The 576,716-nt window shown below is 43.4% G+C and overlaps 1 protein-coding gene across 1 annotated transcript; it reads right to left on the minus strand.

Annotated features, from left to right (window-relative positions):
• Positions 1 to 15,679: 15,679 nt before the first annotated feature.
• Positions 15,680 to 441,694, minus strand: epha4b (eph receptor A4b). Its single transcript, XM_068042004.1, has 17 exons — positions 441,598 to 441,694; positions 421,196 to 421,260; positions 371,113 to 371,773; positions 201,819 to 201,974; positions 160,439 to 160,774; positions 152,101 to 152,213; positions 150,042 to 150,204; positions 147,365 to 147,473; positions 73,952 to 74,019; positions 72,673 to 72,798; positions 70,771 to 70,956; positions 34,551 to 34,612; positions 30,628 to 30,837; positions 27,965 to 28,114; positions 24,322 to 24,515; positions 24,028 to 24,183; positions 15,680 to 16,089 (listed from the first exon to the last, which is right to left on the minus strand). The coding sequence occupies exons 1-17, from the start codon at positions 441,686 to 441,688 to the stop codon at positions 15,975 to 15,977; spliced, it is 2,961 nt and encodes a 986-aa protein (XP_067898105.1). The 5' UTR covers positions 441,689 to 441,694; the 3' UTR covers positions 15,680 to 15,974.
• Between the last annotated feature and the right edge of the window lie 135,022 nt (positions 441,695 to 576,716).

Here is a 576,716-nt window from a genome sequence, read left to right on the forward strand (position 1 = left end):
ATGTATTTGTATTAATAAAACATCTATTGTAAAACATAGTGAACTGACAGTTACTATTTTAAAAACTTCTGATAAATTTTAGATGCTTTTACTTATGTTATTTTATTTTTTTTTATTTAGAGATACAGCACTGAAACAGGCCCTTCGGCCCACCGAGTCTGTGCCAATCATCAACCACCCATTTATACTAATCCTACACTAATCCCATATTCCTACCACATCCCCACCTGTCCCTATATTCCCCTCCCACCTACCTATACTAGGGGCAATTTATAATAGCCAATTTACCTATCAACTTACAAGTCTTTGGCTGTGTGGGAGGAAACCAGAGCACCCGGCGAAAACCCACGCAGACACAGGGAAAACTTGCAAACTCCACACAGGCAGTACCCAGAATTGAACCCGGGTCCCTGGAGCTGTGAGGCTGCGGTGCTAACTACTGCGCCACTGTGCTCTAAGGTGATATCTTGCAACAGATCACATCTTTATTTCTGGAAATTACAGGTTTGCATTTAGTTCATCCATCTTCATTTTTAAAAGTTATAGTCTTTAGAGTGTGGGCCAGAAGTGTGCCACCCACCTTATTGGTAAATTGAAACAAGCCCTTTAGTGTATGCAAATGCTTGTTGGAGGGCCCCTTTGCAAAATTCGATTGCGTGTGACTGCAGCATGCGTTGCGCTTTCTACAGTCAGCTTCTTCGGTGCTTGAAAGCCAAACCAATGATCTTCAGACTAAGATTGACTTGTTTTTCACTCATCTAATTTGGAGCAGGAGTGTTCCTCCCAATTCTACATGAAATCCAGGGCGCTGCTGGCCACTGTCTTTCATTCCCCCATCACCAACCGCTCCCCCCACCACCCCATCACCCCGCACCCAACCACCTCGGACCCTTGTGATTATCTTGGTTTGTGTCTGAGGCGGACAATTGTACACCCAACCCTGGAAATGATGAGTTGTCTCTGGAGCTGCCGGTGATAAACAGATGAAGATGGTGGACTGTTTTGCTGCTGTCTGCATCAAGTGCGTGAGCTGCATCAGTATTACACCCAGTTTGGGCCCGATCCAATTTCTACAGGATTATCTAATAACTGGTAATTGATACTAATGAATAAATATGGATATCCTCAGCTAAAGTATGCAAAGCTAGCACATTGTCTGTGATTCCACTCTGAAAATGAAGTGAATTTTTTTGTTTCAGTTTTAAGCTGTTTTCCATACTAATGCCTCGACGTATGCTTGAAAGGAATTGGTAATAAAGTGCCTTTCGGTTGATTATGGACCAGCACTTACCTGAACTGGCAGTCTCTCTGCTATATCTTTAACTGCAGTAGATGAGGCTGCATTAAGTGTGCTGGCACAATATTGTAAGCCCTGTGACACATTGAAACTATTGAGTTTATGTTAAGAAAAAAACCCTCAAAACTTGTTGCATTTGACATCTGTAATTTTTGATGCCATTACATATGGTTTGAAGTCGATGTGAACATTGACTAGCTGGATGAGTCATTTCATGGAGAAGTTTTCAAAAGACTGCAGCCCAGAATTTCTGAGGAAATTTTTTGCATTAAAGATTTATGCCAGTTTAAGCTTCAGTCAGTGCAAATTTCCTCTATCACGTGCGCTACTTCCAAGACACGTCCACCGAAACCTTCATCCGTCATTTATGTAGCCCCTCATCCTCACCCCCTGGCTCCATGCAAAAGACAAGCTCTCCCAAATTTCCTGGAATTAAGGAAATAATGCACCGGACAAGTGGGTTTCCCACACAATTTAGAACGATAGAATGTGTTTAATTTTTTTTTCTGTAGATACCTGTGCACAGCTGACTTGATTGACAGGCTGGCTGATGGTTGGGTGGGGAATCCAGCCGAGCTGAACTGAGAGCAGGAAGGCCTAATGGGGGAGATTGTGGGAGGAGGGTGGTGGCCACAAGGTGTGGGGCGGTGGTTTCCTATCATTTAGGAGGTGGCAGATGATGGGGCAAGATGGTGATATGGAGTCTGATTGCAGGGAGTTTACTTGTCTACTTGTTGGGCCTGGAGGAAACACTCTGACTCTGACACTCTGTCCTGGCCCAAAGCCATGCTGTAAGGACACTTGCCTTACAGATTCAGCCCTTTTCACCTGCAGGGCTTCCCAAGGTAAGGGAATCCCAGACAACTATGGTTAAAGATACAGGCCGGAATGTTCTGACCCCCGTGCAGAAGCGGGCTGGAGGCGGGGTGGGGGGGTGGGGGGGCTGGTGCCATTCCCATCACCTTCCCCCGTTGCCTTCCCGCTCCCACTGCAATTTTACAAGGGGCAGCAGTGGCGAGAAACGGCCCATCTGTCCAGGCCAATAAAGGCCCTTAAGTGACCAATTAACTGCCTTTTAAGGGGCTCCTCCCTGTTACCAGCGGTGGGCGGGTGGCTCACAATCCCCAGGAGGCCACTCAGTAAAACCTGGTGGCTTCCATGCGGGCTGTGGTGGGGGGGGGGGGTGGCCTCCTGATCGGGCACCCTCTGCCCCGTGGAGGACCCCCATGGCCCAACTGCCCCCACTGAAATACACTCACCCCGCCACCCAACTGGCCCCCTTGCCTCTCTGGGGTCCTGCTGATTGTCCCTGGCAAGGCCCCCATAAACTTAACTTTTCTCTGGGACCAACGTCCCTCTTGCTCCACACCCTGACTGAAGTCCTAGCAGTGGCCACTGCTGCTGTGGCTGAGAGCTGCTGGCCCGCTGATTGGCTGGCAGCTCTTAGAACCATAGAACTGTAGAAAGGTTACAGCAGAGAAGGAGGCCATTCAGCCCATTGTGTCTGTGCTGGCCAAAAAAACTAGCCACCCAATCTAATCCCACCTTCCACCACCAGGTCCATAGCCTTGCAGGTTACAGCACTTCAGGTGTATATCCAGGTACCTTTTAAAATAATTTCCTGGCAGTGAATTCCTCATGGCCCCTCTAATCCTTCTACTAATCACCTTAAATCTGTGCCCCCCGGTAATTGACCTCTCCGCTAGGGGAAACAGGTCCTTCCTGTCAACTCTATCTAGGCCCCTCATAATTTTGTATACCTCAATTAAGTCATCCTTCAGCCTCCTCTGTTCTAAGGAAAACAACCCTTACACATTCAATCGTTCCTCATAGCTGCAACTTTCAAGCCCTGGCAACATTCTTGTAAATCTCCTCTGTACTCTCTCCAGAGCAATTATGTACTTCCTGTAATGTAGTGACTGGAACTGTACGCAATACTCCAGCTGTGGCCTAACCAGTGTTTTATACAGTTCCAGCATTACATCCCTGCTTTTGTATTCTATACCTCGTTCAATCAAGGAAAGCATTGCATATATTTCTTCACCACTCTATCTACCTGTCCTGCCACCTTCTGGAACCTGTGGATATGCACTCCAAGGTGTCCCACTTCTTCTGCCCCTCTCAATATCCTCCCGTTTATTGTGTATTCCCTCGCTTTGTTTGCCCTCCCCAAATGCATTACCTCACACTTCTTTGGATTGAATTCCATTTGCCACTTTTCCGCCCACTCAACCAAACCATTGACATCATTCTGGAGTCTACGGTTATCCACTTCATTATGAACTACACGGCCAATTTTTGTGTCATCAGCAAATTTCCCAGTCATGCCTCCCACATTTAAGTCCAAATCATTAATATATACCACAAACAACAAGAGACCCAAAACTGAGCCCTGTGGAACGCCACTGGAAACTGCTTTCCATTCACAAAAAACATCTGTCAACTGCTACCCTTTTTTTCCTGTCTCTGAGCCAATTTTGGATCCACATTCCCCTGTATCCCATGGGCTTTCATTTTACTGACCAGTCTGCCATGCGGGACCTTGTTAAATTCCTTACTAAAATCCATGTAGACCACATCCACTGCACTACCCTCATCAATCCTCCTTGTTACTTCCTCAAAAAACTCAATCAAGTTAGTGAGACATGACCTTCCCTTAACAAATCTATGCTGACTCTCACTGATTAATCCATGTCTTTCTAAGTGGCAGTTTATCCTGTCCTTCAGAATTGATTCTAATAATTTACCCACCACGGAGGTCAGACTGACCAGCCTTTAATTATTTGGCCTATCCTTCGCATCCTTTTTAAACCATGGTACAATGTTCGCAGACGTCCAATTATCAGGTAACTCACCTGTATCTAGTGAGGATTTGAAGATGATGCTCAGCGCATCTGTTATTTCCTCCCTAGCTTCCTTTAACAACCTGGGATGCAATCCTTCCTACCCTGGTAAATTATTCACTTTCAAGAATATCAGACCCTCCAGTACTTCCTCTCTCATTATGCTTATCTTATATATTTCACACTCCTCCTCTTTAACTACACTGTCTGCATCAACCCTCTCCTTTGTGAAGACAGAGACAAAAAAACTCATTAACAACCCTGCCCACATCTTCTGCATCCACGCATAAGTTCCCTTGTCCATCTCTGATAGGCCCTACCCTTTTCTTAGTTATCCTCTTGCTCTTAATGTACTGATAAAACATCTTTGGGTTTTCCTTGATTTTACCTGCCAATAATTTTTCATGCCCTCTCTTAGCTCTTCTAATTTCTAATGGAGGCGGGTGGTCCCGCCTCAAAATGGCAGAAGTCCCGCCCGACATCAATTAAGGGCCTGGGCTATGTAAAATCCTGGTGTGACATTTTTGTCCGGTGGGCAGGCCTCCCGTCTAACGTAAAATTCCAGCCAAAGTCAGTGTTGAAATGAAGGCACGCAGTCTTATTAAAATATTTAAATTATTAGCATATCTCCTGCGAGCGGATTGATCTTCAGCCCCTCATCCCGCCTCCATTAAAATCGGAAGTGTGTAGTTTCAAGGTGTGTTGGGTTCTTGTTTCAGATTTCTTTTTTTAACCTCCCACCAGAACCAAACCCACCCATTTTGTAGTGAAAACTGACCCAGTGTCCATGTGTTAGTGCACTGCTGGTGAAGTAATATCGACAGATTGACAGCAGCTCTGAGACATTGCTCAATCAAAGCCACTCAATAGTAAAACTACGTTTTAGGGATGTTGACTTCAGCAGGTAGTTCTGAGGCATTCAAACTTTGACAATGTCAACAATGACTAATGTTGCATTCTGCCCCAAGTGATACCACTATGAAAGGGTGCAAATTAGTCTCTATCACTGAGCATGGTGATGGAGCTGTTACCTTTTCAGTTGTATGTAGAAAGGGCCAGCTGGAAATAGGTTCCTCTCCAAGAGCTGGCCATCTGTGAAGATGTCAGGGATCTCAACTAGACACCTGCACATTGAAACCCAGATTTAACAGAGATTCACACTTCCTTCCCCTCATTATGCAACTTATGGTGGTTGCTGATAGACCACTAAATATTAGAGCATTGCTGCCATGAAGCATTAAAGTGCTTTGTTTCATGCTCGACAAACGGAAGTTTCCTGATTTTTATAAAATAAAAGTTCACTAAACAATAAACTTTTCTAAAGGAGTACTCCATTTTAAAAATGGTATCTACAGTTATAGCAACAATTGGGCAACATTGATGATGCTGCATTTCTGCTTGTTTCTGTTTTTACATTCTAGTGTAGGTAAATAAGTTCCATAGGAAATTTCGGTGACGTTCCTGTAAGCATGATCACTGCAGAAACTGGCATAATGGGGTAATTTCTGTATAAGTGTGATCCAAGAAATTCACAGAGTCACAGAATCGTTACAGTGCAGAAGGAGGCCATTCAGCCCATCATGTCCGCACTGGCTCTCTGAAAGAGCAATTCCCTCAGTTCCACTCCCCCGCCTTCTCCCCGTAACTCTGCACATTCTTCCTTTTCATATAACTGTCAAATTCCCTTTTGAATATTTCAATTGAACCTGCTCCACCACGTTCTCAGGCAGTGCATTCCAAACCTGAACCACTTGCTGCGTGTAAACGTTTTTCCTCATGTCACTTTTGCTTCTTTTGCCAATCACTTTAAATCTGTGCCCTCTTGTTCTCGATTCTTTCATGGGTGGAAACAGTTTCTCTGTATCTACTCTGTCCAGACCCTTCATGATTTTAAATACCTCTATCAAATCACCTCTTAGCATTCTCTTCTCCAGAGAAAACAGTCCTAACTTCTCCAATCTATCTTTATAACTGAAATTCCTCATCCCTGGAACCATTCTCCTGAATCTTTTCTGTACTCTCTCCAATGACCTCACGTCTTTCCTACAGTGCGCTGCCCAGAACTGGACGCAATACTCCATAATCGGTCCCACTCCTCCTTTTAACACCCATTTACTATTTATATGCCTATAGAAAACTTTGGCATTTCCTTTAATGTTAGCTGCCAGTCTCTTTTCATGCTCTCTCTTTGCTTCTCTTATTTGCTTTTTCACTTCCCCTCTAGACCTTCTATGTTTAGCCTGGTTCTCAATAGTATTTTCTACCTGGCATCTGTCATAGGCACATTTTTTCTTCTTTATCTTAATCTATACCTCTTTTGTTATCCAGGGAGCTCTGGATTTGTTTTCCCTACTTTTCCCCTTCGAGGGAACATATCTTGACTGTGCCCGAATTATCTCTTTTTTGAAGGTAACCCATTGTTCATCTATTGGTTTTCTGCCAGCTTTTGACTCCAATTTATTCACCCCAGCTCCATTCTTACCCCATTAAAGTTGGCCTTCCCCCAGTTAATTATTCTTACCCTGGATTGCTCTTTGTCCTTTTCCCAGTCAGCCTAAACCTTATGATACAATGATCACTATCCCCTAAATGCTCTCCTACTGATACTTGATCCACTTGGCCCACCTCATTACCAAGAACCAGGTCTAGCAGTGCCTCCTTTCTCATTAGACTAGCAACATACTATTGTAGAAAATTTTCCTGAACACACTCTAGGAACTCTTGCCTCTCACTGTCCTTTACACTACTATTATCTCAGTCTATGTTTGGATAATTAAAGTTCCCCATTATAACTACCCTATAATTTTTGCACCTCTCTGTAACCTCCTTGCAAATTTCTTCCTCCACATCCTTCCCACTAATTGCTGGCCTATAGACAACACCGAGCAATGTAACTGCACCATTTTTGTTCCTTAGCTCTAGCCAAATTTATTCTGTCCTCGACCCCTCTGGGACATCCTTTTTCTCCAGCACTGCATTGCTCTCCTTAATCAATACTGCCACCCCTCCTCCTTTTTTCCCTTTCCTATCTTTCCTGAACATCTTGTATCCAGGAATATTTAACACCCAGTCCTGCCCTTCTTTGAGCCAGATCTCTGTTATAGCCACAACATCATATTTACACATGGCAATCTGCGCCTGTACCTCACCAGTCTTATTAACCACACTCCATGCATTCACATACATGCACATTAACACTGATTCAGACTTTATTACTTTCTCCCTTACTCTGACTCTGCCTAATAACTTACCATTCCCTACTCTAGTGCTATCTATCTCCCCCAGTATTTTGTGCTCCTTGGTATTCCTCTCTGATACTTGCTCCTGGTTCCCACACCTCTACAAGGTACCAGTTTTGCTTCCCTCCAATCTGAGCTCCCTCTCAGGTTCTCATCCCCCCGACAATTTAGCTTAAACCTTCCCTAAAGTATTAGTAAATCTCCCTGCGGGAATATTCATCCCACTCCTGCTAAGATGCAACCCCTCCATTTGTACAGGTCCCACCTGCTCCAGAACTGGTCCCAATGCCTCAGAAATCTGATGCCCTCCCTCCTACACCAGGTTTCCAGCAATGTGTTCAATTGCTCAGTTCTCCTATTCCTATGCTCACTTGCATGTGGCACTGAGAGTAATCCTGAGATTACTGCTTTTGAGGTCCTGATTTTTAATCTCCTTCCTAGCTCCCAAAAATCTGCTTTCAAGACCTCATCCCTCTTCTTACCTATGTCGTTGCTACCAATGTGGACCACGACCTCTGGCTGTTCACCTTCCCCCAGAAGAATGCCCTGCAGCCCCTCTGTGACATCCTTGACCCTGGCACCAGGGAGGCAATGCACTATCCTGGAGTCATGTTTACTGCCACAGAAATGTCTGTCTGTTCCCCTAACTACTGAGTCCCCAGTCACTACTGCTCTTCCACCCTTCTTCTCCCCTCTTATGCAGCTGAGCCACCTATGGTGCCACAAACTTGGCTCTGACTGCACTCCTCTGAGGAACCATCACCCCCACCAGTATCCAAAATGGAAAACCGATTAGCGAGTGAGATCATAGCAGGGGACTCCTGCACTACCTGCCTGGTTCTCTTAGACTGCCTAGTGGTCACCCATTCACTATCTGCCTGCATTCCCCAAAACTGCGGTGTGACCATCTCGCTAAATGTACTATCCATGTAGTCCTCCACCCCATGGATGCACAACAGTGACTCCAGCCACCGCTTGAGTTCCAAAACCCAGAGCTCAAGCTTTTGCAGCCGGTGACACTTCTTGCAGATGTGTTTGTCTAGGACACATCGCGCATCCATGACTTCCCACATGCCACAGGCTGTACATTCTACTCAGCAGAGCTGCCCTGCCATACCTTAACTTTACAGACTATTTATTATAAGTAGAATAGCTTACCAGTTATTCACCAACTAGCTACTTTCCACTGCACTGAAGCAAGAACCAAATACTGGAGCATTAAAAAAGTAGGGGAAAAAAATAGAAAAATGGAGCACCTCCTCCTTCACCGACCTCACCACTCACCAAACTCGAATCTCCACACTCAGCAGGCAATCTGCACTCTGTTTTCCAGGAGCCGTCATACTGACTGATATAAATTTCCAGAGTTTGTAAGATCACCTCTCCAAATGATTCTTAGTACTATCAGTTGATAATTGTTGTATAAATTTTAAATGTAAGTTAACAAGCACACTTCATGTTCCATATGTTTAAGTAAATTGAGTACAGAATGTATGATGCTTAGAAATTTGCCTTCACATTTCTTTATAAAATGTTTACCTTGGTTGGTGTTCTCAAATCAGGAATTCTTAGGAGTGCCACTTCATAGTTGAGTGCAGTCAAACATTTGTGAACCACACTGGTTGAACTCTGTGCCATTCAGGGGAGGGCTGAATCACCCCAAAAGGTATGGGGTTCTTACAGAGAAAGGTGGTGCAGATAGTACAGTGTTATTAAATTATTCACGGAGCTGGAGGGGGAGGGTCAGGAAATGGTGTGCATGTACTTGGAAATCTCCTCCACCCCGGTGCCATTCAGTGAAGTGTTCAACTGAGCTCCAACTTCTGTACAAAATTGGATGGGGTTAGTCTCCCACTTGGGGGCAGTTTGCTTGTAGATTGCGATGGCAAAGGCTTGGCTAGGGTGTGTGGCACAGAAGGAACTCCTTTCACCCATGGAGGATGGCAAAGTAGGAACTCCTCTCACCCAAATGTGCTGTGCCTTAAGTGGGAACTTTGAGGGGTAGATACGTATGCGTAATTGAGAATGCTTTTCTCCACGTTAATTTTACGTCACAACTGTGCTGAAGAATAGGAAATATTTTCACTTTGTGCACTCAACATCACCTTATGTGCACTTCTGGGTCAAATAGAATACAGATTAAACGCAAGGCAAAGCTGTTCATTTCAGCAATCACATTGTGCCTTAAAACTGAATGGGGTCATCCAATCTGCACCAATTTGACATTTTTATTTCCTATACCAGCTTTTGTACACTTTCTGAGGAAAAATGTGAAATGAGTATCAGCTAGTGCTAAATTGTGCCATCAGCTCTCATTTTGTTGAGAAAATTACTTATTCAATGTGGAAACCTTGCAACTGGCAGCACAGAGTGAAGCTCTTTCTCCCATTGGACAACACAAGGTGCAATAACTTGGAGGCTGAAGTCTTATAGGTGGAAAAAAAATCAAAAATATTTGCAGATTTATTACAGCGACATAAAAATTAAAACCAAGCTGATGCACCACCAGCGAGCTCCTTAGAGCAATATGGAGGAACAATGGCCACTAGGTACAGCAAACAGAGAACAAAGCACACAAATTAAGAAGCATAAATTAATACATACATGGCAAAAAGGCCACAGTCTCATATCTCACACACTCTGTCTGAGACCAGGCTCATCAGCATGTTTAGGGCTGTACCAACTGACTAATCTGACGATGCAACGATAAGTTGATAATTAATGAAACACATTGAAACAGCCATCAAAATGGTCCTAATCTTCTGGTCAATGAGGCATTTTGGGTTACAATGCACCACCATAAAGGCCTTGCTGGGCAGTTGTTGGATTACAAACAAAATCCTTTATCAAAATGATGCCAATTTGGGGATCCTTCCTCCACCATGGAGGTGCTGACTCCTGCCCAGGTACACATCCATGGGTACTCGTTACCCTCTAGCTCAGAGGTGTGCAGCCTTTCCACCTGAGGAGCCACATTACAATATTTGTCCCATAGAGGGGGCCAGTGAGCAAATTTCGGAAAGATAAAGACTTTATAAATTTTTCTTACTATTAATCAAAAGAAAAAAAATTGCATTTTTGTGAACAAGCTTTAAATGAGAAGACTAATTTATTAATTTACTTTCTCGTCACTATGTTGAACACTGATTTAGTGAAATACCTAACATTGTTTTTGGTTGCGCAAGTAGTCAATCTGTGCCCACACACTTGATGTAGCAATGCGGAATATTCGGATAGATGTCCATCTGTCAGCAGTGATATTGATCTCTTTTTCTCCCTCTCTCCTCTTGGTGTCCATCCTTTTCCCCTCTCTCTCTCTCTTCTCCCCTCAGTGTCCATCCCTCTCCCCCCACTGTCTCTCGCCTCTCTCTGTCCATCTCACTCACACTCACCTTACTCTTAACTCTCTCTTTCCCATCTCCCTCCCGCTCTGTGTTCCCCCCCTCTCTTCCCTTCTGTCTCCCCCCCTCTCTGTATCTGTCTCTCTCCCACCCACACCCACCCAATCTCTCTGTCTCTTCCTCTATTTCCCGAGCCATTGCTGGTTTAAAGGGCTGCCTGACTCTCTCTCTCTGTCTGTTCTCCCTCAGCACCGCTCCGCTCTGCCCCATGTTTCTGGCTAAGTGCTAGCCTGCTTCCTGCTCTCCCCTCGGCCTCTCTCTCCCTCACCCCTGCAGCAGCCATTCCCATTCACTCCCTGAACTGCTTGAAAATAGCAGGGGTGGCCAATCCCAGTGTGCCTGTGCCATGAAATGCCAATCACCGCTCACCCTGCCCAAGTAGCCCACTGTCAGTCACACAGTGACAAATCACAGACAGGCATCCGCCGTCTGTCAGACGCAGGTCCCATATACCCCCTCCACCTGATGTACACTTTAATAGGACAGCTGTCAAAGCCAAGATACGCCCCTCCTCCAACAGCTATTGACCACTCCCAGAGATCCTGCCATCAATCAAAGCTAAGCCGTGGGTAGCACGCTGTCAGTCACACAGGATGCTGGGTCGGATCATAACCTTTGGCGGGCTATATGTTAGACAACCCTGCTCTAGCTCCTCATCTAAATGGCTGTTCTTTGTGTGCAAACCAGAAAATTAACATCAGTAGAATCTTTGATCATGTAAGGCATCACAGTCAACCCTGATCCAGGCCTCACCTTACATGCACGGTTTTCACCATGGGTTGCTGGACAATGAGCAGGAGTGGGAAACCTAGATGACTTTGTTACCTTCATAGCACAGGCCACCAAGACCATTATAGCAGTCTAACTGCTTTTCTAGTTCAGGTCAGCTAACTATGTGTAGGCCACAGACTGAACCTGGAGCATCTGAGTGTGCATTTACTCCATAAACACCAAAGAAGGGTGAGGGTTGGGGATAGAGAGTTAAAATAATTTTCACATAATCCTTCCTTTATAAGATGGCCTGTAAAGAAAGTAAGAAAGAACTTTAATTTCTATAGTGCCTTGCATAACTTTAGGACATCCCAAAATGCTTTATAGCCAATGAAGCACTTTTGAAGTGTAGCCACTGTTGTAATGTAGATGAGAATCGAATTTGTGTACTGTACCATGCTTACTTTGGCTGATTCAATGTCAGGTTAACCAGTTACATTAAAGAAAGGATCAATTTTTGAATTGATCCTCGGATTACAATCATTTGATTGGCACAGCCCTAAGTATACTATTAAACAAAACTTTATAACACACAGGACAGTTGCTAACCTTGCCCTAATATGCATGTAATCTTCTTCACAAATTTGCAAACTTTTCCTATGGCACCACAGCAGTTTTGTTTGGTCATTCTGCTTTTACTGATGGAACCGGTTCAGTTTAGTAATTTAAAAATTCACAATTATAAACATTCTATACTTTTATGTCAGTCACACTGTACATTATATACAATATGGTACAATATTCACTACCTTCTGTTCTGTCGTCACCATGGTGCTGTTACAAAATGGTGGCACTCTTGCGTTTTTAAAAGCTCATCAGCTTTTCCTAAGCTGTCTCGAGAATAACGTGACAATTAAATGTTTAAAGCCTGATACAAGTAAAGTTATGTCGAAGAATATTTCAGTTAATCTGTCCACTTTTTTTTTAAAACTAAGTTATTGAACCTGTGAAAAGCCAGGTGAACACACACAGTGAAAATCTGTCCATTTGTCACTGGATTGAATCATCCCATTTCCTCTTTACATTTTTTGGTACATATCTTTACCAAGTCCTCTTCCTTTGATAGCTTCCCATTCATTAATTTGTGCCAATATTGTCATACATTTCTCCATACAGAGGTATACCACACAGGTTGAGTCAATGTAAAGTACTTTCAGCTTCATACTCAGACAAACAATAGTGTAAGATGGATGTGCAGCCACTCTAAATAACACTTGGGTAAGAGATGTGAACTTGAAGATCATCCGATGACATTTTAGTTAGATAACCACTGCAATACAATTAACAATTGCCAAGCATTCCATTGGGCTTCAGAGCTCTATTCCTTGGCCAGAGACTGCTACACAGCCTGAAGTATAAGTTTAGGTCTGCCAGCCTTGTAATGCTTTCAGCAGCTGGTGATCTTAAACAGGTGCCCTGACATAACTTCTTGCATGCACATTTACACATTATTATCAGTTTATTATCACAATGATTAGATTCAAGTTATACCTTCTTTATGGGTTGCTGTATCAAAACCACCGTAAGTAAGTGGTGCTTACTCAAAGAGTGACCACTTTCTTGTGAGAGTATTCAAAATAATTCATTGTAAATCAAAAACTCTAGCATACAGAGTGAAATGCAATCACTGGTCATTGCCAGCACCAAAGAAAGGAACAATCTGCATAGAGCTATCGCATAAATCTTATTATAAAAAGGATTCTAACAAACCCCACTGTCATACTCAATTCTCTTGAACATATTTATGATTGAGTTTTGCCTGCCTCTCATTCCAAATGATGAGAATCATGTCATAGACTTCATACAAGAAACATACATGCTTCCTGATGTCATTTCACTCTGCGTCCTTGAAAATGGTGAGCCACAGGAGCAATTTACACTGGGGGCTTCAGAATAATGTTTACATAGAAATATTTCCTCTGTGCATCAGATGTCACTAACTTGTATATTTATTATTACTATACGGATGTAAAAATTTGTTAAACAAAGTACACAGAAGAATCTTCACTCCCTCCACCACCACCAACCATCCCCTCCTCCCATAGTTTTCAAGCTACCAAAATAAGAGCAAACTGAGAAACCATTATGGCATTAAAAAGTTCAACTTCCTACTTGTACAGGTTTAAAAAGCATAGTCTTGGAAATGTTCCATAAGGGTGCACATTATTTAGTGTTTTTCGATGATAAATGTAATTGGGTCGCTTAGAGTAGATGCTGACATCAATTAGACACTTTCAGTTGATGGATCTATGCTTAGACTCAACTTGTATGAGCCCTTTCAAGTCTGTGACATTTATTCTTGACTACAGGAATTGAGTTTATTTTATGTATGAGGCAGACCTCATAATATATTTGTTATGGTCACAAAGTGGTTGAGAAGATCTTCTGCACAGCAGGAGGAATCCTTGTGTTCTGCAGTTCCTAGCTGAAGTCTTGATCTTTCTATTGACTCCTTCTTCTTGTACTTTAATAATAATAATGGATGACTTTGTGCCAATGTAGCGGGCATGGAGGCGAGGCCTGGCACTTCCCCCACGGGGGAGAGAGATGAAAATATGAAATGGAAAGCATGTTGGAAAGAAGGATATCTCAATCCACACTCCCAAATTCTGTGATGGCAAGGTTGAACAGGAGTGTTGAGACCTGGGTAAAAGGTTTATTTGCTGTTCTGTCTCTACCTTGGTGTGGTATGTAGTACAGTGAAACCTCAAGGTGTTTAAAAATAAATGAAGGCTATAACTTGATAATCCAAAGGAAATCATGCCTGAAATGACTGCAGGGCTGCGTGAATTCAATCTTTGCAGTTTCCTATTTTCAGTGTGCATTCCTACAGACATCTCCTTAGATTTGGTCAGGTGTCCAAATGTATATTAAAGTGAACACAAGCCTGAGGCTGAGAAAGTACCAAACAACCTGCCCCTCCCCTTTCCCCTGTGTGCTCACTCAACACAAACTCAAAACATAGTAATAGGGAAGAAAACAACATAAAAATGAACTTAAACTTCTTTGCACAGCATCGCTGTTTAAGTGTGCAATATATAAAATGTTAACTGTAATGTGAAACACATTACATATTATAAAACAGGGTCTTGCACCAGAAAGTAAGATACTTTCATAGATGGGAGTGCATTTTAGTGTCAAGGACAAACAGTTTGAAGACAAGTGCTGGGTTTAATGCTGCAGTCAGATATTTCTGTGTCATATTGGCTATACAATTTAAAGTCACAATTCATTTTTTAAAAATTATAGCTGTTTGAGATTTAAAGGACAAAACCAAGCCTCAAATCCAAACAAAGTTACCTTTCCATACTTTTCCTTCTTTAACACTGATGCATATTATGAATCTAGCTCTTGTTTCCATCATTTTTGACAGTTCCCTCTCATCAGCAATTTGTTTTCTAATCTATTTGTTTCACTTAAGTGAGGCTGACCACAATCTGGTGAATCTGGAATCCAAACTCCATTTTAGGAATTTGAATTCAGATCTCGATTTCTATTCATTTATGGCCTCATTGTGTATTCCAAAGTAGGTTGTTTTTTTCTTTATTTACTCCTTCATGATCAGTGCTTAAAAATACCCAAAGCCTACACTTGGCTCAGTCAGTTAATGTCATGGGAATCGGACAAATCCTACAATCTATAAACTGTTAAGGTCCATGCCTGGCGTTGCCTAACCAATAATTCTGAGTTAACCTTGTCTTCCTCCCTACTCTTTAACCTTGGTGTCATTTGTCTTTATCATGGTTCTTTAATTTAAAAATAATCCAAACTTTGATCAACGTAAGATATGGAAGATGATTCTATTCCACGTTTGTTCAATTAGGGGGTCAATGGGTGTTTGGGGGATTATTCATTCAAGCTGATTTCAAAGCTGGATCTCCAGTATATTCCCTATGTTTTGAGTAGGTCTCCCTCTGAGCAGGGGGCAGTAGGGGATTGTTGTGTCAATGGGCAATGTATTCATTGTATCAGCAGCTGCCAGGCTAATCAGGCTGCCTTCAACTGGTAATGATCTTTCGGCAGCCTTCCCAAGGGGTCAAATAAAAAATAAACAGAACTACAAATAGGAGATGGAATCCTTATCGGTAGCCATTGTAAAGAATCATCTGGAGTGCAATAAATCTGTGATTAGGAAACTATCTTTCTTCCACAATGAATAAAAACATCATTTTATCTTCAGCACATTTTGCTTATCTTTTTCCTTTTTCACAAATCAGTTTGAATGGGATGTGCCAATAATGAATATTTTGTTGCATGGAATGACAGCTGCATGCTGTATGAATGCTGTGTGTGTGTTTTGAAGAAAGGTTGTTTTCTCTTCACCAGTGATAAAGGAGCTGTTAATAAGAGGAAGGAAGCAGAGCATTCGGTAGATTTTTTTCCCTAAGTGTCCAACCCACAATGCTTCGATGCAATGATTTTGTTACACTTGAATGTGTGTTCCATGCATCTGGTTGGCCATGGTGTGAAGGTTCTGAATGCTCCAGAGGATCCTTTTCTGATGCCCAACTAATGTCACTCCAATTCTGCAGAGGTCACTAGAAATTGGCAGGAAAAAAGTAAATCAGAGCGACATATTAAGACAATCGGCCAGATCATTTTTTTGCATGTTTATTCCATGGACGTTCTTATTTCTATTAGGGTGACACCAAATGACACAATTCGCTCTGAACACTTGGGCATACTGAGGCAAAATTTTAACACTGCACAACAAAAATGTTGATAAAGACAATGTTGGGCATCTTTAGTCTTCCAATATTTAAATGCTAATTTTGTATTGTAGACCATCCCAATGGCCATAACAAGGAGGTTACGGGAGGTGACTGAAGCCATGATCAAGGAAACTTCTGAAAGTGGAGAGCAAAATAACAACACAAAGGGGTCTAGGCAAAGTTTTCCAGCATGCAAGTTCATGAGGCAGGGTACAGCAAAACCACGGACAGATTAGAAAATGAGGACTTTGAAATGAATGTCCTACAGGATGGGGAGCCAGTGCAGGTTGGTGACAAGTTGTGTGCTGGGCAAGGGAGACTTAGCATGGAAGAGTCTGCATTGTAAAGATTTGTAGAGGTTAAAGGATAAATTTATGATGATGTCTTTCATAATGAGTTCTTTTGAGATGCAATATATTGAGATGCACCACGGTACAGGAAGCCATTCAAGCGGGGGGGACTAAATAGAAATGTAGTGGTAACAGGAGATTGTATAGTCAGGGGGATAGACACAGTTCTCTGCAGCCAAGAGCGAGAGTCCAGAATCCTGCGTTGCCTGCCTGTGATATCTGCTCTGGGCTAGAGAGGAACTTACAGTGGTGGGGGGAAGGATCTAGTTGTCATGGTCCACGTGGGTACTAACGACATAGATAGGACTAGGAAGGAGGATCTGCATAGGGAGTATGAGCAGGTGGGGATAAATTAAAAAGCAGAACTTCAAAGGTAATAATCTCTGAGCTACAAACAAATTGATGTAGGGTAAACAAGATTAGAGAGGTGAATGCGTGGCTCAAAGACTGGTGTGGTAGAAATGGGTTTCGATTCATGTGGCACTGACACCAGAACTGGGGAAAGTGGGAGCTGTACCATTGGGACGAGTGCTCTGATGGGTTGTTTCACTAAGGAGGTAAAAAGGGCTTTAAACTAAATAGTGTGGGGAAGGGATCATGTGAGAGGAAATATGGTAAATCAAAGGGAAACAAGGAGGTAATAGAGCAGGGTAGTGATTTGGGTAATGATGTCCAGAGTGTGCAGGAAGGGTCAGAGCATACAAATGTAAGAGTGCACCAGCAGATAAAGCCAAAGATTGCCGAAATGGTAAAAAGACAGAATTAAAGGCTCTGTATCTGAATGCACACAGCATTCGTAACAAAATGGATGAATTGTTAGCACAGATAGAAATAAATACGTATGACCTGATAGCCATTACAGAGACATTGGGCTGAATTTTATAAGCCTGCCCTGACATTGGGGGGGCGTGGCGGGGGTGGGGGGTGGGCCGGAAAATATTTCCGGGAGAGGCCCGCCACAAGCCTCAATGCTGGGAAGGCCTCATTGCGTTTTACAGGCGGCCACCACGCTGCTCAGCAGTGGAGCCTTCATTTAAATATTTAAGTAAATTTAAATACATGCAAAAGCACTTACATTGTCCCGATGGCCTTCCCATGCCGATATTCCGGCTGCTGGCCGGAACAACCGCGCCTTTGGATCTATGTTTGTGGATCCGAGATGTGACGCTGGTGGGGAGGGGGGAGGAGTGAATTTTTCAGGACCGGGGTGGAGGCAAGTGGCGAAAACTAAAGTGATCGGTTGCTGGAATGGTGGGAAGGGGTTGAGGGTCAAAGGGAATAAAGTTCAGGGGGGAAAGTACGAGATATGAATAAAAGTTTTTTTTTCTGGGGGGAGAGGGCAATTTATATATAGATCACACATTGTGGGGGGAGCGGGAGAGGGGATTCAAAGATGTATGAAATTTTATTTTTATTTCCTGGACACTCGGACCTTTAAAAATTTAAATGCCAATGAAGGGCTTCAAGCCCTTTAAAAATGGTGCCAGAGCCTGCACGGTGGCACCGAACGCCATTACCGGGTACTGAGTGGTCCGCCCCTCCTCCCCATGTAAATGACCCGCCGCACGAAATATCGTGGCGGCTCAGCGACGCACAAATCTGAATATTAACAGTCCCCGGTGTCAGGGGTCATGGTGGGGGGGAGCCAGAAAATCCTTCCGGGAGAGGCCCGCCACGGACCTCAACGCTGGGAAGACCCCACCCCATTTTACCGGCGGCGGCAATGCCTTGTGGCGGCACCCCCCTCTCCACCACCCACCGCCCCCACCGCTCGGTGCCAGAACCTTAATTTCAAGATTTAAATACATTTGAATCACTGAATAATTACTTACCTTTCTACAACAGCCTTCCCACGCAGATCTTCTGGCCAATTGCCAGAGGTCCTGCGCCTTCGGATTACCATTTGGAGATCTGAGGCGGAACACCGGTGGGAGGGGGCAGGATTAAAGTTTTCAGGGTGGGGGGAAGCAGGGAAAACTCTTACTATTGGCTGAGGGGATGGTGGGAAAGGGTTGAAGGTCAAAGATATTAAAGTTTGGGGGAGAAATTTCAGGACCAGCAAAAAAGTTTTTTTGGGGGAGTGAGGGAAATAAATAACTGTTTGGTGATTGGCAGCATTGGGGGGTGGGGGAGGAGGTGGAAGAGGGGCTTCTATCTTTTATTGAATGTTTAAATGCCAGCAGCAGCACCAGGCAACGGATCAGATCTAAGCTCTGCAGTCCTGCCACATCCAGCCGTGAATGGTGGTGGACAATTAAACAACAGGAGGAGGTGACGCCACAAATATCACCATCCTCAATGATGGGGGAGCCCAGCACATCAGAGCGAAACATAAGGCAGAAGCATTTGCAACAATCTTCAGCCAGAAGTGCCGAGTTGCTGATCTATCTCGGCCTCCTCCTGAGGTCCCCAGCATCACAGATGCCAGACTTCAGCCAATTTGATTCACTCCACATGATATCAAGAAATGACTGAAGGCACTGGATAGTGCAAAGGCAACATTCCGGCAATAGTACTGAAGACCTGTGCTCCAGAACTTGCAGCGCCCCTAGCCAAGCTGTTCCAGTACAGCTACAAAACTGGCATCTACCCTGCAATGTGGAAAATTGCCCAGGTAATTGTCCTGCACACAAAAAGCAGGACAAGTCCAACAAGGGCCAATTACTGCACCATCAGTCTACTCTCAATCATCAGTGAAGTGATGGAAGGTGTCGTCAACAGTGCTATCAAACAGCACTTGCTTAGCAATAACCTGCTCAGTGACCCTCAGTTTAGGTTCCACCATAGCCACTCAGCTCCTGACCTCATCACAGCCTTGGTTCAAACATGAGCAAAAGACCTGATTTCAAGAGATAAGGTGAGAGTAACTGCCCTTGACATCAAGGCAGCATTTGACTGAATATGGCATCAAGGAGCCCTAGCAAAACTGGAGTCCATTGGAATCAGGGGGAAAACTCTCCACTGGTTGGAGTCATACCTAACGCAAAGGAAGATGGTTGTGGTTGTTGGAGGTCAAACATCTCAGCTCCAGGACATCACTGCAGGAGTACCTCAGGGTAGTGTCCTAGGTCCAACCATTTTCAGCTGCTTCGTCAATGACCTTCCTTCAATCATAAGGTCAGAAGTGGGGATGGTCGCTGATGATTGCACAATGTTCAGCACCATTCATGACTCCTCAGGTCCTGAAGCATTTCGTGTAGAAATGCAGCAAGACTTGGACAATATCCAAGCTTGGGCTGATAAGTGGCAAGTAACATTCGCGCCACACAAGTGCCAGGCAATGACCATCTCCAACAAGAGAGAATCTAACCATCTCCCCATGACATTCAATGGCATTACAATCGCTGAATCCCCCACCATCAACATCCTTGGGGCTACCATTGACCAGAAACTGAACTGGAGTCGCCATATTATACCATGGCTACAAAAGCAGGGCAGAGGCTAGGAATCCTGCAGTGAGTAACTCACCTCCTGACTCCCCAAAGCCTGTCCACTATCTATAAGGCACAAGTCAGGCGTGTGATGGAATACTCTCCACTTGCCTGGATGGGTGCAGCTCCAACAACACTCAAGAAGCTCGACACCATCCAGGACAAAGCATCCCACTTGATTGGCACCCCATCTACAAACATTCACTCCCTCCACCACCGACGCACAGTGGCAGCAGTGTGTACCATCTACAAGACGCACTGCAGCAACACACCAAGGCTCCTTAGACAGCACCTTCCAAACCCCCGACCTCTACCAACTAGAAGGACAAGAGCAGCAAATGCATGGGAACACCGCCACCTGCAAGTTCCCCACCAAGCCACACACCATCCTGACTTGGAACTACATCGCCATTCCTTCACTGTCGCTGGGTCAAAATCCTGGAGCTCCCTTCCTAATAGCACTGTGGGTGTGCCTACCTCACATGGACTGCAGCGGTTCAAGAAGGCAGCTCACCACCACCTTCTCAAGGGCAATTAGGGATGGCAATAAATGCTGGCCCAGCCAGCGACACCCACATCCCATGACTAAATAGAAAAAAAATTAAATGCAACTTGCAGTTCTCTTTCAAAAATTTAAATGCTTGTAAGAGCTTGAAGCCCTTTAACAATGGCACCTGTGTGGTGGCGCCAGATGTCACTGCCGGGGCCGGTGCGTCTGCCCCCTCTACATCATCAGAGGCAGTCGCTCCGCCCCTTCCATGTTCATAAGCCGCCGCGTGAAATATTGAGGAGGCTCCGCGAGGACTGCCATCTTTGAAGCGCACCCTAGGTTAAAAGGTAGGACAGTAGAGATGCAGTGGCAGGCATTTAAGGAGATATTTAATAACTCTCAGCAAAGCTTTATCCCAGTGAGAAAGATTCTTTGAGAAGGATACACCATCCATGACTAAATAAGGAAGTTAAGGATATTATCAAATTAAAAGAAACACTGTACAAATCTGCAAAGAATAGTGGTAGGTCAGAAGATTTAAGAACAAGCAAAGAATGATGAAAAAAAATTAAGAGGGAGAAAGTAGAGTATGAGAGAAAACTAGCTAGTGATATAAAAAGATAATAATTTCTACAAGTATTTAAACAGGAAAAGAATAATTAATGCTCACATTGGTCCTCTAGAGAGTGAGTCTGGGGAATTGATAATGGAAAACAAGGCGTTGCACAGGTATTCTGTGTCTGTTTTCACTGTGGAAGACTTGAAAACTTGCCAATGATAACGGAAAATCAAGAGGTGAAAGGGAGAAAGGAACTTAAAGCAATCACCATCACCAGGGAAAAGATGCTGGGAAAAATATTAGACCTAAAGTCTGACAAGTCCCCAGGACCAGATTGCCTGCATCCTCAGGCCTTAAAAGAAGTGGCTGCAGGGACAGTAGAGACTTTGGTTATAATATTCCAAAATTCCAAGATTCTGGAAGGGTCCCAGAGGATTGGAAAATAGCAAATGAAATACTTTTATTCAAAAAAGGAGTGAGATAGAAAACAGGAAACTATAGGCCAGTTAGCCTAACACTTGTCATAGGGAAATTACTAGACTCCATTATTAAGGAGGTATAGCAGGATACTTAAAAAATCATAATGGGATCAGACAGAGCCAACATGGTTTTGTGAAAGGGAAATTGTGTTTAACTAATTTATTCGAGTTCCTCAAGGAAGTAACAAACAAGGTGGATAAAGGGGAACCTGTAGATGTGGTGTACTTAGATTCCTAAAAGGCATTTGATCAGGTATCACTTCAAATGTTACTACACAAGAGTGGTAACATACTAGCCTGGATAGAGGACTGGTTAGCTAACAGGAAGCAGAGAATAGGGATAACTAGGTCTTTTTCAGGTTGGCAAGCTGTAGCTAATCCAGTGCCACAGGGATCAATGTTGGGGCCTTAACTATTTACAATGTATATCAATGACTTGAATGAAGGGCCTGAATGTATGGTAGCTAAATTTGCCGACGACACCAAGATAGGAAGGAAAGTAAGTTGTCAAGAGGAGGTTAAAAGTCTAGAAAGTGATATAGATAGGTTAAGTGAGTAGGCAAAAATTTGGCAGATGGAGCATAATGTGGGAAAATGTGAACTTGTCCACTTTGGCAGGAAGAATAAAGAGGTATGCACTATTTAAATGGAGAGAGATTGCAGAACTCAGTGGTACAGAGGGATCTGGCTGTCCTGATACATGAATCACAAAAAGTTAGTATGCAGGTACAGCAAGTGATTAGGAAGGCAAATGGAATGTTGGTGTTTATTTCAAGGGGAATTGAATATAAAAGTAGGGAAGTTTTACTACAGCTGTACAGGACCTTGGTGAGACCATATCTGGAGTACTGTGCACAGTTTTGCTCTCCTTATTTGAAAAAGGATATAATTGCATTAGAAGCAGTTCAGAGAAGGTTCACTCAACTAATTTCGTGGATGAAGGGCTTATCGTATGAAGAAAGTTTGAACATGTTGGGCCTATACCCATTGGAGTTTAGAAGACTGAGAGGTGAGCTTATTGAAACATATAAGATCCAGAGGGGACTTGCTAGAGTGGATACTGGGAGACTAGAACTAGGGGGCAGAGTTTAAGAATAAGAGGTCTCCCTTTTAAGATGGAGATGAGGAGACTTTTTTTTCTCAAAAGGTCGTTGGTCTGTGGAATTCTCTTTCCCAGAAAGCAGTGGAAGCTGGGTCACGAAATTATTCAAGGCTGAGTTAGACAGATTACTGATAGACAATGGAGTCAAGAGTTATGGGGGGCAGACAGAAAAGTGGAGTTGAGACCACAACCAGATCAACCATGATCTTATCAAATGGTGGCGCAGGCTCGAAGTGCCGAATAGCCTACTCCTGTTCCTGAGTCCTATGTTCCTATATTCCTATTTGGGACTAGCTCTATTCAGAGGGTAACAACTAAAGATGTTGGGGTAGAATATCTGTGGGGTTCTCCAATCTCCTGTTGAGGTTGCTGTGGGAGAGTGTAAGGTGGCCTATGGAGATTCCAGGTTGTTTTGTGCAGCACCAATCTACAACTTATTACTGTGAAAAACTAAGGGAGAAAATTTGTGTTTTTTTGTTGCAAACTTGTAAACTTGTTTATCAAGAACACTAAAAATGTCACAGAAAGTGTATATTTGCCTTAATTGAGATCTACAGTCAAATTGGAGCCCAACAAGTGAAACCTCTTCAAAATGAAGCCATTTATTGTGAATAATAGGAGCCCATCCATAGAATATTCACAATAAATTGGCAGATATATATGTAATTAAGATGTTAAAATAGACAGTACTTTTTCTCAGAAGAAGCAATGAAAAACAGGTTTTTGTAGACATATTTGTTAATTGACTAGGCAGAATATCAAGCCTGATAGCGATTGAGGTTTGAATTATGTAACGGTTAACCAGATATCAGTTTTGAGACTTGGTCACTCTCTCTGCCAGCTGGTTAACCAACTAATCTCAAAACTCTTTCCTCATATGTGCAAACAGAAATCAGATGGAAAAAAAGCTCCTCATGCTGACAGAATGCTCAGAAAGAAAGCAAAATCAAAAGGCTTACCCCTCGAGCCCTATTTAGGTTTAAAACCAAAGTACATTTTTGCAGTTAATCCCTGCCAGGTTAAAATTGGTCAAAAACTCCTCAAGAAGCAGTTTTGGATTCCCTTGCTGTTTTCTCCTGCAGCTTAGTGAAGCTTGTTTCCATTTCTTTCATCCTTCATCGCTTAGTGTATTTGACCAAAGAATTACATTGACTGCATCTGTGATGATGTCCAGTTTGACTAACTTAAGAGAGTATAAATTTGGGGACTTATATTGTACTGGGAATTAGTAACAAAATCAAAGGTTAATTTTGGTGACTAATGTGTTAAATTAAAAATGGTGCAATTATACTTTTAGTACCATTTTCAGGATCCTAGGAAATCCGAACCATTCATCATCACCGCTTACAGTACCTGCTGTTTATATACACAACAGTATCCAGTGTGGCATAACCAGCTGATGCGAAGTTCTCCTTGTATTGGCCCATTTTGATACCATCAAGCCATTCATCTACTGTGGTGATGGCCGACGAGTCTGGAGTACATGGATCCTGCAACGAATTGCCTGACCTGAGTACATATGAAATAAAATTCTGATGAATAAAGTTGAAAACCTTTCCCAGCAACTCAATACGTGTTTCTTTTTATTATGTATTTGACTTTTGAAGATAAGCTTTCTATTTTCATATTATGTCCATTAAATCTTACCAAGCTGCGTCGTTGGCTAATGTTTTGAGGCAACTGGGGTTTCGTATCAGCTTGTCCAGAATGTTCACTATCTGACCAAACTTGGGTCTGTCTCCCCGTGCTTTCTGCCAGCAGTCTAGCATCAGCTGATGAAGGACAGCAGGACAATCCATTGGCGCTGGCAAGCGATATCCCTCATCTATTGCTTTAATCACCTGCAGAGGATAGAAATGCTTTACTCTGGCTTTCACTTATTAAATATCTGTCATCTACAGTTACTGGTCCTTGCAGCATTGCCCAAAGAGCTGCTTAATATTCAAGTTTCAACCATTCATAGGCAATAAATAAATAGAGGTTACTAGACTCAATAAACAGTATAGCAGGCTCAGCTTTGGGTAATATCTGAACATTCCTTAAGTATTTTTCTTTTTTTTTAAAGTATTAATTGTATTGAATATTCTAGTCAATATTCAGGAAGATACAGCTAGCTCTCAGCAAGTACATACAGATTAAATTCAATTGTGGTACAGGGTTCTGAATGTACTCCAAATGAATCATGATTGCAATATGTGCGTTGCGAATTAAAATGGTTCTTCTCAAAGAGCAACCAACAATCTCGATCTCTTCCACATTGTTTCAACTGAGCCTCCAGCACAATCTTCAGAGTTTTGAATGATGCACCAACACAACCTCAATCACTAACAGCAACAAGAAAAATATTTGGAACAGTTGTTCACAAATTAATTTTATAAACCTGGGCTGACAGGAAGAAAAGGCTCAGCTGTGCAAATGCTTGGTGAAAACTTTAGAAAGAAACTCTTTAGAATGAATTCAGGTTATAACAGGGCACTGTCTGTAGTGGTAGTCACCAGTTGTTTGATTGTTGCATCAGTTGTTAGGCATTCAAACAGATACAAAATAATAAAAAAACAGATAGTTTGGATGAAGGAGATAAGTTGTCCCATTGAATCTCAACCTCCCAGAAAACCTCTGCCACGTCCTCATTAGAGAATCTAGCTGTTTATTCAAGGATTCCAGTGTGCAGACCTCTACCATCCTTTGTGGGAGCCGAACTAAGCTGTTCCTCCTCACTCAGTCTTCCTATAAAAATGGATGTGTGACTTTTGGAGGCGGTTGTAATATTTATGTTAAGAGTTGTTGGTAATTGGTTGCATTACTCCTTTTGACTGAATACAACTTTTAAACTTGCAGTCAAAATGATCACTTGCAGCACAATGCATTGCTTGACTTGCAACTATTAAACTGCAACAAATTCATTGCGATAACTATATATTAGGCAGGCATTTCACACTTTTTTTTTTCACTGGAGATTTTGTCTTCAATTGTCTGCCTTCTTGGGAGATTCAGTTCAGGTTCAGTCTGTGATGATGCTGAATGAGCTAAGTGGTATTTTCTTGGCCTTTATTCTAGGATAAGGCTGAAGCATTTGCAACAATCTTCAGCCAGAAGTGCCGAGTTGATGATCCATCTCGGCCTCCTCCTGAAGTCCCCAGCATCACAGATGCCAGACTTCAGCCAATTCGATTCACTCCACGTGATATCAAGAAACGACTGAAGGCACTGGATACTGCAAAAGCTATGGGCCCTGACAATATTCCGGCAATAGTACTGAAGACCTGTGCTCCAGAACTTGCAGCGACCCTAGCCAAGCTGTTCCAGTACAGCTACAACACTGGCATCTACCCTGCAATGTGGGAAATTGCCCAGGTATGTCCTGTACACAAAAAGCAGAACAAGTCCAACCTGGCCAATTACCGCCCCATCAGCCTACTCTCAATCATCAGTAAAGTGATGGAAGGTGTCATCAACAGTGCCATCAAGCGGCACTTGCTTAGCAATAACCTGCTCAGTGACCCTCAGTTTGGGTTCTGCCAAGGCCACTCAGCTCCTGACCTCATTACAGCCTTGGTTCAAACATGGACAAAAGAGCTGAACTCAAGAGGTGAGGGGAGAGTGACTGCCCTTGACATCAAGGCAGTATTTGACCGAGTATGGCATCAAGGAGCCCTAGCAAAACTGAGGTCAATGGGAATCAGGGGGAAAACTCTCTGCTGGCTGGAGTCATACCTAGCGCAAAGGAAGATAGTTGTGGTTGTTGGAGGTCAATCATCTGAGCTCCAGGACATCACTGCAGGAGTTCCTCAGGGTAGTGTCCTAGGCCCAACCATCTTCAGCTGCTTCATCAATGACCTTCCTTCAATCATAAGGTCAGAAGTGGGGATGTTCGCTGATGATCGCACAATGTTCAGCACCATTCGTGACTCCTCAGATACTGAAGCAGTCCGTGTAGAAATGCAGCAAGACTTGGACAATATCCAGGCTTAGGTTGACAAGTGGCAAGTAATATTCATGCCACACAAGTGCCAGGCAATGACCAACTCCAACAAGAGAGAATCTAACCATCTCCCCTTGACATTCAACGGCATTACCATCGCTGAATCCCCCACTATCAACATCCTAGGGGCTACCATTGACCAGAAACTGACTTGGAGTCGCCATATAAATACCGTGGCTACAAGAGCAGGTCAGAGGCTAGGAATCCTGAGGTGAGTAACTCACCTCCTGACTCCCCAGAGCCTGTCTACCATCTACAAGGCACAAGTCAGGCGTGTGATGGAATACTCTCCACTTCCTGGATGGAGGCAGCTCCAATAACACTCAAGAGGCTCAACACCATCCAGGACAAAGCAGCCCACTTGATTGGCACCCTATCTACAAACATTTACTCCCTCCACCACTGACGCACAGTGGCAGCAGTGTGTACCATCTACAAGATGCGCTGCAGCAATGCACCAAGGCTCCTTAGACAGCACCTTCCAAACCCACGACCTCTACCAACTAGAAGGACAAGGGCAGCAAATGCATGGGAACACCACCACCTGCAAGTTCCCCTCCAAGCCACACACCATCCTGACTTGGAACTATATCGCCGTTCCTTCACTGTCGCTGGGTCAAAATCCTGGAACTCCCTTCCTAACAGCACTTTGGGTGTACCTACCCCAAATGGACTGCAGCGGTTGAAGAAGGCAGCTCACCACCACCTTCTCAAGGGCAATTAGGGATGGGCAATAAATGCTGGCCTGGCCAGAGACGCCCACGTCCCATGAATGAATAAAAAAAAATGATGAAATAAATGACTGTGAGTTTTTCGAGTAAGTAGTTGAAGTCCCAGATGCAATCTATGACCTGTATTTAATTTGTTCAGTCAAGGCAGTATTAGGGGTGCTACAGTTGCTCTGTGTCCCTTGATGAGATGGAGCAAAATCAGCCAGAAATCTCTGTCTTGATTCCTATTTAGTAAACATTGCTGTAGGCACATGTGCATGGGCATCAGGTGCAGATAAGATTAGAATTGGTTGTGGTGCTCCATCCAATTAAATGGCCTGTCAACACTTGACTGTTGAGATTCACCAGGTAAACAATGGACACAGGTTTGCAAGACCAGAGAACAATCTGAATCGCTGCAAGAATCAACACCTTGAGAAAGCAATGGAAGGGAGAAGATTGGCAGAGACCAAACTTTAGAATGCAATGGAGACTCTTATTTGTCACAATGTTATACAGCATATCTCAAGCTTAAATGAACAATCTATAGCATTATGTGTAAAAGTTCTATAAGACAGCATGTGTTTTTGCTACTTACATCCTGATTGGACATTTCCCAATAAGGCCTCTCTCCGTATGACATAACTTCCCACATAACAATCCCGTAACTCCATACATCACTGGCTGAAGTGAACTTACGGTAGGCAATGGCCTCTGGGGCTGTCCACCGGATAGGGATCTTTCCTCCCTGAAAACACATGCAAGGATAAGTCTGAGATACAGTGAATAGATTTATAGAAAACAAAGAAAGATAAATTTAAATTGTTATTTGTGCCTCCTGTACAATGTCTGCTTCGCTTTTGTCGGATTATGATTTTCAGCATAAATGGGGAGAACTGACAGGAACTTTTGGGAGGACAGAAATGTAATGCATTTTCTCTGTGACATTTATGTTTTCTGAGTTTGTGCATCTACTCTCATTGTTGGGGATGGAGTGAAGTCTTTTTCATTCTTTATCGAGTGTCTGAAATTGGGCCTCTGTAAGTGTAGGTCAGACTGAGCACAACACAAAGTAGATTCCATGAATAGATACCCTCACGTTATGCTGATTGTACATCTGACTCAGAAGAAGTCCTTCCTCTGCCACCATTACTTTTATATTTCCCACTCAGTTTATCAATTGCAGTTTTGATTAAACACATCTTATGCTTTGAATTTCCATCTATTGACAACATAGGACGAGAAAAAGCCCTTTTAGCCTCTCAAGCCTCTCATGGCTGATCTGTACCTGAACTCCATTTCCATGCATTAGCTCCATATCCCTTGCTACCCTTACCCTAACAAAAATCTATCTTGAAAGTTTTGAAAGCTCTAATTGTCCCAGTATCTACAGCCTTTTTGGGGGAGAGAATTCCAGATTTCTACTAACCTCTGTATGAAGAAGCACATCCTAATTCCCTTCCTAAATGGACTAGGTCTAATTTTAAAATTATGTTCCATAAGGTTGATTCTTATTTAGATTACGAGCAGACTGCAAGAGGATTTCACTTCACTTAGCCTTCATTTAGAGTGTTGTGGTAAATGTATTAAACTATTCAGTTCACCTGATAACTTAGTTGAAGAATTCAAGCCAAATTTAGTTACTGGGATACAATGAATGAATTGGAGTGATAATTTTGGTTAAGAATATGTCATAAACAGTATTTAAATCCATTGGCTAACATGAGAGAAACAAAATTTGGCACATAGGTCATTGGCCCTAGGTTTTTAAAATTGTGTTCTCAGAATGTGGCATGGTCACAGTTATTGCCCATCCTTAGTGTCTTGAAATGGTTGCAGTGGATCTTCTCTTTGAATTGCTCTATTCCTTCTGGTGTTGGTGTTTCCACAATGATGCTAGTTAGGGAAACCAGGATATTCAACCACTGGAAATGAAGAAATGGTGATAAGGCAGTTAAAGTGTATGAGTTGCTTGGCTTGTAAATAGGGGCATTGAATATAAAAACATGCTAAACTTTTATAAATCTCTAGGTAGGCCTCAGCTGGAGTATTGTGCACAATTCTGGGCACCACACTTCAGGAAGGATGTCAAAGCCTTGCAGAGGGTACAGAGAAGGTTTACCAGGATGACACCAGGGATGAGGGTCTTCAGTTATGTGCGGAGACTACAGAAGCTGGATTGTTCTCCTTTAGAGAAAAGAAGGTGAAGGTGAAACCTAATAGAAGGATGCAAAATTCTGAGGGGTTTTGGTAAAAGAAGTAGGGAGAAATTGTTTCCTCTGGCAAACTGGTCAGTAACCAGAAGTCACAGATTTAAAATAATTGGCAAAAAACTAGAGGGGAAATGAGATTTTTTCCCCCCACAGAGGGTTGTTAAGGTCTGGAATTTGCTACCTGAGTGTTGGAAGCAGATTCTATAGGAATTTTCAAAAGGCAATTGGACATGTACTTAAAGAAGACTAATATGCAGGGTTATAGGGAAATGCTGGGGTGTGGGACAGCTCATTCAAAGAGCCAGCGCAGGTACAGCCAAAAGAATGGCCTCCTTCTCTATGTCCATGACAAGTTTACAGAAATTAGTAAATTAAAATTTCTAAAAATTAAATATTTTTAAGAGGTTTCTAATTAATTGGACGTTCTTACTTCCATACGTCAGGTTGACCACGAGTCCCTTGGGTCTTTCTATTAGATTGCTAAAACCAGGCAGAGAGCTTTTGAGTCCACCAGGTCAATCTAGAAATTATAGCCTCTGAACTAAAAATAATTTAGAAACTTTGCAGGGAGAAAATTCAAAAGAAAGAAAGAAAGAACTTGCATTTATATAGCACCTTTCATGACCTCAGGACAACCCAAAATGCCTTACAGACCTCTACTGCTCTTCAAATAGTGTCATATCATTTATGTATGCCTGGGAGGGAAGACTGGGCCTCAGTTTAACGGGGTTCCGATGAAGGGTCACTGACCCGAAACGTTAACTCTGCTTCTCTTTCCACAGATGCTGCCAGACCTGCTGAGTGGTTCCAGCATTTCTTGTTTTTATTACCTCAGTTTAACATCTCATCCAAAAGATGGCACCTTCAACAGTGCAGTCCTCCCTCACTACTGCATTTGGAGTGTCAGCCTGGATTTTGTGTTCAATTGGGGCTTGAAGGCAGAACCTTCTGACTTAGAAGCAAGAGTGCAACCACTGAGCCACAGAAGACACAATGCATTAATATAGTTCAAGTGCTGACTTTGAACTGCCTTGATGTGTTCACTCACCCTGGTTGTATAGGCTGCTTCTGGATCATCCTCCAGCACTCGTGACAACCCAAAATCAGAGACCTTGCAAACAAAATTGCTGTTCACTAGAATGTTTCTTGCTGCAAGGTCCCGATGTATGTAGTTCATGTCTGAAAGATATTTCATTCCTGAAGCAATTCCTCTGAGCATTCCAACAAGCTGGATGACTGTGAATTGTCCATCATGCTTCTAAATGTAAATATAAAACATTATTAAATCAATTTAATAATTTTATTAGGTACTAACCCTATCGGAAAGGAATAAAACCACATCAAAAGCCGAATCAAATCAGAAATTACCAAATATAGACATGGTATGAACAAGAAATGTCTACAGACTTGAAAGCAGCAGGGATTCTTCTCAGCTCAGCTCAGATCTGACTTCCTATTATATCCTGAGAGAATCACACAACACATCTATTTATAATGGGAGTTTAAACTTGAACAGAATAGAACGTTGCTACAAAACCATAAAGTGAGTCTCTCAGGGAACAAAGTCTTACAAACAGTCCACTTCAAGACTGGGTTGGGGAAAAAGACACTCATTTGTTGTAGAATCCTAGAGCTTTTAATTTCTTCTTTTAGAAGAGGGGAAACATTCAGAAGAAAATGAAACTGAACAGGTGAAATGAGCATTACCTAGGATTTCCAGTAGATATGCAATAGGCTCAAATCATGAAGTGCCGTTTTACCGTCTTGGCTGCAATTTAAATATGTCTCACGTATGGCAATTTTATCTAAACCCTTGATGCACTCTGTTCTTCTGACTTGAGTCTCTTGTGTGAACTCAGTCTCTGGACCCCACTCTTGTCAGGCAAGTCTTTTGTCACTTGAATCCTACTTTGTGGAATTCTATCCACAACTCCCCCTATCTCTCCACCTCTTCCTGCTTCTTCACAGAAGCCACCGTTCTAACCAAATGTTGGGTCATCCCACGCCAATACCCCCTCCCCACCCCACCCCACCCCTATCTCTCCTTCCCCAGTGCCATATTTCAAATGGCTGTCTGAAGCACCTTGGGATTTTTTATATTTTTTATTTAGAGATACGGCACTGAAACAGGCCCTTCGGCCCACCGAGTCTGTGCCGACCAACAACCACCCATTTATACTAACCCTACAGTAATCCCATATTCCCCTACCACCTACCTACACTAGGGGCAATTTACAACGGCCAATTTACCTATCACCTGCAAGTCTTTTAGATGTGGGAGGAAACCGGAGCACCCGGCGAAAACCCACGCAGACACAGGGAGAACTTGCAAACTCCACACAGGCAGTACCCAGAATCGAACCCGGGTCCCTGGAGCTGTGAGGCTGCGGTGCTAACCACTGCGCCACTGTGCCTTCATATAGTGCCTTTAAAGTAACGTGCTGGTCATGTTGTAAACAAGTGGCAGATATCTATGCCTTTTCATGCATGGAAGTTCACCTTAACATAACTTCAAAATAATCTGATTGCTTTTCCTTCTATAAAAATCATACTGCATTCACAAATATACCAACTAAGGAAGATCAAAGTAAGAAATCTGCATCATTAGGAATGAACCAAATAAGGTATTGTTACTTCACAGACTATAAGCTACCAGGTGGTGTATGATATACTGACTTCTCGGTGTCGGTTTTAGTTCTTGTACCCCTTAAAATGGGCAAATTGTAGACCAGCTGCATCTGATGGCCTTTATTTCTGAGCTGGACAAGCTGCACAGGTAATCAAGAAGCCAGGATATAGTTAGCTTCACAGGTAGATCAATTGCCATTTGCCGACATATTCAATACAAGATGGGGTCAAACTCCTATATGATTTAAAGTATCACCTTTGTATCAATATTCATAGTAATTACAGATTAGTGGTTTATATTCTTGTATTTTAGTGACAATCTGGAGATAACTAGTTCAAATTGTTACATCATGTTAGTTTTTACACACTGATGTGGACAATACACACAGTCTGTTAGATATGTATCACCATCCTGGATATCTTATAAATATACCAAATCATTGAGTGCGAATCTTCACAGCTGGCATCACTGATAACTCCTACCCATCACCACTTAACTGAACCAAGTGAATCTCAAGGGAACTGACCCAATTGAGCTATGAAAATCTCAGTGACTAGAAGGCCCCTGCCCTTGTTCCCACTCCCGACTGAATCAAGTTGTCCCTTGAGTGCCAGAAACCAGTCTCTAGCCATCTCATTATTTATCTTGCCATTGTATATTACCAAGTAAATGAAAGGGGTCAAGCACAAGGAACAGATGGTAGTAAAAATGTGATAGAAAAATGGGGTTGGCTGAATGAAAATACAAATGCTAATTTCATGTGATGATACTGAATCACTGAGGAACCATTGATCAATTTTCATTCATGAATAAATCACAAAATCAATAATCATTACTCAGCTAACAATGCAAAGTCTTGCATATGAAATTGTACTGTATTATACAGATTAAATTTCAAAAGCACATTATCTTGAGTTATTTAAAATTAATACAGGAATCAAATTTCATTATTTAAATTGCAGCCCTGTCCTTTATATCTTAAATTAGTCAGCCTAGCTTCCTGCATCATCATCCAATACAGAGAATAAGTCAATCTTCTCACAGAGAGTCTGCAACTCCTTAATTTAAAGCAGCAGCTTGCCTATCATGAGACAAATAAACCAGAAACTTAGGAGATTACCCACCCTTCCACAAATGAGATAAGCATATTTGAATGGACAAAGGACTTGGATGCGTCCACCAACCCAATCTCTAACTCTCCTCTCGCTTAGGTAAGTGCCTATGACTATTCACTCAGGGTCTCTAATCACCTGTAAACTTGTGTTAGATAAGTCTCATACCTCATGTAATATCCCAAAAAGTATTGGGTAATATTACTGAATCGAATAACTGTTTTGGGTGCGAAATGACATAAACTCGACCAATGTAGGGTGTCTCCAAGCTGGCTGACAAAAGACCTCATAGCTTGATCTGAGACTAACTTTGGATACCACTAAACAAGCACATAGGCCTCACTTCTGGAACCTGGTGTTTCAAAATCTCACTCTTGTCCTAGCCAGCTTATACTCTCATGTAGCAATATGTTTTCCATAAAACATTTGGTTGTTGGAGCAAAGTGCAGATTATTTCTTTCAAAATCACTGTACAAAATCTGCCTAAATAAAATACATTTAATTTTAATTTTAAACAGTGTATGCCTTTAATATTAAGGGAAATGGCAAAGAATTGATGGCAGGAAACCAGAGGGGAAAAAACAATGGATGATTGGAAACGGAAGGAGCAACACATTGGCATTATTTGCATTTTAAGTTTGGCAAGATGCGGAGGACTGTTGTACAGCGATACTTATATCCTAAATTCATTGGGTGGCCACGAGGCTGCCTGTCACAATCTAGGCCTCCTTTCTGCCTGTTGACAGCTGTGAAACTATGTGGTACTTCTCCTGGCAGCAGAATACACAAAGAAACGCAAAGCAAAACCAAACTGGGCATAACTACCTTTCAGGCGACAACCAAACATTTTGCTGGGCAATTAGGAGGCAGCAATCATCACACGAATGAAAGCAACTTCTATGTGGGACAAAAGGAGCATAGACTGAATTCATTTCATGCCGCCTTCGAGATAATTTCTGCACTTTCAACAGCACGGGGCAACAGTTAACATTGTAATGCAGTATTGACATAAACCAATGTCATACAGCATTCAGGAAAGCAGTTAGGTGGCAGGGAGGGCAAAATATCTGCATATTCAAATGTCCTTCTTGTAAGAAAATTAAACAGGAAATAAATCTGCTCATAGCAAATCACCTTCATTTGTTTTAAGTACCTAGGCAAAGACTAGTCACTCCTTCATTATCACTTCAATAATAAGTGCCACAGTATTAATGATAAAATAGGCCCTACCCTCAGAAATGAGTCGAGAGATCCATTCTCCATGTACTCTGTTATTATCATTACAGGTTTGCCTAAAGGAGGGAGAAAAGAGCAGTGAATATAAAGTTGCACAAAATGAGAGTTTGCGCTCATTTTATTGTAAATCAGTAAGACAGCATAATCACATTCCATGTTCCCAGTACTCATCAGATTACATACAGAATTGATGATGTTGAACAGTGATTTATCAAGAGATGAAGCTCCAAGTGACATTGTGATCACATAATTCTGAAGCCTATAAAAGAAATAGGCTGTACTGCAGATTCAAAGAACAGGGCTTTTTTTTTATATCGGATACCCACGCATTCAAAATTTACAATTTACACCTCTACCTAGTTCTGGTTTGAAATGAAACTAAATTTGTCAAGTTGCTGTGATGTTAATTGCTGGAAACAACACACGGACAGGGGCATCACCAAAATCATTGCTGAACAAGAAGTAAAGAGACCTTCAATTATCCCATAAAAAATACCAGGATTCACATTCTGCTTTGCATTTATACCTACCTTCGAGACTTCAGTAACATCAGTTGAGGTGGTCTTGGATATCAATACACCTATTGTTTTAATGTTAAACATCAGTTCAAGGCACTAAGCATTTAAATTCAACATACCCTTGACATGCAAGAGACACTGGGTAGTTTGCTGTATCAGCATCAGTTATCAAGCATTTCCAGGTTGTCACGGAACTGTTTTTTCTCCTCTGTTTAAAAACAGTGTGCCTTTAAGACTGAGCACAGTGTGCTAGCAGCTGCACCTGTTTCCTAGGCCACAGCAGGAGCAAGAGAAGGTCACATGGTGTACTGTAACTTTTAACTGTGGATAAAGACTGGTTTCAACCGGTTTGAACTAGAGTCCAGCGAAGCGTGCTCTAAAGGAAGAAGCTGTCTATTTCTCTTAGCAGAAAAACTACATTGAGTTATAGGCTGTGTTATTGCCTAAGTTTTGAACGTATGTGTGTGAGCATGGGGAGGCTTAGGTTAAATAAGAAGTTATAATGTCTTTAGACATAGGTTTATCTTAATAGTGTTAAGATTGAGTTTATTAATAAATAGTTAATTTGTTGTTGTCTAAAGATACCTGGTTTGGTCTGTTTTATTCTGGGGGTTACTAAAGTGTTTAATTTAGCTAATTTCCAATTGGTGCGAAAACTATAATAATACGCTGTGACCTGTGGAGTATTGGGGCTGAATTGACAGTGCATTACTCCCACCTCGGAAGTAACGTATTAATTGGGAGCACGTCTCTGGGATAACATATTAATTGGGTGCTCACGTCAGGGATCATATTAATTGCTCTTGAGTCTGGGATCATATTAATTGCTCTTGCATCTGGGATCATATTTATTGCTCTCGTGTCTGGGATCATACTAATTGATCGATTGTCCGGGATCCAATCCCAATCCACTACCAATTACGTTTATTATAAAAGGAGTAATAATTTTAAAGAGAAAAAATAAAAAGAACCAGGTTTCTTGTGTATAAGTGTTACAACCCAGTAAGAAAGGTGTCTAGGGTTCCCTTTCAGCCTTCACCTGATCTTACCCTAACAGGGTTTAATTTTTTACAACACCGTGTTTTTAGTTCCCTCTTGGTGAATCCTTGTTCACTGCTTTCCAATTACAAGGCAAAGAAACCAACACAAATGGGTTTTCTTGTGTTTAAAGAAGAAAGGTTGAAATTTATTAAACTCAACCTCTAATTCGGTTAATGTCTACAGATACACAACACACCCATGCTAGCATGCATACACGATACATACATGCAGATAGAGACAGAAAAGAGCAGATGAAAAATAAAGTGCAAAAATTTGAGGAATCTCTGAAGAGGGTTTATGTTGTGGTTCTTCAAGCTCACTGTAGAAGGCTTGATTGTAGGTAGATCATGCTTTTTGTTGGGGCCCAATATTCTTCTTAAACATTGTTCACTGTAGGAGACTTTTCTCTCTTGGGGTTCATGTATCTTCAGTGGATTTGGAGTTCCATGAGAAAGAGCCAGACAGCAGAGGTCTATTTCAGTCCAGGAGCATTCTGTAGTCTTTCAGATCAAACTGTTTGTACAATTCAGAAAGACCAGGTTGCCAAGCAGGCATGACCAGCTGATCTGACCACGTCTGTTTGTGGATTCTCTGGTCTTAGCCGACCCTGGAATGTCTCTTCTCACACACAGTACCTAGTGCTCAAAGTCCATTGTGGGTTAAATTGGATAATGGAAGTAACCCCTTTGTCTCCACAAGCACTGTCTGTTAATATGCAAATGTCTTTCTAGGCAAGGGTCTGGTGATTTTTTAAACAAGTTCTTTCTTCACTTCAGCAACAGTTTTCAAATCATTGTTCATATGACAAAATTAATATGCCTCATTCTTGGAGATGGGGGTCTAGCATGACATAAGGGTAAAGGCTGTATCATCGGAATGGCATTAGCAGTTGCAGCAGAGTTTCTGGGAAAGGAGAATGCTTCCCTCTGTGACTTGACAACTTTAACTAAGAATAAACTAAAATAATTGGCAGCACAATTGGGGTTAGAGTTGAAATCAGGGGGTGCCAAAAAAACAGTGATAATTGACATCATAACCCAACATCTGGAATTGGAAGAAGAAGAAGAGGAAAAAGATAGTAAGTCAGAGAGTGATGCAGTGGAATTTGCTAGAATTCGGTTAGAAATGAAAAAAACTTGAGGCTGAGCAAGAATTATGAAAACTTGAACAAGAAAAAGAAACACCAATAACAATAAGAAAACTTGAACTTCAGAGAGAAAGTGAAAAAGAGACGGGATTTGGATTAAAAGAGATGGAGCTAAGACAAAGGGGTAGTCTTGAATCCAGGGAATGTTCTGGGAAGGAAGAATCTGAATTCAATCCAGGACCCAGCGAAAAGCAGTTTAAATTCATACAAGCTCTTCCTATGTTTGAGGAAAGGGACGTAGAGACATTTTTCATATCTTTTGAAAAAATAGCCAAAAATGTGAAATGGCAGAAGGCCAGGCAAAGCAGGTTGATAGGCAGAGCTTATGAAGTTTATGCCATGCTTCCTGAAGCAGATTATGAGATGGCAAAAAAAGCAATTCTCGCTGTGCATGAGTTAGTCTCTGAAGCTTACCATTAGAAGTATCAGAACTTATAGAGATCGACTGGACAGACATATGTAGAATTTAAGAGGGTGAAGCAAGTTAATTTTGACCATTAGATACAGGCATTAAAGATGGAAACCACATATGAGAACCTTCGAGAATTGATTCTCTGGGAAGAGTTTAAAAATTCCAATCCTTCAGTAGTAAGAACTCATGTAGATAACTTAAAAGTTTTGAAAGCAAGGCAAGCAGTGGAAATTACTGATAATTTTGAGCTTGTGAATAAGCCTTCTGTCCGTCACCCCCATAAACCCGAGAAGGATAGAAAGTGGGAGAATGAAAGGAAGGCAAGTAGCCGGGGACAAGTGGAACAGCTGGGAATGCCCCAGGATCACCTCCTCAGGCCAGAAAGGAAGGTGCTGAGGGTAGGAATGAGATTCGCAAGCCGAAGTGTTATCATTGCCACAAAACTTCATTCAGAATGCTGGAAATTGTGAGGTTAACCCATAAGACTTGTTAGGGTACAAAAAACTAATGCAGAGAAAAGAGCTCTGACTGACAGTACAGCAGACCAGGCTGTAGCTTTAAAGGCGGCTGTAAAACCAGATACAAAAACTAAAGTGTGTGTAGAGGTTAAGAATAAGATACCCAAAAGTTATAATGACTTTTTGTCAAAGGGGAAAGTAACTCCATATCCTTTTAGTGAGGCAGGAAAACCTATCATTATGCTCAGGGATACAGGAGCAACCCAAACACTTTTGCTGGGGAAAGGTATAACGTTTCCACCAGAGAGCGCCTTGAACACCGAGAGACTGACTTAATGTTTGGCATAGTAACTGTAGGAGTTGTCCACAGTTTGCCAGTAGAGGGAATTGATCTACTCTTAGGAAATGATTTGGCTGGATCAAAAGTATCAGTTTCTCCTATAATTACAGGGGAACCAAGTGAAAATAAAGAAACGAAACAATTACGAAACAAGTTCCAGGAATATTTCCTGCGTGTGTAGTTACCCAAGCAATGGCTAAACAGGTTCCATTTTCGGAGGTAAAGGTGGCAACACAAACAGATAGCCAAATATCTGAAACCTTATTTGGGGATTTAGATAATCCAAATGAGATGTTTAAACAGATCTTCTATAATTGCAGCATCGCAAGCTGATCCAGAGTTATACAGAACAGCACAGATGGCTCTGACAGAAGCTGAGGCGAAAGGAGTTCCAGAAGGCTATTATATAGAAAATAGGGTTTTTAAGGAGGAAATGGAGACTGTCTCATAGACCTATGGATGAAGACTGGACAGTTGTTGAACAGATATTGGTACCACCTAAATATCGCCAGGGATTATTAAGGTTAGCACGTGACATTCCTTTTGCAGGACGTAGGGGGATTCGGAAGACTAAATCACGCATAAGTCAACATTATTATTGGCCAAGCCTTACAAAGGACGTGAGGCACTTTTGTAGTGCATGCTATACATGCCAAATGGTGGGAAAACCACAACCTACCATAAAACCGGCACCACTAATTCCCATACCAGTGATTGAGGAACCATTTAGCAGGGTATTGATAGACTGTGTAGGACACTTGCCAAAAAAATGTGAGACATCAATACACACTTACTATCACTGAAATCGATACTCGATTTCCAGAGGCCATTCCTTTCAGGACAATTACTGCTGATATATTAGTCGAAAAATATTAGTAGAAAAGTTAACCCAATTCTTTATGAGATATGGATTACCACTTGAAGTTCAATTGGATCAAGGCTGTAATTTCATGTCTAAGATATTTCAAGAAGTCATGGGCAGTTTGGGTCTCAGACAGTTGAAATCTTCAGCATATCACCCACAGTCACAGGGAGCTTAAGAGAGGTACCACCAAACTGTCAAAACAATGATTGGAACATATTGTCACGTATATCCACATGACTGGGACAAAGGACTAGACTTTCTTTTATTTGCCACCACAGATTCACAGAGTCAGTCTACAGGCTTCAATCCTTTCGAACTGGTTTACGGACATGAAGTAAGAGGTCCTCTAAAACTCGTCAAAGACAGATACTTAGAACAAAGGAATGAATCTCAGATACTAGACTATGTATCTTTGTTACGGGAAAGGCTCACAAAAGCTTGTGGTGTGGCTCAGGAACACATTAAAGCAACACAAGCCAATATGAAAAAATGGGTAGACAAGAATGCAAAGACCCGCAATTTTCAACCAGGGGATGAAGTATTAGTGTTCTTACCATTACAGGGGGAAATCATTAAAAGCACGGTTCAGTGGCCCATAGAAAGTGATCAAAAGAGTGGACAAGATAGATTGCTTGATTGACACCCCTGATTGCCGGAAGAAGAACCGGTTCTGTCACATCAATATTCTTGTAGGGAGGAGGCTAAGCCAGTACAGGTATGTCAGGTAATAGAGACTTAAAAGGATAGTGAGGATGAGGTAGAAGGAGGCCTAGACAATTCCCAGATTGAACCTCCAACTATTAGATTAGCAAATACAGAATGGCTAGGAAAATTGGACAACATGCTTTTGCACTAAGAGGCAAAACAATGTGAAGACCTAACCAGGCTTTTCACATTTAAAAGAGTCTGTAGGGATGAGCCAGGATGTACAACCTTAGCCACACATGATGGATATAGGAGAATCTATTCCTTTAAAGCAACATCCTTACCGTTTAAGTCCGGACAAACAAGCCCAAATAAAAACAGAAATCCAATACATAAAATAAAAGCAAAATACTGCAGATGCTGGAAATCTGAAATAAAAGCAGGAAGTGCTGGAAATACTCAGCAGGTCAGGCAGCATCTGTGGAGAGAGAAGCAGTGTCAACATTTCAGGTCTGTAATCTTTCATCAAAACTGGCAAAGGTTAGAAAAGAATTAGGTTTTAAGCAAGTGAAGAGAGGTGGGAGTGTTGGTGGGGAAGAGAACAAAAGGAAGGTGTGTGATAGGGCAGAGGGCAGGAGAGATTAAATAACAAGGCTGTCCTGGGACAAAGGCAAAGAGTGTGTTAATGCTTGCGGTATCGTGGCAGTCCTATTGCAGGATGACGAATTGGGCATAGAAAGGCCAGTAGGGTACTTTTCAGGAAAACTAAATTGCCATCAAAAAAGCATTCCACTGTGGATAAAGAAACATTGGGACTTTTGCTGGCTGTCAAACATTTCGAAGTATATGTCTGCCAAGATGATAAAGAAACATTAATATACACTGACCATAACCCATTTATGGAAAAATTTAAAAACCAAAATGCTAGAATATTTAGATCGAGTTTGTTGTTACAGCCTTATCGTTTGAAAATTGTACGTATTTTGGGGAAAAACAATGTTATTGCCGACGCTTTGTCACAAATTCAATCATGTTATGTTACATGGATGGCGATGGTACTACGAACAATTCTGTCAATTATCAGTAGAGTGAATGGGGTCATGAATGTGAAAAAGTGTTTAGAGTGTTTTTTTCAGATTCTATTTTTTGCATTGTAATGAAACGTATTTTAAGAATGGTGTTTTATTTCCCCAAGGGTGGAGGTGTCTGGGAACTGTTTTTTCTCCTCTGCTTAAAACAGTGTGCCTTTAAGACTGAGTATAGTGTGCCAGTAGCTGCACCTATTTCCTAGGCCACAGCAGGAGAGAGAGGTCAAATGGTATACTGTAACTTTTAACTGTGGATAAAGACTAGTTTCAACCGGTTTGAAAGAGTCAAGCGAAGCGTGCTCTTAAGGAAGAAGCTGTCTATTTCTCTTAGCAGAAAAACAACATTGTTTTACAGGCTGTGTTATTGCCTAAGGAGAGAAAAAAACCTGGAAAAAGAACATTTGCCTTCAAGAGAGACTCTCCGTCATTTGTTTGTGCTTGCTGGAATTCTCAGTAAAGTTTCTACTGAAAAACTATGAATTTTAGAATCCAAATAGACCTGTGGCTATACTCCATGTTAAAAAAACTGTGTGACGCCTGCTGCAACTGAAGTGCTTCGAATGCCTATCCATTGTAGACTGTCAAATTCGCCTGGAGACTTCGAGTGGCATCTGATTGTTCTAATCTGCGAAACCTTACCAACCAGGAAAATAAATCACCAGAACTTACAACCCAGCTACTTATTTTATTCCTGAGAAGTACTATTTTTAAAAACTGGTTACCATTGTTAGTTTTGAATGCATGTGTGTGAGCATGGGGAGGCTTAGGTTAAATAAGAAGTTATAAGGTCTTTAGAGAGGTTTATCTTAATAGTGTTAAGATTTAGTTCATTAATAAACAGTTAATTTGTTGTTGTCTAAAGATACTTGGTTTGGTCTATTTTATTCTGGGTGCTACTAAAGTGTTTAATTTGGCTAATTTCCAGTAGGTGGGAAAACTTTAACCATATGTTGCGACCTGTGGACTATTTGGACTGATTTGACAGTCTTAATAAGGTATTATTTGAGTTTTACCTCCAATAACACTTAACCTTTTCGATTCAAAATATGGGGGTAATTTTCCCAGGCAAGGCGAGGTGGGTTTGCCTGTATGCAGGGACATAAATTCCCTAAAAATGAGGTCAGGTCAGGATCCTGACATCAGCTTGCTCTCTTCTGGGTTTCTGGCGGGTGGGATTGAAGACAAGCGGAGAACCCCATTGGATCTGTTGGTTAAGTAATTAAGGCACTTAAAGAGCAATTAAGGCTTGTTTTAACTGTCAATTCTGGATTTCTCTGCTGGGGTACCCTTTTCTGACCTGTCAGCAACTCGCCAGGGTCACCAACGTGAGTACACAGTGGGGAAAGCATCTTCAGTGAAATTGATAAGCTGGGAAGGCTTTGATCAGTTAAAATTAAGAGCTCCAGCCATACCCAGGTGAGAGGCTGCTGTTCAAAGCACCACACCTTCTCAGAGAATTCTTTCACTGCTGGACAGATGATTTGTCAACTTCTTGGAAGTCAGTTTACCCTGTTTAGCACTTCAGTCACCTTCAGCTGCACTTTCCTGCTGTCAGCCTTCACCACAGCATGGGAATAGCTTATGCAACTCTACTTTGCACCTCTGATGAGAGGTATGACCCTCCACAGGGCAAAGGAGATGGACACAGATACAGCTGGAAAGAGGCGAGACATGCAACAAAGGTAGCACGGATGAGCTCTCCTGATATTTCTGAACTCCAGTGCCTCAGGAGGGTCAGGATCTCAAGGCAGGTCATTCCTGACATCCGCAGCCTCCTAGAATAAGACCTCCTTCCCAGAGGAGCTGATTGGCACTCACTGCCAGTGGCTGATAAGGTCACTGGAGTGTTCCCCTGACCCCAGATCACCTTTCCATTCCTGTAGTTGCTGCAGTCTCAAAAATCCCAGCGCTGGTGAGCCCTTGTAAACCATGCCATGGTACCTTTATTTAAAAATTCTTCCTTTGACGGAATGGAGAAATCATCTTGTCCACCCTCCCTGATTGGCCGAGGAACCCTGATGCAGAATGCTAACGTCATGGCTCGGTTAAAAATCCTCAGCATTTGCGTTCCTGACCTACAAATGGTCCCATCATTTGGCCTGAGACTAAGTCCACAACATTCTACTATTAGATCAAAGGTCCCAAAACTAGGGGATTAAATTTCCACAGAGGTTTTCCTGATCATCCACTGCAGTTTCGAAGAGCTGCAGAAACCCCGGAAAAGTGGCACAAAGGTTTCCATGGATCTTGTGCTAAAGTTACGACAGGCGATTGGGAGGAAGAACACCCATGGAAACTGAACCCCTAGGAGCACATTTCAGATTTCAGAAACCTAATTCTGGATTCAAGAAGCTAATTTAGGGACAATGTCAATCAAGTAATGATAGCTTGTCTCCTGTTATATTTAACTTGGTTTCTAAAGTAAGGGATTATTATGCCAGTGACATCTAATGGCAGAACATTAGTATTGAATCATTTTTAAAAACCCCTCAGCAACTTCTACCCTCCACACTATGGGTGACTTTTATATTTTGTATGATATTCAATTGGCTAGTATATTGTCCAGTGACCATCCAGCATATTGGCAGAAATAATCACATCCTCTTTCAAGGGACAACTTGGGTAAAAACATCAGAGCAGATGTTTCATACTTCTGTTCCAATTTGCATCATCTTTTGCATATCCGTGTTAAAGCACATCTGCTATCCTTGGCCCATCTGTTGAAACTGTCCAGATTTATTTGAATGTTATCAATGCTATCAAGCTGCGAGGAGGACACAGAGAGGCTGCAAAGAGATATAGACGGGTTAAGTTAGTGGGCAACAAGATGGCAAATGTAGAGAAGTGTGAAGTTGTTCACTTTGATCGTTAAAATAGAAAAGCAGAATATTTTTCAAAAGGTGTGAAACTGGTAAGTGTTGATGTTCAGAGAGACTTGGGGGTACTCACACAAAGTTAACATGCAGGTGCAGCAGGCCATTTGGAAGGCAAATGGCATGTTAGCCTTTATTGCAAGGGGATTAGAGTACAGGAATAAAGAAGTCTTACTGAAATTGTTCAGCGCTTTGGTGAGACTGCACCTGGAATACTGTGTGCAGTTTTGTTCTCCACAATTAAGAAAGGATATACTTACACTGGAGGCAGTGCACTGAAGATTTACTTAATTGGTCCCTGAGATGAGGGGGTTGTCCTATGATGAGAGGCTGAGTAAATTGGGCCTATATTTTCTAGATTTTAGAAGAATGAGAGGCGATCTAATTCAGACATACAAGATTCTGAAAGGGCTTGATAGGGTAGAAACTGAGCGATCGGGCTGAATTTTACCCTCGTCGGATAGGAGCTATCCACTGATTGAAAAGTTGGAGGCGATCTCACCTCTGCCTGGCCTGTGGATCCAGTCCAGATTTTACGGTCCCCAGGTCTTTAATAGTTCTGAGGCGGGACTTGTCCCTCATTGAGGTAGGAAGTCCTGCCTAATAAAGCTTCCAGCCAATCAGTGGTCAGCAGCTCTTACTTCCAGCAGCGCCACCGAGAGCGGTGGCGACTGCTGGGATTGCAGCCCAACTTCACAAAGAAAAGGAAGGACGGCCCCGGGAAAAGGTAAGTTTTAGGGGCCTCGTCAGGGGTGATCAGTCGGGCCCCGATTAGGCAAGGGTCATCGATTGGAGGGGCGAGGGGCGTGCTGGATGTTGGGGGTAGTTGGGGCATCAGGGGTGGCCCTCCGTCGGGCACAGGGTGCCTGACCCCCAGGCCGTCAGAGAGCAGCCTGCTTTTGTCAGGCAGCTTTTCTCAGGCCTAGGATTTCCGACCGGCCAAGGGTAAAATCCCCGTGCCGGCGGGCAAAGCCCCTTAAGCCCCATCAATTGGCCACTTAAGGGCCGTGATTGGCCTGGAGTGGGTGGGCCATTTGTCACCGTCGCCCCGCGTAAAATGGTGGCAGAGGGGGGAGCAAGTCGGGAAGGGCCCCCCGAGCTTTCCACTCCATTTTATGTCCTCCACCCCTCCTTTGTGGGGGGCGTAAAATTCAGGCCATTGTTTTGCCTGGTCGGGGAATCTAGAACACGGGGACACAGTCTCAGGATAAGGGGTCAATCAATCAGGACTGAGATGAGGAGGAATTACTTCACTCAAAGGGTTGTGAATCTTTGGAATTCTTTACCCCACAGGGTTGTGGATGCTCCATCGTTGAATACGTTTAAGGCTGGGATAGATAAATTTTTGGTCTCGCAGGGTATCAAGGGATATGGCGAGCGGGCAGGAAAGTGGAGTTGAAGCCCAAGATCAGTCATGATCGTACTGAAGGGCGGAGCAGGCTCAATGGGCCATATGGTCTACTTCTGCTCCTATTTCTTGTGTTCTTGTGCCTTATGCTAGTTGACAGAGGAATGTCATAGAATTTTTGGTTATTTTCTTCTGAAGCCAAAAGGGCAAATTGTATATACTCCACAAAGAACTAGGGGGAAAAAAACCTGCATTTAAACAGCACAGTCCACACCTCAGGATGTCTCAAAGCGCTTCACAACCAATCAAATACTTCCGAGATCAAATGACTATTTAATGTAGGCAAATCAAAATGTGGTAACCAATTTTTCGACAGCATTAGCCCAGACACATCAATGAGATAAATGATTAGATCACCTGTTTTAGTGATAATGATTGAGTGATAAATGTTCGCCAGGACAACTTCCCCTTTCTTCAAATATCTTTTACATCCAACTGAGGAGCAGATGGGGCCTTGGTTTAACATCTCATTTCCAGGGTGGAATCTTCCACAGTGCAGAATTTCCTGAGTATTGCACTGGAGTGCAATCCTGGCCAAAATGACTGACTTGGAAGCTAGAGTCCTAACACTGAACCAAGGCTGACAAAGGAAATGGGATTGATGAACTTGGTGGCCCTTTCTCTTTCCACACTTTATGTCCAGAATTGGATTTTTTTGCTTCCATCTGTTTGGATTTGAATTTATGATGGATGCCCCCCTCCCCCTCCCCACCACCAACCCCCACCCCCAACAAATTGTCTGAAAATCTGACCTCCCGAAGGAACAGTCACTGGACCACTACAGAAATGGACCCTAAGGATAGTAATTTATTATTAGATTATCACATAAACTGAATGCATACAATACAAAGTCAAGTGCAGGGATTAGTTTTGTTCAAAGCCATTGTTCAATGCTAATTGGCTGACATCATTTTCACATATCTGCTCCAGGCTGTTATCAGTTCGAGTGCAGTATAGTATTAAGAGATTCTAAGAAACCAGATTAAACCTGCAAAGGTAGAAAACTCTCCTAAAGGGAACACATTTCAACCAATACCTCCATAAGAGCATTTATATACGTGAGCAATTTTTGCTTTAAGGCTCAGAAAAAGGTTTTAGTTGGAAAAAGATTTGGATCAGATTAGGGTTTGTAATTTAAGATTGTGAAATTTAGATGATTCAAATCCAAAACTGGAAAACGAAAATAGCAACTGTGCACAACTGGAGAAAGCCTCTTTAAACCACTAGGAAATGAATGTCTTGGTTAAACTGCCAGGAAAACAGTAAACATTAAGAGATAGTCTGCCTAGACTGCCAGGAAAACTGATTAGTTTTTCCTCCTTAAAGACTGCCAGAGCGATGACTACTCTGGATGGATTCCTGAGTACATTATCATTGGAGCAACACGAAAAGGACACCTTAGATAACTAGGCCATCACATAACCTGAATGCACCAAACAGAAAGTCAAGTGCGTGGATAAATTTTATTGAAAGACCTTGTTAGTTACGCGCTCCCAGTTTTGCCACCTGGAAGCAGCGACCTATGTGTTGTTGCTAAGATGGTATCATGAAGTTGCAGAGTAAGTTAACTTTTTAAGAAGGACCCCACTGAATATGTGTGGCATTGTTTACTTAAACGCCAGTACATACAATTTGGGCCAAAGTGTTGAATTTTTCTGAATAAATCATGATTGGCACAATTGCTATCAGCTCAAACTCAGAATGCAATTCAGAACTCATCCCAAGGAGTTTACAAAATACTAGATACATTCAAGTGACAGCAATCAGCCTCAGATTCAGCCTCCCTGGTTAATTGAAGTAGTTAGTGTTGTTAATCATAATCTGCATATATAAAACAAGAGAAGCTTCATTCATTAGTTCATGAAACAATTCTCCACAGTATCTTCAGGCGATGGTTATGGGAGGATCATTGTTCTATCCTACAACTACCAAAACAAAGATGAAACGATGAACGAAGAGCGAATCATTTCTGCCTTTTATTCATTCGCCATCTGACCTGCATCAAGACAATAGCAAATACTGATGAAGTCTCCTGCATTCATTCTGTGACAACGTCTTACAAAGACAACAGTGTGCAACTTGGCTTCCTTTCCTGTCATCTACCACATGCTTTCTATTCATTACGATATGCACTAATCAAAGCTTTCAATAAATGTCAGCAGATAATTAGACTTGGCAATCTACTGAGAATTCTTATGTCCATAAAATCATGAATGTTAATGAGCTCTTGTCTAAGTTATTTGCCAGCCTGCAGAAGATGGGCTTGATGGATTGGTCCAATCATAAGTACAAGCAGTGAAGGGAGGCCCAGATGAGAACCGTTACCTCATTTCAATATGTCAGCTGCTATGCAAAGGCTGCAGAGCACCTGCACTTACAAATTATTAAAATACCCAAACAACGTCACACTGAGAAAACACAATGTCAACACATCAACCACAGGTGTCAGGAAACCGTCAAAACAGAGCCTCTGACTTCTTTATTATTTTTCAGGCATCTTATATCTCCTGCATAGTGTAGTGCAAAGAGTAAAATGGTTGATTTATCGGTGTCATACACTGTCCTTGGCCAAATAATCCTATCTTTCCTCATTTTACATTCAAGAGAAGTGTGGAGCGAACGTAAAATAAATATATCAAGGTATTTGAAAGGCTGTAAATATTTATAGGGTTATTAAATAGCCCAGTGCTTTCTTACTAACAGTGCATCAGGAAGAGGTATTGCTTCAAGAAGCCATCTCAAGGTCAGAGGATGTTGTACTCGAATCAATAATCAAACCAACCCCTTTGCTGATTTTTGTTTTAATTCCTTGGAGCTGATACATTGAATCAGATCTACTGCAGGGAGCTTTGTTTGCCAGAAGCACAGGTCAGGAATTTTTAGGCTCCCTCCCCTTGATTTTTCATCCATTAAAATTAATGGAGGGAAAATTGAAGGAGCAAATCCACTCCTGTAAAATTCTCCCTCTTATTTAAAGAATCAGATTTGGTTTTATGCTTAAATGTTGTTTTGCGCTATCATGATCCTTATTGCATATCAACATAAAACATGAGAAATAGGAGCAGGAGCAGACCATAGGGACCCACGAGCCTGCTCCGCCATTCAATCTGATCATGGCTGATCTTCCGCCTTAACTCCACTTTCCTGCCCTCTCCCCATATCCCTTGATTCTCTGAGAGATCAAAAATCTATCTATCCCAGTCTTGAATATAGTCAACAATGGAGCATCCACAACCCTCTGGGGTAGAGAATTCCAAAGATTCATAGCCCTCCGAGTGAAGAAATTTCTCCTCATCTCAGTTCTAAATGATCGACCTGTTATCCTGAGACTGCGTCCTGAACTTAAGCAGCAGCACTGTAATTTCTATTAGAATCAAGACTAATATTTGTTAGTTTATTTTGTAATTTTATTGCCTATTTGGAGAATTGGTTGCTCCAAGAAAAGATTAATTCCACCCAATCAATTCAGTCACACTTTCGGTGGATTTGAAAATTTGACGTTTTCAGAGCTGAATCTTAAAGTCAATCTATTTATTTTTCTCTTACTACAGTTATACAAGATTACTTATTATCCCATGTGCTCAGTCTCATAAGATGCCTTGATAGTGGCACAACAGATAGAAGGCAAAGCGAAAATAAAATGGCACAATATTTTTGAATAAAGAGACCCCTTCCCTTGAAGGCATTTTTCTCCTTCCCTTCTCTCAGATGCCCTTATGCTGTGTGTCACCACAGTCACACTTCCAATCAAGAGGGGAGGTGAGCAACTACTTCCAGGTCTCAGTTGATGCTCCTCTAGGGTTAGCCTGTGAGGAAATGTGCTGCAATTGCCCAAGATGACAGTCCTTCCCTCGACTTAACACCAGGAGATCAGTATATATTTTCTGGTTAGTATATAATAAAATCAGTTGCAAGGTTTAAAGCTGGATTATCCCAAATATTATGAAATCTCATTTATATCATGTTTGGGTTGCACAGCAGTGTACACCTGAGGTTGTATAATAAGAAAATGCTCCAGAGAAGCATATTATATTGAGTTGCTCTAATCGCCAGGTTCATGAATAGTGACTATTATAACTAAGGTCACAGTACATTATAAAATATGATGGGGAAGACTGCATTAAGTAGTAGGTGCATTATATATGCATATTTATTAATAATCATAAACAATGTATTTGCATGAGAATTCTGACATATCAGTCAGAATTTTATTAATTCAGTACTCTTGGGGGAAAAAAAGTGTACTGAGGGTATGGTGTGAGACTGTGGTATGTCAGAAGGCGTTTTAAGTGTTTCTTTTCTATTAGTGAGGTAATGTACATTATATCAGGCAGAGTTATAGTGAGATCCATTACCTTAAGATTATTATTGTTCTAACAGGGAAAACAGAATCTGATTCTAAGGTAATAAATAATATTACCAATTATCTAATGCTTCAGCAAAAATAAATAAATCAGCTCTGCCGTCATCATTAAAATGAAAAATAGTAAACATTGATAGAGTGCCTCCCCTAATGCCCTGCCAGAAATTGCATTTTAAATCTTAATGCCCTACTGTCTTTGCTTAACAATAAATACCAAATGAATAGTGACACGACAGGCATAAATGATGGCGACATCTATGTGAGCACTAAACTAACCCTCTGAACATTCCTGAGTATTACACTGTAAGGTTGAAACTCGCATGGTATTTCAAATTTGTTCTCCTTCGAGCCAGTAACCAGAGGACATTGATTTAAGATTGTTGGCAAAACAACTATGGGGAGATGAAGATGATTTTTCTTTTATGCAGTGAGTTGTTATGATCAGGAATTCACTGCCTGGAATGCTGGTGGAAGCCGATTCAATAATAACTTTCTATAGGCAATTGGATAAATATGTGAAAAGGGAAAAAAATAGTAAGGTTATGGAGAAAGAGTTTGACGAATTGGATAGCTCTTTCAAAGAGCTGGCACAGACACAATGGACTGAATGGTCTCCTACCATGCTGTTATGATTCTATTCTCCACATTTTTGTTATAAAACTGGTGAGATTTATTTTCTAAGAAACTGTATATGTGGGAAATCTTAAATGAGAACTTCTGAAAGTGAAAGGTAGTTTTAAACTTTGGATGCACCCCTCCATTGGAATGGTTTTGGTGCAAGGTTGCACTTGAAATATTAATTCCCCTTTCTCTTTCAGATGCTGAGTGGTCTGCTGTGTCCAGCAGTATTTCTTTCAGCTACAAAATCAAATTCAGTCCTATGTTGGTGTTAGTGTGCAAACCGCCAAATTATTTTAATCTATCAAAGCCATCCTTGATGTTTTCCTACAACATAATAAACTTTGAAGCAGAAATGAATCAATACCTTATCTACTCTAAGATCTTTACTAATACATCTCTATAAAGACAGGACAGGCAGCAGGTGCAGGAATCTAAGTACAATGTTACAGCTAAATTTACAAGAAACAGTTATCTAACTATTGCTTAGTAAATAAAGACTCTTGTCAGCCATGATAGATTGCCCTTATTTCCTGAATCCGAGGCTAATAATGCTAGGTTTACGTCAGAAACAAGGATGGTCAATAAGCACAGAGCAAGACGGTAGAAATCTGAGGTTTAGGCTTACATTGTAGGTAATGGTGGGCATGCATCATACAATGTGAATCATCAGTTTTAAACAATTCCTTCTTTTTTGAAAACAAGGACCAAATCTGCTGCTTCTCCTATAAATTAAATATCCATTAGCTTCTTGTCCAGCTCCCTTGCAAAGTAGAAAGAGATTGAAAGGTTTGATGCTTGAGGTTACATTCTGTGACATACTTATCACAGTGATTGATGAAACAGCTGATCGAATTTATGCACGCTCGAGGCTTGGCCTCTACCTTCAATATGAATGGAGCTCTAAGTAGGGAGCTGAGAGATCGATCTGGCATCTCAGAGCTGGTATAAGGATGGACAGTCATTGCAAGTTCACTCTAAGGGAAACTGTAGGCAAATCAGCCCACGCCAACAGCCCGTGTGACGGGAATAACTCCCAGCTTGACAACGGCTGCACTCTTGTCTTGCTGAAATTCAATTGAGTTTTTCATCAGTCACGATTATATGCACCACTGAACAGCAGAGACAGCATTTCTAGGCTGTATCCATATTTCTACAGAGGAAGCAATTCGTTCAAACACTGCTGATTCATTAGATTACACTGCCGTATTGCTAATATAACTTTATGATATGGATATAACAGTTCAAAGTGACTTAATCCACTGATAAGTCAAGATAACTGTGTACTGTTCACTATTATTCGCCTAAGTCTGCATGGGCTCAAATTACATTTTGGATAGGTAGTACATTCCATGAGGGGGCATCACTGACTGTGGCAATGTTATTACTTGCAAAGCCAATTGATGTAATAGAATTATATAATAGTAGAAAATGCTGATTAACATCCTCTCCTGAACCTGTAAGTACATCGTCACAAGCATGTTCTATTTATGATGATCAGGAAGAACTTGCACCCTTTAGTAATGCAACACAGCCAGACTCCTAAGAAGAACTACCATGTTCTCAACTCACAGTTGGGGGAGAGGAAACCAGGCTTGCTAAGTTCATGACTTCATGCTTTGCTTCATCTAGTCATGTGGAAAGCTCTTCATAGAGCATCGCTACACTCTGATTTAATACACTACATGCCCGATTTTCTAAGTTTGTGCTGCTAGCAGGGAGCTTGAACCGTTGGTACAGCAATGTTGGCAAATGGTAGAAGCACGGCCAACAATAGACCGTCCTCAGATTTTAATGGATGAGAAGCTGTGGGCAGTGTACCCAAGGTTTTCTGGCACACATGGCCGTGGATGAGGCTCACCACCAGGAATGCAAACGCTCAAAATTACCTCCTAAATATCATGGCTCAATTGGAAGCACTACTGCCTCTGAGTCAAAAGGTTGTGAGTTTAAGTCCCATTCCAGAGACTTGAGCACCAAAATTAATGCTGACACTCCATTGCATTGCTGAAGGAGTGCACACTGTCAGAGGTGCTGTCTTTCACGAGGGGTTATTCTACATCCTATCTACGCTCTCAGATGGATGTAAAAGATCCCATGGAACTATTCTGAAAAACAGCAGGGCAGTTATCCCTGATGTTCTAGCCAATATTTATCCTTCTATCAACATTACAAAAACATTTGGTCTGGTCATTATCATTTTGCTGTTTGTGGAAGTTTGTTGTGCACAAAATTAGCTGCCACATTTCCCACATTACAACAGTGACTGCACTTCACAAAGAAAAGTACTTCATTGACTCATTAGCACTTGGGGGCATCTTGTGGTTGTGAAAGGCCCAATATAAATTTAAGTCTTTCTTTTTCCTCTCTAAAATTTGCCCACTTATTCATCGGTACGTAGATCAGTATTGGACAATATTTATCCACAAAGCAACATCTCTAAAATATTGCTGTTTATTGGAGCTTGTTCTGTGCAAATTGGCTGCTGTGTTTCCTACACTAAAGTAGTGACTACACTTTAAAAAGTACTCCATTGGCTGGAAAGCACTTTGGGACATCCTGAGGTTGTGAAAAGTGCTATATAAATGCAAGTCTTCCCTTCTTCACCTATGGCTCATGTATATCTCAGCATCATCTTGGATAAATAAATGCTATGAGTGTGGTGAAACTGGTGACAGAGAGGATGATATTTATGAGCAGGACAAATATTTGGTGATAAACATATTATAGTAAGATTTCATGACGAGAGGCTCAGTACTAACCTACAGACTAGTCTACATATAGATGACAAGGGACCTACATGAAGAATCAGTGCAGTTGCTTCTGTTTGAGAATAGTTTTACATGTCAGTGATGCAATTAACTGCATGTAACATAAATTCTTCTTCTTCTTTTGGGCCTCCTTATCTCGAGAGACAATGGATACGCGCCTGGAGGTGGTCAGTGGTTTGTGAAGCAGCGCCTGGAGTGGCTATAAAGGCCAATTCTGGAGTGACAGGCTCTTCCACAGGTGCTGCAGAGAAATTTGTTTGTTGGGGCTGTTGCACAGTTGGCTCTCCCCTTGCGCCTCTGTCTTTTTTCCTGCCAACTACTAAGTCTCTTCGACTCGCCACAATTTAGCCCTGTCTTTATGGCTGCCCGCCAGCTCTGGCGAATGCTGGCAACTGACTCCCACGACTTGTGATCAATGTCACACGATTTCATGTCGCGTTTGCAGACGTCTTTATAACGGAGACATGGATGGCCGGTGGGTCTGATACCAGTGGCGAGCTCGCTGTACAATGTGTCTTTGGGGATCCTGCCATCTTCCATGCGGCTCACATGGCCAAGCCATCTCAAGCGCCGCTGACTCAGTAGTGTGTATAAGCTGGGGGTGTTGGCCGCTTCAAGGACTTCTGTGTTGGAGATATAGTCCTGCCACCTGATGCCAAGTATTCTCCGAAGGCAGCGAAGATGGAATGAATTGAGACGTCGCTCTTGGCTGGCATACGTTGTCCAGGCCTCGCTGCCGTAGAGCAAGGTACTGAGGACATAAATGAAGGCCTATAATTCCGCTCTTGCATCACTGGCTGTAATATTATTTCTATCATATTTGTTGAAAATCTGCAGAACTATGTTTGTTCCTGTAGTCTGTGCAGTATTATTGGGATATCATTAATTACAATATTGTAAAGAAACTTCCCTATGTCTATTTTTATTAAGTTGTTTAGATGCTATATTAATGGACTACACGTCCTTTACAGGTTTTATAGATCTCACGAACAAATGGTGTGTAGCTCCCATATGCAATTCATTTTGTGCGATGTCAATGTTCACTCCTCTATGGTATATCTGATATATTGCTCTAACTCAATCCCCTCTAGCAGCAGGTCTATCAAGTTTTGAATACAAACTTTAGTTTTGAAAACATAGGTTTAGAATCTTCTAACTGAGAAGAATATATATAGTCTTCAAAATTATTCCTCATAAATCTCAAATACAAAAAGGATTGGTGAACGTGATAGCAAAATTCTTCATTTTTATTTGTATAAAGCAAACAAAGTTTTTCTGTGAGCTTCCTGAACCTGAGGCCCAACCAGAGGGCAATCATCTCAAGCTTCACTTCAACTTGCCTCAGTTGAATGGTGCTTTATAACTCATCACTCTGGCCTCTATACGTAATGCCAGAGGAAGTGAAGTTTCCTTGTTGGGCCTTTAGGGGAAAAATGGGCAAATCATTTCATCTGGTACAAGAGCATCTCTTGCCCTTGATCAATGGCACAGACCTCGGGGCATAAGGGACATAGGGCTGAATTTTATGCATCCCCAAAGAGCGGGATAGTGGTGGGGGGGGGTGGCGTAAAATGGAACAGGAGGCCCTTCCCCACCTGCTCCTGCCTCTGCTGCCACTTTACGCAGGGCAGTGGTGACAAAAAATGGCCCGCCCGCCCCAGGCCAATCAAGGCCCTTAAGTGGCCACTTCACGGCTACTTAAGGGCCTTCACCCGCCTCCACGGGGATTTTACGCATGGCAAGCGGGCGTCCTAGACCTGAGAAAAGCTGCCTTCTGACGGCCTGGGGGGGCAGGGGGCAGGGGGGGGGATGGGAGGTGGGCCCTCCTGATGAGGCACCCTCTGCCCAATGGAGGGCCGCCCCCACTGCCCCAACCACTCCCAACACCCAACACGTCCCCGTCCCCCCAATCGACCACCCTTGCCTCACTGGGGCCCGAGCGATCACTCCCAGCGAGGCAACAGAAACTTACCTTTGGTCTGGGGCTCCCTAGCATCTTCTTCTGTCGGCTGGGCTGCCGTCCCAGTAGTGGCCACTGCTCCCGGTGAGACTGCTGGGACAAGAGCTGCCGGCCCGCTGGTTAGCCGGCAGCTCCATTAGCCGGGACCTCCTACCTCAAGCGGGTGTAAGTCCCGCGTCAGAGCAATTAAAGTCCGGGGACCCGCAAAATGTGGGTTGGATGCCCAGGCCAGGCGGAAGCAGGTTCGCCACCGACATTTCAGTCGGTGGCCGGCTCCCATCCGCCAAGGGTAAAATCCCAGCCATGGTGGCAAATAGTTTTCAAGGTCTTAAACAAAAAAAAAAGCAGGATGATATGAGACAAAGATATTCTCTTTGTATTTCTGTAATTCAACACTGCAAAATTGTGGCCATATTGTGATAATATAAAGGATTTAAATAGAAAAGAGAGGACTAATTAAAACAGAAGACTGTAGTGAAACACATTAATTAGCATGAGATTCTCTGATCCTGAACAGGACCAGGAACAGTTCTACATGATAAATCTCAATGAATAATTTAGTACTTATGCCTTCAAAAACAGTTTGAATGTTCTTCAAAATGAAAATAAGTTTGTATTAACACCAATCAGATTATGCTGTTTTCTCTCTCATCAATTTCCCCTCATTTGCACTCCTAAAGGCATTGATTTCTGGCTCGATTATAGTTGAATGGCTACCAATCATACTTCATCCAAGTGATCATTATTCATATGTAGGCCTTTACAATGTCAGCAGGCAATTCCTGGCTAGGGGAGGGGGCGTCACAGCCGAACCTGACAGTGCTCTCACCCGATGTTGGATAGAGGTTAGGCAATCAATAACTCTAGCTGATTTTTCACCCCTAAACTAAGAGAAGCTAAGAAAAATTGCAGTGTCTTTACTGAGATCGACCTTTTCAGCAGACTGGGGACCAAATCTGAGATCTTTGTAACTCTGGGACTTACTGAATAAACTCAGTGAACCCACAAGGAGATCGGATTCTGCCACTTTAAATAAACTGCTGATCCACATAAGAAACTGTATTTAAAAATAAACATTTCTACACAGGAAACAACAATTCAGACCTGAAAATTGAAGCCAATGTAATTTAGCTTTTCTGATTAGATTGAATTAGGACTGTAACTTGTCCTTAAAACTCTTATTTTGGTAATTTTTGAACATTTATAAGTCATCGTTCCAATTTATATTGAAAATAATCTGTGTCTCCATGTCTTCATTTCCAAATGAATGCTGCAAACTGGATAAAGTTGAAAGCAGATGGCCATTAAAGTGTCATTAGGGATCCTGGAACATCTGTCTTGGATTGGCCGTGGGGAAACTTGCCTGTTGCCAAGAATATCTAACTTGGCAAATTTGCAAGTTCTCAACAACATCACTTTAGAACCTATTGGTAAAACCCTAGAACTATGGCTGTATGGAGCAATATGTGCACAGACCAGGAACATCCTTTGAGGGAACTTTACTCTGCTATCTGAGAGCTTGGAGTGTATTTTAAGGGCAAGTCACGAGAAGCTTGTAAGAGGACAGAGCTTTAAGATGATAGACAAAAGAAATGGATGTGCCTGGAGAAATTTTTCTTTTATGGAATTTTCTTCTTCATTTATTGCAAAGTTAAAACTGAGTATTAAGAACGGGGTTATGTTTTCACTATAAATAGCAGAGATTTCCTCCAGTTACAATTCTGAATACAGTATTTTATTAGAAATTAGGAAGTAGAACACACTTCACTCTGGTTCTATTGGAGGAACACATTTGATCCAAGGTTAGTCACTGTTTTGAATGTATCTTGAGTGCCTGGGGCATTACACTACATACAACACAAACTTGTGGCTCTAGGATATTTGGTGACTGATAGTAGATAAAGTTAGTGACCAAGAGCTTCTGTTTTGGTGCAGTCGGCAATCTGAAAGCAAATTTCACTCAAACATACTGTCATGTTCAGAAGTGTTTTTTTGTCAGTGGGTCAGTTGTCAGCTCAAACCCATTTGCATAACACCGAACAGAAAGTCTTCCATGAGCCAGTGCAATTGAGCAATGTTTTAGAATGATTTTTTTAAAAATTTCATTAACAAATATTTGGTGATACATTTAAGAATTGCAGCTTTAGTATTACAATTGAAAATGGGCTTATCACAAGAAATATGCATTTTTAATCAGTGGCTGCTCCACCACCTGTGAGTAATTTGATTTTCAATAATGGAAAATGACTTTTAAAAACACTCTACAGAACCATTTATCAGTTTCCGTGGTGTACAGTAGTCATTTTGTAATTAAATCAAAAATATTTTAATATTTTAAATCTTTTAAAAGTGCCTATTAGTGCCCTTATGCCAAAAATAAAGCTTACTTTTAAGAGCCTTCTGAAAGGCCCCCAAATGGGCACAATCAGTGGGAACTTGTCATGGAGATTAATTCGTTATGGGGACGTGGCCAAATTTGTGGGTAGGGTCAGTTATCAGCACAATGTTTTTAAACCAGCGCAAAAGATCATGGAAACTTGATTTGCATTGAATGTAATTTGCACTTAAAGTTCTGTGAGTTTTTTGCGCTATTTTGGTCAATTTCAGGCGAGCTGTGCTGAGAAAACTAGTGCAAAAGCGAAACTCCAGGCCACTATCTTGAGGATAAATTGCATTGATGAGCAGATTAGACAAGTGAAGGCAGCAGCAGTTTTTTCTTAGTACAGGGCAGAAGTTTCATACGAAGATACGAACATACGAATTAGGAGCAGAAGTAAGCCATTCAGCCCCATTCGACCTGCTCCGCCACTCCCACCTACCCCCGATAACCTTTGATTCCCTTGCCTAACAAGAATCTATCTACCTTCGCCTTAAAAATATTCAATGACCCTGCCTCCACCATCTTCGGAGACAGAGTTCCAAAGTCTCACAGCCCTCTGTGCGAAAAAATGTCTCCCTTACAAGGGCGACCCCAAATTTTAAAACAGTGTCCCCTAGTTCTGGACTCACCCACAAGAGGAAACATCCTTTCAACATCCACCTTGTCATCAACAGTGTGGGAATTGCAACAATATAAAGTGTGGCACAGGGGCACAAATTTAGTACAAGGCAGTTAACGGAAAGAATTTAAGGAAATGCCCCTTCTATTTTTCAAAACAGACCTCTCATTGAATGCACTGGTTAGGAAGGACTTGCATTTATATAGCACTTTTCATGACCTCAGGATATCCAAAAGTGCTTTCCTTCCAATTAAGTATTTTTGAAGTGTAGTCACTGTTATAATATCGGAAACACAATAATTAATTTGCACACAGCAAGGTGCCACAGACAGCAATGAGTTAATGACTAGATCATCTATTTTTGGCATTGGTTAAGCAATAAATATTTGCCAGGACACCCTCAATACTGCAGTGGAATGTCAAACTGAAATATGTGCTCAAATCTCTGCAAGTAGGGCTTGAACCCACAACTTTCTGACAAGAGGCGAATGTTACAACTGTGCCAAGAACAACACTTGCTACCAAGCTCCAGAGAAGATACACAGAGAGTATCACTGAAAATGACACTAGCATTGTGCGAGCTAATATGACGGTCAGGTAATAATAAATATTATTTTTTTTAAATGGGATCCTTGGTTTCCTAAACAAAGGCATAGAGTACAAGAGCAAGGAAGTTACGATCAACTTTTATAAATTACTTTGGAAGTATGTCAAGGCTTTAGAGAGGGTGTAGAGGAGATTTACTAGAATGGTACCAGGGACAAGGGACTGCAGTTACCTGGAGAGACTAGAGAAGTTGAGGTTGTTCTCCTTGGAGCAGAGAATATTAAGGGAATGATTTAATAGAGGTGTTCAAAATCATGAATGGTTTTGATCAAATAAATTAGGACAAACTGTATCTAGTGGCAGAAGGATCGGTGACCATAAGAAACAAATTTAAGGTTCTGGCAAAAGAAATGGGTGAGATAAGGAGCTGGATTTCACCTTAGGTGGACGGGAATTGGCCACTGATATAAAAGCCAGTGGCGAACCCACTTCCGCCTAGCCCGGGGAGCCGTCCCACATTTTACGGGTCCCCGGGCTTTAATTGTCCTGAGGTGGGACATCCACCTGCTTGAGGGAGGAAGTCCCACCTCATTGAACTGCCAGCCAATCAGCGGGCTGACAGCTCTTAGTCCCAGCAGCGCCACCGGGAGCAGTGGCCACTGCTGGGACTGTAGCCCAGCCAACCAGATGGAGCCAGGAGACAAGGTAAGTTGGGCCTGCCTCACCAGGCAGATCAGTCCTTCTCTGGTAAGGCTGGATTGGTTGTTTGGGAGGAGGGGGGGGGGCGTCTTGGGTTCCAGGGTGGGTTGAGAGACGGGGGTGGCCCTCAATTGGGCACCCTGTGCCCAACTGCCATGGACCACCCCCACCCCGATCCCCAGCGCCCCCGCTCGACCGCCATAAAGTTGACTGGAGGCAGGAGCTGGGCGGGTAGGCCTCCCAGAACCTCCCACTCAATTTTACGCTACGCCCACGTCATCATCCGACCCGCTTGGGCAGCATAAAATTCAGCCCAAGGAGAAAGTTGTTGTGATCTGGAATGCGTTGCCTGAAAGAATTGTACAAGCAGATTCAATAATAACTTTCAAAAGGGAATTGGATAAATAGCTGAAGAGAAAAAAAATTGTAGGACTATGGGGAAAGGGCAGGAGAATGGCACTGAACGGATAGCTCTTTCAAAGAGCTAGCAGAGAAACAATGAACCGAATGGTTTTCCTCCATGTTTTATATTTCTATGATGATACAATGTACTTTGGCATTGTTTTAAACTTTATCTATTTAAAGGGCTGTTATCACTTCCTCTATTACAAAACACAATGTTGATATACATATGTATATAGATATAGAGAGAGAGAGAGAGCGCATTTATGCCCTCAATCCACAGCAAATACCTTTCTGTCTCGGAAGAAAAAACCTCATAAAATGGCTGCTGAATCTGGAATCTTTACAAGAGGTTGAAGAAACTTCCTAAATACAACACTCTTAGCTGTGGCATACATCCTAAATCTGCCCAAAATGGCTACCAGCATTCAAGATATTTAGATAGCACATTAAAACCACAGACTAAGCTTAGTTCTCTGTGTGAGAGCAAACTACAAATTCTCGAACATGCCTATGCAAATTTATTGAACTCTGATCTTGGTGGCAAATGGCTATTGATTCCTGCATAAATTATCCAACAGACATAGCCATATCCGGAACTCGTGTATTGAGGCTGGTGTAGAATAACAAGCAAACCTGCAAGAAGTGCTTTCCAAATGACATCTTTAAGGCAGGATGGCCAGTAAATACAGGTTGTATTATCACAATTGATCTGAGTTGTCAGATTTGCTTCACCTGTTACTCTTTATCTAATTACTCACTTATCTGGTCAAAATTCCTGTTTATACATATTTGGCACTGGGTATCAGATTTTCAAATTATTTCTTGTTAAACTAAACTGACTTAATTTGAAGTGTCTAATGTTAAATGAAAAGAACTGGCACACTTCGGAGGAAATCTTATGCTCTCCCATGTGGCAGGTTTGGAAGAGGGAGAACATAAAATCGGGTGGCATGGTGGGAGTGGGGTTTGGGGGTTCTGCCACCATCCCACTTCTGCCAAACTTTAGTCTGGGGTGGGACACCCTGTGAACGGCTTTCCCACCCGTCGCCAATTGAGGCCCTTAACTGGGCAATTAACCCCAATTAAAGACCTCTTCCTGCCGCAGTGGCAATTAGCCATGCACCGTGCTGCCCTGTCGCTGCAGGGGAAGCACTGCTCAGTAAACCATGTAGGCTGCTTCCCAGCTCTGGGGGGGGTGGGGTTTTGGGGGTGCTCGTTTAAAGGGACTTGGTGCCCGAATGAGGGACTTGGTATGAGGAAGGGGGGGAGTGGGGGCGCCCGCTGAGAACCACCCCTCCTTCCCTTGCTGCAGACACCCCTCCCGCTACGAGACCCCTCCCGCCCTGACATACCTGAGGCCTGGTTCCAGTGACACTCCTTGGCCTCCAGTTGGTGCTCCTCCAGCAGCAGCCACCGCCTCTGCACGGTGCTGTAGCTGCCTATCTCTGAGTGGCTGGCAGCTCTCCAAGGGCTGGGCTTCTGGGGACAGGGTCCTTGATCCTGTGGAAGACCTGCTGATGTCCACTTAAGTATCTTCTTGGCATGAGATTTTGCAGGCCTTCAAGAGAAGAGGTGGCACGGATCTCGGCGTCACTTTTACTGGACTTAGAGGCCCCCGCCACATGGATAAACTTCTCCCCTTAGATATTTTATTAAACTAGGTCAATATATGCAATCACAAATCAATCTACATAAGTTTGCTTATTATTCTAGTTCACAATTTTTGTCATTAGAGTGGGTGAAATTGCTCACTGACAGTAGTGCAATAGGAGGTGACAGCAAATTGGCAGGTCGCTTTACACTTTGCAAGATTGTCTCTCCATTGTGGAATTACCTCGTTTTGCCCAACTGGTGGTGACCAATTTCATCTCCTAATTTTCTAGTGTTACGGCCACATGATGAGGGGTGTCCAACTCCCACATGACAACCGCAAGAGTTTTTTTTTTAGGGTTTTATTTTTCAAATAAAGAGACAGCAACAGATTTTCTTGTAGGTTTAAAACAGAAGATTAATTATTTATTGACCAATATGCCTCATCGCGAAATCGTCCGCATCCACTCACGCATTCACTCGTGCACACACACACACAAAAAGAGATAGATAGAGAGGAAAAGGGGTAAGTGATTTTCAAGTGAGGTAGTGTTTTGGGGTTCACGGTAAGCCTATTGAATTTTCTCGGAAGTCAAGTTCACATTGGTTGCAGGCCTGAGGTGCCTGTAGGTTTCTCTCTTGGTGGAAAGTTCCGTTTGAAGACAGAGGATCACTTTGAATTCACTGCTGCATAGGTTGGAAATGTAGAATTCCCAGCAGGGCACCTCCCTTCTGGCTTGCTTGATTTTCTCCCAGCTCTTAGCTGGTCAAGCATCTTGGTGATGCTTCTTTCTGGGTGTCTTTCTCTCTCTTTGCAGGCTGTCTTTTTAAGATTAAAATTCTTTCATATCTCGCCTCTGCTGGGAGACAGGGATTTTCTTCCCTGTAGTGACCAACAATGGCCCAGGATGTGACTACTTCTTTGTTTCAGAAGAACGCATTCAATTCAGGGATGTTTCAGGATGGGTATAATTAACACCTCTCAACCTAGTTAGGCATCCTTTTTTCTAAACAGACAGCGTGGCAATGTTAGAACATACATGCAGCCATCTGTTTGTCTGTATTTTTTTTTATTACACTTCTCGTAAGCGTGACACTAATCAAACCATATTTTGCAATATTTATTTCAAGAGGAGTGGAAGTTCCATCAAGACTCAATTAATTAGTCTTTGCAGATGGCCTCAGTGGTCCCAGGTGGAGAGTGAAAAAAAAGCAAAGAATGCTGCCACTAATTACTATCTTGTGGTACCTACTGAAAAGACTGCAGATTGGGTGAGGGCAGGATGAGATTTGGATTTGATACTCTCAGGGTCAAACTGACTCCTGATGCCTTAGGTTCACACATCAGCAATGGATACTTGGACAGGGTATCGGAGGGATCCTGGTGCCTGTTCAACCATACACCAGAATGAGCCAATGCTTTCAGGCCAGCAGATGAAAAGGCTACCCCATTGGTCTGATAAAAGGTCATCGATCTGAAACATTAACTCTGTTTCTCTCTCCTCAGGTGCTGCCTGACCTGCTGAGTGTTTCCAGCATTTTCTGTTTTTATCTACTTGACTAGATTGTTTAAAGAAAACCAGTTTTCATGCTTTGGTTTCCAATGCCTCTTTGTAAATACTGCCAAGACACAAACCACAAATGCTACTGAGAATAAAGTATTATGAGGTTCAAGTTTTTTTGGCAATCTGTGAGTTGATATATTCCTATGATACTGTGTGTTTCGCCTCTGCTTTACAATATTGAGTAATCTAAATTGAAGTAATCAAAATAGGCAAGAGAATGATAAGATGCCATTGAAATATCACGTTGTGATCATTGGTAGTGTAGAATGGCTTGTTAATAACCTGGTGCTAATGATTTCATGCTCCACAGCTTCATGAGGATACTAAATACAATGGAGGAATTAGAGCTCATTCGCAACAGTGAGATTAGGCAGCCAACGATTTCAGTGCTGCACTTCATCTGCTTCAAAAGGTGGCTTATGTCCATGGAGAGTGGACTGCAGGTGGACATCTCTTTGTTATTGAATGTGTTTGAAAAATAAATCTGTTAGTGGTTTTGTTAGAATCAGTGGTCGGGGGAATCATCCCATTATGTTTGTACCAGCGAACACATCGCACTCAAAAGAAACCTTATCCCACTCTTGAGGAATCTGCTTAATGAAAAATAAATCTTTCTCTTGCTATATTCTTCTCTCCTGAAGGTGCTAACATTGGGCACAATTCCACAGGCACAGGCCAGCTTATTGTATCTTGCCCAGGTGGCTATTCTCAATACATATCTCTAGGCAAGGGGCCACATTTTCAACTTACCATCTGGTTGTTGAACTGCTGTTACAGGTCATTCATGTAGAATAGCAACTGCCCAATTTTCACTGCAAATGAAAATTTGGCGTTTTTTGTTAAGGACGCCCAGGCAGCAAATCTCAAAATGTACTCGAGTGTTCGGAAACTGTATAATTACGGAAACATCATGGCTGAGAACGGATTCTGCTCTCAGCACTTTCTCCTCACTGGGTAGCAATCCTGGGATCCTGGCTGATTGTTTTATATCCTCCTCCCAACCCCTGGTCTTTATTGCTCTTTTTCATGCTGAACAATCGATTGGCTCCTCTCCGGTATTTATCATCAACCGCTGCATAGGAGACGTTTGCAAATGGCATACAACAGGAGGCATCAGGGCATTTTGAACACTATAAAGAATATCGAGTTCTTGGCCTTTCTTAAAATCTGAGCCCCTTTTACAAACTTTACTTTTTTCCTTATTACCCTCCCGTTGCAACCTTCATCTTTAGCTTCAATCTGAACTGGATCAAGACACATATTTCCTCTGATACTCTCCAAAGGATATCTCTCAGCCAAATACTACAGCTCTGATGATATCTTAACAGCTTAGCCCGACTTTTGCATTCCAAAATTGAAATCAAGGAAATGATATTTGTAGTTCTATTTAATTTGCTGGAAAGCCTAAAATAATCAGATAACCAGACAATTTGTCAGATTAAGCTGATACAGAATATGAACAAGCTACTTAAGAATAATCATAAGTGCAGTCTTGGCTGGATCTCACTGTGTGGTGCAAATGAACTTAAAGATGCAGTTCAGAAATTACTTGGAATCACATGGAATAAAAATTACGTGCTGCTGAAGAACACATTTTTCAGAGGTGGGTGATAACTCAGTGGGCTTCAGTGATCGATTGGAGCCAGTAGCTTCACTTAAAGCAAACTATCTGGCAATGTCATCCACTTTCCTCAATTAAACAAAAGTATTCCTCATAATAATAGACAGGAGGAAATGGATGCTGAAGGAACAGTATGGTTATAGTTCTTAGGATTAAAGGTATCAAAGGATATGGGCAGAAAGCTGGAACAGGGTACTGAGTTTGGATGATCAGCCATGATCGTATTGAATGGCAGTGCAGGCTCGAAGAGCCTAAAGGCGTACTCCTGCTCCTATTTTTTCTATGTGTCTATGTTTTGGGGGGTTGCCAGTGCAGGGGTTTGATTTTTCTCATCCTTTGCCTGGGTGTCCGCCTGTTAAAGGACTCGCCTTAAATCAATGGAAATGAAATTGGTCACTTTCTGTAACAGGCAGCCGATCCACAACGCCAGTTTTCCACCCAAGTGATAAAGTTGAAAATCTACTTTGGGGGAGTCTTGCAACAGGCTTATGCCTTGGAACAGCATTTCCTGAAAACAAAATCCATATTTGTTACAGGGAAGTATGCTCAGGAGCAGTAGATGTGTAACTGGTGAATCACTGTACATTTGTTCATTTTGAGTTGTGGGTGTGTGGCTGAATGGTTTTAATTGCGAGGGTCATGGGTGATGCAGTGATGTCACATCACTCACTTGGTTTCTGAAAGGAGTGAAGCATTTTGAAGGGTAAATGGATCACAATGGCTCTGGGATTCAGCAGTGGAAACAATGGCGGAAAGGAGATTTTTTTCTTATTCATTCATGGGGATGTGGGCATCGCATGCTAGGCCAGCATTTATTACCCATCCTTAATTGCCCTTGAGAAGGTGGTGGTGAGCTGCCTTCTTGAACCGCTGCAGTCCATGTGGGGTAGGTAAACCCACAGTACTGTTAGGAAGGGAGCACCAGGATTTTGACCCAACGACAGTGAAGGAACGGCGATATCGTTCCAAGTCAGGATGGTGTGTGACTTGGAGGGGAACTTGCAGGTGGTGGTGTTCCCATGCATCTGCTGCCCTTGTCCTTCTAGGTGGTGGAGGTTGCAGGTTTGGAAGGTGCTGTCTAAGGAGCTCATGCTCCCTCCCCCCAGTCACTTTTTGAGGCTGGCCAATTTTCAGTGTCATGACTGGGCCAAAACCAACTGCAAATAATTTACTCATTTAACTTTTAAATTGCTCATCGCATTGCCTTTTTGAGTCTAAAATGATGGCAACATGTCAATGGAGGACATCACTATTACTGTGTTGTGCTACGTTGGCCAAATCTGGACTTCGACAGTTCTCCCTCCCCCACCCACCCTGCCTAAATCCATTAACCTTAACTCCACCTATGCCTGGACTACATGCCCAAGATATTTCCCGCAATCAACCAACCAGTGTTAAGTAGTGGAGTTAAAAACTAGAATTGTTGGCAATCTGAAAGAAAAACAGGAAATGCTTAAAATACATCAATAAAGAAAAAAGGGAGATTAGTGTTTCAGATGTCACAGTTTGGAATTGATTGAAACCATTAACTTATTTTTTTCCAGTTATGGATGCTGTATAGTTCCAGCATTTTCTGTTTTTCAAGGCAGACTGGCGGGGACGAATTGATATTTTGGAGCCTCGGTTGCTTTGGGATGTCGGGGAGATATTTTGCAGACACTTCCCTTAAAAGCTTAAGTCCATGTGAGGGGGAGATTGTGGTCTGTGGGAGAGGTAGACTTGACAGGTCAATTAACCTTTCCTTGTTCCACACTTTCCTTGTTCTTATACTTGAACAGGTGACAATACCCTTGAAATCAATCAGAACTCTTTCTAAGTGTTCCCTTTTTAAAAGTGTATCTGACAGTCTGGCTTCTCTGTAAGCTTTTTGTGGAGGAAAGGGGCTGAGGTACGGAAAAAGCTGATTTCAGCATTTTTCACTCGGGGATAACCTTGCTTTGTCACTTTGAAAGCTTCAAATCTGCTAATTGTTTAAAAAAATCTAATTGTATTGCCTGATCACAGTAAACCTTTCTGTGGCACATTTATAATCTTTTCATATGATGTATGCTTCTTCATCCTTTTAAATGTGCTCCTTAATCTAGGTCTTCAATTGAATATTCATGCTATCATGACAAAGTTCAATCAATTTAATTAGTGGTGTTTGTTTGAATTGTTAATATAAATCAGAATCACATATCCAAAGCCGAGCCTAAATGACGATTGTTTTGATCCGCATGCCAAAAGGCCTCTGAGACTAGCCCTGTAATCTATTTACAGTTCATTAATCAGCACATGAAAAATAAATATTCATTAATGCCCAAACTAACCAAGCTGAAAAAAAAGAAATTGAAGTGCAATATTAATTAATGTTGAACCATATATTATGAACAATTGCAAAGACATTTTGTGCCACAGGAGCTTTGTCTTGTAGTGGGAGGATGTCTGAAGAATCTGTTTCAAAAGGGTTGAAGTTCCAAATGGTCCAAAGTAAACTCTCTGCACTATACCTTTAGATAAAGTTATGAAGTATCTTTTGAAATCTTTGTGCGGTTCTGCTATTGTTATGGTGGCCACCTTCAGCTTTATTGGATGCTATAACACGACTGCTATGAGAAGACGAACCTATTGTGAGGTGATGAATGATGAGAAACACTACTCCAAAGTGGATAGAATGTGGCTTGCTGTTTGTGGCTTCGTAAAGTCTCAGGTGGTACATATTTTTTCATTCGTGACAGAGGCTTTTTCCTGCTGGTCTTTGTGGATGAGGAATTTTGGCATGTGTCTGGTCCCTGGTAATCTACTTGGGGGAGGGAGGAGGAATATATGCATCCAATGCTTGGCGGTACAGTAATGGGAGTATTTTGATTTAGTAGTGAATGAGTATCCAGGACCCTGGTCTATTAGTGGAGTCGCAAACAAACAAAACTAATTTCAGACGATCCAAATGTTAGATTCTCTGAATCTGAGGACCAAAGCTACTCAATATGTGATAATTTTATTAAATACTCTAATCACAATTAGTTAAGCCCACATCTTTTTAACAATACATTTAAAACGATCAAAATGCAAAACAAACATCTATTTTTTAAACTAAGGTACATCAAGACTCCATCTTGCTTTCTTTAGTCAGTAGTTAATATAAGCCATATGCCACTAGCAGAGTGATGGAGTGACCAATCCTGCCCTGCAGAACCTGCTACTGATTGGCCAGCTTGGAATGTGACCAGGGTATGATGTCATCCTCTCAGGGGGTGAACAGTGAAACAATGAGACTCCAGAGAGATTGAAAATACCTAGATTCAAATCTAATTAAATTGCAAATGAGGAGACTGGACAATCATGTTGCCTCCCCATCTGTGGAAAAAGCAGTCTTTTGCAAAAGGACAAGCTCCTGAGACTTTGAAACAAACAAGCTTTGAGGGCTAACCAGACAAGACCCCAGTAGGGCTGTCTGTCTCACTCTCTCTCACCAGATAATATTGCAAGTTTGAAACCTGTCTGCGACTGTGGAACAGCCAAGACTACCATTGCTACAGAGACCGCAGGAAGGAAAGACACCTTTAACTTTATCTCCAAGAAAAACCCTGAACCAGGAGGGCCAGCCACAAACTGCACTTCTACCAGCCGGAGACGTCAAGATCACAACTTCAGCCAGAAGACAACAGAATTACCCGATCCCAAGACGATATATATTATTTTTACTTGTTCAGAACTCTAATCTAAACCAGACTATTCCTTATCACCCTTCACTTTCCTCATGTGTGTGTGTGTGTGTGTGTGCATGTGCGTATGAATGAAAGTATAGTGTAGTTTATTATTTTATCGAGATAGGGTTTAGTTTTTTTTTAAGTACAATAAATTCACCACTTTTTTGATTAAACTCTAGAAAGTCTGTCCAATTGATTCTTTTATGATCACAGCAAAGGTAAAAGGTAAAACACTCACTGAACTAGTAAACACATCCATTGTTTTAAAATGAATAAACCCTGCTGTGGTCATACAAGGAGAAGGACAAGAGGGGAGTCCTGTGACCCCTCCTCACCTGATTGTGACATTCTTAATCTTGTGACTCATCTCAATTTGCACAAAAATCAAGCTTAAGCACTTGAAAGCAATACTGAGTTAGCTGAACTTAACCAGAGTAGGGATACTACCACTGACCTCAGCGACACTAAGTTAAGTTAGTGTGATGGAATCCGTGGTTTACGAGATCAGTGGGGGAGCATGTGCAAACTGTTGTCTGAACAGATGACTTGTCAAATGTTCTGTTAGCTACATTGACCCCAGGTTTCAAAGCTTTTTTTCTGAGACAGACCCTAACTGAAAGGGAAACGGAAACTGAAACAAAAACTGCACAGTGGCGCAGTGGTTAGCACCGCAGCCTCACAACTCCAGCGATCCGGGTTCAGTTCTGGGTACTGCCTGTGTGGAGTTTGCAAGTTCTCCCTGTGACTGCATGGGTTTCTGCCGGGTGCTCCAGTTTCCTCCCACAGCCAAAGACTTGCAGGTTGATAGGTAAACTGGCCATTATAAATTGCCCCTAGTGTAGGTAGATGGTAGGAGAATGGTGGGGATGTGGTAGGGAAGATGGGGTTAATGTAGGATTAGTATAAATCGGTGGTTGTTGGTCAGCACAGACTCTGTGGGCCGAAGGGCCTGTTTCAGTGCTGTATCTCTAAATAAATAAAACTTCAGGTTTCTGGGAAACAGAAATTGGTTGGAACCTGATTAAAAAGGACACTGATCTATTCAAGCTCAGATCATGCAGGCGCAAGAGAGCTGGCAGGCTGAAGAAAGTGAAGGCTGAAACTAAGAGCTGTCAATAGGCAAAGATGAGCTGCTACAGCAGTTTCTGTTAAAGTAACTGATTAACCAGACCCATACAGTGCACAGGGTTGTCAACGAAGGGCTCGGATAAAGGTAATACTGGTGGATCAAGACCATCATGAACAGAGCTGAGGAGGTTCTGGGTGAAGACCATACCGGTGGAGTTCAGTTTGAAGGGGAACTGCTGTCGAATGAGAATTGGTAGCTACATCTTTGAGGAAAGAAACTGGAGATGTACCTGAGGAAGTTCAGAGCTTTGAAGAACATTGTGGCTGTAATTGGTGCCATATGTGCGGAGTGGACTGCCCAGTAAATCCGTGAGATCCTATCCCTGGTGTATCTGGTAGTTAATGTGAAATTTGAAAATATGTCTTGACTATGATCTGTCTGTTAATTCATGTTTAATTTATGTTGATCTTGATTTGATTGTTAAAGTACAAATTATAAAAGCGAAATCTTGTCCATTTGTTTTTTTTTACAGGGGTTGTTTGTTAAATTCTGTTTTTCTGGTTTGTTGATCTCCACAGGGATCATAACAGTAGGGATAAGTGTCTGTGGTTGCTAACTTCTACCGGTGACGCTTGCTGGGAGTGTACATGTGTGGAGAGCAGATGAGGGTAGTATTGGGCTTTGCTGTGATGCTCACCTCCATAACTGAATTTCCCCCCACTAACCCTCCCCATTTAGGCTCATGTACAAACAGCGTCCACTTGGCTGAGAAACTAGAATCCGCCCAGTGTCCTGTGAGGCCCGCACCACAGTAGAAAGCCAGTGTTTTGGAGACAAGAGCAGTTAGGGTTCCCAATTCTGATTGGTTATATAGCTGAAAGTTTCATCACATGATCTCCCATCTTCAACTGTCCATCCACTCGAAGGACCTCTTTTCCCTATCTCCAAAATTTTTGTAGCTAAAAAAATGAAAGTGTTCAAAGAAAGTTATTACGAAAAATACAATTTCTTTAATGCACTTATAGATACCATCTGTATTCTCTCCTGAGTGGCTTGGAGATTAATCTTTAATTCCTGGTGACTCAGGATAACGCTGGAAGATTGGCAACCCTAGCAGCAGTGGAGGGAAAGAAAGTGACAGAATAGAAAACAAAACCAAGCTGGCATGCAGCAGATGGAGCATTCAAGGTGCAGCTGCTAACATGGTGTGGTCGTGCAGTGTATTGAGCAGGTGGTTCCGGCCTGTTTCAAATATTCCCAAAAGAGATCGTAATCCCCCTTTAAGTGAGTGCTAAGTAGAACAGGGTGCTCAAATCCAAGTAAGTTACTGGAATTCAGGGGGTCTTAATGGCATAATTATAATGCTGATTTATCTCAATTGAAAGAAGCTTGTTTCATGCATGGTTCATAATCTTTTAAACCAGAACTTCCTGCAATCAATCTCAGGCGTATTGCTGAAAAGCAAACTCCCAAAAGCTGGGGAATTAATATTCTACAAGACGTGATTTTGTTAGAAATACCTACATTTTGTAACCACCCCTTCCAGGCGGATTATGTTAGGGTTGTCAAACTGTCCCATGATACTTGCTTCACTCAGGAAGTCTCTGCGTTGCTTCTCTGAGTAGCCAGCTTTCAGGCTCTTGATGGCCACATAGATCTCTCTCTTCCCAGGTAACTTTAGACGTCCACTGCAAACCTCACCGAATTCACCTGGTCACAAAATAAAATCCTTCTCATTCACATATAATGTGCTCTGTTAACCAGTAAAGCCAAAGTATTTAGAGAAATAATCATAATCCATTGGTTATACATCATTGGCTTCCATTAGTATTAAGGTGGTGTCCACTGTGGGAATAGAACATAATGCGTTATGTAGCCAATCTGAGAATTTATCATAAGGACAGGTCTAATTAATGTCTGCATCTTGGCAGATATTTAAAAATAGGTCTCTGGGGGAAATCTTGTGCTCAGACTTTACCAGATTGTGCCTCTTCTCCTTCAATCAATCTCTCACTTGCTCTTATAATTTATGCAGAATACTCAGCTTTGACAATACAACGGAAATTGTAGCACAGCTGGTTAAACGAAAGGGCCAGCAAGCTGAATAGTTCAGACCCAGGGAGACCAAGCTACATTTAGAAATCATTTTCCTCTGCTGAAGTCAGCTGGTATCAGCCAGGGCAGCAGCTGGGCCATTTAAATTGGTTTCAGCACCACTGGAACAGGGATGGGAAGATCAGCCAAGATTCCTATTTCCATTGTCTGTCCAGCCATTCCTGCTGATTAAAGATCATCAACCTGAAACATTAACTCTGCTTTTCTTTCTACAGATGTTATCTGACCTGCAAAGTATTTTCAACATATTCTGTTTTTGTTCAAAGAGCCTGCCTAGGCTCATTCTCCAGGCTTAAGTGAAAAATAGGCACATGATTAGGGTGGTACAGGCTTGGTACTGAACAAGGCAGAGGGTGGTGCAAGCCTGGTACTGAGCAAGACAGTAGGGTGGTACAGGCTTGGTACTGAACAAGGCAGAAGGGTGGTGCAAGCTTGGTACTGAGCAAGACAGTAGGGTGGTACAGGCTTGGTACTGAACAAGGCAGTAGGGTGGTACAGGCTTGGTGCTGAGCAAGAGAATAGGATGGTACAGGCTTGGTACTGAACAAGGCAGTAGGGTGGTACAGGCTTGGTGCTGAGCAAGTGAATAGGATGGTACGGCTTGGTACTGAGCAAGACAGTAGGGGTGGTACAGACTTGGTACTGAACAAGGCAGTAGGGTGGTACAGGCTTGGGACTGAGCAAGACAGTAGGGTGGTACAGGCTTGGTACTGAGCAAGAGAATCGGATGGTACAGGCTTGGTACTGAGCAAGACAGTAGGGTGGTGCAGGCTTGGTACTGAGCAAGACAGTAGGGTGGTACAGGCTTGGTACTGAGCAAGAGAATAGGATGGTACAGGCTTGGTACTGAGCAAGACAGTAGGGTGGTACAGGCTTGGTACTGAGCAAGAGAATCGGATGGTACAGGCTTGGTACTGAGCAAGGCAGTAGGGTGGTACAGGCTTGGTACTGAGCAAGAGAATAGGATGGTACAGGCTTGGTACTGAGCAAGGCAGTAGGGTGGTACAGGCTTGGTACTGAGCAAGAGAATAGGATGGTACAGGCTTGGTACTGAGCAAGACAGTAGGGTGGTACAGGCTTGGTACTGAGCAAGAGAATAGGATGGTACAGGCTTGGTACTGAGCAAGAATGTGGGGTGGTATGAGTTACATACTGAGCAAGGCTGTGTGGTGCAGATTTGGTATTGAGGGACAGAAAGGAGATAAAAGCCATTTGTTTGGATTCTACACATTGATCTAAACAACAGATGAAAAGAACTGCCCCATTTTCCTCGCTAGATCCTGCCTTTTGTCTGATGTGTAGTTTACTTACCGGCCCCTATAACTCTTTCAATCCGAATGCAGGATGCATCAATTTCCTTTGCAAAGTCCCGAACAGCTTGATTGGGGTCCTCATAGGTGTGTGGGTGAACGTAGGTTCTACTCCCAGGCAACCGGACTATTAATTGCAATAACAGCTGTTGAAGTCACAATCATTGTACTGTACATAATGAGACCTCTTCTCACAGGATATTCAGCTAATAAAACATATGCAAAAGGTCTTGTCAAAATCACGAGGTGGGGTATCAAAAGGTGTGCGTCTTAATCCAGGTCCATTATTCAAATTAAACAGCTTTATTAACTAGTGTAGAGGCTTTCATCAGCACTGGCATGTAGATTCTGCCAAAATATCTGTAACAGTGCAAATCCACATTAGACATTCACAATATCTTAATTGTGGGTAAAATCAATCAGCTTATATGATTTTGGTCTATTGCCATCATAATAGAGCAGGAAAATAAAATTGGAAGAGATGTCCATTCTATTCCTATTCTTTTGCTGTATTTCTAGAATTGGGTGACTTGGTATCTTGTTGGAGAAATTTTCTGAGCTTTGCTAATTATTACATAACTTTGTAGAAGCAGAAAAGCAGGACACAGCTTGTAGCTAATCTAACCACAACCAACAGTCATAAATTGTAGACAGAGCAGCCAACCACAATCAGACATTACGGCCAGATATGGTGTCTGGAGTGGGCATTGAATTAAGGAACTAGCTTGTTATTGTTGAAACTGATGATTCGCTGACCTCGGACCCTGCACGGTGCACCATTACGTAAGCAGTCTTGTGGGTGCTTATCTAATTGTGAAACTGTTAGCTCTGCCTCTTTTATACTATATAAATCCACGGCGATCTGTAGCTCTTTGGGAGTAGCACTGGACCGCATTTAGGTAAGGTGTGCTCCCCCATGATATCATGCTATAAAAAGTTTGTTCTCAACGTCTGAGTCCGGAGAATTTGTTCAACAATTGGGCACAATCTGGATTTTCTCCAACATATCTTCAGCAAATCAAAACCATTGTAATCTGTAATGAGGCCCGATCAGCGACAGATGCAATTATTCCTTAATTATAATTACGTTTTTTTTCCACTTTGGACATTCAGTGAGGGCAATTTTAACCTAACTCATCTGACGACAAACTACTGGGATTATGTGGAATGCTGGATTTGCATCCCACCCAATAATTACTTCCTATGAATTTCAATTAGGTCATTTCTTTCTTATTGTAATTTGACAAAGTGCGACCTTATTTGAACTTTTTTAATCTTACCTTGACCATGGTGGAACTGCATTTTTTCCTCATCTGGATCTTGTTTAGCTTTGATGTAGCCACAGTGCCTTTGGAACAAATAAAAGAAAATACTGTTCAACGTCGTTCAAACACCGTTCAAAAGTGGAAGCACAAAGCATAATCACAGATTACAACGTTAACTGAGTGCATCATGAACACCTGTAGTGGATTGTGTAAGCTTGATGCGGTATTTAACATTTTGCCAGTGTTTTAGCACTTGGTGCAAGTTGGTGAGTAGAAAAAGAAAAACTTAGAACAGACCAACAGTAAATACAAAAACAGAAATGCTGCAAATACTCAGCAGGTCAGACAGCAACTGTGGAGAGAAAAACAGAGTTAATGTTTCAAGTCTGTGACTTTTCATCAGAACTGATGAAAGGTCACAGACCTGAAATGTTAACTCTGTTTTTTACTCCACAGATGCTGCCATTTCCAGCATTTTCTGTTTTTGTTTCAGAGTTCCAGCATCCACAGTATTTTGCTTAACAAATGGTAAATACCTCTAAATAAATATAAATGGTGGTGCAAGCTAGGAATTTATGGATAATATTTTATTAAATTAATAATTTAAACTAGTTAAATTGGCTAGTTTAAACAAAATAAAATAAACTAAGTGAATTCATTACATAAAATTTAGTTAATTAAATATATATTAAACAAGATTAGACAGAGATAGCAATGCAGGCGGAATGCTGTATCCGCAGCATATAGGAATTTGTGAAGGCCAACTTGATGTGCAGTGTCTGCAACGTAAGAGACTACGGCTCACAGTTGTTGATCTGAGGTGCAGACATTGTGATGCAACAGGAGGGCGAGAGTTACTTGGATGTTTTTGACCTAGGAAGTAGTCATATCTCTTATGTTAAGTAGCAGTTTAGATTTGGTTAGTGGTCAGGGACAGGAGGTCGTCACTGTAATTCAGGTAGGTGGGGGAACCTCAGATGCAGTGATACAGGAGCCTCAGCCTTTGCCATTGTCTAACAGGTATGAAGTGCTTGCCAATGGTGTGGATAGGAACAAAGACTGCAAGGAAAAGTGACCATGGCATCGAGGTAAGCAGGCCATTCAAGGGGGTAGAATAAAAAGGAATGTGGCAGTTATAAGGGAAAATATAGTCGAGGCTTAGATACTGTTCACTACAGCCATGACCAGGCATCCCAAAGGCTGTTCCGAAGAAGGGTCACTGACCCGAAACGTTAACTCTGCTTCTCTTTCCACAGATGCTGCCAGACCTGCTGAGTGATTCCAGCATTTCTTGTTTTTATCCCAAAGGCTGTGCTGCCTTCCCAGGGTAAGAACATCTCCTACTTGGAACTTGAAGAAGTAAGAGGAGGATCCTGTTGTTGTCATCCACATAGGAACCAATGGCATAGGCAGAACTAGGAGTGAGATTCTGCTGAGGGAGTTTAAGGTGCCAGGGACAAATTACAAAGCAGAAGCTCAAAAGGTAATAATCTCTAGATTACTACGTGAGTCATATGCAAATTAGCATAAAGACAAACAGATTCGAGGTTTAAATGTGTGGCAGAAGGAGTGGTGTGGAAAGTGGGGATTTCAAATCATGAAGCACTGGCATCAGTACTGGGGAAAGAGGGAGCTGTTCCATTGGGACAGACTCCACTTAAACTGTATTGGGACCAGTGTCCTGAAGAATTGAATAAACAGGATGGTAGATAAAGCTTTAAACTAATAAGGGGAAAGGACGGTTCAGTTAAGGGTAAATCTATAACTCTGAAGAGAAAAGTTAAGTCTGTAGAGTAGTGTAGTTATTTGGTAAAATCAAGCAGAGTGTGTGAGAAAGGGACAGAAAGTTTAACAATGGTAATAGTGGGCGGCACAGTGGCGCAGCGGTTAGCACCGCAGCCTCACAGCTCCAGCGACCTGGGTTCAATTCTGGGTACTGCCTGTGTGGAGTTTGCAAGTTCTCCCTGTGTCTGTGTGGGTTTTCGCCGGGTACTCCGGTTTCCTCCCACCACCAAAAGACTTTCAGGTTGATAGGTAAATTGGCCATTATAAATTGCCCCTAGTATAGGTAGGTGGTAGGGGAATAGAGGGACAGGTGGGAATGTGGTAGGAATATGCGATTAGTATAAATGGGTGGTTGATGGTCGGCACAGACTCGGTGGGCCGAAGGGCCTGTTTCAGTGCTGTATCTCTAAATCTAAAATCTAAATCTAAATAGAACATTACTGGCTAAGACCATATCAGAGAAAAATAGTAAAACAAGTTAAAACTAAAATGCTATATATGAACATGTAACACGATGGATAAACTAATGGCACAGATAGAGATAAATGGGTTTGATCTTATAGTCATTACTGGGACGTGGCAAGTTAATCAAAGTTGGGAACTAAATATTCCAGTGTACCTGACTGTTAGGAAAAAAAAACAAAATGGAAAGTCGGTAGATGGCCCTGATGATAAAGCATGAGATAATGGTAGCAGTGAGAAAAACATCTTAGCCTAGTAAATCATCATGTAGAATCATTATGGGTGGAGCTAAGAAATAACAAAGGGCAGAGAACACTGGTGCAAGTAGTCCGTAGCACCCCTGACAATAGTTACAATGTTGGACAGAATACAAATCAGCAAACTAGAGGAAAATATAACAAAGGTACTGCAATAATCCTGGGGGGCTTTAATCTACTTAGAGACTGGGCAAATCAAAGTGGCAAAATTGGTTTGCAGGCTGAGTTCATGGGATCGATACAAGAAAGTTTTCTAGAACAATATGTTGAAGAACCAATGAGGGAACAAGCTATTTTAGATCTAGTATTATGTAACGGAACAGGGCTAATTCATAACCTAATTCATTAAGGAACATCTGGGGAAGAATGATCATAAAATAGTAGAGTTTCATATAAGGTTCGAGAGTAATGTGGTTAAGTATGAAACCAGGATCTTATATTTAAACAAAGCCAATTATGGAGGTATAAGAGGTGAATTGGCTGAAGTAGATTGAGAAATCGAATTATAAGATATGACAATAGATATGCAACGGCAAAAGTTTGAAGAAATAATTCATAATTCTCAATGAATATACATTCCCTTGAGGAATAAAATCTCCACAGGACAAAGTGTTATAATTGTGCAAAAATGTGGTTGCAGATGGAGTATAATGTGGATTAGTGTGAAATTCACCACTTTGGTAGAAAGACTGGAAAAGTAGAATATTTTTAACCCTCAAAAGGTGAGAATCTAGTAAATGTTGAGATTCAGTGGGATTTGGATCTCCTTGTACATGAGTCACAGAAAATTAACATGCAGGTACAGAAAGCAATTTGCAAGGCAAATGGTATGTTAGCCTTTATTGTGAGGGGATTGGAGTGTAAGAGTAAGGAAATCTTGCAGCAATTCTATAGGGCTTTGGTCAGATCTGGAGTACCATTTATCGATTTGATCTCCTTACTTAAGGAAGGACATAGTTGCCTTAGAAGGGATGCAAGCAACATTCATTAGATTGATTCTTGGGATGAGAGGGTTGTACTATGAAGAAAGCTAGAGTAGAATCAGCCTATATTCTCTGGAGTTTAGGAGAATGAAAGGTGATCTCATTGAAACACATAAAATTCTGAGAGGACTTGACAGGGTTGATGCTGAGAGGCTGTTTCCTTGGCTGGAGAGTCCAGAACTAGGGGTCATATTCTTAGGATAAGGGGTCGACCATTTAAGACTGAGATGAGGAGAAATTTCTTCAGTCTGAGGGTTGTCAATTTTTGGAATTCTTTACCTCAGAGGACTGTGGATGCTCAATCTATGAGTATATTCAAGACCAAGATTGATAGATTTTTGAGCACTCTAGAATATGGGAGCAGGGCAGGAGTTGATGTAAAAGTTGTCATTGGTTTAACAGATGTAGCAGGTACACAGATCACTGCCAGTGCCTGTGTTTTAGTATGCGACAGCGAACCTCCATTCTAAATGGGAATCATGAGAAGTCCAAAAAAAAAGGTTGTTCCTCCTTTCCTTATGGCAGTGTTACCAGCCCTCCAATACATTACTCAAAGGGCCCTCCTTAGCATAAGCCTACATTATGAATGTCAGGTTAATTGGGGGTACGGAACAGCATTACAGTTGAGCACAATCCGATCCTCAGCTGACGTCCATACACATGCACTTTCCAACAGGACCATTGCGGAGTGATCAGAAGGGTCTATCGTGATTGGTTTTGCTTCTCTTCCAGAAAAATGCATTGAGGCCAATTTTCACAACCTCACTGCTGTCCTTTTGAGAATTTGCACGTGTTCAGGAAGTATTAGTCGCTCCTTAATTGCCTACTCTTGAAAACATGCACAGCCCAGCGATCTCATTATCATTCCAAACCTAACTCACCTTGAAGAACATCAAATCTTAAGAAAATAAACACAAACTGAAACATTATTGTTCCTATTTCTGTTTAGTGCTTTTTTAGACAGCAAGCATGGGTGACATTATCAGAAGAATTGGCAAGAAAGATTCATTCAACCCTGCAGTGTAAGGAAAGCAAATATCAGTAAGTCATTACCCATTGGGATCGTATTATTTCAGTAGTGTGTGTATACATTAACTTAGATTGAGCTCATCTCTGACTAAAAAAAACATTTCCCCTAATGAAGTCATCAACAATCATCAAAATGAACAGTTCTTTTGCAATGCATCAATTTTGTAATGAGATTGAGGTAGATATGGCTGGAGATAGCCCCATTTCAGCCTTGAGATGAGGACAAAGACTGGTCTTGGGTCACAAGATGGGCATACTATCTGTCAATGAACAGAAAATCTTTAGGGCTGGATTTTCAAAGTGGAGGCAGGAAACAGGAGCCTGGTCTGGTTTTTGATCTGAAAACTGCCTCCTCTGGGAGGTTGATTCCGATTGCAATTTTGAAGTGGAAAAGCCTTAATTGGTATGGGAGGGAGTTACCCTGGGAATCCTCAACATTGACTCAGGATCCCATGAAGTCTCATGGCATCAGGTCAAACATGGTCAAGGAAACCTCCTGCTGATTACCACCTACTCCGCCCGACCCCGCTCAGCGGATGAATCAGTACTTCTCCATGTTGAACACCACTTGGAGGATGTACTGAGGGTGGCAAGGGCACAGAACGTAATCTGGGTGGGGGACTTCAATGTCCATCACCAAGAGTGGCTCAGTAGCACCACTACTGACCGAGCTGGCTGAGTCCTAAAGGACACAGCTGCTAGACTGGGTCTACGGCAGGTGGTGAGGGAACCAACAAAAAGGAAAAACATACTTGACCTCCTCCTCACCAATCTGCCTGCCGCAGATGCATCTGTCCAAGACACTACTGGTAGGAGTGACCGCCGCGTAGTCCTTGTGGAAACGAAATCCCGTCTTCACATTGAGGATACCTGCCATTGTGTTGTGTGGCACTACCACCGTGCTAAATGGGATAGATTTCGAACAGATCTAGCAATGCAAAACTGGGCATCCATGAGGCGCTGTGGACCATCAGCAGCAGCAGAATTCTACTCAACCACAATCTGTAACCTCATGGCCCGGCATATTCCCCACTCTACCATTACCATCAAGCCAGGGGATCAACCCTGGTTCAATGAATGATGCAGGAGGGCATGCCAGGAGCAGCACCAGGCATACCTCAAAATGAGATGTCAAACTGGTGAAGCTACAACACAGGACTACTTTCATGCCAAACAACGTAAGCAGCATGCGATAGTCAAAGCTAAGTGATCCCACAACCAATGGATCAAATCTAAGCTCTGCAGTCCTGCCACATCCAGTCATGACTGGTGGTAAGCAATTAAACTACTAACAGGAGGAAGTGGCTCCACAAATATCCCATCTTCAATGATAGGGGACCCCAGCATATCAGTGCAAAAGATGAAGATTGTTGCAAATTCTTCAGCCAGAAGTGCCAAGTGGATGATCCATCTCGGCCTCCTCCTGAAGTCCCCAACATCACAGATGTTAGTCTTGAGCCAATTCAATTCACTCCGCATGATATCAAGAAACAACTGAAGGCACTGGATACAGCAAAGGCAACGGGCCCTGACAACGTTCCAGCAATAGTACTGAAGACCTGAGCTCCAGAACTTGCCACGCCCCTAGCCAAGCTCTTCCAGTACAGCTACAACTCTGGCATCTACCCAGCAATGTGGTTTCAGTACAGCTACAACTCTGGCATCGACCCGGCAATGTGGAAAATTGTCCAGGTATGTCCTGTACACAAAAAGCAGGACAAGTCCAACCCAGCCAATTACCGCCCCATCAGTCTACTCTCGATCATCAGTAAAGTTATGGAAGGTGCCATTGACGGTGCTATCAAGCGGTACTTGCTTAGCAATAACCTGCTCCCTGACGCTCAGTTTGGGTTCTGCCGGGGCCACTCAGCTCCTGACCTCATTACAGCATTAGTTCAAACATGGACAAAAGAGCTGAACTCAAGAGGTGAGGTGAGAGTGACTGCCCTTGACATCAAGACAGCATTCAACCGAGTATGGCATCAAGGAGCCCTAGTAAAACTAGAGTCAATGGGAATCAGGGGGAAAACTCTTCATTGGTTGGAATCATATCTAGTGTAAAGGAAGATGGTTGTGGTTGTTGGAGGTCAATTATCTCAGCTCCAGGACATCACTGCAGGAGTTCCTCAGAGTAGTGTCCTGGGGCAAACCATGTACAGCTACTTCATCAATGACTTTCCTTCAATCATAAAGTCAGATGTGGGAATGTTCGCTGATGATTGCACAATGTTCAGCACCATTCCCGATTCCTCAGATACTGAAGCAGTCCATGTAGAAATGCAACAAGACCTGGACAATATCCAGGCTTGGGCTGATAAGTGGCAAGTAACATTTGTGCCACACAAGTGCCAAGCAATGACCATCTCCAACAAGAGAGAATCTAACCATCTCCCCTTGACATTCAATGGCATTACCATCGCTGAATCCCCCACTATCAACATCCTGGGGGTTACCATTGACCATAAACTGAACTAGAATAGCCATATAAATACCGTGGCTACAAGAACAGGTCAGAGGTTAGGAATCCTGAGGCAAGTAACTCACTTCCTGACTCCCCACTACCTACAAGGCACAGGTCAGGAGTGTGATGGAATACTCTCCACTTGCCTAAATGGGTGCAGTTCCAACAATACTCAAGAAGCTTGCCACCAACCAGAACAAAGCAGCCCGCTTGATTGGTAACCGATCCACGAATATCAAAATGATTCTTGACAACGCAGCTGGCAGCTGACGTCATCAGACTGCGCCAATCTGCGCACGTACGCAGGCGGGCTCCTGCTATCTGCGCATGTGCTGCATTCTGCATTGCCAAACTGGTTGGCACATGTGCAGATGATGTCATCGCGTAACGCGGTGGGAGAGCGGTGGAGGGAGAAGTGGGTAGAGAGCGGGGGTGGGGGAAGCAGGGAGAGAGAGGAGGTGGGGGAAGCGGGGAGAAGGTGGGGGAAGCGGGGAGGTGGGGGAAGCGGGGAGAGAGCGAGGGTGGGGGAAGTGGGGATGGGGGAAGTGGGGAGACAGCGGGGGTGGGGGAAGCTCCCTCCCTCCCTCCCCGGCCCACTCCCTCCCTCCCTCCCTGGCCTGCACCCTCCCTCCCTCCCCGGCCCGCTCGCTCCCTCCCTCCCTGGCCCTCTCGCTCCCTCTGGCCATTGTGTGCCGCCATGTGTTTACGTTGCCTTTGTGTGATTATTTGAGTAGCGCCATCTTTAGTCCTGGCAGCTGCCGGAACGTCGCAGATTGTGATGTTTTAGTGGCACAGGCTGCATTTGCGCATGTGTGACTGCAGCGCCACCTAGTGGTTGCATAGTCAGCAAACGCAGCCCACAGGCATTCACTCTCTCCATCACCGACGCACAGTGGCAGCAGTGGCACCATCTACAAGATGCACTGCAGCAATGCACCAAGGCTACTCAGGCAGCACCTTCCAAACCTGCAACCTCTACCACCTAGAAGGACATGGGCAGCAAATGCATGGGAACACCACCACTTGCAAGTTCCCCTCAAAGTCACACACCATCCTGACTTGAAACTATATCACCGTTCCTTCATTGTCGCTGGGTGAAAATCCTGGAACTCCCTTCCTAATAGCACTGTGGGTGTACCTACCCCACATGGACTGCAGCGGTTCAAGAAGGCAGCTCACCACCACCTTCTCATGGGCAATTAGGAATGGATGCCCACATCCCATGAAACAAATTTTAAAAAAATGTCCTCAGAGCCAGTGGGATTGAAAATGGCAGCAGGTCAGATCAAGTGTGGGGCTCATGTGGACTCCTACAGCAGCCATCACTGAGGCTGCTGGTTCCCCTGCAAGAGAGATCTGCCTTCCACAGCACCAGAGGGAAGAGAAATGTCACAGGGGAGCTGGAGGCCTGGTACTAGAGGCAGGGCAGAAACTCGTCGATGCCCACCTGAATCTAATGCTGGTGGTCGTGAGGGAGAGGAAGGAGGTTTTCTTCCCGGAGGGTGGCAAGAGGAGGCCACCTCGTCGTGCAGCAGGAGAACCTCTCTATCTCGTGTTATCCTCCTTCGCCCCCTCTTCCTCCTCCTCCTCTCTAACCTCCTTTTCTCCCTCGATGAGCTGTCTCCTTCCAGGGCCTCACTGTCCTGAAGGTTCATAATCTCTGGAGGGCCATGATATGCAAAGCGGAGCAGACTGCCACAATGACCGAGACTCTGGCAGGAGGGTATTGGACTGTGCCACCCAACCGATCCAGGAACCAGATTTGCATCTTCAGAAACTCAATGGTCTGCTCAATGGTTGTTCTACTGAGCAGGTGGCATTGGTTGTTTTGCCTGTGTCTCTGTCTGGGGCTCACATAGAGGGGTCAGTAGCCATCTTTTCAAGGGATTTCCCTTGTCCCCTTGGATCCACCCACGCACTTTGGGAGATGGAGTGAAAATCTGAGGCAGCTTTGACTGGCAGAGGATGAAGGAGTCATTACAGTTGCCAGGAAAGTGAGTGCAAACATGGAGGAAGTTGAAGGTTGAAGGAGTAGAAGATCTTCCTGTTGATGGATCTCACTGGTTGGTCACTGCGTACCTTGATCGCCACGTGGGTATAATTGTTGATGCCCTGCACCTGAAGGAATCCATCGATTTCATCAAAACCCAATGCCCTCTGTGCCACGCAGGCCCAAATGTGTCATAGTGGGTGTAGTGCCCTGCCTTCCTGAAAAGGACGTCTGTGACCTGCCTGATGGCCTAATGAGATGCTGACTGTGAGATGTCACCTAGATCCACAACTGATCCTTGGAACAATCCCATTGCATAGAAATTTAGGGTGACAGAGACATTGACAGCTGCAGTAGGGGACTACCATAGAGGCTGTGAGGCCTCAGGTCATTGTGGATCAGAGCACTCAGGACCGAGACCATCTGCCTGGATAGACGCAGCTTCCTACAGCACTGGCACTCTCTCATTTGCAGATAGCTGACTCTTTGGCTGTGCACTCAATGTCTTGGGTAGTGCCTTCCTCCCCTTGCAGCCCCCTCTGTGCTCCTCTGGCCTCCTGCTGCCCAGGAGGTTACATATGCCGCAGCTATTCCTAGCTGCCCTGTCCAATGTCAGAGCTGCCTGTTCCCATCTGACCTTTGTCAGATGGGCCTTTGACGCTCAGCAGTCATTGCAGTGCCAACCCTAGCTGCCACAGTGATGCCAGCGGGCTCACTTCCCTTTTCGGTCTCATGTCAATCTCCAATGTAACATTTAACTCCTACATCTGCAACTCAGTGAGACACATCTGAGGCAGCTAAGCTTCATTTTCTGCCTCTGCTTTAAGTTAAAGAGCCATTTCCATTGCCCTCATCTCCCTCCACAATGCTCACGTCCTCACTACCCTGCCGCGATCCCCCATGGCGTTTTCCCTGTTCCCAGTATTTAAAAGTAGCTCCCTGTTCCTGACAAGCCTGTTAATGAGTTCTTTAATGAGCTCAACAGGCAATTAATTGCACGCGGGTCCTGACCCGTTCCCTCCCTCCGGCTGAAGTTTAAAAATAGAATCGTATTCTGGAGGCAGCAGGACCAGTGCCACCCTCTGAGAACGCGATCTTCAAATCACGCTCACTGCTGTCCCTGCTCTCAGTGGGGATTGCAAATCCAGCCCTGAGCATTTAGATAACTCTGATGATTGCATTGTGACATGAAGTGTTAACTGAGGTCCTTTACTTTATTAATGTTCGAAAGCAAAACAAAATCCATAAACTCATTAATAAAGATACAACACTTTAATTTAGACCAGTTCTTCATCCCAGGAAGATCATAATACGTGGGGGGGAAGAGTTCTTCTGATCGTACACTGTTTAGCATATTTATGAAATTGCTTTGTGCACTACTTTTATGCAACCATTAATTCATTGCTCATAAATGTGTTGATAACAGCATTAAAATAATGCACACAAAATGGGCTGGATTTTACCAAGCCCATGACATTGGGCTCCATGGTGGTTGGGGGGGGGGGGGGGTGGGGGGGAGGGGGGTGGAACATTGTTCCAGCAGAGGCCCGCCATGGAGGCCGACACTGGGAGGACCCAGTCCGATCCTCCCGGCGGCAGCAAGGCTCCGCAACGGCACCTCCGCCCCCCCCAGCTGCTGGTGACGGGAACTGAATGACAATATTTAAATGAATGGGATGAATAAATTTAAATAAGCTTACCTTTAATCTTCTGGGCCCGCCACGATCCTCAGTACAGCATGGCGGCCGGCACTCCTGTGCCTTCAATTCCTCGTCTGGGGAAAGCCGGTGTGACACAGGTGGGGTGGGGGGGCGGGGGCTGGGGAGGTGTTAAGATTTTCAGTGCGTGAGGGATGGGGGAGCGTGGTCAAATAAACATAATAGGTATAGGGGGTGAATTTTAAACTTTGTGCAGTCTGGAGGCGATGGGGGAGGGTCAGATTTAAAAGGTAAGTGTTTTGGGAGAGAAAGGGCAAATAGTCGCGCGGGAGATTGCGGCGGCCTGTGGGCCCCCATTTTCTGAGCTCGCTGTCCAATCTCCAGTCCTATATATTAACTGGTGGGTTACTAGAGGAGATTAAAGAACTATACATCCTAACTGAAATTGTGCCATTCACTTCACAATGGCAGCTAAATCTTCATCCCTTCATTATTTTTCCACTCACCCATCTACCATGTTACTAACTACGAGTACGTAAATAATGCAGCCAGAGTGGGACAGCTGGAAGGCAGTAAATAATGTAGCAGTAAAGGGCTAGCGGATATCAACAGATAATCCTGCCAATCTGTTCCTGCTGCTTTATTTATTTTCACTCTGCCCATTCCAAGGAGCAGCAGTAATCTTAGTGGAAAAGGGGGCCGATCTCTCTGAAATCAAGCAACAAAATGAGGCAGAAAATAAGGACAATTTACATGTTGAGAAAATAACATGAGGGCTTAAAGAACTTGGGAGAAAGTTATTTCAGATATACAGAAAGAAAATAAATAACTTGCATTTATATATATGACTATAGGACGTCCCAAGGTGCTTTTCAGCCATTTTTTGAAATACAATTATTGTTGTAGTGTGGGAAACAGCAATGAGATATTGACCAACTGTTTTGCAGATTTTGGTTTAGGGATAAATGTTGGTCAGGACACTGTGGGGGAACTTGCCTCCTCTTTGAATACTGCCATGGAATCTTTTCTACAATTAATGAATATTAAATAAGCATCAAATATATATATATAATATCCCAACATTCTGCCATGTGTTTTCATTGACTCAGACCACACTTCAATTCTGTATGTATTGCATATCAGTTGTTGTCAGACCATGCTTGCAATTTATGCTGAAATGCCAGGCCAGAACACAACATTTCTTGCTCACTTTCTAGGTTTTTCAATTCCTGGGTAACTTACATGTATTTTTGAAACATAAAGTTTTCTCAGGCTGGCAGGCCCAAGAACTTTTGGCTGTTGAAGCTGAGGTCTTCTCAGTAGCCAATTCATTTTGTAAACCTCCGTACCAATGTAGCACAGATTTTCAACTTTTGCAATGATTGCTTTTTCTCACTTTTTGTTATTGTTTATAATAGCTCCTACACTGATGTTAGCTGAATGCTCTGCTTTTCTGCAATGTGTGCCTAGTCTTTAAATACATCAGCATATTTCTCTGTCATTTTTAGGCACTTACTGTTCATGACTAGACTGATTTTTTTTCCATCAACTTTAGCATGCTTGAAGTCCAAGGAGTGGATGTGCTCCCTGTTCCAATATTTACATTTACACTTTCCTATCAGTTTGAGGTTTTGGCCAGTATACAAGACCAACATTACTTTAGACTTGCTCAATTTTGCTCTTAGCCTCGTACAAATTGACTATGGCAGGCCATTACATTTAGCTGCTGTGTCTAGCTATAAATAAATAGTCCTGTCACTCATTTTAAGATTTGATTATCCATTCAAAGTCGCTTTCTGTCTCAATTACACCTTAAAGAAATCATTTTCACTCTTGAAATTAGGCACCTTTTAAAAATTATTTTCTTGCCGAATGGCAATGCTTTTACTTTAGCTGTGAAAATTATTTTTTGCAATTGATACATCTTTGTCCAGCTGTTGGACATTTTTGCCTTGCATGCGATTTAACACGATCCATGATCTGCTGTTAATGAGATTGATACAATTTTTGTAATAGTTTCTGTTTCACTTACATTAGTTGCACGACTGTTTGAATTGTTTAGGTATTATAATTGTGCTTTGCTCTTCTGCTTTCTTTAGATTTAGGCTTTTTTTTTACTCTTGTTAATCTAGCTCTGATTTGTTCATCTGTGACAATGAGTTTAATTTACCCTGTAATGAGGGTCATTAAGAGATCTATACAAGAACTGGACTGTTTACACAAATCTGTTATGTATTGATTTAAAACTTGGTATTCAACATATATTCATATGTAACTGTTACGACTAGGTGAGAAAGAGGTCCAGGGTTCCCTCTTAGCCTTCACCCGGTCTTACCGTAACAGGGTTTAATTTTAAACACACCGTTTTTTTAGCTCCCCCTTAGTGACTCCTCGTTCACTGCTTTCCAATTAGTACGGCAAAGAAACCAGCACAAACAGGTTTTCTTAGGTTTAAAGATGAAAGGTTGAACTTTATTAAATTTAAACTCTAATTCAGTTAACGCCTATGGATACACGACGTGTCCACGCTAGCATGCATATGCGATACACACATGCAGATAGAGACAAAGAAGAGCAGAAGAAATAAAGTGGAAAAGTTTGAGGCAATATCTGAAGATGGTTTGGTTACTGTTCTTCGAGCTCACTGTAGAATCCTTGCTTTTCATTGGGGCCCAGTATTCTTCTTAAACCGTGTTCGACGTAGGAGTCTTTTCTCTCTCTCTCTCGAGGTTCACATGTGGGTCCAGAGGCTTGTGAGAATGGAATGGGAGCTGACAGGAGAGGCTGTGGCGAGCCAGCCAGGAGAGGTCTTAAGAGTTCAGGAGCAAACAGTCTCTCTCTCAAACGGTCTGTACAATTCAGAAAAACACAGGTTGCCCAGCAGGTTAGTCATGTGACTAGCTGGTTTGACCACGTCTGTTTGTGGATTCGGCCATCTTAGCTTCCTCACCTTCAACGTCTGGTGATCAAAGTCCATTGTGGGTTGAATGTGTCAGGGAATGGTCCTTTGTCTCCACAAGCACTGTCTGTTCGTATGTAAATATTTTTTCCAGCCACGGCTGATCTGTTTAACAAGTCATTTCCTCATTCTAGGAATTGTTAAAAATCAATGATCATGTGACAAAATTAATATGCCTCATTCTTGGCAGGTGAGGGTCTGCATGACAGTAACGTTCTTCTGAGATGTGAAATATTCCTCAAACTTATTAATTAATGCCTTCAGATTCCATTCACTGTATGTGACCATATTATGCACATCTATGTATTCCTCATGTGCTGCAAAGCACTGGCCTGCTCTCCATTCTTTGTGTCACTGTTGCATAATACTGAAAGGTCTGGGTTCATTTCCTTCTGGTGTCAAATGGCCTGGGAGTTTTAAACCTCCCCTTTACATCCCAGTTCTGAAACCATGTAATAGTTTGTTGTCAATTTTAACAACACTCAGGAGACCATCCACAGTATGTGTCAAGCTTTATTCTGAATGTCATCTCAACTCTTGGTCTGAATGATGTTTTTTTAATAGCTCTCATCTCTGACCGTGAGATGGTGCTCTTCATTATATACACGGCATTACATTATTGGGTGATGACTGTAACAATTCTACACAGAAGGATGGAAACACTGTTACCTTCATGTGTACAGAGCAAATGAGTGTCTTTTTCTTGCAGCAGTAATGCTGAGAAGTAATCAAGTATCTGGGACTCCAGGAACTTTATGATAAAGGACATAAATTTATTTCATTTGTGTCAATGATGCTTATAAACTGCAGCACTACCCACTGAAAATGAACTCTCCAAGTTCCAAATAATATGTACTGAATACACAAAGTGCATCTCCAAACTGTCTAATAGACTGGAAAGTTTTTTTCTTCTTTTAGGGAAATTACAACACTCTGTTTAAGGAAATCACTCAAATTAAGAATTAGATGCTAACAATACATCGATTGCTGTCTTTAGATGTGTTTGCAGATGTAGTGTGTATTGAAAGAGTCATGAATAAGTCACTGATTAAAAGTGCTGCTGCTTAAAGGCTAATTAGGAACATAGGGACAGCAGCATTCAGCCCATCGCGCCTGCTCCACCATTTGATAAGATCATGGCTGATCTGATTGTGGTCTCAACTCCACTATTCTGTCTGCACCCGCTACTACCACCCCCCGCCCCCAGCACCTCCCATAACCCTGGACTCCCTTGTCTATCAAAAATCTATCTAACTCAGCCTCAGATAAATTCAGTGACCCAGCCTACACTGTTTTCTGGGAAAGAGAACTTCATAGACTACCGATCCTCTGAGAGAAAAAAATTTCTCTCATCTCTGTCTTAAAAGGCAGAATTCATATTTTTAAACTGTGTCCCCTAGTTCTAGTCTCCCCTATAAGAGGCAACATTTTCCTGGTATCCACTCTATCAAGTACCCTCAGGATCTTACGTGTTTCAATAAGATCACCTCTCAGTCTTCTAAACTCCAATGGGTAAAGGCTCAATTTGTTCACCCTTTCCTCATAACATAGCCCCTTCATCCCCGGAAAGAGTTGAGTGAACCTTCTCTGAACTGCCTCCAATGCAATAATATCCTTTTTCAAATAAGGAGACTAAAACTGTATACAGTACTCCAGATGTGGTCTCACCAATGCTTTGTACAGCTGCGGTAAAACTTCCCTACTTTTATACTCAATTCCCCTTGCAATAAACGCCAACATTCCATTTGCCTTCCTAATCACTTGCTGTACCTGCACACTAACTTTTTATCATTCATGTACCAGGACACCCAGATCCCTCTGTACTACCGAGTTCTGCAATCTCTCTCCATTTAAATAGTATACTTCTTTTCTATTCTTTCTGCCAAAATGGAGTTCACATTTTTCCACATTATACTCAATCTGCCAAATTTTTGCCCATTCACTTAACCTATCTATATCCCATTATAGACTCTTTATCTCCTCTGGACAATTACTTTCCTTTCTATGTTGGTGTCATCGGCAAATTTCTGTCCCTTCCTCCAAGTCATTTATATAGATTGTAAATAGTTGAGGCCCCAACACTGATCCCTGTGGCACTCGACTAGTTACAGCTTGTCAACCTGAAAAAGACCCATTTATCCCGACTCTCTGCTTCCTGTTAGCTAACCAGTCCTTTATCCAGTCCTGTTAATATGTGACCTGCTATGCATTGTACTCTTATCTTGTGTAGTAACCTTTGATGTGGCACCTTAACAAAGGCCTTTTGGAAATCCAAGTACACCACATCTACAGGTTCCCCTTTATCCACCTTGCTGTTACTTCCTCAAAGAACTCTAATAAATTAGTTAAACACGATTTCCCTTTCACAAAACCATGTTTACTCTGTCTGATCCCAATATGATTTTCCAATTATCCTGCTATAATCTCCTTAATAATGGATTCTAGCAATTTCCCTATGACAGATGTTAGGCGAACTGGTCTATAGTTTCCTGCTTTCTCTCTCCCTCCTTTCTTGAATAAAGGTGTTACATTTACAATTTTCCAATCTGCTGGGACACTTACAGGATCTAAAGAATTTTGGAATATTATAACTAAAGCCTCTACTATCTTTGCAGCTACTTCTTTTAAGACCCTAGGAAGCAGGCAATCTGGTCCTGGGGACTTGTCAGACTTCAGGTCTAATAGTTTTCCCAGTACCTTTTCCCTGGTGATGGTAATTGTTTTAAGGTCCTCCCTCCCTTTCACCTCTTAACTTTCAAGTATCTTTGAGAAGTTTTCTAAGTCTCCTACGTGAAGACAGACACAAAATACCAGTTCAATGTCTCCGTCATTTCCTTGTTTTCCCAACACTCACTTTACTTACTCTTTTCCTTCTTAAATACTTGTAGAAACCCTGACTATGTGTCTTTATATTTCTAGCTATCTTTCTCTCATATTCTAATTTCTCCCTCTTTTTTTTAAGTCATCCTTTATTGGTTCTTAAAATCTGTTCAATCTTCTGACTTGCCACTAATCTTCACAGAATTGTGCAGTGTTTCTTTTAATTTGATTTTATCTTTAACTTCCTTATTTAGCCATGCATGATGTATCCTTCTCAGTCTTTCTTTCTCACTGGGATAAATCTTTGCTGACAGTTATTAAATATCTCCTTAAAAGTCTGCCATTACATCTCTACTGACTTACCTTTTAACCTAGTTTCCCAGTTCACTCTGCCTTCATACCCTTATAATTAGCTTTATTTAGGTTAAAAACACTAGTCTTGGACCCACACTTCTCACCTTCAAAATAAGCATGAAATTCTATCATGTTATGATTGCTGTGTTCTATAAGATTATGCCTGATCTGTTTGTGGACTCAACTCCACTTTCCTGACTACTCCAGATACTCCAGATGGCAAACTGTCCAACCTTTGCTCATAAGATAACCTCTCATCCCAGGAATCATTACAGTGAACCTTCTCTCAACTATCTCCTTTCTTAAGTAAGGAGACCAAAATTGTCCACAATACTCTAGATGTGGTCTCACCAATACCCTGTACAACTGTAGCAAAACATCTCTATGTTTATATTCCATTGCCCTTGCAATAAATGACAACACTGTATTACCCTTTGACTCCCTTGTTTGTCAAGAATCTGTCTACCTCTGCCTTAAAAACATTCAATGACCCTGCCTCCACCGGGGAAGAGAGTTTTACAGACTCACGACACTCTGGGAGAAACAAGTTGTCCTCATCTCTGTCTTATTTTTAAACTGTGCCCCTAGTTTTACTCTTTCCCACAAGGGGAAACATCCTTTCAACATCCACCCTGTCAAGTCCCCTCAGGATCCTATATGTTTCAATAAGATCACCTTGAATCCTTCTAAACTCCAATGAATACAGAGGCAAACTGTCCAACCTTTGCTCATAAGATAACCTCTCATCCCAGGAATCATTACAGTGAACCTTCTCTCAACTATCTCCTTTCTTAAGTAAGGAGACCAAAATTGTCCACAATACTCTAGATGTGGTCTCACCAATACCCTGTACAACTGTAGCAAAACATCTCTATGTTTATATTCCATTGCCCTTGCAATAAATGACAACACTGTATTTGCCTTCTTAATCACTTCCTGTACCTGCATCAGGGGTTGGCAACGTGTCCGTACACAGAAACCAGTGTCCGTGATAAAAATTTTGAAGTCCGTGACTGGTAATTTCAGGTGTGAGAAATTTCCGATTGACTTCTTCTTCCAGACCAGACCGACTTTTAAAAAATTCACAGCCGTCAGTGTCACAGCTGACAGGTGCTCAGAACATGAACAGAGGGTTCCAAAATCAGGACAAGTTTGGGTTTTTCCAGTGGGTTCCGATTTTTTTTAAAAAGCCTGCTGAAAACCACGAACTTGTCCTGAGTTCGGAAGCCGCTGTTCCTATTCCTGTCAGCTGTGAAACTGCCAGCTGTGAATTTAAAATAAAAGACCAATCACAAAGCAGCTCTGGGGAGAGTTCCCAGTCTCTGCAACTGTCAGAGGGGGGGGGGGGGGTTGAGAGAGGGAAAGGTGGAGTGAGAGAGAGGGAGAGGGGTGAGAGGGAGGAGAGGTGGAGAGAGGGTGGTGAGAGAGAGGGAGGGGGGTAAGAGAGAGGGAGAGGGGGTGAGACAGAGGGAGAGGTGGAGAGCGAGCGACAGGGGTGAGGGGGGAGGGGGGTGAGAGAGAGAGGGGGAGGGAGGAAGAGAGAGAGGGGGAGGGGGGAAGAGAGAGAGAGCGAGGGGGTTGGGGGGGTGACAGAGAGAGAACACAAGAACACAAGAAATAGGAACAGGCCTAGACCATATGGCCCATTGAGCCTGCTGCGCCATTCAAAACGCTGATCTTAGGATTCAACTCCACTTTCCTGCCCATTCGTCATGTCCCTTGATTCCCAGCAAGACCAAAGATCTGTCTATCCCAGCCTTAAATGTATTCAACGATGGAGCAGCCACAATGCTCTGGGGTAGAGAATTCCAAAGATTCACAACCATCTATACCATGGGCTCTTATTTTGTTTAGTAACCTTTGATATGGCACCTTGTCAAATACCTTCTGGAAATCCAACTACACTACATCCACAGGTTCCCCTTTATCCAGGTTGTTTGTTACTTCAACAAAGAACTCCAATAAATTAGTCAAACATGATTTCCCTTTCACAAAACCATGTTGACTCTGCCTTATTGCACTGAGATTTTCTAAATGATCTGTTATAACCTTCTTAATAATAGATTCCAGCATTTTCCCTATGACAGTTGTTAAACTAACTGGCCTGTAGTTTCCTATTTTCTGTCTTGCTCCTTTCTTGAATAACAGAGTTACATTCGCTATTTTCCAATCTGATGGGACCTTTCCAGAATCTAGGGAATTTTGGAAAATTAAAACCAATGCATCCACTATCTCTGCAGCCTGTTCTTTTAAAACCCTAGGATGAAGTTCATCGGGACCTGGGGATTTGTCAGCATTTAGTTCTAATAATTTTCTCAGTACTCTTTCCCTGGTGATGGTAATTGTTTTCAGTTCCTCCCTCCCTTTCAACTCTTGATTCACAATTATTTCTCGGATGTTATTTGTATCCTCTACAGTGAAAGCAGATGCAAAAAATCTGTTCAATTCCTCTGCCATTTCCTTATTTTCCATTATTAACTCAGACTCACTCTCTAGATGACCAACACTCACTTTACCTACTCTTTTCCTTTTTAAATACCTGTAGAAACACTTACTATTGTTACGACCAGGTGAGAAAGGTGTCTAGGGGTTTGCTACTATCTTCACCTGGTCTTATTGTAACAGGGTTTAATTTTAAATACACTGTGTTTTGAGCTCCCCCTTTGTGAATCCTTGTTTACAGCTTTCCAATTATAAGACAAAGAAACCAATTCACCAGGTTTTCTCAGGTTTAAAGGAGAAAAGTGAAATTTATTAAAACTTAGACTTAAACTCTAATACAGTTGACGCCTGCGGATATACGACACACCCATGCTAGAATGCACACACAATATACACATGCAAATAGGGACAGAAAAGAGGAGAAGAAAATATAGTAGAGAGGAGTTTGAGGGAATATCAGAAGACTTTCTTGTTTACTGTGCTTTGAGCTCACTTGATTGTTGGCAGTCTTGCTGTTTGTCGGGGCCCAGTGTCCTTCTTAAACCTTGTTCACGCAGGAGACTTTTCTCTCTGAGGTTCACGTGTTTGCACAAGATTCAGTTCAGTGGGAAAGAGATGGAGGCAGGCAGGTCTGGAGAGGAGGTTCTGTTCCAACTGGGAGCACACAGCTTTCTGAGTTCAAAATCCTCTGTTGGAAGTTCAAATTCAAAATCTCAACAGTCAGTCAGTCATGTGACTAAAATTGGTCTGACTACTTCTTCTATGTATTGGGGAAGCAACGACTGGGTCCCCATTGTTCCAACACTGTCGGTTACTATGCAAATCTCTTTTGGGTTTGCCATTTTAAGTTTTAATGTTCATGTGGCAAAATCATGTGTGCCTCAGTCTTGGCAGGTGGGGGTTTGCCTGACAGTATCCATTTTTATATTTCAAGCTAGCTTTCTCTCGTACTCTAATTTCTCGCTCATTATTTTTCTAGTCATTCTTGCTGTTTTCTATATTCTGTCCAATCATCTGACCTCAAATACTCTGTACTGCACTGCAACTACCTTTAGGGGGACTATAAACTATTGCTGCAAGTGGTCTCTTACCTTTCCTAATTCTTATCTCTACCCAAACTGATTCTACATCTTGCTCCTTTGAGCTAAGGTCATCTCTCACTATGTACTAATGTCATCCTTAATTAACAGAACTACCCACCACCTTTTCCTAGCTTCCTGTCATCCCAAAATGTCAAATACCCTTCAATATTCAGGTTACCTTGCAACCACGTCTCCATAATTACTATCAGATCATAAATATTTATTTCTATATGTGCTAACAATTCATCCATTTTGTTACGAATGCTGCGCACATTCAGATACAGAGCCTTTTAACTCTGTCTTTTTACCATTTCTGCAATCTCTGGGCTTATCTGCTGGTGTACTCTGAAGTTTGCATGCTCTGTCCCTTCCTGCCACAAGCTGGTTTAGAATCATTGAAGCATAGAAAGTTTATGGCACAGAAAGAGGCCACTTGGCCCATCGTCTCTGCGCAGGCCGAGAAAAAAAGAAAACGCCACCCAGCCTAATTCCACTTTCCAGCATTTGGTCTGTCGCCCTGCAGGTAACGGAAGTTCAGGTGAACATCCAGGCACCTTATAAAAGAGATGAAGTTTTCTGCCTCTACCACCCTTTCAGGCAGTGAGTTCCAGACCCTCACCACCCTCTGGGTGAAAAAATCTTTCCTCATCTCCCCCCTAATCCTTCTCCGAAAAAACTTTACATCTATGCCCCTGAGTCACTGACTTCCCTGCTAAGGTAAATAGGCCCTTCCCATCCACTCTATCCAGGCCCCTCACAATTTTGTACATCTCAATCAAATCTCCCCTCAGCCTCCTATGTTCCAAGGAGAACAACCCCAGCCTATCCAATCTTTCCTCATAGCTGCAATTTTCCAGTCCTGGCAACTTCCTTGTAAATCTCCTCTGTACCCTCTCGAATGCAATTGTATCCTTTCTGTAATAAGATGACCAGAACTGCACACAGTACTCAAGTTGAGGCCTAATTAATGTTTTATACAGTTCCAGCATAATCTATCTACTCTGATATTCTATGTCTCGGTTAATAAAGGAAAGGATTCCATATGCCTTTTTAACCACCTTATCGACCTGTCCTGCTACCTTCAGGCATCTGTGGACATAACCTCCAAGGTCCCTCACTTCCACGACACCTCTCAGTATCCTTCTATTTATTGTGTATTCCTTTGCCTTGTTTGACCTCCCAAAATTCATCACTTTACACTTCTCTGGGTTAAATTCCATTTGCCACGTTTCTGCCCACCTGACCAATCTATTGATATCTTCCTGCAGTCTACAACTATCCTCCTTGCTATGAACCACGCGGGCAATTTTTGTGTCTTCTGCAAAATTCTTGATCATTCCCCCTACATTTACACCCAAATCATTAATATACACTACAAAAGGCAGGGGATTCAGTACTGAGCTCTGCGGAACCCCACTGGAAACAGCCTTCCAGTCGTAAAAACACCCATCAACAATTAGTCTTTGTTTCCTGCCACTGAGCCAATTTTGTATCCAGCTTGCTACATTCCCTTGGATCCCACAGGCTTTTATTTTTTTAACCAGTCTGCCATGTGGGACCTTGTCAAAAGCCTTGCTAAAATCCATGTACACCACATCAACTGCACTACCCTCATCAATTCTGCTTGTTCCTTCCTCAAAACATTCAATCAAGTTAGTCAGACATGATCTTCCCTTAAAAAATTCATATGACTATCCTTGCTTCATCCATGCCTTTCTCATAGAACCATAGAAAAATTACAGTACAGAAGAAGGCCATTCAGTCCGTCGTGTCCATGTCAGCCAAGAAGAAAAAAAAATAGAAACTAGACACCCAATCTAATCCCACCTTCCAGCACCTGGTCCATCGCCTTGCAGCTTGCAGCACTTCAGGTGCATGTCCAGATACCTTTTAAAAGAATTGAGGGTTTCTGCCTCTACCACCATTCCTGGCAGTGAATTCCAGACACCCACCATCCTCTGGGTGAAAAGTTTTTCCTCATGTCCCCTCTAATCCTTCTACCAATCACCTTAAATCTGTGTCCTTTGGTAATTGACCTCACCGCTAGGGGAAACATGTCCTTCCTGTCTACTTTATCTAGGCCCATCATAATTTGCACAGCTCAATTTAGTCACCCCTCAGCCTCCTCTGTTCTAAGGAAAACAACTCTAACCTATCCAATCTTTCTTCCATCCAATCTGCAACTTTCGAACCATGGCAACATTCTTGTAAATCTCCTCTGTACTCTCTCCAGAGCAATTATGTCCTTTCTGTAATATGGTGACCAGAACTGTATGCAATACTCCAACTGTGCCCTAACCAGCATTTTATACAGTTCCAGCATTACATCTCTGCTTTTGAATTCCATACCTCGGCCAATAAAGGAAAGGATTCCATATGTATCCTTCACCACTCTATCTATCTGTCCTGCCACCTTCAGGGATCTGTGGACATACACTCCAAGTTCACTCACTTCTTCTACCCCTCTCAATATCCTGCCATTTATTGTGTATTCCCTCACTTTATTTGTCCTCCCCAAATGCATTACCTCACACTTCTCTGGATTGAATTCCATCTGCCACTTTTCCGCCCACTCAACCAAACCATTGATATCATTCTGGAGTCTACCGCTATCCTCTTCACTATCAACTACACAACCAATTTTTGTGTCATCAGCAAATTTCCCAATCATGCCTCCCACATTGAAGTCCAAATCATTACTATATACCACAAACAGCAAGGGATCCAACACTGAACCCTGTGGAACGCCACTGGAAACAGCTTTCCATTCACAAAAACATCCGTTGACTACTACCCTTTGTTTCCTGTCCCTGAGGCAATTCTGGATCCAACGTGCCACATTGCCCTGCATCCCATGGGCTTTCATTTTACTGACCAGTCTGCCATGCGGGACTTTGTCAAATGCCTTACTAAAGATCATGTAGACCAGATCCACTGCATTACCCTCATCAATCCTCCTTTTTACTCCCTCAAAAATCTCAATTAAGTTCATAAGGCATGATCTCTTAACAAATCTATGCTGACTATCTCTGATTAATCCGTGCCTTTCTAAGTGGCAGTTTATCCTGTCCCTCAGAATAGATTCTAACAATTTACTCACCACGGAGGTCAGACTGACCAGCCTATAATTATTTGGCCTATTTTGAAACAATAGTACAACATTCGCAGACCTCCAATCCTCTGGTACCTCTCCTGTATCTGGTGAGGATTTGAAGATGATACTCAGTGCATCCACTATTTCCTCCCTGGCTTCCTTTAACAACCTGGGATGCAATCCATCTTGCCCTGACTATTTATCCACTGTCATGGATGTCAAACTCTCTAGTATTTCCTCTCTCATTGTGCTTATCGTATTTAATATTTCACACTCTTCCTTTTTAACTACAATGTCTACATCAACCCTCTCCTTTGTGAAGACGGAGTCAAAAAAACGCATGAAGAACCCCGCCCACATCTTCTGCATCCACACATAAGTTCCCTTGTACATCTCTGATAGGCTCTACCGTTTCCTTAGTTATCCTCTTGCTCTTAATGTACTGAAAAACATCTTTGGGTTTTCCTTGATTTTACTTGCCAATAACTTTTCATGTCTTCTCTTTGCTTTTCTAATTTCCTTTTTTACTTCACCCCCGTACTTTCTATGCTCCTCTAAGCTTTCTAAAGTATTAAGATTTTTGTAATGCTCATAAGCTTTCTTTTTGTGCGACAGTTAATCTTGTCTCTCAGAATTGATTCCAATAATTTTCCCACTACCAAGTTTAGACTGATTGGCCTGTAATTATTCAGTCTATCTCTCACTCCCTTTTTAAACAAAGGTACAACATTTGCAGACCTCCAGTCTACCAGCACCACATCTGTATCCAGTGAGGAATGGAAAATGATGGTCAGACCTTCCACTATTTCTTCCCTGGCTTCTTTTATCAGCCTGGGGTACATTTCATCATTACCTAATTTGTTACCCTGCTCTATTACCTTGTCGATTCCCTTTAATTTACCACATCTCCCCTCACATGATCCCTCCCTCTCCAATATATAGTTTAAAGCCCCCTCGACCTCCCTAGTTATATGACTCGACAGAACACTGGTCCCAGCAAGGTTCAGGTGAAACTGTCCCAATGGTACAGCTCCCATTTTCCCCAGTACTGGTGCCAGTGCCCCATGAATCAAAACCCATTTCTCCCACACTAATCTTTGAGCCATGCATCCATCTCCCTAATGTTATTTACCCTCTGCCAATAGGGGTGGTGGTGGTGTAGTGGTATTGTCACTGGACTAGTAACCCAGGGACCCAGGGTTTGAATCCCACCACGGCAGAAGGTGGAATTTGAATTCAATTTTAAAAATTTGGAATTTAATAAAAAGCTAGTCTAACAATGAAACCATTGTTGTAAAAACACTTCTGGTTCACTAATCTCCTCTAGGGAAGGAAATCTGCTGTCCTTACCTGGTCTGGCCTACATGTGATTCCAGACCCACAGCAATGTGGTTGACTCTTAAATGTCCTCTGAAATGGCCTAGCAAGCCACTCAGTTGTATCTAACCGCTACAAAGTGAAGAAAGATGGAAACCGGACTGACCACCCGCATCGACCTAGGCACTGGAAACAATAATAGCAAACCCAGTCCTGTCAACACTGCAAAGTGCACCTTACTACCATCTGGGGACATGTGCCAAAGTTGGGAGAGTTGTCCGACAGACTAGTTAAGCAACAGCCTGACATAGTCATACTCACCAAGTCATACCGTACAGTCAAAGTTCCAGACACTGCCATCACCATCCCTGTGTACGTCCTGTCCCACCAGCAGGACAGACCCAGCAGAGGTTGCGGCACAGTGGTATACAGTTGGGAGGGAGTTGCCCTGGGAGTCCTCAACATCAACTCCAGACCCCATGAAGTCTCACGGCATCAGGTCAAACATGGACAAGGAAACCTCCTGCTGATTACCACCTACCGCGCCACCCTCCACCCCACCGCTCCCCCCACTCAGCTGATGAGTCAGTACTCCTCTATGTTGAACACCACTTGGAGGAAGCACTGAGCGTGGCAAGGGCACAGAATGTACTCTGGGTGGGTGACTTCAATGTCCATCACCAAGAGTGGCTCGATAGCACCACTACTGACCGAGCTGGCCATGTCCTAAAGGATATAGCTGCTAGACTGGGCCTGCGGCAGGTGGTGAGGGAACCAACAAAAGGGAAAAATATACTTGACGTCATCCTCACCAATCTGCCTGCCGCAGAGGCATCTGTCCATGACAGTATTGGTAGGAGTGACAACCGTACAGTCCTTGCGGAGACGTCGTCCCGTCTTCACATTAAGCATATCCTCCATCATGTTGTGTGGCACTAAAACCTTGCTAAATGAGATAGATTTCGAACAGATTTAGCAATGCAAAACTGGGCATCCATGAGGTGCTGTGGGCCATCAACATCAGCAGAATTGTACTCAACCACAATCTGTAACCTCATGGCCCAGCATATCCCCCACTCTACCATTACCGTCAAGCTGGGAATGTGAAAAATTGCCCTGGTATGTCCTGTACACAAAAAGCAGGATAAGTCCAAACTGGCCAATTACCACCCCATCAGACTACTCTCAATTATCAGTAAAGTGATGGAAGGTGTCATTGACAGTGCTATCAAGAGACACTTGCTTAGAAATAACCTGTTCCCTGACGCTCAGTTTGGATTCCGCCAGGGCCACTCCGCTCCTGGCCTGATTAGAGCCTTGGTTCAAACATGGACAAAAGAGCTGAACTCAAGAGGTGAGGTGAGAGTGACTGCCCTTAACATCAAGGCAGCATTTGACCGAGTATGGCATCAAGGAGCCCGAGCAAAACTAGAGTCAATGGGAATCGGGGGAAAACACTCCACTGGTTGGAGTCGTACCCAGCACAAAGGAAGATGGTTGCTGCTTCATCAATGACCTTCCTTCAATCATAAGGTCAGAAGTGGGGATGTTCGCTGATGATTGCACAATGTTCAGCACCATTCCTGACTCCTCAGATACTGAAGCAGTCTGTGTAGAAATGCAGCAAGACCTGGACAATATGCAGGCTTGGGCTAATAAGTGGCAAGTAACATTCGCGCCACACAACTGCCAGGCAATGACCATTTCCAACAAGAGAGAATCTAACCATCTTCCCTTGACATTCAATGACATTACAATCACTGAATCCCCCACCATCAACATCCTGGGGGTCACCATTGACCAGAAACTGAACTGGAGTCGCCATATAAATCCCATGGCTACAAGAGCAGGTCAGAGGCTAGGAATCCTGTGGCAAGTAACTCACCTCCTGACTCCCCAAAGCCTGTCCACCATCTATAAGGCACAAGTTAGGAGTGTGATGGAACACTCTCCCCTTGCCTGGATGGGCGCAGCTCCAACAACACTCAAGAAGCTCGACACTAACAAGGACAAAGTAGCTCATTTGATTAGCACCCCATCCATCACCTTCACCATTCATTCCCTCCACCGCCAATGCACAGTGGCAGCAGTGTGTACCATCTACAAGATGCACCCCAGCAACTCACCAAGGCTCCTTTGACAGCACCTTCCAAATCTGTGACCTCTACCACTGAGAAGGACAAGGGTAGCAGATGCATGGTAACACCATCACCTGCAAGTTCCCCTCCAAGCCACACACCAACCTGACTTGGAACTATATCGCCGTTTCTTCACTGTTGCTGGATCAAAATCCTGGCACTCCCTTCCGAGGGTGTACCTAGCCTACATGGACTGCAGTGGTTCAAGAAGGCAGCTCACCACCATCTTTTCAAAGGTAATTAGGGATGGGCAAAAAATGATGGTCCAGCCAGCAACACCCACATCCCATGAACGTATAAAAGAAAATTGCTCATGGCTCAGGTAATGATCCTGAGATTTTGGGTGATCGGTGTGGCTCTTAACGAGGGAGGTTTGGTGCTCAAGTCCCACTCCAAAAACTTGAACACAAAAGGCTGATACCACAGCACTGAGTGAGAATTTTGGATGAGATGTCAAACCAATGCCCCACCTGCTCTCACAGAAGAACTTAAAAGATCTCATAATACTATTTTGAAGAAGAGCAGAGGAGTTCTCCCTGGTGTCCTGGCCAAAATTTAGGTTTATCTCTCAACCATCATCACTAAAAATAAGGAGTATCTGGCTATTATCCCATTGCTGTTGTGGGACCTTGCTGTGTGCAAATTGGTTGCTGCATTTCCTACATTATCACAGTAAATACACTTTAAAAGGGCTTAATTGACGGAAAAGCATTTTGGGGCATCTTGAGGTTGTGAAAGGTGCTATATAAATGCAAATCTTTTAGATTTCAGAAATCAGTCAAACAAACATTGTCAGAGTGTGGTTTAGCAGGGATAATCCAGGTAATTATAGACCGGTGAGCCTGACGTCAGTGGTAGGGAAGCTGCTGGAGAAGATACTGAGGGATAGGATCTATTCCCATTTGGAAGAAAATGGGCTTATCAGTGATAGGCAACATGGTTTTGTGCAGGGAAGGTCATGTCTTACCAACTTAATAGAATTCTTTGAGGAAGTGACAAAGTTGATTGATGAGGGAAGGGCTGTAGATGTCATATACATGGACTTCAGTAAGGCGTTTGATAAGGTTCCCCATGGTAGGTTGATGGAGAAAGTGAAGTCGCATGGGGTCCAGGGTGTACTAGCTAGATGGATAAAGAACTGGCTGGGCAACAGGAGACAGAGAGTAGCAGTGGAAGGGAGTTTCTCAAAATGGAGACGTGTGACCAGTGGTGTTCCACAGGGATCCGTGCTGGAACCACTGTTGTTTGTGATATACAAAAATGATTTGGAGGAAACTATAGGTGGTCTGATTAGCAAGTTTGCAGACGACACTAAGATTGGTGGAGTAGCAGATAGTGAAGGGGACTGTCAGAGAATACAGCAGAATATAGATAGATTGGAGAGTTGGGCAGAGAAATGGCAGATGGAGTTCAATCCGGGCAAATGCGAGGTGATGCATTTTGGAAGATCCAATTCAAGAGTGAACTATACAATAAATGGAAAAGTCCTGGGGAAAATTGATGTACAGAGAGATTTGGGTATTCAGGTCCATTGTTCCCTGAAGGTGGCAACGCAGGTCAATAGAGTGGTCAAGAAGGCATACGGCATGCTTTCCTTCATCGGACAGGGTATTGAGTTGGCAGGTCATGCTACAGTTGTATAAGACTTTGGTTCGGCCACATTTGGAATACTGCGTGCAGTTCTGGTCGCCACATTACCAAAAGGATGTAGATGCTTTGGAAAGGGTGCAGAGGAGGTTCACCAGGATGTTGCCTGGTATGGAGGGCGCTAGCTATGAAGAGAGGTTGAGTAGATTAGGATTATTTTCATTAGAAAGACGGAGGTTGAGGGGGGACCTGATTGAGGTGTACAAAATCATGAGGGGTATAGACAGGGTGGATAGCAAGAAGCTTTTTCCCAGAGTGGGGGATTCAATTACTAGGGGTCACGAGTTCAAAGTGAGAGGGGAAAAGTTTAGTGGGGATATGCGTGGAAAGTTCTTTACGCAGAGGGTGGTGGGTGCCTGGAACACGTTGCCAGCGGAGGTGGTAGACGCGGGCACGATAGCGTCTTTTAAGATGTATCTAGACAGATACATGAATGGGCAGGAAGCAGAGAGATACAGATCCTTAGAAAATAGGCGACAGGTTTAGATAGAGGATCTGGATCGGCGCAGGCTTGGAGGGCCGAAGGGCCTGTTCCTGTGCTGTAATTTTCTTTGCTCTTTGTTCTAGACTGTAAACCATGGAGTTGGTTTATTAGCAGTACCAATAAGCAGTAGCACCAGACAATACTGTAGTTTACAGACTTTACCTACATCTCCTCACTGCAAAAAATGAAAAATCCCATAATCCCTCACTAATTCTGGCACTTAAGTGGACAGTGGCAGGTCTTCCACAGGATTTAGGACCCTGTCGCTGGAAATCCCGCCCTTGGAGAGCTGCCGGCCAATCAGAGGCTGGCAGATGCAGCGCCAATGCAGAGGTTTGAACTTATGTTCTGCTACTATTTGCTCCAGCATGTTGAAGTTCCAACACACTTGTTTTGCTTGAATTAAACAACCACAAAGAAATCACTTATATATAAGTTTTGCCTAATCAGTGCCCCAATTTATTTTCCGGTAAGTGGCATTGGGAGCACTCATCGGTTTCCCAGCTGCAAATTTTCAGTAAGGCCTCAGTGACATCATCTAAGATACTAATACAATTTCCTGGTACTTGTGACAGAATTGCCTTGAGTCATAAACCCTCGAGTCATATAAAATGGGCTCCTGGGTTGCTCGCAGAATTGTTGTATGTGGAATTGCAATAGAAATTCCTAACAGAATATATCCACATTTACACGCAGGAGTTCTGCTGGCAAAATTCCAAAAGAGCCAGTGATAGAGCTGTGCCATGTGATGTAGGCCAGGCCAGCTGTACCCTGCTATTTTCTAGCTCCCTTCTGGGTATGATGCAATGCTGTCCTCTAGAATAGTGTCCTGTAGTGACAAGAAAGGCCACCACCCTCCTTGCGAACGCCTCATGCAACAGCACCTCCCACTTTGCCATACATCAAAAAATGGTCAATTGTTGCATCACTGCACCATTTGACAAAAACATTAGTTTTCTGTTTCTTCCTTTATTGTGCTTGTCATTGGATTTTACCAGATACTTGTTACCGAACCAGTTTATTATTATCTGTAATAAAAATCCTAGAAACTTTTGTAAAGCCTACCAACATTTTGTTTTCATTGCAGGTATTGATCTTAAAAATACCTGTATCACCTTTAATGTTGTCCATCACTCCTTGAAGGCCATCCTTCCCCCCTCTCCAAATATGGGCCAAAAGCTCACCCACATTATGTAAATAAATCCGATCTTGCAAAATCAAGTGCTGTCAGCACACAAATGGTTGAGAAGATGCTAACAACAACAACTTGTATTTATATAGTACCTTGAACATAATAAAATGTTCCAAGGTGCTTCATAGAGGCATTATAAAACAAAATATGATACTGAACCACCTTTGGAGTTATTAGAGTAGGTGATCAAAAGCTTGGTCAAAGAGGAAGGTTTTAAGCAGTGTCTTAAAGGGGGAAGTGAAGTGAAGGGAGAGCATTCCAGAGCTCAGGGATTAGGTAACTGAAGGAACGGCCACCAATGACAGAGTGATTAAAATCAGGGCTGCTCAAGAGGCCAGATTTAGAGGAGCACAGATATCTCAGCGGGTTGTGGGCTGGAGGAGATTACCAAGCTAGGGAGGAGCGAGGCCATGGAGGGATTTAAAAACAAGAATGAGGATTTTAAAATCTAAGAAGAACAATCTCAGCTTCTGCATCTCTACACATAAATTTAATCCCTCACCCAGGTACCATTCTAGTAAATCTCCTCTGCATGCTTTCCAAGGTCTTGACATCCTTCCTAAGGTGGGTTGCACAGAATTGGACCATATTCCAGTTTATTTTTTATTCGTTCATGGGATGTGGGCATCACTGGCTAGGCCAGCATTTATTGCCCATCCCTAATTGCCCTTGAGAAGGTGGTGGTGAGCTGCCTTCTTGAACCGCTGCAGTCCATGTGAGGTAGGTACATCCACAGTGCTGTAAGGGAGTTCCAGGATTTTCACCCAGCGACAGTGAAGGAACGGCGATGTAGTTCCAAGTCAGGATGGTGTGTGACTTGGAGGGGAACTTGCAGGTGGTGGTGTTCCCGTGCAATTTCTGCCCTTCTCCTTCTAGTTGGTAGAGGCCGAGGGTTTGGAAGGTGCTGTCTAAGGAGCCTTGGTGTGTTGCTGCAGTGCATCTTGTAGATGGTACATACTGCTGCCACTGTGCGTCGGTGGTGGAGGGAGTGAATGTTTGTAGATGGCATGCCAATCAAGTGGGCTGCTTTGTCCTGGATGGTGTCGAGCCTCTTGAGTATTGTTGGAGCTGCACACATCTAGGCAAGTGGAGGGTAGTCAATCACACTCCTGACTTGTGCCTTGTAGATTGTGGACAGACTTTGGGGAGTCAGGAGGTGCGTTACTTGCCACAGGAATCCTAGCCTCTGACCTGCTCTTCTAGCCACGGTATTTATATGGCTATTCCAGTTCAGTTTCTGGTCAATGGTAACCCCTAAGATGGTGACAGTGAGGGATTCAGTGATTGTAATGCCATTGAATGTCAAGGGGAGATGGTTAGATTCTCTCTTGTTGGAGATGGTCATTGCCTGGCACTTGTGTGGCACGAATATTACAAGCCTGGATATTGTCCAGGTCTTGCTGCATTTCTACACTGAGACCTAACAAGCGATTTATAAACTTTATAGACATGTTGGTCTGCAGAACTCAGGAGCTGCCTTTAGCCCACAATCACTGAGGGAGTCCAGGTGGTGAAAGGCTTTTCCTATTAAGCTGGTTCGACTATAACAGTGACATGATTTAAAATTGTCTGCTTGAAAATGCTATGCATACCTCTGAGCATGAAAAATTCAGAGGACCACCATTTATTTAGGCTCATATAGAGAAGAGGTAAAGAAGCTTACCTCAATGCAAGAATCATGGATTTGAGTAGCTGAAATCGATAACCAGAAGCATGCATTTTTTATACTCCTGCCCTGACCTCAGCTTTTTACCATCAATATGAGACTCTGTGGTTGTTGAACAGTGCAAGCAAAGTGTGGAGGTCAGTGCCACAAGTAATTAAACCTCCAGATTTCCTGTTATCTCTTTTTTGCTAGAGAAATGCGGTATTTTTCCAAACTGATCTTAAGAGACATTTTTAAGGATTCTGTTGCATATTGAATTAGCATACTATCACCTCTATGGCCTGGTTTGAGTTCAGCTCAAAGACTGATGAGATGAGATCATTTCTACTAGTTGTAAGGGTCAGATGGGGAATACACTCAATCTGTAGCCTACAATGTATTGCGAATCCGTTATCTCTCATTTCCTGCCTTTGCACCTTTGGACCTCATGCCGTGTAAACTTTCTTGGTATACTGATGCCAAAAGGGCAGCTTTAGCCTGCTTATATGGGGCAGTTGATTTTCTTGTTTCCCTCACTATGTGATTTGTAGTACCAACATCGCCTCTGTAGCTTTGCAAGAAGGCAACTGCTATTACTTTGCACACTTATACCATTGCAGAGTGTCATTTTGTGAGGGCCTGTGTGTGTGTGTGGGTGTGGGTTTGTGTTTCCATTATAGACATAAAGTGTTGCTTACTGTCTTCTGACCCAGTCCACTGGAGTCCTGTTATGCAGCTGCTCTCCAGGTTGACCACCTTCAATCTCTGACACATTCAAACTTCAACTATCTCCATAATAACCAAGCTAGTATCACCTTTGAAGAGTAACTTTATTTATGAATATGAACTCTTTGCTGTCAAGGGCAGAACTCCTCATGTTCCCAGTTTTCAACAGCCTGTCTGAGCACTCACTCACTGCAGTCTCTGTAAATGAAAGTGGAAGTCAGCCAACTCAGTTAGCAAAAGTTCCCTATAGCTGCACTGGGGGATCTGGGTTTGAAGAAAGCCAGGTTACAAGAAAAAACTGAGGAAGAAAAAAAGGCTGTCAGAAAACATGACCACTGCTCTATAAATTAATGACCTGGACATGGGTATACATGACATAATTTCAAAGTTTGCAGAGGACACAAAACTTGAAACTGTAGTAGGCAGTGAGGAGGATACTAGCAGACTTCAAGAGGACATAAACAGACTGGTGAAATGAGCTGACACATGGCAATAAAATTTAATCAACAGAAGCGTGAAGTGATGCATTCTGGTAGGAAGAATGAGGAGAGGCAATATAAAATAAATGGTACCATTTTAAAGGGGGCACATGAAGAGAGAGGCTGAGGATGTACCTACACATGTCTTTGAAGGTGCAGGACAACTTGATGAAGCTGTCAAAATAGCATATGGGAGTGTTGGCATTATAAATAGAGGCATTTTGATAGCTTATCTATGTCCTGTTGCAGGCGGTTCATATCATCCTCACTGTTTGTCACACCTCCAAGTTTGCTGTCATCGGCAGTATTCCAAGATCAAAGTCATTTATATTTGGCAAAAAAAATCAGTGGTCCCAGCACTGACCCTTGGGGAACACCACTGTCTGCTATCCTCCTGTCTGAAAAACAACCATTTACTGCTTCTGTGCTATGTGATTCCATGAAAAGCATACTGCTGAACGAAATTACTTCAGACATCAGGAATAGGCAGAATTGGTATGAAGCTGATCCATACCAGATGTACCATGATTGAACAAACCTGAATGTTTGAAGAATTGTGAGTTTTAGCAAAATCTGCAGTCATTATGATACATTAACCCAGAGGCAGAAGAACCAATCACTGTGGACAATATGACTGGAGCTTAATACTGATCAACTATATTCAGTGTCACTGGCAACATCCTCCGCTGTGAATATTGAAATGTTGGGAGACATAGTCCTTTGCCTGTAGTATTTCTCGTAAAGCCAGTCTGTGTTCTTCAACGTCCTTCTGTTTGATGAGAGCTGTCTGAGTGGTCAGCTTTCTATGTTGTTGGCTTATTTCAACCCTTTGTAATTAAAAGGCCACCTACCATACCACTGAGTAAGCTTTAAACATTTCTGTTCAGACCTGCTGCTATCATATTTCAGCTAGCGTGAAGCAAAGAAGCTCGGCTCTTGCCAATGGTGGGGGGGACTGGGGTGGGGGGGGGGGGGCGGGTAACAAAACAATTCTGTATCCAGCCTGTGCTACACCTGACCCTCCAGTATCTGCTGATGTTATTGGACAGAAGGTTCTTAATTCCTAGTGCCTTCACCCCTCATCTCGAGGAGCACAAATTCTCCAAACATAAATTTAAACAGAACAATATTTTCTTTCGCTGAATGACTGCCTTCACCTATGCCACATCCAAAAAGAATTTCAACACTGAGAGCTGTGACTTTATCCACAGTCCTTTCAAACCTGAAGCGGGATTTCAATTCCAGGGCTGAGACCCTGGCATTACGTTCATTTCCGGGTCTCAACCCCGCACCGTGTCGGTAATGCACATGCATTGCTATTTTAATGGGAAATTATCTTTATTGTCCCACAGTCACGTTCGCCATCCAAATAGTGGCGGGAGTGGGAAGAAGGCAGGACTTGGGTGGTAGTGGGCCCACCTTAAAAGGATGAGTGGCAGCCATTTCTGTGATTGCTGTTCGCCTCAAACATGGGAGGAGGAGCTGAGCAGAGGGCAGTGGGTAGGAAGGGCTCCTGTACCAGCACAGATCCCCGCTTTTCTGATGCCTCACTTGTGGCGCTGCTGGAGGGGTGACATCACGCAGAAATATCCTATTCCCTGCCGGTGGCACAAGAAAGCCTGCAAGGCAGACCAAGAAGGCATGGCTGGAGATGGCTTGTGAGGTCAGCAACACAGGAGTGGTGAGGTGGAACTGGATCCAGTGCAGGAAACGTTTCAATGGCCTGCTTAGGGCTGGCAAGGTGAGTCCAAAGATAGACCCAGATGGCATGCGTCCTGGTCTGCATCACCAGAATGCAAAAGACAGGGCAGCATAGGGTTCTCTTGACCATAGTAGAGATGTGTGTTCAACAGCATTGATGACCCATAAGCATAATTCATAACCCTAGCACTATTGGACAGTAGGCTACAGTGCAGACTGCAACAGCGTATGTGAATGAAAAGCTGCAAGAGGTGAGCAAGAGAGGCACTGCCCTAATGGCAGAATCCGTCACCTTGCAGGCCAAACAAGAGAACAATGCCAGGGAGAGTGAGAGGGTATGTCTGGACTGTGGGGTTCCCCAGCTCATGTTACTGACTTATTTTGAAGAGCTAACCCGTGATCTGGCCAAAGAGGCAAATCACCAGGATGGATATGGAGAAATGGGAGTCCAGCATAGACGGGGTAAAAAGATCTCAACATCTCCAAGTTCAGGTGATGCATGACAATCCTCCCCATGCACCAAGCTGTCAATGAATAAGCTGTCATCTCATTATTTTAAGCAGCAGAAGCATATGTTGATTGTCTTGATTTCTCATGACCATCTTCACTTATGTCTCCCACAGGGCCAGCTGCAGAGGGGGAGGAGTTGACGCACGGCCAACACTTTCCCGGGAGTCAGAGGAGGAGGAAACATCAGATCCTGCACTGTCATATCTTTCTTGTGCACCCTCCACCAGTACAGATACTGGTACCTCGGTGGGTCTGCGTGTGTTATCAGATTTGGTGGCAAAGGCTGAAGTGCACATCACTTCAGAGCAGCAGGATACAGGAAGGCAGAGTCAACTGTGGCTCGTCCCCCTCGGAGGATGGAGGACAGGCACAACCCTGCTCAGCAGGGTGGAGATTCAGCGCCTCGGGAGTCACAAAACATATCAGTGATACTTGAGGCAGTGCGGAGACAGAGGATGAAAATGGAGAAGTCCATTCATCTCATGTGCTCCACAATGTCTCATTGAGTGCATGAGCTCCTCCATTGAGAGTGGTCAACCTCATGGAAAGCCATATGTGGCATCATTCTGAGTGGATGCAGCAACAGCGCACTGACATGCACAGGATGCATGCCACTGTCAGTATCATTAACCATTCAGTGGCACAAAGATGCATGGACTGGATGCCAGCTGCACCCCAACTGGTGGTTTCCTCTAGTGATCAACGGCACCAGGAAAGGGCTGAGAAGGCGACAGGTGGTGATCAATTTTACATCATCCGCCCCGATGGCCCCTCCAATGTACAAAGCATCAGAAGCTACCTGTGCAGTGATGCCAGTGCAGCAACCTTTGGAGGTGCCCCTGGCACCTACACGACAAGGCCGACACTCACGGACATCTCAGTCTCAGGCAGGCACTAGCGAGCCGTCTGCATCCACCTCATCCTCAGCCAGAGGGGGAGCAAGTTGTAGGAGTGGCCATGAATGCAGGCCACTGTGCGATAATGCCACTTTGTGGGACACTTAGGTGTTTCTGTTGTAAATAATATTAAACTGTTATGCAATAAAGCACTGGGCACGCTGTTGCACTAAGGCAGACTTGTGTGTTTCCATTTTGTCACGAACAGCCCTATATGCCAAGTGAGAAATATTAATTTCATCAGTTGGAAACTTACCTTAGACTTTTGATGGGAAAAAATCTTACAAGTTAACTTTAAAAAAAACTAGCAGCCAAGATGGCCACTGGAACTTACATTTGAAACACCAAGAGATTGGACTGGAGACAAAAAGTCGAACAAGAAGCCCAGCCAGAACAATGCTTTGGCTAACTGAGTCTATTATCCAGTTGATCCTTGTTAGTGAGCCATCAAAGTCATCCTGGGGAATTCATAAGTGGAGCCGTCCCTCCGAGGGTTGGGCGGGGGGTACGTGGTTAAACACTGGCAACCCCACCAAAGAGAAGTTTTGGATTTTAGACCTTGGACCTCATTAAAAACAAAGGGGAGTGATAGAACCATGTGACTGCTTGCTCATCTCTGAAGAAACTGGAAGTTTTGTCACATAGACAGCAGACAGGCAGTAACTGAGTATAAACAACGAAGCAGGCAGCTGTTCCCCGGTGTGTGTGTCTCTCTCTCTCCCCAGAAAATATCAAGGAAAGAAGCGGCCGCGACTGGGGAACCCTCCAAGCCTACAGACCACTACAACCAGCAACTACCAGTTCTGCCTTCAGGAAAACTGAGCAAAGCAAGCCAACCACAGTGCACTTTGACCAGCGAGGACTTCAAGAATACAGCTTTAGCCGGGGACTACTGGATGCACAGATAGTATTTAAGTTCCATTTATTGTGGACTTTAATCCAACCACCAAATCTATTTCCCTCTGTAATCTATGTGTGTGGGTGTGTGTGTGTGTGTGTGCGTGTGCGTGTGATTCTTATGTGAATGTGTGTGTAAATGTGTAGCGTATTTTAGTATTTTTAAATTGGGTTACAGTGTTAAGTATAATAAACATACCTCTTTCTTGTTTAAACTCAAGAAAACCTATCTAATTGGTTCTTTTGCAATCACATTAGAGGAAAAATGTAAAACACTCACTGATGTCTAAGCACAACCACTGTTTTTAAAAAGGAATAAACCTTGTTGCAGTCAAACATGAGGAAGGGTGAAAGAGGAGCCTAAGACCCCCTCCTCACCTGGCCATAACAATTTCATCATGGAGAAAGGTAGGAGAATGGAAAATAAGGTTCAGCAAAGCAAAGGAGTGCATTGGGGAAGATTGTGCCAGGTGGAGATTCTGTAGCCTTGCAATGTCTGTGCCATTAGATGGTTGCTGACTTTTGTTTTTAACGGATGCTTACTCTCGCTTAGATGAAGGAGACTCTCCTCTCCAAATGTCCTGCAGACTGTGTCTTGCTCAGGTCTAATGTGTCTGGGTCAGAGTGGCCACAACGTCGCTGTCATTCTGATAAGTGCTCCACCTCCCGAGTCTGCCGCGGCAACATCCCTGCAAATCATGGGAACCATTCTCCAGTTCTCTTTCAGTCTCCTCCTCATCCTTGTCTTCCTCCTCCTCGCCCTCTTTCTCCTCTGAGTAGCTGTGCCATTTTAGCAGCGCTCCCTCATCAAGATCCACATCTCACTGGAGGGCCATATTATAGAAAGCGCAGCAGACCATCATAATGTGCAATACCCTTGAGGAAGTGTACTGGAGGGCACCACCTGACCAGTCAAGGCACCTGAACCTCATCTTCATGAGGATGATGCTTGCTCAATGATAACTCTTATGCTCGGGTGGCATCAGTTGTAGTGTCTCTCAGCCTCCGTGGCAGAGTAATGCACCGGAGTCATCAGCCATCTCTTCAAGTGATAAGCCTCATCCGCTAACAGCCATCCATGGATTTCCGATAGCTCCATGAAGAGCTGTAGCACTTGCGATTGCTGGAGAATGAATGTATCATGGCAGCTTCCAGGATTGCATGCCCATGTTAATCTGTTAATTGTGTATCAATTGTTTGATTATATGCAGGTGGAGGGTGTTAATTGGGGTCTTACTTGAGCATTTATAAGCAGACACTTACTGAGACTGGGGAAGGGTTTGAGTGAGGAGCTATATGTTTGTAATCCTTTTACTCTGTGCAATAAATGTGAAATTGAGTAAAGATAGGCTCCAGCATTACCCTTCCATAACAAGCTTTCTGGAGTTTAACAGCACACACCTGCATAAAGCATTTGCTGTGGTTGTATACCAGCTGAAGGATTAGGGAGTGGAATCCCCCTGGTTGGTCAGTCGGCGCCTTGATGGCCACATGGGTACAATCGATGATCCTCCCAGCTCAGGGAATCCAGCGACAGAGGCAAATCCCACAGTCCTTTGAGTGCCACTATCCACCTGGAATTCAATGTAATCCCCTGCCATCTTGAACACAGCATCTGTCACCTCCATGATGCAATGATGTGCTGCTGCCTGTGAGATGCCATCAGTGTCTGCTGCCTCTCCTTGGAAGGAACCGATTGCAAAAAAAGTGAAAAGCCGCTGTGACTTTTACAGCCATGGGAAAGCCATGCCGATGGTTCCTGTGAACCCTCAGATGACCCTCAATCAGGGCACACAAGGCAGCAACCATCTTCCTGGACAGGCGCAGCCTTCTGTGGCACTGATGCTCTGACATATCCAGGTAGCTTCTCCTTTGGCTGTAGACCCTCTGCTGAGGGAATCGTCTTCGGTGCCTTTCTGGCCCTCGTTCCTGACCCCTGCGCCCCTGTTGCCTGGGGTCTGCCTCTGCTCATGCAGATGCTGCTCGTCATCGCTAGTTGATCCTAAATCTGAGTAGCTTAATCCCATTTCCTGTTATGTCCTTCCTTCCTTTCCATTGGAATGTGGGGTCTTCCTGAACCACCTCTCATGAACCTGTGAGGTCTGTATACAGAAGGACCTGTCCACCTCCCCAAAATATCCTTGTTAAGAGTGAAGAGATCTTAGAGGTGATTCTACTGATGCTGTACCATTGGTCATCAGTGAATGAAGGTCTTTCCTGAGCCTTCCCTCTTCAATGTTACCTTTTGCTGCTGTCCTGCCATTCTGACCCGCTACCAACTGTGTCACCGCTTCCTCCTCCCAGCGGTGTAAACCCTGCGTGGATCCCGTGCCTCATTAAAAACAAGTCAAAACTGGTGTTTAATGAGTTGACAACAAGCTTGTTAAGGGTCTTAACAGGCCATTTATCCATTTCAGGCGAGTTGCCTCTTCCCGCTCTCCTTGGAGCCATTTAAACTTTTAGCATGTCGGTTTCGCGTTGGGAAACTGGCACGTTGACCCAAGTGGTGGGTTTAAGTGACCGCCTGCCTCTGTTCCCGTCCTCGCATTTGAATAAAATCCCACCCCGATGTTTATTTTTAATATGGGAATTATTCACTCCATCATTAAAAATTTAACAGAACAGGAAAGAAGTGAATGTTGTAAATGTAGGGCTATAAAAAACTACTTATGTGTAGGGAAAATGCATTTAAAACAATGTTTTGAACTCCAACAAAATAAGTCAGTAGGAGGAAAGGTGGAGAAATTAGACAAGCTGGGATAGTTCTCCTTAAAACAGAGCAGATTAAGGACAGCTTTACTAGAGATGTTCAAAATTATGATGGGGTTCTGTCGTTTAAATAAGGAGAAACTGTTTCTATTGGTAACCAGAGGACACAGATTTAAGATAATTGGCAAAACAGCCAGAGGGGATATGAAGAGAATTTTTTTCTGCAGCACATTTTTCTTGTCTAAATTGTATTTAATACCTGAAAGGGTGGTGGAAGCAGATTCAATTGTAACTTTCAATAGGGAATATACTTGAAAAGGAAAAATTTGCAGGAGTATCGGGAAAAAGCATAATGGGACTAATTGGGACTTTCAAAGAGCCAGCACAGGCACGATGGGCCAAATGGCCTCGTTATCTGCTGTAACATTCTGTGATTGTAAGGAACCTCACTGAAGGTCAAATTTTCCCTGAATTGCTTTGTTTTAAAATGTTCGTGCTGACAAGAGAGCAGTTTCTGTTTCTATTGCTGAATGCCAAATTTCCAACATTTTCCCCAAATGGGAATTTGGTTACCTTGGTGCTGTTAGCAGCTTGTGACTTTGTATTGCCAGTGCCTGTGATCTTCTGGCTGAAGATCTGCAGCAAGTAAAGAACAGGTTCAAGATCCATTTCAAGATCACTTTGTATGGAATAATTTTCTTTTGTGCTCTGTGGTAAAGGCCTGCTACCCAACCCGAACCCGATGGAACCCGACGACATGTGTCAGGTTCGGGTCGGGTCAGGTTGCACTTCGGGTCCGGCATTCTGGCTCGGCTCAGTTGGGGTCGGGACGGACACGCTCGATCACAGGTAAGTGGCTCCACTGTTAATTTAATTTTTGCACTAGAAAGCTGGTTTTGTTACAGTTATTTTAAGCTTGTGCAGATCAGCAAGAAAGTGAAAAACGGAAGGTAAGTTAACTGATGGTCGGGTCGGGTCAGGCGCAGGAAAAAATGGAAGGACACGGGCCGGGTCGGGCTCGTGTCAGATGTGGTTCTGTCAGGCTTGGGTCGGGGTGTTTTTTTGCAGACCTTTACTCTGTGGATACTGTGCAGTTTATAGAATGGGACAATCTCACAGTGACAAAATCCCACAGTGACAGTGACAAGAGGCAAGCAATTGTACATGCGCATAAGTTTCAAAAGTTATGACTTCTTAGAAACCTAGAACATTTGCAGTACAGAAGAGGCCATTCAGCCCATCTTGTCCGTGCCAGCTGAAAAAGAGCAATCCAACTTAATCCCACTTTCCAGCTCTTGGTCCACAGCCCTGCAGGTTACGGCACTTCAGGTGCATTTTCAAGTTTTTTTTTAAATACAATGAGGGCTTCTCTCTCTACCACCCTTACAGGTGGTGAATTCCAGACCCTCACCATCCTCTGGATGAAAAAATTTCCCCTCAACTCCCCGCTAATCCATCTGCCAATTATTTTAAATCTATTCCTCTGGTTATTCTTGTCCAGCTGCAAGACCTTTCTCATTGACTTACAAATATACACAGTCAATGGTCAGCAAGTTGCATGGTTGAGTGCTTGCTCTATCCATAGAGAGCAGATGTAGCAATTGTCACTTCAGGTGGCAGTGTTTATATTTCTTATGTGTTCTGGCAAAGGCCAGGATTTAAGGTGAATCTCAGCAACCTACAGATCTTGGCATCTCCATCTCATTTGCTTGACAGTACTGTCACCAAAGTCCTGGCTACCATCAGCAGCAGCAACAAAGCATATGTGTTGTTCAGAACTGAAAAATGTGTGCTGCAGATGACACTGGGATGTATTGTGTTGCTTGGAGCATAAGTGAGTAAGTCTCCCCAATTTCAGCTGGACAGCTTGGTCTCCAGTTGTGAGCAACACATGTCCAAGCAGTTACTTTCCTTTGTTCTGTAGCTGCATGATCACAGTTGTTGAAGCATGTCTTTTTATTTTAATAACACAATAAAACTGAACTGGCATAAATGACAGGGCAACAGAATGCATTATTTCTTTCCTGTCAACATGTGCCAAAAATGAGCTATGAGGATAAAATTAAACAGAAAAGATTTAAAGTTGCAATCTATGTTTCCAGACACTTCTGGTAGACCTATTTAATAGCAGCTTATAACATTACATTAACAGGCTTATGTTTAGAGTATAACCTCATTTATACTCATAACCCAAGTATGGACTCATGATTTCAGCAGAGGAGGGAAGCAGAGAGAATAACTAGCATTTCTTCTCTGGGACAACAAAGTGATTTGTGTTCAGGCCAAGATAAATGTTAAAAAGAAATTTCCTCCTGCAAATCATTAAGAAGGACTGGTACTATGGAACTGCCAGATTGCAAAAGCCCATCTGATTCACAAAAGTCCTTTAGGGATGGAAATCTGACGTCTTTATCAGTTTGTCCTATATGTGACTCCAGTCTCACACCAATGTGATGTGACTCTTTACTGCCCTCTGAGATGGCCTATCAAGCCACTAAGTTGTATCAGCTATGGCCTAGGTATTAAATCAGGACACAACAATGGCACCTCCAACTCAGCCAACCTTGTAAAGATCTGCTCACTAAAATTTGGGGACTGATACTGAAGTTGGAAGAGTTGTTTCACAGACTAGTTGAACAATAGCCTGATATAGCTGTACTCACATAATATACCTATCACTCACTATCCCAGACTCAGCCATCACCATCTGGGGGTATGTGCTGTCCCACTGGCATGACTCACACCAGAAGTGGGGACACAGTGGTGTACAGTCAGATGAAGGGGTGGGATGGGTGAGTGCCTCTGTGAGTCCTCAACATTGGCTATAGATCCTATGAAGTCTCATTCAAGTTCAACATGAGCAAGGAATCCTTAACTACCTTAACTATTAACCTGACAGCATCTGTGGAAAGAGAAACAGAGTTAACGTTTCGGGTCAGTGACCCTTCTTCGGAACTTCTTGAGTTCTGAAGAAGGGTCACTGACCCGAAACGTTAACTCTGCTTCTCTTTCCACAGATGCTGCCAGACCTGCTGAGTGCTTCCAGCATTTCTTGTTTTTATTTCAGATTTCCAGCATCCGCAGTATTTTGTTTTTATTAACTATTAACCTACTGCCCTCCATCATCTAATGAATCAATATTCTTCCAGGTTGAACAATACTTGGAGGAAATATTGAGGGCAGTGTTTTCTAGGCAGGGGACTTTAATGTCCATCACAAAGAGTGGCTTGCTGGATAAGCACTGGCTGAGACATGAGGGACTTGGCTACTAGGCTAGGCTTGCAGCAGGTGGTCTCTCAATAGCATTAGTGCGCGTGACCACCGTCCTTGTTAAGATCAAGGCCTAGAGATTCAGTTGTGCAGAGGAAGGAGCTTGTGCTGTACCTACCTACATAGAAGGTCAGGGTCATGAGGATCAGGGTAAATTGGCACTACCAGGTCATTATAATGAATCTGTCATGGGGCCAGCAGTTCAAGCAGGCAGCACACAACGTCACGGGCAATTAGGGAAGGGCAATAAATGCCCGCCTTGACAACTATGCCCACATCCCCAGTACGATTTTTTTTTAAAAACAATGTTAACCTATGAGTTAACATTGTATTCACTATTCTAGAAAGGTGTTCGGTTCTTTAAATACCATCAGAGGCATAAGCATAACTATTTGAAGATGGAGAGGGGAAAAAAATCACAGACTGTTCATGTTGTCTTCTTTCAAACGGAACATGATTTCAATGGGGCTAAAAGCTTAAACTAAGACCAAGAATGGGTACGGTGCAGATTCACCAATCTGATACTGGGGCTTAAAGTGTTAAGTTATAGTTGTCTAAACTAGGCTTGTATTCTCTTGAGTTTAGAAGGTTGAAGGATGACCTAATTGAGGTTTTTAAAATGATAAAGAGATTTGATAGGGTAGATACAAGAAAACAAATTCCTCTGGTGTTGGAACCAGAACAAGGGGGCACAACTTTAAAATTAGAGCTGGTCCATTTAAGAGTGAAATTGATGAACACTATTTCACAAAAAAGGTAGTGAAAATGTGTAACACCCTCCCTCAAATGGTTGTGGTGCTGGGACAATTGGAATCTTCAAGACTGTGATTGACAGGTTTTTGCAATGTAAGAGTATGCAGCAAATGCAGGTAAAAATGGAATCAGCCATGATCTAACTGAATGACAGAATAAGCTTGAGAGGCTGAATGGCCTACCCCTGTTACTCTTCACCCCATATATAGATAGGAACAGCTGGCAAGAACATTTGGTACCAAAGGGTTTAATTCATTTCTGAAAGATACATCTTCTGATTATCTCCGGAGCTCAAAATTCAGAAAGATGGCCCCAGGCAGCCTCCCTGCAGTTCCAGGTTTAAAAAAATATTTTTTCAAAATGCAACAACTGAATAACTGGAGCCAGTGATTCAGAATCTGAGAGCTTCCTCTGCTCTCTGAGGTGGAAGATAATCTGAAATTAGTAATAAGTGACTTTGTGAGTTTACCCTTTTTAAACGCAGCAGGAGATGGAGAGTAATAACTATCTGCCGCACACTGTGCATGGTAGGGGGGGTTCACTCCAACATGTTGTAGCAGACATCTCAACTCGCCGTGTGTCACTCAAAATAAAATCACAGTGAGACCCCACCCCCACCAAGTGGAAGTTGAAAGGTCATCTTTAGTGATGGGTATTGGAACAGTTCAAAGCTATGGGGGAGGGATGGGGCCATGGTGAATTTGAAGCCATTAACTGAGTGAACACTGCAGTATCTTAATAATTACTTAATTCGTCTTGCTGTCAATCTTTCCATTCCTCAGTTAAAGGTCAAACCGAAGGCCAATGTTTTCTTTATTATTGTACAATAGAAGCTGGGTGATCTATAATGGTCATAATGTTTTTTTTAATAGAATTATTAATCTTAATGTTGCTATCTGCTTTGCTACAGTTTTTTTTTCTTGTCATAAGCGATAAGGTCACATTTACTGACTAGCTGACTAGCACAGAGAGTTGAATTTTATGGATAATAATGTGACTCTGGAGATTAATCTAATACTAATAATCTTCTATCTGTTTTCAGCAGCAGATATTCCGGTAACCAGTTCACTATCAGGTAAAATTCATCACTTTAAATAATCCACAGACCTGAAGTATCCAATCTCATGCTTAATGACCCTTTTATGCACTTAATGCCATTTATAGCTTTTGCAGGTCCTATCACAGAGCATCTTTTCTTTACAAAAAAAGTAGAATTGTGAAAAAGTGCAGAACCTTGAAATATGTCTTAATTCATAATGCCAGCCATATAAATAGCATTCATTTCTTGTTGGTGTCCTCACAGCAGGTTCCTAATATTGGATAGGACACTTGGAAGAGACAGTGAGCAGAGTTGTAGTTCGTTCTGAGAGAGAGCAGGGGACAACCAGAGGGCAGTTCAGCTGCAATGCTCTCACTCATCTCCTGGCAAGCAGCTCAAGCACAGAATTGATAGAGTGGGTTGTCTGCTCATCCCCGTAGTAGCGGAGGGAGATGTTGGATGGGGATGGTATCTAAAAAGGCAAGGGATAGAAACTACAACAGCCGAGCATGATGATCCATTGTTGCTGCATCATTGCTGGCTTTCTCCACTGAGAATAAATCTGTCATGATACAGTTGTGTGAAGCAGAGGAGCTAGGCTGTTCAATTGCTCAGACTTAGCAAAAAAACAAGCACTTTTTCTATAATTAAAAACAAAAATATTGGAATTAAATGAGCTGTCAGTGTTACCATAATATTGGTATTGGATGTATTTGTTTTCAAAATCAGCAGTATGACTGATCGTTATTATTTTGCATTTTGCACAATGATGAAGTATAGCACATTGCATAATTTATTCAACATTTCATTTGGAATGTTTTATTAAACACATGTTCTATAAATAATATATTCCATAGTAAACTGCAGAATAAATGGTCATTGTCATTCATGAGAACGACCCTTTCTAACTCAGCATCTTCACTCATGCTGCAAATCCATACTTGTGTATTCGACCTCTTTGTCTATCCTGATAGATCAATATATAGACTTTTAGTCATGGGGTCTGAGCTTTTCTATAGAGCTGGTGATATATCTCTATAATGTGCTGACAGGATTTATTAATCCCTGTGCTTTCTGACAGTTTTTCTTAGCCAGTCTGATGGAAAGTTCTGCTTCCACATGCAGTTCAAACCACACAAAGTGCTAAATCACCCAGCCGTGGCAATTAATTCAAGGGTATGGCCCATGTCTCCCTCCCCTGGCTTCCAACCATTGAGTACTAGTTTGGGAGAATCAAATTCCCAAAAGATTCCAGATTGCCTAACCAAATTGCTCACTGTGAGATGAAATTTTCCTTTCGTACCCAAAGAGTCAATTTTGGGACTACTTCAATTTTCAGGGGCCAAACTCATCGCCTTGTTTCAATCAAATATCACTAGCAGCAAGTTATAAAGCCCTGTTGAGCAGTACTGCAATGAAGCCCAGACCTCCTCCCCTGGAATAATAACAGTGCATATGGAATACTGTATTTGAAAGGAAGAAGCTGCAGTTAATGTTGAAACGTTGCATGTTTCCCCCTTGCCTCCAAGCTTTGTTACTGGCCATAAACATAGTAAACCTAAGGCTGAGATCAGGAATGCTCCTCATCAACCACATTCACGTTTTTCACGTTTCCTGCCACTTAATTATAAACCGGAATATCGGAACAGATCTCCCAAACTTTAAACAGAATTTAAAGTTCCTCAGCATTACTTTTAATTTTGAAGATACTTTTGGTTAGCTGCAGTGTAAAGCTCCACTTGCACTATCCATCAAAAACACACCGGACAGGTACAGGAAGGGTAAGATACAGAGGAAAGCTCCCTCTCCAATGTCCCATCATACGCTCCGAGAGCTCAGACTTTGCACCATCTGTCCATGATTTTAGTTCTTCCAGTTTGGATTTGGGTTCCTTGAATCCACATTGCATTCTCTTTCCTCCCCACTAACCACAAATATTTGAGACTTCAGTGTGAGAAACTAGCAAAGCTTCAAAACAAGATAGCATCAAAAACATTTATGATTTGGTTCAAAACAGAAGAAATTGTAGCCTGCTTTCTAAAATCAAAAGGCAGATTTTATTTTGTGATGGGACAGTGTTCAAGGAGCTTTACTCTGTGTACAACAGCTGTGCTGTACATGCCCTCAGTTGGTGGTGGAGAAACCTTTAGAGACAATAATCTTGGAAAAATATGGTTTAATAAATGACAGGTGACATGGATTTGTCAAAATTAAATTGTGTTTGACTACCCTGATTTGAGTTCTATGATGAAGCAACCAAGAGGGTTGATGTTGTTTCAAAGACTTTCAAAAGGCATTTGATAAAGAACCACACAATAGACTTGTTAAGAAAATTAAAGCTCATGGGATTAAAGGGTTAGTGGCAGCATGGTTATAAAATTGGCCAAGAGACATAAAGCAGACAGTAGTGGTGAATGGTTATTTTTCAGACTATAGGGAAATATACACTAGTGTCTTCCAGGGGTTGGTAACTGACTTCGGTATACAGGGCATAATTTCAAATTTTGCAGATGACATAAAACTTGGATTTTTAAAAAAATTCATTCATGGGACGTGGGCGTCGCTGGCTAGGCCAGCATTTATTGTCCATCCCTAATGGCCATTGAGAAGGTGCTGACGAGATGCCTTCTTGAATCGCTGCTGTCCTTTGGGTGCAGGTATACCAATAGTGCTGTAAACATTGACGAGTGTAGTAAAAGACATCATGTGGACATAGACTAGTGAAATGGCAAATGCAATTTAGTGCAGTGAAGTGAGACATTTTGGTGGGAAGAATGAGGAGAAGCAATATAAACTAAATGCTATAATATTAAAGGGGATGGAGAAACAGAGAGACCGGGGGTGCATGTCTAGAAGTCTTTGAAGGTTCAGGACAAATTAATAAAGCTGTTTAAAAAAAGCATATGGAATCTTTGGCTTCATAAATAGAGGAATTAATTACAAAATCAAGAAAGTTATGCTAAACATTTATAAACGATGGTTCAGCCTCAATTGGAATACTGTGTTCAATTTTGGGCAGCACACTTTAGGAAGGATGTCAAAGCCTGAAAGTGTGTGCAGAAGAGATTTACTTGAATGGTACCAGGGCTGAGGGAGTTCAGTTTTGCGCATAGACTGTAGAAGCTGAGGTTGTTCTTGTTAGAGCAGAGAAGATTAAGAGGAGATTTGATAGAGGTATTCAAAATCATGAATAGTTTTGATAGAGTAAATAAAAAAGATTTGGTTTCCAGTGGCAGAAGGGTCGGTAACCAGACAAAACAGACTTAAGGTGAATGACAAGAGAACCAGATGCGACATGAGGAAACATTTTTTATGCAGAGTTATGATGACCTGGAATGTACTGCCTGAAATGGTGGTGGAAGCAACTTCAATAGTAACATTCAAAAGGGAATTGAAGAAATACTTGAAGGGGGAAAAAAATTACAGGGCTTTGGGGCAAGAGCAGGGGAATGGGACCTAATTGGATAGTCCTACAAAAGGGACAGCAAGATGGGCCAAATGGCCTCCTTCTGTGCTGCACCATTCAATTATTCTATGGTTTTATAACTGCATTTAGTATCCTGCCTTTAGATGGTGGTGCTTCTTGGCTAAAAAATATGCATATTAACAGAAAAAGCACAGAGTGGAACCTCCATTACTGCCTCAATAGAAGCCCATTGTGGATAACAGAAAATAATTAAGATTCCCCAAATTTTAGTCGTGCTAGCATTTCACAGCAACATCCCAGGAATGGAATGAGTGCAAGTACAATACGATTCACAAAAGAAATGTTAAGTAGCGCCTACAATTTCTTTTGGTTTAAAAAATTGGCTTGTAATCAGGCTAGGAAATAATTGGAGTACATGTAAAAAATTCTTTGTAATTGGCCTGCAGTTCTTCTAAATGTATATAAATGGATCTCTGTGTTTAATGTGCATGAAACAGCTGTGAAAGTGTGATTTGTACTGGATTTTATGGTTCCACATATTGAAAGACAGATTATCGAGCTTTAGTGAGAAGGGACATCAGTTTGGTCAACCAGATCAGTCGAATTAACTTCTGAGATCAATATGGTAACAGGTGCTGCAGTTAGATTAGTTGCCAGTGTTAGCTAAGCTAAGATTAATATAGTGGATATGGCTGGTTAGGTACATGTGTCATAGAACCATAGAAAGTTGGACTTGCCTTATGCTTTTCTTTATTGGAATTAATAGTTGCAATAACATTCCAGGTAAACCCTACTTATTGTACTCTATAACCATGTTGTTTTACAATTAGAAGCCTACAAACCGTAGTTTGAAATAAGTAAGATAAACCACATTACACTTGCATTTTTTTTTCTTATTTAGTACATTTAACATCTTCAGGATGTGCCAAAGTGCTTTATCACCCATTAAGTACTTTAGAAGTGTACCCAGTGTAGTAACATAGGGAAACATAAAGACCAATTTGTGCACACTAAGGTCCCACAAATTGTAATGGGATAAGCTTTAGGTGTTGGTTTAGTGATAAACATAGGCCAAGTAACTGGGGGGAACTCCCCTGCTCGTTTTCGAATAGTGTCATGAAATATTTTATGTCCACGTGGGAGGGCAACTGAGGCCTCAGTTTAACATCTCATCAAAAATACTTCACTGTTTATTCATAAAGGATATTAATCCTTACAAAATGATACTGAAGAATTATTGGCCGTGGGTTTTTTTCCTCGTCAATGAAAATGTTACCTCATTAAACATAACCCTGGTCAATATCTTATGGAAGTTCTTACAGCTTAACGGTAATATGAGTGTGTGAGCATGGAGGTGTCTTTTGTACATATTAATGAAAAAACTATATAGAGGCTGAAAGCCATGGAGGTTGGATCTTTCATGCTTTTTGTTTCTCTGCACTCTGATGGGATTTAACCGATTCTCTCTAGATGTATATTTAAGAAAAACGTGTCGCAGTTAGACAGGATGTTGCCAAATCAAAGATTTTCAAAGCAACATAACCAATACAGTGGATATTACAAAGATAACAGGGACATCAGACCACTCAAACTGCACTGCAGGGGGAAGAAGTAAGGCATTCTTTGTAGTGGGATAACTGTAATTTTGTAAGCAGAATGTTTACACAATTCTTGAAATTATAGTTGCTGATCGACTATTAGGCTTGGAAGGTACTTGAGATATAATATTTTTTGTTTTGTTTTTAAGTCAATGTGGCTAAATGGTATACTTTTACAATGTTAACTATGCCATCACAAACAATTCATGCTACTCTCCCAAAATAAATGTTAGTAATTCTTTAACAATGTTTCTTTATAAATGAAATCCTAATTCTACAGAATTTTCTAACATTAAAACAGGCTATGTTTCAATACGTTTCTCAAACTGTAATGCAAAGAGGTTGGACACCTGTAGTTAGAATATATCATGCAATAGAAAACTGAGGCTATTTCCAAAACTAGGAAGGATTTTCAGCATCTGCAGGATTAATAAAACCTATTATTGGGAATCTGAGATACAATGAAACACTATTTTAAGTGGTCATTGGATAGACATATGGATGAAAATGGAATAGTGTAGGTCAGATGGTTTCACAGGTCGGCGCAACATCGAGGGCCGAAGGGCCTGTACTGCGCTGTAATGTTCTAATTCTAAATGCAATTTAAATGTAATTCTATTTGATCCAAACAAAAGTTCCTTGTGTAGGTTCCATTCCTCCTCAAAATCTTCAACACTGGTTCCCTAATGTACACAATCTTTTCACAGAAGGAAGCAAATAAAGATGGTGTTAGGAAAACTTTATATGCCAAATGGGACATATTAATTTCATAGGTTGAAAACTTACCTTAGACTTTTAATGGAAGAAATCCCCACAAGTAACTCTTAAAAAACTAGCAGCCAAGATGGCCACTACCATTTACATCTGAAATACCAGCAGATTGGACTGGAAACAAAAAGTCTAACAAGGAACCGAGCTAGGACAATGGCTTGCTCTAACTGACTGAATACCCAGAATGGCTTCATTAGCATGACAGTCAAGGACACCCCCCCCCCCCCGCCCCCACCCATTGACTTTGAAAGAGACAACCCCCTCCAAGTGTGAATGGACACCCTAGGGCATGTAGAACCTCAGCTTCAGCTGAGGACTACTGGATTTACAGACTGTATTTAAGTTCCATTTATTCTGGACTTTAATCCAACCACCAAATCTATTTTTCCTCCTGCAAACTACTTGTGTGTGTCTGATTTTCGTATGAATATACAGCTTTTTTTTTAGTATTTTCAAATTGGGTTAGAGTGTTAAGTATAATAAACCTACCTCTTGTTTAAATTCAAGAAAACCTGTCCAATTGGTTCTTTTGCAATCACAGTAAAGGACAAAGGTAAAACACTCACAGAGGTGGTAAGCACAACCACTGTTCAAAAGGAATAAACCCTGTTGCGGTCAATAAGTGGAAGGGGCAAGAAGGAGCCTGAGACCCCTCCTCACCTGGTTGTCACAATGGGATGAGATACAGGGGAGATCTAAAGAGGTGTACCACTGTAGAATGTACAATTGATGCAAAGTTTCACTTATTTTTATATTAAAGTTGCTATTCTGTAGACAGATAACAAGCAATGTAAAACACCTTTCTGGAAAAATATATTTGATTTCCCTTACAAGTTATCATCTGCCATCAAGCACCATTGTCTGGCTGCAAAGAAACTCTATGTTCATCTGTGGTCAACACAAGTCTGTAAGTACATTTACAGGATTGCAATCAGCCACACTAAGGTTAAGATGGGACTGTGCTCACCCAATTGAACAACATGAGTTCGAGTGACAGGGATTACTGGAAGTGAATTCCTGAATCACTGGTTGGGAGTCAATTACTGAAACACAAGTTGGGAGTCAATTGTTGAACTACTGGAGCTGCCTAAGGAGCCAGAATAGAAAATGAATGTAAACATTTTGCTTTAAAAAAAAACAAATATACATTCTCAGAATCAATTGGGAATAATTTAAAAGGTGTTTTTAAGTTTGAATTCATTGGGTCTCAATTAAGTACCAATGACTTAGTCTAGAAGTGCTTAAACTTACAATAAAAAGAATCCTTCATATTTAATATATTGCATAAATAATCAATAGTTACCTGTGTAGATTTTACTCTCTGAATATAGCTTCCTGGTAAAGTATCCTGAAATTTCTAGGGGGCTCATTGATTGTTATACAGTATTTTGTGCATATCAACTTTCATTTGATTCAAACAAAAGTGCATTTTTTAAGAAAAATGTTTATTTATTTTCTATTCTGGTGCCTTAGGCAGCTCCAGTAGTTCAACAATTGACTCCCAACCTGTGTTTCAGTAGTTGATTCCCAAACATCTTCAGGAATTGACTTCCAGTGCTCCCTGTCACTCAAACTCATGTTGTTCAGTTGGGTGAGCTCAGTCCCATCTTAACCTACAATTGCAATGCTGTGGGTGTACATATAAGTTGTGTTGACTATATATTCCTTGTTTCTGCGACCCGTAGTGATTGTTATGAAATGACTTCAATTCTTGCTTGAGTTTGATGCGTTGATTGATAAATTGACTTTACCTTTGTTACTTGCACTTTGCTCACAGTGGAATTGCACCGTTAGTAAAAGACTACCAAACATGGTAACGTTTTATTGATGACTTGTCTTAGTATTTACCTTCTATTTTCTCTTTCCATCTCCCCTTCTCTTTGCCTGCCTATCCACTACAAATAAATGGACAGTCTTGTTAGTTAGAGCTGCTCTCTGTTTGATCAATATGTTGTGTAACAAACAATTTCTGGAAAAAATTCAGGAATGCTCTCTCTCTTTCCAATGGCCTGGCCAATGGAAAAAATCACAGTTGTATTTTTACAACTAATTGATGGCAATTTTACAATCATTGTTTGGTGCTATGATTGCAGGTAAATGAATTTGCATTTCGACTAGGGTTTGGAATAAAGGTTGGCATAAGAAACACATTTGTATGGTGTAACTGAAATGCATCCAATGCTCTTACGGGAAAAAAAATCTCATAGATCATGTGATTATTTGCCATCTGGTTGTTTAATGACAGCCAGATCAACAGATGCAAGTGATGCTGGCTTGTCATTGATGTCATATTCTGCGCCATGGTTCTGAATTAGCATCTGTTGCTGTGACTTGACTTTAGTGACCATGAAGATCATGGGTGAGCTGAAACGTGTCTGTGGAACCTGGAATTGAGTCTAAGCCTGACATGTTCAGGTCCTTTCCATAATGAACTTCATCACAACAATAAAATTGCCTGTAAAATTTAGTTCTGATAACTGTTTAGGTAATGCCAGAAGGTTAGAGTGCGTGGGACCTGGAAAATCACCGTCAAACAGCAGGACAGAGATCGCATACACATCATTCTAAACTGTTAGGAATTTTTGGGACCTCTTGCAGTTTATACAATTGGAACATTGTCCACAAGGTGGACGAGCAATGCAACCAGCAATACAATTAGCACAAAACAGTTTAACTGTCAAAAAGTAGCTATAAAATGACTGTCATGGGCAAAATATTGAGCACACATGTCGAAATAAATTATATGTTGCTACAGCAGACATTTTATATAACTCACTCATGAGATTTTTGCCAGTTTCTTTGATTTTCCATGACCCTTTAAACACTTTCTGGAAATGCTTTGCCATCAGACCCTTTATGTGTGAAGTGGTTTCAATGTGCTTGGCTAGTTGCCATGTTGAACTATAATAACTTGATTTCAAGTGGGGCTTTATGAACAGAAAGAATTGCACTGCCTTAATTCAGTGTATTAAGTTTCACAAATATAGCAGGTATTGGAGCAAAGTGTAAATTAACTCAACAAAGTATCCTGGTTACAAGTATTATGACCTAAATCATATCATGAAATTGCATTTCACTGCAAATAGTGATAAGTACCTGCCATAATAATCCTCAGCCCACCTATGTTGATCCAATGCCAATTTGCATCCAACCCGTGGCAATTTAATGACAATATAACCCTTGCTTTAACTGCAAACTGCACAATGGACTGACTTTGGGCTTGTGGAAGCTGAAGACTAAGGTTAAGTAAGGATCAAACTTGGGAGGGGTACTAAAGGTGACAATATTCCACTGTAAACCACTAGGTATTGAAGAATAGACCAACAAGGTTGGAACCTTGCACAGTTACCTTTTAGGTGTTGACAGAACTCAAGGGTTTTCATAATGATTCATTGATTATCTGCATCATGTTATGCAAGTCCAGATTTCATCCTTGGCCTGTGCTAAGTTAGTTGATTGCAGCTGAACAGCAATGTAATAGCTGCAGGTAAATTGAGTATATCCAAGTTGGACTGGGGAGCAAATAGGGTAGCAGAGGGGAACTGGCCTGGGATTTTGGATACCAAGTGAATGGTGGATCAGATTTCGATAGGTTGACTTCTGTGGTTGAATGACCCATGTTTGTTGTCCATACTAAAACAAGATGAAAGACTTGGACATGGTATGGGATAAAGCCAGGAATGAGAAAGGCTCTTAGCCTAGAAAATCAGGATGTAAATTAGTATGGGTGGAGTTAAGAAATAACAAAAGGGCAGAAAATACTTGTGGGAGTAGTTTATAGGCCCCCTAATAGTAATCATAAGGTTGGATAAAGTATAAATTGGCAAATTAGAAGAGTATGTAACAAGGGTATGGCAGTAATCCTGGGGGACTTTGATCTTCATACAGACTGGGCAAACAGTCTTCATATAGACTGGCTAAAGGTAGCTTGGAGAATGAGTTCACGGAATTCATTCAATACAGTTTTCTAGAACAATATGTTAAGGAACTAACTAGGGAACCGGCTACTTTAGATCTAATATTGTGTAATGAGACAGGGCTAATTAGAAATCTTATTCGTAAAGGATTCACAATTAGCCTGACATCAGTAATTGGGGAAGTGCTAATATTTAAGGCAATGGTAACAGAGCACTTAGAAAATCATGGGCTAATGGCATTGGAAGTATTATATTAACATGGATTAAGGATTGGTTAATAGACAGAAAACAGAGTTGGGATAAAAAAATCATTTTCAGGATGGCAGGGTGTAACTAGTAGAGTGTTGCAAGGATCAGTGCTTGGGCTTCAGCTATTTACAATCTATATCAGACTTAGATGAGGGTACTGAATGCAATATATCCAAGTTTACTGATGATACAAAGTTAGATGGGAAAGTAAACAGTGAGGAGGACATAAAGAAGCTGTAAAGGGATATAAACCATTTAAGTGGTTGGGCAAGAAGGTGGCAGAGGGAGTATAATGTGAGGATAGGTGAAATTATCTACTTCGGTTGGACGAATGGAAAAGTAGAATATTTTTAAAAGATGTGAGACCAGTAAATGTTGGGGTTCAGAGGAGTCTGAGTGTCCTTACACATGAATCACAGGAAGTTAAGATGTAGGTGCAGCAAGCAATTAGGATAACAAATAGTATTGCAAGTGGGTTTCAGTATAAGAGTAAGGAAGTCTTGCTGAAATTATATAAGGCTTTGGTGAGACCACACTTGGAGTACTTTGTATGGTTTGGTCTCTGTACCGAAGGAACCATGTACATGCCTTAGATGGGGTGCAACAAAGTTTCAGTTGATTGAGTCCTGGAATGAGAGAGCTGTCATATAAGGAGAGGTTGAGTAGAATGGAACTAATTCTCTGGAGTTAAGAAATATGAGATCTGATCTCTTTGAGAGGTATAATATTCTGAGAAGGCTTGACAGGGTAGCCACTGAGAGGCTGCTTCCCCTGGCTGGAAAATTTAGAACTAGGGCTCATAGTCTCAGGATAAGGCCATCTAAGACCGAGATTAAGAGAAAATTCTTTACTCAAGAGAGTTATGAATCCTTGGAATTTTCTACCCCAAGAGAATCAAGGGATATGAGGATCATGCGGGAAAGTGGAGTTGATGTGAAAGTTCAAACATGATTTTATTGAATGGCGAACCAGGCTTGAGGGGCTAAATGGCCTACTCCTACTTCTATTTCTTATGCTCTTCGGTACTAATTGCTTCTAAATCATAGGGACTCAAATCCTGCAAGATTGCTGCCTTCACTAAAGGGGACGGAGGCATGGAGACGTAAAGTAGAAAAAAAAACAAAAATAACATTCCCTCCAGAACCCTCAATGTTTCATATAATTACTGTGGTTTACAAGCTAACATTGAAGTGCCCATCACCTATTCATCCCCAGTCCAATTAGAAAGATAAAGCCGACTTTGGCACTTAATATGATAGTCTCATTAACAAAATTCCCAGGAGCAGTAGGTAGGATTAGTATGCTAGTCACAAGTTGCCCAAAGCACTTCTTTTATGAATGATGTCACTTAGACAACAATGCTATTTGCCAGAAATGATACATTGTAAGAAACACCTAACCAATTTCAAAATTGATCTGAATTGCACCTAATTGGGCTAATTTGTAAATAGTCACAATTGCTCTGAGCCTAATAGTTATGTGTAGTGTTTCGACAGTGCACCATTAATGTGCAAAGGAACAAAATGTGAATTGATTTCTCCATTATTAGATCCTGATCATCCTGCCAGTAGATGGATAAGCAGCTGGCATCTGTGATTTGAGGTAATCAAAGTTTAAAAGAAGTTTAAAAGTTTAAAAAATCATTATGAAAGTGCCTTGTAGCCACATTGTGTAAGGACAATAGGGCCACTGAATATAGGATGCAAGCTGGATTCTCCATATCACTGAATTCTCTGTCTCAACTGAAACACTATGTTGATTTTTTGTTTGCCCATAGGAAGTGCATGATATGAAGGTGAGGAGAAACTAAATTGTTTTATTTCTTTTCCTGAAGGCATTGATGGTGTCTCCAGGGGCACTATTCCACAGGCACCAGGCACTTGCCCAAATAGGAATGCAAGTGTGACATTTGCCAATGTTGGGAAGCTATTCAGCCATGAAGGTCACGTTGTTGTCTGAAACTGATCCTGGATAGCAAACCAGATGGCAAATCAGTGGGTGGCATTCAAAAGCAAAATACTACAGTCATTGAGTAGGCATGTTCCCACAAAGATAAAGGGTGATACTGCCAAATCTAGAGCCCCCTGGTTTTGTAGAAGCTTACAGAGTGAATTAAAGCAGAAAAAGAAAGCTTATGAGGATCATAAAAATCTTAATACTTTAGAAAGCGTAGAGGGGTATAGAAAGTACAGGGGTGAAGTAAAAAAAGAAATTAGAAAAGCAAGGAGAGAACATGAAAAATTTTTGGCAGGTGAAATCAAGAAAAATGAAGATGTTTTATCAGTACATTAAGAGCAAGAGGATAACTAAGGAAAGGGTAGGGCCCATCAGAGATATACAAGGGAACTAATGCGTGGATGCAGATGATGTTGGCAGGGTTCTAAATGAGATTTTTGTCTCCGTCTTCACAAGGAGAGGGTTGATGCAGACATTGTAGTTAGGGAGGAAGAGTGTGAAATATTAGATATGATAAGCACAATGAGAGAGGAAGTACTAGTGGGTCTGGCATCCTTGAAAGTGGATAAATCGCTAGGGCAGGATGGATTGAATCCCAGGTTGTTTAGGGAAGCCAGGGAGGAATTAGCGGATGCGCTGAGGATCATCTTCAAATCCTCACTAGATAGGTGAGGTACCAGACGAACGTTGTACCATTGTTTAAAAAGGGTGTGAGAGATAGGCCAAACAATTATAGGCCGGTCAGTCTGACCTTGGTGGTGGGTAAATTGTTAGAATCTATTCTGAGGGACAGGATAAACTGCCACTTAGAAAGGCATGGATGAATCAGAGATAGTCAACATGGATTTGTTAAGGGAAGGTCATGTCTTACTAACTTAATTGAGTTTTTTGAGGAAGTAAAAAGGAGGATTGATGAGGGTAGTGCAGTGGATGTGGTCTACATGGATTTTAGTAAGGCATTTGACAAGGTCCCGCATGGCAGACTAGTCAGTAAAATTGAAGCCCATGGGATACAGGGCAATGTGGCAGGTTGGATCCAAAATTGGCTTAGGGGCAGGAAACAGAGGGTAATGGTCGACAGATGTTTTTGCGAATGGAAAGCAGTTTCCAGTGGTGTTCCACAAGGCTCAGTGTTGTGTCCCTTGCTGTTTGTGGTATATATTAATGATTTGGATTTAAATGTGGGAGGCATGATTGGGAAATTTGCTGATGACACAAAAATTGGCCGTGTAGTAGATCGTGAAGAGGATAGCGGTAGACTCCAGAATGATATCAATGGTTTGGTTGAGTGGATGGAAAAATGGCAGATGGAGCTCAGTCCGGATAACTGTGAGGTAATGCATTTGGGGAGGGCAAATAAAGTGAGGGAATACACAATAAATGGCAGGATATTGAGAGGGGTAGAAGAAGTGAGAGACCTTGGAGTGTATGTCCACAGGTCCCTGAAGGTGGCAGGACAGGTAGATAAAGTGGTGAAGAAGGCATATGGAATGTTTTCCTTTATTGGGCGAGGTATAAAATACAAAAGCAGGGATGTAATGCTGGAACTGTATAAAACACTGGTTAGGCCACAACTGGAGTATTGTGTACAGTTCTGGCCACCATATTACAGAAAGGACATAACTGCTCTGGAGAGAGTAGAGAGGAGATTTACAAGAATGTTGCCAGGGCTTGAAAGTTGCAGTTATGAGGAAAAGTTGGATAGGCTAGGGTTGTTTTCCTTAGAACAGAGGAGGCTGAGAGGTGACTCAATTGAGGTGTACAAAATTATGAGGGGCCTTGATAGAGTACTCAGGAAAGACCTGTTTCCCCTAGCGGAGAGGTCAATTACCAGGGGGCACAGATTTAAGGTGATTCAAAGAAGGATAAGAGGGGACATGAAGAAAAACCTTTTCACCCAGAGGGTGGTGGGTGTCTGGAATTCACTGCCAGGAATGATGGTGGCAGCAGAAACCCTCAATTCTTTTAAAAAGTAGCTGGACATGCATCTGAAGTGCTGAACTTTAAGGCTGTGGATCAGGTACTGGAAGGTGGGATTAGATTGGGCAGCTAGTTTTTTTACTCAGCCATCATGAACACAACGGGCTGAATGGCCTCCTTCTGTTCCAGAATTTTTCTATGGTTCTATGGTTCAATCAGGAGTGGGAACCCTGGCCGATTTTTCTCCTCCCTAGTCAACTGCAGTAATCCCACTACTGCTCATCTAGATGAGAACAGACCAGGAATTGAACCAGGCAACTTTCTGTTGTATTTGTTTTTCATTTACTCATGGGATATGAGTGTGACTGAAAAGGCCAGCATTTATGGCCAATTCCTAATTGCCCTTGAGAAGGTGGTGATGAGCTGCCTTCTTGAACTGCTGCAGTCCATGTGGGGTAGGTACACCCACAGTGCTGTTAGGAAGGGAATGCCAGATTTTTGACTCAGCGACAGTGAAAGAATGGCAATATAGTACCAAGTCAGGATGATGTGTAGTTTGGTAGGAAATGTGCAGTTGGTGGTGTTCCTATGCATCTGCTGCCCTTGTTCTCCTAGGTGGTAGTGATCGCAGGCTTGGAAGGCGCTGTCAAAGAAGCCTTGTAGAGTTGCTACAGTGCATCTTGTAGATGGCACAAACTGCAGACAGGGTGTACTGGTGGTGGAGGGAGTGAATGTTTAACATGGTAGCTGGGGTGCCCCAATCCAGCAGGTTGCTTTGTCCTGGATGGTGTTGAGCTTCCTGAGTGTTGTTGAAGCTGCACTCATTCAGGCAATCGGAAAGTATTCCATCACACTCCTGACTTGTGCCTTGTAGATGGTGGACAGGCATTGGGGAAGCAGGAGGTGAGTTACTCGTCACTGAAATGTCAGCCTCTGACCTGCTCTTGGAGCCACAGTATTTATGGCTGATCCAGTTCAGTTTCTGGTTGATGGTGGAGAATCAGCGAAGATAATGCCATTGAATGTCAACGAGAAATGGTTAGATTCTCTCTTGTTGGAGATGGTCATTGCCTGGCACTTGAGTGGCGCAAATGTTATTTGCCATTTATCAGCCTAAGCCAGAATATTGTCCAGGTCTTGCTGCATGCGGGCAGGGACTGCTTCAGTATCTGAGGAGTTGTGAATGGTACTGAATACTGTGTAATCATCAGCGAACATTCCCACATGTGTCCTTATGATGGAGGGAAGGTCATCAATGAAGCCTAGGACACTACCCTGAGGAACTCTGGTGGCAACATCCTTGGGCTGAGATGGTTGGCCTCCAACAACTGCAACCATCTTCTTGTATGCTAAAAATAACTCCATCCAGTGGAGAGTTTTCCTCCTGATTGCCATTGACTTCAATTTTGCTTGGGCTCCTTGATACCACACTCAACCAAATGCTGCCTTGATATCAAGGACAGTCACTCTCACCTCATTGCTGGAATTCAGCTCTTTTGTCCATGTTTATACCAAGGCTATAATGAGGTCTGGAACTGAGTGGCCCTGGTGGAACCCAGACAGAGCATCAGTGAGCGGGATATTACTGAATAAGTGCCGCTTGATAACGCTGTCAACAACACTTTCCATCACTTTGCTGATGATTGAGGGTCGGCCAATGGGGCGTTAATTGGCAGGATTGGATTTCTCCTGCTTTTTGTGGACAGGGCAGCCCTGCAAAATTTTCAACATTGTCGGGTAGATGCCAGTGATGCAGCTGTATTGGAACAGCTTAGATAGGGGCACACTAGTTCTGGAGCACAGGTCTTCAGAACTAATGCTGGGATGTTGTAAGAGCCCATAGCCTTTGATGTATCCACTGTGATCAGCTGCTTCTTGATATCACATGGAATGAATGGAACTGACTGAAGACTGGCATCTGTGATGCTGGGGACCTCAGAAGGAGGATTAAAGGTACTGTCTAGAGAAACTTACCGAGTCACTGGGTGGACTGGGGAAAGAAAAGGGTTTTAATTTCTACCATCACTGATCTGGATTGTGATAAGGACTCGGCATCCAATTCTTTGTTTTGGCAGATGTTTGATCTTCCCTCTCCATTCCTCCTTCCTTCCCTCTCTCTTGCATTTGAATATCCCAGTTCATTTGATGGTAAGGGGGTTGACTTCTGATGACTTTGTCAGAATGTACATCTAACACATAGAAACATAGAAAATAGGAGCAGGAGTAGGCCATTCGGCCCTTCGAGCCAGCTCCGCCATTAATTATGATCATGGCTGATCATCCAACTCAAGCAGCCTGTTCCGGCTTTCGCCCCATACCCTTTGATCCCTTTAGACCCAAGATCTATATCTAACTCCTTTTTGAAAACATTCAAGGTTTTGGCCTCAACTACTTTCTGTGGTAGAGAATTCCACAGGCTCACCACTCTCTGGGTGAAGAAATTTCTCCTCATCTCAGTCTTGAAAGGTTTACCCCGTATCCTTAGACTATGACCCCTGGTTCTGGACTCCCCCACCATCAGGAACATCCTTCCTGCATCTACCCTGTCAAGTCCTGTTAGAATTTTATCGGTTTCTATGAGATCCCCCCTCACTCTTCTGAACTCCATCGAATGTAATCCTAACCGACTCAATCTCTCCTCATATGTCAGTCCCGCCATCCCAAGAATCAGTCTGGTAAACCTTCGCTGCACTCCCTCTATAGCAAGAACATCCTTCCTCAGATAAGGAGACAAAAACTGCACACAATATTCCAGGTGTGGCCTCACCAAGGCCCTGTATAATTGCAGCAAGACATTGCTGGTCCTGTATTCAAATCCTCTCGCTATGAAGGCCAACATACCATTTGCCATTTTTACTGCCTGTTGCACCTGCATGCTTACCTTCAGCGACTGGTGTACGAGAACACCCAGATCTTGCTGCATATTCCCCTCTCTCAGTTTATAGCCGTTCAGATGATAATCTGCCTTCCTGTTTTTGCTACCAAAGTGGATAACCTTCACATTTATCCACATTATACTGCATCTGCCATGCATTAGCCCACTCACTCAACTTGTCCAAATCACCCTGAAGCCTCTCTGCATCCTCTTCACAACTCACCCTCCCACCCAGTTTTGTGTCATCTGCAAATTTGGAGATATTACATTTAGTTCCCTCATCTAAATCATTAATGTATATTGTGAATAGCTGGGGTCCTAGCACCGATCCCTGCAGTACCCCACTAGTCACTGCCTGCCATTCGGAAAAAGACCCACTTATCCCTACTCTTTGTTTCCTGTCCGCCAACCAATTTTCTATCCATTCTAATAATTTTAGAGTGAACTGGTAAGAAGAATCTGATTGGTTTCAGTTTGCTGTTGTGCTGTTTTCAATCCCTCACTAGTCAGTAGGAATCTGTATTCTTGAGAGGTATAATGTATGGGAGTGCATTCAAGCTCTGCAGTGGTTCGAGAAGGCTCATACTCCAGCTTTCTGTTATCAAATAAGAAACATTTACTGGTTGCAAAGCTCTCATGATCAATAATGTTATTCAAATCCATTGATAAGTCTCAGTGTTGTAATGCCATCCAAGTAACTGAGCTGCATATTGTATATATTTTACATTTCTATGTCAAACAGATTGTCAGGGCTTGCAAGTAAAAACATAAAATGATGCAGATTAGTGAATTAATTTGACTCAGGCTTGAAAACATCTTTCACATGGATCATGAAGCTGCACACTTTTACTAGCAACTTTGAAAATCTCTTCATAATAACATGTAATTGATAGAATCATAATGTCTTCCTATAGAGGTTGATTACCACCTACCACAACTGGCACCTATCTACAAGAGTCTAATTATCTTTGTTCAATTCTTCTCACTCTGTGTTGGATTCTGTGCATCTCCGATGATGCTAATAAGCTAAGGCATTAAGATGACTGAAGTCTCCTTTTAGATCCATGCCGCTCCAGCTCCAGACTTTGTTAACTGGAACTGGATTGATCAATAAAAGTGACTAGCACCCTGATTGAATATTTGCTGTACCAAATCAATTGTAGCATTAGGATTTGTTGTATTTTTTTTCATTAATGAGGTGTTAGTCAACTATTTTTGTGAGTATGAAATGGTGTTATGAAACTCAATCAATTGAACACGTAATTTGTGCTATTCATCTAAGCATAAAGAATGTTTTGTGTGTAATCTAAAGAATCACTCATTGTTGCATCTTCTAAAACATCAAGACCTTCAATGCAGTAAACAGTAATGAAGACTGATCTCCGATAGTCTGAGATTGGTCACTCTAAATTTAAAAAAGTGAATTCATTTCCAAAAGAGAGATTGCGCTCAAAGTGAGACATAACTGCATGTGACAATAATTATTCATGGACTGACAAAAGAAAAACCTTCATTTTTTTCACAAACCAAAGTGTGAAATTGCCCTTTAAAGACTAAATTCCACTGCAATTTTAAACACATACATGTAATCTAGGATCTACTACAAAAACAGCTTCAACTAAATACGTAAAAGTATAATTGAGTCAGGATGATTACAAATTCAGACTGACAACAATCGTGCACTGACTCCTTTGAGTAGGTTAGACTGGGATATGAAGGGTAATGTCGAAATGTGGGGACCAGTTTATCAGTGGGCTGCAGGAGGAAATAAAAGATTAAAATTGAGTCTGAATGAGAAGGAGGTTATTTGTTTATTTCCTGTGTTCCTAATTAAAATTAGATGTACAGAACCAAAGAACAATCGTTGAATATATAGATCTTCATCTTTGCTCTCTGGGTTTTAAGCATGCCTAGAGGGAGGGTGGGGACTAGAACAAGCCCTTAACATGCCTGATGTCCCTTATATTTAAACAAATGAGTCTGTAACAGACAAACCCTCCTTCCCACATAATATTCCGCTCTGGGTTCTGCCCAAGTGATACGTAACATTCAGTAAAGGTGAAGATGTATCCCATAGTATTGTTTTTTTTTCTAAACTGTATATTTTTCACAGCCTGCTTTGAGAAGGGGTTGGGGAAGAGATTGGGGCCATGAAATTAGATAACCCCCAAAATGGGCATGGGAATTGTGATGTGTGATTAACCCATGCTCATTGCTTCCGATGCTTGCAGCACGCAAACTTTGCACTGCCTGCTAATTTAAATGATTGTAGCGTGCAGCCAGCATTAAGTGTGCTGTTGAGCAGCTGCACACCTGAGTAGGGGGTGCAAAATCGTGAGAGGCGAGCACTAGTTCAAACTGGCATGCACTACTTAAAACCTGTCTGCACATCTTAAAAAGGGGAGCTGCATTATGGCTGGAGCAAGTACTGGAAATCATCCTACAACTGAAACTTACCTGGGAAAAACACAAGAATGGTACAGTACGACAGACAGAAAGCTCCAAGATGTTCCGATGCTGCACTGAAGGCCTTGGTGCAGGAGGTGGAGAGGAGGAAAAATGCAATCAATCCAATGGGAGCTCATACTTAATCCTCCTTCTCACATCCCACTTCCCACTCATCCCACAATTTCTTCTAATTTACAAGCTGAAGATGGTGTAAACATGTAGCTCTTGCTTTTCCCCCTCCCCTTAACCCAGCATTGTGCCTTTCTCCTTTCGCATACCAAACAACTGCAAGCTGGCCAGAGAGTGGTGAAAGAGCAGGAAGACAGTGATGATGACGAAACACCGTTAATCGTTCTCACACTCAGAGACAACAGCTCAGATACTGAAACTGCCTATACTTTAGAGGAGAGCTGAGAGGCAGGATGTGAACGTGGTGTGACACTGGGTGCAAGTGTACTGTAGCCAGGGCAGGAAACAAGGGTAGCACAGCTGCCAGCTTGCCAGAGGATGGCACACACAAGTTCTGCTGCTGAGGACTCAGATGAGCACTTCAATGGGGCAGTGAACAGAAGGCAGCTGGTGGATATACACAATGAAATGCTCGATGCATTGACAGATCTGTCAGAAAGCCCGTCTGCAATGTCAAGGAGCATGGAGGAGTCTGACAACAACTTGGCATTAGGTTTTGTGTAGAATCTGGAATCCATCCTTTTCAGTGTGGTGACCAATTCTGTTTGCACACTTACAGACTCAACCAGTATGCAGCATCTGATGGCCAATGTCTCAGCTTCCATTGTAGCACAAGCAGAAGCCACGCAACGTCTGGGTACTGCAGTGGGAGCTCAGTATACTCTCATGCTAGTTCACACTACTGCCATCATAACTGCAGATACCAGTGCTCAAAGGGGCTTTCCCGTGGCACGGCAGTCCAGCAATCTGTTTTTCAACTTATTACTAGGAATGCTGAGGCGGTGCCCCTGGGGAGTGACAAAGGCGCAAATGCAGATGACTTTGTAGACTGAGGGCATCATGACTGCTGCCATGTTATTGGGCATTGACCTGCATGATACACTGCGTATGGCTGCCCACTAGCTGGATTTTGAGGGAGTGGAATCTCTTTCCATTGTGTTACGACACGGTAAGAAAGAGGTCCAGGGTTCCCTTTCAGCCGTCACCTGGTCATACCATAAAAGGGTTTAATTTTAACACACCGTGTTTTTAGCTCCCCCTTGTTGAATCCTTGTTCACTGCTTTCCAATTATAAGGCAAAGAAACCAGCACAAACAGATTTTCTTAGGTTTAAAGAAGAAAGATTGAAATTTACAAATTTGCCCTCAGATCTGTGAGGAGAACTCAATTTCCTCATCAGTACCTCATTCTTTACATAGTAGTAATCAGGGACTCCCTCTGCTTCACTTTCAGACTGGGAAGCCTGTGCTAACTCTCGCAATACTGGGTCGGCTCACTGAGCCTCAGCTAGGGAAATCCATTTAATTCATTCCCTGGGTCTCCTAACTTTCCAAAGAAAGTATCAGACAGATAGACTGGGTCATCTGTCTGCAGTGCCAATTCAGAGTTGGTTTGATCATGGCCTGGCCCACTACACTTTCAGGGTAACTGCAGGGGTCTGTCTCCTGCCACTGCCCTGTCTCTCTGACCTCCTGTGGTCTTTCTTTCATTACTGGGGGGGTCTACCATCTTCACCCCCACCAGATCATTACCTAAGAGCAGGTCAACCCCGTCAACAGGCAAACTAGGGACAATCCCTACGGTCACCGGTCCCGAAACCAGGTTACACTCCAGGTGCACCCGGTGTACAGGCACAGGCATACATTGTCCTCCATTCACCATGATTCTGGTGTTCACTGCACTCTCTGGGGGAAAGGTCAGGCCATTTCCCAGTAAAAGGGAACTAGTGGTCCCTGTCCCTGAGAATTACTATGCCCTACTCGAGGGGTATGGGGTTACTTTCCCTTCCATCACAAAACCCTGATACCCTTCAGGAATCCTATTAACTTTTCCTGCACTTGCAGCCGTAAGCTTCCTGGGTCTCACTCATACTGCAGTTCAAGCCACAGCTTGTTCTGCTGTGCTTTCCATCAGGTTCCTTTCTTCACTGAGCGGTTATGTCCTGATTAACTCTACAGATTTTCCCTTTAGTTTCCAGCAGTCAACTCTTAAATGTCCTGCCTTATTACAATGGAAGCACACAGGTCTCCAGGTCTCACCTTTGCTCACAGCACCTTCCTTTTTGGTTGGAGGAGGGCCCCCTGTGTCTCCTGCTTTCCTTTCTCTCCCAGGACTGCCTGGGCTCCTATCACCTTTCCACCCTTTGTCCTTTTCGAATTTATGGGGGTGACCAGGAAAGGTTCTCCCCTCAGAAACCGACCTATAAATTAAAGCAAATTCATAGGCCAGGATGGCGCTTGCAGGGCTCTCCAGTCCCGCTGCTCCTCTACATGGGTCTTTATTGAGAGTGGGAGAGAGTGTTTAAATTCCTCTAATAGATTTACTTCTCTGAGATTCTCATAGCCAGCTGCTTACTTCTTTCAAACTCTAGATAAGTTTGATTAGCTTGCTTCTTGAGGGTTCTAAACTTTTGGCGATAGGCTTCGGGTTCTAAGTCATATGCCCCGAGGATAGCATTTTTTGTCAGTTCATAATTTGATGAACTCTCATCTGGCAACAGGAAGTAAACCTCATGGGCTTTTCCAGTTAGCTTGCTTTGTCATAAAAGAGGCCAGGTCTCAGCTAGCCAGTTTAGCTGCCTTGCCAGTTTCTCAAACGACACAAAAAACACTTCAGCATTTTCCTCATGGAATTTTGGAATTAATTGAGCTAGTTTTAATAATTTTTTACCCTGCCCTGAATTATGCTCGTCCATATTGGCCATGCTTCCACTGGGCTTACTCAGCGCTCCCTAGTTAACTCAAGCTGCTTCAGCTCTCCCTCTTCGCATTCTTTCTGGAATATTCTTTCTCTCTCCCTCTCCTGCCTTTCATTTTCTTCACGTTTCTTTCGTAATGCTCTTTCTTTCTCCCTCTCTCTTTCTTCAAACTCAAGTTTCCTCTTTTCCAATTGTACCTTTGCTAACAATACCATGTTGGGATCTGCTTCTAACTCTGTTTCTGCTTCTTCAGATTCCAGGAAAAAATGGTTGGCCACTAGCCTTATGAGTTCAGACTTCCTAGCCTTGCCACATTCAGTGATCCCACACTGCTCAGCCATTTTTCTCAACTCCTCCATAGACAGTGCTTTTAACTTATCTCAAGTTACTTCATCCTGGCTTGGAGAGCTGCTAGCTTCAGTTGCAGACATGTTAGTATTTAATCACACACAACCACAAGAAAACCTGTATTGAAAACTTACTCTTTTTGATTGGGAACAATTTGGCTTCCCACTTCCAATTTCTCTCGATTATCTGTGGGTAAAATTCCAGATGCTAGCACTCAAATTTCTGTTACGACACGGTGAAAAAGAGGTCCAGGGTTCCCTTTCAACCTTCACCTGGTCTTACTATAGCAGGGTTTAATTTTAAACACACCGTGTTTTTAGTTCCTCCTTGGTGAATCCTTGTTCAACGCTTTCCAGTTATAAGGCAAAGAAACCAGCACAAACAGGTATTCTTAGGTTTAAAGAAGAAAGATTGAAATTTATTCAATTTAACTCTAGTCCGGTTAATGCCTATGAATACACAACACACCCAGGCTAGCATGCATTCGTGATACACACATGCAAATAGAGACAGAAAAGAGCAGAAGGAAAATAAAGTGGAAAAATTTGAGGGAATATCTGAAGAGTTTTTGTTACAGTTCTTCAAGCTCACTGTAGAGTCCTTGATCGTAGGTAGATCTTGCTTTTTGTTGGGGCCCAGTATTCTTCTTAAACCTTGTTCACTGTAGGAGACTTTTCTCTCTTGGGCTTCATGTGTTTTCAGTAGATTCAGAGGCTTGTGAGTAAGAGATGGGAGCAGACAGGAGAGATCTTCTCAGTCCAGCAGCAAAAAGTCTTTCTGAGTTCAAACTCTTTGGGGCTAGTTCAAAAAAAAACCCTGGAACAGCCAGTTAGTCGTGTGACCAGCTGGTCTAACCAATCTTGGCCATTTTGGATTGTATCCTCCTTAGCAGGCCCTGGAATGCGCTTCCTCACCTTCGATGTCTGTTAGTATGTAAATGTTTTTTTTCCAGCCACGGCTGATCTGTTAACAGATCATTTCCTCGCTCCAACAACAGTTAAAAATCAATGTTCATGACAAAACTGATGTGCCTCATTCTTGGCAGGTGGGGGCCTAGCATGACAATTGCATGTACATCTCAGGGTTGACATGCAGTACCTGCAATGTGACGTGCATACAGTCAATGGCAGCCTGCAGCATAAGTAAGCCTGAAATCTTCACAAAACCACATTCTCATTCCACTTGCTTCTCTGGCAAGAGAGAATGAAATGTATTCTGCTCTCTTGAATTACAGAGCCTCAGTGACCTTATGCAACAGTGGATGTAAACTGGGAGATGTTGCAAATATCTCCTGCCCCAGCCTGGAAAGAGCCAGATGCATAAAAGTTCATTCTCAGTGTCACCTTCACCCTCACCCTGCTCTGAGGTTGCTGTAGTGGCTGCAGTAGGTGACAGGTTTCAGTGAGGCTCTCATTAATGAAGCAGAAACATCTGAAACATTGTTCCTTGCTGCAGTTCAGGAAGAAGAATTGCTCCCTGAACACCCTGGGTGGATATGGCTGCCTATTAAGAGCCCTTTTACCCCTCCCTCTTCCAGCAGCTTGTCCCGCTCAGTGTCGCCTTTGCTCATCCTACTTGTCATGCGGTCGGCAAAGGCAGATGTACACTATTGCATCTGTCTAAGAGCAAGTGATTTGTGTAGATTCCTTGAAGTCAGGGCAAATTTCTTCAGCATCCAGGCGCGTATCCATTGTCTCTCGAGATAAGGAGGCCCAAAAGAAAGAAGAAACGTCAGCAACCTTAAACAACTGTGGAAGCCACCAAACATTTCTACAATCACAGCAAGAGACAGTGAAAGTCTGGCATCAGCTTGGCATCAGGTTTACCTGGAAGTAGCTGAAGATTTCTTTTTAAAGCACTAGTGGCGAGGTTGACCTTCCTGCTGCTGAATGCTTGTTCAGCTGTGCATGTTTAAGAGACAGTGTTAGCTGGAGCATTGAGCTCCAAAATTATATGCTGATTGCCATCACGATCTTCCTAATCTGCATACTTCACAAGTGTGCATGTTGCGCGGATGCCATTTTGGAGGCAAAACGACATTCGTAGCACGAAAACACTGGGTGAATTCTGCGCATACCTTTCTACAGATGACTCTAAAGCTTCCTTCACTTTGCTTTCACTCTTTGTTACCATGTACCCATGAGACTATTCATTTAACAGCTCTTTCTGCATGAAATTCCCAGGAACTGATTTCAGACTGCCCGGTTTTCAGGTGGAACTCTTTGAAGTCACCAGACAGAGGAGCCTGTCCTACAAGTAGTCCTAACCAGATATGTATCTAAGTCTTGGTTTGGGAAGGACAGTGTGAATTGCTCAATCCTTTTTCCATACAACAACCACACCCACACTGACTCATCATTTTGCTATTGACTTTACAATCAAGGGTGGAGGAACCCCATCTCTTTCTTTTTTTTAGAGATACAGCACTGAAACAGGCCCTTCGGCCCACCGAGTCTGTGCCGACCATCAACCACCCACTTATACTAATCCTACCCTAATTCCATATTCCTACCACATCCCCACCTGTTCCTATATTTCCCTGCCACCTACCTATACTAGGGGCAATTTATAATGGCCAATTAACCTATCACCCTGCAAGTCTTTGGCATGTGGGAGGAAACCGGAGCACCCGGAGGAAACCCACGCAGACACAGGGAGAACTTGCAAACTCCACACAGGCAGTACCCAGATTTGAACCCGGGTCGCTGGAGCTGTGAGGCTGCGGTGCTAACCACTGCGCCACTGTGCCGCCCTAAAACAATAATTCTGGGGATGTGGGCATCCCTGTCATGCAGGCATTTACTGCCCATCCCTCGTTGCCATGAGAAGTTGGTGGTGGGCTGCCATCTTGAACTATTGCAGTTATGTGTTGAAATTGCTCCCACAGTGCTGTTTGATGCTCCCAATTAGTTTTGAATTAGCGTGCCTTTTCTGTGGTGTCAGTCATTTAGAGCCCTGGCCTAAAATCAGTCAAAAGAAGAGATATTCGAAAAACACTAGTTAGTCCACAGCTGGAGTACTGCATGCAGTTCTGATCACCGCACTATAACAGACAAGACTTGTGAGGAAGTTGCCTGGATTGAAGAATATTAGTTATGAGGAAAGATTGAATACACTTGGGTTGCTTTCTTTGTAACAGAGGAGGCTGAGGGGAAACCTAGTTGAAGTATATAAAATTATGAGGGTTCTGGGTAGCGTGGATACAAAGGCCCTACTTCCCTTGGTTGATGGGTCCTTAACCAGGGAGCATAGATTTAGGGTAAGAGGTAGGAGGTTTAGAGGGTATTTGAGGGGAAATCTTTTCACCCAGAGGGTGGTGGGGATCTGGCTGAAAGGGTGTTAGAGGCAGAAATCCTCATAACATTTAAAAAGTATTTGGATATACACCTGAAGTGCTGTAAACTACAAGGCTACACACCAAGAACTGGAAAGTGGGATTAGGCTGGATGGCTACTTGTTGGCCAGCATGGACACGATGGGTTGAATGGCCTTCTTCCATACTATAAATTTCTATTCTATGATCCTTGCTGTCGGATTTGGAATCAGGTGAAGGACAATGTTTTAGCACATTACATCACCCCTCCCCCCAGCAAAGAGACGAGACTTTGATTCATTCTATTTTACTGAGACTCAAGTTAGGTCCCACAGGCAAAAAATACTATACCCCACTTCTCCACTCGGAAAAGAGAGATATGGGGGAGGGGTAGATGAACTTTCATTCACAGTGAAAGGGTACGTTCTACCTCAACGAGTGCATTTCTCCTTTTGATACTAAATACTCCCACGTTCCTTAAATAAGTAACTGGAAAGGAGTTAGCTATTTAATATTTTAGCTGCTATGATTTATGTTTAAAATACAGCTAGGTTGTAGCAAAGGTATTTGCTGTAACACTGAAAAACGTAATGGAAACAATTGCTCATTTGGAAAAATGCATTTTAATCCATTTGTTTCTGAAGGCATGAAGGTGCAAACTGTCAAATAAATTGACTTTTTTTTCAAGTTATATAGCAGCAGAGCCTCAGGATGAAATGGAAATCACAGGAGCATTACAGTGAACAGAAAATGATAATGAATTTGGAGTAAGATTGCTAGCTTTATTTATGGTCTCTTTATATACCCCAGGGAAGATAATATATGTCATGATGGGGAAAAAAGCCCTACTGGAAAAATCCTAAACTTTCTGGAATTTTCCAATGGTGTTTCTTTTAAATATATAGAATACGAGTAGATATATTATAGAAATGAAAAGTGTGCTGACCCGGGTTAAATCTGATTAATGAAGGGTTAATCTAAAGTCTGCATCATTTGCTTTATTCAGTTTAACCATGCAAGGTGTTGTCAATAAAGATAGGGTTGTCTGCAGCAAAGGCACTTGTTATTACTACGTTTACTGATGGAACATGACTGCTGGATTTAATTTACATGCAAAATGACAAAGAAAATGGCAATCGTAAAGTAACTGATTATCATAGGTATTAGACTTAAATAATGAAAAAGCACCCACCCCCCATGAAGGTGACATATCAAATGCCTCAGAATCTCTGACTCACTCGGTTTTCATTTTAAAATCAGCAGTGGAAATATTTAGCTAAACTGCAAGGCAACAGCATGTGGGTGAGGTGAAGTTCTAGGAGTCTTTTACCATACTACACAGTCCAGGGTGAGCAAAAGTAAGAACCAATCTGGTTAGAGCAAGAAACCATTTTGGAGGAAACATCCCCACGAAAATGTCCCCAACTAGACAACAAATTGCACTTTGTCTAAAATACAAAAGCTACAGTGTTAGGTTGCTGCACCACACATGTTAAAGGTTCTTTTTATGTTGCTGAGGCTGAGTGCCTCAGCAAAGACTGAATAATATTCAATATTCAATAGGAAATTTGCACAATATATGGCTGGAATTTTATGGGCCCCTGGGAGACTAGGTGGGAATTTGGGGGCCCATAAAATAGCACCTTCCTATCGCCATGCAATTTTGTCAGAGGCGGGAAAGGGCGAAGACAGCCTTCACGTCCAGAAGTCAATTGAGGCCCTTAAATGGCCAATTAACAGCCACGTAAGGGCCTCCACCCGCCACCCCTGGTGCCTCTGCCACGTGGAGAGGTCGCCAAGTAAAACAAAATGCTTGGGGGAGGGATGAACCTCTGTGGGCAATCTGTGCCCTGCAGATGGCCCCTGGCAGCAAAGGCCATCCCTTCACTAACACCACCCCCCACCTTCAATGACCAACCTCCCCCCACCCCCAACCTTCGCTGGGGCCTGTCAGATTGGCCTCGGCGACCCCGTCACACTTACCTCGGTTCCAGGGCTCCAGTGATGGTCCTGGGCCACTTGTAGTATTGCTCCCCGTGGCACTGCCAATACTACTGAGCTGCTGGCCCTCTGTTCGGCCAGCAGCTCTTGAAGGCAGGATCCCTGTCCTTCAAGGACGGGGACCATGGCGCTGGGCAGTTAATTGCCTGAGTGCCGTTAATTAGAGCCAGGGTGGAGGAGGGTCGCCAAAGGGCCGAGGCAGGGCTCCCCTCATCTTTTAGGCCTGGTATTGGGTACCCTGCCAACTCCATAAAAGTCAGCCCTATGTTTGGGTATCAGGAAGTTATTGGTACTTCCTTCAAGAGATTAACCGTGTGGGATTCCGTGATGGGGGAAAACTATACATGGGCCCTGGAAAGAATGTGCTTGATTGCCAAATCATCATTCTACTTTCCAAGCTTTTAACATGTTTCATATATGTACAACATCTTCTTTCCTGACACATCTGCCTCTGTCCACCAAAAGCATGCATTCGCATCTGCCTGTATTGTTCTGTGTTGACGCTGACAGCTACTGTTCTTTAGAGATTGGGAGCTTTAATGGTGTAGAATTAAGATTCTTAATTCCCTCAATTCAGAGCCAGTTGTACAATCTTATTAACTCTTCTGAACTACTGAGCCATGATTGTCTCCATTTTATCTTGCCCTCTTTCCATATTTTTCCCATTACCAGTCTACCCTGTGATGGGCTCCCACTCATTTAATCACTTGAGGTAAAGCTCTATGTAGCTGCTTCCTGATACCCAAAATAATATTTATACAGTTCCATCCACGAATAATTTCCCTGCCCCAGCACTAGGCCACAGTGTTTGAATACAGATTGAGAGAGATCGACAGGTTATTCCATCATGGCGACATTACTGCCTGTTAAATCCACATTGCAAAAGCACTGGACAGAAAGAACATGGAATAAACTCAACAAGAAATGAATTTTGTTTACCTTCCACTAACGACAAAGCAGGTAACAAGAAAGATCAGGAGGACTATCCCCCCGGCAACAGATACTGCCATGATGGTGGGTTGATTTGGATCACCAATAGCCAGCATGTCTAAAAAAGGAAGGAAAACAGTTGTTGGATTGTGCGGTGTGTTCTCTGAAATAGAAATTACAAACATAACAAAACAGTATAAATTCTACAAGTTTTCAGACCTATGATGTTCCTGCAGCTACTAAATGCCTGTTGGCATACGGCTATGATCAGGTCACGGTAGTGCATTGACATTTACTATCTGTTGTGTACAAAGTACAAAAAAAACCCGAATTGTTCTGCATGCTCAAATGGTGTCAGAAAAGCTCCAAACATTTCAGTGATGATGGTGCCACTGCTCTACAATGCCCCCAGTTGGTCTTCCTCTCTCTGAAAGCAGTGATCCATGTTGAAGTACTCACAACCCTCTGGTAGCTGGCCCAAGTGTGTGGGAATAGTCTACAAACACTGACATGCTGATCTATTCATGGCCCGGATTGATATCCACACGTGCACATTGCTCATCAAGGACCTCTAGATAGTAATCAGGCTTTAGTAACCTCTATGAGGCCTCTGAAAATGGTGTTAATGTACCAAATGACATTTCCTCCCTCCAAGTAAATTATTTTTTATTTGTTTCCTTAGAGAAGAAAAATTACACTTAGATCCAAATTAGGATAAAGTCTCATTCCCCACCAACCCCCCCCCCCCCCCACCCCCCCAAATTTCATTGGCCCAATCAAGCTCAGTTGAGATTTCTTCTTCTGATTTTGGCATTTCAGGATTTTTAAATCTATCTAGCTGATTCAATTAACTCTCTGTACAGTCCAGAAATATGCATACACATGCATATATACACATATATATTCATTCCTTGCAAGTCATAGATCACTTTGTTAAACCCTTTTACACTGGCAGGCTGTGATTAGCTCTATAGCAATTAAATTAAAGATAGTTTTGGCCCAATATGGTCAGTGAAAGCTTTAAAAATGACTCAGGATTTACTGAATACTCATGAACCTTATTCTTTTTAATAGGTATGTTAGCTCATAGTCATGTTCTAAAAAACACTCAACCTTCAGAAGTCATAGAGTGAATGTTTTTTTTCCACTGCTCAAACAAGTGATAGTTCCCTCTAGCTGAAAATAAAAAGGCAATAATCCACTCCAGTGAATAATCATTATCCCTTTACTATCGCCAGTCACACAGTGTCTCAGAATGAACATTTCAAAATGGTCTCTGCTCTCAGTAATTTAGACTCACAGGATGTCTATTCAAGGACTGTGAGTTTAAGACACTTTCCCTCTCAGTTATTAAAAAGATATCTTTATGACTGACTATACTTGTGCATTTCAGGCCTTTTACACTCATTAAATTCCTGGTGACAAGCCTCAATGGGCCAGCCATATTAAACAGTTTAAGGTGATGTGAAGTGGCACTGCAGTGTAATGCAGCTGTGAAGTCCTGCTAAGTGTACTAAAGCCAGAGGTATGTATCCACCTACAACAGATATATTATAGGAATACCTTTACCGCATAGACTGCAGAGATTCAAGAAAGTGGTCAACTACCACCTTCTCAAGGGCAACGAGAGATGGGCAATAAATGCTGGCCCTGCCAGCAACGCCCTTATCCTGAAAATTATTTTTAAAAAAGATCGGCTCGCACCTCCTGGATTTCATACAAGGTGGGATATAACTGTGGCTTGATTTAAGGCAATTTTACGAACTTCACAACAACAACCGAGACTTGCATTTATATAGCCCCTTTAACAGAATTAAACATTTCTAGGAATTTCACAAGAGCACGAGAAGAGAAACTTTGACACCGAACCACATGAAGAGATATTCGGGCAGATGACTGAAAGCTTGGTTAAAGAGGTATGTTTCAAAGGCATCTTAAAGGAGGAAAGAGAAGTAGAGAGACAGAGATAAAAATAGAAAGTGCTGGAAATGCTCAGCAGCTCTGGTAGCATCTGTGGAGAGAGGAACAGAGTTACCATTTCAGTTCGATGATCTTTCATCAGAACAGAGTATTTCCAGCACTTTCTGTTTTTACTTCAGATTTCCAGCATCCGCAGTATTTTTGCTTTTATTAGATAGATGGAGAGGTTTGGGAAGGAATTCTGGAGCTTAGGGCTTAGATCGTTAAAACAATTTAAATTTAACTTACAATATACAAAACCAGTAGTATCATTGGCCCTTTTGATTTACTGGAGGCAATTGTCATTTCACTACTGCCCTGTTCAGTGCTTAAAAATTGGGTGGCAGAGGGACACAAGCCAAACAGCTGGTGGTCGCATTGACTTACCACTGTATTGGTGTCCACACAAATTTTTCAGCAGGCCCCAATCAGGTAGTTGGAGTTCCTGTTGGAAAGGGAATGGGAAGCTCCTGCATACATGCAAATTAAGGTCAAAGAACAGTCAAGATCCCCAATGCCATTTTCACCTCTGCCTGTCTAACTACTACCAATTCCTGCTCCTGCCCAATAATGTGTTCTTTGAGTAATTATTTGCTCCAGAATCTTTTAAAACACACCACCAACGACAGCAAATAGTGCCAACGCTAACCTGGATTTACTCTAGAGCTATAATCCTCACACTTTTCCATTAATGAGGTTTTTTCCGAGCAGGTTTCTAAGTGCTTACCTTCTTGACTGGTCTCCAGCTCAATTTCACCACCATAGGTCCCATGTCCTCCACTGGTGTGAGCTCTGACCCGAAACACATATGTTGTGCCCGGTTTTAGTCCATCAACCGTCATACTGTTAGATTTGGTTTTTAAAACAGTGTAGTTTTGCTCCCTTTGATTCTGTTGCAATAAACACATAAAGTGCTGTTATAATTATTTTATAGTGATTGGACTCATTCTGCTCTGGAATGTCAATAGGTTATTGATTGATCCTGGTACGGGGGACTCACTGTAGATATCCGAGATTGCAATCCCAGATAAATATAACACATGCAGTTAAAACACATGGGCCGGGATTTTATTGGGCTCCCGAAGTCGGGCGGGCCAGAAAATTGTTCTGGCAGTTGCCCGCCACAGAGCCCGACACCAGGAGTGCTGGGCCCAATCTTCCCGGCCACTGGGCGACGGGATCCGGATTAACATTTTTAATTAACTAAATGAATATATTTAAATAAAATCAATAGCGATCTTACTTTTGGGCCGCAATCTTCTAAGCAGCGGCTGGCACTCACACGCCTTCACTGTCCCATCCAGGGAAAGCAGGTGCCACAGTGGTGGGGAATGGGGGAACTTATGATTTTTAGTGCAGTGGGTGGGGCTGGGGGGTAGGGGAATGGGCTCTAATGCAAATTACTAGTGTCAGGGAGGGTGGGAAGGGGAGACCTCTGCACTTTGATAGGTTTGCGGCGGCGCGGTGAGGAAAGGTCAAGTGTTGAAGCTAAGTGTTTTTGCGGGGAGAGGGCAAATGTTGAATGTAATTGTTATTGGGGGTGGGGGAAGCGGCGATAGATTTATCGGTGGTACATTGCGGGGGTAGCCCTTTAAAAATTTAAATAACCCGGCAGGGCTGCCTGCCCTTTAAAAATGGCACCAGTGTCTGTGCACGGGCAGCTTATGTCATTGCCAGCATTGCAGAGCCTACCCCCTCCACGTGATTGGGGGGTAGGGGGGCGGCCTGACTGGCTCATTATCCCGGGCAGCCGCGAGGAAGATCGCGGCAGCCTGGCACTGTGTGTCCCACGTGTGGGGGCTGCCATTTTCTCGCCTGCCGCCAGGAGTGCTGGTGGGTGAAATTAATCAAAGGCAGTAATGGAAAACAGGCTAAAAACAAGTCAACAGCCTGCATGTCTGATCTGAATTCAATGGAAATGGAAGTCAGGCACAGTGTAAAGCGGACTGCTGACTCACTATTAGTCCACGTTGCACTATCGCTGTTGACCAATTTCAAAACTATTGCATGCCATTCTACACATCCCCCATTGTACTTGTATTTCTTAAGAAAACTGATGCCATCCCTTATTCAGTATTTGATAAAGAGAAAGGCTGAACACCCTGCTCCTTGACTTCTGCCAACAGGTCAGTCATATCACACAGTTTAAGGTGGAGAGATGGTTACCACTGTAAAATTACCTGTCGGAGACCAGAGTCAGGAAAGCCTTTTTTGTTATCGGCCAAAGTATGGCACTCTCCTAAATTTACTTTTTCCGTGGGGTTGCCAGCCTTCCTTATGAAAGGAAACGTTTGTGCAGAATAGCCAGAACAAATAGGCTACTGAGCATACACACAGTCATTTGTGTCTTAATGTTTTTGACTTGTAACATCATGATACACAAAATGTATATAGGACTGTGGTGAGGGTGGGGGGGTGGGGAGGAGGTGGGGGCAGTAATATCTGTGATGACATCATGCTGTCATGTTAACAATGAGAGATGCCTGGATCTGCTGCTGCTAGTGCTGTGCTTTTACTGGATGCAGTTAGACCAGCATAGGTCAGACGAGAAACTGATTTTCCTGACATCCAGGTGAACAGATTCCAGCAGTTTTAGCTGTATTTGGCCCCTGGCTGCATGAGACCCAAACGATAGGAAATTTTGATGAAGATCAATGAAGCAGTAGCTAAGACTTTTTCTCGAGGCCAAAGAGTATATAAAAGCATCTTGGAAAGACTTTAAGAATGGAGATAACACTTTGAACTTCATGTCATTATTCTATTGTAAGGCATATTTTATTACTGACCTTTTCATAGTATATGACCTCGTACTCCACAATGACACCGTTGGCATGGTCTGGTCCCTGCCAAGCCAGAGTAATACTATCTTTACTCCTCCTCTCCTTCAGGATCACATTCACTTGATCATGGATGAAAGCAGATCATTAGTAAAGTGATAAGTTTCCATGAGAATAACTTAATGAAGCAACATACTGACAACACACCAGTATTGATTATTACTGCATCAAATATAAAATAAGGTTTATCCTGCCTTGCATAGCTCCAGTTGCATCACATTTATTAAACTAATGCCCTGGACTTTGATTCCTCTCCCCAATATCCTGAGAATGACAATAACATGTGTTATGTCTCATGAATTCCATAAGCCAGTACACTTGCATATGTCCAATGACGCTGTAGTGCAACTCAGCCATAGATCCTTAACACAGCAGTGTCTCAAATCAATCAACCATGCTGTATTCATGAATGGGAGCTTCTGTAACCTATAACATTCAAATTATTTAAAAACTAATGACAATTTTATATGGCATGGTGGTGATCTGGAAATGAAATCAAAAGTTGGAATGCCATTGAGCACTCAGATCTAAAAAGTTGTGTTAGTGAACCCCCTTGTCAGTCTATGAATGTCTTTAGGCTGAATTCTAACCTTTTCCTTACCCCCAGTATTGTATTTATCTTACATATTTTGCAGTCTTTGTTTTCTTGTTCTGATGCAGTGGAGGTGCTGGGCATGGGATTTTGAGGCTGAGGTGACATACAACTGACTCTGGGCTGTTCTTGTTGAAGGATCACAGTATTTTAGAAGTACGACATTTTAAATTAGCAATGCATTTCATAAATATTGATCATGACCACTGTGAAGGGATTGCATTGACTCACTGCCTCTTCACCCTGGCAGCTGGGTTCAATTCCAGCCCACACTGATCAGATCAAAAAAAGTCTTCTTTCTATCAGGCCTCGAGTGGTCAACTTGAAGAATTTCTCTCTAATTCTCTGTGGGCACAAAAGTGACCAAATTGAACACAAATTGGTATCGATATTTGCAGTTTCAGTTAGAGTTTGCTAGAGTTAGCAAAGATGGCTCTGAACTTTTCTCTGAATATGGCTCATGCTGTTTATGACTTGGGATTCATCTCCTGGACTCATTCCAATGGCCTACGGAGATCAGAGAGAAGTTTCCAGATTCTTTCCCCCCCACAATTCACCTTAGGTTTTTCAGCTTTTTTTTGGCTTCTCCCAGAGACTACATGGCACCTAGGGAATAAGGAGTTATGTGACGCATAAGGCACCACAACTATTGGGCAGAGGCCAGTTGGACTTACTGGTCTTTCCTGTCCAACCTTTGTGTATGTTCATATTATTTGCTGCTGGCAATGAGAGCAGAAGTGACTCGAGTCATCTGAGCACAAACATACAGCCAAAGATAAAATATATGCATAATACATGTGGATGGAGTTGCTATTATATTTAGGCTGTATTGCAAAATGGTTGTTTTCACCTCACATTAAGAAGACTGCAGTTCATTTTAGGTAAAGTTATTTACTGAAATAAAACTGGAGGTGTGCAAATAGAAATTTATTCTGTCGATATAATTACAGACATTTTTATTTTGTTGAGGGATCTAGGTGAAGAGTCAAGGGTCAAAGTGCAGGACACTACCGAAGTTGAAAAGAGGAGGAAACGTGGGTAAATCAGGCTGTCATGATCAGGCAACATCAAATTTGGGTCAAAAAGCTTGAATATTGCAAGAGAAAATGTGTTCTACCATTTCAAAGTCCAACAGACTTGACTTATACTGCCAACTGCCCATTTTTGTGGGCCGTATTGAGGTCTGAGGCCAAAGATGCTTTGCTGCCTGAGTAAGACTGCCACTTTTATGGCTGTGTACCTGAAATAGTTTTGCAGCAATACAGAAGTAGCAGTATATAATTACACAATTGCAGTTTGAACAATGTGTCTTGATTTCAACACAGTACGGATAAATAAGGAAGATGAGCGGGTGATAAATTTAGAGAACCAACCATCATAGTGGTATCAATAAACTATTCCTAAAAACTGTCCAAAGTTATCAAGAATAGCAAAAGAAAAACCCTCAAGTGTATCAGACTCTCCAAAGCCGTTTGCCAGATAGAGCATATAGGACAAGAGCCGGTTATTAGATTAACCTAAACTACGGGCGGCACAGCCTCACAGCTCCAGCGATCCGGGTTCGATTCTGGGTACAGCCTGTGTGAAGTTTGCAAGTTCTCCCTGTAACCGTGTGGGTTTCTACTGGGTGCTCTGGTTTTCTCCCACAGCCAAAGACTTGCAGGTTGATAGGTAAATTGGCTATTGTAAATTGCCCCGAGTGTAGGTAGGTGGTAGGAGAATGGTGGGGACGTGGTAGGGAATATGGGATTAAAGTAAAATTAGTATAAATGGGTGGTTGTTGGTCAGCACAGACCCGGTGGGCCAGAGGGCCTGTTTCAGTGCTGTATGACTATGACTACTGAATGATGAGAGGTGTTTATGAACCAACCACCTGCTCAGAATCGTATCTATAAAGTTTATTTGCATTTTCTTCCAAAGTTTATTGGAGGGGATTCTCCTCTTGGGGCTAGAGTTCTGTGTCCACTCTTCCATATCTACCCAAGTTCAACCCATTTTCTTATATTGGGACTCATTAAGTAGGCATGGTGGGTTTCTGGAAGGATTTCCATGCCAAACGGGAGCCCACCAGTGCAAAGATAGGAAACTCCAGCGATGGGGATTCATTCAGGGACCTTAAAGGGGCAAGACTGCCCAAAGGATCTGTAATAAAGACCCACAAAAGACCTTCATGAAAACATGGGTCTTTGACAGATCAGTTACCGGGGACAAAATGGAGGAAGAGGAGGCCACCACAAGGCCTTTTCCCTCCATGGAGTGTCATAGAGTAAGACAGCACAGAAACAGGCCCTTCGGCCCATCGTGTCTGTGACAGCCATCAAGCACCTATCTATTCTAATCCCATTTTCCAGCACTTGGCCCGTAGCCTTGTATGCTATGGTGTTTCAAGTGCACATCTAAATACTTCTTAAATGTTGTGAGGGTTCCTGTCTCTACCACCCCTTCAGGTAGTGTGTTCCAGATTCAAACCACCATCTGGGTGAAAAGAAATTTCCTCAAATCCCGTCTAAACCTCCTGCCCCTTACCTTAAATCTATGCACCCTGGTTACTGACATCTCCACTAAGGGAAAAAGTTTCTTCTTATTTATCCTATCAATGCCCCTCATAATTTTGCATACCTCAATCAGGTCCCCCCTCAGTCTTCTCTGCTCCAAAGAAAACAACACTAGCCTTTTCAGTCTCTCTTCATAGCTGAAATGCTCCAGCCCAGGCAACATCCTGGTGAATCTCCTCTGCACCCTCTCCAGTGCAATCACATTCTTCCTATAGTGTGGTGACCAGAACTGTACATAGTACTCCAGCTGTGGCCTAACTAGCGTTTTATACAGCTCCATCATAACCTCCTTGCTCTTATATTCTATGCCTCGGCAAATAAAGGCAAGTATCCCATATACCTTCCTAACTATCTTATCTACCTGTGCCACTGCCTTCAGTGATCTATGGACAAGTACACCAAGGTCTCTCTGACCCTCTGTACTTCCAAGAGTCCTACCATCCATTGTATATTCCCTTGCCTTGTTAGTCCTCCCAAAATGCATTTCTCAGGATTAAATTCTATTTGCCACTGCTCCGCCCATCTTACCATCCCATCTATATTGTCCATCCAGCTATATCCAAATTGCCCTGGATCCGATGGGCTCTTACCTTCTTAACCAATTTCCCATGCGGGACCTTATCAAAAGTCTTACTGAAGTCCATGTGGACTACATCAACTGCCTTAGTCACCTCCTCGAAAAATTCAATCATATTTGTTAGACATGATCTCCCCCTAACAAAGGCATGCTGACTATCCCTGATTAATCCCTGCCTCGCCAAGTGGAGATTAATCCTGTCCCTCAGAATTTTTTCCAATAGTTTCCCTACCACTAATGTTAGACTCACTGGCCAGTAATTACCTGGTTTATTCCTGCTACCCTTCTTGAATAATGGTACCACATTTGCTGTTTTCCAATCCTCTGGTACCTCTCCTGTGGCCAGATAGGATTTGAAAATTTGTGTCGGAGCCCCTGCTATCTCCTCCCATGCCTCACATAACAGCCTGGGATACATTTCATCTGGGCCTGGGGATTTATCCACTTTTAAGCCCGCTAAAACAGCTAGTACTTCCTCCCTTTCAATGCTAATTTGTTCAAGTATATCACAATCCCCTTCCCTGATCTCTACACCTACATCGTCCTTCTCCAGAGTGAACACAGATGAAAAGTAATCATTTAAAAACTCACCTATGTCCTCCGGTTCCACACACAGATTGCCACTTTGGTCCCTAATGGGCCCTACTCTTTCCCTGGTTATTCCCTTGCCCTTAATATACTTGTAAAACGCCTTGGGATTTTCCTTTATCTTGCCCGCCAGTGTTTTTTCATGTCCCCTCTTCGCTCTCCTAATTACTTTTTTAAGTACCTCCCTACACTTTCTATACTCCTCTAGGGCCTCTGCTGTTTTCTGAATCCGCCATAAGCATCCTTTTTTTCCTTATCCAATCCTCTATATCCCTTGACATCAAGGGTTCCCTGGACTTGTTGGTCCTGCCCTTCACCTTTATGGGAACATGTTGGTCCTGAATTCTCACTACTTCCTTTTTGAATGACTCTCACTGGTTTGATGTAGACTTTCCGACAAGTAGCTGCTCCCAGTCCACTTTGGCCAGATCCTGTTTTATCATATTGAAATCGGCCTTCTCCCAATTCAGGACTTTTATTTCCAGTCCCTCTTTGTTCTTTTCCATAACTACCTTAAATCTTACAGAGTTATGGTCACTATCCCCGAAATGCTGCCCAATGACACTTCTACCACCTGTCCGGCTTCATTCCCCAGGATTAGGTCGAGTACCGCCCCTTCTCTTGTTGAACTTTCTATGTGCTGGCTCAAAAAGCTCTCCTGTATGCACTTTAAGAATTCCGCCCCATTTAAGCCTTTTGCACTAAGACTATCCCAGTTGATATTGGGGAAGTTGAAATCCCCTACTATTATTACCCTATTATTTTTACACTTCTCTGAGATTTGCCTACATTACTGCTCCTCTATCTCTCCTTGACTGTTTGGAGGCCTGTAGTACACTCCCAGCCAAGTGATTGCCCCCTTTTTGTTTTTAAATTCTACCCATATTGCCTCATTTGAGGAACCTTCTAAGATATCATCCCTCCTTATTGCAGTAATTGACTCCTTGATCAATAGTGCAATGCCACCTCCTCTTTTACACCCTCCCCTGTCATGCCTGAAGATTCTATACCCTGGGATATTGAGCTGCCAGTCCTGCCCTTCCCTCAACCATGTCTCTGTGAAAGCAATAATATCATATTCCCATGTGTTACTCAATGCCCTCAATTCATCTGCCTTACTAGTAAGACTCCTTGCTTCAGGGAAGGTACTTCAGTTTCCTCTGGTAGCCCCAGGTGGAAAGATGAAAACTATAGCAGGACCCATGGCCCAAGCCCCTGCCACAATTTGCATGTGGCGGGTGGGAAAGATTGAGTGAGCAATGGCAGTCCAGGAAGGCAAGGTGAAATAAATCCCGGTTGGGATGGTGAGGTGGAAATAGGCCTTACTGCCTTATGTTCTAGGTTTCCACTGTGATAGACTGCCTAATGGAGCTGATAGCGCCTGTGGCAGCCTGGAAGGAACTGGAGGCAAAGAAGTTCAGGGCTACTGTGACCTTGACTGCAAGAGCCCTGCAGGATGCAACACAACTCTGTTGCTGCTCCCTGGAAAATCAAAGCCTTAACTGAACTACTCCTCAGAGAACTGCAGGTATGTTGTTCGAAGCCGATAAGCTTTTTTGAGATGGTAAGAATTCCTGTGAGCTCACCTCCTTCTAATTGCAATTCCTGCAGCTGCTACTTTATCAGCACCTTTCACCTCCCCCAGCTCCCAGAGAGATAAGTGTCTCCAAAAACCTCTGTAGAGTTTCACCTGACAGCAGCTAAGCATTCCATTAAGTAATGTTTGAAATGGTTAGTACAACCGGGGCCTTTCATCTGGCAATCCAACCATGGCCCCAACTAAGTTTCCTGGTTCAGGATCAGTTACATAGGCAGGGCAGATTCCTAGTAGGATCACATGCTTCAGTGGGATTCTGTCACTGAATTATGGCAAGAAATTATGGGGCTCTACAGCAGCATCTCAAATGAATAGGGCCAATTTTAAAGAGAGCAGAAGCTCTCTCAGTGGGCCGACACCACATTTGAATTAGCTCTGGCCAAACCCAACAACTGGAGAGCTTGGGAGAGGGGAAATTAGCCATCTATTACTTTGTAACCAGTTGCCCCTGCCTACCATTGACACAATCCCCCCACTGTCTCCTCTCTCTTGGCTTTCCACTCCACCAGTTGTGTTGAGATGGGAAGGGAGGAATATCCCCCTTCTCCACTGCCAATTGCCAGAGGCAGGCCAGAGAATAGATAATCAGCACTGGGTAACCACACTAATTTTCTGCTGCCTTAACCAAGGGTTTATGAGAATATGGAGCTCTGACAGCCACTCTAGCTGGGATTAGCTAATTTAGCACAGACCACAAATTGAACTCGGGGCCTTTCTGGACTCAACCAGTTCAGCTATCCAGGAAGCCAGTAAGTGCCGTATTTTCATGCCAAGCCTTAGAAACCTCAGCAAGGTGGGGCCCAGCCAATATGTGGCTTGGAAAAAAACTAAACTGCTCTTTAACTGTTAATTAGGCACTGGATACTTATTTCACTAAAGCTCAAGGATAAAGGCATTCTGCTTGAGTGTTCTTTTAATTTTTGGCTTAAACATCCCATCAAGCATCAAACAATTTTTTTCATAGCAATCTTATGATATTATTGAATATTTGCCGTTTTAATTACATCCCCCTCCCCCTCCTCACATCCACATACCATCTCTTGATCGGGAATGTGAATAACTCCAGGGCTGAGGATAATCCTCCATCAAACTACTGGAAACAGGAATGACCTTGAATGAATTCCCCCATCTAATTCTCCCCTTCTCCTGGGAAACCCGGGCGACTGGCACACTTCCTCCCTGCCACCGTCGAAGTACAGCCAGGAATATGTTGGGAGCTCGTGCCTCCAAATTGATAGTATAAAAGCATAATAGCTAAAAGAAACCTGGCTATATGGTTTTACAGTATCTTCAATTGTGCAGCAAGCACTTCATTTTCCCATCTCACTTACAGCACACAAGTGCATCTACAAATGAATAGCTCTGAGAGACTAGCAATTACAACTGTGCAAAGTGATTAGAGTTGCGGATCATTAACAACGCAATCACTCGGCTCTGATTGCTCAAGTATGTACTGACTAATCCCTTTGGCACAAGTTCACAAAATGTCAAGTCGATCTTGATTTTCATAGTGGAAATAAAAGCAACCCATGAAATCATTAATATTAGACTCTGTTGACTGCCTAAAACTCAAATTACAAACCAAATACATGCATCTCCAGAGAGAGTGAAATTACAGGGGAAAAATGTATTGGTGCTATTGCTATCAAAATATTGAGAGGACGATAGAATCAGGTTTCTCTTAATCATAAAATAGACTTTCACGATGGTCACATGAGTTTGGCTTTTGAGCCACGCTGAGTCTCAGTAAGGGTGACTGCAGGAGAACAATATGAGGATTCACCTCCTCTGGGCAAAGGAGGAGAAAATCAGCCTTAGATTCTGATGTCAAATGGAAAACGGAATTGTGTGGGATCATGAGCAACAAACGGCACAGGGATTGTCTGTAATGCTTCACAGAGCTTTCTGACACTTGTGGTATAGGTTTACACGAGCTAAAATAGAAGGAACATTTGGCAAGTTATTCAGGTGCTGCAAACACTTTGGGTTGGAAACCTAATATAATCAGCATATTTAAGAAAGGAAAGGAGAAAATGCATGTAGGACTGACTGAAATTATCTCCTGAGCTGTTCCATAACACTGTCCAAAATATGAATGGAAATCCCATTCGAATATTTATGTTCTTGTGATGCAATATAATTGAATATTGATGTCCATACTTGATTTTTTTTTTGAAAGCAAGGGCCCACAATGTTTCCTTTAACAAAAAAGAAGCTAGTCTCTTCCTTTCTATAATTAATGACCCATAACAAAAGTCCATTCTTATAAGTGGCACATTTCAAAGCCACATGTTCCTGCAATTAATAGGTTGTTGTCTGCGGCTGGTTCCAAGTGACGTCTCACATTAGGCAACAGAGAACAAGAGAGATTTGCTTACCTGCCTGGCTGGTTGTGACATTGATAGAGACGTACTGCTTAGGGCTGGGGCTGAGCTCAGATACGCCGTTCAAAGCCTCAAGGTCGAAGGTATAGTTAGTATGAGGCAGCAAATTGGTAACAAGAACTTTTGTAAATGTTAATCCAAACTGACGGGGAATGAAATGGAGGCCACTCCCACAGAGGCTGCACTTCCTGGTGTCCCCCACACACTTTTTGCAGCGAACATCGTATGTAATGTCATTCCTGCCACCGCTGTCCCTGGGCGGGCTCCATTCTAGGATGATAGAGGTCTCATTTGTTGTGGATATGGGATTTTCTGGTGCTGCCGGAGGCTCTAATATAGGGGAAAGAGCAAATTGAATGAATAAAGCTGGCAACACAGGTTCCATGTACAGACTATTAAAAACTTTTAACAATTTCCTTTATGTTTTCTTTTCGATAATCTAATTCCTCATGTGGAAATCAGATGATATTTTAAATTACATTTTTATTATTGTATAATAACTGTCAAATGTCCAATGGTGTTGCTCACTGTATAGGGAGTACATTGTTTAATAATGACTACAGCTATATACAATGTAATCGCTAGGTATTAGTCTTCTAATGTGTAACTGTGCTTAATAAAACTTGCCCCTTTAAAGCCATAAAATCTAATTTCAGTAAATAGGCATAGCCTGAGATCAGTTGGAGATGAATTACTCTTAGTGAGGGAAGTTTTCAGATTGCCAGGCACATGAATTCCTCATTCCAGTCCTTTTCTTTTTCCTCTTTTGTTTTATACTTCTGATACTTGAAGTGTGACATCTAAAAAGCTGCCAATGTATGCTAGGTTACTGGAATTGTGCTTCTACATGAACAGAACTTCTGTGCTTGTGCCTGTGTTCATGGCATGATAGAGAAGGCCTTACCTCAAACAGGACTATTATATCCTGTAATGCACAGCACACTTTCCCACTGCTTAAGTGCAGGTGTGGGTATCTTTATGGCTACAAGGTGCATTGGTTTTACCTTCTTGAAATCAGCACTTATGTCAGTAACAGATCAGATTCGCTTACTTTTTCTGAGAGTAATTGCTAATATCTGTTGAGAGTTAAAAATATTCTGATTCCTCTGAGTTAATTTTCTGTTGATAGGGTTGTTTCTCGGTTGATTGGATGGATTCTGTTCTCTTGTTAAATTCGTTGAAGTGTGACACCGGAAATAACTTTGCATACAGACAGATGTGACAGATATACGGGCCTGGAAAATTGATGGTGCTGTGTCCATTGTTCGAGTACTAACAGCTGCCTGAGCCTCCAATATGATAGGAAGCCTATAACGCACCATATTGGTATAGGCAAAGAAAGGTGACCAAGACAGGCGTTAGAAGCTATGCCAATGCAAATAAGGACCCTAAAACATGTTTGAGGCCCCGTCTGCAATACTGATTTGCCCTGAGACAGATCTAACTGTGACCTAACGTGTGGTCTGTAAATGAACTGCTGCAGGCTGCCACCAAAAGGTAGGTTTGTTGAAATTACTTACCTGAATGTGAAGCCAAGAGGACCAAGAGTGCTTTTCCTGACCCTACATTAAAGCCACAGGCCACTGCAGGCCACCACTCAACCTCCAACTCCTAGCCCTTCTTGCTCCAATTGTAACCACAACCTTCCATGCTGCCAACCTCCCCAGTCATAGTCACTGCTTCTTTCTCACCTAATCACTCCCCACCCTCCTGGTCTTAATATGCTTGATATCCTCATCCTGTGTTCTCCTATGTTCTGTTTTTAGTCAGGCAATAACCTATCTCAAATAAATAGGCTACCAGCTGCCTAATAATAGCATGCAGGAGTTTGAAGTGTGACGGCATTAAGCATTATTACCTGATCCTTTCTGTCCACATGTGTACACCTCATCATATTTCTCAAATATCCCAAAGTGTTTCACATAGAGAGGTTTAGAGTTATTGATATTTTGGAACTTGTATCTGCTATTTTGCACACCAGAAACAGAACTGAAAGAAATGACAGTTACTTTGTTTTTGGTGATGCCAGCTGAGGAGGGAATATTGGCCAAGTTGTATGTTGGCACCTCCCATCCACAAAAGATGATGGACAACAGCAAACAATCCACTTAGGTGGGGTGTCTTCTCTTGGTGCACCTTTGCTGATGGCTGTGAAGGCCAATCCTTGAGAGGCAGGTTCTGCACAAGTGCCAAACGTGAAGCTGCCAAGTGACACTGAGTTGTTGTTTTCGGCGTTGGCGCCTGTTGCCAAGCTGCTGTAGCCACTGCTCATTGTGGTAGTGCACACCAGTCTACAGGATATGCTGCCAGTTCCCTCTTTCGTCAGCTAGTGACTCCCAGGTGCAATAGTTGACATGTCGACTATTGGCCAAGACACCAGGGGAAGGCTCTGCTGTAATGCAGCAGCACTTCAGTGCAGTACTGACGGTGTGCTGAACTGTCTGAAGTATAGTCTTTGAGATGACAGGTTAAGGTGCGGCTCAGTCTGTCCTCTGAAGTGGATATCAAAGAGTCAGTGGTACTATTCAAAGAAGAAAGGGGAGTACTCGAGTGTCTGGCCAACATTTATCCCTCAAACAGATGATCTGCTAATTTTTTCTCATTGTTGTTTGTGGGATCTTGCTGTGCTCAAATTAGTTGCCGCCTCTCCTTAGATCACAATAGTGACTACACTTCAGAAGTAGTTTTTTGGCTGTGAAGTGTTTTGGCTATGTCCTGAGGCTGTGAAATTTTTCTTTCCTCAAATCATTGTCATCAGAAAAGATGACACAGAGAAAATCCACAATGGGATTCAGTAGGGCCTTAGAAATCTTTGAGCAAAGGATGCTGACCTATATTAATATTTTGCTACAGGGATAACAATTTGTATTTATAGATCGCTTTTAACATATTAAAATGTTCCAAGGTGCTCAAGAGGAGCATAATCAGACAAAACAAAACTGACACCAAGCCAAAGAAGTAGACATTAGGACAGGTGACCAAACGCTTGGTCAAAAAGGCAGTTTTTAAACAGCGTCTTAAAGGAAGACCAAAAAGCAGAAAGGTTTAGGGAGTTAATTCCAGAGCTTAGGGCCTAGACGGCTGAAGACACGTTGCCAAAGATGGTGTTTTATTCACAAAAGGAGGAAAATGTGCCTCTTTATACATATTCAGATAGTCGAGACCCTCTTGCGGATTCTTGGCTAGTATTTTTATAAGATGCAGTAGGTATTCAGGTGCTCCATTGTCACCTGTATTTTCAGGCATTCTGCTCAGGATGAAGATTTATTGTTGGGAAACACAAAGGAATGGCAGTACAAGCATAAATCTACTGGATTGCTGCAGAAATGCAGAGGAAAGATGGAGCGCACAATATACATGGAAAAACTAGCAACTTGCAAGTCCGCTAGTGAAATAAATTCAGAATTACAGCTGTTATTGAAGCCTTTTTATTTCTAACATAGTGAACTTCTTTTTAGAATGTTTTTTTTTAAATAAACACATTCCTGTTCAGTTGCTCTTTGTATTCCCAGTCAGGCAATACAACTAGACACATGAGCCCACTAAAATATTTCAGCGAACTACATCATAAATGTGGCAAATCAGTGAAAACTAACTGGCAGATGGAATGAAGTCCAGACATCACTGTGAGTACCACTGGTATAAGGTCTGCTCTCAGAGAAGATTGCTACCAGCACAAGTTTCACTCAGTCGATTTCCACAAGCTTTTTAATATTCATTAGGCATTAAAAAGAATGTGTTAATTTCATAAATCTGTTTCCTGTTTCGAATATAACCTCTTACTACATAATTTAGTGACAGTTGGCACAGTAGGGCAAGCAGTCTGTCTGCATTTCTGCAACAATTTTTTCTTCTTTTTCTCTCTGCACCTGTTCCACCATTCTAGTTTAAAGGGGCCTTGCTATCCAAAAAAAGAAAGACGGATTTGCATTTATATAGCATCTTTCCACACCTCAGAACAAATCAAAAGTGCTTCACAATTAAGTACTTTTGAAGAGTAGTTAATCCCTATTGTAAAATGTAAGAAATGCAACAGCCAATTTGTACACAGCAAACTCCCACAAACAACAATATGAAAATGACCAGATAATCTGTTTAAGTTTTGTTGATTAAAGGATTAAGAGTTGCCAGGACACTGAGGACAACTATGCCTCTCTTCTTCAAAATAGTGCCATGGGATCTTTTGCATTCAACTGAAAGGGCAGGTAGGACCATGGTTTAATGTATTTTCCAGAAGACAGTACCTCCAACAGTCCCTCCCTCTGTACTGCACTTGATTTTTGTGCTCTGGAGTGGGACATCAACCCAGAACAATTAAAACAGGGGCTGGAATTTTACATCCCCCACGCACCCCCCCACCCCACCTGCAGGAGCAGGCTGGTGGCGGGGTGAGGGGGGGGGCGTCATAAAATTGAGTGGGAGGCAGGTGGGAGGGGGTGCCATTCCTGATGCCTTCCCACCCCCGCTGCAAATTCACAAGGGCGGCAGTGGCGAAAAACAGCTGGCCCACCCCAGGCTAATCAAGGCCCTTAAGTGGCCAATTAACTGCCACTTAAGGGCCTCCTCGCACTGCCGCTGGTATATTACCAACGGCGGGTGGCCGGCTAAGGTCCCCCCAGAGGCCGTCAAGTAAAACCTGGCAGCGCCTTGAAGTGGGACCAGTAGGGCAACATTAATAGATTATTTAGCATTAGGATACTTGCCTTTATTAGCTGAGGCATAGAATATAAGAGCAGGGAGGTTATGATGGAGCTATATAAGATGCCAGTTTGGCCACAGCTGGAGTACTGAGTGCAGTTCTGGTCACCACACTACAGGAAGGATGTGATTGCACTGAAGAGGGTGCAGAGGAGATTTACCAGGATGTTGCCTGGGCTGGAGTATTTCAGCTATGAAGAGAGACTGAAAAGGCTAGGGTTGTTTTCCTTGGAGCAGAGAAAACTGAGGGGGGACCTGATTGAGGTGTACAAGATTATGAGGGGCATTGATAGGTTAGGTAGAAAGAAACTTTTTCCCTTAGCGGAGGGGTCAAGAACCAGGGGGCATAGATTTAAGGTAAGGGGCAGGAGGTTTAGAGAGGATTTGAGGAAAAAAATTTTCACCCAGAGGGTGGTTGGAATCTGGAACACACTGCCTGAAGAGTTGGTGGAAGCAGGAACCCTCACAGCATTTAAGAAGGATTTAGATGAGCACTTGAAACGCCATAGCATACAAGGCTATGGGCCAAGTGCAGGAATATGGGATTAGAATAGTTGGGTGCTTGATGGCCGGCACAGACATGATGGGCCGAAGGGCCTGTTTCTGTGCTGTATAACTCTATGACTCTAGGATACGTTAACAGTCTTAGAAGGAAGAAGGGAATATAACATGAATAGGTGGTGGTGTAGTGATAATGTCACTGAACTAGTAACCAAGGGACTTAGACTACTGCACTGAGGGCATGGGTTCAAATCCCACCATAGCAGGTGGTGAAATTTAAGTTTAATTAATCTGTGTTTTGGGCAGTGCAGTGGTTAGCACCGCAGCCTCACAGATCCAGCGACCCAGGTTCAGTTCTGGGTACTGCCTGTGCGGAGTTTGCAAGTTCTCCCTGTGACCGTGTGGTTTCCGCCGGGTGTTCCGGTTTCCTCCCACAGCCAAAGACTTGCAGGTTGATAGGTAAATTGGCCATTGTAAATTGCCCCTAGTGTAGGCAGGTGGTAGGATGTGATAGGGAATATGGGATTAATGTAGGATTAGTATAAATGGTTGGTTGTTGGTCGGCACAGACTCTGAGGGCCAGAGGGCCTGTTTCAGTGCTGTATCTCTCTATGACTAAGGAAGCACTGCAGTTGCGGGGAACCAGGGCATGATGGGATGTATGGCAATGGTCATGGGAAGTTGTACAACCCAGAAGTCTAATTGCCTTCACATCTGTGTAAACATGCTGTCCTTGCTTCACTAATCAAAGAGATAAGAGTGTGACTGCAGAAGGCACAGTGTGCCATAAACTATGAAAAACACCAAGCCTCAAGGATGGGGAGGAGACAGTGGGAATGATTAGTGAAACAATACAATCTAGTTTATTGATCAAGCTGCAGCTTTGGAATGTGTCGGGGGCAGCAGAGTGGTGTGGATAGTGTGGACAAATGAGTAATGGTGATTGTATTCTATAAATGTAAGTTTTAAATTCTATTTTGCTGAGAAACTGTTTGGCTGACCAGAGAGTTTCTCCCATGCACCGTGCTTCAAATAAACCTTTATTTGTTTTAGTCCAGTGGACTCGAGACAATTTATTTTATCCACAACAGCCTTGTGGACTGGGGCTGGCACTCCTGATCAGGTATCCTATGCCCCACGGAGGGCCCCCCATGGCCCAACTGCCCGCACTGCACAAAACTTCCCCGCTCCCAGTGGCGCTGCTGGGACTGAGAGCTGCCAGCCTGCTGATTGGCCGGCAGCTCTTGAAGGCAGGACTTCCTGCCTCAGAGGGATGGAAGTCCCACCCAAGGCCAATTAAGGGTGGGGGGGGGGAGGTATATAATTCTTGCTTGGCTCCCCAGGCCCAGTGGAGGTGGGATCACCCCCGACTTTTTGGTTGTTGGGCGGGGCCTCCTGCCCAACGTAAAATTCCAGCCAGATAACAGCTGAGCAATCGATTATAAGGTAGATAAAGAATATTTGGCCTACACTTGCTCATGCATTCAGAAGAAATCTACAACCATCCTATCAAAATATCCAACTTTTTGAAATGATTCTTTTTTTTATTTCCATTACTCTACTCAGAAGTCCATTCAAAATGTTGATCACTCTTTGAATGGAGTTTCTTGACATCAGCCCAAAATTGGTCTTTCACAAGTTTGAATCTGAGCACCTTGTCCTACTGATATGCTCACATTGAAGTGGTTTTCCAAATTTGCCTTTTCTACATCATTCACCATCTTCTATTTTGTTAGCCTGAAAGGCCCAAGCATTTCCAGTCTTAATTCATTCTTCAGATGCTGGGGATCAGTCCAGTGACTCTCATAACAGCTACCTATAATGCCAATAGGAACAGTGCTCTCTCAGGTGGCTGTCAGCTGAGAAACTCTGCAACTCTTTCCAGATAATTACACTAGACTCTTTAAAAATAGACTTCCTAAAAAGATGATGATAAGACTGTCACAGTGATGCCACAACAGATATTATCGAGAAAACTATGCTTATTTTTATGATTTGAAAACCAAAAAACTTTGTTGTCAGTCACACCCTTTAACAAACTTCAAGTGAAGTACATGACTATGACACAAGTCAACAAGCAGTTAGATTTTCTGTCGGTGTGCTTCTGGTGACCGGGGTTTAACATTAAAACCAGATGATGAACCCTAAGCAACTATAGTATCAATGGACCCCCAACTGGCTGATCAGAGTTCCAATTCCAATCTTGACTAAAACCATGTTTATATTGTACAGAAATGATTGCTTGTCTTGGCTACTAGAACTCTGCAGGTCACCTTACTTATATTGGATAGCAGCCAAACATTCGCTTTTTGCATGGAGAATGAGATTTTGCAAACTCCACAGCTGCTTTTGCGGTGCCTGAAAAATCAGCTGTTTATACCATCAGGAACACGACAAATCGGGGCTGGAAATTCTTGTCAAGCATGGAATGTGTGAACGTTCTCAAAATCATAATCTAAATAGGATAGCAGATTTGAATATCCTTGTCTTTGGCTCTAAGAGCAGTCCGGATGTATTACAAGTAGTTAGAACATCAGTCATATCTTTACTGAGCCTAACTTTCAACGCTAGCCAAAAAAAACAGTAGTCTGTTATTCGACAGAACTGTACCAAATGGAAATTAATATTGTATAAAAATCTTGTTTTTTTATCTAATGGCTTGTAATACATATCAAATATAGAGTTATAGAGTCATAAAGTTATACACCACAGAAACAAGCCCTTCAGCCCACCATGTCTGTGCCGGCCATCAAACCTATCTATTCTAATCCCATTTTCCAGCAGTTGGACCGTAGCCTTGTATGCTATGGCGTTTCAAGTGCTCATCTAAATACTTCTTAAATGTTGTGAGGGTTCCTGCCTCTACCACCCCTTCAGGCAGTGTGTTCCAGATTCCAATCACCATCTGGGTGAAAAGAGTTTTCCTCAAATCTCCTCTAAATCTCCTGCCCCTTACCTTAAACCTGTGCCCCCTGGTTATTGACACCTCCGCTAAGGGAAAAAGATTCTTCCTATCTAACCTAACTATGCCCCTCATAATTTTGTATACCTCAATCAGGTCCCCCCTCAACCTTCTCTGCTCTAAGGAAAATAACCTTAGCCTATCCAATCTCTCTTCATAGCTGCAATGCTCCAGTCCAGACAACATCCTGGTGAATCTCCTTTGCACCCTCTCCAGAGCAATCACATCTTTCCTTAACATGTAACTGACTGGACGATTCTGGAGATTATCAATTGGGTCTGCAGTGAGTTTCCAATCATTTAGAATGCACAAAAGGATTTATTACAGAGATACAGGTATCTTACTATTCCTTTAGAAGATTTCACCAGTGACATCAGCAGCACCAAAGAGACCCAGTTTCCAATGACTGTGCTGAAAAATCTAGATCCCTCCAGAAAGAGGCAACCAACAAAGCTCATTAGATATCTGCTCTAAACTCTGCTCGGTGTATTTTTAGAGAAAGTACTGGCAGTATGGCAGCACAACAACAATAGATTTCTGGGTCAAAGTGACGATAAACACTCACTAACTTAAGTATAGAACGATATGATCGCAAAGACCATTGTGGCTTACCCTTCCCCTCACGCTACAGGTACTGTGGGGAAGGGAATCTGCAGCTTCATACACATCTCTTGGCAGACATTTCAATGCCCTGGGCTCTCCCTTGTGCCTGGGTAATTATAGTACTTTCAGGATTTAGCACATAATGATTTGCAACTAAGAACTGGCTTAAAAGAGAAATCCAGCAGTTAGTCATTCATCCTTAAACCAGTTCAACACTGGAGAAACCTCATAACTAGATTTTACACATGGCATGATTTCAACCCCTTATTTCAGTGGTGTCATTAAAAAGATTGGCCTTCTGCCACATTATATACACACGTAGAATCACAGAATCCTCAAATGGTTACAGCACAGAAGGAGGCCATTCAGCCTGTGTGTCCATGCCGGTTCTCCATAAGTGCAACTCAGCTAGTCCCATTCCCCCAGCCTCTCCCTTTAGCCCTGCACTTTTTTTCTTTTTAGATGCTTATCTAATTTCTTCTTGAAAGCCACAATTGAATTTGTCTCTACCACACTCTCAGACAGTGCATCCCAGATTCTAATCACTCGCTGCGTAAAAAAGGTTTTCCTCATGTCACTGTTAGTTCTTTAGCCAATCACCTTAAATTAATGTCCTCTGGTTCTCAACCCTTCTGCCAATGGTAGCAGTTTCTCCCTATCTACTCTGTCTAGACCCCTCATAATTTTGAATACCTCTAGCAAATCTCCTCTCAACCTTCTCAAAGGAGAACAGCCCCAGCTTATCCAATCTATCCATGTAACTGAATTCCCTCATCCCTGGAGCCATTCTTGTAAATCACACATTCTAAGATTATTGCTATTTGTGGGACTTTGCTGTGCACACATTGGCTACCCCATTTGCTTACACTTCAAAAGTAATTAATTGGCCACAAATCTCATTTGCATAGTGCTACGTCCAGCAGCGCTACACAGACTTACCTTGATTCCACAGTGGCAGGCAACACTGCAGGCTGCTACTGACATAGCCAGCATTTATTGTCCATCCCTAATTGCCCTTGAGTTGGCGGTGAGCTGCCAACAGCTGAGTTGCTTGCTCTGCCATTTCAGAGGGCAGTTAAGAGTCAACAACATTGCTGTGGGTCTGGAGTCACATGTAGACCAGACTGGGTAAGGACAGCAGATTTCGCCCTTTGAAGGACATCAGTATGATTATGACTATGGGTGCACGCAGATGCGTCCCGAGTATGCCCAAACACTTGGAAACGGCATGAACCTGATGTCACACAGGCCAACAATACAGGTCGCTGTTACGCCTGCGTTTTCCACTCTTAAAAGAAATGTGAAACAGCAAGATGGCCCTGCAGTAGTGTTCCTTAAAGAGCCAGGCACCCTGATTGCAGATAAGTAGAATTTATGGAACTTTTTCTATTGCAATGTCTGAAAGTGCTCTGGAGTGTTTTTGGAGGTGTTTTAGCACATTTGCCAAAGACTGTTGCCACACCCTCACAGGAGGGGCAGAAGAGTAGGTCACACATCCACACAAAAGCTGCAACAAGTATGGGGGCAGCAGAGGCTTTGCCTGCAGCACAGCAGGGAGAATTAGCAGAGGCTGCAGAGAGAGTAAGCACCACACCACATTCTCTGCCAAGATGCAGCCGGACTCCTCCCTGCTCCTTGACAATGACAGGAGGCTGTTTGGCAGGCCTGCCAATGCACCCAGCATCTCTGTGTCCACGCCCATTCAATGCTCTCCTACATGCTGCCCCATTGAGGTCCTCATCTGAGTCCTCTGTAGCAGTACTTGTCTATCACCTTTCACCCTGGCTTACTTGCAGCCCACTCACGCCCAGTGACTCACCATGTGCTGATCCCAACTCTGTACTTGCCTCAAAGGTAATTGCAGTGCCAGTATCAGAGCTGGTGGCTGCAAGTGTCAGACCTAGTGGCGGGGCCTCTTCATCAGTGCTGTGCTGTTGCTCTCTCCCTCCCTCCTTGGGCTCATGTGGCTGGACAGGTGGCAGCTCTTGAGTGGCTGAAAGCAGGGACTCAGAAGGGGTAGGTTGGAATGAGGAAAGGGGGTTGGGGTGGGAAGCAAGAGGTCCATGGTCGCACTACCAGCAGCTTGCTCATCATCCCCGACAGTGGAATGAGGGTGAGCTGGGACTTGAGAGTTGAGAAGGGGCACAAGGCAGGAAGATTCCTCATCCTCAATGTTCACCGCAATGTCAGCCGGCCCCCTGATGCTGAGAGACTGTGGGGTTCAGCTAATAGAGGCATCCTTGTCCCCCACCAGTTCTGCTCTACTCCCTTCTATTGTGTCCCGCAAGAGAGAGGGAAGAATGTCACTGATTGTGTAGCATTGTGTTTGGGTGATGGGTTTGCCATAGCTGAATAGTTGGAGGTATGTGGAGGCAGTGAGACATGGGGGTGAGGCTGGCAGCATTGGTAGGTATGTGAGGGTAAAGTGGAGTATCTGGATGAAAGGCCTAGGGACTGCTGCTGGGTGAGTGAGGGGCATTTATGCATTGAGCAGCATTTATGCATTGAGCAGTTGGTGGTCTGGCGGATAGGAGATGTCATGTGATGATGCATTCACTGACCTTGAGGTCATTAGACCTCTTGTGGCACTGCTGCTTGGTCCTCGGGTCCAGACTCTGGGAGTTGACCTCACTGGCCACCTGCTCCCTCTCCCTTCTGAGGGTAACCTGGCCCCCCACAGCATCTTTCTTCCTGCCCACCTGCACCACTAATGCCTCCAGCATTACATCCGTCCGTCTGGATCCCTCTAAGTGCTCTGAAGTTCACTTTGCAAGAATTGCCATTGTAGAAATATTTTTTCCATCTCTTTAAGAAACAGCAGGCTGCCTGTACCATGTGATCAGCAAACAGTGCTGCTGGTGCCCCCTACTGTGTGTAGAGCTCATCAGCAGTGCTGAGATGGGGGGACCAGCACTGGAGGCGAGGGTAATGTCACTGAAATCATACAGAAGAGGTGGTTAGACCAATTTTGTGTCTTACACACCTCAATCTGAACAGGCACAGAATGAATCGCAGTCCTGGCACTAAGAAATCGAGGCAGATGAATTTCTAGCCCATGGCTCTGATATGCTTTGTGATACCCTGAGGATATGAAAGGCACTAAATAAGTTACTTTCTTTAGACTGATCACCAGGTTGATGATGATGTGATGTGATTTCACTGATGCACGTACTGAAAATACAAACATAGCCAGTTACATGTCCACTGAGTCAGTCATGTACTTTCAAAGCTGTTCCTCACATCAGCATTGTCTATATATATCATTACTTCAAGATGTTTCACACAATTCAAGAAGAACTCACCTGGTTCCATTCTTATCTATCTAACAGTAGCCAGAGTTTCACTTGCAATGACTTCTCTTCCCATTCCCGCACTGTTACCTCTGGTGTCCCCCAAGGATCTATCCTTGGCCCCCTCCTATTTCTCATCTTCATGCTGCCCCTCGGCGACATCATCCAAAAACACAGCATTTGTTTCTACATGTACGCTGACAACACTCAGCTGTACCTCACCACCATCTCTCTCGGCTCCTCCACTGTTACTAAATAATCAAATTGCTTATCCAACATCCAGTACTGGATGAACAAAAATGCCCTCCAATTAAATATTGGGAAGACTGAAGCCATTGTCTTCGGTCCCCACTCCAAACTCTGTTCCCTAGTTACTGACTCCATCCCTTTCTCTGGCAACTGTCTGAAACTAAACCAGACAGTTCACAACCTTGGTGTCATATTTGACCACATATCCGCACCATAACTAAGACCACCTATTTTCACCTTCATAACGCCGCCTGACTTCTCCCTTGCTGCAGCTCATATACTGTTGAAACTCTCATTCATGCCTTTGTTACCTAGACTTGACTATTCCAATGCGCTCCTGGCTGGCCTCCAAAATTCTACCCACCGTAAACTTGAGGTCATCCACAACTCTGCTGCGTGTGTACTTGCTCACACCAAGTCCTGTTCATCTGTCATCCCTCTGTTCGCTCACCTATATTGGCTCCTGGTCAAGCAACACCTTGATTTTAAAATTCATTCTTGTTTTCAACTCCCTCCATGGTCTGGCCCTTCCTTATCTCTGTAATCTCCTCCAGTCTCCCAACTCTGAGATATCTGTGCTCATGTAATTCTGGCTTCTGGAGCATCCCCGATTTTAATTGCTCCATGGTGGCCATGCCTTCAGCTGCCAAGGCCCTAAGCTCTGGAATTCCCTCCCTAAACCACTCCATCTCTCCACTTCTCTTTCTTTCTTTAAGATGCTTCTTAAAACCTACCTCTTTGACCAAGCTTTTGCTCTAATATTGCCTTCTGAGTCTTGGTGTACAATTTTGCTTCATAATGCTGCTGTGAAGTACCCTGGGATGTTTTATTATGTTAAAGGTGCGAAGTAAATATAAGTTGTTGTTGACTTTCATCACCTGCACAGAAATCAGGCAGGTATGAGTTAAACATTTGGTTAACAACTTGGAATGTCAACTTTGCTATGCTGTGGCTGTTTTGAGTCAGTGTCACAGTTTTGGTGGTAATCATTTTGTGACCACCGCAGAAAGGTAAACATCCCTGTCTGTCACCAGCAAATCTCCCTGGGATACTGTGATGGTTTGGGAAGGCAAAATTAAACCTACTATTTTGAATTCTCCTAGAGGCGCAGAAGCTTCAAGATAACAATTCAAAATCTGTTGAAACAATCTGACTGCAATCACACTGAGGAAACATATGTCGAGATCATTTTACACACAGATGCTCACTTTTTATTTATGGATTTAGGCAGCGAGACAAGGCGTTCTTTAGTTTACTTGCCATAGCACTGCAACAGTAGGAAAGGGACAGGTTATTTGTGAGCACAAGGAAATGGCCCCAACATGATTTTCATTCACAAGTAGCATGAAACATTGTATAAAAGCCACACTAGCTTCACCTGCCAAGCACATGAAACACATGACAACTGGTAATGGCATACATATCCACCCACAAAACCGAACTTTCAAATACCAAATACAGTCCATGCACTTGGACGGCCCAAATGCCACTCAAACCCCACAGGTGTCTCCTCCTCTGCCTTGTGTTTTCCCTATCACCATGCACTGAAACTGCTGGCCCTCTCTAAGGGTAACTTTAATCCTCAGTTGCAAAGATGAGGATTTTCCTTTTGTCATAACATGTTCAACATATTGACTCTGGTAAGGTACATGTAAAAGGCAAAGGTTCCCTCCCATGTTACAAAGTTTTCTGTATGCAGTCTGCAGCTTTAAGTCTTTAAGCTGCTTTTATCTGAGAGGACTGTAGCTAATTACTAAGACAAAGGCTTGATTCCACAATGGTGACAATCACAAGGGCTAAATCCAAGCTCAGGGGCAAAAGTAACACAGATTTAAAATGCTTATAAAGAGATGGAACCGTGTTTATTTTTAAGATGTTAACATAACAAAAAATGCCAGAAATACAAAGCAGATCAGTCAGTATCTGCAAAGAGAAATGACTGCTTAACACTTTGGGCTTCCGTTCCTTGTCAGAATATCTGAAAAGTGTTTTGCCTTTCCAGCATTTTCCATGTTCATTTCTGGTTACCAGCATTTGCAGTTTTATTTTCTCTTCATCTTTATTATTAATAAGAAATAGGAGAAGGAGTACATCATTTGGCTCCTCAAGACTGCTCCACGTTACAATAAGACCATGGCTGATCATCTACTTCAATTCCACTTCCCCGCCTTAACCCTTAATTCCGTTAGTGCCCAAAAATCTATCGATCTCAGTCTTGAGACAGATTTGTGACGGAAATCACACCTGCCAAATGGAAACATATTCATTTTGTCATATGGGACACTATTTGAAATTTTTAAATGGACATTGCACAGAACTTGTTTAAAAAAAAAACTGAGTGGCTGAAAACATGATTGCATATTTGCATTCTGACAGACAGTTGAAAAAAAGATAGACAATGGAAGTGCTCACTGATTCAACTAACAAGATTGGTCTGGACAACAATGATGATCCACATCTTGTCAGTGTAAGAGCCAGCACTCCACCCCCCAACGAGTGTGTTTAGTAAGCTTTAAGTCCAGCAAACCCACCCCCCCCCCCCCACCCCCCCAAGAACCTGCTCGCCAAACTGGGGGCTGTTTTGAGTTGTGCCACACAGAAAGGGAACAGACTGCAATTTGAAGACAAAAGAGAAGGAAGATCTGACCCTGTCTCTCTCTCCAGCGACAGCCCAGGGACCCATGGTAGCAGCTTCAGCCTCAAGACAGAGCATCTCTTCAGCCTTCTGGTACCAGAGAAGCAAGTTGGAAATTGTGCACTGGGCCCCAGTGAGAACTCCAAGACTTCAGCTTTTATCAAGGACATTTCCACCCAGTAACTGAATTTCCTTTATTACAAATTCTACTTCAACACACCCCCCATTCTTTCCTCCCCCTGTATCTATTTGTGTGTGTGTTTCTCCCGTATGCATGCTAGCATGGTTGCATCGTGTATTTTAGTAATTTTAACCGAGTTAGAGTGATAAGGCTAATAAACTTACATATTTCTTGTTTAAACCTAAGAAAACCTGTCTGATTGGTTCATTTGCAATTACAAATAGAGAACAGTGAGCAAGGACTCACTGAGGGGATAAGCTAAAAACCATTTAAAAGATAAACCCTGTTATGGCCAACCAGGAAAGGGGCAAGATGGGAGCCGAAGACCCTTTCTTCACTCGGTCATAACAATATACTCAATGATTGAGCATCCATAACCCTCTGGGGTAGAGAATTCCAAAACTTCACAAGCCCCTGCTAAAAGGGCTAATGAGTTAAATGTTAACTATTTCAACATCCAAACTTATATACAGATAATGTAGCAAGATGACACTGTGATATCGAGTCTGCTTTTCTTAAACCAGCATAAAATCTAAATCTCTTCCCAAAGACTGATGTATTTTTGTGAAACTAGGTCAAAAACAAGAGGCAGATATTTAAAAAATACACATATACTGTCTCCAATTCTGCAATTTCTATTTTCGTTCCCCTCCACACCCCACCCCCACCCCCCCCCCCCCACCCCTCCCAACCACCACCAGCCACACCCTCACTATTCCAGGTTTTTTAAAGGCAAAAAAACCCCTGCATACTTTAGGAACTGTGATTACCTCAGCTCATTAAATGAAGATTATGTTGCTCATTTTGATTAATCCATTCCTTATAGTTATGCATGCCCAGGCTTCTCTGATTAATTTGCCTATCAGTCAACTGTATTAGTGTGTGGTACAATTCACTAACACCAATGATGCATACATGTTTCTTTTAAAGAAAAAGGCACACAGATAATGAAAGACTCACTAAAAAGCTGCTGCTTTATCACCACCTTATGCCACAAATTAATATTTCAAATGTAAATAGTTCTCTTTTAGCATAAATTAAATGAAGCAAAATTAGTGGAAATTTGAGAATATGTTCAGATAGAGTTTATGATTTTTTTAAAACATATTTTGAGTATGGGAAAAATTTTCAATTTTCTCTTGAAATTCATCTCAACTCTGATGCAATGAGGTTTTTTAATTACATTTTCTTTCTCTATGCCTTTTAGCTGTTCTTAAATCTGTAGCTGGCGCTATATGAATGACTGGGGATTATTATATACAGAGCTGCTGCTAACAACTTGGCATCAGTGCTGTAAACGGGGCAGCTCACCAAGCTCTGGCAGTGCCTTGAGAGGTACTTACTGTGATGCTTCCAAAGGCACCATGGTGGCAAATGCCCAAAGGGCATTTTCTTTGGAACTGGCAGATCAAACATATAGTCCACACAGAGAGGCCAGTGCAGTGGTGTCCTGTCACTGGGTTGTACAGATATACATACGGACATACAAATTAGGTGCAGGAGTAGGCCACTCAACCTCTTGAGCCTGCTCTGCCATTCAATAAGTTCATGGCTGAACTGATCACTCCACATTTCCATCTGATAACCTTTCACCCCCTTGCTTATCAAGAATCTATCTACCTCTGCCTTAAAAATATTCAAAGACTCTGCTTCCACCACCTTTTGAGGAAAAGAATTCCAAAGACTCACGATCCTCTGAGAGAAAAATATTCTTTTATTCTCTGTCTTAAATGGGCGACCCCTTATTTTTAAACAGTGTCCCCTGGTTCGAGATTCTCCCACAAAGGGAAACATCCTTTCCACATCCACCCTGTCAAGACACCTCAGGAACTTATATGTTTCAATCAAGTCACCTCTTACTCTTCTAAATTCCAGCGGATGCATACCTAGCCTGTCCAATCTTTCCTCATAAGACAGCCCACCCATTCCAGGTATGAGTCTAGTAAACCTTCTCTGTACTGCCTCCAACGCATTTACATCCTTCTTTAAATAAGGAGAGCAGAACTGTACACAGTACTCCAGGTCTCGCCATTGCCCTGTCTAGCTGAAGCATAACCTCCCTACTTTTGTATTCAATTCCTCTCGCGATAACCGATAACATTCTATTAGCTTTCCTAATTACGTGCTGTACCTGCATACTAACCTTTTGTGGTTCATGCACTAGGACACCCAGATCCCTCTGCATCTCAGAGCTCTGCAATCTCTCACCATTTAGATCATATGCTTCTTTTTTATTCTTCCTGCCAAAGTGGACAATTTCTCACTTTCCCACATTATACTCCATTTGCCAGTTTTTTTCCCACTCACTTAACCTATCTATATCCCTATATGCAACAGCAAGTGGAGAACAATCCAACAGCCAGAAATATAAATTGCAAATAGTCAAGCAACATGCATAACACAAGCTTGTGTGCACATAATTGTTTGTCTGCTGTTACTTTTTGCTGTGAACTCTTCTCTGTCAGGTAGATATGGTAGATATCACAGTTATAAAGCTAGAGAGCCAGTGTGTGTTAAAGAGCCAGCAAGCTAATCTCTGACATCAAAGGTTTGAGTTTCAAGGACTGAAGAAATTCGGGCTTGTTAACCTTGAAGGGAGGTGGCTGTGAGATTATCTTATTGAAATATCCAAAATATTAAATGGCGTAGTTCAGATAAAATACAGTCCACCACTTCAACGTGAAATAAGGCATTAGAACAAGGGGGCACAGGGTAAAACAGGTGAATGGGCATTTTAGGAATGACGTGAGAAATAATTTCTTGATTAACAGTATTCTATTCCAAAAATCCAGGTGGTGAAGGGTAGAACTGGAGCCAATCTTCACACACATTCATAAGCTTTATTTACAGAGATACACATTACAAACATGCACATCCTAAGCTAGTTGCAGTCTGAATCTATTTATAGGAGCACAAATGAATCCCCAGTTAATGCCCACCGCTTTCATACAATTAAGCACAATGAATATGACATCAATGACAGCAGAGGGAATAAAGCTTAGTTCAAGGTATAGTTCAGCATAATTCTAGATGCTGAAACTGAGACGGACCTACATTATCTGTTGATATCTTGTCTCAATAGCCTACAGAGTCATTCTTAACCAGATATTTATTAGCTCCTTTTTGAAGTGTTACGACCAAGGCTGGAGTAGTGCACTATCTTACTCTAGTTCCACTGTCCCACGGGTCAAAACATATATTTAAATGTTTTACTCTGTTACCAATACAACCAATTATATACTTTATCTATTTTAGTTTCAGAATAAAATCCACCAACCAGGTTTCTTTAATAAACAACAAAATTATTAAATTATCATAAAACAAAACTTATTCAATAAAGATGCAAAACTTATCAACACACAGGTTGAAATATGAAAGTTCCCTTCTAAATTAACCCAACACACACACACGCGCACACCGTTTAAAGAAAACATAAATAAGTTTTCGCTGTAGAGAACTCTTTCCAAAAAAGAAAAAAAGTACTTTGGCCAAATACTCGTTAGTTCTTGAAGGAAAAGGATAAGATATGGTATGTGCCCAACTGGTCCTTTATTCTGGCATCCAAATATGGCTGTCACTGGGATCTTTTTGGAGCAGTTCTTTGCAGGCGATGTCAAGGATTAGTCTGGCAGGCTATCCAGGAGAATCACTGCATCAGGGGTTTCAGCTCATACTGGATTCTCAGGGTTTCTCAAAGAGGTGGAAAAAGGATAAGCTGGTGGCTTCTCTATTAGCAGGCTTACCCCCAACTGACCTTAAAGCAATATCCAAAAATGAAACCAACTCTTGACCAGCATGTATCATGACATGTCACTTCTCTGCAAACAACTCCCATAGTCATCAAGACTCCTGCTGTTTACTTAGCTTAAGACATGTGACTTCCAGTAGGGGTTTGTTTTTAGAAAAAAGTCCGAAACCTTTCCAGTGAGCTTTTTTTTGAAAAAAAAATCCCAGCATCGATGGAATTTCTTCAGTATTTCAAATGAATCAATTTCCACAATTTTTAAACATGAGTCCTCAAAAAATATTTAAAAATACAAGCACTTTCATTGCACCTCCACCCTTGGAGGAATGAAACGCCATTTTAAATGCATTTCATTACAAAGTGTGGAAAAAAATAGGCGAGAAAAAAAATGTTAAAACACATTTACACACTCATTCTCATTCACTTTTTAGCTGTAACTGACACAGTTATATACTGTACCATCTTTGTACTCAGATAACTCAAAGCAAAGTTGAATTCTAAATGAAGCATCCGCAATTACATTGTTTTTCCCCGCAATGCGGTTAATCTTTAAGTGATGGGGATGCAATAGTAAACTTCATCAAAATAGTCTGGCATTCTAGTTTTTGTATTTTTCCACAAAGGCTAGGGGGTTGTGATCAGTATATATCATTGTCTCTCTGTAGTCGTGGCAGACATATACTTCAAAATGCTTAAGAGCTAGTAGTAAGCCCAGGGATTCTTTTTCCACTGTAGAGTATCTCTTTTGGTGTTGATTTAGCTTTTTGGAAAAGTATCCCACTGGACTTTCTATGCCTGATTCATCTTCCTGTAACAGGACTGCATCTACCCCCAGGTCACTAGCATCAATTACTACCTTGAAGGGCTTAGTGACATTTGGGGCAGCCAATACTGCTTCATTGATCAAAATGGCTTTCAACCTCTCAAAAGATGCTTGGCACTCTGCTGACCATAGTACCTTGGATTTCTTTTTTTGATGCAATCCATCAGTGGAGAAGCAATACTGCTGAAATTTGTTACAAACTTGTGGTAGAAACCACACATCCCAAAAACCTCATGATTTCTCATGCAGTCTTAGGGGGAGGGAGCTCCACCAATGCTTGTACTTTTGCTATTCTTGGCCTACTATATGCCCAAGGTAGATTATCGGCGGTTTTTGTAAATTCACTTTTGGCGAGTTTACCACCAAATCAGCCAACTGTAATTTTGTAAATAGAGCTTCTAGTTGTTCCAAGTGGTCCTTCCAAGTGTCACTGTATTCCAGCACATAATCAAGGTCAACGACACAGTTTGGAACACTGGCTTCTACTTGGTTCATTAGTCTCTGGAAAGTTGCTGGGGCATTTTTTTTTAGCTCGGATGGCATCACTCAACATTGGAAAGGACTGTCTGGTGTGACAAAGGCTGATATTTCTTTCGCTCGTGCTGTTAAAGGAACCTTTAACAAATCTATTTTGGTAAGAAACATGGCGCTGCCAACTCTGTCAATACAGTCTTCCAAGCAAGGGATTGGGTAGGAGTCTGCCTTTGTTACTGCATTAACCTTTCTGTAGTCCATACAGAATCTAGTTGAACCATCAGGTTTAGGCTCTAACACAACTGGGGAATTCCAGCTGCTTTGACTGGGTTCAATTAGGTGGTTTTCCAATATGTATTGGATTTATGCTTTCACTTGGGCCTGTTCCTCTGAACTTAAGAGATAATATGTTGTTTCATAGAAGAGGATTCTCCTACGTCCACATCATGTATGGCTAAGGGTATACATCCTGGTCTGTCCCTACGACTCCTTTAAATGCTGTGAGTAGCCTTGTTCGGTCTTCTCATTGTTCTGCAGCTAAATATGAAAGCATAGTGTCTAATCTCCCTAACAATTCAGTATTAGCTCACTGGATAGTAGGAGGTTCAATTTGAGATTTGTCTAGGCTTACTTCTGCCTCATCCTCACTATCCCTTTCATCCTTCACTGTCCCTACTACCTGACATACCTGCGCTCACTTATCCTCCTCCCAGCAGTGATATTATTTCAACATATTGATGTGACACAGCTGATTCTTTTTCCAGTGATCTGGGGTGTCAATCAAATAATTTACTTGACCAATCCTTTTGACTATTCTCTATGGTCCACTGAACCATGCTTTAAAGGCAGTCATACTAACACATCATCCCCTAATTGAAATGTTCAGGTCTTGGCATGCTTGTCTGCCCAGTTCTTCATGTTTGTTTGGGAAGCTTTTATGTGTTCCTGATCCATTTTGCAGGCTCTTGTCAGCCACCCCTGGAACATAGATACATAATCTAACATGGAAGATTTGTTCCTCTGTTCTGTAAACTTTTCTGTGATTAGTTACAGAGGACCTCTAATCTCATGTCCATAAACTAATACAAAAGGACTAAAACTGGTAGACTCATTAGGTGAATCCCTCGTGGCAAACAAAAGAAATTCCAGCCCTTAGCTCAATCATGGGGATATTCATGACAGTAAGCCATGATCATCATTTTGAGCGTCCGATGGTACCTTTGTAAAGCCCCTTCTGTCTGTAGGTGGTATGTTGAGCGGTTTAACTGTGTTATACCCAGATTACTCAAACTTCCTGAAAAGTTTTAGATATAAAATTGGAACCTGGATCCGACTGAATCTCAATTGGTAATCCATATTGGGTTTACTTCTCTACCACTGCCTTAACAGAAATTGTTCTCAAGGGAATGGCCTCTGGGAACCAAGTACCATATCCATAATAGTGAGTATATATTGATGTCCCGCTTTTGTTTTTGGTAAAGGTCCCACACAGTCTACCAACACCCTACTAAATGGTTCCCCAAAAACTGGTATGGGAATTAGGGGTGCCGGTTTTACGGCAAATTGCGGTTTTCCTGCAATTTGGCACTAATGGCATGTTTTACAAAACTGCACCATGTTATTGTGAAGTCCTGGCCAGTAAAAATGTCAACTTATATGTGATTGGGTCTTCTGGATCCCCACATGTCCCACCATAGAAATTTCAAGGGCTATCCTTAATATTTTCTGGTGATACTTGGGCAGTACCACTATCTGGTGAACGGATGTTCATTCTTTGGCCGCAGGTCTGTAAGGAGGTCTCCACTTTCTCACAGAATCCCATTTTTAATACAGTAGTCTTCTGGAACTCCCTTTGCTTCAGTTAGAGCTGATTGTGCTACTTTACTTAACTTTGGATCGGCTTGCTGAGCCTTGATCAGAGAAGAGTTTCTGAACCTTTCCTTTGGATTATCAAAATCCCCAAAAGAAGTTTCAGATATTTGGCTGTGTGTGCCAATTTGAATTCTGACAATGGAACTTGTTTAGCCATTGCTCGGATCACTACACATGAAGGAAGAGTTCCTGGAACCTTTTCCTGCAACTGCTATGTTTCTTTGACTTCATTTGGTCTTTCTGTAACTACTGGAGAAGCTACTACCTTTGCTCTGGTCAAATCATTGCCCAGGAGTAGGTTAACTCCATCAACAGGCAAACTATGGACAACTCCTATGGTTACCATTCCAGATATTAGGGGCTGGATTTTTCCAGCTTGCCGCCGATGTCAGCAGCGAGCTTCAAAAGTGGCAGGGCTCACGCGAGGGATTTTCCCTGCTGAGCCGCCATGGTATTTAACGCAACGGCTCATTCACATGGAGGGGTGGAACGCCCGCCCTTTATGACATCATCGGGGGTGGGAACTACGTCCTGGCAATGGTGTCTGGTGCCACCACGCAGGCGCCGGTGCCATTTTTAAAGGGCTTCAAGCCCATGAGGTCCATTTTAATTTTTAACGGTACAGGTCTGTAAAACATAAAATTAAAACTTTATTAGCAGTTTATCAATCTATAAATTGCTTTCTACCCCCCGCAAAAGAAGTAAACTTTCGATCCCAAACATTCCCCCCACCAAACTTTATTAACTTTGACCTTCAACCCCTTCCCACCATCCCCTCAACCAATAGCAAGAGTTTTCCCCGCTCCCACATGCCCTCCACTGCCCCCTCCCCACCTTGGCCAGCCTGAAAATGTCTCTCCTCTGGCCTCCCCATCTCTGAAAGAAGATCCGAAGGCGTGGGCGTTCCAGCAACCAGCCGGAATATCGGAGTGGGACAGCCGTCGCGACAAAGTAAGTACTTATGCATTAATTAACATTTATTTAAATATTTAAATTAAGTTTCCTTTGCCGAGTGACAGTGGGGGCGCTACCACAAGGTCTCGCTGCCATTGGTAATTTGGCCAAGGCCTTCCCGGCATTGAGGCCCGTGGCAGGCCTCTTCTGGAGGTATTTTCCGGGCCTCACTGCCACGACCCCCGAAATCGGGGGGCCGGTAAAGTCCAGCCCTAGGTCACACTCCAGGAGTACCTGATACAAAGGTACAGGTATACACTCCCCACCAATACCATTCACTAAAACCTTGGCATTCAATGCACTTTCTGGTGGAAAAGTTAAGTCTTTCCTAAGCAAAAGTGTTTGAGTGGCTCCTGTATCCCTTAGTATAACTATAGGTTTACCTGCCTCACTTGAGGGATAAGGAGTTACTTTTCCTTTTGACAAGAATTCCCTATTACTCTCAGGCATCTTGTTCACGTCCCCCCCACTCACAGCAGTTTTTGTACTTGGCCTTCCAGCTACAGTCAGAGCTACAGCCTGATCTGTCCTACTCTCAGTCAGAGCCCCTTTCTTTGCATTGGCCCTGTGTACCCCAACAAGTCCCATGAGTTTACCCTGCAACTTCCAGCATTCTGCACGAAGGTGTCCCACCTTGTGACAATGGTAATACTTAGGCTTGAGGACCTCACTTCCACCCTCAGCATCTTCCTTTCTGACCTGAGAAGAAGGAGATCCTGGGGGCTTTCCCAGCTGTCCTTTCTTGTCCCCCGCTACTTGCCTTCCTTTCACCATCCCCCCCCGCTCCCCAGCTTCTATCCTTCTCAGGTTTGTGGGGATGATGGACAAAGAGTTTGGGCTTGTGGACAAGCTCGTAATCATTAGCGATCTCAGCTGCCTGTCTGGCTGTTGAAACCTTCTGGTTCTGGTTCCCTGTGTGGGTTCTTATTAACAGAGGGAGTGAATTTTAAATTCTTTCAGGAGAATTATTTCCTTAAGGATCTCATACGTGGCCTCTACCTTTAGTGCCCGCATCCAACGATCAAAGTTAATTTGCTTTACCCTTTCAAATTCTATATACGTCTGCCCAGGCTGTTTCCGAAGGTTCTGAAATTTCTGTCGGTAAGCTTCAGGGACTAACTCATAAGCAGCGAGAATAGCCTTTTTTGCCATCTCATAATCTGCACAAGCCTCCACAGAAAACATGGCACAATCTTCATGAGCTCTGTCAATCAACTTGCTTTGCATGAGCAATGTCCAGTTTTCTTTCGGCCACCTCATCTGTTTAGCTAGCTTTTCAAACGACATGAAAAATGCCTCTACGCCCCTTTCCTCAAACCTCAGGAGGGCTTGCACAAATTTAAATAGCTCTCCACTGGGTCCTAGGTTGCAGTCAGGCTTTTCCCCACCCAAATTTTCATCGGGGTCAAGGGCATCCTTTTTTTTTCTAGTTCTAGCCTTCTAATCTGGTATTCCCTTTCTCTCTCATTTTCCTCACTTTCTCTTGCCCTTTCTCTCTCCCGCCACTCTGTTTACTCCCTTTGAAATGCTCTCTCTTTTTCCTTTTCTCTCCTCCAGCTCTGCCTGTTCCCTTCGAAATATCCTTTCATTTTCCTTTTCCCTCACCTGACATTCCTGACTTCTTCCTGTCCAGTTGAATCTGTGGAAGTGTTACCTTGTCTTCTTCCAATTCTATTCGTCCCTCTGGCTCTTTCACTTCAATCTCCAGCTGCCTGGCCACTAGTCTCTGAACTTCAGCCCGCCTAACATTTGGTCTAATGTGTAACTTCAAGTATTCCACCACACTTGACAGCTCATCAGTGGCCTTTAATGAACTCATACTCTACTCCAGACGGCTGAACAAATGCACCTACATCAAAAGTAGCCATTCCGGTAGTGTATGCATTGCTCTAGTGTACAATGCTCTAATGAGCCAACTGTACAACAGCCCCGGCAACCAATTTTATCTGCAGTGCCTGTGGAAGAGTCTGTCACTCTGGAATTGGCCTTTATAGCCACTCCAGGCGCTGCTTCACAAACCACTGACCACCTCTAGGCGCTTACCCATTGTCTATCAAGACGAGGCCAAAGAAGAAGAATGTACAAGAAACCAAGTGTTTCTCTTTCCCCTTTTCAACTATTATTACCCCGCTTACAATTGCACTTGGTTGGCTTTGGGTTATCCCCGACCGAGATCCCAATTGTATGTTATGACCGAGGCAGGAGCAGTGCACTGTCTTTCTCTAGTTCCACTTCCCCATGGGTCAAAACATATATTTAAATGTTTTTCCCAGTTACTGATATAGCCAATTATATACTTTATCAATTTTAGTTTCAAAATAAAATCCAGCAATCAGGTTTCTTTAATAAACAACAAAATTATTAATTTATTATAAAACACGACTTATTCAATAAAGATGCAATGCTTATTAACACACAGGTTGAAATATGAAAGTTCCCTTCTTAAATTAACCCAACACGCACGCACACACATTGGTTAAAGGAAAAAATAAAGAAGTTTACTCTGCAGAGATCTCTTTACAAAAAAGACGAAAAAAAAAATACATTGGCCAAATACTTGTTAATTCTTGAAGGAAAAGGATAAGATATGGCATGTGCCCAACGGGTCCTTTATTCTGGCATCCAAATATACATAGAAGGCTGTCACTGGGATCTTTTTAGAGCAGTTCCTTTCATGCAAAGTCGTGGATTAGCCTGGCAGGCTTTCCAGGAGAATCACTGTATCAGGGGTTTCGGCTATCATACTGGATTCTCAGGGTTACACAAAGAGGTGGAAAAAGGATGAGCTTATGGCTTCTCTCTTAGCAGGCTTACCCCAGCTAAACCAAAACAGTATCCAAAAACAAAAACAACTCTTGACCACCATACATCTTGACATGTCACTTCTCTGTAAACAACTTCCACAGTCATCAAGGCTCATCCAGTAAGGGATTGTTTTTAAACAAAGTTCCAAGTCCTTCTAGTGACCTTTTTTAAAAAAAACAAAGTCCAGCATCTATGGATTCTCAGTCTTTCAAATGAATCAATTTCCACAATTTTTAAACATGAGTCCTCAAAAACTATTAAAATATGGAAGCACTTTCATAACAGAGGAATTAATCAAACTCCCTAAAATATACCTCTTTGGCCAAGCTTTTGATCACTGGGCTAAAACTTCTTGGCTTGGTGTCAATATTTTTGTCTTGATTGTCCTGCAAAGTGGCCTGGGACATTTCATTATGTGAAAGCTGCTATTTAAGTGCATGTTGTCATTGTTGGACAATGTTTGACGGTTGAATGTTTCATAGATTCCATCACTTGAAGAGACTAGGAGAATTATACTCATGTTTTGTCTTCCTTGAAGCTGGTTAATTTTCAATTTCTGTACTTGCAATCCAATCCAAATTGCCTGCTTATATCGACAGCATGCATATTTTAAAAACATTTAAAACATCTGGATCATATCCCCCTCTGTCCCACCTCAACAAATAGGTTCTAATTTTGATCTCACTATCACTACTTCTTTGGAAGGATGTGGGGCAGTAAGAGTGAGATCAAAATCTCTAAACAAGACTCATGCCATGTTATCACCAAGGTTTGGCCTGCTCACATTTTGATCTGGGTCAGGAAATAGGCTAACCAAGGCTCCCGTCAGAATCAGACTCATTAACTTTTGGAATGGGGTAATATGGCATACCTGTTGCCACTTCAGAGTTCCAACGGTTGGCACATGCATGGCCTAACCAGTGATTTTCATGGGAGGTCACCTCTAAACAGCTGCAGGCGAGCAGCTTTAAGGATTTCTGTGAGGATAGGAGGAGCTTGAATGCAGCCCGCTTCCACGGCCACCTGCTCCTACCCTGTAAGTTGAAACAGACAGGTCAACTCCGTGGAACAACTGTTAGATTTCTTGTCCCGCCCCCAACTGGCAACCTGCCAATCAGAGCTGGGAATTTGCAGACAGCTCACCTGACATTGAAATAGCTGGTATGTCTCACTGGTGACATCAAGTGGGCATCTTGATTGCTCTTGCCATCATCTGCCCAATGTCACCAGGCATGAAAATCCATCCAATAGACTTTCCTCCAATAAAATCAGTTTGCAAGTTCTCCCTGTGTCTGCGTGGGTTTTCTCTGGGTGCTCCGGTTTCCTCCCACAAGCCAAAAGACTCGCAGGTTGGTAGGTAAATTGGCCATTATAAATTGCCACTAGTATAGGTAGGTGGTAGGGGAAATATAGGGACAGGTGGGATGTGGTAGGAATATGCGATCAGTGTAGGATTAGTATAAATGGATGGTTGATGGTTGGCACAGACTTGGTTGGCCGAATGGCCTGTTTCAGTGCTGTATCTCTAAACTAAACTAAACGTATCTGCAAGTGTTAACTTGGATCCCATGCCCTGAAATCCTCAAGTTCAGGGACTTGAACTTGGACTGCCAGCTGGGAGTTAAATATCCCACTCTAGAAAGCAGTGGTAAACAGGAAGTGATCCACAAGGAGTTACATCGGAGCCTTGGATGCTTAAGTTCCATGGATTATTTCACAGCCATCCAATTTTCTTCCAACGCTCCTACATATTATTTATGAGATACCATTTCATGTCATATTAATATCCCATCATAAAATACCAGAAGTCTGAGTGTGTGTGTCACAATTGTCAGCCATCAACATTTGTACCATATGAATCTAAACGCTTGCTCATTTTTCTAATTCACGTTTGCTTTCATTGTCTATCCTTGGTGTATTCAGACTGTACAGGGGTCAGGAAGATCTCCTGAAATTCGTCAATTATACTAAAAGGGAAAAAAACAAGCATATAATTTTCTCTGGAAAGATATAAATTAGATTCCATTTTCCAGTCTCTGCTCACATCCCTGCTACCATTATCTGACTGCCTGCGGTTGCAATTAAATCTTATTTTAGGTCCTTTTGCCAATCTATTGTGAATGTATTTGAGCTGGATTGACATCATGTCCCTCTTGTGCGCAACCATCAATATAAATGAGGGGGAAAAACGTCTCTCCCCAAGTCAGCAGAATGTAAGAGTTTGAACAAGTTTCCGTCTGTAACTCAGAGGAGAAAACTTCACCACTCCTGTTAAAATAAAAACTTGCATTTATGTAGCTTTTCAGGACCACAGGAGGTCTCAAAGCACTTCACAGCCAATGAAGTACATTTTTGAATTGTAGTCACTGTTGTAGGAAATGCAACAGCTTATTTGTGCACAGCCAAACTACCACAAACAGCAACGTGATAATGACCTGATAATCTGTTTCTGTGATGTTGATTGAGGAGTAAATATTGGCCAAGACCCCAGGGATAACTCCCCTACTGTTCTTCGTGATAGTGCCATGGGATCATGTACGCCCACATGTGAGGGCAGATGGGGGTTTCTGGTTTCCATCTTATCGGAAAGATGGCACCTCTGACAGTGCAGCACCCCAGCCCCAGCGTAGATTTTTGTGCTCAAGCTGTGCAGTGGGACTTAACCTTGTGACTCAGAGGTGAGTGTGCCAGCAACTGAGCCACGGCTGACACTCAACAAACAAAAACAGAGCTTTTTCATGTAACACACTTGCACAAAGCTATGTCTCCACAGTTCTGACAATAGCATTAAAGAGCAGGTTTCAGCAATGTAAATACAGTGCATGTGTTGAAGTGTAGGTTCTGCAATTTGAACGATAGAAGCTCCAAATGTAAAACTCCCACAGACACAGGAACATGTTTTAAAATGAAAACAAAAATGCACATTCAGAGTTAACCTTTTCAAGTGATATTAATTTTCTAGATTGGATTGTAATTAAAAGGATATACTGATCGGGTTAGATGAAGAAAGGTGCGAGGAGCCTTGTGTAGCATGTAAACACAAGCATAGATCACTTCTGTGCTGCAGACTCAATGGACTGGATTTTATAAGATCGGCGGTGAGCTTCAAAAAATGGCAGGCCGCCCGACAAAGAGCCACTGCGATCTCAAGTGCGGTGGTTCATTAAAATAACTGGGGCGGGGTCGCTCCCCTATGATAGTCATTTGCGGCAGAGAAGGAAGCCATTCGGCCCATCGAGTCCCTGCAAGTTGTCCACTGAGCTATGCAGTCCGTCCCATTCACCCGCTTGATTCCCATAGCCCTGCAAGTCCATTTCCATCAAGTGCCCATCCAATTTCCTTTTGAAAACATTGATTGTCTCCATTTCCACAACCCTCATGGGCAGCAAGTTCAAGGTCATTATCACCTGCTGCATAAAAACGTTTTACCCATATTCTCCCTGCATCTCTTGCCCAAATCCTTCAATCTGTGTCCCCTGGTCCTTGCACCATTTTCCTTGTCTAACTTATCTAAGCCTATCATAACCGTGTACATTTTTATCAAATCTCCCCTCAATCTCTTTTGCTCCAGGGAGAACAATTCCAGCTTTTCCAACCGAACCTTGTAACAAATATTCCCATCTCTGGAATCATTCTGATAAAACTCCTCTGCACCCTTTCAAGGACCCTCACATCGTCCTATAGTGTAGTGATCAGAACTGGATGCAATAATCCAGTTGGGACCTAACCAGAGCTTTATAAATGCCCAGCATAACTTCCCTACTTTTGTACCCAATGTTTCTGTTTATGAAGTCCAAGATCCGTTATGATTGACTAAGGTGGAGGGGGCAGGCATCCTTTTTAAAGGGCAGCCAGACCTACTGGCTTATTTAAATATTTAAAGATAGATGGAATAAAATTAATTTAAATTTACTTTGCCTCTCTCCCACCCCCCAATAATTAAATTAATTATTTGCCCATCACCCCCCCCAAAAAAAACTTACCTTTACCATCTGACCTTCCCCCCGCCCCACAAATTACACAAAGTTTAAATTATAACCCTTTCCACCATCCCCTAGACCCATAGCAATGGCGCAGTGGTTAGCACCGCAGCCTCACAGCTCTAGCGACCTGGGTTCAATTCTGGGTACTGCCTGTGCGGAGTTTGCAAGTTCTCCCTGTGTCTGCGTGGGATTCCTCCCACATGCCAAAGACTTGCAGGTTGATAGGTAAATTGGCCATTATAAATTGCCCCTAGTATAGGTAGGTGGTAGGGAAATATAGGGACAGGTGTCGATGTGGTAGGGATATGGAATTAGTGTAGGATTAGTATAGATGGGTGGTTGATGGTCGGCACAGACTCGGTGGGCCGAAGGGCCTGTTTCAGTGCTGTATCTCTAAACATAGCGTTAATTTGACCCTGTTCCCCCACCCCCCTCCTGCACTGATAAACTTACCTCCCTCCTGCCACCAGTGTTGCGTCTCGTTTCCCCAGACGGGGATCTGAAGGAACGGGAGTGTCGGCCGCTGGGCTGTAGATCACGGCGGACCATCAAGAGGCGCCGTAAGTATATTTAAATTAATTAATTTATTTGATTTGAATATTAAAATTGTGGTCCTGTCGCCCAGCGGAGGGGAGGCTGCCATGGTGCCTCACCGCCACCGCGAGAATCGGGCCAGGCCCTGCCGGCATCAATGTCGATGTCGGGTCTCATCTGGGGCCATCTTCAGGCACCCCCCCGGCACGGATCCCAACGTTGAGGGCTCCTTAAAATCCAGCCCAGTGTAATTCTATGACTGTTACATCCATTGGGTTGGGATGAAGATCCTTTACAGTAGGACTCCTTCCACAAACCCATGAATACAAGTATTGAACTGTGTTAGGCAGACTGAGCAGGTCCCTGAATTTCTTCCAGGTCTGTGGTGAGTTTAGTGACGTGACTGGGGATGTTGGTGCAGGTGTTCACCTGCGATATAGAAGGAGAAAACAAATGAGCCACAGTTCCCCTTCTGGGACCCATTCCAGCAACTCTTTATTGGAGAGCGGCATTTAATATCAGTAAGAATGGTACATTCTGCAAGCAATTTAAAAGTGTTTATCTTCATTCTCATGTCAAAAAAGATTGTCAGTCCTGCTGAGACTGATCAGTGGATCAGTGTAACGGATTATTTGCTCTGAGTTATAACTTTTTAAATTTTAAAATTGGTCAGTCTTGAAGTACAACTTGGTAAACACTATAGAGTCATTACAACACAGAAGAGGCTCATCAATTCGTGTCGGATACCAATACAAAAGCAAAATACAGAGGATGCTGAAAATCTGAAACAAAAACAGAAAATGCTGGAAATACTGAGGTCAGGCAAAATCTGTGGAGTGAGAAAGCAAGGGTAAAAGGGCTGCATTTATACTTAACTGACCCACTGGATCAGGGGTGGCGTTGGGGGCTGGGGAGAAGTCATGAGGAACCCAGAAGCTGAGATTCCCTGCATGTTGTGAAGTTGTAACTTGAGATGGGAAATCGAAGATCTGGGGGCCTCAGCGGTGATGGTTGAGGGTGGGGAGGGAAGGTTCAGGGGCATAAGGGAGTGGATTGGAGATCAAGGGCTGTGGGGATGATGGTGGTAATGGGTGGGTGGGGACCAGAGGTCTGGTGGATGGAATCAGAGGCCGTGTTGGGGAGGTTGGTGGTTGGGAAGGTGCCCGACTGTGGAGATTCTTCAGGCAGGCACACTCGATTCAGAAGGCACTCAAATGGATCTGCAAAGTCTTCATTTGGATGTAGTTGCCTGCGAGGCTCAGGAAACCTGGGTGACCAGAGTTAAAGTTGAAAAGTTATATAATATCTGAAGTACCAAGCCGCCTCCTTGGAGCAGGTTTGTTGCCTGCCATCCTTCCTGCCTCAGTTAAAGCTGGAAGTGGACATGCTGAGGTCGAGAATCTGATTTTTTAAGACATTAACCCCCACCACCAACCGGATCCAAACCTGCCCATTTTCAAGGTTAAAATTCCTCCCAGCATTTCAGGTCGATGACCTGTTGTCAGAACTGGAAGAAGTTTATAGCTGCAACAATTTATAAGCAAGTACATAGGCAGGGAAAAACTGTGGGAGGAGGTAAGAACAAAGGGAACGCTTTGTGATCGGGTTAGATAAAGACCGGTGGGAAGGATCTCGTATGCAGCACAAGTGCCAGAAAAATACATCTGGGCCGAATGGCCTATTTCTGTACTGTAGACTCTAATTCTATGATTAATAGATCATTTTGGTTGGGTTAAAAATCCTTTACAGTAGGTCTCCTCCCAAAGACCTGTGGACAAAAGTGTGGTACTGAGTGACACTGACCAATTAAATCCCAACGTTATTCCAGATTTGCCATGTGTTTGCCCCTTCCTTTTGTTCTTTCTTCCTCACTCGCCTCAGTTTTTCCCTGCCTCTGTACTTGCTGAAAACCTGTTGCATCTCTAAATTCTACCAGTTCTGATGAAAGGTCATCGACCTGAAACGTGAACTCTCTCCACAGATGCTGCCTAATCTGCTGAGTATTTCCAGCATTTTCTGTTTTATTTTCTATTACATGATATGTTACTCCTAGCGTTATAAAACAGTCTGGCCTCGAACATGTTGTGAGCAATACCACAGGTGCACCACTAGTATAATAAAAACACTACCGGCTGAATTTTCTCATCATGCCACTGGGAGCAACGGCAGGCACACAAAATGGCGGCACTCCCATTTATCCCATGATCAGATGTGCCGCCACGAATACGCGTGGGTGGTCATTTTGCATAATAGAGGTGGCTGTCCCCCCAAATCACGTGGTGAGGGCGGAATTGGAGACAGCATTCACCGTATCACCTAATGAGGACCAGGTGCTGGAGCCATCTTTAAAATGCCTGCCTGCCCTGCATTCACTATCTGCCTACATTCTATAGAAGTTCACCGAAGCAACACTTCTGTGCTGTTCAAAAAAATTTAAACTCAGCAAGCCGTCCCACTGGGCATCCTTCTGATCATGTCAGAGGTCCAAGCAAGGTTGGCCCCACGGCTCAGTGATGCCTCCCTGCTTAATCTGCTCCAGGCTGTAAGGGAAAGGCGCGAGGTGCTTTTCCCCAGTGATGACAAGAAGAGGTCCTCCCGCCTGGACAAGCAAGCCTGGATGGTGATCGCAGAGGAGGTCAGTGGCCATGGCGTCACCTGAAGAAACTGGGTCCAGTGTAGGAAAGAGGGTCAATAACCTCCTGTGTTAAGCAAAGGTAGGTGGCACATTCCAAAATTGCTTGGTATGATCTGGTTGTCACGACAATTTATGCCACATCAATGCCACTGCCATTTCAAAGACAAGGCTGTCATAGCAGATTGATGGCAGATAACTGGCTGCATAAGTGAATCAAGTCTCGCTCGTTAATACCTCAGAACAAGTTAGACCCATGACAGGTTGAATCAGTCTGTCAGACAAAGCATCCCCCAGGTGTTGATGAAGTGCCCACTTGAGTAGAACCGTGGTGTTGACGTTTGGCAATGTTCAATATCTGCATCCTTGCTCTTTCAGGAGAAGAGGACCCATAACAGGAGGGAGACAGCTGGGCCCAGTGGCACAGTGCCCGACCTGCAACCTTTAAGTCAAGCCGAAGAGGTGGCACTGGAACTAGCCGGGAGCCATAGAGGACGCGTCAATTCAGACATGGAGTTCAGGGTCCCAGCGCAAGATAGTGATTACTGCCGATCAGATAAAAATGCAATAGTCATGGTGAATTAGCTCTAGCATGCTGTGCTTAATAGGATATGTGTAGCCTAACCTACACATATGTTGTTTGCATTGTATCTTGCAGGTTGCCATCACAGGACATCACAGACCCCGAGAGACTGACGACAATCTCTGAGGATGAGGAGCACTCAAAGGATGCACCATTCCATGACTCCACTGTACCTCCATCAGCACAGGTACTTTCACCTCTGTGGGATTCTGCTCAGCTTTACAATCAGGGTCACAATTTAGTGAAAGCACAACACTTGTACCCGAGCAGCTGGCTGAGGCTGAGACAGCCAAGGCAGTTGGAGCTGCAGAGGGGTACAGCAACATCTGGCAGAGATATCAGAGGCCATGTGTAGCCTTGAGCAGACAGTGGGAGAGTCCATCTGTGCCATGACAGCTGCCATGTCCCAGTCATGTGAGCGCATGGCTTCATCCATGGAGAGGTTGGTAACACACTTGGATAGCCACATTCCACAGATGCACAATGACCTGCAAACCCTCGCCTTGGCCATGAGATCCACTCAGCAGTGGTTGGGAGAGAGAAGGACCAGGAGGCCGGTGAATGCTCCAGTTCCTAGTCCTTCTCAGGTGAGCAGAAAGATTCCAGGGAGCATTGAGAGGAAGGAGGAGAGGATGCACTCCACATCCCAAGGCTATTCGAGTGTGCACACTCCTCATCCCCTCCACCAGTGAGTCAAGCTCCAGCAACCGCGATACCTGAATGCAGGAATCCTTCAGGCAGCCGGGGCCCTCCAGGCCTCAGGCCCCTGAAGTCATCCCAAGGCAAGGGGCATCCTGATCAGCAGCCTGCCTCCAGTCCAGCTGCTGTCACAGGAGATGTACCATGTAGGAGCACACACAAACGTACAAAAAAGATATCTTGACACACTTGGGTATTCATGAGTGAAACAGATATCTCGTGTTTAATGTAATTAAAAGTTCATTGGTGCAAATCTTTAGCCTTCTTTGATGGATAACGCATTCCACCATGGCATCAGTGTAAATACTGCAATCCCCTCAAATGCCTTACCACATTGGCAAAGTGACCGCTGACATCATTAGCATGCCAATGTGCATAATTGTTTCATTACTCAAATGATGTCACATGGGCACTGGCAGACTTGGATGTTGCCATTCACGCTGGAGGGCAAGATAGTACAGAGACAGAAAACTTAACACTACATGCATGACAGTGCGTTTTGGTCAGAAGTATATTTATCCCAAGTCGTCGATTTTGGAAACGCTCCATTATAAGGCTCTGCCTTGCCTCGCTTGCTGCTGCTCAAGATGTTTGTGCACCATCGATCTGCTAGGATCTTCCATGGCTGCTTGGCCTTGTGTGCCCTCTGTTCCTCTCCGTCAGAGGAAGTTTCATAGTCCCACGTCTTCCCCTGGCAATTCCTCCCCCCTCTGGAGTGTATGTTATGTAGAATGCAGCAGATCACAATGATGAGCCAAGCCTTCTGAGGGGCATTTTGAAGGGAACCGCTAGGTCTATCAAGGCAGTGGAACCGCCTCTCCAGCACACCAATGGCCTGCTCGACGAGCGCTCTGATGGAGCCGTGGCAGGCATTGTAACGCTCTTCCGCATCATTGCTGGGGTTCCTTACAGACGTCAGAAGCCATGTCCTCAATGTATAGCCCTTATCCCCGAGAATCCACCCTTGAAGGTGAGCGGGGAGAATGAAAAGATGTGGCACCTGGGACTGCCAAAGTATTCATGAGTCATGGCAGCTTCCCGGGAAGCGGGCACACACTTGTGCTCTCTGTGGTCGCACACTAGTTGTACATTAATAGAATGAAACTGTTTTCTGTTTATGAAGGCGGCTGGTTGATCTGTGGGAGTCTTGATGGCCACATGCATGCAGTCGATCACACCTTGTACCTGTGGGAATCCTGCAAAGGTCCTAAATCCAATGGCCCTCTCGGCCTGACTCTCAGGGTCTGTCCTATAGCGTACATAGTCGTGGCCCTCCTCAAGAGTATTGGTGACCTCCTTGATGCAGAGGTGAGCTGCGGATTGAGAGACATCGCACATGTCCCCAGTGGATCCCTGGAATGCTACAGAGGTATAAAAGTTTAGGGCCACAGTAAATTCAGGGCCACAGGCATAGGGTGACCACCAAAATCTATTAATTGCAAATCGTCATTGAGCAGTGTGTAGAGGTCTGTGACGGCCTCTCTGGACAGCCACAGTCTTCTCCAGCAGTTCCACTCGGACATCTACAGGTATGTCAGGTGAGTTCTATATACTTGCTGCTCTTCGTTGCATTCTTGGCTACTGTTGATCATGTCTGGGAGTTTCCTCTTGCGCTACAGCTGCCTCGTGGATTTGACTCAGCACAGCACAGTGGGCGGCACAGTGGTTAGCACCGCAGCCTCGCAGCTCCAGCGACCCAGGTTCGATTCTGGGTACTGCCTGTGTGGAGTTTGCAAGTTCTCCCTGTGACCGCGTGGGTTTTCGCCGGGTGTTCTGGTTTCCTCCCACAGCCAAAGACTTGCAGGTTGATAGGTAAATTGGCCATTATAAATTGACCCTAGTATAGGTAGGTGGTTGGGGAATTGAGAGAAGGTGGGGATGTGAGAGGGTAATGGGATTAATGTAGGATTAGTATAAATGGGTGGTTGATGGTCGGCACAGACTCGGTGGGCCGAAGGGCCTGTTTCAGTGCTGTATCTCTAAATAAATAAAAGCACAGGGATCCAAGAAAACAGGGTGCATCATACCCATTTCTATCCTCCTTGGTCCTTCAGCTTCCTTCAAAGGTTACGTTTACCTATCCGTGCAAAGAGATGTTGAAATTTTGGTTATGGGAAGCCTACATTAAGTCCATGGTATGGATTGATGTTGGACCCACATGAGCAAACCAACAACATTTCAGTGCTCTGCACTGGCATTCCGAAAGAAAACCACCTCTGCACTTGCTGAGTTCTGGCAACCACTACACCCCCTTCAGAGACACACCACTTGCAGGTTCTCCCAATCCCCCCTCACAGACAATGCAGTTGCAGAGTTCTCTCAAAATGCCAATGTCATCGCGACGGTGCGGAAGTGCCGCCACAGCACTTTGCCGCCTCCGTTGGAGCGGAATGCAGCATTACAGTGTCAAGTTCCGTGGCGGCCGAATCCATGCTGATTCTCCGCCCCCGCCACCATCTAAAAACCTGCCTTACAGGGGAGCACAGAATTCAGTCCTACATCTTTGTTTGGCACATAGACTTCCTCTTTCACGCCTCTCTTTCTAGGCCAATTTATTCAATTTGATGATAATGTAAAAGAAAAGAGAAAGACAAACATTTAGAATGTCTTGATAAACTCACCCATCAACAGAAAATAGCTTATTAAGCAGGAGTCAGAATATCTGTACGCTATGGAAAATGAATTTCAAACAAATTTGAAGGTGTGAATTCAAGCTTATGGCCTAAATGGGAGAGCAATACTAGATCATACAATTCCGCTGCACCCTGCTGAAACATTTAAAATCTGCCTTTCCCCCAAGAATATAAAGCACTCTTTGAATGAATAAGGTATTACAAATTCCACTGTCTAGTCAGACTAAGCGATTAAGCTGAATGTATGAATTTCCATTTATCAGCAGCTTGCAGTCTTTTTGCTAATGGTATAATTAAACAGAGCTTTCTATGTGACATTTCATTTAGCTTTCAGCAGGTCATTTCAGTTTCTGACTGCCAATATGGGTTGTGCCGGGTTTTGCTTTGAGGTTATAAACTGACCTGCCTTTGTGTTAACCACCTAATGGGAAATAAGACTTGTCTATCTGGATTAAGCCAGGCTGCAGTCACAAAGTGACTACTATCTTTAGCTCAGTTGACAGAAGATGTTCTTCTCAAGCTTTCACAGCAGTAGCTCAGTAGAAAGGAAAATTTGGCTGGATGTACAAAGCAAATTTTCACAGGCTGTGACCAAAGTATGACAAATACTGCAAGACACAATGCTGCATTATTCTAAATTAAATCTGCAACCCTTTCAATTTTACATTGCTTTTAAAATAAAAACGAGTACTGCTTCACTCTCCAAGGAAAAGCTCAGTTAGACGTAGGAGTATTTGACGGTTTATTCAAATGTAAATATTGGAGTAACATTTCTGTGCGGGTTCTTCTGATCTCCCACGGGGCCTTTTAAAAACCATTTCTGCCATTTTGTTTGGGGATTCTGCCGAATATCTGCCACAGTTGCAATGGGAAATTGGACGGTCAATGCTCGAGAACTCCAGGCAATTGTTTTTTTTGATGTGAGGAGAAGTGAAGATTTCAATGACTGATTATGGACATAGTGGGCTGGATCTTGTTGTCCCCCTGATGACATGATCTGTGGCGTAGAGAGAGGGGGGGGCCTGAAGATGGGTCCGGAAGAGGCCTGCCACGGATCTCGACACCGGGAGGGCCCCAACCGATCCTCCCGATGGCGGCTGGCTCCATGGTGGCCCCCCCGCCACCGCTGGACAACGGGACCTGAATTTAAATATTTAAATTAATAAAATGAATACATTTAAATGGACTTACCTTCAGTCTTCTGGGCCTGCCACGATCTTTGGCATGACAGCCAGCACTCCTGCGCCTTCAGGGAAAGGTGGCATGATACTCGTGGGGAGTGGGGAGGAGTTAATATTTTCTGTTGGGATGGGGAGACGGCACCAAATAAATGTAATGGATGTAGGGGATGAAAGGGGAAGGGGTGAACTCTAAAACTTGTGCAGTCTGGGGGGTGGGTGGGGGGGGGGGGGGGGAGATCACATTTAAAAGGTAAGTATTTTTTGGGGGGGGGAAGGGCAAATAATTAATGTAAATGTTATTGGGAGTGGGAAAGGGGTGTTCGAAATTTATTGTGTATTTTTTGGGAGCATTCTTCTTTCAAAATTTGAATTAGCTGGCTTGGCTGAATGCCCTTTAAAAAAGGTATCAGAGTCTGCGCACAGGCAGCTGACGCCATTGCCGGGGACAGACAGCCCACCCCCTCCATGTGTTTGGTGGGGGGGGGGGTGGGGGTTGGTGGTGGGCCGCACCAGCTATTTAAATGAGTCGCCGCACACGGTAGATCGCAGCGGCTGTTTGGCGTTTAGCCTGCATGGCTGGGCCACCATTTTCTGGACTCTGAAAATCCAGCCCAGTCAGTGCAGCAGAATATTTTCCACTGTCTATGCCCACGTTGTCTCTGTAATGGTTCAGTTGATAAAGGCACTGTGCTGTTTGGATATAGAAACCAGGGACAGGGTTTTCAATTGCCCTTGAGGGTGAAAATGGGAGCGGGTGAGCTTTGAAAATAACGCTTCCAGATGGCATGTTCCGATGCCTCCAGGGCGTGCTGGTATTTTCAAAGTGGACAGGGGGGGTGAAGTTGGGGAGCGGGAACCCGCTTGCCTCCAATTAACTGCCTGTTACGCTCCTTGAGGAGCTAGTTAACAAGCTGGGAGGGCCAGAAAGCAATTTTCAATTTGAAAATTGCCAAACCTCAACAGTCTGGTGCACGTTTTGCTTCTAGGGGTTTTTGTGTGAGATCGGGCACAGTACCTTTCAGTTGGCTGTTTGGCCATTTCTCTGTTCAGTGAGGTTGCTGGTCCTCCAACGTCCTGCCTCCTCTCTTCTGCAAGGCAGCAGCACGCCTCATCATGGCTGCCTCCTGCCTTTGACAATCGTGCTCAGCAGGTAGCTCCTTCCACCTGGCAGAGCTCAGTGCCAGCTCAATTAAGGCATTTACATTTGAAGATTGTGTTGCCTGAGTGCCGCAAATACAGCGCGGTGCAGATGCAGAAATTATGCGGGCATAGGGTTCCCGACCCCGGATTGAAAATCAAGCCCAGGAAGATGCATGTTCAGATTCTGACCTGTAGCAAGATGCCGATCTCAACAGAAATGATGTTCCGTGCTCTCAATGAACCAGACTGATAAAGGGAAGGCAGTCGACCAGGATTCTCAATCCTGACTGATATCTTTTCTCTAATTCGTTCTTGGAGAATGAGCATTGCTATCAAGACCAGCATTTATTGCCCATCTCTACTTGCATTTGAGAAGGTAATGGTGAACCTCCTTTTGGAACTGCTACAGTTGGTGTAATGAAACCACTCCCACTGTGTGTTCCAAGATATTGACTCTGCAATAATAAAGGAATGGCAATAAATGTCCAGTAAGTTTGGTGTGTGACTTGGAGCAGAACTTAGAGGTGACAGTGTTGTCATGCAATCAGACACAAAGATTAGGCACTTGAGTGAAGTACCAGCTGTTAGCCAGCATTTTATGGAATGATACTCCAGCAAGGAGTCACCATCTTCATGGAAGGAGGAGAGAAAACCGGAAGGAAAAAATATATAGTTTTATTCATTGTGCCACTTAAGAGGATGGCAGACGGCCATTTATTCATGATTTTATCAACAGGATCAGCGACCATGAAATCACTTGACAACAAAACCCAGAACTCAAGCTCACAAACTAACTAGAAAATTTAGTGTGTATATGGTATTAACAAATCCATGGACACTTGTCATTAAATTAAAAGCAAGCCTCTTCTGTTTGTGATGGAATTTGTCAACAAGTTTTCAAGACTGGATTATGTACCAGAATTCAACAATAAATGTTGACTCAAGGTGATGTGTGCTTGACTATAGTTCATTGGGTGCTAGAAACTTCAGGTACTGCCTCCAGAAGTGAACATGGACAATAAATGCGAATAGGTTATCCGACCGTGAAATACTTCACATCCAAACACAATCCTATCATTCCCTGACATCCACAAGCATGCACTTCCCAGCACAATTTGGAGGATAGCCACCAGAAATAGAAACCTTTGATGATTTCTCCCCTTCCCGATCTTGAGCACATTATATCTATCCTTTTATAGACAAGGCTGAAATCAATTAGCTCAGCATGGGCCAGGGACAGAGCTGACCCCACAAGGCAAGGTACCCCACCACACAGTGCATGTATTCAGTGGCTATTGGGGGTAACAATCTACCAGCATTATGAGCGAAGCATTTTGTTCAGTAGCAATGAATACATTGTTGTGCAACCAAAATTGTAACTTCATGCATGAACCTTATCAATCTCTACTTTCATTTCTGAAACAGACAACTCTGTTTAGAACATAACATTTAATCTTGGAATCGACATTCAGATTTGGTGGTTTCATGATTGCAATTATTAATTTTTCTGTGCCAAATAAAACTGTAAGCTGAAGCAAATGCAAAATGAAAATAAATATGTCATTTATGAATAATCATTTAATAATTGCTGAGTATTCCAAAGTCTTTTATAGGCATAAGTTGATTGCTAGATATGAATGTGCAAGGAATGCTACAGGAGTGCTCACTGCTGACAAGTTCCAGTTGTTACTGCATTTATGCAACAGATTGCTGATGGTGCTCTAAAGCTATGGGTTTTTCACACTCTTGAGAACACTTGAGGGGCGGCGCAGTGGTTAGCAAGGGGCAGCACAGTGGCGCAGTGGTTAGCACCGCAGCCTCACAGCTCCAGCGACACGGGTTTGGTTCTGGGTACTGCCTGTGCGGAGGTTGCAAGTTCTCCCTGTGACCATGTGGGTTTCCGCCGGGTGCTCTGGTTTCCTCCCACAGCCAAAGACTTGTAGGTTGATAGGTAAATTGGCCATTGCAAATTGCCCCTAGTGTAGGCAGGTGGTAGGAGAATTGAGGGAAGGTGGGGATGTGGTAGGGAATATGAGATTAAAGTAGGATTAGTATAAATGGGTGGTTGATGGTCGGCACAGACTCTGTGGGCCGAAGGGCCTGTTTCTATGCTGTATCACTCTATGACTTAAAACTCTTCATCAGACTTTCAGTTCATATGGATTTTTCAGTTTCTGTAGTATACTTGTTGACTTACTTGTACAGGGCATAGCCTTGGGGTCTGTCTCTGCTCTGTAGTAGCTTTTCTCACAGGAACATTGGGAGGAGCTCTCTTGATGTGAGTAACTGTGAGGTGGACACTTCATGCAGTATGCATCCATGGAGGAGGCCTTGTAGAAACCAGGTCTACATGCTAGAAACACAAATCAAAAGGAATGTGTTAGGACAAGAGTACTTAAGTGACATCGCAGTATCAAGCTTAGTATGAAACAAAACTCCATCCTTCCCATTCAGAATGGTAGGGTGAAAATCCTGTTCCACCAACTCAGAAAGGCAGGCCATTCCTGCTGCTAAATGGACCATCTGATGACGAATAAGAAGCAACATTAATGTTAGCACTAGAGAAAATCAGAGCCAGTACAATCCCACCCTGATGACAGGCAGTACTGTGGCAAATAATAATTGGAACAGAAAAGTGAGAAAATAAACCTGCCTGCTTGTAATGTGATGTGGCTTTTTGTTAGATACTCTAAGAATTGTAGTTCAACAGAAGCAGGGTGAGCCAGTGATGCATTCCTATGTCACCAACAGAATGTATACACAACAGTAAGATATTCCTAGCACTCAAAGTAAAGGTTAAAAATTCCAACTCAAGCCCTAGGCTGCAGATAGAAAGGCAGATAAAAAGAGTCAGAAAGCGGTGACTGAAAACAGTGTGGAGCAATTATTTGAGTGATTTTAGTTGAGTTCAAGAACAGCAACTTTGGAAAAGGAAATTATACGTTTTGTTGCTCAGTTTTCTGCTGGTTACTCATTCCTCACTGGTATTTTTTTGCAAGTTCTGATACATGCACTTTCAGTTGATCAGATATTTGATTGGTAACTGAACAGATCAGTGGTTATTAAGTTAATTGGAAATTTTAACTTTTAGACGTATGACACTTTGAAGCGAGGCACTCTGAAGGTGTGACACTACAAAAGGGAGCTGACATAAGACTTTTAATAATACTGAGGCACTTCAGATTATCACAGATACAAGCTCATTTTCTCTTTTTCAGTATGCGTTTCTTCAAGAAAGACTAGTTTCTAGGAAATAACTTGTCAATTTTATAACCCAACAGAAAGTAACATTCATCTCTTATTGAACTGAATCTGAGGTTACCCTTCAGTCACTGTGACTCTCCTTAACCTTGAGGTACCTTCATGTTCTTCATTAATGCTTCACCATTTGTTAACCTTCTAAGACAGTTTACTCTCTTTTCCAAATCAATCTCAAAATATAAATACGTCCCCAAGGAAACTACAGCACAAATGTCAGTGAAGCCTCAGGACTGAAATTGGGAGTCTAGCTGGTAGTTAGCTACCTCGATGTTTATGTGAGGGATACTGTTGTATTACACTGCCCATTGAATTTGGTTAGTAGTGATCCAGCACTCAGCGCATACTGCATGTCTGCATTTTCCATCCTAGATGAAACACAGTTATTGTAAATGATCAGACAATGATTTAGCACCAATTAGAAGAGTTGTTAGGGGACAAGACTGATGTTTTCCATTAAATGCGGAGAAATAAATAAGCACCAGCTATCCAAGGAGGATCTAATAACTCTCATCATCTCGCGATATTTAGTCACAGATATCTAAAAACTGTCCAAGTATGAATTTGGTGAGTCATAATTATTGGACTTCACTATTTTTCTTGATGAAACCATCCCTGGTGTATTTTAAGTATCTTAATCAATCTGTGATCTCTGCAAACCATTTTGATGAGAGCATATGAAACACTTGACTATTAGAACACTGACAACGTTAACGCAATTTAACCTTTCACACTATGTAGCATTTTTTAACAAATAAACTGGCCAAAGGTATGCCAGCATCTATTTGCATATATTAAGCAAGTTGGGGCAACAGATAACAGCGCACCATGCATTGAACTTAGTGAGTCTGTCACGGGTTCTGGCGGTGGACCAGGAAGTGGACACCATCCCTGCTCATCACATGTGTGGCCGGCCCACCACAATCCATGCGGTGGGCGGCCAATTATAACAATGGAGGCACGGGGCTCAGCCAATTACGCAATGGGGGCGGGATTTGAGACGCTGGATACGGTGTCAGATGACTCTGGAGCAGGTGCTGGCACCATATTTAAAAGCCTGCCAGCCCTGTATTCACTCCTGCCTTGTTTAGAGGAATGCCTTCCTGAGTTCCCTCTGCTGCCCCAGGACCCCTTCTGCTGCCTCTGCTGCCTGATAGGCAAGGAGCTTAACGCACCCCGCAACGACCACGGCTGAAGAAAGACACCAGGTGGCTCCCTGGTTTAGCAATGTCTACCTCAAAATTCTCCTTCAGGCTGCAAGGGAAAGGCAGGAGGTCATCTTCCCCAGCAATGGCAAGAAGAGGTCCTCCATCTGACCAAGCAAGCCTGGACGGAGATTGCAGAGTAGGTCAGCAGCTGTGGAGTCACCGCCCAAACATGGGTACAGTGCTATAGTGTCAAAGACCTCCTTCATTCTGCCAAGGTGACTATTCCATAACGCTCTCCTTTTTAGAGATTGCAAGAGGCTATGCAGGAGGAAGCAGGACATGGGGAGGGAGGCACTACAACTGTGCTAGCAGAGAGGGTTAGGCATCACCTCATCTGGACAGATGCATTTCTGCATCTCAGCCACAAGCCAGCTGCTTTCACAGCTCACCCCCATTAACTCGCCTGAGAGCTGATGGGAGCATGAGCTATATCGGAAACCCCAGTAGGGGGCGAGGGGCTGCAACTAGCAGAACTGTCATGTTGATCTGTCTGTGAAATGTGACTATCTCCCTCTCCACTTGCAGAACAAGAGGGCTCATAACAGCAAGGAGACATCTCGGACTGGCAGAGGCATCCCAGACATCAGGCCTCTCTCCACGGCTGACGAGGAGGCACTTGAGTTAGCAGGGATCCAGGGCAGCCACTCAATACTGGATGCTGAGACTGGAGTTTCCGCACAAGGAAGTGAGGATTGTCTTCCATCAAATACAGTTCACTTCTGGATACCCATATCATGCATGGTTGGCATGACGAGATCTGCACATCCTAACCTACACATGCAGGTCCGCTGGAGAATCTAGTAGAAGGGGGACCTAATTCGACCTCTGAAGAGGATCCGGAGTCAGAGGATGCACCAACCCAAGCTTCTCCTGCACCTACCCCCAGGCAGATACTTTCAACTCGGAGGGTTTGCGCTCAGCTGTAGAATCAGGGACACAAGCTGGTGAGAGCACTGCACGTGCACCTGAGCAGCAAGCTGAGGCTGAGACAGCCGAGGCCTCCGTCGGTTGGAGGACTGTGGGTGGCCAGGACCATGCTGAGCCCCAGGCTGATGACGAGACTCTGGTGCTGACAGCACAGGGCATGCTGGAGTTGCAGAGAGAGTTAAGGCAACATCTCTGAGGCTCTCAGAGGCAATGCACAGCCATGCGTGGATGAGGGACGTATCTATCCATGCCATGAGTGCTGTCATGTCACAGGAATGTGAGCGCATGTCTTCCTCCATTGAGAGGTTGGCAACCCTCATGGAGAACCAGATCCCAGAAATGCATGCAGACCTGAACACTATCACCTTGGTCATCAGCTCAAAGCTGCAGTGGCAAGGTGAGAGAAGGACATGGCCCCTGGAGTCTTCCCCAGCTCCTCATCCTTCTCTAGTCAGCAGGGAGGTTCAGGTGAGCCTTGAAAGGGAGGAGGAGAGGTTGAGCTCCCCTCAGGGCATTCCGAGTGTGGACAGCCCCTCCGCCACTGAGCCAAACTCCAGCAGCTATGATGCCTGAGGAGAGTCCTGTACCAGTGCAGGAAACCCTCAGGCAGCCGGAGCCCTCCAGGCCTCAGGCAGCCAGAGGACGGCTACCAGAGTCATCACAGGCCAAGGGGCAGCTTGACCAGCAGCCCGCCTCCAGCCCAGCTGCTAGCGCAGGGGTCACACTGCATAGACACAATCACAAATGTATGAAGACACTTTGGGAATTCACGGGTGTTTGACATTGACATTTGTTTTCTCTTATAAAGTTCTTTTGATTTTGAAATTAACTTGCATTGTGGAAAGTGATTATTCTTTCATGCCTTAATTGTGCTGACTTCACCCTTCCCCCTAGTGGATGCCAATGTAGGCACAGCCCTCATCTGATTAGCATTTCCCGTTGTCGATAGTGTGTGGTTCCACTGGGTGCCAAGCATGGAAGACAGATAGAAAGGAAGCAACAGACTGAATGCATTGAGGTGAGTCTTTATTGAGTTCACTTTGACAGGTCATCATGGTGACTGGAAATGGGTAATTATGAGATTGTCTCTTGTCTCCCTGGCCCGTCGCTCAATGTTCCTGGCCTCTGGTACAAGGGGTTCAACATCCAGTGCTGCTTGCTCATCATCTTCCTCTGTGTCCTCCAGCCATTTTTTTTTATTTGTTTGTAGGATGTGGGTGTCACTGGCTAGGCCAGAATTTATTGTCCATCCCTAATTGCCCTTGAACTGATTGGCTTACTAGGCCATTTAAGAGTCAACCACTATGCTGTGGATCTGGAGTCACATGTAGGCCAAACCAGGTAATAACAGCAGATTTCCTTCCCTAAAGAACATTAGTGAACCAGATGGGCTTTTACAACAATCGACAATGGTTTCATGGTCCCCATTAGACTAGCTTTTAATTCCAGATTTATCAATTGAATTCAAATTCCACCATCTGCCATGGTGGGATTCGAACGCATGTCCCCAGAGCATTAGCCTGGGCTCTGGATTACTAATCCAGTGACAGTACCACCACCGTGGAAGAGTGGTGATCAATCATGTCCTCATCATGCAAGGCCTCCCCACTCTGCAGTGCTAGATTGTGCAGAGCACAACAGTACACCATAATACATGAGACCCTCGCTGGGACATACTGCAGGGCTCCACCAGATCAATCCAGACACTGAAATCTTATCTTCAGCAGCCCAATGGCCTGCTCAATGGTCGCTCGAGTGGGGCTGCGGCAAGTGTTGTACCTCTCCTCGGCTGCAGTGTGAGGGTTCCTCACAGGCATCAGTAGCCATGTCTACAATGGGTAGACCATGTTCCCGAGAATCCATCCCTGAAGGCAAGTGGGGGGCCTGAATAGCTGTAGCACCTGGGACTGTCGCAGTATGTAGGCATTGTGGCTGCTTCCCGGGAAGTGGGCACACACCTGCAGGAAACATTTTTGGTGGTCGCAGTCCAGTTGAACGTTGATGGAGTGGAAGCACTTCCCGTTGATGAAGGTGGCTGGTTGGTCCATTGGAGTCTTGATGGTCACATGCATGCAAATCTATCACATCTTTCACCTGGGGAAATCCAGTGATGACCCATGCCAGGTGACCACTAGGCCTCCAGAGCGCAAAGCACACATCACTGTAGACTGACAATGGCCTCCAGCACCTACCCCCCACCCCTCCGTCTCTCCCCCTACGAAGCACTAGTAATGGCTGTTTACCCATTGCAGCACTGAGGCCTCGCACTGTACCGGCCGCTTACAACGGCTGGCGTTCCTAAGGCATGTGAGTGCCGTCTGTCGACCATTTAATTCCAAGCCCCCCATTGAATTGCTTTCAATTACATGCAAATGTATTAAAATTAACTGTTCCATGATTTAAATTGCACTCCTGTTGCGTCGGGGCAGCAAGGCTGTCTTAGTGCTTTCCCGCCGCTGACTAAATTTGGAACTAATGTCACAACTTCGGATTTCCAGGCGGACCCGTTTGACGCTATTCTCCGGCTCCCCCCACCATGCCTCCATTCCCGCTCCAAATGGGCTCACTAAATCCAGACCACATGTGCCAAAACACTCTGGATGCTGAATGCTGGACACAGGAAAGGAGGTAGAAGGAAAAGTGGGGGTGGAGAGATAAGAAAGGAGAGGTGTAAGAATGGGGAGAGGTAGGGATAGAAAGAGGAGAGTGATGGGGCTGGAGTAAGACGAGAGGAGAACTTACATATAAGAAAGCCATTCTGACAGCTCATTAAGGTTCTGCCTCGGGGTGGAGAAACCAGCCAAAGCAGAGGCAGAGTACAATGTTTGGTTATACTCCTCAGGGTTAAAGTAAGGAAAATTAGTTAGGCTGCCTGTTCTGATCAGCAGTCTCTACTAGAGATATGTGTGGAATGCTGATTGAGGACAGGATTGAGTACAGTTATAATACTTGCCATAATGGGATAGTTTGCTGACACTCATTGCCAAAGCTCACATGTGATTAACAGCCAATGAGTGTAGAACACTGAGGGAAATCAATACATGTCAGCCATACCTCAGTGAGGGAAACAATGCTATAAGGAGTAGAGACAATTTAAGAGCAAAAGAAAGTTATTTACTAATCAGGAATTATTCTAAAATTATTCGAATGAGATAGCAGTATATGCATAAACCTTTATCATCCCACAGAAGATCTTTTTACCCCGCAAGTCTCTGGCTAAAACACATTTTAAACCTAACCTGTCTGAAATTATAAAAGCAAAATACTGTGAATGCTAGAATTCTGAAGTAAGAACAAAAAATGGTGGAAACACCCAGCAGGTTAGGCTGCATCTGTGGAGACATAAACAGAGTTAACATTTCAGGTCGGTGACCTTTCTGAAGAAATAATGAAAGGCCATTAGATCAAAAACATTAACTGTATTCCTCTCATCACAGATAGTGCCTGACCTGTTAAGTGTTTCCAAGCATTTTTTTTTTGCATTTCTCTCAAAAAATATGTTTACCGTTTACCTATAAGGGATTCAAGTTATATAATGTCATGCTCACACAATGTGAACTTACAAACTATAAAATGAACTTATGAAATAAACAAAATGGAGTAAGAGGTCCTTTCCTGCCAATACACATAGAACTACAAGAACTCTGAGCTAATTTTCATGTCTGGACAGTCATTAAAATACAATAACCTTTCTGGACACATCCCTCAGAAATCATTACAATGCAAATAACCATTTCTATGGTAATGGTTGCTTCTCTCTAACTGATTGGGTTAACAATGATGTTGGAGACTTTTTGACTCCAAACTCAAATTCCAAAGAATGGGTGTGAAGATCTCTAATTTATCAAGGTGAGATGAGGATGAATGATACCCAGACTCCATTGTCTAACAATGGCCTCACCATCAGAATCCATTTTTGAGTACAATGGAAAGAGAAACTATGGTCACATGACAGAAACCAAGTTTCTGATAAGGAGCTTTAATAAAGGTATATTGTGGGCAGATAAAGGAGATTCATCTATGCAAAGATTTAGGACCCTGCCTAAGATTACCAGCTTTGAACTACATATTGGCAGAGACTAGAGTTTGGCCTTGAACTCCCAACCTGAGAAATCATACCAGGACTCCACCATTGACCTTTGGCTGGAATATAAGAAGAGCAGTCTGCAACAGCGCATCTATCTTCCTGAACCTCGCAAGTCTTTCTTCAGTGAACAAGGGAAAGGATTACAGGCCTGCACCATTTCAAATCTTTACCCCAAGGAAAAGCAAGTTTAACAGATAACTTTTTAAAATCATCAGACCTAATGCATGTTATCTTTAAAATCTTTATCTTTTCTTGAGTGTGCATATATCTGTATGAGTGTGAGAGTGGGTGTTGTGGCATATATTTTGGTATTTTGGGTGTTGTATAATATATATTTATCTTTCTTTTAAACTTATGAGAAAACCTGTCACTTGTCTGTTCTTGATAATTAAAGCACTCAGAGGTTAAAAAAAAAAACTTTTTTTAAAAAATGCTGTCTTTGGTCAGTCGAGAGGTAGAAAGGGGGGCGGGGGAGAACCATCCCTACCATCTCTCACAAAATAAAAGCACAATACTGCAGATGCTGATAATCTGAAATAAAAACAGAAAGTGCTGGAAGGACTCAACAGGTCTGACAGCATCTGTGGAGAGAGGAACAGAGTCAACATTTCAGGTCTGTGACCTTTCATCAGAACTGGCAAAGATTAGAAATGTAATAGGTTCTGAGCGAGTGAAAGGTGGATGAGGGGGAGAGGAGAACAAAAGGGAAGGTGTGTGATAGGGCAGAGGGCAGGAGAAATTAAATGGCAAAGATGTCATGGGACAAAGGTAATGGGAGTTGTAACAGTTGTTGTGAAAAACAAAGCATTAGCCCAGACTGAGTGTTAATGGCAAAAGGATGAACAGCTCTGTCCAAAAGCACAAACATGAAAACCAAGTTTAGGACAGGCACATGGTTAAAAATAATACAATAAAAAAACAGTCATGTTCTAAAATTGTTGAACTCAAGGTTCAGTCCAGAGGGCTGTAGAGTGTCTAATCAATAGATCAGGTGCTGTTCCTCGGGCTTGTGTTGATGTTCACTGGAACACTGCCGCAGGCCAAGGACAAAAATGTGGGCATGAGAGCAAGGTGGTGAATTAAAATGACAAGCAACCGAAAGCTCGGGGTCATGCTTGTGGACTGAACAGAGGTGTTCTGCAAAGCCATCAGCCAATCTGCATTTGGTCACCCAAGTGTAGAGGAGACCACATTGTGAGCTGCGAATACAGTAGACTAAATTGAAAGAAGTACAAGTAAATCGCTAATTCACCTGGAAGGAGTGTCTGGGGCCTTGGATGGTGAGGAGAGAGGAGGTAAAAGGGCAGGTATTACACCTCTTGCAATTGCATGGGAAGGTGACGTGGGAAGTGTCGGGGGTGATGTAAGAGTGGACCAGGGTGTTGCAGAGGGAACAATCCCTTCGGAATGCTGACAGGGGAAGGGAGGGGAAGATGTGTTCGGTGGTGGCATCATGCTGGAGGTGGTGGAAATGGCAGAGAATGATCCTTTGATGTGGAGGCTGGTGGGGTGGAAAGTGAGGGCCCTGTCATGATTCTGGGAGGGAGGGGAAGGGGTGAGGGTAGAGGTGCGGGAAATGGGTCAGACATGGTTGAGGGCCCTGTTAACCACAGTGGGGGGGGGGAATCCTCGGTTGAGGAAAAAGGAAGACATATCAGAAGCACTGTTGTGGAAGGTTGCATCATCAGAACAGATGCGTCGGAGACGGAGAAATTGGGAGAATGGAATGGAGTCCTCACAGGAAGAAGGGTGTGAGGAAGTGTATTTGAGATGGCCGTGGGAGTCAGTGGGCTTATAATGGATATTAGTGGACAGTCTATCCCTAGCAAAGGAGACAGAGAAGTCGAGGAAGGGAAGGGAAGTGTCGGAGACGGACCATGTGAAGGCGAGAGAAGGGTGGCAATTGGAAGCATAGTTAATAAAGTTTTCCAGTTTGGGGCGGGAGCAGGAAACAGCACCAAAGCAGTCATCAATGTACCAGAAAAAGAGTTGGGGGAGGGGGCCTGAGCAGGACTGGAACATGGAATGTTCGACATCCCTCACAAAAAGACAGGCATAACCAGAACCCATGCAGGTACCCATAGCAACACCTTTTATTTGAAGGAAGTGAGTGGAATTGAAGGAGAAGTTGTTCAATATGAGAACGTTCAGCCAGGCGGAGGAGGGTGGTGGTGGATGGGGACTGGTTGGATCTGCATTGAAGGAAGAAGCGGAGAGCCCTCAGACTGTCCTAGTGGGGGATGGAGGTGCAGAGAGATTAGATGTCCATAGTGAAGAGGAGGCGGTTAGGGCCAGGGAACTGTAAATTGTCGAAATGATGTAGGGCATCAGAAGAGTCACGGATGTAGATGGGAAAAGACTAGACAAGGGGAGAAAAAACAGAGTCAAGATAGGAAGAAATAAGTTCAGTTGGATGGGAACAGGCTGAAACAATGCATCTACCAGGACAGTCCTGTTTGTGGATTTTGGGAAGGAGGTAGAAGTGGGCTGTCCGGGGTTGTGGGACTATGAAGTGGGAAGCTGTAGAGGGAAGATCTCCAGAGGAGATGAGGTCAGTAGCAGTTCTGGACACAGTGGCTTGACGTTTGTTGGTGGGGTCATGGTCCAGGGGGAGGTAGGAAGAAGCGTCTGAGAGTTGACGCTCAGCCTCTGCAAGGTAGAGGTCGGTGCACCAGACAACAACAGCACCACCCTTGTCAACGGGTTTGATCACAATGTTGGGGTTAGACCTCGGAGAACGGAGTTCGGGGGGAGACAGGTTAGAGTGAGTGAGGGGAGTGGGGAAATTGTGACGGCCGATGTCACGCTGACAGTTCTCAATGAAAAGATTAAGAGTGGATAAGAAGCCAGAAGGAGGGGTCCAGGTGGAGGGAGAATATTGGAGGCAGGTGAATGGGTCTGCTGGTCGGGGGGAGGACTCCTGGTCAAAGAAGTTAGCCCGGAGGCAAAGATGACAGAAGGAGCTCTTTTCTTTAAAATTCATCAGTTAAAATAGTCACCGCAGTTATCGTTATAATGTCCTCTCTGAAAAGATTCCAGTGAAGCGCATCGGCTGTAAAAATAATTAAATCCTGCCTGACAACTAGACTCAGCAGGATGCCAGATCACTTTTTAATGCCTGGCACACTACAAAGATTCTGAGACTACTTGTGCTGCACAATCTATGTAATGCAAACCCACAGAATTTACTTGTTCACAAAGTTCGTGGATTTTTTTAATGCAATTCATTCGTCTCTGTCAAAACTAGCCAAAGCTGGTTGATTTATACATTCTACTTCCTATGTTGGAAGATGCACTGCTGTCAGGGTTTCTGTGACAAACACAAAGTGCTGACTCTAAGGAAAAACTTTCACATTCCGTTCAGCGACAGACTGAAATTTTGCTGAAAAATGTTTTTTTTCAGATTGAGAAGTATAAGTGAAAGGACAAGGCAGGACAGCACCCAGGTTGAAAAAAGTAAAAGCTGATGAGGTAAATCAAGAAGCATTAATTAGGTGACATCTGTTGATTAGTGCAATAGCTTCTCCTCGTTTCTTGTCTTCTCTGAAGTGCCCAAAGGATCTCTCTTCATCCCCTCCATTTCCACAGTTACCTGTTTCTCCTTGGTGTTTTCAACAGAAGATAACATATGCTGATGACACTGAGTTCTTCCTATCCACGACCTCCCTCAACTGTTGTTAGTCTCCTTGTACAAAATCCAGTTTTGAATGAGTCATAACTTCATCAAACTTAATCCTGGGGAGACTGAACTCATCAGCTGAGATTTATCTGGGCGACAGTGGTGTTGACCACCAACAAAGCGTTGGCGTGAGCCCTGCGTCAGCTCCTCTGGGGAGGGTCTACCAAATTCAAGTGCCAATTAGGCACTTAAGTGGACAGCGGTGGGCCTTCCCCGGAATCAAGGACCCTGGCGACAGAGGTCCCGCCCACAGAGAGATGTCAGCCATCAGAGGCTAGCAGCTCTTTAACTGAGCAGTGCCACTGCGGAGGCGGTGGTTGCTGCTGATACTGGACCCACTAGAAGCAAGGGACCCAGGGCACAGGTAAGTCAGGGCGGGAGGGGTTTTGCGGGGTGTGGGTCGCAGGAAGGGGGTGTCGGGAGGTCAGCAGCTAGGTGAGGGCTCTCAGTGGACCCCCCCCAATCCTGATGCCAGGACACTTGATCAGGCACTGTGCCATTTAACGAGGGAACCTCCCCACCATCACCCTCGGAGCAAGCAAGCAACCCACATGGGTTTGCTTGGTGTGCTCCCCATGTGGCGACAGATCTGCCCACCGCTGGAGGTGGGATGAGGTCCTTGGCCTCAATTGGCGGCGGAACAGGAAGGCTGTTCACAGGGCTTTCTGCCCGGACTTAATTTGGGTGGAAGCAGGAAGGTGGCAGGCTCCCCAAAGTCGCCACAGGGCAAGGCATAAGATTCCCCCCATTGTTTTCGGCCTCCCACAATAAATACATTCCCTTGACACTGATTGCAAGTTTGTCCCAGTTACTATCTTACATTGGTCTAGGTTATTCACAAACTTGTTGTCCCGCTCAACCCTGAGCTGAGCTTCAGACCCCGTATCCTTTCAAACACAAAAAACCTTTCCTTCCACCACAACATTCCCCACCTCCTCCACCACCTCAGCCCATTTGTTGCTGAAATTCTCAAATATGCCTTTGTCACCTCCAGTCGTGCACTGTTTTCTGGTATTCTGTAGCTTCTATGTGATAGCATGAGGTCAATTCATTTACTTAATCTATTTTCACTCCAGACCTGTCTCTCTTGATGCATCGAAAGCATCAGGACAGTATTATCAGTTACCAGTGAAGGGGTGCTGGTCACCTGTTGTGTGCCAGCCACTTTGCTAGTGTCATGGGAATGTGGCAGCATCAGCAGCAGAAGGCCAAGGGTCAAAGAGCAGAGTTATCTGAATGATTTTCTTTTTAAATTTAAAGGCGGCTTCTTCCAAATGGGTTGTGTGTGGCTGCTGTCCTCAGCAATTTGAGACACATTATGTGGCAGGAGACTAATTTAAATGAAAGTCAGGGGCCTATTGAGTCAATCAGATAACTTGTGCACTGGCTCTGGCACGTTGAGCACCTTGGGTGTGTTGTTGGTCTCGGGCTTCTGTGGCTGATCTCTCAGCCTCAACGAATGTTGGCATCATCATTAAGAACTAGCTTGACAGGTGTTACTGAGCTTGACACTATGAAGCAGCTGAACAAAGGTCATGCAGTTGAAATGATATGCTCCCTGGGTTTATGTTGTACTGATAATTCACCAGCCATATACTGCCAGATTCAGCAACATTTCTCAGTCAACTTTAGTGACCAGGAGCAGCATTTTATGTTTTGAGTTGGAATCCCATTGTCAGGGTCTATAAAGGGGGCCTGACCCCACTCTAAGTTGGGAGCAGGCACCCAACAGTGATTTTGCCTGAATTGGCCAGTTAGTGGACGGAGAGTATGCTCATCATCCAATTAAGAATGGTGGGCGGACTCTCAAAGCTAGAGGGCCAATAGGAGGCCCTCCAGCACGGAAGGAGCTGCAGCCTGTTGTTACGGGTAAGGGAGAGAGAGGGCACCTCCATCTTATGATGCCCTCTCAGCAACTTTAAAAACTTTAATAGTAACAAACGGCCACAGCTGCCAGCTCGCCAATGTGGAAGGGGAACATTTATTCTGTAAAAGATGGTTATCAACTGCTGTGAAAACTAGTACATGAGGGATAATGCAGTAATTATAGAATTACATATAATTTACAGCACAGAGTCAGGCCATTCAGCCCAACAGGACTGCGTCAGTGTTTACAATCCATACAAGCCTCCTCCCACCCATACCTCATCTAACCCTATCAGCCGATCCTTCTGTTCCTTTCTCCTTCATCTGTTTATACAGATTCCCCTAGATACAGCTAAGGTATTCATCTCAACTACTCCATGTGATGGCAAATTTCACATGCTAATCACTGAGGGTACCCTTCCACAGGCTGCAGCTGTGGCCAGGTAGGTGGGGAGGGCCTCAAAGGCATCCTGGAGCTTGGCCATCCCCCCCCCGCCCCATCTGCCATCGGGTGGCTGCCTCTGGTAGCTGGCCTGTTCTCAGCACTGCAGGGACCCACAGGCCAACTGGAAAATCTCAGTCAGCCTCTGATAATTGGCCTTTCAGTTGTCCTAACAAGCTACCCACCTGCCCTGCTGCCTCTGGGAAAATGGCTCGAGGGCTGGATGTTGCCAGAAAGCCGGGATGCCAGCTGGTGGCATAAAATTACTTGCCCACCTGCACCTGTTCTTGCCCCCAGATGAGGCAAAAATCCTGCTCCATGTCTTTGCCACCCATTCTTTAAACTATTTAAAACATTCTACATAACAAGAACAACTCCAAATGGATTTTCACATTGATCCTAATTGTGGAAGCCTTTAATTCTTTTTAAAATTGCTGGGTTCCCTCAGTGATTAGCATGTGAAACTTACTACAACAAGGAGTAGTTGAGGTGAATACCTTAGATGTATTTAGGGGAATCTGTATAAACAGATGAAGGAGAAAGGCATAGTAGGGTAGGCTGATAGGGTTAGATGAAGTATGGGTGGGAGGAGGCTTGTGTGGATTAGAAGCACTGATGCAGTCCTGTTGGGCCAAATGGCCGGATTCTGTGCTGTAAATTCAATGTAATTTTATAATTACTGCATTACACAAAAACATAAGAACTAGGAGCAGGAGTAGGCAATTCAGCCCCTTGAGCCTGCTCCGTCATTCAATACGATCATGGCTGATCTCATCTCGGCCTCAACTCCACTTTCCCGCTCGTTCTCCATAACCCTGCAACCCAGTAATAATTAAAAATCTGTCCATCTCCTCCTTAAATTTACTCAATGTCCCAGCATCCACCGCACTCTGGGGTAATGAATTCCACAGACTCATGACCCTTTGAGAAGTAATTTCTCCTCATCTCTGTTTTAAATCTGCTACCCCTTATCCTAAAACTATAACCTCTCGTTCTAGATTGCCCTACCAGAGGAAACACCCTCTCTACGTCTACTTTGTCAATCCCCTTAATCATCTTAAATACCTCAATTAGATCTCCTCTCATTCTTCTAAACTCTAGAGAGTAAAGGCCTAAACTGTTCAATCTCTCTTCATAAGACAAACCCTTCATCTCTGGAATCAATCTAGTGAACCTCTTCTGACCTGCCTCCAATGCAGCTACATCCCTCCTCAAGTAAGGGGACCAAAAATCTATGCAATACTCCACGTCCGGTCTCACCAATGCCTTGTACAGTTGCAACAACACTTCCCTACTTTTATACTCTAATCCTTTAGCAATAAATGCCAAAATTCCATTTGCCCCTTGTGTACTAGTTTTCACAGCAGTTGATAATCATATTTTACTAAATAAATGCTTTAAACAGTCTTGTATAGTAAGCTGTCAACATTGAAGGAATATTGGAAATGAGACTTGGGCCCACATTCACACTGTGGGTAGAGTGTGGCTGTTTAGTTTCAATTCACGCCCACGCTGCAATTATAGTGTAAATACAGCCTGAATATGGAGTGCCTGCCTGGCTCGACACTGGAGCAAAGGAGAATGAGACTGCTCAAAGGAGAAAGTCTCACTGTGCTCTGCTTCAGAGACCTTTCAACCTTTGGTACCCAATTTACACTCCATAAGTTGCCTGTCAGTGTGATGTCAAAGCAGCTTCGCACCAATGCTAGGCCTGCAGTGTGAATGCATATTTATGATCAGAAGGAATAGGGTGCATTGTAAGCTGATTGAAATAAATAGAACCACGTTTATTTTTTAAGAGTGGGATTCCTGAAAGTAGGTGATATTTTAAAATCAAAATGAGTTAAATCTCACTTCAGTCAAGTGGGAGTTGGCAGGTTTGAGTATCAGAGAATAGTTGAATTTTAAAATCTCCAGCACAGCAAATGAACTAAGTCTGCTACAGCTGATAAAGGGACGGCTGAATGATAAGATGGTCCACAGATTTTATGTAAAGAAGAGAGAGGAACAATAAATTTTGCAATGTACTGTGACCTCTAGTCAAACAAGAGTACAGCATTGCAGCTTTAGCAGCACATCTCCAAACACCCAAAGGCTCTCCCAGTGAAAACTAACTTCTTTTTAAAAAATGATAAATTCAGTGTCCCAGTCAGGTCACATCAATCAAAACCTCTCTTCACCCAGACTAAGTCATACTGATCAATTATGCAAACTAAACTAAGATCTCACAAAGGTTTAGCACTTGGCTGCACAAAAACTTGAAATGTCTCCAAACTGCTTTCTCCTGTGTGGGAGACACTGATTAAATATTAATACCTCAGTGAGTAAGTCTTGTTTTTGCCAATCAATAGCTTTTAGAACTAATGCCCTGTGTTGCACAGCCTTTAGAGAGTGAGCACAAAGAACTGACTAACACAACAATTTATTTGATTGTGTAATACATGCTATGAGTGTATTTATGGCTTTCTGTTTATGCTGTGAATTATAGCACCATACTTGTCAGCCTTGGTGCGACTGTGCTTTTGTTGCAGTTGAATGGAAGCGTCATTTAATAAATAGCAAATGACAAGGAAGCAATGACTCTTCAATTAGTGAACAAACTGCTTGGTAAAGATTTAATGAACAAATTGGTAAGGAGAAATCTATAGTTAATTTAACAGATTAATAACGCAATGCTCCAGTAATTAATTACACATTGTCACATATTTAATACTGCTCCATTTTCTATCAAAACCTTGTTTTTTTTGTATTGTGACATCGCTGGTTTGACTCACCCTTCCACTCCCCCTCCTCAGTTTTCTTCTGTTTTCTTGTCTTTTCCCCCTCATGGCACCAATGCTTTTTGAGGTTTGGTGCCAAGTGATCCAGTAGTCCTTCAGTATCTTGCTCAGTTGATCATTCTCCCTGGATAAGCCTTGTTCTGAGCATTGGCAGCATATTATACCAGAACTAAGCTTGCTGCTGTGCATTGAGCTCCATGTGTTCCATAGCCTAGTGGTTATGGTACTGGACTAGTAACCCAGAGATCAGGGGCAGCATTTTGGTCTCGATATGGGGATGGGAACAGAAGTGGGCAAGCACAGAATTTCCCAGCACTGGCCGGCATGCCGGTTCCCTGCCGCAGTCCCGACTCCAGTCATTTTCCTGAGGCTGGATTGGGCGTGGAACTGCTACCTACCCGCAAGCAGAGGGTAGCTTGTTAACTCAATTAAAAGGCCAATTACGGCCATTGATCAGAGGCTGTCTGGAAATTTCCAGTCGGCCTGTGGGACCTCCACAGCGTCAGGAGCTGCAGGATCACGTTGTGGCCTTCCCACCCACAGCCGCCATATCCGCCTGTCTACAGCTGCCATGGCAGGTTGCCCTGTAGAGGGGTATCCCCTCCACCATGGTGGTCTGGCAGCTATGGGCATTTTTAATTTCAAATATTTTAAAAGTGCTGAACGGGTGCCTCAAGATGGAGGCTCCTTCAGTGCTGCAGGGCTTCCTATTGGCCCTCCAAACTTCAACAGCCCGCTTGCCGTCCGAAACTGGATGGCAAGTGCGCGCGCTCTGGACACTAATTGGATAATCCTGCAAAAATCGCTGTCAGGTTACTGCTCCTGACACGGTGCAGGGTTGGGACCAGCATTTGATCCTGACATCAGGCTCCCGACTGCAAATGGAAAATCCTGCCCCATGAGTTCATATCCCACCATGGCAATGATATGATGCTGCATTCAACAAATCTGTGGACGAGGACAAACAACCATGAAGGTTTGTTGTAAAAATTCAATATGTCCGCTCATGTGAAGGGAACCAGTGGCTCCTACCTGCTCTGACCCTCTGCCATGAAATACTTGTTGCTTACATTCCAAGAACAACATTAAAAAGATGCAGAATGTCCAGTAGGGGTCACTGGGAAGCAGTCAATTACTTGAGGAAATTGTCTTCATCTCTCTCCAGACTTGTGTAATGTGTAGCGCATTTAATTAATCAAGACTCTGTTTTCTCTTCCAGATGAATAGGCTTTTAAACCCAAGCTCGTCGTCATTTCCTTTGTGTTCTCGCCTATACTTTTTGAAACTTGGTGATGTTCTGGGCCTTGGCCATTCGTCAAGGCTTCTTAATAATTTCATTTTAAAAAGGCCAAATGTGCCCCTTGTAGTGAAATGGCTAAACTCAGCAAGCTCAGCAGGGACCATATATTGAACCTTGGATTTTCATGGTTGATTATCATGCATACAGTCTCCTTCTCACTGTGTCATCACAGGAAGCCAATAATCCTTTGTTTTAAAAAGTAATCTAAACTCTGGTGCTTCATCCTTCTCAATGTTTTACATACTGCAGTCTTGTGTTCAATGTAATTTATTCCCTCTGATGCTTTTCAATCCATATAAGGATACTGAGTCACCAAGAAACTTTATTTTTGCTAGAAGTTAATGGGAAAGTTATGTGACTGGTGGCTCATCCACCAATGAAGAGCCAACTCATTTTCATATTTTAACACCAAACTTTGACTGGTGAGGTAAAAGTAATGTAATTTTGTGAACTCCAAACTTAAAATGGAAACTTTTTTTGGGAAAGGGGTAAGTGAGATGGGGCACAACAGAAATGCAGATGTATGTCATTGAAGCAATAAAGCAATAGTTAATCAAACCTTTCCATGACACTTCTGTCCCTAATTCCCATCTGAATGAATAAGCCCAGTGTGCTCCAGCAGAGCATTACGAAAAGGTTCAGATACACATCCAAGAACACAAAGAGTAGGATGTTGAAAGAGTACCCTCACACTAGGTTAAATTTCCTGTTAATTACAAATAGTTAATGTTTCTCATCTGTACAGTCTGAATATTACGCCTGTTGATTTGTGCATAATTATTCAGTGAGAGTGAAATACATTCAATCCCCAACCATTTGTATTCTCGGTGCGATTGTGATATATATTGATATCCTTGCTTATTGTGTACAATTTCTGAAGTGTCATACTTCTTCTTCTTCTTTGGCCTCCTTGCCTGCAGGTGGTCAGTGGTTTGTGGAGCAGCGCCTGGCGTGGCTATAAAGGCCAATACTAGAGTGACAGACTCTTCCACAGGTGCGGCAGATAAAATTGGTTGTCAGGGCTGTTTCGCAGTTGGCTCTCCCCTTGCGCTTCTTTCTTTTTTCCTGCCAACTGCTAAGTCTCTTCGACTCGCCACACTTTAGCCCCGCCTTTATGGCTGCCCGCCATGTCTGGCGATCGCTGGCAACTGACTCCCACGACTTGTGATCAATGTCACAGGACTTCATGTTGCATTTGCAGACGTCTTTAAAGCGGAGACATGGACGGCCAGTAGGTCTGATACCAGTGGCGAGCTGGCTGTACAATGTGTCCTTGGGGATCCTGCCATCTTCCATGCGGCTCACATGCCCAAGCCATTTCAAGCGCCGCTGACTCAGTAGGGTGTATAAGCTGGGGATGTTGGCCACCTCGAGGACTCTGTGTTGGAGATACGGTCCTGCCACCTGATGCCAAGGATTCTCCGGAGGCAGCGAAGATGGAATGAATTGAGACGTCGCTCTTGGCTGACATACGTTGTCCAGGCCTCGCTGCCGTAGAGCAAGGTACTGAGGACACAGGCTTGATACATGCGGACTTTTGTGTTCCGTGTCAGTGCGCCATTTTCCCACACTCTCTTGGCCAGTCTGGACATAGCAGTGGAAGCCTTTCCCATGTGCTTGTTGATTTCTGCATCGAGGAACAGGTTACTGGTGATAGCTGAGCCTAGGTAGGTGAACTCTTGAACCACTTCCAGAGCGTGGTCGCCGATATTATCACTTTCATTATTAGACTTTGTCAATTTGATGGAACAGAATTTGGCTTATTTAGTTACCACAAATCAATGGCCCTAATAAATGCATTGAGCATTATAAGAACATAAGAACTCAAGAAAGAGGAGAAATGGGCGACCCCTTATTCCAAAACCATGCCCTCTAGTTCTATTTTGTTAAGGTCCCTCAGAATCTGATATGTTTCAATAAGATCACCTCTCATTCTTCTGAACTCCAATGAATATAGGCCCAATCTGCTCAACCTTTCCTCATCAAATAACCCCTTCATCCCAGGAATCAACCAAGTGAACCTTCTCTGAACTGCCTCCAATGCAAGGTTAACCCTCCTTAAATGAGGAGATCAAGACTGTACACAGTACTTTAGATGTGGTCTCCCCAATGCCTGTGTTATGTGAATAGCACCCCATTGTTATAAAACAGCATATCCTCTGACTCACCATGAGCACCACCATGGAGGTCTGTTAGTAATATATTCAAAGTCTTACGTATATTAGGCACTTTCTGTAATTGTAACACTTCCTGCAACATTTTTCCTGTCACAATTTTCTGTAACCCTATTTCTTTTGTGTTTCAATTTTCCTATTTATTCTACTGAGCGATGATTTCCAGCCTCTCAAATGAATATCAAATTGATTATACTTACTGCCTTTGACTAACTGGATTATATGATCAGCTCCAGCCTTGAACTCCAAGTCACAAACTTAGCCCTGTTGTGGGTTACCAGGCCAATTCCACTAGCAGCTCTCAGAAGAAATGCTTCCCACTCCTGCATTTTTCTTCTCCACTTCCTGATCCAAACTGCCCAGCCAGTTCCAATGTATTTTATTTTTGAAGAAGGCTCATTCCCTGCTGCCTTTTTCCTTCTTTTCAACTCTATTGCCTGCTCTTACTTTAAAGGCCTGTTCCTGCTGGTCTATTTTTATTGTGCTGTTCGTTTTCACATTGCCATTCCTGACTGTTCTTATTCTTTTTTCCTCAACATCTTTGTTTTTCTTTTCCAATTTCCATTTTCTTGTTTTGAAGTCCTGTTCTTGATGGTGTTTTGAAAGTGTTACTGATGGATGAGAGATGATAGGCATGGTCCTCCCCCTTTTTCACCTGTCGACTGACCGAAGACAGTGTTTTTTTTTAAAAAGTGGGTTTTTTTTAAATCGCTGAATGCTTTAATTATCAAGAACAGGCAAATGACAGGTTTTCTCATAAGTTTAAAAGATAAATGTTTATTATACAATACCCAAAATATTTGCACCAACACCCACTCTCACACTCATACATATACACACATACAAGACAAAATAGAGATTATAAAAATAACATGCGTTAGGTCTGATGATTTTATAGAGCCCTCTGTTAAACTTGCTTTTCCCCAGGGTGCAGACTGGAAATGGTGCAACTTATTTTCTTTTCCCTGGTTCACTGAAGAAAGACTTGGGAGGTTTTCGAAGATGGACACACATCTGCAGACTACTTTTGTTGTATTCCAGCCAAAGGTCACTGACGAAGTCCTGGTATGATTTCTCAGGTGAGGAATTCAGTGCCAAACTCCAGTCGCTACCTACACGTAGTTCAAAGCTGGTAAGCTTAGGCAGGGTCCTAAACCTTCAAAGGAAAAGATGGATCTCCTTTGTCTTGTCAGAATAACCTTTATTAAATTTCCTTGTCAGAAACCTAGTTCCTTTCATGTGACCATAGTTTCTCTTTCCATTGTCCCCATATTTGGTTTCCGATGGTGAGGTCATTATTAGACAATGGAGTCCGGGTGTCATTCATCCTCATCTCACCTTGATAAAGTAGGGCTTTTCACATCCATACTTTGGAATTTGAGTTTGGAGTCAAAAAATCTACAACATCATTGTTAACCCAATCATTAGAGAGAAGCAGCCATTACCACAGAAAAGTTTGTTTGCAATTTAATGATTTCTGAGGGATGTGTCCAGAGAGGTCATTTGTATTTTAATGACTTCTCCAGAGCTTGTCCAGATATGAAAACTAGCTCAGAGTTCTTGTAGTTCTTTGTGTATTGGTAGGAAAGGAAGGGGTCACCTGACCTCTTACTCAACTTTGTTGACAAGAAAAGTGTCCATTTCAGGTATACTTCATAAGTTCATTTTATAGTTCATAGTTCGGATTGCATAGGTGTGACAAAGATTTTATTCCCCAATGCCTTTTCTTGCAGGCAGCTATATTGCCTTTCATTCTTCTTCCTTTACTTTGAAGTCTTGTTCCTGTTTACCTTTTTTTTTTAAAAACATCCTGTTCCCATTCTCTCTTTTCTGGAAGTGCTGACTCCCAGCGTTCTTGAAAATCTTGTTCAGCATTTTTAAATCCTTTTCTTTATTTTTTGAAAGCCTCTTCTTGACTCTTTTCTTCACAAAGCCCTGTTCTTCATTTTTTCTGTGAGGGCCTCTTGTGAGGGCCTCCTCCCTGTTACATTTTCTTTTTAAGTGCTGATCCCCATTTTCTTTTTTCTCCACCAATCTAAATTCTAAGTACAACACTCTGCTGACTCAATTTTTTACAACTCCAATCTGCTGAACACTCACTCCCCTGTTGTTTCCTTGACTCTTCAACTGCTCTGTACAATTCCCTCTTCCCCCGCTGCTAGTACCCAATGACTCCGAATGATTCTCAGTACTTTTCCTCCTAATACTCACCAGTCCCTGTGAAACTTCATTTTCAAACCCATTTAACTAGCTCCAGACCCATTCAAATCATTGCAAACCATTTAAGCCTGCCCACAAACCATACAGTCTCACTTAAAGAAGGAATACCATAAGAAGTACTGTCTCTTATAGAAAATCGCAGCCTTTGACCCCATGTGAGCAATTCCATGAGATGTCACCTATTAGAAAATGCTATATGTGGGAGCTTGCTGTGCACAAATTAGCTGCCATTTTTCCAACATTACAACAATGACTACACTGCAAAAGTACTTCACTGACTGTAAAGTATTTTGGGACATTCTGTGGTCATGAAAGGCGCTATATAAATTCAAGTCTTTCTTTCTTGAGAGTCAAGTGCTGCTTAGTGTCTTACATGCTAGGGTGCCGCAGAATGTGCAGCAAATGATGAATGGCCAGTTTCTCATGTCTGTTGGAAGGCCAGGACTTGCCATTCACTTGTTCTCATGTGAGGCTAAGGTGATGGTCTGGTGCTAAGAGACTTTGGGAAGATGTATCACAAATGCACATTATTGTAATGATGGTGGCTACTTGCTGTTTTGGTTTTGCAATATGGGTCACTGGGCCATCAGAACACAGGTGTAAGCCTTACATTTCTCAAACTATCAAACTGTTTTAATACATATCTTAGGTCCTATGAGGCATTAAGATGTATTATTCTGTGGTAATGGCATTGTAACATCCTTCCAGTCTTCAGCTAGTCCCATTTCAGTGCAATTCAAAGTCATTGATAGCACTATAGTAAATATTATGTCATGTAAAAATATACATGTTTTTAGCAAGTGTAAAGCAGTCATTTAATCCAGGGTCTGCAAAATAGGAATAAAGAAAACACATTTTAGACATATGATTTATGTCACTGAAACATCCAGTATAAACTACTATCCTCATTACTCACTCTCAGCCACCTGTCACTCTATTATTTTTCCCTTAATCAGGCAATGGCATTTTTATACAATTTGATCCTGATAAAAGTTCACCAAGAAAGGTTATGTTCCAATCAGGGTATCAATTCATCAGGAATGAATTCTGAATCATTTTATGGCAGGGTCAAGGATGTATACATCTCAACTCCTCCAACACTGCCCTACACAGTCAGGTGCTCCATTCTGTCTGAATTGGAAAAAGAGGCAAATTTTACAAATTCTTCTCTATCACACTTTGTCTGCAGCGGAGAGTTCCCTTGTGGCTAAATTTAATCCCTCTTCCTCTGTACTGAAGTCATCAATGGAAACTACACCTTTGTAGAAACAACAACTAATGCAGACAATACTTGTACATGCCCACAGGCCAAAGAGCTAACCTTTCAAGAAAGGCATTTTAAACTGCTTGTTTTTCTTACTCTTTTACCCAGGTGAACCTTAAATAAAGATATTGGGGGTAATTTTTCTCTCCATGAAGCCCCATGTGCACTGGTTTTCTCCATATCTATTCTGCTTCTAAAAGATCTCCATGTAAACGGGCATCCAGGTTTGCTAGGTCCTGAGCTGTATCCAAAAGAGCAAGAAAGAAAATTCATTCAGCAGTTCCAAGGCCATTTCTGGGTTTAAAAAGAAAATTCTTTTGTCTGCCAATTAAATTCTCTGAAGCTTTGCGCAAATGTTTTTATTTTTATTTCTGCCCCTGGCACAATTACTGACACTAATGGATTTTCCAATGGGAACCTAAAAATACATCAGGCAAGTTAGGCTGCATGAGTACCTTTGTGTCCACCTGCTAGAACCCATACACTCCCACCTGCAATATTTGTCATTACACAGGGTCCTGGTTAATCCTTCTCAAAGGAGCCAATATTTTGGAGCTATGAACGCCTTCAGTGATGGCACAGCATTGCTGACCATAGGAAAACTAGAAGCAAGAGACCAATATGAAAAATTGTCATTCTCTTGCACCACTTCTGCATTTTACAGGAGTTACACCAAAGAATGGCCCTTTGATTTTATGTTAGGACCCGCTGTTTCTCAAAAAGCATCTCAAGGGCATCATTTTCATCACAAACTATTTCGTGAGGCTTTTCAATGAGGACAAAGAGAATCAGTGGAGTTCTGGTTCACTTTAATCATGGTGGTATCATGTGCTAATGATACAATGCGTTGCAACGTGATTTATGTAACTGTTATGTGCTTCTGAACAAATAAGAATAGGTTTAGCTGATGCTTTCTCTTGAGATGAATACTTCAAGTGGCTCATCGAGTGGTTTGGGAAGAAGTGTTTTCGATTCATGGGCCACTGGCACGCGTACTGGGGAAAATGGAAGCTGTGCAGTTGGGATGGGCTCCGCTTAAGCTGGGCTGGGCCACTGTCCTGGTGAATTGTATAACAAGGGTTGTGGATAGGGCTTTAAACTAAAAGTGGGGGGAGGGGTCAGGTGAAGGGAGATTTAGAAATCTCAAGAAAAGATGAGGCAATAGAGCAGTGTAGTGTTATGGTCAAGTGAGGAGGGGTCGAAGGGCTTCCCTCTTTTCCCTCTCCTTGTTTGACCACAACAGGTTTCATTCTTTCTTGCAGTGGATGTACTGCCAATTCAGTAGGTGTTTGATTACTTACTTGTTATAATCATAACAAGAACCAATCAGACAGGTTTTCTTGAGTTAACAAAGAAAGAACTTTAATGTACCTAAAGCAAACTAATAAAATAATAACGCACCAACTTTCACTCTCTCACACACACACAAATAGGTTACAGCATGGGGAAAGGTAAATTGGTTCAGTTAGAGGCCATAAAAAAGGTATACAGTCTGTGGAATTTGGTGATTCGGCTGGCTTCTAGCTGAATTCATTGTTCCTGAGGCTTTTAGTTTGAAGAGGTGGATGACTGGTTTGGTAAGTCTCTTGGAGATAGCGATGCAGATGATTTCCTCCAACGGGGTTTCTGATTGTGGCTGGAGTATGCAAAGGTGGTCAGTCAACAAGCAGGATTTGAAAGCTTTCAAGCTGGAATGGAGAGAGAGAGAGAGAGAGGGAGAGAGAGAAAGAGAGAGCGAGATCCCCACTTAGGGTCTGCTCCTGTCAAAGTCCAGTTGCTTCTCCTCTGCTGCTGAGAAAAATATCAGCTTAAAACCACAGATGGGGAGGAGCTTGTCACTTGACAGTCACTCAGTGGTTCAAACATAGTAGTTAGCAGTATTTCTTCTTCTTGCTGAGAGAACAGGTCGCTCCTTTAAACTTCCTGGGTCTTGGTTCTTGCTAGGGACTAAGCAGCATTCCATCTCTCTTCCCACAAGCATTGCAGTGTAGTATACAGTGTTGCAAATTAGGTGATCATCTTAAGCTGAAAGGATGTCTTTCTAAAATGTCTTTAAAAAAATATAAATTCAGATCGCCAGTCAGTGAATTAAAGAAAATTATCATTTAAACAAAACACATTTAACAAAACAGTAGCAATTTGGGTAAAGACTAGGACACATGGGACAGGAAGGGACAGTGAGTTTAATGGTAATAGTGCATCAGCAAATAATGTCCACACAAAGAATAGTGATAAAAATAAAATTATCTGAATGTGTGAAGTATTCATAATAAGAAAGACAAACTAGCAGCACAAATACAGAAGAGTGGTTTAAATGTAATCACCATGACAGGGACATGGTTCCAAGGTGACCAAGGTTGGGAAATAAGTATTCCAGGATACATAGCATATCGAAAAGACAGACAGTGGAAAAGGAGGAGGAGTAGCCCTGAAAGTAAAGGTCGATGTAAGGGCAGATGTAAGAAAATACCAGCGGGTTGAGTTAGTATGGGTGGAGATTAGGAATAACAAGGATAAGTAGTTTATAGGCCCCATAATAGTAGTGGATATCATTGGCTAGAGCATTAAACAAGAAATAACTGGAGCTTGTAACAAAGGCAATGTAGTAATTGTGGGGTACTTTAATCTTCATATCGACTGGACAAATCAAATTGGTAAAGATGGTCTGAAAGATGAGTATGTAGAAAGCTTTCATGATAGTTTCCTAGAACAATGTTTTGTGGAACCACTTAGAGATAAAGCTATTCTCGATCCAGTATTATATAATAAGGCAGGATTACTTAAAAAAAGCTCATAGTAAACGATGCTCTGGTAAAAAGGAATCATAATGGAACTGAATTCCATATTAAGTTTGAAACAACATACTCAAATCCAATATAAAAGCTGGAAATCTGAAAAAAAATAGAAAGTGCTGGAAATACTCAGCAGGCCTGGCAGCATCTATGGCGAGAGAAACAGAGTTAATGCTATGATGAAAGGTCACAGACCCAAAATGTTGGCTGGAATTTTACGCCACCCCGACGGGTGGGATGGTGGCGGGGGAGGGCGGGATTGGCATAAAATGGAGTGGGAGGCACCGGGAGACCTTCCCGACCCACTCCCGCCTCTGCTGCCACTTCACACAGGGCGGCGACGGTGAAAAATGGCCCGCCCGCCCCAGGCCAATATAGGCTCTTCATTGCCCACTTAACAGCCACTTAAGGGCCTTCGCCCGCTTTCAGGTGGATTTTACGCGTGGCAAGTGGGCATCCTACGGCCAGCAGAAGCCGCCTAATGAAAGCAGGTGGCTTTTGAGCATCCCAGGGTGGCCCTCATGATCGGGCACCCTGTGCCCGATGAAGGGCCGTCCCACTACCCCAACCACCCCCAAGACTCAACACGCCCCCCCTTCTCCCCAATCAACCATCCTTGTCTCGCCGGGGCCTGACTGATTACCCCCAGCAAGGCAAGCAAAACTTACCTTCCCTCCCGGCTCCCAGGCATCTTGTCTTTCAGCTGGGCTGCAGTCCCAGCAGTGGCCACCGCTCCCAGTGGCGCTGCTGGGACTAAGAGCTGCTGGCTCGCTGATTGGCCGGCAGCTCTATTAGGCGGGACATCCTACCTCAAGCGAATGGAAGTCCTGCCTCAGATCAATTGAAGCCCGGGGTCCCGCAAAATACAGGTTGGATCCCCAGGCGAGGCGGAATTGGGTTCGCCACCGACTTTTCAGTTGGTGGTCGGCTCCCTCCGCCTCCCGTAAAATTCCGGCCGTTAACTCTGTTTCTCTCTCTATAGATGCTGCCAGACCTGCTGAGTATTTCCGGCATTTTCTGTTTTTATACTCAAATCCAAAACAAGAATCTTAAACTTAAACAAAGCCAATTATATCGGTATGAGGGGAGAGCTGGCTAAGATTGATTGGGTAAACAGACTAAATAAACAGTTGGAAAAATTTAAAGAAATGAATATTCAACAAAATACAAAAACTCAATGAGAGAGATCCTTCTGTGGCTAAGCAGGCAAGTTAAGGATAATATTAGATTAAAAGAGGCTTATAATGTTGTGAAGAATAGTAGTAAGTCTGAGGATTGGGAGAGTATTAGAAACCAGCAAAAGGTGACCAAAAAGTTGATAAAATTTTTTTTTAAAGAATATGAAAGTAAACGGGACAGGAATAAAAAGAACAGATGGTAAGAGCTTTTACAAGTATATAAAAAGGAGAGTAACTAAAGTAAACATTGGTCCCTTAGAGGCAGGGACAGGAGAAATTATCATGGGGAATGTGGAAATGGCAGATGCATTGAGCAAATATTTTGTGTCTGCCTTCACAGTAGGAGACCTAAATTATATACCAGAAATAGAAGGAAACCAAGGGACGAATAAAAGTGAAGAACTTAAAGTAATTAATATAAACAGTAAAATGTTATTTGAGAAATTAAAGGGAATAAAAGCTGACAAAGCCCAGGATCTGATGGCCTACATCCTAGGGTTCTAAAAGAGACCACTGCAGCAATAGTGAATGCACTGGTTATGATTTTTAAAAGCTCCCTAGATTCTAGTATGGTCCCAGCAGATTGGAAATGAGTAAATGTATCACTGCTATTCAAGAAAGGAGGAAGAGAGAAAACAGGGAACTACAGGCCAGCTAGCCTGACATTAGTCATCAGGAAAATGCTTGAATTGATTATTAAGGAAGTTTTAACAAGGCACTTAGAAAATCATAGTATGATCAGATAGAGTCAACATAGTTTTACAGAAGGGAAATCGTGTCCGGCAAACTTATTGGAATTTTTTGAGGATGTAACTGGTAAGGTAGATAAAGGGGAGCCAGTAGATGTACTATACTTAGATTTCCAAAAAAGCATTTGATAAGGTACGACACAGAAGGTTAATACTCAAGATAAAGCTCATGGAGTTGGGGTTAATGTATTAGCACGGATGGAGGATTGGTTAATGGAAAGGAAACAGTGAGTAGGGATAAACAGGGGATTTTCAAATGGCAGTTTTGTAATTAGTGGAATGCTACAAGCATCAGTTCTGGAGCCTCAGCTATTTACAATCTATACTAATGACTTAGACGAAGAGACAGAGAGTAATGTATCCAGGTTTGCTGATAATACAAAGCTAGGTTGGAATGCAAGCTGTGAGAAGGATACAAAGAGGCTGGAAAGAGTTATAGACAAGCTAAGTGAACGGGAAACAAGTTGGTTGATGGAATAGAATGTGGGGAAGTGTGAGGCTATTCACATTGGTAGTAAAAGTAGAAAAGCAGAATATTTTTTAAAAGGTGTGAAACTTCAAAATGTTCATTTAGGACTGAGATGAGAAATTTCTCCACTCAGACAGTTGTGAATCTTTGGAATTGTCTACCTCCAGGGGTTATGGATGCTCCATCGTTGAGTATATGTAAGTCTGAGATAGACAGATTTTTGGTCTCTCAGGGAATCAAGGCATATGGGAAGCGGGTGAGAATGTGGAGTTGAGGCAGAAGATCAACCATGATTGTATTGAATGGTGGAGCAGGCTTGATGGGCCATATGGTCTACTCCTGCTCCTATTTCTTAAGTTCATAAAAAGGCAATGGAATAACCAGTGAAAATACAATTGTGGAATTTCTCAGCTTTAAATGCCATTGCTTTTTAATGGTGATTTCTAATGGCACTTATTTACAAAAACTTGTGTTGGTGATATTGGAATACAGCATCATGTAACTGGTTATCTCTGTTTCAATCACAAAGGTAGATGCAATGGAGATCAATATTCAGCTACCTCAATTAAGCTGAATGAACGCACTGGAACCTCAGTTATCACTCTGCAGTCAATATAAATGAGTAACGTTGCCTCCTTATAGTAACACCTGCAATGTTTAACCATAACACAAACAAAGTGAATCATTCCTTAGATGGGTAAACTTGGAATCACAGGGTCAGCCATGGTAGGTGTCATTTAAAAATAGAATCATGACCTCCCTGTGAATTCACAGTGGAAGGATTATGGAGTAAAGGTAGAGTGGATATGACCTTTATAGAGCTCCGAATAAACCTCTTTAACTGTAGTAAAAAAAAACAAATTTGTCTTTATGTAGTGTCTTTCATGACCTCAGGACATACCAAAATGCTTTACAGCAAATGAATTACCTTAGAAGTGCAGTCACTGTTGATATGTAGGAAAATGGAAACTAATTTTAGCACATCAAGATTCCACAAACAGCAATGAAATCATGATCAGAGAATCCATTTTTAGTGATGTTGGATGTGTGATAAGTACGCCCTACCAATTTCACAGCTGTGAAAAATGCGTCACAGACCATGAAATCTGGAGTCCTCCATGAAATCTCAGGTCCTCCCTGAAATCAGCCATTTTGCAAACTTTGTGCATTTTATTCATTGACACCTTGCTCACCTTGCTGATTGCTGAACATGTTGCGAACATCGTGCATTTTAGTGATTGACACAAGGCTCAACACATTGATTGGTAGATGAGGGAGAGCTTTCGGCACAGTTTTGAGAGTAACAGTCTCAAGTATTAGCAGATAAGTGAGAATGCCAGAATGAGCAAATCAAAATGGCCACAACCATTACTGCAGCACATCGAGTGAAAGAATTTGGAAGCCAAATTCTGCCCGCCAATGGTGGAACACTGTTTTGTACAAGCTGCAATGTTTCGTTTGATCACACATAGCGAGCAACAGTTTAACACCATGAAGCGATTCTCAGCCAGAAGACGAGCAGGTGTTTCACATTGTGAACCTGACACATTGTGTTGATGAAGTTAAACAACTGGAAGCTTTTGCTACTATTAATATCATGTGCCCAAAGAAAGTTGGCAAACACACATGCAGGACTAAGATTGACAAGGGAGCTAGTACAAATATTCTACCAGTCTGAATCCTGAAGGATATGTCCAGGGGTCGTTGAAAATGAATGATATAACCAACAACTGCAACGTTAACTGCATACAATGGATCACCCACCCTTGCAATGGCACACTAACAATGCAATGCAGCTATGGCAAGTCGGCATGAAAACCACAAATATTTTACCTGGTAAACACAAGTGGAGCAGCAGTGGCAGGACTACCAGCATGTAAGGACTTCAACATTGTGACTATCCAGGAGATCCCCAAGGTATCCACTGCAGCAGAAGAGACCAAGGTTACCTACATTGAGTCACATGGTACAGTCCACATTCAACGCTATAGGAGATTTCAAAGGTGATGCCGTACTGCACCTCAGAGAGAATGCAATTCCGTTAATCGACCCTCCTAGAAAGTGCACCGTGCACATACAAGAAAAGCTTAAGCACATGTTAAATGACATGGAATGCAATGGCATCATCCATCATGTGCATCATCACACAGACTGGTGCAGCTCAATCATGTGCGTATTGAAGAAAGATGGAACAATCAAGGTATGTCGAGATCCGAGGCATCTAAGCCTCTCCCTCAAGGGATGCCCCCACAACATTTCAATATGAGAGGATTTGAATCCCAAGTTCACAGCAGCCAAATTCATCTCCAAGTTGGATGCTAAACATGGATATTGGTCGGTACACCTAGCTAAAGAATCCCAGGAAGTCACCACCTTCAGCACACCATTTGGAAGGTACTGCTTCCAGAGACTACAATTCAGCTTATCTGTCAGTCAAGATCTGTTTCAGCAGCATATGGACAGAATTATAGAAAACGTGCCTGGATGTATATGCATTGCTGATGATATTGCGGTAATGGGCAAAACCAAAGAAGAGCACGATCGAAATCTCCATTCACTGATGGTAATAGCTCGTCACAAAGGGCTCATTTGTAACAGCAAGAGGTGCCAGGTGAATGTAAGTCAGCTCAGTTTCTGTGGCTCCATCTATTCAGGTTGTGGAATCTGTCCTGACCCAGGCAAAGTCGAAGATGTAAGGCATATGCCTATGCAACAAGACAAAGAAGATCTCCAGAGATGTCTTGGATTGTTCAACTTCATGGCACCATACATTCCAAACTTTTCTGACAAAGCATCATCACTGAGAGTGCTCTTAAAGAAAGACGTACCATGTGTATGGCAGGAGGACCATTAGCATATGTTTGTGTCTCTCAAACAAGCATTGTCAGCAGAAACCTGTACCCTGCAGTACTATGATCCAAGGAAGAAGACAATCCCGGAAGTCGACGCCTCACAGAAATGGCTAGGAGCGTGCATCCTGCAGAATGGCAAACCAATTACATTCAGATCCAAAAGTTTATCCTCAGCACAACCCAATTACTCAAAGATAGAGCTTGAAACACTTGTTCTGGTGTTTGGGATCACAAGGTTCCACACCTACCTGTTCGGTAAGCAGCTCACTGTGGAAACCGACCACAAACCACTGGAGATGATCTGTGCAAACCATTGACACGTGCATCACTTCGACTACAGCAACTTTTCATGAAAATACTGGGATACGATTTCGATGTCTGCTCCAAACCAGGTACCAAAATGGTCACCTTGGATCCACTGAGCAAATTGCCAAATCCAAACAAGAATGAAGAAGTCCCACTGGATCTACAAGTAGACAGCATGGACATCGAGGTGGAAGATGTTCTCAAAATCGATTTATTGCATTTTGGTCAACACAAATGTGATCAACTGCAATCAGAAACAGCCAATGACCTACAACTGAAGGCATTGTGGAGAGTCATCATAAAAGGATGGCCTGATATGATAAAAGAGGTGCCCGAAACTCTCATGTGCTTTTGGCCTTATAAAGATGAACTTGGTATCTCGAGAGGCATCACCTTCAAGGGAAAACAAGTGATTGTGCTCAAAGCTCTCCGACAGGACATCTTGCCAGAACTTCAAGGCTTTATGGGTATAGAGCGAACAGGATGACTGACACAAGACACTGTTTATCTGCCAGGGATCAACAGTGACATCGAAAAGTTAGTGAGGATGTGCGAGGCATGCCAGAGCCATCAGCCACAACAATGTAAAGAACCTCTACAAACTCACGAGATTCCATCAGTCCTTTGGTCCAAAATCGCCACTGATCTATTTACCGTGAATGGAGATGACTTTATCTTAGTCACTGATTATTTCTCCAAATTTCCAATTGTCAGACAGGTAAAAGGCACTTCAAGCGCAGTTGTCGCAGACACATTGAGTGCCATATTCAGTCTGTTCACTGCACCTGCAGAGATTATTTCTGACAATGGGCCAAGTATATGAGCAAACCTTCCAGTGATATGTGTGTCAAATGGGGCGTAAACCATGTGACGTCCTCACCACATGACCCTAGATCCAACGGTCTTGCCGAGCAAATGGTTCACAGTTAAATCGCTTATCCTGAAGTGTAGGACTATGAAACAAGATTTTCATGTTGCCATGTTACACCTCAGAACTACACCTATGGATATGGGCTTAACGTCACCAGCAGAGATCATGTTTGGCAGACAAGTAAGAACAATTCTCCCAAGCCATCATCTGTCCAAATTCTGAGATGCAGGAGGCACTGCTTGAAAAACAAGGGAGAATGCAGATGGCTCATGATCGACATGCAGGGGCGCAGCTACCTCAACTACTCGTAGGACGAAAAGTCAGGGTCATGCACCCCACAGTGAGAACATGGCTACCTGCAGAGGTACCAAAAGTATGCAGTGATCCTAGGTCTTACAAGGTTACAACATCTAACGAAGCAATGTTGAGGAGGAACTGAAGCCAATTAAGAGAAGTGTGCAATATTTAACTTGCGCACAGCAAACTCGAAACAACACACTCCGACGATGTGAGTGTGATGGAACATCAGGACAACAACCAACACATTGACAACACGTCTGCAAGCCAAGAACAGCCAAGGGTGAAATCTACATCCCCAGAAGGTTATACAGTAACCAGATCTGGAAGAGTTTTCAAACTACTGAAACAATATATGGACTCTTAAGCTTCTGCATCTGTAAATTTTACAATCCTTATCTTTATTCTTGTAAATTTTATAATCTCTATCCTTGTGTAACTAATTTTGATATTATCCAGTTTTATTTGTTTTTACTTGCAGCATACGAGACTTATCTTTGGAAAGAAAGGGAGTGTTGTATGATCGCTTTAAGAGTGATGTCCCTTTAAGAACTCAGTATGCAAATGAGCAAAGTACCAGGATGTAGTCATGTGACTAGAAGCCATAGTCATTCTGCACTGTAACACCCTGGACAAAGGTTCTGTAGATAGTTTGCTCTGTATTGTGTATATTAGTTCAACAGTTAATAAACCTTCTAGAGATCTTCAAGGAACTGGAATCCACGTACCTCATTGTGTTGTTTAAGATAACACAAAGAAACACATGACACAATGTAGAACTAGGAACGATTCTATTCAAAATGCCAGGTCGCCGGCTGCTGCGAAGTAGCATTTTTGGGACACAACAATAAATGTCCAAATTATCTCTTCGATCTTATATAAGACTCTGAGACAACTCAGGGAAGTGCTCCTTCCCTTTAAACTTAAGAAAGTTGCTTTGACTATAGACTTTCCCTTTACAGTTACCCCAAAAAAGCTGATGATGAAAAGAGCTCCCCCAGGCGCTCCTTTCTTTTTAAATCACAAGGAATTCAGCAGCAACGTAAATAAAATTTAGAGGAAAAAATGAGTGGTTTCGAACCAAAGGCTTAAAGATTGGTTCAAAGAAACATCTGAATCTAAAACATTTATAATCTACTTCAAGCTACTCAGCATGCTTGAAGTGCTGCAGTGATGGAGGAGTTGCTATGTGTGCAATGCCGCAATGTTGACTTGAGTGCTGTGGGCAGCTGTCAACATGTTCAAATAGACCTGGGTCAACACTGCTGCATAACGCAGCATGTTCTGCTTCGCAAATACAAATGACAGATCGTAGACATAGACTGTGTCACAGGAACTGGGTACACAATTTTTAAACAAGTATTTTATTAGCAGATTTTAGCTGTGACTCTGCCCTTGTGGGTCTGCATTCCAAATATAAGCAAAATATCAAGAGGCCGAGGAAAAGTGTCAACTTTAAAGTACATCGGCTTTGACGTGCTGTCCAATTTCCCAGTGTTTATCGGAACAGAGATGCTTCTCAAATGATAAATGAAGAAAAATCAGGTCTCTTCTGGCAGGTTGGAGTGTTGCACTGTGGGTGCTCAATGCAATACAAGAGAAGTAAAGATTTTTTTTCTCTCAGAGTACAGGGGCGACCTAACAGAAGACTTTAAAATTGTGAAGCGGTTTGATAGGGGAAGATGTTTCCATTTATGGATGAGTGTAAAACTTGGAGTTATAAATATAAGGTAGTTACGTATAAATTCAATTAAGAACTCAGGAGCAAATTTTTACCTAGAGAGTAGTTACAATGTGGACATTGAGGCTATTAGCATAGATGATTTAAGGGGAAGCTAGATAAGTATATGATGAAGAAAGAAGTAGAAGGATATGCCAATAGGGCTGGATGAAGTAGGGTGGGAGGAGGCACGTGTGGACCATAAACACTGCTATAGACCATGTGGAACCAAATTGCCTGTTTCTGTACTGTAAATTCTGTGTAATTCTCTGTAACAGTGTAGACTACATTCGAGACACACAAGCCTTAAACCGAGCCTTTCCATTCTTTGGAAGTAAAGGGTTAACATATATATCATTGGTTTCAAGAATTTCAGATTAAGCAGTGGAAATTTTTGCTATTATCAAATGATATAAAGGAAATTAGTATCGTTCCAGATACAGTTCCTTTTTGCAGGAGTCGTACGTTTTCTCCATCTTACCTCTAACCAAGTGAATAAAAGCTATGTAAGGTGCACATTGATTATAGCAAACTGTATCATAGCAACCATGTAGATTGAAGAAGTTAAGTGAATGCCACTGACTAGAATTAGTGATGGTGCTAGTTCCAGTGTAGAAGATCTTAGATTTGCAATTATCTCCTCCAGCATCAAGTGACGCCTTTATAAAAACATGGAAGCCATCTGGCCCATCGTGTCTGTGTCAGCCGAAAACAGCTATCCAGTTTAATCCCACTTTCCAGCTCTTGGTCCGTAACCCTGTAGGTTAAGGCATCTCAAGTGCATATCCAATTATTTTTTAAATGTGATGAGGGTGTCTGCCTCTTCCACCCTTTCAGGCAGTAAGTTCCAGACCCCCAGCACCCTCTGGTTGAAAAAATTACTCCTCAACTCCCCTTTAATCCTTCTACCAATTACATGACCTCTCTGCTAATGGAAAAAGGCCTATCTGGACCACTCATAATTTCATACACGTCAATTAAATTTCCCCACAGTCACTTCCGGCCTATCAAAACTTTCCTCACAACTGCAATTCTCCATTCCTGGTAACATCCTTGGAAATTTCTTCTGTACTTTCTCTTTCTGTAATGTGGTGACCAGAACTGTGTGCAATGCTATAGCTGTGGTCTAACGAGTGTTTCAGCCAATTCTAGCATAACCTCCCTGCCCTTATATTCTATGCTTTGGCTTAAAGGAAAATGTCCCATTTGCCTTCTTGACCTACTTATCTACCTGTCCTGCTATTTTCAGGGATCTGTAGACATACATTCCAAGGTTCCTCTGTTCCTCGACACTTTTCAGAATCCTATCATTTATTGTACATTCCCTTGCCATATTTGTCCTCCTCAAATGCATTACCACACACTTCTCCAGAATGAATTCCATTTGCCGCTTTCCTGCCCATCTAACAAGACCATTGATATCTTCCTGTACTCTCCAGCCTTCTTCCTCATTATCAACCACACGGTCAATTTTTCAATCATTGCAAACTTCTCAATCATGCCCCCGGTGTAAGTCTAAATCAATGATATATACCACGAACAGCAAGGGACTGAGTACTGAGCCCTGCGGAACGTAACTGGAAACTGCCTTCCAGTCACAAAAATACCCATCGACCATTACTCTTTGTTTCCTGCCACTGAGCCAATTTTGGATCCAACTTGCCGCTTTCCCTTGAATCCCATGAGCTTCAAATTTTCTGACCAGTCTGCCATGTGGGACCTTGTCAATGACATTCGGATGTGCCGTGCAGAAAGACATCTAATCGAGAGGCACAGGCCTGTGTATACATTGTATAGAAATATCCACACCTTTGTGGTGATTAATCAGCTACCATGGTGTGTACTCATATTCTGACTCAATGTGGCACGATGAATCAGACCGGAACAACGCGACCTGTCCCACATTCTGACTTTTGGCTCATACTTTAGTTCCTCAATCTAGGCAACTCTGAGTCCGAATCTGCTCCTGTAGTGAAGAATCACCATGAAATAGGAGCTGGGGCTGTGAGAAACATGAGAGAGGGAGAGTGCCTCGCAGTGAAGTGGGTGGGGGGAGTGAAGAGTCGATAAACTGGGTGGGGGGAGTGGTGAAGAGTCTATAGCCTGGGTGGGGGGAGTGGTGAAGAGTCTATAAACTGGGTGGGGGGAGTGGTGAAGAGTCAATGAACTGGGTGGGGGGGAGTGGTGAAGAGTCAATGAACTGGGTGGGGGGGAGTGGTGAAGAGTCCATAAACTGGGTGGAGGGAGTGGTGAAGAGGCTATAAACTGGGTGGGGGGAGTGGTGAAGTCCATAAACTGGGTGGGGAGAGTGTTGAAGAGTCTATAAACTGGGTGGAGGGAGTGGTGAAGAGTCTATAAACTGGGTGGGGGGAGTGGTGAAGAGTCAATGAACTGGGTGGGGGGTGTGGTGAAGAGTCTATAAACTCGGTGGGGGGAGTGGTGAAGAGTCAATGAACTGGGTGGGGGGAGTGGTGAAGAGTCTATAAACTGGGTAGGGGGAGTTGTGAAGAGTCTATAAACTGGGTGGGGGGAGTGGTGAAGAGTCTATAAACTGGGTGGGGGGAGTGGTGAAAAGTCTATAAACTGGGTGGAAGGAGTGGTTGAGTCTCTATAAACTGGGTGGAAGGAGTGGAGAAGAGTCTATAAACTGGATGGGGGGAGTCATGAAGAGTCTATAAACTGGGAGGGGGGAGTCGTGAAGAGACTATAAACTGGGTGGGGGGAGTGGTGAAGAGTCTATAAACTGGGTGGGGGGAGTGGTGAAGAGTCAATGAACTGGGTGGGGGGAGTGGTGAAGAGTCTATAAACTGGGTGGTGGGAGTGGTGAAGAGTCTATAAACTGGGTGGGGGGAGTGGTGAAGAGTCAATGAACTGGGGGGGGGAGTGGTGAAGAGTCTATAAACTGGGTCGAGGGAGTGGTGAAGAGTTTATAAACTGGATGGACAGAGTGGTGGAGCCTCTATAAACTGGGTGGGGGGAGTGATGAAGAATCTATAAACTGGGTCGAGCGAGTGGTGAAGAGTCTATAAACAGGATGGGGGGAGTCGTGAAGAGACTATAAACTGGGTGGGTGGAGTCTTGAAGAGTCTCTTAAATGGGTGGGGGGAGTGGTGAAGAGTCTATAAACTGGGTGGGGGGAGTGGTGAAGAGTCAATGAACTGGGTGGGGCGAGTGTTCAAGAGTCTATACACTGGATGGGGGGAGTTGTGAAGAGTCTATAAACTGGGTGGAGGGAGTGGTGAAGAGTCTATAAACTGGATGGGGGGAGTGTTCAAGAGTCTATACACTGGATGGGGGGAGTTGTGAAGAGTCTATAAACTGGGTGGAGGGAGTGGTGAAGAGTCTATAAACTGGATGGGGTTAGTGGTGAAGAGTCTATAAACTGGGTGGGGGGAGTGGTGAAGAGTCTACAAACTGGGTGGAGGGAGTGGTGAAGAGTCTATAAACTGGGTGGGGGGGAGTGGTGAAGAGGCAATGAACTGGGTGGGGGGAGTCGTGAAGAGTCTATAAACTGGGTGGGGGGAGTGGTGAAGAGTCTATAAACTGGGAGGGGGGAGTGGTGAAGAGTCTATAAACAGGATAGGGGGAGTGGTGAAGAGTCTATAAACTGGGTGGTGGGAGTGGTGAAGAGTCTATAAACTGGGTGGGGGGAGTGGTGAAGAGTCTATAAACTGGGAGGGGGGAGTGGTGAAGAGTCTATAAACAGGATAGGGGGAGTGGTGAAGAGTCTATAAACTGGGTGGTGGGAGTGGTGAAGAGTCTATAAACTGGGTCGAGGGAGTGGTGAAGAGTCTATAAACTGGATGGACGGAGTGGTGGAGCCTCTATAAACTGGGTGGGGGGAGTGATGAAGAATCTATAAACTGGGTCGAGCGAGTGGTGAAGAGTCTATAAACAGGATGGGGGGAGTCGTGAAGAGACTATAAACTGGGTGGGTGGAGTCTTGAAGAGTCTCTTAAATGGGTGGGGGGAGTGGTGAAGAGTCTATAAACTGGGTCGAGGGGGGAGTGGTGAAGAGTCTGTAAACTGGGTGGGGGGAGTGTTGAAGAGTCTATAAACTGGGTGGGGAGAGTGGTGAAGAGTCTATAAACTGGGTGGGGGGAGTGGTGAAGAGTCTATAAACTGGGTCCAGCGAGTGGTGAAGAGTCTATAAACTGGGTGGGGGGAGTGGTGAAGAGTCTATAAACTGGGTCGAGGGAGTGGTGAAGAGTCTATAAACTGGGTGGAGGGAGTGGTGGAGCCTCTATAAACTGGGTGTGGGGAGTGAAGAAGAATCTATAAACTGGATGGGGTTAGTGGTGAAGTGTCTATGAACTGGGTGGGGGGAGTGGGGAAGAGTCTGTAGACTGGGTGGAGGGAGTGGTGAAGAGTCTATAAACTGGGTGGGGGGAGTGGAGAAGAGTCTATGAACTGGATGGGGGGAGTCGTGAAGAGTCTATAAACTGGGTGGGGGGAGTGGTGAAGAGTCTATAAACTGGGAGGGGGGAGTGGTGAAGAGTCTATAAACAGGATGGGGGGAATGGTGAAGAGTCTATAAACTGGGTGGTGGGAGTGGTGAAGAGTCTATAAACTGGGTGGGGGGAGTGGTGAAGAGTCAATGAACTGGGTGGGGGGAGTGGTGAAGAGTCTATAAACTGGGTGGGGGGAGTGGTGAAGAGTCTATAAACTGGGTCGAGGGGTGGTGAAGAGTCTATAAACTGGATGGAGGGAGTGGTGGAGCCTCTATAAACTGGGTGGGGGGAGTGATGAAGAATCTATAAACTGGGTCGAGCGAGTGGTGAAGAGTCTATAAACTGGGTGGGGGGAGTGGGGAAGAGTCTGTAAACTGGGTGGAGGGAGTGTTGAAGAGTCTATAAACTTGGTGGAGGGAGTGGTGAAGAGTCTATAAACTGGGTGGGGGGAGTGGTGAAAAGTCTATAAACTGGGTGGAGGGAGTGGTTGAGTCTCTATAAACTGGGTGGAAGGAGTGGTTGAGTCTCTATAAACTGGATGGGGGGAGTCGTGAAGAGTCTATAAACTGGGTGGGTGGAGTCGTGAAGAGTTTCTTAACTCGGTGGGGGGAGTGGTGAAGAGTCTATAAACTGGGTGGGGGGAGTGGTGAAGAGACTATAAACAGGGTGGGGGGAGTGGTGAGGAGTCTATAAACTGGGTGGAGGGAGTGGTGAAGCGCCTATAAACTGGATGGGGGAGTGGTGAAGAGTCTACAAACAGGGTGCCGGGAGTGGTGAAGAGTTTATAAACTGGGTGGAGGGAGTGGTGAAGAGTCTATAAACTGGATGGGGTCAGTGGTGACGAGTCTATAAACTGGGTGGGGGAGTGGTGAAGTGTCTACAAACTGGGTGGAGGGAGTGGTGGAGCCTCTATAAACTGGGTGTGGGGAGTGATGAAGAATCTATAAACTGGATGGGGTTAGTGGTGAAGTGTCTATGAACTGGGTGGGGGGAGTGGGGAAGAGTCTGTAGACTGGGTGGAGGGAGTGGTGAAGAGTCTATAAACAGGATAGGGGGAGTGGTGAAGAGTCTATAAACTGGGTGGTGGGAGTGGTGAAGAGTCTATAAACTGGGTCGAGGGAGTGGTGAAGAGTCTATAAACTGGATGGACGGAGTGGTGGAGCCTCTATAAACTGGGTGGGGGGAGTGATGAAGAATCTATAAACTGGGTCGAGCGAGTGGTGAAGAGTCTATAAACAGGATGGGGGGAGTCGTGAAGAGACTATAAACTGGGTGGGTGGAGTCTTGAAGAGTCTCTTAAATGGGTGGGGAGAGTGGTGAAGAGTCTATAAACTGGGTCGAGGGGGGAGTGGTGAAGAGTCTGTAAACTGGGTGGGGGGAGTGTTGAAGAGTCTATAAACTGGGTGGGGAGAGTGGTGAAGAGTCTATAAACTGGGTGGGGGGAGTGGTGAAGAGTCTATAAACTGGGTCGAGCGAGTGGTGAAGAGTCTATAAACTGGGTGGGGGGAGTGGTGAAGAGTCTATAAACTGGGTCGAGGGAGTGGTGAAGAGTCCATAAACTGGGTGGAGGGAGTGGTGGAGCCTCTATAAACTGGGTGTGGGGAGTGATGAAGAATCTATAAACTGGATGGGGTTAGTGGTGAAGTGTCTATGAACTGGGTGGGGGGAGTGGGGAAGAGTCTGTAGACTGGGTGGAGGGAGTGGTGAAGAGTCTATAAACTGGGTGGGGGGAGTGGAGAAGAGTCTATGAACTGGATGGGGGGAGTGGTGAAGAGTCTATAAACTGGGAGGGGGGAGTGGTGAAGAGTCTATAAACAGGATGGGGGGAATGGTGAAGAGTCTATAAACTGGGTGGTGGGAGTGGTGAAGAGTCTATAAACTGGGTGGGGGGAGTGGTGAAGAGTCAATGAACTGGGTGGGGGGAGTGGTGAAGAGTCTATAAACTGGGTGGGGGGAGTGGTGAAGAGTCTATAAACTGGGTCGAGGGGTGGTGAAGAGTCTATAAACTGGATGGAGGGAGTGGTGGAGCCTCTATAAACTGGGTGGGGGGAGTGATGAAGAATCTATAAACTGGGTCGAGCGAGTGGTGAAGAGTCTATAAACTGGGTGGGGGGAGTGGGGAAGAGTCTGTAAACTGGGTGGAGGGAGTGTTGAAGAGTCTATAAACTTGGTGGAGGGAGTGGTGAAGAGTCTATAAACTGGGTGGGGGGAGTGGTGAAAAGTCTATAAACTGGGTGGAGGGAGTGGTTGAGTCTCTATAAACTGGGTGGAAGGAGTGGTTGAGTCTCTATAAACTGGATGGGGGGAGTCGTGAAGAGTCTATAAACTGGGTGGGTGGAGTCGTGAAGAGTTTCTTAACTCGGTGGGGGGAGTGGTGAAGAGTCTATAAACTGGGTGGGGGGAGTGGTGAAGAGACTATAAACAGGGTGGGGGGAGTGGTGAGGAGTCTATAAACTGGGTGGAGGGAGTGGTGAAGCGCCTATAAACTGGATGGGGGAGTGGTGAAGAGTCTACAAACAGGGTGCCGGGAGTGGTGAAGAGTTTATAAACTGGGTGGAGGGAGTGGTGAAGAGTCTATAAACTGGATGGGGTCAGTGGTGACGAGTCTATAAACTGGGTGGGGGAGTGGTGAAGTGTCTACAAACTGGGTGGAGGGAGTGGTGAAGAGTCTATAAACTGGGTGGAGGGAGTGGTGAAGAGTCTATAAACTGGGTGGAGGGAGTGGTGATGCGCCTATAAACTGGGTGGGGGGAGTGGTGAAGAGTCTATAAACAGGGTGCCGGGAGTAGTGAAGAGTCTATAAACTGGGTGGGGGGAGTGTTCAAGAGTCTATACACTGGATGGGGGGAGTTGTGAAGAGTCTATAAACTGGGTGGAGGGAGTGGTGAAGAGTCTATAAACTGGATGGGGTTAGTGGTGAAGAGTCTATAAACTGGGTGGGGGGAGTGGTGAAGAGTCTACAAACTGGGTGGAGGGAGTGGTGAAGAGTCTATAGACTGGGTGGTGGGAGTGGTTGAGTCTCTATAAACTGGGTGGTGTAGGAGGGCAACATTCGCCCTCTGAACTGGGAGAATACAAGAGGGAAGAATATCTCTTTTGTATTGTTGTTCTGGATATGGAGAGTTTCTCTTGAACCACAGGGCCTTCGAGCAGGACCGTATGCGCTCCCCACCCCCTCCATCGCAAACCCCCCACCCCTGTCACTCACCAAGGGGAAGGAGAGGAACCGCTCCAGGAACCTTCTGATAAAAATGGACAAATTCAGCATTTCACAGATCTGTCCCATTTTCTTACCTGAAAAAACTTAACAATGTGTAGTTTTTAAAAAGTCATTTCAGATGATACAGAATGCATGGTTTGATTTCAACAGTTTCAGGGAAGTAGGCCCAGATGCCGAAATAATGCAAGTGTGTTGGACACAAGTGACATGATGGCAACATTTGGAAGTTTTGTGTATAATTGTACATTCGCTGCCTGCACCTTGGTTTGATCTGGTGTGATGGCTGCATTGATAGGACAGGAAGTAGTTGTCAGACTGCGCAGAGTTCACAGGATAATTCCTGCTCTGAGGCCCTCCACCACCTCGGGCCTCAGGCACACTCAGCCATTATCAGATAATCTCAGGGATGCTGGGGCCATGCAAAATTTATCCCTGCATGTTTGATATTCCAAATAATGTTTGGAATTCATATTCAAATAAATATCTGCCAGAGCCGCAATCTCACCAAATGCGATTTTCAATTCCTTTCCCTCAGATTTATTGAGGATTTTGTCACAATAAAACAAAGAAACAAAAAACCTCATATGCCATTGAATCTTAAAATACAGGAGGCCATTCACCTCATTATGCCTGTGCCAACTTTGTGAAAGAGCTGACCAATTAATTCAGCTCACCCACTCTGTCCCCATTGCTCTGCAATTTTTTTGTATCTAGGAATACATATTCCTTTATGGGAAGAGAGCTGGCAACATATGATTGCCAATTGGTCCATCTCTCTATTTCACAGTGAACATTAACTTCCAAGTGGAAAGTTGCGGGCAGCTAAGCATGTTTCAATGGTACATTTAACTAGGAACGTCAAAACTGCCCGTGTTTCTGTCCTATTTCCTCCCCTAAATCTTGAAACAGAACATGTTTTATGCCAGATGACTAAATTTGGGTTGTAATTGGGTCAGTAATTGTATGAAAGGAGGAATTAGGTTCTTGCATGGGTCTGGCATTCAGTTTGATGACCTTTCAGCAGAACATCAGAACTGTTCTGATGAAAGGTCATCGACCTGAAATGTTAACTCTGTTTCTCTCCACAGATGCTGTCAGACCTGTTGAGTATTTCCAGCTGTTTCTCTTTTTATTTAAGTCATAATGCTGGTGTTGGCTTCAATCACACAGATTTATCTGTGCTTCACTGCACAGCACACACTCAATAGCAGTCCTGGTCACCTCGATCGGAATGTTACGGCCCCCAATCGAGCAGATAGGTGGTGCTGGGGAGAGGGGGGGTGGGGGTGGGTGCTCACCACCGACTATTCATCCGGTGGGCAGGGCCTCCCGCTCAACATAAAATTCCAGCCCTTATTACAGAAAAGTGCAATTGCACTAGAGAGGGTACTGAGGAGATGTTGCCAGGACTGGAAAAATGCAGCTATGAAGAAAGATGATAGGCTGAGGTTGTTCTCCTTGGAACAGACAAGGCTGAGGGGAGATCTGATTGAAATGTACAAAATTGTGAGGGGCCTGGATAGAAGGGCCTATTCACCTTAGCTGAGAGGTCAGTGACTAGGGGAGCATAGATTTAACATGATTGGTAAAAAGATTAGAGAGGAGATGAAGAAAATTATTTTTCACCCAGCGGGTGGTGGGGGTCTGGAACTCACTGCCTGAAAGGGTAGTAGAGGCAGAAACCTCCAACTCATTCAAACGGGGACTGGATATGCACCTCAAGTGCTGCAAACTGTCGAGCTACAGACCAAATGCTGGAAGGTGGGATTAGACTCAGTGGCTGGCACAGACACGATGGACCAAGTGGCCTCTTTCTGTGCCATAAACTTTCTATGATTTTCCACAATTCATATGATGAAAAATCACTAATATTATAGCAATAAGTATACCCATCTTTATATGAATCCTAATTTGTAAAAAAACACTTTCAAAGTAACGTTAATGAAAATAATTGTTATATTCTATTTGCCCAGCTTTATGTTCTTTGCTAGTCTGCCCTTTTCTCCATTCTCTCTTCTATTTAATTGATATAATTACTTTCCTATAACTAATGGTCAATTCAATTTCAATTTTCTGAGATTTAAAAAAAAAATATTTTCTTATCTTTTTTTTGCCCTGGTTTCTACCTTCTACTTAACAGACTGATGCATCTTTACAAACTGGTCTTCAGTTATTAACTGGTTCACCCAACCTAATGTCGAAAACATCACAGATTGATGTAACCATATTGACCTTTTAGGTGTAAAAACATATCAAACTAGGTGTGGTGCTGGAAAGCAAACTCACTGGTGCTCCCCAGTGCCCGATCACCCAAAGCCAAATAAAGGTTAAATTGTAAAATTGTGTGTGTGTGGTGGGGGGGGGTTGGGGGGGTGGGGGGGGGGGGGGGGGGGGAGGGTGGTGGTGGTTTTGCTTTGTTGGTTGTATTATGCTTTCTGGAAATCCCACCTCCGTAGAATAACCTGAGGTAATACTGGCACAATGAAAGGATTATTTATCAACATTTTGCACATATCAACATCATTATGGGTATGATGACATCCCCAAGACTCCTTGGGTAATATGGATTGCAAAAATGGAAATAAATTAAACCAAAGTTAACAGTGGGTAAACAGCAATGGAGAAAACTATGTTGCATCCACAACTGTAGCACAAACTTTTTCTACAGCTTCCATGGCTGCTTCTGTGTTGCAGATTGATCTTGACAACTTAGTGAATGGGGTTTGTTTACAAAGGTCACCAAGACGACAATCTCCCTTTAACAAGTACTGAGGCATATAAATATTCACACACAGCATATCAGTCAGCATTTCTTATTATCCATGTATTCATGCAAGAGCTCTATAGGAATAAAAGTAGAATAAGTAAATTATATTATCTAGTTTATACAATCCATCATGTTACAGTAATACAACAGGCAATATTAATCTTCTCTTCCTGATCATATTATTATTTCTGTCACAGTGCTCCAAGTTCTGCCATCGCTGTTTTTTTTTTAGAGCTCTTGTCCCATGGGGGGAAGCCTGCTTCCAGCAAGAATAGTCTGCAGATAATTCCCTGATGAAGCCATTTCTATCCCAGCTCATCTAGCTGCACCCGTCAGAAACGGACAGGCTTATCAACATGGATATGCTTTGTTTTGAAGCACTTTCTACAAAGCATCTCTTGAAAAAGCACTCTGACAGCTATTCTGCATGGAAAAAGGTGCATTTCCATAGCAACTTCAAAAGCTGTGACAGTTTATTCGTGGAGAGAATGGGGCACCAAACAGTGCCTCAGAATGGTCTCCATCTAAACATAATGCCAAAGTGGAGCCCCTTTCTACAGCTGAATAGAAATTTTCCAAGGGATTACATCCTTGTTATGCCTTATTATTTTTAAAAATATCAAGCAGCATGAGTAAAACAGATTTGGTGTAATTAGATTTAACTCTAATGTATTAGATGAGTTCCAGGAGAACACACTTTGAAGACGGGTTTAGCAGCGCTGATGATTTCCATTTAGTAGGGGCTAAAAATCCTTTTGCTTTCACTATAAAAAGCCATTATAAAACAAGATGCAGACCTAAGCTAATACAAAAGTCCATTATTTAACGACAACGGTCTGGGAAGAACATTACTGCCAGTGTATAATGTTTTGTACCATCCGATCTACATGCAAATTACACTGGCAAGTAGCAGAACTATAATGCATGCATTTCTCTCTAATGGTATGCTGTATATTATCTTGCTACGCATAAATCTACCAAATTCCATACAAATCCACAGTAGACATAGGAAGCTGGTGTTGCAAAGCAATGTGCCTTGGATGCTTTACTTATAATTCTTCCCCTGTCCCTGTATGGTACATTGACAATTAAAGTAGGGCACAGCGGCACTGAGTGAAAGCAAGGCAGCTTGGAACAGGAAAACATGGGGGATGGGGTAACTGACCAGTCATTGTTTAACAAAATAAACATTGTCCAAAATCTGCAATTGGATCACCAGCCTACCCTTTGGCGAAGGGGTAGGAGGGCTTGGAGGGAATGATGACTGGTGCGAGAGGCCCAAAGAGATCAATTTAAAATGGGTGGAAATACATAAAAGGTCAAAAGTTATGTAATTCCACATTCAATTCCCTTTTAAAAATGATCTGAACATTCTACAAAAGGCAAATGGCTACCCATCGTTGAATATTAAATTTGCTTACTCAGTGGCTCCCAAAGCTATTCTCCAGATCTTGTATTTATACGGCACCTTTAACATAGAAAAGTATCCCAAGGCACCTCAGGGAGGTATAATGATGCAAAATGGATGCTGAGCTGAAAGGGGAGCTATTAGGTGGGAGGCTTGGTCAAAGGGATAGACTTTAGGGAGGCCCATAAAGGAGGAGAGGGAGGCGGTGTGGTTTAGTCAGTGAGCATACGGGCTAGACGACTGATGACATGGTCAATAGTGGGTGAAGGAAGGGGGGATGCACAAGACACCATAGTCAGGGGAATGGAGAGTTTGATTTGGGGTCAGTGGGGGTGTGGTTGGTGGCAGTGGTTGTAGGACTGCAGCGAAAGATTGGGGCAAGGCCCTGAAAGAAATAAAACACTACAATGATAATTATACATTGGAGGCGCTGTAGGGGGGCGCGGACAGCCCATGTGGATTAATGTGGATGGGTGAGTGCAACGTGGTGCAGGATATGGGCAGCAGAGCTTTGAATGGGTTGAGATTTATGGAGTGTGGAGGATAGGAGTCTCAGCAGGAGAGAACTGCAATGTACAGGGGTATTTTAACACCTTGCCGCCTCAGTGGGACTGCTGAGAGCAGAGGGTTAAACTGGCAGGGTTTCATGCCACATCTCCACTGGTTTCCTCTCCCACACTACCTTACCTTACCTGAAATCAGGTGCAGTAAGGTTGCCTGCCCCAGAGGAGTAGAGACCTTACTTAAATAGTCAAGTCGTTTCCTGATGGCATCATTGGGACATGCATGCTATTTTAACTGCAGGGCAACTAAGAGTCACACAGCAGAATCTTAGACTTGTCAATTAAAGCTGGTGGGAGGCAGCATCATGGCCAAAGTGCTGTGGCTGGGTATGGAAACCAGAGTGGACAGATTCAAACTTTCAGTTGCAGAAAAGATGGGCACAGCTTTGTGAGGCAACAGGTCACTAAAGGACTTTGGAAAGAGGGATTGGAGATGGGGCTGTAGTTTGCAAAGACAAAAGGGTCAAGATAGGTGGTAGAGAGGTAGGGCTGGACGCCATCAACATACATGTAGGACCTGATGGCACGTCTTCAGGAGATACTGGCCCTGTATCTTTACACGATGTTGCCAAGGAAGCAACATGTTGATGAGTAAGATCAGGGAGCCAAGGCAGATCCTTGGGGGAATACAAAGGTAATACTGCTGGCATAGGAAGAGAAGCTATTGCTGAAGATACTCTGGCTATGATTAGAACCAAGCGAGGGCAGCCCTACTGAGCTGGACAACAGAGGAAATGTGCAGGAGAAGGATGATGTGGTTGACAGTGCCAAAGGCTATTGAGTGGTCCAGACGGACTAAAGCACCATGGTCATAGTCACAGCAGATGTCAAACTGCCACTGATTTGGGAAGTAACAATATGTGCAAGGACTTTGGAGAGGAAAGGGTGGTTGGAGATGCGACAGTAGATTACAAGGACTGAGGGGTCAAGAGTTGATCTTTTGAGGAGGGGGTGGCTATGACTAGCTATTTCACCTTGTCCAGAACACAGACTGTGCTTGAAGATTAGCTCAAAACTAATCTACAGAAACAATGGGCTGGGTTTAGTGCTGGCAGCAAGTGTCCCACCATGGGGCCTGAAAGTGGGGGGCAAGCCTGCTTCGGTGGTCAGCGAGACCCGGGGCGGCATCTTGTCAGTGGCACCCAATAAATTGTCTGCCGCTGGGGAGATCAGGGTAGGCGGTGGCGTCGTGGTATTATCACTGGACTAGTAACCCAGAGACCCAGGGTATTTCTCTGGGGACATGGGTTCGAATCCCACCGCAGCAGAAGGTGGAATTTGAATTTAATTAATAAATCTGGAATGAAAAGCTAATCTAATGATGGCCATGAAACCATTGTCAATTGTTGTAAAAACCCATCTGGTTCACGAATGTCCTTTAGGGAAGGAAATCAGCTGTCCTTACCTGGTCTGGCCTACATGTGACGCCAGACCCACAGCAATGTGGTTAACTCTTACATGCCCTCTGAAATGGCCTAGCAAGCCACTCAGTTGCACCCCAACCACTACGAAGTCAATAAAAAGGAATGAAACCATACGGAACCCCGGCATCGACCTCGGCACCGGAAACGACAATGGCAAAACCAGCCCTGTCAACCCTGCAAAGTCCTCCTTACTAACATCTGGGGGCTTGTGCCAAAGTTGGGAGAGCTGTCCCACAGACTAGTCAAGCAACAACCTGACATAGTCATACTCACGGAATCATACCTTACAGACAATCTCCCAGACACTGCAATCACTATCCCTGGGTATGTTCTGTCCCACCGGCAGGACAGACCGACCAGAGGTGGCGGGACAGTGGTATACACAGTAGGGAGGGAGTTGCCCTGGGAGTCCTCAACATCGATTCCGGACCCTATGAAGTCTCATGGCATCAGGTCAAACATGGGCAAGGTAACCTCCTACTGATTACCACCTACCGCCCTCCCTCAGCTGATGACTCAGTACTCCACCATGTTGAACGCCACTTGGAGGAAGCACTGAGGGTGGCAAGGGCACAAAATGTACTCTGGGTGGGGGACTTCAATGTCCATCACCAAGAGTGGCTCGGTAGCACCACTACTGACTGAGCTGGCTGAGTCCTAAAGGACATAGCTGCTAGACTGGGTCTGCGGCAGGTGGTGGGGGCACAAACACAAGGGAAAAACATACTTGATCTCGTCCTCACCAATCTGCCTGCCGCAGATGCTTCTGTCCATGACTGTATTGGTAGTAGTGACCACCGCACAGTCCTTGTGGAGACGAAGGCCCGCCTTCACATTGAGGAAACCGTCCGTCGTTTTGTGTGGCACTATCACCGTGCTAAATGGGATAGATTTCGAACAGATCTAGCAATGCAAAACTGGGCATCCATGAGGCGCTGTGGGCCATCAGCAGCAGCAGAACTGTACTCAACCACAATCTGTAACCTCATGGCCCGGCATATCCCCCACTCTATCATTACCATCAAGCCAGGAGACCAATCTTGGTTCAATGAAGAGTGCAGGAGGGCATGCCAGGAGCAGCAGCAGGCATACGTCAAAATGAGGTGTCAACCTGGTGAAGCTACAACACAGGAATATCTGCATGCCAAACTGTGTAAGCAGCATGCGATAGACAGAGCTAAGCGATCCCATAACCAACAGATCAGATCGAAGCTCTGCAGTCCTGCCACATCCAGCCGTGAATGGTGGTGGACAATTAAACAACTAACTGGAGGAGGTGGCTCCACAAATATCCCCATCCTCAATGATGAGGCAATTAGGGATGGGTAATAAATGCTGGCCTGGCCAGCGTCGCCCACACCCCATGAATGAAAAAAAAAAGATCCACCCTGTTAAGGATGGCCACCTGTCCCCTAGAGCTGCCAGCCAATCAGAGGGCTGGCTGCTCAGCAACCCCAGCAGCACCACCAGAATCAGTGACCACTGCTGGGGCTGCACTTGAAGGAGGAGGGTGCATGGGGTCTGGGGGCAGTAGAGCAAGTCAGGTAGGCCTACGTGGGCCAAAGAGTGCCCAAAAAGGAAGGGCCTCCCCACTCTGGAGCCTGCCGGGATGCTGCCAGGGTTTACCTGGTGGTGTCTCCATGTGGCAAAGGGTCCCCCCAATCGCAGCTCGTTAAATTCCAGCGGATGTGGTGTTATAACCAAGGCAGGAGGACTAGTTTCTAGTTCCACTTCTCCACAGGTCACAACATATATTTAAATTGTTTCCCAGTTACCTATATAATCAATCATAAACTCTATTTTTAGCCCAGAATAAAGTACACCGACTTTCTTTAATAAACAACAAAATGTATCAGTTTATTTTAAAACAAACATAACCAGTAATGAAGCAAAGCATTAACACACAGAGTGAAATATTAAAGTTCCCTTTTACTTAAGACACACACACACACACATACACACACACACTACCCGAGAAATAGAGACTTTCTCTTTCGAGCTCTGTTACAAAAAAAAACAGAAAAAGAATACTTTGGCCAAATACTTGCTAATTCTTGAAGAAAAAAAGAGAAGATATGGAAAGATGTCAGATGTCCTTTGTTTTGGTTTGGCATCCCAAATATGTGTAGATGACTGTTAATAGAATCTTCCTCGAACAGTTTTTCTCAGGTGATGGTGAAGGTCAGTTTGGACAGGCTTTCCGGGAAAAATGCAGCAATAGGGATTTCAGGCAGTTTCTTACACTTTCTTCTCAGGGCTTCTTAAAGAGATGGAAAAGTTGGAAGGCTTTTTTAAAGAGATGGAATAAGCTGAGTTGTGGTAAGCTCCCTTGGCAAGTTTCTCCAACAGTCTTTTCAACACTGTCCACGCCCCCAACTCATTGTCCAAAGTGAATCCAAAAACAATGTCACAAGAGTCAACCCTTCTGACCCTATAAATCTTGACCTATCAATCTTTCCCCAAGTCAAATAAACCCTGCTGGTAATTATCTGAAGACAAGTGACTTCCAGTAAGGGCTTGTTTTAGCACTCCTTGATTCTTCCAGTAATTGTTTGTTTTCAAACCAAGTCCAGAAGATCATCCAATGACCTCTTTTTTAAACAAAACACAAAATCCAGCATCTATGGAATGCTTTTCAGTTTTAAAACCCAAGTCCTCAAAAAAAAGTTAACAAAAAAATGGAAGCACTCATAAGAGTGGGAAGCCCTTAATTGCCCACAGGTGGCTCATTTAGGCTCTGGGCAGGTGAGCCATCTGCAAGCTTTCCTGCCGCTGGCAAGATGGCATGAAAATGACAGGCACACCATCTGTCGCCTTCCTGAGCCATTTTGCCAGCCTTCCCTCTCAGCCCATCCCCAAAGGGCTGGTAAAATCCAGCCCAATATTTCGCTGAGTGAGTGGGCAGTCTAAGGAACAGATTCCTGAGGAAGACAGTGAAAGCAGATAGTACTAATTCACTCACATGCAAATTCTATTGATTTCTTTCAAAACTTAATTTTGGTATACAATGTATGAGTAATTTGAGTCATAACATATTGTATGTCTCACATGCTTGGAAGAAACAGGTGACTTTAGAGATACAGTTCCCAAATCTCACTGCCATTGGGGTTTTTCTCATGCCATTTTGGGTCTGTTCCAATGTTCCCTCTAAGCCGTGCAGCCATGTGGCTGCACAGCAACCCTGAATGGTTCCACACAGGTCACACACAAGTTGGCCCCTTTAAGTTACTGCACAAAAAATTTAAAGGACCTGGACACTTAAACAAATCGGCTGCACACTAAAAAAAAAAATTAGAGGGTACCTTAGCATACTGTGGACTGATTGATAGAGATCGATTCCTGAGATTAGTCAACAACTCCATTACCATTGTATCCTTCACCTACCAGGATGGCAGAAAGTGAACTAGATGGCCTTTGACCTTTTTTCAATTTCTATGATCCCATGATGGCAGCTTTCAAAGGGAAGACAATAGCTGAGGAGAGGGAACTATTTACAAGAGATGAGATTGGGAAGAGGAGCATCAATAATTGTGTCCAATAATTCTGAAGACATATCCCCAACAAGGTATGTTCAATCATTTCTTTATATTAAAAAATATGATTAGTACTGGCTTCTGCAGAGGCACTCGGGAATAATATCACTGGAGATCAGCCTGTTGCCATGGTCTCCGGGTCCTGATGTGCTTCATGGGTGCTATTCAACGGTCCTTTAGGGCAGGGGACACTAGCATTGGATATAGTTGGTTTTTAAACTGTCCGAAGGCAAATCCTTCTGGGGACTGGTTGTAACATAAAACTTGTGATGTTAGACATTAAAAGACATTGCATCATCACTCATGAGCTCCCATTAAAGTTTCAGAAGTAAAATATGGCTCCCTGTTGCAAGAAAGAACAAGATTGCATCTGTTTTTCAAACTTACCGTGATTGAGTATTTTTCAGTTCATATTGTATATTGTACACTCCATTCTGACGGCTATCAGGAACCAAAGATGGATTAATGGTTTTCAGCATGATCGCAGATGTACAACTAGAATCAGTAAAACCCACGAGAGGGATTCATGCTGCAAATGGAAAGTAATAATAATGCAAGATCCTGTCCACTGGTACTTTAAAAAAAATCTTTGAGACAAACAATTCAACAAGGAAGGAAACACACAAACTGCAAAAGTCATACTGCCTGGCACACAAGTTTTGCACAATTTTCATGAAAGTACAAGATGCCGCACCAACAATTCTAAACTTCTTCATGAAAAAGTATTTGCAATTATTTTCCCAATTTGCATACAAACACAGAATGATAACGAGATTGTATCAAACACACAGTCATTACAGGGTAGCAGAGTGGCTATGTTCCTGAACTCTTAATCTAGAGGCCTGGATAATCATCCACAGAATGTGTGTTCAAATCCCATCATGGCAGTTTGAGAATCTGAATTCTGTTCAAAAAGAATCTGGTTCCTACCTGGTTCACTACTGTCCTTTAGAAAAGGAAATCTGCCACTATATGAATCCAGAGCTTCAGAAATGTGGTTGACTCTTAACTGCCTTCTGAAATTACCTTACAAGCCACTCAGTTAAAGGCAATTAGAGATGGGCAATAATTTCTGGCCTTTCCAGTGATGCCCTCATCATGTGAATGAATTTTTAAAAAGCATTTACAGCAGAGACACATGGCCATTTGGCTCAACAGGTCTGCACAAGCCTCCCACCACCCTTTTTCATCTAACCCCCATCAACCTATAGTATTAGTCATTTTTCCATATCTTTTAAACATCTTTTCCTTCAACCATCTATCCAGACTAATCTTGAAATATTGACATAGTTTCTGCCTCAACCACTAATCATCGTAGTGAATTCCTCAGCCTCACAACTTTGCAGAGCTTTCTCTTGCTGCCTGTTCTAAATGTTTTACATTTTATCTTGCATCTAGCATCCTTCATCCTCAACCCCTCAACTATTTGAGAAAGATTACTCATTTCTGCTCATGTTCAATCCTTTCATAATTATAGAACTTCTGATATTGACCTATAATTTGGATTGTTTTAATGAAAAAGTCTCAGTTTTTCACATTTTTTTAGATTTGTATTTCCTCAAAGGAGGCATCATCCTAGTGAATCAGCATTGCACCCTGTCTAAAGCTTCATTATTCTTCCTATGGTGTGAGTCACAATACAGAACACCAGGTCAGGGAAAAGGAAGTGGGAGCTCTTTCTTGAGGTTGAAATTGAGGCACATTACAGGTCAGATTTCCTCTGTGCATTTACACGTAGCCCACAGACAAAATCCTCCCCCCCCCGCCCCCCCCCCCCCCCCCCCCATCGTCAGCACAGAGTAAAGGGAATACATTAGTATCAACAGCAAGTGCTCAGGAATTACACAGAATGGATGCAGAGCAAAGGGAGCGCCACTCTTTATTCTGTCTAGTTTCTGATCCTGGTCTACTTGACACTAACAATAATGCAAAAACTGGAAAGGTGCTCTCGCCTCATCATGATGCACATAATAATTTGCCATCTTCCAAAGAAAACAGAACAAAGAACAGAAGATTTTGGCACCTACATGTTCTCACTGCACCTGGAATTGCAGACCTAGTGACCAAAGCAGAGTTCCATTGCTAGAGACAGTAAGATCTCATTAGTACATCTTTTTTTATACAAGGCTTTCAAAAAGAAAGACTTGCATTTATATAATGCCTGCCACGACCACTTCTACCTCCTCCAGCACAAAGGTGCAATGTTACCTTAAACTTCTCTCTGTGACCCTTGAACCTCCCCCCATTCACCGAATCACGATCAACTTACACATGCCAATTCTCTCCCTCCGTAACTACACCTGTGACCATTGATATGCCCCCTATCACCCTAGATCCTCCAGTTCTCCACCTCAATGTTAGTGCTGAGTCCTGTTTCCCTCCCTATGATACCACTGAATACACTCCCCTATGTCTCGACCTGCCCTCCTATCGAATCCAACTGACTGTGACTGTTCCCTCCGCCAGCCAGTACCCTGCGTTTGCCCCACAGGACCCCATTGTTGACAGCACTCACCCCTCCCTTTATGCCCATCATGACCATTACATTCATTATCTGCACCAAACACCACCCCTCCACACAAAACAGCAGCAAGGAAAACACTTAGTACACACCCTGAACACTAAACCATACCCTACCCCGCACCTCCACCCACTTGATACCCCACCCTGTACCCACCCCCCCATGCCTTCCCCGCCATCACCGCAAAAGAATCGCGCTTACTGGTCCCGAGTCTGAGGCCAAACATCCATTCCAATGTTGGCCTTCCTTGTGCCGAAGAGTTCAAGAAGTAAAACCACTGACTTCAGACACAACTGCACAAAGCTGACTGGGGCATGCCACCTTTAAACGAGCAAGAACCATAAGATTCCCATGTGCCACTGACTTAATCTGGCAGGTAGGATTTAACTTGAAATAATTAACTTGAAACAGGGCTGTGTTTTCGCACCTACACTGTTTGGGATCTTCTTCTCCCTGCTGCTCTCACATGCGTTCAAGTCTTCAGAAGAAGGAATTTTCCTCCACACAAGGTCAGATGGCAGTTTGTTCAACATTGCCCATCTAAGAGCGAAGAACAAAGATCAGAAGGTCCTCATCAGGGAACTCCTGTTTGCTGACGATGCTGCAATAACATCCCACACTGAAGAGTGTCTGCAGAGACTCATCGACAGGATTGCGGCTGCCTGAACAAATTTGGCCTAACCATCAGCCCCAAGAAAACGAACATCATGGGACAGGATGTCAGAAATGCTCCATCCATCAATATCGATGACCATGCTCTGGAAGTGGTTCAAGAGTTCACTTACCTCGGCTCAACTATCACCAGTAACCTGTCTCTCGATGCAGAAATCAACAAGTGCATGGGAAAGGCTTCCACTGCTATGTCCAGACTGGCCAAGAGAGTGTGGGAAAATGGCGCACTGACACGGAACACAAAAGTCCGAGTGTATCAAGCCTGTGTCCTCAGTACCTTGCTCCATGGCAGCGAGGCCTGGACAATGCACGTCAGCCAAGAGCGATGTCTCAACTCATTCCATCTTCGCTGCCTCTGGAGAATCCTTGGCATCAGGTGGCAGGACCATGCCTCCAACACAGAAGTCCTCGGGGCGGCCAACATCCCCAGCTTATACACACTACTGATTCAGCGGCGCTTGAGTTGGCTTGGCCATGTCAGCCGCATGGAAGATGGCAGGATCCCCAAGGACACATTGTACAGCGAGCTCATCACTGGTATCAGACCCACCGGCCGTCCATGTCTCCACTTTAAAGACGTCTGCAAATGCGACATGAAGTCCTGCGACACTGATCACAAGTCGTGGGAGTCAGTTGCCAGTGATCGCCAGAGCTGGCGGGCAGCCATAAAGGTGGGGCTAAAGTGTGGCGAGTCGAAGAGACTTAGCAGTTGGCAGGAAAAAAGACAGATGTGCAAGGAGAGAGCCAACTGTATCACAGCCCTGACGACCAATTTTTTCTGCAGCACCTGTGGAAGAGTCTGTCACTCTAGAATTGGCCTTTATAGCCACTCCAGGAGGGGCTTCATAAAACACTGACCACCTCCAGGCGCTTACCCATTGTCTCTCGAGACAAGGAGGCCAAAGAAGAAGAAGAAGAAGATTTATAAGGTAATGTGTATTCATGCTATGCAAATTTATGGAATGCTGGAACCTGCCACAGGATGAAATGAACCCAACCTGCCACAAACACGTCACTGACTTAATGTAAAAAAAGCGTCGTCGGGATTGTGAAACATCAGCTCACGCCTAATTAGGATGCCCCGCCCACCAGGAAAACCGCTCTTGCAGGGCCCATAAAACTTTTGAAACCGTTTACCTAAGCCTAGTGTTGTATTGCTGATTAGTTTACTGTATTTCTTTCATTTCTGTATAACTATAAAACCTTGTAAACAAATTCAACTACTCAGGTTGTATTGTTTTGATATTGTGATAATTTCAGCCTTTTGGAACAGGCAGGATATGTGGGCAGTCTACGTAACCACCAGTGCAAATACCATGGCAAACAGGTCATTGTTAATCCTGTGGCAACTGCTCCCATTTAGGGCAAATTTAGGGGTATAAATTTTGGATCACAAATGACATTGGCTTGCCTACAAAATCTTTACTTTGCTATCGACATGAATAAAGGGAGACAGCAGCAAGCCCAAAAATGTAACAGACATTATGACTTGGGAAATCTACAAGAGAAATAAGAACTGTCTCAGTGATGATTGTTGCAGCATTATGAGCAATTACTGAACTTTTTTCTTCCTGGGCTGTTCTTCCGAAAGCACTAACTTTATAGATAAGTACCTGTTCAATAATGGTGTATACAATAGGATAGCAATTCCTTTCAGTTCAAACCTGGGAATTTTCCCTCATTTTGAGTTTTCTCAAGATTAATTCTGTGGGAAACTGACACTTTTTAAATGAATAAGTTTGAATCGTAAACTACAAGCAAAACTAGTAGTTGACACTTTAAACATAGGTTGACATGAAACCCAAAATGCATCGTAGCCATGTCATCTGACAAGGTACAAATGTTCCATTATCGGGGGAGATTATCTACTTGGCTGTGTACAGTGTGGAGCTATGCTTGCCAGAAGGATCTATCAGCATTTATGCACCTAAGTCATTGACTTTCGAGCCATTTTCCTATATTACAAGAGTGACCACAATTCAGAAGTACTTCATTGCCTATAAAGTGTTTTGTGGTATCCTGAGTCATGAAAAGCACTATACAAATGCAAATTGTTCTTTATATTCATAGGCAGCAGGATGTATGTGCTCCCTTTTGGCATGGGCAGCTTTATTGTGCCAGACGTATGTCATCACTGCACCCCTGGGATGAGGAATGGTCCCTAAATTAGCATACAGGAAGAAATCACTCCCTCCACCACTGAACCTCACTTCCCTCACCCCAGGTTGCACCTTTCTCATCTTTCATCCTCTCCAAAATGTATTGAAGATGTGGCACCTTCCCTGTGTTATAAAATGCCAGTCTTGTGGATGCAAAGCTTATGGCAAGAGATACAGAGGAGGACAAAGAAGACGGTGGCTAGATGACTTGATAAAACAGGTAAGTGTAATATCAGAGGCTGATATAATCCATTTGCACAAGAGACCAGAAAATATTACATACACTGGTAATCGTCCTCCAATAGGGAGACAGAGAGAGAGAGGGAGGGAAGGAGAGAATTGGTGTAAGGCGAAATTAAAACACACTGACAAAGTCAGGATAAACTCCTTTACCTCCTGTACATTTACAGAATTAATATATTAGTTGCTGAACATTAGATTGTTCAAACAACTTACTATAATGAAAGGTGAGAACAAAGGCAGTTAGACCTCATGTTATCTACTCACATTCACCCTCTTATACACTCTACTCTCAGTCCAAGGTAGCCCTCCATAATCTTCTACTCTGTTATGTTGGTGTCACTTTGGAATTACAAACATTAAAAACAATTTGCTGCATCCCTACAGAATTAATGAATAAAATATATTTCAAAAATATTAATTTTTCATCTTCAGAGTTCAGGTACTTGTGATTTGAGCAGAATGTTTGGTAAGAACTGAAATTTTCAGTATTTGCTGTTCTTGGTTTTAATCTAAGATCAAAGAATTAATCCAACAAATTAAACAGAACTCTTTGATTATAACAATGTATATATCACATGGATAAATATGCTCAGTATTAACTCTCCCTTTTACCAATGGCATGCCATTATGAAAGCAAACTTATCTTTTTCAGTGATTATCATTTTTTTTGTAGTATTTTTAAAATGACACACTCCTTCTCAGCTGAGTGCAAGCACTTGTATAATGATTAGTCTGTATGTGTGCAGTGCATGAGAGTTACCCGAGATAACACAGCCGACAAAAATGCCCAGCCTTCAACTGACTGCACCGATCCCCTACCACATATTGTCAGCACCACTGTTGTTTTACCATTGTCCAAATGATCTGTAATTAAGAAAGTTCTTCTTTTGAAGCAGTAATTTTCTGGGGTGGGTCTGCATAATTGTCTTTGTAAGATACAAGACCCCTTGAAAGGCATATAAACACCTCAGGATGCTGGAAGCTTTTTTTAATAATATCCTACACGAGTCAAACACATAAGCAATTGCTAGTAGCTGGATAAATTACAGATATGTAAAGGAAAGGAGGATGGGTAACAGTCTCAATATGCAATCATTAGATATCATGGAAATAGCCTATAGGGTTGCCAACTCTCCAGGATTGGTCTGGAGTCTCCAGGAATTGAACATTAATCTCCAGGACACTGCTGCAAGCAACCCTGAAGAAAAATCACAGGGGATTAAAAAAACATGTCTTTTTTTTTCATTTTCTTTGAACACTTTTGTTTATTAGTCATAAAAACACTGGAGATGGGAAAATGGCTGTTTCAATGACATAATTGGTAATTGTCTTTCGCTTTCCAATTGGCCATGAGAAAGTGCTGCAACATGAGATTGGACGTGTTGGGCAACCATTGGCAGGAGCATGGGGTCAGGGCAGTTGGAGGCAGGAAGTCATAAGGTGAAATGTCCAGAAATACATTGACCCAGAGTTGACCATTCTATAGCCATGGCTAGGTCTAAACTTCAATAGTAATGGAAGCCACGCAGTTCAGTTGACATAATAACAAAACACTTAAGTCAGCAGGGCACAGTGTAGAACAGAATCTTGCACAAGCGTACCCCAAAATAATATTGTCAAATACATTTCTGCCTAAATATTGCCATGGGATTCATTATTGATACATTTGCTGGCATTTAGAAATGGTTATTAATGGGCCACTTGTCTGCAGTCTCCTGAATGCTCACACCAACCATTTGTTCGAAATGCTTTGCAAATTGAGCAGCAATAACAACAGCATGTAACATTTTCCTTGTAACAATGTTTCAATGTTGAAGATTGTAATGATTATATATTTTTTAAATCCTTTGTTCTCAGCTCCTAAACTAGACTGAGAGCTGTTAACATTGGGTAAATGCGAGATGACATTTATTGCCTGTAAGAATGACAAGCTAACAAACTGACTGAAAGATATGGAGCTTTGTTTAGCTTTCAGAGTGACATACATCAAAACAGGTCACAATTTGAACACAATGAGCCAATATAATTTCTAATGAGTGATACTTGGCAGGTCTGAAGGGCCAGCAATTAGAAGGTAGAGAGTGAAGGAGAAAAGGAAAAAGACGTCATAAATTAACAGTCATCCAGATATAACTTCAAGAAAAAAATAACCTATGTCCATGTGGATAGTTTGCCATAGTCACTGGTCTTGGACGAATAATTCAAAATATTGACACCTAACTACATTTAGCAACAGTATCAGAAAGTTTGTTTGAGAAGTATTCTTCATGTGAAAAGGGCTGGGATTTTGTCTCGGCATTGGGGGTCTTGAACACTGACAGAAGTGCCAGTGAGAGCCCCGCATCGCCTCCTCTGGGAAAGGCCAGCCAGATCAAGTGCCTTCTGCGGTGGAAGTCCTGCCTACTGAGAGCTGCTAGCCAATCAGGAGCCGGCAGCTCTTTAACTGAATAGTGCCACTGTGAAAGCAGTGGCTGCTGTGGGTACTGGACTCACCCAAGGCCCTGGACCCAGGTCACAGGGAGAGGGGTTTCGTGGGTTGAGGGTCGTGGGGGAAGGGGGTCAGTAGCAAGGGCAGTGGGGTGGCTCTCAATGGGTCTCTCCCCCTTCCCAATGCCGGGTCCCTCATTCAGGCACTAAGTGCCTTTTAACGAGGATCCCCCCCAACCCCCAAAGCTGGCAAGCAACCCACATGCATTTTACCATGCAGCGACAGGCCTGCCCACTGCTGAGCTAATTCCAGTGGCAGGATGAGGTCCTTTATTGTGCAGTAATTGCCCACTTAAGGGATTCAATTGGTGGCGGGGCAGGCAGACTGTTCACAGGCCTTCCCACCCCAGACTTAATTTGGATGGAGGCAGAAAGGTGGCAGGGTCCCCTCACCACCACCATCCCACCCAATTATATTCTCTTCACACCTCCAAAGCCAGCCAGGGAGAGAGCATAAAATTCCCCTAACATTTCAAGTCGATGACCTTTAATCAGAACTGTGAAAATTTAGAAGTGTAACAGGTTCTAAGCAGGTGCAAGGGGGAAGGTGGTAAAAGAACAAAAGGGAAGACCTGTGATAAGAAGGAAGACAGGAAAGATTAGATGACAAAAAGGTTCATGGTGCAAGGTCAAAGGAGTGGAACAAATCAAATGGAACAAGAAACAAAAGATGTGTCTAGAGGAGGTGTGAATAGAAGAATTACGAACATCTGCTGTCCAAAACCAAAAAAAAAGACAAAAACAAGGAGAGAAACCAAAACCAGCAACGAAAACGGAAACAAAATGGAGGCAAAGGTTACGATCCAAAATTGTTAAAGTCAATGTTGAGTCCAGAAGGCTGTGAAGTGCCTAATTAAAAAATGCAGTGCTGTTCCTCAAGCTCACGTTGAGCTTCATTGGACTACTGCAGCAGGCCAAGGACAGAAAGGTCAGCATGGGAGCAAGGTGGAGAATTAAAAGGTTCCTACAGGAGCTGGATAAGCAATCCAAGCTTGCACATGTTGAGTGCCCAAACATCGGGAGTTGCTAGCTTGCCCTTGCTGGCTGGGGAAAGGACCATATGCTACTGTGATAGCGAAGCAGTTTAGCTGAACATAAGTACCTCTGCCACTTAGTTCACCAGGTGCAAAATGAAATTTGACCACCTCCAATGAAAAATGCATTGGGTTTACACTTGATGTCACACTGCTATCAGTGGTGTGAACCAAAGCCATCTTATTTAATTCAACACCTCCTTAAATTGTTGGTTCCTCCAACTGCGGAGAGGCGACTGATCGTAACCCAGCAATGTAAATGTGCTGTGAAAAGTAAATGTTGCAAATCAAAATTGCCTCAGCTTCAACTTTTTTTATTCTCTTCCCTAATATGTCCTTTCTTTAGTTTGAATATTTTCTAACACAGACTGACACCATTTTATCAGGAAACTGAGCAATTTGGGATTAGCTTGGATTTCTGCTTGGGATTTGTTTTGTGCTGTGGTAAAACCTCTTGTAATCTACAGCTAAAAATATGCTGCACTTTGAGTTCTTCTACTGCCAGGACACTGAATGGGGAATTAATGGGGATTATTCAGTGCCTGTCATGTTAATATCCCACTGAACACAAAGAAACCAATTTAAATTCCAGCTCCATTACTATCACTAAAAAGCACAGTTGGCCCTTTTCTAAACCAAGCATTTTTCCGAAGTACAGAGAAAGTACAGCTTATAATGACCACCTTTTGGGATTGGCTTCTGTTGGACTGCTGCAGGTTTAAAACCAAATAATTACCTCAATATCAGGCTACACTGTTGGTCCTTCCATACAGGTGGTCTTTAGGATAAACTCAATCAAATGGCAACGTCTTCATTAGAATTTTTGAAAAAAAATAGGTTGTACTTTTTACTTTGTTTTTTTTCTCCTTTGAGAGCTGTTCACTATTGTAAATCTTTATCCAGTAGAGCCAGATTAGAGAGAAGCATTGAACTAAATTTGAAATCTGAGCTTCCCTTGAATCCTATGGAATCAAAAACCTGAAAGTTAAAAAAGAATGGGCTGAGGCTCATTTTAACTAGATTTCAGTGGACGTACATCATACGTCTACCAGCTCACACAGAGTTCACTTTACAGAGCTTCTGTGGTGCAGTAGTTGGTTTATCGACCATTGGATTTTCCCGATTTGTATGCCCTCACCACCAAGAATTCCAGTTCTGGTCACCGCATTATAGGAAGGATGTGGAAGCTATGGAAAGGGTGCAGAGGAGATTTAGTAGGATGTTGCCTGGTATGGAGGGAAGGTCTTACGAGGAAAGGCTGAGGGACTTGAGGTTGTTTTCGTTGGAGCGAAGGAGGAGGAGAGGTGACTTAATCGAGACATATAAGATAATCAGAGGGTTAGATAGGGTGGATAGTGAGAGTCTTTTTCCTCGGATGGTGATGGCAAACACGAGGGGACATAGCTTTAAGTTGAGGGGTGAAAGATATAGGACAGATGTTAGAGGTAGTTTCTTTACTCAGAGAGAAGTAGGGGCGTGGAACGCCCTGCCTGCAACAGTAGTAGACTCGCCAACTTTAAGGGCATTTAAGTGGTCATTGGATAGACATATAGATGAAAATGGAATAGTGTAGGTCAGATGGTTTCACAGGTCGGCGCAAAATCGAGGGCCGAAGGGCCTGTACTGCGCTGTAATGTTCTAAAATTCTATATCGCCCTTGTCACAATTGTATGTATGGGCTTAAGTATTAGAGAATATATGGTACTTGGCAGGGAAACTGAAAGTAGCTTTGTGCTTTGGGGAAAACATCTAACCTGGGGATTGTTGTAAGGTCAGATAGCTTTGTAGCCACAATGAGAGCAGTAAGCAAGAACTCTACAGAAGTCTCTAATAAAACATTTGTTAAATTTTTGTTAAAGTTGTGATTTCAAGATTGATTCATTTCAGCCTGAGATGTAACATTGACAATGAGGTAAATTCAGAGATATTTAAAGGGGCCTTAAAGGCTCAATGCAAGTGTGTTGGTGAGGGAGACTCTCAGGACATTCCCTGACATGGAGAAAAGGCAGATTATTTTATGAATGTGCAGTGAAAGCTTTGAAGGACCATTATGTGATGACGCCAAATGCAATATTCCAAAGGCATGTTTCGCGACAAAAGAGACAGAAAGAGGGGGAAACAGTAGCCCAATTTGTGACTCATTTGAGGCAGGCGTCAGGTGGATGCAATTATGTTGTCATGGATTTGAATAACCAGATAATGGGTCAGGTGGTCCAACATGCAAGTCAGATAAGTTGAGACACAGGCTGCTGGAATGAGGAGGTAACTTAACGTTGATGACACTTTGAAAATAGTGGCTGCATTGGAAGCAGTGGATGGACTAGTTCACAGTGTGAAACTTGGTCCCATTTCGGCCATCGGCACAACAAAATTTGAGGTTAATTGAGTGACACAATGAAATCCAAGTATGTGCCAATCTAAGCAGCAAAAGTCTGAGAGTGGAACTTGGGGCACTATGAAAGAGATGATTGCTGCCCTGCCAAGGGAAAGATATGTAGAAAATGTACAGGCAGAGAACATTTTGCCAAGAAGTGCAGAAGCAAAGCTGAACAGAGTGGGAAGCCTGGCAAACCATGTAAAGGAAAGAGAGATGGAAGTAGTACAACTGTGAGACAAGTTGAAGAAGATGCCGTGAGTGAGGACATGACTAGCAATTGTAGATACATCTTTTTTGTCAATGGAAACAACCATGAGAAAGTTCCAGTGATTGTTGGGGGTGTTGAAGTGAGCATTATTGTAGATTCAGGCAGTGACACTAATGTCATCAGCAGAGCACTGTGGGAGGAACTGAAGACAAAGAAAATCAAGTGCACAGCAAAAACAAATGTCAAAAAGCTTTATCCTTACACATCTAAAACCCCACTTCACAAAGGATGATTCACTGTGAGTGTAAGAGCTGGAGATCAGAGTGTAGAGACAGAATTTGTAGTGATTGAGGACGGTGGTGAGCCTCTTCTGAGTAGAGAAACTGGCCATGCCTTGGGAGTGCTACACATTGGATTGAAAGTGAATTCTGTGAAATCCTATGTGGGATTCTGAGAGGAGTTTGGACCAGTGTTTCCAGGAATTGGGAAGTTGCACAACCACCAAGTGAGATTCACAATTGACGAGAACGTGAAACCTGTAGCTCAGCCTGTACGCAGAACACCTTTTGGTCTGAGAGGGAAAGTTGAGACAAAGATCAAGGAGCTGGTTGACCAACCCCGTGGGCGAGCCCTGTTGTGGTATGCAACAGATAAATGAAGCGGTAGTGAGAGAACGTCATCCAATTCCCATGTGGATTAAATCTTTCAAGAGTGGTCAACTAGCAAGGTATTTCCTAAATTAGACTTAAAATGGGGATATCACCAGCTGGAGCTTCATCCTGATTCAAAGAAGATGACAACTTTTGTCACTCATTGTAGACTTGACAGATACAAGAGATTGCTATTTGACATCAATGCAGCACCAGAGATTTACCAACACGAAATTCCAGGGATCCCAGGAACAGCCAACATCTCAGATGACATCATTATTCATGTAGCCAATAGAAAGGTAACATGATGAGAGGCTGAGATTGGCTAGATTGCAGTCAGCAGGACTTACAGTAAATGCAGAAAAGTGCTTGCTGGGCATAGCAGAGCTAAAGTTCATGGGGCATAAACTCACGAGCAGTGGAATCCATCCTGCCAAAGACATGATAGAAGCAATAGCAGAGACACGTGAACCACAAAATGCTAGCGGAGTGAGAAGTTTTCTGGGACTTGTGAGCTATTGTGTGAGGTTTATCCCAAACTTCGCTAGCCTGGCTGATCCATTGAGGGAGTTAACCAGAAAGAATGAACGGTTCAGATTTGATGAAGAACAGAAAGCAGCATTCAAAACTTTGAAAGACAGCTTGATAAGTGCTCGAACTCTGATCCAAAAGCACCAACGAAAGTCATTGCAGATGCTAGTCCAATAGGATTAGAAGCAGTGTTGGTGCAAATACACGCTGAGGGCCTGAGAATCATTGCTTATGCGTGCAGATCTTTGACAGATGTGGTGAGGAGATACTCTCAGATGGAGAAAGAGGCCCAGGATTGGTCTGGGCATGTGCAAGATTCCATACATACTTGTTTGGCATCGAGTTTGAATTAATGACGGATCACAAGCCATTACAGATGATTTATTCTTCCAGATCCAAACCATGCGCCACAATCGAAAGTTGGGTTTTGAGACTCCAGCAATACAAGGTGGTTCACATTGCTGGAAAGATGAACTTTGCCGACTTGCTGTCACAACTACTGAGGGAGGATCAAACCCATAGATCTTCACTACAGAAGGAAGCTGTATCATTCGTCTGGTTTGTGGCAGTTCATGCTACACTGAGAGCAATAACAACTAGAGAGATTGAAAGAGAGTCAGACAAAGATCCAGAATTGAATGACATCAGACGGAGACTCCAAGCCAGAAATTAGGAGAATTGCCCATTCAGAGCATACATTATTACATGAGATGAAACTGTGCACAATTGGGAAGTGTATTCTCAGAGATAACAGACTTATAGTGCCACAAAAGCTTAGGCCTAGACTGGTGATGCTAGCTCATGAGGGTCACTTGGGAGTGATTGGTACTAAGCAAAACTTTCAAACCAAAGTATGGTGGCCAGGGATAAAGATGTGAAGCAGTTTGTTAGAACATGTCATGGATGTCAACTTGTCAGTAGACCCAATCCACCAGAACCAGTCGCAGGACACTGTTACTGGCTGGACCATGGGATGAAGTTGCAGTTGACTTTTTAGGTCCATTTCCATCAGAAGAGTCCATACTTATGGTGATTGACTATTACAACCGTTATGATGATTATGTGGTAATGAAGTCTACAATGGCAGAGAAAACGGTGTTTGCATTTACTGAAATATTTGCAAGGCATGATCTATCAGTCACTTTGTATTCAGACAATGGGTCACAATTCATTTCACAGACCTTTGCAACTCACAGGCATTCACCATCACACAGTAACACCTAAATGGCCACAGGCAAATGAGGAAGTGGAAAGACAAAACCAATCCTTAGAGAAATGGATGAGGATTGCTCAAGCTGAGGGCAAAGACTGGAAGGAGGTGTTGTTGTCAATTGTGGCCATGTATCGAGCAACTACACAAATGAAGACAGGAAAGAGCATAGTTGAATTGTTATTTGGACGCAAAATACGCACCAAGATACCAGAACTTGAGGGATATTAGAGTTGATCAGGAGGTTCGAGATCATGATGCTGAGAAAAAGGGTGCTGCAAAGTTTTATGCAGACCACAGAAGGAGAGCTAGACAACCTGATGTGATGCCAGGTGATGAAGTATTGCTGAGATGGGTGAGTCCAAGTAAGATGGATACATCATATTATCCCAAGCATACACTGTTATTGTCGAGAAGGGCAACAGTGTGACTGTGCACTCGCTAGAAGGAGTACTGTATGACAGAAATTCTTCACGTGCCATGGTGACAAAAACACAACAGCAGATGAACCAGATGTAGGAGCTGAGGCAAAGCTGACAGTCAAGAATTCAGAAATCCAAGCCAGTGATGCTGTTAGCTGGCAGACAGCTTGTTATCCAGAGGGACAAACATCGGTTCGCGACATTTCCTAATCTTGACGCGGTGACCAGAGTTCCTGAGACAACAGGAAGACCAGGGCATGAGAGGAGACCACCAAAATGATATGAAGATTATGTGTTGTGATTATGTTCAAAAATCATGGACATGTTTTGGTCTGATAAGGGAGGAATGTCATGATTGTATGCGTGGGCTTGAGTATTACAGAATATATGGTACTTGGAAGGGAAACTGAAAGTAGCTTTGTGCTTTGGGGAAAACATCTGACCTGGGGGTTGTTATAAGGTCAAATAACTTTGCAGTCATGGTGAGAGCAGTAAGCAAGAACTCTACAGAAGTCTTTAATAAAACACTTGTTAAATCTTTGTTAAAGTTAAAACTGTGATTTCAAGTGTGATTAATTACAGCCTGAGATGTGACAGCCCTAAGAAACCAATTCACTTCAAGAAAACGACAAAGCACTTATCTTTATATAGCGGATATCACGCTCTCAACGTTGCACAGCCAGTAAATTGCTTTTGATTATAGACAAAATTAGCAGCTAAATTAAGCACAACAAGTTTCCATGAACAGTAATGTTCAGTTAATCTGATTTTTTTTGGCAAGGGGCAGTGTTTGTTGAGGAATAAATGTTAACCAGCACATCAGGAAAACTTTCTGCTTTTCTTCCAGAAAAAAGGCAAGGATATATTACAGCTACCTGAACAGTTTATTCAAAAGACAGCACCTCTGACCAGTACTGCACTGAACTGTCACCCTAGTCCTGGAGTGGAGTTTGAACCCAGAACCTTTGGATTCAGTGGCGAGAATGGTATTACAGAGCTGTTGAAGTGGTTTCCAGTCCTGCCAGTTGTTAAGAGGGTATTATCACTGCTGGGAAGTCAACATTTCTGCATGAAAAGACTGAGTCCCATCAATAAGAATTATACATACCTGGCCCAGGCTAATGAGAGAGAGAAAAGGAGATGGCATTTCCTCCCAAGGCCAGTCTATGATTAAGATTTGACTGAGCACAACTTAGACTTTTAGTACATCAACCCACTGGCCTTCAGAGCTAAGGGTTGGAATTTCATGTTGGCGACAGAGGTCTTGACGTCGGGGGAAACTGACTTTGAGATCCCCGCGTTGCCTCTTCAATGGAAGGCCCACTGAATTTAGTGCCAATCAGGCACCTAACTGGACAGTGGGGGACCTTCCGTAGGATTCAGGACCCCGTTACCAGAAATCCCGGCCTTGCAGAGCTGCTGAGCTAATCAGAGGTCGGCAGCTGCAGTGCCACTGCGGAGACGGAGGCTGCTGCTGTAGCTGTAGTGACCAGACATCGAGGAGTGGCGCAGGAACCAGGCTTAAGGTAGGTCAGGGTGGGAGTGGTCTTGCGAGGTGGGGGTCGCGGGGGTGGCGGATCGGCAGCAACGGCTGTCAGTGGGCACTGCCCCCCTTCTCAATGCCGGGTCCCTCGTTCAGGCACTAAGTGCCTTTGAACAAGGGAGACCCCGGTTCCACCAGCACCACCACCAGCAGCCCCCCCTCCCCCCCCACCGCCGTGGAGCCGGGAAGCAGCCCGCACAGTTTTTCACACCGTGCTTCCCGTGCAGCTGTGGTAGGAAGAGTCCCATAATTGGGGGTTAATTACCCAGTTAAGGGCCTCAATTGGCGATGGGGCGGGAAGGGCATTCACAGGCATAAAATTCCACCCATCAGTTCGATTACATGACCTTACTCGCACTGTTGAGAGGCATAACCAGTCAATATGTAACTCTCAAATCAGACATAACAAGCCAAGAAGATAATCACTGGATATACTTTGCTTTGCCTGTGTTGAAACTTCGATAGCCGAAGACAGAGATACATGGCATATATTTAATAAATGGACTTCATTTTTCTAAATCCACATAAAGCTTTATTACAAGATGCTCCCTCTAGTGGCTTGAAAAAGTAGTGATACACAAGGGCCAGGCTTTGGAATGATGTGAGATGTTGGTTTTTCACTGTTCCATCTCCCTAGTATTCCCTCTAGTAAAGCGTTGTGTTTTTTTTCTCGACACTCTGACATCTCATCTTGTAACCTGACTGAAAATTAACAACATTGAGTTCACAGAGGCAAAGTTTCTGTGGAACTTGTGTGCAAGCTTTGGGACTTAAATATTCATAGAATAATATAGAATGGTAACAGCACAGAAGAAAGTCAGTCGGCCCATCGTGTCCATGCTGGCTCTCTGCAGGAGCAACTCAGCTAGTCCCACTCTCCTGCCTTTCCCCTGTAGCCCTGCAATTTTTTTTCTTTTCAGATAATTATCCAATTATCTTTTGAAAGCCAAGACTGAATCTGCCACTACCACTCTCTCAGGCAGTGCATTCCAGATTCTAACCACTTGCTGCATGACAAAGTTTTTCCTTGTGTTGTCTCTGGTTCTTTTGCCAATTACCTTAAATTGATGTCTCTGGTTCTCGACGCTTCTGCCAATCGGAACGGTTTCTCCCTATCTAGTCTGTCCTGACCCTTCATGATTTTGATCACCTCTATCAAAACACCTCTTAGCCTTCTCTTCTCTAGGGGAACAGCCCCAGCTTCGCCAATCTATCCATGTAACTGAAGTCCCTCATCCCCAGAACCATTCTCATAAATCTTTTCTGCATCCTCTCCAATGCCTTCACATCTTTCCTAAAGTGCAGTGCCCGGAACTGAGCACAATACTCCAGCTGAGGCCAAACCATTGGAGGGAAGTTAGCAGTTCAGTTCTTGTGATTACTCAGCATTCACTTGTTTTGGAATAGAAGAGGGAAAGAATTACATAAAGGAAGAAATAAACAAATTTGCATTTATAGAGCATCTATCATGACCTCAGGACTTCCTAACAGCCAATCAAGTAGTATTTTTGAAGCAGAGTCATTGTTGTAATGTAGGAAATGCAGCAGACGATTTATGCACAACAAGCTCCCACAAACAACAAGAAAGTAATGACCAGAAAACCTGTTCCAGTATGTCGGTTGAGGGATATTGACCAGGACATTGTGGAGAACTCCCATACTGTTACTTCAAATAATACCATGGGATCTTTTGCATCCACCTGACAGGGCAGGTGGGGCCTCGCTTTAAGGTCTCATCCGAAATACAGCATCTCCAACAGTGTAGCATTCACTCAGTATTGCACTGAGCCTAAGTGATGTGCTCAAGTCTCTGGAATGGTACTTGAACCCACAATCTTCTAATGCAGTGATAAGAGATCAACCACTGAGCCATAGCCTCCATGCTCAGTAATTCATAGTAGATCTATTAATGCCTTGATATAACATCCCGAGTAGTCTCCTGGATTAGTGTTGATCACCTAAGGAGACAGAGAGGAATTTTCCAGATTTTTTCCCCCTAATTGATCTGAGTATTTATCTGTTTTTCACCTCCCAGGAGGTCACATGGCTTTCGAATTGGATGGGAAGTGTATGTATCATGATGCACAAACGTCACTTTTGTGTGTGCCAGGCTGGATGGACCACTGGATCTCCCCCATCCATCACCGTTGTACGGCCATATGTTTGTAATTAGTGCTTTAGAATAAAAATATATATTTTGATTTGTATTAATGGCACATTGGAAAAGCAAAATGCTGTACTAATGTATCTTGCAGGACCACTGCACATTTTTAGAGTAGATATGTACTCTCAGGGATGCTAAATATATTAATACGCATTCTCCCATCACTAACACAGCTCATCCAGCTCTCCTCGTAAGCATTCTGTGTTATGATGGCTTTCAAACTCACAATGACCATGCAGTGACAGGCATGAATAAATGGTCACCTCTGCCTTGTGTGTTCATTTGGGAGTTTCGACAAACAAAAAAACCTTAATTGGTCACTTAGAAGGTTGGAAGCAAACAACATATTCATTTTCCACCAGAAATGTTCCTTTGTCTTGTGATGAACTTGGTCCTAAAGCTGTCGGGGAGCCTTTTTAAACTGACCCCTTTGTCTGTGTCACATTTAAAAATCAATGAAGCAGCAGTCTTCATTTGAACTGCCGCAATCACACCCAAGGCAGGGCAGGGTTCTGGATGGTTGATTATGCCTTTGTGAATTGACACTGAGGTCAGTTTGAACAGCAACCACAATGATAGTTAAATATATGGTAAGTTGCATTCAAAGCATTTTAAATCAGATTTTTCATCCTTGCTGTAATGCAAGTATCAAGAGAAGTTAAGTACCATCTTCTACAGAATAAGTTACATCAGGGAGAGATTAGCACATAGCTCAGTTTTTGGAGATTACATGTAAACCACGAGCAAAACATTCATATAGAAGAACCGGAGGGGAGATGAGGAGTTTTTTTTTAACATAGTGAGTTGCTTTTTCTGGAATGCATTGTCTGAAAGGGTGGTGGAAGCAGATGCAACAGCAACTTTCAAAAGGAATTTGGATAAATATTGAAAAAGTAAAAACGACAGGGCTATGGGGAAAGAGCAAGGGAGTGGGGCAAGTGGGATAGCTCTTGTAAGGAGATGGGCTGAATGGCCTCCCTCTATGTTGTATGATTTTGTGATTCAAAATTATCACCTGAACTTGACATTGGGGTCCAAATCTACCAGTACAATGCCAGTAATGAACCTCTTAAAACATTCCAATAAGAGTCCCTTTCTGCCTGTTTGAACAAAGACTTTGACCCATTTATTTTAAAAGCAATCATGAACAATGGGAATTCATATAAACATGTAGATTGCATGTTGGTAATATTGCACATTGCAATTTCCAACAGCCCCTATCAAACTGTTTGGATTATTTTGTGTAATTCTGTATATTTAACGTTGATTTTTACCCAGAGCATGACTCTATTCTCCATCTTTTTAACTCCTCCTTCTGGATACTTTTGGTGATCAAGATCATTTCCTCATCCAATCAAATTTGAATGGCTTCAATTGTGCGGCAAACGTACACACTCTCAGTGACAGGTTGAGTGGTTTTAAAAACATTGTGGCTGATACTGCACACTGACCGATGCCAAGGAACAGTTTCACAGATGCCACCTTCCTCCAATAAATTATCCAAATGGGTGTTATTGATGTAAGAAGCCAGACAATGAGTGTCTGCAAGATATTCAACTATAGGAGCCATCATAACTGAGGCCAATTTCCTCCTCAACAGATACCCATAGTTACACTTTGCAATAGTGGTCACTGAATGATGATGAGGATTCAGAGACCTAATGGATTTTTTCCCTTCCTATTCCTGGGACATTGGTTTGCCTTCACTTCCATTCTGGCTGTGAGCAACGCATAGAACGAGGATGACACTTGGACTTTCTGGTCTGTAAGGCTCAGTTCCAATGTCTGTTGTGCCATTAGGACTGACACAGCATTTATGAAGGACTGTGTAAGTGTAAGCTCGGCAGGAATTCCATGCCATGCCGAGCTCAGAGAATGGTGGTGTTTCTCGATTTTGTGTGATAGAAATCTGTTCAAAGTCAACAAACTTGAAGAAACATTAGGCGGTCTTGGGTAAGAGTGCAACATGGGCAAGAGCAAATTGGCAGCCCATTTTATACCCCGCCCAACTTTCTTTTCTATTGGACCCCAATGTGCATAAATTCATGAGGTTCCCTCCTGCTTTAGACAGCCACCTCTCTACCCACATAACCCTGAAATGGCAGGAAAGGGTTGAACTCAGAGCAGGTACGTAATCAGTTCATTTTTATCTGCCCACCCACCTGGTTTCCGACAGCTTTAAAACCGACTCCACTTTCGATTTTTCACTGCAAACACAATCTTACCCTCAATCACAACTGCATTCCTGAAATGTTAAGATGGCCAGATTTTACTCCCACTGCGCTGTGGGTTGTTTCTTGTTTCCAACTATTTTTCTGTAGCCAGGATCACTCATCAATCCCATTACAAAGTATGGGATGAAAATTAACAACGAGGGGCCAGTCAGGTTTCTAAAAAATTAAACCACTCAGTCAAGATCTCAGAGCTACACCATTTGCCCTAGCCCACTCCCCTGCAATTCCATACTTGTTTCATCCCTTATTTTCTCAGGCATCAGGCCAGGTTGAAAATGTTCTCAAGAGTTAGTTTAATTCCCTGTGCAGTTTATGAAGAGAAATCCAGTTATAGATAAAAAAAAATCAGTCAGCAAAGACACTGCTCTCACTAGTAAAGAAAAGAACTAGTGTTTATATCATGCCTTTCTTGATGTCAGGATGTTCCAAAGCTCTTCATAGTGAATGAAACACTTTTGAAGTGTAGTCACTGATGTAATGTAGGAAACACCATAGCCAATTTGTGCATAACAAGCTCCCACAAACAGCAATGTGATAATGACCAGATAATCTGTTTTAGTGATGGTGGATTAAGGTTAAATATTGGCCAGGGAACTAAGAAGAACTCTCCTGCTTTTCATCCAAATAGTGCCTTGGGATCCTTTACATCCATCCATGAAGGCAGACCTCAGTTTAATATGTCATCTGAACGACAGCATTTCTGATAGTGTAGCACTCAGTCAGTACTGCACTCTTCAAGATCTCTGCGCTCCTCCAACTCTGGCCTCCTGCGCATCTGCGATTTCCTATGCTCCACCATTGGTGACAGTGCCTTAAGCTGTCTAGGCCCAAGCTCTGGAATTCCCTCCCCAATCCTCTCTGCCTCACTACTCCTCTCTCCTCCTTTGATGCTCCTTAAAATACCTACTTTTTGATCAATCTTTTGGTCACCTGCCCTAATATCTCCGCATGTGGCTTGGCGTCAAATTTTGTCTGACTGGGCTCCTCTGAAAGCACTTTAGAATGTATTACTACATTAGAGGCGCTACATAAATTCAGGTGTTTGGTGTTGGAAGGGCAAAATCTAAAGTTTTGTATTTCAGTCCAAATGAATAGGTACAAAACAAATACACACCCTCCATTCTGCTTTACTGAAATTCTAGTGACAGCACTGCACTGTCCTATTTTCAAACGAGTACTATCATTGTACTGTAGAGTTCCGAACAGGCTAAGAAGCTGCAATGACTCACTTTGAAAACTGCTGCAAAGTTGTTACATTGGCTGCTGCAGCTGAACATTTGCATTGCAGTTTAATCTTCACCTTGATTCAGTCTGTGAAGTGTAAGCATCAATGTGTTGTACCAAAAGGAACAATGGAAAAACAGTGCTCTGCATATAAACACGATATGCTGCAAAGCACAACACCCCCTTCAATTGAGTGAACAGAAATCTGCTCAAAAGTTAATGTCACCCAAGGTGCATTTCAGTTCCACATTCTATGGGGGGTGCACCAGTGAAAGCTTTAGCATAAGTGCTCACCTTTGCAACTGAACCCATCTGCTTGTTGTAGGGACATCACTGGTGAACCTCTGTGACTTTATATTGATCTTCAGCTGCTGTCTCTGTAGCTCGAGTCTCCTTTAGTCAGTGGCCAGATGATGTAAAAGTGGCTGGACGTGAAACTAATGGGGCAGTAGCCCAAACTGACAAAGAATCGGGCGCTGTTTTACACCACACCTGATTATCATTTTTGTTGAAGTCACTATTGCCTGTTTTCCGATACTGCAGAAGACCAATTTCAACAACCTGCCCCCTTCCTCTCTGTCTCTGTATTTTTATACCAGTAGCAAGGATGCCTATGCTTTCCCTAGATCATAGTTGTAGTCACCCCGTCTGACAGTGATCAGGGAAAGTACTGGAGTAACAACACAGCAACTGAGACTTAGCCTTGCTCCTCTGCTGACCTCATGATGTTACACCATGACATCACCACACCTGATATTGCATTAAAAACCTTGCAATTTTAATCTTACCGTGGGTGGTCTGTGCTGCACAGTCCCTGGAATGGACAGGGAGACAGGCGTTGCGATTTACATGGTAAATATGAGATAAAGTGGGCAATTTTATGCTCTCCCTTGCAGCAGGTTTGGAGGTGGGAGTTCCTGCCATCATTCCACCGCTGCCAAAATTTAGTCCGGGGTGGGAAGGCCTGTGATTGGCCTTCCCGCCCCCACCGCCAATTGAGACCCTTAACTGTGTAATTAACCCCCAGTTAAGGGCCTCTTCCCACTGCAGCCGCAATTACGTGTGCGGCAGGGGGCCCTGTCGCCGCATGGGAAGGACAGCATGGAAAACCATGCGGGCTACTTCCCTGTTCCGGGGGTCTGAGGGACTCAGCATCGCAAATGACACCCCTCCCCCTTCCCCGTGATCCCTACCCTGCAAGACCCCTCCCGCCCTGACCTACCTGAGGCCAGAGTCCAGCGACGATCCTTGGCCTCCAGGACAGTCATCTCCAACAGCAGCCAACGCCTGCACAGTGGTGCTGCAGCTGCTGGCCTCTGATTGATCGGCAGCTCTCCAAGGGCAGAACTTCCAGCGATGGTGTCCTTAATCCACTTAAGTGCCTGATCGGGACTAAATTCGGTGGGTTTTCCAGAAAAGAGGTGACGCAGGGATCTTGGCATCTGTTTTCCCCAATGTCGAGACCCCCTCCACTAACATAAAATTTCCCCTACAGTGGTTTTCACACTGCTATCTCAAAAGCTGAGCAGTATTATTAAAGGCCTAAAATCAGCAAAGTGCTTTAAGCTTAAACACCAAGGCAATGTGATAACAGGAATCGAAAATATGATTTGCATGCAGATGCCTGATGACCTGAGGGCCAAGTGGTAAGGTAGCCGTTCAAAAAGTAACTGAATGTAGCTTTTACATTTTTGACATAAAACAAGGATATGTGTTGCTTTTAAAGCTATTGGGCAATTCTTTACAGAGGAAGAGCGAATGCAGCTTTATATTTAATGTGTAGTTTGGAAGTTAACTGTAGCTCAGTGGTAGCATTCTCACCTGAGTCAGAGTTGTTTCAGGCCCTAGTCCAGAGACTTGAGTACAAAATATCCTATGGCACTCCAGTACAGTACTGAGGGAGCGCTGCACTGTCTGAGGTGCTTTCTTTCGGATGAAATGGTAAACTGAGGTGCCCACTCAAATGGATATAAAAGATCCCATGGCATTACTGCAGAACATTACACAACAATTACAGGTACCTTAACTATAATCTTCCAAAGTTCCCTCGATTCAGGAATTCCTTTAGTTTAGGAAATTATGCATGTCACTTCACTATTTCAGAAAGCTGAGAGAGGAAACCAGGGAATTATAGACCAGTTAGTATAACAGTTGTTATAGGAAAATTACTCAAGTCTATAATTAATGCTACGGTGACTGAACACCTTGAAAATTTTCAGCTGATTGGTGAGAGCTAGCATGGACTTGTAAAGGAAAGGCAACCAAAGTAGTGGACAGGGCAATGTCCAAGCATATTATTTATATGGACATCCAGAAGGCATTTGATAAAGTTCCTCCTAAAAATCTGTTAGCTAAAGTTGAAGCTCATGAAACCAAGGGCAAATTGCCAACCTGGTTAGGAAATTGGCTGAGCGGCAGGAAGCAGAGAGTAGGAACCACGGGAAGATACTCTTAATTGGCAGAATGTGACTCATGCTGTCCCGCAAGGATCTGTGTTGGGGGTCTCAACTATTCACTGTATTTATTAAAGACTTAAATGATAGAATAGGAAGCTACATATCCAAATTTGACATAAAGGTAGGTGGCATTGTAAGCACTGTCGATGAAAGTGTAACATTACAAAGAGATATTAATAGATTAAGTGAATGGGAAAAACTTAGGCAAATGGATTCCAATGTAGGCAAATGTGAGGTCGTCCACTTTGGACCTAAAAAGGATAGAACAAGATACTTTCTGAATAGTTAAAAACTAGAAACAGTGGAGGTCCAGAGAGACTTGGGGATCAAGGTACATAGATCATTAAAATATCAAGAACAGGTACAGAAAATAAAAGGCCAATTGAATGTTTACCTGGGCTCCAAGAGTTAAATTACAAGGCGAGATTACTGTTGTGTTTACACTGGGTTTAATTTCGATATCCGATTTAACTCTGAGCAATGCAGATGTCACATTGTGTTAAATAACCAACTGGTTTATTTAAAGCACATTAACAGTAACTATAAAAGGTCTCTGCAACAGTCGTAGACTCGCCAACTTTAAGGGCATTTAAGTGGTCATTGGATAGACATATGGATGAAAATGGAATAGTGTAGGTCAGATGGTTTCACAGGTCGGCGCAACATCGAGGGCCGAAGGGCCTGTACTGTGCTGTAATGTTCTAATGTTCTAATGTCTCAAAGATTGAGAGTACATGTTTTGACAGCAGCCTGTGTCTGTGAGATGGATTCAAAAAGTCTCCTGGAAGCGTCCTGAAATCTCCCAGAATTCCACTTCTGCTCTCTAGCTCCACCCAGAGGTTTAAGCAATCAAACTGATCAGTCAAACATTACAATTGCAAAAACTATGGTTGTATTCCGTGGAATTTAGAAGTTTAAGGGGTGATTTGCTTGAAGTTTGCAAGATATTAGTCGAAAAGATATGGCGGATATAGACAAATTATTTCTGTTCTTTGGGAGTCTGTGACTAGGGGGCAGAGACTGAGAATTATAGCCAGACCTTTCAGGAGTGAAATTAGGAAACACTTCTACACACAAAGAGCTGGATTTTATGGCCCTCCTCGAGATGGGGTCAGAGGCGGGGTGCAATAGAATTGAGATGGATGGTAGGGGGCAAAGGGTCCATCGCTGCCCATTTGCCAAGTGATTTTGCCAGGGGCAGGAAAGGCTGATGATGGCCTAACCACCCAGAGGCCAATTGAGGCTCTTACATGGCCTATTAATGGCCAATTTCCCCCACTACTGGGATTTAATCAGCGGCAGGGGGTGCGCCCGCCATGCGGGGAGGCCGCCTGATAATACAAGGCACCCTCCCTGTGGTTTTCGGGGGTAAGGGGTGTTCCCTCCTCCCTGTGCCATCTGTGGCCCACGGAGGACACCCGCCAGCAAAACTTCCACATCCATGGAACCCCCTTCCCCCTGAACATCACCCCCACACCCCTCACTGGGGCTTTCTGGACTGGACCTGGTAACCCTGCCTGGTAACTTACCTGAGGTTCAGTGTTACAGCGCTGGGCCTGAGTCCAAGACCTTTGCAGTATGGGCAGTGGCCACTGCACTCCATGGCCATTACTGCTGAACTGCCGGCCCTGTGATTGGTCAGCAGCTGTTGGAGGCGAGATCCCCATCTTTGAAGGGACGGAGATCCTGGCGCGGGAAACGTTGCTTTTGGAACAATGGAGGATTGCACCGGGACGCCTCAAAAAGGCAAGGTGGGGATCCCCCTGCCTTTTTGGCCCAGCGTCAGGAGCCCCGCCTACTGCACAAAATCCAGCCCAAAGGGTGGTAGAAGTTTGGAACTCTCTTCTGCAAATGATGCTGGATCAATTGTTAATTTTACAATGGAGATTGATAGATTTTTGCTAACCAATAGTACTAAGCGATATGGGCGAAGGCAGGTCTATGGGTCACAGAACAGCCATGATCTCACTGAATGGTGGAACAGGCTCGCGAGGCTAAATGGCCTATTCCTGTTCCTATATTCTAATTTCCATTCCTATTTCAAACAAAAACAGGGAGTTCTCCCAGGTGTCCTGGCCAATAACTAAAACAGATTATCTGATCACTATCATATTAATGATTGTAGAATCTTGCTGTGCACAAATTAGCTGCCACATTTCCTACATTACAACAGTGATTACAGTTCAAAAGTACTTAATTAGCTCTCAAGTAATCTGGAATGTCCGCAGATCATGATAGGTGCTTTCTTTCTTTGCATGTTGCAGGCCAATCAGTGGTTTGCTTCTGGAGAATTCCCTAATATCAGTAGTCTGCCACATTTTGCAGGAATCTTTTAGCACTAAAATAGACAGTGTAGGCACACTGCAAGTAGGTGCTTTAACCTATACTAACATTGCCCTTCAGACTTTGTTTTCAATCAGACTGGCCTCTGGCACTATGATTCTCCTCCCTTCCCTGCCCTGCTTAGGGTTAATTGGTCATCAGACAACAAGCCTGGAACTTGGTGGCAGCAGGTACCAGGATCTTCTCAGTAGTGGCATGATGCACAATATACCTTCACATGGAATGTTTGTGACATTCAATGGGCCTCCTGAACACAGCTTGGGCATGTGCCCAACCCTATTTAATGGTGGTTCCACTAATTGGAGGCACAGACCTTCAGCAGCAGCTACTTGCCTCTCAGCAACCCAATCATGAGAGGTACTGAGCCCTGGAGTGCATTCTCTGACACTCAGCCAGCAGACACCACTTTTCATCATCCCAAGGCTCAGTTTCCTCATTGACTTTAAGACACTGTATCTGCTATAAGGATCTGCACAAGGCAATTTGAATTGTGAGGTGTAATATTGGGAGTACTAGACATCCAAATCTAGTGCTAAGTAACAAGATTGGTCATCACCAACTGCTTAATCTAGGTCCTCTTATGGAGGGCTTTGCCTGCCATGAAGCTGCTGGCCACCCTACACTCCCACTGCTCCTGGTACCCGATGACAAGTCGGCGTAGACTGGAGCCCTTCCTCTCTGCAGCCAATTTCCCCTTTCGCGACAGCTTAGTGCAGGATGATCTTGCCCAGGGGCTGGAGGAAGCCCTTCCATTGCATGTACAGGAGTTCTGAATGAGGTAGGAGAATTCTGTAGAGAACACTATTTATTAATTTGCCTATATACATTTTCTGAGTGGGCAGGTCAGAGAGATTTTCTTTTGAAGAAATATGTATTGCAGCACACACCTAAATAATTGATGCTCATCACTTGGCTTGAACATGTGCCCCCGAAGCACGACTACAAAACGTGACGTCAGCTGCCTAGCTGTGTTTTTGTGGTTTGTTGGCAAATCCAAAAGCCCATGATAAAACTCCCACCTGTGCCCTCCTGCCTTCAAAATGCCAATCTGTCAATGTGGCAGTGTATGTTGTTACGTAAAACTGCCCATTAATTGCGGCATCTGTTTCAGTTTTAATTCTACTTAGATAGTTGGCACTGTTGAAGACTGGCAGTGTAGGATTTTACTAAATACTGTATTTGATTTAATCACCAAGCAATGATTGGGACAGTAAGCTCCTTTAATCAAGAATAATCCTAATTTAAATGCATGGGGACTTGACTTGTTCTTTCATCAAGGGGTGACTGTAAGCACCATTATAGTGTCACAGGAAGGCACAGATTTATCACAGTCAGCAAGTTGTGAGAGACATGAGTAGCTTTCAGTCCTTCCACTTTTTTTCCAATCAAGTCATGGCCATTTGTGCTATATATAAGAGACATTTGCTGCCATCCAGTTTTAAGAATAAAGACATAAGTGAAACATGCCCCTGTAATGCAAGAGACCTTCAGAACTCCAATACAGTTTGCTCACTGGGAAACCAGCAACTGGACAGCTGATGGCTGTGAATCAAGATGTCTTCAGCTCTTGACAGTAAAAGGTCTATTTATCATTCCTGCAGGCAGACACAGCCACTTGAAATGAAGTACAAAGGTGAGGAAAGCATACAATTTTCAGCCTGAAGGTCAAGGCCAGTAGGATATGATTTCATTCAGATAGACTCGCAAATAGTGTACTGCAGAACCACACCAATTACTGAACCCACAGAGGGATATCAGGACACTTAGATTTCAAAGGAGATTTTTACTGAAAAAAAAACACTCTTGCTGGCTTTCCTTCTCTGAATCTAATTCTTTATAAGCTGTGTGATGATGACAGAATGATTTTCCTGCTGCATCTTTACAAACATACATCATGTGTTTTGATTAAAATGCTATACTTAAGTGGAAAGTTCAGTCAAAACATGATAACAGTAAGTACAGTAAATAAAGGCTCATTGTAAAAACAACTTCACATTATTATTCTCTTTATTCAAGGGGAAGACTGCACTTGCTCATTACTTTTGTCACTCGATAGATTATAAACTAATCAAATAGCCGAGGATGTAAAATTGTCAGAAAAATGATTTTTTTTTATATTGAAGCTCTGGTCATGAGCACCAATGTCAGCTCCAGTCACTTCACATTATATCATTCACAGAATCATAGCGCACAGGAGGAGGCCACTGGCCCATCTTGCCTCCGTGACTATTTGAAAGATTAGATTAGATTAGAACATTACAGCGCAGTACAGGCCCTTCGGCCCTCGATGTTGCGCCGACCATCTGACCTACACTATTCCATTTTCATCCATATGTCTATCCAATGACCACTTAAATGCCCTTAAAGTTGGCGAGTCTACTACTGTTGCAGGCAGGGCGTTCCACGCCCCTACTACTCTGCGTAAAGAAACTACCTCTGACATCTGTCCTATATCTTTCACCCCTCAACTTAAAACTATGTCCCCTCGTGTTTGCCATCATCATCCGAGGAAAAAGACTTTCACTATCCACCCTATCTAACCCTCTGATTATCTTGTATGTCTCTATTAAGTCACCTCTCCTCCTCCTTCTCTCTAACGAAAACAACCCCAAGTCCCTCAGCCTTTCCTCGTAAGACCTTCCTTCCATACCAGGCAACATCCTAGTAAATCTCCTCTGCACCCTTTCCAAAGCTTCCACATCCTTCCTATAATGTGGTGACCAGAACTGCACGCAATACTCAAGGTGCGGCCTCACCAGAGTTTTGTACAGCTGCAGCATGACCTCGTGGCTCCGAAACTCGATCCCCCTACTAATAAAAGCTAACACACCATATGCCTTCTTAACAGCCCTATTAACCTGGGTAGCAACTTTCAGGGATTTATCCAATTAGGTCCACTCCCCTGCTCTTTCCCCATAGCCTTTTCAAGTATCTATCCAATTCTCTTTTGAAAGTTATTATTGAATCTGCTTCCACCACCATTTTAGACAGTGCATTCCAGATCATAAAAACTTGTTGCATAAAAATAATTCTCATCTCCCCTCTGGTTCTTTTGTCAATTATCTTAAATCTGTGTCCTCTAGTTATTGACCATTGTCCCAGTGTAACAGTTTCTCATTATTTTAATAATTTTGAACACCTCTCTTAAATCTCCCCTTAGTCTTCTCTGCTCTAAGGAATGCTTCTCTTTGTTTTTAGAATCAATGCATATGTCACCTGGCCTGTTATTAAACTGCAGATCAAACATTGCAGCAACAACTACTTGCATTTATATCGCATGATTAACAGAAAAAGCTCCAGTGTTTATTCTGTTGCGGTGACATGGATTCTGCTCTGAATAAGAGAACTGGAAAGAGCAGGTCAGCTGAATCTCTGGTACTGCTGGATAGCCTGACACACACATGTCACATTAACAATATCTTCAGCCCAGAAAGAAATCTATTTCCTATGTAAATAGAAGCATGCCTGTGAATTAATATAATTTTATTTTAGCGTGACTACAGTTGCGTGGCAGAGAAGTGTAGTACTCAGCGTGGTAACTGTATGTGTAAGTTAGCTATAGAGCCATAGAGTCATAGAGTTTTACAGCACAGAAACAGGCCCTTCGGCCCAACGAGCCTATGCCGACCATCAAGCACCTGACCTAACTAATCCTATTTCCCCGCACTTGGCCCATAGCCTTGTATGTTATGGTGTTTCACGTGCTAATCTAAATATTTCTTGAATGTCCTAAGTGTTCCTGCCTTTACCACTCCTTCAGGCAGTGTGTTCCAGATTCCAACCACCCTCTGGGTGAAAACATTCCTCCACAACTCCCCTCTAAACCTCTTGCCCCTTACCTTAAATCTATGCCCCCTAGTTATTGACCTCTCCACTAAGGGAAAAAGTTTCTTCCTATCTATCCTATCTATGCCCCTCATAATTTTGTATATCTCAATCAGGTCCCCCCTCAACCTTCTCCGCTCAAAGGAAAACAACCCCAGTCTATCTAGTCGGTCTTCATAACTGAAATACTCCAGCCCAGGCAACATCCTGGTGAATCTCCTCTGCACCCTCTCCATTGCAATCACATTTTTCCTGTAGTGTGGCGACCAGAACTGTACACAGTATTCCAACTGTGGCCTAACCAGCGTTTTATACAGCTCCATCATAACCCGCCTACTCTTATATTCTATGCCTCAGCTAATAAAGGCAAGTATCCCATAAGCCTTCCTAACCACCTTATCTACCTGTGCTGCTGCCTTCAGTGATCTATGGACAAGCACCCCAAGGTCCCTCTGACCCTCTGTACTCCCGAGGGTCTTACCATCCATTGTATAATCCATTGCTTTGTTAGACCTCCCAAAGTGCATCAGCTCACACTTCTCAGGATTAAACTCCATCTGCCACTGCTCCACCTATCTTACCAGCCCATCTATATCGTCCTGTAGACTAAGGCTATTCTCCTCACTATTTACGACACCACCAATTTTCGTGTCATCTGCGAACTTACTGATCATACCTCTTATATTCATGTCTAAATCATTAATGTACACTACAAACAGTAAGGGTCCCAGCACCGATCCCTGCGGTACACCACTGGTCACAGACCTCCATTCACAAAAACAATCCTCTACCATCACCCTCTGCCTCCTTCCACTAAGCCAATTTTGAATCCAATTTGCCACATTACCCTGGATCCCATGGGCTTTTACTTTCTTAACCAATCTCCCATGCGGGACCTTATCAAAAGCCTTACTGAAGTCCACGTAGACTACATCAACTGCTTTACCCTCATCTACATACCTAGTTACCTCCTCGAAAAATTCAATCAAATTTGTTAAACACGATCTCCCCCTGACAAGGCCATGCTGACTATCCCTGATTCATCCCTGCTTCTCCAAGTGGAGATTAATTCTGTCTCTCAGACTTTTTTCCAATAATTTCTCTCCCACTGATGTTAGACTCACCGGCCTGTAATTACCTGGTTTATCCCTGCTACCCTTCTTAAATAATGGTACCACATTCACTGTCTTCCAGTCCTGTGGTACCTCTCCTGTGGCCTGAGACTATCTGAAAGTTTGTGTCAGAGCCCCCTCACACAGCAGCCTGGGATACATCTCATCTGGGCCTGGGGATTTATCCACCAAGCCTGCTAAAACAGCTAGTACTTCCTCCTTTTCAATGCTAGTTTGATCAAGTATATCACAATCTCCCTCCCTGATGTCTACACCTACATCGTCCTTCTCCATAGTAAACACAGATGAAAAATCATTTAAAACCTCACCTATGTCCTCCAGTTCCACACACAGATTGCCACTTTGGTCCTTAATGGGCCCTACTCTTTCCCTGGTTATCCTCTTGCCCCTAACATACTTATAAAATGCCTTGGGATTTTCCTCTATCTTGTCTGCCAGTGATTTTTCATGCCCCCACTTCGCTCTCCTCATTACTTTTTTAAGTACTCCCCTACACTTTCTATACTGCTCTAGGGCCTCCGCTGTTTTCAGCACTCTGAATCTGCCATACGCCACCTTTTTTTCCTTATCCAATCCTCTATATCCCTTGACATCCAGGGTACCCTTGACTTGTTGGTTCTATTCTTCACCTTTACAGGAACATGCTGCACCTGAACCCTCACAATTTTCCTTCTAAATGACTCCCACCGGTCTGATGTAGACTTTCCTGTAAGAAGCTCCTCCCAGTTCACTTTGGCAGATCCTGTTTTATCATATTGAAATCTGCCTTCCCCCAATTCAGTACATATTTCCGGTCCCTCTTTGTCCTTTTCCATAACAATCTTAAATCTTCCAGAGTTGTGGTCACTATCCCCGAAATGCTCCCCCACTGCCACTTCTACCACTTGTCTGGCTTCATTCCCTCGGATTAAGTCCAGTAACGCCCCTCCTCTTGTAGGACACTCTACGTGCTGGCTCAACAAGCTCTCCTGAATACACTTGAAGAATTCCGCCTCCTTTAAGCTTTTTGCACCAATACTATCCTCTCAAATATAGGGGAAGTTGAAATCCCCTACTATTATTACCCTATTATTTTTGCACCTACAAAGAGCAAAGAACAGTACAGCACAGGAACAGGCCATTCGGCCTTCCAAGCCTGTGCCGATCTTGATGCCTCTCTAAACTAAAACCTTCTGCACTTCCGTATCCCTCTCTGAAATTTGCCTACATATCTACTCCTCTATCTCTCCCTGACTGTTGGGAGGGCTGTAGTACACTCCCAGCTAAGTTGGGGTGGATCTTGTGTTTATGCAATAATGTAAAATGGGCAATAGCAACTCAGCAACCCGTTTTACAACTCTCATAATTATTATTTCCATTGCAACCATCTTCGATCAGTATTTGTAATTTTTAAGTCCGCTAAGCCACATTTAAAACTACTGTCTATTACTTCCAACTATACTTCTCACCAGTGGATGCTGTTCAAAACTGCTCCAGCAAACAAAAAACGCTTGCATTTATGTAGTGCCTCAGAACACCTCTCAGATACATCCCAAAGTGTTCATGTACAACAAATTTCTATGACATGTGATCATTGTTGTCATATAGGCAAATGTTGCAACCATTTTGTACGCAGGAGTATCTTACAGAGATAAATGACTACTCAGTCTTGTTTTGGTAGTGCTGGTGAGGGAAGAATGTTGACCAGCTCATCAAGGAAACTCTCTGCTCTTCTGTCAGTGATCCTCAAGTACAGGATCTCTCGCAAGAGTGATATATATAATGGGCTGAATTTTACAATCAGTGGCAGGTGAAAACAATGTGAGCGGGCCGCACGTCGCGGAATCACAGCGGTCCAAAGTGCGGCGGCTCATTTAAATAGCCAGGGAAGGCCGCCCCCACCCCCCCCCAAATCATGTGGAGGCGGTAGGCTGCCTGTCCCCCGTAATGGCGACAGCTGCCTGTGCACAGGCGCTGACACCATCATTAAAGGGCTTGGAGCCCTATCATTAAATTTAAATATTTAAAGCTAAAGTGAATGAAAAAAAAATACATTTATTTTGCCCCTCTCCTACCCTGCAATAACAATTAAATGAATTATTTGCTCTCTCACCCCCAAAAATCTTAGCTTGTCCACCTGACCTTCCCCCCCCACAAAGTGCATAAACTTTAACCTAACACCTTTCCCACCATCGCCTACACCAATGATGTTACTTTTATCTTGTTTCCCCCCACTCCTGTACTGAGAAACGTACCTTCTCCCCTCTCCCCACAAGTGTTCCCCTTCGTTTCCCTGGATCGGGATCCAAAGGCACGGGAATGCTGGCCAGTAGCAGGAAGATCACAACGGGACAGAAGGCGGTGGTGCAAGTATGATTAATGCATTAATTTCCATTTATTTAAATATGTAAATGGGGGTCTCGTTGCCGAGCGGCGGTGGGGGGGACCGCCACGAGTCCTCACCACCGCCAGCAATGTCGGGCCGGGCATCTCCCAGAGGCATTTTCCGGCCCCCCTGCCACGAACCCCGACGTTGGGCAGTCTGTAAAATCCAGCTGAATATATTTTTTCAAGAAAATGGTGCAATGTATAGGTAGGTATTCATTTTGAAAATCTTTACCACTTCCAACCAGCTCTATTTGTAGATTTGAAGCTTCAGCCCTGATTGTAGCCAAATTACTGTATTATACCTGAAGATGGTCATTATCTTCAAAAAGTCACGGTTCAGTTGCTCATTCAAATGGCTTAATTATGCTTGATGAGAGCTAAGCATGCCAATCACAAAATTCATATGCAAAATTGGTCCTTACCATAAGATTTTTATAGTTACTTTAATTTCAGATACAATACAATGGGCCAGATTTAGCTCTCAAAATAAAGACGAAGTTAATGGCATTCGCCAGTATTTATGCATAAATGGTATTGCATCTTCAGGTGAGAGGCAGATGCATGATTAAACACCAATATCCAAAAGTTTCTGTCTGAATTGTGCTGCTCCACCATTAGCTTCGTGAAAACGGCATTTCATTGTCTGGTTCGCCATTGAAATGTATTGAATGGCGTGAAGCAGATGTATTTGTATGATAGATACGAACTAAGCTCACCACAGGATGTTAAGTCTCATTATTTCAAGTGTAAGCACCCTTTTAACAACATGATAAGTGTTAATTACTGCCAGTTAGACTCTGGCTAATTAACTATTACAAATGTGCAGTCTCATTCCTTCAGGTTTTAATTGTTGTTGGAGATTTTAAAACAGCCAAATTTTACAATTTTTTTAACTTTTCCTTTCTGCCTCTTTTTTCTCTCTCTTAATCCAATCTTTCTTTCCCTCTCATTATTTGTCTCTGGTTTGACATTGAATTCACCCGCTCAAATTCACACTTCCTTCTCAGTCCTTGCACTGTTAATTTCATAATCGTTCAATCTGATTGGTTAAGGAAATGCTCAGTTGCCTGCCTTGTTCACTCAGGTCCCAGATGCTCTATTTCCCTCTCTATGATGTTACCAGCTCACACTTTCAGCAACTTAGTGGGAAAAAATGTTTTGAGTTGAAGAGTTCAATGGCAAGTCTAAATAATGACAGACACCATTAAATCCCCTGGCTCATTTTTTAGATTTATATTTACAAGTACATCGCTAAGTACATATTATATGGCTCCCAAATAGTATAGCAGAGAGCTATCGTTGTGCAATTTTCTATGATCTCACTGAGTGATTCTCATTGTGGTTTGCAGAAATGTAAATAAGATCTCAGTTGGTCACACTATTTTTCACTTGCCATGAGTGAGATCTCACCTTGTTGCAATGCCATTCATTGAAATATGCCTGAGTTTAAGCAGTCACAATGCTCATGTTTTGCCATTTTGTTGAGGTATTTTGCTCGGGCCCAAGGCCCTGACAAACAGATATCCATATGTCCCCCTTGTGGGATGCAACTGTTGTCTGTTTGGCATGTTTCCCAGCACAACTGAAACTTGGAACTCTGTCATGTGGGCAGTCAAGGGCCAAACCCCATGTTGTATCTCTCAATACATTCTGCTCTTACTTAAGATTCCCAGACAACTCCATGCGATACCACTGTCGCACACCTCCAGAGCAGCTGGTTCAAGAACTTCAATGATGGGGAGCTCAGAGGAGGTTTCCTATTTGCCCTCTTGTATGCAGAAGGTGAGCAGAAGGCAGAGAGAAAAAAAATCATGCTCACCATATGGCAAAACAAGTAAATAATAAATGTCCTGCAGTGCACACACAGACACAGTAACACGATTTCAATTGGTCCATTTTCAGTACCAGCACCAGCTGGCGTAATACAGTTGTTTAAAAGTCAAGTCTAGTTAAGTTTGAACAGCCCAATAAATTCAACTAAATAAATTAAAGGAAGTAAAATTTTAATCCAACAGATTCCCAATTCCTGATCTTACTTCACTAAATAAATAACTCAGTGAGATCTTGCTGTCAAGGTATCCAGTGATCCAAGACAATTGAACTTAGACCTAAATAATTTGTAGCCAGGCTTCTCATCAAATTTACTGATGTTTTTGGCTGCTGGTACTTCCAAACTATCACCTGTTTTCCCTGAATGTGCCTGTGCTGAAGATCTACTTTCAGTAAATTACAGTGGGACTGAGTAGAGCCTGACTCCGCTAGACTAATGGAGATGGGCACACATTTCCATTTTGTAGCCTGAACTGCAACTCAATTGCAACTTTGAAGAGGAAAGCTTTTTCTGGTGACCTTTGCATTACGATACTGAAGGAGAAAAACAGAAACCCTCAGAATATCAAAATCAACTGACATAGCTTTTATTAATCCAGACTGCTCTCAGATTTCAGATCTCAAACAAAGTGCTTACTACAGCCATTCTTTATCTTCTCAAAGTGAAAGAAAGCTCTCCCTACAGGCAGTCTTCCTATCTGTATATTTACCACAGCCCATGCATTAGGAGGTTCCTTCATCAGTTCTCCATTATATTCTTGTATTAACTGGATCTGTTCTAAAATGATGCACCAAGTCTAAATATTCACCGCAGCTTTATAAATTTGTTGACCTTCACTGATTAAAAAGAAACTTCAGTAAAAGCTCACTGTTACTGGGGATAAAGTAACCTCATTGAAGAGGTTCAGATATTGGCTTGAATGGCAAGTGTGAATTTATTTATGAACATACGAACTAGGAGCAGGAGTCGGCTATTCGGCCCCATGAGCCTGCTCTGCCATTCTATAAGATAGAAACATAGAAAATAGGAGCAGGAGTAGGCCATTCGGCCCTTCGAGCCTGCTCCGCCATTCATTATGATCATGGCTGATCATCCAACTCAGTAACCTGTTCCCACTTTCGCCCCATACCCTTTGATCCCTTTAGACCCAAGAGCTATATCTAACTCCGTTTTGAAAACATTCAATGTTTTGGCCTCAACTGCTTTCTGTGGTAGCGAATTCCACAGGCTCACCACTCTCTGGGTGAAGAAATTTCTCCTCATCTCAGTCCTGAAAGGTTTACCCTGTATCCTTAAACTATGACCCCTGGTTCTGGACTGCCCCACCATCGGGAACATCCTTCCTGCATCTACCACAGATCATGGCTGTTCTGGTTGTGGACTCAATGCCACTTTCCTGCCTACCCCCGATACCCTTTGACTCTCTTGTTTGTCAAGAATCTGTCTACCTCTGCCTTTAAACATTCAATGTCCCTGTTTCTACCACTCTCCAGGCAAGAGAATTCCACAGACTCATGACCCTCTGGGAGAAAAAAATTCTCCACATCTCTGTCTTAAACAGGAGTCCCCTTATTTTTAAACTGCGCCCCTAGTTTTAGTCTTTCCCACAAGGGGAAACATCCTTTCAAGATCCACACTGTCAAGACGCCACAGGATATTATATGTTTCAATAAGATCACCTCTCATCCTTCTAAACTCCAATGAACCACAAGACAAGATCATAGCCTTCAAATCATTCCAGGATATCGAGGTGAGATTAGGAAAAACTTTTTCAAGCAAATTTAAGGAATTCATTTTGTTCAGTTTTAGATTCCATTCAATTCTACACCTTGTTATACACTCTACAGCACAGACAGTATTGGTGCAGCAGGCTCCATTCCTGATTCACTCAGCATGGCTGAGCACATTGCCTACATGTATAAAGAAAACATTCAACACTTCACTGCAATCATCTGGTTATATAGCTACTACAGTTACAGGAGGTAGATGTACACCAGTTCTAAAGACAGCTGACTGCACAAGTATTGAGAAAACACACATTGCAACCATCCATGAATGCATGATGTTACGACCAAGGCGGGAGGAGTGCACTGTTTATTCAAGTTCCACTTCCCCACTGATCATAACATATATTTAAATTTTTCCCACTGACTGATGCAGTCAATCATAGATTCTATTTTTATCCCAGAATAAAACACACCAAACAGGTTTCTTTAATAAACTACAAAATTACCAGTTTATTACGAAACAAGTCTTAAACAGTAATGAAGTAAAGCATAAACACACAGATTGAAAATATTAAAGTTCCCTTTTTACCTTAGCCGCCACCACACACACACACACACACACACACACACACACACACACACACACACACACACACACACACACACATTAATAAAGGGTTTGTTGTTCTTAGAGCTCTGTTACAGACAACAAAAATCACTTGGGCTGAATACTTGCTCATTATTGAACAAAACAGCAGATGAGCTATGTTGTGTTCCAAAACTGGCAGACTGTCTGGCCTCCGAGTACACATAGATGGGTCGTTGGGATCTTTTAGAAAAATTCTTTTCAGGCAGTGTTGAGAATTAATTTAGCAGGCTTTTCTTCAAAGACAGTTGACAGGATGAGTTGACACAGTGGACTTCTCGGGGTCTTTTACAGAGATGCTGGAAAGCTGAGCTGAGTTGTGGTCTGCTCCCCTTCCTTGGGAATTCTCTTCTCTCCTTGGAAGTTCTCCCTCTTTTTTTCTCTCCTTCTCCTGCAATCTGAGCTGACCTGGGGTTCTGTCCTTCAGGCTGATTTTTTAAAACTCCAACTCCTTTTTAAACAGTTCATTCCCAACTCAAAACAATTCAAAAGAGGCCAGACTGTATGCCAGTTTTGGAACACAACATATCTCATGTGCTGTTTTCTTCAATAATGAGAAGGTATTCAGCCCAAGTGGGTTTTTTGTCTGTAATAGAGCTCTAAAAACAGCAACCCTTTTATTTATCTAGTTAACTGGTGTGTATGTGAATGTGATGGACGAAAGTAAAAAGGGAACTTTAATATTTTCAATCTGTGTGTTTATGCATTATTTCATTACTGTTTAACACTTGATTCATAATAAACTGATAATTTTGTTGTTCATTAAAGAAATCTGGAAACAGAAAGTTTACCTTCTGACATGTCACTTCTCTGGACACATCTTCCTCAGTTACCAGGGTTTCTGTTCTAGTTTTAACTTGAGTCATGTGACAACCAGTAAATGTTATTGTCAAACAAGTCCTTTCAGTGTCCTCTTGATGTCCCTCTTGGAAAAAAGCTGGTCAAGCATTTCTACAGTTTGACTATGAATCCTCAAAAAATATATTTAACAAAAACAGAAGCACTTTCATACAATGGACATTCAGCATTCTGGACCCAGGCCTTCCATTCCACATTTCTTTCTGACAATCAGTGTGCATTGGAGCTTCCTGCACTCCTCCAAGATCACCCCATGAGCCCCACTTCTCAATAGTTCTGTGCACCATTACTTATGACAGTGAACTAATGCACCTAAAGAACCTAAAAAGGCTTATAAGTCAAAGACATTTTTGCCAGCTTTGTTGAAGCTGTGGGCCAAACCTGTCTGGTTTTCTGGGTTGACATTGTGATGGAAACCATACCTGCCAAAATGACATATTAATTTCATCATATGGAATATTATTTTTGAACTGTTACTGGACTTGAAATAACTTCTTTAAAAAGACCACAACAGCGGCTGAAAACATGGCTGCACATTTGCATTCTAAAAGACAGCTGAATGAAGAAGTCAATGGGAGTACTCCCGGATTCAATTAGCCAGATGGATTTTATCCATAGTGATGATCAAGAGACATTGAGAGTCTTTGTGCCAGCATCCCCAACCTCCCCCCCCCCACCCCGCCCCTCCCCCCCAACCCCACTGAGAGTGTCTCGTGAGCTTGAAAGAATCCATAAATCTCGCAGGTGAGACTGCTCAAAACAAGGAGCTAGTCACATGACTAACCTGCTGGCCAACCTGGGGTTTTTTTTTGAATTGTGCCTGACACAGAAAAGTTTGGGAAGAAAATGCAACTGAACTTCAAGAAGAGAGCATCTCTCTCCCTCTCTCCCTATCTCTCACGCAAAGTTGCAGGGACCCAGGTTAGTAACTCAAGACAAAAGGCCAGCGAAACAAGTTTGAAAGTGCGCACTGGGCCCCAGTGAGAACTGCAAGACTTAACTTCAATCAAAGACTTTACACCCAATCCAAAACCAGTAACTAAATTCTATCTACCGCTTCAAAACTTTCCCCCTTTGATTCTTTCTCCTTTTCTGTCTCTGCGTGTGTGTTTATCGCGTATGCATGCTAGCGTGGTCGCTTCAGTACTTTTAGTAGTTTTAACTGAGTTAGAGTTATTTTAAGGTTAATGAACTTACACCTTATTTAAATCTGAGAAAACCTGTCTGGTTGATTTCTTTGCCGTTATAATTAGAGAGCAGTAAGCAAGGATTCACTGAGGGAAAGCTAAAAACAAGGTGTTTAAAAAAATTAAACCCTGTTACGTCCAAACCAGGAAAAGGCCTAGACCCCTGCCTCACCTGGTCGTAACAACATATATGAAGAAGAGATATAAACACATCAGTTATACCAAGAGCAATCAGATAAGCGCAAGTAGTATTCTGTGGAAATGTATATAGATAGCACAGACTTACTTAGAACTGGCTGCATTAATTTATTATATTCAATGTCAATATCACAAGATAATGCTATCAAATGGTGAGCACTAATTTCAGAAGTGTAACTGAGTATTACTATATGAGTTCACAAGGTTTATAAACTCTTTCCTGACCTCTGCTGTAGTTCTATTTATACTTCATCTTGTATAAGTTACAGCACATCACACAAGATGAAATATAAGAAATACACAATCTCTAGGTGCAATTTTAACCCAACCTGTGCAATGACAAAGGGGGCTAATCTAAGTAGGACACTGAATAGCTGCCACTATTTTAACTCCCCAGTTTTAAGGACTATTGAGGCAGGGAGCTAGTGAATATTGAAATGTCAGTGTCTGATAACGTCGTTTGGACCCCAACGCAATTTTAAATGGGGATCACATCTAAACTGCCCAGTGCCAAAGTCATCAAGCAAAGTGGTGACATACTTAGTTAAGTGATTTACATTTCTTAAGGGTTTCCTTAATGGCCAGTAGCAGTGGCTCCTCCCAGGCCCAAAATGAAACCTTGAGCCTCCCCTGCTCCAGGCTTCCCACTGCCACCCACCCTTCCAAGCTGTGATCCTCATCAGAGACCTACGATGATTTACTTTCAGGCTGGGGATCTTTCTCTCTTTTCCCCGATCGGGGACTCCTGCTTTTGCCTCCACATCAACCTCGCTAGCTTTGGCTGGGAGTCAGTGTGGTGGCATTTAAATGATGCCTGAAGCTTAACTGCCCAGGCTTCACTCACGCTGGTGTCACTATGGGTGCTTCCCTCCTCTCCCCACCCCTCTCAACTGCCCCAAGTCCCTTCACACTGCACTCCCACCTCAGGCAAAAATCGGGGCTACAGACTCTGATCATAGTGCCCTATGTGAACAAACCTCTTGACCTCCCAGGTGGCCTGCTTGGAAAACAGATCAGAATTAACTATTACTTCTAGCCTGTTAGTGCTTATTTTCCATGGGAATAACAGACTTGGTGCATGTGTCAGGCAGTAAAATACTACAGCTCCTTGTAGGAATGGGCATTCAGCTTAATTTGGATTTCAGACTGAGGTACAAAATCCAGAATATCTATGTCTAAATCTTGCAAGTTTTGCAGAAAGGAAGAGAATTAAATTCGGCAGCTCATTTACATGGCCGGGGCAGACTGCACCCCTCCATCCCCCGATAACGTGGAGGGGGCGGGCGGTCCGTCTCCAGCAACGGCAGCCGGTGCCATTGCGCAGGCACCTACGTCATTTTTAAAAGGCTTCAAGCCTTTACATTTCATTTGAATTTTTAAAGGAATAGACACTTAGAATTTATTCAAACAAATTAAATAAAGGTTTCAAGCCCCTCTCCCACCCGCCCCCCCCATGACCAAACAATTCATTCCTTGCCCTATCACCCCAAAATACTTATCTTGTGCACCTGACCTCCCCTCCCCCAAAGTTCACGAACTTTAATCTTTAATCCTCCCAACAATCCCCTTGACCAATAAATTAGTTTTACCCCGCTCCCCCCCGACCCCCGCACTGAGAAACTTACCTACTCCCCCCTCCCCACCAGTGTTCCGCCTTACATCAACAGTCGGAGATCCGACGGCATGGGAGTGCCATCCACCAGCTCCAATATGGCACCAGAACGGAGGATGGGAGCGGGTAAGTATTTAATTCATTAATTAGCAATTTTTAAAATATGTAAATTTGGCTCCCACTGCCAAGCGGCAGTTGGGATGTGGGGGGGTGGTGTGGGGGTGGCCACGTGGCTCACTGTTGCCAGCAATATGGGGCCGGGCCTTCCTGTCATCGAGGCCCATGGTGGGCCTCTCCTGGAGCCATTTTCCAGGCACCCCCGCCATGACCCCTGATGTTGGAGGGGTGTTGGTAAAATCCAGCCCTCTCTTTCTGTTAAATGGTTGGAGTATGTCAAGGTCAGCATCCATTCTCTACTCCAGGATTGTTGGACAAATGTGTTTCTTAAAGATGGACCACTAATACAAATTATGTATACAGGTTATAAACTGGTAAAATATTGCTGACAAAATCCAATTGCACCAGAGAACATTTGTGCGCTATTTGAACTCATGATATAGGATCATAGCATTATAGGAAATAGGAGCAGGAATTGGCCTGCTCCACCATTCAAACAGATCATGGCTGATCATCTACCTCTATGCTATTTCTCCTCACTAACCCCATTTCCCTTGGTGTCATTAGTATCCAGAAATTTATCGATTTCTGTCTTGAATATGCTCAATGATTGAACTTCCACAGCCCTCTGAAGTACAGAGTTCCACAGATTCACCACCCTCTGAGCAAAGAAATTCCTCCTCATCTCAGTATTAAATGGCCTGCTCCTTATTCTGAGACTGTGTCCCCAGTTCTAGACTCCCCAGCCAGAGGAAACATCCTATCCACATCTACCTGGTCATGACCTGTAAGAATTTTGTAAGTTTCAATGAGATCACCTCTCATTCTTCAAAACTCTAGACAATATAGGCCCAGTTTCTGCAATCTCTCCTCGTAAGACAATCCCGCCATCACAGGGATTAGTCTGGTAAACCTCCGGAGCACTCCCTCTATGGTAAGTATATCCTTCGTTAGATAAGGAGACCAAAACTGTACACAATACTCCAGGTGCAGTCTCACCAAGGCTTTATACAATTGCAGCAAAACATCCTTACTGCTGTACTCAAATCCCCTTGTAATGAAGACCAACATACCATTTGCCTTCTTAATTGTATGCTGCGCCTACATACTAGCTTTTAGTGACTCGTGAACAAGAACACCCAGGTCTCTTTGGACATCAACACTTCCCAACCTCTTACCATTTAAGAAATAATCTGCCTTTCTGTTTTTACTTCCAAAGTGGATCACTTCACACTTATTCACATTATATTCCATCGGCCATGTTTTTGCCCATTCATTTAGCCTGTCCAAATTCCCTTGAAGCCTCCTTGCATCCTCCTCACAACTTACAAAACTAGGTGGGTATGTGTCATCAGCAAATTTGGATATATTACAATTGGTCTCCATATCCAAATCATTTATATAGATTGTAAACAGCTGGGGCCCCAAGCACTGATCCTTGCGGTGCCCCACTAGTAAAAGCCTGCCATCCTGAGAATGACCCATTTATTCCTACTCTCTGCTTTCTGTCGTCAACCAATTCTTAATCCACTGCAGTATATTACCCCCAATCCCATGTGCTCTAATTTTGTTTACAAAGCTCCTGTGTGGGACCTTATCAAAAGCCTTCTGAAAATCTAAATACACATCCACTGGTTCTCCTTTATCAGTGCTACAAGTAACATCCTCAAAAAACTCCAACAGGTTTGTCAAACATGATTTCCCTTTCACAAATCCATGTTGACTCTGCCCAATCATATCATTATTTTCCAAGTGTCCACTTATCTCATTCTTTATAACATCTTCTAACATCTTTTCCCTACTACTGACGTCAAACTAACAGGTATGTAATGTAGTTCTCCATTTTCTCTCTCACTTCCATCTTAAATAATGGAGTTCTATTTGCTATTTTCCAGTTTGCAGGAACCCTACCAGAATCTATAGAATTTTGAAAGATAACCACCAATGCATCCACCATCTCTATAGCCATCTCCTTCAATACTCTGGGATGTAGCTCATCTGGTCCAGAGGATTTATTAACTTTCAATCCAATTAATTTTTTGAGTACTACCCCTTTATTGATACTAATTGCTTTCAGTTCCTCATTTCTTTTTTACAAGTCCCTTGGTTCCCTAGTATTTCTGGGAGATTTTCTGTATCTTCCTCCCTGAAGACAGACACTAAGTAATTTTTTAGTCTCTCCGCCATTTCCTCATTCTCCACCACAAATCGTCCTGTCTCCACCTGCAATGACTCACATTCGTCCTTGTTAATTGTTTCCTTTTCACATACCTAAAGAATCTTTTACAGTCCGCATCTATGTTTCTAGCTAGCTTGCATCCGTAATCTCTTTCCCCTTTATCAGTTTCTTGGTCATCCTTTGTTGGACTCTAAATTGCTCCCAATCTTTGGGCTCAATACTTTTTCTGGCGACCATATAAGCCACTTCCTTTGTCCTAATGCAATCTTTAACTTCTTTTTTTAGCCACGCTTGATTCACCTTTCCTGTTGGTTTTTTGTGTCTTAGAGTAATGTATATTTGTCATCAGCCCTCTAATACTTCTTTAAATACTAGCAATTGCCTGTCTATCATCAAATCTTTTTATGTTGTTATGTTGTTTTGGACTCAGTATCATTGGCTTAGTAGCCTGAAACCAATAAATGGAGTAAGTTTAAAGCTACAATTTAAACTTGACAAGGGGAATTGAAGGAGGCATTCTGAAGACATTCAGAAATTTCTCTTGTGGCTTACAACGTTCTTGACTGACTTACAGTGCTGAAGCAGAGGAAAATGCAGGGCTTTGGGAAGACAGCAAATTAGAGGAATTGGTTTTACATTACTCTAGCAAACAGCCAGCACTGACTGGATAGGCTGAATGTCCTTCTTCAGTGCTGTAAGTCTCAATGGTTCTATCTCACAATGTATCACATCTACTATTCTGCATTAACAGACACAGTGTTCATTGTATAGCAATTGTGTTTATTTATAAGCAGGTGAAGGGCATTAATTGGGGTTTCACTTGAGAAAATATAGAGACACTTACTGAAACGGTGGTGTGGTTGAGTTAGGAGTTGCATGCTTGTAATGTTTCACTCTGTGAATAGATGTTAGACTGAGTAAAGATTGGCTCCAGTATTATCCTTCACCAACTGGCTCTCTAGATTATAACACAGAGGACTTCACTCAGAAAATTAGGACTGTATTTTAATGTAATATACACAGGAAGAGTGTGTGAGAATAGTAAAACAGCATGGAAATAGCATCAGATAAAATGCTTTCAATTGTTGAAAAAGTTAGGGCAGATTAATTACTGTAGTTTCAGATAATATGGCATATCTTGGACTGGTATATGTCACCTATCTGTTTACATTGCCTGTTCTGCATCCAAACAGGTAAAAAAAACTGAATGAACAAAACTGGTTAAAAATAAATGTATAAAATTTTGTAATCACTGCTGCATTCTCCAATATCAGTTTGATAATAGCCTTTCACCACTGTTGTTTATTAACATTGCATTTTCACTCACAACTGTAAAATTATTCATTATGAAAACCACATGCCCACAGCTGGGGTTCCATCAAGGGCACCTGCTGAAGTGAAAAGATGCGAATCATATTTATTAACAGAGCTATTAGCATAGAAACCAATATTATGGGGGCTGAATACCAATTTTTTCACAGAAACATCTTAACTCTTTGCAAACCAAATCGACTTTCTATCCATGAGTAATTTTAGTTGAAGTGCTAGAATTACCATATTACACAAAAAGTAACAACAATAGAAAACCATAACGATAAATAATGTCCACGATATGGTAATATTGCTTTCAGAAGGCTCTGGGATCATTGCATCCTTTCTATATGTTAGATTGGCAATCTACATGCTTTGCTTAAACACATAACCAGACAGAATAGAATCAAATTAGCTGTACAGTGAGTCTGGAGAAGAATGAAGCACAAGGTCCAATTTCCACAACTCCAAGTGTCTGTGTATATTCTGTCCGGGACACAGAGACATTATAATAATTTGTGCAATGTTTATGGAAATCACAGAACAATTGCAGATTCCCAGTTTGCCATCTTAGCCAGCATGTCCACCCAACCACCTTCCCCCTACTCCAAGAAAATGTGAAAATACCACTTGCTGATAACTATTTACTGGAGCTTTAAATGAACAAGTAATCTGTAGAGGGAGGGGGCACCATTTTCATGTTTGCCAAATGTATTTTCATGAGGATAAAAGAACCAATGGAAGTCTGCATTTCTTTTGTTTCAATTACATTACAAAATAATCTGTTGCAACATCATTGAGCTGTTTCTAAAATAAGACATAACAAATGGTTGACCATTTAAAGGATCGTCATAATGTAACAACTTCCTTGGTTACCAGCTGGCTAGGCACCCATGGGAGTTATTTCTGTGGCAGCCATGTGGCTCTTAAGGACCTTTTTTGTGATAGTCTTAGAAGGGAGAAACTTAGCTAGTTAAGGTATTCATTACTTCCATTATCATGGGGGGGGAACGGGGTGTGGTTTCTGTGTGCACGTGCATTCCCGTGTGTGTGTGTGTGTAATCAATCCAAACAGGTTCATCTATTTCCCCAGCTGTTCATTTTTTAGCATGTCAACAACAACTTGCATTTATATAGCAGCTTTATATAGTAAAACATCCCAAGGCATTTCACAGGAGCATAATTTAACAAAAAGTGACTCCAAGCCCCAAAAGGAAGGAGACATTAGGACTTGGGTCCAAGGGTCAGATATAAATCAGTATTGCAATCATTTGATGCCAGACTTTCAACAAAACCACATCAACCATTTCCACCTGAATCAGTTTTGCTGCAGAACATTAAATCTCTTCTTCTTTAACCTCATTTTTTGCAAAGCATTGACTCATGCTGGGTATAGTTTCATTAGTGCCAACAGTCCACTCATCCTTATCCCAAGTTGCCAAACTACAGGCTTAATTTTACTAGCCCCTTGATGTCAAGGGTTCCGGCAACGGGTGGGGGGCAGGTGCTGGTAAAATTCTGTGGGGAGTGGCCTGCCTCAACCTGCGACGTCGAGAAGGGCCTGCAGCAAGTTACCGGCGTGGGGGTGACCTCGGTGCGGCCTCCCCACCGGTCAGCGGCGGCACCCCAATTAGAATATGTAAAACGGTACTTACCTCTGCAGATTGTGCAGCCCGCTGCCTCTCGATGCACACTTCCGCATTTTATGTTGAACGGGCGGCAGTCACGTGCCGTCCCATTCACAATTAGAAAAGCCAGCGGGTTATCAGAAGCAGAAGGCTCCACTACAGAAGGCAAGTTCTGATATTCAGGGGTTTCACTCTGCATACTGGAAGGGAGGGGGGAATTACAGGAGTCTCACTCTGCATTCTTAAAGGGAGGAGGGAGGGGATCTGGGATTACTAAAGGGAAAGCTCTGTGTACGCTCTGCATTTGTTTGTGTTTGTGAAGGAGCAATGGCAGTCTAGTCACCCTGTGTGTGGGGAGGGTGCCAGAAAGGCTGAGAGCGTTAAGGTTATATGGATGGTGGGGGCAATCAATTCAGCTGGTAGGATCTTGATGTGGTCATACTGTGCCACTCTGAGTGTTGGCCAAGATGGGCAATGCCATGCCACGCCACATAGTTGATCCATGAAAGCACCTGATGTACCCATCAATACCAATCTCTGCCCTGTTAGGAACCTTCGAATAAATGAAGGGTTCAACTTTATTTATCACATGGAAATGGGTATGGCTTATCCTACATTGTGTGATCCTCTGCTCCTGAGGATCCGTATGCACTGGAGCCAAAATCAACAAGCAGGTGCGGTCCACGTAGAGGCCCTCGGTCGTGAGCAGCAGTCCCCAAGGGGAGTTCACCATTATGGTCGCTATGCATCTACAGGCCCCACGAGACATGCCATCGCATGTCAGAGCACCAGTGTCAGAGGCGATTGTGCATGTAGAGAGGGTGATGACATGTCTCTGTGCCCTGCTCAAAGTTGACCTGCTGCCATGGGCTTCTGTGGACATCCTATGCCTGCAGTCCTCATAGTGGCAGCGGTTCTTAAGCTTGATGCCTGTGCAGCTTTTCAGGGGCCAATGGAGACCTTTGTGGGGTCACACAGTTAGCAGTGCACCACTGCATCAGGGAGGTCACCGATGCCCTGAACCGGAGGGCCAGTGAGTATGTCTGCTTCAGAATGGACTCTCACAGCCAGGCCTATCAGTTTCGACACCATTGTCGGAGAAGCATTGGTTTTAATGTTCAGAGACTGCACTCATGCGGCCATCAGGCCTCCCGTCAGGCTCCCACCTGCAGACGTCACCATTAAAGGAATCCTCTCAATCTAGGTGAAGCTGGTATGTGATCACCGGAGATGCTTTGTGTCCGCTCCTTAGGTAGCTGCCATGACACCTGAGTCCTGCGCCAGTCCCAGCTGCCACCGCTGTTCACTCAACTGGCTCAGATGGAGGAGTGGCTTCTTGGAGACACGGGCTATCCCTTGCAGATATGGCTCCCGACACCAGTGAGAGACCCCACCGCTGATGCAGAGGAGAGATACAGCACCAGCCACTGAGCGACAAGAGCCACTATTGAGCAGGCGATCAACATGCTGAAAAAGCGCTTCCAATGCCTGGATAGATAGGGTGATGCCCTGTAATGTGGTCTGAAAAGGCCAGCTCCTTTCTTTGCTGCTAGGCATACTACGCACCCAATAGGGGGAAGGCCTGGCATGATGAGGAGAGACATCAACAGGATTCCTCCTCGGATTATGAGGATGCTGAGGACCTACAACATGAAAGGCACATGGGAGGGCAGATGGCACCCAGGTTCTGCATGCAGAGCTAGCAATGTACGGCACTGGCTTATCAGACAAAGACTTTCTGCTCCATAGGAACTGATATGAGCTCTGCAAGCCACACATCACCCTCACCCACCTGCTGTGCACCAGTCCATATCTGCAGCATCTCTGTGTAAACCATTAGAGGCAGCAGCTGACTGAGCCAATATCCATGTCACTGCATCCGTGGAGATGCTCATGAGTAATGGTGGAATGGCAATGATGTTATTGCATATGTTGGCTCTCCTGAAGGACCACCAGTGCAAAGCGACGTGACATTAGCACTACATGCTGGCACACATCATTCACACAGACAAAAGGACACACATGTTGGTGAGGAACATTTAGTGAAAGACGTATTTACATTGCTGTGACACACGTGCATTTTCATTTGTGTTGGTGTGTTCTCCGTAAACGCTTGCAAGTGCCCCTTCTCGGTGCAACCTCTACGCTAGCAGCCTGACTGGAGGAAGGCTGCTGATCTGATTGCCCTTTGGCTGTGGATGACTTTAGCGCTCAAACCCTGTGCGCACGAGGCCTAGAGGGCCCCGGCTGGCTGGGGGAGTGATCGTTCATCCCCTTCCAGCATTGGACGCTTTGACTCCAGATAGCCCCACGGCTATTCACCTCCTCTGCCATCTCCAGCCAGACTACCTCTTTCAGCCGGGAGGGCCTCTTCTTACCGTCGCTGGTGAAAAGGACCTCCTGCCTTGCGCGCACGGCCTGGAGGAGAGTGAGCAGGGAGGCTTTGCTGCACCCTGGGACCACCCTAGAACACCCCTCTGCCATCCTCAGCTTTTGGTGTGGTCCTTTAAACGCAAAGGTGACTCCACCGTGTAACTGCTCTAACTTCTGGCTGCAAGATTTGTCTTGCACATGTTTGAAAACCAATGCAGGACTAGTGAGGAAATTTGTTGTTGTCATGGTTTTTCATCTATTACACATGAACACATGTACACGAACTCTTTGCTTCCTCAGCAGCTGATCATAGTTATTGGTGTAATATTTCTAGTTGGCAATGCAGCTAGAATATGAACATATTTTCCTGTTTTTTAAATAAAGATCGTTTAATAGCAGTTACATGTATTTTCACATAACAGTTAACAGAGAAATTAATACAGATTCCAAATGCGGCTTTACACAATCAGATGATTAGAAGCCCATAGTATGTAAATATTCTTCAATTATGGTTTTATTTCTGTTGAGTATTTGTCTTTTATGGTACATTTAAGTCTTTAAGTCTCACATCCTGGAATGTGCAAAATTAAGATTATTCACCCAGGTGCAGCACGCCTACAAGACGCAATGTAACACTTGAGTGGAAGAAGAGGATTGCAACTTCATAGGACTCAGACATAGCAGGGTAAGTATGTGGCAGCAAAGCAGAAAGTGCTGGGGAAATCAGCAGGTCTGGCAGCATCCGTGGAGAGGGAAGCAGAGTTAGCTTTCAGGTCTGTGAACTTGCTCACAGACCTGAAAGTTAATTCAGCTTCTCTGGCCACAGATGCCACCTGACCTGCTGAGTTTCTCCAGCACTTTCTGCTTTGCTGCCAGATTGACAGCAGCCGCACTCTTCAACAGTGAGGTAAGTATTTATTTAACAGCTGTCAGGAAGCAGGTGCTGGGGCGCTTAAAATAGGGTCCCAGCACCTGCGAAACAGCTGACTAAAGGTTCCTCACTGCGCTGGATGTCCCACCTCTCCCCACGTAATTTGGGGGTGGTTGGGGGGGGGGGGGGGGCGCTCTGCGCAGTGATGCTCATGAGCCCCCACGCGAAATATCGCAGGGGCTCGGCAGCGGCAGCTGAATGCAGGCACCCCGAGTTTCACGCGGCACCCAAATAAAATTCAGCCCTAGATTTGTGAGGCTAGAGAGTAAATGTTGGCAGGTCATTGGGGGCATCACAGTCGTAGTGTTCAGCCAATGTCCAAACAAGCACACATTCAAGCTGGGGTCAGTGAACAGCGATCAAGAGTGGGAATGCAGACTGATTTTAGCTCTCCCTAACTGTAGAGATGCCAAAGCTAATTGTACTGTCAATCAGTGTCCGAGTTGAGGCAGGTTAACACACATCAGGAACTGAAATTACAGCCTTGCCGAAGTATATGAGTAAATAATACATCACACAGTGCACTTACCAAAGAGCTGTTTGGGTCACCTTAAATTTCATTGGCTAGCAAAACTAAGAGCATCATCAGTAGGAAGGGATAATGGAAGTATTATGCTCAGAGCAAATCTTGTGAAATAATCTTTAATAACTGTATATGGTGCATGATTGTGTTTTTACATACTTAGTGTAGTATTTGTAATGCTGGTTCAAGCTCTTGTTGGTTTTGTCACTAAGTGCATCCAAACATGTCCATTCCAAATCAAGTACAGTAATGTTACTTTAAATCAGATGATGTGCTATTACCCTGAGACACTACTTTAATTTGGATTAACAATCCCACTATTCAAATGAATAACAAATAGTTGCGAACCAACAGTATCGGCAAACTCCTGAGAACAGGTTTGAAGCCCCCATTGGGCAAAATAAATCTGCAAAATCAAATGGCGGCGGAATGCAATAGCACCCGTACTACATGCCACCTGACGTGAAGGAACCTCCAGTAAACAGTGTTCAGCTGCCCTCAGAGAAAAAAAACATACCATTTTTTTTTCCACTTACTGAGACAAATACAAACAATGGAATCAATGCCCCGAACATCGCCCCCCCTCCCTTTAATAAATAGCGGGCTGGCATACCATTCTTCTTCCATTTTAATTTCTTATTGTACATTTGTCATGAATGCATACAGCAGTGCACAGATGGAAATCTGCTCCACTGTGGCTAGAGATCCATTGTTGTAAGACCATAGATGTGAGGTGGGTACGTTTTTTATTTGTTTCATGGGATGTGGGCATTGCTGGCAAGGCCAGCATTTGTTGCTCATCCCTAATTGCCTTTGAGAAGGCGGTGGTGAGCTGCCTTCTTGAACCGCTGCAGTCCATCTGGTGCGGGTACACCCACAGTGCTGTTAGGGAGGGAGTTCCAGAATTTAGATCCAGTGATCGTGAAGGAACAACGATATATTTCCAAGTCAGGGTGATGTATGGCTTGGAAGGGAACTTGCAGATGGTGGTGTTCCCATGCATAAGCTGCCCTTGTCCTTCTAGGTAGTAGAGGTCGCAGGTTTGGCAGGGCTGTCGAAGCAGGTGTGGTGAATTGCTGCGGTGCATCTTGTATATAGTACACACTGCTGTCACTGTGCGTCAGTGGTGGAGGGAGTGAATGTTTAAGGTGGTTGATGGGGTGCCCAACAAGTGGGCTGCTTTGTCCTGGATGGTGTGGAGCTTCCTGACTGTTTTTGGAGCTGCACTCATCCCGGCAAATGGAGAGTATTCCATCACAACCCTGACTTGTGCCTTGTAGATGGTGGACAGAACTTTACAGAGTCAGGAGGTGAGTTACTCACCGCAGAATTCCCAGCCTCTGACCTGCTCTTGTAGCTACAGTATTTATGTGTCTGCTCCAGTTCAGTTTCTGGTCAATGGTAACTCCCAGGATGTTGATAGTGGGGGATTCAGCGATGGTAATGCCATTGAATGTCAACGGAAGTTGGTTAGATTCTCTCTTGCTGGAGATGGTCATTGCATGGTACTTGTGAAGCATGAATGTTACTTGTAATATGCGCTGCCATGATGTCAAGGGATCAAATTTCACTTCTACCTGCTTAATTTCCCAACTCGTGAGGGTGGTGTCCCTCTTCTACTCCTTCTCAACAACAACCACATAAGTGGATCTCTTGATCAACACTCTCCCAAGTATCTCTGCTTTCCCAGCAAAATAGATGCATGAATCTGCTAAACCAAAGAACTGGGTATCCAGACCCATTGCCATGAGACGAGCTCTATAAATCGGTGTATACTGCCACAGACGGTAAGACCAACAGAAATCAAAATGTTGCTTCCTTATAGGCAGTGCCAAGAGAAAAGGGGAAGCAGGCACCTGATGTTAGTGCCATTCTACTGTTAACACAAGATAGAAAATCATATGCCATCCAAAGCACATTGCTCCCGTACCACCAGCAAGAACATTTCAGCCATTACTTTTATGGGTACTGCACTAACAAAGAAACAAAGTAAAACACCCAGTCTTTGAGAATAACCTCAGTAGCACCTACTTTATAAATGGAACTTACTACGACATTAATACTCCAACATACTATTTATAAACTACCAGGGCAAAGCTCTAGGTGATTTATCAAGCTGAACTGGGAGCTTATATTCTAGCCTTGCACCATGTTATCTAGGCAGCTATAATTATAATCAAACATTTTACATCAATTTCAACTTCCTGCAGAACCAAAAGGATATTGGCTTAGATTTTACTTAAGTAATATTCCCACTGACTGCCAAAATAAATATTTTGCACAATACTGATGGCTTACGTTTTTATACATGTGACACTGTACAGTATTAATAAGCAAATATGCTGGAGTCATGTAGTGATAGAAAAGAGGAACTTTATGTGCTTGATTTCTATTCACCCTACCATATTACAAAAATTGTGCATAGCACTGTGGGATGAAATGGAGGTCAGAACATGAATTTTATAAATGGCTGCTGATAGCTCTCCGGTACCCATCTAACTGGCCACTCATTATGTCAGGCCCAGACAGTGAGTGGCTATGGACCATTCAGCCATGAGGACATCAGGCCTCAGCTTGATCCTGTTCTCAGCTGATGTCTACACAAGGGTATTCTTCAGCAAGAGTCACTGAATAGCCATCAGGATTTGAAGCTCTGCTTGATTATTTTTTCAGCTCCCTAGCCATCAATGAGGGGGATGACATCTCTTGTTACTATAAGTTTTTATCTTAATTCTGATTGAGAAATAAATGCATGTTGCACAGCTGTGGTCCACGGTGCTTTGAAGTGAAATTGATTCTAACCATTTTCTGCTTGTAGACACACAGAGACTGAATTATTAAAAGGCTAACTGCAGTGTCAGGTCAAACTTGTGTCTTAGCTGCTCTGATTCTGATAGATCGGTGCAAAATCTATTTCTGGAGGAATGGGTATTCATATTAAAATAATACCAGCTAAGTGGCATATGCATAATGGGAATTATGGGACAATTTTGCTATCACAGTTGTACCAAAATGGAAGAAACTGATTGTGGAAAAGTCTAGGCAGCATTATATAGAATTGATTCATCACCTTTGCTCTTCAACTAGGACGTGTAGATCATCAGTGAAGAAAAGAAAGAGGAACCCGTGACCTTCCAAATCAATGAGCTTTGAACCATAGTCATTTAATGTCATGCTTTCTAAAGCCTCTTCAGTTTGGTGTTAGAGAGATAATTTTACACTTAGAACAATCTTGGCTCCATTTTCTGCTGCTGCTTTAAGATAGTTGAAGCAACAAACAGCACCGGTGTTGTATCTAAGCTTCAAGTTACTAAGAGTGACTTTGATTGACAAATATTAAAGGAAATATTTGATATCTGGAATATTGAGATTAAACTTTAATCAAGTCATACGGAACACCCCCGTGCCCTCACCCCATCCCCATATGTATCATTTTGGAAAGGTCTTCCGTTGTACAACAGATCAATGTAGTGCAGTAATTGCACTTCTGTTCCAAATTATTGAAGAGGTTAGGTGGTATCCTCATCCTGACACCTGATACAGTAACAAATGATGACAGAAGGTGCCTGACTGTCCATGGCCAGGAAGACTAATTGTTGCAATTTAATCCAGAGCATCACTATCAGTCATCACTCACTCCCAGAAAGAGGAGAAACCAACCAACAACACATTACAATTGATTCTATCGATTTCACATGGTGACATGAAAATGTTCAGGCAAATAGAAATGTCGGCAGCTGAATCTAATACTTGCATCTTGAAACCTGTAAAATCATAGCCTACTGGGACACTTGGAGAGGGAAACAAGCACATTAATGTCCTGTCCCTACTCTTTGTATTGAAACTAATGGTCTCTCATTAATGTCTTAAATGTAGACCCTTGTTAATGACCAATTGGAATTTTGCATTTTACAGAATAGGACACTTAAGAGATTTTATCTGTTGCATTCATTTTTTTCACTTTTTTTCTGCAGAAGATTGTAAATCAATTATATGCGAATCACAGTGTGATATTTCAGAACTTTGATATATGCCTTTCTCTGCTGAAGAGGGCAATTTTTTTTCTCTACTTCATGCTAGGGTTAATGGTTCCACAGATTTTTTGGGGGCATTAAGGGAATCAAGGGTTGTGGAGATAGTGCAAGAGAGTGAAACTGAGGTTGATTAGCCATGATCTTATTGAATAGTGGCGCAGGCTCGAGAGGCCATATGGCCTACTCCTGCTCCTATCTTTTATGTTGTGTTCTTATATGCTGATGGCCTTTTGGTACTTTACCCAAGTAGACATTCTTCAAGTGAAGCTAGACAATGAGTTGCAGCAGGCTATTCAACAATGAGCAGCATTACTGCCAAGCCTGATCCCGTCTTCACCTCACATCCATGGTATGCATTTTCCAAGACAGAATGTTGGTTATGTATCAAGAATGGGAACACTGGCTGATATTTTTCCCACTTCCAGCCCTAGGATACTGAAGCTGACTGTAGTGCCGCGGTCAACATGCTGTTTGACTGTAGAGGTTGTCACAACTTAGCCTTACTCTGTCCTTCCCTGACAATCATGTCCAGCAGGGGCCACAAAATACAAATCAGGACCTTGACTGACCTTATCCAGTCACTAGCCCAAGGACAAGACTGTTTGCAACACTTCTGCCCCTAACCCCCACTCCCCAAAAATTCCCTGACTGATATCAGCTCAAGCCAAATTGGGGAACTGCCTTAGTTATATGCCTCAGTACCACACCACACAATACATTTGCCTCTGAGACGCTGGCATGACTACATGATTCTGGGCAAGCAACATTAATCCAATTAGTATTTGATTTTATAGCCTAATTGCTTAATCTGGGATGGGGACCAGGTGCACAGAGGATTGGGAGAGTGCATAGAATTAGAGTAAAAGATAAAGGAGATATCAGACAGGAGGCTAATGCAAGGCAGTCTAAAGTAAAATTGGACTGCATCTACATAAATGTACAAAAGGTGGCAAGTAAGGCTGGTGAGTAGCAGGTACAAGTCTCCACATGGGACAATGATATAGTGACTTGGCTCAAAGAAAGGGAGGATTCGGGAACTTCATAATCCTGACTACAATGCATTCAGAAAAGATTGGGAAGGAAAAAAAGTGCAGGGTTGGAAGTATTGATCAAAGAAACTGTTACCACACTAGAAAGGGATAATGTAGTTGAGGGGTTGAAGACATAATCTATTTGGTTAGAATTAAGAAAAAATAGAGGGGCTAGTATGCTGCTCAATATATAAACCACCAAACAATGGGAAGGAAATAGAGAAAAAGATTTCCAAGCAAATTACAGAGAGATGAAAGGACTATAGGATATTGATAATGAGGGAAGTTAATGTCCCAATATAGACTGTGTTACGACCAGGTGAGAAAGGTGTCTAGGGGTCCCTTTCAGCCTTCACCTGGTCTTACTGTAACAGGGTTTTGTTTTTAAACACACTGTGTTTTAGCTCTCCCTTGGTGAATCCTCATTCACTGCTTTCCAATTATAGGGTAAAGAAATAAGCACAAACAGGCTTTCTTAGGTTTAAAGAAGAAAAGTGGAATTTATTGAAACTTAAACTCTAATTTGCTTAACACCTACGGATGCATGACGTGCCCACACTAGCATGCATACATGATACACACATGCAGATAGGGACAGAAAAGAGAAGAAAAATAAAGTGGAGAGGTTTGAGGCAATATCTGAAGAGTTTCTTGTTACTGTGCTTCAAGCTCACTGTGAAGTCATTTTGTAGGTAGTTCTTGCTTGTAGGTAATTCTTGCGTTTCGTTGGGGCCCAGTATTCTTCTTAAACCTTGTTCACTGTAGGAGACTTTTCTGTCTTGGGGTTCATGTGTCATCAATGGATTCCAAAGCTGGTGAGAGAAAGATGGGAGCAGACAGGAGAGAGATGTTCTCAATCCAGGAACCAGGAGCTTTCTGTCTTCAAACACTGTTTTCTCCAATTTAAAACTCTCAGTTCAAAACTCTGCAACAGCCAGTTAGGCATGGGACTAAATGGGCAGACCACGTCTGTTCTGTGTATTGGGAGCAGGAACTAGTTCCTTTGTTCCAACACTGCCTGCTAGTATGCAAAAATGACTTTCTGGCTAGGGGCCTGGCAATTCCTTGTAATAGGCCCTCTTTTCTTCCCAGCAACAATTTGAAGTTTAGTGTCTATGCGGTGAAATTAATGTGCCTCATTCTTGGCAGGTGGAAGCCTGCATGACAAATGAAATGGTAATAGTGTAAGGATAACAAAGAGGGGGAGGAATTCCTGAAATATGCACAAGAGAACTTTCTTGATTGTGTTTCCAGCCTGTGCTATTTGTGGGAAATGAAGTGGGGCAAGTGGAGGATTTTTCAGTTGGGGAGCATTTGTGCAACAAATAGCAACAAAAACAATTTATTTATATAGTGCCTTTATGTAATAAAATGTTCCAAGATGCTTCAGAGGAGCATATAAAAAAAATACGACACAGAGCCACATTAGGGGATATTAGGTCAGATGACCAAAAGCTTGATCAAAGAGGTAGGTTTTGAGGAATGTCTTAAAGGAAGAAAGTGAATTGGAAAGGTGGAGAGGTGTCAGGGCATTCCAGAGCTTATGCCCTAGGCAACTGAAGGTGCTGCCACCAATGGTGGAGCAATTAAAATTGGGAGTCCTCAAGAGGCCAGAATTAGATGAGTACAGATATATCCGAGAGTTGTCAAGCTGGAAGAGATTACAGAGGTAGGGAGGGATGAGGTCATGGAGGGATTTTAAAAAAAGAAATAGAATTTTGAAATTGAGACTTTGCCTGGCTGGGAGAGAATGTAGGTCAGCGAGCACAGGGGCGATAGGGGAACTAGACTTGGTGTCAGTTAAGACACAGGAGCAGAGTTTTGGATGACCTCAAGTTTGCAGAGGGTAGAATGTGGGAGACCAGTCAGGAGTGCATCGGAATAGTCAAGTCTAGAGGTAACAAAGGCACAAATGAGGGTTTCAGCAACAGATGAGCTGAGACAGGAGCAAAGTCAGGCGATGTTACAAAGGTGGAAATAGATAGTCTTAGTGATGGCATGAATATGTGGTCGGAAGCTCACCTCAGGATCAAATATAACACTAAGGTTGCGAACAGACTGGATTAGTCTCAGACTGTTGCCAGGGAGAGGGATAAAGTCAGTAACCAGGGAATGGAATTTGGAGAGGGGACCAAAGACAATGGTTTCAGTCTTCTATACTTTCAGTTGGAGGAAATTTCTGCTCGTCCAGTACTGGATATCGGATAAGCAGTCTGATAATTTAGAAACAAGGGAAGAGTTGAGAGAGGAAGTGGTGAGGTAGAGCTGAGTGTCATCAGCATACATGTGAAAACTAACTGTGTGCTTTCGGATGATATTACCGAAGGGCAGTAGGTAAATGAGAAATAGGAGGTGCCCAAGGATGGATCCTTCGGGAACACCAGAGGTAACGGTGTGGGAGTAGGATGAGAAGCCATTGCAAGCAATACTCTGGATACGATTAGATAGATAAGAATGGAACCAGGTAACAGCTGTCCTACCCAGCTGGACAACAGTGCAGAGGTATTGTTTTGTATTGTAGGAGGATGGTGTGGTGAAAGGCTGCAGACAGGTTGAGAAAGATGAGGAGGGATAGTTTATCTTTGCACAGTCACACCGGATGTCATTTGTGACTTTGATAAAGGGCTGTTTCAGTGCTGTGGAGGGAGAAGAAACCTGATTGGAGGAATTTAAATACAGAGTTCCTGAAAGATGGGCACGAACTTGTGAGGTAACAACAATTTCAAGGACTTTGGAGAGGAAAGGGAGGTTGGAGGTGAGGTGGTAGTTTGCAAGAACGGTGGGGCTAAGGTTGGTTTTTTGCGGAAAGGGGTGCTGGCAGAAGATTTAAAGGAGAGAGGGACAACACTTGAAGAGAAAGAGCCATTAACAATATCAGCTAACATGGGAACCAGGGAGGGAAGTTGGGTGGTCTGCATATTACTGGGAATAGAGTCGAGGGAGCAGGAGATGGGTCTCATTGACATCATGAGTTTGGAGAGGGTATGAAGGAAGATAGGAGAGAAACTAGAGAAAGATCTGAGTTCAGGGCTAGGACAGTGGGGAGCATTAGAGGAAATTTAGGCGGGCTAGGGGAAGGAAGGGACGTGGCAGAGGCAGCTGATCAGATGGTTTCAATCTTAGTGACAAAGATGTCCATAAGCTCATCATTAGTCGAAGAGACTTAGTAGTTGGCAGGAAAAAAGACAGAGGCGCAAGGGGAGAGCCAACTGTGCAACAGCCCCGACAAACAAATTTCTCTGCAGCACCTGTGGAAGAGCCTGTCACTCCAGAATTGGCCTTTATAGCCACTCCAGGCGCTGCTTCACAAACCACTGACCACCTCCAGGCGCGTATCCATTGTCTCTCGAGATAAGGAGGCCCAAAAGAACAAAAGAAGGCCTACAATAGTTATAGAAAAGAGTAAGGTACAATCAAATGTGAAAAGAGGAGGGATGATTTCAGTGAATTAACACAGTGGATCGGATTCAAAAAAATCAATAGACAAAACATCACCTTCCAAACCCATGACCTCTACCACCTAGAAGAACAAGGGCAGCAGATGCAATGCAGATGCATTGTCACTTGCAAGTTCCCCTCCAAGTCTATACCATCCTGACTTGGAACTATATCCCTCCCGAACAGCACTGCATGGATTTCAGCAGTTCAGGAAGTTGGCTCACCACCACCTTCACAAGGGCAATTAGAGATGGACAACAAATGCTGACCTATACACCGATGCCCACATCCCATGAACAAATAAAAAAGATTGAACAATGGAAGTCTTCAAGGAGGAATGGTTCAGGTGCAGAGTAGATATGAGGGAATGATCAAAGATATAGAAATTAAAATTAAACAGAAAAAGGGAACTTACAATAACTATAAGGTTTGTAATACATTAGAGAACCAAGCTGGATGCAGAAAGTACAAAGGAGATCTAAAAAAAGAGAATAAGAGGGGCAAAAATAGAGTTTGAAAATTGAATAGCAGCTAACATAGAAGGAATCTCAAAAGTCTTTTATAAACATATAAATAGTAAAGGGCTGGTTGAATGAAGAATGCAGTTGATTAGAGATAAAAACAAATCTTCTTGTGAAGGCAGAGGGAATGACTGATAAATGAGTACTTAACACCAGTCTTCAAAAGAGAAGAGGATGCTGCGAATGTAGTGGAGGAGGTACTAATGATGCTGGATAAGATAAACATAATGAGAAGGTACTTAAAAGGTTGGCAGTACACAAAGTAAATAAGTTGCCCAGTCCAGATGGGGTGCATCTTAGATTATTGAGGGACATAAGGGTGGAAATTACGCAGCCTCTGGCTACAATCTTCCAATGCTCCTTCGATACAAGGCCATAACAGAACACTGGAGGATTGCAAATATTACACCCGTGTTCAAAAAAGGGGAGAGGAATAAACCCATCAGCCTAATGTCAGTGCTGGGGAAGCTATTAGGTGCAATAATCTGGGACAAAATTAATTGGCATACAGAAAAGTATCGGCTAAAAAATAAAAGTCAGCATGGAGTTGTTAAAAGAAAATCATGTTTGACTAACTTGATGAGATCTTTTTTGAAGTAATGGAGAGGGTTGATTGTCTATATGGATTTTCAAAAGACATTTAATAAAGTTCCACTTTAGCAAAACTAAAGTCCATGAGATTAAAGGGATAGTGGAAGTATGGATACAAAATCAGCTAAGAGACAGAAAACCAAGAGTAGTGGGGAATGATTGTTTCTCAGACTGGAGAGGAGAATAGGGTGGTGTCTCTGAGGGGTCGGTATTAGGACCACTGCTCTTTTTGATTATATATTAATGACCTGTACATGGGTATACAAGGCATAATTTTAAACATTGCAGATGGCACAAAACTCAGAAAAGTAGTAAACAACGTAACAGACTTTAGAAGGACAAAGACTGACACATGCAAAATGAAATTTAATTTAGAGAAGTGTGAAGCAGTACATTTTGGTCAGAAGAATGAGAAGAGGCAATATAAACTAAATGGCACAATTTTAAAGAGAGATCTGGGTGTGTATGTACACAAATATTTGAAGGTGGCAGGACAAGTTGATAAGGCTGCTAATGAAGTATATGGGATCCTTGGCTTTATATTAATAGAGGCATAGAGTACAAAAGCAAGGAAGCGAGGATCAGGTTACTTCAGTTATCCGAAAAGACTAGAGAAGCTGGATTGTTCTCCTTAGAGTGGAAGTGAAGAGGAGATTTGATAGGGGTATGCAAAACCATGAATGCTTTTGTTGGAGTAAATAAGGAGAAATTATTTCCAGTAGCAGGAGGGTGGATAGTCTAAGGACACAGATTTAAGGCGATCGGTAAAAGAAGCAGAGGTGACATGTGGAAACGTTTTTTTACACAGCGAGTTGCGATGATCTGGAATGTTCTGCCTGAAAGGGTGGTGGAAGCAGATTCAATACTGAATTTCAAAACCAAATTGGCTGAATAGTTTATGGAAATATGTTTACAGGATTATGGGGAAAGAGCAGGGGAGTTGGACAAATTGGATAGCTCGACCAAAGAGCTGGCAAAGGCATGATGGACTGAATGGCCTCCTTCTGTGTTGTGTCATTCTGTGACACTTTTACACTTTGATTTGGAAGTAAATATATTCTGTCATCATCACACTTTTCATTATTGTCCATATTCTATTCCGTTAACTTTGGATCATTATTTTGTGAAACCATCATCTTAAAACCCTCTACGATAAAAGAGCAAGTGCTTTTTACGATATTGTCTCCCACAAATGCTACACTGTTAACAGACATCGGGAAGCTGATCAAGATGATTTATTCATTATCGTGACTTTACATTTCCAAACACACTTAAGAAATCCTTTTGAATTTGTTTTAAGAAATCCAGCTGTTCTTGTCAACTTCAGTATTGCTTTTAAAGCTGAAGAGCCCCATTGTTTCCCACACAGATATAGGTAGGAGCTGAAATAAAAAAAAGTCTAAGCAGGTTTGAGAGGAGAAATGACACCTTACTCTTCAGATATGAAGTTTTTTGTTGCTAACATCAATACCAATAATGTAATTTTGGGCTCTCCAGCCACTAACCTCTACTCTTTAGCCTAGCTTCTGGCTTTGCAATTAATGGGAACCTCAGAGTAAATAGGGCAATAACATCAATACATAAGCTAGGTCTATTAACTTTTCCCCTATTTGACAGGAACTTCACACAATATCATATGCTCCTGCCTTCTTGCCTGGGGATAGTAATTTAACTGTGGCAAAATGCCTTGACTCAATGATTTCTGCTCGTTTGTCTTGCTGGTGTCTAAGAGAATGCTACAAGGCTGGGGCTATTTTAGCAGCCATTTCAGCAATTGAAATACCTTTATTTAAATAATAGGAATGATAGTTTAAATGCAGGGCTTTCCTTACTGCTGTGGATTCTGGTATAATCCCACCTTTGTAGCACTGTTTTGCTTTCTCTCATTCATAAGGAAAGAGAAAACACAATAGAGGCACTTACACCCAAAAGGAGAGGAAAAGGACTTACAGACGGAGAGAGAAAGAGAGGGAGAAGTTGTTAAGCGGGGAAAGAAAAATTTCTACCATCCATTTCTTCCATCCCCTGCATGATAGAAGCAGTATTCTATTCTTAAATATATTTATAGTTTTGGTGCAAACTGATGTCTCGGGTACATGACTATCTCAACTGAAAATTATATGTTCAGCATTTAGCTGCAACAGATCCAACATAAACCTGTCACTGGTATCAATCTCGGCAGCCAAAAAAAAAAAATTAAATATCTTCCCAGTCGAGGGAGCAAAAAAAAATTCTTCACAGCTTGCCTTTTTGAGTGGAGACTGCTTAATTATGGGCAACTGTGAAGCATTGCCTTGTGAATTGACTGCTGTATGACAGAAATGCATGCTGGGAATAAGTGGCCTTTTTTTAAAACACCCAAGGCAAACAATCCATAAAATTAGGCACACATATTTCTTAGACTGGCTGGATTAATAATTGAATAGCACTGAAAATAAAAAGCAGAAAGCATCTTGTGTGACGCGCAACCCTTCCCACCTTCTGCTTTCAGCACTGGGAAATGCACAGAACTGGAGTACTTGCACCATAGAAGTCTGAGCTCCTCACTGGATGTCACATGCTGCTGGGAAAGCTTGCATTAAACTTACATTAATTCAGAAGCACATGTTTCAAACACGTACTCAGAAGCTTCGTGTACGCTTGAGGTGAACTCTCTCTTCTCTTCCAGTCTTAATTTGGTTCAGCTGACTGCATCAATATTTATGAAGTAAAATCAATTCTAATGTGCACTGGAGCCCTATGAAGTTTGCCATCATCTTTTCTCGTGTGGATTTTAGCTCCAACAAAGCTAATTCTTTGGCAATGCTGGAACACAAGCAGATCCCCAATATTACCACACCCAGTATAAAAGAAAGTGAAATTCATATCTTTAAGGTATCTAGAGACTTTAATTAAAACTGTTATCAACAAGATTAGAAATAATTCAAAAGGGGCGCAATCAGAACCCTGTAATATTCACGCTGTTGAATTTTCAACTGCTTTAGATGACAATATGCGACAATACGCAACTAAATAAAAACTTTCAAACTGAATAGTCAGCCATTTTGCAAGGAGGTCTTGTGAGGTAACTGTAAAAATTGTGTCGCCTTATACACATGTGGGGTGATTTTTTTTTTTAAATTGCATTCATTAAAGAAATATACTGTAGTTTTTCAATTTTTTGGTCGATATATGGCAAGTGAAAACTGGAAGAAAGGTAGATTTCTTACAAATATGACGTTGATGATTGAAGAAATTGGGTTGCAGTACTAGTGAGTGTGTCAGACACTTCCAACAGCCTAATGTATGCATCGTGAACCCAGAATCAACAAGAGATGGCGAATTCTACATTTGAACCTCCACGTACAGGAAACGATGTACCAGAAGACACAATAATTTCAATAGAAAGAATTACAAACTGACAGTGCTTCCGATCCCAGTACAAAATCTATCTGCAAAATTGGATTGATGACTAAATGTCTATTTTATGCTGCTGAAATTCCATGAATATTTTCATAGGAATATGGGACCAAAGGAAAAGCAGCAGGTCATTCAGTCCCTTGAACCTGCTCCGCCATTCAATTAGATCAGGGCTGATCTGTATTTTAACTCCACCTACCTACCTTGGTTCAATAATTTTAATACCCTTGCCCGACAAAAATCTATCAATATCACTTTTGAAATTTTCAATTGACCGAGCCTCAACAACTTTTTGGGGAAGTGAGTTTCAGATTTCCACTACCCTTTGTGAGAAGAAGTGCTTCCTGACATCACCCCTGAAATGGTCGAGTTCTAATTTTAAAGCTATACCCCCTTGCCTGGACTCTTCTACAAGAGGAAATAGTTTTTCTTTATCTACTCTATTAAATCCTTTAATCATCTTAAACACCTCAATTAGATCACCCATTAATCTTCTATTTTCAAAGGAGTACAAGACTAGCCCATGCAAGCTGTCCTCATAATTTAACCCTTTAACCCAGTGTTATTCTGGTGAATCTGCACTCCAAGGTGAGTTTCTCCTTCCTGAGGTGTGGTTCCCAGAACAGAATGCAGTAATTTCTAACTCTTCAATTGCTCTATAGATCCAATCAATATCCCTTCCAAGTTGCAAAGCAACCCGAAATTTCCCGTGCAGAAGTCAGCTTGCTTCCATATTTATGGGATAAACATAGTGATGTTTGGTGCCCTCCCTTTCCCAAAGCCCAAGTATATTGGGTTCAAAGATTCCACATAAACAACTAATATGTATTCCAAGCTGTTGGCATATCATCTACCAACTATTTTGACGGGGAAGATCATTCAAACTTGGCAAACTTGAAAGTATTAATAAGCTCAGGATTCTGATTTAGACACAGGGCTAAAATTTCCCAGTCCATTGGAGATGGGCTGGGAGGTGGGCAGGCTGACATTATGGGGCTGGATTTTGTTTTCCCACCACCGGGAGCGGCAGCAGGAGAAAAAAATGGTGGCTGGCATGCAAAGACCACGTGCCACCACGCCAGGGCAATCTTGAGCCCAGCGGCTCATTAGAATATGCAGGGTGGCCATCCTCCCAATCACATGGCAGGGGCAGCCTCGGCAACGCTGTGAATGGCGTCAGCTGTCTCTGTGCAGGCGCTGGCGCAAAATTTAAAAGGCTGCCAGCCCTACTCAGAGAATCCGGAGTTGCCCCAAACCCCTGCCCACTTCACTGTTTGCCCCAACGCCCCCACTACACCAACATTGCAGAGTTGACCCCTTCTCCCCCCAACTGCACTAAAAATGCAGAGTTCACCCCATCCTCACTCCACTACACGAAAAGTGTTGGGTTCCCCCTTCCCCACCTCAGTGGCGCCAGCTTTCCCTGGACAGGAAAGTGAAGGCGTGCTTGCACCGAGGATCCGGAACTGCTGGTAAGATCGCTGCGCGTTAGGTTTTAATGCAAGCAAACACCTCATTTAAATATGTAAAGTCAGGTCCCGTCGCAGAGCGGTGGAGGGCCCGCCACGGAGCCTCGCTGCCACCGGGGAGATCAGGCCCAGAAATTCCGGTGTTGGGCTCCATGGCAGGCCGCTGCCACTCCGAACTTCCGGCCCCCGCCCGCCATGGAGCCCGGCATTGAGAGCTGAACAAAATTCAGCCCAAGGTGGGGGAAGGCGTCCAGAGAGGGGCTTAATGTTTCCCCACTGCCATGGCATATTGCCAGTGGCAGAATCCTTAGCGGCACAGCCACCCACTGGGTAACCAATTGAGGCCATTAATTACCCAATTAAGGGCCACTTCCCACCCCTGCAGGCCTTTTGCTTCCCAGTGGGTTCTTGGGTGGCCCTCCCTAATGGGCGCTCCATTTCCCACTAAGGGTCCCCACAGCAGCAATGGCCGCCTCTGTGCCTAAGGTGTCCCGCCGAAATGACGCCACCGTTCACCAGACCCTGCCCACCTAGCCCTGGCTTCTCCCGAGAAACACACCTCTCTTCGTGGCATTGTTAAGGCACCCTCTCCCTGGTGATGCACCTCAGCACTGGCCACTACTAGCAGTGGCACAGCCAATGTTGCTGAGCTGCCGGCCCAATCAGAGGGATCGGCAGTTCTTGGGGGTGGGCTGTAGTCCTTAATTGGACAGCTGCTCCAGTTGGCAAAATGCCACCCCAGGGTCACACTGTCCACTGGAGCGGAGTCACCTCCTGCTTTCGGCCCAATGGCGGAATCTCAATGTCCCCAAAAAATTCAGCCCATGGTTTCAGTAAACCTTCCAAGTAACAAATGACATAAGGTGAATATAACTTAGCAAAAAAAAGAGCAAATGTCTGTTGCACTAAATTTTGAGTCATTTCGTCCCCAATCCAATTTTGCAGTTGGATTTTGTACTGGGCTCACTGGGTTGTAATTTGTCAATATTAAAATTAATTCCCAGTTACGTAATGGGAATGCTCATTTAATATCCTGAATATTTATGCAGGTATAATGCTTGGTCATCCACCCTCCCAAATAAAGTGGATGTCTAAGGCTGCTCCGAGTATGTCTATGGAAGTTGATTTGAAGAACCCTATAGTGTGATTAATAGCAGCATTTTGAACATATTTCTCCATTTTTTTTACCTTGCCTTTTTCCCCTATGATAGTCAGAAGGCTTTGTGCTAAGTGTTCCAGCAATGCTTTTTTGATATTGGGGTAGTAGTTTTCCCAATGGGAATCTCCCTTCATTGACATTTTTGGAGGAAGGAGAGGAAGAGCAATTGTGAACAGTGGCCAGGTCAGGCTGCATCAAAGGAGGACTATGACACTCTACAAGTATCCAACTATCCGTATTTCCAGGCAGAGGTGCACCTACCTGTAAATGACCATGTGGATTTGGCACAGCAGTTCCAGGTTGACAGACAGCCAGATGAAGATCTCTACCATCTGCTGAAAGGGCATCTGCAGGCAACATCATGCACTCTGAGGCTGGCACTCCCATAGGCAGTAACAAGCAGATATTTCCTGTTGTGGTACACCTTTAAGAAGGTGTGGTTACGTTTTCGATGTAATGTACCATGTGATTTCTACTTGGAGGGAGTCTGTTGACAGTAGGCACCCAGACCAGAACTGTGTAAGATTGCTCCTAGTTGTACACCTGCAGTACAATTATAAATAAAGAACCTATGTTATGTGTTAACCAATCCCTTATGTGTGGTTGGTTCTGTCTATGGTCAATACTAACACAAACAGAAACAAACACAATATGGTGGCAGTGGTGGAGAGTTTTTGATTCTGAACTCCACCATCTCCAACAAAGTTCAAGTCCCCAGGAGCATATTAGGGTTTTTCTTCACCTACTGAGGAAATCTGTAAGTTACTACAGATCCTCTGCACTTGGTGTCGAGAGGCGTCGCGCCAGATCGGTACTTGGGCAGAGACACCGGGTAGCTACATCAGGCCGCCGGATCGATTGCGGGGCAGAGCAAGCCATTGCATTAATTGTGCAGAGATGGGCAATAGCACGAAGATGAGCTATTTAAAAAAAAGGTCATCCCCATTACTGACAGTTTTGTCGTCAATCAGGCAAGCTATGTACATAAAAAATACATTTTCAGTGCCATTCCTGCCCGTTTCATCATCAATCTGGTGAGCTGTATAAAAAAATTTTTAGCGCCATTATAACTGTTTCATCGATGAGCTCCTTCCCGCTAAAATCACCCTTTGTAAGCGGGGCCAATAGAAAGCACGTAAACTGGGACGGTATTGCCGCTGAGCTTTCTTGTGCCGAAATCATTCTTCATGGGTGGGGCCAACGGAATGTGTGCAAACCCAGAGACAGTACCACGCACTCATAGCATCACTATACGTTCCAGTGGGCTATGGCAGCCTATGGAACTGCAGGCTGTTGCTACTGCAGTGATTCTTTCCAAAACAGCAGGGAAGTGTTTTTTGTTGAAAAGAAAGTTTATACTGCCAGTTAAAGGGCAAGGATGACTTCCAAGTCTCCATCCATCAACTTGTCACAGAGTTTAAACAGTGAGTCAAGTTGTGTTTTGTAGACTTGGCTGCCTCTGAGCCTGAAAAGTAAGCCGTGAAAATTCGCATTGCTATAGGCAACGAAGGTTGGCATCAGTGTTTTTTTATTCGTTTGTGGGATGTGAGCGCTGCTGGCTAGGCCAGCATTTATTGCCCATCCCTAATTGCCCTTGAAAAGAGTGGCTTGCTAGGCCATTTCAGAAGCCATTTTAAGAGTCAGCCACATTGCTGTGGGTGTGCAGTCACATGTAGACCAGACCAGGTATGGACAGCAGATTTCCTTCCCTAAAGAACGCAATGATGCAACACCGTCAATTGAACCACCTGGCAAGACTGAGCTTGACAAATGGAAGCAGATGGAATCATTAGAAAAGTGCAGGAGCATACTGATTGGTGTAGTTCCATTCCCTGTGTGGTCATTCATGTCTGTTTGGATCCTCGTCGATTGAACAAGGCACTCAAACGTTGCCTTCACAAGATCACCACGCTGGAAGAGCTAAACCCGAAGTTTGCATGTGCGCAGTTCTTTTCCAAACTGGATGCAAAAAATGAGTATTAGTCAATCCACCTGGCAAAACACTCCCAAGAATTGACAACATTTAGCACTCTGTTTGGTCGTTCCTGCTTTCAGCAACTTCCTTTCGGCCAGGATTTTTTCCAGCATATGGATCGTATTAGCAGTCAAGTACCAGGATGTATTGCATCACTGACGATATAGCTGTTGTGGAGAAGACCAAACAAGAGCACGACCACAATCTACACTCTCTCATGTAGGCGGCAAGGAGAGAGGGCCTTGTATTTAACAGCCAAAGGTGTGAGATCTAATCCCAGCAAGCTGGAAGATATTCATGCTATGCCCGTACCTCAGCACAAGGAAGACCCGTACACCCTTAACTTAGCGTAACAAGCTTTATCGCTTAGAGATTTGCTTAAGAAAGATATTTCCTTCCTTTGGCATGAAGATCATCAATTGGTCTTTGACTAACTGAAGAAGTCATTGACTGAAGATATGTCAGTTCTCCAATTTTGTGATCCTGCTGAGGTGACAACTCTGGAAGTTGACGCTTCCCAGAAAGGCTGTGGGGCATGCATTTTGCAGAAGGCGCGACCAATAGCTTTCGGCTCCAATGAGTTGTCACCAGCTCAGGGCAATTATCCCAACATTGAAAGAGAAATGTTAGCTTTAGTCTTTGGCATGATGCGCTTCCATACTTAACAATTTGGAAAGAGATTTGTGCTAGAGACGGATCACAAACCATTCAAAATGATCTGGAAGAAGCCAAAAGCGAGTGCACCACCAAAACTGCAAAGCCTACTTGTCAAGGTACAGGGGTATGACTGTGACATTAAGTTCTACCAGGCCGACTCATGCTTACTTCTGATACACTCAGTAGGCTACCCAACCCGTTAAAGAGCGCGGATATATCGACTGACCTACAAGTTGATTTGGTCGATATTGAGTTTGAGGATGTTCTGCATGTTGATTTGGTACATTTTGGACAGCAGAAATGCACTCAGTTGCATTCAGAAACAGCAGCAGATCCTACCTTTTATGAGCTGTGGAGAACCACTGTAGAAGGGTGGCCAGACTCCATCCATGATGTAAATGAGAATATCAGACCATTCTGGGCTTACAGGGATGAGATTGCGATTTCCCAAGGAGTCATTTTCAAAGGGAAAAAGATTCTTATCCCAGATTGCGAGTTGATATATTTGAGCACTTGCACCAGTCACACATGAGAATTGACAGACTAGCCAAGGATACAGCCTATTGGCCTGGAATTAATGATGACATTGAATCCATTGTCAAGGAATGTCAGGCGTGCCAATCCAACATGCCTAGTCAGTGTAGGGAACCACTTCTACCCCACAAAGTTCCTCAGTATCCATAGACCAAATTAGCCACTGATGTCTTCCACATGCATGGTGCTGATTTTCTGGTTGTCACTGATTACTTTTCCAAATTCCCCATTATCCACCAATTGCATGACATTTCTATTTCTGCTGTGGCACATACACGAAGTCAATCTTCAGTCTGTTCGGTGCATCCAAAGAGATAATCTCTGACAATGGGCCTCAAAGCCATTCAGTGCTATGTGTCAGAAATGGGGTATAGACCACACTACATCCTCACCTCACTACCCAAGATCTAACGGCTTCGCAGAATGCATGATCCACACAGTAAGGTGTCTCATTCTCAAGTGCAGGCAGACCAATCAGGATCTCCATATCGCTACGCTGCATCTTAGAGCTATTCCTCTAAGTTCTACCATTTCACCTCTAGCAAAATTGATGCTTTGAAGACAGGTACACACAGATCTACCTAGCTACTATCATTCTACCAATCTGGACGTATAAGATGTGCTTTTGGACAAACAGGAGAGGATGAAAGGTGTACATGATAGACTTGCAAGTGGAGAATTAGCCCGTCTGTTAGTAGGACAGCAAGTCAGAATACAGCATCCTACAAATGACACATGGAGTCCAGCAGAAGTTTCTAAAATATGTCTGGAACCATATGCATTTGAAGTCATCACACCCAATGGTGCAAAAGTGAGACGAAACAGAGGTCAGATCAGAGAAGTTCCTGACTGTGGATCACTGCATGATACCATCGCCAGCAGGACGACATCCAAATCCAAGTCTTAAGCAAAGTCTATGCACACTACTTCCAAGGAGAAGAGTCCAGGTGGAACTGTTCCGCAATCCGAGAGCAGGTATACAGTTACCAAGTCAGGGTGTATGAATAAACCACCACTGCATTATCGAGACTTATGGGTTTACCACTATTTACTGACTTGTAGATAGTTATAGTTTATTTGTTTAAGGGGTATAATTTGTATTTAGAAAAAAGGGGGATGTTGCGGTACACCTTGAAGAAGGTGTGGTTATGTTTTCAATGTAATGTACCATGGGACTTCTACTCAGAGGGAGTCTGTTGAGAGTAGACATCCAGACCAGACTTGTGTAAGATTTCTCCTAGTTGTACACCTGCAGTACAGTTATAAAGAGCCTACGTTATGTGTTAACCAATCCCTTATGTGTCGTTGGTTTTGTGTATAGTCATTACGGGCACAAAGAGAAGCAAACACAGCATTCCCCAAGTTCTCGTGCTTCTCTCCTTGCACACATGCTATTACTCTGTCCCATGGAGTAACAAATAGGGGCGCATCCTTTCTGCTATCTCATTCAACACTGTATCCACTTCGCTGACCATCAAACCAGGATCAAGACTTTGTGTTGCTCCATCATTGAGCCACTGATTTGGTTTCTTGCCTTCAGCTTTATCATGCCAACCATCTGGTTTTCTCAGCCATTTTTCTTCCCAAACAACCACTGCAGAGGCTGATATAAACATGAAAAATACTTATAACCTTTGTAAAGGGTGCCAGCATTTTTGCCCCCCTATACAGCCAATGACCTTTAAATGACTGTGTTCCTTCAAATGCACTCTTTCTAAGGAGCTAGTATGGGCCATGAACTTGCTTATATTTATGAATGAGGATGATCTCACACCTAAAACCCAATTGTTGGGAAAACATGGACGCTCTTGCAAACTTTATACAATACATGGAACTAAAATAAAATATTGATCCTCAGAATTGTCTTAAAGTTTCAAAACTTTATCCTGTGCCTCTTTGACCTGTGACTAGTGAAAATGTGGATGTGGTTTTAAAAAGCCTATCAGAAAAGCAGCTAAGAGAAGAAGGAATATCCAGTATAACTTGAAACATTTTAGACTTGAAAAATAATAGTTATTTAAATTTATGCAATAACCTGAGCGTGTCTGTTCCACCATTGCTCCATCTGATAAAGTTATTTAAGAAGATTCGTCGGGAATTTTGTCTAGGATTCTCCCACTCCAACACCGTAACTTCAGCGGAACAGGAGGAGAATCCTTGAGGAAATTCTGCTGATTACACCTGGTTCTGCAAGAAACGTTGGATGAGAATGTTTCAACAATTTAAATTTTGTTCCTATCCATGTTGGGAGTTATACCCTTTTCCACTTTTGACGCTATACCTCAGCACTGTGCACTCCCAAGTCAAGTAGAGTTAATAAGACCTTCTACGTATGTTCTGACAATCATGTAACACCAACCTTGCCTGTGCAACCTCATCGTGTCAGTATAAATGTTTCAGTTTTCTGTTAATTGTACCAAATTTTGTGCTGTTTCATACTTTTATTTTTTCATGGGATGTGGGCATCACTGGCTAGGCCAGCATTTGCAGCCCATCCCTAATTGCCCTTGAACTGAGTAGTTTGCCAGGCCATTTCAGAGGGCCGATAAGAGTCAGCCACATTGTTGTGGGTCTGGAGTCACATGTAGGTCAGGCCAGGTAAGGATGGCAGATTTCCTTCCCTAAAGGAGGTAGGTGAACCAGATGGGTTTTATGACAATTGATTGTAGTTATCAAGGCACGATGGGTAAGACTAGCTTTCGATTCCAGATTTTTAAAATTAATTAATTGAATTTATTAATTAAATTCAAATTCCACCAGCTGCCTTGTTGGGTTTTGAACCCATGTATCCAGGACATGGGTTCTGATGCAAGGTCACAGACCTGAGGCAGTAACTCTGTGGGTGGGATTTTATGCTGTCCCCTGTGGCAGGTTTGGAGGTGAGGAGAGCATAAAATCGGGTGGGATGGTGGCGGTGGGGGGGGAAACGAGATAGGATTAATTAATGACCTCATTGTTAAGGCTCCCTAGTTAGCAGCGATCATAATATGATTGATTTTACATTCAGTTTGAGGGAGAGAAGAGTGGGTCCAAGACTAGTATTTTAAACTTAAATCAGGGAAATTATGAGGGCATGAAAGCATAGCTAGCTAAAGTGAATTGGCAAATCAGGTTAAGGGATAGGTCAATAGAGATGTAGTGGCAGACATTTAAGGGGATATTTCAGAACACACAGAATAGAAACATTTCAACAAGAAAGAAAAATTCCGAGGGCGGGACCCGCCATCCGTGGTTAACTAAAACAGTTAAAGATAGTAGCAAACTTAAAGAAAAAGCCTCTAATTGTGCAAAGATGGGAGGCAGGTCAGAAGATTGGACAGAATATAAAAAACAGCAAAGAATGACTAAAAGATTGATAAAGAAGGTAAAATTAGAGTACGAGAGAAAGCTAGCTAGAAATATAAAGACAGAGAGTAAGAGTTTCTCTCGATATTTTAAAAAGAAAAGAATTAACAAAGTGAGCGATGGTCCGATAGAAAGTGAGCCTGGGGAATTAATAATGGATAATAAGGAGATGGCAGATGAACTGAACAGATATTTTGCATCAGTCTTCACTATTGAGGATACAAGTAACATCCCAGTATTAGCTGTAAGTCAGGAAATGGAAGGGAGGGAGGAACTCAAGAAAATTACAATCACCAGGGAAGTGGCACTGAACAAATTGTTGGAGCTGCAGGCTGACAAGTCCCCGGGTCCTGATGGACTTCATCCTAGGGTGTTAAAAGAAGTGGACAGTGAGACAGTTGATGCATTGGTTTGAATTTTCCAAAATTCCCTAGATTCGGGGAAGGTTCCGTTAGATTGGAAAATAGCGAATGTAACTCCTTTATTCAAAAAGGGAGGAAGACAGAAAGCAGGAAACTACAGGTCAGTTAGCTTAGCATCTGTCATAGGGAAAACGTTAGAAGCTATTATTAAAGATGTTATAGCAGGGCATTCAGAAAAATTCAAAGTAATCAGGCAGAGTCAACATGGTTTTGTGAAAGGGAAATCATGTTTAATCAATTAATTGGAGTTCTTTGAGGGAGTTACAATGGGTTGTGGATAAAGTGAACCAGTGGATGTATTGTACTTAGATTTCCAGAAGGCATTTGATAAGGTGCCATATCAAAGGTTATTGCAGAAAATAAAAGCTCATGGTGTAGGGGGGTAACATATTGGGATGGATAGAAGACTGGTTAGCTAACAGGAAACAGAGAGTAGGCATAAATGGGTAATTTTCTGGTTGACAAGATGTAATGAGTGGGGTGCCACAGGGATCTGTGCTGGAGCCTCAACTTATTACAATATATATAAATGACTTAGATGAAGGGACCGAAGGTATGGTTGCTAAATTTGCTGATCACACAAGGATAGGTAGGAAAGTAACTTGTGAAGAGGACATAAGGGGGCTACAAAGGGATAAAGATAGGTTAAGTGAGTGGGCAAAGACCTGGCAAATGGAGTATAATGTGGGAAAGTGTGAAATTGTCCAGTTTGGCAGGGAAAATAAAAAAGAAGCATATTATCTAAATGGTGAGAGATTGCAGAGATGCAGAACGATCTGGGTGTCCTAGTGCATGAATCGCAAAAGGTTAGTATGCAGGTACAGCACGTAATTAGGAAAGCTAATACAGTGTTGTCGTTTATCATGAGGGGAATTGAATACAAAAGTAGGGAGGTTCTGCTTTAGCTATACAGAGCATTGGTGAGACCACATTTGGAGTACTGTGTACAGTATAGGTCTCCTTATTTAAGGAAGGATGTAAATGCGTTGGAGGCAGTACAGAGAAGGTTTACTAAACTAATTCCTGGAATGGGTGGGCTGTCTTATGAGGAAATATTGGACAGACAATTATGTATCCACTGGAATTTAAAAGAGTAAGAGGCGACATGATTGAAATATTTAAGATCCCGAGGGGTCTTGACAGGGCGGATGTGGAAAGGATGTTTCCCCTTGTGGGAGAATGTAGAACTAGAGGTCACTGTTTAAAAATAAGGGGTCACCAATTTAAGACAGAGATGAGGAGAAAATTTTTCTCTCAGAGGGTCATGAGTCTTTGGAACTCTCTTCCTCAAAAGGCAGTGGAAGCAAAGTTTTTGAATATTTTTAAGGCAGAGGTACATAGATTCTTGATAAGCACGGGGGTGGATGGTTATCAGGGATAGGTGGAAATGTGGAGTGATCAGTTCAGCCATGAACTTATTGAATGGCAGAGGAGGCTCGAAGGGCCGAGTTGCCTATTCCTCCTCCTAATCCGTATGTTCGTATATTCGTATGCTCGTATCCCGCCTCCGTCGAAATTTAGTCCGGGGCAGGAAGGCCTGTGAATGGCCTTCCCACCCTGCTGACAATTGAGGCCTTTAACTGGGTAATTAATCCCCAATTAAGGGCCTCTCCCTGCCGCAGTCGCGGCGGTCGGCCCTCTCACCACATAGGAAGCACGGCACAAAAAAAACATGCAGGCTCCGGGGGGTGAGTCCCTCATTCAAAGGCATTCAGCGTCTAAACGTGGGGCCTGAAAGGGGGGAGCCCGCTGAAGGCCATTCCCCTGCCTTTGCTGCCAACCACCCTCCCTCCCCCCACCTCCGTGATCCCCAACCAGCAAGACCCTTCCTTCCCTGACCTCCTTAAGCCTGGTTCCAGCGTCACTCTTCAGTGTCCGCCTCCTCGCTGGAGCTGCAGCTGCCAGCCTCTGATTGACCAGAAGCTCTCCAAGGCCAGGATATCCAGCGAGGGGGCCCTAAATCATGCGGAAGGCCTGCCGCTGTCCAGTTAAGTGCCTGATCGGCACTAAATTTGGCGGGCCTTCCAGAAAAGAGGCGAAACAATGATCTCGGCATTGGTTTCCCCTGACTTTGAGACCCTTGCCGCCAGCATAAAAGTCCCTCCTGTTACTCTCTCCACAGATGCTGCCAGAACTGCTTTGTATTTCCAGCACTTTCTGTTTTTATTATCCCCAGGGCATCATTTTTGGCCTCTGGATTACTAGTCCAGTGACATTACCATTATGCCACCATCTCCTCTACAGCTAGCAACGGTGTCAAAACTACCCAAACTAATTTCACTTCGGAGCCTTAGAACTGGCAGGAAAAGGAAACATGTGTCCCATGCATATGGGTTGTTTGAAGGCAAATGTCTAGAGGTAAAAGTGTAGTGTGCTATCCTATCACATCACCAAATCCCCATCTGAAAGTCAATTGTTCTCCTTATCAGGACAATGCAGCCCCAAGTCACCTCTATGAATGTTGTCAGTCCAGTTCCCACTCAAATGCTAGAAGTCATTTTTGCATCTCTACAACCAAGACTCAAGATATTCACCACCTGCCCAAACCACTACCCCCACCCTACCCCACCCCACTGCACCACGAGAACAGCACGTGCAGCAATATCTATTGGGGCCAAAACTTAAACTCCCTTCCATGACCTGACCGGATACTATCTGACAAGGATACTTAATGGGAGAGAAAAAGTCCTTTCAGAAACGTCAAGATAGCACTGCAAGATGGCACAAGTTCATAGTTGTGACGAGCAAGTTTATGAGATGTACTTCTTTACATAGACAGTGATTAACACCTGGAACAGGGTGCCAAGAAGGGTAGTTGAGCCCAAGATACTGGACTCATTTGAAAAATAACTCAATGCTGTAACAGACTGAAGGAAGGATTGGTATTCTGGAAGAAACACATAGAAATTACAGCACAAAAACAGGCCATTGACCTCAGACGGTCTATGCTGGTGTTTATGCTACACACAAACCTCCTCCCACCTTACTTCATCTCACCCTGTCAGCCTATCCTTCTATTCATTCTTCACTCATGTATTTATCTAGCTGCCCCTTAAATGCATTTATGTTATCCTCCACAACCCCTCCATGTGGTAACAAGTTCCACATTCTAACCAGTCTCTGGGTAATCAAATTAAGTAATCTTCTTCATATAAAACTGCCCTGTGATAGTTTTTCTTTCATTATTTCACACTTATTGGGCTGGATTTTACCAGCCCTTTGGGACAGCTGGCAGGCAATGGGGGCCTGTAAAATGGTGAGAGAAGGTGAGATTGGAGTGTTCATCGTCTTCCCGTCACCTTGCCATTTTGCCATCAGCAGGGAAGATGGAGGACGGGCCCTCCTGCCCAGAGGCCAATAAAGCCACTTAAGTGACCAATAAAGGCCTCTTCCCGCTGCTGCTAGCATTTTATGAACAGCAGGTGGGCCTTCTGCTGCGTGGGGAGACTGCCAAGTAAACCCTGGCAGCCTCCCTGTGGGCTCAGGTGGTGGTGCGGCCCTCCTACTCTGGCACTCTGTGACCCATGCAAGGAACCTCAGCGGCAATTCTTGCACCCTACCCCTGCCGCCTCACTGGAGCCTACCTGACTGAGGGCGGCCTGCTTCCATGGTGTTCTGTCTTCCAGGTGCAGTCCCAGCAGTGGCCACCACTCCCAGTGGAGCTGCTGAGACTGCTGAGCTGCCAACCCTCCGTCTGGCTATTAGCTCCTGGGGCGGGCACCCATCCTTCAAAAGGATGGGATGGCAACTAATTAGTTATCAGACAGCCAAAAAATGCAGCCAGCGAGGTCTCGCAAACGGCAGAGGCAGGGTTGCCCCTAGTTTTCGGGCCCGTTGTCAAGGCGTCAAATTAGATTGTACACGAGAATTCAATGTGATACTGGCTTACAGTTTCTAATGAAGGTTAAAAGATCAATATTTGCCTTTAGAAATCTCACATTTCAGTCAATCATTCTCAACAACAGGACTGAAGTTCTGCTTTCTAACAGACCCCATGCAAATTATCTAGGCATACAAAATAATCATTTGTTTTCCTCTTTGTGTTTATAAAATATAGATTTGAACATTTCTTGAGCCCTGTGATACTCTAAGCTAGCTTTTGTTCCTCTATGTACCCACCTTCAAAAGAGCAGGGGAGCCACATTAGTGAGTAAAGGTTTTAAATTATAATGAACTTCAAGCTGTGTCTCCTTGTGAATTGTAATACAGCCAAACTTGTGTTCACAAGAGATTAAATGAAAGTGCTTTGCTAGTTTCTGAGGTACAAAAGGGAAAAATCAAATGCATTCTTGTTTACTAATGTGATAGGCTATCTTATCAAACTGCTATTAGCTGATGCACAGGTTTGATAATCACTGCCACTTTGACATGCTTTAAAAACCCATTAGACAACTGCATCCATACAAAGTCCAGATAAACGAATGAAGTGCCATTCATTCCACTAAAAGAAAGGTTATGAATCAAGCTTTTTTTTTGCTTTCCACTTTTTTGGATCTTCCAATATCTTGCACAAACCCAAAACAAGAAAGACCAAGAATCTGCTCTAGTACCATTGCGCAAGGTGAGCTTAACCATCTGATTTCCTTCCCACCCCTCAATGTAGGGCAGTGGTCTCAAAGTGTGGTTCGCAGACCCTCCAGGTGGTCCATGGGCTGGTCCAAAATGCAAATCACTGACGCGCAACGCCATGACTGAGACCATATGAGAGAACAGGCAGAACCCTCATTCCCACCACTCGCGTGATGCCACACAACCAGACTGGCTCCCGCGTGCGTGGCACAAGTCATCATAAGCGTGTGTGTTATGAACGCTGGTCTTTGTAAAATGATTATGTTTTAACTGGACTTTGTAACATGATTATGTCTTAAAATCTGATTTTTAAAAGTTTAAGATGGAGTACAAGAATTCAGGTGGCCTCACATCCACTCTGCTTAAGAGCAAGACAGAAATTTTGATTACAGGACAACAGAGAACACAGATCAAAGACTTTTTTTTAAAAAAAACAGAGACTGCAGGGGTACCACTGAAGAACAATGGGTTTCACCCTCCCAGACTTACAGATCATAAACAAGGAGTCAGTGATTCTGAGGATGCAAATGTACCAGGCAACTGTTAACACCTCGGGACAATGGAAGGCCCAGATAGCTTGGCTGAAACCAGACTTCTGGACTTTGCATAATTTAACAGGTTTTCTGGAGGCAGACAGGCTGTACAGAAGACTAGCGGTGGTCAGCTCAGAGCAGGCTGGAAGGAAGACAACCAGTGGTGGCAGTCTCGAGAGAGAGAGAGGAGACACCTGCTCTCAGAAACCTGATACAGTGAAAGGCTGCTAAGACTTGAAGCTGTTTTGAAAGTTGAAGTTTGCAGAGAAGAAAAGACCAGCAGGATCACCAGGAATTGCCTTATTCATGGACATCCAGATCAGAAGTGCTCAGAGAAGTGAGAAAAGAGCACATTGATTTTGAAAAGGGCTGAGAGATCCAACCCATTGCAACTAGGAGGAGTTTGGGACTTTTAACCTCAAAAGATTTTTCCATCAAAGAGGACTGTGTATGTGTGGTGTGAGGTTTTCAAATATTTTAAGAAGTGAAGAAAATACCTTTCTTTGTAATTAGGGGTATCAGCTATTTACAAAGTACTATTTAGTTAATGGGGATTTCTTTTAGTTTGCTCTGCAAGAAAAATTCTCATCTCCCCTTGTTCTTCTTCCTTAAATCTGTGTCCTTTGGTTAGTTTTATGTGGCCAGAACTGAAAATTTACAAGCAACTGGCAATCTCCAAATTTCTCACCTCAAAAAGCAGTTAAATTGTGATTGAACTTAGATCTCTTTCTTACAGGAGCAACAGCCTAAAAGGGATAGGCCAGGACATCAGTTAAAACATGACAACTGTGCTCCTGGTCCCAGTCTACCCATGAGCAGCACCACAAGAGATCAGCTCGGCTGGCATACATTTACAGAAGGAACTACTGAGCCTGTCAGTGTGAGGGCATCAAATTAATATACATGTGATCACTGAGAGACACGAATTTAATGACCATGTATCGTCATTGATCTCCCCTGTATTGTCAGACCTGGGAACTCCTCCAAGCTACAAGCACACATTAGGTCACATCAATGCTCATAATATGAACAAACGTATTTTCTGTGCACACACATAAAACAAATAGAGAGACAGACATTTCTTTGCAATGATTTGACTTTTAATGAACAGTACCAATGACAAAATTCACTTTAAATTCTACTCTAATTACTCTTTGGGGCAAGGGTCCCAGTTCATAGTTAGCATCAAAACAGAAAGTGCTGGAAATACTCAACAGCATCTGTGGAGAGAGAAACAGAGTTAAAGTTTTGAGTGGGGTATGACTCTTCTTCAGGCTATCTTCGCACAGTCTGGCCACTAAATAAACAGCTAAGAGTTTCAATACAATGGCCAGCTTCATTCTGCGCCACTGTTATAATCCATCAGAGAGCCAAGACTACTTAATGCAAAATAAATCAATTTGGGAATTTTAGTCTTCAGAATATAACTGCTTCGTCTACACAATGCAGGCATATATATGAAGAAAAACTGCCCAAGAAAATGGGTTCTTATTGAAATAAAAATGTTCATTGCTGACAGAGTTGAATTATATCTTCAAAGAAATTATGCAGGTTTTCTTTAGTTAAGCTTTCATCATTATGACAGTCCAAAGCTCAATGTCTAATTGTGCTGTCATTTTCTTGATAGGCTAACAGTCTGCTGTCAGAACCCAGCCTGTAGAAAAAACCTTACAGTTCTGTGAGCTGTAATTTCTTATTAAACATCATAGGTATATTAAAGCCTTGTTGGATTTGAGATTTTAAAATATCTAAATGTTAAGTTCCGGATTTTCTAAATTATATTGATCTGCACAGTCCTTAAAAGAGAAAGCACTAAAAAATTGAAGTTCCCCAACCCTCTTAAAACATTGCTGCCTATCAAACAAATCCCATTTGGCTCTCTCTATTTTTTTGTTCTCTGTCTCACTTTAATCCACTTCTTCCTCCCTCTTCCCCACCTCCCTCAAGCCCTAAATTACATCATGGCCGGCTTTCTGGCCCCATAAACATTTCCACACATGTTGTTGATGCTGCTCATTTACATTGTTTCTGGGATACAGCGGTTTATTTACTGGTATACTAAGAGCTTTCACTCCATCAGTATGCTTAATTTTATATCCCCACCCCCATTCCCATTCTGCTGCTAAGGATAGTTTAGTTTAGTTTAGAGATACAGCACTGAAACAGGCCCTTCGGCCCACCGAGTCTGTGCCGACCATCAACCACCCATTTATATTAATCCTACACTAATCCCATATTCCTACCACATCCCCACCAGTCCCTATATATTTCCCTACCACCTACCTATACTAGGGGCAATTTGTAATGGCCAATTAACCTATCAACCTGCAAGTCTTTGGCGTGTGGGAGGAAACCGGAGCACCCGGAGGAAACCCACGCAGACACAGGGAGAACTTGCAAACTCCGCACAGGCAGTACCCAGAATCGAACCCGGGTCCCTGGAGCTGTGAGGCTGCGGTGCTAACCACTGCGCCACTGTGCCGCCCCTCACTTGTAAGGTAACTCCTTACAGGCTTCTACCAATGACTAGCTGCCAGGAAGTGTAAAAGGGCAGCTAGAGAATTTTTATCCCCCCTCACTTGCCCATAACCCGCACCCGCCCCCCCCCACCCCCAACCCTTCTTCCCATGAAATGGCCAAAATCAGGAACATTAGGTGGAAGAAATATTCAGAATCAAGTCAGGGCAAATAATTCCTTTATAACACAGACAGATGTCCCACCTGCCGTGACAATCAAAGCTCTTTTATAGAGGTGAATTAGGGCAGCTTTCAGGAATCAGCAGGTCTCCTCACCCAGTCAGTGAAGAAACAGAAGGGATGTTGCAATCCAAGGGGAACCTGATTAAATGCAGTATAAATGTGCAATTATTATGGCTACGTACATTACACGTCAGTTAGGAAATCTGAACTGTTGGGAATCTGTCATTGAATTGAAATCCTAACCAGACATTGTTTAAAGGGGCATTTTTTTAATGCAGCTACGCTTCTGCCCCCTCTGCACTGCACTGGGAGGCAATTTTTCTGAACTGTCAACATTCCCTTGCATTAGGACATTTTGATGAATTCCCCTGCTTACTGCAGGTTTTCAAATCTTTAGATCATGACCTGTTATTCTGTGAGAGAAAAAAATTGGTGCAGCAATCCAGCCATTAATTTAAAGCTGCATCATGTGAATAGAGCCTTTTATTTCACAGAGGTGCTGCTGATACTGTTGAGCTGCCAGCCCTCTGATTGGCCAGCAGCTCTTGGGGGCGTGATCCCTGTCCCTTTAAAGTCTTTAAAGGGATGGGGATCCCGGCTCCTAAAGGTTTGACACAAAAAGACTGAAGGATCACTCCTGGGGCTAGGAAAATGCAGAGGCGGGGTTCCCCTTGCCTTTTCAGCCCTGTGCCAGGTCTCCTGCCTCCAGCGCAAAGTCTAGCCCAAGGTCTTTTTTTTTTCAGAAGTGCCTATTTGTTCCTTTATTACTTCTGTAGGTTGTAATGTTAGTCACCCAGAGGCCTGTCAAAGCATTGGCAAAGGCAATACATGTTCTGCATGCAATTACCTGATTTTATTTCTCTGAATTTATACAAATCAGTGTCTAACCCTCTGAGCTGCCCTTTAGTTAGATTGTCAAAGCAAAAAAGAATGCTTCATTCTCCATTGGCATTAACATTTGTAGTGATTGTACAACTAACAGCTAAATGTGCTTTATTTTTGCTGCCTTCATACACTTGACCCTAATAGTTCTATTTGGTTGACTATTTATTCAATCACCTATATGTTCAACCGGATTCAAATCAGATGTTATCAAGAACCGTATATAAAAAAAAACATAGAGTGCCAACATGACTTGGATAACTTCAGTCTCAAGTGCCTCCCTGTCCTATGCCTCTCAGTGCTGCAATATTCCCTCTCGACAGTGACCACCTCCCTCCCTCTCTCCCTCCACCATCCACCAAGGGCTGCACTGCAGCATTTTCATGCCTCTCTTGTCACAAGCAATTACAGCAGAGGCATGGAAATGACTCCTGTTAAGGTGCCTCACAGCCCACAGTGTAGCTGCCCTGAGACCCTTTCAGCTGCGGACACTTGAACACTCCCTTATTCCTGTCAGGTGAAGACAAAATGGTGTTACCGTCGTCGGGAAATGGGACTGGTGACGAGCAATCCCAGGAAATCTGCTCATCCAGCTGAAACTGAACATGACAACAGGACCATAACTGGCTCCGACTGCCAACACCACTGCCGAGGAAGTCACTAATGATAATAAAGGATCTTCAAATCAGATGTTGACCTACATATAGCAGCCTGTCCACCAGACATATTCCCTTTTTTTTGTATAATTGATGTCAGTTAATGCTGCATAGCTCAGTGGTTTATATATTTGTGTTTAAATTTTGGGAGTTAACAGCTACAATAATTATATTCACCACATGGTTGTCTAAGGCACTGGCCCTTAGAGTGTTAGAATCACAACATGACATCTGATGAAAATTCATTGAACACCTTATTAACTTCAGAAACTGATGCCTCCAGATCATAAAGCATAGAATTAAGTGGAAATGGACTTCTATTTAAAGGTATATATTTTTGGGAAAGTAGTTTACATTTCAGATAGTTCCACACAGTGAGTTCAAAAAGGATGACCAGATCACTGAATAAGTTTACACAGGGAACCATATTGAATGGGAAGATTCCAGATTGGATTGCCAATTTCTGAGAGGTTCTCTGAAGTCTGCCAGACTTCAGCATTCCTGGATTAAAGGGGAACATCTGCCTTTCTTTCACATCCAGTGACTCCCCTTCCAGAAGTACATACATCCCTGTGGAGATTAAATGAGGGCAGAATCAAGCTCAACTGTGACGCCTTCACCTTGCAGTCGAATACCCTGCTGCTACTCATTTACGAGGATCATATATGAATAGTGTTTACTTGGATGAGAAAGAAGAGAGTAACTGGCCCATGGAGAAATGTGCCCTAGCAAAGAGTCAATGTCATTAAGAGAAGTAAAAGGATGGAGAGAATTGGAGAGATAAAGGACAACTGACTGGTCCAAAACCAGATGAGTGGCAACATTAATTATGGGACTCAATGCTTATTGCTGCAACCTGTTCGAGATTCAATCCAACAGTATGCACCATGAGACTTTTAACACAGCCCATTATTTTAACTTGTACACTTGAAATAAAGGTGGCCATTGCCGGCACTGCAGAGGCCTTGGATCCAGGACTAGCGCTGGATCCCCAAACAAGAGGTAGGTGAGGTTGGGTCGCCAGGGCCAGTCCAGAAAGCACCAGCGATGGGGGGGCTGTGGGGTGGACTTGCAGTCCGGGGGAGGGGGGTCTCGGCGGTGAATTGGTTCCTGGTGGAGATAATCCATGGGCCACACATTGCCCACGGAGCAGGGACCCACACCCCACACCCCACCACAAGCCTGCAGGGAGGGCACTTTGTTTACAAGGCATCCTCCTCACACGGCGGAGGCCCCCTCTACTGCTGGTAAGATCCCAGAAGCAATGGAAAGAGGCCCTTAACTGGCTGTTAATTGGCCACTTAAGGGACCCAATTGGCCACTGGGCATGAAGGCCATCATCGGCCTATCCTGCCCCAGGAAGATCGTTGGGCAATGGGGTGACGACGGGCCCTCCACCCCACTGACACCCCCCACCACCCGTTGCAATACTCCGTGCCCTCCCCCACCTCTGATCCCTCCTCAGTGGGGGGGAGAGGGGGGCCACAAAATCCAGCCCCTTGTAGAGCAGTGTCTTTGGTTCCTTAATCATTATCTACAACTAAATCATAAGCATCGAGGGCACTCACCATACTTCCGACATTTAAAATTGTCAAAAGTTTTAAAAGGCGTTAGTCACGTTTTGCTCCATTTTCCTGACATTGACGGCTTGGCACGGTTAAAATTCAATATAGCCGAAGGCGCAAAACAGGTGGTAATGTATTGGCTGCTTGTTAGATGATTGGTCACTTGTTAATCGTTTTCAGGGTTCCATTATGTTATGTCAATGTGCTTTGTTGAATGATAATTTTCTTTAATCCACTGACAGGAGATCCGAATTCATATTTTTTGAAAATATGTTTAAAAAAGAAAAGCTTTGAAGATGACTTTACTGACAGCTTAAGATGGCCACCTAATTTGCAACACTGTATTCTACACTGCAATGTTGTGAGGAGAGAGATGAAATGTCTGCTCATATCCCAGCAAGAACCAAGACCCAGGAGGTTTAAGGGAACTGCTGGTTCTTATTCTTTTTAGCAAGAGAGAAATACTGCTAACTTCTATGCTTGAATAACTGTCATGTGACAAGCCCCTCCCCATCTGTAGTTTTTAAGCTTGTGACTTTCTGCAGCTGAGAGAGGAGAGGCAACAGGACTCTGACACATGCAGACCCAAGTGGAGGTCTGTCTCTCTCTCTCTATCATGCAGGCCCCCGCCTGCCAAGCATGAGGCATATTAATTTCGCCACATGGACATTAAATTTCAAACTGTCATTGAAGTGAAGAAAGGACTTGCTTGAAATAAATGCCAGATCTTGGCTGGAAAGACATTTGCATATTAACAGACAGCACTTGAAAAGGACAAAGGACCATTCCTTGACACATTCAACCCACAATGGACATTTGATCGCCAGATGTTGAAGGTGGGGGAGCTCGCATTCCAGGTTGACTGCTAAAATGGCCAAATACACAAATGGACATGGTCAAACCAGCTAGTCACATGACTAACCTGCTGGGCAACCTGAGTTTTTTGAATTTGTACGAACAGTTTGAGCAGAAAGCAGAATGCTCCGGGACTGAGAAGATTTCTCCTGGCTGGCTCGCCACAGCCTCTCCTGACTGCCTGCTCCCATTTTTTTTCTCACAAGCCCCGAATCCACTGAAGACACACGAACCCCAGGAGAGAAAAGTCTCCTACAGCTAACAAGGGTTAAGAATAATACTGAGCCCCAACGAAAAGCAAGATCGACTTACATCAAGGACTCTACAGTGAGCTCGAAGAACCGTAACAAAAATTCTTCCGATATTGCCTCAAACCTTTCCACTTTATTTTTCTTCTGTTCTTTTCTGTCTCTATTTGCATGTGTGTATCGCATATGCACGCTAATGTGGGTGCGTCGTGTATCTGTAGGCATTAACCAAATTAGAGTTTAAGTTTAATAAATTTCAACTTTTCTTCTTTAAACCTAAGAAAGCCTGTTTGTGCTGGTTTCTTTGCCTTATAATTGGAAAGCAGTGAACAAGGATTCACCAATGGGGAGCTAAAAACAGTGTGTTTAAAATTAAACCCTGTTACAATAAGACCAGGTGAAGGCTGAAAGGGAACCCTGGACCTCTTTCTCACCTGGTCGTAACACTCTCTCTCTCCCTCTCTCTCCATTCCAGCTTGAAAGCTTTCAAATCCTGCCTGTTGACTGACAAGCTCTGCACACTCTGGCTACAATCAGAAACCCCATTGGAGGAAATCATCAGTATCGCTGTCTCCAAGAGACCCATCAAACTTACCTCTTCAAACTAAAAACCTCAGGACCATCGAATTCAGCTCGAAGTCAGCTGAATCACCAAACCCCTCAGACTGTATACCCCTTTATTCTATGGTCTCGATTGCAGCCAATCTAACTTTTCCCACTCTGTAACCTATTTGTGTGTGTGTAAACTTCTAGAGTGTGTGTGTGTGAGTAAAAGTTGGCGTGTTGTTTATTATTTTTATTAGTTTGGTTTAGGTAACTCAAGAAAACCTGTCCGATTACTTACTTGCTGTGATCATAACAAGAACCAAACACCTACTGAATTGGCCAGTAAATCCACTCCAAGAAAGAATGAAACTTGTGGTCAAACAAGAAGAGGAAAAAGAGGGAAGCCCTTTGACCCCTCCTCACTTGACTGTGACAATTACACCAAACTTCTGCTTTTCCAACAGTTTTCTTTCATGAATGGAAAAGGGGTATAATTACTAACAGCAAAGAACAAAAAGGAAAGAAGTATTCTTTTTTATATTCACCTGCAAATATAATTCGAATACAAAACAGCCATTTAAAGATAGATTGATTATTTGATGCAATCTTATTCGGCTTCTTTAGATAAAGGACACAAAAGGTGATTGACACATGGAATAAATGTCTGGGTCAGATAGAGGACGCAATAACTCTGACATTACTCAAACATCAGATTATATAATCGGGAGAGGGGACTGTAGAGTCTTTCTAAACTGAGATATGCCAGATGGCCTTCCTCAACCATAGTCATCATGTGTTCTTGTAATTGTCTTTAAAAGTCAGCTCACAGGGCTAGATGCTACATTCTGTCTTACAGCTAAACTCACATATTCAAGTACTGTCTCTCTGCCTGAGATTGTCCCTATCTCTTAACTTTTCTTTGATCCCTTCCATCTTGCAATGTAACAAATGTGAGGATCTAATGTATTGCCTTTGTTACAAAAGTATTGATTAGAAGATTCCAAAATTTATTTGAAATGCCATCCCTACACCTTTCCAGTCTGACAAGCTCTGTTAATTCTGTTATTTACAGTACAATTTGTTCAAATCTATGAAAAGAAATCAATGTACCAAACTGACTTCAGAAAGCAAACTTTTTTTTCCCCAGAGCAGTTGAATTCTGATAAAACGATGACTAATTTGCCACAATTCTTATGCTTGAATCAGCGTGCTGTTTCAGCAAGGGTTTGTGTGCAATAGGAACAAATGACGTGGTGCACTGGGACCTCCTGCTTGGATGTAGAATGCAATAATCCTAATGCTAATAATCCAAGAATATGTGCTGCAGAAGGAAACATATTTCTTTTGGCAGTGATGGCACCAAGTACTCCCATGTTGACAGGTATTAGATGCAATGCAGAATTCCCTAATACATTGCCATGGTGATGGGTCTGATAATATACCTCAGACAACAATAGCACCTCCCCAGTTCACCTGCGTCCCAGTAACATTTTCACTTTCCTCATTACGTATTCAGCGCTAAACAGGATTGTCTCACTACTAATAAATGCCAGACCCAAAGGGATTAACATCTCGTGTAAAGGCCGTTCAGGGTCCCAAGTGAAAAACGTTTGTGTAGCCACAGCTGTTTGCACTAGGTATCTGCAGATTCACATACTAATCCAGTATAATACATCTAATGATGGGTGTCTGGGCCTGTCACTGAGCAATAAACCAACACTATGTACTGATGCAACAACCAAATTACTTTGGAACTGAGGGGCACATCAATATAGGGGCTTTAGGAATAAAAATGTGTGATCAGTAATGATTTTCACAGCACAATCCTCTTTGAAAGTTTGTTCAGGAAATCTGCAGATTTGTGGTCATTTGGATCGTTAATGACCAATGCCATTTTTAGGGGATGGAAATTCTTGGGTGAATTAGTCGAGTCTGCAAGAACGTTTGTATCTCAGATTGGTTGGCTGGAATAGCTGACTGGTTGTTGCCAATTATTTTTTTCATCAACATTTCAGCAAACCTGCAACTTAATCATATTTGTTTCTATAAAGATCTATTCATAGCAGTCATATTTTCACAAGAGTATTCTCTCTTCCCAAAACCAAAGCCTTAAGTTGTAAAAAGTGATTTCATTTTGTGCTCCTTTAACAGAGGGCTATGAATGTTGAGAAATAAATAACTTTTCCACTTTTACCACTTGACATGGGCCAAACATAAATCTCGTACATCGATATAGCCCAATCACAATCTCCCATCTGTTGAATTTGTGACATTTCTATTTGTATGACAGACATTTGGGCGGCACAGTGGTTAGCACCGCAGCCTCACAGCTCCAGCGTCCCGGGTTCAGTTCTGGGTACTGTCTGTGTGGAGTTTGCAAGTTCTCCCTGTGAGCGCGTGGGTTTCCGCTGGGTGCCCCGGTTTCCTCCCGCAGCCAAAGACTTGCAGGTTGATAGGTAAATTGGCCATTGTAAATTGCCCCGAGTGTAGGTAGGTGGTAGGAGAATGGTGGGGATGCGGTAGGGAATATGGGATTAACATAGGATTAGTATAAATGGGTGGTTGTTGGTTGGCACAGACTCGGTGGGCCGAAGGGCCTGTTTCAGTGCTGTATCTCTAAATAAAAAAATTTCAGGAACCTATTTCAAGTGCCAATTTAGTACCAATGTGTGCCAAGTTATGAAACATTTCGTATTGTGGATTAATGCCCATTCAGAACTGGGTTGAGATTATCAAACTCATTTCACATAGAAGCCCCAGATAATCACAATAATATATCTTTTCACCTCAACCTTTCTTCATTAAAAAACAAAATAAAAGGAAGGATTGGTAGTATTGTTGGTTGCTGGTATTTTTATAATTGTTCTTCACAATCATTATGTTTTAACTATGTGTTAAAAATTTAGAGGAAAGATTTCCTGTGTGGAATATTTAGAAAGAATAGGTTAATGATATACTAATATACAGCATGCAAAGAAAACTTTTCCCCCTATAACAGCTTCTCTCAACAGTGAAACACACATACACAACAAAGCAAATGATCTTTCTTCCCTAAACCCTTGATTAGTTTAACCAGTCACTGACTAATATGTTGCAATCTTACATTTGGCATCTCTCCTAATCTCCCAGCAATTATAAGCAGCAACCTTTCACACTAGAGAAGAATGGATGGATGGATAGATGAATTGAGACAACTGGCTCATTGATTCACTGTGTTTCACAATAACAATCATGTGAATTCTGCAAGGGTCCCAAGTAAAGGCCTGCTAGCTGATCCGAACCTGACGGGACCCGTCGACATGTGTTGGGTTTGGGTCAGGTCGGGTCGCTCTTCCGGGTCTGGCTTTCGGGCTTCGGTCAAGTGTCAAAAGTTGAAAAGACTACCTGAGCTGGGAGTTCGGGGCGCCAAGGAGGGAAACTCTGAATCTACGCAGTGAGCATCTCTATGACGTCGTCGCGCTCATGGGCAGCTTCCTGCAGATTCGGAATTGGAAGGTAGGGAAAGTGAACATTTTGGTGGTCGGGTCGGGCTCTGGTCGGATTGGCTCGGGTCGGGTCGGGCACAGGAAAAAATGGAGGGACTCGGGCCGGGTCGGGCTTGGGCCTGATGTGGTTCTGTCGGGTTCGGGTTGGGTTTTTTCCCCCGGACCTAAGCAGGCCTTTAGTCCCAAGCCTTCAACTTTCAGTGATTCCAATACAGAAAGCCTTTTTCTTTTAAGATCCTGTTGTACAGATTACAAAAGTTTTCCAAAACAACAGCTTTTCCCCACAGCAAAATATTTGCTAATTCCTGAACTGTGCACAGTACATGGAAAATCAATTTAAGTAGTAACTAGTCTTTGAGGGCCATTAGAATCTTTAGCAAAGTGATATAACGATTTGGTTATGTATTTCAGGAAATAGATCATTGATGCTTCAGGTCTGCCCATCCAATTATCCCCTGATTTCCCCCCTGTAAGAAACATCAATATCAGTTATAAAATGTAATAATTATGAATCTCTTCAGATGCTCTGAACTTCTCTGTTTCCTTTTTGAAACCACTCACCGAAAAGCACTTTTTATTGTAACTGCAGACACCTTCAGGCAGCACCATGGAGCCCTGCAAGTGTGCACCCACCAGTCTCCCATCGGGTTAAGGCTGCAGCAAAGTAAACACAGAGAGCCAATCCCGTGTGTTTGCAGTCTGGGCTCTCTTGTGATATGCCGTGCTCGAAGCAGACTAGCACAACATGTAAAAGGGGGGCAGCAGCATATGCAAGGCATTCTCCTCAGTATTACAAGGATTCCCATTTTTTGTATTAAAACTTGGGATTCTATATTTTTTTTAAACCGAGAAGGATTTCAGTGGACATTGAAACATCTGGAGATAGATAAACTTTATGGATGTTTTTAAAAAAAAGCAAGGTCAACAAGAAGTTCCTGGTTTTGACCAGTAAACAAATACTGGAAACTAGGTAATTTCAAGGAAACCAACAGGGGATTTGACCCAAGAGCTACTCTTTGTGTGACAAGAGAGAATTTATGACAGCTTGTGAATTGTTTCTGGAAAACTTTAGTTTCATTTTGAACTGTTTAAAAGGCAGTGGGCTTGGACCAAAGCAGGCAACTGGAATTTGATTTGGACCTGCCTGGAGATCAGAAGAAGAACCAGAAAAGTATTACTTCTCTGTAAAGAATCTTTGCTCTTGGAAAAATAAAAGCTTGTATGAAGTGGGACTGTTGCCTCCTGCATTTCTGAAGAAGCCTTGAATTTGCAGAAACCTTGCATCTTTAAAAAGGACTTTTGCACCTTTTGCTACACCCCTGATGGAAGACCGGAGAAAATCCGGAGCGGAACCCCGTAGGCGGTCATGTGTCACCTTTGGCATGTTTCCGGCAGTTCCTGCAGCCATACCGGTGCCAAACGTCGTGCTCTGCACTCCTTTGGACCCCACCAGAAAGGCCGAGAGGGGGGTTTTGATGACTGGGCAACTCTCAACCTCCATAAATTCGCCAGGCATGCGCCATGGAGAGGTCACTCCATAGTTGCCTCACAGCGACTGAAACAACACGGAAGGCAGCAGTTACGGGTTATAAGTCCAGATAAATTGGCGTAGAAACTGGGCACCACGGGTTGCCTTTGTCAGTGGGAGAGGTCATCGCACCTCACTGGACAGCTACCACCCGCCTCAAACCGGGCAGCCCCCGGTCAATAAGGTTCTGTCCCGCCACAGTCTACCTGCTTCAATGGGTGCTTGGAGCTCAGGGTCATTGCCCGAAGGGTGGACTGAAACACCGCACCAAACAACATGAAAAAAGGGAAAGAAGGTACCAGCCCTTCGCTTTGCAAGCTGGAATGTCAGAACTGTGTGTCCTGGCCTGTCGGAAGACCTTACACAAATCAACGATTCTCGGAAGACCGCCATCATTAACAACGAGCTCAGTAGACTCAATGTAGACATTGCAGCTCTTCAGGAGACACGCCTCCCCGCGGGTGGATCTCTAGCAGAGCAAGACTACACCTTCTTCTGGCAGGGCAGGGATCCTGAAGAACCAAGACAGCATGGAGTGGGCTTCGCCATCAGAAACTCCTTGCTCAGCATGATAGAGCCTCCCTCAAATGGCTCGGAACGCATACTGTCCATCCGACTGCTCACCACCTCTGGCCCAGTACACCTACTCAGCATCTATGCTCCATCACTCTGCTCCCCACCTGAAGCTAAAGATCAGTTCTACGAGGAACTCCATAACATCATTAGCAGCATCCCCAACACCAAACACCTATTCCTGCTGGGGGACCTTAATGCCAGGGTTGGGGCCGACTATGACTCATGGCCCTCCTGCCTTGGGCGCTATGGCGTTGGAAGGATGAATGAGAACGGGCAGAGACTGCTTGAGTTGTGTACCTATCATAACCTCTGCATCACCAACTCGTTCTTTCACACTAAACCCTGTCACCAGGTTTCATGGAGGCACCCAAGATCGCGTCGTTGGCACCAGCTAGACCTTATTGTCACAAGGCGAGCCGCCTTAAACAGTGTTCAAATCACACGCAGCTTCCACAGTGCGGACTGCGACACCGACCACTCCCTGATGTGCAGCAAGGTTAGACTCAGACCAAAGAAGTTGCATCATTCCAAGCAGAAGGGCCACCCGCGCATCAACACGAGCAGAATTTCTCACCCACAGCTGTTACAAAAATTTCTAAATTCATTTGTGTCAGCCCTTCAAAACATTCCCACAGGGGATGCTGAGACCAAGTGGGCCCACATCAGAGACGCCATCTATGAGTCAACTTTGACCACCTACGGCAAAAGTGCGAGGAGAAATGCAGACTGGTTTCAACCTCATAATGAAGAGCTGGAACCTGTCATAGCCGCTAAGCGCATTGCACTGTTGAACGACAAGAAAGCCCCCAGCGAGTTAACATCCGTAGCACTTAAAGCAGCCAGAAGCACTGCACAAAGAACAGCCAGGCGCTGCGCAAACGACTACTGGCAACACCTATGCAGTCATATTCAGCTGGCCTCAGACACCGGAAACATCAGAGGAATGTATGATGGCATTAAGAGAGCTCTTGGGCCAACCATCAAGAAGATTGCCCTCCTCAAATCTAAATCAGGGGACATAATCACTGACCAACGCAAACAAATGGACCACTGGGTTGAGCACTACCTAGAACTGTACTCCAGGGAGAATGTTGTCACTGAGACTGCCCTCAATGCAGCCCAGCCTCTACCAGTCATGGATGAGCTGGACATACAGCCAACCAAATCAGAACTCAGTGATGCCATTGATTCTCCAGCCAGCAGAAAAGCCCCTGGGAAGGACAGCATTACCCCTGAAATAATCAAGAGTGCCAAGCCTGCTATACTCTCAGCACTACATGAACTGCTATGCCTGTGCTGGAACGAGGGAGCAGTACCTCAGGACATGCGCGATGCCAATATCATCACCCTCTATAAAAACAAAGGTGACCGCAGTGACTGCAACAACTACCGTGGGATCTCCCTGCTAAGCATAGTGGGGAAAGTCTTTGCTCGAGTCGCTCTAAACAGGCTCCAGAAGCTGGCCGAGCGCGTCTACCCTGAGGCACAGTGTGGCTTTCATGCAGAGAGATCGACCGTTGACATGCTGTTCTCCCTTCGTCAGATACAGGAGAAATGCCACGAACAACAGATGCCCCTCTACATTGCTTTCATTGATCTCACCAAAGCCTTTGACCTCGTCAGCAGACGTGGTCTCTTCAGACTATTAGAAAAGATTGGATGCCCACCAAAGCTACTAAGTATCATCACCTCATTCCATGACAATATGAAAGGCACAATTCAACATGGTGGCTCCTCATCAGACCCCTTTCCTATCCTGAGTGGCGTGAAACAGGGCTGTGTTCTCACACCCACACTTTTTGGGATTTTCTTCTCCCTACTGCTTTCACATGCGTTCAAGTCCTCGGAAGAAGGAAATTTCCTCCACACATGATCAGATGGCAGGTTGTTCAACCTTGCCCGTCTAAGAGCGAAGTCCAAAGTATGGAAAGTCCTCATCAGGGAACTCCTTTTTGCTGACGATGCTGCTTTAACATCTCACACTGAAGAGTGCCTGCAGAGTCTCATCGACAGGTTTGCGGCTGCCTGCAATGAATTTGGCCTAACCATCAGCCTCAAGAAAACGAACATCATGGGGCAGGACGTCAGAAATGCTCCATCTATCAATATTGGCGACCACGCTCTGGAAGTGGTTCAAGAGTTCACCTACCTAGGCTCAACTATCACCAGTAACCTTTCTCTAGATGCAGAAATCAATAAGCGCATGGGAAAGGCTTCCACTGCTATGTCCAGACTGGCCAAGAGAGTGTGGGAAAATGGCGCACTGACACGGAACACAAAAGTCCGAGTGTACCAAGCCTGTGTCCTCAGTACCTTGCTCTATGGCAGCGAGGCCTGGACAACGTATGTCAAGGCGGCCAACATCCCCAGCTTATACACATTACTGAGTCAGCGGAGCTTGAGATGGTTTGACCTTGAAAGCCGCATGGAAGATGGCAGTATCCCCAAAGACACATTGTACAGCGAGCTCGCCACTGGTATCAGACCCATCGGCTGTCCACGTCTCCGCTTTAAAGACGTCTGCAAACGCGACATGAAATCCTGTGACTTTGATCACAAGTCGTGGGAGTCAGTTGCCAGCGTTCGCCAGAGCTGGCGGACAGCCATAAAGGCGGGGCTAAAGTGTGGCGATTCGAAGAGACTTAGCAGTTGGCAGGAAAAAAGATAGAGGTGCAAGGGAAGAGCCAACTGTGTAACAGCCCCGACAATCAAATTTTTCTGCAGCACCTGTGGAAGAGCCTGTCACTCTAGAATTGGCCTTTATAGCCACTCCAGGCGCTGCTCCACACACCACTGACCACCTCCAGGCACTTACCCATTGTCTCTCGAGATAAGGAGGCCAAAGAAAAAGAAGATGGAAGCCCTATGTGAACGTTCCTACAGTTGAATTTCTTTGAATGCCTACCCAATACAGACTGTTCATTAACCTCGCCTGGAAAGACTTCAAGTGGCATCCAATTATTTGACTTTGGGACACCTCGCTAAACCAAGGAACTTCCTTCCAGATCATCGCAATCTAAGTTTTTAAAATTCCTTTTATTCCTTTGAAACAGCTGTAAACAAAAATCTTTTTTTCCTGGTCAACCAGTTTTTGGATATATGTGTGTGTGCATGAGGGCTGGGGAAAAAATAAGGAGCTTCAATATCTCAATTCATATCTGTATTTACTTCATTATTGGTTAAGACTTGGTTTTATAATAGACAGTTAACTTTGTTGTTGATTAAAGAAACCTGGTTGGTGCGCTTTATTCCGGGGACAAACAGAGTATCTAATTGGCTGTTTCAGTAAGTGGGAAAATTTATTGATATGCTGTGACCAGTGGAGAAGTGGGACTGAATTAACAGTGCACTCCTCCCGCCTCGGTCATAACATCAGACACAAAGGAAGCAAACCTGCGAAGTATGAAAGTGCCACAAAATGTGCTTTCAAGCTGATCATTTAGTACATCTGAACAGGTGCCTCTTTAGAAGTTACTTTTACCATATTATGTACTATTTCTACACTATGGGGTCTACAAGTAGCTATTTTATTGATCTTTGGTGCCACTTTTATTTCTGTCTTTCAGTGCTACTGAACGTGGGGGTAGTGCAAAACTGAGGGTCATAAATATAAAAATAATACATCCAATTCAGGAGAAACCTCTTCACCAGAAAGTGGTTACAATGTGGAAATTGTTTTCATGCAGCATTTAAGAGGAAGCTGGACAAGTGTATGAGACAGAAATAAATTGAAGAATATACTGATAGGGTAAGATAAAGTAGTGTTGGAAGAGGCTTGTGTATACCATAAACACCAGTATAGATCACTTGAGCTGAATGGGCTGCTCCTGTGCTGTAAATTCAATATAATTCTATGTAACATGTCCCAATCCTCCTTCTGCTGGTTGTTGCTCATTTTCTTTCCAATCTCTTACGGTATTTTTCAAGGACTCTTTGTCTCCAGCCTGCAATTTTCTTTCTTCCCTGCACTGCCATCCCCAATTTTCTCCCTTAGATTTTCTGAAGACATTGAAATACCACTGAGGAATAGTTCCACGGGCACCAGTCTCACTAGTTTACCTCACCTTCATTAAATAGCCTGGCCACTGGCTGTCAACAAACTATTTGACGGAAGCAGCACAACGGCCAATCCAATCACCTGATCATTGCACGTGTACTTCCAGCAGGGGCACTAGAAAGCAGCTATGTGCCAAAAATCCAGGTGTCCCAAGACCAACAGTATTGCCCTTTACTGCTGCCCAACTGATGTCAGCGAACAAAACATAGAACATGAAGCTTGGGACCTTCCTTGTCTGTTATATTCAGCTATTCACATCTCCAATATGCTGAACCATTAAATGAGTCTGGCTTTCTGTCAGGTTGTCTCATTCCTGCCCCGTTCCTTTATTTCACCCATCTGCCAAATTTTTCCCCTCATCTCCTGATGGTGCCGACTCATGCTGAATGGGAGAATGTAAGTTCACACTGCCCATGTAGCTCAATGTACCTCGTTATTTGTGGGATCAGCGCATGGCGAGTTTAAACAGCTTTCAATTCTGCTGAACAGGGATGCTTTGTGAAGCAGGCCTAGATGAAGGAAGGTCATTCATCCCTGTCTTAAGGCTCTGGGACATATTTTTTTGGCACTGTTTATAGTACTAAAATGATTGAAGAACTTAAGTGGACCATATAACCATGGTAATGGAATCACTGGGAGAGATCGAGATGAACATAAGTATATTTTCTTGGCTCCATGTTATCTGAAGTCTCCTTTGTGTGTCTTTTAATGAATTATGGTTTAGTGCTAGTATGCATGGAATGTAGAGATCAAATGTAGAATTGGTATAAGTCTTTTGAGCAAACGACTATTTGCTGTAGTCATACTGGAATTGTGAAGCGCGGTACCTGAGTTCTTACAGTGAATCTTGAACTCAATAATAAAGAATCATATCATCATATGGAATCATATTGTATGATTTCACTGAGTATTCATGTTGGATTGTGTAACATGAGCTCATTAAAGACTAAGTTCTCATTCTGCGATGGATATGTTTAATGTATTGAAACAAATTAGAACAGTAAAGCAGTCCAACACTGAGCAATAGCTGCCCTTTAGAATCTTTTCTGAGTAGGCTATTTTTAATAGAAACATAGAAAATAGGTGCAGGAGTAGGCCATTTGGCCCTTCGAGCCTGCTCCACCATTCATTATGACCATGGCTGATCATCCAACTCAGTAACCTGTTCCCGTTTTCGCCCCATACCCTTTCATCCCTTTAGACCCAAGAGCTATATCTAACTCCTTCTTGAAAACATACAATGTTTTGGCCTCAGCTGCTTTCTGTGGTAGCAAATTCCACAGACTCACCACTCTCTGGATGAAGAAATTTCTCCTCATTTCAGTCCTGAAAGGTTTACCCCATATCCTTAGACTATGACCCCTGGTTCTGGACTCCCCCACCATCAGGAACATCCTTCCTGCATCTACCCTGTCAAGTCCTGTTAGAACTTTATAGGTTTCTATGAGATCCCCCCCTCACTCTTCTGAACTCCAGCAAATATAATCCTAACCGACTCAATCTCTCCTCATACGTCAGTCCCGCCATCCCAGGAATCAATCTGGAAAACCTTTGCTGCACTCCCTCCAAAGCAAGAACTTCCTTCCTCAGATAAGGAGATCAAAACTGCATACAATATTCCAGGTGTGGCCTCACCAAGGCCCTGTATAATTGCAGCAAGACATCCCTGCTCCTGTACTCAAATCCTCTCGCTATGAAGGCCAACACACCATTTGCCTTTTTTACTGTTGGACCTGCATGCTTACCTTCAGCGACTGGTGTACGAGAACACCCAGGTCTCGCTGCATATTCCCCTCTCTCAGTTTATAGCCAGATAATAATCTGCCTTCCTGTTTTTGCTTCCAAAATGGATAACCTCACATTTATCCACATTATACTGCATCTGCCATGCATTTGCCCACTGACTCATCTTGTCCAAATCACCCTGAAGCCTTTCTGCATCCTCCTCACAACTCACCCTCCCACCCAGTTTCGTATCATCTGCAAATTTGATGATATTACATTTCGTTCCCTCATCTAAATCATTAATATATATTGTGAATAGCTGGGGTCCTAGCACTGACCCTTGCGGTACCCCACTAGTCTCTGCCTGCCATTCGGAAAAGGACCCAAACTCTTTGTTTCCTGTCTGCCAACCAATTTTCCGCCCACCACAATACACTACCTCCAATCCCATGCGCTTTAATTTTACATGCTAATCTCTTTTGTGGAACTTTGTTGAAAGCCTTCTGAAAGTCCAAATAAACCACATCCACTGGCTCCCCCTCATCAACTCTACTAGTTACATCCTCGAAGAATTCTAGTAGATTTGTCAAGCATGATTTCCCTTTCGTAAATCCATGCTGACTCTGTCCGATTCTACCACTGTTCTCCAAGTGCTCTGCTATAAAGTCTTTGATAATGGACTCTAGAATTTTCCCCACTACCAACGTCAGGCTGACTGGTCTATAATTCCCTGTTTTCTCTCTACCTCCCTTTTTAAATAGTGGGCTTACATTAGCTACCCTCCAATCTGTAGGAACTGTTCCACAGTCTGTAGTATTTTGGAAGATGACCACCAATGCATCCACTATTTCTAGGACCACTTCCTTAAGTACTCTGGGATGCAGACCATCAGGCCCTGGGGATTTATCAACTTTCAATCCCATCAATTTCCCCAACACCATTTCTCTACTAGTACTGATTTCCTTCAGTTCCTCTCTCTTACTAAGCCCTGTGTTCCCCAACATTTCTGGTATGATATTTGTGTCCTCCTTTGTGAAGACAGAACCAAAGTATGCATTTAGTTGGTCAGCCATTTCTTTGTTCCCCATAATAAATTCCCCTGTTTCTGACTGTAAGGGACCTACATTTGTCTTCACCAATCTTTTTCTCTTCACATACTTTTACAGTCAGTTTTTATGTTCCCCGCAAGCTTTCTCTCGTACTCTATTTTCCCCTTCATAATCAATCCCTTGGTCCTCCTTTGCTGAATTCTAAGCTGCTCCCAATCCTCAGGTCTGTTGTTTTTTCTGGCGTATTTATACGCCTCTTCCTTGAATCTAACGCTATCTCTAATTTCCCTTGTAAGCCATGGTTTGGCTATCTTTACCGTTTTACTTTTGCGCCAGACAGGGATAAACAATTGTCGCAGTTCATCCATGCACTCTTTAAATGTTTGCCATTGCCTATCCACCGAAACATGGGAAGCATCACAGCTTGGCCTAATCTCAATTATTCTTTGCATCTACTCACATGCACTGATATTAATGGGATTCCTCAATATTTACCCCTCCCCAGCCCAGGAATGCATTGAGCAGAAATTGAATGTGGCACATTTCTCGTCCTGATGGCTCATTTCCACTCTGGCCAGTGCGTTACCGAATGTGACTTCAAGGGATCTCAAATGCTGCTCCCCAGTTGATCTCTGCTTGTACGACTACTTCTCCAAGATCCTGCATTCAGATTCCATGGAGTTTCCCTAATGCGAATAGTGTCATTGTGTGCCCAATGACACGGGCCTACAATGAACCACAATGCCAATGATAACAGTCTGTCAATCATCTTCCCTCCACACAACATTGGGCACTAAAAAAATCTTTTAAATTATCATATAAAGCAACTGATATCATTTGAGATACAAACACACGTGTGGCAGAAGCAAAAAAAAGTCAGGACAGCATGGCATTTCACAAACCAAACTACTCACAACAAGGTCGACAAATAAAGAAATTATATTTTATATATCGCCTTTCAGGACCTCAGCTCGTCTGAAAGCACTTTACAGTCAATAAAGTACTTTTAAAGTGTAGTCACTGTTGTATTGTAGGGAAACAAGGTGCTGGAGAAAGGGGAGAATTTCATCTGTACTATCCAGACCCCAGAATTGGGACTTGAAACTTCGACCTCATAAATTCAGCCATCAAACAAATACTGCAAGTTACATTTTTGGCAAGTGAATTGTTTTCAGTTCAAGTCTTAGATGTACACACAAAAAGTAGTGGGATGCCATTGCTTAAACTATAAGCACTACAGTTACATTTAGCCAAACACAGTCATTTGTAATTGGAAATGTGCTCTATTTTTGGTAAACAGGCTCCTGCTGCTTAACAACTTCACACCTTATCACGTTCAAACAGAGGTGTCAATCAAACACAATGCTTGCTTTTAATGGCTTTAAAAAAGCTCTTTAGCCCTAGTTATTGAATAGGCCCTTTATATTAAAGCTGTTAACCATGCATGAGAGTCTGAATAAAAAAGATCACAGATACTTCCATGGTAAAGCTTGTGACCTTTTGTTTACAGCCTCGGGTTTAAAAGCATCATACTTTTAAACATAAAAGCCTGCATCTCCTGGGGGATGTGGGAGAGTTTAAACGCCTGATAACTGTAAAAACAAAAATGACAGACAGCTATAATGGACATGTAATTAACAGTTTTGATTTAATGTGGTTGTCAAAAATTCTCCATACTAAATCATTATAAAATACATGGTTCAGAATGAGACAATAGTGCGAGTCACTGAAGAGGAATTGTCATTGTAAATTACTATTCTGCAAGACAGGCACTTCGAATGTAAAGTAAGCTGGTATCAAACTTGGCGGTGGATTACAAGTTCTCTGTGATCTCTCGAAGAATGCTGTGTTTGCAGCATTGAAACAGTAAGATCTAGAAGCTTCTGTAGGAAGATCACGCAATTCCATCCTTTGGGATAGCTTTGCTGCAAAGCTTTGCTCGTAAAGACTATCACATTGCATATGAAATTGGGACTGGTAAATGCAAACATGATTGCTCATCCTAAGCATCCCACTTGTGGGACGGCAAGACCCATTAACTCTTTATTGAACATAGCAGAAGATGTCAAAGTGCAGTGGAGTCTGGGTTCTGTAACTGAGCCAGAGCTAACCATCTCTGCTTGGCACTGAAAACTAAACAGTTGTGTTGAGCAGAATTCACAAGCAGTGAGGCTGCTCTACATTATTATCACAATAGAATTAAGATTCCAACAAATTGAAAAGGTCTAAGTGCTGGTGCTGCAGACATTTTGTAACATAATGCAGTAGGGTTGCCAAATCCGGTTGGTCATGTTCCTGGAAATAGCATCACATCACCTGCCATCTCCATCCAGGTCACCCCCCCACTTTCCTGCCAATGGTCACTTGACACACTGACTTCATGATGCGCCACAATTCTCACGTCAAATGGAAAGCAAATAGACTCTTCATTACTCATTACCAGTGCCAGGGCCTCAACTTTTTACAATTTATATAAATGACTTGGATGAAGGGGACCAAAGGTATGGTTGCTAAATTTGCTGATGACATAAAGATAGGTAGGAATGTAAGTTGTGAAGAGGACATAAGGAGGCTACAAAGAAATATAGATAGGTTAAGTGAGTGGACATAGATCCAGCAAATGGAGTATAATGCTGGAAAATGTGAAATTGTCCATTTTGGCAGGAAGAATAAAAAAGAAGCATATTATCTAAATGGTGAGAGAGTGCAGAGCTCTGAGAAACAGAGGGATCTGGGTGTCCTAGTGCATGAATCGCAAAAGGTTAGTATGCAGGTTCAGCAAGTATTTAGGAAAGCTAATAGAATGTTAGCGTTTATTGCAAGGGGAATTGAATACAAAAGTAGGGAGGTTATGCTTCAGTTATACAGGGCATTAGTGAGACCACATCTGGAGTACTGTGTACAGTATTGGTGTCCTTACTTAAGGAAAGATGCATTTAAGGGCAGCACAGTGGCGCAGTGGTTAGCACTGCGGCCTCACAGCTCCAGCGACCTGGGTTCAGTTCTGGGTACTGCCTGTGTGGAGTTTGCAAGTTCTCCCTGTGACCGCGTGGGTTTCTGCTGGGTGCACCAGTTTCCTCCCATAGCCAAAGACTTGTAGGTTGATAGATAAATTGGCCATTGTAAATTGCCCCGACTGTAGGGAGGTGGTAGGAGAATTGTGGGGATGTGGTAGGGAATATGGGATTAATGTAGGATTAGTATAAATGGGTGGTTGATAGTCGGCACAGAGTCAGTGGGCCGAAGGGCCTGTTTCAGTGCATATCTCTCTATGAACCTTGAATGTAAATGCGTTGGAAGCAGTTCAGAGAAGATTTATGAGACTAATACCTGGAATGGGCAGGTTGTCTTATGAGGAAAGGTTGGATAGGCTAGGATTGTATCCACTGGAGTTTAGAAGAGTAAGAGGCAACTTGATTGAAACATTCAAGATCCTGAGGGGTCTTGACAGAGTGGATGTGGAAAGGATGTTTCCCCCTGTGAGAGAATCTAGAACTAGGGGTCACTATTTAAAAAGGGGTTGCCCATTTAAAACAGAGATGAGGAGAATTTTTTTCTCTCAGAGGCTTGAGAGTCTTTGGAATTCTCTTCCTCAAAAGGCAATGGAAGTAGAGACTTTGAATATTTTTAAGGCAGAGGTAGATAGATTCTTGATAAGCAAGGGGGTGAAAGGTTATCGGAGGTAGGCGGGAAGGTGGAGTCGAGATTACAATCCGATCAGCCACGATCTTATTAAATGGTGGAGCATGCTCGAGGGGCCGAGGGCCTACTCTTGCGCCTAATTTGTATGTTCATATGTTGGTATGTAACGGAATAATTCTTGACCAGTCAAAAAGCCTTTTCCTGACTCCAAAGTAATTATAACTAACAAAAATGTTCAAAGAACATTTAAAAAAATATATTTTTATTAATGTCCCTATGATTTTTCTCCTGTGTGTTTACAGCTGTATCCTAGAGATTAACTTTAAATTCCTGGAGACTCCAGGCCAATCTTGGAAGGTTGGGCGGCACAGTGGCACAGTGGTTAGCACTGCAGCCTCACAGCTCCAGCGACCCAGGTTCAGTTCTGGGTACTGTCTGTGCGGAGTTTGCAAGTTCTCCCTGTGACCGTGTGGGTTTCCGCCGGGTGCTCCAGTTTCCTCCCACAGCCAAAGACTTGTAGGTTGATAAGTAAATTGGCCATTGTAAATTGCCCCTAGTGTAGGTAGATGGTAGTAGAATGGTGGGGAAGTGGGAGGGAATAGAGGATTAATGTAGGATTAGTATAAATGGGTGGTTGTTGGTCAGCATAGACTCGGTGGGCCGAAGGGCCTGTTTCAGTGCTATATCTCTAAATAAATAGAAAATAAATAAACAACAACAATTTGCATTTATATTGTGCCCTCAACAGAGTAAGGTGCTTCACAAGATCTTTATCAAACAAAACTTGACACTGAACTATTAATGGGTGGAATTTTTCACGTGGTGGACGGGAGTCGTCCACCGACTAAAAGGTTGGTGGCGATCCCGCCTCCACTGGGCCTAGGGATCCAGTCCAGATTTTACAGTCCCCAGGCCCTTAACTGGTCTTAGGTGCGACTTCCACCTCATTGAGGCAGAAAGACCGGCCCAATGGAGCTGCAGGCCTATCAGCGGGCCGGAGGCTCTTAGCCCCAGCAGCGCCACCACGAGCGGCGGCCACAATTGGGACTGCAACACAGCTGAAGAATGAAGATGAAGGATGGCCCCAGAAAAAGGTAGGTTTTTGGGGCCTTGCCGGGGGTGATCGGTTGGGCCCCGGCGAAGCAAGCGGGGGAGGGGTCGATTGAGGGGGGGGGGGTTGGGCGTTGGGTGTGGTTGGGGCATCGGGGGTGGCCCTCCATTGGGCACAGGGTGCCCTGAGGCTGTCAGAAAGCCGCCTACTTTTGTCAGGTGGCTTTTCTCAGACCTGAGCCGCCCGCCTACCAACGATAAAATCACCACAGTGGCAGGTGGAGGCCCTTACGTGGCCATTAATTGGCGGTGGAGGCGGGAGCGGGTCGGGAAGCGCCCTCCAAACCTCCCACTCCATGTTACGCTCCCCCCCACCCCCCCGCCCACACCAGCCCACTCTTTGGGAGAGATGTAAAATTCCAGCGATGGAGGTATTAGGGCAGATGACCAGAAGATAAGTCAAAGAGGTAGGTTTTAAGGAGCATGTTAAAGGAGGTAGAGAGGCAGAGAGGTTCAGTTCGGGAATTTCAGTGCTGAGGGCCAGCAATGGTGCAGAAATTAAAATCGGGACTGTGCAAGAGGCTAGAATTGGAGGAGCAACATACGGAGGCCAACAGACGAGGCCATGGAGGGATTTGAAAACAAGGATAAGAATTTTAAAATTGAGGCGTTGCTAAACTGGGAGCCAATGTAGACCACCGAGCACAGGAGTAATGGGTGTACAGGACTTGGTGTGAGTTTGGCAGCAAAGTTTTGAATGAGCTCAAATTTATGGAGGGTGAAAGATGGGAGACCAGCCAGGAGGGCACTGGAACAGTCAAGTCTGGAGGTAGCAAAGGCAAGGATGAGGGTTTCAGCATCAGATGAGCAGTAGCAGGGGAAGTGTCGGATGATGTTACGGAGATAGAAGTAGGAGATTAGGTGATGAAGCAGATATGTGGTCGGAAGCTCATCTCAGTTTCAAACACAACACCAGGGTTGTGAACAGTCTGGTTCAGACTCAGACAGTTGCCAGGGAGAGGGGCAGAGTTGGTTGCTAGGGAGCGGAGTTTGTGATGGGGAAAGAAGATAATAGCTTCGCTCTTCCCAATATTTAGTTGGAGGAAATTTTCACACATCCAATACTGGATATTGGACAAACAATGTGACAAATCGGAGATAGTGCAGAGATCCAGAGAGGTGGTAATGAGATCAAGCTGGGTGTTGCCAGCATACATATGAAACCTAACATGTTTACGGATGATGTCGCCAAGGGGCTGCATATAGATAAGAAATAGGAGGGGGCCGAAAATTGAGCTAATGGTGCGAGAGTAGGAAGAGAAGCAATTGCAGGTAATTTTCTGGCTATGACTGGATAGTTATGATAGAACTAAGCCAGGATAACCCCACCCAGCTGGACAATGGAGGAGAGGCATTGGAGGAGGTTTGTGTGGACAGGTCGAGAAGGGCGAGGAGGAATAGTTTACCACAGTCACGATGGATGTCACTTGTGAATTTTATAAGAGCTATTTCAGTGCAGTGGCAGGAGCAGAAACCTGATTGGAGGAATTCAAACACAGAATTGTGGGAAAGATGGACATGGATTGGGGAGCAAGAATACACTCAAGGGCTTTGGAGGTGAAATGGATGTTGGAGATGGGGCAGTAGTTTGCAAGGACAGAGGAGTCAAGGCTGTGTTTTCTGAACAGAGGGGTGATGATTGCAGATTTGAAGGGGAGGGGAAAGTACTTGAGATGGAACTGTGAACAATATCAGCTGACATGGGGGCTAGGAAGGGAAGTTGGGTGGTGTCGTTTGGTGGGAATAGAGTCGAGGGATTAGGAAAAGATCATGGACAAGATGAGCTTGGAGAGGGAATTATGGGAGGAAATAGGAGAGAAACTAGAGGAAGATGCAAGTTCAGGGCTAGAGCAGGAGGGAACCTCAAAGGAAATTTCGCCGGGTGGGCTAGGGGAAGAGAGGGAGTTGGCAGAGGCAGCTGAACAAATGGTCTCAATCTGAGCTCCTCAACTTGTTATTGGAGGCGAGGGCAAAGGAGTCAAGGAGAAGGGTTCAAGAAGACTGTTTTCTAGTTGAGAAGAGAAGCTGTGTTCTTTGCATTTCAGGATGATCCTGGAATACTGAACAGTTTTTGCAGAGGAAAGCAGGACCAATAGTGCTTTCAAAGACAACCTTATAAACCAGACGTCTCTCATAAGAAAAGGAAATATTATTTGGTGCATTATCTTTGGCAGCTTGTCACACCATTTTATATTTTATGGCCAGTCACAGATTGGCAATGAGTTTCCGGTTACCCAGAAATTATATATTCTATTGGACCAACATAAATGGAGGGAAAACAGCAACTTAAACTGGGGTTGTGGAGGAAATTAGAAATGAAAGGAGGAGTAGAAGTTTCAGCATCAGAGGGGCATAAATTGGGAAATATCAAATCAGCCTCCCATAGACATCCCGCCTGATTTTTCTTTCCATTCAGAATTTGAATGGAGTTAGCTTGCTGTTTTACCACCAGCAACATCAGACCAAGAAAGACAAAGAAGGAATGAACTTGTACTGGGAGCACTTTTCACATTCTTGAGACATGGGCGGCACAGTGGCGCAGTGGTTAGCACCGCAGCCTCACAGCTCCAGCGACCCGGGTTCAATTCTGGGTACTGCCTGTGTGGAGTTTGCAAGTTCTCCCTGTGTCTGCGTGGGTTTCCTCCGGGTGCTCCGGTTTCCTCCCACATGCCAAAGACTTGCAGGTTGATAGGTAAATTGGCCATTAGTAATTGCCCCTAGTATAGGTAGGTGGTAGGGAAATATAGGGACAAGTGGGGATGTGGTAGGAATATGGAATTAGTGTAGGATTAATATAAATGGGTGGTTGATGGTCGGCACAGACTCGGTGGGCCAAAGGGCCTGTTTCAGTGCTGTATCTCTAAACTAAACTAAACTAAACTAAAACATCCCATTGCCTTTCATAGCCAAAAAAAAATTGTAACGTAGTCACTCTTGTTATGTAGGCAAATGCAGCCATCAATTCGTGCACAGCAAGGTCCCACAAAAACAACAATAGATAAATAACCAGGTTTTGTTGGTGTTAGTTGAGGGTTGAATGTTGGCCCGGACACTGGGAGAACACACTTGCACTTCTTTGTATCGTGCCATGGAATCTTTTACATCAAACTAAAACCTAAGATGGAGCCTCAGCTGAATCTGTCTTCCAAAAGGCCACATCTCTATCAATGCAGCGTGCCATCAGTACCACACTGTGGTGTCAGCCTAGATTATGTGCTGAAGCATTGGAGTAGGGCTTGAACCCACAATCTTCTAATTCAGGAAGTGAGGGTGTACTGTGCTACCACTGAAAAAGTGGAGGACAGATCCAGAGCAAAAACAAAGCCAGCAAATTCATCATGATCTGAAACATGAGGCTGTTTACAGGCCCGGATTAGAAATGGAAGGAGTGCAGATACAAATGTCATCAAGAAAGATCTGGTACTAAAAAACAGACTGAAATGTTTAGTAAGGTGATTACATAAGTTGATGCTTCCATGTTACATTGGAACAGGAATAAGACCATTCAGCCCCTCAAGCCTATTCTGCCATTCAATGAGATCATGGCTGATCTGTATCTTAACTGCATCTGCCAGCTTTGGTTCCATAGCCTTTTATATCCTTGGCTAGCAAAAAAAATCTATTGATCTCAGATTCTAAAATTAGCTGGTTTTGTGGGGGAGAGTTCCACACTTCTATCAACTTTTGAGTGAAGAATTGTTTCCTAGCTTCTCTCCTGAATGGCCTGGCTCTGATTTTAAGTTATGTAGCCTTGTCCAACAATCTCCCATCAGTGCCAAAGGTTTCTCCCTCTTTGCCCTATCAATTCCGTTCAAAAGATTGAAAAACCTCAATCAAATCATCCCACAACTATCAATATTCCAGGGAATAGACGCCTAGTTTATGTAATCCCTCCTCATAACCTAACCCTTTAGAGCCCTGGTAATATTCTAGTGAATCTGTGCTGCACTGCTTCCAAGACAAATATATCCTTTCCAAGATGCAGTGTTTAGAACTGTACACAGATGTGGTCTAACAATGGCTTTGCCTAGCTGTTCCTATGCATATCAATATTATCAGCTGCATATTTTTAATAAATTGATTGCTGGATTTAAGGAGGGCGAGGAAGCAAAGTTGGGCACCTGTGTAAAGGAAGAGGCAGGCAGAGAGGGTATCAAGCAAATCCTCGGACATGAGCTCCCAGGAAATGAATGGGCTACAAACCAGCAGACAAATTGAGAACAGAGACCTGTAGTGCAATACCACAGTCTGGTCTGATAGACCAGCCTCTCGCTTCTAATTTAGAAAGTTCAGGGGTTCTGTCAATGGACTGGTCTTACTCTAGATGCTTAATATTTAATATTCAGTCAACCCAATAGAAATTTGCTAACGGGGCCTTGGGGAATTTTTCATCAGGACAAGATGCTGGAGTAAGCAGGTATGGCTTGCCACAAACGCAGCTCAAAGTCCACCATGGTGGCCAGCAAAGGCTACATCATTATGCAAGAATTTTCAACTTGATTAAATTTTTGTTTCGACTTTGAATTAAAAGCTTGGACAGTTGCCAAGCAAGCACAATGATATCATCACTGCACATATCGCAGTTTCCATACTTTACAAAGTTAACTATGACAAAGAACAAGGCCGATTTAATGACAGAGAAATGCTTAGAATGCGTTGTGATCTCCATGGAGACCAACAACCAAAAGAATCGAATTTACTGACCGACCAATCTCAATAGAAGAACAGAATGGACAAAATTTCACTTTTATAAATTTTACTTTAACAATCAAACCAAAATTACCATAAATTAAACATGAATTAATAAATCATGGTAAATATATATCACAAATTGCACATTAACAATCAGATACAGGATGGTTAAATCTTACAGATCTATTAGCCAGTCTACTCAATATATAGAGTACTGATCACTGCATCACAGTCCTTCAAAGCTCTGAATTTTCTCAGGTAGATTTCCAGCTCCTTTCTTCAACGATTTAGCAATTTCCTTTCAACATGAACCCCACAGTTAAGGTCTTCCTACAGCCGTTCATTTTGCACAAAGTATAAGTTCAAAAATAATGGTGTACTTTTCCAGAACCTTCTCAGTTCTACTCTCACAACAGGCTTGATGGCGTGGATCCAATACTATCCTTTATCCTAGTCCTTTAGTGACCACCCTGTGCCCAGTATGGTCAAGTCTGGTTAAGCAGTTACTCTAAGTAAGAGCGACAGCCCCTGGATCTAGCCTTTACTTTTCCCAACCTGCCTGCAAAGCAGCTTCGGTTATCTACCCTGATGGCTCTCTCTCTCTCCTACCTGACTTCTCCCGGCCTTTTTTTCTCCCCAGCAACCCAAAGGTTCGTTTCAAGCTGCTAGCACAATCTGTTCAAAAGCAAAAGAAACAAACGTTGCAAACCAAGGGTCAATGCCCCTGTCAGAACATTTGACAAGTCACGTGTTTGGACCACAGCTTGCACACATTCCCCATGAGTCCCACAAACAAGATCACAAATGATCTTCTGATTTTAAGGTTCAGTCAGATAATTGCCATCTCAAAGCAGAGTTAAACCTGTAAACAGAGATGTCACAACATTGCACTGTGACACACACAACCTCTTTTCATGTTTGGTGCAGAAGTACCTCCTCTTCAGCACTAATGGCAGCATTGATGTACAGCATATCTTCAGTTGACTGCATCTCATAATACACCTTGTTTTTATACAGAGCCTTTGTAGAAAAATATCACAATTTGCTTTTCAGAAGCATAATCAGACAAAAATGGAAGCTGAGCCAAAGAAAAAGTATTTAGGAGGAGTAAAATAGGTGGATTTTAAGGAAAATCTTAAAGGAGGAAAGAAAGGTTGAGAGGCCGCGAGGTTTGGAGAAGGAATTCCAGAACATAGGGTCTTGACGGCTGAAGGCACGGCCTCCAATGGTGAGGGGGAAGTGAAAGGAAGAATGCACATAGAGGAATGCAGAGTTCTGGGGAAGGAGTTTGTAGGACTGCAAGAGATTACAGATAGAGAAGGGTAAGGTCATGAAGGAATATAAACACAAGGATGAGAATTCTGAATTGGAGGCTTTGCGGGGTACAGAGCTAATGTACATCAGAAAGGTTCAGAAAGGTTTGGAGTGATGGATGAGTAGGACACAGTTTGAGATAGGATATAGGCAGCAGGAATTTGGGTGAGCTGGAGTTTATAAAGGGTGGCAGATGAGAGGCTGGGTGACAGATTATTGGTATAATGGAGTTTGGATCTGACAGAGACATGGATGAGGGTTTTGGCAGCAGATGGGGTGAGGCAGACGCAGATGTGCATGACGGCACAAAGGTGGAAGTAGGCGGCCTGTGCAATCTAGCAAATGTGGGGTCGGAAGTTCAGCTCAAGTTAAATGAAACATCCAGGTTGCGAACAATTCAACCTGAATCCCATGGCTAAGAAGTGGAATGAAATTGATGACAATGGTATGGAATTTGGAGTAAGAGCCAAACATGATGGCACTTATCTTTCCAGTGTTTAATCAGAGGAAATTGTAGCTCATCCAAGACTTTGTAGAGATTCAACTGATTTTGTTCAATGTGAGCCAATTGTCCAGCTAATAAACACAAACTGGAAAAACTTTTTTTATTGGAAGAAACTTGACCTTCTCTCAAATTAGATGCAAATATTCAAATCAAAGCCTGACCCATAAATTAAAATATGTCACCACCCCAAGGGTGAGAGGAAAAAAATCCTCTTTCCCACATGACTAGTTTAGGAGACAACTTCATTTGTTACTGAATTGGATTTTCTTGCATATTCCAGTTTGAATTCAGCTTTGAAAGTGCTAAACTTGGATACCTTGAAGTTGAATACAATCTGAAATGTTTGCGGTTATATTGAGCTGTAATTTATAGCTCACACAATTCACAACTACTGTAAAGCTGCTTAACTTCCTCTTCTCCCCCAATCTGTAGCCTGGGATCAGATGCTATTATTATTACTTTTCAGTTATTTTCCTTCCAGTTTTCTCCCCTCTTTTCTTGAGGGCACCAACTCATATTGGGGTTTGGTCTCATTAGGTTCTAGCGCTTATGGCACTTCACCCATGTGACCATTTATCGTGCTCCAGCCTACATAGTGAGCAGTGATACTGTGTGGAACATCACAGCGGAACCTGACCTAGCTCTCACCGGATATATCTGTGTACTTACTAGCTGCACTCACTGGACAATGATGATGACAACTTATCTTGCAACCCCCTAGCTCAGGGCATTGAAATAAAACCTGAGACTTTGCTGTTCCGTATGCCTTAGCCACTCATCAACTGAACCACATTGTCCAGGAAGGTCCACAGTTTGATCTCTGGCTTGTGTTGAATTTAGCTGATCTTAAACATAGATGCACTTAAGGGGAAGCTAGATAAGTATTTGAAGGAGAAAAGCATGGAAGGAAATGTTGATTGCATTAGATGAAGGAAGAAGGGAGGAAGATCACGTGGAACATAAACATCAACATAGCCTAGTTAGGTCGAATGATGTGGTTCTGTTCTGTAAAATTTGATGTAATTCTATGTAAACAGAGCTATGGTAGGGCTACTAAAAATGATTCCAGGGACCCCCACATTGATTGGGAAGGACTACTGGAAATGTTTGGGCGCACATGTTAGATTAGGGCATTACTGCCCTCAGCAACCGAACCACAAGGTAAACTGCACACACAGTGTTGGGACAGCACAGTTGTTGAACACAACCGAATATTCAGTGATGGTATGTGTCATGCCAATAAGGATAAACAGTCTTTACATTATCTTCTGACTAACTAAAGACACAGCACCAGAGGTGGAAATTGCTTTGTCAGTTCCCTTACATGCAGAACTTTCTAATGTGACAGGATAATTGACTGTACAAGTCACTCCAACCACATGTATTCCTTAATAAACACTCTACAGGGCTGTTCATCACACAGTAATTCACTGGTTTAATTCACACTAATGTGCAACCTGCAGTCATTCACCAGTGATCTTGGTTCTCATTCATGTGTATAATCCACTCACTGGCATTCAGAGCTTCAGTCAAACTTCAGTAGCTTTTCTGAAGGTTCTCTCCATTTATGATTAAAAACAAATTGTAAAATGCAACACTGATTCCCATTCTCAGTTTTTTTTTGTATGAATTCCTGTCAAACAAAAATCATTTTTCCTTCCCCCGCCTTAATAAAGGAAGTTATCTCCTTAGTTTGAGAAGAGAGCTGTCTCCAAGCTCTGTCAAGTAATTCATGTCTGCAGTGAGTTGCCCCAACATTGTACATTATGAATTTTTCTAATACATAAATCACTGCAAAATTACAACCATCAATGACATATAGTGGCAGGGCTTGATTCATTAGAGCTGCACAATCTTCAGGAACCACCATCACTTCATCAATCCAACCTTCAATGACCTTATATATCTGGCAGAAATGTCCTCAGCATATGCGTTTGAAAGAAGAAATGAACTTGCATTTAGAGAGTCTGGTCTTATAAGAATATCTCCGCCTTATTTAAAAATTAATTCCACAACCAGGTTCTTCACAAAAAAGTGAACTAGCGTTTTTAAACTGAGTGCCTGTATCTAGCTTCTGACACTAAGGGTGAAATCTTACGAGACCTGGGGAGGCCGGTTTGAAGGAGGGACCAGGAGGAAAATAGGAAAGATCAATAGCAGGTCGGTGATCTGACGTGTTCCCGCTTCCTGGCAATCTTGCAGCAGCGGTGGGTAGCCAATAATTACCAACTATGAAGATAATTAGGGGGATGAGGAAGACTCTATCAGGATATTCCTGGCCGTGGGGTGGCTTGCCACTGAGTGCCGAGCCTAACTGCTCTGTGGTGGCAGCCTCCTGGTAGCAGGCCGGGTGAGGTTTCTCTTCTGTTCAGAGAGGCCTACCGGCTTTGTCCCTCATCATTTTTAATTGCGTTGGATATTTCTGAGGGCATCTCCATTTTGAGGTGCCCTCACGCTCTCCTTGCTGCCTGAGCAGTGCCCTCCTCTTCTGGTGGGGCTCCTGGCCTTCCAAAGCTGCGGCCCTCTGATTAGGTCTGCAACCTCAGGAACCTGCCCACCATCTTTAATTGGACAGGGCTCTCGGCAGGAACCTCTTAATTTGTCCCTGTTGGAAGAATATTTTCAAAAGGCAGCAAGGTTCCATGCTAAGCTTTATCGAAAGGCTGCATTATGGATAGCGCAATACTGTGGCCAGCTTAGTATGCTATGTAGTTGTGCGATGTAAACCTTTACATGGAATATTAGTTCATTTAAAAAATAATAAATGTTTGTTTTAAGGGAGCATAAATTTGGAAAGCTGAGTAATCACATGGATGGAGCAAAAGCTGAAAAGTGATGTGAGAACAACAGCTTACATTTATCTGGTGCCATTCATGTGATTCATCTGATAAAATGGATGAGCATTGTCCTAGAGCATGGTTGGAATGATGGGTTTTGAGCAGCCTTTACAAACAAGGAGAGAAGTTGGGCAAGTTTAGGGAGTCAAGGTAGCTGGAAGTTCTATCCACGGAGCTGAAGTGAAGGGCAAAGCACAGGAGACCAGATTCAGGGGACCAAAAAGATAGGGATGTAAGGCAGAAGGTGATTCTAGAGAAAGGGAAAGCCATTAAGGACAAGGATTTGGTACACAATGTATTAAGGAACAGGGAAACAGTGGATGGTTACTAAGGATGGCTGGCAAGTGGGACTTAGTACATTACAAGTTGCACAATTTTAGATGAACTGACTCACAGCAAATTACCTATGGGCACTAGCCAACCACTACCTTAAGGCAGTCCCAACTTTGCTGTTTTGTATTAGGATTTTTTTCAGATGTTCGGTGTGGAAAAAATTAATTTGCCACAGATCTAACAAGAAACAACTCCTCTACTCACTTGTACTTCAGCACTGTATTGCTAAACCAATGATTCATCCTTCCCCATCCACCTCCCCTTGCCAATTAGGATTCCAACTTTGAAAATGGGTTTTGCACATTCTCCACATGCACACTCACTCGCCAGGTTTTGGGTTGGTAAGTATATACTTAGAAAATCAATATGCACAATAAAGGTTCACAAAGTGCTCCTGTTATTGTCTACCAAGCATCACATTTAATGCTGCATTCATTACAAGTTCAGCGTCAATGAAAAGCAGTTTTGGCTTTACAGCTGTATTAAACTCGTGGAGTATAAATCAGGTGCCAAAGCACAAACTGACTGCGAAGTAGAGTGAGACTCCCTCCTCAGGCAGTCTCATCTTTTTTTGTCCCAGTGTCATGTCCGGCTTCAGTCTGAATTTATATTTTAACCTGCATTCTCAGTGTTTAGTGAAACCTCTTGACAGTAATGCTACAATTATAGTGCGAATGTACCTTTGCTCTGTTCATCCAACTATACTTCATTCTGAGCTTCCAATTATCAAGGTTCTTCCACCTCTTTCCTAATTCTCTGACTCAGACCTTTTTTAACCTACTCATGAAGCTTTGGGTGGTGTTCCTGAAATAAACTGCACATATCACTGTGCATCCAAACAAAAGCAAATACTGCGGATGCTGGAAACCTGAAATAAGAACAGAAAATCCTGGAAATACTCAGCAGCATCTGAGGAAAGAGAAACAGAGTTGACATTTCAGGTTAATGACCTTCCTTCAGAACCATGTATCCTACTTACACATTGAGAAAAGAAAGAAGAAAGAATTGCATTTGTCTTGCAGCTGTCACAACCTCAGCCAATGAAGTAATTTTGAAGTGTAGTCAGTCTTGTAATGTAGAAAATGCAGCAGGCAATTTGCTCAAAGCAAGTTCTCACAAACAGCAATGTGATAATAACCAGATTATCTGTTTTGTTAGTAATGTTGGTTAAGGGATAAATACTGGCCAGGACATTGACGAAAACTCCCTGGCTTTTCTTTAAAATAGTGCCATGGGACCTTTTGCATTCATCTTAGAGGACAAACGGGGCCTTGGTTTAACGCCTGATCCAAAAGACGGAACCTCTGACAGAGCATTGAATTAACCTACTCATCGATTGCTTGTTTAGCTTGTGCTTATTTTTCCTAGGTTTGCAAATTAAGTGTAAACCCCAAATTTTAATTTCAAAGTCTTTTACTTTTCCTCAGCTGAGATCTGCCTTAAAGAAGCGATTCACAGCTGATTTTTGTTTAGTTAATTCCTTTGAAGGAATTGTCTTTTTAAACCAGATAGGTTTGTCCTTCACCTTATTGGTTCAGATATAAACGTAATTAAATTGTCGTCACCAGTTGCTAACGCTGCTATTCTGCTCACGAGCAAGAATAAGAGCAATTTTCCCAGGTGGGATTCGTACTTCATTAAAAGCTATCTTGCGCCACATTTACTGGTTCTAATTCTGTTGCTGCATTTCTATTTGGACAATCCCAGTTTACACTGTGCTGGTGATCTATTACTGTTGTTCCTATATACTCTTAACATCTCATCAGATATGTTATTACCCTTGAGCTGTAAAGGACCATTATTTTTAATTCTGCCTTTCTGTCCACTCCCCTGCTCTTTCCTCATCATCTTGTAGATTTTTCCTTTTTAAGTATGTATTCAATTCTCATTAGAAAGTCATTCTTATTACAATAATAATAATAATAATAATAATAAGAGTTCCTCCTGGTAAACATGGCTATAATTCAAGCATCTTATTCCAATTTCTCTCATTCGGTTATTGGCAGTTAATTGTATAGTTTGTATTTCTGAATCAGGAATTAAGTCTCTCGGCCAACTACTTGATTACAATTTCAGTTGTACTTATTCCAATTGGTATCCTTACTATATGTCTCATCATATGTCAAAAGAAGATTAAACAAGCTATAGTGTCCTTTCATTCTCGTCATGTTACAGACAAGATCTATCCTCCTATTATCTGTCTCATTAAAGCCCTCCTTACAGTGATGGGTAAGGAACCTTTGCAGCAAGTTCACTTAAATGAGCACACATCCTCTGTGATTGCTGCCATTGTTTAGATGTCATCCTGAAGTATATTCGGCACACGGGAGAAAGCTGCTTGCGTGCCACATGTCCTGCAGGATCTCCAAAGGATACCTGGCCCCAGATGGCTTTGCTTTACAGAACTGTCACGACCAAACAAACACTTGCGCAGGTGTCAGAAGAACTAATTTGACAGGTTTCTCAGTTTCACTTTTTTTACACAATACCCACAATGTTTTGGGGATCAAAGTAATGAGACACAGAGACTCTTTTTCTTCATGCATGATATAAAACGATGAAGTCATAAATTGCAGGGGTAGTAATACATCTTTAATACTGCATTGTTTTGATTGTATATTTTGAATTGATTTGGGTTCAAAATATGTACACACAGTGGTGTAAGTGTCAAAGAAACTTGGCCATTTCTCAGGAGGTCTGTTTGCCAGGGTAATTCTTTTTCCCACTGTTTTGTTTATAAATATTCCCCCTCCACAACCACCTATTATCATAAAGGGATATGGGGCAGAGGCGGGAATATGGAGTTAGGCCACAGATTAACCATCGAATTTCGGAATAGGCTCAAGGGGATAAATGACCTACTCCCATTCCTATGTCCCCTCACCCTCCATGTGTCAGACTAGGGGACGATGGTTACATATGTGAAAAAGTAATTTGTGATTTAGGATGTTGGGCATGCAATATCGAGAAGTGGAAAATTTCACAGAATGGTCTCCCTCTGACAGAAGTTGTAGACGTTATGGGCTGAATTTTTGGGGCCCCCGAAGGTGGGAATGGAGGCAGTTGACGGGTGGTGGGGGATGGCTCTATAAATACCAGCGCTGACTGGTGTATCAGTTGCAGCCCCTGCCTGCCTTGGTAGTGGTACAGCCAAAGACCACCCTATAGAGGGAATTTCCCCCTCCACCCCCACCATGGTGGCCTGGCAGCTTTTTCTGTGTTTTTATTCATGTTTTTAAAAAGTGGCTGAGAGGGCATCTTCTTGTTGAGGGCACCACCTTGTACTGCAGCCGGGTGTTTCTCTGAAGCTGGAAGGCCGCTGACTGGCCCTCCAGCTTCGAGAGTCTGCCCGCCCACCACCCATAATTGGACAGGAAACCTGTCTTCATGCCAATTAAGGATTCACCCACCTGAAAATCTTAACTTTCATCAGTTTCTCCCCTGGAGCATGTTTCTGGCCTGAAAACAAACCCGGCTCCGGTTTCCTGCCTCCGTAGCAAATATCCAGCCCTATGAAAATTTGTAATTTTCACTAAAATGCAAGGCAGCTGGAGGGGGCTTGGACACATTACACGTTTTGCCTATAAGTCTCAGAGTCAGCCTCTGCATACAGAGAATGCTTCAGTTACATCCCATCTTGTTATGTGAAAGCAGTGGGACGCAAAAATAATGATTTCCCACTCGAAGACTTGTCCCAAGGCATGACAACAAAGCTATTGGAGCAGGTTGAAATCACATGCGTGCAGCAGGAACTGGGGATTAGATATCACACGCTGCTTGCACTTCTAGAAGAGATATCATCTGCTACTAATCCCAGATTCTGCAGTTGTCCAATAACTCTTATACAGCTGCATTTTAAAACACAACCTCAAGCACTGTCACACATTCCTCCAGTTACTGCATGTAGTTTTTTTTTTAATGACTCCCTTTTTGGAAAGATTTCAGGTCAAAGGAGGTTTCATTGTTTTTAAATGAAATTTTACTGTAAATCATTTGATATTTAAGCCAGGATATAGATGGAGTCAAAAAAAACATTGGATTGCTGGTTAGGTCCTGGCCAGTTGTTAACAGCCTTTTAACTGTTGGAATCAGTTAGAGTAAATGCTCAAAGAGAGCACCACCTTTTAATCGTGTTCCTAAAACTTGATTAGGACCTTCCTCCAAGACAGTGGACAGCATTCGACCAAATCAGCACAGGGCATGGACAGTGCAACCACTTGCTCCATAAGTGGAAGCTTATGGAGGGACAAGCCGAAGTGCAATTGTTGTCATGTATCCTAGACCATGGAACACATCACATCAACCTGCATGCTAAGATCTATTATGGGAGGCACCTCATTTCTCCACTCAGCATCTTAGGAGGCCATCAAATAGATAGATAGACATCCCGCTATAAACTTTTCTCGTCATACGAAAGTAGTTGTACTAGGAATTTCAAGGTGAATCTTTTGAAAACTGAAAATTACTTTGCATTTTTCAAAATAGTAATTTTTACAACTACATCAGAAAAAAAAGTTCATTGATCTTCCAGGGTAAGTGATCCTGCAATTTTTTTTAAAACAGCATTTCAAGGCATTATTACCAACTTGGTAGGTGCCAACTTGTCAGTTTCTGCATTTGCTTTTCAATAAAACAACTTGCTTTTATATAATATCTCCATCACAAGTCACAAAGTTTTGAGACCTGAGAGGAAACAAGAATTCCATCTGTCCAGGGTGGATTGGCCCCACTGTTGTATTCCTTCAAGCCTGCCCATCATAATACAAGTAAAGGTACTTACGTTGGCAGGTATCCCTCTTCTCCTCAAATCCTGGTTTGCAGACACATCGTCCAATAGGTACCAACCATCCTCCATCAGCACTACAATGCATTTTAGGCACATCATATTCCTCAGAATTATTCACACAGGAGCCACGGACTTCCACCAAGGAGGAGTCTCCTTCAGTCACCCTGTCTGGAAACTCTGCCAGGTTACGAATTGTTAATGGGCACTTTTTGTAGTATACCCGCACTGATACCAAAGCGATACAGGCACCCACATCCTGAAAGGCCAGGTAAAAGCCTTTCTTTGTTAGGGATCCAATGTCCCGTACCTCAGTGTTTAATTTCATCACCCTGTCACCTACATCCACCTGGGTGAAGCTCTCATCAGCAGCAATGGTGTCGATCTTTATGTATTGACTTTCTTTAATGTACCACAAGTTATTATTGTTGGACTCGTAATAGTAGATGTTAAAGGTTTCCTTGCATGTTCCCGGGACACCTGGCAGGCTGTTGCAGTCTCGGAGCGTAAATTTAATCTCAATATAGATCCGATGGGCGCCATCACGAGGGATCCAACTAGTCCGCAGCCAATTGTTCTGATAGGCTTCCATGACATTACAGACCTGGTATGTTCGCATTGGAGTGTTCCTCTCATCCATAACACTGATTTCTTCCCACTGTAATCAAGAAACACAGCAGTAAGTTAAGACCCAGTCGTAACTGCAAGTGCCAAACAAGTATACAGGGCTTCTGTTATCTTTTACAACACTGCACTGTCCTCTTGTTTGTGAGAAGTGAGTGATTCTGGCAGCAGCAACCATTTTTTTGTACATTATAGCAAATCTGTGTGATGGATAGGAGCTTGGCCCATATCAGGTTATAAAAGTATTTCTGTATTATACCTTTACTCATGAAACTTTATGTAGGTCAAGTATGGCAATTGAAATTGATTTCTGGCAAATTTTGTTTTGCTCTTTGTGGGGTGGGATTGTGGTTTGGGGGGGGCAGCGGGGGGAGCGGCAGTTATGGGAAGTGCACAATGATGTCTGAAGTCACGACATGTTACACTGGATTAGAAATGATCTCCTGACTCTCATTTTTGGAATTCCCCCATGACTGTTGCATAGAGGCTAACCAAATTATGAATGTTTTGAAGGGCAATGGTGACTATTTATAGACAGATGGCAAGGAATGTGTCTGTAAAGATGTAGTGGCTGGCCTAGATTTTCAGCTGGAGTTATGCTCCACATACAAAACATCGACTAGCATGAGCACACATATTCCAATTACATGCAAATAAGAATACATTATTCAACATGTTTCCAATCATTTGCGCCCATGCAAATAGTTATACAACAAGTGTGGTACCAGGTGCCCAGCAAAACTGTGGTCAATGAAGGTCAAATGGAAAACTCATCAGGGGATTGCAGTTATATTTGACACAAAGGATGGTTGTCAGAGGCCAATCACAGCAATCCCTGTTCATTTTTGCAAGAGTTCCTCAAAGCCCAACCACCTTCAGCTTGTTCATCAACGACCTTCTCTCCATCAGAAGGCCAGAAGTAATATGCTGTTCACTGATGATTCAACAGTGTTCAGCTCCATTCACAACTCATCCACTAAGGAAGGCCCATGTCAGCCTCCAGCAGTACTTCACAACATCCAGACTTGGACTCAAACAATAAATAATATTTGTGCTATGGAAGTGCCAGGTAGTGACTAGTCCATAAACAGAAAGCCCAACCATCTCCCACAACCTTCAGTAGCAGCACTATCACTGAGTCCCCCACTACCAACAGTGGGTGGTCACCACTCATCAGTACTTCAACTGGATCAGTCGCATCTACAAGAGCAGGATAGAAGCTGGATACTCTGCAATGAGTGGCTCAACTCCTAACCCTCCACAGCCTCTCTGCAAAATAAATAGATTCAAGTTAGGAGTCTGATGGAGGACTGAACATTCACCTGGATGGCTGCAATCTCATCAACATTCAAAAAGCTTGATCCAATCCAGGACAAAGCTGTTGTCTTGGTTAGAGACCCTGCCACTGGTCTCAATATCCACTCTCCATCATCGGCACAATGTAATTCGAGAGGATGCACTACACAACTCACCAAACTTGCTTCCAGACCCCATGACCTCTATCACCAAGAAGGACAAGAGTAGCAATATCTTGGAAGAGCATCAGCTCCAAAGTCCCCTCCAAGTTGACAACCATCCTAAATTGGACATATATCACCATTTCCTCAGCGCTGCTAGGTCAAAACCCTGGAATTCCCTACCTAACACCATTATGGGGGTACAATCACCACAGGACTGCAGTGGTTCAAGAAGAAAGCCCAGCAACACCAACCCCCATCCAACCCCCTTTCCCCCCAACCCATCACCTTCTCTGGGCATTGAGGGATGGACAATAGATTCAGTCTTTCCAGAATTGCCCACTTTCCAAATGTTTAAAGTTGGTAATAAAAATAATTAAGTAACCCAAAGCTTAAGTAAAACCATTTCTTATTATGGACCCAATACCTAGTGTTTTGTATTCAGCTGGACAAACAGTTCTTTTTGTATTTCCAGGCTCCTTTCAGATACCACATTAAACTCATTCCTAACTACCAGCAAACAAGAATTTCCAAAGCTTCAAACTCACAAAGTCAGTGGGAGGTAGAAGTTCAATGACTTATTAATCTAGGCCTCCCGCTACTCGAATAATTGTAAACATGCTATTTACTATTAACACTTAAAACTGCTCCATGGAAAGCTCAAGTTATTCTGTAACCTGTCATATTTTTCTGAGGTTTATGACGAGCATTACAAGTTTAGGGGTCTTCCCTCAGATATTCCCACAAGAACAGTGATAGGAGTCACTTCCATAAATGGTCCAAATGTTTTACATTTAAAACTGTGCCTGCACTGGCCAATATCCAATCATACACTGCATAACTCAGGAATTTAACAAAAGACCTGAAATGGATAGCTGTAGCTTTCTTACGTGGGCCTCATCAATCTCTTTCAAGGTGGACCAAGAAATCACTAGGTAAGAAGTCATAAGGTATTGATCACAAAGCTGGTTTCTTTCACTGAGAGTGAATATAAAGAGCAACAGTTATGATCACACAATTTCATCTGTATAAATTGAATTCATGTAATATTACAAAATAACAAACATCCCATAGCTTCCTACAATGGTGGGCCACCTTACCTGACTTTAAACAAGGTAACTCCCAACTACTTTCCTGCATTCCAACCTTCTTAGAATGTTTCCCTGGCCAGACTGACTGTCTATGTCTCTCTGATATTTTATCCTTCTCTGTTCACATTCAGGAACAAACAGAGACTTCCCAATACAGAGGCATTTATTGATTGCTGTGACAAGCTAACAGATTGCTTATAATTTCCAGTCCATGGGTAAATAATATCAACACTAGATCATCAGCACTTTAAACAATTATCCTCTCAATGCAGTTTTTAAACTCATGTGAATATACTTTTAAAAACCCAACTTTTAAAATTAACTTTTTCTCCCTGATCCAGCCTGCGGATAGATGGTTAAAAGATCCCAAAATGTGACAATGTGGTTAGGATCAAAGTAAAATGAACAATACATACTAGTAAGTTAATTTCCATTAGTATTACCATACTGGCCAATGTAGGCTTTATAGAGATTTGAAAAAAATACTTCAATAGTCTTTGAATTTCCATGGAATATTCAACAAATTCTCTACAGCTAGCATTTACAACACTGAATCCTCGAACTCCATGTTCTCTTTATTTGAAGTTGACCTTTAAATCATTTTAAAGCATTAAGATTATGTAACCTCCTTTGATCGCCAACATAAGTGTTGTTTGTTAAGCTCATCTGTGTTCTGGCACATTTATCTAAGTTAACAGCATCTTTCTTCCCAAGTGCAGTACACTCTCTGTTCTCCAATATTAAATATAACAGAGAGGATATCAGCAACGAAGTAGGACAAAGGTGTTACAAAATTGATCAATATCTGAACATAAATGAGATAGCTGGTGGGAGGATCCCTCCCTTATATCTGCATAGCCCCATTCAAATTTCACGGGTATGGTAGAGGAGTGGTTTTGCTACTGGACTAGTAATTCAAAGACCAAGACCACAAATCCAGATAGAAAATGAGTTCAAATCCCACCATAGTGGTTTGAAATAAAATATCGGCTATCAATAAAAGTGACCATGAAGCTGATGGATTTTGTAAAAACCCGACTGTTTCCCCAATTTCCTTTAGGGAACAAATATGGGCAAGGTAACCTCCTACTGATTACCACCTACCGCCCTCACTTTCGAACAAGCACCAAGATGTAGTTTGGCTGGTGGTGAGAAGGGCCCTCCCCGTCAGATCCTTCCTGCACGCCCGAAGTCTCGCCCCCTCCGCGCAATGCCCCCGCAGTGGCTGTGGTGGGGAAGAGACGGTCGCCCACCTCCTCCTGGAATGTGTCTTTGCAAAGCAGGTGTGGAAAGAGATAGAACATAGAACATAGAACATACAGCACAGAACAGGCCCTTCGGCCCACAATGTTGTGCCGATCCTTTGTCCTCTGTCAAGGACAATTTAATCTATACCCCATCATTCTCCTTTATCCATATACCTATCCAAAAGCCTTTTGAAAGTCCCTAAAGTTTCTGACTCAACAACTTCCCCGGGCAAGGCATTCCATGCCTCGACCACTCTCTGGGTAAAGAACCTTCCCCTGACATCCCCCTTATATCTCCCACCCTTCACCTTAAATTTATGACCCCTTGTAACGCTTTGCTCCACCCGGGGAAAAAGTTTCTGACTGTCTACCCTATCTATTCCCCTGATCATCTTATAAACCTCTATCATGTCACCCCTCATCCTTCTCCTTTCTAATGAGAAGAGGCCTAGAATGTTCAGCCTTTCCTCGTAAGACTTATTCTCCATTCCAGGCAACATCCTGGTAAATCTCCTCTGCACCCTCTCCAAGGCTTCCACATCCTTCCTAAAATGAGGCGACCAGAACTGCACACAGTACTCCAAATGAGGCCTTACCAAGGTCCTGTACAGCTGCATCATCACCTCACGGCTCTTAAATTCAATCCCTCTGCTAATGAACGCTAACACCCCATATGCCTTCTTCACAGCCCTATCCACTTGAGTTGCAACTTTCAATGATCTATGCACATAGACCCCAAGGTCTCTCTGCTCCTCCACATGCCCAAGAACCCTACCGTTAACCCAGTATTTTGCATTCATGTTTGTCCTTCCAAAATGGACGACCTCACACTTTTCAGGGTTAAACTCCATCTGCCACTTTTCAGCCCAGCACTGCAACCTATCCAAGTCCCCCTGCAGACGACAATAGCCCTCCTCGGTATCCACAACTCCACCAACCTTTGTATCATCTGCAAATTTACTGACCCACCCTTCGACTTCCTCATCCAAGTCGTTAATAAAAATCACAAACAGGAGAGGACCCAGAACTGATCCCTGCGGCACGCCACTGGTAACTGGGCTCCAGGCTGAGTATTTACCATCTAAGACCACTCTCTGCCTTCTATCAGTTAGCCAATTCTTAATCCAACTGGCCACATTCCCCACTATCCCATGCCTCCTGACTTTCTCCATAAGTCTACCATGGGGGACCTTATCAAATGCCTTACTAAAATCCATGTACACCACATCCACTGGTTTACCCTCATCCACTTGCTTGGTCACCTGCTCAAAGAATTCAATCAGGCTTGTGAGGCAAGACCTACCCCTCACAAAACCGTGCTGACTGTCCCGAATCAAGCAGTGTCTTTCCAGATGCTCAGAAATCCTCAGATGCAGTGGTTTTTGGCGAGGTTCAACCCAAGCAGCTCTGTAACACAGGAGTCTGTGCTCAACGGGCTGTTCCCAGGGATGCACACCGAGACAAACATCAATTGCTGCTGGAGGACTATCAATTCGGTGAAAAATGCCCTTTGGTCTGCCCGAAACTTGCTGGTCTTCCAGCGCAAAGAGTTGTCCACCACCGAATGTTGCAGACTGGCACATTCCAAGGTCCAGGACTACGTGCTGAGGGACGCACTAAAGCTTGGGGCAGCCGCAGCAAAGGCTCAATGGGGAAAGACCACAGTGTAAGGTCCGCCCACCAAGCTGAACTGAGGGGCTGGATCCATGGGAAACCCCTCGAACTGTATCGGGAAAATTTTGTGTGCTGTAAATGTAAAAATGTATATGACATGACAATGAAATGGAAGGGTTGTGAGGCAACTCATGATTGTATAGAAGGAAACTGATCACCTTTACACTGTTTGTATTTTTTGACTTGATGCTGTTTTAAACTGTTTGGGAATGTAATTTTTACAGATTTTTCTGAATAAAGTATATTTTGGAAATAAAAAAAAAACACCTACCGCCCTCCCTCAGCTGATGACTCAAACTCCTCCATGTTGAACAGCACTTGGAGGAAGCACTGAGGGTGGCAAGGGCACAAAATGTACTCTGGGTGGGGGACTTCAATGTCCATCACCATGAGTGGCTCGGTAGCACCACGACTGACCAAGCTGGCCGAGTCCAAAAGGACATGGCTGCTAGACTGGGGCTGCAGCAGGTGGTGGGGGAACCAACACGAGGGAAGAACATACTGGACCTCGTCCTCACCAATCTGCCTGCCGCGGATGCATCTGTCCATGACAGTATTGGTAGGAGTGACCACCGCACAGTCCTTGTGGAGACAGGTCCTGCCTTCACATTGAGGATACCGTCCATCGTGTTGTGTGGCACTATCACCATGCTGAATGGGATAGATTTCGAACAGATCTAGCAATGCAAAACTGGGCATCCATGAGGCGCTGTGGGCCATCAGCAGCAGCAGAATTGTACTCAACCACAATCTGTAACCTCATGGCCCGGCATATCCCCCACTCTACCATTACCATCAAGCCAGGAGACCAACACTGGTTCAATGAAGAGTGCAGGATGGCATGCCAGGAGCAGCACCAGGCATACCTCAAAATGAGGTGTCAACCTGGTGAAGATACAACCCAGAACTACTTGCATGCCAAACTGCGTAAACAGCATGCGATAGACAGAGCTAAGCGATCCCAAAACCAACGGATCAGATCTAAGCTCTGCAGTCCTGCCACATCCAGCCGTGAATGGTGGTGGATAATTAAACAACTAACTGGAGGAGGTGGCTCCACAAATATCCCCATCCTCAATGATGGGGGAGCCCAGCACATCAGTGCGAAAGATAAGGCTGAAGCATTTGCAACAATCTTCAGCCAGAAGTGCTGAGTTGATGATCCATCTCGGCCTCCTCCTGAAGTCCCCAGCATCACAGATGCCAAACTTCAGCCAATTCGATTCACTCCACGTGATATCAAGAAACGACTGAAGGCATTGGATATTGCAAAAGCTATGGGCACTGACAATATTCCGGCAATAGTACTGAAGACCTGTGCTCCAGAACTTGCCGCGCCCCTAGCCAAGCTGTTCCAGTACAGCTACAACACTGGCATCTACCCTGCAATGTGGAAAATTGCCCAGGTATGTCCTGTACACAAAGAGCAGGACAAATCCAAACCGGCCAACTACCGCCCCATTAGCCTACTATCAATCATCAGTAAAGTGATGGAAGGTGTCATCAACAGTGACATCAAGCGGCACTTGCTTAGCAACAATCTGCTCAGTGATGCTCAGTTTGGGTTCCGCCAGGGCCACTCAGCTCCTGACCTCATTACAGCCTTGGTTCAAACATGGACAAAAGAGCTGAACTCAAGAGGTGAGGTGAGAGTGACTGCCCTTGACATCAAGGCAGCATTTGACCGAATATGGCATCAAGGAGCCCTGGCAAAACTGAGGAGAAAACCCTCCACTGGCTGGAGTCATACCTAGCGCAAAGGAAGATGGTTGTGGTTGTTGGAGGTCAATCATCTGAGCTCCAAGACATCACTGCAGGAGTACCTCAGGGTAGTGTCCTAGGCCCAACCATCTTCAGCTGCTTCATCAATGACCTTCCTTCAATCATAAGGTCAGAAGTGGGGATGTTCGCTGATGATTGCACAATGTTCAGCACCATTCGCAACTCCTCAGATACTGAAGCAGTCCATGTAGAAATGCAGCAAGACCTGGACAATATCCAGGCTTGGGCTGATAAGTGGCAAGTAACATTCACGCCACATCTCCAACAAGAGAAAATCTAACCAACTCCCCTTGACATTCAACAGCATTACCATCGCTGAATCCCCCACTGTCAACATCCTAGGGGCTACCATTGACCAGAAACTTAACTGGAGTAGCCATATAAATACCGTAGCTACAAGAGCAGGTCAGAGGCTAGGAATCCTGAGGCGAGTAACTCACCTCCTGACTCCCCAAAGCCTGTCCACCATCTACAAGGCACAAGTCAGGAGTGTGATGGAATACTCCCCACTTGCCTGGATGGGTGCAGCACCAACAACACTCAAGAAGCTCGACACCATCCAGGACAAAGCAGCCCGCTTGATTGGCAACCCATCTACAAACATTCACTCCCTCCACCACCGACATACAGTGGCAGCAATGTGTACCATCTACAAAATGCACTGCAGCAATGCACTAAGACTCCTTAGACAGCACCTTCCAAACCCGCGACCTCTACCAACTAGGAGGACAAGGGCAGCAAATACATGGGAACACCACCACCTGCAAGTTCCCCTCCAAGTCACACACCATCCTTACTTGGAACTATATCGCCGTTCCTTCACTGTCGCTGGGTCAAAATCCTGGAACTCCCTTCCTAACAGCACTGTGGGTATACCTACCCCAAATGGACTGCAGCGGTTCAAGAAGGCAGTTCACCAACACCTTCTCAAAGGCAATTAGGGATGGGCAATAAATGCTGGCCTGGCCAGCGATGCCCACATCCCGTGAATGAATAAAAAAAAACAAAAGTCATTGTTCTTACCCAGTCTGGCCTAAATATGACTTCAGTCCCACACTCTGAAGTGTGGCCTAGCAAGCCACTTGGTGATCGCCTTCTCAGGGCAATGAGGGATGGGCACTAAATGCCAGCCTTGCCAGCACTGGCCACATCCTGAGAATGACTAGTTTTTAAAAAATAGCTTCCCCACTTCACACACAATAGTATAGCTCCACCCTCCATCTTAGGTATTAATTTGAAGCTAACTAGCATTTCCTTGAATACATATGCTGAACACAATAAAAACTATTTTTAAGCAAAACATTTTTTTATCACAAAAGGCCACCAGAAAGAAACAAATGTGATGTGTGATGTGTGGAATGTGTCAGTGCCACAGCAGCTTGGTAAAGAGCGCAGTACAAAGGAAAACTGGAAATCTAAAATAGAAAAATACTGAAAACTACACAGCAAGTCTTTCAGTATCTATAAATAGAAAAGACATGCGGGTAGACATTTCAACTTTCCACCCAGGCACAAAACTGGCATTGCAGATAGAATGCCCATTATAGATTTCATTGATTTTGGGCAGTTTCTACAATGGGCGTTCCATTCACAACCTGGATGTCAAATTGAAAATCTACCCGCTGTGTTTAATGTTGTAGTTTAAAGCCATCATTAGAACAAGAAACTAAAAGAGAGGCAAGCCCCTTACTAGGGCTGAGCAAAATGGAGGATTGGGAAGAGGACAATTAGGTGAGAGTCAACACAGTTAGGAAATACTAATTCCTGTCACAGAGAGGACTTATTGGAGTGGATGGCTGGCTCCTCGCTTTTTCAGGGGCTTGATTTTACACCCAATTTCTGATGAAGGCTTATATCTCAAACATTATCCTGCCTTTTCTCCTTTCAAATGCCAATGGGCTTGCTGTGCATTTCCAGTACTTTTTTAACCTTTTCTAAAACAATGAGAACTTCTTTCCTTGCCCAGAAAGCAAAGTCTGTATCTTGTAGACATACAATGTAATCACTGTGTGAGTCAGGTATTTTTTAAAGGGATAAGATAAGAAGAAAAGGAAGAGCTTCAAGACGTGCATGCATTTTAAAACTTTAGTGAATATAAATTCTCATCCTTGTGTTCAGATCCCTCCATGGCCATGCCCTCCCTACCTGTGTAACCTCCTCCAGCCCTACAACCATCCGAGAGCTTTATGTTTCTCCAAATCTGGCCTTTTAAAAATTATTCTTTCATGGGATGTGAGCGTCTTTGGCGAGGCCAATATTTGTTACCCATCCCGAATTGTCCTTGAGAAGGTGCGGGTGAGCTGTCTTCTTGAAATGCTGCCCTCCATCTGGTGTGGGTACACCCACAGTGCTGTTAGGGAGGGAGTTCCAGGATTTTGACCCTGCGACAGTGAAGGAATAGCGATATAGTTCCAAGTCAGGATGTTGTGTGGCTTGGAGGGGAACTTGCAGGTGGTGGTGTTCCCATGTGTCTGCTGTCCTTGTCCTTTTAGGTGGTACAGGTCGTGGGTTTGGAAGGTGCTGTTGAAGGACACTGGTGAGTTGATGCAGTGCATCATGTAAATGCTACACACTGCTGCCACTGTGCATCGGTAGTAGAGGGAGTGAATATTTAAGATGGTGGATCGGGTGGCAATCAAGCTGGCTCCTTTGTCCTGGATGGTGTCAAACTTCTTAAGGGCTGTTGGAGCTGCACTTATCCAGGCAAGCGGAGAGTATTCCATCACAGTCCTAACTTGTGCCTAGTGGAGAGGTTTTGGGGAGTCAGGAGGTGGGTTACCCACACCAGAATTCCCAGCCTTTGACCTGCTCTTGTAGCCACAGTACTGATATGGCCACTCCAGTTCAGTTTCTGTTCAATGGTAACCCCCAGGATGTTGATAGTGGGGGATTCAGCGATCGTAATGCCATTGAATGCCAAGGGGAGATGAGTAGATTCTCTCTTGCTTGAGATAGTCATTGCCTGGCACTTGTGTGGCGCGAATGTTACTTACCACTTATCTGCCCAAGCCTGGATATTGTCCAGGTCTTGCTGCATTTCTACACAGACTGCTTCAGTGGTGAATGGTGCTGAACATTGTGCAATCATCAATGAACATCCCCACTTCTGATCTTATGATTGAAGGAAGGTCAATGATGAAGCAGCTGAAGATGGTTGGGCCTAGGACACTACAATGAGGAACTCCTGCAGTGATGTCCTGGAGCTGAGATGATTGACCTGCATCAACCACAACCATAAAATAAAAGCAAAATACTGCGGATGCTGGAAATCTGAAATAAAAACAAGAAATGCTGGAATCACTCAGCAGGTCTGGCAGCATCTGTGGAAAGAGAAGCAGAGTTAACATTTCGGGTCAGTGACCCTTCATCGGAACCACAACCATCTTCCTTCACGCTGGGTATGACTCCAACCAGTGGAGTTTTCCCCCTGATTCCCATTGACCTCAGTTTTGCTAGGGCTCCTTGATGCCATACTCAGTCAAATGCTGCCTTGATGTCATGGGCAGTCACTCTCACCTCACCTCTTGAGTTCAGCTCTTTTGCCCATGTTTGAACCAAGGCTGTAATGAGATCAAGAGCTGAGTGGCGCCTGGCGGAACCCAAACTGAGCATCACTGAGCAGGTTATTGTTAAGCAAGTGCCGCTTGATGGCACTGTTGATGACACCTTCCATCACTTTACTTATGATTGAGAGTAGCCTGATGGGGCGGTAATTGGCCGGGTTGGACTTATCCTGCTTTTTGTGTGCAGGATATACCTGGGCAATTTTCCACATTGCAGGGTAGATGCCAGTGTTGTAGCTGTACTGGTACAGCTTGGCTTGGGGCGTGGCATGTTCTGGAGCACTGGTCTTCAGTACTGTTGCCGGAATGTTGTCAGGGCCCATAGCCTTTGCAGTATCCAATGCCTTCAGTCATTTCTTGATATCACGTGGAGTGAATCGAATTGGCTGAAGTCTGGCATCTGTGATGCTGGGGACTTCAGGAGGAGGCCGAGATGGATCATCAACTCAACACTTCTGGCTGAAGATTGTTGCAAATGCTTCAGCCTTGTCTGCAGCAAAGACAGAGAGTTCTGAAGGCTGTGTTGCCTACCTGGTGCCAAGGTTAAGGACATCTCTTTTGGGCTGGAGAGGAACCTGGAGTGGGAGGGGAAGGATCCAGTTGTCGTGGCCGACGTAGGTACCAACCTACCAACGATATAGGTAGGACTAGGAAACAGGTTCTGCTGAGGGACTATGAGCAGCTTGGAGCTAAATTGAAAAGCAGTACCACAAAGGCAATAATCTCTGGATTACTAACTGAGCTACATGCAAATTGGTGTAGGGTAAATAAGACTTCAGAGGTAACGCCTGGCTCAAAGACTGGTGTGGGAGAAATGGGTTCCGATTCATTGGCGACTGGCACCGGTTCTTGGGAAGGAGACAGCTGTTCAGTTGGGACGGGTTCCATTTGAACCATGCTGGGACCAGTGTCCTGGCGAATCGTATAATCGGGTTGTAAATAGCACTTTAAACTAATCAGTGGGGGGAAGGTTCAATTGAAGGGAAGTTTAAAAAATCAAAAAGAAACGTGAGAGCAGAGGTGCAGGGTGGTGAAGAGGCAAACGGTAATCAAAGTGTGACAGGAAGACGCAGAAAATATCAGCAGAAGAGTGCAACAGAAATTAGAACCAGAATGAGTAATAATGGTAAAATGTCAAAGCTTGAGGCTCTTTATCTGAACGCATGCAGCATTTGTAACAAGATAGATAGATGAGTTGACAGCAAAAATAGAAATAAATGAGTATGACTTGATAGCTAGTACAGAGACGTGGTTGCAGGTTGACCAAGACTGGGAACTCAATATTCAAAGGTATTCAATGTTCCGGAAAAATAGGCAAAAAGGAAAAGGAGGTGGGGTAAGTTTTTTAATAAAGGAAGGTATCAGTGCGGTGATGAGTAGTGATATAGGTGCAATCAATTGTGATGTGGAATCAGTTTGGGTGGAAATAAGGAATAACAAGGGGAATAAAAATAAAAAATAGAATAAAAAAATAAATTTAAAACAAAAATAAAATAAATATAAGAAAAAGAAGTCACGGGTAGGAGTTGTCTATAGGCTCCGAAGAGTTACCTCACTGTAGGACAAAGTATAAATCGAGAAATAATGGAGGCGTGTAAGAAGGGCGGTACAACTGTCATGGGTGATTTTAGTCTGCATATTGACTGGACAAATCAGATTGGCAGAGCTAACATGGAAGACAAATTTGTAGAGTGCATCAGGGATTGTTACTTAGAGCAATACATTGCAGAACCTACCAGGGAAAAGGCTATTTTAGATATAGTACTGTGTAATGAGCTAGGATTAATAAGAGATATCGTAGTTAAGGATCCTCCAGGGGGTAGCGATCACAACATGGTAGAATTTCAAATTCAGTTTGAGGGCGAGCAACTCGGGTCTCAAACCAGTGTCATCAACTTCAAAAAGGGCAATTATGGAAGTTTGAAGAAAGAATTGTCTAAAGCGGGCTGGGAAAATAGACTAAGGGGAAGGTCAGGGGATGAGCAGTGGCAGCCATTTAAGCAGATATTTCATAACGCTCAGCAAAAATTGATCCCGGTCAAAAAGAAGAACTCGAGGAGAAGGATGAACCATCCGTGGTTAACAAAGGCAGTCAAGGAGAGTATCCAATCAAATCCTAAGGCATACAAAGCGGCGAAAACGAGTGATAGGCCAGAGGATTGGGATTTTGTGTTTTAGGAACCAGCAGCGGATGACTAAAAAGCTAATAAAGGAAAAAATTGATTATGAAAGTAAATTGGAAGGAAATATAAAAACAAACAGCAAGAGCTTCTACGGGTACATAAAAAGAGAATAGTTAAAGTCAGCGTGGGAGGATGTGACTGGAGAATTGATAACGGGGAACAGGGAAATGGCAGATAATTTAAACCAATATTTTGCATTGGTCTTCACGGTGGAGGACACTATCAACATCCCATCGATATCAGATAAGCAAGGAGCTAAGGGGAGGAAAGATCTTGTAACAGTCTCTAATACAAGGGACAAAGTATTTGACAAACTAATGGGACTAAAGGCAGACAAGTAGCCAGGACCTGATGGCCTACATACAAGGGTTTTAAAGGAAGTGGCTTCAGAGATAGTAGAGGCATTGGTCGAAATATTCCAGAACTCACTGGATTCTGGGAGGGTCCCAGCAGATTGGAAAACCGCTAATATGACGACGCTGTTCAAGAAGGGAGGGAGGGAGACACAGTGGCGCAGCGGTTAGCACCGCAGCCTCACAGCTCGAGGGGCCCGGGTTCGATTCTGGGTCTGCCTGTGCGGAGTTTGCAAGTTCTCCCTGTGACTGCGTGGGTTTTCGCCGGGTGCTCCGGTTTCCTCCCACAGCCAAAGACTTGCAGGTGATAGGTAAATTGGCTGTTGTAAATTGCCCCTAGTGTAGGTAGGTGGTAGGGAATATGGGATTACTGTAGGGTTAGTATAAATGGGTGGTTGTTGGTCGGCACAGACTTAGTAGGCTGAAGGGCCTGTTTCAGTGCTGTATCAATAAATAAAATAAATAAATAAAAAGCAGGAAACTGTAGGCCAGTCAGTCTAACATCGGTCATTGGGAAAATGCTAGAGTCCATTAAGGAAGAAATAGCAGGACATTTAGAAAAGCTTAACGCAATGAAATAGAGTCAACATGGTTTTGTGAAAGGGAAATCATGTTTGACAAATTTGCTGGAGCTCTTTTCAAAAGACAGACTTATTTAAAAGGAGAGAGAGACTTCAGAAAAGTGCAGCACAGAGGGATCTGGGTGTTCTTGTGCTTGAAACACAAAAAGTTAGCATGCAGGTGCAGCAAGTAATTAAGAAGGCAAATGGAAGTTTGGCCTTTATTGCTAGGGGTTGGAGTTTAAAAATAGGGAAGTCTTGTTACAACTGTACAGGGTGTTGGTGAGGCTGCACCTGGAGTACTGTGCACAGTTTTGATCCCCGTATTTAAGAAAGGATGTGCTTGCATTGGAGGCAGTTCAAAAGAGATTCACTAGGCTGATTCCTGGGATGAAGGGGTTGACTTATCAAGAACGGCTAAACAGGTTAGGCCTTTATTCATTAGAATTTAGAAGAATGAGAGGTGATCTTACTGGAATGTACAAGATTCTGAGGGGGCTTGACAGGGTAGATGTTGAGAAGATGTTTCCACTAGTGGGGGAATCTTGAACTGGAGGACATAGTTACAGAATAAGGGGACACTCATTTAAAACTGAGGTGTACAGGAATTTCTTCTCTCAGAGGGTAGTGAATGTCTGAAATTCTCTACCCCAGAGAGTTGTGGAGGCTAGATCACCGAAAGTATTTAAAGAGGAGGTAGATAGATTTTTGAAATATCGGGGAGTTGAGGGCTATGGGGAGCTGGCACGAAAGAGGAGCTGAGGTCTGGGGCAGATCAGCCATGATCCTATTGAATTGCGGGGCAGGCTTGAGCAGCCGAATGGCCTACTCCTGCTCCTATTTCTTATGTTCTTATGTTTGATGTCAAGGCAATAATGGTCATTCATGCCACTCAAGTGCCAGGCAATGTTACTTGCTACTTCCCGACCCAAGCTTGAATGTTGTCCAGGTTTTGCTGCAATTGGACACGGTATCTGAGGAGTTGCAAATGGTACTGGACACTGTGCAATCATCAGCAAGCATCCCCACTTCTGACCTTATCATGGAGGGAAGGTCATTGATAAAGCTGCTGAAGATTGTTGGGGCTAGGACACTACCCTGAGGAACTCCTGCAGCAATGTCCTGGGACTGAGATGTTTGGCCTGCAACAACCACAACCATCTTCCTCTGTGCTAGATATGACTCCAATCAGTGGAGAGTTTTCCCCCGATTCCCATTGACTTCAGTTTTGCTAGGACTCCTTGATGCCATACTCGGACAAATGCTGCCTTGATGTCAAGGGCAGTCACTCTCACCTCACCTCTGGAATTCAACTCTTTTTCCATATTTGGACCAAGCCTGTAATGAGGTCTGGAGCCTAGTGGCCCAGACGGAACTCAAACTGAGCATTGGTGAGCAGGTTATTGCTGTATAAGTGCCGCATTGATAGCACTGTCGATGACACCTTCCATCACTTTGCTGGTAATTGAGAGTAGACTAATGGAGTGGTAATTGGCTGGATTGGATTTCTCCTGCGTTTTGTGGACAGGACATACCTGGGCAACTTTTTACATTGCCGGGTAGATGCCAGTGTTGTAGCTGTACTGGAACAGCTTGGCTAGGAGCCCAAGTCTTCAGTCCTACTGCCGGGATATTGTCAGGGCCCATAGCCTCGGCTGTATCCAGTGCCTTTAGCTGTTTCTTGATATCATGTGGAGTGAATCAAATTGGCTGAAGACTGGCACCTGTGATGCTGGGGACCTCAGGAGGAGGCCAAGATGGATCATCCACTCGGCACTTCTGGCTGAAGATTGTTGCAAATGCTTCAGCCTTGTCTTCTGCACTGACATGTTGGGCTGCCCCATCACTGAGGATGGGGTTGTTTGTGGTAGAGGCCTGCTACCCGACCCAAACCCGGCGGGACCCGACGACATGTGTCAGGTTGTGGTCGGGCCCATCTTCTGGGACCAGCTTTTGAGCTCAGGTTGGGCCGGGCCGAGTCCAGATCAAGTTGGGTCGGGTCGGGTCGGGCCGGAAACACACGGTAAGTGCTCTGCTGGTAAGTATAAAAAATTTTTAAAAATTTACCTGAGCTAGGAGTCCGGGACAAAACTGAGTCTGCGCAGTGAGCGAGTGATGTCACTATGACATCTGGCGCATTCACTGCAGCTTCTTGCAGGTTCGATGTCAGGAAGGTAATTAAATGGATGGTCGAGTTGGGCCGAGTAGGGCTCGGGGCAAAATCGGAGGGACTCGGGCCGGGTCGGGCTCAGGTCCGCTGTTGTTCGGTCAGGTTCGGGTCAGGTTCTTTTCCCTGACCCAAAGCAGGCCTCTAATTTGTGGAGCCTCCTCCTCCAGTTAGTTGTTTAATTGCTCACTTCCATTTATGATTGGATGTGGCAGGACTGCAAAGCTTTGATCTGATCCATTGGTTTTGGGATTGCTTGGCTCTGTCTATCTCATGCTGCTTCTGCTGTTTAGCATGCATATGGTCCTGTGTGATTGACACATGATTGACACCTCATTTTTAGGTATACCTGATGCTGCTCCTGGCATGCTTTCCTGCATTGGTCATTGAACCAGAGTTGATCCCCAGCTTGATGGTAATGGTAGAGTGAGAGATATCCAAGGCCATGAAGTTACAGACTGTGGTTCAATACAGTTCTGCTGCTGCCGATGGACCACAGCACCTCATGAATGCCCAGTTTTGAGCTTCTAAATCTGTTCTGAGTCTATCCCACTTAGCACAGTGATAGTGCCACACAACACAATTGACGGCAACCTCAGTGTGAAGACGGGACTTCATCTCCACAAGAACTGTGTGATGGTCACTCCTACCAATACTGTCATGGACAGATGCATCTGTGCCAGGTAGATTCGTGAGGACGAGATCTAGCAGGTTTCTCCCTCTTGTTCGTTCCCTCACCACCTGCCGCAGCCCCAGTCTGGCAGTTATGTCCTTCAGGCCTCGGCCAGCTCGGTCAGTAGTAGTCATACTGAGCCACTCTTGGTGATGGACATTGAAGTCCCCCATCCAGAATACATTCTGTGCCCTTGCCACCCTCAGTGCTTCTTCCAAGTGTTGTTCAACATGGAGGAGTACTGATTTGTCAGCTGAGGGAGGGCGATAGGTGTAATCAGCAGGAGGTTTCCTTGTCCATGTTTGACCTGATGCCATGAGACTTCATGGGGCCCAGAGTCAATGTTGAGGCCTCCCTGAGCAACTCCTTTCCAACTGTATACCACTGTGCTGCCATCCCTGGGATGGTGATGGAGGTGTCTGGGACATTGATTCAGTGAGGGCGACTGTGATAGGCTGTTGCTTGACTAGTCTGTGGGACAGCTCTCCCAATTTTGGCATGAGTGCCCAGATGTTAGTAAGGAGGACTTTGCAAGGTCGCCAGGCCAGGGCATGTCATTGTCAGTTCTGGTGTCTAGATCGATACCAGGTGGTCCATCTGGTTTTGCCCGTTTTCAACTTTTTTGTAGCAGTCTGGTACAACGGAGGACAGTTAAAAATCAATCACATTGCTGTGGGTCTGGAGGCACCTGTAGGCTAGACTGGGTAAGGACAGCAGATTTCCTTCCCTAAAGGACATTAGTGAACCAGGTGGGTTTTTAACAACAATCCGGTAGTTTCATGCTCACCATTACTGCAACTAGCTTTTAATTCCAGATTCATTAAATAATTGAATTTAAATTCCACCAGCTGCCATGGTGGGATTTGAACATGTGTATCCAGAGTATTAGTCGGGGTCTCTAGGTTACTCATCCAATAACACTACCACTACCCACCATCCCTCTTGTCCCATTTCTTTCACCCCACCATTGCCAGCTGTGCCTTCGGCTCTGTCTAAGCCCTAAGCTCTGGAACTTCCTGCCTAAAGCTCTCTGATCTTCACCACTCCCTCCTCCTTTAAGATGCTCCTTGTATCCTACTTTCTTCACCCTTCTTTGGCTCGGTGTTAATTTTTTTTTGACTGATTACCCTCCTGTGAAATGCCTTGAGTTTTTTTTCCCTGTTAAATGTGCAATTTCCTGGAGTTCTAGGAAACAATTAAAGGAAGTTTCGGCAGTTTTTCAGCTGTCTGCAGAAGTCAAGTGGCAATTTTTTTAGATAGAAATTATTTCTTTGCATTTTTTTATTCATCCTTTCCTTTGCTGAGATTCTCTTGACCCTATTTTGTTTTCGGCTCAATCCAGCTGGCTAGCAGATTCCCCCGATGCGCAGAAAACATGAAATTAACCTATTGAGACCCGTGAACTGAACGGCATAAGATTTCAAGAAAACAGTGTGGGGTTTACAAATTTCCATTCTAGAAAATACATTTAAAATGGTGTTGAGACCATCCAGTAGCCGGTCATTTATTCAGCTCCACCTTGAAGCAGAATAATAGAGTACCAATTCAGTCTGGACTGTGCACTTTCACAACTCAAAGCTGACAGCAATTTATTACCTTCTGAAATCTAGGCCGATTTGGCAGAAGGGTCCCTCCACTTGTCAAATTGCTATCGGTTATTTTAGGAAAACACACTATTAACACATTTTACTCCAGTGATTTTGGCGAGCCAGAATCGTGCTTGGTCACTAAATGCTGAGGTCAATGACCATTGATTAATGTACATTAATTCCAAGAAGAATTCTCATTTTCAAGGTTCTTTTTTGAAAACAAAATCAACAAATAATGGTTAGAAAGAAGCTTGAGTGTTATGGTCTGGGCAATGAACAGTTCTGACTTGCCACTATACATGCAAACAGGGAGAACTAGCAACGGTTGACCAGCAGCTTCAAAACAGTTGGTGTATCAACAAAAAAGCTGGCAACACAAACATGGTCCTGATTATAAGCCAGTGAAATGCGAAAGCAAATAATTACACGGGCCTTTAACTCAAACTCCAGGTGTACCCTCCACTACTTGGATTGGAGAGAACAACAAATACATGAAAGCCTGAAGAGCTGAAGAATACAAATGGTGAAAGGAGAAAATTGTCCATTTCTTGGGACGGGTGTCCGTGGGCATTTCCCTGAAAAAATGTTGAATGCTTTTCATTAAAACAATGCATCTGGGTTCATTTCAAGCTCTTCTGTGCTTCACAAATGTTTCTTTAAAGATTAAAATCAAAGCGACATTTGGATTTTTAACATGCACCTTTTTACAGGCAAATCCAGGTAATTGCTTCTGAACTGTTGAGGTAAACTGGGGAGTAGTTATACTGCTGCTAAATCTGAGGCTCCAGGTCAATGACTGGCTTTCTTATAGAGCCATTCTACATCTTATAGCAAAGGAATAGAAGGATACGCTGATCGGATTAGATAAAGAAGAGTGGGAGGAGGCTCCTGTGGAGCATAAATCCTGGCATAGATCTGTTGGGTCAAATGGCCTGTTTCTGTGCTGTAAATCCTATGTAAAAGTGTGACATCTAGTGTGTGTTGGGCATACACTGCGCAGAACTATATGCCTGGAACAGATAAAATCCTGAAATAGTTTGTTAAAGCATATCTGCTCCAATGCATCAAATATGAGGAGTTTTAATGATGCTTTATGAACCAATCTTGGACATTTTTGCCCTTTATCCTATCAGAGCATTGCTATTACAAAGGAAGGGGGAACAAGATGCAAGAACTGTCTCAACAGTAATGAAAACAAAGCTTGTGTTCTCATTGTTGTGCAATTTATTTCTGCAAGGGAATCCTCTGACAAACAACCCCTCCAGTGAAACAGACACACGCGTGCTTTCACTGCAGACCCTGCAATTCTAATTTTATTAGTCTCCAACTTCAGGTGCGTGCTCCTCATCAGCAATTATGTTCCATCAAAGTTATTTTTATTTTAATTTGAGTGACTTACCCATATTTTCTTCTTCAAAAGTAGTGAATGGTGTGTACATCAACTTGGAAATGTGCTTGGACAAAGTTACTGATCCTGAGCATCTCTGGGATGTGAAATAACTCAATTGAAGCAATAACCTGATTTAATGACTATATCTTTCTAATGTTAATTCTGTTTCCTGTGAGATCAGACTAAATAAATATGATATACAGTGCTATAAATAAAGGTTCAACAAATGGTAAAGTCAAAATTAAAGTTGAACATTGTGTTTTTTTTTAATGAGGGCTGAAGGTGTAATTCCAAGATGTAAATGATGCATTTTTTTTTCTCAGTAAAATTTTATTCCACTGATTTTATATGCACACTGTAGCTTAATGTCAAGGTCACACTATCTAGCTGAATATTATATTCAGACATCTTTTTGATGTAAAACCTCATCTTAAGACTTTTCTTTTAGAATGTCCATTTGTGGAAGCAAAAAGTGAACAATTGTTTCATCAGTAAATGAGCATCAGGAAATAACCAAGGTTCAGAGATTTTCAAAACAGTCTTAAATATTACTAATTCAATCAAAGAAATGAGAAAGAAATCCACAATCTGAAATTTGGAATACAAATTAATTAAAATAACATGTCTTCATAAATGTTCTCCTTGACATTAGGAGTATTATTATTAGAATGGTTCTGATCACATATTTCAATTGTAATTCTCAAGTGATTTTCTAAACTGCGACAATCAGGTTACATTAATATTTAAAACCAAAACCACGGTGAATTCCCCACTACACAGCTTCATGTCTGCCATTAGTACAGGTAATCAGTTTACCTAATGTCATGCTCAGTACCCTGTGACCCAGTATTCATCAGGGATGGTGTGCTTCAATCTTCACTTAATTTGGGAAGTCCAGGTTGGGGCTGGTGAGATCCATAACATAGCAATCACCACTGCAATGGGAAAATACCGTGTTCTAGTTCTAAATTTACTTTTTTGCTTTTCTGAAGAACCGATCCATGTTTATTACCCATTGAAGGGTAGAAATTTGGTTTGGGCAGTAGCACTAAACAGGCAATTCCACATCGGCCTCCCGTTACACACCCCACTTGATATACAGTTCTACTAAAGCAATTGGAACTGAATATTGGACAGGGAGCAAAACAGGCAGCTGATACAATATAGCCTGTTTTTCACTATCACCCAAGGCACATAGCATATTTTTACCTCTTTGTGCCAAGATAGGCAGTTGCAAAGATTCATTCCTTTTTTTTACCAGGCCTGGTAAATGGGGGGGGAAGGGGTGATTTATAATACCAGATTGTGTGAGTTGTGACTACATTGGGAAGAAATGCTGCGTTTTTGAATCTTAATATGTCAAATAAGATACGTTTGCAGACACATGGTGGCACGATCATTATTTTAAAATAGTATTGCCTATGGCTTGTCTGCTGCAAAGAATGATCTACAGATCTATTAGGAGTTCTGCTGAGAAGCTACTGGTCACAGAATTTTAAAGAAAATTGCATTACAAGTGAAGCAGGACTATACATTCTCTCAGGAATGCTGATGCATAGTTCAAGGACAGAATGGAGACGTACTCTGGTATGGAGATAGGAGTGCTGAACATAGACCATGGTTGGTGATGATAAATTGACATGTTCTGCAAAGTAAAACATAAGTGCTCTAGAACACCAGGCTTCTTTTTACATGGTATGATGGGGCAGTGAGGATTGTCACTAGTGGCAAGCAAGTACCAAAATGGCTTCAAAAATTAGTTTGCAGTCAATATTGGTCCAGTTTCATTCTGTGATCAGCCCCCAAATGATTCTTTTCAATGGCTAGAAAAAGATCTTTGATGGATGTCTCAGCTATATGGACAGATGGTAAGTGGTGTGGGTGGCTCTCACTTTTCACTTCCCAACTGACTGCAGATAGTGTTTTGTTAAAAATGGTGTGTTGGTTCCTGACTGTTTTTAGGGTCAAATAAACAGACAAATAACAGGTTCACTTGCAAGTTTAAAAAATGAAAGGTTAATTTTTATTCAAACAGCAAAACCCAAATTGTTCGCACCCTTCACTCACTCACGCATTCACATACACAAGCACAAATACAGATATATAGGTAGAAGAGAAAGGGTAAGATGCAAGTAATAGTCCCAAGTGATGTAAGAATTCATGGTTCACAGAAACCTGGTGAACCTTCTCGGGAGGAAAGTCTTTCCAAAGGTGCAGGCCTGGATGTTTGCAGTTGTGAACTTGCTGAGGTGTTATAGATCTCTGTGGTTAAAACTTCAGTCCAGAGGTAGTGGTCATCTTTGAAGTTTTCTGCTGCAGCAAGTTGAAGTATAGTATTAGCAGCAGGGCTTCTTCCTTAGCTGGACCGCTTTCACAGCCTTTGGCTAGAACTGGCTTTCTGTTGTCTTTGCTTGATCTCCCCTCTCTCTCCAGAGGGCTACCTTTTAAGGTAAAAATTCATCACATTGGATTCTCTGTCAGATGATACAAGGCACTCTCCCCTGGTATGATCACACAATGGTCCAGGATATGGAAACCATTGCTATCTGTTGGCATCTGGATGGGGACCATTCAATTACAATGGTACTACTTCGCACCTATTCATCTTGATTTGGGCTGTGGAGTCAGTCTGTCTTACAGAAACTTTGTCAGTGCATTCGTATAGATAGGAGTCATCAACATGTAATGTGTTCCTTTCTATTTCAACGGGTTTTTCCCAGAGTTAATTCAGATGCAGGTAATGAGTTTCATCTTTGCAGACAGGTTTGTTTATTGACAGTACTGGATGGGTAACCTGGCCTCTACTCCATTTGTCTGTGGTACAAATGTGCCCATTTTCTTGTTGTTTAGTTTAACAGTTGATTTTTTGTATTGTCATAATTCCTCCAGTGTATTGTTTATTTCGTCATGACTCCTTCCGAATGTGGCACAGTGCTCACTTGAGCGTTCCCACAATCATAAAACTCCGAACATGGTTTCCTTGAGGCAAAAAAGCAAGGCAAGTATGAAGCAACTGAGACCTCAGTTACAATGGTTTGCAAAGCTCCCCTCTAAACATCAATATATGGCAAATGTAGCTTCTGGAGGTAAAGATAACCTCAATTCAATCCTGGCTATAAAGCTCTAGGTTGCAGTCCTAATATTTTTCCATTTCATCAAGCAGGTAAGAGGAATTTGTTAATCCATGAAAGATAAGAGGGAACAAAAGGAGCAATAAAATTACACAAATCCAAAGTGAGGTTTTTTTTTTAAGAGCCCCTTGTCCTCTTCCTGCCTCCCCATTTAAATCTGCAGTGGTCAGGCAGTAAAATATTAGTTAGGCAATTAAATTTCAAAAGTTAGAAATCTAATTTCTTTCACGTTTGTACAAATGTACACAAATAGCTCAGAAAAAGCATTTCCAAAATAAATCTGACCATGAAAAGGCAAAAGTTGTTTTGGACAGGTTAAGCTTCCACATGATGCCTGCTGTTTAGTTTCAGAGAATGGAATTGAACAAGCGTGCTATGATCGTACAATTTAGATTACACGCAAAAGTTCAATGCATTGTAGTTGAATGGGCGCCAATGAGAAATAATGAATTTCTGCACCTGCTGAATTAAAAATATAAATATGCAAAAATAGACAGGAAAAGACCTACTGGTCTATCTAACCTGATCCGCACAGTTGTGATGCATTCGGCCCAATCTACATAAAAACCATTTAGTCCTTTCATTATTTTATAAACCTCAATCAAGTCACCCCTAGGTCTACACTTCTCTAAATATAGCAACCAAGTTTATTGAGCCTATTTGGGTAACTAAGGTGTTTTAAACTGGGAATTAATCTTCTGGCCCTCCCTGCACCCTTTCCAAAATTTCACTATCCCCCAACATATGAAGGAACTAAAATTAGGTACAATATTCTAACTAAGACATAAGAACAAAATAGGAGCAGGAGTAGACCATATGGCCCCTCGAGTCTGCTCTGCCATTCAAGACGATCATGGCTGATCTCAAATCCACTTTCCTGCCTGCTCCCCATATCCCTTGATTCCCTGAGGGACCAGAAATCTTTCTATCTCAGCCTTAAATATATTCAACGTAGAACATCCATAACCCTCTTAGGTAGAGAATTCCAAAGATTCACAACCCTTTGGGGGAAGAATTTCTTTTCATCTCAATCCTAAATAATCAGCCCCTCATCTTGGGAAACAGCTTCTCAGTGTCTACCCTGTCAAGCCCCTTCAGAATCTTGTATGTTTCAGTGATATCACCTCTCATTCTTCTAAACTCCAGAGAGTGTAGGCCCAATTTACTCAGCCTCTCATCATAGGACAACTCTCATATTCCAGGAACTAATCTAATGAACCTTTGCTGTACTGTCTCCAATGCAAGTATATCCTTCCTTTAATGTAGAGACCAAAACTGCACAGAGTACTCCAGGTGTGGTCTCACCAATGCCCTGTACAATTTTAGTGAGACTTTCTTATTCTTGTACTCCAATCCCCTTGCAATAAAAGCCAACATGCCATTTGCCTTCCTAATTGCTTGCTGTGTCTACATGCTAACTTTGTGTTCCTTATACAGGTGCACCCAAGTTCCAATGAACATCTTTATTGACAAGTTTCATGCCTTTTAAAAAATATTTTCCCATTCTATTCATACTACCAAAATGAATAATCTCACACTTCCCTACAATATACTCCATCTGCCACCTTGTTGCCCCCTCACTTAACTTGTCTATATCTTTTTGCAGCCTGTGTCCTCCTCAATTCTTACATTACCACCTAACTTTGTATTGTCAGCAAATTTAGATACTTTACTTTCAGTCTCTTTGTCTAAGTCATTAACATAGAGTGTAAATAGCTGAGGGCCTAGCAGTGATCCTTGCAACACTCCACTTTTCACTGCCTGCCAACTTGAAAATGACCCGTTCATCCATACTCCCTGCTTCCTGTCCATTAACCAATCCTCAATCCATGCTAATACATTACCCCCAATGCCATGAGTCCTTATCTTGTGTATTAACCTTTTATGTGGCACCTTATCAAATGCCTTTTTGAAATGCAAGTATGCTACATCTACTGGTTCCCCTTTATCTACCCTACTCAATACATCCTCAAAAAACTCCAAGGTCTTGTACATCGACAAAATCTAGCACCATATCTTATAGTCTAAGAGTCATTACAACAGAGAAGGAGGCCATTCAGCCCATCGAGTCCATGGACTGCTCTGCAGAGAGCTGGCAATCAGTCCCATTCCCCAGCTCTGTCCCCATAGCCCTGCAAGTTTATTTCCCTCAGAACCTATCCAATTTCCTTTTAAAATCATTCATCGTCTTTGCTTCCACCATCTTCGTAGGCAGTGAGCTCCAGGCCATTCTACTTGCTGCATAAAAAAAGTTCTTCCTCACATCCCCCCTGCATCTCTTACCCAAAACCTAAATCTGTGTCCCCTAGTCTTGATAACATTAGCTAATGGGAACAGCTTTTCTTTGACTACCTTATCTAAACCTGTCATAATTTTGTACAACTTTATCAAATCTCCCCTCAATCTCCTTTGCTCCAAGGAGAACTTCTCCAATTAAACCTTGTAGCTAAGATCCCTCATCCCTGAAACCATTCTGGTAATTCTCCACTGCACCCTTGCAAGGACCCTCAAATCTTGTGTGACCTTTATCCATTTATCCAACCCAGTCACCAAAGTGAAGCAAAAGAGCACAGGGTCAAGGCCCTGTATTGTACCAAACACCTAACCAAACATTTTTCATACATATAAAGTTGGTACAAAAATGGTTTGGGAAGAGCAGATCTATAGAGTGCCACTGCAGCTGTTATCTGAAAAGTTAGGGCATTGCAAAAAAGAAAAAAAGACTTGCATTTATATTGCACCTTTCTCGACTACCAGACATCCCAAAGTGCTCTGTAGCCAATGAAGTACTTTTGAAGTGTAATCAGTGTAGTTATGTAGGAAACATGGTAGCTAATTTGCACACAGCAAGCTCCCACAAAACAACAATGTGATACTGAGTAGATAATCTTTTTTGCGATGTAGATTAAGGGACAAATATAGTCCAGGACACAGGGGATAACTCCCTTGCTTTTCTTCAAAATAGCACAATGGGACATTTTACAACCATCTGAGAGGGCCGTTAGAGCCTCAGTTTAACATCAGACAGCACATCTGTCAGTACAGCACTGGAGTGTCAGCAAAGATTGTTGTGCTCCACTCCTGGAGTGGGACTTGAACCCACAACAGCTGACACCTTCAGTGATGGCCTTGCACAAGAAACAGATTTATTGCTTCTTAATTTTGGAATGTTGTGGACTTTGAACTCAGATGCATCCTTATCCATATCCTGTATATTGTGGAAGTCAGCAGAATATGAGGATGAATTTTGTGATTGGCATCCACTATTTTTCAGACTGCCTGAGATGAAAGGCAGTAAACAGACAGCAAAAAAGATTATTCATTCAGTACACTCCAAAATCAACATGTGCGGTTAGATTTTGTTTACAAGTAACATTGAAACATCCAAATCCGGATGCTTCATCCCAGCAAACCCCCTGCTGTTCAGCTGTCTTACTGCCAGAGACTTTCTGTTCCCGAGTTATTGAAAGTAGACAAAGCAAAGGCGGGACATTGTTGTTAATGAACTTTAGTTTTGGATGCTGAAGGAAGAAGCTGAGACTGAAAACTGCAGTCATAGCTGAGTACTACTGTATAACTGGTGCGACACACGTCAGCCTTTGATGCCGATTGATCTAAATGGACATTTCTCTGCACTGTGTGTGGATCCACTGCAACAATACCCACAGTGGAAGCAAGCCAAGCAGCTTGCCTTTGAATTTGGAGATCTGATGTAGCAAGGTTTTTTACATTAAACTAGCTTGCTCGCACACTTTCATACTTGTTTTGGAGAAGGAAAGCAAAGAGATAGTTTACACTAAAAAAACTATTCCTTCGTCTTTGACACAAGTTACACAAGCATTCCTGGAACTGATGGTGGTTGCTGCATCACTGAACATAAAGCATTGACGTCAATTAAGGGTGCATGTTGTGGTTTAGGCCTGAGCAAGATGCCATTTAGATAATGTTAACCAATATTTTGGACTGACAAAGATCCTACTTTTGAACTCTTGTGGTGTCGACACAATTTACCATATGCATCTTATTCTATGAATAAAAACAGGTATGGTCCAATTTAAAAGCGAAGATATAAACTGGTGTTGATTAATCAACCCAAATTACAACAATGTTTGGAACAACCATGGACAGGGCCCAATTTGCAGAATGTGGAACCAGCCAAATGCAGTACCTTCTTTTTTAGTTGAAAGTTTTGTGACCTTGTGTTGTCACGCAATCATGATACTAATTAACACGCAAATAATGGATAATTATGCAAAAAGAGTAACATTTATGCTATTCCCGCATCCATACCAAGCAGTGGGTACTGACAACTGGAAACTGCAGCACTACAGTTTCCGTATGTTCAGTTTCACGTTATCTGTAAAATGCCACCGAGTTGGCTCAGAACAAATTGATCCAGTTACTGTCAAAGTTGCCCTGACGCGTGGCCTGTTGTCAAATTTGGGATCAGAGTGTAAAGTCTCAACCAGTATAATGTTCAGACCTAGAGCCCAGAACGTCACAGTTTGCTTCCCAGACTGTCAGCTGAGGTGACAATTGGACAATACAACAGACATCAGTGCCCCTGCGCTAACAAAAGAACGACTTGTGTTTGCATCATTACTTTCATGACGTAAGGAAATCCCAAAGCACTTCACAGCCAATTAAGTACTTTTAAAGTGTTGCCACTGTTGTAATGGTGGAAACATGGTAGCCAATTTATGCACAGAAAGCTCCCAAAAACAGCAATATGATAATGACAAGTTTATCTTAGTGGTGTTGGTTGAGGGATAAATATTGATCAGGACACCAGGGAGAACACCCCTGTTCTTCGAATAGTGTCATGGGATTTTTAACATCTACCCGAGAGGGCAGACACAACCTCAAGCCAGCAACTCATCAGAAAGACACCACCTCCTACAGTGCAGCACTCCCTTGAGACTGTACTGAAATGTCAGTTTAGATTTTGCACTTCAGTCTGAAGTGGGACTTGAACCTACAAACCTCTGACTCAAAGGCACGAGAGCTACCAACTAAGCCATGGCTGACACCAAACAAATCAATCATTGATTGTCACTCCTCACATCGATTGAGCGACTGAAAGTGTGTATGTCTAAATGTCTGGTGACAACAGAATTAGACTCAGCCGAGAGATCCTCCCAAATTGAATAGACTGCCAATATTCATTGTCCATCTCACACATGAGAAAAGATAACATGGTCAAGGTACCAGAAAGGAAAGTTAAAATGATTGCAATATCTGCTTCATTAGTCTCTTGAAATGTTTAAAGTGATGTAATGAAGCCATTATAGGACTGACCCATGTACATCTCCAGGTGAAAGAAAACAATGGAAGTTCAAAATTTGAAGTCCATTAAATGGCTATAATGATGCAAAGTGGTTAAAGCAGATTCAGGATGCAGCTGGATTTGTCAGTGTCCATACCAGTCCCAGTAGACATGGGTTAATTAACTTTCACTTTTTGAAAAGCCTCTCAGTGACCCAGAATAATCAACTGCATTCAACTGTGGGAAAGGAGGAAAGCAAAAAAGAGGATTTCTGTAATTGTTGTTTCCTTTCTAGAAGGAGGGATCAATTCTCTGTGTTCCACAAGGAAGATTGATGCCATTGCAACAAGCCAGGGACAGATGACCGGAGTGAAAATAAGTTGTGAAAATTAGTAAATATCGTTCACACCCAGGAAACAAGGTTTGGTGATACTGAGGGGGATCTTATTCTCTGAATATTGTTGGTGGTGGGGGGGGTGGTGGTGAGGTAAGCAGCTTGGTAACTGAGAGAAGGGGGGGAGTGGGAACCTCAGTCTCTGAGTTGGGGGGCCCAGCTTGCTAAGTGAGAGAGGTGGAGAACCTCATTCTCTGAGTTAGGGAGCACAAAACTGTAATATTTTACAGAACTACTTGGTGCTTTGATTCAAGTTTTCCTTTTGTTGACTGCACAACAACTAGTACACTGTTGCATCTGAGCTGTTCATTAAGGTGTCAGCTGTGGCTCAGTGGTCGCACTCTCATCTCTGTGGTCAAAGCTGTCGGGTCAAACTCCAGAGTCTTGAGCACATAATCCAGGTTGGCATTTCTGTGCAGTACTGAAGGAGGGTTGCACTGTCGGAGGTACCATCTTTTGGATCTTTAACCAAGGGTTCATCTGCAAGCAGGGCAGTTCTCCCTGATGTCCTAAACCAAAATTTATCCCTCAACCAACATCATTAAAACAGCTGATCTTATCATTTATTTCACTACTGTTAGTGGGAGCTTGCTGTGTGCAAATTGGCTGCCACGTTTCCTGCCTCACAATAGTGAGAACATTTCAAAATTGTTGTAAAGCACTTTGGGATGTCCTGAGGTTGGGAAAGGCACTATATAAGAATACAAGAAGACAAGAAATAGGAGCAGAAGTAGACCATATGGCCCATCGAGCCTGCTCCGCCATTCAATACGTTCATGGCTGATCTTGGGTTCCAATTCCACTTTCCTGCCCGCTCCCCATATCCCTTGATTCCCTGCGAGACCAAAAATCTATCTATCCCAGCCTTAAATGTATTCAATGATGGAGCATCCACAACCCTCTGGGTTGTGAATTCCAAACATGCACAACCCTTTGAGTGAAGTAATTTCTCCTCATCTCAGTCCTGAATAATTGACCCCTTATCCTGAGACTGTGTCCCCGTGTTCTAGATTCCCTGACCAGTGGGAACAATCTCTCAGCTTCTAGCTTATCAAGCCCTTTCAGAATCTTGTATGCCTCCATTAGATGACTTCTCATTCTTTTAAACTCCAGAGAATATAGGCCCAATTTACTCAGCCTCTCATCATAGGACAGCCCTCCCGTCCCAGGGACCAATTTAGTAAATCTTTGCTGCACTGCCTCCAGTGCAAGTATATCCTTTCTTAAATGTGGAAACCAAAACTGCACACAGTATTCCAGGTGCAGTCTCACCAAAGCCCTGAACAATTTTAGTAAGACTTCTTTACTCCTGTATTCCAATCCCCTTGCAATAAAGGCCAACATGCCATTTGCTTTCCTAATAGCCTGCTGCACCTACATGTTAACTTTGTGCGTTCCTTGTGCGAGTACCTTCAAGTCTCTCTGAACATCAACACTTACTAGTTGCACACCGATGTAAAAATAAAAAAGCAGAATATTTTTTAAATCAAAGTGAACAACTTCACACTTCCCCATGTTATACTCCATTTGCTATCTTGTTGCCCACTCACTTAACCTGTCTATACCTCTTTGCAGCCTCTCTACATCCTCCCCGCAGCTTACCTTTCCACCAAGCTTTGTATCATCATCAAACTTAGATACATTAGCATCTGTTTCTTCATCTAAATCATTAAAATAGAGTGTAAATAGCTGAGGCCCCAGCACTGATCCTTGCGGCACCCCACTGTTTGCTGCCTGCCAACTTGAAAATGCCCCATTTATGCTCACTCTCTACTTCCTGTCTGTTAACCAATCCTCGATCCACACGAATATATTACCCCCAACATCATGAGCTCTTATCTTGCCGATTAATCTTTTATGTGGCACCTTATCGAATGCCTTTTAAAAATCCAGGTGTACTACATCCACTGGTTCCCCTTTATCTACCCTACTAGTTACATCTCAAAAAACTCGAATAAATTTGTCAAACAGGATCTTCTTTTGGTAAAACCATGCTGACTTGTTCTAATCATACTATGCTTTTCGAAGTGCAATGCTAAAAGACTCCCTTAATAATAGTTTCCAGCATCTTCCCAATGACTGATATTAGGCTAACTGGCCTATAATTCCCTGTTTTCTCACTACCTCCTTTCTTGAAAAGTGGCGTAACATTTCCCTGCTTCCAATCTGATAGGACCATTCCTGAATCTAAGAAAGTCTGGAAAAACATAGCCAATGCATCTACTATTTCTGCAGCTATCTCTTTTAGAACCCTTAGATGTAAGCCATCTGGTCCCAGGGGCTTATCAGATTTTAGTCCCTCATGTTTCTCCAATAGTTTTTCTGGACTTATATCAATATCCCTAATTTTGTCACTCTTTTTAGCCCCTGGGTTACTGTCTATTTCTGGTATGGAACTTGTGTCTTCTAAAGTGAAAACAGGCACACAATATTTGTTCAATGCCTCTGCCATTTCCTCATTCCCCATGATGATTTCTCCTGTCTCTGCCTCTAAGGGACCAATGTCTACTTTAGCTACTCTCTTCCTTTTTATGTACTTATAAAAGCTCTTACAATCTGTTTTTATATTGCTGGCAAGTTTACTCTCATATTCTATTTTTTCCCTTTTTATCAACTTTTTGGTGGCCTTTTGCTGGTTTCTAAAACACTCCCAACTCCTCAGACTTGATACTATTTTTTGCAACATTGTAAGCCTCTTCTTTTATTCTAATACTCTCCTTAACTTCCTGAGTGAGCCACAGATGGGTATTTCTGGACGAGTTTTTGTTATTGAATGGAATGTACTTTTGTTGAACCCTTTGAATTGTTTCTCTAAATGTTTCCCACTGTTCATTTACCACTATACCTTCCAGTCTAGTTACCCAATTAACCTTAGCCAGTTCTTCCCTCATACCTTTGTAATTGGCTTTGTTTAAGATTCTTGTTTGTGATTGAAATGTGTCACTTTCAAACTTAACATGAAATTCAATGGTATTATGATCAATACTTCCCAGTGGATCTTTTACTATGACATTGCTTATTACCCCTGCTTCATTACACAATATGAGATCTAAGATAGCTTTATTCCTAGTTGGTTCTACAAGGTATTGCTCCAAGAAACTGTCACAAAAGCACCCTACAAATTCATCTTCTAGACCACTTTTGCCAATTTGATTGTCCCAGTCTATATGCTACAAGTCTTCCTTTTTTGATATGTACATTGCTGAGGAAGGTTTAACTGAGCTGCATCAAGCCTGCTCATTTCAAGAGCAGGGGCTTCCAAAAAACCTCCTCTGAAGGGCACAATGGCAGACCTGGCTCCATGCACAACCATATGCTTTAAACCAGGGAACAGCTGCCAGTAACCATGCTGGGATGTATTGCTGAAAATAGAGACACTTTGTCAAAGCTTTTCGTCTTGCACTCATCAGGACAATTTGCAAGAATACCAATGTAAGGGAAACATCAAATTTATACTGTATGGGAAGAGATTGGTTAGCAAGCGGACTTTGATTGGTAGAGGTGTTGCCATGGAGAATGCACCAGCTTATGGTGACTGACAGTTAACTGCCAAGCTTTGTGTGAAATTTAAACCAGGCAACTTGGCTCTGATTGGTCAAGGCATTTCCCTGAGGAATGAACCAATGATTGGCTGTCACTTATTTTGTTTAACTGAAACAAGCGCAATGTGTGTACATGTTCTTTCTGTCTGCAAAGAATAGGGCCCTGTGCATTAAGCTTCCAGTACGAGCAAATGCACCACACTGCAAGCCCTAATGACGATGTTAAATTGGTTGTCAGAGTAATTCTTAGCACACTGAGGATTATTTAGCAAATGTTGTCCAATCGCAGAATCACATTTAATTTTGGACACTGTGTTTTGAGTTTTGCAAGCACGGCCTGTACCTTGCCCGTTGCGAACAGCGGAAGGGACATGTTGTTTGATACGATCTGTCAGTCTTTGGGACGTATGGCCTATATACCTAGCATCACACTGGCATTGAAATTCATATATCGCATTACTCATTTGTGTGATAGGCAGAACGTCTTTTTGGCTTAACGGCAGCATCCTGTTAGTGGCAAACACCACACGTGTTGCTACTGCATTGTAGCAGCGTGAAACAGCTAGCTTCATCTGTTGCTCAAATTTTTGGGATACATTATCCTTCCAGGGTAATCTGAGGTAGACTGGGCACTTCTCAGGGCCGAAAATGACAACCTTAGGTTTGCACAATACACAGCGAGAAATGATCTGATCAGGGTAGCCATTGTCACACAGGATGTCTTTGATTCGCCCTATTTCAGCAGCAAGCTTGCATGGTGAGAAAATGGCTCGGGCCCTATTTACGAGGCTACCAATAAGGCCAATCTTATAGCATGGGGAACTGTAAGAATCCCAACTCGTGTAATGACCAGTGAAGGTAGGCTGTGGTAGAGAACTTAGCAGATTTCTCAAATAGTATGGCAAGGAAAGGGAGCTCATTTGACTGCTCCATTTCAAAGGTGAATTTGAGTGCAGGATGGAGCCCATTAAGACGTGTAATGAAATTATTGCATGCAGCTGCGGATTCAAATATAGCAAACGTATCATCTACATATCAGAAATATGCAAGAGGTAGGAGGTTAGGTGTCATTCCCTCGAAGACACATTTCTCATGGAACCCAACAAAGATATTTGCAAGAGCTGGGCCTAGAGGGATCCCAAGGCAACACCATCTTTTTGGGCATAGATGGTGTTGTTAAAACTGAACTCAACCGCACGAGTTGCCAAGTTCATAAGTTCAATGAATGCTGATTCACGCAATGGTAACAGGTTTAGATCGCAATGATATAGTGCTGCAGCGCAAATATCTACGGCTTCCTTAATTGGTACATTGCGAATTGATCCCCGTATTTAGTTTAGTTTAGAGATACAGCACTGAAACAGGCCCTTCGGCCCACTGAGTCTGTGCCGACCATCAACCACCCATTTATACTGATCCTACACTAATCCCATATTCCTACCACATCCCCACCTGTCCCTATATTTCCCTACCACCTACCTATACAAGGGGCAATTTATAATGGCCAATTTACCTACCAACCTGCAAGTCTTTTGGCTGTGGGAGGAAACCGGAGCACCCGGAGAAAACCCACGCAGACACAGGGAGAACTTGCAAACTCCACACAGGCAGTAACCAGAATTGAAGCCGGGTCGCTGGAGCTGTGAGGCTGCGGTGCTAACCACTGCGCCACTGTGTCGCCTTAAGAAAGGATATGCTGGCATTGGAGGCAGTTCAAAAGAGATTCACTAGGCTGATTCCTAGGATGAAGGGGTTGACTTATCAAGAACAGCTAAACAGGTTAGGCCTTTATTCATTAGAATTTAGAAGAATGAGGGGTGATCTTACTGAAATGTACAAGATTCTGAGGGGGCTTGACAGGGTAGATGTTGACAAGATGTTTCCACTAGTGGAGGAATCTCAAACTAGGAGACATAGTTACAGAATAAGGGGACACTCATTTAAAACTGAGATGCTAAGGAATTTCTTCTCTTAGAGGGTAGTGAATGTCTGGAATTCTCTACCCCAGAGAGTTATAGAGGCTAATATAGAAAATATTTAAAGAGGTTGTCGATAGATTTTTGAAATATCGGGGAGTTGAGGGCTATGAGGAGCTGGCACGAAAGAAGAGTTGAGGTCCGGGGCAGATCAGCCATGATCTTATTGAATGGCGGGGCAAGCTTGAGTGGCCGAATGGCCTACTCCTGCTCCTATTTTTTATGTTCTTATGTAAATGTCAAATGAGCACATGGACACGGCATTGCTATCGATGTGGAAGTCCTGTATGGTCTTTGCAGGAATTCTTCACCATGTATGTGGAGAACTTGCTCAAAACTGGTTGTAACAATTTGCCCAACCATTTAACCAATTCATGTTGTGCAGAACTGGTCATAGATAAGATAGGGCACAGAGGGACATCACTTTTGTGTGTCTTGAGCAGCCCATACATACGCGGACGCAGCGAGCTGTGAGGACGAACCCTGTCATATATATCACCCGGCAGTTCGTTGCTCTTACACAAGTCCAGCAAGTGTTTTTTTTACACAAAAACAAGAAATGCTGGAATCACTCAGCAGGTCTGGCAGCATCTGTGGAAAGAGAAGCAGAGTTAACGTTTCAGGTCAGTGACCCTTCTTCGGAACGTCTTCGGAAGTGTTTTTTTTAGCTTACTTTCGAGCAAGGCTTTCCGGTCATGTTGAGCGCTGGGTCCAATGGATATGAATTTGGGCCAGTCATTAAGAATGGCGTGCATTTTGTTGATATAGTCATGCTTGTTCAGGATGACTATTCCAGTCCCTTAGTCAGGTTTACTGATGTGTATGTCCGGGTTGGTCTTAAGACCGCGCAACGCTGTCAGCTATTCATGTTGCATGGGGAAATCAGACACGTTGTTAGGAATCTCGCAACATGCATGCACTAGATCAGATAGGCGCACTTTCACGGATTCAGTGTCTTCAGTGGACGCTGCTTTGTGGCGGGAAATTTGGGAGTAGAGGAGTTTGAACTCAGCAAATATCTCTTCCCATTTGATTTGGGATGAAGGCACACCAAAATTGAAACCATGCGCAACAACAAACTCCTCACTTTCTGACAGTACATGGTCAGAGAGATATTTTATGTGTTTAGTGGATTTGTTTTGCCCCGTAAACTCACTTAAGCGTAAGTGGTTTGGCAACGCAATGAAAATCAGGCAGTTTCCATACCAGGCGGCTGATTCAGCACACTTGTTTTACACCCAGGCAGCAAATTGGGAATATAGGTTCTCAACATCTAGATTCATGCATGAAGAATGACAACTTGGTGAGTCCTGCAAAGTGGCCAACATCTATGGAAATGCATGGCAACAAGGAGTCTGCACCTTCAGGAGAAGGGAGGTAAACTTAGAAACGATTAAATAAATTTCCCTATACACTTCACTGTAAATATCTTGTTTGAAGCCAGTGTTCCAGTCAAAAATCTCAAGTTTATTTCTGGAACTAAGTTATAAGATTTAAATAGAACCACAGAATCATAGAATAGTACAACACAGAGGAAGCTGCTTGGCCCATTGCATCTGTATCTGTTCTTTTGAAGAGCTATCCAGTTAGTCCCACTCCCCTATTCTTTCCTCATATCCCTGCAAAAAGTTTCTCCTTCAGCTATTTATTCAATTCCCTTTTGAAGGCTACTATTGAATCTGTAATCTCCAATCCATCAGGCAGTGCATTTCAAATCCTAATCACTTGTTGCATAAACATGTTTTCCTCATGTCGCCTCTGGTGCTTTTGCCAATCACAGTAAATCTGTGCCCTTATATGTTTTAAGTATAATATGTTTTGAAAAAAGACCAGCGCAGATGCTTCATGCCTATATTTTAATCCTCTCTTTTCCTGGTGCCAAAACAATCACTGACGTGCTGGTAAAATTTCTGACATATGCGCTCTTTCACACTCATTACCAATGAATTTTAACTGATCCCAACATTCAGTTGTCGCTAACTGAGAAACTCCAGGAGCTCAGCTCTTCTCCTTGAAGTCTGGACAAACATCTTAAATTTCCAAACAGTCATACAGACAATTATAGCAGTCTGAGTCACTGGAGCCTCACGATTGCAACATTTTCTGTTTTGCTGCCTCAGGAAGGTAGTTTTATATATATATATATATATATATATATATATTCTTGAGAATGTGGGCGTGCTTGTGAGTACACATTTATTGCCCATCCTTAGCTGCTTTGAACACAGTGACTGATTTCACCTCTTGCCCTGGCAACTCTCTGAGGCTGTACCAGATCATTCTGGTGACATATTTGACCCTGAGATGACCTTTCGACCAGATATCTGCACCATCACCAAGTTTACGTCCACCTACTTCCACCTCTGTAACATCATCCGACTCTACCACTGCCTCAACTCATCTGCTGCTGACATCCTCGTCCATGCTTTTGTTACCCCTAAACTTGAATATTCCAACACTGCTTCTCATCCAAAACTCTTCTGCCCATATCCTAATTTGCACAAAGTCCCGCTCACTTATCACTCCTGTGTTCCCTCACCTACGCTGGCTCCCGATCCAGCAATGCTTCAAATTTAAAATTCTCATTCTTGTTTTCAAATTTTTCCATAGCCTTACCTCCCTATCTCTGTAATCTCCTCTAGCCCTAGAACCCTCCAAGATATCTATACTCCTCCAATTCTGGACTTTTGCGCATCCTCTATTTTAATCACTCCAACACTGATGGTCATGCTTTCAGCTGCCCAGGTCCTAACCTCTGGAATTCCCTCACTAAGCATCTCCTCCTTTAAGCCAGTTCTTAAAAAATTATTTTGAATTAAGTATTTAGTCGTCTGTCCTAATATCTCCTTATGTGGCGCGGTGTCCAATTTTGTTTGATAACACTCCTATGAAGCACCTTGGTACGTTTTTATTACATTAAAGGTGCAATGGAAATGGGCTGCTCGATCACTTTAGAGGCCACTGTGAACTAGACTTATGAATAGACCTGATCAAGTAAGGGTGACAGGTTGCCTTCTTTGAAGTTCTATATTGAACCAGTTGGGTTTTTACAACAGACCAGCAGGTTCCAACATTACTGTTACTACCACTATTGAATTCAATTATCCCAATTTGCCATGGAGAGAATACAAGAACACAAGAATTAGGGGCAGGAGTAGGCCATTCGGACCTTCGGGCCTGCTCTACCATTCGATAAGATCATGGCTGATCTAGTTGTGGCCTCAACTCCACTTTCCTATCTGCACCCCCATAACCCCACGAATAACCCCTGACTCTCTTGTCTATCAATAATGTCTCTAACTCAGCCTTTAATATATTCAATAACACAGCCTTCACTGCTCTCTGGGGAAGAGAATTTCACAGACTAATGACCCTCTGACAGAAAAAATTTCTCCTCATCTCAGTCTTAAATGAGAGACGTCTAATTTTTAAACTGTGTTTCCTAGTTCTCGACTCCCCATAAGGGGAAACATCCTCTCAGCATCCATCCTGTCAAGTCCCCTCAGGATCTTATGTGTTTCAATAAGATTACCTCTCATTCTTCTAAACACAAATGAGTATAGGCCCAACCTGCTGAACCTTTCCTCATGAGATAACCCCTTCATCCCAGGAGTCAGTCGAGTCAACCTTCTCTGAACTGGTCCTAATTCTGACCGCTGGGTTGCTGATCCCATACCATAACCACAACATTACCATATTCTGGTTATTTCTGCTACCAATATCTTTACCTAGAACTGTCCAAAGCAAAACAGATTTGATGATCGGATGGGGAGATATTTACAAAATAGCTGCATGCCAAGGACATTTTATCATAACGCACTACACTGTACTACAAAGAATATTCACTTAATTAATTTAGTACGAGATGCAATGAATGCTCAAAGTCTCACAGTGGTTGTATGTAACGGATTAAACTGAAGAAGGTTCATAGACTTGACTGAATTACTGTCAAATTAGATGAAGGGCAGTCCAGAAGCTTGATTCCACCAAGTACCTGGACTGGTCACGTGGAGGATAGATGGCAGATTTGGAGGCGGGGAGAGAATAAAATTGGGTGGGATGGTGGTGGGAGGGTCCCCGCCACCATCCCACCTCTGCTGAAATTTAGTCCGGGGTGAGAAGGCCTGTGAACGGCCTTCCCGCCTCACCGCCAATTAAGGCTCTTAACTGGGTAATTAATCCCTAATTAAGGGCCTCATCCCGACGCAGCCAAAATTACCCGTGCGGCGGGCGGCCCTGCTTCCCAGCTACAGTGGTGGGGGTGGAGTTGGGTCACTCTTTCTAAGGCACTTAGTACCTGAACAAGGGAACTGATATCGGGCAGGGAGGTGCCTACTGAGGGCTACCCCTCAGCCCTTGCTCTGAGCCCCCTTCTACCCTCACCCTCCCCCCTCACCCCACGACCCCCAACCCCGTCCTACCTTAAGCCTGGTTTCAGCGCCGCTCCTCGTTGTCTGGTCACTGCAGTTACAGCAGCAGCCACTGCCTCCGTGGTGGTGCTGCAGCTGCCGGCCTCTGATTGGCCGGCAGTTCTGCAAGGCCAGAATTCCTGGCGGCGGGGTCCTAAATCCTACGGAAGGCCCGCCACTGTCAAGTTAAGTGCCTGATTGGCACTAAATTCGGCAGGTCTTCCATATGAGGCGATGCAGGGATCTTGGCGTCGGTCTCCCCCGATGTCGAAACCCCCACCACCAGCATAAAATTCCACTGATAGAATCTAGAGTCATAGAGTCATTTATGGCATAAAAAGAGGCCTTCTGTCCCACTGAGTCCATGCTGGCTCTCTCCAGAGCAATCCAGTCACTCTCATTCCCCCTCTAGCTGACATTGTGAATGGTTCTCTCCACTCAAGCATCATCTCACTTCCCTTCAAAATCACCATTATCATCCCATCCTTGACCCATCTTCCTCACCAACTATTGCCCTACTTCCAACATCACTTTCCTCTCTTAAGACTGGGAAGCATTTTATTATATCCCAGCCATATGCGTACCTCCTCCATAACTCTCTGTCTGAGTTTCTCCAGACTACCTTCCCTACTTTTCACAGCATCAAAACAGCCTAAGCAATGATGCCATTCTCTGTGACAATTACGACATGACTTTATCTCCCCTTACCCTCCTTGACCTCTCCACACAATGTTTGTTATGGCTGACCAAGCCATCCTACTCCAATCTTCCTCTACCGTCCGTACTATGATTTCCTCCAAAGACCCATGAAGTAAGTTGTTTCTTCGTGTTTCCCACTTGAGTGTACTCTGCGATTAGACCTTCTGTACATATTTTGCACTATTTTACTTCATATTGGTTTGGAACTTTCACATTAAACCCCATTCAGATCTAGATTTTAGTACTAGGGAAAAATGTTCATTTGATCAGAAGACCTGGGTCTGAGTACAAATACAAGTACTTTGTTTTTTTTATTCAATCCCAGAATATGGGCCCTGCTGGTAAGGTCAGCATTTATTGCCCATCCCTAACTGCCCTTGAGAAGGTGGTGGTGAGTCATATTCTTGAATACTACTGAGTGGCTTGCTCGCATATATCAGATGCCAGTTAAGAGTTAGCCATATTGCTGCGGGTGTGCAGTCACATATAGGCAGATTGCCTTCCCTAAAAGGACATTAGTCCTTTAAACTAGTAAAATTTAAACTTGGAAAGTTTTTGTAAGAGCAGGTGGGTTTTTACGGCAATCCAGTAGTTTCACAGTCGCTACTACAGATACTAGCTTTTTATTGCAGAATTTATTTAAATAATTAAATTTAAATTTCCCAGCTTCTGTGATGGGATTTGAACTCTCATCTCTAGATTATTTACCCAGGCCTCTGAATTGCTAGTCTATGCTACCATACGCTGTAATACTCATTCTGGACTCCTTTACACTCTATGTTTTTCTCTCCTTCCACGCTTTCAAACTGGAGAAAAGCTGCAAACAATTGAGATGCAAAGAGACTTGGGGGTCCAGTTACATAAACCATTAAAATTTCTCGGACAAGTACAGAAAAAAATCAAAAAGGCAAATTAAAAGCTGCCCTTTACATCTTGAAGGCTAGAATGTAAGGGGTAGAAGTTAATGATGCAGCTATACAAAGCCCTGGTTAGACCACACCTGGAGTACTGTGAATAGATCTGGGAGTGCAACATAGATGTATCAGAATGATACCCGAACTCCATGGCTAAATTACCAGGATATATTACACAAACTAGGGTTGTTTTCCCTTGAAATTAGAAGGTTAAGAGGTAATTTGGTCAAGGTTTTCAAATGTTAAGGGGAACTGATAGGATAGATAGTGAAAAACTATTTCTGCTGGTTGGGGAGTCTAGGATGAGGGGCATAGTCTAAAAATTAGAGCCAGACTTTTCAGGAGTGAAATTAGGAAACACTTATGCACACACAGGGTGGTAGAAATTTGGAACTCTCTTCATCAAACGGCAATTGATGCTAGATCAATTGGAAATTTAAAATCTGAAATTGATAGATTTTTGTTAAGTAAAGGTGTCAAAGGATGCGGCGCAAAGGTGTATATGTAGAACAGCCATAATCTCAATAAATGGCAGAGCCGGCTCAAGGGGCTAAATGGCCTTCTCTTGTAACTATGTTCCTAAAACTGACTTTTTTGTTGTAGATCTCCACGTAAATCATGTCTACTGTCTTTATAGCGTTATTGAAAGGAAGGGGGGGGGGGCGGGGGGCGGGTCGTCATTTCATTTATTCTTCCTGAAAATGAGTAACTTCCAAAGCATGGGTTCAGAAAAGGATTCAGTAGGCTGTTGACAAACTGTTTGGTACATCCCACTTCTCATCTGAACACTTCACAAATAACACTGCTTCTTGACAGACTTTATTTGTATTTGGAGTCACTGAAGTCGGCCTTTTGATCGAGTTTGTTTCTACGTATCTAATTTGCTCTTCCATTCCCCCCCGCTACTCCCCAACTTTCTCTTGTGCACACACACACGCACACCAAAAAGAATTGTAAAATACAGGGATAACTTGTTTATGATCTTGACTGCTTTTTTTTTCAAGTCATATGCGCATGAACTGACATTCATTATTTCAGAACAGTTTAGATGAGGATATAATGCCACGCTGATCTTTCATATTCCTTGAACTCTTAAGTGTGTCTCCTAAAAGAAAATAACTTTTTAAATTGTCTGTAGCACTGAAATTCTAAGAGCATGGAGACGGAAACCACACCGGCCAAATAGAAACATATTAATTTCGTCATATGGCCCACTGCTTGAACCCTTTTACTGGACATTGCACATAACTTGTTTAAAAAGACCACAGAGCTGAACCATGAAAACACGGTTGCACATTTGCATTCTGAGAGACAGTTGAATAGAGAGTCAATGGAAGTGCTCACTGATTCAATTGACAAGATTGGTCTGGGCAACAGTGATGATCCACATCTTGTCTGTGTAAGAGCCAGCACTCCACCACCCACCGAGTGTGTCTAGTAAGCTTTGAAGAATCAACAACCCTTGCAGACGATACTGTTTCAAACAAAGAGCTGACTGACCAGACTGGGAACTGTTTGAATTGTGCCTCACAGAAAGGTTTGGGGCAGACTGCAATTTGAAGACCAAAGAGAAGGAAGGTCCCTCTCTCTCTCTCTCCCTGTCTCTCTCTCAAGCAAGGTCCCAGAGACCCATGGAAGCAGCTTAAGCCTCAAGATAGAGGACCTCTTCAGCCTTCTGGTACCAGAGAAACATGTTTGGAAGTGTGCACTGGACCCCAACAACAATGGTATGACTTCAACCCCAATGAGGGACTTTACATCCAAACCGAGATTACTATTCTAAACCTCCCCCCTTAATTCTTTCTCTCCCCCCCCCCGCACCCCACTGTATCTATTTGTGTGTGTGTTTATCTCATATGCATGCCAGCGTGGTTGTGTCACGTATTTTAGTAATTTTAACCGAGTTAGACTAGCAAGGTTAATAAACATATTTTTCTTGTTTAAACCTAAGAAAGCCTGTCAGGTTGGTTCATTTACAATTACAGTTAGGGAGCAGTGAGCAAGGACTCACTGAGGTGAAGCTAAGAACGCTGTGTTTTAAAAGTTAAACCCTGTTACGGCGAAACCAGGAAAGGGGCAAGAGACCTGAGACCCCTTCCTCACCCGGTTATAACAGTGTTAACTGAATGTAGTATAGCACATGCTTAAAGCACGCTTGGATTAGAATCAGACCAATGACAGTCCACTGCCTGGCATTAATAAGGTTGGGAGAAGTCAAGGAGGGGAATGTTCTTTTCTTTAGCATCGAGTTAAGAGCAATATTGTGCCAGTCAGGATTGAAGGAAAAAAGACTTAGAAACATAGAAAATGGACAGCACAGGGGGAAGCCATTCGCCCACCTTGTCTGTACCAGTTGAAAAAGAGCTATCTATCTAATCCCACTTTCCTGGTCCTTTCTTGGTCCGTAGCCTTGCTGTTGAAAGCACGTCAAGAGCATATCCAAGTATTTTTTAAGCACAGTGAGGGCTTCTGCCTCTATCGCCACTTCAGGCATCGAGTTCCAGACCCTCAGCACCCTCTGGGTGAAACAATTGCTCCTGATCTCCCCTCTAATCGCTCTGCTAATTGCTTTAAATCTATGCCCCCTAGTTATTGACCTCTCCACTCTATCTAGGCCACTCATAATTTAATACACCTCAGTTAAATCTCCCCTCAGCCTCCACTGTTTCAAAGAAAACAACCCAACCTATCCAATCTTTCATCAGAGCCAGAAACTTGACCTTCACCACCATTTCAAGTTGTATTCCACAGATCTGATAAGCACATCCTGATTATAAAAGAACAGAAACACTTGCATTTACACAGTGCTTTATTACATCTCTATGCACTTCATACAACTAATTACTTTAAGATGCCTTGACCTATGTATGCAAATGAGGTTAATATTTTGTGCACAGCAAGATCCTACAAATAGCAATGTTTTTGGTGGCATTGGTTCAGGAAGCGATGTTGACCGAAAAACAGAAAGCGCTCCTTGCTCTAAGAGCAATGCCAAGTGATCCTCAAAATCCTTCTTAATCACTTGACACAGATTGATGTCATCGCAGTTTAACATTGCATCCAAAAGACAGCACGTAAAACAAGGTGTGAAGCCCTGAGGTGGGACTAGTCGACCCTCCATGAAGTCAATTAGTAAACTTTCCCTACAAAACTATTCTAATTTACAAACGTATGTGTCAGAAATATGAGCTAAATCAAGGACAAGTCAATGCCATCCAACCTATCTACTTCAAGTTCAGTTTTTCAATCCAAAGTTGTTTTTTTACCAAATGCACAGCTTCAGAGTAGGAAGATGTGTACAAAATGTGTTATATAAATGATAGCAGGGTCTGACCTGCAATACTAATAAGCTTTGTCATATTATCATTGTCGTGTGTGTTACTTGCAGTGTCCTGATATTAATTAACCTCAGCACCCAGGAAAAGAAAAGTAACAGAGACATGTAAGTAATAGAGAGAGGGGGTGGGATTTGAAAGAGAGAGAGAAAGCAACTTCCATAGACTCTATGGAAATTTTCCCTGTCACCAGTTGGGCAGTAGATTTTATTCATTGAATATCAACAGAAATAAAACTCGGGCATCCACCCCATTGGTTTACTATCCAAGCAGTGAAAGTGAAAATTACTTCCTATAAAGTCAGGACTGAGGACCTTGATAGCAATGATGAATGAGGTAAGTGAATCTTGTCTGAATATAAATGGATCACTGCTGTAGAAGATCACACATTGAAATTACCTTTACTGTATTTAGAGGCTTTTTAATAACTGCCATCTGTGAAACTGCGTATCACTCTGATTTGCTGGAATCTCTCACTGCAAGGAAAGCTCCTGCTGATTACCACCTACCACCCTCCCTCAGCTGATGAATCAGTACTCCTCCATGTTGAACACCACTTTGAAGAAGCACTAAGGTTAGCAAGGGCATAGAATGTACTCTGGGTGAGGGGATTCAATGTCGATCACCAAGAGTGGTTCGGTAGCACCACTACTGACCGAACAGGCCGATTCCTAAAGGGCATAGCTGCTAGACTGGGTCTGTAGCAGATGCATCTGTCCATGACAGTATTGGTAGGAGTGACCACCACACAGTCCTTATGGAGACGAAGTCCCATCTTCACATTGAGAATACTCTCCATTGTGTTGTGTGGCACTACCACCATGCTAAATGGGATAGATTTTGAACAGATCTAGCAATGCAAATAAAAGCAAAATACTGCAGATGATGGAAATCTGAAATAAAAACAAGAAATGCTGGAACCACTCAGCAGGTCTGGCAGCATCTGTGGAAAGAGAAGCAGAGTTAACGTTTCGGGTCAGTGACCCTTCTTCGGAACTGACAAATATTAAAATTGTCACAGGTTATAAGCAAGTGAGGTGGGGGTGGGGCAAGAGATAACAAAGGAGAAGGTCTAGATTGGACAAGGCCACATAGCTGACCAAAATGTCATGGAGCAAAGGCAAACAATATGTTAATGGTGTGTTGAAAGACAAAGCATTAGTACAGAAAAGGTGTTAACGGACTGAATATTGAACAGCAGAAAGTGCAAACATGAAAAAAAAACAATGGGTAAGCAAACTGAACAAACTAAGATGCAATGAAATAAATGCAAAGAAAGGTTGTAAAAACTGTAAAAAAAGAAAAAAAGAAAAAAGAAAAAACAACTAAAAATGAAAGTAAAATGGGGGGCTGTCATGCTCTGAAATTATTGAACTCAATGTTCAGTCTGGCAGGCTGTTGTGTGCCTAATCGGTAGATGAAATGCTGTTCCTCGAGCTTGCGCTGATGTTCACTGGAACATTGCAGCACTCCCAGGACAGAGATGTGAGCATGAGAACAGGGGGAAGTGCTGAAATGGCAAGTAACTGGAAGCTCAGGGACTTGCTTGCTGACTGAGCAGAGGTGTTCCGCAAAGCGGTCACCCAGCCTGCGCTTGGTCTCCCCAATGTAGAGGAGACCACATTGTGAGCAGCGAATACAGTATACTACATTGAAAGAAGTACAAGTAAATCGCTGCTTCACCTGAAAGGAGTGTTTGGGGCCTGGGATAGTGAGGAGAGAGGAGGTAAATGGGCAGGTATTACACCTCCTGCGATTGCAGGGGAAGGTGCCATGGGACGGGGACGAGGTGGTGGGGGTAATGGAGGAGTGGACCAGGGTGTCGCGGAGGGAACGATCCCTTCAGAATGCTGACAGGAGAAGGGAGGGGAAGATGCGTTTGGTAGTGGCATCATGCTGGAGGTGGCGGAAATGGCGGAGGATGATCCTTTGGATATGGAGGCTGATGGGGTGGAAAGTGAGGACAAGGGGAAGCCTATCACGGTTCTGGGAGGGAGGGGAAGGGTTGAGGGCAGAGGTACGGGAAGTGGTCCGGATACGGTTGAGGGCCCTGTCAACAACAGTGGGGGGGAATCCTCGGTTGAGGAAAAAGGAGGTCATATCAGAAGCACCGTCATGGAAGGTAGAATCATCAGAGCAGATGCGTCGAAGACGGAGAAACTGGGAGAATGGAATGGAGTCCTTACAGGAGGTAGGGTGTGAAGAAGTGTAGTCGAGGTAGCTGTGGGAGTCGGTGGGCTTATAATGGATATTAGTAGACAATCTATCCCCAGAGATGGAGACAGAGAAGTCGAGGAAGGGAAGGGAAGTGTCAGAGATGGACCATGTAAAGGTGAGAGAAGGGTGGAAATTGGAAGTTGATAAAGTTTTCCAATTCGGGGCGGGAGCAGGAAACGGCACCGATACAGTCATCAATGTACCAGAAAAAGAGTTGGGGGAGGGGGCCTGAGTAGGACTGGAACAAAGAATGCTCGACATATCCCACAAAAAGACAGGCATGACTAGGACCCATGCGGGTACCCATAGCGACACCTTTTACTTGAAGGAAGTGCGTGGAGTTGAAGGAGAAGTTGTTCAATGTGAGAACAAGTTCAGCCAGGCAGAGGAGGGTGGTGGTGGATGGGGAATGGTTGGGCCTCTGTTGAAGGAAGAAGCGGAGAGCCCTCAAACCATCCTGGGAGGGATGGAGGTGTAGAGCGATTGGACGTCCATAGTGAAGAGGAGGCGGTTGGGACTAGGAAACTGGAAATTGTCAAAATGACGTGGGGCGCCAGAAGAGTCACGGATGTAGGTGGGAAGAGACTGAACCAGCGGACAAAAAAAATAGAGTCAAGATAGGAAGAAATAAGTTCAGTGGGGCAGGAGCAGGCTGACACAATGGGTCTGCCGGGACAGTCTAGCAATGCAAAACTGGGCATCTATGAGGCGCTGTGGACCATCAGCAGCAGAATTGTATTCAACCACAATCTGTAACCTCATGGCCCAGCATAATCCCCACTCTACCATTACCATCAAGCCAGGGGATCAACACTGGTTCAATGAAGAGTGCAGGAGGGCATGCCAGGAGCAGCACCAGGCATACCTCAAAATGAGGTGTCAACCTGGTGAAGCGACAACCCAGGATTACTTGCATGCCAAACACCGTAAGCTGCATGTGATAGACAGATCTAAGCAATCCCATAACCAACAGATCAGATCTAAGCTCTGCAGTCCTGCCACATCCAGCCGTGAATGGTGGTGGACAATTAAACAACTAACAGGAGGAGGTGGCTCCACAAATATCCCCATCCTCAATGATGGGGGTGCCCAGCACATCAGTGCAATAGATAAGGCTGAAGCATTTGCAACAATCTTCAGCCAGAAGTGCTGAGTGAATGATCCATCTCGGCCTCCTCCTGAAGTCCCCAGCATCATAGATGCCAGTCTTCAGCCAATTCGATTCACTCCACATGATATTAAGAAACGACTGAAGGCACTGGATACTGCAAAAGCTAGGGGCCCTGACAACATTCCAGCAATAGTACTAAAGTCTTGTGCTCCAGACCTTGCCGCACCCCTAGCCAAGCTGTTCCAGTACAGCTACAACACTGGCATCTACCCAGCAATGTGGAAAATTGCCTGGGTATGTCCTGTGCACAAAAAGCAGGACAAATCCAACCAGCCAATTACTGCCCCATCAGTTTACTCTCAATCATCAGTGAAGTGATGGAAGGTGTCATTGACAGTGCTATCAAGTGGCACTTGCTTGGCAATAACCTGCTCAATGACGCTCGGTTTGGGTTTCGCCAGGGCCACTCAGCTCCTGACCTCATTACAGCTTTGGTTCAAACATGGACAAAAGAGCTGAACTCAAGAGGTGAGGTGAGAGTGCCTGCCCATGACATCAAGGCAGTATTTGAGCAAGTGTGGCATCAAGGAGCCCTAGCAAAACTGGAATCAATGGGAATCAGGGGGGAAACTCTCCACTGGTTGGAATTGTACCTAGTGCAAAGGAAGATGGTTGTGCTTGTTGGAGGTCAATCATCTGAGCTCCAGGACATCAATGCAGGAGTTCCTCAGGGTAGTGGCCTAGGCCCAACCATCTTCAGCTGCTTCATCAATGACCTTCCTTCAATCATAAGGTCAGAAGTGGGGATGTTTGTTGATGATTGCACAATGTTCAGCACTATTCGTGACTCAGACACTGAAGCAGTCCATGCAGAAATGCAGCAAGAACTGGACAATATCCAGGCTTGGGCTGATAAGTGGCAAGTAACATTTGTGCCACACAAGTGCCAGGCAATGACCATCTCCAACAAGAGGGAATCTAACCATCTCCCCTTGACATTCAATGGCATTACCATCGCTGAATCCCCCACTATCAACATTCTGGGGGGTTACCATTGAGCAGAAACTGAACTGGAGTAGCCATATAAATACCATGGCTACAAGAGCAGGTCAGAGGTTAGGAATCCTGCAGCAAGTAACTCACCTCCTGACTCCCCAAAGGCTGTCCACCATCTACAAGGCACAAGTCAGAAGTGTGATGGAATACTCTCCACTTGCCTGGATGGGTTCAGTTCCAACAACACTCAAGAAGCTCGTGAGTCTCCATCCTGGACAAAGCAGCCGACGTAATTGGCACCCCGTCCAAAAACATTCACTCCCTCCACCACCGACGCACAGTGACAGCAGTGTGTACCATCTACAAGATGCACTGCAGCAATGCACCATTGCTACTCAGGCAGAATCTTCCAAACCAACGACCTCTATCACCTAGAAGGACAAGGGCAGCAGTTGTGTGGGAACACCACCACCTGCAAGTTCCCCTCCAAATCACACACCATCCTGCCTTGGAACTATAACACCTTCCCTTCACTGTCGCTGGGTCAAAATCGTGGAACTCCCCTTCTAATAGCACTGTAGGTGTACCTACCACACATGGACTGCAGCGGTTCAAGAAGGCAGCTCACCAGCACCTTCACAAGGGCAATTAGGGATGGGCAATAATTGCTGACCTGGCCTGCGACGCCCACATCCCATGAAATAATTTTTTAAAAATGCTCCCAAACAGACACAATTGAGATGATCACAAAGTAGCTATAGATTGCCTATTTCAAGCAACTCCACAATCGTTACCCCAGACTTCCAATGTCCTGTCACTTTAATTCTCTGCCCCACTCCCACTCTGACGTTCATGTCCTCAGCCTTCTACGCATTTCCAATGAAGCTCAATGGAAGTTTGAGGAACAGCTCCTCAACTTTTGATTGGACACTTTACCACCTTCGAGACTCAACATTGAGTTCAACAATTACAGATCATAACCTCTGATACCATGTTCTTTTTGTTTTTCGATAGCAACTATTGGAGATTCTGCTTTTCCCATTTACACCTCCTCTAGACTCATCTTTTGTTTCTTTATGTGTCCCAGTATCATTTCTTTTTCCCTTGCACCATCATCCCTTTTGTCATCTAATTTCTCCTGCCTTTCATCCTATCACAGACCTTCGCTCTTGTTCTTTCCTCCCCTCCCCCCAACATTTCCCTCCCTCCTTTAGTACTCTCTAAGTACTCCCTGTTCTGATGACAGGTCAGCAACTGGAACTGGAACTCCATTTCTCTCTCCAGAAATGCTGCCAGACCTGCTGGGTATTTGTAGCATATTCCGTTTTCTCTCAGATTTCCAGCATCTGTAGTATTTTGCTCTTGTAACTCCAGGTCTTTTTTCTGTCTAATGTTCCCTGTAAAGACTTCAGGTGACAAAAATATTTCCCACAACCAAAATTCTGCAACTTTAAATCTTCAAGTCTGACCCTTTGGATCAATAGGTAAATGTACCTCCCATCACTACAACAAAGAATGTAATACTGTCCTGACACATCCGAACTGACATTTTATAAAGGTAATTTGATCGAGCAATTCCAGTCACAATACCATCATACTAATTTTCAAATATGCTATTTTATAGGAAGCATTGTATAGATAGTTGTCTAGTGTCAACGTAACAGGATTCAAAGTAAATGGTATGGAGAAGATTTTGATAGGCTACATATTCAAAGAAAAGGAATACAGTGTACTCACCCCTTCTGGAGGATATGCCACCCAGCCTAAGTCTCCAGGAGCTGACATAGAGTCCAAGAGGGTAACTAAACAATGAGAAAAGCAACTGTCAGTCTTTGTAGTGAGAAGCAGTATCTTTAAGTGAAGACCACCATTAACTTGCCCCGAACTCTGGAGAGAATTGGAATTTAGTGTGTGGTCAGACAGTCAAAATGGAGAAAATTCCCTGAATTTCAATCTTCAATAAACTTAAAACTAGTGTAGAAATAAGTGGGATTTGTATATTCTGAGCTGGAAATCTGAATCAATGTTTAGTTTTCACACATGCTGCTGAACAAGGAAACTAGGATTCTAGTTGTTGAATTCAACCAGTACTTGAAGTAACATGACGTCCACCGAACTTGCTGGATGGTACATCACAACTAGTACTGCATGGATCACAAGGAATTTTTGTTTTAAAGTTCTTTATTAGGTTAGGAAATCTGAATTCTTGGAATGTTCTCATCGTACTCACTACAAGTAAACACAGTAAGTCAGAAAATCCACATGAAATGGCACTTACAGTGTTCAACAGAAACCCACATGTTCTAGCTGCACACATGCAATTCTGAATGCCCTTTTCTTTTATCCAGTTTCAGGCTAAGATAAAGCCAAGATCCATGCAAACTGTATTAACAACACATCAAAGTGCATTCAGTAAACATAAATGGAGATGGGTGGCACAGTGGCGCAGTGGTTAGCACTGCAGCCTCACAGCTCCAGTGACCCAGGTTCAATTCTGGATACTGCCCGTGCAGAGTTTGCAAGTTCTCCCTGTGACTGTGTGGGTTTCTGCCGAGTGCTCTGGTTTCCTCCCACAGCCAAAGACTTGCAAGTTGATAGGTAAATTGGCCATTGTAAATTGCCCCTAGTGTAGGTAGGTGGTAGGAGAATTGTGGGGATGTGGTAGGGAATATGGGATTAATGTCGGATTAGTATAAATGGGTGGTTGATGGTCAGCACAGACTTGGTGGGCCAAAGGGCCTGTTTCAGTGCTGTATCTCTATGTTGACTTAATGTTTATTCTTTGATACAAATCCCATTACCAACCATTGGGCTGAATAGTCTGTGTCAGTTTAGATTGGCTTATTTCATTCTAATCAGTGTTGTAGGTTAAACTGTTTGGTGCACAGCACTGAAATCTATTATTAGCAATATACTGTTTATGGCTAAATAATGGCCTGGCTCATTAATTAAACATTCTAGGGTCAATACTTCATTTTATCACAGTAGATTGTGCATGGTTGAACAACATTCAAAGATCTCACTTGGCTGGGATATACACATTAATTCCTGATAATGGCTGGTAATGAGATTTGTATTAATGAATGCACATTAAGTCAATGCCTCCATTTATATTTACTGAATCCACTGGCTTTTAAGTTGATATGTTGGTAATACGATACAAATATCGCTTATAAGGTCTGGCTTTAGATTAGCCTGAAACTGGGTAATAGAAAAGGGACATTCAGAATTGTGCATGAGCATTTGGAACATGGTAACTGTAGCAATTTAAGCATCATCTCACGTGGACTGCCCTTGTCTGCCATTAGTGCAACTGCAATATTCCAAGAACCCAAATTCTTAACCTGAGGACATAGGACTTACTTGACAAGAAAAGACTTACTTTACAGAAATTCTAACCAAAGTATAGATTTCTTAGCGAATTGTTTATTCAGTTCTAAGCATTCATTTCCCGTACACGGTTATCTACCTGAGCAACGTGACTTCTAGTAAATGAAGATCTTGGGCCCAGTAATAAACATAGTGCTCTTAAAAATTGGTGCAGTATTCATTTAAACTTCACACATTTGAGAAGCTGCATCACCTGGCATCAAAATATAGCAGCTAATTATGGTGTAATGAAAGTAAACTGTAGTTCAGCACTAGAAAGAAGCTTTTGTTCGTACCATTTAAGCACCTCCGAATAACCATTAATTGATACAATGTTTGGCTCCACTGTGATAAATGTGTCTGAGCTGGGCAGCGTTACCTCATGCAGTCACACCACAGTGAGTTAGCACTTTATGCACCTGCACTTCATGTCCACAGGGCTTTCATTATAGGCTAAGACTGAGATGATTTTCTCCATCTATGTTTAAACAAATCACCAATTAGTCAGTGATCTAATTTTCAAGAGAATACACCATTTGTTATCTGTCTTACCATTTTATTCCAATAACATCAAAATTATGAGGTAAGGTTTCTCACTTGTTACCAAGGCAAAAGGAAACATGGAGTTGGAAAGACTTAAATGAGCTACACAATCCATACCATAGAACTACACAATTTCTCCTCCCCCATCTACGTCCTCTCTCTATTTAGCCACTCAATAAGGAACTCTTGGAGTTATATTTGGAGGGGGAGTGATTTAGTGGGAAAAAGAAAATTAACAGTTGTGAAAATGCAAAGAAAGTTTCTCTCACATGATCCACAATATTCAGATTCAACCAGTAATGTGGATAATGACCCACAGATTTCACAAAATTGTCAAGCATGGACAATATTTATACTATGCCCCCTTAAACTTTACACTTTGCTGTTCAAATACAAAGTTCGCCTTTCTAATCTTGAGCTGTGAGCTTGAAAAGCTTTTGAGTTATGTAAAACACAGGTGAAGTATTCCCTCCTTTGGCTCACCATCTATTTTTCCCAAATGCTACTGAGAAACGCCTTAAAATGTCTGCTTCTTTAAAAACACTATAGAAATGTCAGTAATAGTGAAACAGGTCTGTCCCAGGTAACAGCTGGATCCATTTGAGATAACTTCCAAGGATGCAGAAGAAACATGATTTCTCCTTCTCTCATCCCTCATAGATTATTGGTACCAATCTACTGAATAAGTCCGTGACTGTGTCACTCCTGTGACTCTTACATCTGCAGTAGTCTCACCCCTCCACAAACTCTAACACTGTCCTCTTACAGACCTCCCATTCCCTTCACCCCACCATTTGCAGCCATGCCTTCGACCATCTGGGCCCTAAGCGCTGCAATTTCCTCCTTAAATCTCTCTCCGCCTCTTTCTTGTCCTTTAAGGCCCTTCTTAAAACCTACCTCTTTGATCAAGCTTTTAGTCAACCCTCCTAATATCATCTTCCTTGTCTTGTCAATTTTTGCTTGATTATCCTTCTGTGAGGCAGTTGGGATGTTTTGCTGCATTAAAGGTACTATATAAATGCAAGTTGTTGTAATCTGAGTAAGCTTTAATGTACCATGCACAGTGGTTGTACCATTTATATAGAAAGCAAACTGTTGGTTAGAAGCATACGTAAAATATTAGAAATATGCTTGTTTTTCCGACCAATGCTTATCACCTACCTAAACCAAGGTATTCTGGTAGATATCCAAGTGTGAACTAAACACGTTACAAGGATTGAAGCTAAGAAATATGAGTTGCACACTAATCGAGGCCGATGAGTATACAAAATCCATGGAATTCTTCCTACACTTATCAAGAATTATAATAATTCTTAGATATGACCACTAATTTTCTCTGCAGTAGGCAAATTGGATATATCTTTACACCTCCAAATTGGTACAATTGCTTCAAGTTCTCCTATCATCTCTCAATCCTTACCCTTAGTGTAAAGGCCAAGAGATTGGTTGGCACCAGACCAAACTGGGCATGGTGATCAATCCTGTGCCAGAACAAGCAGGCTAGAAATCCACACAATACTGGGCCTCAGACCTCATTTGCATGAGATCAGCAACCTCTGGTCATGAGATCCCATTTGTATACCCTTGACATTCTTCCTGCACAACTCCTGACCGGCCAACTCCCCATCCTGACCCTCTTACTAGCTGACATTGTGAATGGTTCTCTCTGCTCAAGCATCATCTCACTTCCCTTCAAAATGACCATTATTATCCAATCCTTGACCTATCTTCCTCACCAACTATCGCCCTACTACCAACATCCCTTTCCTCTCAAGACTGGGAAGCATTTTATTACATCCCAGCTTTGTGCGTACTCCTCCATAACTCCCTGATTGAGTTTCTCCAGACTACCTTCCCTACGTTTCGCAGCATCAAAACAGCCTAATCAAAGACAATGATGACATCCTTTGTGACAATGACAACATTACTTTATCTCCCCTTACCCTTGTTCGCCTCTCCACAATGTTCAACATGGCTGAACAAATCATCCTTCTCCAATCTTCCTCTGCTGTCCAATTCCGTGGCACTGCCCTCGCATGGATTCATGCTTATCTCAGAATGCAGCCACAGCATCTCCAACAGGCACTTCTTTTCCCTTTTCCCCATCGTCTGCTCTAAAGTCTCCAAGGATTTATCCTTTGTTCCTTCTTTTCCTGATATACATTTCAGCAGTGGATTATATCATCTGCAGACGTGAGATCAGTTGCATGCTGCTGACACCTAGGTTTTCCTCTCCACTATCTGGATTGACTGCTACTTCTATGCTGTCAGACTGCTCACCCAACATTGAGTCTTGAATGTGTCATAAGTTCCCACAGCACAACAATGGGAAGGCAAGGTCATTGCTGCTGGATCTATTTTTTATTTTAAATGTAAAAAGGTTGGAGAGAAGGCACCTCCATTTTGGGGCGCCCACTACCTCACCTACCTGCAATGGCATCCTGTCGCTACTTTCAAGCTGAAGAACCTCCTATTAGGCCTCCAGCTTTGACAGCCCACCCACTATCCGTAATTGGATGGTGAGTCTGCCCTCAGGCCATTAATTGGCCAATTCGGTGACAATCACAGGTGAATGACTTCCCCACACAGTGTGAGCTTCTGACCCCCATTGGAGCCTGATGGCAGGATCCTGAAGCCCACAGAACAGGTCCTGCCCCCATATCTTTTCCCTGACAAAGTCTGTGTACTTCCGCCTCCACAATATTGTCCATCTACATTATACCATCTTTCCTTTTGTTGAAAAATGTATAGTCTGTATTCTAATCGTCTCCTGTTTGAATGTCTCGCATTTTCTGTGCATTATCTTATCTGATGATTTTTCTTTCCAATTTGACTGAGCTAATTTCCTTTCATTCCTCATTTTTCTTTATTGGAGGTTACCAGTGTTGGAGAAAGTAGACATTAATTTGGAATGAATATGACTAAGGAAACACATTTGAAAATGTTACCGTACTGGAGCTCGGTTTAGATTTTTTTTAAATGTTCCAATTTTGTTCAGAATTCCGACGTTTTACCCTTAAAATACTCTGTATCCTGCTCCATGTCAGAGCTCACATTCCTTGTACCCCATATCTAAAAGGAATTTGGATCAAATCAATTACTCCCAACAGACCTTGTATAATTTTTTTATTGCCTCACCTAAGAAAACCTTATGAAATTCCAAGCCATCAATCTAACATTAGTCTGTATATTATTCAGGCTTGATCAGTTACTTTCCACAATCATATTGTGCCTTTGACTTCATGGTATTTACCATAAGCCTTGGGGTGGGGGAACAGGTGGGGGCACGGTGAAATATGACATTTAAATCCATGTTCCTACTAATTTGCACAAATCCAAAATCACTAATACTAACTAAATATACTAAAAGATTAGTGAAGCTCAAACAGACACTGTTGAAGCATTTACCATCCCTATCCCACTCATCCTGTTACCATAGGTACCACTCCTAAATCCAAACAATATTGGGTACACAGATGATTTTCAAACTCCCTGCAAATATTGATACATCTGTCCTAACTTCCAAAAATGAAATCCCAATTATCAAAAAAGGGAAACAGTGTCATCACTGCAGACCACGTTTGCTTACTAATATCCAGCAACAGAAATAGTATGCCAGTTATAACATCTATAAATTCAGAAATCTAATGACACAATAATCTAATTCCAGGACCCACTGCAATTTCCTTCGGAGTTGGGGGGAAACCAGAGACCTGAGTTTGAAAACTGATGGGCCACAACCCAGATGGAATTAATTCTGCAAACTACACCTGTTATTCAGCTGACAGAATAGAATTTCCATTCCCCTCAACAGGCTGCCCTTTACAGACATGGAGTTATCCAATTAGAGATAATTAGTGTTGGATTAAGGTTTTATATGGGGTGTTCACTGGGGAGTGAATTGAAACTGCCCAAACTCATTTCACTTAAGGATCTGTAAAAAACTGCTGCCAGACAGTTGAGAACTGAATTCAATCGATTTGGTTTGCATTCAAACTCAGTCCCAGAAGCAAAAGGATAATGTCCTAACCCACCATTTGCATAGCTGTCAATATCAGGTCACCATAGGCGTGACATTTCTGTACAGCATGAATGGCAGAATATAAAAGGTACTTACGAGACAGATCTGTGATTATTTTTTAACATGTTCAGTGGCAGCTCTCTCAACTCTTGAGTCAGGTAGTGGATTAAGCCCTGTTGCAGGACTCCAGGAAATAATTGAGCTGACAGTTCAGTGTAGTACCGAGAGAGTGCTCCACTGTCCATGGTGCCATTTTTCATATGACATTAAACTGAGGCCCCGTCTATCCTCTCAGGTAAATGTAAAAGAATGCGTGACACTATTTAAAGAACAAGTCGGTTCTCCTTGTATACTGGTCAATATTTATCTCTCAACCAACATCAAAAAAAGGTTAATTGATGAGGTGCTGTTTGTAGTGTCTTGCAGTACACAAGATATAGTGTTTTGTAAACTCCTGGGATTGTGAACAGTGCTATATGAATACTTATTTCTTTAACATACATTATAATTTTAAACCAAAATGACTGAGACTCACTCCTGAAGGGTAACACACTGTAGTGATCACACACTGCATTTCATTACATACAGCATCTGACTTTTTTTTACATTGTCTGTCCTGAATATTCACACTTGCTTCCTCACAGACTGGAGAAAGTAGACTGTTGGACTTCAGACAGACACATCCATTTTATACTTTAAGGGGATTCTCAAAATGGCAGTAAACCATGTGGAGTGAGACAGTGAGCATGATGTACTGGAGGGAATAGAAGGCATCCTCTACATGATTAAGAGTTTATGTTCATAGCTTTTTTTTTTAGAACATTACAGCGCAGTCCAGGCCCTTCGGCCCTCGATATTGCGCCGAACTGTGAAACCATCTGACCTACACTATTCCATTTTCATCCATATGTCTATCCAATGACCACTTAAATGCCCTTAAAGTTGGCGAGTCTACTACTGTTGCAGGCAGGGCATTCCACGCCCCTACTACTCTCTGAGTAAAGAAACTACCTCTAACATCTGTCCTATATCTATCACCCCTCAACTTAAAGCTATGTCCCCTCGTGTTTGCCATCACCATCCGAGGAAAAAGACTCTCACTATCCACCCTAACTAACCCACTGATTATCTTATATGTCTCTATTAAGTCAGCTCTCCTCCTCCTTCTCTCCAACGAAAACAACCTCAAGTCCCTCAGCCTTTCCTCGTAAGACCTTCCCTCCATACCAGGCAACATCCTAGCAGATCTCCTCTGCACCCTTTCCAAAGCTTCCACATCCTTCCTATAATGCGGTGACCAAAACTGCACGCAATACTCCAGGTGCGGTCTCACCAGAGTTTTGTACAGCTGCAGCATGACCTCGTGGCTCCGAAACTCGATCCCCCTACTAATAAAAGATAACACACCATATGCCTTCTTAACAGCCCTATTAACCTGGGTAGCAACTTTCAGGGATTTATGTACCTGGACACCAAGATCTCTCTGTTCATCTACACTACCAAGAATCTTCCCATTAGCCCAGTACTCTGCATTCCTGTTACTCCTTCCTAAGTGAATCACCTCACACTTTTCCGCATTAAACTCCATTTGCCATCTCTCAGCCCAGCTCTGCAGCCTATCTATGTCCCTCTGTACCCGACAACATCCTTCGGCACTATCCACAACTCCACCGACCTTAGTGTCATCCGCAAATTTACTAACCCACCCTTCTACACCCTCTTCCAGGTCATTTATAAAAATGACAAACAGCAGTGGCCCCAAAACAGATCCTTGCGGTACACCACTAGTAACTAAACTCCAGGATGAACATTTGCCATCAACCACCACCCTCTGTCTTCTTTCAGCTAGCCAATTTCTGATCCAAAGCTCTAAATCACCTTCAACCCCATACTTCCGTATTTTCTGCAATAGCCTACCGTGGGGAACCTTATCCAACCCCTTACTGAAATCCATATACACCACATCCACTGCTTTACCCTCATCCACCTGTTTGGTCACCTTCTCGAAAAACTCAATAAGGTTTGTGAGGCACGACCTACCCTTCACAAAACCGTGCTGACTATCACTAATGAACTTATTATTTTCAAGATGATTATAAATCCTGTCTCTTATAACCTTTTCCAACATTTTACCCACAACCGAAGTAAGGCTCACAGGTCTATAATTACCAGGGCTGTCTCTACTCCCATTCTTGAACAAGGGGACAACATTTGCTATCCTCCAGTCTTCCGGCACTATTCCTGTTGACAATGACGACATAAAGATCAAGGACAAAGGCTCTGCAATCTCCTCCCTAGCTTCCCAGAGAATCCTAGGATAAATCCCATCTGGCCCAGGGAACTTATCTATTTTCACACTTTCCAAAATTGCTAACACCTCCTCCTTGTGAACCTCAATCCCATCTAGCCTAGTAGTCTGAATCTCAGTATTCTCCTCGACAACATTTTCTTTCTCTACTGTAAATACTGACGAAAAATATTCATTTAATGCTTCCCCTATCTCCTCTGATTCCACAGACAACTTCCCACTACTATCCTTAATTGGCCCTAATCTAACTCTAGTCATTCTTTTATTCCTGATATACCTATAGAAAGCCTTAGGGTTTTCCCTGATCCTATCCACCAATGACTTCTCGTGTCCTCTCCTTGCTCTTCTTAGCTCTCCCTTTAGATCCTTCCTGGCTAGCTTGTAACTCTCAAGCGCCCTAACTGAGCCTTCACGTCTCATCCTAGCATAAGCCTTCTTCTTCCTCTTGACAAGCGCTTCAACTTCTTTAGTAAACCACGGCTCCCTCGCTCGACAACTTCCTCCCTGCCTGACAGATACATACTTATCAAGGACACGCAGTACCTGCTCCTTGAATAAGCTCCACATTTCGATTGTTCCCATCCCCTGCAGTTTCCTTCCCCATCCTACGCATCCTAAATCTTGCCTAATCGCATCATAATTTCCTTTCCCCCAGCAATAATTTTTGCCCTACGGTATATACCTGTCCCTGCCCATCGCTAAGGTAAACCTAACCGAATTGTGATCACTATCACCAAAGTGCTCACCTACATCTAAATCTAACACCTGGCCGGGTTCATTTCCCAGTACCAAATCCAATGTGGCATCGCCCCTGGTTGGCCTGTCTACATACTGTGTCAGAAAACCCTCCTGCACACACTGGACAAAAACTGACCCATCTAAAGTACTCGAACTATAGTATTTCCAGTCAATATTTGGAAAGTTAAAGTCCCCCATAACAACTACCCTGTTACTCTCGCCCCTGTCGAGAATCATCTTCGCTATCCTTTCCTCTACATCTCTGGAACTATTCGGAGGTCTATAGAAGACTCCCAACAGGGTGACCTCTCCTCTCCTGTTTCTAACCGCGGCCCATACTACCTCAGTAGACGAGTCCTCAAACGTCCTTTCTGTCGCTGTAATACTCTCCTTGATTAACAATGCCACACCCCCTCCTCTTTTACCATCTTCTCTGCTCTTACTGAAACATCTAAATCCCGGAACCTGCAACATCCATTCCTGCCCCTGCTCTACCCATGTCTCCGAAATGGCCACTACATCGAGATCCCAGGTACCAACCCATGCTGCAAGCTCACCCACCTTATTCCGGATGCTCCTGGCGTTGAAGTAGACACACTTTAAACCAAGTTCTTGCTTGCCAGTGCCCTCTTGCGTCCTTGTAACCTTATCCCTGACCTCACTACTCTCAACATCCTGTACACTGGAACTACAATTTAGGTTCCCATTCCCCTGCTGAATTAGTTTAAACCCCCCCGAAGAGCACTAGCAAATCTCCCCCCCAGGATATTGGTACCCCTCTGGTTCAGGTGAAGACCATCCTGTTTGTAGAGGTCCCACCTACCCCAGAAAGAGCCCCAATTATCCAGGAAACCAAAACCCTCCCTCCTACACCATCCCTGCAGCCACATGTTCAACTCCTCTCTCTCCCTATTCCTCGCTTCGCTATCACGTGGCACGGGCAACAACCCAGAGATAACAACTCTGTTTGTTCTCGCTCTCAGCTTCCACCCTAGCTCCCTGAATTTCTGTCTTAAATTCCCATCTCTCTTCCTACCTATGTCGTTGGTGCCTATGTGGACCACGACTTGGGACTGCTCCCCCTCCCCCTTAAGGATCCCAAAAACACGATCCGAGACATCACGAACCCTGGCACCTGGGAGGCAACACACCAACCGTGAGTCTCTCTCGTTCCCACAGAACCTCCTATCTGTTCCCCTAACTATGGAGTCCCCAATGACTAATGCTCTGCTCCTCTTCCCCCTTCCCTTCTGAGCAACAGGGACAGACTCTGTGCCAGATACCTGTACCCCATTGCTTACCCCTGGTAAGTCGTCCCCCGCAACAGTATCCAAAACGGTATACCTGTTGTTGAGGGAAATGGCCACAGGGGATCCCTGCACTGCCTGCTGGTTCCCTCTCCTTCCCCTGATGGTAACCCATCTTTTACCTGAGGTGTGACTACCTCCCCATAACTCCTCTCAATAAACCCCTCCGCCTCCCGAATGATCCGAAGTTCTTCAACAATCTAGTCGGGTAAAGCTATTGTCCCTTATACCACATATCAAATGGTCCCAGTTTAGACTGAGTTACTTGTAGCACCACATGCACAGATCAAATGGTCCCAGTTTGAGTTCGGACTCTGAGTTAGTTGATCTTATCTAAGAAAACAGTCAAGGTGTTACGATAGACCTAACATGCTGAATTAAACAATAAAAAGAGCCAGGGTTTCGTTTTTGATTCCTACTAAGTGAATGCTGCCAGTAATTGCTCATATGTGGATGTTAGGTGGAAACAGATTGGGCTTGAGGTATCTTTCCTAATCACATAAAATGCTGACACTCGTTGTCTAGCCTCACATGTGAAGAAAGAACAAAGAGACTCTGCTACTTATGGAACTGAGCAATTGGATCAAACTGCTCTACACAAACATCAGTAGCACAGTCTCAATCAATGGGTGGGAATCAGAAAGTTTCCCGATCCAATCTGGAGTCAGACAGGGCTGTCCTCTCTCCCCTGTCTTGTTTGTTTGCTGTATTGAACCCTTTGCTGAGTCTATTAGGAAGGACATAAGAGGGGTGACAATCTCAGGCAGTGGAGGCACTCAGGTCAAAACCTCCCTGTACATGGATGACATCGCCGTCTTCTGCTCGAATTCACTGTCTGTGCGCAGATTGATGAGCATCTGCGACCAGTTCAAACTGGCCTCGGGAGCCAAAGTTAACCACGGCAAGAGCGAGGCCATGTTCTTTGGGAACTGGGCTGACCGATCCTTTGTCCCCTTCACCATCAGGTCAGACTACCTGAAGGTGCTGGGGATAAGGTTCGGAAGGGCCAGGGCGTGCACCAAAACCTGGGAGGAGCGAGTAGCCGAGGCACAACACAAGCTGAGCCTGTGGCAGCAGCGATCTCTCTCCATTGTGGGTAAGAACCTGGTCATCAGGTGTGAGACGCTCACGTTGTTGCTGTACGTGGCGCAGGTCTGGCCCATACCCCACTCCTGCGCTGTGGCGGTCACCCGAGCCATTTTCCGCTTCATCTGGAGATCCAAAATGGACCGGGTCCGGAGGGACACGATGTTCAAACCTCTGGACAAGGGCGGGAAAAACGTACCCAATGTCGCCTTCATCCTGAAGACTACCTTCGTGTGCGGCTGTATCAAGCTGTGTGTAGACCTCTGGTACGCAAACTCCAAGTGTCACTACATGCTGAGGTTCTATCTGTCCCCGGTGTTGCAAAGGATGGGCCTGGTCACATTGTCGCGGAACACTCCATCCAATTGGACTATGCCACCTATCCTTCGTGGAGCAGTTTCTGCAGAAAAACACCTTTGACCACCGATCCATCAGGCAGTGGTCTGCACGGGATGTCCTCGAGGCCCTACGGGAAAAGGAGACGGTGGATCCTGTCGGATGGTTCCCCGAGCAAACCGCCAAAGTCATTTGGCGGAATGCCTCATCACCAGAACTTTCAAACAAGCACCAAGATGTAGCTTGACTGGTGGTGAGAAGAGCCCTCCCCGTCAGATCCTTCCTGCACGCCAGAAGTCTCACCCCCTGCGCACAATGCCCTCGCGGTGGCTGTGGTGGGGAAGAGATGGTTGCCCACCTCCTTCTGGAATGTGTCTTTGCAAAGCAGGTGTGGAAAAAGATACAGTGGTTTTTCTCGAGGTTCATCCCAAGCAGCTCTGTAACACAGGAGTCTGTGCTCTCCGGGCTGTTCCCAGGGACATACACCGAGATAAACATCAACTGCTGCTGGAGGACTATCAATTCGGTGAAAGACGTCCTTTGGTCTGCCCGAAACTTGCTGGTCTTCCAGCGCAAAGAGTTGTCCACGACCGAATGTTGCAGACTGGCACATTCCAAGGTCCAGGACTACGTGCTGAGGGACGCACTAAAGCTTGGGGCAGCCGCAGCAAAGGCTCAATGGGGAAAGACCACTGTGTAAGGTCCCCCCACCAAGCTGAACGGAGGGGCTGGATCCATGGAAAACCCCTCGAACTGTATCGGGAACATTTTCGTTTGCTGTAAAATGTATATGGCATGAAAAATGAAATGGAAGGGTTGTGAGGCAACACATGACTGTATTGAAGGAAACTGACCTCCTTTGCACTGTTTGTATTTTTTTGACTTGATGCTGTTTGGAACTGTTTTGTCATGTATTTTTTACAGTTTTTTATGAATAAAGTATATTTTGGAAATTAAAAAAAACTGAGCCCTAACAAGAGCCAGTATTCTCAGCAGAGGAGAGAAAATTGGCACAGTCTTACTGCATGAAGTACCCTTTTTTGTTAACATTCTCTCCACTCTAAAGATGTTGACTTCTTGATGGGGTATTGTTCCTTTGCCAGCAGTTGCCCTGGCCCAAGTGATCAATACACACAGGGCAATCCACCACAGTGGGGGCATTGTAGCAAAGCCCAATCCTATTCTCAGCTGACATCCATTTGTGCATGCATTACACACACAGGAATTTCCAACAGGATCAGGAATCCTGGCTGATTTCATTTTCTTCTCCTTCGTTTAACCCAGCATAGCTGAGACCAGTTGTAGCACTCCCCTACTGCCACTCCAAATGCAATTAGCCAATTCAACAGAGAGCTTGGATCTTTCTGATTTGTGTGGCTGGGTTAAATCATTGGATAAACTCACTGAACTATCTAGAAACCTTTTCTTTCTCCATTTTTAACCAGCTGTATTACCCACTCATAACTGGGTTATTTCAGGGTACGTCAAGATTTGGATGCTTCTATATTAATTTACTTCTGCTACTCTTTCTTATTCTGTAGGCCCAGTTCTGGTTCTATCAAGTAGCATTAGCTGTGTACAGAACTGAGAAACAAGTAACACTGTTAATTGGAAACAGTGAGTTTTTTTTGTGGGGGTGGGGGGGAGCGAAATCAGGGGAATCTGGGATAAGCAAGGACAGATGATTTTTGTTTCACCGATGTTGAAGAGGATCTGCACTGGCAGTATTTATGATTCCTGCAGACGTCTGAGTGCACCCACTGGCACTGATCCAAGCATCTCAGCATATTTCTCAATACCTACATAGACACCCTTCATAATGCAATATTTAGAAGATGTACAGAGAGCAGATGTACAGTTAGGGATGAGCTTTTATTAAATACAGTCTTTTTTTTTCCTTTTGGGCCTCCTTATTTCGAGAGACAATGGATACGCGCCTGGAGGTGGTCAGTGGTTTGTGAAGCAGTGCCTGGAGTGGCTATAAAGGCCAATTCTAGAGTGACAGGCTTTTCCACAGGTGCTGCAGAGAAATTTGTTTGTCGGGGCTGTTGCACAGTTGGCTCTCCCCTTGCGCCTCTGTCTTTTTTCCTGCCAACTACTAAGTCTCTTCGACTCGCCACATTTTAGCCCCGTCTTTATGGCTGCCCGCCAGCCATAAAGATGAATAAAAATGAATATTCCTATTCATAAGGGGCCATTTTAAAGAAATGTACATTTCAGCTCGAGTCGCTCTGAACAGGCTCCAGAAGCTGGCCGAGCGCGTCTACCCTGAGGCACAGTGTGGCTTTCGTGCAGAGAGATCGACTATTGACATGCTGTTCTCCCTTCGTCAGATACAGGAGAAATGCCGTGAACAACAGATGCCCCTCTACATTGCTTTCATTGATCTCACCAAAGCCTTTGACCTCGTCAGCAGACGTGGTCTCTTCAGACTACTAGAAAAGATCGGATGTCCACCAAAGCTACTAAGTATCATCACCTCATTCCATGACAATATGAAAGGCACAATTCAACATGGTGGCTCCTCATCAGAGCCCTTTCCTATCCTGAGTGGTGTGAAACAGGGCTGTGTTCTCGCACCCACACTTTTTGGGATTTTCTTCTCCCTGCTGCTTTCACATGCGTTCAAATCCTCTGAAGAAGGAATTTTCCTCCACACAAGATCAGGGGGCAGGTTGTTCAACCTTGCCCGTCTAAGAGCGAAGTCCAAAGTACGGAAAGTCCTCATCAGAGAACTCCTCTTTGCTGACGATGCTGCTTTAACATCTCACACTGAAGAATGCCTGCAGAGTCTCATCGACAGGTTTGCGTCTGCCTGCAATGAATTTGGCCTAACCATCAGCCTCAAGAAAACGAACATCATGGGGCAGGATGTCAGAAATGCTCCATCCATCAATATTGGCGACCACGCTCTGGAAGTGGTTCAAGAGTTCACCTACCTAGGCTCAACTATCACCAGTAACCTGTCTCTAGATGCAGAAATCAACAAGCGCATGGGTAAGGCTTCCACTGCTATGTCCAGACTGGCCAAGAGAGTGTGGGAAAATGGCGCACTGACACGGAACACAAAAGTCCGAGTGTATCAGGCCTGTGTCCTCAGTACCTTGCTCTACGGCAGCGAGGCCTGGACAACGTATGCCAGCCAAGAGCGACGTCTCAATTCATTCCATCTTCGCTGCCTTCGGAGAATACTTGGCATCAGGTGGCAGGACTATATCTCCAACACAGAAGTCCTTGAAGCGGCCAACATCCCCAGCTTATACACACTACTGAGTCAGCGGCGCTTGAGATGGCTTGGCCATGTGAGCCGCATGGAAGATGGCAGGATCCCCAAAGACACATTGTACAGCGAGCTCGCCACTGGTATCAGACCCACCGGCCGTCCATGTCTCCGTTATAAAGACGTCTGCAAACGCGACATGAAATCATGTGACATTGATCACAAGTCGTGGGAGTCAGTTGCCAGCATTCGCCAGAGCTGGCGGGCAGCCATAAAGACAGGGCTAAATTGTGGCGAGTTGAAGAGACTTAGTAGTTGGCAGGAAAAAAGACAGAGGCGCAAGGGGAGAGCCAACTGTGCAACAGCCCCAACAAACAAATTCCTCTGCAGCACCTGTGGAAGAGCCTGTCACTCCAGAATTGGCCTTTATAGCCACTCCAGGCGCTGCTTCACAAACCACTGACCACCTCCAGGCGCGTATCCATTGTCTCTCGAGATAAGGAGGCCCAAAAGAAAAGAAAAGAACATTTCAGAGTTCTATGTACATCAAAGAGTGAGCGAGACACTACTGCACTTTAGAGGGAATCACACTAACTGAACAATTGATGTGTTCATCTACAGAGCTATCCTTAATCACATTTTAGAATTGATATTAGGTTCTAGGAAATCAACGGTATGTTCGAGTTTTACAGAGCAACATGTATAACAGAAAGAACTTAACTTCTGCATTGCATCTTGAAGAAGCAATGGTCAAGTGTAATGTTAACCCTATGTGAGGTAGGTAGTGCCTTCCCTGAGTCTGGTGGGAAGTTGCACTGTGTAATGTGATACTGAGCCATTCTCTGCCTCCAGCCTCTTGTGCTTTCTCCCACCATTGGAGGCTGTGCCTTCAGCTGCCTAGGTCTCTGGAGCTTGCTCCCTGAACTCCTTAGTCTCACTGCTTTCCTCTCTTCCTTTAAGACCTTCCTTGAAATTTATTGCTTTGACCAAGCTTTTTGATCACCTGTCCCAGTATCTCCTGATTTGGCTTCATGTCCATTTGTCCTCACTCCTCTGTGAAGCACCCTAGGCATTTATCTATGCTATAAAAATGCAAGTTATTGTCAAAAATGTAACTATATAGTGTAGACTCGATGGGCTGAATGGCCTCCCGCTGTGCTGTACTATTCTATGATTCTAGAAAGGTCATTTTGTGAAGGGAGGAGAGAAAGAGAGAGAGCTCTCTGAATGTCCTTGTGGGTAAAGGCATTGCCTAAGTCTAACACTAGGTCATATAGAGCAGAAGACTCAGGATTGATTCCCCGTTGTATGCTGAGTTAGATGATCTCTGCAACAGGAATAATCCAACTGGCTTTCGGGGCCCCTAGACTTATGCAGGAGGGAAAAATAAGCCAGAGTTCACATTCCTGATCCAGTAACTGCTGTGGAAATGTGCATACGTGGTGAGAACAGAATCAGGTTCACCTGCGACAACCTCCACATTCCTGAAGTATGCTGATGCTGTCTGGGCTAAAACAAGAAGAATTGTCCCACTTGGGCAAAAGACGGGTATGCTGCCATGGAGTGCAAGAGCCAACACCTTCAGGGGTGGGCAACAGCTGACAAAATAAAAGGAACATGTCAATAAAAGCCTGCTGACAAGAGTCACAGCACCACTTCACAGGTGTCAGACCATTTGTGTAGTGTCCTAGTGTATGCAACCGCACAAAGGTTGGCTATTGACAGAGGCTGCCCTTCCTCTCCATCTGACGTAGCCATGGCAAAATTTAAATGTGTGAACAGTTACAAATCACTGAATATTCAAGTTGAAGATGGTGCTCATGTTCTGGTGACTGGCCTTTACAAATAATATTAATTCCGTTCAGTGTGTCAATGGCTGAACAGCATCCACTTATTTTGCGACAAATTTATTGTTTGTAAGATGATGTGGAGAGGTGAAAGGGGATGTCAGTGTATATATGTTCATCCTGCATCAAGTAAATCTCTTACATTATTCTTTTGATTATCTGCAACAGCAAAAAATATAGCATCCTTTGTTTCCATAGAACAGGACAAAGGGATATGATACTTGGGACTCCACTGCACAGAAACACAAAGCTGAAATTCAGCCTTTATCTCTTGTTTCCCATCCCAAAGTATTTTTTTTGTTGTTATTATTATTCCTCTTCATTCTGCTCATTCATTTCTCAGCAAAATTTACTTGATCTTTCATGAACTTCCTTCAAGTTTTATGTAGGCAGATATCTACAGAAAAGAGGCAGCATTGAGGGACCCCATGGCAAGCAGCATTTCTGTTGATTCTGGGGCAAACATTTCATGGAAAGGGGTAATAGCAGCCAACAAAGTCCAACCGTTCTGCTCTTCTCTTCATATTCAGTCACTCCTACCCCTCTCTGTAACGATGGAAGTTTGAAATTCAGTATTTTCGCCAGCAATGTCAATATTTCATTACTGTTTATCTGCCAGGAACAGGAGCCATTTAAATGTGAACCTATTCATTATCTTCTCCATTCTCCACATGAATGATACAAATATCACATTTAAATTCTAGGCTGGCACTCCAGTGCAGTACTGGGGAGTGTTGCACCATCGAGGTGCCATCTTTTGGATGAGACAGTAATCTGAGGCCTTGTCTGCATTCTTAAGTGGACATAAAAATTCCATGCCACTATTTTGAAGAAGAGCAGGGGAGTTATCCTTGGTGTCCTGGTTGTCCTTGGTGTCCTGGCTAATACATATCCCTCAACCAACATCATAGAAAACAGATTATCCAGTCATTATCACATTGCTGTATGTAGGACCTTGCAGTGCACAAAAGTTGGCTGCCATGCTTCCGACATTACAACAGTGACTCCACACCAAAAGAACTTCATTGGCTGTTAAGCACTTTGGGAATTCCTAAGGTTGTGAAAGGCAGTCTATAAATATAAGCCCTTTCTCTTTCTATAGATGGCAGATGTAGAAGATTGACTGATCCATTCATTCCATAAATGTGCTGACCTAATTATACCATGTGGGTGAGTGCTGAGTGTCCCAATAGCATATTTGGATAAATGCACACTGTGTGCTGATGATCCACACAGACCATTAAGATGCCAGGTTTGATTACTGATCTGTACTGAATTACCTTATCTCAGCCAGCAGAGCAGTGAGCTGCTACAACTAGCATCAGTCTCTCTGGGACCAGGAGGAAGAAAAGCCACAATTTCTACTCCTAAACACTATCCAGTGATTCATGCTGAAGAGTGAACATCAAGTGAGAGCAGATGGTGTTTAATTGTGATCCTTCCATAGCCTAACTGCCTGATGATGCTCAATATCTAGACTCACGTGTGACTGTCAGCTTGGAAGAGGCCTAAGAAGATTGTTGGCGTCTGCGGAAGCAAATTCCTACATGAGTCTGTGTCTTCAGGAGTTAACCAGTTGTCATGCTTTGTACTAATGGACCCAAAATGATGCTTTGCTTTTAGCGTGTTAGGTACTAAATGAGACTGATTGGCTGAATGCTAAGCGTGGGCCTTGATAAACTGGAAGTGGTCCTCTCCTGGGTCACTTATCTTTTTCAGAGTGCAAGTCACAGGCATTGTTACACCTATCAAAAGCATTGGCCTTTCTTTATCTGCAAACTTAAAGCTGTGCACTGGCACTGTTGTTGTGAAATGACACATCTCCAATATGTCAGAAGACACTGAAAAGACTGACTCGGTTAAACAGAAACAGTTCTGAATACCATTCCCTGTGAAGGGTAACAACAGGAATGTACAATTTACTTTCTCACATGGCTGGCCTTGACACTTCACCTTAAGATTCACATGAGCCGATGGGGGCAGAGCAGCAAACAGTAATGTTCATGCACAAACTATGATCAAGTCAGAATCTGCAGTTAAAAACAAGTTGTACCTAACACCTTGCTGCTTGTAGGAACAGGATGAGGCCATTCAGCCCCACAAATCTATTCCACCATTCGAATTAGATCATGGCTGATCTGCACTGTTAGCTCATGTCAACTTGGGCACTGCAATTGGCTTATAGCATTCTTGAGGGGGGGGAAAACTTGAACTTCTTCACAAGTAACATAAAAGACGCAATATTTCGACAAGGCAACTCTTTTTGCTCCAGATAAAAAAGTGGACCTATGTACCTTTAAGAGGACAGTGCTCAACTATGTGTGCTGGCCTCATCAATCATTTAAACTACATGGCTGCAACATCAATAAACTAACTTTCTTACAAAAAGTGGCACAAAAAGTTGAACGTTTCCAAATCTGTGAGAAAAGCTTTAAATGTTCTCTACATGTTTCCAGTTGTAAAAAGGGCGCTGTTATTTAAAGAGAGAAAAAAAGAAAACTAAGTTGGTCATGTTAAAACTGCCTAATTAAGAAGTCTGCAAAAAGGAAATCTGATACAAATCAGCAGTGGCAGAACTTGCGGCGAGAAAGAGTGCCACCTTGTGTCTGCTGGTGAGTTATTCAATCTTTGGTGGACAAGGGAAGTGGGAAGAAACACACAGAGAGGATGATTGATCAGGAAGCAGAGCCAAGTGTCCAAGTGTGTGTTCTGCCAGGTACAGTCTACTGATCTCAGAAAACACTTCGGATCTGACAAGCAACTTTCACTGGACACATCATAAAATAATTAATGACTGCTGCATACATGTAAAAAATCATACCGACCTAATATCTAATAATGGAAATCTGAATGCACTGTCGCCGCTGAGCACAAGCCTAATCATTAACAAGATCCCAGTTGATGCTATTAAATAGTATCCATCGCCAGAGAAACATGTGGCTAAATATATTTGATTATAGCTGCACTCAAGGGAAGTGACCCAAAGCCAGTTCTCGCTGCCTCCTTGCCCCATCCTCAAGGCTAGTTCCTAACAGCTTCTGCCAAACTTTCTGCTCCACCAGCAAATCATTAACATTGCAGACGATCATAATAATCCAGTTTATAGCTGTATCTGTAACAAAACATGACACAGGGAGAATTTCCCGCATGATCTCTAAACACAACTCGGACCTAAATTGACATGTTGCAGCCTATAATTCAAAACCCTTTCCAATTCCTTCCGAAACGATAAACGTGCAGAAAATGTTCCAGCTATTATAGGGGGGGGGGGGGGTCTTAACTCATCACAAAGCATTTCAAATCCCATGCCAATAACTTTTTCTCTCTCTCTTTCAATGCAATGGTTGCCTAAAGTGAAACTTACCCTCGTTGGCTGGGTAAGTCCTGGCGGCATCGCTGCTGAGGATGAAGTGGAGTGTGTGCAGCAAGGGATAAATCCATCGGTGGAGAGCCATTTTAGTCCGCTAGAGTCTGCATCCCTTCTTTAAAGTTACTGAGCAGTAATAGAGAGAGAGAGATGGGAGCCGTGAGGCTGCGGAAGGAGGCACCAGCAACGTCTCCTCTGTCAATCAGACGGCAGCAAACAGCGCTGATCCACTCAGCCACCACCTTAAAGAGACAGCATCCTCCCTCCCCACAGCAACACTTTAAGATCCACGTTAGCATTACATCCATGTTCACATTGCATAAACGTGGTTGTATGCATTTAAGGAGAAGCTAGGTAAGTACACGAGAGAAAGAATAGGACATATTGATACGGTGAGATGAAGTCGTGGTGCGCATAAACACTGGCACAGACCTGTTGGGCGAATTGTGTAAATTGGATGTAATTCTCTGTATTTGCCTCCTTAGCTCAATGGCAGTCGTTTATTTAATAAATCAAAATCCTCAATTCCAATCTGATGTTTTGTTTTCCTTACCTGTACCTACTCTCTGCGGGTGTGTGTCAAAAATGTATCGTTCGTTATTGCACAAACTTTACAAGAACTAACACAACAATGTTTTTAAAAAACAAGAAATATCAACATCATGTCCTTTTAATTCATTTTTACAAATTTAAAGACTGGCTTTTTGTGGAAAGATTTTTTTTTGTTTGAGCTTCTGAGCATATTGAAGAAGTGACTTTCCAATGATTTTTAAAAATTCTACAAGAGAATGTCATTCCGGGACTAACTGACAGGTTGTTAACGAGGTGCGGCCTCTAGTTGGAACAAATGCACTAGATTCCCCTCACCCCCAAATGAACACAGTATTCCTTGAAGAATGATCACGATGCTGTTGTTTTGCATGTGTGAGGTTCCCCATTCTGACTGACTTGTAAATATTCTGCTCGAAGCTTTCCTACGGTTTTAAGCTAATGAACTCCAGTACTAAACTCTGGTGACAAGCCTTAAAGACGTATCTGCTCTGTAAATATTAATCCTTAAAGCAGCCTGGCAGCGTTTGTCTGGAAAATTGATTAACTTATCACAGTTCCCAGTGAAACAGAGGAAATCACTTTTGCTGCATCCTTAAAGTCAATCCCTGTAATAAATCTAATTGCAGTATTATCACCGTAAAATGTCAGTCAGTACTATTTTATTGTATTAAAGATAGGGTTTGTGTTTAATAATTCGTCCTTTCACATCAAAGAAAGGTCGCAATGATTTTTCGATTTGGTTTTAAATGTACACTGGCTCTTAAAATTTCCTGCCATATGTGAAACATGTCAGAAAGGACGAAGTTGTAACATCCCCGACAGCATGTTGCTCCGGGGCTGTGGTTCGCGGCAACCGTATCAAATGCCCAAGTGATACGTCGCCAGCTCGGTAATCCGACACTCCCACTGCACGGTACCCGGTGACCTTGAGTTTAATGCTAGTGAACCAAAACCATCACCTCTGGTTTAAGGTAGGAAGGATATGACGTGGCTCGCCTTCAATTATTTCAAAAAATCTTCAATTCAAAATTAAGTTGTTTCAAAGAGCTGCCATAGAACGACCTCCTTCTGTGCTGTATGATTCAATGAAGTCAAAGCTTTGAGGAAAATGTCATTCTCTACCGACCAGGAAGTGAATGCGTAATATTTTTAAGACCTCCACCAACAATCTATAGAAATAAAGGATCACAGGCTGAAGTACTGGGGATTTTACTGAGTCTTCTATATATTTGGTACAAATTGATATTTGCAATTACAGCACATGCCCATAGCTCCAAGGTTTGAGAGCAGAACCGGTTCGAGTTGGCTGGAAACTGTGTGTGGGGCGGCTCTCCAGCCAGTTTCCTCGCCGAATACAATACCAACCTGCAAATAGCAGATCCGAGGATTAAACCGGGAAAACAACACAGGCATTCCAATTAAGATCTGAAAAATGGTCTGACACTTTGCAGTTACTTTAGAAAGGAGTTGGTCGATTCCAGTTAACTAGGGAATGTTTCGGATCTTTTGTCTGCGCGAGAACGGTTGTCCTGAACATCTCAATCGGTACCTTTTGTAATGTATTGCATTGTGCTGTTTACTTTTCGTGGCGATTAGTGTGATTGAGACATATGACGATTTAAGGGTAAGAGGTGTTGGGAGACCGAGGTAAATGTGTTTAATCTACTTCAATAACACTGACGTTTAAATCACACGAGTTAACAGCCTTTTTTCTTGCACGATGCAGGATGATCTTAATGATTAACATTCTGCATTATTTGAGAAAATAGCTGAGTTTTCAGGCTGCCTCGAGATTCAGATTCAGTGCTCTCGGTGTCTCCTGCACCCGTCACTATTAAAAACTGCCCCAGTGAAAAAGTTTCAGCACAGTGCTCGGTGTTTTTGATCGATTTAATTATTATATTAAAAACATAAGAAGTGGATATGCTTGAACCAGTTATTTAAAAAAAAAACTGATGCAGTAACAAGACTGAAGTATGGCACTCAAGAGGCTGTTATTGCTGTCCAAATTTGGACACTACTTCACTCCGCTTATATGTCGTTGTAAGGTCTCCGTGCCAAGGGTGTGGAGTCTGAAACGTGAGGTGGTGGTGGTGCTGCACCTTGGAGCAAATATGTAAACTGTACTTTTCTTAAAGGATCAGTAAAATGATTAATATTGCACTTCACTCTCTGATAAACCTTTTTTCAGTGCACACTATCACTGTTGCGAGGCAGTCTGCTTTCTGCTCACAGTCCAGGCAGCATAGAATCTTCCAGCACAAAAGGAAACAATCAGCCACCGTGCCTGTGCCGACTCTGAAAGAGCTATTCAATTAGTCCCACTCCTCTACTTTTCCCCCATAGCCCTGCAGATTTTTCCTTTTCAAGTATATATCCAATTACCTTTTGAAAGTTATTGAATCCACTTCCACCATTTTAGTGCATGCACTTAATAGAGGCAAATAAAAGGAGGCAAATACAGAGATTACTCCCTAATTATTTTGCTCCTCTTTCCATTGTTCTGCCTTGTGCAGGCAGTGTTAACTCACACTGGGGTGCTCTTCCACTGGCCTGTACCTGGCTCAAGTGGCAAATCTTCTTGTCTGAGCCGAGGCAGCATGCAACTGATTATTCTGTCGGGTGAGGAGTCACACAGTGCAGCCTGGTCCTTTCTTCATCAGATGCCCTCATGCATTTTCCAACAAGTGTCAGCAGATAGCAGTTGGTTGAAAGTGAGTAGACTGTTGATTTTAAACTTTTTTTCACCCCACCCCCTCCCTCCTAACCTCAATTCAAGAATGCTAAGCCAATTGTAATGTCCTTAGGCTGCCTTGGGTGATAAGAGCTAACTTCACCGAGAGATCAAGAACTTTCTTGCTCCGTACCACACTGTGGTGCATTAACAATCAGACAGTGGTCAAACATCTTGAGGGTGAAATTTGTCTTGGAAGTAGTGTGAAACGGACAATAGTGAATCGGCAGGCCATTTCATATTCCACATGTTTTAATTTTCCCCTGAATGGCAGTGGAAAGAAAATCCGGTCGGTTTTCCACGGCTGCCCCAAAACAATTTCATCCCGCTGTAATCTTTCTTTTCTCCAGGTCATGCACCATCTGTGCCAGGCAGGTGTGCCTACTGCACCAGAGTATCTATTGATGATTCCTTGAGCCTGCTGCCAGGATAGTCATTCAAGCCCTGGGCCAACCTACATCTGATTATCTGTCTTGCACAGTGAGGTGCTAGTTGGTTTTTGTGAGATTGGGAACTCAACAGGGTGTGGCATTGAGTCAGCTTCCCAGTACCTCATTTTGCTACACAATAGTGCTTTCTGTCATATTATGCCATGAGCCTATTAAACTAAACTGAAACAATTCTTTACATTAATGCACATTGCTCCTAACAAAGATACTGAACGCATTTAGCCTTAAATTGAGACTTAATAAAAAAAGAAAATATTAAAGTTAGCTTGGACTTCACACTCTGTTTACACAACTGTTCAAGATACACATTTTGGTGATACAGCCATCTTCATTTCACACTGATTGTACATTAAAACTCCAGTGTTCACATATTACTATCATTGAATCTGTTACTGAAATACATGTCGTTAATTTGATATAGCTGCTTGTTTTGTTCACAAAATCATCAGGTGAAAACTTATGAGGAAGGTCATTTGGTCCAGTTTATTTTCACCCACCAGAAAGGATAAAAAAAATTGTGGATCCACAATACCCACTGGTTCTGGAATAACTGTTACATTTATTGTTTTCACTGCCCAAAATGATAATTATTCTTGTCTGAGAATGAATTTCAGCTCTCACCAGTTTGAACCTTTGCCCACTTATCTAGCTGTCAGCCATTCATCCATTGAGCCAGTTCCAACGATTAATCAGATCAAGACTGATATGTATTTCAAATCCTTTTCTCCCTCCTTTCCTCCATATTCCATGATATTCTTCCGAACAATGTGGTGGTCTTCCCATGCGGCTGCAGCCCTTGTTCTTCTAGGTGGTAGAGGTTGCAGGTTTGGAAGGTGCTGTCAAAGAAGTCTTGGTGAGTTGCTGCAATGAAATTTGTAGATGATACACACTGCTGCCACTGTGTGCTGGTGGTGGAGGGAGTGAATGTTTAAGGTGGTGGATGGGGAGCCAAAAAAGTGTGCAAAAGCACTTTCTGCTTTCACTCCAAAATGACCTAAATTTAAGATTTTGCCCCCTTGTTCTAGATTACACAACGTGGATTATCTTGAAGTAGCACTCTGGATTTACCTTCTCTATAGCATTCAATATATTCTGTGTCCTGCTATAAGATCTCTATTTTTTCTAAGCAAAAGTGCACTGTATTTTCTAACATTTCCTAGTGACTCAATCCTCTTGACAGTGCAAATCAACCTTGTGGCTGACTCATTGCTGCACTGGCTTCAGGACTTCATTGTTTCCCTTTGGATCCTGAACAAGTCCAAATTGTTGCATAACAGTCGATCCATTTAATTTTTAACTTTCTGCAACTAAGCGGAAGGTCTAAACGGACAGTAAATGGTCAGACATTTCAGGATGCTTTGTACACCTTCCAACAATCCGTTTAACTACTGACAGGGGAATGGGCATAGACTGCGACATGGAGGAAATTAATAGTACAGAAAGTTACAAGCATATGATACTAAGGGTAAGAAAATGTCGAGGCAACTTAACCTCATGCATTGCCCTAGGGGAGTGACTAAATTAGCATATGCAAATGATAAAATGGTAAAGTTGACTTCTTTCTCGACGTCTAATGCTGCCATAATGTGAGAAGGTACAAAATATAGGGGTAAGTTTGTCTGACTGTGCTTGGTAGACTGACCAGAACCTTGCGATAATGAGGGGCACATTACAGCTAAAAATTATATTTTGACATGTTCTGCCAGCTTTGTACTGTTTCAGCTCCGACAGTCATCTGAACGTCAGTTTGTGGAATCCTTGCCCTTCTATTATAATAAATGAACTGGAGAGGTTTACCAGGGGTTTGTGGCGAGGAGGGACAGTAAGATTACAAGTCAGAGTTGGTGATCTACTTTGTCCTACAGTTTAGCACTTCCCATACACACCTAGTTTGGCACTTGCTGCAAATACACTGGCCACCACACCAAAAGCAGACTTGTGTATGTTTGGTTTTGACAGTGCACAGCTTTTAACTGAATTCTGCTAGTGTATTTGGAGCAGGTGACAGATGGAAATCCATTATCTACTTATCAGTTGTCAACATCCAAATCACAATCTCTATATTCTATTGTCAGGAAAGTTGGACATTTGTGCTTTGCAAGTCCACTGTTTAGTCGAATGTAGCTCCATCAGCAAAAGAGGATGCCCAAGGAAACTGCAGAATTATTCTATTTTGCATTAGTCATTTCCTCATTGCTCTAGATGACAACCTGAGTGCCAAAATGGTATTGCATTACACTGCACTTATCATTCATAATATGTGTCCCTGTTAGAGGTTGATGTGCAGTTTGCTCCATGACAGTTTCCGTTCTTAAGAGGAAAACAGGAAGGTGGAACATCTTAGTGTACTGGTTGGCATACAGTCTGTATCATAATCCTGTTGAAAGTCATCATGATCGATGCTGAGTGGACTGGACAGACCCATTAGTTCCCCTCCTCTCAAATAAAGAACATTGGTGGAAAGTAAGACGAAAATTCAGAGAGGCACATGCTAGGAACTTCTTGGTTCATGACTTGAAAGAAACTATTTTAATGATTAATTATTTTAAAACAGCATGTAAGTTTAGGATTTCAGGAGCAATTTGTGATACTGCTCATACTGTGGTAATAAGAGCTAAAATATCAGTACAGGCAGATTGCAGGTTTTCATGTTCATTTAATAAATCTACTTCACCAGAATTAGATATGGCTAAAAGAAATTCAATGGAAGAGATATTAAAAATTAAATCAGCAATTGCAAAAGATTTGTAAAATGTATGTGCTGAATATGCTCCCTGTCTTTATTCATGTATCAGAATACACACAATTATTTTAATGCTGGGGAATATAACAGAAAGCAAAATAAAAAGTTGTATTTATGGTTCCTTCACAACATTAATAGATTTTTTTTTGGAGAACGGTGACTGGTGTATGGGCAAACAAACAGTGACTATTCTTTGTAAGTAGTGAATTACCTATTCATTTTTTGACAGTGCTTAAGAGAGGAATGTTTGTCCACAATATCAAGAAAATTCACTTTTCTTCTTTACACTCTGCCATTGAATCTTTGACATTCACCTGACCAGGAACCTGATACCTATCTGAACTTGCACCTCTGAAAATGCTGCACTGAAGCATCTGCATATATTATGAGTTCAAGTCCTGGTGTGAGGCTCAAATCCCCTATCTTCTGATCCAAAGGTAATTGTACTGCTCAGTGAACTAAATTGATACTTAAAACTGAACTTTGTCACCGATAATAAAGTCAAGGGAAAGTCTATATAGTTGCAATAGTAAGTTCCAAGTCCCGTTGATAGGTAATTCGTTAGAATATGAAAGCATGCATTCAATTGCACTTTTGGGAGATACAGAATGGATCCAAAATTCTTGATTTTGGTTTTTGACGAAACATCGTGCACATACAGTGGGATTATAACTTGAAATGAAACCCATCACAAGCTGCCTTGCTTACAAACCCTGCATACTTTTTTTATTACTCACAGCTTCGATTAACAATTTGCAATTTTGTAGAATGGTCTGCAATCATGCTTCATGAACAATGTAACTATAAAATAATACATTTGGTTCGAACACAAATTTAACAGCATTATACAAGCATTAAAGTAGAGTATGGTGTTACAAATAATGTTACAACTCAGCCTTAATGTAATGTAGAAGCTGTTGCTTTCCTTGGAACGCCAACTGTTGACAATTTAGAGGTTTGTTCAAATGGTGCAATCTTCCGTCTCTATAGGCTTTCCTGTACAACTCAGTGCTATAAGTTTGAAGTTTTCATGTTTGTTAAATTTACTAAATTCAGGTTTGACCTAGCCTGAAATGCTAACCTTTTCCTTTGATTGTGCTGCCTTGGTAATAATCATACCATATTGGCTTATGTTTGTTAATCCATTTTTGGACTCCTCAGAGCATCTGTAAACATAGATGAATTGCCAACAGCATTTTCTACCAACATTGCATCACGTCTTAACTCTGCCTTTGTAAAAATTGGCAAAAGTACTTATATAAGCTCTTTGAATGTACATAAAGATATATTTTCTTGATCAGTATGTTTCCAGCCCAATGAGGAAGGAGGCATTGCTGGATCTAGTTCTGGGGAATGAGGTGAGACAAGTGCATCATGTCAGTAGGGAAACATTTAGGAACAGTGATCATAGTGATATAAGGTTTAGGTCAGCCTTGGAAAAGGACATGGAGCAATCTAGAGTAAAAATACTTAATTGGTGGGGGGCTAATTTCAGTTGGATGAGAACGGATCTGTCCCAGGAAAATTCAAATCAAAGATTGGCAGGCAAAACTGTAATTGCACAATGGACTGCTTTCAAAGAGATGGTTCGAGTACATCGAGGTGCATTCCCACAAGGGGGAAAGGTAGGGAAGCCAAAGCCAGAGCTCCCTGGATGATGAAACAGATAAAGAGTAAGATGAAGCAGAAAAAGGGCCATATGACAGTTGCCAGGTTGATAGTACAAGTGAGAACCAGGCTGAATATAGAAGTTCAGAGGGGAAATGAAAAAGGAAATAAGAGAGGCAAAGAGAGAGTATGAGAAGAGATTGGCAGCTAACATAAAAGGGAACCCAAAGTCCTCTTTAGGCCTATAAATAGTAAAAGGTAGTAAGAGGAGGGATGGGGCCAATTAGGGACCAAAAAGGGGATCTATGCATGGAGGCAGAGGGCATGGCTGAGGTATTTAATGAGTACTTTGTATCTGTCTTTACCAAAGAAGAAGATGCTGCCAAAGCCATAGTGAAAGAAGAGGTAATTGAGATACTGGATGGGCTAAAAAATGTTGAAGGTTGAGAAAATAGTTAAAGAGGCATGTGAAGACCTTAGAGAGGATAAAGAAGAGATTTACTCAAAGGTTCCAGGGATGAGGGACTTCAGATATCTGCATAGATTGGAGAAGCTGGGATTGTTCTCCCTAGAGAAGAGAAGATTGAAAGGACATTTGATAGAAATGTTCAAAATCATGAGGGGTCTAGACAGAGTGGATAGAGAGAAACTGTTTCCATTGGTGGAAGGGTCAAGAACCAGAGAACACCAATTTAAGGTGATTGGCAAAAGAACCAATGGCGACATGAGGAAAAAAATTTTTACACATCGAGTGGTTAGCATCTGGAATGCCCTGTCTGAGAGTGTGGTGAGGTAGATTCAGTCACGGCTTTCAAAAGGGAATTGGATACTCATCTGAAGAGAAAAATTTGCAAGGCTTCGGGGAAAGGGCAGGGGAGTGGGCCTAACTGAGTTGCTCATGCAGCAATCTGGCACCAATACGATATGCCGAATGACCTCCTTCTGTTGTGTAACCATTCTATGAGTCTATGATGTGAAATGGACAGACAAGAAAAGACCAGCTGGTCTATCGAGACTGTCCCATACAATCATGTTGCAGTTAAACATCATGATCCCCAATGCTCATCATCCACCACCAGCCTGACAGAAGTAAAAGAATAACTAGGTCATTTCCGGTAAAAACAAAGTTCTGAGAAATTCCTCTCTGACCTCCCAAAGGCAGTCAAATCAAGTTGCAGGAGATCACATCACCATGAGGTCACCCAACAGCTCACCTACATTCTGTATGCAATGACAGGAGCCTCAGCCAGAACCACGGCCAGCTTCCTTTTGAATGTTTGCGACTAATTGAAATGGACTGTGCAGGAGCTGTAGGTTTGAGCAAGCACACTGCAGCTAGGAAGTTAGAGGGAAAAGACTGCTCATGATGGGGAAATTTGTGTTGTAAGATGGTAGCAAATTTGTGCAATCAGATTGCCAATGCCATTAAATCATTGTCAGAATTAGTCCACAAAAGACAATCTTAGAGGAAAGGAACAACTTAAGTCCAACATCATTTCTCCTAGTGTGCCGATTTAAAGTTATGAGAAATGCATTGTTCATATGTCCAGCTCCTGTAACTTAGGCTGCTTTTAAATTGGTCGTAGAATCATGGAACCTGTGTGTTTTCTTGTGCCATTAATATGTAGTACAAGCTGACATACCTTAGCAAATCTATGCTTTCAGCTGCTCTGAGGATTCCTAAAATGGACAAGTAAACGTTAGTGCAAAGTGAGGAAGACACTCTGAAGTAAAACGCCATTTCGCTGGTTAAGATCATGAACAAGGGACCGTCACAGCACAGTCAAATTAAAATATAAACACCTGAATAAGCTTAATAAACAGGACTATTCATTTTTTTAAAAAAGAACTTCTGAGAAAGTGCAGTGTAGCTCATATGCAACACCATCCATCAGTTTCTAGAAGGAATTTGATGTGATATGGTAACATATACGGACTACATATCATGGAAGGACATTAGAGCTTTGAACTTGTTATTGTCCTGCAATAGCCCAATGGCTGTGTATATGCCCTGTTGGTAGAGCTTGTCTACGGAACCTTAGGTACTTAGTCCCATAAGGACGGATTTTATGCATCCCGTGGCGTCTCCGATGGCAGAATGAGATGTTGGCAGCAGTTCTGCTTCCACCCTTTTTGTTGTTTCAAACGCGATCATGTATGTAAATTTAAGTGGTGGCGGCAGGCACGGGAGACACGTGTGACCATGTGTCCAGGACGGATTTTCATTGGTGGAACCCCCTGTCAATCTGTAAAGCACTGCTAATACCACAACTATAAATCATTCTGCAGTGCAAGCCTGGAGCTTCAACAGCCTGCCCTGACTGTCATCTCACCCAGGACATCTTTTTTCATCTTGCATAAATCAAGTTTTTTTTAATCCTTCATCTTTTACAATCTCTCCCGCCCCAGCATCAACTCCCCTTTATATTTGACTCCTCTCACCATCACCACCACACCAGCACCATCATGGTAGCCAGCAGACAGCATCCCACCACAGGGTTCACTGACACGTCCCTACAGGCTCTTCTCCAGGCCATCAGGGAAAGGTTGGAGGTCCAAGGAATGGATTCAAATACCCGCTGCCTGACCAACGCAGCCTGGATGGAGATGGCAGAGGAGATGTGGAACCATGGGTACAGTGTCAGAAATGTGTCAATGATTTGCTCAGATCTGTGAGGGTATGTGATGTTGCCGAAGCTGTACAAGTATTTTGCAGCTTGGCTCTGTGTGAGTGCGTTTATGACAGTGGGCAGTCATGGCATGCGTTTGAATGCATGATTGTGCAGAATTGGTGGGGAGGGGGGTTCTTGATATTTTCTGGGCAGAGAGAGAGAGAGAGACGGGGGCAGCCACCTTCCTCCTTGTTGTCCACTCAGTTACTGCCTGTCTGCTGTCTGTGTCGAAAAACTTTGTTCAGAGATGAGCTGGCAGTCACATGGTTCTATCAATCCCCTTTGTTTCTAATGAGGTCCAAAGTCTAAAATCCAAAACGCTTCTTAGGTGGGGTTGCCAGTGTGCACCCACCGGAAGGACGTCTCCACTTATGAATGCCTCAGGATGACTTTGAATGGTTTGCTAATCTGGCTAATCTACCCATTTAGCCAAAGCATTGTTCTGGCGGGCTTCTTGTTAGACGTCTTGTCTCCAGTTTCCTGGTGTTCCAAATGTAAATTGCAGTGGCCATCTTGGTTGCTAGATTTTTAAAAGTTACTTTAGGTTTTTTTGCATTATAAGTCTAATGTAAGTTTCCAACTGATGAAATTAATATTTCCCATTTGGCATATAGGTTTGTTCCTGACACTTCCAATGCTAGTTTTGTAGTCCCTCTCTTACAAGCCCTGTATAGTTGCATCTGTCGTTCATTACCATCCAGATTGGTCTTGATGTGCCAGTCTAATCGAAGTGCTGCAACGGTGCAGCATCTTATGTTCCAGGGGAAATGCCTGGATGCCAGGCACTATTAACCATGGAGATGCAGGTAGTTTACAATGAAGTTCATAACAGAATGTCGCTTAGCTCATCTCCACTGCAGGTGCAATTGTTGATGTTACTCGAGGCGGGCTTCTACGTTACTGCAATGAAAAGGTAGCGGGGCTATTTGAAGATTACTGCTGCACTCAATTTCTTTGCTAGTGGAAAACACTCTGCGAGGTTGAATTTTCATACGTTTGAGTTTTAATTACGTAAGTTCATCACTTTTTGCGGAAACGTTGAAAGATAAGGTTCTCTCTGATGTCCCTTGCACTTTTCTCCATGACCCTAATGTCTGTAAAATTTTCCATCACATTATTGTCCTCTTCCTCAGGCTCTTCAAATTCATTCCCATCTGTGGATGACTGCTGCTCCTCCTGTTACTCTGCATGCAAAATATGTCTGTTTGACATTGCCAGGTTGTGCAGTGCACAGCAGATAACGATTATTCATGAGACCTTCTGTGGTACGTACTGAAGAGCACCCCCAGACTGGTCAAGGCAGCGGAAGTGCATTTTCAGCAACCCTATGGTGTGTTCGATGATGTCTCTGGTGGATGAGTGAGCAGTGTTGGATCTCTCTTCAGCTGTGCTTTGAGGATACCACAACAGTGTCATTAACCATTTCCAAAGGAGGTACCCTTGTCACCCAGGATCCAGCCATCAGTTTGGGCTGGTGTTTCAAAAATTCCTGGTAGCTATGAGTTGTGACAGCTCCCTGGGAAGTGAATACAGAGCTGTATGATTTTTCACCTGTGGTTGCAAACCAGTTGAAAATGATAGTCATTATGATGTACAGCTGCACCTGACTGGTGCTAGGGAGTTCTAATGGCTACATAAGTGCAGTTGATCATTCCTTGCACTCTAGGGAAACGAGCAATTGCGCCAAATGCCAATGACCTTGATGCCTGCTGTCCTCGTCCACTGGAAAATAGATGAAATCGTTGGCATGATGGTCACCTCTTTGATGCATCTATGAGTAGAAGCCTGTGAGATACCACATATGTAAGCTGCTGAGCCCTGGAAAGCACCGCTAGCAAAGAAATTGAGTGCAGCAGTAATCTTGAGGGCAACTGACATGGGAATCCCACCAGAACGACACAGTTGCAGGTCATGCTGAATGATCACACAAATTTCAGTGACCAATTCATGTGATATCCTCATGCATTGACTCTTGGACATCTGAAGGTAGTTTGTCGCTGTCCTGAGGATACGCTGATGTGCCAGCACCCGTCTTCCATGATGCCATCTCTGGATGGCATCATTCTGAGAAACCTCACCCTCTTGTGCTGCCTGCTGCTGGTGTTGCGGCAACAGCCACTGAGCTGCAAGAGCCCTTCTCTGTCGCATCCTCTCCTCTTCTTCCCATGGTAATAGAAAAATTGGGTGTATGAGACCCATGTCCTTGCAGCTTTGCAACTGTTAAAATGAGACAAGGATTAAAATTCACCTGTGCTTTGCCATGGAACCCTAACATTGAAGTAATGAGCAGATAGCTTCTAGGTGACTCACATTGCACACAGCCTGAAATCCACCAACCTATCATGGGTCTCCTCCCAATCAATTTGAAATCCTTGAATGACCACATGGTTTACAGTATAATTTGGCAAAATGGTGTGGGTTGCAATAGAGGCGGGTTTCCCCACCTTCCAACCTCGTCCTGCAACCTTCCAGCCTGCACCCATCACCCTTGCACCACACCCCCCCCCGCCCCCAACGTTACCTTACGCCTTCCCTCTGTGACCCTTGAACCTCTCCACATTACCTTGGACTGCATAACTATAAACTTATACGTACCATCCTTCACCCAGTTCCTAGACCCGTGAGCATAGAAATGCCTGTTCTAACCCTTGATCTTCCAAAAATCGAACAAGAAATCATTGCAGTGTCCCATTCCCCTCCCTATGGTGATATCAAATACTCAATCCTTCGTCTTGACTTTCCCCTCCCCATCAAATTCAACTGCCACCGTGACTCTGACTGGACCAGCTGCCAGCCAGTATCCTGAGTTCACCCCACAGGATCCCGAAGTGGACTCACCCTTCTCACTAGGCCCACCATGACCATCACTGTACTCTTCTTTGCAAAACAACCCCCCAGCCCCCCAGCCAAATGCAGCATCAACAACGCCTAGGACATACTCTGGATGCAACAACATTCCCTCCCTTGCTCCTCCAACCACCCAAGACCCCACTCTGTGTCCTTCCACCACCCCTCCACCCACCCCCACCATCCCCACTAATGAATCGCCTTGCTGGTCCTGAGTCTAGAGTCAAACATCCAATCGAATGTTGCCCTCCCTTGTGCCGAAGAGGCAAGAAAGAAAACCACTGACCTCAGATACGACTGTACAAAGCTGACTGGTGCACGCCACCTTTAAACAAACATGACTGGGTGCCACGAGATTCCTGTGTGCTGCTGACCTAACCTGGCAAGTAGGACTTAATTTGAAGTAATTATAAGGTAATGAGTATTCATGCTATGCAAATACATGGAAAGCTGGAACCTGCCACAATACGGTATGAAACCTGACCCACCACAAACACACCACTGACTTAATTACAAAACAAAAACCCACTGTCGGGAAATCGAAATATCAACTCGCGCCCAATTAAGTCACCCTGCCCACCATGTAAGCCATTCATGTAGGCCCCATAAAATTCCCCCCGCCCCACCCCCTGCACTGTGTGTGATGCACACAGGCCACCTCTGGAAGCTGAGGCAGCAAAAGAGAGAAAGCACCAAGTCAATTCATCATTTGCCATCTGGGAACAGAGTGGGTAGAAAATGTAAGAAAGCAACCCAGGCACAGTCTATATTCACCACCAAATACACCTTCAGCATTTGGTGTTCTGTAACATGCTATTCAGGTAGTTATTGAGTTAAAGCATATTACTGTGACCCAAGATCCATCTTTTTAAAGAAGTTTTAAGGAAAATAGCAGATTATTGTAAGTTCTGAGATGCTGAACTGCTGACAGAGCAACATTAGGAGGTAACAAATATTTTTTCCATTAATGTTTGTGAATGTACTGACCCAACTCTTTACCTTACCTTTACATTTCAATGTATTAGTTGTAAAATGCCTGGAATAAGTTTAGTGATTGTTGGCAGACCTAAATAGTAGAACAAAATCAGTTCTCATTTTCATTTTAGTGTTGGCCATCTGATTTTTTTCCCACAAGTAAAATTAATTTCCGTGTTTGTACTGTATAATTCTATCCTAAGTATTATTAGGTGTTAACTTTTCCACATTTTAAGTAGTTCCAATGCAATTCAATCCCATGACGTCTCTCTGCGCACTGCCTGTTGTGTAACGATCATGGCTAGTCAGTTGTGTTGGGTGGGCCACATCGTCCACATGCCTGACATAAGACTCCCAAAACAAGCTTTCTACTCAGAGCTCCGTCATGGCAAGAGGCTTCTAGGAGGGCAGAGGAAACACTACAAGAATGTCCTTAAAGCCTCCCTAAATAAACGTGACATCAGTTGGCAAGAGTTAAAATTGCTGGGTGGAAACAAACTGTGGGGAGTTTGTAGGGAAACATTTGTATACAAAATATTGATTTTAATAAAGAACTTTTCAAAAAGTAGCTCATTATTATGTCTGTGGAGAGGCAAGCAATTTAACCCATCAATAACATCTTCCTAATGGAATAAATAATACAAAAAGGACTGTTTGGATTCTATCAGAATTATCCAACGACAGAAGCGCAAGGAGAGAGCCAACTGTGTAACAGCCCTGACAACCAATTTTATCTGCAGCACCTGTGGAAGAGTCTGTCACTCTAGTATTGGCCTTTATAGCCACTCCAGGCACTGCTGCACAAACCACTGACCACCTCCAGGCGCTTACCCATTGTCTCTCGAGACAAGGAGGCCAAAGAATAAAAGATTGACTCTAATTCTATCCTTCACCACCTGGCTTTCTGGAATATAATATGGTAACAGAGAATGGTTGCCTAAAGGTGAAGGTTGGAAACAAAGAAAAACAACAATCCCAGTGGTCATTATGGAAAATGCAGAAAGCAAGTGTAAATTGTCAGGGTATAATTACACTTCAGTGCTCTCGAAGTCTGAGCCATATGACCAGTGGCAGAACGATGTGGATGTGAGGACTGGTTACAGAAGGGAACAAGGTATGGCCTTGGCATTGTCACCTCCTACAAAAAGTAAAATCAGAAGTAAAGCATTTTTTGAGATGGATGCTCATCAGTTGGATAGTGATGGAGGTTTGGACCTTCTATTAGACTTCTTCGAGAAAACCTACAAAAAGGACAATCTGTTAAATGCCTATGAGGAATGGATGGATTTTTGGAAAACAGATGGTCATTCCATGGAAGAATATATCATGGATTTTAACAGATTGACAAAATTCAATTTGGGGATCCCTGGATCAGTGCTAGCATTTAAATTGCTCGATTGTGCTAAGGTGTCTCATATGGACAGGCTACCAGTTCCAACTGGTGTTCAATTCTCGTAGAGGGAGACCCTGTTGGATCAGATGTATGCTGCCTTGAAAAAATTCCTGGGAAACAGTCATCTCCTTCAGTCTTCATGGAACAAATGGAATTTCTGCAGTGACACAAAGAATAGAGGACTCAACGATTGCCAGATTTCAAAATGGCCCAGATACTGGATGGAGGCATCAATACAGACAGGCAGAATGAGGATGAAAGCATCTTTAGCAGATCTGGCTATTACGGCAGAAAATAGAATTGGAACAGCAATAATAGGCAAGTGAATCTCAGGAATGCCCAAGAAACAGTTAATAGGTTCTGGAGGTATGACTCGAAGCATCATTATGCGGTGAACTGCCCAAAGCCGAGAATCAGGGTCCTTGAAATGACATATGACAAAGAAAATTCTGAGGATGAGGATGAAGATAATGATGCATCTGAACAATTCATACTGGCCACAAGGAGTTTTGGTCCTGTGATGAATGTGTTAGTTGTGAACTCCTTTAAGTGTGCAGTACTAGATAGTGCTTGCACTTCACCAGTAGGGGAACAGATTAGTTAAAATCTTATCTTAAATCACTAATTAGTGAGGATTGACACAAGGTTAAGAAATATAAAAGTACTACTTGCTTTAGGTTTTTGATTTAATTTTTTTTGAAATTTTGTGAAAACGTGTAAATATTGCCTCCACCTCCATATCCTTCACCACTGGCAATCTGGATTATAACACCACTGCAGCACTTCAGCACAATAATTTAGGCTGACACTCCAGTGCAACAGTGAGGAACTGCTGCACTGTCAGAAGTGTCATCTTTCAGATGAGACATTAAACTGAGGCCCCATCTGTCCTCTCAGGTAGATGTAAAAGTTCCCATGGCATTATTTTGAAGAAGTGTAAGGGAATTATCCTGTTGTCCAGGCCAATATTTAGCAATCAACATCACTAAAACAGATTATCTGGTCATCACCACATTGCTGTTTGTTGGAGTTTGCTGTGCACAAATTAGTTGCCATATTTCCTACATTGCAGCAGTGACTACACTTCAAAAGTACTTCATTGGCTGTAAAGTGCTTTGAGATGTTCAGTGGTCATGAAAGACGCTATTTACATGCAAGTCTTTCTATTTACATTCCCACTCAGCACACTTTTGCTTCAGATGCCAGACAGAAGTATTCCGTGAATCTGGCATCAGGTAAATGATGCTTTTGCTATTGGCAGCATTTTCATAACATAAAAGCGGCAACTTCCTGGTATTACCCGGAAATTCTAGGGAAGTTTAAAGTAACTGTTGTGCATGTTGCTCTGGTTCTGTGAATGATCCTGGAACAGGATGTGTTTGTCCAACAGGAAAATAAAGAATCCAACACTTTATTTTGGCTGTGAGATTTTTTTTCTGAAAATAGCATTTTAGAATACAGTATAAGAGTAATCTGAGAGAAGACATGTGGTAAGTATAGCTTGGGAGGAGAAAAGGTGATTTTGGATTAAAAGCTCTCCACCACTTAGGTTTTTTTCTTGTCATTTAGGGGTCTGTTTTAGACTAACTGATGGAGATTGATTGCTATGATTAGTCAGCAACTCTATTATCATTGTATAATGTGACTACCAGGATGGTAGAATACAAACTAGATGGACCTAGGTCTTTTTTCATCTGGTAATTCCTATGTGAGGTTTTGTTGACATTTCCGTTAAGGGTATTTATATAGATGTATCTATGCAAATATAACAAACGCAATTCCTTTTCCAAATTTGAATCGCTGCTGATTTAGTAAATATAAACAACGCAATCCTCTTATTTCAACATATTTGTTTAGTCCTCCTCAAGCTCTTTTTTATTCCTGGATTCCATTGCCAGTGTAATTGGATATTTTCTATATAATCCTTTTTACAGTCCTGCACTGTTTTTGCTCTACAGTAAATTAACAAAACTATACAAGGACATTTGATTTTCTTCTGATTTTACTACTGTTTCTCCCATTAAATATCCTCTTTTATTAGACCCTCTGGCTAAATTGCACCATAAAGGATCTTTGTTGCTTGTTTATTGTGTTCAACCTAATTCAATTGATAAGGATCACAGAATTTCAATCAACAGCAATCTGTTTCTAAACAAATTCTAAATCGTTGGATAATTCTGATAGAATCCAACCAGTCCTTTTTGTATTATTTATTCCATTAGGAAGATGTTATTGATGGGTTAAATTGCTTGCCTCTCCACACAGACATAATAATGAGCTACTTTTTGAAAAGTTCTTTATTAAAATCAATATTTTGTATACAAATGTTTCCCTACAAACTCCCCACTTAGTTTGTTCCCAGCCGGCAATTTTAACTCTTGCCAACTGATGGTTTGCCTGCCAGGCACACTACTGAGTCCTAGAAGAAATGTAGGATCATTTGTAACATGGGCAGCTCTAGAGTTGATCCTGGTGCAAAAGTAGACTGTACCCACTGTCTCACTAATTCAACTATAAATATGATCAAGGAAGGACATATTAACTCATCCATTCAGAAAGACCTTATCAGGGCTTTGAATTGTTTCTGAAATGACTCCTGGATTTTTGCCCCCACTATTAGTCTCTTCCACCTGCTAGTTGCTGTTTAGGTTGATTCTAAAATCCTGGACAAAATGCTTCCCAGATCACCTTTGGACAGCCAGCTAAAACAGGTGCTAGGCCCTTTGCATATCTGATTGATCTGTCTAATGCCTGTTTTAGGTTCCCTCTGTGAAAATGGGCTGCCCCGAGCATAGGCATGGATGTGACCCAGCAAGTGGACACCACCAACTTGTTTAATTTTAAGGTGGCTGTGGAACCTGGATGAGCAGTAATGCTCATCACAGCCCTACAGCACTCCCGAGAGTTGCTGCTGATCTGCAATTGGCCCATTTTCTGTTCTGCTCCCTCCCCTGGGACATACGTGAGGGCCACTGCCAGTGAGGCATGTGATCCAATATTGGTACAGCAACTGGAAAACCTGCCTCTGGAGGTATGACAGGCACTGGCAGTTTGTAAAAATTAAATAAATGAGGCCCAAGGCTCAGTTTCAGGTGAGTCTCAAGTCTCCTGGTTGTGGTATGCGCTCTGTGTGTACCGTTGGTTATGAACCCAAAAATAAGCCATAGCCAATCATAACCCATGGTACACTCATTCATTACCAGGGGATTATAAACATCTATATAAGCTGTAGAGGGAGATTTGCTCTGCATATAATCTATATTAAACCCAAGCCAATGGAGAAACTTTAAATGAAGCTGAGCGTTCTGAATTCAATAAGGAGTCAATGGAATTCAGGGGTGATAGGTGAGCAGGACTTAGTGCAAGATAATATGCAGTGCCAGAGTTCTAGATGGAGCACGGCTACCCAACCCGAACCCGACCGGGCCCGATGACGTGTTGGGTTCGGGTCAAGTCGTGTCGCTGTTCCGGTCCAGCTCGGGTCGGGTCAGGTGGGGCTGGGTTGTACACAGTGACAGCCAGGACATCAAGGTGGGAAACGTGCATTTGGACTCGGGACTAGTCTGCAGTGAGTGATTCCATCCAAGGTAGAGCACAACCTCTTTAATATAATCAACTTTATTCCGGTGGTCGGGTCGGATCGGGTCAGGTCGAGCGCGGGAGAAAAATCAAAGGACTCGGGCCGGGTTGTGCTCAGGGTCGGATGTGGTTCTGTCAGGCTCGGGTCGGGTTTCATTTACAGACCTGAGTGGGCCTTCAGTTCTAGATGAGTTGATGTTTGTGTAGGATGCAGTTGAAAGCTCATTACATGAGCCTGGAGGTGATGCGATAAGGAGGGGCTGAGGTGAGCAGTATTACAGAAGTAAAAATGGGTAGTCTTGCTGATGGATAGGTGTCAAGTTTCAGGATTCTTTGGTAATTGTTCCACAGAAAGGACCTAAATATGAGTTTTTAAAATGTGTTTGTAAGTTAAAAATTTAATTTAAAGGGCTTCACAGATCAGTGGGGTTAGCATATAAACTATTTTGTGTTTCGATTTACTCCACAGCCCATTTCATAGAAGCATTTGAAACAGTAGTAGGCTATTCACTCCTTCGGGTGTGCTTTGCCATTCAGTTGGATTATGGCTGATCTGTACCTCAACTCCCATTATCTGCCTTTGCTCCATATCCCTTGACACCCTTACTCAACATAAATCTATCAATCTCAGTCTTGACAACAGCAGTTGTCCTAGCATCCATGTCCATTAGAAACTGGTCAAACCCATTTCACATGGAACCTCAATTACTGAATGCAATCTAGGTGCAAAACTTTTTAATATATTCAATTCTATATAAGTAACTGATTCATAGGTTTGTTATTAGGTATCCAGCAGAGATAGAATGAATTGAAACTTCAAGACTCCCCTTCAACACTAAAATGTTTGCCTGTAGGTTAAAAGAAATAAAATGAACTTCCACATTCCAAACAATAACAGGCAACAAACAGAGTGCATTTTTTATGCCACTAATTAACAGCAGTAAAATATGTTCTAATATTTGATGATTTCCAGTTACAACAACCAGTCAAAGATGTTACACAAGTTTCAAGATGGTGGCCAGTGACATGGAGAGAGGCAACTTGATAGGTGCAGTAAAGCTATCTCCATTTAAATAAAAAAAACTCTCATTTGCAAATCATTTGAGCAGCAAAAATGGACACCAAGCATGGCCATTTCAAGGAAGTATTTATTTATATCATCACATCATTACATCATCACATCATCACATCATTAGCATAATATACAATCACATTACACTACTTTCCCTTTCAAAAATAAAGTATTTTCTTTTGTTTCTTTTCAATTAACTATATCTACAAATCAAGTTTAATAACTGGTTTACAAAGTCTATTTGATCTCCTTACCAGTTTTGGTGTAGAGTCAGGTTTTGGTCTGTTTGGTTTTGGTTCAGTACTTGAAGAAGATTTTGTTTCTTTCTCAGAAATTGATACTTCAGACAGTTAAGTCTGAATTGGTTCGAACTCTGACATGAGCTCTTGATCAAGTGAATCGTGTTTGTGTTTCGGTTCATTCCTTGCTGGGATCATGTGATTTACATGAACATTTCTTACCTTTCCATCAATTTCAACCAAGTATCTTTTGGTTCCACACATTTCTACTACATTTTCCACATCCTGCTTGTGTAACTTGTGAAGGGGACTCAAAACACGAACATGCTTATTTTACCTGAAACTGTGTTCTCTCTTGTTTGTGTCATACTGACATTTTTGACTGAACTGTTTGTGTTCACCTTTAGCAGTCAAGTTTGGTAGAACAGGACTCAAACATGCCCTTAACTTTCTCTTCATCAAAACCTCAGCAGGTATATACCTTGTAGTGGGTTATTCTATACTTCAGCAGGACATTGGCCAATCGCTGTTTCATACCGAGTTTTGAACACCTGTACAGCACTTGTTTCTTGAGTGCTTCTTTAACTATCCTAACGGATCTTTCAACTGCTCCATTTGATGCTGGATGGTAAGGAGGAGCCAGGGTAGGTTCGGTACGGTTTTGCTTCATGAAACTTTGGAACAGAGCAGAACTAAATTGAGGACCAGTATCTGAGACAAGCTCCTCTACCAAACCACGACAAGCAAAAATAGACCGGAACTGGTCTATTGTTCATTCAGCATTGGTGTTTTGACCCATGTGCTTTACTTTGATCTGCTTTGAGTGGCTGTTACGACCAGCTGAGAAAGAGGTGTAGGGTTCCCTTTCAGTCTTCACCTGGTCTTACTGTAACAGGGTTTAATTGTAAACACACTGTGTTTTTAGCTCCCCCTTGGTGAATCCTTGTTCACTGCTTTCCAATTATAAGGCAAAGAAACCAGCACAAACAGGCTTTCTTAAGTTTAAAGAAGAAAAGTTCAAATTTATTAAACTTAAACATACACTCTAATTCAGTTAATGCCTACGGATTCACGCCACACCCCACGCTATCATGCATAGGCGATACATACATGCAAATGGAGACAGAAAAGAGCAGAAAAAAAATAAAGTGGAAAGGTTTGAGGCAATATCTGAAGAGTTGTTATTACGGTTCTTCGAGCTCACTGTAGAGTCCTTGATCGTATATAGATCTTGCTTTTCGTTGGGTCCAGTATTCTTCTTAAACCTTGTTCGCTGTAGGAGACTTTTCTCTCTTGGGGGTTCATGTGTCTTCAGTGGATTCAGAGGCTTGTGAGAAAGAGATGGGAGCAGACAGGAGAGCGATCTTCTCAGTCCAGGAGCAAACGGCTTTCTGCCCCAAACTGTTTGTACAAATTCAAAAAGCTCGGGTTGCCTAGCAGTTTAGTCATGTGACTAACTGGTTTGACCATGTCTGTTTGTGTATTCGGCCATCTTAGCAGTCAACCTGGAATGCGAGCTCCCCCACCTTCACTGTCTGGTGATCAAAGGTCCATTGTGGGTTGAATGTCAGGGAATGGTTGCTTTGTCCTTCCAAACACTGTCTGTTAATATGCAAATATATTTTGCAGCCACAGATGATCTGTTTAACAAGTCCTGTCCTAACTCCAGTAACAGTTTAAAATCAATGTTCATGACAAAATTAATGTGCCTCGTTCTTGGCAGGTGGGGGCCTAGCATGACTGTGGCTATCGATGGGCACTAAGAAATTGTAATTTTCCTTCTCTCAAATGTCTACATGCACTCTTTGAAATGGTCGAGTTTGCCATAGCCACGATTGCAAAGGATTTTTAGGCGGCTTATTTCTACAGTTTTGACAGAGAGTGCATTTGCTAACCAATGATTCTAGGTCACTGTCTAGACAAGCCAATAAACAAAATCTCTTGCTATGGATTTTACACTGACTGTTCCTGTATGTTCGGTACAGAGTTCTGCCAGAATCCTATCTCTCAAAGAACTAGGTATCACCACTCTATGACTCCACTTAATGCAGCCCTGTTCACATGATACCTCATTGCGATTGTTATGTAATGGTTTCAGTTCCTTGTCGTACACTGGTCAAATTCTATCCATCCATTCAATGTCTGTTCGTAGACGCTTTTTAACATTGAATCTTTCTGAGTTTTACCTTCAATTTCAGTTGCAATGAATGGAAAGTCTTCATCTATGACCCATATTCTGAAGATTGCACCTCACAGCCTACTTCGGCATCAGTGATAGTACTCTCTTTTGAACTGCAATATTCGATGTTGTAGTCGTACTGTGGGAGAAGCACCGCTGCATCCTTAACATGGCCATCGTTGGTATTGCAGACGTTGGTTCCAGAATAGCTACTAGGGGTTTATGATCTGTTACTGGTGTGAATTTCTACATAACAAAAATTGGTGAAATTTTTTGATTCCCAAGATGAATCCAAGCTTTCTTTTCTATCTGAGCTTAGTTGCATTCACTCTTGGTCAGGTTATGTGACGCAAATGCTATGGGCTTCTTTTGACCATCAGCCATGACATGACTGATCGCTACTGCAACTCCATAGTTTGAAGCGTTACATGCTAGCTTCAGGTCAGGATGTGTGTCATAATGAACAAGAGGTGAATCACTGGTCAAGCTTCTCTTACCTGCATCATAATCATCTTGTTGTGCTCTAGGCCATTCCCATTTCACATATTTCTTCAACAACTCATGTGACACCGTTGCAAGCTCACACAGAAATCATGAGTAGTATTGGGCCTTGCCTGGAAAAGACCTAAACTCAGGCACATCTTTGACTTTGGAACATTAACTATAGGTTCAAGCTTCTCATTCACTGGCTGCAGTCCTTTATCATTGATTTTCAGACCAAGGTACACTACCTCAGATTGCACAAAAGCTTGTACTTAGGGCTGAATTTAGTGAGCCGGTCGCGGGTCCCGGTGGTGGACCTGGAAGTGGGTGCTGTTTCCACTCGTCACGTGTGCGTCCGGCTGACTGCGATCACATGGCGGCTGACTCATTTGAATGCAGGAGGTGTGGGGCCCGTCCAATTGGAGGACAGGTGCGGTGGCAAGTTGTTGATGGTATCATCAGTGGGGACGAACGCAGGTGCTGGCGTTATATTTAAAGCGCTGCCTGTCCTGCTTAAAATGTTGGCCTCAAAGACTGGAGTCCCTGTGCTGCTGCACTGCTGACCCCCCCTGCCTGGAGTCCCTGTGTTGCTTTACTGCTGACCCCCCCTGCCTGGAGTCCCTGTACTGCGAACTAAGGCCTCAAAATGCCAGGAGGTCTCCAGAAGCCAAGACGAACAGGTCAGGCACAAGACTCCAGGTGGCCCCATGGAGATTCTCCTCCAGGCTGCAAGGGAAAGACGGGAGCTCCTCTTTCCAGGGGATAGCAAGAAGAGGTCCTCCCGCCTGACCAAGCAAGCCTGTGTGGAGATTGCAGAGGAGGTCAGCAGCCGCGGGGACACCTAACACAGCTGGGTCCAGTGCAGAAAGCGAATCAATGACCTACTTTGTTCTACCAAGGTGAGTCCTCCATACCTGTCTTTTCTTTGGGGCTTGCATATAGCTAAGCAGAACGCAGCACCACAAAGGCGATGGCAAGCGTCTTAGGTATCACCACAATCTGCCAGATGCATGGATGCATCTCGGCAACAGGCCACCTTCATTCACAGCTCAGCCCAGTGACGTCCCCTCAGAGCAGACATGGGGAGGAACCATGTAGGAAACCCCAGCAGGGGACGAGTGGCTGCCACTAGCAGAACTTATCTCCTGCTCATCCTGCGATGTCTTACCATGTTCCTCTTTCCACTTGCAGGGCAAACGGACCCATGATGTCAGGGAGACCTTGCGGACTGGCGGAGGATTCGCTGATATCCGATCTCTTGCCACGGCGGAGGAGGCACTGGAGCTAACCGGGGCCCAGGGCAGCCACTCAATAGCAGATGGTGAGACTGGAGTCTTTGCACAAGAGAGTGAGGATTGTCTTCATTCAACATCCACCACACATCTGGAAATCCACATCACACATGGTTGGCATGACAGGATCTGCCCAGCCTAACCCACAGATGTTTGTGTTCTCTCATGCAGGTCGTCATCCACAGGAGGCTCTAACTGAAGTGGTGGGGTGGGGTTAGGGTACAGCTGTCAACCTCAGAGGAGGATCCAGGGTCAGAGGATGCACCGTCACCTGACTCTCCTGCACCTTCCATCAGCGCCGATACTTTCACCTCTTTGGGTTTGTGCTCGGCCTCAGAATCAGGGTCACAAGCTGGTGAGAGCACCGCACACCTGCTCGAGCAGCTGGCTGAGGCTGCGACAGCCGAGGACACTGAATGTCAGATGACTGTGGGTGACCATGCCTGTGCTGAGCCCCAGGCTAATGACGAACTTCTGGTGTTGACAGCACAGGGCATGCTGGAGTTGCAGAGAAAGGTAAGGCAACATCTGGTGTGGTCCCAGAGGCCACGTACAGCCATGAGCATAGATGGAGGAGTCCATCCATGCCATGATTGCTGTCTTAGGCATGTGAGCACATGGCTTCCTCCATTGAAAGGTTAGCGACCCTCATGGAGCGCCAGATCCCACAAATACGAGCAAACTTGCACACCATCGTCTTGGCCATGAGCTCAAATAAGCACTGGCAAGCCAAGAGAAGGACGAGGCAACTTGAGTCTTCTCCAGGTCCTTGTCCTTCTCTGGTCAGCAGGGAGGTTCAAGTGAGCCTTGAAAGGGAGGAGGAGAGGGTAACCTTCACAGCTGGGGACCTCCCTCAGGGCGCTCCGAGTGTAGACAACGGCTCCTCAGCCCCTCCGCCTGTGACCCCAGCACCAGCAGGCGTGACACCTGAGGAGAGCCAGAGGACGACCGCCAAAGCCATCCCAGGTGAAAGGGCAACCTGATCAGCAGCCTGCCTCCAGCCCAGCTGTACACGTCGGGGTCACACTGTGTAGAAGCACTCGTAAATATATTAAGAAAAGAACATAGAAACACCTGGGGTTTCACATGTGTTTGACATTCGCCATTTGTTCATTGTAATAAATTTCTAAAATTATTACAGTTCCCATTCAATGTTGAAAAATGCTTATTCTTTCATGCCTTTCGTGTGAGATGCTGCCTTCACCATTGCCCCCTTATTGTAGACTGGCTCTGCCAGTGTAGACATGGCTCTCCTTTGGTCAGCATTTCAGCTGTGCCAGAGCGTGTGATGAAGCAGGGTGTTGGGCATGGAATCCAGATAGAAAGGAGGCGACAGACTGAATACATTGAGCTGAGTCTTTATTGAGTTCACTTTGAGAGGCCATCATGGTGGCTTGAAGCAGATAACTATGAGGTTGTCTCTTGCCTACTTATCCATCATTCAATATGCCTGGCCTCCAGTGCAAGGGGATCAAGGTCCAGTGCTGCCTGCTCTTCACCCTCCTCTGCGTCCTCCTTGTCAGTGGAGGAGAGTTGTTCAATCATGTCCCTTTCATGCAAAGCCTTCCACTTCTACAGTGCTAGATTGTGCAGAGCACAGCAGGCCACCATGATACGTGAGACCCTCACTGGAGCATACTGCAGGGCTCCACCGGATTGATCCAAGCATTGGAATCTCATCTTCAGCAGCCCAATGGCCTGCTTGATGGTTGCTCAGGTGGAGCTGTGGCAGGTGTTGTACTTCTCCTCCGTTGCAGTGCGAGGGTTTCTCACAGGTGTCAGTAGCCATGTCTTCAGTGGGTAGCCCTTGTCCCCAAGAACCCATCCCCGAAGGCGAGCGGGGGGCCTGAAAAGCTGAAACACCTGGGACTGTCGAAGTATGTAGGCATCATGTCACACTCCTACAGGAAACGCGGTTGAACATCGATGGAACGAAAGCTGTTGATGAAGGTGGCTGGCTGGTCCATTGGAGCCTTGATGGCGACATGCATACAATCTATCACACCTTGCACCCGGGCTGTTTAGGACAGATTTGCAATACTGTACCAATGTGCCTCCTGGCTTGCTGTAGTCATATGACCTCTACTATGAGGCACTCTGATTGGGGGCAGCCATTATAGTCAGTTTCATTAAAGACTCAGTACACACCAGACTGGTGTCCTGTGAGCTCGTCATGTGGTGTCAGAGTGGAGCCAAAGTGAGTGTTGAAGAGCTGTTTAGAAGCACAGCTATGGAACAAAGTCCACAGGAATGGTCAGAATTGCTAAAAGCTGCTGGACGCCACAGGAAGCCACAGAAAAGGAACAAAGAAACAGCTGAAATCACAGGGTAAGACAATGGCTGCAAATGTCCCTCTACTTGTGCCGGTAGAAATGAAAGGTGATATGCAACAGAACTGGTGATTTTCTGCTCGCAATGGCAAAATTACGAAATTGCAACAAACTTAATTAACAAACCAGAGAAGTTGCGAGTAGCTACACTTTTATCAATGTTACAAAATATATTCCACCCTAAATCTCTCTGAAGAACAAAAAAAACGGACAGCAGAAATTTTGAAAGCCTTGAAGGCACGCTTTGAACCCCAAGTGAATGTAACCTATGAATGATATGTGTTCAATATTAGAGCCCAAGGTGAAAAAGAGTCATTGATCAATATGTAACTTCATTAACACAGCTCACAGAATCCTGTGAATTTGCAAAATTAAACAATGATCTAATTAAAGATAGGATTGTATCAGGCATAAGAGATCCCGCAGTGAGAGCACATCGACTGAGAGAGGAGAAACTTACTCTCGGGAAAGCAATCGACATGTGCAGAAGTGCTGAGGTTGTATATCAGCAGCTCGAACATGTTCATGGCAGAACAGACCAGGTATTGAAATATGCTGATAGACATTCCAGACCGAAAGGACAGAAAGATCACAGACAAAGGGCAGGATGCAAATACTGCACAGGACATAACGCACAGGAGAAGAAGGCATGTCCAGTGTGGGGAGAGCAGTGTTCTCACTGCAAGAAGCTGAATCATTCTGCTCACAAGTGTTTGGTGAGAAGGAAGCACAACAAGCAGGTACAGATGGCCACTGGAGAGATATCAGCCGAAGATTCTGATGAATTACAAGACAACATATAATGGGTTGGTTCAGTCAGGTCAATAGTTGACAAATGGTTTGTGATCGTTGGAATGATGACTGCAGAAGGAGAATATCAAGTCAACATAAAGTACCAGACAGACACCGGTGCATCATGCAGACCTCTGCAAAGTGGTTCAACATGGCGACCCAAAAATGAAGCCCTCAAATGTAAGGTTGAGGCTATATGACGGCACTGTACTATTGCCAAGAGGGCAAGTTACTCTGAGAGCCCATTGCAATGACAAGAACAAAGATCTGGAGTTCCAGATCATAGACGGTAAGCAAAAGCCACTCAGCAGAAGCAAGTCTAAAGCTTGGACTGGTAACCCTCAACGTGCAAAAAGAGATAGCCCAGGAGATGGCCTACAGGAGCAGGTGCCAGTGCTGGAACAAGAACGCCTTTGTCAGTTGCAAGCTGACGTGAGTCATACAGGCGGCGAGGAGGAGGAAGATCTGGAAGTCGTCTGCTCAGGCACCCGAGGTGGAGGCTGTGGGGAAGGAGCGCTCAGATTCCTTCGAGTCGGCAGACAAAATCAAGGTGAAATGGCAGAAAGCCAAGTTTTATTTTGACAAAACTGCCAAACCATTGTCAGAATTGAGCAATGGAGAGTTAGTCAGGGTACAAACCTTCAACGCACTCAACAAGAGTCAGTCCAAGTGACAACTTGGGACCTGCATAGAGCAGTTGTCACCTCGATCATATGTGGTGGCAGTGAAGGATCAGAGATACCGTCACAAGCACAGACACACACGCACAACTGGAGAAGCTGTTCCCTCACAGCAGGTGGCAAATCAGGAAGATGAGAACGCACCAACTTCTCAGCCCACAGAACAACCATGAGCCCCAGAGGTCCACAGCACTCCAACATCGGAAATAGAACAACAACAGTTACCATGGCAACAAGTGACAAGGGAACAACACTCGCCGGAGAAGGAAAACCAACCAGATGAGCAACCAACGATAATGCGCACACGCACCATTAAGAGACCGGCACGATTTAAAGATTATGTGTGCAGTGCATGTGCACAGACTGACAAGAATAATGAACTGATAATGAGAACAGTTGTGTGCATATTGGGTAACTTGGGTAACTCACAGTGTAAATGATAACGCATGTAAAAGTTTTTTGTATGAAAAGGGGGATGTTTGGGACAGAAATGCAATACTATACCAATGTGCCTCCTGGTTTGCCCTAGTCATGTGACCTCTAACATGAGACACTTTGACTGGGGCCAGCCATTACAGTCAGTTTCATTAAAGCCTCAGTATACTCCAGACTGGTGTCCTGTGAGCTCATAACATGGAGAAATCTAGCGATGGCCCCGAAAACGATGGCCCTCTCCGCCTGACTATTAGGATCAGTCCAGTCACACACATAGTCGCCAACACTCTTGAATAGGGCATTGGTCACCTCAATGATGCAGTGGTGTGCTGCTCCTGGGAGACCCCACACATGTCCCCTGTGGATCCCTGGATTGATCCAGAAGCGTAAAAGTTGAGTGTCATGGTGATTGTCAGGGCCACTGGCATAGGGTGACCACTGAATCCCATAGGTCACAACTCGTCCTGCAGCGGGGCGCATAAGTTGGTAACGGCTTCACTGGAGAGTTGCAGTCTTTGCTGACACTACCACTCGGACATTTGGATAAAGCTGAGTTGAGTCCAGTACACTCTCTGTCATAGCTGGGCCCTTCTTGATATGGCCGCCTGCTGATGTTGCTCTCGCCAGTTGCAGCAGCCTCCTGGCCCTCTTTCCATCAGAGGCGCTGCACATGCCACAGGGGTCCAAACAGACAGGGTGTATGAGACCCATGCCGGCCGATCAGTTGGGCTCCAGAGCAATGTCCTTGCAGAGACAAACTTGCCTTGACATCTTTGCCTTTGCTACTCCCCTCAGCTTATATGCTAATGGCCCTTAGTGCCCACCCTTGCTGAGAGCCAGCCTAGCACTCAGTAGTATGGCCAGCTACCCCTATCACTCAGTAGTATGGCCACCCAGTCCTCTCATTGGAGACCAAGCTGTCCTGGTACTGCCATCCAAGACCAAGCCCACCCATGTAGGGTGCATAGCACTGCAAGCCTCGCCTCGGTGCTGCCGCCTTTCAACGGTCGGGGATCTGAAGGCTCTTGAGGTCTGCCTGCCGTTCACTTAATTCCAAGCCCCCCACTGAATCGTGCTCAATTGCATGCTAATGTATTACAAAGACCTGTTCACCAATTAAAATGACAATCCTGTCGCGTCGAGGAGACAATGCTATCTTATAGGTTTCCCACCACTGACTAAATCCGGAACCAACGTCACAATGTCGGATTTCTGGGCAGCCGCATCCATCGCTATTCTCCAGCCCCCCACCCCTGCATTCCTGCACCTAACGGCCTTACTAAATTCCACACTTGCTCTTTTTCAACTTCACATTGTAATCTTTGAGCCTTTTTAACACTTCATCCAACATTTCAAGATTGTCTTCCTCTGTTGTGGTGATGATCAACACAACATCCTTATTACACAAGCAATGCGGCACTCCTTGCAAAATCTTATCTGTTATAGTTTGGAAAAAACTTCACACCATAGGGCAGCTGCATGTAGGAGTATAATCCCATGTGTGTGCTTATCGTGAGATACTGCTGACTCGATCCACATTGAGCTGTGCATATGCGTGAAATAAATCCAACTTCATGAATAGCTTGGATACCGCTAACTCCAAATACAAATCTTGAGAGGTCAGTAGTGGATACTGCTCATCATCCACTGCCTGGTTGACTGTGACTTTGTAGTCCATGCATCACCTTACGGTTTTGTCTAACTTGGGCACTGTTACAATTGGGGTGGCCCAATCACTGTGATCAGATTTCACAAGGACACCCTTTTTCTCTTGCTTCTTTAGCTTCTCTTCAATCTGGGTTTTGAGAATATAAGGAACCGGCCGAGCCTTGCAATATATTGGTTTTGCATCAGGCCTGATTCAGGTGTGTACTTTCAAACTGATTATGCCTTCATAGCTATCCTTGAAAATGTTGCTGTAACTATTCAAGCCTCTTGGTCATCTCAACTTGGAAAACATACTTCAACTTACAAAACCAGACTTTGCCCATTAACGTTGGTTTGTTGACATATCATGCTACAACAATGGGTAAATTTAGGAAACTGCCCTTGTATTGGACACTGCACTCCATTTGTCTGCACGTTTTCAGCTGAACTGTGTTGTCTGTCAGAGGTGTGTCACTGAATTTGCTCTCACACGTCTCTCTACACATAATGGAGCCATCTGCAGCCATATCGATGTGCATGTAGATGTACTGTTGATTTACCAACACCTTTGTACAAAAGTCTTTGTCATTTGAGTGATTGCTAGTGGCGTAAATGCTGTTCAGCCATAGCTTCTCCCTGCTTAGGCACTCTGGATTCACTTCAAGATTTTGAACTCCACCCTGTGACGTCACTGTTTTCCATTACCCCTGGAATGAGTTCCCTTTTATGCTTTGGCCTTCTCTCATTGTAATATGGCCCTTCTTCTGAAAATTAAAGTTTTTGGCATTTCTGTACTGACATGCTTGTGGCATTGGTTGCCTTTATAGCGATAACAAGACACTAAACCACTATCACCAGCAGTCCTCTGACTAGGTCTCTCCACTTTAGGCTTGGCAAAAGCCTTCTGACAGTGGACAGAAACTATACTAGTCACTGGCATAGGATGAAATTATGAGCATTCTTTGATGCCATCTCCATAGAAAGAGCAACCTTACATACTTACTCAAATGTAAGATTTTGTGTGTTTAGTAACTTCGATTGGATTCTTTCACCCACCAATCCACACAGAAGTCTGTCTTGTTATGCATGGTTTAAGAATGCACCAAAGTTGCAATGCAGTGATAAATTCTTCAGTGTGTACAGACAGAACTGAGAGAGAAATGAAGCCCCAGTCTCTTCCCTTTACTGTCTGTAATCAGTTTGTTTTTGACAAGGAAGATGTGTGTGTTTCTTATCCCCTGAGTGTATTGAATGATTTATGACTTTAACCCCTTATAGGGACTAAACTAAATCAGGAGTACTCCCAATGAATCCCCTTTAATCAAGTTCAAACCAGACAAATTCTCAGACGTTTATTTGGGTCCAAAGAATTATACTAGCATTCCTTCAAAGAAAGAAAACCAACAGAGAATATTACCATCTTTTAGAAAGCCTATTTTTAATATTTATGGCTAAGTCATAAATATCCCACATATTATAAGGGTCTGGGAAACTCTTCAATATGTATCTCTCCACTTAAAGAGACACAGAGAGGGGGTTCTTGTAGTTGTATACAGAATACTACATGAGGCGATTTATTAACTTTTATAGATTTATTAAAGAATTTAACATGTAATAAACTGCTTAAGTGGATAAGTATATCTCGATATCAAATATTACTGAGATGTAACACACATTCTTATTTCTAACATAGAATCCAAAAGTTTAAGCTTGCTAATGTTACAGCAAAATTATCCTAGTATATCCATCAAAATTTAAAATAAACTTTTACCTTAAATACCCCAAACAAGACATGGGATGAGAAGTTTTATTTGAGGATACAACACCCCTAAACTTTGCTTTCAAAATCTCTCATTTTTGTATTATTTCTAAGGTGTCAACTGACTTCCAGCATTTATGTGACCTTCCTGTGTTCGTTTTTAAAATCCATATTTGATAGTATCATGAACTAACTCTCCACTTAATGTTTTACTGGAACCCCCCTGTTTTCTGAAGTTGTAAGCCTTTATCTGGTCAAAATGTTTATAATTGTGTTTACTTGAGCTCTTATTTCTGTAAGTCCATTTTCTATAATTGCCTTTTTATGGTACCTTAAAGCAACTTCCGGAGTCAATTTGTCTGCATCAACAACCCCATAAACTAATTAAGTTTATTGCTACCTCTTGCTGAGGTCACACAGGATATTTCAATGTGTGTGTTTATCTTCCAATTACCTGGCAACAGAAATTCTATTCGAACAGGGACCTTGAAATATTTAACTCTACCTTCTTAAAGGGGAATCTCAATGAGTTCTGAAAACTGACCATTCATTCAATCTTTACTTCTGAAAGGCATAATACACTATTTCCAAATTCTACTTAATTAAGTCTATTAAACCTATATTCCATCACAGCATGGCCAATTTGAATAAACACCAGCATGTTTTTCATGGGTTTAAATAAAGAGGATTATTTTTATTCAGACATTCACCCCAAAAGTTTAACACTACATCACTCGCTCACCACTCACACACATACACACACACACACTCAAGAAAGAAAGATGTTAAAGAGAATAATGCACTTTTACAAATTGCAGAAAAGAAATCGCTTGTAAGTCACGTGATGTGAGTTGTCCTGGGGAAAAGGCATATTTTGCAGGCCCATTGAAGAAGGCATTTTTGCTCCTGAAGGGTAGTTATGTGGGTTCAATAGCTAGAGTCGCATATTGTAGTTGGTGCAGGACTCTCCTGAAGAGGTGGATTTTTCAGCAGCTCATGAAGTTAGTTGCTTGTAGTTTTTATATTAGGAGGTTGGTTTTCTGTATTGGTGGATTTGAAAAGGAACAGGGTTCGAGACCTTAAGATGTTGCAGTCTCCAGTTTTAAGGCATAGGTGTTCTTTGTTGCTGTCTCTCCATCTGTTGTTTGCAGACTCACTAATTTCTCCCTGGTGCTTGGAGTAATAAGATTTGTTTGTGTTTAGTTTTGGTCAGGTGGCCACCTGATCAATAGTTTTATTGTCCACCCAGAATGATTTGAAGGTCGAAGCCACTGCTACACAATGGGGTATGGGTGGTGGCCATTCGCACCTACTTATGATTTAACTGTTTCCTTACAGCTATCTTTGTTAAGTTTCAAGCTCGGAGACAGTGAGTCTTGGAGCCCATAGATTGTGAGTTTTGGGTAAGACCACAAACAATAGGAGGTGCAAATTCTACAAATGGTTTCGTGTTGGTATGTCCATCCAAGGGAGTCACTCCACCCATGGTCATTCAATTAGGAACTTTCCAAAGACTTGAGATACTTCTGTGTCTGGGAAAAAATTGCAAAGGTCAGCTTGACCTTCAGCAGTCATCTTATTGCAGAATTTTAATGTTCATTGTGGTTCATTTAAAAAGAAAATTCAGCTCCAGAAAATTCTGTGCTGTATACAGTCCATGATTAAAGTTATGAATAGGACATGCCTTTACTGGGCAAGACAAGTGCCACAATGTACTGACCAACTGTTTCATTACTTTTCTGATTTCTGGTCCCAGTTTTGTAGCTTTCTGCTATCTCTAGTGGCTTAGAGTTAAAATTTTCCTCCAACGTGATGATGATTGTTTTGAATGGCACCATCTTTTTCCTTGTTGGGAGCAAGAAGGTTTCTCAGCGTGCCATATACTTCCAGGCCAATTTCCATCAGCAAAATTGCTTTCTTGTGATCAAAAATTACCTTCAAGTTCCAAAATGTTATTCGCTCTAAAAAAATTCCATTCTTTCAATAAACAAATTGACGGTTTCTCAAGCCCTCTCATGTGTTCCTAGCCTTCCGCTGTATCTGTGGGCATAGCCATATTGTTCTGTTTCCAAATTCACAGTAACCCAGTAAACATTTTACTGTGGCTGTCTGTAACAGTGATACCTAAATCCAGTTTAGCCAGTGGTTGACAGTATTCTGTTACCCAAATGAGCACTTGGAATCCAAAGCACATTAGGACCCTGTGGCATCCCATTCAACTAAGGAGACAGTTTGAGGCTCAGCTTTCTCATAATTCAGCCAAATCTCCGCTAACTGAGCAAGTAGATCACTGGGAGCTGACTAATCTTGATCACTGCAGTCCTTGCTGCTGTTTGCTGTCCATAGTCATGGGCTTTGATCTCATCCTCATCGTCATTTTCTGTAATATATTCATTCAGGTGGCTAAATACTGAATACTAGCAAAGAAAATGGACACCTAGCATGACCAGTTCAAGCAAGTGTTTATTTATGTCATTAAGTCATCCTGTTATTAGCATAACAAACAAATACATTACATCTTTCACCATAACGATTGCACAATGTTCAGCACCATTCACGACTCCTCAGATACTGAAGCAGTCCGTGTAGAAATGCAGAAAGACCTGGACAATATCCAGGCTTGGGCTGATAAGTGGCAAGTAACATTCGTACCACACAAGTGCCAGGCAATGACCATCTCTAACACGAGGGAATCTAACCATCTCCCCTTGACATTCAATGGCATTACCATCGCTGAATCCCCCACTATCAACATCCTAGGGGCTACCATTGACCAGAAGCTGAACTGGAGTAGCCATATAAATACTGTGGCTACAAGAGCAGATCAGAGGTTAGGAATCCTGCGGTGAGTAACTCATCTCCTGACTCCCCAAAGACTGTCCACCATCTACAAGGCACAAGTCAGGAGTGTGATGGAATACTCTCCACTTGCCTGGATGGCTGCACTCAAGAAGCTCGACACCATCCAGGACAAAGCAACCCACTTGATTGGTACCCCATCCACAAACATTCACACACTCCACCACCGACGCCCAGTGGCAGCATTGTGTACCATCTACAAGATGCACTGCAGCAACGCACCAAAACTCCTTAGACAGCACCTTCCAAACCCACAACCTCTACCAACTAGAAGGACAAGGGCAGCAAATGCATGGGAACACCACCACCTGCAAGTTCCCCTCCAAGTCACGCACCATCCTGACTTGGAACTATATCGCCATTCCTTCACTGTTGCTGGGTCAAAATCCTGGAACTCCCTGTCTAACAGCATTGTGGGTGTACCTACCTCCCATGGACTGCAGTGGTTCAAGGAGGCAGCTCACCACCACCTTCTCAAGGGCAATTAGGGATGGGCAATAAATGCTGGCCTAGCCAGTAACGCCCACATCCCATGAATGAATAAAAAACAATACCTGACTACAATGGTGAGCTATGGGATGATACGGGATTAAGATATGACCCAACATCAAATGTAACCCAGACAGATGGGGGAAAGCCTGCTTTGTCTGGGCAGTAGAGCTTCTACAAGAAATGGATTTGGTCAGTTCCCAAAGTGACCTGTAAAATGGTTGCATTTCATTTTTCTTTCAGTCAAGTTGACTATTTCGAGGATCTAGGGGAAAGAAACAGAAAATTGGCTTTCGGAAATAAAATATTTATTATGTGTAAATCGATATAATATTTTCCTTTACACTGTTTAGGCAATTTAATGTCAAAGAAAATAATCTGTTATACATTATTAATCTCTATTATTCTGTAATATTCCTTACACAGTTAGTTATCATGGTAATGCTTTGAACAAAATATTGAATACCAATGGAAGGAAATTCAACTAATTCAAGAAAACATACAGTAATAAGACCATTTATTTTGTTGACCACAGGTTAACGCATTATTTATATATATTACTAATATACTGCATTGCTCATCTGAGATCACTAGCATCAAATGTGAAATGCAGCTGACAAGATTTATGTTATACTGAAGACTGTGACTTGCTGTCTAGCCACACACATCGACAGGTCTTCACTTAGTGACCAGTGAATGTTAAATGTTTTGAGAAGGTGAGCAGGCATTATGCTTTATGAAGCCATTCCAAAGGTTTTGGCGATAACTCTGTACAGTGCTCAAGGGATCCCTGTGGCAAATTGCTTGGCCAGAGTGTCTTACTGATGGTATGTGAAGTAAAGAGTTCCTGTGTTAATAGCAGTGCTCTCAGGTCATACTGAAACATTTTCTGTGTAAAACTGTTACGACCAAATGAGAAATATGTCGAGGGGTCTTTTGCTGTCTTTACCTGGTCTTATTGTAACAGGGTTTAATTTTAAACGCATTGTGTTTTGATCTCCCCTTTTTGTGAATCCTTGTTCACAGTTTTCCAATTATAAGACAAGGAAACCAATTCACACAGGCTTTCTGAGGTTTAAAGAAGTAAGATTAAATTTTATGAAATCATAGACTCTAATCCGGTTCGTGACTATGGATATGCGACATGCCCATGCTAGCATGTGCACGTGATATACACATGCAGATAGGAACAGAAAAGAGAAGAGGAAAATATAGTAGATAGGGGTTTGAGGCATTATCTTGTTACAGTGCTTCGAGCTCACTGTAGTCCTTTTGTAAGTAGTCTTGCTTTTTGTTGGGGCTCAATCGTCTTCTTAAAACCTTGTTCACATAGGAAACTTTTCTCTCTTTGAGTTTCACATGTTTTCACAAGATTCAGTTCCATGGGAAGGGGATGGAAGCAGGCAGGAGAGAGGTCTTCTTGCTTCAGTTCCAGGAGAGATCTTTACTCCATAAGCACATGGCTTTGTCTCAGTTCAAATCCTTTGTTGGAAGTTCAAATTCTCTGCAACAGCCAGTTAGTCATGTGACTAAAACTGGTCTGACCACTTCTTCTGTGTTTTGGAGAAGCAACAACTGGGTCCCCATTGTACCAACACTGCTAGTACTATGCAAATGTCCTTCCAGTCAGGGCCTGCAATTTTAAGGTTTAATGTTCATGTGGCAAACTAATGTGTGCCTCAGTCTTGGTGGGGGGTGGAGTGGAGGGGGGGTGGGGGGGGGGGTGGTGGCGGCGTTGCCTGACAAGAAAATTTTCAGTGATGCATTTTTTCTGATTGTTTTTCCTATGCAAACTGTGATAGTTTGATCATGTTGTGCCAAGTTTTTAAGAAATGAAACCCCCATAGAGATGGGAGGCTGGTAATGGTGGGGCCATTTTGGAATATTTAGAATATCTATTTTTATAACACTAAGTTAGGTGCACAGTAAATTATGTAGATGTGAGCAGAAGGTTGCAAAGGGACATTGATCAATTAAGTGAATGAGCAAAACTATGACAGATGAAGTTCAATGTGGGAAGGTGTGAGGCCATCTACTTGGGACCTAAGAAAGATAGATCAGAGTATTTTCTCAATGGCAAAGAGTTAGGAACTGTGGATAAACAGGGAGTTTAGGCATTCAAGTGCAGAAATCACTAAGGGTTAGTGGAAAGGTACAAAAATAATGAAAAAGGCTCATGCTGCATTTTAGGAAAGATGTGAGAGCATTGGAGAAAGTACAGAAAAGATTCACGAGAATGGTTCCAGGGATGAGGAACTTCAGTTATGAAGATAGATTGGAGAAGTTAGGACTGTTTTCCTTGGAGAAGAAAAGGCTGAGAGGTGATTTGATAGAGGTATTCAAAATCCAAGGGGTCTGGACAGAGAAGATAGGGAGAAACAGTTCCCACTTATCAAAGGTTCAAGAATGAGAGGGCACAGATTTTAAAGTAATTGGTAAGAGAAGCAAAAGTGACATGAGGAAAATCTTTTTCACACAGCAAGTGGTTAAGGTCTGGAATGCACTGCCTGAGAGTATGGTGGAGGCAGGTTCAATTGAAGTATTCAAAAAGAAATTAAACTGTTTTATGAGAAGGAAGAATGTGCAGGATTACGGGGAGAAGGCAGGGGAATGGCACTAAGTGAATTGCTCTTTCAGAGAGCTGGTGTGGACATGATAGGCCGAATGGTCTCCTTCTGCACTGTAACAATTCTGTGATTCAATTTTAGCCTTTATCTCAAGAGGGCTATAATACAAATGTGTGGAAGTTAAGCTACAGCTCTGGTTAGACCAGGGGTCAGCAACCTTAATAACAAGAAGAGCCATTTTTAAAATTTAGTCAAAAATGCAATATCTTAAGAGCCGCAATGCTGTTTACTCAAATGTCACTGATAATGAAAAACAAGACAGAGGCACACTTCAACAGCATTTTAAATGTTTTACAAAATATTTGTTAATTGAATGATACTTTCTCACGAGTACAATGTTAAAAGTTTATAAAAACAGAACAAGCCATTTAATTACTATCAAAATAGGTTTGCTCGATCAAGGTTCGGAGCTGCCCATGAGTCCTTAATGAGCTGCATGCGTCTCCAGTGCCGAAGGTTGCAGACCCCTAGATTAGACCCATCTGCAGTGCTGCAGTCAGTTTTGGGCACTGCACCTCATGAAGGATATATTGGTCTTAGAAGGGGTGCAGTGCAGATTCATCAGAATGATAACAGAGGTAGCAAGTGTATTAAGAGTTATGGTGCTAAGTGAGAAATTAGCATTAAGATACAGATCAGCTATGATCTAATTAAATGGCAGAACAGGATTGAGGGCTGAATGTCCAACTCCAATACCTATATTCCTGAACTGTTTTCTCTACCCTTTTCAATGGTCTGGCAAGGCCATGTGCTAACCAAGTGCAAGTGAACAACAATTATCCTTGGCACAGCCAATCCTGCCATAAGGAATGCTGCAAGATCAGCCAAAGATGACTTTACTGAAGTTTTCTATCACTCTCTGAAAACTGTCTGCACTCTGCTTAGTGCTTCATCACAGCAATGGTGCTGGGACTGGAACTCAGCAGTATGTAAGACTGAAAATGCTGACTCAAATCCCCAAAGTTCACTGCATCAAATATTCCTGTTATAACACAATACATCACTATGATGCCTCCCATACCTCTGTTCATAGCAGGATGAGGTTGCAGTTCCCATAAATGGCAGTGTGAGATTGGAATGGGGCCAATTAATATTTTTAGATTCAGTGGAGCTATGCTTTTTAATATTGGCTGCTCTTAAAGTGGTATGTACCCTCTTGCGATGTTGCTTGTTTTTTTGTTGTTCTGTACATTCATAGAATCATGTAAGGGTTTCAGTTCCCTTCCTCCTTACAATGATTCCTGGACCCTGGAATTACAAGAACAAAATACACGAGACCAACAGGATTTGGCTCAACCCAAATTTGTTAGTTTATTAAACCAAGAAACCCACAGTACAAACCACTCTATGATATGACTGAAACTTACAATCACTCATGCGGCTGGTCATTACCGGTGTTGATTGTAGGCCTGGATCTGGAGATGACCAGTCCCCGTGCTTCTTCACCTGACTGCAGTGCCCATGGTCCGCTGTTCTCCTTTCTTATAGTGTTCCAGTCACGCTGTCCCATATCTGGGCCTCAGGCCATAGTATCAGTTACCAACCTGCTAAGCTGCCTGGCTTTTCACACCTCTTTATCTTGGTCTTTCAATCTCCTGGGCTATGCAGACTTACAAGGCCAGAGTCAACTCCTCATCTCCTTCCCTGTTGTCTACACAGCATAAAGATAATACGATCTCCATCATGGTGATTGCCGCTTAGCCCAGGGCATTGTTCAGGTGTTAATGTGTCTTCCATTCTGGCCAGGAACTGATCGTGATATATAATTTCAGTTAACTTCCTGCATTGTCCAGTTGTTAATGTCTTCCAGCTGAGTAAGAGGTTCAGTTAACTTATTCCTTCTGTACCGCGAGATTGACTATTTCATGTCCTTCAAACACAGGAGCAGGAATGTATCCTCTTGCAATTCTGCTTGTTTTTTGTTATTATTGTTGTTACGACCAGGTGAGAAAGGCATCTATGGGTCCCTCTCAGAACATCACCTGGTCTTACCATAACAAGGTTTAATTTTAAGACCGCAATTGTTGACAACGCGATCGGTAGGTGGCGCTGTTTTGGCACATGCGCAAATACAGCATGTGCCACGAAAACGTCACAGCTTGCGACTGTAGCAGCTGCCAGGACTAAAGATGGCGCTGCTCAAAGAATCATAGAGATGAAACCTAACAAACACGTGGCAGAATACAATGGCCGGAGTGAGAGAGTGGAGCGGGCTGGGGAGAGCAGCGCGGGGGGCGGGGAGAGCAGCGCGGGGAGACCAGCGGTAGTGGTGCCGGGGAGGGAGGGGAGAAAGAGGGACGGGGGGGGAGAAAGAGGGAGGGGGGGAGGGGGGGGGAGAAAGAGGGAGGGGGGGGAGAAAGAGGGAGAGGGGGGAAGAGGGAGAGGGAGGGGGGAAAGAGGGAGAGGGAGAGGGAGGGGGGGAAAGAGGGAGGGGGGAAGAGGAAGGGGGGAAAGAGGGAGGGGGGAAGAGGAAGGGGGAAAGAGGGAGGGGGGAAAAGAGGGAGGGGGTGGAGGGAAGAGGGAGGGGGAGGGGGAAGAGGGAGGGGTAAAGAAGGGGGGAGGGGGAGAGCTGGGGGAAGTAGGGGAGAGCTGGGGGAGGAGGGGAGAGCGGGGGGAGGAGGGGAGGGAGAGGGAGGAAGGGGAGAGAGTGGGGGTGGGGGGAGCAGCGGAGTGGAAGAGGAGTGCCTTTTTCTGTGCATGCGCCATAAACACAACAGCAAAAGACTTACCGGCCAGTCCCTGGACCCGGCGACACCAAGGTCTTCGCACACTCGCTCCCCGCGGCTCTCTACGGCCTCTCGCTTCCGGCCCTCTCCATTCAGCCGTTCCCTCCAGCTGCGGATGCCCAATCCAGTTGCTTTCTCCCCTACCCAGTTGCTTTCTCTACTTCTGCACAGTACTTCAGGCATTGCAACTGTCTGGTCCCTGCATTTTGCATGCTCCCTCTCCCCACCTCTCCCCGCTCTCCCCACCCCTCCCCCTCTTCACCCACCCCTCCCTCCCCCTCTTCACCCACGCCCCCTCTACCCCCCTACCTCCACCCCCTCCACCATAGTTGAATATCTGAAGTGCAGTTGCAAAGTCGGGGAAATAGCATGCAAAACAAAACCTCAACAATTCTGGGTTTAATTATTGAAAAGTTTTATTAAGTTCATTAAATATCCGAGGAACTGCTGTGCATGGATACATGAGTGTTGTGTCCAGCATTCCCGTTAGACAGACAGGTCGAGTCTCTGCTATGCACAGCTACAGAGATTGTTCCTGGAGAGCCTTGTGGTGAATGAACGCTTGGCTCTCTATTCCACTACTGTATTGTCCATGTGAAGAAGGCAAAGTCACAAGAGTCTGAGCTCAGTCTATTCTTGGTGAATGTTCCCCAAGCACATCCTAATGTGCATTCCCAATTCATCCATAAATGCAATGTTCCTTTCCACATCGTGATGAGCTCCGCAGCATGATCCAGTTGCCGTCGTTGCTTGAATGCTGACCGTAAGTCTCAAGGATTGTTTTCTCGACGGCATGTTTTACATGAAAAGAAGAAAAGCAAATCAGAGTCAGAGCTTGCCTCCCTCCATCCACTGAAATTACTGTTGTGCACACCTTTTTAAGTTCTGCAGTGAAGGCACCAATTGATAACGTCGCCAATGAAGCACTTATTACCCACCTCAGATGCAGGAATCAGCACATCCTTGCGTCATCTCCTGCACTGCCTCCTTTGCTGGAATGCCGTCCTTAAGTGTCAAGGATTGTTTTCTCAAGGGCACATTTTACATGAAAGGAAATAATGAAAGAACATCAGAGTCAGAGCTTCCCTCCCTCCAATGAAATTACTGTTGCGCATGCTTTATGCTCTGCAGTATAGGCCAATGAATCACTTAGTACCCACCTCAGCTGTTGGAGTCAGGATGATGTAACTGCCCCTATCTCGTGATGGTTCAATGCTGCTCTCAGGGAAAACATGAATGATGTGAGGGTGCTGGAAAAAGAAGCACATTTCTTTTGGACTATGAACATAAAGCAGGCCATTTAGCCCAGCTGTTCCCTGCTAGTGGTTCTGCTACTCGTGCGTCTTCCCATCCATTCCCATTTAATCCTGCCTACTACTATCAGCATCATCTTCCATTTCTTTCACTCTTATCTACCTTTGCCTTAAAGCAACACTGAGGATGGAGAATGGTGTGGCTGCACTCCCACCTCACCAGTTGTGTACGCAGCAAGAGCATTCACATTTGTGCTACCACTGGACACGGCATGCTTGTTTCTTTTAGTGCTCAGTCTCTTCTTGCTGAATGTTCCCCAAGTGCTTGACCCCTTTGGACGCCTTCTCTGCTTGACAGGCAGCAGCTGGCAATTGCGGAGTCTCACAAGGCTCTGCATGGTTGTTTCAAGGGCGGATGGGGAAACATGTGGCTGTGTGTCCACGTGCACTGCTCGGATGGGTGCAGGAACGGGTGACTGTGTAACTGAACAGCAAGGAGAGGGTACCACAGGTGGGGGAAGTGGAGCTTTGAACAGGCAGGCGTATGCATGGTCCATCAGATCATTAGGCCAGGGGGTGAATCGCTCAGGATCCATGGATTGTGGCACGCGACTGATGTCCAGCGCATGGCCACCTCCATCCGAAGGTGCTTCCGGGCAATTGTTGGGCAAATTAATTGGCTCCATCTCATCAGCCAGTCCTTGTGTTTATGGCGCATGCACAGAAAAAGGCACTCCTCTTCCGCTCCGCTGCTCCCCCCTTGGAAGATTGACGCACATGCGCACACGGTCTCAGGCCCTCTGCGCATGCGCTGCGGCCCGGCTTGCCAGGACCAGTTTGCGCATGCGCAGAGGCCAACCTGGCGTCTTCCCCGAGGAAGATGACGTTGCGCGATGACGTCATCTGCGCATGCGCAAACTGGTCCTGGCAAGCCGGACCGCAGCGCATGCGCAGAGGGCCTGAGACCGTGTGCGCATGTGCGCACCGCGGTGCATCCTGATGACGTAGCGTTGTCATCAATTACTTTGTAATTTTAAACATACCATGTTTTTAGCTCCCCCTTGGTGAATCCTTGTTCACCGCTTTCCAATTATAAGGCAAAGAAACCAGCACAAACAGGTTTTCTTAGGTTCAAAGAAGAAAAGTTGAAATTTATTAAACTTAAACTCTAATTCATTTAACGCCTACAGATACACGACACCCCCATGCTCGCATGCATAAACGATACACACATGCAAATAGAGACAGAAAAGAGAAGAAAAATAAAGTGGAAAAGTTTGAGGCAATATCTGAAGAGTTTTTGTTACAGGTCTTCGAGCTCACTGTAGAGTCTGTGATTGTAGGTAGATCTTGCTTTTTGGGGCCGAGTGTTCTTCTTAAACCTTGTCCCCTGTCGGAGACTTTTCTCTCTTGGGGTTCATGTCTCTTTAGTGGATTCAGAGGCTTGTGAAAAAGAGATGGGAGCAGACAGGAGAGATCTTCTCAGTCCAGGAGCAAACGGTCTTTCCCAGTTCAAATTCTCTGTGGCTAGTTCCAAAAACCCTGGAACAGCCAGTTAGTCATGTGACCAGCTGGTCCAACCAGTCCAGGCCCCTGTGGATTGCATCACCCCAGCAAGGCCTGGAATGTGCTTCCCTAGCCCCTCACTTTCCGGTGATCAACATCCATTGTGGGTTGAATGTGTTAGGGAATGGTCCTTTGTCTGCACAAGCAACCTCTGTTAGTATGCAAATGTTTTTTCCAGCCATGGCTGATCTATTTAACAAGTTACTTCCTCACTCCTGTAACAGTTCAAAATCAATGTTCATATGACAAAACCAATGTGCCTCATTCTTGGCAGATGGGGGCCTGCATGACATTTGGTACATTCATAGAAACACAGCCCCTCGAATCTGTTCTGCCATTCAATTAGATCATGGCTGATCTGTACCACAACTGCATTTGCTTGCCTTTGCTCCATATCTTGAAACCCTTACCTCAAAACAACTAACAATCTCAGTATTGAAAATTTCAAATCACCCAGCATCCACAGCCCTTTGGAGAGGGAGTTCTAGATTTCAATAGTATATGCATTCACTGCATGTTAGAGATCATATGTTAGATTGCGTGCACTACAAAATATCTGTTCCTTGTTTTTTTAATGGCTTGGACAGAAAATCAAGGGAATTCTCATCTATTTTTCCCTTGTGCCAATTTTCTGTCCTCCCCTACCCCCACTGCACCCCTCCTCTAAAGATTGATCCTCATCCATGGTTACAGTGAACAGGCAGCATTCCAACCTACAACCTGGGCCATTTGGAAGCAAAAGCTACCCAGGAAGGTGTGACAGAAGTGACTTTTAATTCATTGCACTTGCACTGATAGTTACATAGCAGATTTAGATAGGTCTCAGGTCTCCACCAACATCAGATTTTTATTGTAAGATAATATCATTTTAATTTAATTTGTAATTTGAGTTTTGATTTACGGTCTAGTGAAGTTCTTGTAGGAGGAAGAATTTTACACTCTTAAAAATACATTCAAAAAAATTGTTTTACTTTATCAATTCAAATTCATCTGAATCAAATCTATTTTGACAAAGCAATTATTATTGATGGCTTTTAATAGCAAATCAATCAACTCTTCAAGTGCAGTATCTTTGTGTGTGTCTGTGGCAGGCCTGTTTATATCGCATGGGATTCAATGTACATTATCAACTGGTATTATTAGCATCACATTCCACAATGTTATCCATTTCTTTTGTGCAAACAAGAAACTAGTGGCATTATTTATTAGTTGTGAAGTTTACACTTAATTGATGTATCTGTTAGTTGTTATATTTCAAACTTTGTCCGAGCAATTTTTCCTCATGTGAATGGATTGACAACTGTCTCAATAGCAAAATAAGTCTCTTATCAACCAACATCTGTGTCTTTCATCTCTGCCATGTCAATGTTATTAACCCTGGTCACTGTAAATTGTCTCCTGATGAATCAGTAAGAAGCCTGCCAAAGTATATCCTCTGACCTTAGATAACGAGTAAGTATCTTACTGCTACACTATTTTATACAGGCTAAATTACCTCTCTGGATTTATTTAAAAATAAAGGAAGATATAGAAGCAGAAAGACATAGGCAAAGTGCTAAGTAGTTAAATGAGAGTGCAAACCCAGAGTCAGGGCCTGACCTTAATCTATAGTCGAATGGATAACACTCCTTGAAAAAAGTGGTTTACGCCACTTTGGTTGAATGGACACCACAGACGATAGACCCAGCATGGTGTTAACATTAATTTACAAGGTGCAGTTGGATCTCCTGGGCATTTTTTAAACTTACCTCAAGTTTCAAGATTTAGAGAGTAAGTATTATCCCTGGCTCACTCTCCAGCTAGATGTTTACTATTACGACCAAGGTGGGAAGAGTGCACCGTCTGTTCTAGTCCCACTGCTCCACAGGTCACAACATATATTTAAAAAATATTTACCCAGTTACCAATACGGTCAATCATGTACTCTACTCTTTATCCCAGAATAAAATACACCACCTAGGTTTCTTTAATAAACAACAAAATTATCAGTTTATTATAAAACAAGACTTATCTAGTAACAAAGCAAAGCATTAACACACAGATTGAAATATGAAAGTTCCCTTTTTAAATCCCCCACACACAAACTCACACACACACAGAAAAAAAATAAAGAAATTCTGCAGAGCTCTGTCATAAAAAAAGACAAAAAAAATACTTTGGCCAAATACTTGCTAATTCTTGAAGAGAATAAAAGAAGATAGGGAAAAATGTCTGTTGTCTCTTCTGGTCTGCATCTGAGTACACTTAGATTGGTCACTGGGATCTTTTCTGGAGCAGTTCTTTTCAGACAACATTGAGAATTAATCTGGCAGGTTTTTTCCAGCTTCTCAGGAGAAATGTGACATCAAGGGTTTCAGTTATTACAATGACTATGCAGGGTTTTTTCAAAGACAGGATGGAAGAGGAGCTGACACACTGGACCTCTCAGGGTCTCTTAGAGAGGTGCAGGAACGATGAACTGGGTGTTTTTTTTTCCTTAACAGGCTGATCTTCAACTGCTTTTCAAACATTGTTCACACCCCAACTGAACCAAAACAGTATCTCAGAAGCGAAACCCCAAACAGCAGGGTCAGAACCTCCTGACTTCTAAAAATTTTAACATGTCACTTCTCTGCAAACATATCCCCCAGGTCACCAAGGTTTCTGTTGTTTATTTATCGTAAGGCAAGTGACATCCAGTAAAGGTTGTTTTCAAACACAACATCTCAGTGTCCTTTTAGTGAACTGTCAACAACAAAACAAAGTCCAGCATCTATGAAATCTTCAGCCTTGCAAAATTGAATCTATTTCCACCATTTAAATATGAGTCCTCAAAAAATGTAACAAAAAAACGGAAGTACTTTCAAACCGTTACCTTTCTATCTATTGGGAGAGAGCTTTGCCCCTGCATGTATCCAGACATGTGTACAACACTCCCTTGGGTAAGATAGTTAAAGTTTCAGCCAAGCAAGAACCAAGGAAGATAAATGCACTTCTGCCTGTCTGGATCCTCAGTCCAGCAACTGCAGTGTAAATGCATCAGAATACAGTCCTCTCTTGTCCTCTGAGCTGGACTGTGCTGTGAAGCAGGAGATTGGCACGGGCCTAGTATATAGTATATGTCCTACCCTTTCCTGTGGGGAAGAAAAAGCTTCAGCGTCTGCAATACTGCAGCAATCCAGAGCAGGAGATGGATGTTTCCCATTAATCAACTGCAACGCTGAATAGGCTTTTAAAGAAATTCTGAATGCTGGTGATTTGTAGTGAAATTTTTAAAGTTATGGATGACAGGACAAGATGCATGTGTATGGCAAGCATGGGAGCAGTAAAGTTTTCTGACTGGCTTTATTGATTTCTAATAGTACAAGTCCTTTGTCCAAGATTATAAGAGAGCTGTGAAATCTGTGGAGTATTGTCTCTCAGTCTTGGAGTGTGTCGTGGTATTGTGCTTGATGTTCTGAAGCCTTACCTATCAATAAAAATCAGACTCATGTCTTTTGTTTAGTCTTTGTGGTTATTTTGGGGGAAGAATTTTATGTTCAGAAAGATGAGGGATATGAATTTTGAGAAATGGAACAATGTTTCCTTCAAGCACCCAATATCAGCAAGTCGAGGATTCCCAGGCCCAAGGCCTCACATTCCACTTCACAAGTACTCCTACTGATGCCAGACCTTGGTCACACCTCCAGAATCTCAGATCACAATCTCACCAAGTGTCCCTGGACCCCCGTGGTCCCAAATGAGTTGAATATGATTTGCCCTTCATAAATCCATGCTGGTTTTCCCTAATTAATCCACATTTGCCCAAGTGACTATTAATTTTATTCTGAATTATCATTTCTAGAAGCTTGCCCACCAACGAAGTTAAACTGACTGGCCTGTAGTTGCTGGGCTTATCTTTACACCCTTTTCTGAACAAGGATATAACATTTGCAATTCTCTAGTCCTCTGGCACCATCCCTGAATCTAAGGAAGACTGGATAATTATGGCCAGTGCCTCCGCAGTATCCTTGGATGCATCTCATCCAATTCTGGTGCCTTATCAACTTTAAGTATAGACAGCCTATCCAATACCTCCGCCTTATCAATTTTAAACCTGTCAAGTGTCTGAATTACCTCTTCCTTCACCATGACCTGTGCAGCTTCTTCTTCCTTGGTAAACACAGATGCAAAGTATTCATTTAATACCTCAGCTATGGCCCCTGCCTCCATGTGTAAATCCACTTTTTGGTATCTAATTGGCTTCACTCCTTTTACCACCGTTTTACAATTGATATGCCTGTAGAAGACTTTTGGATTCCCTATTGTATTAGCTGCCAGTTTCTTTTCATACTCTCTCTTTGCTTCTCTTATTTATCTTACCTTATCAATCTAGTCCCAATGTCCCGCACAGAAAAGGCACAGAACCATGGTAGGAGAGATCAGATGGAGAAAGCTTTTGAAGACAGAGAGAAGTAATGAGGATGAGAGATTTAGAAAGAGAGTTACAAAAGGTGGAGTGAAGGTTCTGATACACTGACTAAACATGATCAGTTTCTGTTTTACTCTGTTGCACAGAACATGATCACTTTCATTTAATTTTTCAATTAAAATAGAGCTACCTGCTGGAACGTAGGGAAAAAAGCTAGAGATCGGTTGGTACTTAGGTAGGATTTGGAAAATGAAGAGGACGAGGAATCCCGATGCAAGAGTGAGCCAATACCATGCCACATATCTTTCAGGCAAGGTGTCATTGGTATCATTGAGTCTCTTACTCTCTGATACTACCATATAAGTGCACTAGACAATATTCATCCCTCAACCAACATCACTAACACAGATTATCTGGGTCATTTATCTCATTGCTGTTTGTGGGAGTTGCTGCACACAAATTGGCTGCCACATTTCCTAAGTTACAACAGTGACTACACTTCAAAAAGTATTTCATTGGCTAAAAAGCACTTTGAGACATCCTGAGGTCATGGAAGAAGCTTCTCTAAGGAAGAAACACAAGAACACAAGAAATAGGAGCAGGAGTAGACCATATGGCCCATCGAGCCTGCTCCTCCATTCAAAATGATCATGGCTGATCTTAGGATTCAACTCCACTTTCCTGCCAGTTGGCATATTCCTTGATTCCTTGCAAGACAAAAAATCCATCAATCCCAGCCTTAAATGTATTCAATGATGGAGCATCCACAACCCTCTGGGGTAGAGAATTCCAAAGATTCATAATCCTTTGAGTGAAGTAATTTCTCCTCATCTCAGTCCTAAATGATTGGCCTATTATCCTGAGACTGTGTTTCCATGTTTTAGATTCCCCAACTGCAGAAATCATCTCTCAGTGTGTACCCTATACAGTCCCTTTAGAATCTTATATGTTTCAATGAGACCATCTCTCATCCTTCGAAACTCCAGCTAACACAGGCCCAATTTACATAGTCTCTCACAATAGGGCAACCACCTTATCCCAGGGACCAATCTAGTGAGCCTTCGCAGCACTGTCTCCAATGCAAGTATTTCCTTTTTTAAATGTGGAGACCAAAACTACACACAGTATTCCAGATGTGGTCTCACCAAAACCCTGTACAATTGTAGCAACACTTCCTTATTTCTGTACTCCAATCCCCTTGCAATAAAGGCCAACATACCATTTGCCTTCCTAATTGCTTGTTATACTTGCATGTTAATTTACTGCATTCCTTTTACAAGCACACCCAAGTCTCTTTGAACATCAACACTTACAAGTTTCACACCTTTTAAAAAACATTCTGCTTTTCTGTTCTTACGGCCAAAGTGTATAACTTCACACTTCCCCACATTATGCTCCATCTGCCACCTTGTTGCCCACACACTTAACCTGTCTATATCTCTTTGCAGCTTCACTGTATCCTCCCCACAGCTTACCTTTTCACCTACTTTTGTATCATCAGCAAATTAGATACATTAATCTCTGTCTCTTCATCTAAGTCATTGTTATAAATTGTAAATAGCTGAGGCCCAGCACTGTTCCTTACAGCACTCCACTATTTACTGCCTGCCGACTTGAAAATGCCCCATTTATGCTCACTCATTGCTTCCTATCTGTTAAGCAATCATCAATCCATGCTAATATATTACCCCCAACTCGATGAGCCCTTATCTTGTCGATTAAGCTTTTGTGTGGTACCTTATCGAATGCCTTTTGGAAATCCAGGTATACTACATCTACTGGTTCTCCCTTATCTACCGTACTAGTTACATCTTGCAAAAACTCTAATAAATCTGCTAAACAGGATTTCCCTTTAGTAAAACCATGTTGACTTGTTCTAATCAGACTGTGCTTTTCTAAGTGCATTGTTAAGACTTTCTTAATAATAGATTCCAGCATTTTCCCAATGACTGGTGTTTGGCTAACTTGTCTGTAGTTCTTTTTTCTTTCCTTCCTTTCTTGAAAAGCAGTGTAACATTTGCCAACTTCCAATCTGATGGGACCATTCCCAAATCTAAGGAATTTTGGAAAATCATAGCTAGCACATCCACTATATCGGCAGCTGTCTCTTTTAAAGCCCTGAGATGTAGGCCATCAGGTCCTGGAAATTTGTCAGATTTTAGTCCTTTAAGTTTCTCCAATACTTTTTTTCTGCTGATATGACTTTCCTTAATTTCCTCACTTTTTAGCCCTTAGGTTACTGTCTATTTCTGGTCTACTGTGAAGACAGACACATAATATTTGTTCATTAGCTCTGCCATTTCCTCATTCCCGATGATAATTTCTCCTGTCTCTGCTTCCAAGGGACCAACATTTACTTTGGCTACTCTCTACCTTTTGATATAGCTATAAGATCTCTTACAATCTGTTTTATGTTACTGGCTAGTTTACTCTCATTCTATTTTTTTCCTTTTTTAATCAACTTTTTGATGGCCCTTTGCTGGTTTCTAAACCAATCCCAATCCTCAGATTTACTACTCTTTTTTGCAACCTTGTAAACCTTTTCTTTTAATCTAATACTATCCTTAACTTCCTGAGTGAGCCACAGATGGGTCTTTCTGGCTGAGGTTTTGTTTTTCAAAGGAATGTATTTTTGTTGAACATTTTGAATTGTTTCGTTAAAGGTTTCCCACTTTTCATTTACCACCATACCTTTTAGTCTATTGACCCAATTTAACTTAGCCAGTTCTCCCCTCATGCCTAGGTAATTGGCTTTGTTTAAATTTGAGATTCTTGTTTGTGATTGGAGCATGTCACTTTCAAACTTAACATGGAATTCAGTTGTTTTATGATCACTGTTTCCCAGTGAATCTTTTACCATGATGTTGCTTATTAACCCTGGTTCATTACAGAATACTGGAGCTAAGATAGCTTTATCCCTAGTTGGCTCCACAATGTATTGCTCCAAGAGACTGTCCTGAAAACATTCTACAAACTCATCTTCTAGACCACACCTGCCACTGTCATTGTCCCAGTCTATATGAAGATTAAAGTCCCCCACAATTATTACATGCCTTTTTTACAAGCTCCGATAATTTCTTGTTTAATGCTCTGTCCAATAGTATAACAACTGTTAGGGGGCCTATAAACTACTCCGATCAGTGTTTTCTGATTCTTGTTATTCCTTATTTCCACCCATACTGATTCTACTTCATGATCTTCTGAGGCAAGATCCTTTCTGACTAATGTCCTTATGTCATTTTTTACCAAAAGTGCTACCCCTCCTCTTTTGCTATTCTGTCTGCCTTTCTGAAACATCGTGTACCCTGGAATATTTATTTCCTAACCTTAATCGCCATGTAACCATGTTTCTGCAATGGCGATTAGATCTAAATCATGTACCTCTATTTGTGCCACTAGTTCATCTATCTCATTGCAGATACTTCAGGCATTCAGATATAGAACCTTTAATTAAATTTCTTTGCTTCTATTCCCTTCAATGACCTTATTTACTGATGTACAAGTTCTGTTAAACTCTCTGCCCCTTCCTGTCTCATTCGGCTTGTCTTTACCCACTATGCTATACTGTTCCGATGCCTTGGCCTTTCTCTTTGGATTTCTAAATCTCACCTCTCCCGACCTCTCCCCCCCACAACCTCTCGTTTTATCTGCTGGCTCATTCTTGAGTTTGTATGCACTGTCCCTTCCTGTCACATCCTGATTATCATTATTCCTTACTGCCATCTTGCTCTCTTGCCTTCTCCTCTCTCTTTAAATTATCACATCGTCCCTCACATGATCCCTCTCTCTACAATTTAGCTTAAAGCCCCCCCTACTGCCCTAGTTATATGACTCCCCAGAACACTGGTCCCAGTACGGTTCAGGAATTCATCACTAGTGTCAATCTCTGAGTTAGAAGGCCATGGGTACAGGTCCCACTCCATGGACTTGAACACATAATCAAGGCTGCCATTCCTGTGCGGTCCTGTGGAGATATAGGACTGTTTCAGATGAGACATTAAACCATGGCCCAGTCTGCCCACAAAGATCCCATGGCACTCTTTTGAAGAAGAGCAGGGAAGTTCTCCATGGTGTCTTAGCCAATATTTATCCCTGAACCAACATCACCAAAATAAAACAGAAAATCTGGTCATTATCACGTTGCAGTTTGTGGGACTTTGTTGTGAGCAAATTAGCTACCATGTTTTGCACATTACAACAATGATTACATTTCAAAAAATGTATTACATTGACTTTACAGCACTTTGGGATGTCCTGAGATCATTAAAGATGCTTTATAAGCGCAAGTCTTTTTCATCTAGTCGGGGATCACCTATTGTCTATTTGAAAGATATTGGCTGGAATTTTGCTGTTGACAGCGGCTCAGAGTTTGGGGAGTCAGAACTGGGTACAGAACTTGCTCCTGCTCCGTGCCGAGCTGCTGCCACTATTGCGCATGAGGCAGCCAATTAGCGGTCCTGTGGCGTATTTCCGAATGAAAAGGGCATGCGCGGGCGGGAGGCTGAGCGTCGGCGGGGGTGGGGCAAGAGTCGGAAGAGGTTGCTGAAAGCCATTTAAAAAGGCATTCGGCAACCTCTGTGGCAACGAGAGGCTTACCTGCAGCAAGGGGGAGACCGAAGCTGAAAGGACTGGAGGAGGACTTAAAGTGTCCACCAATCCAACAATTGTAAATAAAACAGAATCCCACCAGAGCCAGCTTGCAACAATGGAAGGGAGAAGTAGCCGCTGGCCCCCTGCTTCTCAGAGGACTCCTTGCATATCCTCCTCCAGGCAGCTGAGGCAAGGTGGGAGGTCCTCTTCCCATCCGATGGAAGGAGGAGGCCTCCCCAGGGTTAGTAAGAAGGAGTGGCTGGAGGTAACGTAAGAGGTCAGAAGCCGCAGAGTAGTTAGGAGGACATGGCTCCAATGCCATAAGTGGGTGAATGACCTTCTGCGCTCTGCCAGGGTGAGGGGCATTCCGCAGTCATCTCATCTTTTATGTGACACAGGAGGGTTAATGGGTGCTGATGCTGCAAGGTCGAGGCCATCCATGGCTAGTGATTGGCTGCAACCATGTCTTGGGTCATATAATGGGCACATCTGTGATGCACAGTGGTCCAGATGTGTTCCATCCGTGCACTTCACTGGCATTGGTTTGAGATGCAGTGCTCAGCCCAAGGGGTGAGCGGGTGATCTTTAAAGTAATATGTCTTTACTAATTGCTTTCTGTCTAAACTGGAGAAGAGGGCATATAATGCCTGTGAGAGTTCCCACGCTGGCGGCGAGGCCAACTTGGACTTTTTGAGCAGACTGGAGTAGGATGCATTAATGCGAGCAGGGGAGGACAGAGGACGCGCTATAGCTGATGGTTAGGCCTGCGCACCTGGCCAGGGGAGTGAGTCCCCAGCATGTGGTCGAGGGGGTGGGGTGGGGGGTGTGGTGCAGTGATTGTTTCAGGTACTGACGGGTGCTCTCAAACTTAAAATCACACAGAAATGCCCACATTGCAGTCTATAACATGCCCTCCAGTCAGGAGTGCTGATCACAACTGATCATTCTGATTTTCCCTGCAGGTGAAACACAGCAGCGGCCAGGCAGTGTCTCCGGGGCTCATCCGTCCACCTCTGAGGAGGAGGAGGAGTGGACCTCAGAGGGTGCACCGTCACATCCTTCCCCCGCACCAAGCACCATCTCCAACACATTCACCTCAGTTGGGATGTGTGTCTCCTCATATTTGTGGTCACAATCTGGTGTTAGCACCACACATTTGCCAGAGCAGCTGCAAGAGGCAGTGCCGGCCGATGCCTCTGACAATCGGAGGACTGTGGGAGGTCAGGCCAGTTCAGAGCCACAAGCTCATGATGAGCCTCTGATAGCATCCATTGGGCAGGAGATGCTGCAAGTGCAGCGTGCGGTGCGTGGAGATCTGGCAGAGTTACCAGAGACTTTGCGTGCTATGACTCAGACTTTGGAGAGGTTGAGTACTGCACAGTCCCTGTCATCTGCCCATCTAGCTTCCTCCATTAACAGATTGGTGGCTGCAGTGGAGGGACCGATCCTGGAGGCTATGCATAACCTCACAGAGAGAGTGGGCTCCATGGACCAGAGCATTAGAGATCTGTCTCTGATTTGGAAGCTGCTCATCCCTCTGAGGTCAGCAGAGAGGATCACTTGAGCCTCGAGAGGGCACAGGGGCAGCAGCATATTTCATATGGGGGCTCCTCTCAGGGTGCTGCTGATGCATTCTGCAGCTCCTTGTCCTCTCTGCCAGTGACATCAGCACCACATAACCCCAGGGTGTCGAGGGTGTTAGAGATTTGTCAGGGTCACCTTGAGATGCTGCGGCCTGCACGGCCTTGGGCAGAGGACGCCTGCCAAAGTCATCCAGAGCAACATGGCAGCCCGATCAGCCATCTGCCTCTGGTGTGCCTGGAGGCGAGGGATCGTCCACACGCATGAGCACTCGCAAATGTTTCAAAACATCACAGTAACAGCATTCTGGGGTCACTGGTGCAATTTGTAAATATTCATTTGATGTATAAACACTTATTAAATTTTTCACTTGGCATTTTCATATGTCACAAGTCATTGCTGATATTGTAGGCTGGTTGATCTACATGAGAAGGATTATTTGAGAGGAGACGCATTTGGGCTATGTGGTGTTTGATGGAAAGGTGGCCCATATCAGCTGAGATTTCCCCCTGAAGACGAGTGCCTCTGTGCTTCCAGCTCCTGTTAATGCCTCGTCCCAGACTGCCATGTGAATGTCTGGTTGCTGAGTCTTGATCATCCTCCAGAGCCTCTCCCCTCTCCATTGCCAGGTTATGTAAAGTGCAGCATACGACAATAATTCTAGAAACTCTTGCTGGCGAGTACTGGAGGGCTCCACCTGAGTTATCGAGGCACCTAAATCTCATTTTAAGAAGGCCTATCGTCTGTTCTATGGTCACTCAGGTGGTCGCATGGCTCTCATTGTAATATTTCTCTGCCTCATTCCTCGGGTTGCTCACCGGTGTCATCAGCCATGTCTTCAGCGGGTGACCCCTGTCATCAAGTATGCATCCTTGCAGGCATTCAGGAGGGCTGAATAGTGCTGGCACCTGGGAGTTCCGGAGAATGAATACATCGTGACTGCTTCCAGGATAGCGAGTACACACCTGCAATATTCCCTTACAGTGGTCACAGACAGTTTGAACATTCATTGAGTGGAACCCCTTGCAATTAATGAAGGCCCCTGACTGACCTGTAGGTGCTTGAATGGCCACATGAGTGCAGTCTATTATGCCCTGGACCATGGGGAACCCAGCAATGGTGTTGAATCCTCTGGCTGTCTTGGCCTGACTAGCGATGTCCGTCTTGAACTTGATGAACTGCCTGAATATGGCTTCAGTCACCACCTTAATGCAGTGATGCGCTGATGTTTGGGAGACTCCGCATATGTCTGCCGATGAAGCCTGGAACAAGCCTGATGCATGGAAGTTCAGTGCTACTGTTAGCTTCAGTACGACCAGCATTAGATGGCCACCCATGCAGTTGGAAGCGACCTCCGCTGCCAGCATCTCACACAGAGATGTGACAGTTTCCTTTGACAGACACAGTCTTCTTCGGCACTGATGCTCTGACTTTTGTAGAAAGTTCAAATGCGGGCGGTAGACCCTGCCTGCTGGGTAGGCATGTCTCCTGACAGATGGTTGCACCTGGGCCACTCTGTCACCTTCTCCCCCTCCCCCATTATGAGGCTGCGTTGTGCCTGCAGGTTGCTGGTTCCACTGGCCTGTTGTCCTCCTGTCCCTGCTTGGGGCATAGTCCTCCTCATTAGATGATCCATCTCGAGAGTGCACAATTCCTATTGATGCTGTGCTCCAGAGATGCAGTTAGTTCAGGTGTTGCCAGCCTGCTGCAAGGACAGGCACACACAACCCCCTCCCTTTTACCCAATAAATCATTAACTGCTGGGGCCCGACCATGAGTGACTAACACTCGGATGACCCCTGCTGAACCAGCAGAAACTACCCCAGACTTAAAAGTCATGCAACGAAATATCAATGAACAATGAACCAAAAAAAGTGCCTCCAACTCCCTCATAGTGACCCTGCCTGCCGCTCTTTTAAAGCTGCCGGGTTCCCGACACATCCTTCGACTTGTTCTACTGCTGTAAAATTTGACAGCCGACATAAAATGGCTGTCAAGTGATTTTTTAACGACCTCAATTGGCCTTTAATTGACTCTAAGCCGACGGCGAGTGGCGCCTCGATCTCGCCTGCCGTCCAACCAGCGTAAAATGGCGTTTGTGCGTCATGATGTCAGGGACCTGATCCGAGGTCATTGCCCACCATTTTACGCCTCAGTTGCCTCGGAGGGCTCCCGTTATTATACAGTAAAATACCAGCCATCTTTTCAGCAAGGTTTGAAGTGAGAATTAATTGAATAGCAATCCCTGAGATTGCTTGCTTTCTAAATCCTTTACGAGTCACAAATATTCTCCAAATTATGCTCAGCTAATTAAATTAATTCCTTTCAGCAGTTGTTTAGGCATTCAAGTGATGATTTTCAGCTGTTAATATTTTAATTCATGGGGCTGGGCTTTTCTTTCTCATACATATTCTGTTGCTCTGCAGGCTGACCTCTGTTTTTTCCAATAAAATTACCGTGCTAAAATCCCATGCAACTGAAAAAAAACAAGTTGACTTATTTTGAATCGACAACAAGAATATAAATGCTTACCTCATAAAGTGCAACGTTACTGTATATCAGGGTTTTATTATCTGTACTAAAGTCTGGGTGCATCGTATATCTGCCATGAAGCAGAGGCAGTTATTTGAGAATAGTATAAGCTGTGTGGGGTGAAGGAAGTAAAATGTATTTTACCATCTCCATTTCATTTGGAATATATTAGACATGCAGTGCTGTGTGTTGACCTGCGTTGCTTGAATTCTGGTGTTATCTTTTATGTTATTGTCATGCAGGCTCCCACCTGCCAAGAATGAGGCACACATTATTTCGCCACATGAACATTAAAAACTTAAAATTGGTGCTGGGAAGAAAAGAGGGCCTATCACAAGGAATTGCCAAGCCCCTCGCCGGAAAGACCTTTTTTGCATGCTAGCATACAGAGTTCGAACATAGGACCCAGTCCTTGCTTCTCCAATACATAGAAGACCTGGTCTGGCCAGTTTAGCCATGTGACTAACTGGCTGTTTGAATTTGAACTTACCACAGAGTGTTTGAAACTCAGAAAACTCTTTGCTCCTAGACTGAAAAGACCTTTCTCCTGTCTGCTCTCATCTTTCTCTCACGGAACTGAAGACCCATTGAAGACACATGAACTCAAAGAGAGAAAAGTCTCCTACAGTGGACAAGGTTTAAGAAGAATACTGGGCCCCAACGAAAAGTAAGAGCTGTCTACAATCAAAGACTACGGTGAGCTGGAAACACAGAAACAGTAACAAGAAACCCCCTTCAGAGACTGCCTCAAACCTCTCTACTTTATTTTTCTTCTGCTGTTTTCTGTCCCTATTTGCATGCGTGAATCACTTGTGCATGCTGGCATGGGTGCGTCATATATCTGTAGGTGTTGATCAAATTAGAGTTTAAGTAAGTTTAATAAATTTCACTTTTTTTCTTTAAACCCAAGAGAACCTGGTGCGCTCATTTCTTTGCCCTATAATTGGAAAGCTGTGAGAAGGATTCACCCAAGGGGGAGCTCAAAATACAGTGTGTTTAAAATTAAACCCTGTTACAATAAGACCAGGTGAAGGCTAAAAAGGAACCCTAGGCACCTTTCTCACCTGGCCGTAACAACGTTAAAAACTTAAAATTGGTGCTGGGAAGAAAAGAGGGCCCATCACAAGGAATTGCCAACCCCCTCGCTGGAAAGACCTTTTTTGCATGTTAGCAGACAGAGTTCGAACAAAGGACCCAGTCCCTGCTTCTCCAATACACAGAAGACCTGGTCAGACCAGGTTAGTCACATGACTAACTGGCTGTTTGACTTTGAACTTGTCACAGAGCGTTTGAAACTCAGAAAACTCTTTGCTCCTGGACTGAAAAGACTTCTCTCCTGTCTACTCTCATCTCTTTCTCATGAAACTGAAGACCCATTGAAGACACATGAACCCCAAGAGGGAAAAGTCTCCGACAGTGAACAAGGTTTAAGAAGAATACTGGGCCCCAATGAAAAGCAAGACTACTACAATCAAGGACTACAGCAAGCTCAAAGCACAGTAAAAACCCCTCTTCAGAGATTGCCTCAAACTTTTTCACTTTATTTTTCTTCTGCTCTTTTCTGTCTCCATTTGCATGTGTGTATAGCGTATGCATGCAGGTGTGGGGCATGGCGTGTATCTGTAGGCGTTAACTGAATTAGAGTTTAAGTTTTAATAAATTTCATTTTTCTTCTTTAAACCTAATAAAGCCTGTTTATGCTTATTTCTTTGCCTTATAATTGGATAGTAGTGAACAATGATTCACCAAGGGGGAGCTCAAAACACAGTGTGTTTAAAAATCAAACCCTGTTACAATAAGACCAGGTGAAGACAGTAAAAGACCCCTAGACACCTTTCTCACCTGGTCATAACAGTATGTAGTTCTCAATTGGCTTCTTGGAAGTTAAACAGTAAGGAGAAGTAATTCAACATAAGGCTGCCGGCTTTGCACCCTCAAAATGGGTGTTAGGCCTCTGATGCTGTCGTACTCAATCTGGATGAGCAATGTGTTGGACATCACAGTTGGCACGGGTGACTTCTAGTCATCCAGGGCACCTGTCTGAAGCAGGCATTAGGTTAAATAAATGTGTAAAGTGGGACACCAAATGCAAAATTCAGGTAGAAGTGGGCGGAGCTTATGCCATGCAGGCTCTGTGTAGTTGTACCAGGTCTTGGGGCGGCCACTGGAGGCCGCTCAAAAATAGGCACATCATTTCAGTTTCCACTGTTGTTTCTCTTAAACCTACAAGCAAACTCCAGCTCGATTTTGCAACATTTGGTGACCGCCAACTCAGTAATTGGTAATCAGGAGCAGGAACCATGGCTAATTTTCCCCCTCCCCACTTTAAGGGACCTGAAGGTAATTGCCGTATCCCAATTACTATCATAGCTAAGATAGGTTAGTCTAGTATTGATCAGCAATTGAATCTGGGCCCTCCTGTACTTTATGGATTAGTACTACAGCAGAGCGTGCCTTTATCCACCAGACCATAGAGAGGATTTAAGAATATTCTTGATCCTTGGGAGCATGTTCTCAAAGTCCATTTATCAATCAAGAAATGCCATGGAATAAGATATTAAACAGCCTGTTAGTAGTGTACGCATAATAGGCAAAAGCCTTGTATTCCATAGTGGGGCGATGATACCAATTGCTGGCAACACTGTGTTCATATAAACTTTGGAGACTTTTACCCCCTTATTTACCAAGGTGATGAGCTGAGTAAGGTGAGGCGATGTGCAGGAAGCCAGCTTTGTGGTTGAAAAGAAATCTACTTTTTTGTACACAATGCACTGCCTCCAATTTGACACTCTAGATATGAATCAATGCCACACATCTGTTATCCTATGTAACTCGTTTCGAACTGTCTGCCATCCTGTACACCACTCTCTATCTTCTGTGTTAAAGAGTTGATTACTGCCTTGTATCCTGTGTATAATGCATTGCCACCTGCCTGTTGCTTTGTGGCATTCATGTGCAAGGTGAAAAAAGAGTCTCAAGCAAAAGACACTGAAGGTGGACAGGATCCATTTGGGAAGGGGCACAGTATATGGGGACATCAAGGTTTCTGATGTCTGGGCCATATATGATGACACAGAGGATCTGAGCTTAAGTGTGTTAAAATTATTTGTATCAAAATGGATTCTCCATAAAACAAACATCAATATGCTCCACTAACAATAGAATTGCATAATAGATTTCTCCATACATAAATATCAGAACTACATGCTTAACCTTTCTTTTAACATTACTCATCATTCATCAGTGACATTCTAAGTGAAAGTTAATGTGCACTTTAAGAGATGTTCTCTTTCCTTCACTTAGTGAACTGTATTTACCATAGCTCTTTACCCCTGCCTCACGTAATATTTCCTGTTATAATCTTTCTAAATGAGCCCCTCAGCTAAATTGAGCTTTCTTAACTTTCATCATGTTTCACTGATACTTCAATCAATAGTGTAGTTTTCGATGGTGCAAAAACCACATCAATGCCAATAAAATTCTTAATTAAAAACAAGACTATACCATTTAATACAGTGGTGAAATAAAAGCTGCAATTGTTTCATTGACAATATTGGGAATGAGGAAAGTTCTATTTAGATACCTCATTCATCAGATTGTGGCATACTTACATATTTATGATACCAGTTAAATTACGTGTGTCTGTGTTTTATACACGCACACACTCTGAATTTAGTGAACTCATCGTGGGTCCTGGCAGTGGGCCCTGCTGTCGCATGTCACGTGTGCAGCCAGCCCACCACAATCACGCAGTGGCCGGCTAATTGTGCAATGGGGGTGAGCGGTGGGGTGCCAATGGCATCGCCAGCAGAGACGGCACAGGTGCTGGCACCATCTTTAAAGTGATGCCAGTGCTGTTTAAACTGCTGTTTCACTGACTGACTTTGCTGTTGCTTTGTTTTTGATGCAGCTCTGCCTTTACTACTGCTGACCGCCACCACCCCCGACAACCCAACCGCCTCAAACCCAACCCCCTGGTCCCCTGCCTGGAGTCCCTGTGCTGCTGACCCACCCCGCCTGGACTTTTTAAAAATTCATTCATGGGATGTGGGAGTTGCTGGCTAGGCCAGCATTTGTTGCCCATCCCTAATTGCCCTTGACAAGGTGGTGGTGAGCTGCCTTCTTGAACTGCTGCAGTCCATGTGAGGTAGGGACACCCACAGTGCTGTTAGGAAGGGAGTTCCAGGATTTTCACCCAGCGACGTCCAGTGAAGGAATGGCAATATAGTTCTAAGTCAGGATGGTGTGTGGCTCGGAGAGGAACTTGCAGGTGATGGTGTTCCCATGCATTTTCTGCCCTTGTCCTTCTAGAGTCATAGAGAGATACAGCACTGAAACAGGCCCTTCAGCCCACTGAGTCTGTGCCGACCAACAACCACCCATTTATACTAATCCTACATTAATCCCATATTCCCTATCACATCCTACCACCTACCTACATGAGGGGCAATTTACAATGGCCAATATATCTATCAACCTGCAAGTCTTTGGCTGTGGGAGGAAACTGGAGTACCCGGTGGAAACCCACGCGGTCACAGGGAGAACTTGCAAACTCCGCACAGGCAGTACCCAGAACCGAACCTCGGTCGCTGGAGCTATGAGGCTGCGGTGCTAACCACTGCGCCACTGTGCTGCCCAGTTGGTAGAGGCCGCGGGTTTGGAAGGTGCTGTCTAAGGAGCCTTGGCGAGTTGCTGCAGTACATCTTGTAGGTGGTGCACACTGCTGCCACTGTGCGTCGGTGATGGAGAGAGCGAATGTTTGTGGATGGGGTGACAATTAAGCGGGCTGCTTTGTACTGGATGGTGTCGAGCTTCTTGAGCTTAACGCATCCATCCAGACTCCCTGTACTGCTGTGCTGCTGACCTCCCCAGCCTGGACTCCCAGTGCTGTTGTGCTGCTGACCAAGGTCTCAAAAGGACAGGAGCTCTCTGGAAGCCAAGAGAGACCATGTCAGGTGCAAGACCCTGGGTGGCTCCACTGTCTAGTGATGCATCCCTGGAGATTCTCCTCCAGGCTGCAAAGAAAAGGTAAAAGGTCCTCTTGCCAAAGAGTAGTAAGAAGACGTCCTCTCGTCTGACCAAACGAGCCTGGGTGGAGATCACAGAGGAGGTCAGCTGCCATGGGGTCACCCAATGCAACAACTGGGTCCAGTGCAGGAAAAGAGCCAATGTCCTGCTTCGTTCTGCATGGGTGAGTGATTCATACTACCCTCAGCTTTGGGGCTTGCTTGTGGCTATGCAGGGAGCAGTGCAACATGGGGAGGGAGTCACCAGAAAAGGCGATGGCAAGGGGGTTAGGCATCACCACGTACTGGCAGATACATGGATGCATCTCAGCCACTGGCCACCTTAACACGCAGTTCAGCTCATTGATGTCCCCTGAGAGTGGATGTGGAGAGGAACCATGTAGGAAACCTTACCAAGGGACGAGAGGCTGCCACTAGCAGAACTTTTCTCTTGCTCATCCTGTGCAGTCTTACTATGTCCCTATTTCCATCTTCAGGACAAATGGGCCCATAATGCCAGGGAGACCTTGTGGACTGGCCAAGGAATAGCCGATATCTGGCGTCTTTCCACGACTGAGGAGGAGCCACTGGAACTATTGGGGGCCCATGGTGGCCGTTCAGTAGTGGATGGTGAGACTGAAGTCTCTGACGAGAAAGTGAGGATTGTCTTCATTCGACATACAGTTCACTTCTGGACATCCACATCACACATGTTTTGCATGTAGAGTTCTGCACAGCCCAACCCACACATGTTTGTGTTCTCTTATGCAGGTTATTGTCTGAAGAAAACTCTAGCAGAAGGGGGACATAATCCCACCTCTGAGGAGGATCTGGGGTCAGAGGATGCACCATCACATGACTCTCCTGCACCTTCCACCAGTGTAGATACTTTCACCTTGGAGGTTTTCCGCTTGGCTGTAAAATCAGGGTCACAAGCTGGTGAAAGCACTGCACACACACCCGAGCAGCTGGCAGAGGCTGAGACAGCCGAGGCCTTTGATAGGCGGTGGACTGTGGGTGTCCAGCCCCATGCTGAATCCCAGGCTCATGATGAGTCTCTGGTGTCAACAGCACAGGGCATGCTGGGGTTGCAGAGCGAGATAAGGGAACATTTGGCAGAGATGCCAGAGGCAATGCGAGCCGTGTGCAGACAATGGAGGAGTCCATCCATGCCATGAGTGCTGCCATGTCTCAGGTGTGTGTGCGCATGACTTCCTCCACCAAGAGGTTGGCGACCCTCATGAAGATCCCACAAATATGCACAGACCTATACACCATCGCCTCGGCCATGATCTCAATGTAGCAGGGCAAGACGAGAGGACAAGGTGCCTGGCGTATTCTCCAGCTCCTCATTCTTCTCTGGTCAGCAGGGAGGTTCAAGTGAGCCTTGAAAGAGAGGAGGAGAGGCTGATCTACACAGCCTGCGGCTCCCCTCAGGGCACTCTGAGTGTGGATAGAGGCTCCTCAGCCCCTCTGCCAGTGAGCCTAGGTAGCCATGATACCTGAGGAAAGTCCTGCACCTGTGCAGGAAACCCTCAGGCAGCTGGGGCCCTCCAGGCCTTAGGCAACCTGAGAGCCGCAGCCAAAGTCATCACAGGCCAAGGGGCAGTCTGATCAGCAGCTCGCCTCCAGCATAGCTGCTAGTGCAGGGGTCACACCTCGTAGAAGCACTCATAAACGGATCAAGAAAACCACCCAGAGACACTTGGGATTTGACATTTGCTTCATCATAAAACGTGTTTTAGTTTTTGAAATTAACCCTTCATTGTGTAAAAGCAATTATTCTATCATGCATTAATTGTGAGTTGCTGACTTCATCCTTCCTCCTTGGTGGCTGCTAGTGTAGGCACAGCCCTCCTTTGGTTAGTGTCTCCCATGAACCACAGCACATGGTTCAGCCGGGCACTAGAAATGGAAGACAAATAGAAAGAAGGCGACAGACTGCATGAATTGAATGACTCTTCATTGTTTTTACTCTGAGTGGCCATCATGGTGGCTGGAAATGGGTGAGTATGAGATTGTCTCCTGCCTCCTTGGCCCATTGCCTGGCCTCTGGTGAAAGGATTTCAACGTCAAGTGCTGCTTGTTCATCTCCCTCCTCCGCATCCTCCTCATTGGTGGAGGACTGTCATTTAATCATATCCTCGTCATGCAAGACCTCCCCCCTCTGCACAGCCAGATTGGGCAGAGCACAGCAGACCACCATAATACACGAGATGCTCGCTGGGGCATACTTCAGGGATCCACCACATCGATCTAGACAATGGAATCTCATCTTCAGCAGCCCAATTGCCTGCTCGATGGTCACTCAGGTGGATCTGTGGTAAGTGTTGTACCTGTTCTTTCGTGCAATGTGAGGGTTCCTCACAGGCGTCGTTGCCTGGTCTTCAATGGGTAGCCTTTGTGCCTGAGAATCCATGCTTGAAGGCGAGCAGGGAGCCTGAAAAGCTGCGGCACCTGAGACTGTCAAAGTATGTCAGCGTCGTGGCTGCTTCCCGGGAAGCGGGCACACACATGCAGGAAACGCTTTTGGTGGTTGCAGATCAGTTGAATGTTGACGGAATGGAAGCCCTTCCTGTTGGTGAATACAGCTGGCTGGTCTGTCGGAGCCATGATGGCCACATGCATGCAATCAATGATGCCTTGAACCAAGGGGAATCCAGAGATGGCCCTGAACCCGATGGCCTTCTCTGCCTGTCTGTCAGGGTCAGTCCGTTAGTGCACATCGTAGCTGGCCCTCTTGAACAGGGCATTGCTCACCTCCTTGATGCAGCGGTGGGCTGCTGCCTGGGAGACCCCACACATGTCCCCAGTGGATCATTGGAAGTGACGAAGATGATTGATGAAGGAAGGGAAGTGGATGTTGTCTATATGGACAAGGTCCCTCATGGCAGACTGGTACAAAAGGTGAAGTCACACGGGATCAGAGGTGAGCTGGCAAGATGGATACAGAACTGGCTCGGTCATAGAAGACAGAGGGTAGCAGTGGAAGGGTGCTTTTCTGAATGGAGGGCTGTGACTAGTGGTGTTCCGCAGGGATCAGTGCTGGGACCTTTGCTGTTTGTATTATATATAAATGATTTGGAGGAAAATGTAGCTGGTCTGATCAGTAAGTTTGCAGACGACACAAAGTTGGTGGAGTTGCGGATAGTGATGAGGATTGTCAGAGGATACAGCAGGATATAGATCGGTTGGAGACTTGGGCGGAGAAATGGCAGATGGAGTTTAATCTGGACAAATGTGAGGTAATGCATTTTGGAAGATCTAATACAGGTGGGAAGTATACAGTAAATGGCAGAACCCTTAGGAGTATTGACAGGCAGAGAGATCTGGGTGTACAGGTCCACAGGTCACTGAAAGTGGCGACGCAGGTGGATAAGGTAGTCAAGAAGCCATACGGCATGCTTGCCTTCATCGGTCGGGGCATAGAGCATAAAAATTGGCAAGTCATGCTGCAGCTGTACAGAACTTTAGTTAGGCCACACTTAGAATATTGCGTGCAATTCTGGTCGCTACACTACCAGAAGGGCATTGAGTCTTTGGAGAGGGTACAGAAGAGGTTTACCAGGATGTTGCCTGGTCTGGAGGGCATTAGCTATGAAGAGAGGTTGGATAAACTCGGATTGTTTTCACTGGAACAACGGAGGTGGAGAGGCGACATGATGGAAGTTTACAAAGTTCTTAGTGGCATGGACAGAGTGGATATTCAGAAGCTTTTTCCCAGAGTGGAAGAGTCAGTTACTAGGAGACATAGGTTTAAGGTGCGAGGGACAAAGTTTAGAGGGGATGTGCGAGGCAAGTTCTTTACACAGAGGGTGATGAGTGCCTGGAACTTGCTGCCGGGGGAGGTGGTGGAAACAGGTACGATAGCGACGTTTAAGAGGCATCTTGACAAATACATGAATAGGATGGGAATAGAGGGATACGGTCTCTGGAAGTGCAGAAGGTTTTAGTTTAGACAGGCAACAGGATCGGCGCAGGCTTGGAAGGCCGAATGGCCTGTTCCTGTGCCGTACTGTTCTTTGTTCTTTGATCCAGACAGTTAAAGGTTAAGTGCCACAGTGATCTTCAAGGCCACAGGCATAAATTTGTACATTGTCATAGCTGAGCATTTTGTAATACTGCCCTCTCTGTTGGAGAGGTGTAAATAAAGTTAGTTCAATAGTGGCTGTGAATCCACATGTTACTTAGTGAAATGCACAACAGAAAGATGACAACAAGGATGGGATTGAATTCTTTTTTACATTTCATTTGGGAACTTATGGTCTGAAGAACATTGTGACAGACTTTTTGGAGCTCCCAAAATTGATTTTGAGGAAGTAAGGTGCGATTTAAAACATTGCTCTGTGTGTGTGCACTTCATGCTCAGGTATGTAGTTGAAAAAAAAATAGCACTGAAGATATATTTTGGGACAACGGGGAAATTCAATCCTAACAAAGAGGTGTAATTATGAACAAAGGTTACACATTTGGCTGAAAGCAAATAAAATAGGAGATGAGGACAAAGTAAATGTTTTCCTTACCATGATAGAGCCAGATGCTTTTGAGGTGGTGTCTAGCTAATGTCGCCCACGAGACCCCAGTACTATGGACTATTCTGAAATTAAGGAGATTCTGGACTCATTATGGCATTGCCAAGAATGAAATTGCACTGTGAGGTGCATTCTGTGAGAGGAAGCAGTTGCCAAGTAAGACTATGCAAATTATATTCTTGAATTAAAGAAACTCTCTCATTACTGTGGGTATGGCATGAATTTAGAAGTCAACCTGAGAGACGCGTTCATTGGCGGTCTAAAGAACAGTAAAATCCAGGCCAAGTTTTTGAGTAAAGGCAATAAGCTGACATGGGAGGAAGCCTGTGATGAGGCCACAGCCATGAAAATGACAGGAAGAGATAGTTGCAGATTACAAGAAAGTTCTTTTCCTGAGCCAGCAAGGGACATCCACCAGATTTCAATGGGAACGAAGCAATAGCAGCCAGGTTCACAGACTCAGAGACAGAAATTTAGTTGCTACCATTGCCGTGGTAGCCACCAACCATCTAAAAGCCCATTTCCCATCAAACTGCTATGCCTATGGGAAAGTCGGTCATATCCAGGCGGCATGCAGGAGTAGAGCAGACAGTAATGCTCCAGGTTGCGGTAAAGCTCCAGGTCACTGTAATGCAACAGGTTGAGGTTGTGGTAGATCTAAAGCTAGTTTGGGAGTCTGGAAGCCCTCCAATGTACATATGATGGATATGGAAACAAATTATTGATGTTATCGAGCAGGAAGATCAAGAGTTGTACTCAGTCAGAGAGCAAGAAAAACAGCACATGAAGATGAAAGAAAAAGGGCTGAAGATATAATTCCAGTGCCCACAGTAAAAATGAAAGTTGGAGATTCACAGCTTACTTTCATGGTGCAGCTGCAGCACTGTGTTATGTCAGAAGGAGAGTTTAAGAAGTCCCTCAGCCACATTTCCTTATGCAAAACTGGTGTGAAACTGACTAGTTAGCCCAATAACAGTATTCCAGTGTTAGGTGAAGTTAGTGTTAAGGTGGAATATGATGATGTATCCCATTGCTTGCCATTGGTAGTAGTAAGAAGGAACAAATTTTCCCTGATGGGAAGGACTTGGCTGAAGAAAATACGGTTAAATTGGGCTGAGTTATTTACAGTAGGAATCAGTATGAGTACATTTGACATTGAGGAAGTGCTAAGAGTGCACAAGGTGGTCTTTGAGCAAGGAGCACCAAATGATAAGATTAGGCATCACAAGGCTGAAGTCAAGATTAAGGACAATGTACAGCCAACATTGTGCAAAGTTAGGCTAGTGCCTTATGCACAGTTAGAAGCAGTCAGCAAAGAGCTAGATAGATTAGAAAGACGAGGGGCAATTAAGAAGGTGAAGAGCAGTGAATGGGCCGCACCCATTGTGGTAGTTCAAAAAGCAGACGGGTCCATTCGGATGTATGGAGATTATAAACAAATAAGGTGAAGGAAAATTATACTTACCCACTGCCTACTAGTGATGATTTGTTTTCTAATTTAGCCAATGGAAAGATGTTCAATAAGATAGATCTATCAAATGCATATTTGCAATTAGAATGAACTGAAAAGAGCAAGGAATTGCTTACCATTCATACACACAAAGGGTTGTACCATTATGAAAGGTTACTATTTGCAGTGTCTGCTGGTCCCACAGTATTCCAGAGGATCATGATCAGGTACTAAATGGGATGAAAACCGCGTGCTGCTTCTTGGATTACATTTTAATTAACAGTAAGACAGAGAAAGAGAATATTGTAAGGTTGAATGGCGTCCTAGCTTGACACCAGGAGTCTGGCATCAACACTAAAAAGAACAAGTGTTGCTTCATGGTGTCAAGTGTAACAGACCTGGGTCACCAAATAGATGGTGAAGGTATCCACCCACTGGCAAGAAGATTGAGGGGAGTTTAAAAGCAAAGAGACCAGAGAACAAAAAAAACTTAGAACATTAAGGAATAGTTGTGTATTGTTCTAAGTTCAATCCTGACTTAGCTAATTCACTCCATTGTATCAACTGCACAAAGATGCAATAGATTGGGAGTGCCAGAAAGCATTTGAAAAAGTGAAGAAAGTACCGACTTGTGATGCTGTTTTACCCCACTATGATGCCAAAAAATAATTGGTTTTAGCACGTGATGCCTCAACCACGGGGGGCAGGTGTAGTGTTGTCTCATATAATGGAAGATGGTGTGGAGAAGCCTGTAGCATATGCTTCACGTACTTTAATGAAGTCAGAGCAAAATCACTCACAAGTTGAGAAAGAGGCATTAGCAATCATATACGGTGTTACAAAGTTCCATAAATACCTGTATGGTAGGAAGTTCACTTTGCTAACTCACCACAAGCCCTTACGATCATATTTGGTTCAAAGAAGGGAATGCCATCTGTAGCAGCAGCATGGCTTCAGGGATAGGCTTTGATTTTGATGGCCCATCCGTACGATGTTAAGTATCATAATTAGCAGATCATGCAAATGCAGACGTTCTCTCAAGATTTCCCATGAAGACTGATTCATTTTTAATCAATGAGTTACCTGTGACTCAGAGAACTTAGTGAAGAAACTCACAAGGATTTGGTGCTCAGTAAAGTGCTCAGTTATGTCATGAATGGCTGGCCTAAAGAGTGTGATGATGAGAAATTGCAGGAGTATTTCACAGGGAGAAATTAACTGAGTGTAGATCAAGGCCGTCTCCTGTCAGGTTTAAGAGTCATTGTTCCGCCAAGGTTTGAAGAGAGATTGTTAGAGGAACATCACCAAAAGCACATAGGGATAGTTTGTATGCAAGCAGTAGCAAGAAGCTGTTTTTGGTATCCAAAGGTAGATAGAGATATTGAAGAGTTGGTGAAAAGTTGTGACGTGTGTCTCAGAATGAGAAATGATCCAACCAAGGTTCCTTTCATTTCATGATCAAACACCAGAAAACTGTAGGAATGAGTACATGTCGATTTCTTTGAAATGGAAAGGAAGAAGTACGTTTTTTTGTTGATAGCTATAGCAATGGATAAATGTTGAATCTATGCCCAGTACCATTAGTACCAAAACTATTGAGGTTTTGAGATGTTGGTTTACAATTTATGGGCTGCCAGAGGTGTTGGTGTCAGATAATTGTCCACAGTTTATGTCAGACAAGTTTGAAATATTTCTGAGTAAAAATGGAGTCAAACACATTCTAATAGCACATATCACCCAGCATTGAATGGTGTTGCCGAAACAAGTGGACATCTTATGAAGAGGTCTTTGTAGAAATATTTGCTAGGTGACAAGCTAGGCAGTGATTTCCATGTTTCTCTTCAACACAGGCTAGCCAATTGTCTGTTCTCTTACAGAATTACCCCACAAACTACAACACGTTGTTCACATTAGGAATTAGTGATTAAACATGCTCCTAGGACAAGGTTTAGTTTGCTTAAGCCTGACATCAATAGCAAAGTAAGAAAAAAGCAAGACAGAGTGAAGATGAATCATGATACACGAGGAATGAAACTTAAAGAGTTCATTGATGGTCAGACGGTCATGATGAAAAACCACTGAGGTGATCAGTGGAGTATGTGTTTGGAGTTGTTGTAAAAAGACTAGGTGCATTCACATATCTGGTGAAGACTGGAGAAAGACTCCATCGGTGTCATGTAGATAATTTGATTGAAAGAGGAAATCTGACAAAGGGAGAACATGAGAAACCTCCTATTGTCCAAATTCCTACAGTCCCAATTGAAAGTCAGAAAGAAAGTGCAAGTCACAACCATTAAGTGGAGTTAATAGTCAAAGTCAAAGTTCAGGGTTGACACAGCCTGAGATGTTGAGAGAGCAGAGTCAAGCTAATGGAAATGGAAGAAGATACCCAGACAGAAAGAGAAAGAAGTCAGATAGGTTAATTGAAAGTATGTAGGAAGGAAGAAGAAATAAGTTGTTCTCTTCATTACTACTTATCAAATAACTGTTGTTAGAGACATGCTGGTGTTAAGGAAAAATATATTTTTTTTACATGTAAATTACTCTGGAAATATTGGTCATATATGTTTTAGTTGTGATTACAATAACAACAAGTATGCAACCAACCTGTTAAATTATTGTATTCTGGGAAGTTATGTACCTGTACAATTTTACATTTTAATGTATAAGTTGTTTTTTAAGTGGGGAGGGACAGTAGTATATTGTAATAGCTGAGGATTTTGTTAAATTGCCCTCTCTGCTGCCCTAAATAAAGTTAGTTCGTTAATGGCTGCTTGCTGTGAGTCCATGGGCTGGATTTTACCGGGCGCCCGACATCAGGCTCCATGGTGGGAGGGGGACCAGAAGATTGTTCCGGCAGAGGCCCATCACAGAACTCGATGCCGGGAGGACCCAGCCCGATCTTCCAGGTAATAATGAGGCTCCGTGGAGACCCCCACCACTGGGTGACGGGACCTGAATTTTAATATGTAAATCAATAAAATAAATAACTTTAAATGCACTCACTTCCAATCTTCTAGGTCCACCCCGATCTTCAGTGCGACAACCAGCACTCCCGTGCTTTCACTTCCCCGTCTGGAGAAAGCCAGCATAAAACGATGGGGAGGGGGTCAGTTCAGATTTTTAGTGTGGGGGTGGGGAACGGGGTCAAATAAACATAATGAGTGTAGGGGATGGTGGGAAGCTGTGAACTTTAAACTTTGTGCAGTCTGGGGGGAAAGGTCAGATTTTAAAGGTAAGTGTTTTTGTGTGGGAGGGAAGGGCAAACACTGAATGTAATTTTTTTGTGGGGGTAGAAAAAGGGGTTTAGGATTTCATTTGGTACATTTTGGGAAGGGTGTATCTTTAAAATTTTAAATTTGCCGACAGGGCTGGCTACCCTTTAAAAATGGCGGCAGCGCCTACGTACAGGCAGCTGACGCCATTGCCAATGTTGGAAAGTCTGCCCCTCCACATGTTTGTGGGGGGAGGGGGCATAGGCCGCCCTGCCTATTTAAATGAGCCACTGCACGGAAAATCGTGGCAGCTTTGTGGCATGTGCAGGCCGCCATTTCTTTTGCCCATCACCAAGAGCGGCACCCATCAGACTCCTCTGTTCCAAGAACAACAACCCTAGCCGATTCAATCTTTCCACATAGCTGCAATTATCAAGCAACATTCTTGTAGATCTCCTCTGTACTTTCTCCAGTGCAATTTTGTCCTTCCTGTAATGTGGTGACCAGAACTGTACACAATACTCCAGTTGTGGCCTAACCAACGTTTTATACAGTTCCAGCATTACATCCCTGCTTTTGTATTCTTTACCTCAGTCAATAAAGGAAAGCATTCCATATGTCTTCTTCACCACTTTACCTACATGTCCTGCCACCTTCAGGGACCTATGGACATGCACACCAAGGTCTCTCACTTCCTCTAGCCCTCTCAATATCCTCCCATTTACTGTGTATTCCCTCGCTTTGTTTGCCCTCTCCAAATGCATTACCTCACACTTCTCTGGATTGAATTTCATTTGCCACTTTCCCACCCACTCAACCAAAACATTGATATAATTCTGGAGACTACATCTATCCTCTTCACGATCAACTAGATGGACATTTTTTGTGTCATCTGCAATTTTCCCAACCATGCCTCCCACATTTAAGTTCAAATCATTCATATATATCACACACAGCAAGGGACCCAACACTGAGCCCTGTGGAACGCCATTGGAAACCGCTTTCCATTTGCAAAAACATCCGTCGACCATTATCCTTTGTTTCCTGTCACTAAGACAATTTTGGATCCAATTCGCCACATTTCCTTGAATCCCGTGGGCTTTCATTTTACTGACCAGTCTGCCATGTGGGATTTGGTCAAATGCCTTACGAAAATCCATGTAAACAACATCCACTGCACTACCCTCATCAATCCTCCTTGTTACTTCCTTAAAAAATTCAATTAAGTTAGTAAGACGTGACCTTCCCTTAACAAATCCATGCTGACTATCCCTAATCCATGCCGTTCTGAGTGACAGTTTATCCTATCTCTCAGAATTGATTCTAATAATTTGCCCACCACCAAGGTCAGACTGAACAGGCTATAATTATTTGGCCTATCCCTCACACCCTTTTAAATAATGGTACAACGTTCACAGACTTCCAATCCTTGTGTACCTCACCTGTATCTAGTGAGGATTTGAAAATGATCCTCAGAGCATCCGCTATTTCCTCCCTGGCTTCCTTTAACACCCTGGGATACAATCCATCCGGCCCTGGAAATTTATCCACTTTCAAGGATCTCAGACACTCTAGTACTTCCTCTCATTATGTTTATCGTATCTAATATTTCACACCCCTCCTCTTTAACTACAATGTCTGCATCATCTGTCTCCTTTGTGAAGACAAGAGGCAAAGTACTCATTAAGAACCCTGCCCACATCTACTGCACCCATGCATAAGTTACCTTGTACATCTCTGATAGGCCCTACCCTTTCCTTAGTTATCCTCATGCACTTAATGTACTGATAAAACATCTTTGGGTTTTCCTTTATTTCACCTGCCAATATTTTTTCATGTCCTAATTTCATGTTCTCCTAATTTCCTTTTTTCCTTCAGCCCTGCACTTTCTATGCTTCTCAAGGCTTTCAAAAGTATTAAGTTTTTTGTGACTGCCATAAGCTTTCTTTTTCTGCTTTATCTTACCTTGTCTGCTTCTAGATATCCAGGGTGCTCTAGGTTTGGCAGTACCCAGATACAGCTACCCAAAACCAAGCCCCCCACTTTGCAGACCACCCAAGACCCTGATCACCTGGCACTCACACCTGAGATCCTACTCACCCAGTGCTCCCATCCAAAACCAAGCCCCCCCGCCACCCCCCCACGACCCCTTGCAGAACACACAAGACCCAACTCACCCATGCAGAGCACACAGCATTGTAGGCCAATAATGGCCTCCGGTCCCCCCTCTTCCCCTTTCCAGTGCTGGTCATGGCTGCCTACCCATCGTGGTTCTTAGGCCTCACTGTGGTGCGACCAGCTTTCAACAGCTGGGGATCCGAAGGCACATGAGGGCCACCTGTTGTCCATTGAATCATAATGATGCTAATCTATTAAAAGTAAGTGTTCTACAGTCTAAATTAAGTTTCCGTCGTGTTGGGGTGGCAACGCCGCCTTGGTGCTTTCCTGCCGCTGACTAAATCCAGAACCGATGTCACAATGTCGGATTTCCCGGCGGACCCATCCAATGCAATTCTTCAGCCTCCCACGCCTCCATTCCCACTCCAAATGACCTCTTTAAATTCAGCACATACATGTGCAGTGCAACCATTGATCAAGGATGAAATTACATGTGACAAATTTATGTAGCATCTCTATTCGAAATGCGGAGCTAGGAATTTAGAGTTGAAATATAAAAATAAGGATAGAATGACTCTAAATGGAGACTGAATTAGGCCTGGTCCAATTGTGTCCTGGCCTGCAAACCCATTTCATTTGAAAGCCATAATCTGATCTTGATTCTCCGCCTGCAATGTCACAGGAAATATTCTATAGAGAAAATCACTGTAATGATTTGCCAAATGCTTTCCCGTGCCAATGATGCTGATATTAATAAAGTGTACAGAACCAACCAACATTTCGTCACTATTTTTACATTTGGTGCAGCAATGCTACTTCTATCAAATACTCCAATAAGTCAATTCCAACATAATTACAAAAGCTGCATTTACACAAGAGACTCAGTACCAGTATAAATCCAGTATAATTTTACAAGTCTCCAGCATAAATCTTCACTAATAAACTATTGTGGACCAAATCAGGTATTACCTGTTGTCAGCAGCAATTTAAAGGGACAATGCTATCTTGGTAAGTTGCTTTACAATTAATTTACCACGTGAGTAGTTGAAAAGTAATCCAAATGCTGGAAATTAGATGTAAGGTTAAATTAATAGGTGCAGCGCATAATGATTCAGGGATATTTACTCACCTTTTACATTCTCAGTTTCATTCCATAGATAGTCCTTTCCAAGATCAGGGTTTTCTTTCTCCTTAATCCTGTGTTCTATTACTCTGCAAACTGTTGTGTGATTGCCTTTAAGGCTAATGTACCTTTAAGATCTTAGTATGTGAATGAGCTGAGTACCAGGATGCAATCATGTGACTACATGCAGCCTGATTCTGTAACTGTAACACCAAGAGGCACGACCTGTAGATAGCTCTGTACTACATATAATAGTTAGCTGTTTAATAAACCTCTTTTGGGATCTTCAATCAATCTGAACTCCACGCATCTCATTTATGCTGCATCAGACAAGCTTCTCATTGCACAAAACATGATGACGACGCTTTTGCAAAGATCACTTGACTTGAGGGCATCCTGATGCAATGAGCATCACGACATGTGCGCAGGGACAGCGCACAGGTGAAACTGGAAACAGGCTGTGAAGACAAGTCCAGGAGCTGTTGTGCTTGAAACCTTGTTATAGCCCCATGCCACAGTAAGTCGAGTCCAGCAGAAAGCATTTAAGTGCCAAATTCAATATAAACTAGGTAAAACAAAATATATGCTCCAGATATATGCCAAGCCACTTGCACTGACAAACCCCCTATTCTCTATCACATTTCAGTGACTTATTTAAATTGAAGTGGAATCTTGCAATCAATTCTTTAAATCAGTGATCAAGGTGGCTAACCTTTTGTATCTGATTTTTGTTTGTCTTGGATATATCGGTGAAATCCAAACAGCTCCTCCTGATTAATTTAGGAGCAGCAGTGAGATTATGAAGCAGTCATTTTCCAAAAACTGCTCACCCTACAGATTGCTTTCTGCAAGTGTGGGAAGGGTTTGCTATGAATAAGAGACTTAGTTCTGTCATGCTGGACATACATGATTTATACAGGCAGTGTGGCTGGGAATTTCAGTGCTGGTGGTGAGGACAGCAGTGCATTTATTGCTGAGTTGAGTGCTAAAAGCATTAATTAAAGAAAAATAGATCTTGAATAACAGGAAAGTGATATATCTCAGTGCTTCTGTCATTTTCTCAGCAGGATTCCTATGTATTATAATGGCAGGAATGGAGGCAGTGAATGGCTTAATGCAAAGCACCAGACAAATACTCTTCAAGAGAGCAATAGTGAAGCAGATTGATAAATAATACATCAAAGTAACAATTGGGAGAACAGTCACAGGCATTTACTGTCACTGTCCAGGCCCACTTGGTAATGGTTGTAGCAGTTCATTTCAGTGTAATTCTTTGGATTTCCCAACAGGGGTAATTTCCATGTAGTTAATTGTGGTTAATAAATGGCTGGCATTATGTTAAAAGTTATTTGTATAATCAAACAATTCCGATGAGGTCATATGCTACAAGGGCTAAGACCGAACCACTGTTGAATGTCAACACAACACATATATTTCTCCACTTTTACAACATGCTAGATGATCTCTGTTATGGCCAAGTGAGGAGGGGGTCACAGTTGCCCCCTCTTGCCCTTCCTCTTATTTGACCGTGGTTGTGCTTACCACCTCTGTGAGTCTTTAACATTTTTCCTTTACTGTGATCGTGAAAGAACCAATTGGACAGGTTTTCTTGAGTTTAAACAAAAAAAAGGTAAGTTTATTATACTTAACACTCTAACCCTGATATAAAATACTAAAAAATATACTATACATTCATGCACACATTCACATGAGAATCATGCACACACAAATAGATTACAGAGGGAAAAATAGATTTGGTGGTTGGATTAAAGTCCAGAATAAATGGAACTTAAATACACAGTCTGTGAAGTAGATGATTCGGTGATTGTCTGGCTGGAGTTGTACTCTTGAAGTCCTTGGTTGATCAAAGTACACTTTGGCTGGCCCGCTTTGCTCAGGGTTTTCTTGAAGGCAAGATTGTAGTTGGCTTTCTTCCCCTGGTCGCTGGCTGTAGCAATTTGGAGGCTTGGAGGGTCCACAGTCACAGATGGTTTTCAAACTTGATGTTTTCTGGAAAGACAGAAAAAGAGAAAAAGGGAAGCAGCAGCGTCCTCTGCTGCTGCACACTCAGTTACTCCTTGTCTCTTCAAGTGTAATTAAAATTCTGTTTTTTCAGAGATGGACAGACAGTCACATGGTTGCTTCAAGTTTTCTGAAACCTTCTAATGAAATTCAAGGTTTCACATGCCCAGGATATCAATTTACACTTGGAGGGGGTTTGCTCTTTCAAAGTCAATAAGTGAGGATTGCCTTGACTGCCGTACTAATGAAGCCATTTTAGGCAATTCAATCATTTAGAGCAATCCATTGTCCTGGCTGGGTTTCTTGTTAGTCTTCAGGTCAATCTCTTGATATTTCAGATGCAAATTGCAGTGGCTATCTTGGCTGCTAGTTTTTTAAAAGTTAGCTTGTAGGATTTTCTCCATTAAGAGTCCAATGTAAGTTTCCAACCAATGAAATTAATATTTCTCATTTGGCGTTTAGGGTTTTCTTGACATTCTCTGATGGCATGGTGTGGGGTCAGTCAAGACTGTCTCATCCTCAGGTGAAGTGGGGTTATTGCGCCCACGTGAAGGATAGGAGAGTGGAAGAGGGGGCAGGAGACAAGAAGGGAGATGGAGAGGAGGGTAGAGTTAGGGAGGTGGGGTATTTGACAAGGGAAAGATGGGAGGGAGAAGGGAAGGAGAAGAGAGTGTGAAGGGAAGGAGAAGGGAGAAATAGGAGAAGACAGGCAGAGGGAAGGCAAGGTAGGGAGGAATGGGAGAGATGGAGGATGGAGATGAGTGGGAAGGGGCAGGACAAATGGACTGAGAGAGAGAGGGGGGTGGGGAGAGAGAATGGAAAGAAGAGAAAAAGGGAGGAAACTCCATCCTGTTTCTGGTCACTATCTCAGGCTGAACCAGATTGTTTGCAATATCAGCATCATATGTGCTTCGACTGGGATTCCACTCCATAATCTCTGCATCACAAGAGTGTCGACTCCCATCTCCATCACATCACCTGCCTCAGCCTCTACCTGACCATTTGCCACATAAACCCTGATACATGACTTTGTCATCTCCAGATTTGATCATTCCAATGCTTCCATGGCTAGCCTCTCATTCTCCATCCTCTGTAATCTTCAGCTCATCCAGCACTCTGCTGCCCAAGTCCTTCCTGCACCATCACAGATCACTCCTGCTCTCACTAATCTACTTTGGTTCCCCGAGAAAGGATTTTTGCATTTAAGTCCTCCACGTCCACCCCAACACTATTCATTTGAAATAAAAACAAGAAATGCTGGAACCACTCAGCAGGTCTGGCAGCATCTGTGGAAAGAGAAGCAGAGTTAACGTTTTGGGTCAGTGACCCTTCTTCGGAACTGACAAATATTAGAAAAGTCACAGATTATAAGCAAGTGAGGTGGGGGTGGGGCAAGAGATAACAAAGGAGAAGGTGTAGATTGGACAAGGCCACATAGCTGACCAAAAGGTCATGGAGCAAAGGCAAACAATATGTCAATGGTGTGTTGAAAGACAAAGCATTAGTACTGATTAGGTGTTAATATACTGAATATTGAACAGCAGCAAGTGCAAACCTGAAAAAAACAGTGGGTAAGCAAACTGAACAGACTAAGATGAAATGAAATAAATGCAAAAAAAAATTGTAAAAAATGTAAAAAAGAATGTAAAAAAAAGGAAGAAAAAATGACTAAAAATGAAAGTAAAATGGGGGGCTGTCATGCTCTGAAATTAATGAACTCAATGTTCAGTCCGGCAGGCTGTAGTGTGCCTAATCGGTAAATGAGATGCTGTTCCTCGAGCAAGCTGGCAGCGCCACTAAGATGACTATCAGCAGCATCATTAATTACTGTATAGTAATGCCGAGGACAATCAGCTGCACCCAGGAATACTCATCATTGGGAAACAAGCCTCAGATGGTTTTGGAAATTCCGGATAATAGTGTTTTCCTGTTCGTAAACTGCCGGATAACAAAGTTTTTACTGTAATGGTATCTAGGTGTAGCTGTGTGGATTATAGAGTGATATTTTTAGCCCATGCAATGCAGAATATGCAGGAGATGGGAGTAATCAGATATGTGAATAGATAAATTGACCATATTAGTTATGTTTGCTAACTTATTTGAAGCTTTATTACTTCAAGGCATGGTCATATTAGCAAGTTACCATGCTTGGAGGTTGTGAAGACTGTTCTAAAGGTTGAGCAGGTCTACAAAATAATAGCGATGAGTTTTGAGTTGGAATGGAAGCATAAAGTATCCCAGAATGGGTGATTTGAATATTTTTTCAGTTCAATAAATGAATATGCAGCTACTACAGTTCTTGGTAAGATCAACCCATGCCACAACACCGATCATAAAGCCTAGAATCTACTTAGTCTACATGACACAGTACCATATATTATTTTGTGATATTACAACTTTGTGTATACAGAATGCTAGTGTCTATTATAAAGGATGTGATAACAGAACACCTGGAAAGCATAAACGGGATTGGGCAAAGTCAGCATGGGTATACGAAAGGGAAATAATGCTGAACAAATCTACTGGAGTTTTTTGAGGATGTAACTAGTAGAATAGATAAGGGAGAACCAGCGGATGTGGTGTATTTGGATTTTCAGAAAGCTTTTGATAAGGTTCCACATAAGAGTAAGCAAAATTAAAGCACATGGGATTGGGGGTAATATACAGGCATGGATTGAAAATTGGTTGACAGACAGGAAACAGAGAGTAGGAATAAACGGGTCTTTTTCCAGGTGGCAGGCAGTGACTAGTGGGGTACCACGGGGATCAGTGCTTGGGCTCCAGCTATTCACAATATATATTAATGACTTTGGTGAGGTAACATTTCCAAGTTTGCAGACGCCACAAAGCTGGGAGGGAAAGTGAGCTGTGAGGAGGATGCAAAGATTTGTGATTTGGACAAGTTGGGTGAGTGGGCAAATGCATGGCAGATGTAGTATAGCGTGGATAAATGTGAGGTTATCCACTTTGATTGTAAAAACAGAAAGGCAGATTATTATCTCAATGGTGATAGATTGGGAAAGGGGGAGGTGCAACGAGACCTGGGTGTCCTTGTACACCAGTCGCTGAAAGCAAGCATTCAGGTGTAGCAAGCAGTTAGGAAAGCGAATCGTATGTTGGCCTTCATTGCAAGAGGATTTGAGTACGGGAGCAAGGATGTCTTACTGCAGTTATACAAGGCCTTGGTGAGACCATATCTGGAGTATTGTGTGCAGTTTTGGTCTCCTTATCTGAGGAAGGATGTTCTTGCCTTGGAGGGAGTGCAAAGAAGATTTACGAGGCTGATTCCTGGGATGGCAGGATTGACATATGAGGAGAGATTGGGTCGACTAGGCCTATATTCACTCGCGTTTTAGAAGAATGAGAGGGGATTTCATAGAAACCTATAAAATTCTAACAGGACTAGACAGGCTAGATGCAGGGAGGATGTTCCCAATGGCTGGGGAATCCAGAACCAGGGGTCAGAGTCTCAGGATACGGGTATGCCATTTAGAACTGAGATGAGGAGAAATTTCTTCATTCAGAGAGTGGTGAACCTGTGGAATTCTCTACCGCAGAAGGTAGTGGAGGCCAAATCATTAAATATATTCAAGAAGGAGATAGATATATTTCTTAATGCCAAAGGGATCAAGGGATATGCGGAAAAAGCGGGAACAGGGTACTGAATTAGATGATCAGCCATGATATTTTGAAGGCAGAGCAGGCCTGAAGGGCCAAATGGCTTATTCCTGCTCCTATTTTTTCTATGTTTTTTAATTTGTTTGCCATCCTGCAGGATGCACAATCCTAGCCCTTTCTGTGAGGCATCAACTTCCAGGATTGACTTCTTCCTTGGATCATAATACTGCAGGGTACAGGTTTCTGCTGACAATCCTTGTTTGAGAGACTCAAATATATGCTGATGGCCCCCCTGCCATATACATGTTATGTCTTTCTTTAAAAGCTCTCTCAGTGATGATGCTTTGTCAGAAAAAATTGGAATTTATGGTGCCAAGAAGTTGAAAAATCCATGACATCTCTGGAGATCTTTGTCTTGTGGGGTAGGCATATGCCTTACATCTTTGATTTTGCCTGAGTCAGGATGGATTCCGCAACCTGAATAGATGGAGCCAAAGAAATTGACCTGACTTGCATTCACCTGGCACTTCTTGCTGTTAAAAACGAGCTCTTCGCAATGAACTGCTGCCATCAGTGAATGAAAATTTTGATCATGCTCTTCTTTGGTTTTGCCCACTACCACAATATCATCAGCAAAGTATATACATCCAGGCATATTTTCTATAATTCCGTCCATGTGCTGCTGAAGGAGATCTTGACTGACAGATAAGTCGAAGGGTAGTCTCTGGAAGCAATATCTTCCAAATGGTGTCCTGAAGATGGTGACTTCTTGAGATTCTTTAGCTAGGTGTACTGACGAATATCCATGTTTAGCATCCAACTTGGAAAAGAATTTGGCTCCTGTGAACTTGGGATTCAATTTCTCTAATGTCAGAATCTTGTGGGGGCATCTCTTTAGGAAAAAGTTTATATGTCTTTGATCTAGACATACCCTGATTGCTTCATCCTTCTTCAGTACGCACATAATTGAGCTGCACCAGTCTATGTGATGATGCACATGACAGATGATGCCATTGCATTCCATGTCATCTAACTCGCGCTTAAGCTTTTCTTGTATGTGTATGATGCACTTTCTGGGAGGGTTGATCAACGGAATAGCATCTTCTCTGAGTTGCAGTACGGCATTGCCTTTGAAATCTCCTGTGGCATCGAACCTGTCCCGGTACATTTGTTGTATATGGTGGACTGACTCAATGCGGGTACCCTTGGTCTCTTGGCTGTCATGGGTACCTTGGTGACCTTGTGGATAGTCACGATGTTGAGATCCTTACACGCTGGTAATCCTGCCACTGCTGATCCGCTTGTGTCTACCAGGTAAAATATTTGTGGTTTCCATGCCGACTTGCCATAACTGCATTGCATTGTTAGTGTGCCACTGTAAGGGATGGATGATTCATCGTATGCAGATAACTTAGCAGTTGTCGGTTGTATCATTGATTTCCAACGACTCCAGTACATATCCTTTAGGATTCGGACTGGTAGGATATTTGTACTAGCCCCGGTGTCAATCTTAAACCTGAGTGTGTATTTGCCAACTTTCTTTGGGCATGTGATCTTAGTGCTAGCACGAGCTTCCAGTTGTTTGACTTCATCAACATAATGTGTCAGATTCACAATGTGAAATGTCTGCTTGTCTTCTGGCTGAGAATTGCTCCACTCTGAGCTTTGTCCCGGATCTATTTCGCTGTGGACTTTGTGTATCGGCTTGCATTTATATAGGTCTATAGCGCTCTCCTTGCTGCTGTTGCCCTGTTGCCGCACCTTTCTTCTGTTTGTTTGTGTCTTATTGTGACTTCTGGCTGCATCTTTGGAGCCAGATTTATTGCATAGGTGGGCCCAGCGTTCTTTTGCACTGAACTCTTTGCACAGGTCTTGAAATGCAGGACAACTTCATGGTTAGTGGGAAAAGCCACACTTACGGCACAGCTTGCTTGCTTTTTACGACCTGGTTATTGTGCTGATACTGTTGACTGCACCTAGTGCTTGCAGGTGCTATTATCCAGCTGCAATGGCTTTGTATTTCCTGCCATCTTCCAGTAGCGCATCAATGCTATAATCTTTCTTTTTTCCCAAGAGTTCTTTCTGAAATGCTTCAATGGGTGTTGATCACCAGCTCCATTAGTCGCTGTGACATTTCAGTTTCTGAAAAATCACATTTGTTGCCCTGACTACAGCATCTGATGACAATCTGGTCTATTGATTCCTGTGGCTGTCGCTTTTAGGACATCAATTCCAGGCAGTGAATTCTAAAATTTACTGTTAACCGGAGCTGATCTTCTAGCAGTTTCCATATCTTTGCAGGATCTTTCTGGTCCTCTTCAGATAAGCCAGAGGTGTTGATTCCCTCATTTCCAACTACTATTTGTATTTTTACAGCCTGCTTCTCTGGTTCTACAATCACTTGGTCTGTGAAACATAATTGTATTTGTTTTTAAATTTGAATTCAGATACGATATCAATGGCCTTCCAGTGCTGGGAAATTTGATATTCATCTTTCTGCGGTTCTATTATTTAAAACTTGCTTTAAGACTTGTTCTATGACTCTGCGCTGTTTCTCCTTTAAAAAACTCTCTGTGATTTAGTCTAGCTGCTTGGATGGAGAGTAGCTGGTGTTTGCTAGTGTTCTCTGTTTATCTTGCTTGCAGCACTTAAACTTGTCTGTTTACACAGCTGTTCAATCGGCAGATCAATTGCTTTTTTGTAGCGTTGTTTATGTTTTTCACGCTCGACTGGTTTAATTTTTTTTATACATGTGGCCGCATGATTGGAAACTCTTCTTCACACTCGAGTGGTTTAATGATTTTTTAAACTTTGGCTGTGTGAATGAACACTCTACAGTGATCTGAGGTTTCCCATGCTTTTTGCTATCATACGCCTCCTGTAATGGCACCGACTTTGATCAGCCTGAGAAAGGAACTGGGTTTTCCTTGTTTATTTCTCTCTCCCACAGAGCCTTTGAAAACAAATCTATCTTTTAAGCACTTCAAAGCTTGTTGTTTCAAACGAGGATTCCTCGACCATCGGCACAATGACTCACCTGATTGCAGGAATTTACTTGCAGCCTGTCGTTCTGAGCTCTGTCTTCTACAGCTGGAGGTAAGGTTTTTTTTCTTTCCACTGTTTGGGCCAGTATTCCTTTTGAACTTTCTCTCTAGTGGCTGTTGGAAGGGTTGATTTCACAGTTGTTTTACCCATGGTTTTCAACTTGGACTTTGACTTTTCACCACAGCTGCCACCATGTAATGAGTTCTTCATGTTGACTTGTGCAACATAAATTAGGTGTGTGGAGTCCAGTTCATTGAAGGTCTCAAGCAGGTTTATTAACAGCTAAACTAGTATGTACAGTACAGAGCAAACTATTTACAGAACCTTCCTCTAGATGTTACAATTGCAGAGTGACTCTGGCATGTAGATACATGACTACACTCTGGTACTTAGGTCATTAGCATGCTGAGATCTTAAAGGGACATCACACTTAAGCCGATCACACAGCATTAACAAAGCAGAATCTTTGTTCCCACATAAAATGTCTCTGATTTCCATCACTGCACTTTTCTGACCAAGCATAGTGGGTGAAAGGAGGCAACCCTGGTGGATAAAAGGAGAAATGATGTCGGATTCCCAATTTTCTTAGCTGAACATAAACGGCCACAGTCAATTTCAAATAGTCACATACCTGGTCCAACAATAGAATAATGGCCAAATGAATTCCAATGGATTTCTATTACATAGGGTTCTATGTATGAGACCTACATGTAAAATATTCCTCATTATTCACATTCTCCTATCTCAGTGCATTGAATATTATCAATCCATCCATCCAGCCCATCTATTACACATTAACTACTCCTTGTAGAAGATTATATTTTGTAGAATAAAGTGCTTTTAATTTCAGCTTCCCTTGCAGCCTGAGTGAGTAAGTGGGCTGAGGTTCAAGCATTTTTACATGTCCTACAAATTAGTCATTTGAAAACAAAATGAAAACCATTCAATTGAAACCTTCATCGCAGCGTAACATTTCTTGTGTGTTATTGGTATTTACCCACAGCAGTTTAAATCATTTCATATTTTGTCTCTGTGACAAATGGGCACAAGATGTTTCACATTACGATTGCTGGGTTTAACATACCATTCAGTCAGGGCTTGGGGAGAGATGAGAGACTTGAAATACACTACACAGAATTGTAAGGGTAAAAGTGATTAAGAATTCACAATTTTACATTACTTTTATATTTAAAAAATGGATTTTTTTCAATGCCCTTCACAATTTTGATTCATTTTTGCAATAATTAAGCCTTCTTGGGGGTTGAGAAAGAATCACACACAGCACTGAATACAGATTAAGAACAAAATGGTTAGGTCCCTGCTTACATAAATCCTGCATGACTGAATAGAATAATTGTGGCCATATATTATTCAAACAAAAAACATACTAAAAGGGTGGCCACTGGACCATTGAATAGGCCGATCCTTGTATATTGGGGAGTTTGAATAGTGTATTGAAATGTGATAAACCAATTCAAACTTGATTCCTCACTCCACATACACATATTTGCTTGACTGCAAATCGTTTTAACGATTCATACTGATTTGCTTTTGTCCTAATGTTTCCTTGGCCTGTTGAAGACATAACCATAAATTTTATAGAGGATATTTTAGAGTGTCCTATTGCAGAGAAGCATCTCCCTTTTCTGCATCCCCCCCCAAAAAAAACAATTGTTCTCTCATACATTGGTGCAGTAATTATTCTGCCCTTTACTCTGAGAGACATTTTTTTTCTTCGTCCATTTTATTTTGAAAGAATGTAAATCCACATGAGTTTCAAACTTTGGGTGGGTGTTCTTGCCACTTGTGTTGAAAATCCTGGTGGGTCAGCTCATTGTAGCTTCAGGAAGATAAGTGACCAAGGGAATGTCAGCTGTCTACCTGCCTGCTTTCCACCAGGCAGGACAGTTAAAAATCACCTCCTCTGTTTTAGAATTTCTCCCTGTTATGCCAGTTTTCCCCCCTTCCTCTCTTCCTCTTCTGACCCAGGCAGGATACAGCTCTATTGCTGTCAGTTGCCCTTTGGTACCTCAAACAAAGTAGCTACTCACCTGTCCTCACCTAATTTCTAGGTCATCAAATATTGCCAAAAAAGGAATATTTCTCCTCTTTACTGTCAGTAAACCACATCATGACTGCTTGATGGCCAAAGACTTGGCCAATCTTCTTATGATAGAAACCAAATGTTATCAGGATGTAGGATGTTGAAGCACTAATATATATTAATCAGAATTAGTTCTGATGAAGAGTCACTGACCTGAAACGTTAACTCTGCTTCTGTCTCCACAGATGCTGCTAGAACTGCTGAGTATTTTCAGCATTTCTTGTTTTTATTTTATGTAATATATATTAATGCTAGTTATTGAATAGTTTAGCAGGAGGGGTAGGGTGGTAGGGTGATAAATTGGATGGTGACAAAAAAGGACTTTTAAAAAGACTAAAATATACTTACTATTTTATACATTTTACGGCTTTTTTTTCCCTCACCATGTTTCTCCTCCCTTACAACTTCTCAACGATGAGCTATTTATTGTCAGGCCTGAATGTAGCAGGTGTCTTATTTTCAAACCTTGTTTTCTGTTAACAGGCATCATTTCTACAACTGACAGGTTTAATGCACAAAGCCCAGTTAAAATTCCACACTAAATTAGACACATAGTGGTCACACAAAAATCAATTTAATGCCTTCATGACAGATTGAGGTTCTTTTGCTTCTGTGCGATGGGAAATCAATACGAGCTCAGGGCTGAGTTATTTATCTCTCTGGACCGCAGTCAGACTCAAGCACTGCAGCAACACAATACACACAATAGCCCAAACTGTCCCTGCTCCAGACAACCTAATACAAACTACAAACTCAAACTGACCCTTGCTCGACAACCCAATATACAAAACCTAAACTGCCCCTATTCCAGACAACCCAATATACAAAATCTAAACTGTCCCTACTGCAGAAAACTCAATGCACACTGCGGGCTGGACAAGGATGTGCTGCCGCTGAACCCCTGCAATATTATACACAGGGGATCACTTAAATAGAGGGGTAGAGCAGCCGCCCCCGATGATGTAAAGGAAGCGGCCATCACGTCCCCGCCAACAGCATCCAGCACCACCGCGCAGGCGCCGGTGCCATTTTTAAAGGGCATCAAACCCTTCAGTAACATTTTAAAATTTAAAGGTCCCGAAAGGTTTCCTCCCCAAAATTTGTTCCCTTTGACCCTTAACTCCTTCCAACCATCCCAACAGCCAATAAAAATAGTTCTCCCCGCTTCCCCAACCCACCTGCCCTGAAAATTCTATTCCTCCCCCCCTCCACCAGGTTCTTGCCTCGGAACTCCATATTGAGATGAAGGCACCGCCTCCAAATGGCAGGGTGGCCACACTGAGGACCCCTGCCACCGGTAATATTCGGCAGGCCCTTCCCGATGTCGGGGGTCGAGATGGGCCTCTTCCCGCTGAATTTTACAGGCCCCCCCCACCCACCCCCCCCCCCCCCCCCCCCCCGCCATGACCAACGGTGTTGAGGAGCTGGTAAAATTCAGCCCTGCAATTCCAAACTTTGCCTACTCCAGACAATTCCATATACAAAACCCAAACTGTCCCTGCTCCAGACAACCCAATACACACTGCAATCCCAAACTATCACTGCACCATAAAATCCAATACACACTGCAAACCCAAACTGTCCCTGCTTCATACAACCCAATACACAATACAAGCCCAAACTGTCCCTGCACCAGAAAACAAACCCAAACTGTCCCTGCTTCATACAACCCAATACTCACTGCAATCCCAAACTGTCCCTGCTTCATACAACCCAATACACAATACAAGCCCAAAAATCTCCAGCTGCGACAATCCAATAGAAATCTGAAATAATAACAGAACATGCAGGAAATACTCAGCAGGTTTGGGAGCATCTGTGGAGAGAGAAACAGAGTTAACGTTTCAGGCCGATGACCTTTCATCAGAAAGTGGCGCAGTGGTTAGCACCGCAGCCTCACAGCTCCAGGGACCCGGGTTCAATTCTGGGTACTGCCTGTGTGGAGTTTGCAAGTTCTCCCTGTGTCTGCGTGGGTTTCCTCCGGGCGCTCCGGTTTCCTCCCACATGCCAAAGACTTGCAGGTTGATAGGTTAATTGGCCATTATAAATTGCCCCTAGTATAGGTAGGTGGTAGGGAAATATAGGGACAGGTGGGGATGTGGTAGGAATATGGGGTTAGTGTAGGATTAGTATAAATGGGTGGTTGATGGTCGGCACAGACTCGGTGGGCCGAAGGGCCTGTTTCAGTGCTGTATCTCTAAACAGAACTGGCAAAAGTTAGAAATGTAATAGTTTGAACAAGTAAAAGGGGGGAGGGGGTGATGGAGGAGAGGAGCAGGGTGTTGCGGAAGGAATGGCCCCTTTGGAATGCTGACAGGGGAGGGGAGGGAAAGATGTTTTTGGTGGTGTCATCACGCTGGAGGTGGCAGAAATAGTGGAGGATGATCCTTTGAATGTGGAGGTTGTTGGAGTGGAAAGTGAGGACAAGGGGAACCCTGTCGAGGTTCTGGAGTGAGGGGAAGGGGTGAGAGCATAAGTGCGGGAAATGGGAGGGACCATTCCCTTCCTGACTCCCTGGTCCACTCCTCCATCATCCCCAACACCTTGTCCCTTTCCCACGGCACCTTCCCATGCAATGCAGGAGGTATAATACCTGACATTTTACCTCCTCTCTGCTCACCATCCAACGCCTGAAACATCCTTTCAGGTGAAGCAGTGATTTACTTGTACTTCTTTCAATTTGGTATACTGTATTCGCTGTTTACAATGCAATCTACTCTACACTGGGGAGACGAAATGCAGATAGGGTGACCACTTTGTGGAACACTTGCACTGAGTCCGCAAACATGACCCCAAGCTTCCAGTTGCTTGCCATTTTAATTTACCACCTTGCTCTCATGCCCACGTTTCTGTCCTCGGCCTGCTGCAGTGTCCCAGCGAAGCTCAGCGTAAGCTTGAGGAACAGCATCTCATCTTCCGACTAGGCACATTACAGCCTTCTGGACTCAACCTTGAGTTCAACAATTTCAAACATGACCTGGTCTTAAACTTGTTTTTCATGTTTTTGCTTTTGGACAGAACTGTTTGTTATTCTGACATTAACACTCTCTCTGGGCAAATACTTTGTCTTTACTACAACTATTACCACTCCCTTTGCCTTTTGTTCCATGACATTTTTGTCATTTAATCTCTCCTGCCCTCTGCCCTATTACAGACCATCCCTTTTGTTCTCCCCCGTGCACCCCAACCCCCTGCCCGCTTCATTTGCTCAATTATGTCTATTACATTATTACATTTCTAACCTTTGCCTGTTCTGATGAAAGTTCATAAACCTGAAACGTTAACTGTTTCTCTCTCCACAGATGCTGCCAGACCTGCTGAGTATCTCTGTTTTAATCTCTAAATTAATATATGCATATATAAAAGGAACTGAACATTGTTAATGTCTGTAAATAAAGGATATGCATTTTGTGTAAACCTTGTAGATGAGACAATACAGTCAACATCAAAAATCTAACATTTTAAAATCTTTATCTGTTATTTACACAACGCTGAGCATATTTCATCCAATAGCCTATTGTTTGACATCCAGAAGTGTAAAATGGTTTCAAAGTTACCCAAAGATTCATTGTCTGTGGTGAAGTGTCCCGAGGGGAGGGGGGAAAGTTGATTAATTTTCTTTTCCTGATCCTCTACCAGTGACACCCCCTCACCTGCTGCCCCACTGCACAATGCATGTGTGTGGATGTTGGCTGAGCTTTGGATCAATGCAAATAAAAGTGGGAAGGGTTTAACAAAGGACAGAAAGGACAGATGATTGGCTCCGCAAAAGTTACCACCCATGCAGTGAAGGCAAGAAATACCTGGCTGGTGTCTTTGGCTTATACAATAAGAATGACCATTTGTACAAATTACAGAGGTAGCCATTATGAAAATGTAGATCCAGAAATGCTATCAGAGGAAACTGAAGAAAGGCCTATTCAGAGGAAAGTGAAGTCCCGTGCCACTGTGACATGAATACATATACAGTGCAGACAATTGGGGTGAAGTCTTCCTTCAATAAATGCTGTGAAGAATGAGCAGTGAGTTTGACATTGGCAGCATCTGTGCTAGTTGTCAAATACTGCTCAATTGAGATCTGTAGTGGTTGGCCCAGTCTACTTTCATGGTTGGGCCTCATTTACATTGCCCAGGCCTGCTGCCCATCTGAAAGGGGTGTCCTGAGGCAGCTCGCCAGCTTTGGGTTTACTAAGATTGGCGTTCCCAGAGGCTGCCAGGCTGGCTGTCGGGTAAGTCTCAGGGTGGGAGGGTGGGGAAACTGGAAGGTTTCTCGGGGGTGGAGAGAGGGAGCAAGGCCGGGGCAGCAACAGCCCAAACTTTCTTTGTGGGACTTGGAGGAGCACTACTTGGAGTTGAGTGTTCACCAGCTTTTACAAAGAGGAGGATCTGCTCCATTCAGTGTGCAGTTAATATGGTGTTGGAGTCCTATGTAAGTTATAGGACCCTGGTTCACATTATTTATGATCCTCCTAGCTGCGGGAAATAAGCAGCAAATGTAATGCTTGGATTTTAATTCCTGCTCCCCCTGGTTTCCACCAGGCGGAGGGAGTTAAAATTGCTCCTATAGAATGTGAGAACCAGGATCTTCATAGTGGTGTGCTGCAGGAATGTTCTGTCAAAGGAGAAGTTGAACTATGATGTGAGGAAAATGTATGAGATCTGTGCCAACTGACATTGGTACACCTGAACTTGGGGGCTTTCTGGCCATTGGGAGGGAACATGGATTGGCATTAGGTGTATGCGATTCCCAACAATGTAACCTATCAGCTGGATGTGCACCACAATTGGATCCACATCTGATTCCCTGATGGTTGATGGGTAACTCCACAACATGGTATGGTATTGGGCCGTACAAACTAAGAATACATCAGTTTAGATCCCAGAACTGTCCTGATCTTAGCAAGGCAAGCGGTAGTGGTTCTACAGTTGGCATCAGACCCTACACTCACTCCCCCTGCTCCAACTTACAAGGCTAAGGAGGCAAAAATCAGCCATGTCCTTGCTGCTGATCCTAATCTAGCAAACCCCCCAGGAAAGTGCACATTGTGAACTTTGAATGATAATAGAAGTAAGATTTAGGGCGGCACAGTGGCGCAGTGGTTAGCACAGCAGCCTCACAGCTCCAGTGAGCCGGGTTCAATTCTGCGTACTGCCTGTGTGGAGTTTGCAAGTTCTCCCTATGACCGTGTGAGTTTTCGCCGGGTGCTCCGGTTTCCTGCCACAGCCAAAGACTTGCAGGTTGATAGGTAAATTGGCCATTGTAAATTGCCCCTAGTATAGGTAGAGGAATTGGGGGAAGGTGGGGATGTGGTAGGAATATGGGATTAGTATAAATGGGTGGTTGATGTTCGGCACAGACTCAGTGGACCGAAGGGCCTGTTTCAGTGCTGTATCTCTAAAAAAAAATGAGTTATGATGATTCTGCAGTTGAACAGCCTATCATACACTATCTAGTTTCATGCACAAAGAATGATTGGAGGGCATATGTGGCTGTTGGAACGAGATCCCAACATCTCCAGGAGGGCAGATAACAGACAATAAGAAGAAAACCTGAGGAGACCTTGCAATAGTGGGGTTCTATCATGTGGGGCTACACTGCCACATCATAATGCGGCATAAGATACAATATCAAAAAGCAGGTCTTTCTTTAAGCATTGCCTTCAATTTTATTTGTATTCATGAAGAGGAAAGAAAAGAAATAGCAAGGTTATTTAGTCTTGGTCAAACACAATCCGCAGGGACAGTAATGAGATTGAGGGAATAATTTATTTACTCGTTAAGCAATATGGGGCACCGGTATGAGAACATTCTTCAAAATATAATTAAAGACTACTTAAAGCCCAATGGACTCATCGCAGGACAAAGATTAGTCTGCATAACGGGACCATGCAAATTATATTAGCCACTCCAAACAAACTTGCCAGTGGTCCTGTGATGTACTGCTTTTAGGAATTTGACAGAACAGGGCAGAGTAAAATGTCCATTTGCAATATTGCTGAGGGCCTGTTATTTACACACACATTATCCAGTCCATCTGGACTGTGTGGTTCCTGTAATTACACACACTTTTCAGTGTGCTGCATGACATGAATCATATATGAGTATTCATGACACAATGTTAGTTAGACAGCCTGGTGTTAAAACAGAGAGCTACAAAGCTGCTTAGCAGTTCAGCAAACTTCCTGATTTACAGTTGCGGAATAAGACATTGCCTGATTTTAACTCTGTGTAAAATCTTGCCCATCGTTTTTTTTGAGTAGGGAATCAAGAATTTAATTTTTTTGAGAAAAAGAATGCTGAACATCAGTTCATATCCCATCGGAGCCCTTTGAGTATTCGAATTCAGTTCAAAAAAATCTGGAAATAAAAAAAGCTGGTGTCAGTAAAAGTGAAGTGAAGCTGTTGGTTTGCTGTGACAATCCAACTGGTCCACTGTGTCCTTCAGGGAAGGAAACCTGCTTTCCGAAACTGGTCTGGTTTATTTGTGACTCCAGACTCACATCAACGTGGTTGACTTTTGACTGCCCTTTGAAGTGGCCGGGTCAGCCACTCAGTCACATCAGACTGCTACACTGCAGCTGTTCAAGAAGAAGGCCCACTGCCATCTTCTCAGGGCAACTATGGATGGTCAATAAATACAAGTCTGCCAGCAATGCCCACAACACAAGAATGAATAAAAAAAAACTATCTGGTCATTTATCTCACTGTTGTTTATTGTGCCAATTCAGAGAAATCTGCTACCAAACGCATCTTCCCCTCCCCTCCGCTGTCAGCATTCCGAAGAGATCGTTCCCTCCGCGGCACCCTCGTCCACTCCTCCATTACCCCAACACCTCGTCCCCTTCCCACGGCACCTTCCCCTGCAATCGCAGGAGGTGTAATACTTGCCTATTTACCTCCTCTCTCCTCACTATCCCAGGCCCCAAACACTCCTTTCAGGTGAAGCAACAATTTACTTGTACTTCTTTCAATTTAGTATACTGTATTCACTGCTCACAATATGGTCTCCTCTACACCAGGGAGACCAAATGCAGTTTGGGTGACCTTTTTGCAGAGCACCTCCGCTCAGTCCAAAAGCATCACCCGAGTTTCCAGTTGCTTGCCATTTAAACACACCCGCCCCCTGCTCTCATGCCCACATATCTGTCCTGGGCTTGCTGCAGTATTCTAGTGAACATCAACGCAAGCTCGAGGAACAACAACTTATTTACTGATTAGGCACACTACAGCCTGCCAGACTGAACATTGAATTAAATAATTTCAGAGTATGATGGGCCCCCCCTTTTTATTTTTAGTTTTTTCCCCCTTTTTTTTAACTATGTGCCTGCCCAGTGTGCTTTTTTCATGTTTGTGCTTTGGGCCAGGGCTGTTATTTTCTGTCAATTAACACACTCTCTGCACTAACGCTTTGTCTTTCAGCACACCATTAACATACCGTTTGCCTTTGCTCCATGACCTTCTGGTCAGTTATTCTCTGTGACCCTGTCCTATCAACACCTTCCATTTTGTTATCTCTTGCCCCACCCCGGCTTTATGTGCTTAAAACCTATTACATTTCTAAGCTTTGCCAGTTCTGATGAAAGGTCACTGACCTGAAACATTAACTCTGCTTCTCTCTCCACAGATGCTGCCAGACTTGCTGAGTATTTCCAGCATTTCTTGTTTTTATTTCAGATTTCCAGTATTTGCAATATTTTGCTTTCATTGTAGAGAAAACCAGTGTCCAGTTTGTAAGCTAAGTCTTGGGAGAGCCAAGGAGATGCTACACTTACAGTACAATGGTGCTAGTGGTGGTAGAATGGTTTGCTGCAATGTAAAAGAAGCAACTCTGCTGACATGGATTGCCGCCTTGAGAAGTGATACTTCTCATGCTGCCAAATGTTACCGGTTGCTGTTGGGAACGCAAACTGCCGCCCCCGCCAAACAGAACTTTACAAAGGCAAAATATTGCGGGTGCTGGAAATCTGTAACTAAAAACAAAAGTACTCAGCAGATGAGACAGCAGAGAAACAGAGTTAATGCTTCAGGTCAATGACCTTTCATCAGAACTGGAAAAGTTAGAGATGTAACAGGTTTTAAGCAAGTATAGATGCATGGAAAGGTTTGGAGAGGAGGAAAGGTCTCTGATAGCGTGGAATGTAGGTGACATTAAATGACAAAAGGGGTGATGGTGCAAAGTAAAAGAGAGTGGTAATGCGACAAGTAAAGCAATAAGAGATGGGTCTAGCAGAGCTGAAAATAATAAAAGGAAAATCATTGCCAGCAACTGCAATCCAAAAAAAAAATGGGGCAGAGGTTATGATCTGAAACTGTTGAACTCAATGTGGAGTCTGGAAGGATGTAAAATGCCGAATGGAAAGATGAGGTGCTGTTCCTTGAGCTTCTGTTGAGCTTCATTAAAACAGTGCAGGAGGCCGAGGATAGAGAGGTCAGAGTGGAAGTGGGCTGGAGAAATTAAGTGACCAGTGATTGCAAGCTCAGGGTCATGCTGGTGGACTGAATGGAGATATTCCACAACGGATCTCCCAATCTGTGTTTGGTCTCCCCAGTGTAGAGGAAACCACATTGTGAGCAGAGCTTGCAGTATACCAAATTGAAAGAACTACAAGTAAATTGCTGTTTGACCTGGAAGGAGCTTTTGGGGCCCTGGATGTGGGAAAGGAGGTGGTAAAAGAGCAGGTTTTTCATCTCCTGCACTTATATGGGAAGGTGCCGTGGGATGGGGAGGGGCTGTTGGGGGTGATTGAAAAAGGGTGTCACAGAGGGAACTATTCCTACAGAACGCTGAAAGGGGAGGGGTAGATGGGTTTGGTGATGGCACCATTCTGGAGGTGGTGGAAATGGTGGAGGATAGTTGAATGTGGAGGTTGGTGGATGAAAGGTGAGGACAAGGGGAACCCTATCGTGGTTCTGGAAGGGAGGGGAAGGGGTGAGAGCAGATGTGTGGGAAATGGGAATGCCATGAGGTGAATCCTTGGTTGAGGAAAAAGGAAGATGTCAGAATTGAATTGTATTCTACTGGGATGGAAGGTTTATCATCAGAATAGATGCAACAGAGACAGAGAAACTGGGAGAATGGAATGGAGTCCTTACAGGAAGTGGGGTGGGAGAAAATGTAAACAAGGTTGCTGTGCAAGTCAGTGGCCTTATAGTAGATATAGGTTGGCAGCCTATCCCCAGAAAAGGAATTAGAGAAGTTGAAGAAGGGAAGGGAAGAGTCAGGGATGGACCACGTGAAGGCGAGGGAAGGATAGAAATTGGAAACAAAGTTGATAAAATTTTCCAGTGCAAATGCAGGAAAAGGCACCAATACAGTCATCAATGTACCGGAAAAAGAGGTGAGGGAGGGAATCTGAGTAGCACTGGAACAAAGAATGTTCCATATATCCCACAAAAGGCAGGCAAAGAAAGGACCCATACGGATACCCATAGCAACACCTTTTATTTGGAGTGAATGGAGTTGAAGGAGAAGTTGTTCAATGTAAGAACAAGTTTAGCCAGGTGGAGGTGAGTGCTGGTGGATGGGGTCTGGTTGGGCCTCCATTCAAGGACGAAGCGGAGAGCCCTCAGGCCATCCCGATGGAGGATGGAGGTGTAGAGGAAGTCCATGGTGAAAAGAAGAGGGTTAGGGCCGGGAACCTGGGAACTGTTAAAAAGGCAGAGGGCAATGGAAATGTCGGGGATATAGGTGGGAAGATACTGGACAAGGGGAGAAAAAGCAAAGTCGAAATAGGAAGAAATAAGTTCAGTGGGGCAAGAACTGGTTGAAACAATGGGCCTACCAGGACAGCCCTGTTTGTGGATCTTGGGAAAGAGGTAGAAGTAGGCTGTACAGGATTAGGGGACTATGAGGTTAGAGGCCGAGGAAGTACGATCTCCAGAGGAAATTACATCACTGACTGTCTGTGAAATGATGACTTGACATTCGGTGGTTGGGTCATGGTCCATGGGGAGGTAGGAGGAGATGTCAGAGATTTGACATTCAGCCTCTGCAAGGTAGAGGTCAGTTCTCCAGACAACACCATCACAACCCTTGTCGGTAGGTTTAATGACAATGTTGGGGTTGGACCTGAGACAATGGAGTGCAGCAAGTTCAGAGGGAGGTAGGTTAGAGTGAGTGAGCAGACTAGAAAAATTGAGATGAATGAGGTCATGCTGACAGTTCCCAATGAAAAGATCTAGAGAGACAAAGAGACCAGAGGGAGGGGTCCAGGTGGAATGAGAATTCAGAAGATGGGAGAAAGGGTCTGCTGTACTGTAGGAAGACTCTTGGCTAAAGAAGTGGTTACAGAGGTGAAGATGATGGAAGAGGAGCTCAGTGTTGTGCTGAGCTTGAATTTAAATGATGTGGAGATGCAAGGGGATGAAGTTGAGGCCCTTGTTGAGGACTAATTGTTAGGGTCAGAGAGAGGAAGCTCAGAGGGGATGGTGAAAATAGGGCAAGGTGTGATATTGGAAGAAGGGATGGAATCAGAGGAAAGTGAAGGGGAGGAAAGATCCAGAGGGGTATTGGTATCTAAGAGTTGTTGAAACTTATGATCCTTGACACCTGAAAGGAAGAGAAAAAGCTTTTTTGTTCGAGTGTCAAATGAGGCCAAGGATGAAATGGAACTCTGGACAAGGAAAACTCTTGAGATAGAGTGAGTTGGTGCTGCTGAATAGCAAGGTAAGAGTGTGCATGTGGTAGCACATGATGTTCAGTTTGAATCTCAGGAAGCAGCAAGAGCAGTGGTTCGAGAAATGCTGAATATCTGGGAGATATTTATAATATGGGTGGATCTAAAGCATGAAGGGTAGAATTTTAGTTGGGATAAGTCACAGACAGTTGCTGAGGAAGGAAATGTGGCTGTGAAAGACACCTGATCAAACAGGAGAAGGGAAAAAGAAGCCAATGAAAGTGAACAAGATAAAAGAGACAAACAGAAATCCCACCAGAGAGAAGAGTAGAACTTCATCAGGGTGGGCATTCCTGGAAGAGAACTAACAGTGAATTAAACACTCATACAAAAACCAAATACTGCGGATACGTAGAATCTGAAATAAAAACAGAAAGTACTGGAAACACACAGTAGGTTTGGCAGCATCTGTGGAGAGAGAAACAGAGTTAACATTTCAGGACAGTGACCTTTCATCATTAATAATCGAACATTACGTTGCTGTCTTGTATGGACTTTCTTCAACATCAAACAAAAGTTGCAATTGGGACTTTCTAATCTTATATTCAAATGCCTGTACATAGGTTTTGCCCATGCACCGTTGCACTAAAGTTGCAGATATAACTTTCAAGCAAACAGGCAGTTGCAAATCTTGCACACATGCAGTTAGTAGCACCCAACTTTCAGAAACACTCAGAGAACATCATTCAGGTTGGTGATGTTTGTGGAGCCTCCTCATCCAGTTAGTTGTTTAATTGCTCACAGCCATTCACAACTGGATGTGGCAGGACCATGGAGCTTTGATTTGATCCATTGGTTGTGGAATCACTTAGCTCTGTCCATAGCATGCTGCTTCTGCAGTAAAGCATGCATGTAAACCTGTGTTGTGGCTTCACCAGGTTGGCATCTCATTTTAAATATGCATGGTGTTGTTCCTGGCATGCTCTCCTATACTCCTCATTGAACCAGGGTTGGTCCCCTGGCTTGATGGTAATGGTAGAGTGAGGAATAATTGTACAGCAGTACAGCCATGACAAGAGGAGTTTGATCCAACAGCAGATTGGTTGACTCCTAATTTGTCTGCCAATGTTGCTGATTATTGTCTGTAGGCCAGATTGTTCATACCTGGGGAGTGTAGCTGCCAAAGGGAGAACCAGGCATCTACTTCCAGCTCTGCCAATGAAAGCATGCCTTAGACTAGCCAGGCGCACCAACTCTTTGGGGTAGATCTTAACTTGCACCCCTGGGCAGAAAGCTGCTGGTAGGAGATCAACTGCCCACAATAAAACCTGCCCCATTTTACTTTCCACCACAGTCCGCCAGTGGAAGTTAAAATCTACTGCTTTAATACTACTCTAAGTCAGTAACATTACGCCCCAGCAGGAGGCCTCACCTGTTAGCAGCACATCTTGGAAATTCAGGTGTGAACTGAAATTCATGGTTAGAAAACCATAGGCAGCTCATACCTGAATTTCTGATAGGTGCCACAGGCAGATGAGAGACCATGTCACAGGCACGTGCTCATAAAATCATCCCTTCTGGCTTTTCAATTGGTCCACCTTATAAACATCACAAAATAAAAATGAAATAAACTGTAAAATCTTTTATTTGGGGGTCAGGGGAATGTAAAGAGTCAACATGTAAAATAATTAAAAGCTCATGAGTTGCCATTGTGCCTAGAATTAAATACCGGACTGGATTCTCCTCTTCACAGCAGTAACGTGACAGGGCCGAACATTGACATGAATCCTACCCATTTTCCTAGGTCTCAGCTCTTTATTTGTACAGGGCAGACTCAGAGTGGGATCCCCACCACCAAGAGGGAGCCTGTTGCGGCTGGAGTGAAAAATCTGTTATTTTCGCACCAGAAGAGGCAGTCAGCATTTAAACGGGGCAGAGGAACACTGGAGAATTCCAAGAATTTTTTTTTTTCGATCTTAGTTGAGACCGAGGGATTAAAAAGGTAAGGAATTGGGGTTGAAATTCAAGGGAGAGTGTGGAGGTCTCCACCAGGCTCTCTCCCTCCATTAAGATAACTGTGGAGCCTTGCTATAGCTTGCCCAGGCTTACCACCATCTTTCTACAAGTGGAGCTCCTCGGTGCATTGCTACGAAGGACTCACAGCATCAAAATCAGTCTAGAAGCTGGGCCCTATCACTAGCTAACATTTAGCTGTGGTGGTCAGGAAAGGAGTAGAGGGCAGTGGTCTTACGGCCCAATTTTGACCACTTTTCTGCCATTATCCTGCCAGAGTTCATTGTGAATGACAATCCAGTTCATCAATCTGAAAGGGATGAAGTAACTGTTAATCCCTTAGCACAATTTAACTGACATACTTGTGTTTTGTGGTTCAATCTCACAATGTTTGACTGGAAAGGGATGCTTTCTTAAACTAATGTACTTGTGGGTACGGATAGCATCTGCATTCATCAGAATAGAATGGAGTAACTGTAGCTTCCATTTTGAAAAATTTTAGTCAACGTAAATGGGTCCATTCTTAGGAAGCCGTGCCTCCTGATTCTTACTGACTTTTCAACTGCCTTTAGGCTGTACTTTTAAATTGGATTCCGGAAGCATGCTGGTGTCGATGAATCAGCGTCCAGCCTTTATATTGTTGGAAATGTGTTACTGTAGCCGACAGGCAGACTCGCTTAGTTTTAGTCAACTATGGAATGCAATCACATTCACAGTGGTGAAATGCATCATTGTTGTTATAAGGATGACACAGGCTTGTCAAACATCAATGCACCTTTAACATATTTGACTTATTTAATAGGAAGTGTGTTTTTTCGATGGGCTATTTTGTTATTAAGCAAGTCCAGGAATTATTTTAAACTGTTTAAAAAAAAAGTTACTGTCAGTTTTTCTTCCCTCTTCCCTCAGGAAGTGTTGCTCCTTTGCTGGGGTACAGTTCTACAGAAGTACCTCATCTATGTATTAACTCTTCATGTTTAATCTTGGCTTGTGAGTTTCAGTGCGCTGTTAATGTCATCCATGCTGATATCTATTCATATTTTTATTAGGGGATTACTGGATAGCTATCAACAGGGAGAACCCTGGATTATTTTGCCTCCTCTTTAATTCAGGAGCACTGAGGCTGTTTGCAGCATCACTATCACCTTCAACAGTCTTAATATGGAGTGGTGGCAAGAAATAGCTAAATAATACTCTGAAATTGTAAGTCACAGTTTGTACCCTGATCCTCAAGAACCCCTTATGAGAATATAAAAGTGCTTGAAGATGGAAAATTACAAGGACACCTTTAACGGAAAGAACTAGTATTGAAGGCACTATAAATCATTATTGACATTAATCCTGTCCATACTTACCCAGGCAAAACTAATCTACCATTTAGGTACTCCTCTCCCCTTCCCTCATACAGTAACTGATTTTTAGATGAATCCTCTACTGCCTGGCCTGCTAGTCCATTCCATGTATTGATCATTCTTTGTGTGACAACATTCTCCTAACCGTCCTAAATTTGTCCCTCACCAGTTTGATCTTATTCCTCCTTGTCGTTCTTAATTTGAAAAACCTCTCACAACTACCCTTCATAATGGCCCCTTTCAGTTGCCCTCTTTGAAGGTTGAAGAGTCCAAATTCCTCAAGTCCTTTCTCATAATTCGGAATTCTGAGATCAGTCTCATACTCTGCTGTCACCACAGCCATGTCGCATCTAAAAATGGCAGCCATTTGTTGTTGTGTCCTCAGGGAGGCCGAGTGATGCAACCTTGTACATTTGCATACGAATAAAAGCAAAATACTGCGGATGCTGGAAATCTGAAATAAAAACAAAGAATGCTGGAAATACTCAGCAGGTCTGGCAGCATCTGTGGAGAGAGAAGCAGAGTTAACGTTTCAGGTCAGTGACCCCTTCTTCAGAACCCTTCTGTTCTGAAGAAGGGTCACTAACCTGAAACGTTAACTCTGCTTGTACATTTGCAGTTGTCTCAGTGTTCTGGATACTGTCCTGATGGTACTTTTTATCCAGAGATACAGCACTGAAACAGGCCCTTCGACCCACCGAATCTGTGCCGACCATGAACCACCCATTTATACTAATCCCACACTAATCCCATATTCCTACCACATCCTCACCTGTCCCTATATTCCCCTACCACCTACCTATACTAGGGGCAATTTATAATGGCCAATTTACCTATCAACCTGCAAGTCTTTTGGCTGTGGGAGGAAACCAGAGCACCCGGAGGAAACCCACGCAGACACAGGGAGAACTTGCAAACTCCACACAGGCAGTACCCAGAATTGAACCCGGGTCACTGGAGCTGTGAGGCTGCGGTGCTAACCACTGCGCCACTGTGCCGCCTTGATAAATTCGAAGCATTATCACCCTTCCAGTGGAAACAGTTCTACAATATCAACAGGCCATAAGATAACAGGTATTTTGGTCTGGATTTTATCAGCCCTTTGGGGATGGGTGGGAAGGCTGGCAAAATGGCGTGGGAAGGCAGAGGTTGGTGTGCCCATCATCTTACCGCCGCCATGCCATTTTGCTGGCGGCAAAGGTGACAGGCGGCCAGCCCACTTGGAGCCCATTTGAGTTGTATAAGTAGCCAAATAAGAGCCTCTTTCTGACTCCACTGGCATTCTACCAACTGCTGGGGGCCCCGCTGCTGCATGGGAAGACCACCACGTACACCCTGGAGGCCTCTGGGTAGGCTCTGAGATGTAGAGAAGACCCTCCTTTTCGGGCACTCTGTAGCCCACAGATGGGCCGCCCCATGGCAACGGTGCTGTCTGCCCTCCACAACCGTCTCCACCCCTCACTGGAGCCTACCTTACTGGCCCTGGCTCCCCCAGACCCTACTTACCTAGCTTTGAGGGTGCATGGTCATCGATGTACCCTCATTCACCAGGTGCAGCCCCGGAAGTGGCCATCACTGGCGGTGGTGCTGCTGAGGCTGCTGAGTTGCAGGCCCACCGATTGGGCTGGCAGCTCTTGGGGGGCGGGCTGCCATCCTTAACTGGGACAGCAACCCGAGCAGCAGCCACTTAATTGTCTTCAGCCAGCAAAAAAGTGGGCCCGGGTTCCACTGCCCATCAAAGCGGGGTCAACTCCCATTTTTGGCCCCAGCGGCGCGACCCCTGCCACCTATGTAAAATCCAGCCCAATGTTTCTTACTAACAAGTAACACAGCCAATATTTCACACCGTTGTATTGCTGGACTAGTACCAAAGTCCTTGTCGCCATTAACCAGACTGTCAGGAGACACTTTTATGTTGACGGAGTGCTATTAGTAACAGATACATTGTACTCCATAATCAATGGCACTCTGTAATATAGAGGACTCAAACCGTGGAGGCTCAAAGTTATTAGAGAGTCACAATTGTCATGCATCTCACAAGCTATTCTCAGCTTTCCACTGGAGATTGAATCTTCTTACAATGGGAATTGAAGAGTTAGGAGTAGTGGTACCCACTTGATGGGAAAACAGCTCATTTAGATTGTGGGACTCTGAGCATGACATCTCCAGGATCTCTTATGAAAATACAATAGTGTGTAGAAGACAGGCCAGTTGGAAAATGTACTGCCCAATGTAAAATTGTGCCAAACAGAGAAATTTCAGCATGATCCCTGGTTGGCTTCATGAGAGTGCGATTTTATGAGAATGTTTTGCTGGGTGTGGTGCAGAGTCGATGGTGCAGATTTTCCCCCAAACTTCCTCGGTCTGGATGGAGTACACCTGAAGTCTCACTCTGCCTGATATGGCCTGAACCCACCTGAATTTCTGGGAACAGGTTCTTAGGCTAATGCCCACCCTTGACGGGTGAATCCAGAAGCAAAGCTGGAGTTCAAAAATAGCAGCCAGTCAGCCTCCAGCCCTGAATCTGCTGACGCCGAGGGAAAAAAACAGTTACTTCTGACTGGGCTCCCAGGGGGACTGAGGCTCTGCTCACATCCTCTGCCTGGTTAGCACCTGCCTGGTGTATGTGCAGGAAGCTGAGCTACAGATCCCCATTACAGCCCTCTAGGTTCATTTTCATGGCTGCTCATGCTTGTACCTACCGTAGTTGCAGGAATTCTGGCCCATTTTGCCAGGATCCTTTGGGAATCCCGAGGCAGAGGGGGTGAAGACCTGAAATCACCAAAAAAACTGCGTCTGTGAGTCTGCCGCAAATAGCCGGTAGTTGCATTTAGTAGCAGAAATGCAGGGAGCTGGTTCACGAGTGCCAGCAGATTCAGTAATAACCTTCAAAAGGAACTGGATAAATACTTGAAAGGAAAAATTTGCAGGGGTATGGGGAGAGAACAGGGGAGCAGGACTAATTGGATAGCTCTTTGAAAGAGTCGGCACCAGCATGGTGGGCTGAATGGCCTCCTTCTGGTCTGTATCTTTCTATGATTGCATGCTGCTAAAAAATGAGCACTGACATTCTGTGGTGTGTTACATTCCGCTAAATATACTTGTCAGAGCAAGAACTCCTACACATGGGTTTTATCTGACAAATATTTAATGCATTGTCACAACCACATGGATCTGGGGCTAATTTCTCCATGTTTGAAGATGACAACAGCAATGCTGTTATTCAGTTCAAAAAAAGAGTTAGCAGCTGGAGTGGGAGCCCACTGCTTTCAACTGCAGCACTCCCTGTGTTGCTCATTGCAGCATGAGATTAAACCAGAAGAAGGAATATTGAACACCAATTAAGTGGCTTGACAGCCCCCATAATTGCAATTAAAGCGTCTGTAGCTTTTTAAACAGATGTAGGAGCTGCAGATTGCAAATTTAGTGCCGTGACAGCTAAATCTCATAGCGGATAAGACTGCTTGTGTGGCATCGGTGCAGAAATGCTTGTGGGCTGACCAACCATTTATCTTTGGGTTGGTGGGTTACACAAGAGTTTTACTTGACAGATATTTATTACATTGTCACAACCAGATAGTTCTGGGGGCTAATTTCTCCGCATTTGAAGGTGAATAATAAAATCCAAGGCTCGCTGACTGTCAGTGTAGGAGTAAGTAACACCCGACTGTTATACTGGAAGTGCCAATTGCTGAAATGTACTTGCAAACTTTTGCACTTGCTGCACAGTTTCAGTACAGATTTTAATATCCAAACCATGTAATGCGTGAATGCCTACTGTTTACTTACTCAGCGCTTGATTCTTTTAAAAAACAATACTGCGAGGTTCAAATGCCCAAGCACAGCATCTGAGGTCGGACACCAGCTGCTTCTCCTGCAGTCCCTTGACACCAGGTTCCCCCTTCTCATCTGCTATCTGCTTCTTATTTGGAAGAAAGAAGGAAGACTTGCATATTTATATGGTGCCTTTCATGACCCCAGGATGTCCCAAAGCACTTCATAGCCAATGAAGTACTTTTAAAGTGTAGTCACTGTTGTAAGAAACACCACAGTCAATTCGCGCACACAAGCTCCCACAAACAGCAATGAGATAATGGAGTGTCAGCCTAGATTTTTGTGCTCAAGTTCTGGAATGAGACTTAAACCCACAACCTTCTGACTCTGGGGCGAAAGTGTTACCAACTAAGCCATGGCTGGCAGTTTGGCCTATGCATTTCAGGGTAGGCGGTGGTGTAGTGGTATTATCACTGGACTAGTAACCCAGAGACCCAGGGTATTTCTCTGGGGACATGGGTTCGAATCCCACCACAGCAGAAGGTGGAATTTGAACTTAATAAAAACCTGGAATTAAAAACTAGTCTAATGATGGCCATGAAACATTGTCGATTGTTGTAAAAACCCATCTGGTTCACTAATGTCCTTTAGGGAAGGAAATCTGTTGTCCTTACCTGGTCTGGCCTACATGTGACTCCAGACCCACAGCAATGTGGTTAACTCTTACATGTCCTCTGAAATGGCCTAGCAAGCCACTCAGTTGTATCTAACCGCTACGAAGTCTATAAAAAGGAATGAAACCGGACGGACCACCCAGCATCGACCTAGGCACCGGAAATGACAACGGCAAACCCAGCCCTGTCGACCCTGCAAAGTCCTCCTTACTAACATCTGGGGGCTTGTGCCAAAGTTGGGAGAGCTGTCCCACAGACTAGTCAAGCAACAGCCTGACATAGTCACACTCACGGAATCATACCTAACAGATAATGTCCCAGACACTGCCATCACCATCCCCGGGTACGTCCTGTCCCACCGGCAAGACAGACCCAGCAGATGTGGTGGCACAGTGGTATACAGTAGGGAGGGAGTTGCCCTGGGAGTCCTCAACATCAACTCCGGACCTCATGAAGTCTCATGGCATCAGGTTAAATATGGGCAAGGTAACCTCCTACTGGTTACCACCTACCGCCCTCCCTCAGCTGATGACTCAGTACTCCTCCATGTTGAACCCCACTTGGAGGAAGCACTGAGGGTGGCAAGGGCACAAAATGTACTCTGGGTGGGGGACTTCAATGTCCATCACCATGAGTGGCTCGGTAGCACCACTACTGACCAAGCTGGCCGAGTCCTAAAGGACATAGCTGCTAGACTGGGTCTGCGGCAGGTGGTGGGGGAACCAACACGAGGGAAGAACATACTCGACCTCGTCCTCACAAATCTGCCTGCCGCGGATGCATCTGTCCATGACAGTATTGGTAGGAGTGACCACCGCACAGTCCTTGTGGAGACGAAGTCCCGCCTTCACACTGAGAATACCGTCCATCGTGTTGTGTGGCACTATCACCGTGTTGAATGGGATAGATTTCGAACGGATCTAGCAATGCAAAACTGGGCATCCATGAGGCGCTGTGGGCCATCAGCAGCAGCAGAATTGTACTCAACCACAATCTGTAACCTCATGGCCCGGCATATCCCCCACTCTACCATTACCATCAAGCCAGGAGACCAACCCTGGTTCAATGAAGAGTGCAGGAGGGCATGCCAGGAGCAGCACAAGGCATACGTCAAAATGAGGTGTCAACCTGGTGAAGCTACAACCCAGGACTACTTGCATGCCAAACTGCATAAGCAGCATGCGATAGACAGAGCTAAGCGATTCCATAACCAACGGATCAGATCTAAGCTCTGCAGTCCTGCCACATCCAGCCGTGAATGGTGGTGGACAATTAAACAACTAACTGGAGGAGGTGGCTCCACAAATATCCCCATCCTCAATGATGGAGGAGCCCAGCACATCAGTGCGAAAGATAAGGCTGAAGCATTTGCAACAATCTTCAGCCAGAAGTGCTGAGTTGATGATCCATCTCGGCCTCCTCCTGAAGTCCCCAGCATCACAGATGCCAAACTTCAGCCAATTTGATTCACTCCACGTGATATCAAGAAACGACTGAAGGCACTGGATACTGCAAAAGCTATGGGCCCTGACAATATTCTGGCAATAGTACTGAAGACCTGTGCTCCAGAACTTGCCGCGCCCCTAGCCAAGCTGTTCCAGTACAGCTACAACACTGGCATCTACCCTGCAATGTGGAAAATTGCCCAGGTATGTCCTGTACACAAAAAGCAGGACAAATCCAACCCGGCCAACTACCGCCCCATTAGCCTACTCTCAATCATCAGTAAAGTGATGGAAGGTGTCATCAACAGTGTCATCAAGCGGCACTTGCTTAGCAACAATCTGCTCAGTGATGCTCAGTTTGGGTTCCGCCAGGGCCACTCAGCTCCTGACCTCATTACAGCCTTGGTTCAAACATGGACAAAAGAGCTGAACTCAAGAGGTGAGATGAGAGTGACTGCCCTTGACATCAAGGCAGCATTTGACCGAGTATGGCATCAAGGAGCCCCAGCAAAACTGAGGTCAATAGGAATCAAGGGGAAAACCCTCCGCTGGCTGGAGTCATACCTAGCGCAAAGGAAGATGGTTGTGGTTGTTGGAGGTCAATCATCTGAGCTCCAGGACATCACTGCAGGAGTACCTCAGGGTAGTGTCCTAGGCCCAACCATCTTCAGCTGCTTCATCAATGACCTTCCTTCAATTATAAGGTCAGAAGTGGGGATGTTCGCTGATGATTGCACAATGTGCAGCACCATTTCCAACTCCTCAGATACTGAAGCAGTCTGTGTAGAAATGCAGCAAGACCTGGACAATATCCAGGCTTGGGCTGATAAGTGGCAAGTAACATTCGTACCACACAAGTGCCAGGCAATGACCATCTCCAGCAAAAGAGAATCTAACCATCTCCCCTTGACATTCAACGGCATTACCATCGCTGAATCCCCCACTATCAACATCCTAGGGGCTACCATTGACCGAAAACTGAACTGGAGTAGCCATATAAATACCGTGGCTACAAGAGCAGGTCAGAGGCTAGGAATCCTGAGACGAGTAACTCACCTCCTGACTCCCCAAAGCCTGTCCACTATCTACAAAGCACAAGTCAGGAGTGTGATGGAATACTCTCCACTTGCCTGGATGGGTGCAGCTCCAACAACACTCAAGAAGCTCGACACCATCCAGGACAAAGCGGCCCGCTTGATTGGCACCCCATCTACAAACATTCACTCCCTCCACCACCGATGCACAGTGGCAGCAGTGTGTACCATCTACAAGATGCACTGCAGCAATGCACCAAGGCTCCTTAGACAGCACCTTCCAAACCCCCGACCTCTACCAACTAGAAGGTCAAGGGCAGCAAATACATGGGAACACCACCACCTGCAAGTTCCCCTCCAAGTCACACACCACCCTGACTTGGAACTATATCGCCGTTCCTTCACTGTCGCTGGGTCAAAATCCTGGAACTCCCTTCCTAACAGCACTGTGGGTGTGCCTACCCCACATGGACTGCAGCAGTTCAAGAAGGCAGCTCACCACCACCTTCTCAAGGGAAATTAGGGATGGGCAATAAATGCTGGCCTGGCCAGCGATGCCCACATCCCATGAATGAATAAAAAAAAAATAATGCATTTCCTTCCAGTTCACTCTCTAAATCCCCGAGGATGGGTGTATCTGAACTGGTTCACGGGAGGAAGAAAATAAGCAGTGGAAGAGAATATTCTGTTGTGCTGTGAAATGCTGCCCTATTTGGATGTGATGAACCCTGGCTCTGGCTTCTGTGGTACACCTGGAGAAAGAGAAGAGAGAAACACTGGTGTCCTGATAAGTAACCTTCACACGTAGCTTTCAGGAGAAGGAGTGATATTGCTAAAGGCCTAAGTATAGATTTTGCTGGCAGTGGGTTTAATAGAAAATAAGGAGAGAAGGTAGAAATCCGGAATGAACTTGGACTGGCACCAAGTTTCCTCCTTCCCCATTTCCTGTTGCACCCTCCCTTCTCATGATTCCAAGGACTTCTTCCTCATAAAGGGTTTGAAGTGTAAAGTTGGAATTGCTCGTCAAGATGCTGTGGCTTTCTGCTCCTGCAAGCAGTAAAATAAGTACAAATTTCCAGTTGTTGATATGACAAGCATTGCTATCCATGATCAGCATTCAGCCCATAGTGGTTATGATGACAGGTAGATGCAACATGCAGCTACATGAGATGGGAAGGTTCATTTGGGCTGAATTTGAGTAAGGATGTGTGTGAAAGAGCATTTCCAAGTGAAGGCTGGAACGCAGAGGGCACTCTGCTGGGTATTGATTGTCTGGTAAGCTTTGAAAGCACTTGAATGTTGTGTGAATGGGGAAGTAATTGTAAGTGTTTTACATGCTTATGCACTGCAATGGAAGGTAATAATGGATTTTCCTACCTGGGTTGAACCTGGTAAGGTCTTTGACCTTTTCTGCACAGCTTCCAGGTGTACAGTGTGAGGAGTTACATTCACACTGATGGTAACCTCCTCCCATTCCCTGCGTACTGTCTTTCCTGGGACCCTGTGGATTCTCACTGCCAAACAGGCAACATTCAGATTCTCCATGGGAATGTGGCCCCCCCCCCCAGAGGAACAGGCCACTTGCTGACTTACTCCACTCCTTCCGGTCACTGCTTTTGCAGCAGGCCCACCCCTTTAAGCAGTTGGATGATCTTTAATCCTGTAGCAGCATGTGATTTCCCACCCACAGTATGTGTGTGTTCCAATTAAAGCATTTTCCATACCAAGTGCTCACCTACAATGTTAAAATTAGGCTGACCCCAGAAATACTTATGGGGTCAGCAGACTATCCGGTCACTGGGTGTGATTTGTGCTCTACCCGAATTCCTCTCGGCTTTACATCTGGTTGTAAATCTACAATTTAGTGTCCTATTTACTTTTTCAAAATTTCCAGGTAGCCTCACATGGAAAATGAAGTTTTTGTTCCAATCCTTGGAAATTAGCTATAACAATTATGGGTACAAGAGCAATTGTCACAAGCCAGCTACTGTTCCATACTGATACAGATTTACATCTTACAGGGCTTTCAATTGGATTATAATGTCACCGTGGTTGGTATCTGGATGCTCCAGGACTGATGGGACAGCAGGAGTGGGTTTATTTGGGCAGCTGGCCTAACGCAAGCTGCAAGACAGTGCCAACGAATATAGCAAGGCAAAGTTTCATCTCAACCTGTCCAAATTCATTATAAATCCTGCTGTTCTGGATTGTCCTAAGAAGGACCATATGGACGATGATATCATTTGCAAAGTTCTTGGCATCCTTCACTTAACATGCCTTGGTACATGTTTAGTCTTCTGTCACAATCCTAAACAGAGAAGGGGATAATTCTCAGTGGAGAAAGTTTGAGGTGCCAATAAATAGCAGATGTATTTTGATTGCAGTCTATTTTTATTTCCAGTTTAATCTTCACAATATAGCTATGAATGTCTACGTAGTTAAGCCATGCCAACATTGACCCCTATCAACGTTCGGTTTACAGCATGGCATCTGATTGCAGTGATCTGTCATACAAGGAAATTTAAATTCAATATCCATGGTATTTGCCAGCTGTAGTCCTTGTCCTTCCTGACATATTGTCTGCTCCCTGTATCTCCATCCCTCTCCATTGCATTCTTTGCCTTCTGTTTATCCATTTCCATCATACATTTTCCACTCCACAGGTGGAATCTTACCAACTTAGAAAATTCTTGGGCGCAGGACCATTTGTGGGTTCCAATCCTGCTTGTGCCTGAGTCGTGTCCGTCTGTGCGATCTTCCCAGAGGTAGCCAATTAACAGGCCGCCTCCAGGAGCCCCATCCAATTAGGGATGGTGGGTGGGCTCTGCAAACAGGTGGGCCAATCAGAGTGCCTGAGGCTGTGGGTGGCTGGCAGCCCCACCGGGAGAGGTAGACACTGCCAAAGTAGATGGGAGACCACGAGGACACATCAAGATGGAGGCGCCTACTGAAAAATAAAATAAAACGGTAAAAGTAAGTGTGGCCACAGTTTCCAGGTCATCAGTGAGGAGGGGGATCCCCTCCACAGGATAGCCTGCAGCCGCAGCTGTGACCCTCCGCGGAGGAGGAGGGAATTAAGGGAGGCCATACTGGCCCCACGGCATGCTGTCGGTAGACCGCCTCCAGCCAAATGACTGACTTTGGCCTTGGGTGGGTGGGGGAAACCCATCTTCCATCAGGAAGATCCCAGCAACATGACCATTCTGCTCCAAATGGGCACTTAATTACTTAATTGACAATAATTGGCTACCCACCCCTCTAGGCGGGCAGCCATTGCTGTTCTGAATCCGCCTCCAGCAAGCTCGCTCGGAGGTGGGAACACGTTGGGTAAATGAACCCAGGCGTAAGATTCCAACCATATCTCTGCCCCATCACATCTTCTCTACCCCATCTATCTCCAACCCTGTCACATGTGACCTCCTTATCTTCAGTGGACGGATTGAATATTCATTCTAACCAACAAAGCTCATGTTGTAACCCACAGATACATTTGTTTACTATTATTTGCATAGTTTACATAGTATAAGCAGAGCAGAAACAAGCCATTTGGCCCGACAGGTCCATGGTGACGTTTATGCTCCACACAACCCTCCACATTAACTTGGTAATTTTTAATACAAACTGTATATTTATAGTAGTTACTACTCTTAATGTTCTCAAAATATCAGAACAACCAAGGCATTTCTCCTACACTAACTCTCAATGTAAAATTGATTTTTGAAACACGATCACTTGTTTCTTTTGTGGGAAATATTACCAAGTAGGCACTGACCTAGCTCCATTCTCCTACTAGCTTCACACTGACTGTGGATGGGCATGGATGGCAATGTTGCCCATTGTAAACAAACTAGTTCAATTTCCAGCTATGGTCAAAATATTCCCTTTAACGGGAAGCTGCAGCCCTTTAAACGCTGCTCTCTCGCTGGTGTTTGTACTCCCCAGCCACATATGTTACAAGCCTATTAGTTTGTTTAGTTTGTTTCTACTGTGCCTACCCACTGTTTTTATTCTTTTTTTCATGTTTGTGCTTGGGCTAGGCTGTTAATTTTTCTGTCAATTAACACCTTCTCTGCACTAATGCTTTGTCTTTCAGCATACCATTAACATACCGTTTGCCTTTGCTCCATGACCTGCTGGTCAGTTATTCTCTGTGACCTTCTCCTATCAACACCTTCTCTTTTGTTATCTCTTGCCCCCCCCCCTCCCCCCCCATGAAGGGTCACTGACCTGAAACGTTAACTCTGCTTCTCTCTCCACAGATGCTTCCAGATCTGCTGAGTATTTCCAGCATTTCTTGCTTTTATTTCAGATTTCCAGCATCTGCAGTATTTTGCTTTTATGTTACAAGCTTGCCTCTCTGAGCAAATGTATCTGTAGCCGTTTCAAATTAGGAATGGGTCTTATACCACAATGTGGCCTGGCTGGTCCTCTGTGTGCCAGTGCTACACAGTCGCGTGCAGATCCACTTTTGCTGGCATTACAAAGTTATTTATTTTCCAATTCTTTATCCTTCCTTCTTTCAGTCACCACCAATCTGTCTGGAGATCTAACCTTGGTGAGTTGCTCAATGTAGGCATGAATTTTCTTCCATCTTCTCCCATCTGTTATTTCACCAGGACCATTTCTTTCACTTATGCAACATTGCCTGCCTTGACCCTATCTCTCCCACTGCTGCTGATTCTTTGTCACCTCTAGGCCCGACTTCTTGAATATTTTCCTCCTTCCATCAACAACAACAATACCTTGCCTTTTTATACCTCTTTTAACTTAGTAAAATGTCCCAAGGCACCGTTATCAAACAAAATTTGACGCCGAGCCATAAAAGATATGAGAACAAATGATCAAAAGGTGAAAGAGGTATGGTTTAAGGAGCGTCTTAAAGGAGCGCGAGAACTAGAGGGTTGGAGAGTTGAGGGAGGGAGTTCCAGAGTTTATGGTCTGTGCAGCTCAAGATGCAGCCACAATGGTGCAGTGATTAAAATCAGGGATGAGTAAAAGGCCAGAATTAAGGAACGCAGAGATCTCAGAGGGTTATAGGGCTGTTGGAGGATACATGGAGGCATTGCTAGACCAGGAATGTTGTTCAGCAAACACAGGAGTGATGAGCGAACAGGACCTGGTGTGAGTTAGGATACAAGCAGCAGCTTTCTGGATGATATCAAGTTTATGAAGGAGAGCATTGGAATAGTCAAGTCTAGAAGTAACAAATGCATGAACGAGGGTCTCAGCAGCAGATGAGCAGAGGTAGGGGCAGAGTCAGGTGATCTGGCAGAGCTAGATGTAGACAGTCTTAATGATGGAGCGATATGTGATAGGAAGCTCATCTCAGGGTCAAATACGACAGCAAGGATGCAATCGATCATGATAGTAACATACTTAGAGTGCTGCTGCCTATCCCCTTACCTGCTCAAAGCCCCTCACACACACATTCCCACCTGGTCCCCCCATCCCAAATCCCTCCACATCCCTTAACTCATCCATATGTGATTTCAAATCCTTCCTTATTCACCTGCTCATTAGGTTGTGTCCCCTAATTCTATTTTACCTGCTAGTTTTTCTTCTCTTAAGTCGGGAAGCATCCTGGAACGTTTTTACGACATGTGGAATTCAATATGAAATCAATTTGCTGCTTTGTGTTAATATCCTTCTTTACTTTGTAAAAGTTATTTGATTCCCTGTCCCAGGGAGGTGTCTTAATTCAGTCAGATTGATCTCACCAGGCGCCCCCCTGCAGATTCTCACACTAAGCAGCCATTTTTGTTTTTATTTGTAAGTTGCAATTGCTATGCTCTGATTACAAACTGCCACTCAATTTTATAGATTTTACTAATTACACACACCATTTGGTTCCTGGTGTCTTGTAATATGCCACTCCTGTCAGTAAGGGGCAGCTGCATTGTGTCAAGCAGTTTCTGAAGACAATGGTTACAAAGTGCAATAGTGCCATTTGCTGGCTTTGAGGTGATACTACACCACAGTTTCTTCAGGGGCCAGATTTTCAAATGCTGACAGCCAGAGTGGGCGCGATTTAAGAATCACGGTCCCAGAGGTCATTTCTGGATACTGACGCCTCTGGGACAGTCCGCAAGATTCAAAGTGTTGCTGGCAGGGAGGGAATGGGGAACCCGGTCGCCTCCAATTCACGACTATTACGGTCCTTTAGGAGCTTGTTAACAGGCTGGGGAGGTCGGCACTGCAATTTTTAATGGCGATTTCAGCCAACCTGAAATGTCTTGTGTACATTATTGCACAACTGTCGGGTTCGCTGCGGGGCAAAGGAAAGGTTTTTTTAATGTTTAAAGTTATTGGGTTCTCTGGTATCCTGAACCAGAATGTGCCTCTGTTGTACTGTTTCTGCTCCATCTTATCCCTTTACACTGCTGACCCTCTAAGGAGCTGCCTGCTCGCTTCGGCAAGATGGCAGCAGGTCCCATCATGGCTGCCGCTTGCCTTTGCCACTGGCACCAGGCAGACAGCTCCCACCTTCTGGAGGAGCTCGGCACCACTAATTGGCCGCTGAGCTCGCCTCCTGCCCAATTAGGGCATTTACATTTAAAGATAGTCTTGCATGAGCAATGCAGTGGAGAAATTCATCGAGGTTTTGGGTTCCCGACCCTGCTTTGAAAATCCCGCCCAAGACACCAATCATGGTTTTCCCTTCTGTTTATGGCCTCCCTTGAAACTGTTGATTCTAACTAGTATATATTTTCTTGAAGATCTATATATCGTACCTTGCTAATGTAACCATGCTTTATTTACATGGCTAAAAATAAAGTGTCAGTAGGTAATGCCAACATGGAGGATATCAAAGTCAGGCCTAATCACGTTCGCATCTGCTGCCCACCCATATCATTTTCCAGCATGAGTCATAGGACAAACATCAGGTGACATTCCCTATCCCAGGGACACTGAGTCCAATGGAGCAGCTATAGTGTGAGCTCAGTGTAGACCAGGAATTGAATTTCAATTCTTACGGCCATTGTAAAACTGATTGCTCTGTTTCTATTTAACTACTGATAAGGAACCTGCAGTCTTCCAGTTTGTGCATTTTTATCATTTCCTGGCTGTTTTCAAAGTATTTAAGTCGAAACCCCTCCCCTCTATTGATAGAAATGTGTGACAGGTCCATCAGCATCGAAAATGTTCACATAGGGACTGTTCACCCTTGAGTCAGAACATTGTAGATTCAAACCTCACTACTGGACCTGAGGAAATAATGTAAACTGACACTTCAATGTTGCACTGAGGGAGTGCTGCATTGTCAAAACTGCCATCTCTTCACGAGGAAATAAACCAGGCCTGCCTGTACCTATTGAGGTGGTTATAAAGGATCCTATGGCAGTGGAGTTCTGGTGTCCTGACCAATATTTCCGTTGCAACCAGTCCAAAAAAAACCAAGTTAATCGTTCACTTATCTCATTGCTGTTTTGTGGAACCTTGTGTGCAAATTGGTAGCTATGTTTACCTGTATTACAGCAGATCTTTAAAACAAGCAATTCAAAGGCGTGAAGCACTTTGGGACATCTTGAGGATGTGAAAGGTGCTATGTAAAGGCAAGTCTGTCTTTTTTCCTTAATATGTTAGCCCATAATTTATTTCCTTCAGGTGATTACAGACCTGCTGAATATTTGGAGCAAAAACAAGAAATGCTGGAATCACTCAGCAGGTCTGGCAGCATCTGTGGAAAGAGAAGCAGAGTTAACGTTTCGGGTCAGTGACTCTTCTTCGGAATATTTGGAGCACTGTTTTGCTATTATTCCAGAGCTCATCAGCATTGGAAGATTGTTAGGACTGTGATTATTCATGGCGTACTGTCTACCGAGGAAGTAACATGCCTCAATCTAAGGCATGTTTTAAACCGGAGAGAATGATTTACATTCCTAATGGGTGAGGCCTGGCAGGCCTGTGCATTATTCCACTTTCTAAACAGTCAAGCTTTTTCAACGACATTGCCAATTTATCAAGACCTTATCAATATATACCAAAAGGTCAAAATAAAGTAATGCTGGAGGAGGGGATGGACAATTAATCAATATATTGATATACTTTTCAATTACTGTTTTGATAAAATGTTGGACTTAAACAAAATAGTTTTTGCATATCCTTAATAATTCCTTTCTATTTTAACTTTAAAATCTCATGTCGTTTCACATCAAAACTTCTCAAAGTAATTCACACCTTATTTCTGGACTACATCGACTACTGTTATGTAAGCAAACATGACAGACATTCCACACTGTCAATATCTCACAACTGATAAGGACCTGTTAATCTATGTTTATTGCTGATGGTGGTTGAGGGCATATTCCAGGCCTGGAAACTGGAAGAACTTCTTTAAGGATCAATAATGTCTTTAACATCCACCAGAGCTGGTAGAAGTGACTTTAATTTAATCTCATTCAAAGGATGACATCGCAAACATTGGAGTGCCTTCTCAGCACTGGAGAAATTAAGTGACTACACTTCAAACTTCATTGACTTTGAGGATGTCCTAAGGGCTTGAAATGAAGGCCCTTGTAATCCATGAGCTTATTGTGGATGATTGCATCAACATCATGACCTGAATGGAAACCTGGCTCAGGGGCGAAAACCCCTTCCCCTAAAAGAAGCCTCCCTGCCTGGCTATACCTTCCACCGCTTTCCCCACCAAACCACCATGGTGGCAGTGTGGCTTTTTCACTAAATCATACCTTGGATTGCTCCCTTACTCCTCTGGCACTTTCTCCTCCTTGAGCATCTCACCTTGTTCATCCTCTTTATCGATTTTTAAAAATCCTCGTTCTCTATCACCCACCAAAGTACCATGCCAATTTTCTCACTGATCTATTTTCACTGCTTTCCTCCCTCAGCCTCTGCAACTGCTCATCCTCAGTGGCTTCAACCTCCATCTCAATTCATCATGTTGTCTCTCCTCTGAGTTCACTGTCTTCCTATCCTCCCTCAATCTCTCGCTCCACATAAACTCCCCAATTCATACTCACAGTCACCTCCTTAACCTTTGCCATCTCATATGGTCTCACTAAATCCACTGTGTCAATCATATCTAAGGCCATTTCTGATCACTTCCATTTATTGCTTTCCACCCACATCCAGCTTGCCCCTCCCAACCCTACTTCCTTCTGCCTCCATCCCTGGAAAAATCTCTCCCCCAATTCATTTACAACTGCACTTTCAAAATCCCAACTGTCTAGCCTTCGGCCCTCCATTTACCACAACATTTCTGCAGCTACTGCTCTGTTTAACCACACCATCACCTCTTCCTTTGATACCCTCTCTCATCCTGATTCTTCCACCTGCTACTGCCACATCTCTGCTCCCTCAACCTATACCCACTAAATTGCTGACCACCCAATTACCCTTCCTGGCTCCCACGTTAGCAAATTATGTTGAAGGTTCTCTCTTCTCAGGCATTGCTGACAATGAATGTTCGGGATGAAATTACTGAGAATTACAAACTCATTATAATGTTGAGCTCATCCGAAACTCTTCTGCCCCGTATCCTGCACCAAGTCCTGCTCACTCATTATCCCTGTACTTACTGATCTACATTGTCTCCTGTTCCACCGAAGCCTCAAATGAAAAATTCTTATCCTCATGTTTAAATTCCTTCACAGCCTCTCCCCTCCCTATCTCTAACAAACTTTCTGACACTATCCCCCCCAAGCTCAATGGATGTAAAATTCGGTTGCATAGCACCCGTACTCACAGTGCTATGCATGCTGTTTCTGTCCAAAATGGCATCTGTGCCATACACACACACATCTAATGGTGGTGGGCGTGCTGGACATCATTTTGGTAAGGGCATCAGAGCAGGCTCAGGGAGTGTGTGCTGGATGTATGCAAAGTAGACAAATGCTGATGTCAGTCAGTGCATAATGATGTTTTGACGCCAGCAGTGCCATTTTTGAGCTGAATGCTAGAGCTAAACACCCCCTTTTAACCTCACACAGCTGAATACGCATTCAGCAGCAGTAAGGAGCCTCCCCCTTCCCCCGCCAGTGCCATTTAAAGAGATCATCCATCACTTTCAGATTAGTTGCTGATTGATTTCTACTGGCTCTTGCTAAGTTAGTAGAAGTGGTTGGTGGTTTAAAGTTGCTGGAACCTACAGGGAGTGGTGTGGTACATGTTGAAGGCCTTGGTTCTGACTTCAAGGTTCTGCTCAGACTACTTGCTCCCAGACATGGGTCCAGTAGTTTGTATCCCCCTTGGCCTGCAGCATGATAGAAAGAGTGAGCAGAGGTGCACAGAGGATGGCAAACTGATCAAAAAGGGTAGAGGAGGAGGAGGAGAAGGGCTCTCAGCAGGTGGTCATAGACACCCACGGTCTTCAGCAAGGAACTGTGCATCAGACGTCTGCGCTTCACCAAGGAGGTAATCACTGAAATCTGCCACCTGCTGCAGCCTCAGAGCAGGACCACATTGCCAGTGGCTGGGAAGGTGACCATGGCCATGAACTTTTATGTGCCGGGCTCCTTCCAGGCTGGAGCAGGTGATGTTTCCAACTTGTCCCAGTTCACCATCCATTGTTGCGTCAGGGAGGTCACTGAGGCTTTGTATGCAAAGAGAGCAGAACACAATTCATTCGCTCTGACCAGAAAGAAACAGGCGGAATAAACATGCAGTTTCATCAGGATTGCAGTCATCCCCATTGACTGCAGACATGCACTTTGCGGGTGCTGCATGTAAATTTTGCAATTACAACTGGAAAGGGTTCCGCTCTCTCAATCTCCAGCTGGTGTGCGACCATACTCAATGCATCATTCAGGTCAATGCCCACGTTATCCTGGCAGCAGTCATGATGCCTTAGTTCTGTGTCAGTCCGCAGTACCATCTGCATTTGAGCCAGCATGACAAATCAAAGGGTGGCTACTGGGCGACAAGGGCTATCCGCTGATCATCTGGCTAATGACTCCAGTGCACAATCCACATGTGCAGCATGCATGTAATGAAAGCCATGTTACCACACGAAATGTGATACAGCAGACCGTTGGGGTGCTTAAGCAATGCTTCCACTGTCTGGACTACTCTGGGGGAACCCTGCAGTACTCAACAAAGCACGTGTCATAATTTGTGGTAGTCTGCTGTATGCTGTGCAGCCTCCCTGTCTTGAGAGCAAAGCCCTTGCTACCAGTTATATGGCGAGCAACCAAGGAAGAGAAGGAGGAGGCAACCAACACAGCCGCTTTCTGACTGGGCTGGCTGTGAGCAGCTCATCCGACTGCAGTACCAGTGAAGTAACCCCAAGTCCTCATTCACCAATGATCCCACACCTTCCCTTCCCTCTATCATTCACCTCTGAGCCACAATGCTGAAATAAAATCCACGACTAAGCAAACAATCCAAATCAAATTTATAAATTGAACCATCCAATATTCCGTGCACAAGTCAACTAATCTTCCACATGCCCTTTGTCTGTCCCAGTGCTCCTATACAGTGCTACCCCAGTGGCAACAACATGGCTGGTGGAAGACTGCTGACTTTTAGTAGGGAAGACTGCAGATGGCTTTGCAGGATGTCCTGAGCAGCTCTGGGCCTAGAAAGCCCAGCTTCAAACAGCAGCATGTGGGCATGGGTGGCAGTAGCCTGGGCTGGCTGGCTGAAGGGCAATAACAAGGGCACTGACAAAGTGGCAGTGCTGGAAGGACAAATGCTGTCATCTGTAGAGGCGACAGCAGGTTTGTGCTCCCTGGTGCTGTTGCCACTCTTGCAGGGCAGTGTCTCAGCAATCCTAACTATGAGCATACTGTCATCTTCAATGGTTTCAGTGAGGCTGCTCATCATAGCTTCAGCTATGGCTGCCCCAATGATGGTGAGCACTGCCTTCTCCGGGGGTGGGGTGGGGGGGGGCTGGTGTGGTGAGGATATACAGGTGCACCTGTCCCCCTCTGGTTAGCTCCTGCTTGCTCTGGTTGTGTGCCACCGTGTCATGCAAGAACAAAGAACAAAGAACAAAGACCAGTACAGCATAGGAACAGGCCATTCGGCCCTCCAAGCCTGCGCCGATCTTGATGCCTGCCGAAACTAACACCTTCTGCACTTCCGGGGCCCATATCCCTCTATTCCCATCCTATTCATGTATTTGTCAAGATGTCTCTTAAACGTCGCTATCGTATCTGCTTCCACCACCTCCCCTGGCAGCAAGTTCCAGGCACTCACCACCCTCTGTGTAAAAAACTTGCATCGCACATCCCCTCTAAACTTTGCCCCTCGCACCTTAAACCTATGTTCCTTAGTAACGGACTCTTCCACCCTGGGAAAAAGCTTCTGACTATCCACTCTGTCCATGCCGCTCATAAATTTATAAACCTCTATCATGTCGCCCCTCCACCTCCGTCATTCCAGTGAAAACAATCCGAGTTTTTCCAACCTCTCCTCATAGCTAATGCCCTCCAGACCAGGCAACATCCTGGTAAACCTCTTCTGTACCCTCTCCAAAGCCTCCACGTCCTTCTGGTAGTGTGGCGACCAGAATTGCACGCAATATTCTAAGTGTGGCCGAATTAAGGTTCTGTACAGCTGCAGCATGACTTACCAATTTTTATACTCTATGCCCCGACCGATGAAGGCAAGCATGCCGTATGCCTTCTTGACTACCTCATCCACCGGCGTTGCCACTTTCAGTGACCTGTGGACCTGTATGCACAGATCTCTCTGCCTGTCAATACTCCTCAAGGTTCTTCCATTTACTGTATAACTCCCACCTGCATTAGACCTTCCAAAATGCATTACTTCACATTTGCCCGGATTAAACTCCATATGCCATTTCTCCCCCCAAGTCTCCAACCGATCTATATCCTGCTGTATCCTCTGACAATCCTCATCACTATCCGCAACTCCACCAACTTTTGTGTCGTCCGCAAACTTACTAATCAGACCAGCTACATTTTCCTCCAAATCATTTATATATACTACAAACAGCAAAGGTCCCAGCACTGATCCCTGCGGAACACCACTAATCACATCCCTCCATTCAGAAAAACACCCATCCACTGTTACCCTCTGTCTTCTGTGACTGAGCCAGTTCTGTATCCATCTTGCCAGCTCACCTCTGATCCCGTGTGACTTCACCTTTTGCACCAGTCTGCCATGTGGGACCTTGTCAAAGGCTTTACTAAAGTCCATATAGACAACATCCACCGCCCTTCCCTCATCAATCATCTTCGTCACTTCCTCAAAAAACTCAATCAAATTAGTAAGACACGACCTCCCCTTCACAAAACCGTGCTGTCTCTCACTAATAAGTTCGTTTGTTTCCAAATGGGAGTAAATCCTGTCCCGAAGAATCCTCTCTAATAGTTTCCCTACCACTGACGTAAAGCTCACTGGCCTATAATTTCCTGGATTATCCTTGCCACCCTTCTTAAACAAAGGAAGAACATTGGCTATTCTCCAGTCCTCTGGGACCTCACCTGTAGCCAATGAGGATGCAAAGATTTCTGTCAAGGCCCCAGCAATTTCTTCCCTTGCCTCCCTCAGTATTTTAGGGTAGATCCCATCAGGCCCTAGGGACTTATCTACCTTAATGCTTTTCAAGACACCCAACACCTCCTCCTTTTTGATAATGAGATGGCTGAGACTATCTGCACTCCCTTCCCTAGGCTCATCATCCACCAAGTCCTTCTCCTTGGTGAATACTGTTGCAAAGTACTCATTTAGCACCTCGCCCATTTCCTCTGGCTCCACGCATAGAGTCCCATCTCTGTCCTTGAGTGGGCCGACCCTTTTGCTCTTTATATATGTATAAAAAGCCTTGGGATTTTCCTTAATCCTGTTTGCCAATGACTTTTCATGACCCCTTTTAGCCCTCCTAACTCCTTGCTTAAGTTCCTTCCTACTGTCTTTATATTCCTCAAGTGCTTCGTCTGTTCCTAGCCTTCCAGCCCTTACAAATGCTTCCTTTTTCTTTTTGACTAGGCTCACAATATTCCGTGTTATCCAAGCTTCCCGAAACTTGCCAAACTTGTCTTTCTTCCTCACAGGGTTCCAATCAGCTGACGTTTGAAAGACTCCCACATGTCAGATGTTGATTTACCCTCAAACAGCCGCCCCCAATCTAAATTCTTCAGTTCTTGCCTAATATTGTTATAATTAGCCTTCCCCCAATTTAGCACCTTCACCCGAGGACTACTCTTATCCTTATCCACAAGTACCTTAAAACTTATGGAATTATGGTCACTGCTCCCGAAATGTTCCCCCACTGAAACTTCGACCACCTGGCCGGGCTCATTCCCCAATACCAGGTCCAGAATGGCCCCATCCCTAGTTGGACTATCTACATACTGTTTCAAGAAGCCCTCCTGGATGCTCCTCACAAATTCTGCCCCATCCAAGCCCCTAGCACTAAGTGAGTCCCAGTCAATATTGGAGAAGTTAAAATCACCCACCACTACAACCCTGTTACCTTTACATCGTTCCAAAATCTGTCTACATATCTGCTCCTCTACCTCCCGCTGGCTGTTGGGAGGCCTGTAGTAAACCCCCAACAGTGGCGGCACAGTGGCGCAGTGGTTAGCACCGCAGCCTCACAGCTCCAGCGACCCGGGTTCAATTCTGGGTACTGCCTGTGTGGAGTTTGTAAGTTCTTCCTGTGTCTGCGTGGGTTTCCTCCGGGTCCTCAGGTTTCCTCCCACATGCCAAAGACTTGCAGGTTGATAGGTTAATTGGCCATTATAAATTGCCCCTAGTATAGGTAGGTGGTAGGGAAATATAGGGACAGGTGGGGATGTGGTAAGAATATGGAATTAGTGTAGGATTAGTATAAATGGGTGGTTGATGGTCGGCACAGACTCGGTGAGCCGAAGGGCCTGTATCAGTGCTGTATCTCTAAACTAAGCTAAACATCGTGACTGTACCCTTCCTATTCCTGAGCTCCACCCATATTGCCTCGCTGCATGACCCCTCTGAGGTGTCCTCCCGCAGTACAGCTGTGATATTCTACTTAACCAGTAATGCAACTCCCCCACCCCTTTTACATCCCCCTCTATCCCGCCTGAAGCTTCTAAAGCCTGGAACATTTAGCTGCCAATCCTGCCCTTCCCTCAACCAAGTCTCTGTAATAGCAACAACATCATATTTCCAAGTACTAATCCAAGGTCTAAGTTCATTTGCCTTACCAGTTATACTTCTCGCATTGAAACAAATGCACTTCAGACCACCAGTCCCGCTGTGCTCAGCAACATCTCCCTGCCTGCTCTTCCTCTTAGTCCTACTGGCCTTATTTACTATGTCCTCCTCATTTACTTCACTAGCTGTCCTACTGCTCTGGTTCCCACCCCCCTGCCACACTAGTTTAAACCCTCCCGAGTGACGCTGGCAAACCTTGCAGCCAGGATATTAATGCCCTTCCAGTTTAGATGCAACCCGTCCTTCTTGTACAGGTCCCATCTGTCCCTGAAGAGAGCCCAATGGTCCAGATATCTGAAACCCTCCCTTCTACACCAGCTGCTTAGCCATGTATTTAGCTGCACTATCTTCCTATTTCTAGCCTCACTGGCAGGGAGAGAGGGACGTGTGTCAGTGAGTGTGGTGCAATATGTTTGGGTGATGTGGCTGTCATGCTTGAATAACTGGCCATGTGTGAGGCTTGCAGCAGTGCTAAGTGTGTGATGGTGAAGTGAGGCATATGTATGTGAGTCCTGATTGCTGGAGCTTGTTGGTAGATTTGTGAGTGGAGAATAGTACATTGAGCAGTGTCTGAGGCTAGTGCTGCAGTTAGTAGGAAATGGCATTTGAAGATGCTTTTACTGACCTTGACTACTTGTGTGAGATCATTGAACTTCTAACGGTACTTTATCTCTTTGGATGATCAAGAAGTCAAAGAATATCACCTAGAATTTCCTTGGTGGTTTGTCCGATCTTCCATTGTACTTTCAGGAAAAGACTTGCAGAAATCCCAGAATAAACAGCCTTCTACAATTTCTATGGGATTTCAACCAAAGTCACAATGGGAAATCGGAGAATCCCCATGGAAATTTTGCACCTATATTTTGATCTGAAAACATTTTATTTAGAAAACTCTCCATTGATTTCGAGCTTGTTGTCAAAATGACTGATGCAGCTGCAGGTAAATAGTGGATTTGCACACCAGATGGTGCTGTTATAACTAAGCTGCTTCAGCACAAGAGATTCATCACAACCCGGATTTTGTGGTCAGTGGCGAATATCAATCTATATCAGTGACTTGGATGAAGGGACCGAATGTAAGGGTAAGTGAGTGGGCAAAAATTTGGCAAATAGAATTTAATGTGGGAAAATGTGAACTTGTCCACTTTGGCAGGAAGAATAGAAAAGTAGTATATTATTTAAATGGAGAGAGATTGCAGAACTCTGCGGTACAGAGGGATCTGGGTATCCTGGTACATGAATCACAATTGTTACTATGCAGGTACAGCAAGTGATTAGGAAGGCAAATGGAATGTTGGCGTTTATTGCAAGGGGAATGGAATATAAAAGTAGGGACGTTTTGCCTCAGTTGCACAGGGTGTTGGTGAGATCGCATCTTGAGTACTGTGTACAGTTTTGGTCTCCTTACTTAAGAAAGGATATATTTGCATTAGAAGCAGTTTAGAGAAGGTTCACTCAACTGATTCATGGGATGAAGGGGTTGTCTTATGAGGAAAGGTTGGACAGGTTGGGCCTGTATCCATTGGAGTTTGAAAGAATGAGAGGCGATCTTACTGAAACATATAAGATCCTGAGGGGACTTGACAGGGTGGATGCTGAGAGGATGTTTTCCCTTATGGGAGAGACTAAAACTAGGGGACACAGTTTAAGAATAAGGGGTCTCCCATTTAAGTCAGAGAAGAGGAGAATTTTTCTCTCCCTGAGGGTCGTTAGTCTGAGGAATTCTCTTCCCCAGAGAACAGTGAGGCTGGGTAATTGAATATTTTTAAGACTGAGATAGATTCTTGATTGTCAGGGAAGTCAAAGGATATGGGAGTAGATGGGAAAGTAGAGTTGAGGCCCCAATCTGATCAGCCATGATCTTATCAAATGGTGGAGTAGATTTGAGGGGCTGAATGGCCTACACCTGCTCCTAGTTTGTATGAGTGGTGCTAGCTATTATTACACTTACACTTATGGTAATAAGAGAGCCATTTTGGCACAGTACCCTCTACTGGGGATCTGGAACCTGTGTGAACAGGACAAGCACTTATGTATCTCCTTAATCAATCAGATTGAAGAATCCTCACTAAGGCACATGGAGTCTGACCCAGGAAGTGTAGGTCAAAATATTTAATCCAATGCCAAATCATCTACAGAAAGCGAAATAAAGAAAAGGAAAGATGGGATTCAGAGAGAGATAAAAGAGATAGAAAGAAAAAGTAAAAATAATTACATTTTTAACTTTTAAAACAAAATCTCCAGCAATGATTCAAATCTGATGGGTATGAGATTCCAGATTTGTAAAAGTTATTTTTCCGTGGCAGAGAAGTTGTTTGACAGTAATTAAAGCTTATCATACTGTTTAAAAATGTACTTATACTGGAATTGACAAGCCCCAACTTTTTGTCTCATGTTTAGTAGGTATCTATGAATAAATACAACAACTTCATGCTGTCCCATGTGTTTCAATGACAAGTCTTTCGGCGAAGTACTGGTATAGCAAAGATTCTGGAGGAGCAGGGTAACTTGGACAGCAACTTCCTGATTTAAGCATTTAACTGCATATGTACAGTCACTGCATGTTGCAGTGAACTTTACATTTTATTGACTGTGAGCACTAATAACAGTGAGGCTATTTTTACTGCATTGTTGCAGCGCACATCTGTGAATGTTGGGTGAGGACATTATCCGGCTTGTCTTTTTTTCCCCATGATGGAGTAGCGAACAGGCACTGGGGTAGATTTTTGGATAGTCAATCAGCTGTTCCTCATAGTGGGAGGCCTCAGCGACTTCAAGGCCTGTGTCCCGTTTCCATCCTGTGTTGGCATCCCTCTTTAGCTCACCTGCTCTGGGATGGCACAATATTGGGCAGGTAAAGGGTACATGGTGTAGGAGGGGGACTGAACCCAAGCCGGCCGCAATCTCCTATATTTCTGTGGAGTTGGAAGAAGCATTTCTGCTCTCTCCTCCTCTATAAAAATATCACCCAGAAATTTTTACTGGGCAATTTTGGAACGGCTATCAATGGGTCCTAAAATCCCATGAAAAATGAGTTGAGTGTGCAAATTGTACAATCCACCTTTGACTTGCATCATTAAGAGGTCTATTACCTGAAACAGGTGGGTGCTGTGGCTGCCCAAGGGAAGGCCCCTTTAAATAAGGCATCGCTGGAGTGTTGTCATTAACAGGGTGATAAGTCCACCCACCCTATTTTAAGAACATTGCCATGCCTTTGGTATATATCTAAGCACAAATTTCTGTTATCACTTCTTTATTCTGCTTCTCCAAGGGCTTTTCGATGTTCTGTTGTTACTTCATCTATGCCTGGACCTTTCCTGCACTCATCAACCTCAAAGCATTCCTTACCTCTAATATAATGTTGGTCCTTCCTTTGCCTTTCTTTCTTGAGGACTCCTTCGATTTGGATCATCATATAATTCACTTGTATATTCTATCCATCTTTTTTCTACTGCACCCCTTTCAGACAATGTTTTACCATCATTGTCTTTTATGCATCCACTATCTGTTGTTATCCCTTTCTTTCCATCTGTCAAATATTTCATCTTCTGGTGCATAATTCTCATTTTGTGATTTACTTCCAGCTCCAGTGCTTCATCACACATCTCATTATATCATTGTTGTTTAGCCTGCCTACATGCATTCTTTATTTTCTTTTCAATTTTATCATACTCAGGTGTGTCTCTTTTCTTTCCCCTTTCTATCATCATTGCTATTATTTCATCTATCATCCACTCCTTGTCTCTTTTTCTTCTCTGCTTTCCTTTGCAGCATGTTGGGATGGATTCTATGTTGCCGCCGCTGAGAAAAGATGATGGTCTGCATGTGCGGATTTTACTCTGTGGAGCTGCCACAATCTTATATGCGGCGGCTCATTAACATTCACCGGTGCGGACTGTACCCCCGCACCACCCACCCCCCACCCCGCACCAATTATGTGGAGGGGGAGGGCGAGCCATCCCCGGCAATGCCGTCTGGCGCCACTGCGCAGGCACTGGTGTCATTTTTAAAGGGCTTCCGGCCCTTAAATTTAATTAAATTGTTAAAGCAATCATTTAATAAAACTGATTGTAAAAAATTACAAACATATTTCCAGCCCCTCTCCCATCACCCCCCCCATTAACAATACACTCATTCCTTGCCCTTCTCCTCCAAAAATAATTACCTTATGTAGCTGACCATCCCCCCCACAAAGTTCTCAAACTTTTAACTTTATCCCTTCCCACCATCTCCTCCCCCAATCAGAATAGTCTGACCCCGCACCACCCCTCCCACACTGAGAAATATACCTCCTCCCCCCTCCCCACAGGTGTTATGCCTCGCTTCCCCAGATGGGGATCTGAAGGTGCATCAGTGCCAGTCTGAAGGCGTGTCAGTGCTGGTCGCCAGGATGAAGATCGTGGCGGCACTTCAGGAGGCAACGGTAATGTCATGAAGGTATGTTAATGATAGTGAATATTTAAATTACGGCCCAGTTGCCAAGCGGCGGGGGAGAGGGGCGCCATGAGGCCTCGCCGCCGCCGGCAAGATCGGGACAGGCCCTGCCGGTGTTGGGCCTCAACCAGGACAATCTTCATGCCCCCCCACCCCCTCCCCCCTGCCCCAGATCCCGACATTGAGGCCTCTGTAAATTCCAGCCCGTTGTATACTCTCTTTCATGTTTTTCCATTTATTTTCTATTTCTTGTTCTGAGACCTCTTCTGTTTCCTCAATCCTGAGATATTCATACTTTTTTTTCACTTTAAGTGTAAATGCCTCTCCAATGTTCTTATCCTTTAGCATGTCAAGGTCTAAGTGGTCACGCATCTTTTTCTTTTTTGGTATTTTCAGTTTCATCTTAATTTTTGCCACAGGGATACAATTTATATTCGTGCTGGGATACATATGAATGTTCTTTATACTGTTTCTAAAATATTGTTTCACCATCTCATAATCTATGATTTCCATACACATCACCAGGACTTCTCCAAGTGTAAAGTCTTCTTTTTGGTTGCTTAAAAAAATGCATTTTCCACCATCAGATCATTTTCTTGGCAAAATTGTATCAGTCTCTCTCCTCTTTCATTTCTCAATCCAAGGCCATATTGACTGACATCTGTTCCTGATGTGTCTTCACCAACTTTAGCGTCTAAGTCGCCCATTACAATTACCACTTCAGTTGATTTGATTTGATCATAACACATCAGGATGGCATCATAAAATGCCTCTACTTCCTGCTCATTGTAATCTTGTGTCAGGGCATAAACTTGTATGACAACCAGATCAAAAGGCTTTCCTTTGGTCTTAATCATGGTCACTCTTTCTGAAATTGGCCAGTAACCTTGAACTTATATTTTGTATTTTTTATTTACTAGGATTCCTACTCCATTCCTTTGCTACTCACCTCCTGAGAAGTAAAGAACATGATTCTTTTGGTCCATCTGACCAGATTCCAACCATCTTACTTCTGCAATTCCTAGTAAGTCAATACAGTGTCTATCCATTACTTATATGCAATTATCAAGCTTTCCTGCCTGATATAAAGTTCTTATATTCCGTGTTCCAATTCTCAAGAAGCTACCACTTCCATTGAATTTTAGAACTATAAGCTAAATGAGTCATCTCATTAAAACTATCTTGAAAACCATAACAGAATGAAATAATAACACATTTAAGCAGATATTACTGAAGCACAGTCTGAATTTAAATCTGGAGTAATAACAAGAGAGGGAATATTTAACCTAAGAATAATCTTCGATAAATATCTAGAAATAAACAAGAACATTTACATAGGCTTTATAGATTATGAAAAAGCATTTGATCGTGTTTATCACCAAAAGCTAATAGACGTGTTGTTGAAATGCGACTTTGACAGTAAAGATCCAGAGCCTCTATTGGGACCAAATAGTGAGCATCAGGCTAGAAAATTTGCAATTAGATATGTTTCAAGAGAACAGAGGGTACAACAATTCTGTGTACTGTCACCAAATTATTCGTCTGTACACGGAACAAATATTCAGAGAATTAGATGTACTTTCAGGTGTAAAAATTGGAGGCAAAAACATAAAAACTTGCAGTACGCTGTCTATACAGTGTTACTTGCAGGATCAAAAGAGGCCCTACAAAATATCATAGATTAAGTAAAATCAAGAAGTTTAGAATATGGATTGAGTGTGAACACCAAAAAGACAAAAACAATGGTAATTAGAAGTAATACATTAGCAGAAGCTTGAGTGAAGATTGATGGTGTTACACTGAAAAAAATAGATATATTTGTCAATTTGGACAAATGATAACAAAAGATGGTAGATGCGATGGCGAAGTCAGAAGAAGGAGAGGGATAGCTAGAAGTAATTTTATGAAGATGAAGGATGTGTTAACAACAAGCAAACTTAAGCTTTGAACAAGAAAAAAACTCATAAGATGCGACATTCTTTTATTATGGGCAGGCGGGAAATGGGGTGGCTGTCTTCCCCTTTTCAACTCTCAACTGACTGCAGATAGTACTTTTGTTAAACTAGTGTTTCAGCCCCAGAGTTTTGTCAGATAAACACAGTGGCAAGTTTTCTTGCAGTTTTGAAACAGAAGATTAAATATTTATTGAACAATAATCACCCATAATGATCTCAACACCACCTGCTCAAGCATTCACTCTCACATGCACACTCAAGAAAAAATAGCTCAAAGGTGAAGGATAAGAGGTGTTAAGAGTTCAAAGTGTAAAAGTCTGCTGTTTTTAGAAAAAAAAAACCTTTGGGATCCTCTTGGAATGTAAGTTGTTTTAAAGTTGCAGGCCTATTTGTTAGTTGTCTTACATTTGCTGGGATGTTGAAGTCTTCTAGCAGTCAACATTTCAGTTTGAAGATGGTGCTGGTATTTCTTAGTTCAATTTTCACAGGTGGAGAAGTTATTTAAAAGTCACTCTCATTTGTATGCTGCAGTTGGTTGCAAACTCACCTCAGCAGGGCTCAACTGTCTTAGCTGGAACTGATCTCTCTCTCTTGGTCTCTCTCTCAGCCTTGTGCTGGAGTTAAAGATGGCTTTCAATGTTCTTTCTGTAGCTGGCGATTTCTAGCTGATGTCCTGATGTTATCCTATGTTGTCCAAAAGGGTGCCTTTAAAGGTAAAACTCATTAAGTGTTAGTTTCGCTGTGTGGTTTGGGTTTGGGTTCCTGAGGGGTTGTACAATAGCTTCTGATTGCAGCCTATTTTGATAAGATGAGGTATTTTCACATTTTATTGTACTGATTGTAGCTGGAGACGGGGCACGTGTGAGTGCCTTTGTTTTAGTTCGTTTTTGTGGATAGCTCACATCCATGTGTGATGAGTTGTTTACAATTTCAATGCAGGCGGGGTTAACGTGTTTTAGTTCCAGCAGACATGAATATGTATTTCAGTGCAGGAGAAGGTGAAGATGTCACGTGAATTTGTCCTCCATCTTGTTGAAAGCAAGTGTACCAGTCTTTTAAATTGTTTCATTTTTTATAACGCTCCAGTTTATTTTTGTATTGCCATCATTGCACCTGCCATGAGCCTGATGCCATCCAGTTTCCTGTATGCCTCAGTAACGTGGACAGTAAGTAAAGATCTGTGGAAGAAAATAGAGGCCTTTGAAAGGTGGGTGCGAAGACGTATGCTTAAAATTCCTTATACAGACCATAAGACAAATGAAGAGATGCTTGAAACTGCAAGAGCAAAAAGAACTCTAAAAAGTGACATCCAGAAAAGAAAATGTCAGTATTTCGGCCATTTGATCAAAGCTGAAAAGCTACAGAGATCTGTTCTGGAGGACAAAGTGGAGGGCAGCAGAAAGAAGGGTCGACCTAAGCATAGTTGGATGACGGACATCATACAGTGGTTGCAGATGAGCGACAGTGGATGTGCAAGGTAGACGAGCATAAAATACCATGACAGCAGATCTCCAGGTAAGAGTAGCTCTAAGCAGCAGCAGCAGAAGCAGCAGCAGCCATGCCTTTAACATAAATTTTGCCAAATTGAAATTGGCTCTCCTGACTGTCTCACTCATAAATAACGGCCAATTTGGAGAGGGACCAAAGTGAAAAAAGGCAATGTCACAGAGACTTTGATGGTCGAATATAATGCAATCTAGCATAGGTGCCTCTTGGTTAGTAATATTGCTAGTTTGATGTACCTCTGACCAATTTTATATAACAGTCAATATATCTTGACACGAGTTTCACTTTGAGCGTGATAGGTTGCACTTCATAATTACACCACCCTCATACTAGTACTATTTCTCTCGCTTCTTAATATACATTGTCTTTCCACTGATGGAGCTCTGGACTCAAATCACTCACACTTGATGGAGTGACTCACATTAAAGGTAAGTATTTTGGTCAGGGGTGGGACCATGATGTAAACTCTGGTATTTGCCTAGCTGGTGATGAAAAAATCATGGAAAATGTAGCCACTTTAAAAATTAATGACACTGCATCAAATGGCTTAGAAATATGTGGAAATATATACATATATATAATACATATATATATTAGAATTTGTGCACTCAGTTTACATTTTAGAAGTTTCACAATAGCAACTATCAAATAGACAGTCCAGCCCAGTATCAGACTGGTGACAATGGTAGTGTTGCGGCTTCAAAAATGTTTTTCAAATTCTTTCTGTCATTGGCCTTAAAGGTCGTCCATGCAGCCCCAATTTCTTGGGCACTACTCTGTCTACTCAGGCTCCAATATGATGAGCAGGAAGTGTGCGCACATTTCTGGCCATAAGCATCTGCCATTGGTTACAGACAAACAGTGGCATCCTACTTCCATACCACTAGCTGGCATTAGGCCTATTGCATATGCAAATAAGGGGCCTGATGCCATTTGAGGTCCCTGCTCCAAAACTGATTTGCCCTGATGCAGATACACGCAGGAAAACTAGTCCTAGGGATCCCCAGCAACAAAGAAGGTAAATAAATTACCTGAATGTGGAGCCGAGTGGAGCAGGAGAACTCCTCCCAACCTGACATTTAACCCTCTTCCCGAACACCATCGTTCCCAACCCTGATGCTTCCCACTCCAACCTCCTTTTTCATTTCCAAGTGGAGCTAATTGCCGAAGAGCAACAAATTCGGTGTCAGCTGTACTTTTGTAGCACAAGTCTGCCTTAAAAGAGAAAGTAAATACTGTTTATTGCACAGAAATATCTCCATGGAGGGTAATGCTATTTTAAGTGTCAGCTGTGGCTCAGTGGTAATATGCTTGTCTCTCTCTGTCATGAAGGTTGTGGGCTCAAGACCCACTTCAGAGACTTGAGTTCATAATTTAGTCTGGCACGTCAGTACTAGTGGATGTAAAAGATACCATGGCGCTATTTGAAAAAAAGCAGGGGCATTCTCCTGTGTGTCATGGCAATCATTTATCCCTCAACCAATGCCTAAAACAAATTTTTGTATTACTATTTGTGGGATCTTACTGTGCGCAAAAATTGGCTGCCACATTTATAACAGAGGCTAGACTTCAAAAGTACTTAATTGGTTGCAAAATTTTTTAGGACACCCCGAGGTCACTATATAAATGCAAGCTCTTTCTTTAAGCAATTACTTTTGAATACATGCCATTTCTAAGTTGGAGGTTATTTTACAATTGCCTGATTTGCCCTTGTTCATTTTTATCCTGGTCTACATTGAATGTTAGTGATTGCAGCCTGTATGAGGTGTTCTCCTACCACCCCCTCAGGGTTCTGATGATGTGTAATGAACAATTGATGGCAGTCATGTGATCTATGAACTGACTCATGCGATTGTGACTGCTGGAAACTCCTCACGCTTGACTATATACAGCACAGCTCCGTCATAGTAGTATGGTAGAGTATCAGAGAAAGTTTCTAGAGGTTTCGAGGCTGGAGTTTCCATGACTCTCAACTGTTCTACTGTAAAGTCACGCAGGGCTGATTTTCTCCATTAGCTGTTTGCACTGAAGTCATCAGCACAAGTATACGAAATGCATTTATATAAAGAACTCATTTTGTGAGGAACTTCCTGGATGAAACACACAAGAATGTACCGTGTATCTTGTGATGACATCTTTTTGATTGTTTTGTCTGCTTGTTATTATTACGCTACTGACCTCAGTATAAATTATTTTGAGGCTTGAAGCTTTTTGGGCGAGTTTTGTGAATAAACATACTGACTGGGATCTGTGCTGAAATACAAATGATTTGTTATGTTTTTCAGAAAGCAAATCCATGGAGTGTCCACTTCCAGTTTATTCGGAGTCAAAGACATTTGGCACATCAAAGGTTATCCTTCCAGCACCTGAAATCTCCCATTATAACATCTAACTGCATTATCAAGGTCTCCAATCAGAAGCAAAAATTTCCATCCCCTGCTTTTACTGTACTGTTCTGTTACTTTCAATGCAGAGAAGTAATTAAGAACAGTGGGTAGAATATTGGGATATATAGCCAGAGGAGCAGAGTATAAAGTTACAGAGTAAATGGTGAGGCTTTATAATGTAGCAGTCACACCTGTTTCGCAGTATTGAGCTCGATTATGGTTAGTGTGCCATAAAAATCATTGGAGGAAAAAGCAGAGAAGGACAAGAAGACTTTTCCCACCTAACTGGTTTGAGCTGTGAGAAAAAGATCAGGTACAGCCTGTCAAAAGCTGGAGTAAATACAGCACTCTTTGAAAACCGTTTAATTCTTGGCTCACCAAAGAACAGTAAATTAAAGGAAAAAATGAGTTGTAGCACAACGTTATTTCATTTTCCAAACTCTATGCGTGCAAAAATAGTATGGTTATCAGAGTAGTCATTGCAAATAGCAACACAATAACCGGATTGCAGAATGACTGCAGCCCAGCGGTACTTCAGTTCAAAATGATGTGACACAGCCTCACTCAGTTGAGCAATTGGTTTCAAGACTTGGGGGTGGGGTGGGGGAGGATTTTAACTTCCTATGGAAATCGTGCAGAACAGGAGTTAAAATTGAGCAGCTCCCTTTGTCGCTTTGATACTGTATCATGGTGATTTGATGATAAATTGGTGGGGGAATCAGTAATATATGCTAATAGTGTCTTCCCACTTGGATAGGACCCCAAGGCAATTTTACCGGGCTACTAGCTGAAGCATCAGCGAGGCCCTGTTAGATCATTAAAAAGATTTCTGGGCCCCAGGATTAGGAGTCCACCATGAGGTTGCAGAGAGGAAAGTAGGTGCTCCTGAAGTGCTGCATCACCAACTAATGTGACTATGATTCACTGGGATATGGTATGTGTCCATGTTGTGATCAGGAGGATGGCCACCTTCGTGTGCAGCTGCATTAAACTGTGCGTAGAACCCCAGTACGCAAACACCAAGTGTCACTACGTGCTGAGGTTCTATCTGTCCCCGGTGTTGCGAAGGATGGGTCTGGCCACATTGCCGCAGAATACTCCATCCAGTTGGACCGTGCCGTATCATCTATCCTTTGTGGAAAAGTTTGTGCAGAAAAGCACCTTTGATCACCAATCCATCAGGCAGTGGTCTGCATGGAATGTCCTCAAGGCCCTACAGGAAAAGGAGATGATGGATCCTGTCGTCTGGTTCCCTGAGCAGACTGCCAAAGTCATTTGGCAGAATGCCTCATCACCAGAACTGTCAAACAAGCACCAAGACGTAGCTTGACTGGTGGTGAGAAGGGCCCTCACTGTCAGATCCTTCCTGCGCACCTGGAATCTCACTGCCTATGCACGGTACCCTCGAGGTGGCTGTGGTGGGGAAGAGACTGTTGCCCACCTCCTTCTGGAATGTGCCTTTGCAAAGCAAGTGTGGCATTTATCGAGGTTAATCCCAAGAAGCTCTGCAACACAAGAGTCTGTGCTCTACGGGCTGTTCCCAGGGATACACACTGAAAAAAAAAATAACTGCTGCTGGAGGACCATTAGCTCAGTGAAAGACACTCTTTGGTCTGCCTGAAACTTCCTGGTCTTCCAGTGTAAAGAGTTGTCCAGGACCGAGTGTTGCAGACTAGTACATTCCAAAGTCCAGGACTACGTGCTCAGGGACGCACTAAAGATTGGGGCAGCAGCCGCAAAGGCTCAATGGGGAAAGGCTACTGTGTAAGGTCCTCCCGCCGCAGTGAACCAAGGGGCTGGAACCTGTGTAAAACCCCTCGGGCTGTATGCACCAAAATATGGTTTTGCTGTGTAATGCAAATGTACATTGCATGTAAAATGGAATGGAAGGGTTGTGAGGCAACTCACGTTCTGTATTGAAGAAAACTGATTTATTTTGCACTTTCTGGAATGTCAACTTGAAACTATTTTGAACTGTTTTGTAATGTTTTTTTTTCAGATTTTGATGAATATAGTATACTTTGGGGGAAAAAAATGATGTGATCAGGAGGATGGAGGCGGTCCCTTATGGTGAGGTGTCAAGTGAGGACTCAACCCTGCTCTTGCCAGTTGCCTAATATCCAAGTAATAATTACTGTTCTTGGTAGTTGCGGGGATGGGGTGGGGTGGAATTAAGGTGACTCTAAGATAACATGGCTAGTGATTGAAGTTTGGAAACTGTGGTAGATTAGTAAGCCAATACTTGAATTGTATCTCTATTTCCCTATCTCGGTAACATTCTCCAGTACTACAACACTCTGAGATCTCTATGTTCCTCCAATTCTGGCCTCTTGTGCAACCCTATTTTATTTACTCCACCATTACGGCTGTGCTGTCAGCTGTCTAGTCCCTAAACTCTGGAATTCCCTCCCTAAACCTCTCCGCCTCTCTACATCTCTTTCCTCCTTTAAGATGGTCTTTAAGACCTAACTCTTTGACCAAACTTTTGGTCATCTGTCCTAATTTCTCCTAATATAGCTTATTTGATAATATTCCTGTGAAGCACCTTGGGATATTTTACCAGATTAAAGTTGCTATATAAATGCAAGTTGTTCTTAAATGAGACAGATCCATTGTGGTCTATAATGCTATTCATAATTGACCTGCCCATCTGGCTCACTAGAGGACACCTGTCACTATAGGATGGGATTATTTCCACTGGGTTCCAAATAATCCTGTAAAGCAATGTCTCAGGGTGGTTGGATGATCCTAACTGGCCAATCAATGCAAAGCTTATCCGTAGTCTGTAGTCTGTACTGGTGAACTGCAGTTTTACCTTCTTAAACTTCAGTAGTGTTTCTGATCACACTTGGAGGTCATAAACCATGACTTTGCCAAACTACAGATCTGATTTTTGGAATTTAATAAATTGGGTGTGTCATTCAAGGGATCAGATATTTCACATGTATAGGTTTCTCAGTTGCTTGATTTAGAGGCCCTCAATCATGGTGATGTTTAAGGCAAGGCACCAACTTGTTATTCCAGAGTCATATTTTATCAGTTTCATCTGGCTTTTAGTTAATTAGAGGTCTTTCAGGTACAAGTAAACTGTATTGTAGAGAGTTGCATTATCTACTTTGACTGTGTTGTCCACAAAGGGGTTGAAGAACCTTTTGGATGCCAGATCTTCCATTTCTAAATCAATGCTGGTGGTTTCGTATTCAGTTTTTGCTGTTTAGGTGCACCTCAAGACCTAACCTGTAGAAAATTATCCATTGTTTTGCCTGCTATTGATGTTAGACTAATGGGTGTTAGGTCTCTTGGCTGTCTTCTGGTTCCCATAGGTTAGAAATAATCACACCACAGACATGGAAAGACTGGAGCGCTTTGTTTATTTCATTCAGCTTCCATGCTGCTTGGTAAGGACTGCCTTAGATCGGTGTCGTGTTACATGTCACATGACTCTCCAGTGCAGCTGTGAATATGGCCCCCTGGAACACTTACAAATAACAATT

This window comes from Heterodontus francisci, chromosome 11 (genome assembly GCF_036365525.1).
Source record: "Heterodontus francisci isolate sHetFra1 chromosome 11, sHetFra1.hap1, whole genome shotgun sequence".
Taxonomy (NCBI): Eukaryota; Metazoa; Chordata; class Chondrichthyes; order Heterodontiformes; family Heterodontidae; genus Heterodontus; species Heterodontus francisci.

Excerpts from the sequence above, each read along its gene's own strand:
- epha4b (XM_068042004.1), bottom strand. The coding sequence starts at position 441,688 with ATGGCTCTCCACCGATGGATTTATCCCTTGCTGCACACACTCCACTTC. Across the intron at positions 24,516-27,964 it reads GGGAAATGTCCAATCAGGAT|GTGATTAAAGCAATAGATGA; the intron begins GTAAGTAGCAAA and ends TATCCTCTGCAG. Across the intron at positions 24,184-24,321 it reads TTAGCCAACGACGCAGCTTG|GTCAGGCAATTCGTTGCAGG; the intron begins GTAAGATTTAAT and ends ATATGTACTCAG.